The 521,191-nt window shown below is 48.7% G+C and overlaps 6 protein-coding genes, 1 non-coding gene and 1 pseudogene across 22 annotated transcripts; 4 read left to right on the top strand and 4 right to left on the bottom strand.

Annotated features, from left to right (window-relative positions):
- Positions 1-436: 436 nt before the first annotated feature.
- On the bottom strand, positions 437-15,166 carry LOC114700128 (annotated as a pseudogene).
- Positions 15,167-38,562: 23,396 nt separating this feature from the next.
- Positions 38,563-302,774, top strand: Prkag2 (protein kinase AMP-activated non-catalytic subunit gamma 2). Of its 14 annotated transcripts, none has more exons than XM_028879513.2 (16): positions 38,563-38,802; positions 114,389-114,460; positions 121,381-121,660; positions 203,783-203,997; positions 245,140-245,209; positions 273,973-274,076; positions 283,677-283,758; positions 285,409-285,467; positions 287,129-287,174; positions 288,953-289,007; positions 290,128-290,254; positions 292,701-292,866; positions 293,175-293,212; positions 294,905-295,051; positions 299,165-299,258; positions 302,469-302,771. In XM_028879513.2, exons 1-16 carry the CDS (start codon positions 38,689-38,691, stop codon positions 302,498-302,500), a joined length of 1,701 nt encoding a protein of 566 aa, XP_028735346.1. In that variant the 5' UTR covers positions 38,563-38,688; the 3' UTR covers positions 302,501-302,771. The 14 variants fall into 14 exon arrangements, with proteins under 14 accessions (XP_028735346.1, XP_028735344.1, XP_028735343.1 ...); XM_028879511.2 differs by having other exon boundaries at positions 273,970-274,076; XM_028879510.2 differs by having other exon boundaries at positions 38,566-38,802; positions 273,970-274,076; positions 302,466-302,771.
- Positions 302,775-330,350: 27,576 nt separating this feature from the next.
- Rheb (Ras homolog, mTORC1 binding) lies at positions 330,351-378,264 on the top strand. Its single transcript, XM_028879523.1, has 8 exons — positions 330,351-330,776; positions 357,891-357,962; positions 362,489-362,556; positions 368,034-368,116; positions 374,519-374,575; positions 374,675-374,722; positions 375,314-375,395; positions 377,754-378,264. Exons 1-8 carry the CDS (start codon positions 330,725-330,727, stop codon positions 377,844-377,846), a joined length of 555 nt encoding a protein of 184 aa, XP_028735356.1. The 5' UTR covers positions 330,351-330,724; the 3' UTR covers positions 377,847-378,264.
- LOC114700145 lies at positions 334,308-334,415 on the bottom strand. Its single transcript, XR_003735639.1, has one exon. It is a non-coding gene; the product is annotated as a U6 spliceosomal RNA (small nuclear RNA).
- Positions 378,265-406,666: 28,402 nt separating the features above from the next.
- Crygn (crystallin gamma N) lies at positions 406,667-414,613 on the top strand. Its single transcript, XM_028879463.2, has 4 exons — positions 406,667-406,735; positions 408,816-409,064; positions 411,146-411,291; positions 414,408-414,613. Exons 1-4 carry the CDS (start codon positions 406,715-406,717, stop codon positions 414,541-414,543), a joined length of 552 nt encoding a protein of 183 aa, XP_028735296.1. The 5' UTR covers positions 406,667-406,714; the 3' UTR covers positions 414,544-414,613.
- A 23,646-nt stretch (positions 414,614-438,259) lies between these two features.
- Positions 438,260-456,348, top strand: Wdr86 (WD repeat domain 86). Its single transcript, XM_028879525.2, has 6 exons — positions 438,260-439,335; positions 447,581-447,722; positions 450,735-451,155; positions 453,574-453,709; positions 455,888-455,991; positions 456,078-456,348. The coding sequence occupies exons 1-6, from the start codon at positions 439,173-439,175 to the stop codon at positions 456,252-456,254; spliced, it is 1,143 nt and encodes a 380-aa protein (XP_028735358.1). The 5' UTR covers positions 438,260-439,172; the 3' UTR covers positions 456,255-456,348.
- Positions 456,349-458,528: 2,180 nt separating this feature from the next.
- On the bottom strand, positions 458,529-492,107 carry Nub1 (negative regulator of ubiquitin like proteins 1). Of its 3 annotated transcripts, none has more exons than XM_028879528.2 (15): positions 491,950-492,107; positions 487,928-488,058; positions 482,802-482,969; positions 479,638-479,699; positions 478,759-478,829; positions 475,094-475,276; positions 474,857-474,945; positions 473,805-473,911; positions 466,730-466,913; positions 466,132-466,239; positions 464,794-464,946; positions 462,414-462,560; positions 461,830-461,925; positions 460,376-460,562; positions 458,529-459,941 (listed from the first exon to the last, which is right to left on the bottom strand). In XM_028879528.2, the coding sequence occupies exons 2-15, from the start codon at positions 488,042-488,044 to the stop codon at positions 459,763-459,765; spliced, it is 1,851 nt and encodes a 616-aa protein (XP_028735361.1). In that variant the 5' UTR covers positions 488,045-488,058; positions 491,950-492,107; the 3' UTR covers positions 458,529-459,762. The 3 variants fall into 3 exon arrangements, with proteins under 3 accessions (XP_028735361.1, XP_028735359.1, XP_028735360.1); XM_028879526.2 differs by having other exon boundaries at positions 487,928-488,045; XM_028879527.2 differs by having other exon boundaries at positions 459,712-459,941; positions 479,638-479,696; positions 487,928-488,045; positions 491,950-492,044.
- A 22,680-nt stretch (positions 492,108-514,787) lies between these two features.
- LOC114700129 (glycerol-3-phosphate dehydrogenase 1-like protein) lies at positions 514,788-516,263 on the bottom strand. Its single transcript, XM_037203434.1, is given in 3 exon segments — positions 514,788-515,495; positions 515,498-516,063; positions 516,065-516,263. Coding segments are annotated over 3 exon segments (1,239 nt in total). The 5' UTR covers positions 516,142-516,263; the 3' UTR covers positions 514,788-514,899.
- Positions 516,264-521,191: the final 4,928 nt, after the last annotated feature.

Below are 521,191 nucleotides of genomic sequence, written 5' to 3'. Positions count from 1 at the left end.
AGAGTAAACACAAGGTCAGGTAAGTGTAGAAGGGATCCCAAGGAAAGAGAAGGGGGAAGGGAATTTAAGAAAGTCTAGCAGTGGAGCTGGAGAGAAGCTCACTGGTTAGCTGTGGGCGCTGCTCTTCCAGAGGACTGGAGTTGGGCTCCCAGCACCCACAGCAGGTGGCTCACAACCCCCTGTAACTCCAGCTCCAGGGGATCCAGTGCCCCCTTAACTCCACGGGCACCTGCACGCTCATGTGCATGTGCCCACATGTATGCATGTATGCATACAATAAACATAAAAAGTAAATCTTGAAACTAGAAAGGGGACAAAGAAGAAGGGAAAGGATCCAGGAGTACAGCAGCTAGCACAGAGGAAGCAGAGGAAGCGCACACAGGACAGGCGCCCCTGAGGAGGAGGAGGAGCGCCAAAGCAGGGAAGGACAAAGGCCCCAAACTGAAGGAAGAAATGTCAAAAAAACCCCTAGGAAATAAACTCAACTTATCGTCTCTCATTATGTTTTACAAAAATCTACAAGTAATACATTTGTACAGGGGGAAAAAACCAATAGTAAATGGACGTGTAAGAGCAATAATGTAAACTTGCTCTTTTCCTCCCATGATATTAGGATGACAGCCATTTCAACGCATGATTCTGATGTCAAGGCAGCTTTTGTTCACTGGCCAGAGCTTGCCAGTTAAATTAAAACCCCCAGTCTCTGATAGTTCTAATGGTTCTTGACAAAACTTTTGAGGTTCTCAAGAAAGGTGATTTATTCTTGGTGCTCTAGGGCTCTACTGAGCTCCACCAACTCATCCACAAAAGTGCTGTTCTCCCATCAGTCTGCAAGGAAATCCATCAGGTCATGCAAGGCCCAGTCCAGGGAGTCTGCGTTGAGTGTGTAATTGAGTAATATCCTTCCACTGAGAGTCACGGGGCCTGGAAGCCAACTTTCTTGATAGAGAAAATAAGTATCACTCTTGGCCTCTTCTTGTCCCATCTCTCATCAGGATAGTGACAGTCCAATACAAGGGACTTCTTACCATCACTCTTTTGAACTTAAACCACAACGTTGCTAGTTAATGGTAGCTCCAGCTCCTCTTCAGCCTTCTGCCCTTGTGAGGTCTCTTTCTCACCATCAAATGTTGGAGAGATGCTGTTGTTGATGTTGAAAGTGACTATGATCTTTTCTCCAGCAACTTTGCCCAATAATTTAGCCTTTGTCCTGTTCACTTCCAGCTCCCAATCTCAGACATCTTAGGAAAGGACTTACGCTTCTGGGTTTTCTTTTCTTCCTTAATTCCATCAGTCAAGAATTCAACAAAGGCTTTTGTTAATGCAAGAAATCCACGGAGTCTGCTTAAAGGGCAAAGGAATTTATTAGGGAGGAAGACTCACTCCAGCATGGGAGATTGATCGTAGGGTCCTGGAAGGCCGAGGTACAGTCCAACACTGGTCTTCAGCCTGGGTCTGTCTCCACATCCAAACCCACGAGGGGGAGATGTAATTACCTGCTACATCCCTAGGGGCGGTGCTTCAAGGTCATAGATGGACCAGCTACCCTCTACACTTTTGTCTCCTTCAGTGTACAGAGCACCACAGCCATTCACACAGGGTGCCAGGGGCTCCGGGTGGCCGAAGCACCACGCCGAAGCACCGGTGTGCTGAGCAGCCCTAAGGGCCAGAGGCCCAGCCAGGGCGCGGGCTGCTGTTGCTGCCAGAGTGGCACAGCTGGGACCGTGGCATGGAGGCCCATGGCTGCAGCGCCCAGGGCATGGGGCGCACCCTGAAAAACATTTAAATGAACATGTTGCAAGACAACACATGGGAACACTGAGCCATAAAGATCAACACCAAAGCATAGGCTAGTCGAGTGGCAGGACTTTAAGGGGACATTTTCAGAAACTGATTATACAAACTTAAAAAGAGTCATTATCAGAGTTTTCAACAGCAATGCTTCATACACAAGATAACATGGTTAAGGCACTTGGAGGAGATAGAACCAAAGGTCATCCCCTCCTCCTCCTTCTCCTCCACCTCCTCCCCCTTCTCCCCTTCTATTGAGACAAAGTCTTCCTCTGTAGACTTGTTGCCCTAGAATTTGCTGTGTACCTCAGGCCTCAAACTTGTAGTGATCCTCACACTTCTGCCTCCTAAGGCCTGGGATTACAGGCCTGCACTGCCATACCCAGCTCTGGTGATTTCATACAGACTTAAAAAACTTCCTTTAAACATAAAGAACATACTTGGTGTCTCAGTTTACTTTTCTGTTTCTGTGATAAAATGCCCTCACCCATGTTTGGGTTTATGGTTCCCGGGGGATAAGAGCCATCAGGGTGGCGGGGCGTGTTCTCAAGTGTCAGGCATGGCCACAGGAGCAGGGAGCTGAGAGCTCACATCTTCCTCCCCAGGCACAAAGCAGAGAGAGCAAATGCCAAGTAGGGCAAGGCCTGAAGCTCTCAAAACTGCCCCAGTGACATCCTTCCTCTAGCAAGGCTTCACTTCCTAAACCTCTCCAAATAGTGCCATCAGCTGGGACCCAGTGTCCAAATACCAGAGTCTAGGGGGGACATTTCTCACCCAAGCCACCTCACTCGGATTGTTTCTTTTGTTTGCATCTGGGATGGAAGCCAGGCCTTGTGCATGCTGAAGCATACTTTATCCAAAATGAAAATGCACATCCTGTCTGCATGGGCAAATTGGAGAGCTGGTGTTCCCTGCTCTGTTTAAGGAATCTACTAAAAATTAGGCTTCAGAGGAATGAGCCTGAACATGTGGACTAAAGTTGAGTAATAGAGGATCACTTGTAAAACTAAGAGAGGGGAAGGTTTGAAAGGCGAGACTGTGTGATCCAGTGATATGGTCTGAGCATTACTAAGGGAGAATGGAGACGGGTGTGTGAACCTGGCAAATGATGCAGTCCCGGGGGTGGAGCCATCCAGGCAAGTGCTCTGCCTCTGAGCTCCACCCACATCCCTCACTGCTTGTTTTCAGTTTTCATATTTAACCTGTGTGTTTGAAAAGTTGTCCTGAGATAGTCGGGGTAAACGAATGAGTCATTATGGGATGTTTCCCTTCCCTCCCTCCTTTCCCCTTATCTTAGCATGGAAGGAAGAAGACACAAGTAGAGTACAGAAACATTGAATAAAAGCCTGACTGTTCTCTGTGAACTCAAGACAGACAAATGGACAGTTGTGCGGGTCTGTCTTCTGTGGCTAAGAAGGCAATACTACAGCCCACGGGGCCTTTAAAGAAAACAAGTTTATGTTGGCTCATGGTTCTGGCCAAGGCCAAGGGGCCACATCTGGTGGTAGCTGTCTTGCTGGCAGTGTCCTGAGGCCATGTGAGCATCATGTGGCAAATTGGGGACTGAGTGTGTGTCTCTTTGGAAACCACTCACAGGACTGAATTTGAGATGGAAAATGAGGGGTGGACTTTTCCAACAGCGTTTTCCTCTAATGTGGTCTCTTGGGTGGGAAATGGAGCCCTGACTTCCATGTAATGAACTTTTAGGAGCTCAGAGAAGAGCTAGTTTAAAACTCAAACCAAGGAAACCAGATCAAAACACAACAGAACATAGCAATACCTTCATCAGAATTCTGCAAAAGTTTGGTTGCTAATTCTGCCCCTCATTGTGGTGGAAAAGAAACCCCTTGGCTTTCTGAGTCCAGTTGATACTGAGTTCCCACAGTAAAGGCCTCCATCCTCGGTGACCACCCAGTATGCATCCCTCAACTGTAGCCCCTCCCCACTACTACGGTCAGCAGGTGGAAGAGAGAGCCTGCTGCACTGGTGCTGGGGGGGGGGGGCTGCCGCACTGGTGCGGGGACCGTGAACCCACCGAAGCCTGCGAGGTGAAAGGCAAGGTGGGAAAGAAAACAAGACACCAAAGGACAGCCACTTAGTGTCTGTGTTTTGGGTCGTGATTGTACACAAGCTATCTTAACGAGGTAAACAAATAATCGACAGCTTAAGAGTTAAGAGTTGAGCCAGACGGACACCACGGTAGAAACTTGTTATTCCACCCTCAGGAGATGGAAGCAAGAGTTCCAGGTCATCCTCCACAGTATAATGAGTCTGAGGCCAGCCTGAGCTATGTGAAACACTGTTTAAATAGATAAAGGAGATAAGAACAGTGAACCAAAGGCTCTGATTAGAACAAAGAAACAGCAACGACAAATATCTGTGTCCAGCTGCTCTCAGAACAGCTGCCTTAACCCTGCCATTTACTCTGAGCCTCCTGGGTTTGCCTTTGTGTCTCTTACTCTGGCCTTCTCAAGGGAAGGGCCCCGCCCGTCACAACTGACCCTACTGCCCAGTCCAATAGCTAGTAATTTTGTGGGAGAGGGGAGGCTTCAGCGCCGCAACATTTAAAGGGTTAAGCACTGAGACTCAGCTCTCTCAGGGCTCCACAGGTGTTCAGGTGAGACAGGTTGCTGCTCAAAGCTTTCCCAGTCAGTGGCTCAGGGCAAAGCTGAAGCTGGGGCAGTTTCTAGGGAGAGTGGATTTGAAATTCTGGAAGGCAGTGGATTTTACAGACTCATTACAGTGCTCCTAGTCATCAGAGCAGGGCCCAACCTGAGCTCTGGGCTCAGCATTCATGTAGAGTAGCTCTCAACTGCCAATACCTACAGTTCCAGGAAGAGGGAACACCTCTGGTCTCCAAGTACACCCGCATGTGCACACGTGCACACACAAACAATTGAAAATAAAATAACTCTAAAAAAAAGAAGAAAGACTTGGGCATGAATACTACTATAGGGCAAAGAGGAGCCTGAATGCAGTGGGAAGTACTTTCCTGGTACCTCCCCGCTTCCTTTACAGTCTTCCTGCAGCAAGTCAGACTGACAGTCAGCTTTGCGGGAGGAGGCAGCTGTTCACCCAGAGTCAATAACGACTCTGCAGCCAAATCTTTTTTTTAATTTAATTAAAAAAAAATTCTTCGAAAATTTCATTCATGTATGTAGAATATCTTGATCATATTCACCATTCATTCCCTTCCAATTCACCCCAGGACCCCCTCCCAACTTCATGTCCTCCTTTTAAAACTATATATTTATTACACAATATTTATTATAGATTTACTTTAACCCACCAAGTCCAGTTAGTGCTACTCATATGCACATGGGTTTAGGGCCATCCTCTGGGGATTAGGGAACCTACCAGTAACCACCCTCAAAGAAAATAACGCTTCCTCTGCAGCAGCCATCAACTCTCAACACCTTCTCAATGTGGGGTGGAGCTTGGGAACGCCTCTCTTCTGCACCCTGGACTTTTTAACTGGCTTGATCTTGTGAAGACCTTGTTTAGGTAACCACAGCTGCTATGAGTTCATGCATGCAAGAGCCATGTTATGTTCAGCAGGCAGCATTTCACAGCCCTCTTCCCCATCCTCTGGTTCTAATATTCTTTCTGCCCCCTCTTCTGAGATGTTCTTTGATCCTTGTGTGTGTGATATATAAATGCTCCATCAAAGGCTGAGCATTCAAAGTCACTTATTCTCAACACTTGAAACAGCAATGCATCTTTGGATTAACCACTGCCCACTACATAAAGAAGCTTCTCTGACCACAAATGAGAAAAGCACACACCTGTAGATATACATAGTTACATTTAGAAGTCAGTTTGGCAACATGGTCTTTTAGAAAAAACAGTATCAGTAGGTTCTCCCCATTGGCCTATGATTTCCCTAGCCATTGGTTTAAAACATGTTTACAGTACCAGGTGTGAATTCCTTCCTGTGGAACAAGCCTCAAATCAGGACAGAACAACAACAAAAATGAAAATTACAGACCAATCTCCCTGATGAACATAGATGTAAAAATTCTTAATAAAATACTGATAAACCAAATTCAAAGTTGTATCAAAAAGATCATTTATCATTACTGGGTTGGTTTATTCCAGTGATACAGGGATAGTTCAACATATGTAAATCAATAAATGTTATCCCTAACATAAATAGATTCAAAGACAGAGACCACATGATCTTTTCTTTAGATAAAGAAAAAAAAAACTGGCAAAATCCAACACCCCTTACGGTAACAGTCATGGAGAGGCTAGGAATAGAAGGAGCTTTCCTCACCATAATAAAGAGACTGAATACAACAAGCCTGTATCCAGCAACATACTAAATGGAGAAAAGCTCTGAGCACTCCTACTTAAGATCAGGAATAAGACAAAGGTGTTCACTCTCTCCACTTCTATTCAGTACATGCTTGGACTCAGCCAGAGCAATAAGACAAAACAAGGAAACAAGATGAGCACAAATAGGAAAAGAAGCCAAAGTGTCCCTATTAGTATATGATATGATTCTATTCATAAGAGAACCTACAGCAGTGGTTCCCAACATTCCTAGTGCTATGACCTTTATAACAGTTCCTTATATTCTAGTGACGACCCCCCCAAGCCATAAAATTATTTTCATTCCTACTTCATCACTGTAATTTTGTAACTGTTATGAATTGTAATGTAAATGTCTGATATGCAGCATGGTCTTAGGCAACCCCTATGAAAGGATCATCAACCCCCCAAAGAGGTCACGACCAATAGTTTGAGAACCACTATTTTAATTCTCCAGCACTCTTAGAACTAATAAATACTTTCAGCAAAGAGTCAAAATACAAAGTGAACACACAAAAATTAGTAGCAGGTTCCCTATATACCAACGAAGAGCATACAATGAAAGAGGCCAGGGCAATAATCCCATTCACCATAGGAATCCATCCCTGAATACCTGGTATTAAACTTTACCAAGGAAATTAAAGACTTCTACAGTGAAAACTTTAAGAGACCACTGAAAAGGGAAAGACATCTGTTTTAGGGTTTCTGTTGCTGTAATAAAACATCATGACCAAAAACACCTCAAGGAGGAAAGGGTTTATTTCATTTTATAACTCACATCACACTCTATCACTGAAGGAAGTCAAGGCAGGAGCTTAGAGGCAAGAACCAAAGCAGAAACCATGGAGGAACACTGCTCACTGGCTGGCTCTCCATGGCTTGCTCAGCCTGCTTTCTTTACCATCCAGGACCTCCTGCCCAGAGGTTATGCCACTCTATAGTGGGCTGGCCTTGCCACATAATTACTCAAGAAAAGCCCTATAGACTTGCCTACAGGCCAATCTTATGAAGACTTTAAAAAAATAGATTCCCTCTTCCCGGGTAAGTCTAGGTTTATGTTAAGTTGACAAGAACTAACCAGCACAAAATCCATGCTCATGGAATGGAAGACTCAATATTGTGAAAACAGCCTTCCCAGCAACAGCAGTCGACAGATTCAGTGCACTCCTAATCAAGATTCTAGGGACATTCTTCACAGACAGAACAATAATCTCAGTACATCCCTCTGTCCCCACACTATGACATGCTTATAAGTCACATAAGCAGATGGACTGTGATTTGCGACCTCACTTGTCATGTGATTTTTTTTTTTTTTTTTGAGTTTCATTAACCTAGCTCTTTTCCAAAGTGGCTGGTTTAACCTGACAGAGACACTCTCTCATGACACGCTCCATAGTGACATGCTTCCCCATGCATCATAAATAGTTTTCTCCTGTATTGCCCCCGTGGAGGAAGTTTTTGAGAACACGTTAGATGTTTTAAAATCAGGGTGTGTGTGTGTGAGATGATTCTCTTTGTTCTCTGCTGACAAGACTTTGAGAATCATGGTAGTTCCATGAGACCATGGCTTTGGATCAAGTGTGGCCACCTCTCCGGTCACTCTCTGTCCTCACTCTGAGCTTCATCATCTCCACAGGGAGCTGTACCTTGCTGCCTCGGCCTTGTTTACATGAACTGTGTCTTTCATTACTTTTCTAGCTAGTTATTGTCACATGAGTATTCCTTTCCTAGTCACTTTATGGAATTACCTTATTCATTCTAAGAGTTTTTAGACAATTTCAATTAACTGGCAGGTGACCATATCAAATAGGAAATCTTGACCCTTCGTGTGTTTAATTCTTGGTCTATCCAGTATCAAATGAGACTGCCTCTCTCATTTCAGTGACTTTGTCAGGACCTTTTGTTATGTGGGAGAAATGCCATCCAAGTGTTATTTTACTATGTTTTTGTTTGCTTTGTTATTTGTAGATTATGAATCTACATCATGTTCAGACGGTGGTCTGCAGCCTGGCCCCAGCACACATGTACAGTGTGTAGTTTGTAGATTGTGAATCTACATCATGTGCAGACGGAGGTCTGCAGACTGGCCCCAGCACACATGTACAGCGTGGAATATTGTGAATGACAGCAGTGAGTCATGAAGGACTCAAAGAGGAGGCTGGGGGGAGCTCACTACCACCCTCAGGGTGTGGGAATACGAGGTCAAAAGGAAGAGAGAAGGGCTTTGTACTCAAAGGTCTCTTGAGAAGCTTGGGTAGGATCCCTGTGGTAAAAGGCAGGCAGTGGCAGAGCCTGGGCACATCCTGTGCAGTGTCTGGAGCCGGGCGACTGGTCAGTTTGTCACCCCAGCAGAGCACAGAATCACCTGGTAGGAGAGTCTCAGTGGTGGACTGACCGTCTAGGGCCTGTGTCCTGTGAGCACTAGGGGTTGTCTTGATTGATGTGGATACAGGAAGACCCAGCCTGAGAGTGGTCAGCCCTGTTCCCAGGCTTTGGGCCCTGGACCGTGTAACCGCAGAGGAAGCCAGCTGAGCACTAAGCATGCATGTACTCATTGCTCTCCACTCTTGACTGTGACGCGTTGTCAACAGCTGCTTCAGGTTCCTGCCACGTTAACTTCCCCACAGTGACTCCCTATACCTTGCAATTGTGAGCTGAAATACTCACGCCCTTTCTCCCTGGAGTTGCTTCTTGTCAGGGTGTTTTATTGCAGCAGCAGAAGTGAGACCAGGACACTTCCGGTCAAGGCTCCATCCCTTATCTTATGTGTTAAGGAGAGAGGAGTGTTTTCCCCATGAGATGGGCTTTGGGAGTGTTGTCCAGAGCTGGAGGTGTGAGGAAGGTGCTGTTCGGTACACTCTGGGGTGTGACAGTTGAGGCACATAGAATCACATGAGTTAGCTGGAGAGTTTCCATCATCAGAGTTTCTAACCCTCTAAGGCATTCCATGTGCACAGAGAATATCAGCACTGCATTGAGACAACTTCATCAAAGTCACTCTCCCACCATATGCCCCAAGAGGTTGGTACTGTAAATGCTAGGTGTGCCCCCAGGGCTAGCTAAGTACCCACTGTTCCAGCTACCAGGAACATGGGCCATGAGTATGGCTGCTGAGGCGCTCATCTGAACTGTCCTCTGATGCATTGTCACAGTTCTTGTAGCTATGACAAAATACATGAGCTGAAACAACTTAGAGGAGGAAGGTTTACTTTGGCTCACAGTCACTGTGCTGGGAAGACATGGTGGAGGAGCATAGGTCACATTGCACCCGCAGTCAGAGAGGATGAGTGCTGGTAGTCAAGATGCTTTCTTCTTTGTTCCCACGTGTGTGTGTTTGTGTTGGTGTATACATATTTGTGAGGGTCTGCGCACAGCTGCAGGCTGGAGTGCATGTATGTGTGTATATGTGTGTTCTATCACTTTTCACCTTGTTATTTGAGACAGGGCCTTTCACTGGTCCTAGAGCTCACTGATTGGTTAGGCTAACTGGCCAATTAAACCATCTATAGCTCTCTGTACTGCCCCCAGTGCTGGGCTTACAGACTCCCACCACCATGCTGGCCTTTATATATATATATCCAGTCTCAGGTCTTTGTGCTTACGCAGAGTGTTTTACTGACTGAACCACCTCTCCAGTCTGGGACTCCAGCCCATGGGATGGTGCTACACACATGCAGGGTGGTCCCTCCTTAATTAAAACTGTCTGGAAATTCCTATACAGTTATACTCAGAACTGTGTCTCCTAGGTTATTCTAACCTAGCCCAGGTGACAATGAAGAGGAGCCATCACATTTGGAAACCACCTTTGTGCCTCTTCTCCTGTGAATGGACAGGTGATGTACCTCCTGTCATGTGTGAATTATACAATAATTCTCCTTAAGGCAGCTATGTGGAGCTGCTCTAAACATCCTTGCCCGAGTCTCATGTAAATGTCTTCTTGTAATGAGTCTTTCTCTGGCCTGCTAGCCAGCTCCCAAATAACCACACAGAGACTTATTATTAATTATGAATGCTTAACCAATAGCTTAGGCTTGTTTCTAACTAGCTCTTATAACTTAAATTAACCCATTTCTATATATCTATGTGTTGCCCTGAGTCTCATTTACCTCATTTATGTACTGTCTATCCTACTTTCCTGCTTCCTCCATGTATCCTCTTGTCTTTGTCCTTCTTCCCAGCATCCTCGGTGCCTGGAAATCCTGCCTAGCTATTGGCCATTCAGCGTTTTATTAAACCAATCTGAGTGACACATTTTCACAGTGTACAAAAAGATTATTCCACAGCATTTTCCCCTTTTTGTTTAAATAAAAAGGAAAGGTTCTAACTCTAACATAGTGAAACTACATACAATAAGAAAAATTCTCAGGTATTATCTAAATATAAAGGGAAGGTATCAACTTTAACAAATGAAACTATATATAAAAAGAACAATTATCAAGTAAGAATTACTTTCATAATGTCCAGTACATTTGTATTTGGCATATTAGGAGAATATTATCTAACTTATCTTGATATATTTAAAGTTTTTTTTTTTTTTTTTTTGGTTTTTTGAGACAGGGTTTCTCTGTGTAGCTTTGTGCCTTTCCTGGAACTCACTTGATAGTCCAGGCTGGCCTCGAAGTCACAGAGATCTGCCTGCCTCTGCCTCCCGAGTGCTGGGATTAAAGGCGTGCACCACCACCACCCGGCATATTTAAAGTTTTATACCTGAACCATTTTCTATCATAACTTGTATTACCATCCTAAAACTATCTTTTTAGACCTAAAAACATCTTCTTAGATAAACAACTTAAGCTTTTATGTTTCTCAACCTTATAAACTTTATATCTCTTATGTAAGTTTCTTTTCTGAATTTGGTAACAAAGAAAACTGTGAAACTGTAACTATCTAGTCTTCAATCTCCATCAGAGACCCAAGAAGGGTAAAACATTACCTGAGTAAACAGGAAGTGTAGAGAAGGCAACTTCCAAAACTAAGAAACAACAGAAACATCTAGCTGCCTGGACAGTCACCCCAAGGTTCCTCTGTAATGTTGGGGTATCAGTCTTTGATCTATTGCCCTAGAATATCTGACAGACTTTTCTGAGAATCAGGAATTCTGAGGGACTGCCTACCTTGTTTTGGCAAAGTTAGGCAGTCACTTTTGTGTGTATGTCCTGTTTGTCCAGTATGGACAGCATACTGTCAGCAGTTGACACAAGTGCAGTTTCTTGCCCAAATGGATAGCTTTACTACATTGAAAGCAAACTCCATATGGAGGTTCTTTGATGCCTGTCATCCTTTTTCAAAGTAAATTGGTGCTACCAGGATCAGACATGTCCCACTGTCATGAAAAGCCTCATCTTATTAAAACATTTTAAATGCTATATTCTGTAGGTCTTTAAAGTGCTTGAATATCTAAAGTATATCTTTGTATGACCTTGAAAACATACCTATCATGACTATAAGTTTGATTGTTATAGATAACTATTAATCTGTATTTCTTTATAATCCTAAATAGTTTTCAAGGACTAAAACTTTACATTACATTTTTAAATGGGCTGCATAGGTACAATATCTTAAACAAGAATAGAAACATATATACACTATGACAGAACCTTAAATTTGCATCATATACAAAAATCCATACCAGTGTAAAATATTTGAGACTAGTGGTTGTTCAAAAGTAGACTCAACAATCTACTCTTTTATCTCATCATTTCTATACTACATTCCTCCTTTTTCTCTTCAGAAAGAGATTTCTGATTTAATCCTTTGTTCATTTTGTTTTCTGACCATGGCCAATAACAATTTGTAACCAACCCCCCTACATAATGACAAACATCCATAACCCATGAATGACCAAAATCCACCCACCCCATCTTATGGGAATGTGGGCATCGTGTTCTCTAGACTGCTTCCTGTTGTCTGGGGGCACTAGAACCTTTAAGGAACCCTGAAAAAAAGTAAGATAATGGTCAAATCCTCTGGGAGGTAGCTGTTGTCCAATCTTGGTGTGATGGGATAATACAAGGCTTATCTAAAGTTCTGGGTAAGTAGTCTGTGAGGCTGGAGCATCTCTGCCTGCAGTCTTGAAGCTGTTCAGGATGCAGAACTTTGAGGAAACTGCACCAGAGGTATTCTGAGAGGCTGGATCACCTGGGCCACCCATTTTTATTGGTATCTTGTCCCCTTTCTCTGAAAACACACAAACTTCTAAAGGTAACATGCATATTTGCATTAACACAAGTATGAAATGTGCGATATGCACAAGTCAGTTAATGGTGATTTTTTTTTGTTCTATATTGAGCAGGTAAAAGGCATCTGTCAACTTTATAAGTTCATTTGGACTGCATAATCAAACTATAATATAAATCTCTATCCATGCCAAATGAAAGGATGGCATGTAATAAGTCACGAGAACTCTGTAGCCAACAAGATTTATCATGTCTCATCTCATCTCTGAGCTGTTCTCATGTTGGGGGATCAGTGTATACGTCACCTGTCCTGTAGTCTTTCTTGATTTCTTCCCCATGTCTGTAGCCAAGATACTCAGGAGTCAAATCTGATCTCCATCAACCTTGAATGAAGCCAGAGCCTTTTGTTTTCTGTGGAAACAAAAGCATAACCTCTCCTCTAAGGCAACCCATTTTTCATTCTGAACTTCCATTATGAAGCCAAGACATCTCTAAAGTATATAGGCTGGTTTAATTCAGCAGTCCCTTTCACAATCCCATGTCTCTCAGCAGCTGTTGTCTGTTCATTAGCATTCACAAAATTCAAAATTAACAAAGTACCACATAAGGTCCAAACTCCCTGTATTATATTTTCCGTCCGTCCGTACGTTGCTTATTTTTTATACTATTTTATTTTTTCTTTAAAGACTTTATTATTTATGAACTATTTTTTCTATGACTATCTATACTCATTTTCTTTTCTTTTTTAAGCTTATACACATTTTTAAAACACACTGTAACCTTTTTAGAGTTTTTTTCCTGTCTGGATCTGCTTTACTCTGTATCTGTAACCTTTTCTGTCTGCATGAGCAAAATCTTAAACTGATGCTCAGCTTAGTTCATAGGGTGCTGGTGGCTCAAGCCTGCAGGCAGTGTCCAGGAGACACATCTCTATACCTTGGCTGCATGAGAGACAACAGGACTAGGAAATCACATTTGGCTCCTTTTTTTAAAGATTTCTCAGCTCTTACATGGAAGTACATGACCCCATGTTGGATGCCATTTGTAGTAAGTCTTTCTTTGTCCTACCAGCCAGTTCCTAAATAACGACGCAGAGAGTTATTATTTGTAGTAAGTCTTTCTTTGTCCTACCATCCAGTTCCTAAATAACGACGCAGAGAGTTATTATTATTTAGGAAAGTTCAGCTAATAGCTTAGGCTTGTTTCTAAATAGCTCTTAGAACCATTAATCTGTGTACTGCCATCTATTTTACTTTCCTACTTCCTCCATGTTTTCTGAGTCTCTGCCCTTCTTCCAGCATCCTCTGTGCCTGAAAATCCTGCCTAGCTATTGGCTCTTCAGCCTTTTATTAAACCAATCTGAGTGACATTTCTTCAGTGTACAAAAAGATTATTCCACAACACCTTCCCATTTTCTTGAGTGAATACCTAGAGAAGGAGTTGCTGGGTCTTTGAGTGGGTAAATGTTGTACACACCTGTCCAGACTCCTAAGCCCGTGTTCTTAGAGGAGGAACTCAGGCTATCTTCTCCCGCTGGGTTTTTCCTTAGGTGAAGTTCCAAATGAGTCAAATGATGCATGTTGGGAAACCACTTACCTTAAACAACACAGTTCAATAGGTATCCAGGCCTCCATCTTCAACTCTGGCCAGAGGAAGAATAACGGTGTAGAAGCTTGGGATTAAATGAGACCAGAGTTCAAGTCTAGGCTTGTAACACAGTAACAGGGTGGCTTTGAATGAGTTACCTAGCTGTCCTGTGCCCAAGTGTTCCCATCTATAAAATGGAGTTCATAGTAGCCCCCACCATTCCTCAGTTTAAAGCTTTTCTTGCCTCCCCATTGCCCACCAGACAAAATCCAAACTTCTTAGTTCAAAAACTTTTAAGTATTTATTTTACTATTTTTAATTGTGTTTGTGTGTGTGCTAGTACGTGTGAACATGTGAGTGCAATACCCACAGAAGCCAGGAGCACATGATCCCCTGGAGCTGGACTTACAGGCCGTTGTAAGCTGCCACCTGATATGGGTGCTAGAAACAGATTTCAGGTCCTCTGTGAGAGCAGCAAGTGCCCTGAACTGCTGAGCTCCTGGCCAGCCTCCTGATGCCCCACCCCCTTGTGTGGGGTTACAGAGACCTCCACCCCTCCCCACAAACAGCTGCTCTGCTGGAGCATCTCTGCCTGTCTCCACCCTGAACCCAACTGCCCTTCACTTTAATGACCTTCTCCCCAGAGGCTTGCGAGGCAATGCCACTTCCTTTGTTTTATTTTGTTTGGGCTTTTTTGAGATAGAATTTCATGTAGCACAGGCTAGACTTGAACTCAATATGCACTCAAAGCTGGCCTTGAACTCCCGATCCTCCTGTCTCCACCTCCCACATGCGGAGACCACAGGCATCCAGTATCACTTTCTCTGACATACAGGGGGACTGAGGGACTTGCCCAGTGCCTCATGCTACGGTGGGTGATAGCCAGCCTCACATCTGCCTTTTTCCCGTGCCAAACCAAAGTGGCTTCAGTTTCCACAGCATTCCATGCTATTTTACCTGTAGTTTCTTGGTCTATATACTGTTATTCCTGGGGGCTTTTAGAAAATTCTGGGCGAGTGGATTTGGCAAAAGCAAAGTAGAGGCGGAGTTAAGGAGGCTGAAAGCAGGGATGTGTAAGTAGGGAGCTGTGTTCTGGAGAGGGTTTGAGCAACGCTGAGACTGCTCCCCAGCCCCCCTTTCCTGTGGGTGAGTCTATGGCTTTCACCTTGGGATCCTGAGAGCAAAGGTTGTGGTTTCTGTAATTCAGACTGAGGTTGAAAAGTGCTAACGGCAGGTCTGCATCTCATGGACGCAAATCCTCTCTTGTCTGGAATGGCACTGTCGTCATGGTGACGCATGATCACCAGGGATCTGCTGGGGCTAAGAACAACGCATCCTCTATTGATCCGCAAGACTTTCTCTACCCTCCGCTATCAAGATTTCCCTTAGACAGTACGCAGAGAGCCGTGGCCGGTGACGTGACGATGACGCTCACCACAAGCCACACATCTGCGTAATGGGGACCAACAGAAGAAAGCGGGGAGAGTTCTACTGAGTGAAGCTGCTTTTCTATTTAATTTTTAGTTTTTAAATTTTTATTGATAACTTCATAATGCATATAATGTATTTTTAGCAAATCTACCCTCCAATTCACTCCCTTCCCATTCCTTCCCTAACCCCTTTTCTTTACCAACTTCATGTGTTATTCTTTTTTTTTTAAATAAACACACTGGGTCCACTTAGTGCGGCCTGTGTGTGCATGGTGTGGAGACGTCCACTGGAGCATGCCTAGCCTCTCGGCGGCTGTATCCCTAAAGAAGACCAATTCTCCCTTCCATATCAACTATTAATTGCCAACAGCTTCTCGGCTAGGGGTGGGACCTGATGAGCCCTCCCCATCCATGTTGGAATTTTGGCTGTCTTGATCGTGAGCAGGTCCTGTGCATGCAGTCATCGCTGGTATGAGTTCATGTGGGCAGCTGGACTGTCGTGTGCAGCACATAGGGTTTCACTGGAGACGTCTGTTACCGCTGCCTCTTATGACCTTTCTGCAACAGGGCTAATAGTTTGCTACAGCACCAGGATGCGGGAATCTGGAGCCCTTGCTCTGCTGAGTGCCATCACCAGCTCAGTTGAACTAACATAACTGGTTCATCTTCCTGCCCTGACCTTGAGTTTGATTTCTTGAGAGCTTGTCCCTCCCACTACCTGTGAGTAGTGCTCTGATGAGATGTCCCCAGGGTTTCGTTCGTGGTTTATTCCAAGTACTAATTATTGAGCTTGATCCTTTCAGACTTTGTTCAGGTCTCCATGACGCAGTCTCAGTGCTGAGCATTAGTAATTGTGGCTGCCGACCTTCACAGTGCCCTTCTTCCCTCCATGAACCGCTTACTCTGCGAAGGCACCACCTTCATTCAGCCTGCAAACCTGCAAAATTCATACTCCAACCACCTGCCGCAGGCTACACGCTGTACTTGATACTGGAGCACTAGACAAAACAGACAACTCTGTCCTTGTGGGCTTGAGACCTTTTGTGGAGCAGACAGCCAGCAAAATATGTATGAAAGTTACATGGTGTGTTAGGAGATGACAGATGCAATGGGGGAAAAGCAAAAGATAGATGGAGGTGCCAGGAAAGGGGATTTCTATTTTTAAATAACAGTCTGGGAGGGCTTACTAGGGGAAACCTTTGAGAGGAGCTGAGGAAAGAGGAAGGTAAGTCATCCAGGCAGCTAGAAAAAGAAGAGAATGGGCAGGGACCATTAGCAAAGGTCCTGAGAGGGGACAAGGGCGTGATGCTGCAGGAGTGGAGGCAAGGAGGGGTTAGGCAGTGAAAGGCTGGCAGAGCCGTGGGGAGGCCACGGTGGAGGGCCGGGCGATGGCTCAGTTTGCAAAGGGATTGTGGTACAGGCATGAGGACCCAGTTCACTCCGCAGAAGCTGCATTAAACAAAACACAGCAAAGGGACAACAAACCGGGCACAATGCATGTAATTCTAGTGCCAGGGGGGTAAAGACGGGCAGACACACCCCTGGGGCTCACGGCCGCTAGCCTATCCTAATTTGTAAGCCCCTAGTCTGGTGAAAGACCCTGGTCAAAAATACAAGCTGATGGTTCCTGAGGAGTGACACTCTGGCCTCCACTTGCACACACACACACACACACACACACACACACACACACACACACACACACACACAGAGAGAGAGAGAGAGTTATATGGAGACCCCAGTTTTACGAGTGGGGCAGGGAGCCTTTTAGTAGGGGTTGGCAGAGATCAGTCTAACTGTTGTGGGTTGGTCGTGTGGGGGCACCGTGAGAACGGAAACTGGTCTTTAGACAGCAGCTTATCCAGCTTGGACTGAACAGCCACAGCAGGAGGGGGGGGGAGTGTAGACCTGGAGACCTCTGGACAGCAGGACCCCTGAGTCTGCAGATAGGTGGACGGGAGCATGAAGGAGGAAAACAGTCAGGACAACTTGGATTGGACTCGAGGGACAGAAAGAATGCCCAGCTCCAGGCAACAGGAGAGCCCCCAGGCAGAATGGTCTGCTGGAGCTCAGGATTGCAAGACGCCCAAGGGAGATGGCAAGAAGACGTTTAGGAGCTGCCACTCAGGAGGACGGGAAGGAGGCCCAGGTTGGAGCCATAACTGTGGGTGTCAGGGGTGGCAGGAGTCCATGTAAAGAACAGGACTGTGGGTGAGACCAGCTGTCAATGCTTCTGGGGCCCAGCCAATCAGGGCTGGAGGGCTGGCAGGCTGGTTTAGCCACAAAGCAGCCATGACATTTTGTTGCATGGGCAGGAAGTCCTACTGGAGCAGGCACTGGCGAGGAAAAGCAGGAAGGAAGTGAGAGGCGGGCAGGCTAGACAGGCTTCGCAGGGCTTTGCTGTGAAGGAGAGCAGAGAAGGGACCGGGGGCCAAGGGGATGTGGAGTCGGGAGAGGGAAGGAGGAGGAAGGAGCAGCATCGGAGCCGATGGGAACAGCCAGAAGACAAACCTGTCAGCACGTTAGGCTTCCTGTCCCGACTAGAAAGCCCTCAAGGGGCTTCCAGGGCACAGGGAGGGTAGAGTGCCATCACATTGGAGGAGGGGACACAGATGTGTGCTCTGCCGGAAGAGCAGCAACAGTGGCCTGTGTGGTAGAACAGGGGCATCTAGGATAAAGGAGAGGGTCCTGCAAGGCCACCTGGGTGCTTTGCTGAGCCAAAGGGCAAAGTCTTTTCTTCGCACAGGGGTTGTGTGAGGGGTGGCCAGAAAAATATGTCATTTCTGATTATCTCAGTTGTTGGAGAAATAGGAAGGTTGTAAGTTAGGAGGGAGGGAGACAGGAGTTTGTAAAAGTCATCATGTGGATAGGGACTGGGGAGTCTGCTGTGGTCACAAGGAACATAGGGGCCACTTGGCTTTGGAGTCAGTATCCTAAAGCAGGACCCTGAGCTGATGGTACAGTCCCTGCTGGGCCTTGGGTCTCTGCTTCTAGCCAGCAGAACAGCTTGAAATCTTGGCTGTGCCCCATTCTTGAGTGGTTGCAGTCACAGTGTTCAGTCTCTGGAGTCCAGGTCCCTTCATTTGTGACATGGTGACAATATCTATCAGTGGCAGACACGTTGAGATTAGACAGTGCCCAGCACAGCAGCTGTCAGTTTAGGAAGGTAGGAAATAGCTGGGTGACGGCTGGTGCCCATCGCTAACCTGGCAGGCTCTAGACTCACATGGGAGACAGGGATTTTCTAGATTCATTTAGCTGAGGTGGGAAGGCCCACCCTAACTATGGGAGGCGCCATCCTGTGGGCAGCACCATCCTGTGGGCGGGACCATCCTGTGGGCGGCACCGTCCTGTGGGCGGGACCGCCCTGTGGGAGGGGCCATCCTGTGGGCGGGACCGTCCTGTGGGAGGGGCCATCCTGTGGGCGGGACCGTCCTGTGGGCGGCACCGTCCTGTGGGAGGGGCCATCCCCGTGGCCGGGGCCATCCTGTGGGCGGCACCGTCCTGTGGGCGGGGCCATCCTGTGGGCGGCACCGTCCTGTGGGCGGGGCCATCCTGTGGGCTGGGTTTCAGACTGGATAAAGAGCAAGAAGCCACCTGAGCACCAGCATCCATCACCTTCTGCTTCTTGACTTCAGATGCCGTGTGAGGAGCTATCTCATGCTCCAGCCACCATGCCTTCCCCATGTTGTCCCTTAAGACTGTGAGCCCAAAGAAACCCTTCCTTCCTAAGCTGCTTTTCTCAGTGCTTTGCCACAGCATCAAGAAAGGTAATTAGCACATTGGCATCATTGTGATGACAACCGAGGGAAGGCTGTGCCCCAGCAAACCCCCATCTTCCCTCTGTGTGATACACCGCAATGGAGCTTCAAAAACTGTCAGCTAAAATAATCTCTTTCTGATGTAATTACCTCAGATTGTCACAGTAACCCAGCATGGGTGGGACCTGAGCTGGTTTCCTTAGTCTAGCAGAGAATGTGGTACAGAGGGTAGAAACAGTCCCGTGAACCAGCTGCATCCTAGTCATCAGCCATGTCATGAGTCCTTGCCTTGTGGTAGCTGCTACTTGGGGTGTTTCCCATGACCCTCTCACCTTAAACACAGATCATGGCCCTAACCACAGAGTTAGAAGTAAAGTGTGGTCCATGGAAGAAATATGTGAGATCATGTATCAGGCATAGATAATAACGAATCGCCAAAGCAAAAGTACAGTGAATTGAGCGATTCCTATTACAAGTGAATCTGTGACTCCCAGGCAGTGACCGCCTCACAACTGTGGCATGAGACTGGGCTAGATAGAGTGCCATGTGTACAGCTCTCCAGATACGGAGGCAACACATTTGAGGGGTGTCACCCTTCACGCTTACAGAAGGGAAACCTCTACAACCATGGTCTCCTGCACTTCCTCCTCCAATCTTAAATAAATGGACAGACACACATAGTGGATGTTCACTGGGCAAGGAGGAAGCTGGATGTGTAGCATCTGCATTGTGCTGGGCAGGGGATGTGGCTGGACAGCAGGAGATGCGATGCTTTCCACAGTCTGAGTGGTGGTTCTGAGTGCTTACCTGTGGCTCCATGACCTATAATGAGTGCTTCGTAATCTCTGGACTTAGTGTCTTCCTCACTGGAGGCAGGAGGATCATGAGTTCCAGGATAGCCTGCGCCACACGAGACCCTGTCTCAGAATATTTTTTTTTCCCTGTGGCAGGAGGATGGCCAAGTCCTAGATTGGCCTGGGCTATGCAAGGAGTCAGCCCAGGCTGTCACACGAGACCCTATATAAGACAAAGAGAAAACGGAGGGGAGAGAAGAGACGAAAAGGAGGGGAGAGTGCTTTCTGGGTTCCTGTGATTCTGTCCCAGGACCTTATTTTTGGTCCTCTGGCTTCTGCATCCCGAGTCAGAATGACCCCTCCAGAGGCTTCCAAAGGGACAGTACAGCGGGACTGTGCAGAGAAGAGCTGGCCTTAGATAGCCCCGTCACGCCAGCAGTTCCCCAGAAAGCCACTTTGCCAAATTATACGGTGTGTTGTGAGAACCTGGTAATTCCCAGGCCTAGCTTGGAGACGAGCCACTCTGCCCTAATTAAACTAAACCTTGAAGCTCATGGCACCAGTGTACTGCCGAAACACTGGCTGTGGATGCCTTTGATTGACGGTTGCCATGGGTCCTTGTGGCTCCTTTCTCTTTGTAGCTGTCAGGCGGCAAAACTGTCCACTCCATTTGTCTGTTACTGAGAGCTGCTAAAGGACTTGAGGCATCGGGGCTTGGGTGTGTTTAAATTTGGAGATCTGCCCAATTCCAGGCCCACCACCATCCTATTCCCAGGTACTCTCAGAGCTTTGACACTGGCCGGTCAGATGCTAAGGCTTGTCCTTGAAGACACAAGGACTTCTGAGTCTTCTGGAGTCAGGAGATGTTTGGAAGTTGGTCCTGGATACCTGGGTGTTAGTAGACTTGCACACACAAAGCTGTGGTGCCTCTCCCTGCAGGCCTTAGACGTCTCATGTTGGGGCCTGTTGTGTACCAGACTCTGAGGTCTGAGGCCCAGGCTGACTTGGCTCTTCACACAAGCAATCAAGTAAGTCCCGAAACAGTCTAACAGAAACAAACTTCCTGGCAGACAGTAGAAGCAGCCATTGCCTGGAGTCCTTTTATGGAGCAAGGTGAGATATGGCCATAAATCAAGCATGGCTGTGCAGAGTGAGTGCTGAGACCACAGATGATACCTCCACATTCACATGCAAGCAGACCCACACACATGTGCATCCCCACCCTACCCACACACACCTGCATGCACACCCACATCAAAGGACATGTGAGAGTTCTTGCACTGTGCCATGGGTGTGGCTGATTTGGTGGTGGGGTTTGCTGGTGGGTTTGTTGGTTCTGGCATCAAACCCAGACAGACCCTTGAGCTTACTAAGTATGTTCCCTACCACTGAGCTATGCTCCTAGCCCCATAGCAGGGTGCTGATGGGCCCGGTCTTGTGCAGGTCCTGTGCAGGTCCTCAAAGCTGTTGTGAGCAGAAGCGGGCAATAGCCAGGCTGGAGAGATGGCACAGTGGTTAAGAGCTCATGTTTCTGTAAGGACCTAAGTTGGATTCCCAGCACCAAGATCAGGTGGTTCACAACTGCCTTGTAACTCTAGCTTCAGGGGATCTGACACCTCTGGTCTCTGCACCCACACTCACATGAACATACCCACACACAGATTCACACATACACATGATTAAAAATAAAAATATGTTTTAAAAATTATTGGTCATGCCATGCACAGAAAACAGCCACAATACTCCAGCCCACTAACAAGCTCTTATACCCATTCTGCCTTCTCTTCTGTGGTGCTCCATGAGCCTTGAGAGGGTAACATAGATGTCTTGTTTATGGTTGAGTATTAAATAGTCATCTATTCTCAGCATTTTGACAAGTTTTAAGAGTCTCTGCAGTAACTATTGCCTGCTGCAAAAAGAAACTTCTTTGACTAAATCTAGAAGCAATACTCATCTGTGGGGATAAACATGATTCTTAAGAAGGTGATTTGATGAGCACATAAAATCCATTTAGCAAAACAACAGCCGTAGCTAATCTTCTAGGACCTATGATTTCCCCAGCATGGGCTTTTGACCAGGTTTACAGTACTAGATGTGAATTGCTTTCTGTGACATGGGCCACAGTTTCAATCAGAAAGCAGTTAGTTACCCTTATAACAGGCTTGCTATATTGCATCAGTGGGGACATCTTGCTTTGCAGGTTAGTAATATAGTACTGTATGCCTTTTTAAGGGGCACAGTTTAGCTATCAACAGTATGTATATGGGCCAAAGATCAGACTTTCTGCTCCTGGAAAGACAGTGCTGAGAAGAGCTGGATATGAGGTCAGAGAAGAGCTGGGGTCAACAAGCTCTGGGGGATCATACAGAAGGGTGGCATTGTCACAGCCTAGAGGTGGTCAGTGGGTTCCCTCTAAGAGAAACTGCTGTGGCACCGGTAGAGCCAACTGTGAGAGGAACTGTGACATAAGGTCATGCCTGGGCCTGGACAGAAGACACAGCATCAGCAGCAGATGGAGAAGCAGAGACAACACTTGACCTTGGGATTCGCTGAGATCCAGATCCTGGGAGACTCATAAATCATCATTTGAATGGCTCCAGCATCAGTCTATCAGAAGATGGGAAGGGTATATAAAAGATGAGCCTGAGGATACAGGAAGCCATCTGAGAAGATGTTTCTGAGCCAGACCACCCACAAGTCTCCACTGTCCTTGTCCAGTTAGCCTACAGTTCAAGCTTGATGGACAGGTGGTCTCACTGAGAGGATCATTGCCAATGTGTGGTGGCATTTCTGCCACGTTCACAGACATGGTCTCACAAGGGGAACTCTAACAGAACACAGGAAAGGTCCCATTGAACCACAAGCTACAGCTGCCCCCAGGGCCCTCTGACCCCAGTGTGTAGAGATCGGCTGTGAAGAGCTGCTCTTAGTGAGGGCTGCCGCTGCACAGCGGCCCTGGAGGAGTCTGTGTAGAAGCTCGTCCCTCGAAGGCATCGACCTGTCCCAGGAGGATGTCATCACTATGGCTTAGGGTTCCCAGGACCAAGGTCTTGGCACAACAGTAAACTAACGGCCACATGGAACATACGTGCTATGGGGAACAGAAGGGCCTCAGCACCAGGGCCAGCAGTGGGATTGATGTTACTCCCATCCTCCCTCCTCTTCTTTCTTCTGGAGTGACAAGCTGAGGGAACCTTGGGCACATGGTCATGTGTGGTGCAGGGACTGGGGGCATGAACATGCTGCTAAGATCCCCCTCCAAGGAATCCACGGCACAGGCATCCTCAGCACACAGCCCAGAGCCTTGCCTTAGCAATCTCCACCCTTTCTCTAACTCCAAGCAATGTCAGCCTGCAGAGGGTTTCTAACCCCCTCTCTTCTGAGTGCCTTGTGGCTGCAGGCTATGGTTCTGTGGTTTGTGCAACATTGGAAGCCATTTCCTGTCTATCCCTCTTGCTACCCTCCTTCAGGTGTCAGGGCAGGTCTCTAACCATCCAGCCCCGTCTCTCCTTTTCCTTGTGGGCATCTCCCCCGTCACCTCTCTTATGTCTAATCTCTTGGCATCCACCTCTCCAGGGATCCCATCTGGCATATACATTGGGTAGGAAGCAGGGAACTGTCAGTTTATTTGTGCAAGAGAGGAGAGAGATGAAATGGGAGGTAAGCAAGTATTCCGCCTGAAACAGGCTTAAGTTTTTACTGGCGAGGGTCAGTGCAGAACTCAAAGGCTGAAGGTGTGGAAGGAGACTGTGACTGCAGGATTTCATGCTGGCCTCTAGGAGAAATTTCAGGTGAGCCGTTTATGAGCCTTGGTGACTTTGCTAACTTCCTTCACAATGTCTCCATCAGGCACATATGGACTTTGGCATTTTTGCCTCTTGCATGCCAAAGCCCTTAATTGTCTAAGATGGAGTTCCAATAAATTTTGAGCAATGGGAGGATCATTGCAGTGAGTGTAGACTGGGGTGGGGCTGAAATTCAGTTAGTAAAGTTCTTGCCATGCAATCATCAGGGACCAAGGTCAGTCCCCAGAACCCATATACAAAAGCTGGATGTGGTGTCTTGATCCTGTAATCCCAGCCCTGGTGGCAATGGGGGCGGGGTTCCAGGACTTGCTGGCCAGCAAGCCTCGCCCAGTCCGTGTGCTAGCTCCAGGCCAAGTGAGAGAGAGACCTGAGAATGACACTTGACCTTACACACACACACAACACACACACACACACAACACACACACACAACACACACACAACACACACACACACAACACACACCACACACACACACACACACACACACACACACGGTGGGAGGATAAATATAGCCCTTACCACTTAAATATAATTGTTATTTATATTCTGTCATCCACACACTCCCTCAGTGAAAGTGAAATGAAGAAGTGAGCCCAAGCCAGGGTACTTTGCCATCTCCGTAGTTTTAAAATCCACCATTTTATGAATCTGGAAAGAGACAGTAGGGTAAGAAAAATGAGGAAGAGGATTTAAAAAATGGAAAGTGAGTCTTCTTAATGTTCAGCCCATCCTCCCACTGCCATGGTTATCTGGTTACAGTACCAAGGGAGTTTAGCCACCAATAACTTGAACCCAAGTTAGGCCTGTCACAATAATGACCAACATACTCTAGATGGTTCTGAGGCTTGGCTTCTGTGATTACTTTTTTCTTGTTCAGGTAATGTGAAAAGCAATGGTGGGCGATGCAGAGTCCAGTCATTAGTGAGTGTGAGCCAGGCTTCCTTCAGCTCAAAGGAAGCTCTTCTTTCCTGAAGGGGATCTGAGAACTTGGGTTTCACAGTTCCTCACCTAATCCCCTCCACAACAAGGCCACCTGCCTGTGAAGCGGTCCTGCTGTGCACTCAGGGAGTCTGCTGCCTTTGTCCCTGCCACACAGGCCCTTCCTTCTCCAGGGTGTCCTCCATGGCCACAAGACTTCTGGGGATAATCTAGGAGCCACCAGGCATGGAGCTTGTACCTTTCCAGGCAGCAGAAAGAGAGGTGAGGTGGGATTCTGACAGAGATTGACTTTCAAGCATTGGCTCACTATGGGGGCTGACAAGTCTGAAATCTACAGGACAGGACAGCTGGGAGTTTAGGAAAGGATTAGAGTTAAAAGTTTGACTTTGAGGATAGCTGGAGGCAGAATCCCTTCTGTTTTTGGAGAGTCCTAGTTTTTTCTCTTAAGTCTTTCAGCTAGAGTAGTGGCCCGCTATGTTATGGACAGTGATCTGCTTTACAGTCCCTGTGTTGAAATAGAACCTCATCTTCAAAATATATTTGCAACAACATATACATTGATATCTGACTAGTCTGTGGGCATCAGAGGTTGGTCAGGTTGACATACAATAGCCACCATCCCAAAGAATCCATGAACTCATCAAGGTACATGGCAGGATGTGGACACCCACGGAGGTTTCCCAGTAAGAAATTCTCAAGGTCCAAGAATCTGAGCTTGCTTTACCCAGCAGGACTGCATAAGGAGATGATTTGACCACGGGTGTGGTTATCAGTTATTTGGAAGGGTCTATACTTGGCTGTGTGGTGTGCTTTGATCTGGCAAGGGGGAGGTCTTTTGCCCCGCCCCTTGGCATTGTTATAAAAAGCCCTTTTAAAGTGGCAGAAAGGGCCATAGGGTTTTGATTCAGGTCCTCCCGAAGCTGTCCTCTGTTTCTGTCTTTCTCCTCTTTGCTCTCTTTCTATCTAATATTTTCTTATCCCTCTCTCCTCCTCATAGGAACCTTTTAAAAAGTGAGAGGGAGGGAGGGAGGGGAGGGCGAGGGGGAGAGAGAGGGAGAGAGAGAGAGAGAGAGAGAGAGAGAGAGAGAGACTACAAAAATTAAATGGGTCATTTGTGAACACTCTAAAACAGAAAGTACCATGTGTTGTCCCTCACTTTGTGACAAGAATAACTTCATTAGTGTTTTCCTATTTGTATGTCTGACGTGGGCACTCATTCCAAGTTCCTCTGAGAGTGCTATTGATTTGCCATCAGGAGGATGAGCCTTTGCCATTCTCCAGTTTGAGACAGGTTTCTGTCGATTAGTTGCCCAGTATGCTCAATAAGGAGTTATTTTCTGGATGCAGGAAGGAGCAGCGATCCCTCGCACCAACCACACACACTTTCAGCATCTATCTCAGCTCCACAAGGATGCAGAGAGAAAGGAAAAGCGAATCTTTTGTAGCGTCAATGACTGCCTGATGGAGAAGACCTTGGATGTCCAACGGTCTGCTTCCCTTCAGACCCCAAGGCTCAAGAGAACACAGGATGGACCAGCTGGCAGGTGAATGCCAGTCACTCAGGACTAGGAACTGGGCCACTACTGGCAGACATGACTCACTTTTTACATTTTTTATTTTTTAAATGTTTAAGAGTAGTTTGTTTGAGGTTAAGTAACAAACATGAGGATAGACAGGCTGTTAATCTCAGCAGCTGCCTGATGAAGGAGACAGAAAAGCGGAAGAGAGAAAGCCATGTCTTTGGCAATGGAGGTCTGCAAATAGCCGCCTTCCAGAAGAGGTGGGGAAACTTTAGAGAAAGAGTGAAAAAGCGCACACTGCCAAGGAAAGAAAACATGCTTAGCGTTATTGGCCAGGGCATGAAGGGAAAAGATAGTAAGGAAAGGAAAAAGAATGCTTTTGGGTAACTCAGAAAAGCTGGCAGACTGCACTGTTACAAAACGAAAGCTATTTAAGCGGCTTCACTGGGGAGGGGCTCCCAGGAAGGGAAGTACGTAATCGCATTAAGGAGATAATTATTCCTCCCATCTCCTTAGCAGGGTTTTAGTGAATCATCTCTCTTGAGGGATGATCTGGCCAGGTGATTGGCAGGCCCAGCTGGTGGATTAACTCCTTTTTTTTTTAAATTGAAAATAATTTTTTCATACAATACATTCTGATCATGACTACTTCCCCAATCCACCCAACCCCACACCTTCATTCTCTCTCTCTTAAGAAAATAAACAGGTAAAAAACCAAAACCAAAAAAAACAGAATTTAAAAAAAAAGCACAAGAAACACATGTACATGTAGACACACATACACAAAACCAACAAAAATCCAAGATTGAGAACTATAATATACAATCAAAAGATCAGAAGATTTAAAAAAATGCTTAGACAAAGTAGTATGAGACAAAAAAAAATCTTCAAAATACCACTGATGACTTAAATTCTTAATAAATGAGGCATTCTCTTCCCCCACTGCTTCATAGCTCCAAAATAAATACCAGAGGGATCAAGATTTGAATGTAAAATGGTACGTATTGGAAGGGAGGGAGGGAGGGAGGGAGAGGAGGAAGGGACAAATCAGGGCTGGAGAGATGGCTCAGCAGTTAGGAGCTCTTACCGACTTTCCAGAGGACCTGGGTTGATTCCCAACACCCACATCAGTCCACATCAGTCAGTTTATAATCATCTATAACCCCAGTTTCAGGGGGCCTGATGCCCTCTCCTGGCTTCTGTGGGCATATGTATACATGAGACATTCTCTCTCTCTCTCTCTGTCTCTCTCTCTCTGTCTCTCTCTCTCTCTCCCTCTCTCTCTCTCTCTCTCTCCCTCTCTCTCTCTCTTCCCTCAATCTAAATAAATTAACAAAATGAAATCAGCCTGGGCTTGGCGGCACACACCTTTAATCCCAGCACTTGAGAGGCAGTGGCAGGTTCAGGCCAGTCTGATCTACATAGGACAGCCAGGGCCATACAGTGAGAATTTGTTCAAAAACAAAAAAGATAAAAAATAAAATAAAGGAAACCATAAAAACTTCAAAAGTAATTAGAGGGAAAGTTTTAGAAATAATTTTGAGGTAGGAAGAATGCTTGTAAATCTGGCAGAAAACCTCCATACCCATAAAAGTAAATCCATAAAATGAATCCTATAAAAAGGATAATTCTGCACAGAAAATAGTGTGCCTGAAAAGGCAAACAGTAACTTAGGCAGTCCCTGACACTGAGGGGCGCTACATCCTCAAATTAAAAACATTTTTGGAGGGAGTGGGACCGTGCATGACATGCATGTAAGATCAAAGGACGACCTTGGGTTCTCGGCTTCCACCATGTGGATCCCGGGGCTTAGCTGTGACAAGGACCTCTACCTGCTGATGTAGCTCAGCAGCCCAAGACTCTTTAACAGAAAGAGCTTCTACAGGTAGGCAAGAGAAAGACCAGCCACCCAGGAGGAGATTAAACAGATCACAGACCACTCACAGGAAGCTACTGGCAAAGGAAATACAAGTCTAAGACAAAAGATATTTGGCCTCATTCACACCCAAGAAAATGCACACAGGAAGCATGAGATGTGATTTTCACACAGCAGGGGGTATCAAACTGGAAGAGGCCTGTGCTGGTGAAGGCGCTGCACTGGGGTGACCGTGCAAGCCAACAGTCTCCAAAACTAGGGACAACGCTGGTGTCCACAGAAAGCTGTACCCTGCCAGAGCTGAGCTGCTGTCCTGCATGTCATTTTTGTGACTCCACATTGTGTGACATGGAGCATGCACCTGCTTTCCAGCATGGAGGCGCCTCCACCTTCATCAGGAGGCATCACTTTTTTTTTTTTTTTTTGGTTTTTCGAGACAGGGTTTCTCTGTGTAGCTTTGCGCCTTTCCTGGAGCTCACTTGGTAGCCCAGGCTGGCCTCGAACTCACAGAGATCCACCTGGCTCTGCCTCCCGAGTGCTGGGATTAAAGGCGTGCGCCACCAACGCCCGGCCCAGGAGGCATCACTTTTACAGACACCATGTAGGAAATGGACAGAGGGTACATGCGATGCTTTTTCCTGGACGGGCCGCCTGTGAGTGAGTGTTTCGTGCTCTACTCCTCCACGTTTTTCTTGCTGCCTCTCTCTGCAGCACCTTCCTTGTGGCAACAGATGGCGTGGCCTCTTCCTCTGGAGGAAGAGCGGCACCCAGGAAAGAGCCTGGCTCCCCAACTGCCTGTGGTGGACAGAATGGCTTCCATATGGGGCCTGCCATGCTTGCTACAGCTCAGTCTGCTCATGTTCTTTCCCATACCATTGTTACCCTCCCCTCTCTTGGAATCATGGCTTCAGCATCATGCTGCCAGAGTCCTCTACCTTGAAAACAAAAACCCTTTCCTTACCCCTTTTCTCTACCCACTACCCCACCGTCCCGCTGCCTTATTGAACAAAGCTTCTAGAAGTGGGCATCTACCACAGTGCCCTCTCTTTTCCAATGACCTGTAAGTTTTCTGCAGCCAGGCTCCTGCTCATGCACTGTTCTGCTCTCCAGGATGGCCTTACACAATATTATTTCATCCTACTCAGAAAGCAGCCAGCGTCCTCACAGTCCCACATGTCCAATTGCTTGACTTTATTTCCTCCATACTCCCTTTCACCAAACTTCCAACTCCTGCATCCTAGAAATGAAGCCCGTTGTCCTGCCCCTTCCCCACACCGCTGTCTGCTGACCCGTCTACAGTCTCACAGTGGCCAAGTCCAAAAATCAGTTATAGAGCTGAGTGACAGGAAACAGATGTAGGAACAGAGGCAGATGGCCACAAGAAAGTCCATCGGGTGGGTGGACTCCATCTGCCTCTCCACACTGTGGACACACACACACACACACACACACACACACACACACATCAAGTCTCCTAGGAGTGGTCATGACACAGGTCACTGAAAATAGTAAGTGACCATTTAAAAGTTCCAAGGATGAGGGGCCCAGGAGTCTCTGGGAAGCAACTCCTCCCTTAACTTGGAGCTTCTTAAACTTTTTCACAATTCCTTTTTGCCCAAGAAATTTTACTTATATAGGTATATAAGACAGGTATACAAATCCAACACTCACTGATAATAAACCACAAAGAAATTTATTTTGAAACAGTTCTTTGGTATTTGTCACTTACCAAAAGTGAAAGTGAATCTTCACACTAGTGGAATGAGTGTGCTTGTTTATTTTTACATGAAGTTAAATCCTGGCTGAGTATCAGGCCCTGCAGTATGTAGGGCCTCTTTACTCTTTCCAGAGGTGATGGACAGTTGATTTTATAATCAATGCTGAGAACATTGCTTCATGTACATAAATATTTAGTGTAAAATACCAGGAGTATGTTTAGAGCCATTTCAGAAATTGTTGGAAATTCTGTCCTCATCTTAAGCCAAAACTCATTTAGTGGTTTTTTGTAAACCTCAAGCCTGCAGCTTAAACATCAGTTGTAAAGATCAAACACTCTAACGCAGTACAGTCCAAACATACACAAATGTGATGCATACTGGAGAACAGCAGCGGGAAAATACTCAGTCCTTGTTTTCTGCAATTAAACCAGTTTCTAGAAGTGCAGAGAACTTTGTATGCAAAGTAAAGACACTGCCACGTATAGATTCCATGGTCTTGAATCTGAGCTGAGGTGTTCCAGACAGCTTCGGTGGTTCTGCATTGTGTGATGACTCGCACAGTGTGCATGCTGGGAAATCAGAACCAGGGCTACAGTGGGTAGTGCTGTGTGACACAGGCGAGTGCCACCAGAAACAACTCCAGTTCATTTTGCATTTGATTTTTGACTTCAGTTTTGTTCACTGCAATTTCAGAAACCTTTTACTATTGCCAGATTTTTTATATGACCCCCTGTATCATATTCAGTTATGTGATTTGCCAACTACATAAGTCACCATGAAGCTTACTGGGCTCAGGGCTGCCCACAGTGAGGTCAGCATCCCCTTGCACATGCTGTGTGTTGGCAGTGATCTTTACGGCCAACCCTTCCCTGCAGCATCTTGACCCATCCCTCGAAATTCTGGGAAGCCCTTGAGTCATGGGTGACAAGCCCCACAGTGGGAAGAAAGTGTCTTTGCGTACAAACGGGCCAGACCAGAGCTCTGCCATTGTGCTTTGTTATTATTTTTAACCTAGAAGGTAAAAGGCTATGACAAGTGGATCTAGAAAACAGCAAGGCCTTTGGTGGAAAGGTCCATAGCCTTGTGGATGTGGCTGACACTTAAAAGAGCCTCGTCCAAGCCCACACTGGAAAGCCCTGTTGGGAAAGTTCCTCTCCTCCGCAGCCTCTCCCAAGACCTCATGAGATTCTCCAGAGTTCTATTTAGGAACATTTCATAAAATACCTTTTGCCCCACATGGCATAAGCAGAGTTGTCAAAGCCCATCATGTCCTTGAGATGCCCTGTACACCAAGTCCTTGGGCTGAGTGTCCCCATGGGATCTGTCTGTCTGGCAACTGGATGTTGATTGATTATGGTATAAAGTACTACAGGACAGGGACAGGCATGGACTCCGGCAAGGTTGAGCATAGGCTGGACTCAGAGTTTGGTCCAGTTCTTCTGGGAGGGACACCCTTCCTCCGAGGGCCTGGGTGGTGCTTGTACTTTGCTGTGAGGCTTGGAGGTCAAGGGTCCTAAGCCTGTGTGCACTGTCACTCCATTCACCTCATGCCATCCCCACCAAGGGCATGGACAGCATGTGACTTCACTTCTTTTCCTGATGCCCGCCTCATTGAAAAGCCCTCGCTGGTATTCTAGAGCCCATGTCTGGGTGCCAGATACCAGTCACCCAGTGCAGTAAGCCAGTGCCACTGACATCTTATGTAAGATGGGTCAGATTTGTATGGCAGTATAGAAACTTCAGGGGTAGGTTAATTACCAAGGTAACTTTATTTGCCAAGGAAATTATTATGATTAATATGTATTGTTTCACCATGTACCGCTAGGCAGGTGAATGAGAGGTCAGGAATCAGTCATGAAGCATATTCAGGGAACAGTGAGAATCACAACTTCTCTGGGTTCATATCTTTATTTATTGCATGCTCAAAACTTACAACTAAATGGAGAATGAACACACATACACTTTACTACCGGAGTCCAAGCCTTTCTGCCCAATGGGAGGTGAGGCTGGATCACTAGAACAGGCCCAGCAAGATGGCTCTGTGGGTAAAGGCAGTCATCACACAGGCCAGCAACCTGAGTCTAGTCTCGAGAATGCATATAAAGGTGGAAGGAGGGAACTGATTCTGTAGTTATCCTCTGATCTCCACACTAGGGCTGTGGCATGCACCCCACCCTAAATAAAGAAAAGATTTTTTTTTTTTTAAACCAATCATCTCACGTCCTGAGCAGCAACACTAAAGGCAGCTGCTGGCAGAACTGGGTCCTTGTTCCCAGCTAACACTGTTAACGTGACAAATGCCCTTCACTGGGGTATAATTGCTGGGATTATCTCTGCTTCCATCTAGCAGACAGACACATTTTTGGCCACACAAGCCCTGTGTGCTGATTCTGTCCCTGGAGAACTGCTGAGTGTGGACTTAGACCCTGGGCTGTCAGCATCCTGGCTGTTCTTTGAAGAGAAGACATGACATTGCCATGGAGTTCACCTTTATGGTTTAACCCAAGTGTCCTGGATTTCACTGCTGGAAATCGTCTGTGGCTAACTAGCTTTATGGACGAAGGGAAGCCTGGTGTGCAGAGTGGAGGTAACTGGTACAGGTTTCCTGTAAAATGAAAGCAGGTCCTGAGGGGCCTCGAGAGGGGCCATTCCAAGGCAGTTTCCACTCCTGCTGGGCCCTCCCTTCATGCTCCTGGAAGATCAACATCAATAACTCCCTTTGGTCCTGAGAACAGATGCCGTCATGAGCCTGCACCGTCAGTTCCCAAGCTTAAAGGAAAGTATGGGAACGTGGTTCTGTCTTGGTTGTTAGGACTGGATGATGACCCCTTAGTAGGCATGCAGTGAGTTGCTGCAGCATTTGCAGAAGCCCCACAGTTAGTTCATTCTCCAAGGGCTGCCTTTGTACAGACTCAAGTCACTGTGTTCCAAACACACAGGTGATTGCTCTCACCAACTGTGTCACAGGCCAGGAGACCAGGGCAGCCGAGATGTTGTGCAGCTTGCTCAAGGTCACCCTAGAGACATTTCCTAGAGTTTTGTAAGTCTGGTGTAAAGGTTTTAAAATAGAAGAGGCCGCCTTTTTTTTTTTTTTTCTTTTTCTGTTGTCCCAAAGGACACAGCAGTGACAATCAACAGACAGAGTTAAATGAACACAAAACACGAGCCAAGAGCCAGGCCTCAGCCACCCCAGTTTGCAAAGTATGTATGATAGCTCTCTTGGAGGACTTCGATAGACGTTAGATCAGTAACACGAAGCACCTACCATCGTGCTGGGCATGTCAGAGGTTATCAAAAAGCCGATTCCAGGGTCAGGACGATAGCGTAGATGGAAGCATGGGAACCTTAGTTTGATCCCCCCAAATCCAGGTATGCTGGCACAGGCTTATAGTCCTGGTACTGGAGAGGCAGAGACAAGAGATACCTGGGGCTTGCTGGCCAAACAATCTAGCTTAATTGGTGAGCTCCCAGCCAATGAGAGACTGTCTCAAAAGGACGTGGATGGTGTTCCTGAGCATGGAAGTTCTCCTAGAAGCGACACACACACACACACACACACACACACACACACACACACACACACGCAGCTCATTGCTGCCCTCTTTCCAACATGGTATCCAGTGGTGTAAGTATGGGACTTATATCAAACACATTCATCTATCGATCCCCAAGAAGCCTAATCTATAATCTCCCAGTGCACAAGGTAGGTGGACTTCTAATACAAGAGGGCTTCTAAGTTCTCAGTGATCCACAAAGGTGACCCATGATGTTCAAAGTCACCTTCATTTAAAGAGGATATTAATTGGCAATATGAAAAAATGCAGAATGGGGCCGGGCGTTGGTGGCGCACGCCTTTAATCCCAGCACTTGGGAGGCAGAGCCAGGCGGATCTCTGTGAGTTCGAGGCCAGCCTGGGCTACCAAGTGAGCTCCAGGAAAGGCGCAAAGCTACACAGAGAAACCCTGTCTCGAAAAACCAAAAAAAAAAAAAAAAAAAAAAAAAAATGCAGAATGGGGAAAAGCTAGATTAATTGAAATTAAACTATTAATGTTCTTTTCATAAGCTCTGGATGGAGAAGGAATGAAAGTCTCTCTTCTCTCTTCTCCTCACCTGGCCTCTCCTCTCTTCCCCTCCCTGCCTAGCTCTCCTCATTGTTTCCTAGGCTGGTCTTGAACTAGTGAGCTTAACCCAGTTTCCCCAGTAGGAAACTTTCCCCTGAAGGCCAGGCATGTGCCACCATACCAACTTTATGTTAACTCTTGTACTCTTGGCATTTTGCTTCTCAACTAGGATGGAGACCTTGGCCCAGAATACAGCTTTCACCCTGGCTGAGGAAGAGGAGCACTACCATGATGGGTTAGCATGCTGGAGCCCTGGCAGGTAACAGCATGCAGAAATGGGGAGTCCAGATGTGGGAGATGCTTCTTTGGTGGGACAGCAGCGACACAGTGTGTGGTATAAAAGAGGGTTTGTAACACCCGTTGGAAGTGCTTGGACATAAACCATGAACGGATGAGCAAAGGGTTCTTTTGTTGCTGTCGTCTGGTTTCAATTCATAGTGGCAATGCTACTTTTGTAAAATTCTCTATCAAATTATTAGAGCAATAACATTAACACATATCATACAAAATACAATCAAGACAGTATATAAGCCCTGGTTCCAAAAGCCTTACATATCTGAAGACCCACATGGTCCACTTACAGATGGAGAAACCAACTTGTCCCTGCTCACAGCTCACCAGTGGACACGAGGAGCAACCTGGTGCTTCTCTACAAGCCACAGGGCAACTCTCAAGCTCTCTTACCCTTCTACCAGTCAGAGGGCAGAGCAGAGGCAGTCTGCTCCTTGTCACTGTGCTAGAAAAGAAACCTATGACGTTCAAAATGTTCAGTTATAAGACAAATACTATTTAATGCAATATTGTCCTAAAAATCAGAAAGTTACACAAAGACAGGATGGGTAGTAGTGCTGAATAAGCTTGGAGTCTGAGATCAAAGGTAAAACCAGGTACCCTGTCTTTAAGATTTTGAGATTTGGGGGCTGGGGAGGCAGCTTAGTTGGTAGAATGCTTACCCAGAATTCACAGAGCTCTGCATAATCTTGGTGTAGTGGCACAATCCCATAATGCCTGAACTCAGGAGGTGGAGGCAGGGGGAGTCTGCAGTTCAAGGTCATCCTGGATTAAATGCAGCCCTGTTTTTGTTTGTTTTGAATATTTTGAAACACAGATTTTTATTGCAATAATTTTGAAAAAATTGTCATATGTAGGGCATTCAGGAATGTAGGAAGGTCACTGTATGAACAGTGCTCCTACAGGCTATAAGCAGTAAGGGTATAAGGCGGGGCTTGGTGGATCATGCCTATAACCCAGTTCTGGGAAGGCTGAGAAACAGGGATGGTTAGAACTATGGGGGGGGGGCACAGATGTGGAGGGAAGTGGGGGAGTGTCAGAAAATGTCTCTAAACAAAAGTTTCCCTGTTCTGTCCGTTTTTGGACTCCTCTGACTGGAGAAAATGTCATCAATATGTTTTCAGAAGGAAACACACAGATTTCAGAAACATTAGCATATGCCCTCCACAAACCCATAAAATATAAGAAACACCATACATTATTTTTTTCTTTGTGCAGACATATTCTCAGCAATGTAGCCCAAGTTGGTCTCCAACTTCACACTCACACACAGCCCCATCCCAGTCTCAGACTCCTGAATTCTGGGATTAGAGGTGTATATCACCATGCTTGACTAATAAAATATATTTTAAAAGATTTATTTTATGTATATGTGTGTATGCCTGAGCAAACATGTGTGTACCCTGTTTGTGCTGGATCTCTTAGAGGTCAGAAGAGAGCATTGGGTCCTCTGGAACTTGAGTTACAGGTGATTGTAAGCCATGATGTGGGTGTTGAGAACGGAACCCAGCTCCTCTGCAAGAGCAGTCAGTGCTTCTAATCACTGAACCATCTCTCTAGCCCAAAAAATATTTTTTAAAGACTTAAGTTTTTTAAAATGTGTGTGTATGTGTGTACAGGTGGGCATGTGCCATGAACCTCATGTGGAGGGCAGAGGACAACTTTAAGGAATCAGTTGTCTCCTTCCACCCCGGTTTTTGTTTTGTGTTTGAAGCAGGGTCTCTCTTGTTGCTGCTGCTGCATGGTGTACTGGCTCACAGGAGTGCTGGGATTACAGATGCACATCACTGCACACAGCTCTTCACATGGGTTTTGAGAACTGAACTCAGGTTGTCAGGCTTGCTCGAAAGTACTTTTATATACTGAGCCATCTCAGGTCCCAATATTTAGATTAAGGATTCCAAGGCTCCAAAGTCTGCACTCCAAAAAAAATTAAAGAGAATTGTTATTGATGAAAGAGTATACATATTTACACAACTCGTTGACAAAAGTATACATTATAACAATTGCTAAATGCTGCTCATAAAAACAGGAAGCCCATCTTGGTGGTTGTAGGCTTCAGTAACCCTGGCACTGTGGGGCGCGAACAGAGGTGGATTCCAGGGGTGCCCTGGCCAGCCTACCTAAAATCTGGACACAATTCTGTGAGAGATCCTGTTTTTAGAAATAAGGTCGAGAGAGGTTTGAAGAGGACATCCTCATACCAACCTCTGGCATTCACACACACACACACACACACACACACACACACACACACACACACACACAGAGGCAGGTGACATGATAAGGACATGATAAGGAGCAATGTGCCACACCCCCCCCCCCAGTTTTTCCTTCTGTCAGCTTCATCTCTTTTGATGATTACTTTCAAAGCCATTTCTTACTCATCATTTGGTGCCATTTATGCATCCTGGCAAATCATGACAAAGATGAACATTTCAATCCATAGAGAGATAACATTTACTTGACAGTCCTGGAGTGATTTTTTTAGTGGCGGAGGGTGGCTCCCCTGGACGTTTACACTGCACCTCCCCAAGCCCAAAATCCCTCACTTCTGTTTCTAAGGAGCAATTAGAACATTCAGTAGAATGATCTTTGGGAGTCTCTAGGAAGTCCTTTAGCAAGGAGCCTGGCAAGAAACCTGTACCCCAGGTGGGGACAAAAGACAAGTGCTTGAGTGTTGATCCTAGACAGGTTCTCCAGACACTGCTTAGGGACACTCGTTGGGGGGCCCTGAGGAGGGAGTGTGCTTCATTCTTGGCTTGAAAGCATGGAGGGATGTACACAAACCAGGGACACCCTCCTCCAAACTGTAGGGTTTCACCTAATTAGCAGGAAGTAGCCTGGAAAAGTGGAAACCCAAGAGATAGTTGAACCAAGGTTGTCTCTCATGGGACAGACAGGTCCTTTCCTAAATACTGGTCTCTAAATCGCGCTAACCAGGTCACCTCCTCCGAGAGAGCAGGGAGAGGAGCAAAGTTCACCTCCTCAACCACCCCATGGTGTCTTGTCAAAGCGACCCCTATCACGTTCATTCTCTGTGTAGCATCTGTGCATTACTGATTGCTGGTGTCAGCTTCAGAGAGCTGGAGTGATCTTTGGGGTCACCTGGTCTTCAAACTCTGAGCAAGAGCGGAAGCGCACCCCTCACTCACCCCAGAAGCTATGGTCGCACTGCCTGTGAGGAACACCCGAGCCCTGAGCAGCCCGCAGTGCCGGATCTGCAGCCAGTGGCTCTGAAGGCTCCGAAGCACGTGGCGTGTTCGCCCTGGTTTTCAGGCTCCGACGCACCTATTTCCTCCCGTGGTCTCAGGACCTCAGCGTTTACAGGGACGCGCGTGCTTTTGCCGGGGGTCAGCTGCGCAACCCTTGATGAATGCGAAAAGAACCCAGTCGTGGAGAAAAGCCCGCGCACTCACCCGGCCACAGGCCTCTCTGGATCGGGATGCGGGTCCCCACGCCTCAGGGCGGCGGCGTTGCGCGAAGCAAGTGCGAATCACCCGAGCCACTTAACGCCCAGGGTTTCAATTGCAGCGTGGTCGGGGTGTGGGTGTGTGTTTCCGGGGATCGGACCTAAACTGAGACACTGCAAAACCAGATGGATCAGAAATCAGCTCCAGGCAAGTCCGGAGCCGACTTGTCTGAGACAGACAAGTGCACGCCGACCCGGGGGCGGCGTGGGCGGCGTGGGCAGCGTGGAGTGGGACAGTGGCGCCGCACACCACTCACTTCCTGTTCAACGCGCACCGCCTCCACCGCCCAGCGCTCCGGGAGCTTGAGTCCATGCCAGGTCCGGCCCCTATAGTCCCCCCGAGTCTTGGGGGACGCGGCTCAGAGGCCGCCCGGGGCGGGCGCCCTGCCCAATTCTCCCCTAGGGGCTGGGGCGCGCCCTTCGGCCCGCAGAACCCTGCCAGCCGCCGCCACAGTTTATTCCTGCGGCCACGCGCCAGCCCAATTGCGAGGAGCCATCGCCTTTGCACCTCCTCTTCCCCCTCTGCCCTCCCTCTCGCCTAGAGAGGAGGCCCTCCGGGTCCCAGGCTCCCTAGTGCTTCATTGTGCGGCCCAGGGTTATGCATTTCTATACTAGGCTTCTCTCTCTGTCCACCGATTCCACCGAGGCACGGGCACGAGAAGGCTGTTTTCCAAATTGCTGTTGTTAATTGCACCTGCCTGGCCAATTACCTCTGGGAATCTGTGGGAGGAGCCGAGAGGTGGAAAATGTTGCTTCGCTTTGCAGGAGGAGGAAAACTTTGTCACCCAGCACGAGACTTCTGCCACGCGTAATCAAAAGCAGCGCGGTTCTCACTCTGCACTCGATGATTTGGTAAGAGGAAGAGGTCGCTCCGACCCGGCATCCCGCGGACCGCCAGCCCCTCGGGTGCCGCCCCGCGTGTTACCTGCGCCACCCGCCCTCCCCGCGGAAGTCCCCACGAGGTGTTTTCAGGGTGGAAGGACAGCCTTAAAGAGCGCGCGGCTCCCGTGTAACGGCAGCAGCCCTAGGAGACAGCGAGGGGACCGAACCCCGGGGACGAGGCACCGGAATTAACTTCTGGCTAAAGTTATGGGAAGCGCAGCCATGGACACCAAGAAGAAGAAAGAGGTTTCCAGCCCTGGCGGGAGCGGCGGCAAAAAGAACCCCAGCCTGAAGAGACGGTCACTGCGTGTGCACATTCCGGTGAGTCCCGTTCCCGGAGCTTCAGACTCCCGCAGCGCCGAGGCGGTTAACACGGGACACCCCCCGCGCGCCATCCTGTCCCTCCTGTCCCTTGGGGAGGGGGAGGGGCAGGGCCCAAGCTGGGCCGCAGAGCCAATGGTTGGATCTTGATCCGCACTCGCGTGGAGCTACGGAACTGTCCGGGGCAGGGGCAGGGACAGGCGTGTCTGCTGGAAGCGGGAACGCGGAGCGCGCTCCCGGGTGCGCATACCCTGGTGGCGGACTGGGCGTAGCCCCGGATCCGGCCGGTGCGGGTGCTGGGGAGGGGGGTGGTGAGTCGTGTTGTTTTGCTGAAAAAGGACGGTGTGGACTGCGCTCTGGGGGGTGGAGCTGTGCTCGGCTGCCAGGGACCGAGGAAAAGAGTAGTGGGTGGGGACATCGAGGGGGCCATGGTGTGGATGCACCCCCAAATGGCTCTCCCTCCGCACCATTTTCTCCAGGGTTCATGTGAATCTCGGCTCCGGCCCCTTTGGAGTGGTTCCCTCGGTTTGGCTCCAGGAATATTTTGGTCCTCTGTGGAATTTGGAGGTTAGAGGTGCCCTCATCTGTACAGGGCTGTAGCTAACTTCAGCCCAGATCACCGCCCTGTCACCTTGGTTGGACTTTGGCGACATTGATCTAAACAGCCAGAAGGAGCAGCATGCAGAATAGCTTGTTCACAGTGGTGAGCATCAATTGTCTGGCTTGCCCTAGAGGGTAGCCCAAGGGCGCTTGTTTTCACCTTCCCGGATGGGCGATCAGGTCCCAGGAGGTATGCCCCAGCCCTTAGCTTTACCCGCTAAGAGAACCCGGACCTGGCTACATCCTAGCGATGACCAACCAAGCAAAAGATTTTACAAATGCACATGCCAGGCAGTGCGGGACCGCACGATGAGCCCCACCTCCCGCCAGTGCCACCTCATGGCATCATTGCTGACCCATCACAGCATAGGCAGAGCTAGCTTGCCTGGACTACCCACTCACTGTCACCCTGAGTAAGTAGTAGTAGGCTTTTCCTAATGTATTTACCCCCAAACCCTTCCTTGTAGATGCCCCTCTTCCCTTTTAATTCCAGTCCAGGGGTGCAATTCTGAGTGGAGACTTGGGGCTAATGAGTGCTTTGGGGGAGCCGTTTGAAGTTGGGCATCTGGGCAAGTCATGAGTCCTGCAGTGACCTGAACATACAGGAATATGGGTTTTATTTGAGAAAACACTCCTACTTACATTGCCCATGTAAGACATTTGAAAACAGTTTTAAATAGGAAGTTAGAAATTGCTGCTACGATCTGTTTAACAGTGACTCACAGAGCTGGCCCTTTAACTGCTCAGCTTGTCTTGTTTGTCTCCGAAAATGGTGCCGATTTACCCACCTTGTAGGGAGGTTGAAATAAAATAATAAATGGGAAAGCTCTTTACAATGTAAATAACTCACGGTTATTACATGCATGCCAGAGTGCAAGAAAGATCCCAGCACTTAGGAGGCTGAGGCATGAGGATTGTTGTAGATTTAAGCCTAGCCTGGCCTACATAGCAAATGGTCTCAATAGAATAAATAATAAGAGTGGGCAGGGCAAGGAGAGAGGATGAGGGGAGGGGAGTAAATAGTGCCCACTGAGCAAGCCGCATTGAACTGAGGCCAAATGGAGAGGCTGGTCCCCCACTCATGTGTGTCTGTCATGCATGAGGGCCGATATGTGTGGCAGGAATGGGCAAAATCCAGCACCAGCCGAGAGACTGTCAGGCCACTCTGTGAATGCTGAAAACCAGCGTCCAAGTTGGGACATTCTAGCATGTTCTTGGCAAAACCCAGCCCTATTGAAAGCAGTATTCATTCCATTGTCACGCAGCTAGTCACCAAATGTGACCTATGCTTGGGGGTTTCCTTAGGATTAGGTCCAGATCCAAGGGAGAGAGTTCTGTCTCCTCAGAGTGCTTGCATTTGCTGGTGGGACCAGAGACTCCTCTCCTCTACCCACTCATGGTGACCTATTGATCACTGTGCCAGGAGAGGCTGGGAACTAGGTACTTCAGACATACTTCAACAGCTAAACCCAGGACACAAGATGATGGGTCAGCTCCACAACAGCTGCTTGTGGAGATGAGGGGGGAGAGTGACAGCCACATCAGATGAGGAGATGGTGTGTCTCGAGCCAGTGAAATGCAGTGTGTCATGGAGAAAAGGGAATGGTCTGAGACCAGTTCAAGGAGGACCTTGAAGGAAGGTCACCAGAGAGTAAGCAGAAGAGGCCCAATTAAAAATGGATTTCAAACAACATGCAATTTTTTTTCTTTAACCCTAAGTATGTCCAGTGTCATGTTTGGAACATACTTGTACTAAAACTGATCTATTTCTCTGCGGATCCCTGTTTAATTGGGTATCCTGTATTTCCTCAGACAACCCTGGCTTGAAGGCCAGGCTCTGTCAGGCATAGCGGTGCATACCTTTCATCCCAACCCTCTAGCATGTTCTTCCCCAGACTCCAGTTCAGGGTGTTTCAGTGGTGAGAAGGATAGAGAGCATATTGTCACTTGATCCTCCAACCCCAGGCTCAGAACACTATTCCTATTGCCATGCCTCTAGAGACAGAGAGGCAGAGCGATCTCTATATGTTTAAGGCCAACCTGGTTCTCTTTGCGAATTCCAGGCCAGCCATGACTCAGGAATTTCTCACAAAGGCAGAACTGCAGCAAAAACGCTGCCCCTTATGCTCAAGCCTACCTCAAGTCCTCCATAGCCTTGTGGGCAGCTTTGGCCATGTGTCTTCCTCCCTGTCTGAAAGATTCCTCCCAGCGTTGGCAGCTGGTTTCGCTGAGTGTGGGAGCACCTCAAGTGCTGGGATAATGTCTGTGTTAGTTACTTTGGTGCTGAAACAGTAGCTGAGAGCCTGTATCTGATCCACAAGCATGAGGCAGGGGTGGGGAGCACTAACTGGGAATGGCATAGGCTGTTGAAACCTCAAAGCCCATCCCGAGTGACACACCTCCTCCACAAAGCCATGCCCCTCAATCCTTCCCAAGCCGTTCCACCAACTCTGGACCAAGCATTCAAATATATGATGTTGTGGGGGCCGTTCTCTTCTGAACCACCACAGTGCCCAAAGGACAGACTTCCACCAAGTAGGGTGTCACTGGGTAGATGATTCTGATGTGGCTGCACAGAGCGTTTCAGGAGAACCCAGTAGGATGCTGTTGTTTTCCCCAAGGGCATCTACTTGTTAGCTTATCTTCATGGCCTGTCTGGCTTCCTGAAACTTCTTCCTTACTCCTTGGCTGATTCTGTTTAACTTAAAACTATTCACCAAGACCTAAGTTCTTGTGTGGGAGCTTTTTTTCAGGGGTGCAAAACTGAGAAGCCATTAAAATGCAAGGAACAAAAATTCATGGGAAGTAGCCAGACAGGCCAGCAAGATGAAGTGCTTTGGCAGACTGCCAGGGGTCAGAGTCTGAGGGCCGTGCAGTGAGGGAAGGTGGTTGGGGGATGCTCCCAGGAAGATGGGAAGGAAGATGTGAGCCAAGCAGGACCTCGTGTGACGCCGAAGCTCCTGGAGAGCTGGGTTCTTCACCTACTAGGCATTAGTGACAGAATGCACGTGTCCCTAGCTCTCTTGGGAGAGGAGCTCCTGAAGTCCTTCATTGTCGCTGGAGACCGACAAAATAGAGATCCAAGAGCATCTGGCCAGTCAGAAGTTTGTGGTGGCACAACTGGGCTTGAGTGAGCTCAAGACACTGTCACCTGCTGTGTGGCTAGAGTCTCACCCTGCTTGAGGCCACTGGGCCCTCTGTGCTGGTGATGGGCCTGTGACCACACGCCCTGCACAGCATGGCAATAGGAATAGTGTTCTGAGCCTGGGGTTGGAGGATCAAGTGACAATATGCTCTCTGTCCCTCTCACCACCGAAACACCCTGAACTGGAGTCTGGGGAAGACATTCAGCTTTGACCTTGACTGAGACGGCTTGCACATGCTCTTTGATGGCTAGAGTTTAGGGCAGGGCTTATCAAAGTGTGGTTCTTGAACCAGCTTAAGTATAATATCACTGTCTAATATGCTTTTAAAAATATCAAATATCCTAGGTGTCAGTCTAAACCTACTGAATTGGAATTTCTGAGACAAGACCCATGATTTTGTTATTCATTAAGTTCTCCATGGAATTCTTACACCTCTTGGGTTTAAAAACAGTTGGATCCTAGGCTCCATTTCTTCTGTTCACATGTTGCGTTGGTTCTGTGTGTCATGTTTTTCTATCCGTCCATCCTTCCTTCCATCTATTGACCGTCCATCACTGTCCTGGCTGGTTGAATGTCAACTTGACACAGCTAGAAGCATCAGAGAGGAAGGATCCTCACTTGAGAAAATGGCTCCATGAGATCCAGCTATGAGGCATTTTTTTTTTAAATTAGTGATCAATGGGGTAGGGTCCAGCCAATTGTGAGCAGTGCCATCCCTAGACTGGTGGTCCTGGGTTCTATAAGAAAGTGGCTGAACAAGCCACGTGGAGCAAGCCAGTGAGCAGCACCCCTCCATGGCTTCTGCATCAGCTCCTGCCTCTAGGTTCCTGCCCTGAGTTCCTGTCCTGACTTGCTTTGATGATGAATGGTGATGTGGAAGTGTGTCAATTAAACCGTTTCCTCCCTAACTTGCTTTTGGTCATTTTGTTTCACCACAGCAGTAAAAACCCTAAGACAATTACCTGTCTGGGATCTACCCAGTCTGTCTGAATATCCATTTAACATTTGTCTGTTCATCATCTATCTATTCATCCATCCATGCATCCATTATCTATCCATATATCCATCATCTTTCTGTCATCTATCTCCCCTGTCCAAATATTCATGTATCATCTCCATCCATTCATCATCTATCTGTCCATGTCTGTTTATATTCAAGTATTCATGTATCATCTATATAACTATATTATCTGTCATCTCTGTCCATCAATCATCTATTCATCTATCTCTGTCTATCCATACATCATCTGTATATCTCTCATAAATCATCTGACTGTTCCATCCATCACTGAGAAGAGCTACCCTTTACTCCTGACTGTTTGACAATGGCAGGGCATTTCTGGCATCCACATAAAGATCAGCCGGCAGCTGGAGTAGCCAGTATGAGTCAGCATCTTAGGCCATGCTTCAGTGCCTTGGTGCATCTTTGGGTGTTTGTGAGCATAAACTCTTAGAGGACACAGACGTCAGAGGCTTCAGCAGCTCAGAGCAGGGCCCCAGGACTCTCTTGTGGATCCAGGTTTACTAACAAAGCCTGAATGCTGTGTGTCAGTGTCTTCATGTGAAAGATCTGGCCAGTGAGTGGGCTTCTTGAATGTGGGCAGAGCATGACAACTGAATGTCAGCTGGGCACAGCCCATACAGTTGGGGCACTGGAGTCGAGTAGAGACTTTAATTCTTCCTTGTTTGTAATGTGTATATATGACATAGTGCATCTATACTAAAGTTCATATTTAAACGGTATATAATAGAATTATACATGTATTAATTATTTAATGACATTAGTTAGATCTAGAGATTTAGTTACTGATTTGTTAACTGTACTCAAGTTCCTCTGTGACCTGTGGCCCTCCTGTCTGGAGGCAGAGTCTGGCTCCATGTCCCGAGTCCTGTTGGCCATATTTGAAAACAGCTGTGCAGTATCTACTGAGTGGCAGGTGCCTACAGTTACCCTTTTGGAAGGTGAGGGCCATGGACATCTTGGTGCCAGTGAAGTCCCCAGGCCTTGCACTGGACATAAATCCAGCAAGGTGCAGCTCCCCAGTTACCAACAGAAGAGCAAACCAGGATCTTCCTAGCTCAGTCTGTGCTCACGTTCAGTGATCTTAAGTACAGAATGACTGGAATGTATACCCGGAGCAGGACTCAGGGAAGTATGGCAGAGTGGAAACTGGGAGGAGGCAGAGATGCCCCTCGTTCCCCTGATGCTTTTCTGCCCCCAGCCCCAGGATGTGAGTCTCAGAGGCTACACGGCAGGGCTGAGAAGTGATGCTCTCTCTGGGCAAACAGAGCAGGGTGGGCCCCAGAGCTGCCCCCCAGCCTTCGTCACATACTCAGGTTTCTTATGGTGGAGGGAACAGTGCAGGGGAGCAGCAGAAAGCAGGGGGTGAGCACCCCTCATGGCCAGGCTGGGGTGCACCCCACTTGCTCCCCGAGGCTCCCCCACACTTGCTCACATGTCTCTTTTGGAACAGAGGAGGTAACATTTTATTATGCCTCTTGGGCAGGGACCCTGTTGGCTTAGGTTTCTGGGTCTGTTCAAATGCAGCACCACACACCAGGCGACATGCAACCACAAGAACCTGCCTCTCCTGTGCCTAGAGGCCCAAAGTCCAGTGTGGAGGTGTTAGCAGGACCATATTCTCTCTATCTCCAGAGGACTCCTCTTGCTTGTACTGCCTAGTAGCCCTGCATCTCTTGGCTTGTGGCAGAATCACTTCAGCATTGCCTCTCACTTCCTGTGGCCTTTCCCCTCTGGGTGCCTGTACTCACATTTCTTCTTCACTAGAGAGTGTCGGTCACATAGGATTAGGGGCTGCCCTAACAATACCATCTGAGTTTAACTCGTATTTCAAACAAGGTCGCATGCACAGGTACTGTGGGCTAGGACTTCAGCAGCTCTTTTTGGCCTTGGGTACTCTGCTCTTGGGGCTAGGGGTAGTGTAGCTCATTGAGCTACCATTTCTCGACCTCCCACTCAGCACCGGACCCTGAACACAGACTTGAAAGGATCTGCAGTCACCCTACCTGGCAGTCAATGTGAGGTTCTATATTCACACATCCAGCAGGTCGTTTCCCTCTTCGTAAAAGTTCTGCCCTCGTCCTGTGGCATCCTTCCTCTTTGCCCTCTTGGCACAAGAGGGAGGTCACTATAAGACCGCCCTCCTGGCTGGGCAGTAGTGGTGCACGCCTTTAATCCCAGCACTTAAGAGGCAGAGACAGGCGGATCTTTGTGAGTTCGAGGCCAGCCTGGTCTACAGAGTGAGTTCCAGGACAGGCACCAAAAGTTACAGAGAAACCTTGTCACAAACAGACAGACAAACAAACAAACAAACAAACAAGGACTTCACTGCCAAAGGACTGCTGCCCAACAAGCTTCCCGTAGTGAGGATGGGCCTCTGCCTCACAGGAAAGCAGCTGGGGATCCGGGGCTGTTGAGCAAATTGGTCTCTGTTGAACATTCATCAGCAATTTCACTGCCCAACTAGAGAACACCAAAAACACCAGGGCCCTGGCAGGAGCCTTGTGGCTTAGACACTATCCCATTGGTCTCTGGCAAGCCATGAGTTGGCAGAGAAGGCGTCCTGTCAACAGGAAGTAAAGGATGGAGATCTAGTTATTTTCAAAGTAGGTAGAGGAAGAGATGAGTATAATTTGAATGAATAAGCAGTCCAGCTGGAGGTGCTTTCCTGCTTTGGGGGGCATGCACAGCCAGCTAGTGTCTAACCATTTCCTCTGCTCCGGCTACATATGCACCCCATAGGTGGCAGTGGAGTCCCCTGGGAGTCCCCTGTAGTGAAGCCCAAGGGACGTGATTCCCTTCTCCTGTGGCTCCACTACATCATGTGACATCTCTGAGTGAGGTCACAGCTGCTCAGCCAAGCAAACGAAGGCCTGTTCTCAGCCTGTGGGCTGCATTGGAACAAAGGCTGACAAGTTTGGGGCTATTGAGATTGGAGGGATGCCTAAGAGAGAAGTGAGAAGACGAGGTGTTTCCTGGGTGGTCGGGTTTGCTCTTCGTGTTTTAAGTCAAAGGAAGTAGACACAGGAATGGAGGAAGCCAGGAGTCCCAGAGTTGGGAGGGTGAAACCGCTCGCTCACTAGGCTCTTCCAAGTGTCTGAAGTGCCCACACAAGCAAAAGGTGCCAGAAACTGAGCATCCCTGGCAGGGAGCTGAGTGGATCAGAGGGAGGGTGGGGGAAGGGGAGAGAAAACAACTGCCAAGAGCACATCACCTCAGAGCCTGTTTATTTTTCAGAAAGTTTTCCTGGCTACAAACTGATTGCAAAGTCACCTAAATGAAGTGTGGGCCAAGGCCGAGGCAGTGACGAACAGGAAGTCCATCTAGGGTTAGTCTTGTCTTTCATCAGCTGACAGTACACAGCCCTCAGTGGAGACTAGTAATAGCAACACCTTTTGCTAGGTTTTATTTGAGGGAGGGCCACTGAAAGAAAACAGACAAAGAAAGATATCCACACAGCACAGGGCGCCCTAACAAGAGCGCCCAGTGTGGAAGAGAAGAGATCAGCCGCACCGACTGCCCACTTGCCGGTGCAGTGCAGGCCAGGAGTCCTTGGGTAGAAGACGAACCCAGGACTCAAGTATCTGCTTTCATCACCAGGCTGCTCTGGTGTTCGAAGCTGTTTCCATCAACGGGGACCAGGTCTGAGCAGGGCTAGAGGACAGGAGCCGGGCGAGAGTGACATTTGACTTCCGCGGCGGTGGTCCACGTCACTCACCAGGCAGCAGAGGATGGATGGACCGCCTGTGACACGGGGGACTGCCCAACCTTGTGTTCGGATGTACTCTGTGCTATGCTGTCCCATAGAGGTTCCTGTAAGGAACTAAGAAGTAGGACAATCCAGATGGGTTCTCCAGCTGCCCATGCCTTCCCTAGGTCCAGGGTGGTCTTCAGGGGTCCCCACATGAGGGTCGGAGGAGAGGAGAGGTTTCAGGGGTTCTCTCACAGGTAGGCATTTGCTAGCATCCTGTTTCTATCAGCAAAGATGAGTGAGTGTCCAAGGTGGCATTTTGACCCTGGAGAGAAACCAGGGTTAGAATAGAGGTTATTATTTGTCTCCACGCCACTCTTGCTTGTTAAATGTAGTTTGAGATTTCTGAAAGGGCTTTAGGGCACAAGTAATAAAATATTCTCAGCAGTAAGACAGAGAAACCCTGGACAGTACTAGCAAACAGTCTAGGGGAAGAGCTTGGCCAGGTGGCCTTCCACGGGATTGCTGAGTACCAGCCAGGAGAGGTGGAACAGGGGGTTGTGGTACTTCCTGGGAACCCAGAGAACAGAAACTTCAACCTGGACCGGCTTGCCTGCGTTACGACCTACCACGCTCCCATGGCATGCTAGTGGTAAACCAGGGCCTCAGACTCAGGTCTCTATTATAATCAAGTTGAAAGGAGAGGAACATTTCTCAAGGCTACAGGTGAGGCCCAGCTGTTTGGCTCAGATCCCCTGCCTCTTGATTAGAAGCTGGAAGATAGCCTCAAACAATGGCAACCAAATAGTTCTGTTTTGTCCTAGCTCAAAGCAACAGCTGGGACAGAGGTGAGCACAGGCCCAGACTGCATGCTGGCCTGAAATGCCTAGGACTGTCCTCCGTCTTCTGTGATTTTACCAATACCAGTGCTCAGGAAAGGACTGAGGTAGAGTCAGTCCTGTGGCTAGCCATACTGGTTCAGGATTCACTGCTGTGATGAGGTCAAGACGGCACACTTGTCTCTGTTTCTTGTTAAATGATGGCACACGCCTTCAGTGACTGGGTTCCCTTCCTTGAGGTTTTTCTTGACCCGTGATTCTGTACCTCAGCTTTGGCCCTGCAGTGGTGGGAGAGGAGAGCAGGCTGAGTCGAGTGGACAAGCAGGCTGTGAAGCAGTTACCACAAATGTCCCAGCCAGCCCCCAGGGACATTCTGGAAGTGGGATGGATGCCCTTTGGAATTGCCTCTAGGTAGAGGAGAGAAGGCTGAGCCTTTGTGTTCATGGTCCCTGCGAAGAGGAGAAAAACATGGGCAAGGCATTAACTGAGTGTTAGCAGCTCCCTTTTCTGAGCCTGATTACTTTTCTTTGATGTGTCTGCCAGGCTCCTTAATTAGACTCTAAGCCCCTTTAAAGATGACAATATGGATTCCCAGGTCATTCCAGAGCAAGTGCCTCCCACACCGCTACCCCTGATGCTCACAATGCTGAGAGAGTGAGGAAGTGTCCAGGCCAGCTGAAGAGGAGAATGAACAAACCAGGACGGTCTTTGAGAATCAACATGTTTAGCTATCATTAAGAACTAATTTCTCAACATCTGAGTGAATCCATTATTTACTAATCTTACGAAAACCACTTATTGAAAGCGAAGGGCCAGGCTTAGTTGGTAAAGTGCTTGCGGTGAAAGCTCACGGACCCGAGTTCAAGCCCCCAAACCTACATCAAACAAACAAACAAACCAACCAGGTGTGGTGACATGCACATGTCCTTGAGGAGGCAGGGGCAGGTGGAGCCATCCCTGGGGCTTGCTGGCCAGCCAGCCCAGCTCAATCAGTGAGCTCCAAGTTCAGTGAGAGGTGAGGACAGCTGAGTAGACACGAGGGCTTGACCTCTGGCCCCTCCTGCACACATACATGCTCTTGTGTGTACACACACACACACACACACACACACACACACACACACACACACACACGGAAATGTCAGTGACACTGCATCTTGGAGACTTAATGAGAGGACATGTCTTGGGAACATCATTGTGCCTCTGTCTTTTCCCTTTCATCTCCTGCCTGGGAAAAGTTGTTTGGGTCTTTTGCTCAAGCTAATTGACGGGAAGCAGCACTCTCCTACTCTGCCAGGAGTCATTTTGGTGACAAGACGATCCTTTGATTAGAAGCTGGGCACCTAGCCTAACAAACAGAGTGGGGGGGGGGGACAGGGGGGCGGACTTCTGCCTCACCAGCTCCAGGAACCTCTAGTTCCTGGTGCTGTAGGAGGCGGGAGCAGCCACCTGCTGGACTCCAGCAGGGACTTGGCTGTCACTCATTGCAGATCCTCAAGAACAGAGTCTTGGCACGAGCAGGGAAGTGGGATGGGGCTCACCCGCTCGCTCCACAGAAGGTGCATGTGGCTAATTGAGAACGCATTTGGGAGCCAGGGACAAAAGTGCAACCTCAGCATCACTGTTTGTCCCCCCCCCCCCCCGGGCACACAGCCTCTCCCACTTTGGTCCCTGGTATTTGGGCGTTGGTTTTCTTACACATAAAATGTGGATAATGATCCCCTCACAGGGGATAACAATATAAAGTGTAAAGTGAGATTCCATGGCGAATAAGCAAGACATGGAAGTTCTAGAAGTGTTGCTTCCCCTCACTAGAAAGCTACCCAAGAACACAGCTGAGGTCACCAACCCAACAGGAAGCCTGGGATGCCCCAGGTTAAGAACACTGTGGTGGAAGACACTGTCATTTAAACATTCTAGTATGCGTTTGGTCTTGTCCAGTATAAAGCTTTGGCTAAATACATTTCCAGATTTATTTAGCAGCTCTCCTTACTTCTGCTAAGATAGGCCCAGGGCCTAGAGGGAAAGCTACCTTGAACTGTGGGCTGAGGTACTGAGCCCTGCTTTCGAGAGCATAGACATGTGTCCACATAGCAGGAACTCGAGGGCCACATCCTGGGGTGCCGTCACAGGAGCCGGAGTGGTCCGGTGCACTGGGAGGTTGTGGGCACCTCCTGGCAGTCCCAGAAGGCTAGGAGGACACAGGTTTCAGGAGAGGGGCCTCACCCTCAGGCTTCATTCCAGCACACTGACTTGAACAAATTCTGGGACCTCAAATCCCTACCTGACACCATAATATGGTTTCTGTCGCAGTGAGTACAGGGGACACTCGCTTGTCACATTAGTCAACGGGAAGCACAGTGGATGGAGGACAGGCTTAGGCCTGGACAGAGAGTGGGGCTCCTGACCTAATGTTAACTCACAGCTCCTACTGGGAATCAAGAGAATAAATAGGCTGGTACCAGCCTGGGCCTGGGCCACAAGTGCGGCCTGGAGTCTTTAATGTCCACTCCCCTGCCTTCATCCCTGGGAAGTCAGCCCTCCCCATCAGCTCACCTCGTCATCTGAGCACATTTCCTTCAGCTGCCTGAGAAGAAGGTAACACACTGGGCTCCACCCTCAAGTGACAGGCCTTGGCTCTTCCCAGCACCTCGCTCCATCTTCTTTTTAATTTAATTTAATCTATTTTCGAGATATTTATCCTCAAACAATATTTTCTCTGTGTATCCCTGGCTATTCTGGAACTCGCTCTCTAACCAGGCTAGCCTTGGACTTGGAGATCCGCCTGCCTCTGCCTCCTGAGTGCTGGGACTAAAGGTGTGCGCCACCACTGCTTGGCTCGCTCTGTCTTTACAGAGGCACACCGCAGGCCAAGCAACTTTCCCTTGCTCTCTGTTCTCAGGTTTTGTTGACACATCAGGAAGATCTGACTGTACAGTTTCGAGATCACTACCTTGTGCAGCTGGGCTTGACTTGTGGCTTTCTCCCGACCCGAGGACCCGCTGTCTCCCCAGTACCACAGCTCTTGGGACGCGTGCTCCTTGGGTAGCACCAACAGTACACCCTTACTTCTGTCTGCACTGGAGTCTTTGGGACCTATCTTTCCCAAACTTCCCGTGACAGGCTTGAGAAACACTTGGTCAGTGGCCAACCCCTTTTCATTGAGTTTCTAGAATTTTCTTTGGTCTGAAAAGTCTCTAAAAACTGAATCATTGAGGCCAAGACTGTTCTGGCCTGCTGTTGACTCTGGCCAGGATAAGAAGGAAAGGCCTCTGGGAGTGAGACTAGTGCCACACCACTCCAGCAGTCAGGGTCCATGTGCTTCACAGCCCCTCACAGTGCATCCCCATCACGGACACTGCCTAAGTGTGCTTCAGTGTCTGCCAAGGCATTTCTGGCTTACAGGATCCTGCCATATGCATCTCAGCCTTAGAAAACTCAAACCACAGGATGCTTGGAAGTAGCCATGGTGAATTTTATCAGCATCAGGCATGGTGTGATCCAGGATCAGTGGGGAGGCAGGAGGACCTCCTGCTTTCCTTAAGTCTCATCCCTCCTCCTCCAGAGCATAGAGAAGAGAGCACAGGGAGAAGAGCAGTGCAGAGCACTGGGAGCTGAGGGTGTGTAAACGTCCACCAAGACCCTCTCAGGCCATTCCCGAATAAATAACTTCATGGTATTTGGAGCCCAAAATGTGACAGAAGACACCAGGGCATATGCGAATACAAATTTAAAACAATCTCCACATTTCTGAAGCACGAGAAGCTCCGGCTGATTTCTTAGCTGATATCCCAGGCTGGCTCTTGGATGGGGAGTGTGTGAGATGGGCATAGGCTTCCATCAATCTGGTAGCTAGTTCCCTTGAATGTCAAGGTCAGACAGAAGTCATCCTGCAGAGACTGAACGCCCCCGGGCTACCTCTCCCACCGCCACTTCTGCCTGGCCTGTTCCATCCCTGTAGTGGTCATGTGAGTGGTGCTACTGTTGTCTCCATTCTGCAAGTGGGACACGCTGTCAGCAGGCCATATAATGGGGGCAGCAAGGCCAGGCATCAAGCTGGAGCTGTCTGGCACGTGAGCCCACATGCTGAACCACTGTGCTGAACAGACAGATGGTGCTGGAAGGCAGTGTGCAACCTGAGAAAGTGCGTGGAGGGAGGCCGGTGTTTATTCCCCACAATTTTTATAGACTGGTTTACAGATGCCTTCCGCCCCTGCCCCCGCTAGGCCCTCCAGCTGTTGCTAGCTTTGCAGCCTCGAGCCGTCGAACCCCTGCATCTGCCTTGTTCCTCATTCTCACTGAGCTCCCAAGTCTCAGCGCTCTGGCAGTTGGAGCCTGCAGGAAGGAAGGTCCTCCATGTCCCTCAGCCAACAACAATGACATCTTCCAGCTCTGCTCTGTCCCGTCACCGTCCACATGACCCTGTGTGTGTTCGTTACCCTCTTCGCCAGGAAAGGCCCCTTGCCTAACTGATATTTGAATCCGCCTCTCCTTAGAACACTCAGGTCTTCGGTGGGCGTGTTTTATGGGAGGGATCCATCCTTGGCTCCCTGGGAACAGGCATGGGGCTTCGAATGTCCCCCCTCTAGGGTCGCTTCCAATAACTCCGCAGGTTTGCTGTCTTTGGACCTCCGAGAGAACACTGCCTTCTGTACTAAGACCTGGGGCTGCGACCCAGCCGCCTCTTTTGCTACCATCTTCTTTCCTTTGCTCGTCTCTCTTCCTTTCTTTCTCTCCTGTCTCTCTCCCTATCTCTTTCCATGCTTTATTTTCTCTCCTAAGAGCCAGATTTCACCAGGCTGGAAAAACCTGCCTTCTGACCCAGTTCTAGTGCCTGGCGTGGATGCAGCCGCCAACCCTGGGCGGGCCAGGCTCCTCTGGGACGCTGTGGTGTGCCCAGCAGGGCTGCATCTTAGACCCTGGGTCATCTTTGAAAGAGAGTGACACACTGGTCTTGGCTGGACCCTGTTCAGCAGTTGGCACCATGCCAGACTCTTTCAAAGTTCTGTCATGTAGCCCATCACAGCTTGACCTGCTTCTGATTGTTGCCCAATTTTATAATCAGGGAAACAGAGGTTCAGATGGGATGAGTCATTTGCCCAAGGGACCCAGCTGGTGAAGAGGGCTGAAGTTTCAACCCAGTGGGTTGTCTCTTAAACCCACAGTTTTTCCAGCAAGATTTCTTTTCGCTACCCCTCCGCATCCCACGTGGGGGAGATAAAGAAGGCAAAAATACCTCTCCAGGAGCTGCCAGTCTCACAAGAATGGCGGGCTGTGCCTGCGTGGATGTGGCTTGGCACACCTGCTCTGGTTTCCTTGGTATTGTAAGCCTTGGATTGAGGGTGATGAGGAATAGGGGCTTTGAGGACCTGGCTTCTGCCCTGCTGCCCATCTCTCCAGCTGGGTGACTGGACGGGCTCCTTGGCATCTCTGAACTAGTGAATGGCAGCAGGAATACCTCCTGAGGGCTGTCATGAAAATGCAAACGATACATACAAGGAGCCTAGCCAGAAGCAAACTTGAGCAAATTATGACTTAAAAAAAAAAACATCCAAAAAAAAAAAAGCTGGGCGGTGGTGGCGCACGCCTTTAATCCCAGCACTCGGGAGGCAGAGGCAGGCGGATCTCTGTGAGTTCGAGGCCAGCCTGGACTACCAAGTGAGTCCCAGGAAAGGCGCAAAGCTACACAGAGAAACCCTGTCTCGAAAAACCAAAAAAAAAAAAAAAAAAAAAAAAAAAAAAAAAAAATCCTTCTTGCACTGGAGTTGTAGCTTAGTTGGTAGAGTGCTTGCCTACCATGCATAAAGCCCAGGGTTCAATCCCCGGCACTGCACAAACTGAACGTGGTGGTGTGTGCCTGCAATCTTAGGACTTGGAAGGTGGAGGCAGGAAGATTGGAAGTTCAAGGTCACCCTCAGCTACATAGTAAGTTCAAAGCCAGTCTGAGCTACAGGAGACCATGCTTCAAAAAAATTTATATATATATAATTTTACTGGAGGAATCTGGCATATGTACCCTGAATCTGGCAAGAGCAGAAGGTGTGTGTGTGTGTGTGTGTGTGTGTGTGTGTGTGTGTGTGTGTGTGTGTGTGTGTGTTTTCTCATTGCTGCTGTTTTCTTTCTCTAAGTCTCTCTCATCTTACCATATTGTAGCATCCTTTTGATAGTGGAGACTATGTTAATAACTGTCATTGGAATGAGGTGACTCCTATTTAAGCAAGCAAACAGACCATCTCCATGGGATCCATATGGTAGAGATGTGGGCATGGTTCTGGACCTGTTCCCATCACGCTGGTTTCTGCCCACGGGCTCCCCTCCCCATCCTGTCCACCCACTTTTTCCTTATGGTGCAATCATATGTACCTGTCTGCCTACTGATATTCTCTGAGTGAAAGCACCCTGGAGCCTGAGTAGTTTGCTAGTCAGGGAAGTGTGGACCCATGCATGTTGGTGAGTGGGGGCCACTACTCCAGGTGCCACCCTTGCATATGTGAGCAGTGGCACCCATAGTCACGTAAGGCTGGGCAGAGAAGCTGCCCCCTTGCTCGGTCATTCTCTTTCTCTTGCTGTGACCTTGGGCATGGTCCTGGCTTGAGGTCTCCCTTGCTGTTCACTTTCCCTCAGGCAGTGGTGTGAGACTCCCTGAGCATATGGCCTGTGAGCCAGGCACCCTGATTCCTGGCTGTCCCCATAACTCAGGTCCTAGGACCAGAAGTGCTGAATTGTAGTCTTTACTTGGCTCTGTGAATGAGGCATTGTCAGAGGGCCCTGTGGCCGTGCTGTAAGTGGTTTTCAGGGTCTCTTGGGTCCCTCAGATTCTGTGTTAGTCTATGCCCCTTGGTAGCTAGATTCCCATTGCCTGGCTTTGGCAAGGATGTCACATAGCTCTTGTCCCTGGGCACCCAGAAACTGCCTCCAAGTGCTTTGAGTTGGGTTACCCAGAGGTGTTCAGGGAGCCTTGAACAAAGAGGTACTATGGCCTTGGGCCTCATATGCAGCCATGATGGAGGTCAGAGACCTTTACAAACTCATTCCCTCAAACCTTAAAACATGATATATGTTTCTAGGTACTGGAGGGTCATAATCGTATGTGTGCATGTCTGTGTACTAACATGTGCATGTGTGTGTGTGTGTTTAGGCATGTATTCATAGGGAGACCATGTAAAGAGACATACATGTACACTATAGTATGATTCAGGCTCCAGATATAAAATTTGAATACTATATGGTTTAAATCAGTTAAGGGTCAGCTCTGCTCTCCTATCTAGCAGGAACAGCAAGACTGACCATGCAGAACAAGAGCAGGTTCTTGGCTAGTCATCCAGGTGTCTCTTGCAGGAGAGTCGGGGTAAGCAGTAGACCTAGCATGGGGGTCCCAGCATCCTCACCTATGAAGCAAGAGGTCTTAGGTTCTGCTGTGGTAACTGGAAGGAAGCAGTGTGGTCTGATAGGAAGGGCCAGAGTTGGGGTCAGAGGCCCTGGCTGGTGCGTAGTAGCAGATTAACATTTGGTGTGTCCAATAAGTGATGATCACGTTTCAACCTCAAAATGATAACCTTACAGAGGTCAACCACATATGTGGCTCCCCTACCTATGGCCTGCTGGAAACGTTTGAACAGCTGAATTTGAAAGTGCAAATCATCCATCGACAACCCTGTCATCTGCCGTCTCCTCCTCTGCTGAGGCTGCCAATTTCACTTCCTTTTTCCAGGAACTTGCTACACTCATCCAGCAGTGGACCTTTCTTCCTTCTTCCAGAAGGCCATGCCTAAGGGCAGCACATGGCAACCCAGCTCTCGGTGGCCTTGTCATGATCACCACCTGTTTTTAAAAAGTTCAAGCAGAAAAGAGTTCCCCCCAACATCTCCAGGGGGGGTAAAGGGCTTCAAGGGGGAAAGGGAGAGGTATTCCAAAGACTCAAGATTCACAGAGGGAGCTCTTGGGACTCCATTTTGTGAGAGAAGGTTCAAGTCTTGCTAGAGCTGAAACAGTGATCCAGTGGTGACTCTGCTGATCTCTCCTGGCTGCTTTATGGCTGCTGAGATAGAAGAGGTAGGAGACCAGTGAGGGAGGAGCGAGCTCTGAGCAGTTCCTCAGAGCTCCAGGCAGATGGTGACATCTACAACTACAGAGCACTCAGTCGTGTGCCAAACATTTCTCTACTGGTCCTGGCATTGTCCTCCCAGACCTCCTCCCTAGCAGTCCAACAGGACAAAAGTGTTCATAATGTGGCTGGGTTTCTCTGTGACCCTGGGTATGTTGATGCTAATCAGGGCCCTAAACATCCCTTGTTATGGTTAATAACCTGGAGACAAACCCTAGGAATGTCTCCCAGGCAACAAATGTGTCTCCCGCTCTTCTAAGGGACAACAAATGTGTCTCCCGCTCTTCTAAGGGACAACAAATGTGTCTCCCGCTCTTCTAAGAGTCACAGACTTGGGATTCTCTTTATTCCTACCATAGCACACATGCTAATGCTGTCTCGGTCTGCCCTGGCCTCCGCACCCCATGCATCCATCTACTCATTAATAAAGCTATGTGCATTAGCAGCATACTTCAGGGCAGGCAGTCTTCTAGAATCTGGGAGTAGACTGTAGGGTAGAGGGGGTAGCCCAGAGCCCTCCTCGGAACCTGTCGGTTTGGCTCTGTTCGGGGCTCCCTGGTGGCTGTCTTGCCGTCTGCCTCTCCCCTGGCCTCCCTATCTTGCTAACCCACCCAGGAAGTGGAGTGTAGCAGTTTGTGTTTTGGAGGCAATAGATGGAAGCTGTGTACACTTCACAGAAGGAAAAAAGATTAAGATGTTTGGGGTGTGAGATCTGGAGGGATCTGTGGAAGAGGAAGCAACCACGATGGCCCTTCTGGCCCGTCAGTCTCTTCCAGTAAGAAAAGTGATGGGCTCGGGAATGATCTTCCTTGGCTGTCAAGAGTTAATGGTTCAACAAGGAGGAGGAATCCAAGAGCCAGCAAGTTCTGCTGAGCCGGGAGCATGGAGATGTCCCTGGGCCGTCAGCTCGGGAGAGACGCCAAGCATCCATGGCAGAGTGAACATCAGGGCCGCTCAGACCTGTTGTTCTGAACAGAGATCCCCACCCCAATGCCCAGCCTCACGCCCAGCAGCCGCCATTGGCAGAGGTGTAGTACAGGGAGGGAGGGGGATGAGCAGCAGGTTCCACAAGGGGAAGTGGCTTAGCAAAAGCGGAAGCTGCCCGTGTGCCCAAGACAGCCAGCCCACAGGCCTCGGAAGAGAACTGTGCGCAAGCACCCTGCAGCAGCAGCAGAAGGTGCCCTAGTTCTGGAAAGCTGCGTCCCCGCGGCCCAGGGAGAGGCCTGGCTTGATTATCGTGACCTGGCTGAGTTCCAACGCGTGCCGCCGTCTTTGTCTCCCCGGCTTTGCGTTGCTTGGGTTTCCATGTTTCCCCCAGGCCAGTGCCGGGAGTCTCCGTGGTGAAGCTGTAAGTGGCCCACTTTGGGTTGACGTTCAGACCCTGAGGAGGCAAGCAACTTAACATGCTGGAGGAGAGAGAGCCTGAGCCCCTGATCATGTCAGAGCTGCCGACCGAGGGCTTCGACTCTACAGTGACAGACTTGGCTTCCAACACGATTGTCAGAAACCGAGCGGGGTGGGGACTGGTCTTCAGCATCTTCCTTCATCTCTCTGGCAGCAGACAGAATTAAAACTCAGTGGCTCGTGGGTAAAGTGCTTGCCTGCCCAGTCTCAGCCATGAGCCTAGGCTCCCAGAGGGAGACCCTGTCTCTAAAAACAAAGTGGATGGCTCCTGAGGAACCATACTTGCAGTTGACCTCAGGCCTCCACACACATACGTGTGCACACATACCCACAGGAACACCCACCCCTGTCCACCCCACCCGTCCTGCCCTGCCACACCAAACACCTCAGTGACTTGAACTGACTTACTCCAGCATTGCCTCTGGCCTCTGCGTTCTCCCCCGGCACCCAGTTGTGGGTGAGGTGGGACAGTGGCGGAGCCAGATGAAGGAGCGTCTTTCCCCAGCACATGGTGTTGGAGGTGATGAGAGAAAGGGATTAAGACCTTAGAGTCTGGGGAGCTGCCCATCTGACTGACCTCAGCTCAGGGTTCCTCTGCCTGCTGGGAGCCTTGGCCTGTTTACCCAGCAGGGCCAGCGGCTTCCCTTGAGCCTTGGTTCCCCACCCACAGGAGTTCCCCTTTGCCTGATTCCCCCTCCTCCTCCTCCTCCTTCTCCTCCTCCTCCTCCTCCTCTCCCCAGGGAATATTGCATCCGCTGGCTAGGTTCTTAGTCCCTTGAATAAGTAGGCACATTGGACCCTATCTTTTGGTACAGGGTGCCCATGTGGGCATGTTTCCTTCCCAGGGAGCTGCTGGAATATTGAATTAAGAGTTAAGGCAAAAGTTTCCAGCCAAGGTCTCTAGGTGGTTGTCAGAAGTGCCTAGAGTGGATACATACCCGCCTTGGCCTTGCCTCATTCTGTAGATCCCGCACCAGGTCCAGCCTCCTCTCTGTCATTGCCCATCCCCCCATCACGCATGTTTCCTATGCAGGAGCCAGAGTCCAGCGGACACTCTGTACCCCCACAGCATGTTCTGGAAACTGACGGGTAGTGGGGTGGGGTGAGGCAAGAGGAGTGAGGTTCCTCAGCTTATAGTTGTCAAGGTAAACACACACACACACACACACACACACATACACATACACACATACACACACACACACACATACACACACACATACACACACACACACACACACACACACACACACACACACACCTCAGAGAGGATAAGAGGTAGTTTATTCTGGAGCCAAACATGAGTGACCATGGCCTAGGTCACCCCAAATTCCGTGTCCCTGTGTTATAACAGTGTAATGAAGTTTCTGTAGTGACAGAATAAAGAAGGTCCTAACGAGGCACTTTTGTGGGAGCATCAGGTAGGCGGGTCACAGCAAAGCGGGGAACCCTCTGCCATAGGCCTCAGAGGCTGTCTGCAACATTCCTAGCCTTGGTGGAAATGAGTGTTAATACATCTCAGAGAGTCTTGCCTGTTAGTCACAAGGATGTTAGGTCAGACACAGAGGTGAGCAATGAATGGCTGGTAAGGGGGCTCAAGATCACCAAAGATAAATTATAATTTGGCTCTGTGCCTTCAACATTTCAAACTCCCCACCATCATTGAATGTTGTCGGTTCATCAGCTTAGCAGAAGGTTCATTGGAAAGTATGGCTTCTTTCTGGGAACCTTTGTCCATACAACCCACTCAGCAATGGCAAATGTTGGGGGAATTGTGTCCCCCTAAAAGATACATGGGTGTCCTAACCTCAGGTTCCTCAGAGTATGGTCTTAGATGGCAGGGTCATTGCAGATGCAGTGAGGTACGATGTCTCTGAGTGTGGTAAGCCCTTAATCCAGTTTGACTGGTATTTCCTTATAAGCAGAGGACAAGATGGACACCAAAGACAGAAACACAGGAGTCCACGTGTGACAACAAAGGCAGAGAGGAGCTGGGAGAAGCCAGAAAAGGGTCTCCTCTACAAGATCCAGAGGGAACTGGTCCTACCCATACCTCGTATTGGACTTTTGACCTCCAGAACCTCAAGGCAATGTGTTGCTATTGTTTTAAGTCCTGCCCCTGTTGTGAGGCATTGTTACAGCAGCCATAGGTCAGGAGTGCAGCAGGGACAGTTGCTTTTCACAGTCTGTCCATGGTCCTATGTCCCCCCAGACCTAGAGACTAGCAGAGACCTAGAGAAACTGAGGCACAGAAAGTCTTGACTGTAGATTTCCCCTTGGTCACTCTGCATATCTCAGGCTCTCACAGAAATCAGGGAGATGGAGAGCCTGCCAGCACTAACGCCTGTTCCTGGGTACCTTGCCTCTCCATTTCTGCAGTGTGACAAGTCAGAGGAAGTACCCCGCCTTCCCTCTTCTTACTCCAGGCTCACCCAAGACTACCCAAACAGTAGTTCATCTTTATTCCGAATACCAAGAGGAACTGCAGGAGCCGTAAGCCTGGGCCAGCAGCCTTGCCTGGACCCACTCTGCACACCAAGCACCTCTCCCTTGATCTGGGGCAGGGGACAGGGATGGGGCCCTATTGGCCTCTAGGGTTGGGAAGGTCAGATGAGATGGTGCATGTTAACTAAACCCAATTGTAACTTTTCAAGTTAGCTGTTACCTTCAGCTTTGTCTGCTCATTCCCAGATATATCCAAAGACATTCAGAATTAGTTTGTCTGTGCCTCTATAACAAAAATGCTCAAAGTTGGGTAAAATGTAAAAAAGAAAGAAATGTATTTCTCAAATTCTGGAACCTTTGAAATCCAAGATCAAGGCAATGATAGATTTCCTGTCTGGTGACATATGCTTCCAAGATGGTACCTAGAACATGATGACCTCTTAAGGTGGAGGACAGAGAGCAAGAGGAGGCTTAGCTGGTTCCCTCCTGCTCCTGGGTGCACCAGCCCTTTTGTTAGCGCAAGCCCCTGGGCCCTTCTTCACGACCGCATTATTCCTGCTTGGAACCTGGAGGAGACACAGGCGTTAAGGCTTTCCCTGGCCTGTGCGTTGAAAGCTGAGTTCCTCCGCCTCATCTTCGCAGCTGGACTCCACGGTCTGCACAGAGTGATCCTTGCCCAGCATGTTTTTATAATGTAATATTTCGTTATCTTTTTTGAGGGTTTCATATATACATACAATGTGTTTTGGCCACATTCATCCCTGCTTTCCCCTAACCCCTCTAGATTCACCCTCAACTCTCCACCCCCTCACAACTTTGTGTTGACACCGCCCCCCCCCTCAACACTTTAATAACCCACCAAGACCAATGTGTATTGTCCATATAATGAAGGGTGTTGGGCCATCCACTGGCATGGTTGGCCAACCAGGGGCCATACCCTTAAAGGATTCTGACTCTTCCTCCCCCAAAGCCATCAACTGCCTGTAGCTCCATATGTAGGGCTTATACAGACAATGGAAGCTTCTGTGAGTTGATGAGTGCAGAGGACATTGTTTCACTCTGGTCCCGCCGGGTCTCTGGCTCTTAAAATCTTTCTGCTCCCTCTTCCTCGGTAGTCCCTGAGTCTTGGGGGAAGGATGTATGTTTAGATTTCTCATTTGTGGTTGAGCTCTCCACTGACACTCAGCCTCCATACTTGGAGCAGCTCCTACGCTGCATGTTTAAGGGATTTGTAGGCCCTGGGGTACAGGTAAATGTGTAACCAGCTCTATTGAAGAGCAGCTCTGATGTTCAGCATTTGCTGATTGCTGTGAGTGTAAATCCTTCCTGTGTCAGGGTGCAGCACAATACCAGCTCGTGGAGCCAGAAGAAGAGGCTTTTGGATCCCAGAAGCCTGTGTTGGCCACCAGCTCCTCCTGCCTGATAGGCTCCCTGCCAGCAGTCAACTACAGAGGTGTGACCTCTTGGCTTGATACTACAGAGGAGTGAAGCATATTGTGTGAGAACAAGGCGAGGCAGTGCCTAGGCAGGGAGGGCGGGCGTAGGGTGTGACTGCGCCAATCCCCAGCACTAAAGAACTTGGAGTCTCAGAACGGACCCATCCTTGCATTGGAAGCAACAGAATCATATTTTCAGGAGAGGGCCAAGAGGGGGCCAGAGATATCAAGGAGACAACCTTAGCTGGATGCTGGATGGAGGTCTTGGGCTCCAAGAGCCCATAGGGAGGATGAGCAATTGGACTGGGAGACTGGAGACAAGAGCTAGAGGAGGTGACCGGAGAAAGAGAAACAGCTGCTCATGGAGGAATGTCAGCCAAGGGTAACTCTCCTCGCTTGGGTTTTTAGCCCTGTCAGGCTCGCCTCACCTCAGCTTACCATCCCAGAGTTTTTTGCTCCTGGACAGAGGAAGAGCCAGCAGCTCAGGAAGAGACTTGCCTGTCCTGGGAGAAGTATTGCTGCCAATGCCTGCTTGGCTGCAGAGTACGCCCCGGGCTGGCCGCATAGCAGCTGCCGTATGCCACAGTGACACCGGATTTCCAGAGACTGGGCTTAAGGCCACTGTCTTCAATGACCTGGTGTTTTCACGGGGAGATTCCAAAACCATTTCAACCCGGTTGCTTCCCTCCTGATCATCCTCTCTGTAGGTTTGGGCTTTGCACACTACAGCCAAAGCATTTAAGGGCTGGCAGGCACTGCTCTTTGTCTTTTCTCGTTGGCTGCTGTGAGGCACCTTAGGGCCAGGGACTTGTGTCTGCGCATGCCCCGAGGATGATTGAGCCTTCTGTCATCTGTCCCTGGAGGGGTGAGAAAGGGATGCAAACTTTCATCTGTTGTCAGCCACTGCAGAGAACAGAGGTCTGGGCCTAGATGTTTTAATTGGGCCTGATTAATCTTCAGACAGCTGATTCCAGATGAATTTATTTTCTTAATTAAGGATTAATTAATCTAATAAAGGGGTCCCAGTTCCAGCTTAAATTTCCTTTGGAGTCTCCTCCTCCTACTCCCCCCAACCAGTGCGGCTAGAGAGAGAGAGAGGTGTGCGATCCTGGGACCAGCATGTCAAACACACTGCTTTGGGAACAAAAGCCTCAGGCAAAAATCCATTCATCCTTTTTGGAAACACACCAGCAAGATAGCGGCTCAACTTTACTCCACAAATTGGCTTTTTATGGAGGGGTGAATGATTTATTAAACTCGAGGGGAAATAACAGAGTAACAGCTTTGAAAAGCTTAGCAGCAGCTACAGCCCTGGGATAGCCGAGCCAGGCTGGCAGCGGTCCCACGCCATGTTCCTTGGGGATGGAGGGCCCGGCTCCTGCAGAAACTCTAGAGCTGAGAGGGGGTGTCTGATGGGTAGAAGGAAGCCTTGGGACCTTGCAGAATGAAACACAGTTCTGCTCTCCACCAGCTTTCTGAGTTCTCCCAGGCGTTAGGCGTCTGGGCCCCAGAGTCCTCACTGTGATTACTCTATGCATATGTAGCCATGCCCAGAGGGCTGCGCACCCCTGTAGATGTGAACACGTGCTTGTTGTTTTTAAATATTCGTGTACCGGCTGCAAGGCTGCATGGACATACCCAGGCCAGCAAATGGGCAGCGTGCAAAGCATCCTCTTCTAGAAGGGCCGGAGTAGAATTGGACCATGAAGGGAAGCCCATAATTCACCTGTTTCCACCTGCATTCTGTGGGCCAGAGATGCTTAGAGTTGGACAGATAAGGTGCATCTAAGCACGGTTTTGCTGGAAGGACCTTCTTCTCTCCTCTGCCTGTAGCACACCTAGCCACATGACCTTGATCCCACACTGACATGTTAGCTACCATCACTAACATCTGTCTGCTGTCCCTGATGTCATTACTAATCATCACTGGAACAGTCACCAGTGACTTCCTACCTCTCCCACTTCTTCCTCCAAAAAGGGCCGAGGTCCTCTCTCAGCCCTGCCTGACCCCTGCCTGTCTCCTCTCTCTCTACAGTCCTCCAAACCTCTATGGTCAGCCAGTAACTAGCTCCACCCTCTGACTCCAAGCAAGTTTTATTTGTCAAAACACAATGAAAATATCACACAATATTTCCCCCCTTTTGTCTAAATAAAAAGGGAAGGTTTTAACTAACATAGTAAAACTATATACAGTAAGTACAATAACTATATTCAAATATATACAGGTAAGAACTACATTGACAATATAAAGTCTGTTTGCATTTGGCAAATTCAGAGAAAATACTTCGTTATCTATCCTATCTTGGTTGTTCCAAAGTTTTGTACCTAATTCACTTTATATGCTAACTTGCATTACCAACCCAAAACTATCTTTTTATGTCTCTCAACCTTACACACTTTATACCTCTTTTGTGAGTTTCTTTTCTGAATTTGGTAACAAGGAAAACTATATCTAGTCTTCAACTCCACCAGAGACTAGAGAAGGACATACTATTACCTGAGTAAACAGGAAGTGCAGAGCAAACAACTTCCAAAACTAAGAAATGACAGAAACAGCTGGCTGTCTGGACAGCCACCCAAGGTTCCTCTGTAATGTTGGAGCACCCATCTTTAGCCTACAGGCTTAGAATATCTGACAGACTTTTCTGTGAAGCAGAGATTTTGAAGGACTGTCCCACCTTGTCTTGGCAAAGTTCAGCAGTCATTTTCTTTTGCATCCTGCTTGCCCAATTTAGACAGTATACTGTCAGCAGTCAAGGCAAGGGAAGTTTCTCGCCCAATGGCTAACTTTGCCACAAAGAAAGTAAACTCCATATGGAGTTTCTTCAATGCCCATCATCTTCTCTGAAGTAGATTGGTGCTGCCAGGAGCAGACATGTCTCATTGTCATAAAACCTTATGTTATTAAAACACCTTAAATGCCATATTCTGTAGATCTCTGAAATTTGAAGACCATCTGTCTATCTAAAATATATCTGTTTGACCTTGAAAACATACCTAACATGACTACAAGTTTGATTGTGATAGGTGACTATTAACCTGCCTTTCTTTATTATCCTAAATAGTTTGTAATAATAACTTTCAAGGACTAAAAATTTACATTATATTGTTGAATGAGCTGTATAGGTACAGTACCTTGAAAAGAGTAGAAATGTGTGTACAGTAACCTTAAATTTGTATCAATATACAAAAATATCTTAGAGTAGAAACATATACAGTATAACAAAAGTAACCTCAAATTTGTATCAACATACAAAAATCCATACCAATGTAAAATATTTAAGACTAGTAGTTGCTTTTTTGGTTTAAAAGTAGATTCAATAATCTACCCTTTTATTCTATCATTCTATATACTCCCCCTTTCTCTTTTCAGAACAAGATCTGTGAATCTAATTTCCTTTGTTCAGCTTGTAACCAACCCCCCTAAATGATGACAAATATCCATAACCCTCTGAACGACCCAAAACCACCCACCCCACCTCTTGGGAATGTGGGCGTCATGTTCTTAAAATTACTTCCTGCTGTCAGGTGGTGACAGCATCTTTAGGGGACCCTGGACAACAAATGATACAGCTAGCTCTCCCAGGACCTGACAATTAAGCTGTATCATTTGTTGTCTGGTCTCTGTAATAGAAAGTACAGGGCTGGTAGCAGGTTCTGGAGCCCCAGAGCCCATTCTCCCCCTGAACCCATTATCCCTGAGGGCTGCTACTCAGCTACTGTGGTGGTTTGAATGAGATTGTACCCCATAGACTCATATCTTTGAATCCTTAGTCATCAGGGAGTGGAACTGTTTGAAAGGATTAAAAGAATTAGGAGGTGTGGTCTTGTTGGAAGAAGTGTGTCTCAGGGTGGGCTTTGAGGTTTCAAAAGCCTCTGCCAGGCCCAGAGCCTGCCAGGCCCAGAGCCTGGCCCTCCTTGCACCTCTCTCTGCCTGTGGATCATGCTATAGAACCCTCAGCTCCTTCTCCAGCACCATGTCCGCCTGTGTGCCACCATGCTTCCCCATCATGATGATAATGGACTAATCTCTGAAACTGTAAGCCATCCCCCAATTAAATGATTTTTTTTTTTTGAGACAGAGTTTCTCTGTGTAGCTTTGGAGCCTGTCCTGGAACTCACTTTATAGATCAGACTGGCCTTGAACTCACAAAGATCCGCCTGCCTCTGCCTCCTGAGTGCTGGGATTAAAGGTGTGCGCCACCACCTCCTGGCTTAATTTCTTTTCTAAGAGTTGCCTTGGCCGTGGTGTCTCTTCACAGCCATAGAACCGTGACTAAGCTACCTTATCATCTACCATGACTCTCGGAGGCTGGGAGATGAATTTGCCTCCACTAGCAGGTGACCTAGATAATGTCTTCTTAAAGCTTACCTCTCTAATTACAAATGTAATGCAAAATGTAATGCTTGCAAGGCCTGGCACACAGGCTCAGGCTCACTCTTCTGTCAGTGTTCCAGCTAGCTGCTCAAGCCTCCACATGCCTACCAGGAGAGAGTCAAGTCTTCCTGTTGAGCCCTACTTGATTCTCTCAGAATCCTGGGGATGTAGGTGCAGCCCCATCCCCTGGAGCTGCCAAGCTCAGTTTCCTCTGCTGTGGCTTCCAAACGGTGTCAGCAGGGAAGGGAGGTTCTTGTTATGCTGAGCTGTCTGGCCAGGCCCCTTTCAGGGGAGTCTGTGAAGGCTTCTCCCCAGTGGATCAGTGACATTGCAAGTAAGCTTGGGCCTCAACACTCAGAGGTCACACACAGGGTGCCAGACCAGAGTTCTGGACCCCAGGAACCAGATGCTGCAGAGACTTCTCGCACGGGTGGTCCCCAAGGCCAGAGACAGCACTTCTTTAAACCCCACTGAGGGCGTAACTCTTGGATGTGACGAAGTGGCAAGCTTCCAACCATGATGAGTAGGGAGGATGTGAACAGTGTGTCAGCAGCTTATGGGAGAGCAAGAAGGACAGGTCACAGACGGTGCCAAGTACGGGTTTGTCAAGAAAGAAGAGGTTCATGGACAGTCATCATAGCCTAGGTGGAGAAACTGAGACCCGAAGAGATTGGCAGGGATGGATGACAGGGCCCATGGGCGGCTCCTGAGGTACTTGCCGGATGCCACCCTGCTTTGGTCTCCATGGTTACTTGATTTCTTCATCCTTTGGATTTTCCTCCTGTCTTCTGGTTGATCTCTGTAATTGTCTCATGGCCAAAAACATCACTTATTTTCTAATTTTCAAAGAAATGTCTACATAGACTTGAAGCCAGCAAGCTTGGATTTGGGGGCAGCGAAGGCACAATGTGTTCCCTTCTAGATGAGGAAAGACTGGTCCGTGCTCCTGGAGCCCTGCTCGTCTTGGTGCTATGTGGCCAGTAAGTCAGGTAGGACATGTCCGAGAAGCTTGAGATGCGGGTGACAGGCCAAGGCCAGGGTGTCGAGGGGACTGGGGGAAGCAGGGTCTAAGCCTGTCAGGACTGCCTGCCCAGGTCCCGGGGACTCCAGGTCTTTGTGCAGCTCCCTGCCCATCCCCCAGCCATGGAAGTGTCCCGTGGCCAGAGGAGCTGTCGTCAGCGCTTCCAAGTCCTCCTGCCTTGAGTCTGGTGTTGCCACCTTGCTTCTAGAAGCAGAAGGACGGACCACCCTGAGTGAAGCTGAGACGCGACTGGAACACCTGTTTCCTGTCCCCACCCGCATACAGCCTGGGGGATTCCTAGCCAGGGTCCAGCACATGTTCCCTCTCCACCTGTCCTGCCCATGGGGGTCTCTCCTCGGAGCCTTGTAAGCTGGACGGGCTAGGGCTCTTGTTGCACTGGTTTCGTTGCAAGGACGGTAGATTCTCTACTTGTTTAGGTTTAGTCCCCAAATAATTTCTTCCTGCACTACTGGACAACAGGCCCACACAGGCAGGGCCATGAAGATAAGGATAAGGATAAGGTGGCTAGTAATTGCTCAATAGCATCGTGTGTGTGTGTGTCTGTGTGCACATATCTCCTCAGTGCTGGGATTACAAGCATGCACCATGACAACTGGTTTTGGGGATCAAACTCAGGTCCTCACGCTTGTGTGGCAAGTGCTTTCCTGACTAAGCCATCTTCCCAGCTTACTATAAAGGTAAGAGCTTAGTCCAAAGGTGGTGGAGAGAAGAGCAACCATCACCAGTAAGAACATTCCCGCATCTCTGCTAACCACACCCCCACACACTCACACTTTGTAATTGCCTCCCTTCCCAGCCACGCTCCCCCTCTTTAAAGAGACTATTTCATGCTGCTGCTGACTGTGTACTCTTCCACATCTCTGGCTTTGTTAGTCCAACAGTAGCAATGCTCTGATGGATGCTGGGATCCAAGAGCAAAAGTGAGGTACACCTGACCTCCTGCTGCCCTCTCCCCCGGAGCCCTCCAGTTTCCTTCTCCCATGGTTACTCCTTGTGTACTTTTCCTATTTTCCCTCCTCCTTGTCCTCTGAATTATCCCCATAAAATTAAAGGTCATCTCAAAATATTTGTGATACTATTTTAAGAAACTGAACTTTCTCTTAATTAAAAATACCAAATCTAACCAATTTTCTTTCATTGTGGTGAGTCAGGGTAGACTGGTGCTATGGGTCTGATTCACTCCACCCCGCTGTGACCCCCCAGTGCAAAACATTGTGTTGGACTTTGTCGTGATATCTGTCAACAAGGAGAGCTAGGTTGTGTGGGGGCTCCATGTCATCTTATATTTTTCATGGATGTCTGCAGCCTGGGATGGTCTTTAACCTACAAGCCTCCTGAGTAGCTGGGATTACAGGCCTACACCATTGAGCTCAGAAATGTTTCATAGCTGAAGGCACATGAGGTTGAATTTAAACAGAATCCCTCCCCCCGCCAAAAAAAAAACCACTGGCTGTGGGCTGAGTGGCCTCTGTGGGGTGTTTTTGCAAACTTGCCTGAACGGAACCCTCTGGACTTAACTCACCCCACTCTCTTTCCACCTCCATTTCTCTTCAGAGTTCTAAGTGGACTTGTCACAGTGTTAAGTGAAACAGACGCTTGTTAAGTCAAAAACTGTAGGTGAATTTAACTCACACGGTTTAACTGAGTGGGCATTAACTGACCAGTCAGGCAGCCGGCAGGACTTTAGGAAGCAGGACACGGAGACTCGGGCGGAAATGAGAGGCGAGCCTAAAAGAGCTCGAGTGGATCTCAGCTATGTGCACCTCACCTCATTGGAATATGACTTCAGCAGTCAGCAGCCGTCATTGGCTGCTACTCAGCTGAGCCATATTTAAAAAAACAAAATCACATACTCGTCAGTTAAGCGTTCAACTTGTTCCGTATGTCATAGTCCGTGTTCTGTTGCTGTAACAGAATGCCCAAGATTGATTATTTATTAATTACAAAATCACCAATAACTATAAAGAAACTTCCTTGTGGTCTTAGAGTTGGGAAGTTCTGAGGTCAAGGGGCTGCATCTAGGTATGGCCTTCTTGATGATGGGCACACCACCATGCCATGGTAGTGCAAAGCGCCAAAGCCACGCCCGTCCACTGCAGCCCATTCATCCACTGAGTAGAGTAGTTCATTCCCAGGAGCAGAGCCTTCTCTTCATAATCCCCTTGGTCCCGGCTGGTTTATGTCAACTTGACACAAGCTGAAGTCCTCTGAGAGGAAGGAACCTCGACTGAGAGAGCACATCTAGAAGATGGGGCTGTAGGCAAGCCTGTAGAGCATTTTCTTAATTAGTGATTGATGGGGGAGGGTTCATCCTAGTGGTGGCTGTGCCGTCCCTGGCCTGGTGGTCCTGGCTTCAATAAGTAAAGGAAGCTGAACAAGCCATGGGAGGCAAGCCCCCCTTTGTGGCCTCTGCATCAGCTCCTGCCTCCAGGTTCCTGGCCTGTTTGAGCTCCTGTCCTGACTTCCTTCAGTGATGAACAGTGATGTGGAAGCACAAGACAAAAAATAAACCCGTCCTCCCCAACTTGCTTTTGGTCATGGAACCGTCACGTGACCAAAAGTACCCCATCACAGCAATAGTACCCCATTGGTGAAATTATTAAGGCCACTCCACATAGTTAAAAGGGAGGTTTATTTAGTGGTGTAACTTACAAATGGAGGGATAGGTAGGTTGCAGGGTCTGGGGAAGACATAGCACAGTCCAGCGGTGTTTTCTGGAGAACTCTGCTCAGTCTACCTCCAGCATCCAGGGTCCAGGAACCAAGAGAGGCAGCGCATCTGGATCTTGGGTCTTCAGGGCCCTCTCTTGGCCCCGCCTTGTAGGTGTGACAGTTACCGAAGCCTCAGTGGGGGTTGGAACTTCCAGACCAAAGCTGGAATGGCTACCCACTACAGTACCCCTAACTAGGACACACTACAAAGGTCCCTACCTCCAAATACCAGGAACATGGGCTTTGGGATATCAAATTTCCAAAACTGGAATTCTGGGAGACAAGCTACCCGACCAATATACTAAAGTGACAGTTTATGGAAGGACTCAAGACACAAAGGCCTCCTCATACTAGATTTAGTTTAGCAGGAAGCTGGCCAGTAGAAGAGAATGGGGAACCCTCAGGACTGGGTCCTGTCCTCAACATCAATCTCCAATCCAAAAGGTATGGCCAGAACATGCTAGAAGATCCCATACACATAATACCTCCTGTGCCCACCTGGGGCTGCATCCAGGCAGGTGGCCAGAGGTTGGGCTGGGGATGGCACAATGGCTCACATGTGTTCCTATATTTGCACACTCGTGTACATGTACCACACACAACAAACACACACAAATATTGTAGAGAGTAATCAAGAAAGGTATTGACATCAACCTCTGACTTCTATAGTCAGGTGTTCACACAATGTACATGCCAACACATTTGTGCATGCACACATAAAAGTCATAGGGTTCTAGTTGAGTTAGCCAGTGTGATATGCCTTGGGTCCTGTGTGTTTCCAAAATTAGACTTGTTTGTAGATATTTCAGCTTGGGTACACTGGGCCTTGGGGACATGCCTGTGGCTTATGTTTGGCAGAGCCCCATCCTGGGATGCCTCGCTTCTTGGTTGTACCTAACCTGAAAGTGACAAGGTTGCCCTTCAGGGGACTGGTTCCATTTCCATCATGGAGTACGTACACCTGACTGTCCTTCTCACAGCCCCAAGTATCCCCAGCAACACCTAGGAGCAGCTCCCAGCCTATGAGGGCCGCCTTACCCAGGCAGCGTGGCAAGCACCAAAAGTGTCCTAACCCAGACCAGGAAACATGGGGAATGATCCCCACAGTAGGAGTCAGAGCCACTGGCCTTTCTCTGGCCAGTAGGCCATGGCAATTTAATAATGCATCTGGACTAGAGAGGGTGAAGTGCCCACTCTTGGAAGCAGGCCACCAGGACAGCCTCACATTTCATTATGAGTTTGAAGAGAAGCAGTGCTCCTGGACCATGGTGCTACCAAATTATAAGCAGCTGTGGCTATGCTATTGCAGAAGGGGCTGGAAATAAACTTGTTTTGGATTCCTGTCCCCAGGCTGGGGCAGCCTGACCTCAGAGTGGGCAGGTACAAGAAGCACTGTCCTCACATACCACGGACCTAATTTTGGTGCTTTTGACCAGATGTGGACAGAGATGAGGGTGATGGGGTAGAAGGGCTGGAGGGGGCTGGAGATGTGGCTTAGTTGGTAGAGTGCCCCCCTAGCATGCCCAGAGCTCTGGGTCCTGTCGCCAGTATGGCCTAACCCAGACACGGTGGTACATGCTTGTAACCCCAGCACTGAGAGGTAGAAGCAGAAGATCCTCAGCTACATAGTGAGTTCAAGGCCAGCCTAGGCTGCAGGGTAGAAGGGAGGGAGGGAGGGAGGGAGGGAGGTTGGATTTGTTTAAAAAACTTTCTAAGAATATACTGTTACAGATTAAAACACACACACAGCTGTCGCCCAGAGCAAGATCTAAGTCCTGCCCTCAGAATTCTGAATGTGACCTTACTTGAAAGTGAAGTAACAAATTAAGTAAGTGGCCCTCATTCAGTCAGACTGTTGTCCTTACAAAAGGAGGGCTTGGCATGGGGAGGTAGCTCCGTGGGTAGGAAGGAGTACTTGCTTTGCAAGCATGTGCTCCTGAGTTGGAATCCCGGCATCTATTTACAGAGTCAGGCAAGGGGCTGCAGAGATGACTTACCAGCTGGAGCCCTGACTGCTCTTCCTGAGGACCCAGGTTCGATTCCCAGCCCCCACACAATGGTTCACAACAGTCTGTACACCAATTCCAGGACATCTGATGTCCTCTTCTAGCCACTATCAGAACCAGGCATGAAAGTGGGACACATGTATACGTATAGGACACATATATACGTATAGGACACATATATACGTATATGTAGGCCAAACATCCATGCACAGAAAATAAAATTTTAAAAAGTTGCGCCCAGTACTCGGGAGGCAGAGGCAGGTGGATCTCTGTGAGTTCAAGGCCAGCCTGGTCTACAGAGTGAGATCCAGGACAGGCACCAAAGCTACACAGAGAAACCCTGTCTCGAAAAAAAAAAAAAAAAATAGTTGAGCATAGCCATGCACTAACCCTGATGCTGTGGAGGGTGGATTTCTGAGTTTTTTGGGGGTCCTAGTTTCAGTGAGAGATCCTGTCTCAAGAGAGTAAGACAGAGAGTATGAAAAAACAGGATACTTATATCCTCTGGTCCCTGCAGGCACCCATACGGGTTTATATGTATAAGAAACTTATACAGCACGTACACACACACACACACACACACACACACAGAGAGAGAGAGAGAGAGAGAGAGAGAGAGAGATCTGGGCACAGACCCTCACATAGGTTGATGCCATGTGAAGACAAGGACTGAGCCTTGGGGATTGACCTCTTGGATCCTCTTCCCACCAAGGGGACGGGTTGCCTGAGCTAGCAAGGATGGAGGGTGTCCTGGGATATGGGGCCTGGTGTGTTATCCCGGGACTGTCTGGACAGACCAGCCTAACTGGCCATGCTGAGCGCTGGCCAGGAGCTGCTGTTTGCTCACTTGCTGAGTTGTTTGGAGGAACTTGGAGACAGGAAAGGGAGTGCAGGGGTCTTAGGGCAGGAAGGAAATGTGACCTTGAAGCTGATGACAGGCGCTCCAAACACCTTGTCTGCCATGCCAGAGAGGCCGGTACCCGAGTGTTTGTTCCAATGGAAAGGACACACTGAACTAACACCAGCTTCAAGTGGGAAGGCGACCAAGGGTGATGGCAAGCGGAGGGACAAACAGCTGGGGAGCTTCCTGTCTCTGGGAAATACGGCCCTCCATGTAATCTGTGTTCCTCCCGCTGAGGCAAAGCCATTAGCCCTCCTAAGGCCTTGTTGGCCAGAGGGCCTGGTGTACAACAACTATCCCTGATGTACTTTTGAGTTAGATCCAGCCGAGAGGAAGCACATGGCAGTTGTGTGGCTCCAGGGGTGAAGGGTTATGTGTATTTATGAAAAGGTCACCATTGTCACGTTGTTTTTAAGAGACTGGGTGGCTGGGTAGCCGGCCAGGTATGTTGGCACAGCCCTGTGATTGCAGCACCCGTGAACTGAGAGGGAGGAGCTTGCAGGCTAGGACCAGTTGTAGAGAGGGACCCCGTCTCCAAAACAAAAACATCAAAAGGTATCACTGAGGGCACAAATAATCCCTGGGCCAGTAACCCAGGCCATGGCTCCCCCCCGACCCCCCGCCCGCAGCAGGTTACCTCAAGTTCGTAGGGATTCAAATAAAGTGGGAGAAATGGCGAGTATGAACCGAGGTACCTGGGGAAACAAAAGACTCCAAGCGCTCATACATTATCTTCAGTTTCATTCCCGAGCAGTGCTAAGAAGCCAGGGACCACGAACCAGTGTCTCCTTAGAACCGGGGTGTCGGCGGCTGGAGAGGTGGCTGGTTAGCGTGGTGCTTGTCCAGCATTCGCAAAGCCCTGGGTTGTCCCCAGCACAGTGTAAACCTGTGGCATACACCATCCAAGCATGAGAGAGGAAGAGGCAGGAGGGCCAGGAGCTCACAGCCATCCTTGATTGTAGAGGGAGTGTATAATCCCTATCTAGGGATCGCATAGAAGCCATCCTGGACTACCTGAAGACTCCATTTGGAACAACTGAGAAGCGTTAGGACCAGGATGACAGAGTGGAAACACAAGGAGAACAAAATACAGCCGGAACTGGGGCCTGTGACTGGGGTCAACCACAAAGCATCCAGCCATGGAATATTATAAACATTCTGGGCTAAGGTGACCCCCACCACTCTGGAATAACCATGGTCCCATTCCTTCTTAAAGGAAAGCACAAATTTCTGACTTCCTCTTCCCTCCTCAAAGCCCCTTCTGACCCTACAGATCATGGCCTGGATGCTTCTCTCTGTTTCTCTTTGAATATAAGGTGCTGAGCCAAATCCATGGGACTTCTGGATGTGTGGCAGGGCCCCTCACTGAGCTCCACAAGTTTTGATTTAGTAAGTTGTCACGAGTCAGATCAAGGTTCTGAACATGCTCACTTCAGACTGAATCACTATGGATAGGTTTGCACTCCTTCAAATTGGTACTCTCCAGCACTGCTCTGAGCTCCTGCCTCTGGACTTAGCTCTGGGGAAGGATCCCAGGACCAGGCTAAGAAGGGTTCTAGAAACAGCCTGAGGCAGCCAATTTCTCCACCTCTGCACACACAACCCCCTGCCCCCCCTACACACACCCGCCACTGCCACCTCTGCAGGTGAAATGTGCAATGGCAGCCTGCCATGGAGACTGGCAAAGCCCAGGGCATGGCTCTCACTTCTTATCACCTACATTTTGTCCCAGCCTTACTGTGGTGCCAGGCCCAGGGTGAGCGCTCATAAATGGGTGTATTCTACAGCCCCTGTTCTGTGTTATGGGCCTCTGACTGATGTTTTCTTGGAGGATGGCATGCAATCAACCCATATCAGCAGGGAGAAGCTTCTTTATAAAATGTTAAAGTGGTTTAAAAGTCTCAGCTTGTGTTTAATGTTTATTCAGTTTTTGGGAAAAAAAATAATAATCACTATGGAATCTCTTAGCTAAGGAAACTGGCTACAGGTTTTTCCTGCTCTTCCCAGCTTCCTGCCCTTATGCCTGGGTAGCTGCAAAAGGCTCACGCTGGCCGAGAGGAAAGTGGCCCTGTGCCCTGGTCACTCTGCCCATTTGTAACAAGGTGAGGTCAGGGGCCCAGTCCCAACAGCTGAAGCTGGGTTTCCTGAGTGACAGGCAGACTGGCTGAGAGCCAGCTCCTGGCAGACCTCTGGAGAATCCTAGATGTTCAGTGACTCTGCCTCCCAGAGCCGAGACATTGCTAGAAGGCCCATTTGCCTTGTTCACTTTTTAAATCAGGGCTGAACATTTTCCATTATGGATTCATGGTGCCCCCTTCTCTTCCAGAGTGGTTTGAGGGGAAAAGGAAGGGACTGGCTGACTGGCAGAGGTACAGGTCGAAGCCTCTGGGCTGGGCATGCAGAGCCTTTCACCTCCTCCCGTCCTGTCCACCTTGCCAGGACCTTGAAGCAAGGGCTGAATGCTGCTAAGCCTGCTCCTAATTTCCCTGAGCCTCCTCCTTGATTTCATAGTCTGCCCAAGCCCACAGCACCCTACCCAGCCTGGACACGCCCTGGTCAGCCCCTGCCAGCCTGGCCTATTCCCCCCTAGCACGATGGAGCCCCCTTCCCTATGCATCTGATAACAGGAGCATCCCATCTGGCTCCAAAGCTCCCTCAGGGTAGGGCAGGCATTACAAAGTCAGCGCTCACCCGCTGTGGTCAGTGAGCTGCGGACCGGAGGCTGAGGCAGCAGCAAAGCCCCGCCCTTGACCCACTGCCGCCTTTGAGGCCATGCCATCCTAGGCTAGAGGCTGTCACTTTCTTGGGTGTGCATGTTCAGGCCCTGATGCCAGTCCAGGCTTGGTAGGATTTGAATGTCCTACCTACTCCAGAGGTGACCAAAGGAGAGTTAGAACTACCTGTGATTGCCTTCCTGCCATTTCCTGCCTCGTGGAAGGTTTAGAGTCTCTGTGGCTCTCTCCACTCAAAATTGTCATAGTAACACCTCCAAATGGGGGCTAGTTAACATCCAAGGCACACGTCACCAAAATGACCTACGCTACTTTGTAAAGCTTGGCATATGTGTGTGCATTTGTGCAGATGCATGTGTGTGTGTATGCTTTTTTTTTTTTTTTGAAGATTTTATTTTTATGTCTGTTTATGTGTGTGGGCAAGAGCAGCTCTTAATCTCCGAGCCATCTCTCCAGCACTGGGGATTTACTCTTTACTGCACTTGGAAGAAGGCGTGTCTACCAATCTCACTGTACAGTGGAGAAAAATGAGGCCTCAGTGGTTAAATGCCTTCCCCAGGGTTGTGATGTGGGCAAAAGACAACAATAGGATTTGAACCCACAGAAGACTCGAATTCACTCTGAAGGACAGGTGATGCCTTCTCAGTGTGCTTGGGAAGAGGGGCCCACAGTGGCTGACACAGGATCTGCTTGGGGGTGGCCTTGTTGAGGTCAAGTGGAAAACTGTTAGGCGACCATCGTGTTCCTGTGGTTCTGGTTAAGCCGGAGCCTGAGCCTGCTGAGTGGCGGCCCAAGCAAAGCCTCCTGATGAGCCACAACGGCTGGGTGTGATTTAGGTCCCAGACCTTTGGAATTGGAGCACCTGTCCAAGATGAGCAGCCGATAGGCCGTTGAATATAGATGACCCAACTCCCAGCCTTGGCCTGCAGCTAAAAGGGAGGCCTAGCTGCTGTCGACTTCTGAGAGCCTTCTAGAACCTTTGTACTTTAGGGGCAGCACAAGGGGAGCCTTACAGACTGTGAGAGCCCCACGAGGCTTGTCTACCCTGTCCCCACCTCAGCCTCCACCTTACTCCCTTTCGTGAAGCCCTTTTATAGGAATTGCTGCCTGTGGTGGTTTGAAAGAAAATGGTCCCCAAAGGGAGTGGCACTATCAGGAGGTGTGGCCTTGTTGGAGGAAGTGTGTCACTATGGGGGTGGGCTGTGAGGTCTCTTGCTCAAGCTTCCCTCAGGGTGACTATCAGTCAGCTTCCTGTTGCCTGCAAGATGTCGGACTCTCAGCTCCAGCACCACATCTCCCCGCATGCCGCCATGCTCCCCACCATGATGATAGTGAACTAAACCTCTGAACTGTAAGTGAGTCCCCAGTTATGTTTTTCTTATAAGAGTTGCCATGGTCATGGTGTCTCTTCACAATTAAAACCCTAACTAAGACACTGCCAAAGCAGCTCTTGCCTTCAGAAACTTCTCTGGTGGCTGCTGTCAACTCCAGCCTACTTGTTCCTTGTCTTAATGACTTCTTTTCTGAAGTCCACAATGCTTGGAAGTACGGGGGAGTCCTCTCTGTCTTCTGCTTTTCTTTTGCCCCAATAATTGGAGTCTGGGAGGGGACCCAAGAGACAGAGCAGGAGCAACCAGGAGCAACCTGTCTTAACCAAGAAACAGGGCATAAATACTCTCTTCCTCATGCCCATACCATGATTGGACTCCCAGACAACAGCTCCTACTCCTCAGGTCTGGGGAGCTTGACTCTGGATTGGCAGATGAGCTTGTGTGAGATAGTCACATCTAGTTAGGTACGGATGGAACAGTCAAAAGAGTGTGTGCCTCTTATACAGGGGCAGACACCTTAAACTAAAAGGATGCAAGCTGGAGTCTCCTGTGTTGTGGGTGCTATCAGTCATCAGGATAGGGGCAGAGGGAGATGAGGCTTGGACCAAGATGAGTGTGAGTGTGTGTGAGCGTGTGTGAGCGTGTGTGTGTGTGTGTGTGTGTGTGTGTGTGTGTGTGTGTGTGTGTTGTGTCTTATTTACCCCAAATTCTTGAATGCTTTCTCCATGCATCATCTTATTACAAAGGGCTCTGTTGCAGTATGCATGAAAAATCCTGTTGTAGCTGGGTTGTTGTTTGTTTGTTTGTTTTTGTTATTTGTTTTTCTCTTTGGGGTCTGCCATCCAGCTCCCAAATAAATACATGGAGACTTAGTCTTGCTTATGAATGTCTAGCCTTAGCTTGGCTTGTTTCTAGCCAGCTTTTCTAACTTAAATTATCCTGTTTGTCTTTAACTAAGTTTTGCCTCTGGGCTTTTTACCTTTCTTTACTCTATATATCTTTTTCCTTCTTACTCCATGGCTGACTGTGTGGCTGGGTGGCTGGTGCCTGGCATCCTGCTCCTCCTCTCCTCCAGAGCTTAGATTTCTCCTATTTATCCTCTCTGCCTGGCAGCCCTGCCCATGCCTCTCTCCTGTCTAGCTATTGGCTGTTCAGCTCTTTATTAGACCAATCAGGTGGCAGGGAAAGCTTTACAGAGTTAAACAAATGTAACATAAAAGATGCAGCACATCTTTGCATCATTAAACAAATATTCCACAGCATAAACAAATGTTAACACATCTTAAACTGATATTCCACAACCCCTATCACAGCTGGCTTCTGATCCTTGGACTGTGCACACATGCCAAGTGGAAAGGGCTAATTTCTTCATCAGGCACAGCTCGTCGTGAATCTGCCAGAGCGCAGCAGTGAAACTTCCCCTAAAGAATCGGGAATCGGGAGTGTCTGGGTTCTTGCCCCAGCCCGCAGCTGCAGGGTGTGGGATTGCAGGCCAGTCACTGGCCTAGTGGTCATACGCAGGACTCGGGGTTTATTGCACAAGAGCTTATTTGATAGTGGTGAGTCCCTGCATTCACACACTAATGAGTGCCACAGTCCACATATGAACTCTGGGTATACACACCATGCTTTGAAGGGATCAGGCTGGTCCACACTCTGCAGGGAAGCTTGTGACCCTGGGGGCAGTTTTTACACGTGAAGTTCCAGGCACCAGCTTGAGGCTCTTTAAGACTTCTGAGCATTTCGAGATGGCTTTGAAAGATGGAAAAACTGTTCTGTGAAAGTCACGACCTAAGACTAGAACAATTACTAATGTACGTCTTTGTAGTTAGAGAGACTGTCTCGAGCCCAGGCTCCATGAACACTGGTCCGCCACTCTGCCCAAGTTTCAGCCCCAGCCATTTTCCTACTTTGTATTTAGAGACAGGGTCTGCTCCATTCATTCCCATCCTTCTACCTTCTGAGTAGCTGGGGTGACAGGCCTGCCCCACCAGGCCTGGCTTAGTCTAGGAACTGTAGAACTACTTGACAGACGTGCCAGGAACTGACTGGGTGGTGAGCGTGGCTCTCTAATCTCAGCGGTCTGGCAAACATCTGGTTACCGTGGTAAATAGCCATAGTTTCTGGCCCCGGGGGAGGGGCCAGCCGCACGCTGCCTGATAGCTAGGGACAGAGACAGGAAACCTTAGACTATTTTTCAAGGTCCTGTGATGATTTTAGGTGGCAGGTCGGACCTGTTCTGGGGTTTAGGGGAAGTTTCACTGCTGCGCTCTGGCAGATTCACGACGAGCTGTTCTTTTGTTTTTGTTTCGTTTCTGCAGAGATGAAACCCGGGGGCTGTATCAGGCAAGCGTGTGTGTGTATGTGTGTGTGTGTGTGTGTGTGTGTGTGTGTGTGTGTGTTCCTACAGAGGGACACTCATAACCCAAAGGTTTGTGTGTTGTTGTTTTTAATGGCAAAGCTCTACAGCAGAGTCCTGTGAGGTTAAGGGCTCGCCCAGGTCAGTGGTATCTGAACTTCAAGGGCAGCAGCCAGCGGGGAAAGCCAGGCTACACAGGGGTTCTAGCCTTCCCTGAGCTGCCTAGAAAGCCGTCTCCTGCAGACTCCTGAGGATTCCTGCAGGGTCCAGTGGACCTCTCTGGAGGGTTGGTTTTCAGTCACAGTTTCAGAGGCTACTAAACCACTCTGCATAGTACGTGGAGTTGCTGAGTACAGGGAAGATGCCTGGATGTAGACCCCTCTTGTTTCAGCAGCTCAGTGATGCCGCTCCCCTGGCCTCCGGCCTGCACTTCGCAGACCCCGAAGGCCTGAGACAGGCAGGGGTAGCATCGACACTCAGGAGGGAGAACAGAGGTTCATTGAAAGCATCTCTGTGTTTAACTTACGGATGCATGACTAAAGACAGGGGGTGGTCAGGCAAGCATTTGTGACTGGTCCTGGGGCACTAAGAAATTCACCCAGGTCCGTTATCCATGGACAGGAGTAGAGTAGATTTACACATGTGTGCTCTAGATTTCTGGTCTTCTGTGTCGCTAGTATGGCTCAGGAAATACTGTGCATGGCTTGAGATTTTTCTGGTCACATTTACTATGTTTTGTGTCTTTGAAGTCACTGTTTCAAATTTTTAATGTAATTCCTTAATATACCTGCTTAATCAGAGCAGGTTAGACAGTTTACTATGACATCATGTGCCTCAGAGACTCTGGCTGTAATGTGTTTTATAAATTCATTATTTTATTATGGTGTGTGTGATGCAGATATTGGGGTGTGCGCATGCCATAACACACATGCGAAGGTTACTGACAACTTTGTGGGTCCAGTCCTCTCCTTCCGCCTGTATGCGAGGTCCAGGGACTGAACCCAGGTCATCAGGCTTGGAGGGCAAGCACCGTTATCCACTGAGCCATCTTGTAAGCCCTGTAACCTTGTTTTCCATGACAGAAATAGTGAGCACAGACCACAGAAAGAACAAAAGATACAAAGAAGCCAAAACACACAGATAAAAGGCTGGGGCTCTTAGGACAGTGTGGTGCTGAGGTGCGGAGCCAGGTTGTGATGGAATCCTGGCAACATCAACATCTCGGCTTAGTAACCATTCTAGTTAGCTTTCCGTTGCCAGGATGAACATAACCGAAAGCAACCTGGGGGAGGGGAGGGGAGGGGAGGGGAGGGGAGGGTTGACTTCAGCTTGCAGTCCATCGTTGAGGGACTGTCACGGCAGAAGCCGGAGCTGTAGGGAAGGCTGCTTACCGGCTTGCTCCAGCTCATACTGACCTCACTTTCTTACATAGCCCAGGAGCAGCTTGCCTGGGGATGGAGGGCACAGTGGGCCGGCCTCTCCGCCCACATCAACTAACAATCAAGAAAGTGCCCCACAGACTTGCCCATAGGCCGGTCCAGTGGAGGGAGTTCTTCAGTGGAGGGTCCCCTTTCCCGGGTGAGTCAAGTTGACAACCAGGACTGCCTGCCACAGTGAGCGTGGCGACTCAGGGTCTCCAGACCGCAGTTTCCTTATTCTTCAAAAGGAGCTTGAGGGAGTGGGGCTGGGAATGATCCAGTTAGTAAAGTGCTTACTTAGTAAGCATTACTTAGCAACGCTTACACATTAAAACAAGACCGAACAACTGGGTGGAGGCAGAATCAGGAGGCTCTCAGGGATGGCTTGCTGGATTCTAGCTAGATCCATGAGCTCCAGATTCAGTGAGGGCCCCTGCCTCAAAAAACAAGAAGGAAAGTGACTGAAGGAGACACCTAGTGTCAACCCCTGGACTCCACACACATGTGCATGCATATACATATACATACACACACATATACGCACACACACATATACATACATATATATACACACACACACACCAACACAGATGGGGTGGGAGAAGAAAACAATGTGATGCCCCTTTACCCGCTCTGTGGACTGCAGTGGCATAAAAAGACCTCAGCATTGTGAATGCAGTGTAAACATCAAATCCAGGAGGACTTGTATGTATCAACATCGAGGGGCCAGGGAAGGGCCCTTCACTAGGCTAGAGCCTCGACAGAATGGAGAACTTCAGGGTCTGCAGGTGCCTGCCTGTGTAGGCTGAGGCCGAGGACTTGGAGTGACAGCTGTGGGCAAGCCCACGAAGTCCGAATGAGGCTCCTTTGGACTGTATCCTTACTGAAGAGAGTGTGTTCCCCAGGCAGCTCCCTTGGAGCTGGCAGTTTTCCCCGACTTTTCTCGCTTTTCCATGGTTTGGGGTCTGGGAATGGTACACAGAGTGGCACTCGGAGAAAAGGTGAGAGAGGGGAGCTGGAGAGGGGGGGGGGTGTCAGGGACCTTTCCACCTCGGCTCCTTCTGAGACCAGGGAGTACCCGCCGTGGTGCTGAGGCTCCCCAGGACCTTCTGTCTAGTGGCTTTTGTCTTCCAAGAGAACCGGCTTCCGCCTTCTAAGGTGAGAAGGCAGACAAGCTCGAATCCCAAAGGGGAAACAAACCACTGAAGCATTCAGTGCAGGCTGTAGGAGCAAGACTTGACACAGGTGGAGACAGGCCACGTGTGTGTTTGCAAGTTTCAGGGCACAGCACTTGTCTTTGCTTGAGTGATTCCCTGACCCGAGATGTGGAATCACTGGCAGTGAGCTATAGGGAACTATTGCCCCCTCCACCACCCCCCACCCCCCACCCCCGCCCATAAGTCATTCTCAGGAGCTCGCCTCCAAGTGAAACAAACCTTGGCTTGGTGGTACTCATCTATTTCCCTGGCATTTCTAGCTTTTCCAGGCAAAGCAAATTATCCCCACCCCCCCCACCCCCGCAACCTAGGCTTGTTTATATGCTTTGGAATAAAGCACACAGAAAATAAAACAGGTCCAGCTCACCCAGCAAGGCTAGTTGGAGAACCAGCAGGAGAAAATATTGCCATTGGCTGGATGTCTGGTAGGCCACTCACATCACGCCCAGGGGGCTAGTTTCAGGATGTCAGCCCTTTGCTCAGTGGTATACAGAGTGGTTTTGCTAAGCTTTGTGTTTATCCTAGTGCTGCCCTCTGGTTCTGGAATAATCCTGCACATCCCAAGCCGATGTTCATCTTTGTCCAAATGCTTGTTCATCCATTATCTCAGCAGAAGCCCTGGGAGATGCTCAGAACCACTGTTTCCATGCAGATGGTTTTCTAAGAGGCAGGACTGGGGCCTGGGCAAATGACTGAGCTGTGGCACAGACCTGGGTTATGGTCACAGAACTTTATGGTTTAGGTCTGGAGAGGACCTTGAGGTACATCAGGTGACACATTGCTCAGGTTACAGAAGAGCAATAAAGTGACGTTTTCAGGGTAAAGTGACGTTTTCACGTGATGAGCTGCTTAGGACACTGGGCCTCAGGGGTCCTCCTTTCCTAACCCTCAAGCTTTGAGTTCTTAGATCTCAGAATTAGCTGGGCTGAAAGTGACCTCAAGAAAGCCACAGACTAGCCTAGCTCAGTCGGCAAAGTGCTGGTCACACAAGCATGAGGGGCTGAGATTGACCCCCAGAACTCATCTTTAAAAACTGGGCATGGTGGCATACATCTGTAAGTCCAGGGCTGGGGAGGAGAGACAAGGGGCTTCTGGAGCTCCCTGGCAGCCAACCCAGCCCAATCTGTGAGCCCCGGGTCCTGGGAGAGACACTCCTAAAGATCAAAACAAAACAAAACAAGGTGAATGTCTCCTGAGGAACAACATCCGAGGTTGTCCTCTGGCTTCCACACATACATGAACGTGCACACACGTCTCCTAACTTTAAGTTTCCGAAGTTGTCTTGGGCCGCATTCATAGGTGTCTTCGGTCTCGTACAGCCCATGGGTGGCATATTAGGTGTGCCTTTGGGCATAGGGAGTTGCTTAAAAGGTCCCAGGACTTGTTCCAACCAGGTGTCTCGAGACACACAGACACAGGAAAGCTGCTACGATGTCTTGTGCTCACAGAACCCTGGAAACAAGAGGCAGAGCCCACGTGTAGGACCGACCACTCAGCAAAGTGCCAGTCTTGGTCAGGAGGCAGAGTGGCCAGGGGAAGTGGTGACAGGAGCTTTTGCTGTGCCTTTGAGGGGGACAGACAGGCTCAGGATTGTCTGGTTTGAACAGTTGCAGTGATTTCTGGGCTGATCAGGGCAGGCACGGAGGCCCAGGGTGTGGCAGAGGTCGTGAGGAGAGAATGGGCTCTAGAAGGTTTGTTTGTGAAGGAGTGGTGAGCGCACAGGTGAGTCATTTTCTCTCCAGGAATTCGCTACCCCACATGTAATAACAAAGGCTCCGGAGAGCAGTGCATCAGAAGCCAGGAAACAAGAGGCAAGGAAGATAGAGGCCGGACCGTGTCACCTGCAGGGGGCCTGGGATTGCAGGTTGTCTGACTGGAGTTGGGGGACGTGGTATCTGCCAGTGAGGGCTTCACTAGCAGAGCCTCCTGGAAGGCTAGAGCTGTCGTTCTTGCGAGAGAGAAAAGCTGCCTGCTCTGTCCTCCAAGGCAAGGGTTTCCCTGGGAGTCCTGATTTCGCCTGATTGCAGAAGTCCGCCTGCCGTCTTCCTCTGAAGTTAACTAGCCTTTGCCTGCTGGCAGAAGGACCCCAGCGGCTGCATCCCAGGCCTCAGTTCCTTCCTCTCTGTTCTCCCCAATGCTGCCTGTGTTTCCAGGGCTCCGCTCTGCCCCCCCCCCCCCCCCGCCTCCCACTGGCTGCCTATGTGGTACAGTTACCTCCTCAGCAGGCAGCCCCGACACAGGTGGGAATGCTAGTCTGCTGCAGCCCTGACGGACGCCCAGGGTATCAGCCTGAGCTCTGTCATCCTCTCAAGCAGCAAACCAGCTCTAACCAACAGGACTGTCGCCTGGGCTGTCTCAGGCCAGCTCATGCTGTCTGCCAGCTGCTTGTTGCGCTGCTCTGGGGACTGGGAACACGCCCAGCCCCAGTCCCCATCTGTTGCAGGCGTGAGGCAGCAGGCTCCCGAGAGCATCCGAACCTTAGAAACCGCCTGAGCCGAAAGAGTCAGGAACCCCCTCCTTGGATTGGCCTTTGGAAGGTGAGAGCCGGATTTGTCAGAGCCGAGAGAGCAGCTTGTCTGCCGCTCCTCATCGCACCCGCCAGCATCTCACAGCCCAGCATCCGGAAGAGGAGACCTTGGGACCCCTCCCGGCTGAGTAAGCAGACCTTTCTGGCTGGATCCCTATAAATGCATGGCAGTTGCACGCTCCCTGTGTGCGGTGTTTCCTTCTGTGGTGCATAGTGTCGCCTCTGTGTGCAGGACTGCTGTTGGCTAGTGCTTTGTTCTCCCAGAGGCTCTCATTCAATTAAACACTTCAAGGCTGAACAAAATGCTCCTTGGCTCCACGGGAGCTATATGTCTGTTCCTTATATAACTTCTCCGTGACTTAAAGAGAATACCTTAGAAGGTGGGAAGTGTGAGGGGGCGTGTTCATCACCGTCCCTCTGCGGAGCCTGTCCCTGTCCCCTTCTCTGCCAGGCTGGGGAAGCGAAAAAAGACTGGGCTGTCTACAAGGGGTTCTGATTTGAGGGTCCTCTCCCCGCTTCGTCCCCTGCCGTAAAGTTCCCTCCCGAAGCTGAATCTCTTAGTGCCGTGGACTCCTCTACCATTGCCTTCCCTTTCCTGAGTCATCCCTTCGGTTTGCCCCAAATGGAAAAGACTAGGGACGGCTGCAGGGGGACTTTGAGTCTGGCCCATGGTGTCCCCTGGGGCTGTCTAGACCACAGGCTGATCGATCGGCTGGAAGACGGGGCTTGCTTGTTGCCTGTCTGACTTGGAGAGGAAGGTGTTGAATAAACCGAAATGGCTGGGGAAGGCAAAGGGAGAGAGAGCAGAGGAGGTGGGAGCCCTCCATTCTGCAGCAGGAACAGAGCACGGACTGACGAGCCTGCAGGACGGACTGGCTGAGTGGAGGCTGGCAAGGGCCAGACCTGAAGCTGCAGGTGCCCTGCCCCAGCCGCCGCCGTCCCCGGAAACTGATGCTTAGCACTCGCAGCAAGCTGCTGCTGTCTTGTTTGGGGTTTTGTTTGTTGCCTATGACTCCCTTCCACATGCCGAACTAGTTAACACCCAAAGAAAACTTCAGCATAGAATCTGTGATCCCCCTCCCTGCTCCTTACGATTGTGATTAGGAGCAAGCCACTGGGTGTCATCGGAGGCTGTGAGGCGCAGTGCTGTTTCTAATCACAGCCCAAAGCGGACAAGAAAAGGTGGCATTAAATAACTCGAGAATGGTGGACCAGTAGCACACATGGCCCTGCACTCAGCTCAGTGCAGACTTCTGGAGGGCCCTGGGCCCAGCAAGCACCGTCAGACCTGGGATGCACAAGAAGGCCAGAGGCCCCCAAAGTGCCCAGGGTTCCCAGACCCACACAGGAGGGATTTCAGATGCCGTCCAGTGTGAGAGGAGGAGCAGTGTAGGGGACTTCAGAGCAGGGGTCAGTTGCCAGCAGCGGCTGTCCTAGGGATTTGACAGACAGGTGCCAGGTCCAGTGGGACCCAGGGCCCATAGCCCCTCTCTTGACCCAGAACAGAAGCTTGGCAGTGTGGCCTAGTAGATCTGGGGGCTCCTACCTTTCAGGCTACATCCCCAGTGTGCATGGGAAACATCCAAGGACTAGTTAGCTAAAGCAGAGGTGAGGTTTTGGTTGGGTTCCATTTGGATGTTGGACTATTTTAGCCCGACAGCAGACCTTGCAGCAGGTACAGACTCACAGAAGAGAAAATGAAGTTAGAAAGTCAGATTCCCCAGTGAACTGATAGAGGACCCAGGAGATGGAGGGTACTTTTGTTCTTCCTAAAGTCATGAAAAGGCTGACACAAGAGAAGCCCGGTGCCCAGAGGCCCTGCCTGATCGTTCTGTATAAAGGGGGTTGGGTGAGGAACAGCGAGGCTAAGGATGGGCGTTGGGGGACCGGGTCCCTGGGCTGGGGCTTTGTCACTAGCTTCCAAGCCGGCTCCTCACTGGATCCTGTCCTCAGGATGGTGATAAATCAGTGCTTGAGTGAAACAAACAAAGTCTTGAGCCCTGTGGACCAGTAACCCAGCATTCCAAGAACGAGATGTTTGGTCTTGACCTCATCCACCAATGGTACTGTCTGGCCAGGCTTTTCTGGAAAAGGCAGGTACACTTAATTTGGGTTCTCTGAATTTTTGTGACATTTATTTATTTATTTATTTATTTATTTATTTATTTATTTATTTATTCATTCATTCATTTATTGTGTGTGTGTGTGTGTGTGTGTGTGTGTGTGTGTACGGCATCAGGCTTATCAACAAGCACCTTCACCTGCTGAGCCACCTTGATTTGGGCTTTTATTTCAGTCTGAGGGGTTCTCAGGCCCTTCTCATCTATCAGTGATCAGTGTGGAGACCCACCTTGCCCAGCTCCTTCTAGCAAAGCCTTCCATCATCACCCTGACTCCTGGGCTAACCTGTGCCACTGCTACACACTTCCTTCTTTGCACGATTGAGTATTCAGTTGTGTTCTGCTGGTCCTTACAGGTCAGTTCAGTTGATGACTCCCAGCAATCGGCTGAGGTCTTAATTCCTGTCACATCTCACACTTACCAACCGCACACTAGGTACCAGCCCCAGGCTCGTCATTTTCATGGATCCTCACTCTTTTAATTCCCCGGAGGATCCTGGGAGCCTTCACTGTCTACCACTTGGGAACTGAGGCCCCATGAACTTGTACAGCTTGCTGAGATGGTACAGGCAGCACACGGGAACTAGAAGCTCACACCTAGGTCCTCTGCCAGCTTAGAAGCAGAGTCCAGCCCTTCCCGCCTCACTGAACAAGACCTGGCAGTGGACGTCTGGCAGCGAAAATGTTCCTCTCGCCTCTCATTGTGACTTGACGAAGAACTTGATTAGGACCTACAGCCCGCGGCTTAGTTGAAGGTCTGTGTTTCTACCTCCTCAGCCCCAAAGTGTCGGCAGGCTTGTCCCCAGTTCTTGACAAGCTTGACACCAGTGCTGGAGAGTGTTGACACATAAGCCATGAAGTCTGTGCTTTCCAGCCAGTCACGTGTCAGTCTGGATAAATATCCTTGTCACAAGCATAACTTACGGTCCAAGAACTCGAAAGGGGTTCTGTGGGTCCATGGGCTCTAATCTTAATTACAAAAATTGGAGTTTAAATTATGATTGAAGTTGGGTGTGGTGTGAGTTCCTGCAATCCCAGCACTTAGGAGGTAGAGGCAGTGAGTTTGAAGCCAGGCAGGGAGACATGAGGCACAGGCTGAGAGGTGACTGAGTAGTGAGGAGCACTTGCACAGAGCCTGGGCTCAGTTCCTGACACCCACATCTGGAGGTTCACAACCACCTGGAACTCCAGCTCCAGGACACCCAACACCCTCTGGCCTCTGCGGGCACCTGCACACATGTGCATGTGCTACACTTGGGTACATACACATACACACAAAACTCATTTGTTTAAAAAGAGGAGGAGGAGGAGAAAGGGTAATAATTGAAGCCGGTCATGGTAGCACATAAGTTGTAATCCCAGCACTGAAGAGGCAGCCAGTCTAGGCTGTGTAGTCACAGACCAGTCAGTGCAGCATAGTGAGACTTGAAGGCTAACCAGCAAGCAATCATATAATTGAGTCATTAGCCCCAATGCTGTTCCCTTGTGACCTCCACACACACACACACACACACACACACACACACACACACACACACACACACACACAATTTTTGGCATGGGACTTAGAACCTTGTATTCTGTCAGGTAGCTGGGGACCATGGACAAATCATCTCATTTTCTTGAGTCATTTTTTTTTCTAGAAATGCATGTCTGTTTAGGTTGGTGTGGAGTCTATAATCAGTTAAGCAAGAACCAGTTCCCAGCACACAGTAGACATTTAACCAACAATGGGCTCTGCTGTCTAAGGGAGTATTCAGTTGGGTGCCTTCCTGGAGCCACACAGAGCCCTAGAAAACGTCTTCTAAAGCAGGGCCAGGATGGGTTTTACCACCAGAGTTACTCAGCAGGCAACCAAGGCGAAAGAGCTTTGGGGTCCTGCAGTGTTCTAGCCGTTGCAGGCTCCGCTCTTCCTCACTGTCCTTGCCAAGTCCCAGCCCCTCTCCTGTCCTGCCTGTCACTCAGTGGTGAGCGGATGGGGTTTCCTCTCTTCGGTCTTGAGAGATCACATTGCAATTCTGCGGCCATGACCGTCCCCTGAAGGTCAGGGCTGTGCCACGATCTTTCTAGTATCATTGGAGTCCCTTCTCCATCTCCTTTCATACTTCTCCAAGCTGTAGCCCAGGGGACACAGGGAGAAAACTGGAGGAAATCAAAGCCAGGCTCGGATTTTGTTTTGGTTGTACTTTGCCGGCGAGGTGTGTGGTGGCATTTATTGTCTGTCTGCTTTTAAGGGAGGCAGCCATCTGCCAGTAATCGTGGCTTCAGCTGGTTAGTCACCAGTGAGTGAGGGCCTGCTGAGCTGATGCCAGTCAATAGGATAAAGGAGACAGGAAGAGGGCCATCCATAGTCTGCGGTGCTGTTTACCAAACACCTGCTAGGGATGCCAGCCGTCCAGATGGAGTTCTCGGGACCATGGAGGGCCAGGGACTCAGGGGTTCTTATTCCTCCTTAGCCCGGCTATCCTTTTCTTTTCTTCCTTGTCCTTGGGATTGAACCTAAGGCTTCATGAGTGCTAGGCAAGTTCTCTAGCACTAAGCTAGATCCCCAGCCCCCCCCCTTTTTTTAAATTGACAGGGTCTCACTGAGTCGCCTAAGATGGCCTTACATTTATGATCCTCCTGCCTTAGCTCCTCCCTGAGTAGCTGGATTTTACAAGCCTGGACCGCCAGACCTGGCTTTCCATTTTGTTTTTGGTCAAGGACTCCTGAAAGTTGAGGGCTCCTAAAATTGCATTTCATTGCTTTTGGAGGAGAGAAGCAGTCTTAGAATCGGGAGCTGGGAAGGTCTGAAGCCCCAGCCCTCAGGAAAGCATGAGCCTATTGCTTTTCCGGCAGGCAAAGAGCTGGCCTCACTGCAGGCAGTCTCTGTGATGCTCAAGTTGTGTCGGCCAGGTCACATATGGAATCATGCTTTGTAGACTGGATAGGGAATGGGGATGCAAACGTGTCAGGCTGTGGTATGCTCAGATTTCCTGGAAATGCCCAGGTAGACACATCCCAGAGTGGGATGGCTTACGTTCAGGAAAAGATGTCAAGGTCACCAAACAACACGTTGTCGCGTGGTATAAGGACTGAGCAGTGCCTCCAGCTGACCGGGGCCCCACAAGCAGTGTGGGGCTCTGTTCCTCTTTCAGGCAGGGAAAGCTCTGCCCTGCTTGGCACAGAGGTGGGAGCTCTGGTACTTTCTACAAAGTCCAGCCCTAGGCCACCCCCCCTGCTCTTACCAAATCAGGGGAAGTGCAAAGACATGCTTAGAAAGATTCTCCCCAGGAAACAGCAGATGGGCGATTGCTGCTTATTGAAAAGGTAAGTGAACTGTCATCCTTTGTTACTCTTTCCCAGAGTTCCTGGTATCCAAAGCCGTTCCACCCAGCTTGGCAGATGGATTCCTATGCTTAGAAGGTTAGGGAAAGACCAGTGACCACAGCTGGCAGCCTGCACAGACCCCCTCCAAACACAGCCAGGTGTGGGAATGAAGCCTGTTGGATTACCACTGCCACACGGAGCATGGCCTCTCCATGACCCTGCTCCTGACTGTGCCATTGGTAGGTGGGGTATGTGGGAAGGGGCTGCTCCTGGCCAGAGTCGTTCATCTGGAACACAGTCCTCGAAGGCTGGTGGGATCTGTCCTTTAATGTCAGACGTCAGCTCCAAAGACCTGGCCAGGCCTGGCTCAGAGCTGGCTGCAGGCATCTGCCGCCACCCACTCTTCTGAGTCATCCTACACTTCTCTGCTCAGATCCAGAGCCCTGAAATGTGCTCACCAGTCAGTCTCCAAACACGCCAAGCAGGGGGAGAACTGGGAGGAAGATGAGCCTGGAGGGGAGGAGGACACTTGGGAGAGCCTTGACCTCCGCAGGCCCTCTGCCCTAGTCAGGCTCCTTCAGGCTCACCCGGAACCCGTGGGGGCCTCACCAGCTGCTGCTCAGCAGGTCTCCCAAGCCTCCTGGAACCAGGGCATGGAGTCATACTGCCACAGGGACACTGTATTCACAAGGGCCACCTCTGAAGAGATGCTTGTGTAGAGGTGTCTGGAGCCTCTGTTTTCCTCTTCACCCTCTTTTCTTCCTTTCCAAAGCCCTTCTTGGTGTGTGAAAACTGTTCTTTCTTCCTCTGTCTTAAACCATCAGCTCCTTCCCGTTTTTTCACCAGTGGACCAGAGCTCAGGTGTACGTCCCAGCACAGCCTGTCTCTTGTGTCACACCCGCCCCATAAAACAGACGTCCTGAGCTCCCCCCGTGTGGTGAGTGTGGACTCGACAGGCTCCCCGGCCAGCCTCATGCGCCCTAAGGACCAGCTTCTCGTTCTCTCTGCTCACATCCCCAGCTCTGCCTGTCAGGCTCTGAGTCCAGCAGCTCCGCACAAATCACACTCTCCAGTTGTGCCTGTGAGAGACGAGCACAACAGAAACAAAACTCTGGGGTGCGTTTTTCAGTCACCCCAAATGCTTCCATGTTGTGCTCAATCCAGAGTCCTGGAGCTACCAGCCACGCCTTGCCCGAGTGCCGTCACAAAAGTGCAGTCCCGTACCGTCATATGCCCGTGACCGTAAAATAAACCTGACCACCACACACCAGTTTGGGGCGCTTCAGGGATTTCAGGGTCTTGGTAACGGCCAAAGTCTGGAATGGCGGCTCCTCGGTCCAGGTGTATAAACACAGGATACCCAGCCAAGACGCACAGCTCTCATGCTTTTAAGTAGCCACCCACTGTCTTCTGGGAGCTTGGAAGCCCCGTGTGTCCCACCTGTCTAGAGGGAAATGGGCCAGGTTACAGAGAGCTGGTACCGGGGGAGCCATACCTTCAGGCCTCCTCATGCCTAGCCTTTCCATGTGTGGGCATCCCTACCACCTTGCTTCCAAAAGTAACTGCCTTAGTTTCTTTTCCTGTTGCTGTGATTAAATATTCCAACCAAAGCAACTCAAGGGCGAAGGTGTTGGTTTCAGCCCACAGCTCAAGAGTACAATCCATCTTATCAGGGACGTCAAGGCAGCGCCATCTTGAGGAAGCTGGTGACATCACACCCTCCACCAGGAAGCGGAGAGTGATGAATGCCTGCTGAGCTTTCTTCTCCACTTACGCAGTCCAGGATCCAACCAGGGAACGGTGTGGTCCAGAGTGAGTGGGTCTTCCTGTCTCAGTTAACACAATCAAGATCATCTGCCAGGTGATTCTAGATTCTGTGAAACTGACAGTTCACAATGACAGTCACAGTGGCCTTACCCAGGTGCCATCCTTCTTTGGTGATCTCTACCCCGTGAAAATCCATCTCTTCTCACTCCTCAGCATGTAGGGTCATCTTCTGAGAATGGATAACCCAGTAGCTGCCAACTCAGAGGAGGGTTTGGCGTAATGAGGTCTGAGTTATCTTGAAATACTGCCTTGACCTGAAGAAGGGGGTCTGGCTACAAGTGGTGTCACACTTATGTGGGCCTGTGACCTCTCACACTGTCCAGCACTCACTGTGGGGGAGAACTCAGGCTTTCATGCCTAACAAATCACTCTTCTTAGACAATACAGCCAGGCTCTGGAATATGTAATGCTGTAAGTAAGTCCTGCACTGTGGAGGAGAGGAAGGTACAGTCTCTGTCTCATCAGGGTATGGCAGATCCATGGGGCCAACCGAACTGGAGACTTCTGTGGAATGATGTAGAGTCATCACCCAAAGCCCAGCTGCTTCCTAAAGATTCTGCCCCCACGGTGTGGAAAAGTTGGCTCAGCATCCCAGGATGCAGAGTGTAGGCATTTCCCACATTCAGCAGATGGCTTACTCTGCTGCCCACCACATGGATAGGTTGTGATTGGCTGGTCAGTTGTAGGCCAGCTTGACTGGGGTGCTATTCACATGCAGTGCAGCCTGTCAGTTGTAAGCACAGTTAGCTTGGTTGTGATAAATGTACATAAATGTGCAGCCACCACATCATGACCCCCAAAAGGTCACAGTGTTCCATTATAGTCAGTCCCTTCCCTGTCACCATCTTTAGATGGTTTAGCACGGGTCCCATGTCTTATCTTTGTCTACCCCACATATCCCTTGATTCCAGACCTAGCACAGATCCTCACTGGATGTGACAGTGAGTGATCTTGTCTCTAGCTGCTATATACTTTTTAAAAGACGGCGTCTCAGATAGCCCAGGATGGCCTTGAATTCTTTCCTGATCCTCCTGTCTCTACCTCCCGAGTGCTGAGGTTACAGGTGTGTGCCACTATACAGGTTTGTAGTGTGCTTTTGTTGTTGTAAGACAGGGTCTCAACGTGTATCCTGGGTTGGCCTGGAGCTAATTATCTAGACCAGATTGGCCCTGAACCTATGAGCAATCCTCCTGCTTCTGCCTCTCAAGGATTGGGATTACAGACTTGACCAACACAGCTGCTGGCTGTTGAAATGTATTTTCAGATTTCCTCAGGAATTCTGTTCCCTTCCATCATCCTCAGTTTTGAAAGACTGCATAGGAAGCATTTGCTAATTAATAATTTCATGTAGTCGTTCCTGATGTCAGTCTTCCTGTTCGGCCTTAGACAGTCAGTGTGACCAGAGGTGCAGAGACTAGCTGTTCTTGGCCGCCTAAGCACTCGTAGGGAAACGCTTCCTCTCCACCCCTTCAAAGAGAAAGCTGCCGGGGCCCCCAGCAGCCTCCCTTCGTGTTCTCTCCCGACATTGGACCACAGAGCACCAGCCACCCCACCCCTGCCTGCCCGCCTTCATCTCTCCTCCACCCCACCCTCCCTTCTTTCTTTCCTCCCTTCATTCCCCATCTCCCCCGTGTCCCCCCCCTCTCTGCCCTCCTCCTCCTCTTTGTTTTTTGAGCAATTTTCAAGCTCACCACAGAGCACCCCAAAATGTTTCTCATCTAACTGGGGACCTTTCTATGTCACTAATGTGGTCACCAGGGGTTCCGAGTGGCCCCTCATTCTGCCTACCCACACCGCCCTCTCACTGTGTCTGTGAGTGACGGCTTGAGTTCCCCCTCTTCCCTCTAATCAAAGCTCTGAGAAAGAAGAGTCTGTCTCTTACCCACTGGGCGCCATAATAATAGCTTCTCGCCCTTAAAATCAGCCAAGTATTTTAAAGTAATGACTGGCATTTTTCAAATGATTCCCACGCAGCACAGTAATCTCTTTCTGTGTTAGCTCTGGTGTGTTGTGTTTATATCCTTCCATGTGTGAATGCATTTTCTGGTAGGAATGCCTATGAGTCTAGATTTTTAAACTAGGAAACAGAAATTGAAGTAACTTGGACAGGGTACTTAGCATTTGGGTCATGTGTCCCTGTCCCCCCAACCCCCCCCCCACCTCCCTACCCTCACACACAAGGCTTGGAACCGCCTCTCAGGGCTCTCAGGCAGCCTGGCTCAGCTGAGCATAACGATTCACTTGCATTCTCTGTCAGTGGCTAAGGCTGGAACATCTTAAAGGCTCCTTCCTTCTCACATCTGACGCCGCCACACTGGCTGTACAGCCCCCTCTCTGTGGAGCCTTCTCCGCGTTGCTGGCACGAGCTTCCCCATAATGTAGCAGCTTAGTGGTCAGAACAGTTACACAGTGGCTGGGTTCTCCCAGCGCCAGTGTGGAGAGAGATCTAGAGCCAGATCTGCTGGAAGCTGCAAGACTATCAGCTGAGTGTGGACATCAAGGGATCTTACTTCTTTTTCTTTCTTTTTCCATCTTCAAGTACATGCATGTGGTATGTAAGTGTGTATGTGTGTGTGTGAGACACACTTGTGTGTGTACAGGAGGGGGTACTTGTACATGTGGAGGCCCAAGGCTTATGTTAGGAATCATCCTCTGTCACTCTTCTGCCTTATTTATGCAGGGTTGACTCACTTTGGGCACCCGGTCCTAAGATACATAGCTCTCACGTTAAACAGGACCTTGTAAAGGGCAAAAGGCCATGAACATATGGTCCTTTTTTGTGTCTATGGATATAACAAATGCCCAAGGCTGGGTCATTTATGGAGAATGAGGGATTATTTCACTCATAATCTTAGAGGCATGGTGGCAGCATCTGGGGATGGTCTTCTTGCTTTGTCAAAAACTGGTGGAGTATCTCATGATGAGATGGAGCCGGTATATGGCTCAAGTCTCTCTTCCTGGTCTTAAAAAGCCACTAATGCCATCCATTGTAGGAGCCCCACCCTCTGGAGTTCATGTAGTCTGAATCACTTCCCAAAGCTCCTACCTCTAACTAGCATTAATGTGCGAATTTGGGGATCATATTTCCAATATATGAACATTTTTTTAATTTTATAATTTATTTAATTTTACATATCAGCCACGGATTCCTCTGTCCTCCCTCCTCCTGCCCTCCCCTGCGCCTTCCCCCCAGTCCACCCCCCATTCCCATCTCCTCCAGGGCAAGGACTCCCCTGGGGATTCAGCTCAGCCTGGTAGATTCAGTCGAGGCAGGTCCAGTCCCCTCCTCCCTTCACCCAGGCTATGAACATTTTGGGGGTGCTGTACGACACTCCTTTTGGAGAGACATGAACAAACATTTATTCACTCCAGACAGTAAGGATGCTCCCGAAGTCCAACCTTGAGAACGAGGAGTTGCTTGGGGTTATTTACAGGAGGTATAGGTGAGGGGTTACTTGCCGGAGCAGAAATGAACCAAGGACAGCCGCATCACCAAAGCCCACCCCAGCGCAGGTGATCGTCATGGAGACTGGAGCCTTGGAGCTCTCTGCAGGCTTTGCAGGCTCCTCAGTGGTCTTGGAGGGAAGGGTCTTGTATGTTTCAGGGACTTTTTGAGACTTTTGAATTGCTTTCTTCCTGACTCTTCAGGGGACAACCCACCACATGCAGTACCTGACAGAGTCTTCTATGAGACTTCAGTCGGAATTAAAGATGCCTGACAGAGAGCAGACTAGCTGCAGAAGAGACACTCAGGGAGATTTCCTCTTCGTCCCAAGGGGGCTGGGTCCTGCACATGAGGAAGGGGCAATAAGGACATTGCAGAGACGAGGTCCTCCTTCCAGAATGATCCAAACTCAATTCCAAGAGAAGACTTGGGATGTGAGAAGCAGGCTCTTCTCTTCCTTGGAAAAGCAAAGCCATAAACAAGCCCCTGTTTTTTGTACCTGACTCCCTGCGGGAACCCCCACGGGAGCCACAGCTGATCTTGTCTGGTGACTTTGGCTGCACACCCCAGCATTTTCTTCCCTCCCCTCTTTATATAACAAGCCCCTCCAGCATGGAATGGGCTTGTTGGCAGAAGAAACAAAAAACAAAAACCTGGTGATGTCCTTGTTTAGATTCATCCGCAACCACGTGTCCCCTGCTAGGAAGCCAGTGTTATGCGTTATGCAGCACCAGTTAGGCCCAGCACTAGCCCACTGCACAGCGGGGCCTCGGATCTGTATTCCAGCCCATATGTGCTCGGGCTTCTCAGCGCACCACCTGGTGATGGCCGCAGCCTTGAGTGTGAAGGCAGGAGCCTGAGAACTGAGGGCCTGCTTCTCAGTGCCCTTCCCTGCAAGGCCAGGCGGCAAGTTTCACGTGCCTTATTTATCCTATATATCCAAGGCTGCCTTACAAAGATCCCAAGATCTGCCAGCTTCCGGAGAAGGCACCTGTTCTGCTCCTCTGCCTTCTGCAAGGAACCAGGCTGTGGACTGGCCTTTAGGTTCCAGATAAAGCAATGGCCTCAGATGCCTCTGAGGTGCTCCAGGCAGGCTCCTGGCTAGCTCACGGTCTTTCTGTTGTCTCCTGCTGTAATGACCAGCAAACGGTGAGGTGCCTGGACCCAGTGACTGACAGAGGACGTGAGACCATGTTTCGATGTCTGCTCTCTTATTATGTTATTTTAAAAATGACTTTAAATTTTAAGAATTGAGCTGGGCAGTGGTGGCACTCGCCTTTAATCCCAGCACTCGGGAGGCAGAGGCAGGCAGATCTCTGTGAGTTTGAGGCCAGCCTGGGCTACAGAGCGAGATCCAGGACAGGCACCAAAACTACACAGAGAAACCCTGTCTTGAAAAACAAAAAACAAAAACAAACAAACAAAAAAAAGAATTGGGGGTGCAGTTTTAGCTTTATAGAATACTAGATCAGAAAGTATAAGGAGTCCCCCAGTGCTTCTCCCCCATTTCTCCTATTACTAACATCTTCCCTTCATAGGCTACATTTGTTACCAGTGCTGAGCCTTTCCAGGTAAATCATCACCTAGAGTCCATGGTTTCCATGGGGGCTCACCCTCAGGTTTGTGTGTTCTGTGGCTTTTGATGAGTGTGTAATGTCACCTGCCTACCCACGTAGCATATGAAACAGTCCCACTGCCCCTAAACTCAGTGCTGGACCCATGGATCCCTTCTTCCCTGTGCCCAGCCCTGGTTGCTGTCATGTCTCCTTGCCATCTGTCCCTTTGTACCCAGGGCTGTTTGTGCCAGGTCACACCTGCTGAAGTACTGGGGCCTATCCAAAGAGTGAGCTGCATTCCTGGTGCTGGGGGAGGTCTCTCTTTCCACCACTTGAGATTAAACTCAGGCTGTCAGTCTTGGCAGCAGGAGCTTTTACCCTCTGAGCTGTCTCTCTCTGGCCTTGTGAATCTTGTAAGTTTCAGGAACTTCCTGAAACATTTGAGTCTGTTTACTTCCTGAGCCTTGTAAATTTCATTTTTTTTTTTTTTTTTTGAGTCTTCAGGAACTTCCCTCCAGGAGGGAATGTTTTAGTTCAGAGAATATAGGTACATAACCTATGTTCAGAACAGCAGAGCCTCTAGTCACAGGGATGGTGGTTTGAATAGGAATGGCCCCCACAGGCTCACACAGTTGACTGCTTAGTCACCAGGGAGTGGCGCTACTTGGGAGGTGTGGCCTTGTTGGAGGGAGTGTGTGATTGGGGGGTAGATTTCAAAAGCCCACGCTAGACCAGTGTCTCTCTCCCTCGGCCCATGGATCGGGATGTAGCTCTCTACTGCTGCTCGAGCACCATGCGTGACTCCATGCTCCCTGCCATGATGATCATGGACTAAACTCTGAAACGGTAAGCCAGCCCCCAGTTCAATGCTTCTTTTATAAGAGTTGCCTTGCTGGGCGGTGGTGGCGCACGCCTTTAATCCCAGCACTCTGTGAGTTCGAGGCCAGCCTGGGCTACCAAGTGAGTTCCAGGAAAGGCGCAGAGCTACACAGAGAAACCCTGTCTCGAAAAAGAAAAAAAAAAAAAAGTTGCCTTGGCCGTGTTGTCTCTTCACAGTGACTGAGACAGCAGGTCAGGAGAGGGACCAAAGGAGGTGCCAGGGAGGTGAGGAGCAAGGAATCTCCCCCTGCCCGCCTGCCTGGAGTGGGCAAAGGATGGAAGTCTGTAGTCTTTTTCTATGCACATCTTCCTGGGCACAAAGCATAGAAGAGGTCAGGGGAGGAGAACTAACATCTACTGTTCTGCGCTTCTCTTGATATCTTAGAGACAGATCTGCTCTTCTCTGCTCCTTGAAATTGACTACACTGTTCCCAGAGTTTTCTAAGGCAGAGTCATTCAGACTTTCTTGTCTATAACACTGTGAGAAATAGGGTATTTGATGCTCTATGTTCATATAAATAATCAAGATACAAGTTTTATGTAACAAAGATGTGTTCTCTGTGGTATAGGTACATGTTCCTGTAGGTGTGCATGTGTATATACAGATACATATGTACATATGTGCTCTGCTATGGAGGTCAGAGGTTGATGCCAGGATCTGCTTCAGTCACTTTCCACTTAATTTTTTGAGACAGGGTCTCTCACTGAACCTGGAGCTCTTTGGCTTTGGTTAGACCGACTGCCAATGAGCTCCGTGCATCTGCTTTTCTCTGCTTCTCCAGTGCTGGAGTTAGAGGTGTGTGCTACTATGCCCTGCTTCTACAGGGTTCTGGGGATCTGAACTTGGGTTCTCACGCTTGAACAACAAACGCTTTCCTAACTGAGCCATCTCTCCAGACAGAAACTTTGTTCCCCTTAAGTGTTTGGTGACTGCACTGTCAGCTGAATCGATTTCATGGTCCACTAACAGGTTGGGATTGTCAGTCTGAAAAAGAACAGTCAACTGCTCGGGAGCAGCCTCCCATCCCCAAGCCCAGGGTGAAGGAGAAAGAGAGCAAGTAAATGAAGGACTTCCCCTCTGGCTCGGGAGGGATGCCTCCTTAGTCTTCTTTTGTTTTTGGTATTTTCTTTTTCCTTTGAACTCTTTGGTGCTTTTTAAAAACATCTTGTGTACCTGGCCTAGAGCAGGAGGATGAACAAGAAGAGTGGGAGGTATCCTTGGGCTTGAGGAGAGTTTGACAAGAATCTCCTGGCTCAGTACGCTGGACACACATGGTCTAAATGGCAGAGCTGGAGCACATTGGCCGTAGCTCTGGGGCATGTCCCAGAGCCCCACATCATTCAGGCCGTGGGAAGGAGAGGCGAGAGGGTTCCCTAAGCACCTCTTTAGGAAGTGTCCTCTTCTGCACAGCATCCTCCCAAGTATAGAAGTGTGTGCCTCAGAGCCACATGTGGCTTTATTAAAATGTTCCCCAGCCCAATTTTATTCTGGTTCCCTTTCCAGAATGAACTGAGTTTAACTTGTTGGGAGCATGAGGCAGGACAGGTAGAGAAGAAGGTTGTGGGGAGCCTTGGTCTGTCTCAGGCCCCTCTGGGATTGTACACCAAAGGACAGGCCTGACAGCATCTTGTGTTCCCCCATCATTGGAATTTTCCTTTAAAGTGAGAGAGAGCTCGCGGACTGGACAGCTTCTGACAAGATGCTTATGATGCCCACGAAGGTTTAACTCTGAGGTGTGTGGGCACAGCCTTGGCTGGCAGCTGGCCTTTTGTAAGTGAACAAGCCCTCTCCAAGAGTCCCAGCACTGGCCTTTTAAAGACCGATCTTAGTAAAATCACAGGGTGTCAGAGTTGAAAAGAGCCCTGGCAATTAAGGACCATCTTGCCATTGGCTTATCTGCCTGTAATTGCTACAGAAGGCCTGAGCAAGCCAAGACACCCATTAAACACAATTCTCTTATCACGGTGTCTTGAGATGTTGTCTGTGGCCTCTTCTCCCCTTCTATGAGCTCATTAGCATGGTCAGAGAGCCCCTTTGTGAGAGGGAAAGGCAAGGTCCTTTCAGGGGCTCCCTGTGTCTGGAAGTGTGGAATAGCCAGAGACCCTGAGGTGAAGAGTCAGCCTGCTGAGTGGTGGTGTGTGGAGGGAGAAGGTGTTCTCTGTTACATCCCCATGCATTCAGATGCAGGACAAGATGGACATGGCTCCAGCTGGGAGGAAAGAATGACCATCCCATTTTACAGGCTGGGCACAGAGAGAAAGCTGGGTGTTTCCTTTACACACAGTAAATGTTCTTCCATAGTAATTCACTGACTGTTTCCAGCTTGTATGGATGCTCCCAGGACAAGCACCCCCTCACATCTACCTTTGTCCCCTCACACATCCCTTCCCTTTGCATATTACATTGGTTCTCAGGAAAGGGATGACTCTTCAGATACAGTACCCACCTGTCAGCTGAGGGATGCTCTCGCTGCAGGTAGCCCAAGAACCTTCAAATAATGCATACTGTTTTCCTAGATCTCTGCTGTGTTCCCTCATCTCAGGGATAGGAGACCTTGATGCTGCAGAGGCAAGGGTCTCCAAAAGAAGATGCTTGAGTGGAAGGATGGATGGATGGATGGATGGATGGATGGATGGATGGATGGATGGGTGGATGGGTGGGTGGGTGGGTGGATGGAAAGAAATACCTAGAAAAGAGAGATGCTCTGTCTTCTATTTTGAAATGTATTTATACACATATTAAGGAGATATATAATCACATAGCAATGTATTGATTATATACAATATGTAAATTTTTATAATAGATATAAACCTTTTACTTATAGGGTTCCATGTGAGCCTGTTGGAGTAGGACCTCCCAAATCCACAGAGCATATTGACCATGTAGAAACCCATGAGTAGATGCTGTGATCTTGAAGCAACGTTTTTCCTTCTTCTGGAAGCCTCTGTTTGCACTCCAGGCCTGCAGCTTATTGGAAGTGGTCCACCCATGGTTTGGAGAGCAGTTGCTTTCCTTGTAGCCCACTGACTGCCAACGTTAGCCACATCTGCAGGGCATGCTCCCAATACCACCGTGATTTGCCTGAGAGAGTCAGTGGACTTGGGGTTTGCCAGGGCAACGTATCCAGTTAGCTGTTACCTGCTCCATGTTCCCTTCTTCCCTTTCTCTGGCTAGGGTCTGCAGTGGCCCCTGTGCAGAGGAAAGTTGTTCTGGATGGAGGAAACCACCTATAACCAGGCAGTACCATCTGCAGGGAGCAATAACGATGTCTGAGGTGGTCACAGGAGATGGCTGTGCAGATTGCATGGCTTGACTGTCGCACCTGGGCATCCTGGGCCCTCCCCAGGCAGTTCCCTGCCTCCTCCTCCATGGAGAGTGACTCAGGCCCCTGTGGCTTCCACCCACTCAGTCCCTGTGAGCCCCCCTGTCCCTGCTCTCACTTCTCCCAGGAGGGTCTCAAGCAAGGCCGGAAGGAGACGAGACACTAGGCTGAGTGGAGTCACCGACCTTCTGTGGTTAGCAGACTGACTGGAGTTACCAGTCTCCGCGATGGTGATGGCAGACTCTGGACTCAGCCCTGCCTGAGAACAGTTAGTAAGAGGCTGCTGTGGGGCCTGAGCTAGGTGATGCCTGAGGGTTGGCCTGGAAACATGGAGGGGGTGTGGGTGGTTCTTTGGTATCCCACAGCATGACTAGTCCAGAGCAGGTCAGAGAAGACACGTGTTCCCCTCAGATGGAATGTAGGGAAACCAGGAGATTCTTCTGAGCCTCTGTATATAGCCCTGGCCAAGTGCAGGAAACACCAGGAGTAGCTTGCAAGCTCTGCCAGACCTCTTTAGAAGGACTGAGCGGGTCATTGACCACCCTGCCTTCTGCCTGGAGAAGGGAGAATCAGCTCTCCTGTCAGAGGGAGGCAGCAGCCTCCAGGCTCAGATGAAGATGAGAGACCATTCTGGTTTCCACAACCCGAGTGACCTTTGCCCCCTCCACAGCTTGGTCATCGGTCCAGGCGGTGTTCTTGGTTGCTGGGAGCATAAAGGATGCACGTGGCCTTTATGACAGCTCTGTGACTGTGACAGCTAACACCTCGTGGTGCGGAGGGTCTGAAGACTGGGGTACTAAGGCTCTTGAGAAGTAAAGATGATTTCTCATGTGTGAGATGTTATCAGGGGATGAGGGGAGGGTCATGAGGGAGGGGACGGGGGCGGGGGGGGGATCTTAAGGACTCTGCCATGCTCACTTTCAGGATGGTGATGACTAATCATGATTGTCTACTTAACAAGCTCCAGGAGACAAACCTCTAGGCGTGTCTGTGAGGCAGTTTCTAGATTGGATTGACTAAGGCAGGAAGATGCCTCTCACTGTGGGCAGCCTCATTCCATGGGCTGGGATCCTGGGTTGAATAAAAAGGAGAACGTGAGCTGAAAACAGTATCCGTCCCTCCTTGCTTTCTGCCCCCGGATATGTGACCCGCTGCCTCGAGCTCTTACCCTGTGGCTTTGCCACCAGGATGGACTGTGTCCTCACCCTGTGAAGCAGAACAAACCCTTCCTTCTGTAAGGTATCTGGTGACATGCCAAGAAAAGTAACGAATGCAAGAAAGGGAGTAAAATGTATTGCCAGGTATGGTGGCACATAACTGTCCTCACAGCGCTCAGGAGGGGAGGCAGGAGGATCGGTCTGGGCTGTATATATAGCAAGAGTCTTCGTCAAACAACAAACAAACAAACAAAAGGGATTTATTGTTTGGTCCTGCTGGCATACTGGAGAAGCCACTGTTGGCATAGACTGGCAAGGAATTGGGGATACCCGGGCAAGGACAGTCCTTAAAGCCAGGTGTCAGTCAGGTCTAGGTGAGGGAGGAGGGTAACGTGAGAGTGAAAAAATTGTGTGTCCATGTGGGTGGGTGGGGGTGGGAGTATGGGTTTGACATCAGGAAGTCTCTGGGACCAAAGTCAGAACCCACCAGCCTGCATTCTCCAAAGGCTGAGTCTAGGCTTTCCCTCACTTGGCCACCGGCCCTCTGTTACCCAGTTCTGGTGACTCCGTGTTTGTTCCTTGTTCTTCTGAGAGCCGTTATATAACAGGAGAGTTTCTCAAAGACTCCAATTGACCATGGCTCTGGCCTTCACCCACCACCCATCGGTACCAAGAACCACCACCCATTTGGTGGTTTTCAGGGGTTGCATAAGATTGGCCCAGTGTAGCCACCTCCCACCTGAAGAGCTTGCCAAGGCCAGGGCTGGTGAGGCAGGCTCAGTCCATAATGACATCTTAGATTCAGATACAATTAGAGACATGGGAGCTGCCCACCATGTCCATGCCTCCAGGTAGAAAGAGGAAGAAGTCGGGATAGAAACCCCAGGAGGTCACACTAAGGGTCAGAGCAAGTGTCCTGGGCTGGCTTTGTACTGATATCCAGGTCCTTAGGCTCAAGGGCCTTAGATGTCAATCAAGGAAATAAGGGTTTGGGTTTCAGATGATGATCAAGAGGCATAGAGAGATGGGAAGCCAGGAGCGGAACTGTCCTAACACTTCCTCTGTGGCGCATCCTTGGAGGCAGGCTCCTTCACCCTGTCCTCCTGAGGGAGCTAGCTAAAGCAGAAGTGTAACAAGTTCTGTGACTCAGATACCCTCTGTTCTGACTCTTAGAACGCCCCTTTAAGCTACTGAACCCTCTTGTCCAGCTGAAAACAGACCATGCAAGCTGAAATTATCTTCTTAAACGGTCTCATTTGACAGATGGAAAGGAAAGTTGCAGTGCCAACATGCCCAAGATCCCCCCACCCCCCAGCCTCCCCCCCCACCCCCAGAGTAAACAGGGCACAGAGCCTCACCTCTGCCCCTGTGCCTGGGAAGGAGCCTTGGCTCACAGCCCAGGCTAGCTCCAGGGGGCGCTCTGAGTCCTTAGGTCTGCTCAGCAGGGTGGAGAATGAAAGTCATCCCAGATGTATTCCTAACCCCGTAGGACTCAAAACGGAATTTTCGACCATGACTCTGACATCTAAGACCCTGTGTCCTTCAGAGGCAGGGGACCCTGGCAGCTGTTCTGTTGGTCCTGTATCTGTGGCTCTGTCAGCCCTCTTTCTGGGGTGTCCCAGCTGCAACAACAGTGGAGTTCTGTAAAGACAGAGAACTTGAGGCACACAGGCCAGATCGTGCCCCTTCTTTATGGCCAGGGCTAAATCAGGAGAAGAACACACGCAGCCTTTAAGAAGCCTTTAAGAGAATCAGGTAGTCATAAGCATTCCCAAGTCTGTTTATCTTATGGGGAAATACTGAGATAAGAGATACGAGGAGACTGGGGGAAGGGTATCCAGGTGGCGAACAATACAAAACGTTACTGATTGTGGAGGGATTGCTTCAGTTGAGGTGGGGTGTTTGTATCTTTCTGTACTTCACAACAGCATCTGCTACTTTTAGCTACAAAGAAGAGCTCAAAAGAAAGTTTGTGTCATAACCCTCTTTGGGAGTGGATCACTGAGAAGTACAAATCCTCAGGGCCTTTCTTCTTAGGAGGGTAAGGTTGCAGGTATGCTGGCTTTGTGTCTTCAAAGCCTCTGACCCTTGATTGTCGGCCTCTATTCCCGGGACACTCCCCCAGAGGTTGAAAGGTCTCTGAGCCCTGAGCAGGCGGAGAGAGCTGTGCTGCAGCACCTTGTTCTGCTCTGGTGTAGTCTAGTATCGGGAAATGGCTTGAAGTCTCTCACCTCCATCATCTTCCTCCGTAGATGGGGATAATACACCAGCCTTCCCTGCTATAGGAAGGCTGTTGCTATAGGGACGTGTTGAGGAACAGCCGAGGGTAGCACGCAGCTGGGTGTGGTGATGCACACACTGTCATCCTAGAATTGGGGGCGGGGGTAGAGTAAGGAGGACCAGGAGTTCAAGGCTAGTCTTGGGTACACAGTAAGTTTGAGGCCAGTCTGGGATACATGAGACTCTGTTTCAAAAAAACAACAAAAACTTGGGCTGGGGAGACGGTTCAGTTGGTAAACTGTTTGCCACAGAAGCACAGGGACTTGAGTTGGATCTTCAGAATCCATGCAAAAAAGCCAGGGCACTGAGAAGCAATTTATTTATTATTATTTATTTCCATTAATTTATGTTCTTATCTTTATTATTTTATTCCTTTTACTTACTGCCCACTTTGCAGATCTTATTTATTTTTAATTTTTTACGTATTTTTAATTATTTTTTCATACATGCAATATATTTTGTAGTCATCCATCACCTCTGGCTCTTACAGTCTCTCTGCCTCCTCTTCTTCATAGATCCCTGAGCCTTAAGGGAAGAGCTTTGATGAAGACATATCATATTTAGGACTGAATGGACTAAAGTCTCTTCCTCTCCACACTGTCCAGTCTCTGTATTAATTCCTATCTACAGCAAGAAGCTTCTCTGATGAGGGCTGAGCAAGGCTAACTAGTCCCAGATATATGTCATTAGGGGTCATTTTATTGCTATATTTCTTTTTAGCAGAATTAGGTTTTATCCTAATCCTATAACCTATCCAGTTTCAGGTTCTTGGCCACTTGAGCAGTGTCAGGTATGGGTCCCATCTCATGGAGTAGCCCCATCTCATGGAGTAGCCCCATCTCATGGAGTAGCCCTTAAGTCCAATGTAACAGTGGTTGGTTACTAACAACATTTGTGCCACTATATCTTGTGCGAGTATATCTTGCAGGTGATCATTGTAGGTTATAGGATTTATAGCCGGGAGATACTGGTATTTGCTTTTCTCTCCCAGTAGCATGCAGTAACATAACCTTCTAATACCGTTGACCCTAGTCAGTAGGGGTTAAACTTCCAGTTAGTCACCAGCTCAGTTTCTTCATGTTCGATAACATAGGGTAAGCATCATAAAAAGCAATTTTAACTTCAGTGCCGGGGAGGCAGAGACATGCATCTCTCTCTCTGGCTCTCTGGCTAGCCTACTTGATGAGTTCCAGTCCACTGAGAACCCAGTCTCAAACATCAGGGTGGAGACTGTCTGAGGAATGACATGTGAAGTTGTCCTCTGACCTCCATAGGCATGTGTACAGGTCAGCACCATGCACACACAGCACCTCTACAACACACAGGTCAACAGTGGCACTCTCTTTAAAACTTTTTTATGGTATACTTGGCTTTGCCAGTATTTCTAAAGATAGGTAAGGCTGGGGGATCCAGTGAACTGACTTTAAAGCTGGTTTATACTTCAGAGGGTTCCTGGTGTTTCCTAACTGGTGACTTTAGCCATCCATATCCTGAAAGTTCACTCTTTCCAGAGACCCAGATGGCCATCAAGTGGTCTTGGTCTAGTACATTCCATGCAGCTGGTGCATGTTCCCAGTGCCCTCTGGCTAGCATTTCCCTTCCCACATCTCACTGTCTCTATGCAGCACAGGAAGATGCTGCCACCATGTCTGTGCCTGTGAGCAGAATGTTTGGGGCCCGTAGCAGACAGACACCAGCAGCAAGGGGAGCCTGAGGCTCAGGTAGGGGTGAGAACTTCCCTGTGTGCACAGGGTAAGCTCCAGGAGTCATCTGCAAGGTTGGCTGAGCAGAGAAGCCAGGACCTCATTGTTCCACAAGCCGACAGACTCGTTTCCATGGTTGCAGAGAGAGATTTTTCCACGAAGTTCCCCCAAGGTGTACAGGTATCTTGATGAACACTGAGAGATGAGAGCCCAGATTAGAGTCCTGGAATGTGGAACATGGGAATCTTCCAGCAAAGCCAGTCACCAGTGCCAGGGGACTTCCCTGGTGGGTTGCTTGACCAAGCCACCCAAGGAGCTATGACCGGCCTGATCAGACCCTTACATGAGCTCAAGCTACTGCAAGCAAAGCTTGACGAGAGTGGTCTGGTCCCAGCTGTGTGCAGAACATCTTGTCTTAAAGTCCCAAGCCACTTTGCCTCCGTTGCTAAAGCATTCAGCTTTCTTGGGGTGGTCATTCAAGTGTTTGTAGACAGGCTTTTTCACAGGAGACAGCAGCCACTGAGCAAATATTAGAAGCTGGAGAGGAATGTTGCTCTTTAAAAGTAGCAATTAGAGAGTCAGTACCACCCTGCCACCCCCACCCCCTTACCAGTGACCTGCAACCACGTGGGCCTGCTTGCTGGCTAGCCGGCTGCACGTCCTGCATGCCCCTCCCTCCACACTGGCTGCTGGGAGAGCGGGTGCCTGGTCAGGACGTAATTCAGACACATTAGACACCAACTGCCTGTCACAGGGTGGCACAGACAAGGACAAGGTGAACGGCTCTCCTCTTGCCCTTGACAGACTCAGAGTTACAGGAATAAACTTGATTTTAGTCCGGAGCCTTGTAGCCCACGATAAAGACACATCTGAAGCACCAGAAACACAGAGGAGAGAGACGTTCGCTCTGCCTCACAGTGGGACCGGGCAGACACCCGAGTGAGGCTTTTGCTGCTACATAGGAGGCGTTCATTGCCCAAACCAGCACTCGAGGGTGGGCAGGGCAGGAAGAGCGAGAGTCCGGGGTAGGATGGAGAAGGGCAGCAGATCAAGGCGGCAGCAGGGCCTGCCTGGGCTGTGCCTGAAGTGCCAGGCTTTGCTGAGGGCTGCGGAGGTGAGGTTGGCACTGTCCACCCCTAAGTAGTTAAACTCCAGTCAGCTCCCTGGGAGTGAGTGGGAGGCTGTGGAAGAGGGACCTCGGCCTGAAGAGTTTGAGGTATTGAGAAACATTCCAAGCAGAACACATACAACACCTTGCTAAACAGAGAGCCCATAAATTCCCATATCTATGGTCTGTGCTGGCTGGTTTTATGTCAGTGTGACACAAGCTGGAGTCCTCTGAGAGGAGGGAGTCTCGATTGAGAAAATGCCTACAGAAAAGATCTGGCTGTAGGGAAGCCTGTAGGGCACTTTCTTAATTAGCGATTGATAGAGGAGGGTCCAGCCCATGGTGGGTGGGGCCGTCCCTGAGCTGCTGGTCCTGGGTTCTATAAGAAAGCAGGCTGAGCAAGCCATAGGGAGCAAGCCAGTAGGCAGCACCCCTCCATGGCCTCTGCATTGGCTCCTGCCTCCAGGTTCCTGCCCTGTTTGAGGTCCTGTCCTGACTTTCTCAGTGATGGGAATAAACTGTAAGATGAAATAAACCCTTTCATGTCCAAGTTGCATAGAAACCCAGAGCAATAGAAACCCTAAGACATGATCAAATTGCATTTTTATACTGTATTTATTTATTTTTCTTTATTGAGAAACTTTTTTATTTTACACACCAACCCCTCTCTTCCCTCCTCCCACTCCCCCCTCAACCCATTCCCCATTCCCTTCTCCAAAAAGGTAAGGTCTCCCATGAAGAGTCAGCAAAACCTGGTACATTCAGTTGAGGCAGGTCTAACACACACACACCACCACCCCCCCCCACACACACACACACACTCGCGCGCGCGCGCACCAAGGCTGTGCAAGGAGTCCACCATAGGCAATGGCCCCCAAAAAGCCAGCTCATGCACCAGGGATGGATATCCTGGTCCTACTGCCAGGGGGCCCCTTAAACAAACCAAGCTACACAACTGTCTTGCTTATGCAGTGGGCCTAGTCCAGTCCCATGGAAGCTCCACAGCTGGTCTAAAGTTCTTGAGTTCCTACTAGTTTGGTTTGGTTGTCTCTGTACATTTCCCTATCATGATCTTGATGCCCTTTGCTCATAGAATCTCTTTTCCCTGGGAATGTAAACTTGTACAACCACTGTGGAAATCAGTATGGCGGTTTCTCAGAAAATTAGGAATCGAACTACCTCAAGACCCAGCCATCCCACTCTTGGGCATATACCCAAGGAATGCTGATTCATACCATAAAGATACATGCTCAGCTATGTTCATAGCAGCACTATTTGTAATAGCCAGAACCTGGAAACAACCTAGATGCCCATCAACAGAAGAATGGATGGAAAAAATGTGGTACATATACACAATGGAGTACTACTCAGCAGAGAAAAACAATGAAAGCATGAAATTTGCAGGCAAATGGATGGAACTAGAAAAAAATCATCCTGAGTGAGGTAACCCAAACCCAGAAAGACAGTCATGGTATGTACTCACTTATAAGTGGATTCTAGATATAAAATAAAGAACAATCAGACCACAACCCATAGAACCATGGAGGCTATATATATAGCATGGAGGTCCCTAGGACGACTGTGGTTTATAATAAATTTCGGTTTTACTCAATTATTAAAAAAAATAGCCAAATGAATGGAAACACATGAACTATGAACCAAAGGCTGAGGGGCCCCCAGCTGGATCAGGCCCTCTGAATAGGTGAGACAGTTGATTGGCTTGATCAGTTTGGGAGGCATCCAGGCAGTGGGACCAGGTCCTGTGCTCATTGCATGAGTTGGCTGTTTGAAACCTGGAGCTTATGCAGGGACACTTGGCTCAGTCTGGGAGGAAGGGACTGGACCTGCCTGGACTGAGTCTACCAGGTTGATCGCAGTCCTCGGGGGGAGGCTTTGCCCTGGAGGAGGTGGGAATGGGGGGTGGGCTGGGGGTAAGGGGAGGGGGTGGGAGGGGGGAGAATAGGAGAACCCGTGGCTGATATGTAGAACTGAATGGTATTGTAAAATAAAATAAAATAAAATAAAGAGTATGCTACAAGAAAAAAAATATCAGTCATCTGTCTATATATGTACAATTGTGTAATTATATAAAGATAATACTATTCTGTAAAAAAAAAAAAAAAAAAGAATCTCTTTTCCCTCTCTTCGACTGGACTCCTGGAGCTCAGCCTGGTGCTTGGCTGTGGATCTCTGCATCTGCTTCTATCAGTTACTGGATGAAGGCTCTCTGATGACAGTTAGGGTATTTACCAATCTGATTACTGGGGTAGGCCAGTTCAGGCACCCTCTCGACTATTGCTAATAGTCTAAGCTGGGGTTGTCCTTGTGGATTCCTGGGAACTTCCCTAGCACCAGGTTTCTCCCTATCCCCATGATGTCTCCCTCTATCAAGATATCTCTTTCCTTGCTCTCCCACTCCGTCCCTGTTCCACCTCAACCATCCGCCCCCTTATGTTCTCATCCCCCACCCCCTACCACTCTATTTAGTTCATGTGTTTGTGTGCACATGCCACAGCACAGGTGTGGAGTCAGTGGACAGCTTGCAGGAATCAGCCCTCCCCCTCAACAGAGGGCTCTGGGGATCAAACCAAGGCCATCAGGCTTTGCAGCAAGGGCCTTTACCACTGAGCCACCTCTCCATCCTGCAATTGACTTTTGATGGGGTATCAGGACATTTCAATGAGGAAAGGGCCTTATTTTCAACAAACAGCACTGGAGAAACTTAACACCCACATGCAAAAGGAGGAAGTGGCATAGTTACTTGATACCATATTAAAAAAAATAATTCTAGACGAATCAGAGGCCTGAATATACTGTAGTAAAAACAGTGTCTAGGAAAAGCCTCAAGATTCTAGATGTGACAGTGGTTTCCTGAATACAACACTGTAAGGAGAGGGAACAAAAGGGGCAATAGATAATGCAACTAAACCAGATTAGAGAGATCCGCACATCCACAGGCACAGCCGGAAGTGTGAAGAAGCAGCACTCGGGATGAGAAGATCTATGAAGAATTCCTACAGCCCAACAACAGATAACTATTGTAAAAATAAAGGACCCCAACAGACCTTTCCCCAGAGACCAACAAACCACCCAACAGCAGGCAAAAGGCTGGTAGGGTCCAGAGAAATGCAAATGACTAGCACAGGGAGATACAGCCTCACACCGAGTGGGATGGCTGCTGTGACTGAGACAGGGGGTTACAAATTGGTTAGAATGTGGGGAAGTTCCTGCTGGGGACAGAATTCAGGACAGAGTACTTGCCTAACATGCACAAGGGGTCAATCCCCAGTACTGTGAACTAGATAGATGATTAGTAGATAAATGGGTAGGTAGGTAGGTAGGTGGATAGGTAGGTAGGTAGGTAGGTAGGTAGGTAGGTGGATAGGTAGGTAGGTAGGTGGATAGGTAGGTAGGTAAGTGGATAGGTAGGTAGGTGGGTGGATAGGTAGGTAGGTGGATAGGTAGGTAGGTAGGTGGATAGGTAGGTGTATACACACACACACACACACACACACACACACACACTCATACATACATGGACAAAGGAAATAGAAACTTGTGTGCTGTTAATGGGAGAGTACAATGGTATTACCACTGTAGCAAACAGTATACTAGTGTGCTGTAACCACATAGAATCATCTTATGCCCAGCAATTCTATGTCTCTATATTCACCAAGACAGAATGAAAAGCAAAGCCATGCAGAGATTTTCTTAAGCCTGTTCTCTGAGTTTGCTAGGCCATTACAACAAAGTATGATTCATTTTCTCACAGGTCTGGAGGCCAGAAGTCTAAGGTTAATGTTGTAGACAGAGTGGATTGCTCTGAGGCCTCTCTCCCTCTCCTGGGTTCCTACCTGGAACTTTCTGCCTGGTCCTCATGTGTTCATCTCCATGCGTGTGTCCATGTTCTGATGTCTCCTTCTAGTACTCGTGCTAATGATCTTGATTCAACTCAATTGCATCTTTAAATAGCCTACCTCCAAACACTTGGGGGTCAGGATTTCAGCTTGTGAATTGGGGGTGAGGCACCCCCGTCTCCAGTGCCCCTCAACTTATAGATGAAATAAGCAAACTGTGGTCTGCCATAAAATGGAAAGAATTCAGCTTTAAAGAGGAAAGAGATGGAAAAGATTCAGATGCACCTGATGCACCTATCTCACAGCCTAACACCTGAGGACCCTTGAGAACTGTGCTAACTGAAATAAGCCATGCTCAGGCAGACAGCATCTGTTTCCTCTTCTGCAGATCCCAGAGTTGTCATATTCATAGAGACAGAAGCTGGAGAGGATTTTGTTGGGATCTGGGAGGGAGGGATGAAGATTTGGTGTTGATTTCAGAGTTTCTTCTCAGAGAGATGAGAAGTTTCTGGAAACAGATATTGTTGAGATCGGGTTGTACCCTGCCCTCAGTTACTCCATTCTGTGTAGAATAATGGTTTTAAGCAGTGCCTCTCCCCGAGAAACTCCATTTTACAAGCAGCTATTGACTCCATTTTAAGAGTAGAAAATGACTCTGCAACTTGGTGGGCTCGTAAACACCACCATCTGTCCACTACCACCCACGGCACAGACTGAGCAATGACAGATTCCTAAGAGGAAAAAGATACCATCCTCTCGATTTATGAAAGTAAATTGAGTCCACACATGAGAGTATTAAAATCCTACCAGGAAAGCCAGGCATGAGAACTCACCCAGCACACCAAACTGAGGGCAGGGTGTGACCTCCTCACCCAGCCCCCCCCCCAAGAGGGATATGGTCCCACTAAGCTGACATCTGACCGGTGAGGTGCATGTGTGCGTTCCTGTGTTACTCTTCTGTTGCTGTGATCAAACACCATGACCAAGGCAACTTAAAGAAGCAAGAGTTTATCTTGTCATTGCTCCAGAGGGACAGGGGTCTGTTGTGACAGGGAGGCATGGCGGTAAGGAGCCAACGTGGCCAGCAGGAGCAGGAAGCAGCATCTATATCTTGAACCAAAGCACGAAGCAGAGAACAACTCGAAATGGCGGGAGTCCTTAAACTCTCAAAGCCATCCTCCGTGACATGCTTTCCCAGCAGGGCCATGCCTCCTAAGCCTCCCAAACAGCACCACGAACTTAGCACCGAGTGTTCAAATACATGAGCCTATGGCCTATGGGGCATTTTGTGCAGACCACCCCAGTGTGTGTGTGTGTGTGTGTGTGTGTGTGTGTGTGTGAGAGAGAGAGAGAGAGAGAGAGAGAGAGAGAGAGAGAGAGAGAGAGAGAGAGAGAGAGACAGAGACAGAGCAGGAGAGACAGAGAGAGAGACAGAGAAGGCGCAAGTACAATAGGCAGAGAACTCCCAACTGTCTGAGACTTCAGCTTGGCTTGGTCCCTGCTTGGGTGAAGCGTCCGTGTGTCTGGACCTAGTCCTGTGCTTCGCCTCTGTGGCCCCTGTGCCCAGCATCTCACACCTCACTTCTGCAGCTTGACTCAGCTCCGAGGCTCAGCTCAGCTCTGACCCTGTGGCTTGGCTGGAGTCTGCACACACTGCCTCTGACTGGGCTCATATCTGATCTAACCTCTTTCACTGAAAGAACCCTTATCAGCAAGGCCTCTTTGAAACTCCTTGAACTCTGTTGGCCTTCTGACCCCTTCACAGTCGTTCTGTTACCTACATGTACACGTACACACAGGCATAGTTATTGTGTGATACATAACGTGCGAGCTGAGAGTTCATATTAGCAGTTAAGATTGGAATGCAAGAACCCGTGTTCACCTCAGCCGGCTATGGAGGAAATAGGGGCTACTTGACAAATGCCAGCCAAGGAAACTGAAATGGCTAGTGAGTTGTTATTCAGTAAATGCTGACTCTGTAGGAAAGCGTGTTCATGTGCTTGTTTCTGACATAGCACACTCACGGCAGTTATAGTGATGGATGTAAAATGATGCAAGTCTACTTAACCGCCCGCCACTGAACCATACACTTAAAGATGGTTACCTTTCTTTAAGTGCCCATGGATGCAGGTGGTTTAGTGGTCCAGTGTTTGCCTAGCCTATGTAAGACCCTGAGTGTATTCCAGCACAACACACACACACAAACAGACCTGGTGATAACTTTCATTGTATATATTTTACTCCAATTATTTTTTTTAAATAAACAAAAATGAAGTGTTACAGACATCAATTTTTGTAGACTTGAGGGTGGCCGGGTGGTCCCATCTGGTGTGCAGGCATTTTCCAAGGGCAGATGCGGGGCACAGGAAGGGATGCAGGGCACAGCAGAGCTAGAGAGGCAAAGCGATGTTTCTGCCTTATACCTGACTCAGCGATGAGCTACCCACCCCTCCCCATTCTGCTCTAGACTCCTGTAATGGTTGGTGCTAACTGTCAACATGGCTGGATCTTGATTAGGTTCATTGAAGACCCATCTTGATGGTGGGCAGACCATTCCCTGGGAGAGTTGAGCACAAACATGCAGTTTATGACTCTCCATTCCTGATTACGGATATGTTGACCAGCCACTTCAAGCTCCTGCTGCCTCGACTTTCCTCTGGAAGTATTCGAACTGTGAGCCAAAAGAATCCCATCCTCTCTGAAGTTGCATTTGTCTGGGCATTTAATCACAGCAGTGGGAAAAAGAAACGAATATAACCCCACTCTCGTTCATCTCCACTGCGGTCATTAAGCTTCATCGATGGTCCCAGTACCACCCTCCACAAGTGTGGTCATCCTTCCAGGAGACACACTTCCTTGGACCACTTCAAAGAAGCCTCATGTTTCATGTCAAGAAAATCCTGTTCATCAGCCACTGCCCACATCATCCCCAGATAGGCCGCTACTCTTCCAGACTGCCTCCTTAACTCTTTGTCTTTTTATGCCTTTGGTCCGTGACTTTGTCTTCCTTCTAGCCTGCTTGGAGGGGGGGTGGTGGCTGCTGTTGGACATTCAGCTTGATGTTCCGGAAGGGAATGGGGATATAGGTGAGCATCCCCTGTGCCTGCTGGAGTTGCTAGGGCTGGCAGCCGAACCTGGCCTCCTTGACCTAGGCTCAGACCTTCTTCAGTACGCCAGTCAAATAGACAAGCAATAGTGAAAAGCAGAAAGTAATCATTCAACGTGGCCACATTATGAAGAAATGCCTCTCTAAGGCCATCCCTGAGTCTTGGCATGAGACTCAAGATTTAAGTAGAGGGCAAGAGGTTTGCATAAGTAAGCATCCTGGCTAAGGTGTAGTCCACCCATCATTAACACATCATTGTCTCTTGACTCTGGTGTGTTTTGCAAGGTGGTCTGACAGCTTGTCAGAATGATGTGAAATCTCTTGACTGGAGATCAGGCTAGCACAAAGTTTCATAGCCTTTTCCCCAGGAAGCTGAGATTCCAGAAGAAATACCAATTTCCCCGTTCTGTTGTTTCAATAGTCTGGTAGCCAAAGGGAGGAACACAGTATCTCTTTAAATATTTATTCCTACCAGGATCCTTACAACTGTGTCTCTCTACTGGCTGGTTCTTAGAAGGACTCTTGGAGAGGGCGGTGGTACCTCCTAGAGTATCTGCACCTGCCCCAAGGGACCATAGCCTTGACTTGGTGCTCTCTCTCCCTCCCAGGACCTGAGCTCCTTTGCCATGCCGCTCCTGGATGGAGATGTGGAGAGTTCGGAAAAGCACTCTTCTCGGAAGGTAAGGCTCCCCTTTTCAACGCTTCCCACCACCACACCTGAGTTGCCCCAAGGCAGGCAGCGTCTGAGACGCCCTTCCAGGTTTACTTTTATGGGGATCCCAGCAGCATGGGGGCTGGATGTTGCTGAGCCATCCTGAGACAGCTTGCCTCACAGGGCCACACCTCCTATGTTGCTGCCTGCTCTGGTCCCTGAGTCCTCTGGGCTTTGCTCCCTCCTCCTGTCCTCACTGCAGGTGGCCTGCGTGCCATCACCAGTCTCCCCCAGAGCGAGTGAGTGGTGTGAACGAGGGAGATGAGTAGTGAACTGAGCTGGGATGCCGAATAGCAAAGACGAGGCCAAAAGCAGTGAAGTTGAAAATGGTGTTACCACTACCTGAGACAGGAGTTTGTCCCGCCCACTGTGCCCATAGGATTTGGGGCTGAGCTAATCCCTCTCCTCTGACGGGTTCCCTGACCACACCCATTTGCCTTTCTCTCTTTAACTCACTGCTCTCCCCTCCCTCACAGCTTAGTTGTTTCCTGCCATTAAGAAACCATGACACAACCAAGGGTATTGGCCATACAGAGCCAGGCCAGGAATGAGAGGTGATGGCGGTGAAGGCAGGTGAGGGGTTACGATGGCCATCCAAGAAGCGGGTCAAGGCAGCCTGCAGATTTCCCCTGCAGCTGGGAAGTGGCCTCCTATCTATCGCCCACTGACCCAAGCACAAAAATGACCACAGGGAGGGGCTGCAGCATCTCTGAGTGGCCGCTGGGTGCTCTCCAGCCTGGGATTAGGGCACGAGTTCCCATCCTGGAAAAAGGGAGTCTATTCTCTGAGCATTTGAATCACATACAATTGAATCAACAAATCGGTTTAGGCCCATGAGGCTCACTTGGCAGTCAGTCCCCGGCCCCACCCTGCCCTACCCAAACAACCTTATTAGCAGTGATTGTGCCCCAGCCAGAAAGACTGTCATGTCAGAAAACGGCCCGGGGCCTGGGCTGGCAGGCGCCGTCCAGCTCAGCGCCTGTAGTGTGGCCAGGTCGGGTCCTCTGGTCCTCTGCCCTGTTGTGTCCCACATAGCCTTTCCTGCATGGAAAAGCCAAAAGGAACTGAGGCTGAGGCAGAGATGCTTCGGTGGAGGAGGTAGGGTTTTCGTGGTGGCCCCGGAAATCCAGAGAGAGGCTGTGGTTAGCACTGTAAGTCAGCTGAGAGGGGAAGGTCGTGGAGGTATTCTTGCCTCCCTCCAGCATTTGCTCAGAATGAGCCCAACCCAACCCAGGGGCCTGATGAAGGACCATGCCCGGGAGGAGGGGCTTGTCCTAAGCGGATGCTGTGGAAGGCGGGGGACTATAGGGCACCTTCCTCTCCTACATCAGCAGTCTCCAGACACAGCTCGGAAGCAGGGCCTGGCCTGAGCAGCTTTGAATGATGGAAAGAGATGCTGGTGCTGGGAACCGGTACCTCCCCTGGGCATTGCAGCCTGGCGCCCCCTCCCCCCACAGAGAGCAGCTTCTCCCAGGCCTGGGGATACCTGCAGTGCTCCTGTTTCATGGTCCTCAGGAATCTCTAGTGTGGGTGACAGTCAGAGACCTTTTCAGGAGACCAGTGAGGTGATGGGCATCTAGAAACATTTCCATCTTGCCTCAGAAAGGTACACCTCTGCCCCTACTCAGTTCTTCACAACATTGACCTTGCTCAAAAACGGAAACACCTGCGAGAACCTCAGTTCGATTCCTACCTATGTCTGGCCCTTTCTGAGGACAGGATGGCAGAGGCCCAAGCTGAGTGAGGGATGCTACTTTCATGACAGAAGGGCATTGATGAGGGAATGGGTAGACCGGGGGAGGACAGGGCAGTGGAAACACATCGACCTACCCTCAGGAGCCACGCTGGATGCATGTGGCACTCCCTCCCTGTGAGAGTCACCTGTCAATTTCACCTGTGCAAGTGTGGACGGGTGTGAAGCTGGAGCCAAGGGCTGTGTTCAAGACGGGACCTCACTTTTTATGTTCCTTTAAATCAACTTAGCTATCACCCAGCCTCATCATCTAACAAGGCTGATGGGAAATTCTTCTCCACCATTCCTGCTCCTAGGCTGCTCCAAAGATCCTGGGGACTCATGCCATACTTTGGCATATTGTTTTTAGCTGCAGAAACTTCATCACGATGATAAAAAGATGCTGCCTCAATCATGGCTGAGTCCAGGTTGCCTAGTGCTAGGGCAGCATCCCACCCCCACCCCTCCAACCCCCCTCCACCCCCCCACCCCCTCACCCCCCCACCCCCCACTCCCCCACCCCCCGCACCGTAATATCCTGAACCGCAGGCTTGGGGGACTGCCAGTTAGGGAGTGTCCTACCCGGGGCACATCCCACACTCGTGCTCTTGACTCCCCAAGGTGTCACTGGGGAAATGGGACTCCCGTGTCTCCTCTCTACCCACGTCCTTGTGCCCCGTCCCCAAGAGGTAGCAGTTCTTTGTGGTCATAAGGTATCTCTGTGTGGCACTCTGGTCAGCTGGCTGTGCGGCTCTAGGGTGTAGCCACCGAGTCGGAACTAGCCAAGGAGAGAGAATCAGCCACACTGCAGTGACTGGTCAGCCGGGGGAGTCTGTGGAATGGCCCAGCACACGCCCAACAGATGACGGGGTTTCCACTCTGTGCATTGATCCCGTGGTCACGGCCCGGCAGCCCTGTCATCCCTAGCCGTCTACATGTGTCCTCAGACAAGACAGTCTCTCTTCGAGAGCGCCAACAGGGCTAGGAGTTGTGCTTGCCAAAATGGTTGAGGATGAGCTGGCATCACTAAGGAACAGGTGCAGAAGGTGTCTGCAGTCCAGCAGGTGCAGGGGGGTGGGTCTGGGGGTGCACGTGGCAGCCAGCTCTGGCAGTGCCTGTGAGACTCCACAAGGAAGAACACTCGTGTGTCGTTCACTTGCTCACGAGGCATGTTCCACTGGGCAAGGCTGCCGGCCGGCATCACTTGATTTCTACCCATTGCTGGCTGAAGACTGATCGCAGATCCTCTCTGGAGATCAGCCACAGGGGAGCCCTGGAAACAGTGCCGCTGCCCCACATTCAGCTCTTCCAGCCTGAGGAGCTGGACTCACCACTGGATTCCAAGGCTGGCCCTTAGGTCCCCTGGCTTTGGACCTGCCCTCCCCGACTGCCTTCCTGGCTCCTTTCCCTCCATCTTCCAGAGCACATATACCTTGTCTTGCTAATCCTCCTGGTCAGTCCTGAAGCTAGCACCCACGAGGCTCCTCCCTCACTTTCTCACCCGCTGCCTCCTCTTCTGTTTGGTGGAAAGGCAAACCCAGCTAAGACCAGAGCAAGAGCTGGGCCTCATCTCTGCTTCCTGCCTAGTGGCTCCCTGACAAACATGGAGTTTGCCCTGTCTGGGAAACTGCCTTATAGAGCCTAAGCACCTCCTCTCCATTAGCTCCTGCGAAGCCGGGCACACACTGGGAGTCTCACTCATACTCAGAGAATCATCAAGTTAAGTTGATCAGAGTATCATTTTGCTTCAGCTAGCCTAATAGCCTGGGCTTGGCCATCCCTGGTGGCTCTGGAGACGCCCACCATCTGCTGTTCCCTGCCAACCCCTTCCAGGAAACAGGGAAGGAGTGGATCTGCGGGGGGCAGGTCTCTGTAGGAGAGTCCAGGCAGGGCCCAGCATCCTCTGCTCTTTGGCCATTTTTAGGGGAAGAAGAAGGTCCCTTTTCTGGGGCTCTCTTCTCTGCCTGAAGGCTGAGTTTCTTAACTCCCAGAGGCCTGCAGTTCTGAGTATAGAATGGATTCTCAGTCAGTTCATGTGTTAGCCCCTGTATCTGAGGCCTGGCTCCTTGTCAGGTCCCACTCCAGAATGTCTCCTCTCCCTTGCCCATCGTCCTGTCCAGATCTATGAAGACTTCAGGGTCTCCTCTGATCTGAGGTCCCCGTGATGGGCGGTTTTGCTGTTCTGGGCATCCCTTCATCTGCTTCATGCTGCTGGTGTTTCACCTTGTTCTGTGATCTCCTGAGGCCTGCTGCTTCCCTGTCTGCCTTTGTCTTCTCTCTAGAGCTCAGTGCTGGCCTCTGCCTGGTATACCACCTCCTCATCAGGCCAAATTGGTGTGCAAGGCAAGCGACACACCATAACAGGAGGAGGGCTGTGGGCCAGTCTTCCTGAGGTGACTCCCTCTCTGGCCTCTCTGCCTGGCCCTGCCTCTTTGGTCCCCTGGACGTTTCTGTAATGTTACTAGGTGTATCGTGTCAGAGGTAAAGCTGCAGGCCTTGAGGTCAGAACACTCATCAGCTTTATGGTGTCCACTGTGTTCCCAACCACCTTCTTCTGCTGTCAGACATGGTGGCCTCCAGTGATGAAGAACGGTGGACCTTCTATACACCTGAAGCCAGGGCCTGCCTGGCTCTGGAGCCACGTGGTCTTCCACAGTCAGGGAGCAGATCCCGGTACCGTAGCTCTCATAACTAAGCCATCCCTGAAACTCAGCCTTCCTCCTTTTCCAAACTACAAGTCCTTTCCCCATTAAGGACCCTTGAATGCACAGGGATGCTGCTGGTCAGACATGTATGGAGGACCACCCGTGTACTAGGAACCATGCTAAACATCCCTCCTGTGTATAACATAGTCCATCGTCTTTGCAGCCCATGAAGCAGTCTAGAATCCCCATTATGTAGAGGAGAGCCAGATGCAGAGGGCCCAGCTCATTCATCCATCCACACTGACAGTGCAGAACTCATACTCATACTCATGTCCAAATCCTTGCTCATTCTATCACCGTCTATTTCCTGTATGTGTGGTTTCTACTGCAGGTGAGGGTCTCTTGGCTCCTGATTCCTTACCCCATGGCAACCCACTCACCACCTGAAGAACCTCTTGCTTTAAAAGTTCTCAGAAGTAATCCTGAATCCCATAGGCAAAATGGGATGGTGGCTATAAATAGGAAAGAATCTCACTGATCTTCATAATAAGTAGGAGAAGAGTTGATTTGAACTAACTTTTAAAACATTTTTAATGATTTATTTATTCCTATTATATGTGCCTTGGTGTTTTGCCTGCATGCATGTCTGTGTGAGGGTGCCAGATCCCCTGGAACTGGAGTTACAGATGGTTGTGAACTCCGTGTGGTTGCTGGGGATTGAACCCTGGACCTCTGGAAGAGCAACCAGTGCTCTTAACCACTGAGCCATCTCTCCAGCCCCTGAGCATCTTTCTAAGGAGATGGCTCAATGCTAAGATCCTGGTCACACACCAGCCTCTGACTCAGAGCCATTCAGGAAGGATTTGGCACAAGTGGGTTCCACTTCTCCATGTGACAACACCAGTTCCTTAGGGTCAGGTGCAGAATCACAGGTGGGGTTACCCTCTGGAGATTGATGGTCACTGAAGGGGCATCCCCACAAGGGCATCATAGTCTTTGAGATGCCTGATGTTGGCGCTCAGGGGCACCATCTACTGGTGGGTCCACACATCCATCCTGGGGACTCTCCTCCTTAGCATAGCCCTGGTTGTGAGTGTACAGCGTTTACAGGTTTGGATCCTTGTCCCCTGAGGCTAGGACAGTTACTTTCTTTTCTGTTGCTGACTTGGGGTCCCCTTAGGTCCCTTTGGTCCTAGTGTCACAAGAGAAGCAAGTAACAGGACCATAGTAAATCACCACGCATCACGTCGTTGCTGTAAATCAGTCCTTGTGCTGATGTCACCGTATGAACACTCAAACAGCCCTGCAGGCAGAGGGTATGACTGTCCTTAGGTCACAAAGAAGGAAGCAGGGGCAACAAGACAAGGAGCTCGTTGCTGACATGGTAAGAGGCAGAGCTGAGGTCAAAACCCAGAATACATTCACACTGCCGATACTGAATGGCTGTGAGCTGGAGCCATGGCTTAAAGCTATGGGACCTGGTAATTTTCCAAACTGTAGTGAAGCGCGAACCTAATTAGTCTTACCACTAGAAACCTGGAGTCAGTGAAAGCTGAAAGATCAGAGAAGCAGAGCAGCAGCCACCTGAGAGTTCTTACCCGAGTCCTCAGACTGAATGGGCCCGAGATCCTGTCTCCTCCTGCCTTATATTCCTGTCTCCACATCCCTAGGGCTGGGATCAAAGGCGTGAACCATCACCACCTGGCTGTGTTTCCTTTAGACTGGTTCAATCTCATGTAGCCCAGGGTGGCCTTGAACTCCTGATCTTCCTCCTCCCAAGTGCTGGGATTTAAGGTGTGTGCCACCACGGCCTGGTCTCTATGGTTAACTAGTGGCTAGCTCTGCCTTCTGATCTCCAGGCAAGCTTTATTTGTCAGAACACAAACAAAATACCATACAACGCTGTAGCTATGTTTTTGAGTCATCATTGAACTTTGGGGTCTTGCTAGCAGTTTTCCTGACTTCTGCTGGTGACCTTAGCCATTCAAATGCCACAGGAGCTTGGAGTGAAATCTGTCACCTCCTCATACCAGCATCCTCGCCAGTGAGCCCAAGGTCTAGTATGCATTCTGGATCACACAGGCTCACGCTTTGTCTCCTGAGTGAGGTGGGGTGGGGTCAGGTGACCTGGGAAAGGACAAGTGAAGGGCTTCAAAACAAAAGCCAATATGGGGACAGTCAAGGGTCACGGATGGGGCAGTCAAGAGAGGCAGGAGGGGTGTTGGGCACCCCCTCCTCACCTTCCTGCCCCCGCCCCAGGCTCTCTGTTAGACAGCTACACAGGGTGACCAGAGGGCTCCAGGACAGGAGCTGACCAGCCCAGGGCTGGGCGTCCATGGCACAGGCGCTGATGTCTGGACCATTCCACCGCCACCTCTGCGGAAGAGCTCAGAGTCGCTTCTCTGTCTGCTTGGTGAGGGTAAGAAGGACCAGTCATGACAGGTCTACTGTAGACGGAGTTCAGAGTGGCTGGAGCATTGTGACCTCACCCATGTGTCTGTCTTTCTGCAGGTGGACAGTCCCTTCGGCTCAGGCAGCCCTTCCAGAGGACTCTTCTCCAGGGGCCCCCAGCCCCGGCCCTCCAGCCCTGTGTCTGCTCCTGTGAGGCCCAAGACAAGTCCTGGCTCTCCCAAAACTGTGTTCCCATTCTCCTACCAGGAGTCCCCTCCACGCTCGCCACGCCGTATGAGCTTCAGTGGGATCTTCCGCTCCTCATCCAAAGAGTCTTCGCCCAACTCCAACCCATCTACCTCTCCCGGGGGCATCAGGTTCTTCTCACGGTCCAGAAAAAGTAAGACATTGGTACTATGGTTTCAGGTGGGTGCTGGGCTGTGAGAGACCTTCCGAACCATTGCCCCTCGGTCAAATGGCATCAGAGCCACAGGGTGGCTGCTGGTGACTTGGTCTGAGCCATGACTTCATGCACAGTGACATCCATTTCCATCTGCTGTCCACTCTCTGCCTGTCCTCTAGTGTGGTGAACTTGGTGGTGGAACTTAGTAGCATGAACTAGAAACTTCCTGAGGTTCACAGTCTGGTTGGGGAGGACAAATGTTCACTTCCAGTGCTCAGGGCAGGCCTGCACCCAAGGCCAGTGTGCCGCCTGGTATGGCTCTGGTCCCTGGGGTTTAGGTCTGGGGACTTTGACTGTTTTTGGAAGACCCTGAGTTTTTCTCTCTGGGGCTCTGGGCCCCTGGGAACACAGGGCAGGATAGATTGGCTGGAGAAACATGAAGGAAATGTGTGTGTTGGAATGAGAGCGTCCTTTGGATTCATAAGTCACTTGTGATCTGAAGATAAATATTGTCCCTTGAGCACTGTTGATCATAATCAGAAAGGCCAAGGCCAGCTCTAAAGGAGGGGTGTATCTCTCTTACTGTCCCGAGGCTATGATAAAGTATCCTAGAAAAGCAACTTCAGGGGAAAGGGTTTGTTTGGCTAACAGTTCTGTAGAGATGCAGTCCATCATGGTGAGGAAGGCATGGGAGCAGGAGCAGGAGGCTGGCTGGTCCCATTGCATCCACACTCTGGAAGCAGAGAGTAAACAGCAAATCGGGCCAGTCTAAAACAGACAAATAAATAAAAAAGATCGTTCGTGCCCCCAGTGACTCGCCTCTTAAAGATTCTACAGCTTTCCCAGACAGCCCCACAGCCGGGGACCATGTGTTCAAACGGGAGCCTGAGGGGGCCATTCCACACTCAGATGACCACAGAGAGCATGTGTCCTCCAGGTATATCATCTTCCAAGTTTCTCTGCTAGTTTAGAACGTTTGCATGGAGAAGGAACTTGCCACTGAATGTCAGAGGTCAAGGGTATTCCTCTCCCTCTGGGTTGCATTTCCATTTCTTGTCTTACAAGGCTATCTCTGTGGAGATACTTCAGCCTTTCTGAATTATGAGTTATTGCGAGAGTTTCCTTTCTTTACTGTTTTGTGTGTACATGTGGTCCGTGGGATATTGTTTCTAATAGCCCAGAAGCCATATCCCTAAGATGGTAGGTAGCTCTTGTGCCTTCCCATGAGCCTGTAAGACACAAACTATAATATACTGTGACTGAGGCATCACCAATATGACAATGTTCCTTGAGGCCATTACCCAGGGAAAGTAGCTGTGCATTTACAAAGCCCGGTCAAGAGCAGAGTGTTCCAGCACAGATGTTGAAACGCTCTAGAGAACTTCCTCCGATTTCTGGACCCCCTGAAGATTCTCACATACAGTTCTTCCTCACAAGGTATTGATTCCAGGATCCACTTTGGAGACTAACCCCTGAGGATGCCCAAGTCCCTTATATAACAATAATGTGGCAGTTGCATGAGCCTATATAATCCTTTCATACACTTTTTAAAAACATTTTTAAGTCTTTTTAATCAATGTTTTGACTGCACTTTATGTCAGTATACCATGCATATGCAGTGCCTGAGAAGGCCAGAAAAAGTTTATCTGGGGCTGGAGTCACAGACAATTGCCAACTGTCATGTGGCTGCTGGGGATTGAACTCGGATCTTTTGGAAGAGCAACCAGTGCTCTTAACTCCTGAGCCATCTTTCCAGCCCCCCTTCATATCCTTTAAGTCATCTTTGGATTATTTATAAAACCTAGCATAATGTGCATGATATGAACAGTTACAACATCTGTAAACACATTATGCTGCAGTCTAGGGAAAGAGCTAGTAAGTCAGCTCAGCAGGTAAAGCAGGTGCTTGCCATCAGCTTGACAACCTGAGTTCCATCCCTGGAGCCCATGTAAAGGTGGGAAGAGGGAACTGACTGCTGTGGAACAGTGTACACTGTGAAGATTTGTCACTCAGATTGGTTTAATAAAAAGCTGATTGGCCAGTAGCCAGGCAGGAATTATAGGTGGGACAACCAAACTAGGAGAATGATGGGAAGAAGAAGGGTGGAGTCAGAAGAGTCACCAGCCAGACGGAAAAGAGTCAGACACGCAAAATGGGATAAGGTTAAAAGCCACAAGCCTCGGGGCAGCACAAAGATAAATAGAAATTGGTTAAGTCGTAAGAGCTAGTTAGTAACAAGCCTGAGCTATTGGCCAAGCATTTATAGTTAATATTAAGTCTCTGTGTCAGTTACTTGGGAAGCAGCTGCTGGTTATTTGGGAACAGGTGGTTGGGACAGGAAAGCTCCACCAACAACTGATGCCACAGAGTTGTCCTCCAACCTCACTGGCACCTCCCCAATTACACACACACACACACACACTAATTTTAGAAAGAGTCTTTACATACTCTGTGTACATGCAATGAAAACCTAGCTTGGGCCTGTGGTTGATTGCATCTGTAGATGAGGAGGGCCCACTATGCTCTGTTGCGTGACCCCTCTAAATGGAGGGACCAGCAGACCAGACCTCAGCTGAGTGGTCTCGTGCCTGGATCACTTACAACTAGGCGGCTCTATGTGTCTCCGGGGCTGTGGTCATAGAGCCTCATGAGCTGGGAAGCTTAAGATAGCATTGAGACATGTTCTTCTGAAATGCAGTCCCGGAGCCAAAGTCCAAAGAGAGGCGGGTGGGCCCAGTTCCTCTGAAGGTATCAGAAAGGACTGGCTGAGGAGATTTTTACTTGTTTTTCTGAGACATTCCTGGCATGTATATGTCTGCCTGTCTCTCGTGTGTGTGTGTGTGTGTGTGTGTGTGTGTGTGTGTGTGTGTGTGTGTGTTTTAATAATGTGGTCCCAGAGCTGAAGCCTCATTTGTGCTTGGCAAGTGCCCCCCTTGAGCTCCATGCCCTGCCCTGTCTCACTTTTTTTAGTTTGAGACAGTATCTCAGAGCGGGCCTTGAACCCGCGATGTAGCCCAGGCAGGCTTTCGGCCTGCAGCCCTCCTGCCTCCTCCTTCTGAGTAGCTGGGATTACAGGTCTGAGCCACCATGCTTAGCTTAAAAGATAAACAGGTGTTTTAAAATGAGCTTGGTGGTGGGTGTTGTCTGGAAGCAGGGGAGAGAGGTCAGAGCAGGGACAGCGAAGGCTGGTGTTCGAGATCAAAGCCAGCATCAGGGTGTCGGATGTGGCGGGGCTGGCAGATCTCCCGGTGAATGAGCCACGTGAGAGGCTTCCTGATGGTGTGAGGTGGCTTAGGGCAGACCTGGGAGACCCAGCTAGAGTCAGCCCAAGCCATGCCTGCGATGTGTACTCGGTGCAGAACTGTGGGAACTCGGTGCCTGTGGGTTTGTACTCAGAGTAGGAGTGTGTGAACTTGGTGCGTGCAGGTGTGTGTTCGGCGTAGGTGTGCACACAGTTGGTGCAGGAGCAGTTTCAGCCAGCCCAGGAGTGCACGACCCTAGGCCGACTTGCCCAGTGCGACGTGAAGACTACTCTGTGAAGAACCGGGTCTGGCCCCGTGCCGAATACTGGCATGAGTGTCTGTGTTCCCTAGGAGACCCCCTCAGAGGCCCAGCGCCCTCTCTCGGGGTCCTAGGCAAGGCAGGCACATGGAAGGGCGGAATGGGCCACCATCAAACTTCACCGACGGGAAATTCAAGTTGCAGACTGAGGGGCGCAGAACCCCACCCTCGAGCAACCACTCCCGAAATCTCTAGGCTCTAAGGCACGGGAAAAGGGCTGGCTGGGGAGCAGAAAGGCTGGTGCCTCTGGTCCTCCTCAGGCATGTTCTGAGGAGCCTTGCTATGGCTGAGGGTCACGGTCCATGTCCCGTGCCCACACTGCAGGTGTATCTGTGCTCCCTGGCTCCTTCCCCTTCCAGAAACCAAACGCTGCTGCCTCCTCTTCCTCCTCCGCATGGGGCCTGCAGCCTGCCCTGGGCCCTGAGCCCCAAGGCCGTGTGTGAGCTTTGTAAGCCTGGTGTCAATTTATCCCAAGTCAGCAAAGCAGACACCTGTCAGCAGCATGGGGCTGGGGCCACGTGCACGCTATGGGATGTGTCGAAAGTTGGGTACCACAGCTCCCCACCATCAGAGGAGCTATTGGGTGCAATCACAGACACTGACCACAGACCCCTTTTCTGGCTCCCTGGGCAGGAGTTCATGCTGCCTCTTCCACTTTAGTTCTAAGAGGCCCTTCTGTGTTCAGGCCAGGAAGAAGGCTTCTCTTTCCCCATCCTCCTAGAGAGCTGTGGATTGGGCCTGGGAAGGATTATGGAATGGCCTGGGCTTCACACAAAGATGAAGATTGACCAGGTTAAATGAGAGGACTTGGGGCGGGGCGGGTTGCCTGTGGGATGAGGGACTGCTTCGCAAATCAGGTCGTCCTCCAGGGCGGTGGCTCTTGTCGTTGCCCCGGAACCGTGAGCTTTCCTCACATCCACCAGGTACCAATGCGCGGGTCTGGAGCCGGCCGGAGCCCACAGCAGCAGATTGCCGGACCCCTTCATCTGGAGTTTCAGCTGGGTCTGGCGTGAGGCCGGCTTGCAGAGTAGATAATTTATCTACTTTCCCTGCGGTTTGAGCATCTATTCCTAGATTAAAGTACCCAGACATCATATTGCTCCTCGCTGCCCTAGAATTCATTCCACAGCTCAGAGGGACTTTCTGGTAATAGTCCCATGACACCCCCTGTGTCCATTGCAGGGTGTCAGGCGGGCATTGCTCATTTCCCAGAGTCCTGAGAGGACTGTCCTGTCTGGTCTCTTTACCAAGAATAGCTGTGCGTCTGATCAGCCGCCCCACTTTTGTCCAGAGTGGACACTAATCATCTCACAGCCCAGCTTTCCCGTCTGCCCAGCCTGCTCGGTCTTTGATCCACATTTGTACAAAAGGACCTTGGGGGTGTGTCGGGCCTTGGTTCTGAAGCTGGTTTTGGTCCCCATTCTTGCGCTGTTAACCTACTGTGTTTCTGTTTTGTTTCTGGAATGAGGTCTTACTGTGTTGCCCAGGTTGGCCTCCACATTGCTATGTAGCTCAAGGTAGCCTCAAATTTATAATCCTTAAGCCTCTGCCTTCCGCATACTGGGATTAAAGGGAAGTGACATCACACCTAGCTTCCCTTTTGGCTTTTTAAACCAGGAAGACAATTTATTGGGAGGATTTGGTGTGTTTGGTTTTTAAAAAGAACTCAGCTGAGCTTGAGATTCGGGAAGGGAAGAGATCCTGTTGACTCTGGGGGACTTAATACAAGAAGGTATGGATATTTAGTTAGTTTGTTTGTTATATTTAATCCAGAAAAGCCCCAGGCTTATGTCCTTGATTCCGTTTATAGTCTATCTGAGTAGCAAGGTGGGCATGCCTGAGTCACTCTGTGATGGATGGCCTAGGCTAGGAGATGGACTGATGGGGGCGGACACAGACTCCTGCAGCAGCAGCAGAGAGCCCTCACTATCTAGAGGCTGACATCAGGGTGCTGGAGAAGCATGTTTAATCCATCTCTGCCCTGGGGAAGATCTGTCGCGGGCCCTTGGTCATCTTACTCAGTCTCTGTAACGGTTTGGGTCTGAAACGTCCCACAGGCTCGTGTTCTGGGCATTCCCTTCCCAGCTGGCGGTGCAACTCGGGGAGGCTGTGGAACCTTCGGGTCTGTCTGCGAGAAGCAGGTTTCTAGGGACAGGCCTTTCAAGGTGATAGCCCCAGGCTGGTTCTCGATGCTCTCCGGGCTGTGAGGAGCCTTCGCGAGCTGTTCCTGCTCCATGAGCTTCACCACAGGCCTTCACCACCACAGGCTTTCATCACCACAGGCCTTCACCACGACAGACCGAAGACTTTGAAAATGCCCCACGTTTTTGTCGTTTCTGCCCTGTATTGTGTCACGGCAGCACGGATGTGACGAACACACGCTCCCTCCCTTGTCGTGTGGTCCTTAGCCCTGCTACACGTGTTCCTTCTCGTCTCAAAGGGACACCAGTCACGTGAGGTTAAGGGCCTATCCCACTCTAAGGTAATCCCACCTCCAGTAATTACATCTGCCGTAAAACAAGGCACATCTGAGGTTCTGAGAAAGACATCAATTTGGGAACCGAATTCATCCACCCAGGTGCCAGCCTCGGCTACAGCTGACCTTCTTTGACCTTTGTTTTGTCTCCTTGGCATGGCTGAGGTCCTTTCTCACTTCTACCCAGGCTGATGATTTCTTCTTGGTTTTCTCTTTTTGTTGCTGCTTTTTGTTGTTTTAGGGCTTGTCTTTGCTTTTGAACAGGGTCTCACGATGTGGCATAGCAACTCATGATCCTCCTGCCTCAGCCTCCTGAGTGCTGAGGTTACAGATGTGCTCCCATGTCTGTCCACAGTACAGCCTGTAGGGGAAGAAGCTGCTGAGACCTCAACTTTCTTCTTTCTTGCCGTCCTTATTGGACTTTTAATTTCTGCGTGTGTGCCGTGCCCCTCCCACCCCGCCAGAAAGCAGTGGATGATCTAGCATTTTTCCCTGCTGTGAGAGAAGCCGGCGGGACGGACTTGAGCCCCCTGCCCTGCGGCCCCTCCCCCTTGTGGCCCAGGCTGCCACCATGCCGGCAGGCTCTCCTTGGTCGTCTGCTGTGTTCCTGCTTACAGCAGTTGCCGGAAAAGGAGATGAAAGTGAGTCTGAGATCTCTGATGGTTCCTGGCAGGACTCCATACGCCCGTGGGCCGAGTCACCCACTACCGTTAGGAATCACCTAGTGCAGCCACATGGTGACCAGTGGGTCAGGACCTAAGGGAGAGGGGGGTAGACGAAAGTCAGGTTACAAGGCAGTGGGGGATCAGGCAAACTGACTTCTATTGCAGGCCCCACTGGGGGAAGGCTTCTGAATATACAATTTGGTTTAATCCTCATAGCGACTACTAGGGGCTGATTTGTGTCCTTCCCAACCCTAAATAATCTGTTGACATCCTCACCCTGAGCACCTCAGAACGCAGCCTTACTTAGAAGATGGCTGCTGATGTCATTAGTTGAGGTGAAGTCATTAAGGGGGCCTTGGTCCAGTGTGGCTGATGCCAATAAAGGAAAGGCCCTGTGGTACAGAGACAGGGCTTGGTGTGACTCTACTGTGAGCCAACCAACACAAGGATGGCAGCGATGGCAGAGACCGAAGACAAGGTAGCCCTCCCCCGTGGAGTCCCCAGGAGTCACGGCTGGCCCACCTCTAACCGCCAGGCCCTCCAGCCTCGGGACGGAGAGGGAACAAGTTTCCATTGTCATAGGCCACTCAGTATCCAGGTGGGCCTCTAAGTGGTGACCGTGCACAGTAAAGGGGTGTGCACTAGGTCAGCCTCCGGAAACTAGAAAGTTTGGGTTTCCCTCATGCTTCCAGTGGAGGACGGGAAGGAAGAGTGCTGACCTCAGCCTCTCCCTTGAGTGTCCCCACGCTTCACAGACAGGGAAGGGAGTTTGGGGTGGAGGCCTGGAGCCTGGAGCCTGGAGCTTGGATCTGGTTGACAAGAGGATGAGAGAAACAGGTGGGGCTGGACACTGAGTCTTGGGCCTTGCTTCTCACTGGACACAAAAGAGATAACCAGGTAGCAAGTGGGTGGGCACTTAACTGGTTCCGTAAGAAGGGATGTTCTGCTGGCTTATGTCGTGTTCATTTGGGGACATATCTTGTTGGACCTCACGGTCCTACCTAGATCACTCGCCTTCCTGGAGTCAGCCGCTGGGCTCCCTCGGCGCTGTTCAGAGAACCTGCCTGTTTGCTGTGCACATGCCTGTCCCGTTTGCTGTGAGGGACGGTCCTTAACACAGCAGTCATGTTCTCCTCACAGCACCCCTTAGCCCGAGCTCCCAGCGGGGGCTCCAGTTCCTTCTGAACCTCAGCAGCCCCGCCAGGTGGCTGTTGACCGTAGGCACAGAAGGCAAGTGGCTTGCTCCAGGTCACAAAGTATGTGAGTTCCTTTGCCAGACTCCCAGCCCATGGAACAATACCACCACCACCACCCCCACACATATAAATGTAAATCCCCCCTGGAAACCCCTTCACAGAGATACCCGGGGTGTGCCACCCCATCTCCCAGGTGTTGCTATAAACCCAGTCAAGTTGACGAAAGATGAAACCATCACATGAAGCTTGGTAGTAGCAGTTGATGCATGTGAGCTAGTTGGCCCCAGGTCAGCATGTGCCTCTCTGCCCCCCAGCCCCTGGAATTTACTCTTGGGAAGCACTGAACTGCTTGTCCTGGCCTTCAGACTGCTGACCTGATTTAAGACCCTCTGTCCCTGGTGTCTCCTTTATGGGGGCCTGGGGGGCCACACCCAGCCTTCCCTGTGTGTGCTGCGGCGTGGTTCACATGCATCACTAGGTTCAAACCACCAAGCCTCCTTCCTGCATGGCACACTGCAGTCCTTCCCCACAAGGCAGCTGGGCCGTTGGCCAGGCTGCCCTCTGCTGTAGGACCTTCCTCTTGGCTTCTCCCCACCTGTCCTAGGTCCTTTGTCCCCAGAGTCCATCACATCTACCAGTGTGCACAGTACGTCCCTCTCACCACAGGCGGTGACAGACCCTGACAGCCCAGCGACAGCTGTGCCCCCTCTTCCTCATCTTGGTGTCATTCAGACACCGAGGTGGCATGAGGCAGGGCTGGCCTGATCCAGTTGTCATGTCCCTCTCCCACGGGCCAGGGACCTGCTTCACAGTAGGTCAGACGTTGGCTGGTCATTTAAGGAGTAGATGTCGCCTCCCAACAAAGAACGTGAGGGCATCCCGTTCCCTCTGCTGAGCTATGGACAAAGGACAAAGGCCACCATACAGAGGAGCTGAGCAGAGAGTGGACAAGACGGTTTCTCTCATGCAGTTAGCCAGCTGCCGACTTCACTGACTTTTGTAGAAAGCTTCCTTACTGTTCAGACTCCTCAAAGTCATGGGTGTATATGTGTGTGTGTGTGTGTGTGTGTGTGTGTGTGTGTGTGTACATGTGGAGGCTACAGGTCTCCTCAGATGTCATTCTTCAGTTATTACCCACTTCATTTTCTTTAGATGGGGTTTCTCCGTTGGCCTGGAGCTCATAAGTAGGCTATTGTGGCTGGCCAGGAAGTCCCAGGGATCCCCCTGTCTCCTCCCTTCCTGTGCTAAGATGGCCAGTGCACCGTACCACACCCGGCCTTTTTTTTTTTTTTTATGTGTTCTGGTTATCAAACCCGGATTCTCATTTGTGCGCAGCAGACACTTCACCATCTTGATTATCTCCCCAGCCCTAAAAAGTTCACGTCTGATAGGTTTTCATGTCACGTGGGATGGACTGAGAGCCTCTATGAGATAGATGTCCTGTGCTACATTTAACCACTGGGAACAGCCACGACTCCATCTAAGTCCCTCTCACATTCAAGGAGAGATGCCCTTCATATTGTTCTCCGTTTCCCCTTTATTTTCTGACTTTTTTCTACATCTGACTTCACTCACACAGTATGGAAGCCTGTAAGAGCAGAGCTGGGTCTCACTGTCCAGGGCATGGATGGCCCTGCCTTGCAGGCCTCTTCAGCTGCAGACGGTTTCCTGGCACTGTGACCTAGTGGCCACTAGGGGGTGCTACAGCCTCACGTGCTGAGCCTTGGGCAGGAGCCGCTGTGGTCCTGCCCAGAGGAAAGAAGCAGGAACCAGCCCTGTTTATGTCTTGTCCCGGCAAAATGAGGAAGCCACGAAGAGGATGCACACCTCTGACATTGAACCCATGCCTCACAAGGCCCTGCTAACGCGAGGCCCTGGGAAGACACAGCAAGCAAGCAAGCCTGTCCCTGCCCTCCCCCAGGTCCCGCCCTGGGGGCAGCCGGGACCTGTGGACCCTAGGCATACGCATGCTGTGTCCAATGCCATGAAGAAAACCATGAGGGGGCAGGGTTGCTGCTTCACATAGGAAAATCAGCAGCAGCATCTCTGATGGGAGGACATTTGTTCCCGGGGTGGGATGGAGGCAGAGAGGGCACGGATGGACAGCTGCGAAGATGGCGTGCCTGGTGGGGGATGGTAGTTCCTTCTCTCCTCTCTGTTAAAGCCCTCAGAGAGCAGGTCCGTGTGGGCAGATCTGAAGGGCATGGCCGCTAGCTGCAGGTGAGGTCAACGGAGGGTGGGTCCTCGCTGGGGAAGCCCAGGGTTCGAGGCTTTACGTGACCGGTCAGGGAAGCCATCATCGGATGGCATGCCCTCTGCAAGAGTGTGTGGCTGCTGCTCAGGTAGACAGAGTGGAGATGGAGGAGTGAGGACCCTCTGAGAACCACTGAGACAGACTGGACACCAGGCCAATGGGCTCTGGCCAGCCCCCTTAGAGTCATCTTCTCAGGCCCATGCTTGCCTGACTATGCTCGGCTTGGGCAGCCCTCCAGAGTGTGAGCCGAGCGGTCACCACAAGCATCTTGGCAGTCTGTGGCCTCCTGACTGGCCTCTCGTGCTTTCTTGTCTCTTTGGAAAACACATGCTGAGCTCTTTGTGCTCCTGACCCTTCCGCCAGCTCTTCCAACCCTATGTCCTCTCCGCCACCATCCCGCCAGTCGCGGTCAGTGCACTGAGGGCCGCCCCATGGGAAAGCGGCCACACCAGTGGAAGGCTCTGCCACCTGGAAGGACCAGCTGGCCGTCACCAGCGCTGCAGAGGGACCTCCAGTCTCCTTGTTGCCTTCTCCCCTCTGTGGGCTGTGAGACCCAGAACTCTTCCTTTTCTTTCTTCTTCTCCTCCTGCAGATCAGAAAGGGCCTGGCAAAGGGATTAAGATGCACTCTCCAGCTAGCATGAAAACCAGATGTCAGCAGATGCTGTCGGGGAAGCAGGTGTCTGTCCTCTCAGACCCCCATGATCATGGCATTGGCGGCGGCATTGGGAAGTGAGATGAGGTAGCATTGAGTCAGCTCCTCAGCCCCCGATGAGCAATAAATAGCATCTTGTTCTAACGAGCAGTGGTCCACACTCGGTGGCTGTTGCTGATGGAACCGGCCCCACTGGCTTTGGGACGTTATATTTGTCCTACTAAGAAAGAAAGGAATGAAAAAAAAATTCCCTGATCTCGGTGTCCACCCCTTCTGATTACAGAAAGGCTATTCCAGGCCAAGACTGCAGCCCCAGGTAGGACAGGTGAAAATCAGATTACACCCTGGCCCCTGGGTAATTTGCCTCTGCCGGCAGTAGGAAATCTGAGCACTGAGCATGCAAAGGAAGCCATGCAGCCTCCTCCCCGTGGTTTGAAAATGTTTCTTGATTGCCTTCTGCATACAGTAAGAGACACCTTTGGGAGTTTGGGAGAGGACTCAGTTGCGCATGCGTGACAACCTGAGTTCAAGCCCCAGAACCAATGTAAAAAGGCTAGGTGGGTGTGGTGGCATGGCCCTCCAGCCCCAGTGATGGGAAGGCAGAGACAGAGGACCCCTAGGGCTTGCTGGCCGGCCAGTGAGAAACTGTCTCAGAAAGTGAGGTGGGTGGTGCCTGAAGGGCAGCTGAGGGGTGCCCTCCAAATGTTACAACCACAGTCTGTACACACATATTCATTCTCATTCTCTCTCTCTCTCTCCCTCTCTCTCTCTCTCTCTCTCTCTCTCTCTCTCACACACACACACACACACACACACACACACACTCACTCACTCACAATACGTTTGATGTTGTCGTCATCTGGTACATAATGCCCTTCTCATGACACAGGATTTCCCCTGGACTGTCTTCTCTGTCTCTCTATTATTTTAGCATGCTTTATCAGATACGCACAGCTGATTTTATGACCTGGGTGGAGGGAGTGACTGCAGTCGGGAAAATACCACCCTAGATGGTCAGAGAAGCTGAGATGAGTTTGGAATGCCTGCCAATCGAGTCTGGCTAGGGCGTGGAGAATCAGCTGGATGGAGGGACTGACGCGATGCTTTCTGGCCAGAGATGGAGGCGCTATGTTTTCTAGCTCAGGTTTCCAAGACTGGCTCAGCCTTGACCGAGGTCATGTGTACTCCAAACCTCTAAAGGAATTTCATTTTCTGTTTGTGCTTAGAGTGCCCTAGTTCTACCAGGAAGACTGGGGTCCTGCAGCGTCCTGAGCAGAGTGACTGCACATTACCCCTTTTCTCTGAGTGTGGGTCTTTATCAGAGTGTGCGCCACGACAGCCTTTGAAATTCGAATGAGCTTGCAGAGGAGTTTATTTAACTTGTAAGACTTTGGGCCTTTTCACACCATTGCGGCCTTGGATCCCAGACAGCCCTTCCTTTATAGCCCAGCAACTGGGAGTTTATTTTTCAAATAAAAGTCTGTTTTCCCATAAAACGCTGAAGGTTTTGTGCCGTGTGGGGAAGAATGAACTCCAGCTCTCAAGGCTTCAATTTGGAGTCTCCAAGTCTACAATTTAGATGCCAAGGGCTTCCCCAGGGCTGAGGGGGCCCTGCCCCAGCTTGCCCTGAGAACAGACATGGGGCAGTGGAGCAGCCTGTGTGGATCAATGGGCCATTGTGCCCAAGTACAGAACCAAAGCAGAAGGGCTGGGGCTGAACTGGAGTGAGTTTGGTCCTCCGGCCCTGAGGTCTAGAAGCCCAGTGGTCACTCTGCAGACTACTTTGCTGACCCTCCGGCACCCTCCTCTGGGGACACTTTTTCACATTCCCCGCCAGGCAGGGTCCTGCAGGAGAGCAGAACCTCTGTGTACTGAAAACAAAGGGGCTTAGTCCAGGTGTAGATGGTTACAGTCACGTGGTTCTGTGGTTGTGAGGTGAGGGAGAGCTGAGCTGAGGTACCCACGGAGCCTGAGAGGCAACCCAGAGATTAGAAAAACGTGGGAGAGTAGAAAGAGGAGGACAATGTAGAACAGCCATGGGGTACCCAGTGGAGGATGGAGCATGAGCAGTGGCCGGCCCTAGAGCCGTGGGAGCCCCGGGGACTAGATCCAAGCCAGATGCCTTTACCAAGGTCAGCTTCCACTGAGAAGGAACCCAGGCATCCGAGCAAGGAGCAGATGAGAGAACACACAGAGTACGTGGGGGCCATTGAGCGGCTGTGAGGCCATGTCACAGGGCCTGGGTCTCGGGAACAGAGCTGCCCGGTTACTCCCAGCACTGTAGAGACGGGAGCCCCACCCTTCAGTACGGTAGCAGCAGGCAGGTTGGTAATGGGAGGTTGTGGAACCCTCACTGGAAGGAGCCCGAGGCTCAGGTACACCTGGCATGCTTCCTTCCCTGTGGTCACAGGTGTGGTGTATACCTGGGGTCTTCAGTGGTGCATCTCTTGCTGTTAGCTGTCACGGGACTCCGTGGGGCCTGGGCGTTGGTTCCGACTCTGGAGAGACGGAGGATGGGCGTCACTGGCCTTCCTGAAGTATAGCCAGAGGAAGAACCTGTAAAGAGGAAGCTCACGGTGTGGGAGGGAGGAGACCCTAGCACACCTCTTCCCTTGATGGAGATACCTTTGTGAGGAATGTGGTGCTTTTCCAAAAAAGTCAGGGTACAGTGAACAGAGTATGTCAGACCACACCCAGCCAGGAGCCAGGCCACCTCTCCTGCGGTCCCCGTGGACTGGAGCTCTGCCCTACTCCTGGAAGGATCCTTCAGGCAGCCACAGGGGTTACCTCCTCTCTTCTTTAGGTCTCTGATCCAATGGCCTGATGCCAGGGTGGGCACAGGAAAAGGGCGCAGTAGGAGAAAGTGAGGAAGGCTTTAAACACAGGTGGGGGCTTGCATGAACACAGATGAGCGGAGGAAGACATATATATGCCACCTGGGAGAAAGATGGTCTGCAGATGGGTACATGGGGGATGTGTAAACAGGAGACACACACACACACACACACACACACACACACACACACTTCACAGGGGCTTGGACCAGCAATCTGAGTGTGTCTTAAGATGCCAGGATCCAGCCGGGTGTTGGTGGCGCATGCCTTTAATCCCAGCACTTGGGAAACAGAGGCAGTGGATCTCTGAGTTCGAGGCCAGCCTGGTCTACAAAGTGAGTTCCAGGAAAGGCACAAAGCTACACAGAAACCCTGTCTCGAAAACAACAAAAAACAAAAATTGCCAGGATCCAGTCTAGCATGAGTTTTGCTCAATGCCCAGCAAAACTAGCTTTACTCTGGCTGGCCTGTTCCCCAGGCACAGCTCCTTCCTCGGAAGCCCCAGCTCGGCCAGCCTTGGCCAGCCAACCTCCCTGGGACCTGTGCTCACTGGCTACAGCTGGAACTTTCCAGATCCCAGCAGCTGGCAGATCTGCAGCCTCCTGAAACACGTGACTCATCCAGCCTGTCCACAAAGAAAGGAAAAGTATGTGTGGCATCCGGGTTTCCTGAAAAGTGTAGCCATCGCATGGCACAGCTATGTGGCCTGGCACCCAGTGAACTCCAGGAGGGCGCCCTCTGGTGGCTGCCATGCACCTGTCTGTGAAGGCGCTCCTGTCCCTGCCAGCCCAGACTGGGCTGTGGGTGTTGGGAGTGAATCACGGAGTCTTCCAGTTGTGTGAGGCCTGCCTGAGGGACACTCCTGCTGTACTGGAGACAGGAAAAGCCCTTGCTAGTGAGCATGGCATCTCTGTCCTCATCTTTTTATTGCTCAAGCCTTGTCACACTCCAGTTTGAGACAAGGTTCTTACATATCCCTCCAACTCACTTTCTATCTGAGGATGGCCTTGAACTTCTGATCTTTCTATCTCCATCAAGTACTGGATTACAGGTGGTGTATGTGGTGCTTAGGATTGAGGCCAGGGCTTCATGCACATTAGACAAACACTGTCCTGAGTTATGTCCCTAGCTTCTCTCAATTCCTTTTTTAAAGTAACATTCCATCTTGACGATTTCAAACTTACAAAAAATAATAATAATAATAATAGGGTGGAGAGTGGTAGAGAAAGATTCCTCACATCTGTTTCTAGCCTCCACATAGGTGCACACACAGGTGCACATGCACCTGAATGCATGTGCAACCCCACAGGAAAACACAAATACACACACACACACACACACACACACACACACGATATAAAACATTAAAACGTTTTTAAACAGTCTAAAGGGGTCTCTTGTGCTTTTTACCCAATTTCCAAAGCTAACATCCTCCCAAGTTTGCTTAGATCTGACATGTCTCTCTATCTTTCTGTCTGTCTGTCTGTCTGTCTTTGCCCTCCCCTCCCCATGCAGTGCTCGTTTGTATAGACTCAGAGTGACTGAGACTAAGTTACAGGTACAACATCCACTAACCCAGTGGTTCTCAGCCTTCCTAATGCTGCCACCCTTTAATACAACTCCTCATGTTGTGATGACCCTCCAACCATAAAACTGTTTCATAACTGTAATTTCGCTAGTATCAAGAATTGTAAATATCTGCTGTGCAGGATATCTGATATGTGAGCCCAGGGGTCTCCACCCACAGGTTGCAAACCACCACCTAGCCCCTTCAGGCTTTATGAAAATAAGGTGTTTCCGGCCACAGTATAACTATCAAGTCCAGGAAACCCATGTCAACAGAGCGTGATTAGCTGCACTTCAGGCTTTGTTTGCATTCGGCAAATTGTCCTAATGACATCCTTTTTGGAAGCACCCCAGACATGACCGAGTCTGTGGCCCTGTCTCTCTCTCCTGTCCCTCAGCTCCCCCCCCCCGCCCCCCAGCTCCTCTGCCCGTCTGTCTCATCTTCCATGACCTCAGCACTCACCCAGCGGCCCCAGGCCCCGGGCCAGCCATTGTGTGGCTGGCCTCACTCTGGATGTGCCCAGCACTTCCTCAGGAACAGATTCAGGGTTAGCTGTTGGCAGGCAAGCCACAGGCCTGCCTCCTTGGGCCTGGGCCTCACAGCAGGGAGCCCGTGACTCTGCTGGCACCTTCCTGGTGATAGGAGCCCTGGGACTAGCCAGGCTGTCTGCACAGAGAGGCGTTCCACTTTGATAAAACCCTCGTTTCCCTTTGTGATCAGTCGGCATTGTGGGGCGGCTCCTCAGAATATTGTGTGAAGAGCCTTCCTCATCCAACTTTGACTTGCTCCTCTGAGCAGCAGTCGATGGATCTTGTCTAAACGATGGCTGTACTGGGTGCCGAAGAGTGTGAGTGTAATTCATGACTAATTCTCTGCATTAGCCGCTTGGAAGGAGTCTTTCTCAGGAAAAGAGCTACCATCTTTCCTGTCTGTGTGTGTATGTCTGGACTCGTGGATTTGTATTTTACTGAGTTAAAATGTTCCGCTGTCATATTCTGATGTTCAAAAGGTCTGAGCCTCGTCCAGCGGGAGCCTCGTCAAGTGTCCCCTGTGTTTTTTGTCTGTCCCCATAATTGTAACCACTGCCTGACTTCTGGCTTCTCTCACACTTCCCATCCCAGCTCTGGAGCGAGCCTCTTCACCGAGGAATGTTTTTGCCATCTCAGTACTGTTGGGTGGCGTGAACGTGTTGGCCATTTCGTGACTGTTGGTGGCAAACAGGACTTAGAAATAAGGCCTTGGCCCTGGGAATGCGCCCTGCTGCTGGGCTGCCACTGCTTCTAGGGCCTCTCAGCAGACCAATTACAGACAATGTAATTTGTGTAACTAGGGGAATAACTGAATAAAGACACAGCAGAGTACTATGCAGCTGTAAAAAGTATACCACTGAAATCAGATACCATATCAGAAGATAAGAGGATTGCCCTGGCATAGCACCAGCATATCACCACTACCAGAAACACAGAGATGGGAGAATTTGTACTCATGCATTCCCCCCGCATTTGTGGAATTTTTTGTGTGTGGTTCAATGCACATATTATATAACACAGTGCCTATGCAGTTTTAAAATACACGGTAGAGTATATTAAGTGCATTCCCAACATTGTCCAGTTACCTCTCGAGTCTCAGGGCTTTCATCACTGTTTGCTGTCTCCGTGACAAAGCCCTGGAGGTAGGTACCTGAGGAGAGAGGTTTGGCTGATGACGTAGAGGTGTCAGCCTGTGACTTCCTGTGACAGTGCAGAGGTGTCAGCCTGTGGTGACTTACGTAATGACTTTACGTTGAAGTTGTTGAGAAAGGACCGGACAGTTTCTAGAGAGGATGTCGTGGGACTGTGGCCGTGGCGGTGTCTCACCTCGTGGTGTTGAGGAGGCAGAGAAGAGCTGGACTCTCAATATTCCCTTCAAGGGTACACAGCCAGTGACCCTTCTTCTGTTAGACCCACTTCCCAATGGTGCCACACACTGGGCGCCAGGTCAGTAGCACATAAACCCCTAGGGAACATTTATGATCCAAATTAACAATCACCCCAAACAGAACCTGGTCCCCATCACCCACCAGCCACTTCCCATCCCTCCACTCCTAGAACCTGGCAAGATCAATCCACGTGGCATGAGATTTTCTCAAACGTGTGTGGCCTTGTTCTTTCATCTTTGGAGAAGTGTCTGGTGGGGCCTCCTGCTCATTTGTTTTTTTCGTTCAAGATTCAGAGAGAAAGAGAAAGAGGAGAGGAGAGGAGAGGAGAGGAGAGGAGAGGAGAGGAGAGGAGAGGAGAGAGGAGGAGGGAGGAGGAGGGAGGAGGAGAGAGGAGGAGAGAGGATATTTACGTGCCCCACATGCATGCAAGTGCCTGCAAAGGCCAGAAGAGGGCCTTGGATTCCCCAAAGCTGGAGTTGTAGGGGGTTGTGAGCCACCTGATGTGGATGCTGGGAACTGAACCTGAGTCCTCTGAAAGAGCAACCAGTGCTCTTAATTTCTCGAACCCCTCCTGTGTGTTTTTAATTGTGTTGTCTTTTTGTTACTGGTTTGTAGAAATTCTAGACGCTGGGTATTTTGCAGATAAATGACTCGCAAATATTTTCTCTGCGAGTCATCTTCACTTTTTTGATGAAATCCTTTGATGCACAAAAAAGTCTGGTTTTGACGATGACCTTAATGTGCTGCTCCTGTAGCCCCTGGAACCTGTTGGGATGGAGGAAAGGGCAGGATGAAGGAGGTGGGTACCAGGGATTGCAGTTTGTTCTCAGAAGTGTGAGCCTGAGATGGAGATGGCGGGGCCGGTGACACCAGTCTTCACTGAGGCCCAGGCAGTGGGGATGACGTTGCCATGGCATCGGTGGCTGATGCTGTGCAGCTCATGGGACGTCTCTGACACATCATCTCTTCTCATCCCTGTGAGGTCTCCGGATAAGCCAGGCCTGCTGTGCAGTCATCTGTGCTACAGGAGAATTGTCGAAGAACCCTTTAAATCGCTCAGATTGCAGGCCTGTGAGTGGACCCAGATTTCTCTCAGGGGTTGCATTTGACCTGAGAAGGGCAAACCTTCCTGTCTACCCCCTCATTTTATCACTTATTTCACTTTGAGAAGAAACCAAAGGCAGCCATTGGTTCAGACCTCACATTCTGAACTCCTGTTCATTGAGTTTCCGAATGAATGGGTGCAGGAACAGTTGGGGTCCTTCAAAGGAACCCCAGGTCCCAGAAAATGGCATCCCTGCTCAGGTTCCTGGCAGGTGAGGTTAGGCCAGCCAGATGCTGGCTCTTGGCCGAGCCTGGGAACACATAGGTCTTCTTCCCCCTGCCACAGCTGGGGTGCATTCCTATCTTACTTTGTTGCTTTAATCAGAATATCTGATGTTTGACCTTTAGATCTACCGCTCCAGGGCCCTCTGAGCCCAGGATCTGTCCTCTGGGCCACAAAGCAGCTGATCTTTGTCCTTCCCGCTTGTCTTTGGACCTTTGGAGCCCTAGGCCTGATGGATGCCTGTCAACTCCAGAATACAGGAACCACAGAAAGAACTAAGTAAGGCCTCTGAGAGCCCTGCATGGGCACATGTAGCCCCTTCAAGACTCAGAGATCTACAGATTTTGTACTTCCTGGCTCTAACATTTTAGCTGAAAATAGTTATTGCTGTAGGTTTTCACTTCTGTGTGTGCATGTGTGTGTGTGTGTGTGTGTGTGTGTGTGCACATGTACTCCATCTATCCCTATCTGCTTTATTCCCTTGAGACAGGACATCTCACTGAACCTGGCTGGGGCTTGGTGTTGGTTCAGCCAGACTGGCAGCCAGCAAACCCCAGCCATCCTGTCTCTGCCCTCTTGGATGCTGGGGCTGTAGGCATGCACAGCCACACCTGGCTTTTTCTGTGACTTCTGGGGACCCTAACCCAGGCCCCCACGCTTGCTTGCATAACGAGGACGCAGCACCTCTCTGTGTCTTTAACAGCAGGCTTGCGTGTGGCCGCTTTGGAATCTCAGTGGGCTTAGATGTCAATGGTGCGAGCTGAACTGGGTGAACTGAGTTTGTCTTTGCCAAAATAAACACTCTCTTGTCACTCAGATCCTCCCAACTCCGCTTCCCCCAGGCGCCGCGAGGCAAGGTGTGACCCTGAGTGTGCTGGGGTGACTCGGAGCCACATGGTTGCCTGCGTCAGGTGGGGAGGGCCATGCCTCAGAGGTGTGACTCAAACACAGTCCGTGAAGAAGGCACAAGGGAGGCCCCAAGGGCGAGTTCACTGAGAACTCAGTGCAACACAACCTTTAGAACTCCCCGTGAAATATGACCCGCTGTTTTGCAAGCGTCGAGTGCTCTAGCCAGTGTACACACAGCTCCCTGCTCCAGAGGGATCTGCACCTCACACCCCAAGCTTTGGCTTGGCAGCAGCCTCTCAAGGACCTGGGTGCTCGTCAGGCCCTGTGAGGGTCACAACCAGGTTTTGTTGGTGTGTCCTCAGTTACTTTTCCTACATCCCGGCAACAGAGAAGCAGCTGCTGGGTCCTAACTGTCCCTGGACAAGGAAGCTATGGAGTGGGTCAAAGATCCCAGCTCTCTTCCAGGCCACTCTGGAGTCCTGAAGGCGCCTATGAACTTCTGTCCCTGACTGTCCCTAACTGAACAACAGCAGCTCGCCGCCTCCTCCCAGCACGGTGAAAACACAGGAAAGTGCTTTGGGGAGGTCTCTCCACATAAGCTGTGTGAACACGCTTACCAGGCATCCTGTGACCTCCGGGTGGGGAGACCGGCCCTGGAGCCTGTGGATTTCAGGCTTCAGCAGCTCTGCACTAGCCTGAGAGACCCCCTTCTCCTCAATGGATCAAGGCGCCCCTCAGTGAGATGCTGCACCCTGAGTCTCAGCTGCTTTTCTCCCCTCTAGGTCCGTGTGACAATTTTAGTGGAATTTATCAGGACATCCAGAGTAGCTTCCGTGGTCATGAGGGTTTGAGGGCCTTTCTGAAATGGGATTTTCGTCAAGTCATCTCTGTGGGCGTTCCATGGACTTACAGGTAGCAAGAGAACGAAAACGTCCCCAACCATGTCGTCAGATGAGACTAAAGCTCTCAGAGTCCCATCCACTACGCAGTCGTGTGGAGGGGTCCTTGCGGGCCCAGGTGGAGGGTGGGTAGCCACTGTGGTATCCACAGCAGAGACTAAGGGCCACATTGGCCAGTTCTGGATAGTCCCCAGCCTCAAGTCTAAATATGCCCAGCTTACTGTACAGCAGATGTCTTCATGTCTTAGCATGTCTCCTATGTGTGGGAACATGGCCAGTCACCATCAGGAGCCCTCCCAGGACTAAGTAGATTATTTGCATGGTTTAGGTTACAGGATCACCAGGGAGCTCTCGGGACTACAACAGTGCAGAGGTGTGGCCTGTAGTGTGTGCTGTCCCCAGAGCACGAGAACACCCCTCGTACATGCCCTGGAGTGCGTGCGGGACCGAGCCCCTCGCCCGTCTCCGGCTCCTTTGGTTGCCCGTCTGTGACTGTGACCTCTCCTGCCCCAGCACTGCGCTCTATTGAACAGCCTGGCTTCTAACTGTTCTGCTCGAACAGACCCGGCGGCATCCATCACACCTATAAAAGCTGCACCTTCGCGTTAAGACCACCTAGGCCTGTGGGCATCCTGTGGCCCACTGCAGTGCAGAGCGGAGCTTGACTACAAAGGTCAGAGAGCTGTCACAGTCCCTTCCTGGGCTCCAGGACAGTCAGCCTCTGCGTGCTCCAGGGACAGGCCGTGCTGTTCCCAAGAAGCTCCACCTGCTTCCCTGGCCCCACTTCACGGCTGCGGAGCCATCTGCAAGGACTCCATCAGCATGTGCCTGTTCTGTCTCTCTTACGGGATGGGATCCCTGAGCACAGCACTGTCAGTCAAGCTGGAGAGAAAAAGTAACATCCAAGGTAAAATGATGGTACAAGCTGGAAGGGTGAAATATCCCGGGGCTGTGGTCTTCCATGCTTTCTAAGCTTTCTTGTTGCTGAGTGCAGATTTATAGCCGGAAGTCTAAACTGATAGCAACAGTGAGAACACACGTGAATGTGTCCACGAATGCCCCCACAGTCCAGTCATCGCTGCGTTTTTGTGTCCAGTTGTGGATTTCTGTGTTGCTCTTCATTTGCTGTAAAGAGAAGCTTCTTTGATGAGGGGGGTGAGAGCTACAGTTATATCTAAAGATTTAGAGCTAAGAGCTGTGTGTGTGTGTGTGTGTGTGTGTGTGTGTGTGTGTGTGTGAGTGAGTTTTAGGGGGGTGGTGTCTAGGTCCATCCATTTACCTGCAAATTTCATGATTTCATTTTTCTTTATACCTGAATAGAATTCCACTGTGCATACGCACCACACTTTCATTATCCAGTCATCTGTTGAAGGACATTTCGTTGTCATTTGTTTCCCGGCTATTGTGATTAGGGTAGCAATGGACATTGCTAGAAAGTCTCTGTGGAGTATGATGTATGGCTCCGGGTACATGGTGGAGGGGGGGGGGGAGGTGAAGGCCAGAAACCCAGGAAGTCCGCTGTGAGACAGTCTCTTCTAGAAATGGCTGCATAAACAAGACAGGAACACTGGCAGTCTCAAAAGACATGCTAAGGGGGAAATTTCACGGGGTCGCACTCCCAGACAAAGACTGCTGGAAGAGCCAGAATTAGCCTCTCCCAGGGATGAGCCCTCTTATTGGTGACGCCACACAAAGTGGTCGTACCTAAAACCACATCCATGCACACAAACATGGCCTCAGCAAGCTGTATTTACCTGTGTGTGTACATTCATGTGTTGTAACAGTAAAGAGAGAGAGGCTATCAGTTCGAGGGGAGGAGGGACACGGGACAGGTTGGAGGGGGAAGGGAAGGGGACAGTGATGGAATTCTATTGTAATTACACATGTGTTCATTTTTTAAAGAACACATATTAAAGCAAACCTACAGTTAGGGCTGGGAAGGCGAGCCGGTGGTTAAAGCTCTCGCCGTGCAAGCCTGAAGACTGGAGTTTGGATCCCCAGAACCCCTGTAAATGCTGTGGGTGTCCTGGCCTGCCAGCAATTCCAGCCTCAGAGGGCGGAGACAGGATCCCCAGAACAACTAGCCTGATCGGTGAGCTCTGGGTTTGACTGAGAGACCTGTCTCAATGAAGAAGATGGAAAAGGCATTGAGTGTGGTTCCCAACACCAACCTGGGGCTTTTCTATGCACACACACAGGCGCACCCACAGGCATGCAAAATATGCAGACGTGGAAAAAGAGACGTGATTTCAACTACTTAGCATTACCCCTCTCTCCACATCTTGTAGCACTGATGTCAGAATGGCGTCCTGTGAGGGCATCTGCTGACCCCCACCTCACTCCTGTTCCTGGTTTGTGCCATTCAGGACTGGAGTTTTTAAGGCGTGGTTTAGAAAGACCTGGGCCGCTTTACTACAGTTCCGTCCTGTGAGCTCTCCCATCCTTCTTTTCCATCCTTCCCTCTCCTAAAACCTCCTTAGTGTAGACATCCGTACCAGGCTGAGCCTTGCCTCCTCATCCCTGCTCGGTAGCAGCCAGTGACCCTGAAGGACACAGGGGATTCTTTTTTCCCTTTCAGCTGATTGGTCACATTCTTAAGTTCCTCAACCCCAAACGCTCCGGTGGGTAAGTTCAGAGCGAAGGGCAGAACTGGGCAGCCACAGGGAGTCCCGGTCCCCACAGGCAGAGTCTATTCCTCTCCTGGGCTTTGTCACCTGGAACCCCCCAAGTGACACAGGCCGTTCTTCTTGGCACTTCAAACACAGGGTTCACCTGCAAGTCGGTCAGCACTCCTGACATGTCATGGGCTCCCATGGGGACGCACATCAAGGTTTTCAAGATTGGCTCTTTTGCCTTTAAACTTGGAGGTCAAAGGTGACTGTGAAGAATGTAGACTCTCGGATATTCTTTCTTCCAAGGAGCTCCCTGAGGCAGGGTCTGGGGGAGTCAGGGAGGCTTTGACCGTGGACCCTGATGTTGGATTGTGTGCGTGCAGGAAGAAGTATGGCACAGAGAGAAGACATGTTCAGAGTTCTCTGAATCGGGGTTCAAGTCCACGCCCCCTGCCCTGGCTTGTCAGCGTCTGACCCCACCAAGCTGCTGCTCTGACTCTCAGCTCTTCGTCTTTAGAGGGCACGGCTGTTGGTACCTGTTCTTCAGCCTCGTAGGGACAAAAGGAAATGACAGCCCTAACGCTGCCCCGTGCCTTGCTTGGCTTGTAAGGGACTCCTGGTAAATGGTAGTTATTATTTTGATAATGAAAATACCGTTCTTGGAGAACAGGAGTGTCTTTGAGTGGTTTATAGTACCCAAATCCGCTCAATCAGCAGCTGCCCAGAACATTCCCCCTAAGTTTAATCACCACCTGCTGAGTGAGTGTCCAGATAAACGCAAGTCACCGTGCCTGCCTCCATTGCTGATTGTTTTCCTTATAAACTGAAACGCACCTGCTTTTAGGCACTAAACTTCGAAATATTTCTTTCCATATGCTCAGCTTATTTTCTAGTGTAAGAATGCTTACCTTGTTGGCTGGGGAGATGGCTCAGTCACTGTTGTCCCGAAGGCATGAGGACCTCAGTTTGGATGCCCGGAACCCACGTTAAAAGCTGGACCAGCCCCATGCTCAGCATCCCCATCCTGAGGAGTTGAGAGGAGAGTGCCCTGGGCTCAGGGACAGACCCTGTCTCGAAAAATAATGCGGAAAGCAGTTGAGGAAGGCAGCCCACGTCAAGCTCTGGGCCCCACACATGTGCACACACACAACATCCCCACTTGTGCATGCATGCACACACACATTAAAAAAGAACATTACAACATCTTTTCACATCATCTTTTATTAAAACATGCCTCCTCTTTATATGTGTTCAGTGGTCCTTCCAGATAGATCTTTGCATTTTGCTACTTATTTTGCTTTATTGGGTTGTTGTTTGTTTCTTTTTTGCATTTTTGTTTGGGGATAGATCTTACTGTGTAGCTCAGGCTGGTCAGGAACTCACGATCCTCCTGTCTCGGCTTCCCCAGATTAAAGGTGTGTGCCCCGACCCCTGGATCACTATTGTTTTAAGTTGGAAAAAAAAAAGTTTAATTTTTGTTTTAAGCTGAGTTTATTTAAATTCTTAAAAACCTGAATGTGAAACTCTAAAATCTACACACACTTCATCTTTTGCAGAGTTTAGTCACAGTAAGTTTGGGCCACTGTATTTTGACTGCAGAGATACCTGCTACTGAACTAGAGGCCTGGCCAGACTGAAGGACTGGCTTCTGGTGGCCCACGTACTGAACCGGCTGCACCTGCAGCTTAGAACATCTAAAGTGTGCCCCAAGGGTGGAGACCAGCCCAGCGTGACTGGAACAAGGGGCTCACATGGGGAAGTGGGTCCACCCCAGCAGCTGGGCTGGGGCTGCTTCCGCAACCTCGCAGCATCCAGTGCAGCCCTGAGGTCCTGCAGTCACTCGGAGAGATGAAGAGAAGCCGAGGCAAAGCTTCCCCATCCGCTGTCAGTGAGAGGATGCTGTCAGCGAGAGGATGGTGTCAGCGAGAGGATGGTGGGGCCGCCGTGACAGAGACAGGCCCGGGGCAGGAAGGCAAGGCAGGCAGGACATGGGACGAGGCAGGGCCTGGTCCAAGGTCATAGGCGGCCACTCCACAGCTCGAGGGCCCCACAGGCGTGAGGGAGCAGATGTGTGTTCCCTGTCTGCTCTGCACTGCAGCCAAAGGGAGGCCCCGGGGGCGGCTGGTCTAGGGCAGGAGCTGAGATCCCGGGGTCCCTTCCTCCTGCTTCTTCTCTCTTGACCGTGACAAACACCTGACCGGGGCCACTGAAGGGAGGAAGTCTTTCTTTTGGCTCCTAGTTTCAAAGGGATTTCAGTTCATCATGCTGGGAAAAGCGTGGCAGAGGGGAGGGGAGGCCCCTTTTGTTAACATGGCCTGGGCAAGCAACAAAGCGGGTCAGAACCAGAAGAGGCTCGCCCCTAGGGACTTAGTTCCTCCAGCTAGACTTGGGACACAGAGGTGCTACAACTTCCTGCAATGGTACCACTAGCTGGAGACCAGGTATTCAGTCATGGGCCTGTGAGGGACAATTCACATTCAGACCTTAGCACATCTGCCGTACAGCATGCTGGACTTGCCTCAGCATGGCCTCTCCCTGCATGGCGGAGGCCCTCCTTACAAGGCTCCCTCAAGTTTGTCCTTTTCCAACCTGTTGCTCCAGCGAGGGAGCAGTCATTTTCTCACAGGGGCTTCACAGCGAGCAGATGGAAACCTGCAGCGTTAAACTCTGCCCGAGAGAGTGGTAAACCCACAAGGAGCAGCCAGGCTTGAACTCACGGCGGCTTCTTGTTTGTTTGGGTCCCCATCCGGTCTCCCTAAACCCCCTCCTTTCCAAATGCCATATTAAATAATGGAAACCACGCAGACACCAGTGCAGCTTTTGAAGGCGACAGCATCTAAACAGGGAGAGGAGAGGACCCAAGCTCACCATCCTCAGCACAGGGACCACTTACTAACTCTCGGGTGAGCAGTTATTTGGGGGCGCATGCGCACAGATTTCACTACCATTAGTTTAGATGATTGGAACTTGGTTTCTAAATACTATATGTGTGCAGTGTGACAGTGGGTTTGTGCATGTGAGTGCAGGTGCCGATAGAGGCAGAAAAAAGAAAAAGAGGGGGGCATCTGATTTCCCTGGAGCTGGAGTAACAGGTGGTTGTGATCTGCGCGTCATGGGTGCCAGGAACTGAACTCGGGTTCTCCGAAAGAGCAGTCCAAAGTACGTACTCTTAACCACTGAGCCATCGCTCTACCCCAGACCGTCAGAACTTGAAATCCTGCCATGACCTGGTGTCATCCTGGCTAACGAAGGTGGACACTGGGTCCCGCGGAGGGGAAGAGACTTTCTCAAGGTCACAGCGCTGCCTAGTTACAGGGCAAGTAACTTTCTTTAGTAAAAGCTATGAGAAAAACAAGTTTGTTTTTCTCTCGTTTTACCCTCTTATTTACTTATGACGCAGGTATGAGCTAAAGGTTTCGTGCTTTGTCAGCGCAGACATTTGGTCTATGGAAGATGAGGTTAGCATTCCAGTCTTGTCTCTGTCATTGGCTGCAGGAGCTTGGATGAGCCACAGCCCATCCTGAACCTCATTTTCCCCCGTCTACAATAGGAGGAGTTGAATAAAATCCCCTCCAAAATCTGAGTTCTGCCTTGCAGTTCTTAGCAAGCCAGGTTCCATGCTTGCCTGAGACGTCTGCTGAATCCTGGGGCTGTCCTATCTCTCCTCCAAGGTGATCTTGCTGTGTGCCCTAGAAGAGGGCCAAAGGAGCCAGCAGAGTCTGGTGCTCTCGGGGCTTCTCCTCGGGCAGCCTCCGGAGCCTTCTAGCTCTCAGAGCTCCGGAGCACATGCATCAAAATAGTTGTGTGATGTCATGTCATAATGGGAGTGTGCTCTGACCAATGGGTGCCAAGAATTGTCTGTTCGGGGTGGTTTCCTTTTACAGCCTTCTTAAAGAGACATCACGCAGATCTGCACATGACTGGCAGGCGAGTGCCGCCTCTGCCTACTTGGGCCCCCCTCCTGCTTTAAGTTGAAAGAGAATAAATAACCGGGAACTTGTCGGTGAGCCGGTGACCTTAACTACATAAACAGATCCCCTGCAAGGTTCTGTTCAGGGCTCCGGTGGCTTCTTGCCTACTTAAGGACAGGCGAGACTGATACTCTGGCTGCCGGCAGAGGAGAGGTACAGCCAGCTGGGACTGCGTTCGCTCAGGACTCTCGGAGACTGCTGGGAGATTACCTGTGGCTGCTAGGCTGGTCCTGGAGCAGGGCCCTCGCCTCATCTTAATCTGAGAGATCTTGGTGAGGACACTCAGACCCACAGGCTGGGGCTGAGCTTGATGCCTCTCGGAGCGGTGGCGAGCTGTGACTCCCAGGTGCCCTGCACCTGCCAGCTGATGCTGCTCCCCTTCTGGTGAAACCCCTCTTCCTCAGCTGAGGCTCATGCTGGTTCTTCAAGTCCTGATATGTTCACCTGTCACTGCTCCTGTGGCCACAGTGACTCATGAAGCGCTTTGGGAGTCTGAGGGGCAACAAGAAACCCAAGGACCAAAACCGAAGCACCCAGCGGCGCCAGTCGGAACCCCACGGTCTTTTTGGTAGGACCCTATCTTCTCTGTTTCTCGGATGATCCCACGCTGTGTGTGTGTGTGCACGTGTGTGCCTGTGTACACCTGTGTGAGTGCGGCCAGCTGCTGCCTCTTGCTCTGGGCATAACCCCGAGGCAGCGGTTCAGATAAGAGGATGACTACTATCTAATGGCCGTGCTGCTCCTAGGGACTGCCCGGCCCACATCATCGCTCTTCCTCAACCTGTCTTCCTTCTCCAGCCCACCTGGCTCCGTGTGGTTTAGGGATCAGTTGAAGTTGTTGCCAGTTTAGGAAAAACCGTGGCTTAAGGAAGATCAAGGATGAGTTGAAACTATCAGCTTGTACTGTTACAAATGGTGTGTGTGTGTGTGTGTGTGTGTGTGTGTGTGTGTGTGTGTGTAGAAACCTGTCTGTTAGGAGGAAGGAACTCCCATCTCCTTGGTCCCTTGATTGAAGGTAACTTGGGAGGGAAAACACCTGCCTGTTGTGTGTCCCTTGGGGAGGAACCTGCTACCTGAGGTTCAAGGGGTCGAGATCCGCACGGCTGGGCAGGCTGGCCACACATCTAGGGTTCATTTCCTGGACCTGCTGTGGGAAGCTTGTGTGCTCTGTTCATATGGAGCTGTACAGGTGGGGGCCAAGTTTCTTTACTTCCTAGAAACCTGGATGATATCTGACCAGTCAACCTCGGATGGCAGCTGTCATGTTTTAAGAGTCTGAGACTGGGACTGGAATTGTGACTCAATTGACAGAGTGCTTGTAGGCATGTGTGAAGCCCTGGGTTTATCCCCAGCACTGAATAACACTGGGCGTGGTGACACACACCTATAATCTCAGCACTTGGGAACTGGAGGCAGGAGGATCAGAAGTTCAAGGTCATCCTTGGCTACAAATCAAGTTCAAGGCCAGCTTGGGCTACTTGAGACCTTGTCTCCAAAAAAAAAAAAAATGTAGAATGTGACATTTCAATTGGTAAACATTTGTCACGGGTATAATAGTATGGTTTTTGACAGGACATCTGAGCAGTAAATATAAGATATATATTTACATCTGATGCATCAGTGCTCTAGAGAGCCCCAGTGCTCTGAGGAGGGCCAGCATGGGCATGGGGATTCTTGGAGTCAATGAGTTTTTGGTCTCATGAAAGAGAGAGAAAAAAAAAAAAGGAACCACAAAGTAGAATCCCATTGAGTGCCAGGGTGAATTTACAGAGGGATGGGGCACCTGTCCCAGCAGGGAGGGAGGGAGGGAGGGAGGGAGGGAGGGAGGGAGGGAGGGAGGGAGGGAGGGAAGGAAGGAAGGAAGGAAGGAAGGAAGGAAGGAAGGAAGGAAGGAAGGAAGGACTATCCGAGCCAGAGAGTCAGTGATTCATTTTAGATAACAAAGAAGTAAATGCTCATTTACCAAAGAGTTAAATCTGACCCTGTTATTGAACGAAAAGCCTAGTTTTGCGAATGGGGATAGGCATGCAGACCTGTTATTAAACGCCTGGTGTGTGCCAGACAGTGGTTTCTGCCCTGGTGTGTGAGAGCTGGCTGCCATCCCATCTCCTAAGCTACCGAGATCAGAAATAATATTTTCATCTCCACCACGTATCATAAGAGCTTGCCTGCAAAGGCTGCCTCTGCCCTCGGGGTCAGGGACATGGGGGCTCTCAGAGCCTCCCTCTGGAGCTTGGGGCACAAGTGCTGGCCTGCAGCCCTGCTCAGGCGGCTGTCAGGAGCCAGGGCTCTGGGCTCTAGGTTTTCCCTTTAGTTAACATCCTTCTGAGCAATGAGCTCGGCAGCTCCTCCATAATGTCAGGTCTGGACCCACTGAATGAAAGGAAAAGGCCATGCACTGTGGAGGAAGCTTCCTCCCAACTCTGCTTGACCTACCCAGCCCACTCGGTGAGACCATTCAGGTCTCCACCCAGGATTTCCTGGTCTCTGAGGAAACATGCCCCCCACAGCTCAAACTGTGATCTCCAGCCCTGCCCTTCTCTGCTTAAAAATGATAGCTTCAGAGCACCCCTTTCCAATGGGGTCACTCTGGCTGTCTAAGAAGTGCTGCTTTTGGGGTAGATTTTATATCCTTTCCTCCATGGGGAATTTCACACAAGCCTTTTCTTCTATGGGAGTTTGAGGTGCCTTCCTGTTACTTACTCTCTGGGTCCCCAGAGCAAACCTGCCCCCTCTGCCCCTTAACTCCCCTCTGCAGCTGGGCAGTTGTCTCAGTTAGGGTTTCTGTTGCTGTGATGAAACACCATGACCAAAAAGCAAGTGGGAGAGGAAAGGGTTTAGTGTATGTCCATCATTGAAGGAAGCCAGGGCAGGAACCTGGAGTCAAGAGCTGATGCAGAGGCATGCTGCTAACTGTCTTGCTTTCCGTGGTGGTTCTTACAGAACCCAGAACCGCCAGCCCAGGGATGGTACCACCCATCAGTCACTAAGAAAATGCCCTACAGGCTTGCAGATGGGAGTGTTTTCTTAACTGAGGGTCCCTCCTCTCAAATGACTTTATAGCTTGTGTCCAGTTGACATAAAACTCTCCAGCACAGCCATCTTCCACAGAGACTGTTAATCCTAACACCCAGAGCTGCTCCCTGTGGGGACAAGATAGATGGACTCCACTTCATCCAGTGTCTTCCCTGCTGTTCTCCAGTCAGATGGCATGCCTTTGCCTCACACACACGCACACACACACACTCTCTCTCTCTCTCTCTCTCTCTCTCACACACACACACACACACACACACACTCACACATACATGTATGTCGGTTCACGGACTTAGCGGCACACTCCACTCTCACACATGCACCCATGCACGTGTGCACAGCCACTCACCTCCACACAGCTGTCCTGAGGGCCCCGTGGCTTTCCAGAACAACTGAAAAGGATCAGCAGAGGGCTCAGGTCCGCCCCGTCACAGAACCATTGGCATGAGGCTGTCACTGGAGAGCTGGCCACCCGAGCCAATGATGGAATATCCCCTTGGACCGTGCTGGGCCGTGGGGCGCTGGGCCCAACTGAACACCGACTGTGGCCGCAGCTGCACAAAAGCGAAACTCCCACCCACACGGAGTTTCGTGCTGTGCGTGCTAGACAAAAATCTCCATGTGCACCTTCCTTTGGTCTGTGCAGTAGAGAGAGGTCCAGATCGTGTCAACAAAGAGCGTGTGCGGATGACAGCAGCGACAGAAGGGAGATTAGGAGGGACAGTGCCATGCAGCCTCATTTCCGCCCGCATCCTTCTGCTTCCCTGTCAGGTGCTCTCCCCTCCGCACGCACGCACGCACGCACGCACGCACGGGCCCTGAGTGTCCTGAGTGAATTTGCTGTAAATACCCCAACAGAGTTCTTAACTTTTCATAGTGGAGATTTTCAGTCACGCACAGAAGAATAGAGTGGTACCCACTTCCAGGCCCAGCCACCGCCCGTTTCCTGCCAGTTCCACTGGATCCGCTTTGTGCCGGCCCCTCGCTCTGAGGACACAGGGACATGCAAAAGCCACTCCACGTACAGCCCCACGAGAGCAGGCAAACAGTGAGGGTCTTTGTGTCATGGTGGCAAACTGTACACAGCACAGCTTTGCTGCCGACCACACGGCACTGTGTGACTCGGTCACATTAAAGATGTTCACACTGTTCTGCCGCAGCCACTCCGTCCATCCCGAGCTCCTCACCGTTCACCGAATTCTGCACCGTTAAACTCCTTCCCCACCCCCGGCCCCGGCCGCCCTCAGTTTACTCACTGCTCTTTTCAATCTGACAGCTCGGGGCTCCTCCTAGCAGCAGCATCATGGGAAGGGTGGCCCAGTGGATAAAGCACTTGGAGTGCAAGCTTGAGAACTCGTGTTCAGATCCCTGGTACCCGTGAAAAAGCTAAGCGTGGTGTAAACTGGTACGCCGACACCAAGGTGGGCTCGGGGCCGGGGACAGGCAGATCCTCGGGGTGCAGTCTAGCCAAATCCGTGAACTCCCCCAAAACTAAGGTGGGGAATGACAAAACTGGAACCATGGTATTTGTCCCTTTGTGAGTGACGTGTTTTGACAGATGAATGGGTTTTTGTTGTAGGATAAGGGGGCAGTAAGGTTTAAAAGGCAGGTGAAGGAAGGGTAGACTCACTGGGCGTGGCCACAGTGGGGAGCCAGCTTGTGATCAAACCCTTCTGCCTGGCAGGAGGATTCAGGCTGTGTTGGGGTCTGACTCTAGGTTCCTAGGACCAGCTGGAGGCCAGTGCAGCAGGACAGAGGGAAGTAGAGCTGAGTGCTTACCCGCCATTCTGTGGGCCATGAGCAGGACTCGGGCTTGTACCTGTGTGAGGTGACGCCCCTGAGTGTCCAGAGAAGACGGCTGAGGTGCTGAGGAGAGGAATTGCAGCCAAAGCTGGGGGCTTGGGGCTCCCAGGAGCAGTGTGATTTGGGGGGGGTAGCTCTTCTAGAGAGCCAGGGTCTGAGCAAATGTTCAGTAGTGGGCAGATGATGCTGGGCCCAGAACCATTGCAAAGTATCAGAAGACAGTAGATAGAAGATACTAGAACGAGCCTACAGAACCAAGAAGGAACAAAAGAATGGGGTAGGCATCGGGAGATGCCTCTCAGGGTTCCATAGCCTAGAGCTTGGGGTAACACCTGCCTTGGGCCAGTCAGTCTCTAATCTTGTCACCACGACCTTTGACCTTGGCCAACAAAGAGCCATGGCATCCAAGGTGATATGCTCACCCAGCGCCCGGTGCCTTAGAAAACACAAGAAGAGCTCAGGTCCCCCAGAGAGCAAGCAAGCGGAATCCATCCTTCTGTTGTGATTTGTGCTCCAGGAATTGAGAAGGGAAAACATGTGAATTCTGAACACTCTGAAGAACAAATCAACACCGAGTGTTCTCTGAGGCATAGGTGGTTTCTCACACCACCCTGTATCCTTGGCCCTACGCCTCAGTGGGCACTGCTACTTTCCCCTAAATTTTTTTTTTTTTTTTTTTGGCGTGCATGGGGGGGTATTTGAGACAGGGTTTCTCTGTGTAGCTTTGCGCCTTTCCTGGAACTCACTCTGTAGCCCAGGCTGGCCTCGAACTCACAGAGATCCGCCTAGCTCTGCCTCCTGAGTGCTGGGATTAAAGGCGTGCGACACCACTGCCTGGTCCCTAAGATTTCTTATGCAAGGGCTGGGTGCAGCCCTAGCCCCAGGGGAGCATCGCCTCCCCAAAGATCTCAGTCTTGTGTGGCTGGGTGTGGAGGTGGCTTCCCAGGGGTAATGGAGACTGGAGCCATCAGGATAAGTAGTGGGTAGACGGGCTAAGGCTGAGGGCCCAGGTCTGAGAGCGCCGCTGTAGCAGGAAGCAAGGGAAGGGCCTCAGATGAGTTCACGAGGAAGCTTTGGTGAGTTGGGGCCTACGGTGCTTGAGGGCCCCAACTATGCACCGGAAGAGATAACACAAACCAACAAAGGCTGATTTCCCAAGTGAAAGAAAATGCTAACAAGGCTTAACAGAAGTCCACCTCCCCAGACTTTCCTGGAAATAACTCCTATCACATCTAGTTCTTTCTGTCAGCATAAAAAAGAAAGTAGCAATTGTGAAATACGAAAACAGTTCATTCTGAGCCCAAGCACCAGGCATCATGGTTTGGAACACAGACACAGGTTACTCAGAATGACATGGGTCCCCAAAGATCGTGTCCTCCTACAGAGAAAGGACTGGGGCTTATACAGTCCTAAAAGAGAGGTGGCAGGGCCATCCAGGAAGTGGGCTGCAGAGAGGTGAGGAATCTCTCCTCCCGGATCTTGACGCAGACTTCATCTGGGTGGAAACATTTTATGCAGAAGCAGGTGCCCGCTCATTCCCAGCCTGGAGGGGTGAGAGGTCCAGAAGCCTAGCATCCATGTTAGGGTCTTATCTAGTAGTCACAAAATTCCAGGTCAGAGGCAAAGGCTGATAATTCATGGCTGCGTTGTGGCCTTTTCACTGTTTGCTTTTAAATAGCGTCTCATTATCCAGTTCACTATCTTCCCGTCTCAGATGGGTCAGGATCACAGGTGTTTGCCACCATGTGCAGCGAACCTTGGTCTCTTGGTCCACATCCCATCTCTCCATAAGGCTGTGATGCCCCCGCTCAGCAAATTGACAAGCCATCCAGAAGGTCTTACACAAAGCCAGGCTCTTTAGGGAACATTAATCCACGCTTCCCAGGAACCTTTGGTTTGCCCACGCTATACCATACCCTGACTGTGGAATTTAGAGGTGCCACTCCCATGGGCTGGAGTTTTGTGCTCTTCTCTCTGCTTGCACCATGAGAGAGGCCGGCAGAAACGATTTCAGTGAGGAGAGGTCCATCATGGGCCTTTGAGAAACTCTCAGAAGCCTCAGAATAAAACAAACAAGTACGTGCTTCCCCGGATGAATTTCTGTTGCCCAATATCTTGTTGTATATACCAGTGCGTAGATGATAGATTTATAGGTGAATGAATGATAGATAGACAGACAGACAGACATGGATAGCTGTCCTACTTTGATTTCTATTACTGTGACGAAAGCAGCTTCCGGTAGGAAAGGTTTTATTTGACTTACATGTCCTGATCACAGTTCATCACTGAGGGAACGCAGAGCAGGAGACTTGAGGCAGGCACCCAAGCAGAGGCCAGGGAGGGACGCTGCTCACTGGCTTGCTCACCTTGGCTTGCTCAGCCTGCTTTCTTAGACAACTCAGGACCCCCGCCCAGGGGTGGCTCCACCCACAGTGGGCCTGGCCCTCCCACTTTGATCACTAATCAAGAAAAGGCCCTAGAGACTTGACCGCAGGCCACTATGATGGAGACATTGTTCTCAATTGAAGTTCATCTTCCCAAATGACTCTGGCTCGTGTTGACAAAAATAACAGCTAACCAGCACAGTAGTGAAATGTGTGGATAGATAAATATAGTAGGCGGGCAGCCAGCCAGCCAGGCAGACAGACAGACAGACAGGCTGGATGGAGATAGATACATGATGGATGTGTCTTACTTTTCTATTGCTGTGAAGAGACATCATGGCCAAGGCAGTTTATAAAATATAACGTTTAATTGGGGGCCTGCTTACAGTTTCAGAGGGTGAGTCCATGACCACCGTGGCGGGAACCATGGCGGCAGGCAGACATGGTTCTGGAAAAGCAGCTTAGAACTTACATCTTGTCCACAAGCACCATGTGGGGGAGGGGGATGGAGGAACATACTAACTGGGAATGGCGTGGGCGTTTGAGACCTCAGAGTCCATAGGCAGCAGGATGAGAGAGCCACTGGACCTGGCTTGGGCTGCTGAATCCTCCAAGCCCACCCGTAGAGACACACTTCCTTCCACCACAAGGCCACGCCTCCTAATCCTTCTGAGTAGTGCCACTCCCTGATGACTACGCAGTCAAATATGTGAGCCTGTGGGGGCCACTCTTATTCAAACCACCACAGATAGATGGATAGATGGACAGACAGACAGACATTTAGGCACCTGCCAAAACAGAGTAAAAATGTAAGAAAACGTCTGGCTTCACAGGCAGTGAGGGCCCTTTTAGAATGTAGACTTGATCAGTGGAGAAAGTGGCCCTAAGACTGGATGGAAGAAAACGACGCTCCGCCCTCATCTCACACACTCAGGATGCTGCGTGGCCTAGAGAGGTGGAGGAGGACCTGAGAATTCCACCAGCAAGAGACAGCCCTGACCTTGATTTTTAGTCTGGAACAGATGGTGACATTTAGAGAAAGCTGAGCTTCATCCTGGCTGAGAAACACCCAGAGAAGCAAACCACAACTGAGCTGTGTGTGAGGGCCCAGAGAACCTGGACTTGAGGACCTCAGACCCCTTCCTCTAGCGATGTTTTCCTCAACCTTCCTAACACCGCAGACCCTTTAATATAGTTAGTTCTTCATGTTGTGGTGAGCCCAACCGTAAAATCATTTTTGTTGCTACTTCACAACTGTAATTTTGCTAGTTATGAATCCTAATGTAAACATCTGTGTTTTCTGGTGGTCTTAGGCGACCGCTGTGAACGGGTCGTGACCCACAGGTTGAGAACTGCTGCTCTAGCGTCTCCCCCCCTACCTGGAGGCAGGATCAACTCCCTCCCATCTGCTTTCTCGGGAAGGAGCCTCCCTGTGCCGTGGGGATGAAAAGCCTTGGAAACTAAAGGTGGAAACAACAGAACAGGGGGTGGGGCCTCTTATGTTGAGGCTAATGCTGGGTCTTGTGTTTATTCTTTGTGATGTTGGAGATAGGTTCCCACCCCTTTTGATGGTCTTACATAGGGGCCTCTCTGAGGGATCCTGCTCCCCTCCAGGAGTTATCCAGTTCTTACCAAAGGTTGCCCAGGAGCCCGCCACCCTTTTTTATACCCGGTAACCAATCGGAGCCCTGACTCTGTACACCTGCTCCATAGGGCCCAATCACTGGAGACCAGGGACGGACAGACAGACCGACCACCCCGAGACCCCTGAGGCCCACTGAGACATCCACAGAAGCCAGTCTTTGTCTGCTCAACCTGCCTTACCTTTCTTCTCCTTGGAAACAAGAGTCAAGACTGCCTACTCTTTTTTCTCCTCTGCTTCCAGACCAGGCCTGATACTCCCTTTTGTGCCCCTCCGTGGCTATGACACATCCCCTCCTCTTGGGGACTGTGACACTGTCTTTCCAACGGAAGCTGCCTCCTCGTCACTCGCCTGACTACACCTGAGTCATCATAAAACCTACATTTTAAAACACGCTGCCTCTACAGCCAGCCGCTCGTTCTCCGGCTTCTTTTCCTTACACCTTGTGACTACAGCTGTGTCTCCTGGAGCTTGGCTTCAATATCATCGGGCAGGCCACAGTCTGCATGGAACACAGATTATGCACCCATCCTTTTGTGGATGGATACAAGCAGTTTTCGGGTTCATTCTCACATTCATCCTGATCATTTGTGAACCTGCTGGGCTTAGTCTGGGGTCCCGGGTGGTGGGTGCACTCGGAGGCAGCCCTGGAAGGTGGGCAATGGGAACTAGTCAGCAGGTAGATAAAAATCATGCACACAGCCTTGGAGTCCGTTCCCAGCACTGTATAATTATGATTGCTCTTGCCTGTAATTCCAGCACCTGAGATGTGGGAGCAAAAAGATCAGGAGTTCAAGGTCATCCTTGGCTACATAGTGTGAGTTTGGGCTAGCCTGGACTATAGGAGACCCCGATTCAGCAAACCAACAGAATAATGCAGTACCTCAGCACATGCCATTTGCCTCACTGGCTGGCCCTGTGCCTGCTATACCAGGCTTCCAGGCCGTGCACACCAGCCCCCCTGCCTCTTGTCTAAGGTCGGCGCAAACGTGGGAATGTCTCCTCACCTGTGACTGAGCTTTGGCATTCCATCTCCAACCAGCTCTCTGGTTCTTCTCTCAGTCCCCAGTCCGGATTCACTTCCTGCTAGCGAGACTCAGGCTCAGCCTTCCCATGGCATGTAGACAGTGGGCAGGGTCCCCCCATGGGCAGGGCCACTCCATCCTCCGAGATTGCATTCCTGTCAGGACTCTGTGTTGGGATTTCTCTGCAACTGGGACTCTGAGCAGCTCTGGGTTTGTAGCCACTCGCCGTCGCTATAGCAACCCTGACTTACCCAGCCACACGCTAAAAATAGATCACCTCATCCCTAATATAGAAAAATGAAGGGAAAGGAGAGTGGGGCAGGACCCACCCCATCCATTTACCAGGACCCAGATCAACTTGAAGGGTCCGTGATGCAGCTTCTGGGGTCTCTGTAGGCACCCACCCAGGGGCAGGACCCGCCCCATCCAGTTACCACCCAGATCAACTTGAAGGGTCCGTGATGCAGCTTCTGGGGTCTCTGTAGGCACCCACCCAGGAGTAGGGAGACCAGGAGGGAGGGGCCACACCTGGAGCGTCCTCCGAGCTACTGTGGCTTGGCTCTCGCCCATGCATCAAGCCTCGGCTGTCCTCTTTCTGCTCTGGACCCAAGCATTGAATAGTGAAGAACAGTGTATCCTAGGTCGGGATGTCTGCAGCCTTTTCTCTTTTCTGTGTGTGGGGGCATTGTTTTGTTTTCTAGACAGTCTCCTTGTGTACCCCAGGTGAGCCTTCACCTCACACCTGTCTCCTGAGTGCTGGGGTCGCAGGTGGGCACCCCATGCCTGACTTGTTCCATTTTTCAATCTTAATTCATCTGTAGGTTGTAAATATTTTCTGAGGGCAGGGATGTAATTTGCAGGATATCATGAGAGCTCCTAGTCCTGGCATATGAAACACTGAAAGGCTTGGGAATGCTGGAGTGAGCCTAGGGAAGGAGAACCTTGAGATACCTGAAGGGCCACCCATCCCACTGGAGAGGGAGTGCCGGGCTCATCCTCTGAGGTCCCGTGGGAAGACAACTTGCCACCCGAGGACCAGCCCCTCTCCGTGACAGCACATGCAAATGCCCCTTAATAGATTTGCTTGCATTGTCCAAATCATCAAAGTTCAAGAACATTTCAAAATGCTTGAAAACTGTCTGGAAAGGGGCTGCACAGGAGGGAATGGGGTCTGTCCTGCTGGTCTAATTGTGCTCTCATTCCTGCACCGGATCTGAGAGTGGGGTTGATGGCGTGTCCTGCACTAGAAAGCCTCAGTGAAATGGATCCGTGGCCCCTGAACACCTGTCTGCACACAGTGGGTGCATTGTGGCCTTCCTTGTTCTTGGGGGAAGGTTTTTAAGGGGATGGAAGATGTGATGAGCGGGGCTTCTTAAGCTCCTGCCTCTGAGATGGAGCTGGGAGAGTAGGGGACATCTATGAGCGTGAGAACTATGCTTGGAATGTGGGTGACTTGAATGGTAGCAGTGGTCCTCTACCACAGGCCAGGGCCAGCCAAGGGGTGCTGGGGGCTTGGGTTTGGGCCTTTCTGGAAAACCCCACTGTCAGGGCCCCTCCCCTTCTCCTTGTCTCTTTTCCTCCCTCCTCCTATCCCCAGCTCTTTTCCTCTCTCTCTCTTCTTCTTTCTCTTCTCTCCTCCCTCCCCTCCTCTTCCCTTTCCTCCTCTCTCTATCCCTCACTTTCATCCTCGTCTCCTCTCTCCTCCTCTCCTCCTTCCTCCTCCATTTCCTGCATCCTCTCCCTCTTCTCCCTTCTCCTCTCACCTCTTTTTTGTGACCAGCAGACAAAACTAAACAGTCATTTTCGTCATCCGAAAGTGCACGGCTTGACAGTACTAAGCACATGGGCATCATGGAGACATCCCCCATTTCCTCTCTGCTCTCGGAATTCATCTTCCAGACTGCTTCCACCACACAGGGAGCCCTCCAGTCCACTGCCTCTGTGAATCTAATAACGCTGGGGACCTCGCAGCGTGAGACTGAGAGTGTCTTTCTTTCCATCCTTTTGGGTTCTTAGGAGCTGTGGCACAACCCTATCCTGTGCCAGGTCTCCTTGGGATATGATGGGCTCCTTCCCAGGCTTTGGCCGGTTCCCCCATGCTGTAGAACCTTCCAGATGCCCTTGAAAGGCTGAGTGACACTCCACCATTCAGAGACCCTTTTACATATCCAGTTGTGTGTCACAGGATGTCTGAGCTGTGTCTGTGTGTCCTATTTATTGTCACACCTGCTGGAAGCATGAGCCTCTCTCTCTCTGTCTCTCTCTGTCTCTCTCTCTGTCTCTCTCTGTCTCTCTCTCTGTCTCTCTCTGTCTCTCTCTCTGTCTCTCTCTGTCTCTCTCTCTGTCTCTCTCTGTCTCTCTCTGTCTCTCTCTGTCTCTCTCTGTCTCTGTCTCTCTCTCTCTCTCTCTCTCTCTCTCTCTCTCTCTCTGTCTCTCTCGGAGTGACGTGTGAAGCGGCAGTTGTCCCCTTCCTCACAGCCTGGGACCAGGCCCTGAGCACCCATCTCACGGCCTTGCAGTGAAAGCATCACCCATGTCACACCCCAAACCCACTCAGCGCCCCCTGCTGGACCTCGGCCAGAGGTGCTGCACGCTCATCCAGCTAGAGACACCCCATCCCAGCGCTCGCCACAGATGGTGAAGTACCTAACCTCAGACATTCCAAATGGAAGTTCTGAGGGCAAATATTGAGTGATGTCGTGAGACCCTAGTACCCATAGTACCCCTACAGTCGGGTGCATAAGGAAGACGTCCAGCTGTCCTGCTTTGTGGTCCCATACCTCCCTCTGTCACACTGTCCTTCAAGAAGGCCTTCCTGAGACCCCAGCACCCAAGTGGGAATCGGAGACCCAGGCATACACTCAGGCTCATGCAGGGTCACCATGGAGAAGGTCCTTAGAGAAGGGGAGCCTGGGAGAATTCCCAGGAGAGGAGCTATGGGACTCGCAGGCACCATTGGATGAGGACCAGCCCGAATCACCAAGGGCCACACAGGCTTCACAGGTTCCTGGGCAGCTGGTCCGTGGGAGCTGTAGGGACAGCAAAGTCAGAGCAGCCATCAGAGCAGTCCTGAAACAATCCCCAGTGCTAGGACGTTCACCCTGTGGTTTCCAGAAGTGAAATACACAGGAGCCATCCAAGTTTGAACTTGATCTGTGTCGGTGTCGGAGTTCAAGCTCAGATGAGCAAATGTAACTCAAATCATAAAAACAGCCCCGCAACTAGGGACACGGCTTAGCTGGTAAAGTACCGACTGTGCAAGCATAAGGACCCGGGTTCAGTCCCCAGCCCCGACGTTTAAAAAGCACACGATGGTGTACACTCGTGGGAAGGCAGAAACGGGAGAATCCCTGGGGCTTGCTGGCAAGACCAGTCTAGCCAAAACAACCAGCTCCAGACCAGTGAGAGATGCTGTCTGGACAAACAAGGTGGACAGCTCCTGAGGACCACCGACCCAAGGCTGACCTCTGACCTCCATGAACACACATACCCATCAGCACACCTGTGCACGGGGAGGGGAGAAGAGATGAGGGTTCAGCTGTTCAGTCAGTTTGCAGCCAGAACCCTCAAGTGAAAGAGCGGCCGGGTCTCCCCAGAAGAAGCCCGGCTCACCACTGAGCAAGTGTACTGCCGAGCGTTCTCCCGGTGACCCACCCCCAGAGGGGCCGGAGGCCTTTATCGGTGCGTTAGGGGAAAGGTCACCCACATATGGAAAGAGAGCGCCCCTGGTGCCCTTAGTTAGGGGAAAGGGCACAGAACTGTAGATGGAGACTTTCAGAGCCAACTGGAGAGTTGACAGGCGTTTAAAGGGCTGAGGAATGTCATTTAGTCAGCCCCTGGATGCTGTCTATCTAATCAGTCTGGGTCCATGTTAGCAGCACACCCCAGATAAGAAAGTGACGGGGGCAGCTGGGGCTGGTGGTGTTGAGCCGTCCGCTGACGGCGGGAAGGCCGCAGCACATGCTCCCGTGCTCCGTGGACCCGCGGGACCTCTCAGAGCAACAGGCCTACTCTCTCTGTCCCCTCCGGGGCCTTGCTGGGATTCCAGAATGGACGCGATTCTGCCCACTCCCACCTATGGCGGCCAAGTCGTCTTTTATTGGAGCAAAGCCTGGCCTTCCACAGTGAGGGAGGAGCCCCCAGAGGGGACTCTGGGGGAGAAGGGGTGGGCGGCTGGTCCAGAGCCCTCTGGAATGGAGGTTGATGGTGGTATCCGGATGCTGCGGGTCAAACCCAGGGCCACAGGAATGCTGAGCAGGTACTCGCCACAGAGCTGGGGCGCAGCCCTGGGCGTGGGCTTTGCCGCAGCGTGGAGGAAAGGAAGCCAAGGGCAGTGTGCCCTTGAGCCTGGGCAGGGAGAACTTGGCAGGCTGTGGGGCTGGTAGTGTGGACAGAAGAGGAAGTTTCGAACGGTCCTCTCACCACAGAGCTGGCCAGCAGGTCTCTGGCTCTCCGGCTCCACGTGGGAAATAGTCCTTAGCTTTGCCCCAGGAGGGCTCTAACCAAAGCCCGGCTTGATTTTCCTTCTTCCTGTGCTGCAGCCACAGAGGACTGTAGCTGTCCGCGCGCAGAGGATTCTGAAAGGCTGAAGTGGGTGGGGTTTCATCACGCCTGCCTGCAAGTGATGGTTACATCTCTTCAGAGAAGAAGAAGTTCAGCCCCACACTAATGTTTTGGGGTTGTCTGAACATATGTGTTGTTAAGTAGGTATTGCAGGGTGATACTAAAATATTCAAGAAGGATAAAAAGTATCTGGTAAAAAGTGAGACCTGCAGACTGGAACAAAGGCTCGGTCAGTAGAGTTCCTGCTTCACACGCATGTGAGCCTAGTTCAGCCCCCAAAAGCCATGTAAAATGTCCGTATGTGATGTAACATCTGTGCTGGGGAAGTGGAGGCAGAACTTCTCAGGGCTTGTCGGCCAGTCCGCCTGGCCTAGTCAGGAAACTCCCGACCAGTGAGAGACCCCATCTCAAAAAGCCAAGGTGGAAGGCAGGTGAGGCAACAGCCAAGGCCGGCCTCTTACCTACTCACATGCACACACATGCATGCACGCGTACACATGTGTATATGCACCTACAAATGCATTCATCCACGCAAGACCCAACATGGCATAGACATAACACCTTCTTCCTTCTGGAACCCAGCCGCCCTGTTTCTCTGCCTGGAGGCAAGTCTTTGCAGGGCCCTCCAAAGGCAGCCCAGGCACTCAGGAGCTTACTGTTATTATAACTGGTCGGTATGAATGATAGCATATTATGCATTTTGTTCTGCCATTTGCTTTTTTAGCCTTACACAATAGAAAAGAGATTTACTAAAGATGAGTGCATTCATCTGTAAGCAGCAGAGCTCTGCCCCACAGTGGGAAAGGCATTCTCTAGGAAACTGGATTCTTGGAGGTTGGGACAAGGGGATGTTTGAGAGGCAAAATGAAGAAGATGGCCTCAGTTAGTTTTGGTTTGGTTTGGTTTGGTTTCTTTTGCTTGTTTATTTATATTTATTTATGTGTATGCTTGTGCAAGGGAGGATGTCACTGTGAGCAAGGAGGTCTCTGTGGGTCCTAGGGCTCGAACTCACATCGTCAGGCTCGGCAGCCAGTGCCTTTATCCCCCGAGCCGTCCCACTCAGTACCAATTACTTTGAAGCAGTAACCCTTGCCCCCAAGTATCATAGCAAGGGTGGTGTGTCAGTGTGACTTTGAACAGTCAGCTGCTAGACAGTTGTCCTTGAACAAGTATTTTCTGTGATAAGGAGTGGTGGCCTCTGCACAGTCTTTTTGTGCTAGTCGTGTTCTTGGATCTAAGCATAAGGCTTTTTTCCTTCATGTTCTTCCAGCTTTATTTATTTCATATGTTGTTTTGTTAGGTTTCGGTCCCTGCAGATATATAGACGGATCACTTCTCAGCCCTTTGCTATTTATTTAAGAACGACTGTGACACACTGGAGCGGGGCGGGGCTTGTAGTCACTGCTACTCAGGAAGGGGAGGTGGGAGAGTCCCAGGGGCACAGCAGCTCCAGCTAGGCCTGCGCAATGTAGTGAGGCTGCAGCCAAATAAATGAATAAAGTCACAACATCTATTAGACATGTAACTTTCTCTGTGGAACACGACCAGGTGTGTAATCATTGGGTCACAGAGCAAATGCAATTTCAATTTGATAGATAAGGCCAAGCTGTAGCCCCAGGGCAGCTTCCCTGGGCTCCTGTCATCTCCAGAGAGCCTGAGGGAGAGGCTGGAGACTTTTGCCAGTCTCCGGGGGCTGGGTGTTAATCCGGAAGTGTGACCTTCTCATATAGAGGCCCCCAGCTTCAGGGAAAGGCTGGAGGCAGTAGAGCTGGCACCCTGTCCAGCAGGACTGAGCTGGGATCTGGGGTCCCGGGAACCGAGCCCTGGGCCAGATCAGGACAGCAGGGAGGAAGTAGCAGCCTGGGGGTGCCCTGCGGGATTCCACATAGAGAGATTGTTGAGTGACCCAGAGAGGCGCGGTACACCTCAGCACTCAGTAGGCAGAGACAGGAGGGTAAGTGCAAGTTCAAGGCCAGCCCGATTCACACACTGAGTTCTAAGCCAGCGTCTTGAGACCTTGTCCGTGTGCAGAGGAAGGAATTCCTGGGAATAAAAGGGGAGACGAAGCCTGTGATGGATTAATGATTCCTGAGAAGGGCTGGCAGGGAAACAGGCTCAGAGAACCTTTGGGGCACTGGGAGGCGGAGCTACTTACCACAGTCGACCCCCCCCCACCCCCCAGAGGCTGACCCTGGGGCCCAGTGGTTGGCTGGGAGCCGTCCAGGGCTGGGGGTTAGTGTCATAGAGGAGAAATGAGTGGAACACAAGCTTCACCTTCCTTCTTAGAACCCCTCCTGTCCAAGGTTTGAACTTATACCAGAAACTGAGCTGGGGCTGCACATGCTGAGGAAGGAGGGCCAGGCAGGACCGCCATCCCTGACTGCTGGCAGCCATGCTCCTCCCATCACATAGCACCATGGAAAGACTGGTCTCCTGACTCTGAGCAGCCTGTGTGGAGTGCCTGAGCCAGCATGTTCCCTGATCCCCTCTACCTCCCTAGGCTCGGGGCCATCTACTCAGGGTCTTCATGAGCACATGTATGTGGAGTGACAGGTATGAGCAAGAGCATAGGGATCCTCTATGGATGAGAAATTGCTTGGTAACACAGCAGGCTGGGGTCTCATGACAGACCAGAAACAGCAGCCTTTCCTGCCCCCTCAAGGCCCAGGGTGAAGGCAGAGCTGTGCCGGAATTAAAACAGGCCTCTTTCCAGACAGAGAAAACTCAGCACGTCTGCTTTAGATTCCACAGGAGAGGGGTGCTATCCAGCTCTGTGCCAGGTCTTAGCCACCGACCCTGAAACTCACTGTAACTAGTTGTAGTATATCCAAAAATGTATACAAGGGTATTGAAGAAGAGTTCCAGAGAAGTCCTTACAGTGGCCGCTGAAGCAGGGACAGCAGAGACCTGGCAGCCAGTGCTGAGCCTTGGGACACATGGCAGTCCTCTGCTAAGCTGTGGGGTGCACCGTCCCTCTTAGAATTCACAGTTGAAGCATCGCCTGCAGTGTGACGGTGTCCAAAGGGAAGATTTAATCCGATGGGACAAAGAGGAAGAGAGAGCTTCCACTTCACCATCTGAGAACACAAAAGAAGGTGGCCACCTGCCATCCAGGACAAGGACCCTCACCAGACCTGACTGATAGGCTTTCTGTACCCCAATAATAGTTTTCTCAGAGCAAGCAGTATTGGAGAAAGGAGAAGAACAGGTTTATTTGAGCAAAGCAAAACTCCCTGGCAGGTTCTCCAGTCCCAGAGATGGAGGCCAGAGAAGTCACACGCCTGAACTAAAGCCGGGAGATTATATAGCTTGTAGGCAAGGGGTGATGACATATCCATCACAAGCTGGGTTTGTGCCCAAATATGGTCAAAAGCTGAACACTTTAGACAGGGCCTTGGGCAGTTGCAACTTCAGGGGAGGAGCTGCTGTAGCCGCCAAGAGTGTGGAACTGGGCTTTTTGGTGCCTTCCCTTTGTTTAGAGATTCTCTGAGTGGGTGGGGTTTGGAGAGAGAGAGAGAGAGAGAGAGAGAGAGAGAGAGAGAGAGAGAGAGAGAGAGAGAGAGAGAGAGGAGAATGAGGCTTTCTGGATCATGCAGGGGTGAGCTGGAAGTTTCAACAGAACACTGACCATGCTAGGCTTTGCGGCAGTGAGGTTACAATGTGTTACACAAGCTGCCCTGTCTATGTGTTCTGTCCAGACAGCCCGAGCTAAGACATCCACTCTTCTCAGGGAACCAGGAGGTCCTACTGAGCACCTGCCGCCAGACAGCAGAAGCTGAGTCTGGCTGACAACATCCATCCGTCAGGCCTAAGGTCCCACTGCTACATGATATCGCTGCAGGGTGCTGAGGAATCCCATACTGAGGAACCCCCACATCAGAGCCTATCCAGGGTCCCAGCATTTGGTAGATATAAAACAAGGTTGGGATTAAGGCTCTGTCAGTCGAATCTGGATCTGCAGCACCCACATGGTAGTACCCTCTGTAATCACAGCATGATGGATAGAGATGGGCAGCACCCCCCCCCCCAGAGCCATCCCTAGAGCTCAGTGCCCAGCCAGCTTAGCAGAGTCATTAGTCCCAGGGTCTGTGAGAGACTGTACCTCAAAAATAAGGTGGAGTGTGATAAAGACACACAGTGTTGACCTCTGACCTCCAAACGCACACATGCAAACACACATGTACCCCCACAGCTATACCTACAATGTTGGATGGGCAAAAAGAATGACAAGTAGCCATTCAATATAGGGAGTGAGTTTGAGAAAGAACCCAAGCAAGGTTGAGGCCAGTTGCCCAGAGACTCATCGGCACCTTGGGGACATTCCTTAGTGGATCACCCAAGCTATGATGGTTCACTGGCTTCGTGCACTCAAAACCCTGCTACTCACAGCACTTTGGGCGCATCAGGAATGCATCTGTGTCAGATCTGGCTCTCATTCCAGTTGGCACCCACATGGATGCGGGCACACTAGAACACTAGGATCCCTTCACCCTGGCGGTAGGTAGTGACTGGTACAAGCTAGGAGAGGTGTGGTGGCTGGGCAGCCTTCCTGTGATTAGCAGTTGAAACTCATATTCTGTGCCCTTGACTGCCAAACATCCCTTCACTCCCCACACATTTCCCAGAAGGTTGGAGTAAAATATTATCCTTGCCTCCTTGAGGTGACCCACATCAGTCACCCTGAGTGGCTTCTGGGGAGTTCCCTAATTCTTTTTTTTTTTTTTTTTTTTTTTTTTTTTTTGGTTTTCCGAGACAGGGTTTCTCTGTTTAGCTTTGTGCCTTTCCTGGAACTCACTTGGTAGCCCAGGCTGGCCTCGAACTCACAGAGATCCACCTGGCTCTGCCTCCCGAGTGCTGGGATTCTTAAGCTGCACAGTTGCCATCTCTCGGGCACACTCGCGGATAGCTCATTGCATCCTCTGTGTTTTCAAAACTTAACTTTATAAGGACAACCTCTTCCTGGCTTTTACTGCCCCAGTTTCTTATGAGAAGGTCATTGCCACTCTCCCTTTCTGCCACACCCACTTCCCTAAAAGGTCACAGGAGCTCTGGGTGCGACCTGGGTGAGCCTGCTCTGAACTCTCAGATCTGTGGCTTGGCTCAGAACTGCGTGTTCTCTGCAGGGCTCTCTGCTGTCGGAACCGTTCTCGGAGGAATTCAGGCCACTAGCCAGTATAATTTTATTGATCCTGAGGCTTTGCAAAATGAATTTATGTGAAGCTCCATTGTTACTTGATGGGGTCTAAGCCTCAGTTTCCACACACACCCACACTGTGAGGAGACAGTGTCTCCCCTTTTTCCCCCCGTAAGTGACCCTTGAGCACCTGTGTGTGAAGACGAGGTTGAGCTCAGCGTTGACTGCCAGGAGCAGGTGTGGCTGGCTTGAGAGCTGCAGAGACCAGAGTTTGGGGTAATCCACCGTGGGCTCACTTGGGTTGATAGTCCACACGTGAGCCCGTGAACCCCTGCCCGGGCCCAGGGCCACTAAGGGGGACAGAATGACCAAGTACTCCTACCGCACACTCACTTGGCAAACTCTTAGCTGACTAGTTAGAGTACCAAGAGCTTCATTTGCCTCCCTGGGCTGCACAAGGACCGGTCGGTCACTCGGCGTCCACCAGAACCAGGGGACTCGGCCGTCCCCAGGTGAGCATGTATAATGGTAGGTGTCCAAATGCCCTGCATATGTATTTCTGGAAAGTGAAGGTATGTGAGAGGGGGGTGGTGGAGCACGCTATCTATCCACTGGCCAACTGGGCAGCCGGCCAGCAGCTCGGAGAGCTTTATTTCCTCTCCACACAGGTCCACCTCCCTGTCTGGGGATCATTTTTATTATGGGAGGCGGGGGCGGGGGCTCGGGGAGAAACATGCCACAGGGTGTGTGTGGAGATCAGATGACAGTCCCCGGGAGTTTTCTCCTTCCACTGTGGAACCGGGAGATTGAACTCTGATCCTCAGGCTAGCACATGTTTCTACCCTCTGAGCCTTCTTGCCAGCCCCCAGGCATGATTTTGAAACCAATCCAAACAGATCACATTATCTATAAAGGAAACTCTTGTTTTTTTTTTTTTTTAAGAAAATCCTTCCTGGAGCCCTTGAAGGCCATCAGATAGGAAGGTCACCGTGGAGCACAGAGAACTTCTGAGTGACATTGTCGTGCTGGTGGCTGCCTGCCCTCCCTCCCCCTTCCTCTTTTCCTTCTCTGGCTTCCACAGGCCGTGAGTGCACACGGCGCCCATACGGACATGCAGGCAGAACACCCAGACACGTGAAATAAATAAATTTTTAGAAATTTAACAGTGGTGATCTGAGGCTGTGTACCTTCATTTAGGGTTTTACACTTTGACTGACAATTGCATTTTTATGTACTTATCTACCATAAAAAGAAAGAAAGAAAGAAAACCACAGCAGAGTTGGAACTAGAAAAATAATTTACTTTCTATCCTCTTTACTGTCTCCTGCGTCCTTTCAGCTACATTTCGTCCTTCCTTATCATTTAGTCTTACCCTTTACTGGTAATGTTACTTTATTTTTAATTGTGTGTACATGTGTGTGTCTGCCATGTGAGTGCAGGTGCCCTCCGAGTCCGTAAGAGGGTGTTGGATCCTCTGGAACTGCCGTTAATAGGCATTGTGAGCCATCTGATACAGGTGCTGGGACCTGAACTTGGGTCCTTTTGTAAAAAGCCGACCGGTGGTGGTGCACACCTTTAGTCCCAGGAGGTAGAAGCAGGCGGATCTCCGTGAGTTCGAGGCCAGCCTGGGCTACAGAGTGAGATCTAGGACAGGCTTCCAAAGCTACACAGAGAAACCCTGTCTTGGAAAACAAGCATAGACGGGAGACAGACCTTGGTGGGTGGAGCCAGGGTGACTCAGGGCAGCTGAGGGAGACACACCATGCAGACACAGCACCCATGTGGAAAGTTCTATTAAGGGAGGAAGAGAGGGAAGGCGGACAGGGACTGAGAGAAGAAGATGAGAAAAGAGAAGGGGAGAGAGGAGGTACTCACTACCTCATGACTAGAGAGAGGAAGAGAGGGGGGAGAGAGAGAGAGAAGGGGGAGGGGGGCCCCCAAGGGGTGGGTCTGAATGCTGACAGAATTCTCTGCAGGAATAGCACATGCTCTTAACACTGAGCCATCTCTCTGGCCCATCAACCTGGAATCTTTAAGGTTCGTTTTCAACAGAGTAGAATTGACACCGCCCATTCTTAAGGGGATACTCCGCTTGGGAAAGTCGTCCTGGTGTGGCCCAAGAAGAAAACCTCTTCTCTTCTCTGTTGGTGACCAGCTCTCATCAGGAACTCTGAAGGTCCTCCACCAAGGGACGGCTGGGTGATAGGCTAAGATGGAGGAGCTCCCCTGGGGGCCCTTGCCGGGTCTCTGAAGTGACGCTTGTAACCGTGCAGGAGTGAGCAGTATGCCTGGGTGTGTAAGGAGCCTTGAACTGGTGCCTTCTTGCTTATTCCTGCCAGCGACCATGAAATATCCACCCTTCGAAGGGAACAATTACTGAGAAGGCAAAATAAACCTACCGCAGCCCCCGGACGGGAAAGGGCAGAGGCAGGAGCCCACCCAGACATCCCTAACCCCCACAGGACACCCACTGTCTCTCAGAACCCTCGAACAGTGGTGGGTGTGTTGGGGGAGGGGGTTCTCAGACTCATCACCTCAGCTGTCGTCTTTTTGGTGTGGGGAAGAGGTGGGAGATGGCAGTTCCCTTTTTTCTTCATTTATTTATTTTATTATTTTGTTTTATACCCAGGCCTCCTGCATGCTGAGCAGGCACCCTCCCTCTGAACTGCAGGTGGCCTGGTGACTGTACCTAAACACTTCGGGAGTGGAGGGCTGTTGCAGTTTGGTGAAAGGAAAAGCTAGGTTTTCGAGTTTCTTCTATGCTTAGGTTGTCTCTACTAAAAATGAAAGCACTCTGTCCTTACACACTAGAGCAAACTGGCTCCATCCCTTTAAAATCTGCTGACTCACAGTGATGGCGGGCCAGGGAAACACCACCAGCCCTGGAGTTTAAGCAGGAGGGTCGCCCTGAGAGCAGGGGAGATCAGAGCATCAGATAAGGATGTCCACCAGGCCATGAGGAGATGTGGGTTTGCGGATCACCCTATCCGTGGTCTAGGAAGTCAGGCTCCAAATTCCTTCTCACTGGCCCCTGTCCTTCTGGAATTCTCCGTGTCCTGCATGCTAGTTTCCTCCCAAACTTCCAACGTGGAATCCAAGAGACTAAGAAGCTGCTGCTGGTGGGAGGAGCTGAGAAGACACACACACTCACACGCACACACACACACACTCACACACACACACACACCCCCACACTCACACACCCAACTCCTGTTGCCCTCCCCTGCCCCTCCCTGCACACAGCCACTTTCCCATGGACACGGGGTGCTCTGTGAACGTGGGGTGCCAGTGCGGGACGGGAGTTTGCATGACGCACTCTTCTCTGAAGCCTGGGCCCTAAGGTCGCTGTCAGTCCACACAGGGCCTCAGACCTTGCGAGACGCATACAGCAGGAGGGGGAGGGATTTCCTACTTTGCACTGTTCCTTCATAAAAACATGGCCCTCCTCAAAAACGCGTGGTTTGCGCTCATTAGCATACTCTGTGACTAGCCCCCTTTTCCACAACAGGAACCTAACTTACCCAGGATTCCCTCCTGGAGCTAAAGCCCTGGAGGACGGGTCTCAGATCAGGCAGTAAATGTTTCCTGACTCCTCAGTCCCTTGCTGGTCCCGCATAAACGTCAGCTCGTAGGCAGTTTTGTTTGTGACATCTGTCAGAAAAGGGGACCTTCTTTCCCTGAAGGCCAGAACATCTGCTGCAGAGCTGTCCCTGTCTTGTGACCATTAGCAGCCACCTAGAGCCTGGGAATAGTCACTGCCAGGAAGGAGACAAGAGATGGGAATCCAGCTCTGTGGTCAAGTGCATGGAATGTTCTGGCTTCGGGCACTTGGTCCTCTTTGGCTGAAGCTGGCCAGGCATCTTCCCAGAAGAGGGAGCCCTGTACAGTCTACCCCCTAGAGCTGGGGAATGTCAGGCCGCAGCGGGGTGCCAGGAGGGGAAGGGGGGGGTGGAGCGTGCCAAGCAGCCTAGTCACATTACACCACGTGCAGACTGGCTTTGGAGGAGGCTCCCAGAGTCCCAGGTGGCACCTGATACTCAGCTGCCGCCGCCCCTGCCTCCAGCAGTCACACCCTGACACTGGATCCACATAGCTGCTCTGTCACCTGAGAGGTGGGCGCATCACCCCCAAGGGGCAGCACCAGGAAGTCCTGAGGCTTCTGCCAGGCCTGGGTAGCCCCAGAAGCAGGGCTTCTGGTACTTGAGTATTGTGTGCCTGGGACTGTCAGTCCTCAACACCCAGCACCGCCAGACGCTAGCTACCTGTGAGAGTTCCTGGCCTCTTGGAGCATATTCGCTACTGGGCGGAGCAAGTTAGCTATTGTTACGTGTCCTCTAATATATTGGTTGAACAAAGGAAGATGAAGCTGAGTGAGGACATGGCGGGGTGGGAGCTCTCTCACTTTGGTTAGAGGCTGGCCTCTGTGAACCGGAACATGGATGAGAGATGTGCATTCAAGAGAGGGTGGAGGTTTGAGGGCAGTGAAGAGCAGTCAGTGCCAGTCCCCTGCGGTGGAAACACAGTTGTCACAGTCAACCACAAGAGACCCCAGGACCCTGCCGAGGGCAGAAGAGCTAGGAAGTGAGTGGAGCTGAGGCTATGAGGGGCGGCTCTGGGAGACCAGGGGGTCCAGATGCCTGAACTTCTGTGTGTCAGAGTCACGGTAGAACTTGGAGCCAAGGAGATTAGGATCTGCTTATGTAGACCTTAGAAGCTACCTGAACTGCCAAGGACTGACCATCCTGTACTTGCCCGGTGTGTGTGTGTGTGTGTGTGTGTGTGTGTGTAGGCCAGAAGTGTGTGCTCAAGTTCCCTGTATAATTCACCAGGCATGACGTCTGACTCATTAGACTCTAATCACTACCAGTATCACCTGGGGCATGGGCTCTGAAAGGGGAAAACGGGCTTAGCATGAGCGATGTCTTCTCACTCGCTGGGCCCCGGCAGGGCCAACTCTGTGGAGGAAGCTGCTTCTAAAGAAGGATGATGTCAGGGTTACGTGAAGACCCACTGGCCAAGCCCTGCCCTTACCCAACTGACTCAGTACCTCAAACCCAGCATAACCAATGCATTCCTGTGTATGGGCCACATCACTACGCCTCAGAAGACCCTGGGCACACACACCACTAACGCTTTCCATTTCTTCTACTCTTGTCTATGGCAAGAGCATCTCAGGTTTCAGGGGACAATAAATGTCTCACTGGCTAGGTTTTGCCAAGGGCAGAAAACTGTACATTTATTAATTAGGGCTCTGAGGCCAGTAAGAATAAAAAGTTGTTCATTATCTGTCTTTACCAGCAGCTGGCTCCATGGAGAACTGGAAGGGAAAGCAGTTGGAGATTTGGAGCCAGACAGCCCTCAGTGTGCGTCCTGCTCAGCCAAGCGGCCCCAAATGGCCTTAGACAAGTCTCTAGGCTCCTTACTTTCCTCGCCCGCTTAGAGTGGAGGCCAGCTCGTGCAGTCGTGTCTCCAGTGACTCTCCACAGTCCCCTCTCACACCCCACCTGTCTTCTGGGGCCTCAGAGAGGCTTCCAGTGGGCACCTGTCAGCCTTCCTGATCTGCACAACAGAGCCAGCTTCTGACTGTGCTTACGTCGGCCACCATGGCCACCTTAGGGACTTGGCCTTACCGCAGCAGAGCTGCTCTGAGCCCTGCCCGGCCATGGCCCAGCCCCCCGGCTTGCTCTGTTTAACTTGGTTCTTGATCGTGCCTTGATCGGGTCTTTCTGTGTCCTGCCTGACGCTGCAGGGAGAGTGTGAACTCAAGGGCCACTCCAGGTCATGGTGACTCCTTCCATGATGCTAAATGACTGGGCTTAGGTGGTGGCATCAGATGGTCGTGCTTCAATGCAGAGAACTGTATTGCTTATGGGGTGCATGCTAAGATGAGGGTAAAGGCACAGGCAGCAGCTGGCCAGAGCTGGAGAGCCTTTGGGGAGCCGAAATGCAGGTGGAGGACAAAATAAGCTTCTAAGGATATCCATTATAGCTGTGGCACCATATTTTTGGATACCCAGTAGCACTGCCCATGACTGTATAGTGGCGATAAACAAGGATGGGCCTTCTTGGGCCTCTGGCTAGTGACAAATGAAGAGACCACAGGCTTGAGCTCTCTTGCAGAAAGCGGCTGTCTGACCCACACAGTGGCACCCTGAGTTTCATGAGAATGGTAGAGCAGAGGCCTGGACTTAGTCACATGACCCCAGCAAAGGCCCTGTCTGTGTGACTGACCTCAGGCCCCTCTGAGAGACTCCAGGCTGCCAATAATGAAGTTCCTATCTGTGCAGCCTGAGGCTACAGATGCCTAAGGTCCCTTTGAAGCTGGTGTGTGGGACTAGACCCAAAGAAAGACAATTCCCTTCCCCTGGTTAGACATCTTAAGAGCATGTATTACGGTACCCAGTTCCCTAGACTCCCTGTCAAGCCAGGGCTGAGAAGGGAAAACAGTTACCAGAGGACATTCAGCATGGAGCTCTGGCTAGGACCACCATCACTGCACCCGGGTCCATTCCAAAGGCAGCCCACGTGGGCCCAAGTCTCTCCTCTAAGGAGAGAAGAAGGAAGGTCTCAGTTTGGAACCTAGGAAACGTCATTTGCTTGGCAAGCATGCATCTTCTGGAAGCAGAGCAGGTCCAGGTGATCGCTGTTCCATGCCCACAGTAGGAAGCTGGGGCTCCTGGGACTCCATCTCCATGCTGAGTTCCTGCCCCTGGTGGAGAGAGCTTGGACCCTTTCATGATCACTTCTCCTGGAGAACCTGACTGGTTGAAGCCCCGGGGAAGACTGGAGCCAGCTTGCAGAGCCCTGGAACCAAGCAGGCTTCCCCGCAGCCTCCCTCCCTCGAAACCTGCTTTCATCACTCCTTCCATGTTTGAGAGAAAAGTTCAGGGAGGAGGCTGGAAGATGCTGAGCCAGACTCCAGGGCTGCAGGAAGCTGGGACACCAGCTGCGTGGCCCAGGGCAAGTCCCTGCTCTTCCCTAGGATGAGTCATGCCGCCGTGCGTCAGTCCCTGGCCTTGTGCTCAGAGCAAAGAGGCATTTCTTCCCTTTCCCCGTTCTGTGGATGCACAGTTCAGGTCCACCACAAGTTTCTCCCCTCATCTTCTCCCCTTCATAATGTGTGATATCCTGATCAGAGAGAAAAGCCCAGTTGATCTCCCTGATCAGGACCCCAGAACCTGAGCACAGCAGGGATCCCAACATTCATTGAAACCCAAGATGCTCTCTAGAAGGCTTGCAGCGGACAGAGCCCAGACAGGCAGAATGGTTTCTTTCTGAACCCTTGCACAAGTGTCTGTGCTCAACTCTTTTATCTCCTTCACTCTGAGAAGTCCCATTCTCCCTTATCTACCATTGTCTCCACTGCTCACAGGAGCACAGCCACATCCATATCCCTTAACCAAAAAGAAAAGGGGGGGGGGGTGGAATTAGGCAAGAGCTGGCCTGCAAGGCCACCTAATACTCAAGCAACCAGAAGGAATGAGTGCAGGGTCATCCCAACCTCCCACAGTCCCTCCCAGACAGACACCCCCACCCCAGGGATAAAACAGGCAGCCCTGGGCCATCTTACGTGCATGCACTCACTTTGCATCTTCTTGAGCAAATGCGCTGAGCTCAGCTCCTGGCCTGGAACGAGGAAGAAGGCACGTAGTCCCCTTCCACTCTGCCTGTCACAGTTGGCTTTCCAAAAGGTCTGTTTAGTGCTGGACAGATGTTTGTGGGCACAGGTGGATGTATGTTTACCCTACAGGGATAATCCTAGCTACCTGTTAGTGCTCTCCAGACAACTTTCCCAGCAGGATTAACTTCCAGTTCTTGTAGATGTCTGAGTGAGGGTGTGTGTGTGTGTGTGTGTGTGTGTGTGTGTGTGTGTGTGTGTGTGTGTGCTTGCATGCATGCAGACGCACAGAAGAAACAAGCTTACAACCCTTTGTTCTTTGGTGTTCCTCAAAAGGAAGCAGGCTTATCTCTTATTGGCATGCAAAGAACGCCAGATACTCCTACCCAGCCAACTCTGATAACAGAGGGGTTTCCTAAGCAGGGTTTAATCACTTGAGCTCTCCAGGTGATTTCCAGGCACCAGCACCTCCATTCTGTACAGGGGAAAGCTCAGTCTGATTTCATTGACTTTTCATCACAATGTTGCAAAGTTCTCCTCAGCCTGCCAGTCCTCACAGGTGTGTGCGGTTTGGCTGACGAGTCTGGGGGTGTCGGTTACAGGAGATAGGATCTAACACACCAGGGGAGCCTCACTGAGAGCAGGGCTCTTCCTTCTGTGACTGAGGCTGCCAGAGCAGGGCTGTGGAGTGTGACAGTCTGAGGGTACAGTTTCTGGATCTTCACACGAGCGTCTGCTCTTGACTCTTGCTTCCATTCGCTTTGATTTGAAGTTGTCTCACTTGGATTCAAAATCTACTTACCAGCCTCCCTCATCCTGTACTGTCCTGAGCATCCTGGTGCACAGAGATTCCTAAACAACCACCTCACAGGTAGGGGTGCGTGATGTTAGCTATATGGGCCCCACACATTGTAGGTCCCCCACAAATGCCCAGCTAGCCTTTCCCCTCTCCTGTCCCTGTAATATCTTCTATGTTGACTAAATACATCAAAAAACAAGCAGAAATTTTGGCACGTACATATACAGAATGTTCCAGCATTATTCCTAGTAGTCCAAAGAAGAAACTACCCAGACGCCCATCAGCAATAGAAGCAATAAACGTGTGGTGGTAAATTCACATGACGGATGTTCTGAGGGGAGAGGAGGAGAGGGGAGGAACTGGTTTTTAGTTTCTGAGCCAGAGAGCACTGATGTTAAAAAGCACGTGGTTCCTTGCCTAGAAGGACAGATGTAAGCAAAGCACACATTGCATTGGAGTCGGGTGCTTGTCTTAGCAGGCAGGACACCCAGAGGAGGCAGCTGTGTGCTCCTCCGGGGATGCTCCCACTTGGAACACTTCTGTCCACTTGTTCCACTGTGGCTTGAAGACTTTACTGGATTATTATTGTCTGGTGAAACATTTTTTTCTTTTTCCATTTTCATGTGTTTATATGTGTTGTTGGGTATATATGTGTTGTATACATACATGTTCTGTGTGTGTGAAGGCACACGTGAGTGCATGTGCACATGTATGCAAATGCATGAGAGACCTGAGATTGGCTTCAGGAATCCTGCACCATTGGCTCTTCCATCTCATTCAAGAACTCAGAGCTCACTGATACGGCTAGTTTTGCTGTGGATCCCCTCTCCTGGCCTTCCTGCTGGCATTTCTGTGGGTTCTGAGGATCCAAACTCTGGTCCTCACGAGGGCACAGCAAGTGCTTTACTACGGAACCAGAAAGTTCTTTAAGTCCAGCAGGAAAGAAAGGAGGTTCTTGGGGTTCCTTTAACTAGTGAACAACCAAGGGATGCCAGCAGTCATCAATCCCCCAGCCGCAGCAAAGAGCAACCGTTGCTGTGCCCTGGACAGAAGGCCCCGAAGGGGAGCGGGGGCAGCAGCTCATTCGCCCATTGGTAGAGTAAGTTACAGACACGTGGAGAAGCAGCCAGGGGTCCTGGGAGCCGGTTTTCTTGCTCAGAGCAGCCTCGGCCTCTCCACAGGCACTGTGCACGTGGCAGGGGTCCACTTCTCTTTCCTCCACTGCTTGACCCTCATGGATGAGTGGGCCCCAGAATGCAGAATGGTGCAGGACACCGATGAGACCATTCAGCCACGGACCATCTCAGGCTGGGAGGGAGGCAGCAGGTTGTGTGCATGTTAAGGAACTTGGCTAAAGAGAGGGAATGGCCCCTGGGGAGATGCCTGGGTCTGTGTGAGGATGCCTCCAGACAGGACGGCCATTGGAAGGTTGGACACTTCACTTTATTCCACAGATGCTTACAAGCTTACGACCCTTTGTTCCCTTGGTGTCTCGGAAGGAGCAGGCTTGTCCCCTTCCGGCACGAGAGAACGCCTGCGCTCACACGCAGGATGTGTGATCCTGTGGACTTCCACTTCCTCCTTGTTCACCCCACTCTCGGAAGCATATTGCTACCTTTGTGGGCTGTGCACCCCAGGACTTCGCTGACGTTGCCATGATAAGGTCCCGTTATCTAATCATTTGACGTGGGGCTCTCTCCCGATCACTTAAACTTGGGGTTTTCGGGCCTGTGGTGGATGCATGCTTCGTCCCTAGGAATGAATTATTGAATGAGTATTAAACTTCAAAGCCATATGTGCCTGAGCTTAGTGTGGCTGTGGCGATGCTCTCACAGGCTTCCTGGCAGATGGGGAGAGAAGATGAGCATCCACAAAAGATAAGAGGAGCAGACGGGAGCCGCCTGGCATGGCTGCAGGAGGGGACTTGTCTTGCGGATCGGGTTCTTGGACTCAGTGTGGACCCAGCCTCCAGCTCACCTCCTGTCGATACTCATGAAAATGTTGTGCCGCATGGCCTAGTCTGCTTTTCATGTTGAGGAGAAGAGTCAGTAAATGCCTTTTGGTTTCCATTTCTCTTTGGCATGGAAGGTCCTCTGTGCGTTTTGAAGAACTAGAACCAGGGATGTGAAGGATGTAAAATGAGGGGCTGGGAAGGTGGCTCTGTTGGTAAAGCACACGAGGATGCGAGTTTAAACCCCAACACCAACTTCAAGAGGCCAGGCACAATGGCCTGTACCAGTAATCTTAGAACAGGAAGGTCTGTAGGTTCCTAAGGTTTACTGTCTAGCCAACCTAGCTGAATCAGTTCAGAGAGAGAGACCCTGTCTCAAAAAAGAAAGTGGAGAATAGTTGAGGAAGATACCCAAGACCTCTGGCTCAGAAAAAAGAGAATGGGGATGCAGTTGGGCTGACACTGTGACCTTGTCTGAAAACCTGCCCGTTACTTGTGGCTTCTTACGAAGTCACGTTGGGGAGCACTGCCTGATGGAACTGTGCAGAGGGGTGCTCCGTTATGACGCTGTGCAGTATGGTAGTGTCAGGTCACATGCAGCTACTGAGCACCAGGAGCACAAATGATACAGCCATGTCAGGTCCCAGAGCTGTTGATGAAACAAAGCAGCATGGGAGAGGGAGAATCTGGGAGATTTCAGCATTTATGTTCGGAGCCACCCTGCAGGACCCAGGGACTCTGGCCAGGGCCACGGGCTTGCTGCAATGCACTGCCCTGAGCCAAAGATCCTGAGGAAGGGTCTTTCTCTGTGCCTATGTAACCCCAGTGGCACATGAAGGCTACTATCATGACTTGTGTCCTGGCCTCAGGGCATGTTCTGTGACTCTTTGGGTACTCAGGCAGCCCCATGGGCTCTCCATGGATCCTAGACTCTCCCTGGGTAAGGCTAAGGGGTGTGGGAGCAGAAGTTACCTATAGTCTGGATACTCCCAACAGGTTGCTCTGAGAGCCCAGGACGTGTGGCTGAGAAGTTTCCAGTCTTTTTTTTTTTTTTGGGGGGGGGGGTTTCGAGACAGGGTTTCTCTGTGTAGCTTTGCGCCTTTCCTGGGACTCACTTGGTAGCCCAGGCTGGCCTCGAACTCACAGAGTTTCCAGTCTTTATAGGAACTCAGATGACCTCTTGGAGCAGGTGGTCCTCAGTGTGAATCTCAGACCAGCAGTCTTGGCATCACCTGAAAATTTATTAGACAGGTGGTAGTGTGGCTCATGCCTTTAATCCCAGCACCTGGGAGGCAGAAGCAGGTAGATGTCTGAGTTCAAGGCCAGCCTGATCAATAGAGCAAGTTCCAGGACAGCCAGAAATACACACAGAGAAACTCTGTCTTGAAAAACAAAAACAAACAAAAAAATCCCCAACTTATTAGAAAAGGCCAATTCTAGGATGTCTACCCAGCTGCTGGATCTGGACCTATGGGGTCAGGTTCATAAACCTGATCCTTACTAAATGCTGGCCCACTTCTTAAGCCATGGCCTGACCTTCGGAGAAGTCCTTGACTTTTCCAAGTAGTAGCTTTTGTGATAGTAGCTGAATTCCATTACGTTTTCCTGCGGCTTGCAGCACAGTGCGGTGCCTGAGTCACCAGGGACACTTGTGGAAAGATACCCTGGGACTCTGCAGGCCTGAGCCAGCCTAGGCACTGACGGCAAGAACCAGGCTTGCTGGTCGTCAAACTCAAGACTCTGAGTCCACCAGACATGACCTTTCTGTTTCACTCACTCTCCTAGCGCCCAGAGCAGAACTCAGTTTATTAACACAGCCCTTTCCAGTTTATTCAACTTAACAGTCCTGCAGACTGGAGAGGGAGCTGCTAAGAGTCACCTCACACTGTCTGTGCAGGGGGGGAAAGCACCGGGGGCAGGGACGTATTCAAAGACTTGTTTCCTACTAAGGTTGAGGATCAAAGCCTCATTTCTCAGAACTGTGCTGCGAGAGTCCTGTAGGACTATTTCATTCATCTTGTCTGAGGAAAGTCGTGGCAGGTCTCCAAGTCTCCTGGGGAGGCTTCTAGTTTCTGTAGTTTGGGACAGGGACTCATGTATGGCCCTGCATCAAGTCACTGCCCTCCACCACCTCTGGCTTGTCTGCCCCTGTCTTCCTCCAATTTGTTCTAGTCCTTCTTAAAGACCAGTGTCCTCCAAGCACCAGCCCCTCTCTCTAGCTCATAGTCTATAGGATACCATCCTTCTTCTCTCACCCCATGTTCATTTTTTTTGTCTGAAGACTGATGTGGCAGGCTCCTTCACTTCCTGGTATCATGTCCTAGCAACCCCACGCATCCGTGGCTGCCTCCTTGGCTCCATTCCATTAGCCCAAGGATAGGAACTGTGGAGCATCCTGCCCTAGATACCTACCCGTACTTTGGGTGCCCACTGTTACTGCCACCCATTGGTTAATCAATACATTTCAAGGCAAAAGGACTCTACCACTTCTTATTCAAAGCTGAACACACCCCGCAGGGAGGATGCCACCCTACACCTGCCCTAGGAGACTGCAGGCAGGCAGAGGGGGCCATTCCATCTCAACCCTGCCGCCAGGTCTTGACTGTCTTTTCCAGTGGGGGCTGAGACCAGAACATGACCATGAAGGCCCCAGGCCCACGGTTGGCATGTCCCTGAGGTCTTCTCCCATGGCAGCCTCACCCCGGCAAGAAGGTATCCCTTGTGGGGTCACTCAGTGGGTTCTATGTGAGGCCCCTGCCCAGAAAGAGTCCCGGGAGCCCTGTCCTCAGCGTGACTTACCTCACAGTTTTGGTAGCCTCTCCTGTCACCGTACGGGGCAGCTTCTCCAGGTGAGGAAAACTCTCCTTGGCAGGGACTACAGGCCAGAGAAGAAGAAGTGGCCCCAGTCCTCAGGGGGTACTCAGTCCTCAGGGCCACTCCCCAAAGTTTCTGGAAAGTTCTGCCACTGGCGGGGTATTTATTTCCCCAGCTCTCACTTAAGGCTCCTGGGAGTGCTTGAGCTCCTCTGTCATTTGTATGACAGTGTGGGGGACCTGACTGCAGCGCCTCAGGGTGGCAGGGCCCCCTCTGATCCTGGGCTTGGCTCCTCTGCGTTCCTCTGCTTTCACCCATAGCAAGAGGTCCCCGAACCCATGTCTCGAGGCTCATTTGCCTTGACCATTGGCCCATTCTTCTCCATCTGGTAACCCTGAACCACTGACTCAGTGGTGTGAGAGGGCAGGGTGAAGGTCATCTCCCTCTCTGTGGCATGTCCTGGGCTCTGATGTTCCATTCCACCAGGAGGCTGCTCCCAACACCTCCTGTCCCCTTCTTGAGTTATACCCTAGTTCCTGTCCCTATCAGACAGCTATCACACTGTCATCGGGAAAAGCCATCATGACAGCATCGTTACCGATCCGCTGTCCATCCCCTGACCTTCCTGTCCTTCCTCCCTGAAGACTCAGCTGACTGCAGCTGCCTCTTCCCGGGGGCCACCCGGGGCCAGGTCACTTGCACTCCGTCCAGATGGACAGTGCCAGCTGCACGTTCCCAAGTGTACGTTGGCTCCCACCCTCCCTGCCCTATCACGGACCCCCACAGACAGCTGTGTATTCTTCGGTCTCACTGGTCCACCTCTCCCCCATCCTGGCGTGTTCCACGCAAAGGTCCTCCAGGTTGCTGCCCACTTGGCCAGGCTTGGTTCTGTATCCTTCCTCAAGGGGGCTCCCACTTTTACCCCCACAGCAGGCTTCAGCCCACCCCCACCCCATCCTGTCTGACTGACTTGACAGCCGGAGGCTGTGGTACCTGCCCCTCCCTTATTCCATTTCCCCATCTCTCCCTGAGCAAGGCAAGAGAAACTGAGTCTGCAGGTGGTAGTCTCTGGGCCGTGAGCAAGCGACCTCCTCACCCGTGCTTTGCAGATCGGTTCTGACTCCCCACTGTAAGCCAGACTGAGCACCAGCCTGATGACCCTGCCAGAGCCCAGTCCTGGGGCTCACCTTTTGTTGCTCCCCGGATGGACAAACTGCCTTCCCAGCCTGGCTTTGAAATGCGTGACGCTGTTTCCGGAAGTGTGGTATGACAGGAGGAGAGGAAGCTGAGGGGTGACTTCTTAACATCTTTCATGATGGTGGAGGACAGACTCTTCTCAGCTGGGGGACACTCAGGCCAGGGAAAGGGGTCCTGACTCAGGGGACTGGAGCTTCTCAGGGTGAGTGATGTGGTAGGCCCGGGCCTGCACAGAAGGCCTGGTCTTGCTTCCCCGAAGCCCCTCTCCTGGGCCTGGCTGGGGAGCCCGCACCCTCCTCAGCAGCGCAGAGGGCTGTGGGAGCTGTGGCTGCAGGCTCTGCACAGTGATCATGGGCAGGGCACCCAAGTGATGATCCCCTAAACACAGTCACCCCAGCTGCTTCCCGTCCGTCACAGTCCACACATTCAAGGGAACGAGGGAAAGGAACTGGGTGAACGGGAACAGAGGCTGTAAGCCCTGGGCATCTGTGACAGGGTGGGAGAGGAGGCTTCTGTGGGCCACCAACCACAGGGCCATCATGGACATGCTGGGCAACTCAAATAGGAACCCCAGGCCCTATGGGTATGAAGCCGTGAAAAGCCGACATTATATAGACAGAATGGGGCCTGCCTCCTGCCTCAGTCAATCCCAGACGGCTTTGCCTGTACCAGTCATTCTGAGGAGGCCGGCCGTCCTCTGGAAACTCATGGTTTCCAGCCATCTTCAGGGAATGAAAAGCCCCAAAGGGGCCTAGTTCTGAGATGTGCAGAGATGGCCACTTCCTCATCTAAGAACCCAGCCAGCAACGGGCTTTCTAGCTTCTGCCAAGAGCCACCCTTGTGCATACTTTGGAGGGGTGAAGCTGCTTGCCTTCCAGTGGGGGTGCCCCAGCGCAGAGGTCAGGTTTGACTGGTCCGTTTCAGTGATGGTCGGATGAAAACAGCGACTGTAACTGAGCAGCCTTAGCCAGTGAGAGAGTGTGAACTGACTGCTGAAGCCCTTGAGGGCCAAGGACTGTGCCTCCTGCCTGTGCACTCAGGCTCCTGGCACAGTGTCCATCAAGGAAGCTCACAATACTCCATCAAGTGGGCTCTGCTTGGGACAGAACTGGGAAGGAAGGCAGAAGCGTTCCCGGGTAGAGGTGACAGACATCATAATGTTGTTGTCACATCAGAGGGCCCAGGTTTCAGCTGTGACTTGGAGGAGCAGGTGACTAGTGCTTGAATTTACACAACATGGAGTCACCAGACTGTGCCAGGCTGTGGGCTCCGTGCCCAGAGACACACCCCCCTCCTTCTGTTATGTCACCGTGGCGGCCCCACCTGGTGTCATGTAAATGTCACATTACCCTTGGCAGGGCTTCTCAAATAGCACCTCGGAAACTTGGCCGTGGAAGGACAAGAAAGTCTGACGTTGCCCTGGGCCTGCTGACCATACCCAGTTCTGTGACCAGGGCTGGGCACCTACACACTCAGACCCCTGGAGGATAAGACCAGCATTCGCACAGGCAAAGACAGGTTCTGACCAAGAGAGACTGGGGTCACCCCAGCAAGACACTCAGGAGCTTGCCCCTTGTGTGGGCCTTTGGCATGAGGCCATGGACGTAAGAGGTATAGACCTGGTTGGTGTGACTGGGAGGACAGGGTCAGGAGGGAGGTTTTTGTCTTTGTTTTGTTTTTTAGACTGAGTTTCTCAGAGTAGTCCTGGCTATCCTTGGAATTCACGCTGTAGCCCAAGCTGGTCTCGAACTCACAGAGATCCGCCTGCCTCTGCCTCCCGAGTGCTGGGATTAAAGGTGTGCGCAACCACCGCCCGGCAGGCGGGAGTTTTCAGAAACCCTCTTGGTAGCTGTGTGTTCCTCAACCTGAAACGGAGTGGGGATTTTGACACATGGCGAGACAGCATGAGCAAACCTTGGCACACTAAGCAAAATAAGCGAGTCATGAAAAACAAATGAGTGTAGGGTTTATGCTTGGGAAAATGAAGGGCTCAGGGAATAGACAGCCACACAGTATGAATGTGATTTACCACTGTGCTGCGTACTTTGAACAAATCATACGTTGTATGAATGTTTTAGATCTATTTTATTTTTAAATTAGGTGTGTATATGCATGTGTATGTAGTTTAAAATGGTAAACATTGTGTAAATGTTTTAGATGTATTTTGGTTTTAATTTTAGGGGGGTGTGTGTGTGTGTGTGTGTCTGTGTGTGCGTGCGCGCGCGCACACACACGTGAGTCCGATCTGTAGGACACCTTTGTTTAACAAGGTTACCAAGAGGCATGACTCATGAAAGAACAAACTAATAAACTATATTTATCATAATTTAAAACATATATACAAAGAAACCTGAGAGGCCAAAAGTGTTGGATCCCCCGGAGCTGGAGTTACAGGCAATTGTGAGCACCTGAAGTGGGCACTAGGAACAGAACTTGGGTTCTCTGCAAGAGCAGTGTGTACTCAACTGCTGAGCTGCCTCTCACACAATTAGACATTTAAAACTTTAATTTTTCACAATCAGCTCCTTCTCTGTGCTAGACTCTCTGGATTTGGGCTATGGCGAAGTACCATTGGCTAGATAGCCTCTCCCTGACAGTTAGGGCCTCCCAGCAGCAGGTCCCTCCAGAGTCCCCTCCACAAGCCCTGCTGCAGCCCCCATGCAGCAAGCCGGCCCAGTCAAGAGGGTGTCGTGGGCTGTTGCATGAACCAGCCAGCTCTTACAGACTTGTCCTCAGCCATAGGGGGTCACTCTAACAAAGACACCGGGTGACGGGGGATCTTTGTGTTACTCAGGGACCACAGATCAGACTGGAACCTAGCCTCCGAGGAGCTCAAGTAGTGACCGGTCTCTCATCCCACTGCAGCCTCCATAGGGTAGATCTGGGCCATCAAGCAAAGACAGTCCCCATGTCCCCACCACGAGATCCTCCATCCCCTCCCAGAGGAATGGTCCTTCCTTCCCTGCCTTTCCGGGGAGACCGTCACCCACTGATCACTGAAGCCAGTGGCCAGTACTCACAATCCCTTTCATTCTGGGAAGAAGAGGAGCAGCTGAGTGCTCAGAATGGCTCTGGGCAGAAGTGGCCTGGACACCTGCCTAGCCTCCCTAGCCATCACACTGGCACCTCACAGCCCAAGGGCCTGGCAGGCTGTATCAGATGATGTGTCAAGTCAACAGAGCTCCAGGAGAGCCCTGGTCAGAGTCCCATGGCAGCTGGCTGTGGCCAGCCTCCTGGAAGGGAATACCCATACTGGCCACCAGCCATTGCCCAGGGAGAGCACACCACAGGGGAGCCAGGCAAGAGGACATTAAGCACAACCTCCCTAGTGCCAGCCCTAGCTTTCTCCTGCTTTCCGAGCATGGCCCTTAAACCAAGAACGGCTTTTAAGCACTGTGGTCTAGACCCCATGTCCCCACATGGGAGAGTGCTCTGGTTTCCTCGGGCTGCTGCATGTCTGGAAAACTAGAATATACCTCGGGGGGACAGTAGTCAAAGTCCACCTGGGACTATCTGTCCCCTCTCACCTGCTCTGAACCCAGAACCTGGAGGGTGGGGAGGTCCAAAGCTGTGTTTTTAAGGTAAAGCTACCTGCCAGGAAGAGGTACAAATAGAACCATCGAGAGAGAGTTCAGGGAACTGGAGAGGCGGCTCAGCGGTTAAGAACAGTTGCCGCTCTTGCGGAAGACCCAGGTTTGGTGCCCAGCGCCCACATGACAGCTCCCAACTGTCCATAACTCCAGTTGATTGGACAGTCTCCTCTGGCCTCCACTGGCACTGCACTCATGACAGACAGACACACATGCGGGTAAGACATTCATATAAAATAAGCTTTTAAAGAGAGAGGCAGGGGCAGCTTGGGAAGCCACACTTACATGTGGTCTGCAGTGGGGAAGAGCTCCCACCACTGGTTCTGAATCGATTCGAATAGCTGGGTGACCAAAAGCGCAGAAGCAGCGCAAGATGTAATTTCCGATTTTAAAGGGCATGCTTGGCATGCTCTAGGAACGTCTGGTGGCAGGTCCCAGGCAGCTATCACTCTGGTTTTCTGTTGACTCCTGCCCGACTCTCCTGGCAAGAGTCTGTTACTGTTTGAACGGCCCCTGTGGTCTGAACAGTGGGTCCAAAGCTGGAGGTGTAGTTTGGGAAGATTTTGGAACCTTTAGGACACTGGGCCTGGCTGATTGACATGACCAACTCGAGGCTGGCCTTCCGGTCTTCTGGCCCAAGTGTTCTGCTTTGTAATTAACCAAAAATATGAACAAGTCTTGCCACAAGCTCCACCATGGATAGTGCCCCAGTCATGGTTCCTTCCCACCATGATGGGCTAATATCCCCCTGAAACTGTGAGCCAAAATTAAGCCTCTCCTTTCTAACATTGCTTTCACCAGGGATGCTGTCACAGTGAAGAGAAGAATAACAAGGTCCCTCTGAGGTTTCAGGAGAGTGGGCACAGCTCCCACCAGCAGCTGGCACGGTGGGGGTCACACCGCTTGCGGGAAAGGACCCATGGGCATGTTTGGTGGACACCCCCCTTGGCACACACATTCTAGAAGCCAAGCTTTGGGGTTGGAAAAGCCCTGAAGTTATTTCAGAAACAGGACAAGCAAGGAATGTGTGTGCTGGGGTTCGTGTGTGACTCGTTACAGTTCAGAGGGCCCAAGGACTCGGCACTATCAAGAACCACTTCTTCGGGCTGGGGGGATGTGGTTCAGTTGATAGATGATGGCCTGGTCTACACAAAGTCCTGGGTGCAGTCCCCAGCAATGCATAAAGCCCGGTGTGGTGATTCCTAGTTGTCACCCCACCACTGGGGAGATAGAGGCTATCCTGAGCTACATGAGAGACTATCACACACACGTACACCATCCAAAGGAGGGAGGAAAGGAAGTAAGGGAGTTCCTGGGGAGTCATCCCAGCAACTACAACAGTGACCGTGTGGCTCTTCCAAACTTGGAATTCCCAGAGAGGCTAGAGATGGAGCACCATCCTCGGTGCAGTGAGGGAGCACTACCATGGTGTTTCCCACTCAGCTGGAGGTCTGGTGGCCCCTTGACCTCTCTTGATCTCGCACCCCACTCAGTAGAGTTAGTTCCAAGTTCACCCACAACACAGCTCTCTTGCTTTGTGCCTTTGAGATACCTGGCTGAACTAAGCAACTGGCTGTGCTGTGGCCAGTGCCCACCTAACACTCTTGTAAACAGATATCTTGGGGAAATCAAGGTTACGGTGACTTTTCCAGGCCCAGGTCGGCATCCAGTCTCCCTCAAAGAACACATCTGAAGGAGATCTGTGTCACACATCTGTGACCACAAAAGACACAGCCAGAGCCACAGCCTGGCACAAGGCTCCCACAACCTTGCACAGGACATGCTCCTGCAGACATCTGCCCAGCAACTGCCTGGCTCCTCTTGGACTGCTGCCACCCTTGGTAGTGACCCTTATAGCCAGGATACTGGTACAAAATCACTTATGGTGTCCTCTTCACTTAGCCTTTAAAAAACTTCCGCCTGGCTCTTTGCACGTGCATATAATTTAATATAGCTTATGATTTCTTGTTGCAGAGCTTGGCTAGTCTCTATAAATGCCTATATAATTCTCTGAAGGGCCTCCTTCCTCCTGTTGTTTGGACTGCCAGTAGTTGTAACATCTGTGTGTGAACGTTTTGCTGGCCCAGGAGAGCTGCACCTGCATCTGAAGACCTAAGTGGTTGCAGAACTGGCATGGGCTCTAGGCTGAAGCTTCACCTCTCAGAGTCTGGATGTCCTCCATTGCAGAAGGAGACCATGGGAATGATGGCCAGTGGGTAACGGCACTTGCCCCCAAGCCCGATGACCTAAGTTCGATCCTTGGGACTAGACTTATGTGGTGGATCAACAGTTCCTGGAGTTATCCTCTGACCTTCACACAAGCACCGAGGCATACATGTACATGTGCGCACACACTAGCAAATGTAATTATTTTTTAAGTAGATGATGTGAGCTGGGAAAATAGCTCAGTTGGTAACGTGAGTTCAGTTCCCAAATTCCACATTAAAAAAAAAAAAAGCCAGCTGCAATAGTTTGTGTTTATAATTTCACAGAGAGAGACGCAGGCAGATCCGTGGGGTTGCTGGCCATCCAGCCTGACCTAACAGAGCCCCAGGCCACTGAGAGAATCTGTCTTAAATAAAAGGTGCATAGCCCTTGAGGAATCCCAGAGCAGGGTGTTCTCTGGTCTTCATGTGCACACATATACATGTACACGCCACACATGTGTGCACCTGTGCAATGCACTAAATAAATAAAATAGTGTTGAGGCAAGTGTGCTCTCTAGTCACGGCTGATTCTCACACTTTGGGTTCTCTTGGGACTATCCATATTGTGTCACACACCCCCAAATGACACCTGTCACATTTGCAGTTCCACAAATAACTCATTACCAGATAGGACCAAGGTACCAGTAACAAACCTTGTCATGTTTACAGGAGCCACACCCTGGGAAACAGCCTGCTGCAGCCTCTGTCTTCTGCTCCAGATTTGCCTTCTCACTCACACAAAGCCAGGGGTGGGCTCCCCCACACCCAAGTCACCGGCTAGCCAACCTTTACCCAAGTGTAGGTCTGGGGTTGTGATGAATCTGTGAAGGAGAGCGCTGCCCTAGGGTAAGCTTGGAGAGGGACAGTTCTTTCCAAGGTTAGCCCACAAGAATCCGTCTCTTCCCCGGTTCCCTTTCAGCTTTATTTTGAGTTGCTGGTTTAGCCACAAAAAAGAACGATGTGCTAGAGCAAGCTTTTGACTGAGTACAGAAGGCAATTGGGTGTAAGTCACCCAGAAAACGATTTTTCCTTGAATGTCTTCTAGGAGAGTAGGAACTTTAAGAAATATCTCTGGTCTTCCATCCCCGCATACCAGAAGCTAAGCAGGGCTGTGGACTTAGTCCTTAGATCAGAGGAAATGTCCTAAAGAAGCTTGGTTGAAATAAAGAAGTGTGGGCAGCTGGAGAGATGGCTCAGCATTTACGAGCACTGGCTGCTCTTTCAGAAGACCTGTGTTCTATTCTCAGCACCCACATAATGGCTCACAACCATCTGTAACTCCAGTTCCAGGGTATCTGATGCCTTCTCCTGGCCTCTCTAGGCACCAGGCACACACGTGGTACATAGATTTTTCTTTTTAAAAAAATTCATCATGAAGGAAAAACTTCTCATCCTCCAATTACCACAGTGTTTTGATTCCAAAATAACACAGATGTTTTCAACATATTTTTAAGAATATCAATTATTAAAGATTATAAAAGAGTCTTACCTCCTATAGCCAAATGTACAACCCTAAAACCTTACTCAACATTAGTATGAAGCCGAGCGGTGGCGGCAGCACACGCCTTTAATCCCAGCACTTGGGAGGCAGAGGCAGCCAGACCTCAGTGAGTTTGAGCCAGCCTGATCTACACAGCGAGTTCCAGGACAGCCAGGACCACTTCACAGAAAAACCCTGTCTCGGGGTGAGGGTGGGGGGACGACAAAATTAGTATGAGAATCAAGAGGGAGCTGGAGGTGTGATAAGGCAGAGTCAAAGCCAGTGGATCATTGTCTTAGTTTGGGTTTCTATTGCTGTGAAAAGACACCATGACCATGGCAACTCTTATAAAGGAAAACACTTAATTGGGGCTGGCTTACAGTTTCAGAGGTTTAGTCTATTATCATCATGACAGGACATGGCGGTGTGCAGGCAGACATGGTGCTGAAGAAGGAGCTGAGAGTTCTATATCTTGATCTGGGCAACAGGAAGCAAACTGTGACACTGGGCACAGCTTGAGCATAGGAGACCTCAAAGCCCTCTCCCACAGTGACACACTTCCTCCAACAAAGCCACACCTCCTAATAGTGCCACTTACTTCCTATGAGCTTATGAGGGCCAATTGCATTCAAACTCCCACTGTCGGATCAGACCAACATCTCTTCGATGAGTGATGGAGATGACTGCAGAGAAAGGAGCCATGGCCAATGTCAGGTTAGAAAGCATTTGGCTTGTAGGATGCACACATCTTTGCAGCATTCAGACCAAGGTCTCAAGCAAGCTGAGAAGGAACAGGGGAACTTAGGAGAACTGGCCAGTGGCCGAGTGACCACCAGGTGTCCAAAGACAAGGCATCATTCAGGGAACATGTCCATTCGACCATCCTTGACTACAGGAAAGGCAGTTATCAGAGGTCTGTGACCTGGAGTATCATGACAGACAGGTCACTACCAGCCTAGGATGTGCCATGTGCTAGAGTGGGATTGGCCAGACTTTCCTCAGGAGCAAAAGAGCACAGCTAAACATGTTCCCCCAGTGACATCCCCGACCACTGAGGCCATGGAGCCTAACTCTACCCAAGTTGAGTTAAAGCCCAAGAGAATTTAAACCAGGAGACACCAAGGAGGACCTGGAAACCACCAGTGAAGCTCAGACCTCAAGGTCAAGCCTGTGCCTGGGAACTACCAGGGCCTCAAGTTCTTACTACATATTTCCTGATGGTGGAGCCTCCATCCTCTTAGACACAGGGCCAAGGCCACCTTAGATTTCCTAGCCACCTTGACCCCCTCTGGAAGCAGTGCAGAGAGCAGAGAGAGGTTCTCCTCCAGGGTTTTCCTTTGATTTGCCCACCTTTCCAGCATCCTGCCCTGTTGAACCTGCACACAGTCCTGGATCAGCCTCACTTCAGCCAGCACTGGCTGGACAGTCAGTGTGCCAGGCAGAAGCTGCGTCTGCTGTGGCGCTTAAGACTTGTCACCTGGACACAGCCTCGCTCTAGTCCAGCCACCTCACAGCCAAATGTGCCTGAGCTGGTGGGGTAGGGATGTGTTCCGTGATGTATTAGGGGTCTGCTGAGTCATGGTCTCACTGACCTTGGCAGTGGGCACTGGCACACTGGCTTCCAATAGGAAGTCAGCAGAGCATGTTGCTCAAGGACCCAGCAGAGAGCACAGCGGTACAGGGCTGAACCGATGGACTCTTCAAGGGCCCAAGATCCACAGACCTCTCATGTGGGTTGTGTTATGTCAACTTGACACAGGCTGATCATTGAGGAAGAGGGAACCACAACTGAGAAAATGCCTTCACCAGATTGGCCTGTGGGCAAGCCTTTGGGAGCATTTTCTTGATTAATGATTAACATGGGTGGACCCACCCCATGGAGGCTGTGATGCCGTGCCTATGCAAGTGGTCCTGAGTTGTCTAAGAAAGCAGGCCCAGCCTGGGCTACAGAGTGAGTTCCAGGAAAAGGCGCGAAGCTACACAGAGAAACCCTGTCTCGAAAAACCAAAAAAAAGAAAGAAAGAAAGAAAGAAAGAAAGAAAGAAAGAAAGAAAGAAAGAAAGAAAGAAAGAAGAAAAAGAAAAAAAGAAAGAAAGAAGGCTAAACAAACCATGAAAAGCACATCAGTAAGCAGAATTCCTCTGTGTCATCAGCCTTAGTTCCTGCCTCTAGGCTCCTGCCTTGGGTACCTGCCCTGGCTTCACTCAATGAACTGTGACCTGGGATATGTAAGCTAAGTAAGCCCCTTCCTCCCCAAGTTGCTTCTGTCACATCAGTAGAACCCTAGCTAAGATGGAGATGCAGGGTATAAATACAATTATTGCAGTACATTGTTAAATGCAGCAGTGTACAGGCAGACATGGTGCTGGAGAAGGAGCACCATTATCATTATGAAGTAAATGGAATGAAGTGGTTTGCTTGATAGGATATGTTGTCTGTGTGCTTCCTGTTTTCCCTAGAAAGCTTTTCAATTAGGCTACCTTTATCCATACACAGTATGACCAGTCAGAGGAAATCTACAAAAAGATATGGTGCAAAACTGGCCCACTCCCAAACACATATTCACAGACACACAGTTGGTGTCACCTCGAAGCTGGCTAGGCACGCTCAGAGCAGCAGCACCCAAGGGCAGCAAAGCTTGGGTACAGGCAGGGATGCTTTGAGATTTAGTAAACAAACATGCCTCCCTAGGATCATAAATCAGCAAGGGCTACTAACACATCTGAAGACAGGAAACAAAGTTAAAGACAGTTGACTCCAGGGTGGATAACATTTCTTTCCCCATCCGGCTTCAGCACTGTTCCTCCCGGCCCTCGGTCTTTATCTCAGCTATTCACATCGACACACATTGTGCTTTCTTAGTGAAAGAGTGGGGGAAAAAGTCACACAGCAACAGCTTGATTTACCTCTGAGGCTGCCCTCAGGATTCCGAGTGTCTCTGTGTGTGTGTGTGTGTGTGTGTGTGTGTGTGTGTGTGTGTGTGTGTGTGTTTGTGTTTATGTAGGTGTCTATGGGGGAAGTGCATGTACATGTGTGCACGTAGGGTGGAGGCCAGAGGACAACCTCGGGTGTTATTCTTCAGGTTCCATCAACCTTTGATGTCATTTGCTTGTTTGTTTGTTTGTTTGCTTGGAGACAGACTCTCTTAACTGTCTTACCAAATTGGCTAAGCTAGTGTGCTCCAGGGATCCACCTGCCTCCACCTTCTCAGTGATAGGGTTTCAAGCATGCATTACCAGGCCCAGTTTTTAACGTGGGGGTTGGGGATCACACTCAGGTCCTAATGCTTGCACAGTAGCATTTTCCCAACTGAGCTAACTTTTTTTTAATCAGTGCTGGACTTCCTGTATGCTAGACAGACACTCTACCAATGGAGCCATACCTTCAGCCCTTGAAGTACTTTTGAAAGGGGCTGGACCAGGACACAGACATCACAATGACCATGAATCACTGTGCCAGGATGTTGTGATGTCTCCAACATCCTATAACATCCCTGAGAAAGTTGCAGATGGACCTAAAGAGCAAAGACAAAACCTAGGAGTTCTCTTGCCACTGGGCTTCTCAGAGTCTGAAACATACCAACAACCTTTGAGCCTTTGGATATGGAAGAAAAGCTTTCTGAACAGAGCTGGTCTTATCTATCATGGGCCTTCATTTTGAAGGAGATGCTACCTTGAAAGTACCCCACCTAAGCCTGCCCATCAGTCAGTGTTCAGGATCTTATATTCCCATCTAGAGCATGTTGAGAGTTCTATTCTGTGTCATTTCTTTTTGCCCTTTTGTCTTTAAATTAAAATATAAACACCTCCATGGAGAATAATGAAACAATGAATAGCAATTATGCACAGATTGTCCTCGTCAAAGGGCACCCAAATCTAAGCCATGACCCTTATTCTCCATAGCATTGGGATATGGTTAGTGAAGAGAAGCAGAGAATTCAATGAAATAGATATAAGAGATGGTCTCTGTCTTACCATGTGGTCCCAGCTGAGAGACTTGAATTCTCACAAGGAGAAAGAGGCCTACAAGAATCACCAAGAGAGAAAAAGGACAGAATCAGGGTAGAGCATTGGTCCTGATAGTGAGGTCCAAGTCCCTTCAGTCACTAAGAATCATTCTCAGAAGCTGGGCAGTGGTGGTGCACACCTTTAATACCAGCACTCGGGAGGCTAAGGCAGGTGGATGTCTGTGAGTTCAAAGTCAGCCTGGTCTACAGAACAAATTCCAGGACAGGCTCCAAAGCTACACAGAGAAACTCTGTCTTGAAAAACCAAAGGAAAAAAAAAATCATTCTCAGAATCCAATGGTTTCCTTATTTCACCTCTGTGAAGCTAGAAATGTGTGTGTGTGTGTGTGTGTGTGTGTGTGTGTGTGTGTGTGTGTGTTACATTGAGAACACATATCATATAGAGTGGTATATATTAATAGCATGTTATATGTATTTTATTACTAGTAATATATGTATTTCAACCAAAACCACACATTGAATAAGCTGAATGGAAAAGTAGATGCATGAATCTAACATCATCTCTTGACCCATATATTAAACACATCTATAATACATAAAAATATATACTACTCCCTTCCCTTTTTTGCTTTATTTTAAATATATATTAGTCATAAATTATTAATATCTGTAATTCTAAAAATTGAGGATGCCAAGGAGTTGTTGTTCATGTGATCATAAGTATCTCTTATGATCACTATATTATAAAACTGAGGGCCTGTTAAAATACTGATTCATTTACAAATGGCAAAAATAATATCAGACAGTGTATTTTTGGAGAGGGTAACGGGTCCCAGAACCAGTGTGTTTGCCTGAGACAGCAGCATCAGGCTCCGGCTCCTCCCAGAGCCTGAGCCAGGGATGAGGACAGGTGGGATGGGCCATGATCATTCTGGATGCATCCCAGCAAGGCAGGTGATGGAGAAGTGGCCTAGAAAAGTGACCTAGCATCTCAGATTGTAGGTCAAAGAGAAAGAGAATACAATGACTGGAGTCACAGGTGGGAAAATGTCATGTGGAGAACACCACTGGAGAAAGAGGGTCTGGTCGCCCAAAAGTCACCTTGATGAAGTACCTACCCCGAGAACAAATGTGACTGGGTGAACTAATGTGTACTAAACTAACTGGGCTTGTTTTTTTATGTTTGGTTGTTTGGGGGTTGGCTGGTTGGTTGGTCTTTGAGACAGGGTCTCGAGTATCTCAGTCTGGCCTCACGCTTGGTTTGACAGTGGAAGGTAACCTTGAACTTCTGATCCTCCTGCCTCTGTCTCTCAAGCGCTGAGATTACAGGCATGCACTACCATGCCCAGCTCAGTGCAGTACTAGGGATAAAAACCAGCGCCTCATGCTTATTAGCAACTGAGCTCATACTCAGATCCCCGAAGTGTGGTACTTAGAAGTAGTCCTTATGGTCTGTGGCTCAGGTTTCTTAAACTACTGTGGATAAAATACCACATTGTCCTGGTACCTCCCTAAAGAAGGGCTTCCCAGTTGCATCTTGGCTGACCCTGGCTTGAAGGGTACCTGATGATGACTGTGATGTGGACCTTACCAAAGGAAAACTGTCTGCTTGGGAAGGAAGGCTGTTGTTACCCTCACGGTGCCAAGGCAGAGGGACCACGGGTCTAAGGGTAGCAGGAGGTAGACTCTTCTTGGACTTCAGCTGTCACACTCCTACAAGAGAGACAGGCAGGTGGTCAGAAACAGCTAAGTGGACTTGAGTTCCCTGCGAGCTGCCCTTCTCCTGGGATCTTGTATTAATGGCACTAACTAGCTGTCAGTGCACACTGCTGTTGGGCGTTCTGGAGTTCTTTGCTTTTACCTTGTAATCACCACAAAACCCCCTAGGGCAGCTCTCATCTTCAGACAGAGGCCTGGGCATTCGGGGTAGCGTGGCTGCAGACCTGCTCATCTGCAAGTGCTGAGCTAGACACTGAACACGGACTCACCTGAGGCCACACAGCTGGTGACTGGGGGTTGCACTCAGGTTCCAGATCTGGGGGGTCTGTCAGCCCTTAAACAGTGTGGGAGTAAAGGCTCGAAGCTGGAGGTCACATCTGCAAGGACAGGGAACAGGGGCATTTAGCTGGGATTGCAAAGGGCCTTTTCACAGAGGCGTGGGAGTGGTTTCGGGAGCCAATAAGGAAAGGAGATGAAGGCTTAAATCCAGGAGCCAGCAAGAGCAGAAGCCCCTACCCTTCCAGGCCAGCAGGATCGAGAGAAGCTGCCAGTGGCCAGGGCGGGTGGGGAGGAGATGGAGGGCAGCAGAGAGCACACACACACTGTCTCCCATCTCCAATAAGAAGCAGTGTGACAGGCAGAGAGTGTGTCCCCTCCATCTCGAACTGCAGCGCCTGAGCGCAGTACCTGCAGCACCAAGGTGCCGGCATGCCTGCCTTTGACATCCAGCAGTAAGGGGCTGAGGGGCGGTCTAGGGAGGATTGGATGGTGACTAGGCCAGAGGGCCACCTTGGAAACAAGGTTAAACGTAATAACAGAAGCCAGACCAAATTGCAAAGGCGTATAATACTGTTACCCCAAAAAGTTAAGGTAGGAAGAGGGCAAGTTCAGCCCTGGCCTGGGTTACAGAATGAGTTCAAGGCCAACCTTAGCGAGCCTTGGACAAATTGGTGAGACCCTGTCTCAAAAGAAAAACTAAAGAGGAGACTGAGGATATGGCTCCGTGGTAGAGTGCCTGCCTTTCATGCTGGAGGCCATAGGTTCAAATCCTAATACTGCAAGTGAGTTCATTAAAAGTCACAGTCTTCCTAGAGGGAAGACACCCTAAGCAAACAGTCGCTGGGAAGCTGCTTCTGCCGCCATGTCCCTCAGCCTCCAGGGTCACACACACCACTGTGACTCCTGTATGGTCTAATGACTTGTGTCCCCTTTGACAGTGCTGGTTCTTCAGCAGCAAGGATTTTCGTCTCTCCCCATTCAGGGCATTTTCGTCCAGCACCCTCCCTATGCCCCTGCTCCCCTTATGGCCCTCATCCCTATCCCCCGAACTAAGAACGCTAAGCAGGCCCTTGTCGCTGTGACAGGCAGTTTGTGCTTCAAAAAGTCACACTGACCTTCCCTCGCTCCCACCCCACGTCAGCTGAACACTTGCTATTCCCCTGGCCTATTAGATTTGCAGTCAGCAAAGTGAAGTCTGTCTTTCTGTCACCCATGCATGAAAAGGCCAGTGCTGTCCCTTGGCTCCAGCCTGGTCCATTCACACAACAGTCTGGGTCAGAGCACATGCACAGCCTCTGGAGCATTCTTTGTAGCAGGGCATAGGAGGTGGTCTTGCTTCTGTGCCCAGGGTGAGTTAGGGGTAAGTCCAGGCCGAGAGCTCAGAACGTCTGAAGCCCAGGCCTCTGCTTCAGCCTTGCCCAGCAGTCTTAAGGGCAGGGCTCTCGTCTCTCCATTGGCATCTCTGTCCACCCTTCCCCTCCCACTTCTCAGCTGCAGCCCCCACCGCCAGCATGGCCAGCCAGGCCCTGTGAAGTCACCCGCTCATGGCTCCCTGGTGTCTGGAGACACTTGCCTGGCATTCTGTGTGGCTGCCAGGGTCCCGTTCTGTTCACTCACTGGCCTTATTCATAGGCTTTGCAGCAGCCAGGAAAAAAAAAAAAATCAAAGCCATTGTTCGCCCTCAGAGCTGACAACAGCCCTCAGCAAAACCTTTTAGAAGCGGAGGAGGGCTGCTTCTCAGAAGAGACCTGACAAGGGAACCATCTGGCTGCCTTCTTGGGTTACCATGGGCATCCCCACCTTGTATGAGTGTCACCTGCTCTGGAGACCAGCCACGTTGTTCTCTAGGTTGGAGACCCGGTCCTCAGAGGACCTGCTACCTCCGGCTGCAGGCTGGCTGCTCCTGTCTGAGCCCCTCCTGCCTCGGGGACACATATATTTAACCCAGGGGATGGTTGGAGGTGCTGGGTCTGCTGCTGGTTTCTCTCCGTTTCCCCCACCACACCTGCACTGGGCCTCTGGCTTCCTCGTCCTCCTGCACCAAGCTGGGCCCCAGAAGCTGCCTGGGAGCTGCTGATGTGCAGAGCAGGCACCTGCTCTTGTTAGATAGCCAAGCTGTAGTCTGTCCGTCGAGAAAGTAGTAATGAGTCTGTGTAAGAAGCACACACCCCGGATAGCGATGAATGTAGCCTAACCCAGTCATAAACTTATTGAGACACGATGAGATTCCTTTATGGTTTTCTTTGGTAACTTGTGTGGTTGTTGAGCATAAGCTTTATAAGTGGCGCAGCTGTCACAGCATGAGCAGGCTGGACGCGCTGCACGTCGGGGTTGTGAAGGAATGGAGACAAGAGGCAGCCTGGCCTCTCTTGTCCCCAGACTGACTAGGGGTGACACCAATGTTCAAACAGAAAATCACTCAGGAGTGTCCTCACCGGCCCTGTGGCCCTTCCTCATGAACTGCCGAGAAGCCAGCACCCGCGTGGTGACAATGGATCTCTACCCCTGCCTTCCCTGCCAGCATGGAGGAAAAGCTGCCTGGCCAAGGCCACCCAGTGTGGGGAGCACTCTGCGCCCCAGGCCCAGCCCCTCCTCGGCACACCCTCCCCCCTCCCTTAGTGCCTCTTCCTGCCCTTTCCAGGTGCCTGGTTACCTCCAGACTCCCCTGTAGGCCCGTGGCGCCCTCTTTCAGAGAGAGTTCGTGTGGCTGAAATGGGATTTTACATCTTTAGCCCTGGGCCTGGACGGCGTCTCCCATTTATTTACAGTGAAGGAGTTTGGGAGCTGGAGTCAGGACGTGTGAACTCCGCAGTCTGCTTGACAGAGGAAGTGGATAGGTAATTAAATGTCCTCGGAGCCCCAGCTGCTTCAGGCACAGAGTAGGTGACTGAGAAGCAGATGACACAGAACGTGTGACCGGACTCTGCGGGCTGCAGGAAGTGCCGCAGGGTGCTGGAAGACAGTTCACCCCTCAGGGAGAAGGGGGGGCATAGTTTTTATTCTAGGAAGGCTCTTCCCTGTACCCCTAAACTAATCATATCTTCCCCACATACGCATGTGTGAGCCTTGCCCGGCATCTGGCATTCCACCTGGCCCTTCGCCTCACACATTACCCTTCCCCCTCTGCCATGGTCTCTATCTAGAATGTTCCCCAGTGACCCACATGTTAAAGACTGGGTCCCCAACTCGGTGCTTGTGGGAAACTTAAGCAATAAGGCCTGGTAGGAGGTCTTCAGTCCTTGGGGTTGTTTCCTTGAAGGGCATTGTGGGTCCTTCATCTCCTCCTCCTCCTCCTCCTCCTCCTCCTCCTCTCTGTGACCTGACCATGAGGTGGGCTCTTGCCACACACTCTTGTCATGCTGGGCCACCACTGGCCCAGAGCAGCAGGCTAGCCCACCACGGACTGAAACCATGGGCCAGGGTAAGCCTCCTCTTCTGTCCAGTCGGTGTCCTGGGGGTCATCGTCCCAGAAAGATGCCAGACACAGCCTGGGGAGTCACTGTGCATTTGTCTCCCCCATGGGAGTTCCTGGCTCGGGGAGGAGAGCAGGACAGAGGTGAGGCAGGTGGGGTGGAAGACGGAAACACCTCACGGCCTTAGAAAGTCAATAGTTATTCTTGAAGGGGTGGAACGGCGTCTAGCCACGTCAAAAGTAGGGTATCCTTCCCAGCAGAAGGCCGTTCATTCGGCCAGCTGCTTTCCCGAGGAGATCGGCCCGTGCTAGCTGTGGCCCAGTGCCCCTCAGTCTCCAGCCTTCTCCCCTGGCCTCCATTGGAGGGGGCCAGGATCTTCCAGCATTTGCACAAACCTACAAGGACTCAGGGCCACCAAGTTTTGATGGCTTGTACCCTTCTGAGCCCTCTTGAGCAAGCTGCCGACATTCTCTTCCAGTGGTTTACACTGGAAAGGTGAACGTTAGCCACCCAGAGAACCAGCAGGGAGTCCTTCCCTGTCAGTGAGGCCCCTCACCCAGCAGTGACGGGGCCTCTGCCGGGGGAATGGTGTGAGTAGATAGCTTCTTGCAAAGATGGACAGACAGGCCAAGACGTAGAAACAGAGAGGGAGGGAGGGAGGGAGGGAGGAAGGGAGGGAGGGAGGGAAGGAGGGAGGGAGGGAGGGAGCGAGCCAGCCCGTACTCTACAGACAGCGGTCAGCTCAGGATGGCAAAGCCCTGTCTCTAGCTCTGGTGGAAGTCGCACAGAGCTATAGAGGGGACGAGGGCAGGGGGCGACATGTGCTTAAACACATGGCTTGCCAGCTGCTCATAAAAAGAACAATGGATAGAAAAAATAATTGTCAAAATGTATAATACACACTTGTATAATTACCTTTCCTGTTGCTTTGACAAACCAACGAGAGGAAGACAGGGTCTGTTCTAGCTCACGCTATGGGACGGTCCAGTAGCAAGAAAGGCTTGGTAGCAGGAGCTAAGGCGACTTTCTGCAGTCCGGAAATAGACTGGATGCTGACACACAGCTAACTTTCCCTTCTGTCCAGTCTGGGACACCCAGTCCATGGGATGATGCTACCCACAGTTAAACCTCCCGGGAGCACCCAAATAGACACACCCGGAGGTGTGCTTCCCTGGGGATTCTCAATCCAGTCAAATTGACAATGAAGACCAAACATCGCCCACCATACCTACACTGTAGGGCGTGGGAGTAGAAAAGATGTGAGGGGAAGCTTTCCTTCTGCTTGTTCCCTTCCCTGGAGATGTCCCCTTCCAGGGACCTGCTGACATCTGCGGATCGGCAGGATGTAAGCACTGTATATATAAAGCCCTTTCCCCTTCCCAAAACTCCAGATGGTATCATGCCAGGTCAAGGGCTCCATGCCTCTTCTGCTTACCGCTTCCTCACATGGGGAGGGTGGGAGGCTGACCCCTCCCCACCAGGCACCATGCTGCCCTGACTCACCTCGTGATAAACGAGTGGGCGTGTGAGCTCGGCTTTCAAGATCAGCACGGCCGTGACCCAGTCACTCGGTGAGGAGAAACGGGGCCGAGGGATGAACTAATGTGCTGGCCTGTGTGAGCATGCAAGGTGCACATGTGTGTGGTCGGAGGACAGCCTTGGGTGCTGCTCTTCCGGCGATGTCTGCCTTGGTTTGGGGGTTTGGGGTTTTGTTTTGTTTGTTTGTTTGTTTGTCTGAGATAGGGTCTTGCACTTGGCCTGGAATTTTCCAAGTAGGCCAGGTGAGCCCCTGGGTTCCTCCTGTCTCTTCCTCCCAAAACTAGGGTTCCAAGCACACAGCCACTATGCCTGGCTTTTGTTTCCTTTTGTTTGTTTGTTTGAAATGGTTTCTGGGGATCAAACTTGGGTCCTCATTCTTGCAAACCAAACACTTACAGACCGAGTCTTCTCCTAAGCCCCGCTTTGCAGACCGAGCCTTCTGTAGTTTGGATCAGCAAAATGGCCTCTGCAGAGGCACATGTTCTGGGTCTTTGAAAATGTGTCTGTGGATGTGGTTTGGACCAGAAGTTCTGAATGGAGACTAGGTAAAGCTGCAGCCCCAGGGAATTTTGACTGTGCTCCACGGAGACCGGATATCAGTGCTTCCTGTCATGGGCCCGGGAGGAGTTGGAGGTCACGGAGAACTGCCCCTGTCTTGATGTGGAAACCCCAGACCTTAGAAGCGTCGCCAGTGACGATCCTTAGGGTGTGTGTGTGTGTGTGTGTGTGTGTGTGTGTGTGTGTGTATGTGTGTATGTCTCACAGGTTTTTTTCCAGCACTGACCTACCTGGCCCACCCTGCTCTGTTACACCTCATCAGCCCCCAGCCCATCCCATTAGGAGTTAGACATGTCCTCAAGGGAAGGCAGGACTGGGTGTCTGGTTGAGACTAAGTGGAGAGAGTAAGGATGAAAGATTTCCTGTTTGACACTCACAGGTGGAGCTGGCCTGTTCTGACCTCACTACGGAGGGGCAGGCTGGCATCCTGCTAGACTTGGTCAGCAATGTAGTGAGTTCAAGGCCAACCAGGGGCATATGAGACCCTATCTGAAAGCAAAACAGAAGTCCAAAACCAAGGCATGGGTAGTGCCATGTCCCCTCCACATTATGCAGGGCAGGGTCTGTCCCCATCTCTTCTGGCCTCTGATGTTACCAGTCATCCTTGCCTTCTTGTTTGTACATATCTCACCCTCTGCTCCAAGGATCCATTGATCGATCCCCCCCCCCCCCCCGCCCCATGTGTTTGTGCACATGCATGCATCTAAGTCCCTTTATTTCTCCCTCTTCTTCTTTGTTCTTTCTTGTTCTCCTCCTTCTCTCCTTCTCCTTTTCCTCCTCCTCAAAGACAGGGTCTCGGGCTGGAGAGATGGCTCAGCCATTAAAGGCTAGGCTCACAACCAAAAATACAAGACAGGGTCTCACCGTGGAACTGGTCTCACCATGACCTGGAACTAACTATGTAAAACAGGCTGACCTCGAATTCCCAGAGATCTGCCTGCCTCCACCTCCTGAGTGCCGTCATGCCCAAACACTTGTTTTTTTTTTATTTTATTTTACAATACCATTCAGTTCTACATATCAGCCACAGGTTCCCCTATTCTCCCCCCTCCCACACCCTCCCCTTGCCCCCAGCCTATCCCCCATTCCCACCTCCTCCAGGGCAAATCCTCCCCTGAGGACTGCGATCAACCTGGTAGACTCAGTCCAGGCAGGTCCAGTCCCTTCCTCCCAGACTGAGCCAAGCGTCCCTACATAAGCTCCAGGTTTCAAACAACCAACTCATGCAATGAGCACAGGACCCGGTCCCACTGCCTAGTTGCCTCCCAAACTGATCAAGCCAATCAACTGTCTCACCTATTCAGAGGGCCTGATCCAGCTGGGGGCCCCTCAGCCTTTGGTTCATAGTTCATGTGTTTCCATTCATTTGGCTATTTTTTTTTTCAATAATTGAGTAGAACCGAAATTTATTATAAGCCACAGTCATCCTAGGGACCTCCATACTATATATACAGCCTCTATGGTTCTATGGGCTGTGGTCTGATTCCAAACACTTATCTTATGAGGACACTTACCATACTGTATCAGGCCTATCCCAACCCAGCAGAACCTCACCCAAACTTGATTAACCTGAAAAACCCCTATTTCTAAATAAAGTCGCATTCACAGTACTGGGCACTAGGCCTTAATGCATGCTTCCAGGGACACAGTTTGACCCATAATAGTTAACTGGCAGCGTATTGGGTATGCATGTGTGACGGTTGCCTATCAACGACAGATCCTGGGACTGCAGGAGCTCTGTGATGTGAACAACTTTTACTCTGGGCAGATTCATGTCCTGAGTCTCCCTGCAATTTTATAATGATACACGTTTTCCTTCCTCCCTTCTCCTGTCTATCTAAGGCCTCTGCATTTTAGAAGCCCCTTTATGGCCAGCCTCTTCTGGCATGTACTTCACAATAAGTTCTCAAGACAGGGTTATATTACCAGGAATGTTTATAGCCCACATCTCTTATGTACATATTCTGTATTGTGTGCATAGTTCTGTATGTGTGGGTATGTATGTGTGTACATGCACATGGATGTCAGAGGACAACTTTGAGTATCTTCTAAAGCCTAGAACTCACCAAGTGGTTAGGCTGGCTGGCCGAGCCCAAGAATCTGTCTGTCTGTCTCCTCACCCCAGTGCTGAGATTATAAGTGTGTACCACCATACCTGACTTTTTTATGTGGGCTCCAAGCTCAAGTCCTTATGCTTGCAAGGTGAGCACTCTCCTGTTCACCCATACAGTCTAGTGACTTCTTTAGCAGTGACTTTGGTTCTGTTGAGCTCTCTATTTTCCTATAAGCAAGCTCCACCAATATGGCTCCATGGTGTTTGATGGAGCTTGGTAGGGATGGAGAAGAGAGCCAGCAGTATTGGCCAAGGGGAGGGCAAGACCATGTCGAGGGGTGAAGAGGTCAGCCCGAGTGATGTCAGGACTATATGAACAGCCCCAAGGATGGTGAGGCAGTTTCTGAACCCTGAACTTCTAAGAGGCTGTGAACACACATAAGAAACTCTTCCCTGATTTCTGCATTTAATATCTCAGGTAGGAAGATATGGGCTCTCAGAAATAGAGAGCCTCCTCTTCTCTGGCGAGGCCGCACTTCTAACGAGCTCTGTCCTGTCCCTCCAGCCTCCAGCGTCTCCTCTTCTCCATCAACACCCACCCAAGTGACCAAGCCTCACCCGTTTCCTCTGGAGTCCTACAAGCAGGAGCCTGAACGCCTAGAAAACCGCATCTATGCTTCCCCGTCCCCACCGGACACCGGCCAGCGCTTCTGCCTGGCCTTTCAGAGTCCGGTGCGGCAGCCACTGGCATCCCCCCCACACCATGTTCCCCTAAGAACCGTAAGTCTGCACCTTCTTCCCAGGGCGGGGCTGGACTCAACTCCGGGAGGGAGGACGGAGCTTCCCCACACCGGCTGGGGCTACGGACTGCTAGCGCTTGTGAATTGTACTGTCATAAGTCACAGGCTAAGAGAGACACACAGGGCCCAGTTGACCCAGTAGGAATCAAAGGAGAAACTGTCAGCCTCTCTACTTGGAGTATGACCAGGAGAAAGTCTGTTCCCTCCACTTCTTAAAACTCATGCTTTGGAAGCACCATTTGGATTTACCTTGGCCAGGTTGCTAAATGTCAACAGCAAAGCAGAGTGAGATTTTTTTAAAAAAAGAAGAAAGGGAGGGAGGGAGGGAGGGAGGGAGGAGGGAGGGAGGGAGGGAGGAAGGAAGGAAGGAAGGAAGGAAGGAAGGAAGGAAGGAAGGAAGGAAGGAAGGAAGGAAGGGATTGTATTCTAGAGTTTTAAGGTCTAGCGTCACCTGACTTGAGGTAGGTTCTTAGAAAGTCACTTGGAGGAAGTGGGACAATATGTCTTTGTGGCTGTCAGAGGATTAGCTGAGAAGGTCTGGGGTTGTTGATGGAGGAGGCCAGATTCCCCCCACACCTGGATATTGCCCAAGCCAACACAGCCCCCCATGTATGGAGACCCTCCCACAGTACCTGTTTAGTTTGACTTAGGTACTGTCCGAGACCCAGCCTCATCCCTGAGCTCAGTGAGGACGAACCAGCATAGATGGAGCCATGTCATTCGGTCATGTTGGTTTCTCTTCCTGGGACACTGACAGAAAAGCACAGTCTGCCCTCCATGTCCACTGGAGATCTGTTCCAGGACCCCAAGGGTACCAAGATCCTTCTGTGCTTATTCCCTTTTATAAAGTGGCATGGTGCCTAGGCACATCCCCTGTAGATTTTTTAAGCCATCTTTGGAAAACATAATTAGTAACACAGTCCATGGCATGGTCAATCTATTGTATCGTTTAGACAGTCCTTCCAAAACATGCATATCCTGTACAGAGACAGCCTTGTTTCAAATGTTTCCAATCTGCAGTCTGTTAAATCTGCAAGTACAGAACGTGTGGAGAAGAAAGCCAAGGATCCCATACACTGAAGACTTAAAAGAGCACATTGCATTTCCCCACAATTTTGAAGCTAAAAGTCCAAAGCCAGTGTTGGGGGGGGGGCGGTGAGCTTCCTCCAGGCTTCCACCACCTCCAGGCTCCCTGGGTGATATTTTTAATAGAAGTTTCCCTTTGGGAAGATGAAACAGTCTGGGAGATGGATGTTATAATGGTTCCATGACAGTGTGGATACATTTATGTCATGAAACTGCGTGTTTACAATGATCCTCTGCTGAGACCTGTATCGTGTGCAGCTCATCACAGCAAAAGGATGATCCTGTCCATGGTACTTGAGTACCTAAAGCTGCAGAAAACCAGGGTGACCGACCACCCGGGCTCCCCACTGACGTTTGAAATGATGTGTTTCAGGAAGTGGAAAAGAAGGGCTGAGGAGATGGCTTAGTAGGTTAAGCACTTGCTACCCAAACCTAAGGACTCGGATTCCGATCTCCAGCCCCTATGCAGAAGCTGGGTGCAGTGGCACAAATCTGTCACCCCAGTTCTGGAGTGGGAGGGAGGGGAGGCGGCAAATAGGTTCTTGGAGACTGCTGGCCCTCCAGCCTAGCTGAATTAACTAACTTGGGGGTAAGCCTCAAGTTCAGTGAAGTGACCCTGTCTCACAAATATAAGGTGGAGAACCACAGAATACATCTGATGTCCCCTCTGGCCTCCACATGCATGCTCACACACAAGGCACACACTCATGATAGCACACGTGTACACGCGCATATCACAAATCGGAAAGGGATGTCCCTGCTGGCTAGTTGCCATTAACACACCTAACCACCTGTAAATGCCATCCTGGGAGGGCTGCCCCCGGCCTGGCACTATCCGCAGCCTCTGCAGCCACCGAGGAGCAGGTGGTATTTGAAGTTCATACAAAATTTGTCCCTTTATAATTGGGTTTTGTTGGATGTCTTTAATTTATGGGCTGTTCCTTAAGAGCTTGACTGATTTTGTTAATTTTGTTACTGGCATAATCTTCATGAAGAGATATGAGCTGCTTGAAGATTTCCGGGCTCTAAAAATATTTCAACGTAATTTATCTCTGCTCTTCAGAATAGAGGCTCTTTCCATAAACAGGGACCATGAAGATCATTTTTTATAAAGTCAGCTCCCATGAATTTTATTCTAAAGTTGGAAAGGGATGGGAATACATATTTCTCTTTAGTGACAGCACTTATTGAAATCCTTTATTTATTCAGCAGATAAATACAGGCTGGAGATGTGGCTCGCTCGGTTAAAGTGCTTGTCCAGAATGCATGAAGCCCTGTGTTCAGTCTCCAGCACCACATAAACCAGGCTTGGTGGAGGGTTCTTATAATACTAGTATTTGAGAGGTAGAGACAAGAGGATCAGAAGTTCAAGGTTATCCCCACCTACCTAATAATGCTAAAGACAGTCATGTCCTCCCATTTCACCATGACCTCGGCAAGACTGCCTCTGAACCCCTGCACAGCCAGGGGCCAAAGACATAGACTGTGGAGTGGTGATTGGGAGTAAAGATGTGGTGATGGTGTGAACTTGATGTGGGGGCTACAGAGATGCTCTTGGGCTTATGTATGGTCAGGTCCATTTTCTCACTCTTTTTTTGGGGGGAGGGGGTGTTCAAGACAGGGTTTCTCTGTGAAACAGTCCTGGCTGTCCTGGAACTCACTCTGTAGACCAAGCTGGCCTTGAACTCACAGAGATCTGCCTGCCTCTGCCTCCCAAGTGCTGGGATTAAAGGCGTGTACCACCACTGCCTAGCTCATTTCTCCACTCTTACACAGATCAGGCCCCACTGCCTAGGGAATGGTGCTGCCCATGGGGTGATGCTTCCCACATCAATTTACTTAATTAAGACAGTCCCCCACAAACATTCACACAGACCAACCCAATGTAGACAGTCCCTCACTGAGACTCTTCCCAGACGACTCTAGGTTATGTCAAGTTGACCATTAAAGTGTGCCCATATTCACAAGTGTGTGAGTGCAACACACACCACACACACACACACACACACACACACACACACACACACACACACACACACACACACTTTGCTGCCAAGCACTCCACTACTAAGCTAAACCCTTGGTCTTAGAATTTCACTTTGGGGCTATGTCTTGAGTCAGAGTCCCTGCGAGCAGAGTTTGGGGTGTGAGTATCATTAAGGGAGTAATCTCAGAAAGAGGGGAGGGGAGGGAAGACCCTAAGCCATGATATGGTTCCAGTGGAAACCGAGCTCTGCCCCATGAACTTGGATCTCCAGAACTGTGAACCAGCGTAGACTTCTCTACTTGAGCAGCAGTTTGTGCCCAGCATTCCGTCGTCGTCGTAATACAAAGCTGATGGATACAGAGTCCGGCATCGAGGATCGGGGGTCTGGTCTCCTGGAGCCCTCCCACCTTGGCCTACAGAGGTTTGGCTGTGTTCTCATGCAGCCTCTTCACCTGCTTGCATCCTTCACATCTCAGTCCTTTTGGACTACCCCATGAGCTCATTCAACTTCCCTTTCAGGGCAGGGCACGAGCTGGCAGTCTGGAGCATTCTAAGTGTGCATCTAGCCAAAGCCCTTCCTTTACCCTTAATTACCTCTTATAGGCTCTGCCTCATAGAACACAGTCAAATGGAGGAGGGAGGCTTCAACATGAACTTGAGAGGAACACAGTTCAGTCGGATATTAAGTCATTACTGTCTTAAGTCACTGAGTTATGGGGGCAATTGTTACATGATAATAGATAACTAACATCCATTCCTTGTAGGAAGGTGACCTGAGCCAAAGATAATCTTTTTTAAAAAACTGCATCAACCAATTTCATCAGCAAGATCTCTAGTTTATCTAGTCTTGAATATTGGGGGGACCCCTGACCAGTCACCTTATATTTTGAGACAGAATCTTTCACCAAATCTGTGGCTCCCTTATCCAGCTAGAGTGGTTGGCCAGCAAGCCTTGGTGATCCTCTTGATTCTACCTCCCTAGTACTGAGATTACAACTGCCTGGTTTTTATGTGGGTGCTGGCGGTTGAACTCAAATCTACATGCTAATACAACAAGCACTTTATGGACTGGGCCGTCTCCTCAACACAGCCTTATTTTGTGTTAGTCTTCTTAAGATAGAAAAGCTCTTTACTGTGGTTTGGTCATTACACATTCCATACCTGTGGCATGCCATCAGCCTATGCCCATAAATACATACAAACATGTACCAGTTAAAAACCCTTTCAGACAAGGTCTCATATATCTTAGGCTGGCCTCAAATTCTGTAGCTGAGGGTGATCTTGAACTTCTGATCCTCCTGTTAAAACCCTGCAAGTGCTGGGATTGTGGGTCTGTGCTCTGTGCCTGCTTTATGTGGTGCTCAAGATCGAACCCAGGGCTTTGTGCATGCCAGACAAGCACTCTACCGAACGAGCCCCATCCACTGCTCTACATTATTTTTTAATTGCAAAAGCACTCTTAAAAATCTATAAATATTTCAAATCATGTGACATTAAGAAGTTTTGGTGTGTACTACTTTGGTTTTATATTCCTGTCTACCACTTGAAATACCCAGTGACAACCTAATAAGGACTTGTCTCGAATGTGTCTGTCCAGAGATGGCAGACGAACATCTCTATCACTCATTACTCACTACAGATTAGATATTTTAAAAATAGTGTGGGGGGATTGACATTGGGTCCAGAGGTGGGAGCTGCTGAGAGGGCTGATGGGGTGAGGGTCACAGAGCTGGAGCTTCTGCAGGTGTCGCCGTGACAACAGCCAGAGAACAGCTTGTCTCCTGGCTACTAGAAAGAGGATTTTAGGCTGCGTTCTTCCTGGGTCCCTGCACTGTCCGGATCCTGAGTCCAGGAGCAGAAAAGAAGGCAGAGCCCGAGAAAGGAGCTCCACACAAGGATGCACTAGTCTTAGCTCAGTCTCTCTCTCTCTCTCTCTCTCTCTCTCTCTCTCTCTCTCTCTCTCTCTCTCTCTCTCTCTCTCTCTCTCAGTCAGGGCTGCGGATGTGCCAGGCACACACTCCACCACCCGAGCAAACCCTCCTGCCTGCCTCTCCCATTCCCCAGGAACTCGGAAGGGAAATAATGCTCAGCTCTTATTCCCTGAAACCCCCTTATCTGTGGAGTGTTGCCCCGGGCACTGAGTACTCAAGACGATTTTGATGATCCCTGCCCTGAAAGTCTCCCCAGCAGGAAGAAGGGGTCCCTCAGAGTAGCTCTGGAGCTAAGGCACTCAAGGGAGTGTTCCCCCTTTCCTCTTGATGACAAAATTCACAGATGGGGGAGGGGCTTCTGAATATCCACAGGACATGAGGCCACACTCAGCACTGTTTCAATCACAGAGATACGGAAGTAGAGTAAAATGAAAATGGAAATTTCCAGTCTGGCTTTCCTCTTCACCTGTGGAGCCAGCACACCTCATGGTTAGATTCACGTCAGTCCATGTTCTCCAACCTGACAAAAGCCAATGTAGGATCTTCCTTGAATTGTTCCATCTTAAATGAGTAGCCCTGCCCTTGGCTAAGAGAGACCATGTTTAGGATATTGGTGTCATATGGAGATGCGGTATTCCTCACAGCTTCCTCTAGCAATCTTCCAACAGTCCCACTGCTGTGAGTGGAATTACGGTCACCGTCGGCCCTGTACTGAGCTGATGGAATAGAAAGTATCATCTACCTCTGCCTCGGACCTTAATGCTGGTGTTTCTTATGTAAGAAACCATCATGGGATACTTCACATGCATGTTTATTGATGTATTGCTCACCATAGCAAAAAATGGAACCAACCTAGGTATCCCCCCAACAGATGAGAGGATAAGAGGCATGTGATGTAAATATACATGATGGAATTTTATCCAGCCATGGAGAAAAATGAAATCACAATGTTTGCAGGGAGATCGGTTGAATGGGAAATTATTCTGCTAATGAAATAAACCAGACTCAGACAAATACCATGCTTCTCTGACATGTAGATCCTGAAGTTTAGTCTTATATGTATATGTGTGCATGCACGTGTGTGTGCGTGTGTGACGTGAAACAATCATGAGAGGAAATGAAGTCTTCAGGGGAGGTTGAAGAGGAAGAAAGGGAAGGAGACTAGAACACATGTGACATTAAGGGAAAAGGGGAGGAAGAGGACAGACACCGAGTGTGGGGAGTCAGGGAGAAACCCAACCAAAAATATGTGTGAAAATACCATAACAACGTCCATCACTTTGTGCACTGTTTTTTAATCAAATGAAAGAAGAAAGAAAGAAAGGGGTGGGAGAAAGATGGACGAAGAGAGAATGGAAGGGACCAGAAGGAGAAGGAAAGGGGAGGAGAGATGAAGGAAGAGGAGAGATGAAGGAAGGAAGGAAGGAAGGAAGGAAGGAAGGAAGGAAGGAAGGAAGGAAGGAAGGAAGGAAGGAAGGAAGGAAGGAAGGGAGGGTCACAGTCCAAGCCAGGGGTGGAGGCCAGCTGGCAAGGTTGCTGAGAGAGTGCGAGATGGCAAAGCACAGGCCGAGAGCGTGGGCTGCTGTGTTGCCAGGCGTGGTGTGAAGAGAAGTGAGGATGAGCCAGAGGGAGACAAGGAGAGAGATTTCCGTAATGATGAGGGTGGCCGGAGCATGTTAATGAGCTGAAGAAATGCCTTCACAGCTCTGTACCCACAACCCCTCACTCCGTGCCTCTGCTGGAGGAGACGTAGTGCTTGCCTCAGCCCGTGACAAGGACCCAGTAAGATCGTTATGCACAGTTCCTCATCTCAGGGCTCAGCTGCTGGCAAATGTGGACGCCAAGATTTGAATCACAGCAACTGGGCTCCGCAGCCGTGTTCTTCGCCTAGCTTCACACCCTCTGAAGTCGAGTGCTGGCGTTTTGTCTCTCCACCTCACGGTGACTCAGCCTCTCAGTTCATATACCTAACTCAGGGCTGGGCCCACTGTGCGAGCCCAAGTTACTCAGGGTCTGAGAATCTGAGCTCGCTTTACCCAGCAGGGCTGCATGAGGAGATGATTTGGCCACGGGCGTGTTTACCAGGTGTTTGGAAGGGTCTACACTGGGCTGTATGGTGTGCTTTGATCTTGCAAGGGGGAGGTCTTTTGCCCCTCCCCTTGGCATGTTATCAAAAGCCCTTTTGAATCAACCTCTGTGCTGTTGGGTATTGACCCAGGCCCTCCCGAAGCTGTCCTGTGTTTCTCTCCTCATCGTCTAGGTCTATCTTTCTGGCTAATATTTTCTCATTCCTCTCTCCTCCACCCAAGAATGCTTTGATAGGTGGCAGCAGGCCAGAGCTGGTCTTCTCCACAGACTACCACAGCCCACCCTGTCCCGTGAGCCACATCGGGCCCATCACTTCATCTTGTGAAGTTTGATTGGCACACACGCACCCTCTCATCTCTTGCCTGTGTCGTCTCATACTAAAACCACAAGCCCGGCAAACCCTAAGGGATTTCCATGCGGCCTTTCTTCAGAAGTTTGCTAATCCCTGGCAGATCCATGCCAGAGCTTCTTCCCTTTATACTGGTGTGCAATTGATTGTGAGAAAGTCCAGTACGAAGGGCAGTGAACCTGGTCCCCGGAAATACAGGGGACAAGTGGATGAGCTTTGCTCGGCGACTGGGAAACCAGGCCCAGCACAGAGTGCTGTGGGCGTGGCCACCAGTCCTGCCTCCCAGGAGACCCGAGAACCTGGCTGCACGTGGTATTGGGGAACCAGTAGTCTATGCAATTCGGGTTCAAAGCCTGTGACTCCTCTCCCCCAGAGCATTATAAAATTATACAAGTCACTTCAAAACTGATGGAGGAGGTTGGGTAACAAGGTTAGGGAAGATGGAAGGGATTTGCATGTCCTTGAGTGAGAACTCGCTGCATTTGAAGGCAGGGGCACAGATGGTCATCATAAACTTGTCTTGCCTGGTTTTTAGAGAAGAGTTACTGTTTAAATGTAGAATGTCAGTCCGAGGCCCCTATGGTAAAAAAAAGGCTTGATCCTCAGAATGGTGCTGTTGTTAGGTGGTGGGAGAGCCTTTTGCTTGTTCGTTTGTTTTTTGATTTTTTTGGTGTTTCGAGACAGGGTTTCTCTGTGGTTTTGGTGCCTGTCCTGGATCTCACTCTGTAGCCCAGGCTGTCCTTGAAATCACAGAGATCCACCTAGCTCCGCCTCCTGAGTGCTGGGATTAAAGGTATGCGCCACCGCGTCCGGCTGTGCTGTAGCCTTTAAGAGATGGGCCTTGCAGGAAGATGCTTAGATCACTAGGAACATTTATTTGAAGAAGATAGCAGGGCTCAGCCTCTTCCTCTCTGTCTTCTCCCCCTGGCTTGTAACGTGAGCGGTATGACTCTGCTGCATGCTCCTGTCCTGATAAGTGTGACTCTGCTGCATGCTCCTGTCCTGATAAGTGTGACTCTGCTGCATGCTCCTGTCCTGATAAGTGTGACTCTGCTGCATGCTCCTGTCCTGATAAGTGTGACTCTGCTGCATGCTCCTGTCCTGATAAGTGTGACTCTGCTGCATGCTCCTGTCCTGATAAGCAGCCTTGCCAGTAACTCAGAACAGTGAGCCACACACCAAAACTCCCAGACGGAGCCAAAAAAGTTCAGAGTTGATGACCTCAGGTATTTTGTCATAGGAAGAGAAAGCTAGCCTATACAAGTACATGGGCTACACTTGCCTCTGGTAAAAGGATTCATTTAGGGGCTGGGGACATGATTCAGTGGTTGAAGTACTTGAAAGGCAGACATGAGGACCAGAGTTTGGATCCCCAGAACCCACATAGATGCTAGGTAGGTGTGGGACCCACATGTAATTCCAGCACTCAGAAGGCTGAGATGGGATTCCCCAGGGCAAGCGGGCTAGCTAGACTGGTTGTATGGGAAGCTTTGAATTCCGCTGGTAGACCCTGCCTCAGATAACATGGAAAGCAATTGAGGAAAACTCTGGCTATCAGCCTTGGGTCTCCGTGGGTGCACAAACGTGTTCATGCACCTACACACATATGTACATGCATGCACACCATACATACTGGTACATGCAAAAAATATTAAATTAATTTTCTAAAAAGATTTCATTAGTAACAAATTGTAGGGTAGACTTCATGAAGGGAACTAAGCCAGCAACTGAGAAATAAAGCGGCAGCCATGGGACAGCCATGTGCTGCATTGAGGCGGCACCTTCTTAGAGGAAAGCACTAATTTAAAAATCGTTATGTGACAAGGTCGGCTGGGCCAGGTGCTTCCCAGTTATGTGGCATGTGGGAGGAGGGGTGAAAGGGTAAGTGACACTGTCACTCAGTTATCTAGGACAGTACAGCAGGTGAAAGGCAAGCTGTACCGGGCACTGTGGAGTGATTTTTCCTGGGAAGACATTAACAAGCATCTCTTCACCACAGCCAGAGTAACAATCAAAGATCAAAGAAACCACTCCACCCAAGTCTAGCTTAATAAACTATTGAGTTTATTGAGGTTCCTCATAGCCTCATGGGTAACTCAAGGCAACCACATCACTGGAAGGTCACTAGCATGGAGAGGACGCAAGAAAACTGCGTGTCTAAACTTCAGAAGAAGCAGTTTTACTGCTTGTATAACCTTAGGAGGGGTCCTGTGAATCTTGTAATTTCAGGAACTTCTTAAGCCTTGTGGGTTTCCCTAGCTTCCAGAGCCTCCCTTCTTCTTCTAGGGCAGAATGTGTCATTGGGGGAGGAAAGGATTTGTTTTTTTTTTATTCCTTTGTAACATCCGAGGTATGGGGGGGGGGGCTAGCATCTTAAAGTCTGAAGTAGAGCTGATGGTGTGGGGGGAGCCAGAAGTATTTACCTCAGATTAAGTGAAAGGGATCAAGACTCAGCACACCAGGTGTGGATAAGAAAACAGTTAACTTCTAAGGAGAGAAACCTCTTTGCCAAGATATTTGTGTGAAAATGCACCAGCGTTGGGGGTGAGGGCTGGGGCTGAACATTAAATGGTGGAAAAATCGCTACTGCCCATTCATGCACCATGGATTGCTCACCTCAATTTGCATCTAGATGAGAATTCCTTCAGCTCAGAACTAGGGCTCTCCCCTCACTCCCAGCACTTAGGAAAGCATTAACTGGAGCTGGTGAAATGTCGTTGGTACAACAGCGACACAAACCATAACACCATATTAATAGTGTTGCCTTAATGATGTTGTGGAAATGAGCCGCGGCGGCGGTGGAAAAGTCCAGGACAGGCCTCCTCTGCCGTCCCCCTGAGCACTCGGGCGTGCCTGGTTAATGAGTGACCACCCACTCCCCTCTCCCTGGCTACAAGAGATGGCCCTATAACCCATATTTTCTTCTTTCTGATGCTTGGCAGGGGCCCCTAATGCATCACCGTGTGGGGTCCTGAGGACGGTGCTGCCCGGCGTGGGCGTAACTGCAGGAGAGAGAGGGCGTTTGTGCAGGTCAGGAACGAAGGCAGGTGGCTCTGTAGAGCGCCTCTCGAGAAAAGTCTCCATCTGGGATTTCTTTCTCTGCCACAGGCTTCCCGGATGCATGCTGCAGCCGGAGTCCACCGCAGGCTTGCGCCTGCTCTTTGATAGGTTGGAGAGGTTCCTCTGCTCTCAGGGTTCCGATGGAACCATTCCTTTGCTTTCTTTGTGTTTAATGGTCTTCGTATTGGAAGCCTCTAGAGAGGTGTTTCCTTCTTTTAGAAATAACATTTCTGAGGGTGGTCAAGAGAACTCAGTGAGTAAAGGTGCTTGCTACTGAGCCTAGTGACCAGAGTTCAGTCCCTGGAACCACGTGGTGGAAAGAGAAATAGCTCCTACAGGTTATCCTCTGACATCCATAGGAGTGCCGTGGCACATACACACCCACACAGAGAGATAAGCACACACACACACACACACACACACACACACACACACACACAAAATTGCAATAGACTAAAAATAAAAATAACATTCTGAGCCCACACCTGAAAATCCTAGCACTATCCAGCTAACACAGGAGGATCAAGTGTTCAAGGCTAGGCTAGGCTGCATAGTAAGACCCTGTCTTGATGTGGGGGGAGAAGGGCTGGAGAGATGTCTCCGTGGTTAAGAGCACTTGCTGTTCTTCCAGAGGACCTGGATTCTAGCTCCAGCACCCATGTGCCAGCTTACAACCACCTGTAACTCCAGTTCCAAAGAATCCAACGCCCTCTGTGGCTTCCACAGGCACTGCACACACGGTACACAGACATAGGCAGGCAAACACTCATATACACACAAAAATAAAATCTTAAAGCAAACAAAAAACTTTCACACATAAATAAATAAAATAAAATTCCTATGCTTCTACAAACTTTACTTTGAGGCTCATTTCTCTCTTTTAATATCAGCCTTCCTCTTTCCTATGGACAGTTCTGGAGATGCTGGCACACAGTGACCACCACAGCCTTCCTCTTTCCTATGGACATTTCTGGAGATGCTGGCACACAGTGTGACTCCCACAGCCTTCCTCTTTCCTATGGACGGTTCTGGAGATGCTGGCACACAGTGTGACCACCACTGGCTGTGCACTTGAAATGGGTAGTGGCAAGTCCAATGCTCTATTTTACCACAGTTTTTAAAAACTTAAATTTTTCCTTGATGGCAGAGAGAAAAGCTTAAAGAATAAAACCAGAACTTGTAAATAGATACAGAGCTGCATTATGATGCCTTACCACCTGGCCTACATGGTCCCTTCATCACAGACACGGAGATAGATGACAGGGTACAACCTTTAGAGACTGTTCAGCCTGTCACCTTTTCACTTAAGATTTACCTGCCTGTTTATTGATAGGTCAAGTTGTACTGTGTGTTCCAGGCTGGCCTCAGACTCACAGTCCCACATCCCAGCCTCCCAAGTATCAGTTGGCAGGTGTCACCACCACACTGAATGCTCTCATCAGGCCCCCTTGGTTGTCGGGAGAATGTTTTTGTTCAAAGCCTCAATTTTGTCAAGTTTAGTCAATACTCAATACTGAATAAGGCTTTGTCCTCTTTAAATTATTCAACCAGTTGTTATTCCTGTGCAGCCCACAGGTAAGATGGATGGGTGGGTGGGTGGATGGATGGATGGATAGGATATATTTGGTCTTGGTGAGCCTGGCTTGGGGAGCATGTGTACCACTGTGGTCATCGCAGAAATCGGGTTGACATTTGGATGAAAGTAGTGCACTTCACTAGAATTGCTCACTAGTGATCGGATTCAGAGGGGGAATTGAGGATGTCACATTTTGGCACCTGATAGGCCGTGGAAGGCTCTGGGCATTCGCCTGCCAAAACTTCACTCCAGGCTTGGGGGTCAGGAAGAGCAGAAGATGGGGTTCTCGTTAGCTGTTCTTATTCCTCGAGTTGAACTTGGCCACTCCCCTTTTTTAATGTCTAGCGACGGAAGTTCATCTTGGGGAGACCTGACAGCAGACTGAGGAACTGTAGCACCGAATAGTCTGTTTTTCTGTTGCTATTAACGCAGGACCACAGACTAGGTGGGTCTTAACAGAAGTGGCTCAGCATTCTGATCCGAGGTCAAGGGTGCATCTGATGGTGGCCTTCTTACTCGTAGAGTCCTTAGGGTGGCAGAAGGCACATGGCAAACAGCAGGACACAGGTGTGTTCTCTGGGGTCTCCCCACTCCACTTCCTCCGCACCGCTGCCGCCACTGCCGCCACCATCTCCCTCATCTTCTTTCCCTCTCCCCCTACAGGGTCTCATTTCCCCAAGCTAACTTGATCGCCCCGCCTCCACCACCCAAACCCTGGGATTACAGAAGCATTGTAACACACCTTGTTTTCTGCGGTGCTGGACATAAAGCCCAGTCCAGGTCTGGTCTCAAAACCAGGGCTTCGTGCATGCTAGGCAAGCACTCTCCCAACTGAGCTACACCCCGGCCCCTGGTCTTTCTCTCCTATAAACCACCAAGATTTAATCAGGGTTTCCCACCCCTGATTATCTAATCCAGGCCCCACCAGTAAATGCTAAATTGGATTAAGTCTCCACCCTTTTAATTCCTCACAAGCTCCAGCGTGAGCTTTGGAAGGAACAAACCAGACTGGCCCACGGCACTGCCGGCATTTCACAACCCCCGACTGGAACAGGGTACTTACTGGTGGAGCTTGCCTGTTAAGAACGGAAGCACGAGCTGTAGAAATGACTTTCTCTTCACTGTGTTTGATGTGCTTGCGCACAGCTGCCGTATGCCCCAGGAGGCTGTGTCTAGCACTCCAGAAGTAAGCACAAGTGCCAGCCTCATAGAGCTCGGTCCTCAGAGCTCAAGAACACCATCCTTCCGACCCCCTGGGCACATGGCTCTAGATGCCCCTGTTTGCACACACACACACACACACACACACACACACACACACCGCCTGCCTCTCAGCCTCTCACATGGGCAGCTGAAGAAAAGGGCTGTTCCCCGTGAAGCATGGCCTGTTCAACCTTGTGTTAGGTCCACAGGCAGCTGACATGACCAGGCCAAGGCCCCCGTGTGAGGACATCTGTGTGATGTGAGAAAAAAGCTCCAGCGTGAACACTGGTCCATCCATCGCCCTCCTCTGAGGCAGGAACGCCAACAGGAAGGGCTTTTAGCGCTGGTGTCTCTGGGAACTCAGCCTCCGAGAGCCTGGTCGGCGGGCAGCTTGTTGGCGAGACTTGAAAGGGAGGGAGCGTCCAGGCTGTGGGTTCCCCTGGATGAGGCGAGGTCCATTTTCACTTTTTCTGAGGTAGAGGCAAGAGCTGGAAACAGCAGTAAAACAGGACTGTGTTGTGGGTACGGGGGCAGAGTCTTTGTCTACGTAAAACACAAATGCAGATGAAGAGAATGTTTTGTTTATTTATTATTTGGGAGGGTACATGTCCACAGCATGTGTGTAGAGGTAGAGGGGAACTCTGTGGGGCCAGTTCTCTCCTCCCACCTTTATGTGGGTTCTGGGGATGGCACCCAGGTCACCCGCCTGGTACAAGCACCTTCACCCAGGAACCATCTCACTAGAATGCTGTTTAGGTCACCACCTAGCTCAGATGTCAGAAGACCAATTGCATTTACACATGTATGTCATTGGGCTGCAGCTTGGTCGGAAGAGCACTTGCCTGGCATACACAAAGCCCTGGGTTTGAGCCCCAGCACCATATAACCTGGGTTGATTCACTTGCATCTGTAATCCTTGCACTCTGGGGTAGAGGCAGGAGGATGAAAAGTTCAAGGTCATGCCAGAAATGGTGGCGCACGCCTTTACTCCCAGCGTCTGGGAGGCAGAGGCAGGGGAATCTCTGTGAGTTCGAGGCCAGCCAAAGCTATTTGGTGAGATCCTGTCTCAAAAAACAAAACAAGAGTCTAGGTCGTTCTCAGCTCTATATGGAGTTCAAAGTCAGTCTGGGATACATGAGATATATCCTTAAAAAAAGATTAATATGTTGTTGAGGTCATAAGAAAAGGTCACATCTCAGCAGGTCCGTTAGATCGGGGTTGATGGCTCCAAACCAAATGGCATCACTAGTAAAGGTGAACGAAGACAACAGACCACAGCAGTCCCCTGGGGGTTAGGAGAGCCACAGACTCTTCTGAGGTGCAGTGCGGGATCAGGACTGTGTACTGCTCAGTTCTAGGCCATTCACATCTCATCCTATCCTGTCACCTGACGCTCTGGTGACCTGGGCTGTCATCAGCCAGGGATTAGAAGATACCGTGTCTCATCTCCAACCTAGACTTATGATATCAACAGGCAGCGTCAGATCATGTTATAGGTCCCCTCATCCATCCACACCACAAATAGCCAGATGTGTTTATGGGTTGGTCCAGAGCCGTCTCCAAGTGTGTTGCTCATGCACACAGTGCAGACAATCTTATTTCATGCTGTGAATGCCGAATGCTGTTTTGATAATTTTGATGGCAAATGGTGTATGACATTTCATGTTCTTTCTTAAAATAGTCTTCAATGGGCTTAGAGAATGCACAGGATCACTCTTTGTGGTTGCTCTGGCATCTGTGGCATAATTTTTTCCACAGTTCTTTGTGATGTTGTTTCTTCTTTCTTTATAAGTGAATTTAAAATGTTCTGCATCCTTTGCTTCTTAAAGCAAAAGACAGCCCAGCTCACCACAGGCCACTGCAGCTGGTCCCTCCTGCATGATTACAAGATACAAAATGAGAGCTGTCGGTTCAAGGCCACTGTCCATGCTGCTCTGAGGCAGGCCTGCCTAGATCCTTTAATCCCCTTTCATCTCAGGCCCGTAAAGAACGTATTTCTACTCGGACAGGTAAAGAACCACACTTCAGAAAAACAGTCTCTGCCCCCAATTTTATGAGCAGTGAGTGGTGAAGACATGACTTGAACCTGTAAGATCCATTTTTGCCAAACCTAGCCTGCCTGAGCACTGTGCCGGGCATGCAGCCCGTTGGCATAAGGTACAGAGTGGATCTGCTGCACCATTGCTGTGAAGGCTGTGACTGGGGTCCAGAGGAAACAAAGGTGTACAGTTTCAGTCTGCCTTATCCTCAGCGCCGTTTATTTCATCCAGTTGACAAACATTCCAGCTACTTGTCTGGACTGAGAAAAATTTCTAGAGTTTTAACTAAGATTAGCAGTGGGCTGTGGGGGTGGGAGGTGAATGCCCTCCCAAGAGGTAACTTTTGCACTTTGGGGTTCCATGTTGTTACTTGAATTAAGCTGCAGGCAATGAAGTCAAGTCATGTGTGATTCCTAAATCAGGAAACAGAATTGAGAATTTTTACTCTGCTCATGTCACCCAAGTATAACTATCCTTCAAAGACTTATTCTTCGCTAAATATGTCATGAGATTAAGATTAAGTTTTATAGCTGGGTGGTGGTGGCACATGCCTTGAATCCCAGCACTCAGGAGGCAGAGCCAGGCGGATCTCTTGTGAGTTCGAGGCCAGCTGGTCTACAGAGTGAGATCCAGGACAGGAACCAAAGCTACACAGAGAAACCCTACCCCACCCACACACACACCAAAAAAAGATTAGGTTTTATGTGCATTGGTGTTTTGTCATATTTGTATGACTGTGAACCACATGCTTGCAGAACTCTCAGAGGCCAGATGTCGGATGCCTTGGCACTGTAGTTCCAGGTGATCGTGAGCCTCTGTGTGGATGTCAGGAGCCCTCTGCAAGAGCAGCGGGTGCTGTGAACCACTGAGCCCTCTCCCCAGCTCCAGGAAGCTTGTGTGTGTTGTCATCCTCTCTCAGTTTTAGTTACATCCAGTTCTTGATGACACACCGGATTCCACATCTCTATTTCTCTGTGGTTATAACAAACAATGATATGTTTATTCATTTTAAAATCGCATAGCAAGGCCAGTGAGATGTTCCATGAGTAAAGGTGCTTGCCACTCAAGCCAGGCTCAATCCCTGGAGCCTGCCTACGTCGAGGGAGAAAAAACTGTCTGCCAAAAGTTGTTCTCTGACCCCCACAAGCACACGGCAGCACACATGTGCCTGCACTCACACATACACAACATGCTAATAAGAAAGGAATTTTGCAAGTTTAATCTTTTTTAAGAGATTCACTTATTTTTATTTTATGTGAATGAGTGTTGGCTTGCAAGTATGTTTGTGCACCACATGCATGCCTGGTGCCCATGGAGATCATAAGATCCCCTGGAACTCTGGTTAGATGGTTGTGAGGCACCATGCGGGTGTTGGGAACTGAACCCAGTTTCTCTGGAAGAGCAAGTGCTCTTAACTGCTACACTCTCTCTCTAGTCCCATAGGATGTTTTGCTTTGTTTTGTTTTGTGTTGTGTTGTGTTTTAATCTTGTCCTAGTTAGGTTTCTATTGCTGTGCTAAACACCATGACCAAAAACAGGTCGGGGAGGAAAGGGCTCATTTCAGCTCACATTCTATCATGAAGAGAAGGGTAAGGCCTCAAGGCAAGAACTGATACCATGGAGGAATGTTGCTTACTGACTCGTTCTCCATAGCTTGCTCAGCCTGCTTTCTTATACTCCCCAGGACCACCTTGATCAGGAACGGCATTGCCAGCAGTGATCTGAACCCTCCCCCATCAATCACTAATCAATATAATGCCCCCACAGACCTGCCCACAGGCCAATCTGACAGAGGCAGTTCCCCAGTTGAGATTCTTACCTTCCCAGAAATGTCTAGGTTTATATCAACGTTGACAAAAACTGACCAGCACAAATCTTAACAGCAATAAAATTACTAAAATTTCAGGTTTAAAAAAATCAGATTTAGTTTTCCATCAAATCACAAAAATTCCAGAATTTAAAAAGCAGTTCATTATTGGACATGTCAAATGGATAAAAGTGAGTTTGACTGTAACATCTGTCTATTTCTGTATCCAGTTAGTAAGTGGATATATTATACCATGTGTGTTTAGTATGTTCAGGTCTGGCCTAAGATGCAGACTGGGTAGTGGGGTGGAGGGTGACAATGTGTACTCAGCTTGTCCTGAGAGTCATATGCTGTTTTGATTTGTCCTTTAAAGATATAAGATAACTGTTGTTCTCTTTAGAAAAAAAAATGCCAAGGAAATAGCACATGAATAGGAAAGAATATAATCACATGTTCACAGATTGCCAAAGTAACACCTGTAGTGTGGACAGCTAGCTCTCCTCAGGTTTGACTTGGGAACTTTACATTTCCAAGACCAAACTCAGCCACAACATGTGCCAAGCTTCTTTGACATGTCTCCTCCTCCCTCATCTGGCCATGTGTCCTGTCTGGCCCTTTCTCCCCTGCCAGACCGAGGACAGTAAGAGTTAGAGGAAAGTGATAAGGCCCAGCTGTCTGTCCCTCCATGCTGCAGAGGGGTCCCCCAAGTGAACCCCTGTGTCTTTGACCCTGAGTGACAGATCTGCTTGAAACCTGTGGTCTGGCACCTGCAGAGCTCCAAGGGTTTGGAGGAATGTTCCTGTGCTCTTCATTAGCCCAGCTGCGCCACACACACACACACACACACACACACACACACACACACACACAGCGCCAGAGCCTGTTGGGCCTCCCCGGGGCAGTGCCCCGGAGCTCACAAGCTCACAATCTGATGACGTGCTGAGGGGCTGACCGCAGTGAGGGGAGGGCCAAAAGAGAAGAGAGTCAACTTGGCTGGGTAGTAAAGCTTTTCAAGAAACTCTTCTGGCCAGACCGAGTGGCCTAGGCTTCTAATCCGGGCTACTGGGAGGCTGAAGCAGGGCATCAGTTCAAGGCCAGTTTGTGCTTGTGCTGCAGAGTAGTAGGTCATGGCCACTCAGAAAACCTGAGGAGAGTCTGTCTCAAAATAAACTATAAATTTTTCATTAAAAATGGAGCTGGGAATGTAACTCAGTGGTATAGGTATAGCACGTGATTAGCATGTGTCAGTCCTTTGGTTCAAGTCCCAACCCTGGCTCCTCCTCCAGAAAAACTTGTGTTTGATTGGTTTTCTTGGGGGGGGGTGGTTCTTGATACCAAACTTCTCTGTCTCAAAGACGACATCGCTGTTTAGGACAATTACAAGAAAATAATACAGCCAGTGGTGGCAGCTCACACCTTTAATCCCAGCACTCAGAGGCAGGCAGATCTCTGTGAGTTCGAGGCCAGCCTGGTCTACAGAGTGAGTTTCAGGACAGGCTCCAAAGCTACACAGAGAAAAAAATCCTGTCTTGAAAAACCACAAAAAGAAAAAGAAAAAGAAAAAAGAATACTACCCCAGACTTAAACTGCAAGTTGCATTCTCTTTAGGCGAGTTATGAAACGGAATAGAATTCCAGACCGGAGCCACAGTGCTGTGCCCAAGACAACCAAGATGGATTGGCAAAGACCTTGGATAAACAACTGCCCAATAACTGGATAGTTGTGGCAGCTTCTGTTGGTGGCGCCTGTGACCCTGGCCACTTTCCTTTGCCTCCATGAAGACGCCACTGAGGCAGCTACAGCTTCCTTTGTCAGGCGCCTGTGCGTTCATTCTTTGTAAAACTCGCTCTCTGTGGGAAGGAGAGCAGAGTGGCTCAGGCTTGGAGGCAGCAGCTACCCCGAGGCAAGGGCTTGGGTCTGTGGGACAGCTGATAAACCCAGGCACTTGATGGCATAGGAGGCTAAGTTTGCTTTCTTAATGCCCATACAGAATGACAGTAGCACAGAGCACAGAGGAAGGGTTAGGGTTATTGCATGCATGAGGCCCTAGGCTCGGTCCCTTAGCTCCACACACAAAAGAGAAAATGTCACATATGCCCTGTAAAATATATAAAATTACCACATGCCAATTTAAAAATATCAGCGAAGTGAGATAGATTTAAGGAATACCTTCTATAAAACAAAAGATTAAAGCCGGGCGTTGGTGGCGCACGCCTTTAATCCCAGCACTCGGGAGGCAGAGCCAGGCAGATCTCTGTGAGTTCGAGGCCAGCCTGGGCTACCAAGTGAGCTCCAGGAAAGGCGCAAAGCTACACAGAGAAACCCTGTCTTGAAAAACCAAAAAAAAAAAAAAAAAAAAAAAAAAAAAAAAAAAAAAAAAAAACCAAAAGATTAAGTTAAAAAAAAATATGTGGACTACAGAGCACCCCACCAGCCGCTGTGCCCTCTGCTCTGTTCCCCAAATGGTCACTGCTGTGTTTGCTCTCAATCCCCATGACCCAAGCAGAGAGTGGGGAATTAGTTTCCCTTGAGAGGCTGGAGCTGCAGGTGCTGAATTTGTTGACCTGCTGCTTTATTACACTAGAGTGAAGCCTACCCATCATCCTAAAGAACCCCAACCTACTCTCCAGGGCGCCCCATCAAATGAAGCTGAAGAACAGCAGGGTTTAAGGAGAACCCCCATTACAGGAGACGGGGGCAGGGGGGGGGAGACAACAGAAAACAGTAGTGAGGAAAGCAGCCCAAGGCAGCGCCTCTGTGAAACAAGAGCAGGGTGCCATCAGAGCAGATTTTAAAGTGAAGTTGGGCACATTGTCTGGAAAGTAGATCCCAGAGACAAAGATGAAAGTCAGCTGGGGGAGGGGCAGCTCCGCTGATAAAGCACTTGCTGTGCTGGTGTGGGGACCTGGACCTGGGCCAGAGTAAACCGAGTTTGATAGCAGGTCTGTCATCCCAGCATCAGACGCGAGGATTCCTGCGTAGGCTCACACGCCAGATGGTCTGGTTACCTAAAAGGTGAGCTCCAGGCCAGTGAGAGATCCCGCCTCCAAGGAGAATGGATAGCATTTGTGAGGGCTGATGCTGATACTGAGGGCATCTTCTGGCTTCCACATGCCCATGCACACATGTGCACCTCAGCCTGCACTCACAGATGCACACCTCCACCTGCACACACACATGTGTACCTCCACCTGCACACACACACGTGCTCCTCCGCCTGCACACATACATGTGCACCTCCACCTACACACACACGTGTACCTCCACCTGCACACACACATGTGCACCTCCACCTGCACACACACATGTGCACCTCCACCTGCACACACACATGTGCACCTCCGCCTGCAAACACACGTGTACCTCCACCTGCACTCACAGATGCGCACCTCCACCTGCACACACACATGTGTACCTCCACCTGCACACACACATGTACCTCCACCTGCACACACACGTGTACCTCCACCTGCACACGCACATGTGCACCTCCACATGCCCATGCACACATATGCACCTCCACATGCCCATGCACACATATGCACCTCCACATGCCCATGCACACATGTGCACCTCCACCTGCACTCACACGTGCAGCTCTACCTGCACACACACACACACACACACACACACACACACACACACACACACACACACACTTGATGAAAGAGAAAAGGAGAAGATCAAACCAGGAGGCTCAACCTCAAACTACCATGAATCCAGCAAGGAGGGTCATGGAAGGGAAGGTGTGAGTCAGAGAGAGGAATGAGGGCATCTCCCATCACAGCTCAAATCAGAGCAAAACAAGAAGAAAGGGAAGAGAAGGAAGACCAACACTCACATACAGCATCATGACATTTTAACTAGGAGGGAGTTGTTTTGGTTTTGGTTTTGGGTTTGGGTTTGGTTTGGTTTGGTTTTTTGAGGCAGGGTTTCTCTGTATAACAGTCCTGGCTGTCCTGAAACTTGCTTTGTAGACCAGGCTGGCCTTGAACTCACTGAGATCTGCCTGCCTCTGCCTCCTAAGTGCTGGAATTAGAGGTGTGCGCCACCACCGCCCGGCATAGGAGGGATTTCTAAAATGAGCTTGAAGAAGCCATATGAAACACAGCGGTTGTGAGGCCCAGCAACCCAGAGCCAGAACCAAGAGATCCCCAGGTCCAGCTGACTAGGTAGACAGGCATGGATCTGTGGGCTCTGAGTTCAGCAAGATGAACTCTGAGTTCAGCCTTAGTAAATGAAGGAGAAAGCCATGAAGACACCAGCATTAACTTTAGACCACCTACATACACACACACAACTCCCTTAAAGAGAGTGTTGATCTTGACCTTCTGCAGAAGATGGTAAACTATAAATAAAATGACCAAAACTAGTAAGTGAGGAAGAAATCAATATGCTGTGGTTTAGCAGCGTGGGGGAGGGGAGGGGGGTTGAGTCACATGATGAGCAGTTGCACATGGGGATGGAAGGGGTGGCCATGGACGATTCTATTGTAAGCCCTGCTCTCCCCACCCTTCACTATTCTAACTTCACATTCATGGGGAAGCGTTTCTTTGAAGACAGTGGTAGATAGAACAGCTTTCCCTCTGGTTGGCATCATCTGTTGTTTTTTTGTTTGTTTGTTTGTTTTGTTTTGTTTTTTGGTTTTTTTCGAGACAGGGTTTCTCTGTGTAGCTTTGCGCCTTTCCTGGAACTCATTTGGTAGCCCAGGCTGGCCTCGAACTCACAGAGATCCGCCTGGCTCTGCCTCCTGAGTGCTGGGATTAAAGGCGTGCGCCACCACCGCCCGGCTGGCATCATCTGTTTTTACCTGGTGGCCACGCTGTGACTATTTCAGAGTGATTGGCTTGTTTGTCCAAAAACAGATGAGAAACCCCAGTATTTATAAAACTCCAATAAGTTCTCATTTCAAAAACACAACAGTGTTTAAAATAATAATGATAAAATAATGGTTTTTACGCCTTTAATCCCAGCACTTGAGACGCAGAAGCAGTCAGATCTCTGAGTTCAAGACCAGCCTGGTCTACAAAACGGCCAGGACTACACAGAGAAACCTTGTCTCAGGAGGAGGGGAGAGGAAGAAATTAATAATAATAATAGTTTTTAAGCAGGTAAAACATCATAAGGAAGGCATCTATCAAATAGGATTCTGTCTTTCTACATGTCCATACATGAAGGCAAGCATTCATACATGTAAAATAAATAAATCTTTAAAAATTATTTCAAATAGAGGGACTGGAGAGAGAGCTCCGTGTTTAAAATGAAACTGCCACTAACTGTCACAGAGCCTTAGTGTCAGCACAGGAAGTCATCGCTTTTGTACTTCCTGCAGATATGTCAAGACGTGCAGCAGTCCCGACCCTACCTTCAAATCTCCTCACAGTTTGTAGGTGCTCACTAATCTCCTCACACAGTTTGTAGGTGCTCACTAACCCTGTGTTCTAATTTGCTTCTCTGTTTCTGTGATAAAACACTGACTAGAAGCAATTTGGGGGAGAAAACTCTTCATTTGGCTTACGGGTTCATCATCAGGAGAAGCCAGGACAGGAACCTGGAGGCAGGAACCTGGAGGCAGGAACCTGAGAAGCAGAGACCATAAAGAAAGACTCAGCTACCTTCGTATACAGCCTAGGCCCACCTGCCTACGTAGGGCACTGAGGTTGGATCCTCTTATATCAATTAGCGATTAAGACAGTGCCCTACAGACATGGCCACTGGCCAGTCTGATGGAGGCAGTTCTTCACTGAGGTTCCCTCTCCCCAGATGTGTGAAGGTAACAACCAGCTTAGACACTACACATTGTAAAGCATCTACAGTCCTGTCATCTACAAATGTTCAGGATACAGAGGGATGAAGGAGCACGAAGAGACTGATTCTGAGAGGATTTGTGGCCCTAACCTTTTCTCCTGCCACGGTCCAAACTTAGCACATAAACATTCCCTAGAGGGTACAGGTCTGGCAGCCACCCACTTCTCAGCAGGAAAAGAACAAACTCACCATTTTCTTATCAAGTACAGTTCTCTAACAACATTCTTTGCCACACCTGTGTGTGTATGTGTGCACATGTGCACACTAGGATTCCCCGACCCCCAGAGTATGTAGAATCACACACCAGCAGATGCCACTAAAAGCACTAGAGAAGCTGGGCGTGATGGTCCACCCCTGTAATCTCAGTACTTGGGAGGTGGAAGCAAGAAGATCAGGAGTTCAAAGTCATCTCCAGCTACAAAGTTGGAAGCTAGCCTGAGCTACACGAGATCCTGTCTTAAAAAAAACCAAAACGAACGAACAAAAAACACCCCACCACATGGCAAGCAAGTGGCAGCCTTGTTGGTTACTGCTGACTGAAGGGTGAGCGAGTTTAAATTATTCTTCCCCGCCCCCTCCCCAGGCTGATGTTGTTCTCAATACAGAGGCTACTGTTATTGTAGAGAGAGAGAAAGAACACACTTTGCGACAATTTTAACAACACTATAACTTGTGCCCTATGTGTACACAACATTCTGTGAAAACGAGGTCACAACACATATGCACTGGTTCCTTCTTCAGCATGCATCAGTGATCAAAAGAAGGAATGAGTGAGAGAAAATTTTAGCCAGCCATTCATAAATCTCTCTCTCTCTCTCTCTCTCTCTCTGTGTGTGTGTGTGTGTGTGTGTGTGTGTGTGTGTGTGTGCAATTAAGTCAAGTTCCTCCATGCAAGCTTTACTCTCAGTCATCTGCACTCTTTCCATCCTTTATTTTTAAAGTAAATAAACTATATTGTTTTATGGGGTTGGCCCATTCAGTGGCTTTCATGGTCCATGAGTAGGTCACACTTTATAGTTTTTAAACCAGGCTTTGATTTCTTACTGCCTAGTTTCTCATGTTCCCATTAAAGTCAAGGAGGCCATATTGTAGTCATTGGGCACACTTTCTTTCCTTTCATTCCTTCTGTTTATTTATTTATTTATTGTGTGTGCATGCAGACCCTAATCTAATCTTCCCACAGATTTTCTGAGAATACTCCTCTCAGCCACTGGCTGCCTGCCTGTGGTCTCAAGGCATGTCACCTCCAGCATTTTTTGTTTGCCACAGCCAGATCTGAAGCATCTCCTCCCTCTCACCTCCCAGGGCCAGTGATAATGGCTCAGCAGTAAAGGCTCTTGCCACCAAGATGACCTGAGTTCACACCCCAGAATCCACATGGTGAAGGGAGAGGACTGACTCCTGAAAGAGAGAGAGAGAGAGAGAGAGAGAGAGAGAGAGAGAGAGAGAGAGAGAGAGACCAAAAAATTAATTAATTAATTTTTTAAAGCTACCTCAATACAACTCTGAAGGAAGCCCCATTCCAGAAAGTTCTTCAGCATCTACACCCTCTCTGTAGGTGGAACTTCTTTTATTTCAGCTTCTTGGTGATGTTTAGTTCAACATGTGAGGCTCTCTGGCTTCCAGACTTTGAATATTGTCTCCACCCGTCCCCGACCTCCAGCAGGTGTGGCTTGTCTCTGACATAGCACCCAGTATCACCCAGTATGGCTTGAACTGTAGAGCAACAGAATTGGCCTCAAACAGACTCCAAGGATAAAGTCATTATTTTCTCATGTCTGCAGGTCCCTGGGTAGCATAGGCAGGCTCCAGGCAAAGCGAGACACAGGCCTGCTCAGTGACCTCCTCCGGGACCCAGGTCCTCTCTCAGGTATGGCTTCACTTGAAGGTACCTGGCCCTTAGTAGCTCTCAGCTGCATGCCTTTCTGTGACATGAAGGGATGATGGACAGAGACATGCACACTTAATGTGGAACTGACTCTCTTTAACAGCCTCCCTTGGAGGTCAGGACAGCTGCAGAGAGACTGGAGCCAGTGTAACTCATATGTGGGAAGGATGTGAACCCCAGCATTCTGAAAGGGAAATAGTGTAGTTGGTTTTTTGTTTTTTACTCTTTGGGGACCCACCGCCCAGCTCCCAAATAAGTACACAGAGTCTTATTCTTTCTTATAAATGCCTGGCCTTAGCTTGGCTTATTTCTAGCCAGCTTTTCTTAACTTAAATTATCCCATCTACCTTTTGTCTCTGGGCTTTTACTTTTCTCTAGTCTATATACCTTTCTTTCCCTCTTACTCTGGGTGACTAGGTGACTGGGTAGCTGGCCCCGGTGTCCTTCTCTCCCTCTCCTTTTCTTGCTCCTCCCTCTTCTCTCTTCCTCATTTATTCTCTCTGCCTGGCAGCCCCACCTGGCCCTCTTTCCTGCCTCGTTATTGGCTATTCATCTCTTTATTAGACCAATCAGGTGTTTTAGACAGGCAAAATAGCACAGCTTTATAGAGTTAAACAAATGCAACATAAAAGAATGCAATACATCTTTGCATCATTAAACAAATATTCCACAGCATAAATGAATGTAACACATCTTAAAATAACATTCCACAACAAAGTAAAAGAGAACGGATGCTAGGTAGGCAGCAACAAAATCCTCTGCAATGGAGCAGTGTGCATCCAGAGGGGCCACAGCCTAGTATAGTGTGCACACCACCCTTGTACAGTACACTGTGCTAATTAATACATAGAGGTGAGTTTAAAATAGGAAAAACATTTCCTTTTGTGTTCTGTATTACATATGATAATATAATGCATATAGTATACTTTGTATATTATCTGAACAAAGTCACAAATACTATGCTGTGTTCTAATCTGAATAAATATGTATACACACATAGGATTTATAAATTTATCCAGTTAGCAAGGGACTATAAACTAAAGACTTAAAGGTAGAAGGCACTGAGTGATGTGATTTCTCATGTAGAAAAACCCAAAGGCTCTGTAAAACAAACACTTTTCAAAGGAAGAACAGAACTCCTGTAATTCCAGTGCTTGGGAGACAGAGGCAAGAGGATCATGAGCATGAGGCTAGCCTGGGCTATATAGCAAGACCTTGTGTCAAGAAGAGAAAGGAAGGGAGGGAGAGACAGGAGAAGATGAGAAACGAGAGGAAGAGAGGGCTCAGCAGTTAAGAGCACTTGTTACTCTTGCAGAGGACCCACATTTGAGTCCCAGTAGCCACATGGTAGCCCACAACGTAACTACAGTTCAAGGAGAGTCCAGCACCCTCTTCTAGCTTCCATGGGCACTGCATGTACACAGTGCCTAGACAAAATGGTGCATACAGGCAAAGCACCCATACATACGAAATAAAATTAGACATTTTTAAATAATTTTTTTTATTTTATGTGCATTGGTGTTTTTGCCTACATGTAGATCTGTGTGAAGGTGCCAGATCCTATGGAACCGGAGTTATAGACAGTTGTGATCTGTCATGTGGGTGCTGGGAATTGAACCCAGGGCCTCTGGATGAGCAGCCAGTGCTCTTAATCTCTGAGCCATCTCCCCAGCCCCCAAAATTAAACTTTTTTAGAAAGAGGAGAAGAGGCATAGGAGAAGGAAGGAGAAGGGGAGAAGGAAGGGGAGACGAATGCAAGAGTTGGGAAGGTCCTCGATCCTTGAGTCCAAGGTGTGGCCGAGAGCTACAGATGGTAAAAGCATAGATTCTGATGAGTGCACGAAGCAGAGTGCACAGAAATAAATCCCCCTTCGGGTCAACTGATTGTAGATCAAGGCAGCAGATCACCTCGATGGGAGAGTAAACTGTTTCCAGCAACCATGTATCATCATGTGTCACAAGAAACTGAATCAAAACAGGTAACAGATGAATAGAAAAGTCAAAGGGAAGATTTCTAGGAGGCAGGGACAGGGACACATAGGCGAGGAAGGCCAGGGCCAGGGCGCCTTGCCGCTTTGCGTTTGGAGAGTTTCCTAAGCTTTCAGAATATGCACTGTGTATAGCTCAGAGTGCCCAGCTCTCTAGAGGATACTGATCCATACAGCCCAATGATCCAGATATATGAAAGCAAACAGCACCTGCCCAAGAGGAGGCTCATGACCTGAGGCCAGATGCGGCACTTTGCATCTACAGGCTTCTCCCGTCCTTTGCCTTTGCAAACAGGAGCACCAGATGTGACGGTGCACAAAGGCACCCCGAGGAAAGAAGGGAAAGCCAGCACTTGTAACTTTACCCATCGCTGCAAATGCTGACCAAGGCAGCTTGAGGATGGAAGGCTTCGTCTTGGCTTCCAGTTGGAGGGTGCGGCCCATAGTGACGGGAAGTCACAGTGGCAGGAACATGAGGTCACATTTCATCTGTCATCAAGTAGAAGTCAGTGACTACTGGTGCTCAGCTCACTTTTGATACAGCTTGGCATCTCGGCCTTGTGACTGCGCCGCCCACATTTGGGGTGGATATCCCAATCAGTTTACCCAATCTAGCAACTTCCTCGCAGACGTGCCCAGAGGTTTGTCTCCTGGGCAATTCTAGATTCTCTCAAGTTGACAATATTATCATAAATGGAAAAAAGGAAACAGTGTCAGTCCATCAAGAAAGAAGCTTCCTTCTTCAGTGACCCACAGTGGGCGGGGCCCTCCCATATCAATTTTTAGCCAGGAAAATGCCCCACAGACTTGCCTATCGGCCATCTGATGAGACATCGTCTCAATTGAGGTTTCTCTTCCCAGACTACTCTAGCTTCTGTGTTGTTGACCAAACACTGTCCAGTAGGTGTGGAACGCCCACAGCCTGGAAGATGCTCAGTCCTGGTAGTGCTGTGGTTAATAAGGAAAACGGTCTTCTCCTCCCAGAACTTCAGTCCTGTGGGGGAGACTCGTGTCATGATGTACAACTGGGTTGAGGGCTACAAAGGGAAAAAAAGCTTCTAGAAGGATGTTAAAGTAAATCTTCACAGCCTGAGGGGGAGAAGGCAAAGACACAGAAAACACAAGTCACAGGAGGATGTGTGAGCCTGGGAGAAACAGTTTAGAAGAGGAAAGGCTTAGTTTGACTAATGGTGTCTGGCTTCAGCCCATCATGGACCAGAAAGCATGGTGGGAGGATATCATAGCAGCGTGTGTGTGTGTGTGTGTGTGTGTGTGTGTGTGTGTGTGTGTGTGTGTGTCTGTGTCTGTGTCTGTGTCTGTGTGTCTGTCTGTCTGGGGGGGGGGATTATGCCTGAGCTCACTGGCAATTTTCCCCCATTTTATTCCATCTGGCCCTGCCTGTGGGATGGCACCACCCAGGCTGAAGGCAGGCGTGCCCCCTTAACTAACCCTCATACTGACAGGTGGTCGCACACCCAAGGTGCTTCACTAACCTTGGTGCTTCTCAGCACAATTAAGTTGACAATCAAGATTACTCATCACACAGCTTCACACAGATCCCATCCAAACTGAAAATGGTTGCCCTTTCAACGGCATGGTTAAGGGACTATGAAATGGTAGCCCACAAAATGGAGAAAACATTCACCAACCAGGTATCTGACAGACGACTGCATCCTCGATGTCAGTTTATCTTTTGTTGAAGATGGGGTAGCTCCATTTGCTCAGGCCAGCCTCAAACTCCCCAGAAGCTGGGCATGCAGGCATACACCACAGTGCCCAGCTCTAAATGTGTTCTTTTTCAACTTGGGGGTTGGGGAGATGCCTTAGTTGGTAAAGTGTTTGCTATACATGTGTGAAGACCTAAGTTCAGTTCCCAGCATTCACGGAAAAAGCTGGGCATAGTGGCACATGACTGTAACTATTGCTTAAGAAAGAGAGACAGGAGTATGCCTGGAGCTTACAGGATAGCTGGTCTGGCCAAATTGAGCTCCAGGTTTAGTGAAAGGTCCTCTATCAAAAACTAAGGTAGAACGTGAAAGAGGAAAACATCCACCGTTGACCTCTGACTTCCACACACACACACAAGCACACACAAACATTCACGTACCACAAACACACAAACTTAAACAGTGGCCTGAACCACATATTTATCACTCATGGTTTCTGTGGGCCATGCTCCAAGGATAGTTCAACAGTGGCCTCTGCCTCAAGGTCTCTCATAAAGGAGGCCCCAGGAAGTCAGCCAGCACTAGCCCTCATCTGGAGGAGGCTCGAATCCATCCCCAAGCTCCTGTGGCTGGTGGCAGAGGTCAGTCCCTGCAGGATGCTGTATGAGAGCCTTGGTCCCTGCCACATGGGCCCCTCCAACATGTCAGCCTAACCCTAACCCTAACTCATCAACACCAACCAGCAAGAGAGAGGAGGTCCTGGGAAGACAGACACCACATCTTATAGACAGCTCTTCCTCATGGAGGCAATGCTCTGTCATCTTCACCATGTTCTCTTAGTTAGAGGCAAGATGTAGATACAGCCTGTGCTCAAGGAAAGCAAAGTACACAGATTTCTGAATCCTAGGAAGTGAGGCTGGGTTACTGGGGGACATGTCAGAGCCCGTCTGCCACACTAACAGCTCGGTTAGTCAGTAAGAAGAACAGAAAAATCCAATCAAAGTTTGGGCAAGCATACACTCATTTCACTAAAGATGATGTGGGAATGGCCAGTAAACACATGAGAAGATATCACTAGGGTTCAGTCCCTGTGTGAGGTGGGTGTGATAGAACACTTGTAATCCTAGCACCTGGGAGGTAGAAGCAGGAGGATCAGAAGTCCTTGGTCATCTTTGCTACATAAAAAGTTTGAGGCCAGTCTGGGCTAAATGAGACCCTGTCCCTAAGCAAATAAATGTATAAATATATACAATTAAAGAAATACACATTGAAATTACAAAATGGAAAAAAAGACCTGGGTGGTCAAGATGACTTACTGCCAAGCCTGATGACCTTCCATCCCTAGAACCCATGTGGCGGAGGGAGATAACAAATTCCCCCAAGTTGTCCATCTGCACCACAGCAAATCCATACCCACACCATCACTACCGCCCTTAAACACTAGAGGTTATAAATAAAGGTGGCAGAAACATGTGGATCTCTTGAGTTCAAGGCCAAGTTTAGACTTGCTTTTCAAAGACAAGAAGAGACAAACCGTATTCCAGACTTGGAATAATGGGCTTCTCAGAACCGGATCTGAAGCATAACAAGCTCCTCCTGCTGATCTTGTGGGTTCAGGGAGGGTCCCAGTTCAGGTCTTTTCTGCCAGTTTCTAATCATGCCAGCATATGTTCAAAGAACAGGTATTTTTTTTGGTGGGGGGGGGGGGACTTCGAGACAGGTTTTCTCTGTGTAGCTTTGCTCCTTTCCTGGAACTCACTCTGTAGCCCAGGCTGGCCTCGAACTCACAGAGATCTGCCTGCCTCTGCCTCCCTAGTGCTGAGATTAAAGGCGTGCACCACCACCTCCTGGCAAAGAACAGGTATCTTATTATCAACCACTATGTTTCCTTCCCGTCCCATAGCAGATATCAAAATAAGCATTCAGAGTGAATGGGCATCTTCATAATCTTAGCAGTGTCTTCCTTTTGGGAACTTAGAAGGCAGTTCAGCCCAGGGAATCCAGATGAAAGGGCCTCATTAGGGTAACCCTTTTCCTCTGCCCTTTATTTTACTACACTTCCCTGGAAGTGGGCTTTCACTTGACTCGGACTGTGGGGACTGGTTTACAGTCTCTCCCAAAAGACACTGCAAAATAAATTCTCTTCGGAGGACACATAAATTAAGGCTATAATAACTTTGATAGCAGTTGACTTTCAAAAAGTACCAAAGTGAACAAAACCCTTCCCTCAAGTTAATCAATCCAAAGGCATCACTGTTAGAGTTAAGTGTGTTCTGCACCTCTTCCGGTAACCAGTTGTTTACACGTGAGGGGAAGGAAGGAAGGAAGATCTCCGTGGGGGGGACCCGACAAAGCTCTCTGGCTGGACAGCGCCACCCACCGCCTCCAGTTCCAGAGGAGGGGACCTGTGGGTGAAAACTGTGTGCTGTCGTTCTTTCTCATCACTCAAGGGCAAGTGATTCCGATCATTTCTAAGTAGGAAGAGGGTCCAAGGGAAGCCTGAGCAAATGGAATGAAATAACCTCTAAACCCATTCATGGCCCCACAATCCAACTTTACCTGCTGAGTTTTCATCCAGTTGCTGACAAGGAACGGCTCCCTCATATGTGTCAGACACAAGCCATAGAAACATGAGTCAGCCTTCCTCTTCACTGAGCTTACAGGACTTAGGGGAAGCACAAACGTAATAACACCAACCCAAGGTGTTCATGCCCTACAGGACAGAAGTATGTTGACATACACACATACATACAATTAAAATATGTATTTTTAAATGCAATAAAGGGAAAAACTTTTAGGTTTTATATATCTGGAATTTAAGAAACTATATATGTAAACGTGATAATTTCATACAGAATTCTTTTTTTTTTTTTCTTTTTTCTCTTCTTTTTTTTTTTTTAAGACAGTGTCTCTATGTAGCCCTGGCTGTCCCAGAACTCTCTGTGTAGACCAGGCTGACTACAAACTCATAGAGATCTGCCTGTCTCTGTAGAATTATATTTTAATCTTTTTTTTATTATTTTTAATTATGTGTCTGTGGATGCAAGTGCTGGTGCCCACAGAGGCAGAGGTGTCAGGTCCCCTGGAGCTGGAGTGACAGGTGCTTGTGAGCCACCTGATGTGGGTGCTGGGAAGTGAACTCAGGTCCTCCAGAAAAGCCATGTCCTTCTCATATAGAATTCTTAAATATTGCATTGGAAATTAAAGCACTCAATTATGGGTAAATTTTTTAAAAAATGATCAGAAAGAAGCAACTGACCAGACAACGTGTGAGGAAGAGAAATGTCTCAGTTACTGTTCTATTGCTCTGAAGAGACATCATGACCAAGGTAACTCTTATAAGGAAGCATTTATTGGGGCCTTCCTTGCAATTTCAGAAGGCAAGTCCATGATTATCAGGACAGGAAGCAGTCAGGCATGGTGCTGAAGCAATAGCTGAGAGCTTTACATCCTGGTCGGCAGGCAGAGAGAGACTGAACTGTTGTGGGCTTTTGAAACCTCAATGCCCACCCCCAGTGACACACTTCCTCCAACAAGGTCACACCTAATCCAAAACCTTTGAATCCTTTCCAAACAGTTCCGTTAACTGGGGACCAACCATTCAAACAGATGAGCCTATGGGGGGCCATTCTCATTCAGACCACCACAGGAAGAGGGAAAGGGGAAGATCCAAAGAAGCTCCCTGGTAAAGGCAGGTCTTAAAGGAATAGGTGGGGCCCATTCCAGCAATGGGGAAGGAGAACAGATCTACGCTGTCATTACTGCCCTGCCTGAGCACATGGCCTACTCCAGGAACAAGCAGGAATGTCCAGCCTCGACACTGAATCAGATGCCATCATCTACCAGCAGTCAGGAGACTGAGGCAGGCAGATCCCTATGAGTCCAAGGCCAGCCTGCTCTACATACCAAGTCCAGGCCAGCCAGGGCTGCATATTGAGCCCCTGCCTCAAAACAAGAACAACCAATCTCATACTGTTTTAAGTAAGATTGGTATTTGGTGTTGGGCAGCATTCACAGCTGCAGGAGCTGGTGCAGCCCAGGCTAGCTCCAGGCTGGCACTGTGCACAGAAATGTAAAGCAGCTGTTTAGAGAAGTCAGGAGGGAGAGAGAAGCAAGTGGTGTCTGGACCCCAGAGAGGATGCCCTGGCAGCCAGAGTCGCTCGGAGACAGTTGGAGATGATTAGTGACTTTGGTTCAGCACACTAAATTATTGAGGAGCTCCTTTTCCTGTATTTATGGTCGATTTATTTCTTGCAGTAGCTATTTAAGTTTTCTTTGTTTTTTTAAGGCAGAGCCACCTCACAGGACCTCGGTGCATTAGGGGGTGCTTTTTTGATAGTCATTTTATGATTATGCGTCTGGAGTGAAGCTTTTCCTTCTGAGAATTATTCAGAATACTATATTTTGCAGTACCAAGGCACAATTATGTAAGACCGATCTTAATAATTCAGCACTTTTCACCAACCAGGACACCACGTTTATAATGGCTCCATCTTTTGCAGGCATCCCTTTAGTAAAACCCAGCTCAAAGCAGACTGTCCACCACACCAGAGCCCTGGAGCCTCAGATTGGCTGCAGAGGTCAAAGATGTACAGGTAGAAAGGTCCCCTGTGGTCACACAGAATGGGACTAGCAAGGGAAACCCTATGCCTCTCTGTCACCGGAAGAAGCATCGGTTCCCCCGGGAGCACTGGCTTCCCATCGGCTGTCAGGAAATTTGGAGTGCAGGGTTGTCTGGTTTTTCTAATTCCAAGTGGCCTGACAGACTGCAATGGATGGTGTTATGAGCATACACCCCTCTTTCCTGCCCTGGCTTTCCTGCCTGTCCAGAGCAGCTAAAATTAAGTCTGGCAAAAAGTCGGCTGAAACTTTAAGAAAACATTGCCATAGAAGGGCAACTGAGGACCACCAACTTTAAATCATTTCTGCCCATGAATTGGCCATCTTTGGACCCTGTAGACATTCATGTGGGTGTCTAAGAGCTTTGAAGGCCCTTGACTTCTTAGAAAGGACTGTGTGATGGAACAATATTTCATCTGTCTTTTCCAACTTGTCTGTAGCTGTTGTCTGAGAAAGATTTTTCCATGCCAAGTAAAAACCCATGGATGTAAATTTGACTTCACCAGCTTATCACATAGAAATACTTACAGTTCAGGCTACTGCTGTGTATCCACTGTCAAGGGAGTAACAGGAGCATGAGCTAGCTAATTGCAGTTTCCATTCTGTTAGTTGGGGACCACTTTGTAGGGAACACAAACCCTGCCTGTTTCCTGTCCATGTCTGTCTTCCAAGAAGCAGCTCATCAGAATGACAGGCGACATTGATGGGGCCCCTAACCCTTAAGAACCAGTCAGGGGGGACTGGAGAGATGGATCAGCAGTTAAGAGGGCTTACTGCTCTTCCAGAGGACCCTGGTTCAGTTCCCAGCGCACACAGGGTGACTGACACCTTCCTTGAGTCCACTTCTGGGAAATCCAGAGCCTTCTTCTGACCCCTGCAGGCACTGGGTGCATTCACAGTGCACATACACATTTTAAGGCAAATCACATAAAATAAAAATAATCTTTAAAAAATGTTTTAAAAAACGATATTGCCAATAGAATATGACCCAGCAACTCCATTCCTGGGCATTTAACCTCCCAAAATGAAAATGCATGACCACACAGACATATGAACATGAATGTTCCTAACAGCAAAAAAGTGGGAACTACCTAAATTAAATACTGACCCACTGAGGAATGGAGTAAATGTGACATATCTGCACAGCAGAATACTATTCAACGATAAAAGAAAAGCCTTTCTGGAAAGCAGTGACAGAAGACCCATCATGTGTGATCCCATGTGTATGAAACACCTAGTGTGGGAACCAGAGGAGACAAGTGGATTAGCCTGAGGTGGAGGTGAGCGGTCAGCAGCTGATGAGACAGGGAACGCAGTTTCTCTCTGGGATGGTGAAAAGGTTGCAGACTTGGTCACGTGACTCGGAAAACTCTCTGCAGTAAATGGGCAAGCTGGTTTTTCCAATAAATGCATTTTTGTATCCCGATTGTCATTTCTTCTGAAGACTTTGCTTGGCTCCTGGGATAAGGGCAGTGTGACATCTTAAGCAGAATGTGGACACTGACACAGGCAAGATTCAGAACAGATCCATCACCCTCAAGGCCCCTCAGATTGACCTTTTTTAAAGTCATGGTCACTTCTGTCCACTCCTGCCCTCTGACCCCTGGCATCCACTAATTTGTACTCAGTTTCTATAATTGCGTTGTCTCAGAGTGTTACATGAATACAATATATTATCTTTAGAAATGGCTTTTATTTGACTCAGTGTAATTCCCAGGAGACTTGTCCAAGATTTACTTGAGATAAGGTCTTGCCTTGTAACTCTGGCTGGCATGGCACTCACTGTGTAGACCAGACTGGCCTAGAACTCATAGAGATCCACCTATCTCTGCCTCCTGAGTGCTGAGATCAAAGGTGTGCACCACCATGCCCAGTTCATCCAACTTTTGGTTTCAAGACAGGGTTTCTCTGTGTAGTGTGGGAGCCCGTTCTCGGGTTCCTCGTGGCTTTACCCAGCAGGTCTGAATAGAGGATGATCAGGACCACGGGCCTGAGTGCAGGTGTGTGAGATGGTCTGCACTTGGCTGTGCTGGGGGAGGAGGTCTTTTGCGCCACCCCTTGGCGTCTCTATAAAAACCCTGGGCCAGAGATAGTCGGGGCCCGTTGGAATAGGTTCCAGGCCCTCTCGGGGCTATCCTTTATTTTCTATCTGTTTATCTCCGCAAGATTCTCCGCTATAAATCCTTCTATCTAATATTTCCTGCTGCTCGCACTCAAGAAAACTCTGGGAAGCTGTGGGGGTGGTGGGTATACGCCCCACAGTGTAGCAGTCCTGACTGTCCTGGAACTCACTTTGTAGACCAGGCTGGCCTTGAACTCACAGAGATCTGCCTGCCTCTGCCTCCTAAGTGCTGGGATTAAAGATGCTTACCATTACCACCCAGCTGGTTGACCTTTTGAAGCTGCAGCACAATGCTCCGTGGTATAGATGGTTTGGTGTGTGTGTGTGTGTGTGTGTGTGTGTGTGTGTGTGTGTGTGTGTGTTGGTGTTTTTGGTTTGGTTTTTGGTTTTTTCGAGACAGGGTTTCTCTGTGTAGCTTTGCGCCTTTCCTGGATCTCGCTCTGTAGACCAGGCTGGCCTCAAACTCACAGATCCGCCTGCCTCTGCCTCCTGAGTGCTGGGATTAAAGGCGTGTGCCACCACCACCACCACCACCAGGCCCATTTGCTGTGTTTTAACCAATCATCCATTAAATGGCACCTGTAACTGCCCATTGAGGCTTTTAGAAGGGCAGCTGCTATGAACATTCAGGTACAGCTTTTCTGTGTACAGCTTTTGTTGCCCTGGGATAAATATTCAAGAAAACTGAGTAGCTGTGCATAGCTCCATAGGAAACTGCCAACGTGTTTTGGGATCACCCTTTCCATTCTGGTGTCTTTTTCAGATTTGTTCTTATGTGCATGTGAGTATAGGTCTTGGTGTGGGTGTGTGCCCGTGAGTGAAGGTGCCCTCAGAGGCCAGGAGCATCAGATCCCCTGGAGCTGGGGTCATAGGCCATTGTGGGCTGCCTGATGTCTGTGCAGGGAACCGAACTCAGGTCCTCTGGAAAAGAGCAGCAAGAGTTCTCAACTGCTAAGCCATCTCTCCAGCCCCTGCCTCTCCTTTTATCTACGCCAGCAATGTAGAAGTGCTTCTGTCTAGTTCCTCCTCGCCAGCACTTGACGCTGTTACAGTTTGGACGTCACCCATTCTCATGGGTGTGTGCCGACATCTTGTACACTGGCTGACATCACCCTGAAGGCTGAGGGTGGTGACCCTTTCTCATGTGCACTACATCCCCCCCCCCTTCCTGGTGAATTGTCTCTTCCTTCATTTTACCCGTGTCCTGACTAGATGCTCCCTGAGTTTTCAGCATTCTTTCTATATTCAAGACACTAGTCATTTGTTGACTATGTGGCTTACAAATATTTTCTCCTACTTTGTAAATCTAATTTATCAATTTTTCCCTTCTATGGAGAACTGTTTTTTTATATGAGTCTCTTTGCCTAATCCTAGGGCCTAAGGTTTTCTCAAATTTTTTTTCTAAAAGGTTCACATTTTGTCTCTGACCCATTTGGAGCCCATTGTTGGATAGGATGTGAGATTTGCATTGGGATGGTTCGGGTTGTTTGTTCGGCCGTTGGATGACCAATGCTGCACTGCTGGTTAGGAGTGCTGCCTCAGGCATTACCAAAGCTTGGCTTAACGTATTTGTTTGGGTGCATTTCATTATAGTTGATTACTACATCGGTTTCTCTGCAGATACCACATAGTCCTAATTACTACAGCCGTACTGTGAGCTTTTTTTAAAGATGTATTTTGGTTTGGTTTGTTTTTTGAGACAGGGTCTTTTTTTTGGGGGGGGGTTGTTTTGGTTTTTTGAGACAGGGTTTCTCTGTGTAGCTTTGGAGCCTGTCCTGGAACTCACTTTGCAGACCAAGCTAGCCTCAAACTCAGAGATCTGCCTGCCTCTGCCTTCCAAGTGCTGGAATTAAAGGCTTGTGCCACCACCACCCAGCAAGACAGGGTATTTTTGTTTGTCTGTTTTTGTTTTTTTTTTTTGTTTTGTTTTGTTTTGTTTTTTCCATATAGGGTTTCTCTGTGTGGCCCTGGCTGTCCTAGAACTCAATCTGTAGACCAGGCTGGCCTTGAACTCACAGAGATCCACCTTTCTCTGCATCCCAAGTGTTAGGATTAAAGGCATGTGCCACCATACCCAGCCTGGTTTTTTTTTTTTCTAATTTATGTGCATTATGTGTCTTTGTGGGTTTGAGCAACATGAGTATAGTGCTGTGGGATGGTCAAATTACTCTGATTGGTCAATAAATAAAACACTGATTGGCCAGTGGCTAGGCAGGAAGTATAGGAGGGACTAACAGAGAGGAGAAAAGAAAGAACGGAAGGCAGGAGTCACTGCCAGCCGCCACCAGGACAAGCAGCATGTGAAGATGCCGGTAAGCCACGTGGCAAGGTATAGATTTATGGAAATGGATTAATTTAAGCTATACGAACAGTTAGCAAGAAGCCTGCCACGACCATACAGTTTGTAAGCAATATAAGTCTCTGTGTTTACTTGGTTGGGTCTGAGTGGCTGTGGGACTGGCGCGTGACAGAGATTTGTCCCGACTGTGGGCAAGACAGGAAAACTCTAGTTATAGTGTAGTTGCCCCAGAGGCCACTGGAGCTGGAGCTACAGACAGATTAAACCACCTGATGAGGGTGCTGGGGACTTAACTGTAAGTCATTCTGCAAGAGAATAGTAGGCCCTCAACCACTGAACCCTCTCTCCAGCCCTCACTATAAGCTTTACTGTGGGAAATGTGACTCCTCCCACTCCATTCTCGGTTATTTCAGGTATTACAAAGCTGTACCTTCCCATGTGAGTTTTAAAAAATCAACTTATCTGTGACTACAAAACAGAGTTCCCGGGATTTTGACAGGAACTGGAGGAAACCCAAAGATGGCCTATAACAAGAATTGCTAAATGGTCTTAATAATAAAGACCCCAGAGCCAGACAGTGGGGTGAAAATTGAGAGATCAAAAGAACAGAACAAGCCAGCCACAAGTTCTTACCGCTAGGAAATCCTCAGCCCAACAAAGAGCTACTTCCTGTATACTCATGCTACATACCTTTCCGTGCCCTGCCATCTTACTTCTCTCTACATCACTTCCTCTTTCGGCCCAGCTCTATCACTTCCTGTCTGTCTGTACAGACCTCCAGACCTCTATGGTCAACTAGTGCTGGGAGTAAAGGCCTGTGCCACCACACCTGGCTCTGTTCCCAGTGTGGCCTTGAACTCACAGAGATCTGCATGGATCTCTGCCTCCCGAATGCTAGGATTAAAGGCGTGTGCTACCATGCCGGGCGTTGGTGGCGCACGCCTTTAATCCCAGCACTCGGGAGGCAGAGCCAGGCGGATCGCTGTGAGTTCGAGGCCAGCCTGGGCTACCAAGTGAGCTCCAGGAAAGGCGCAAAGCTACACAGAGAAACCCTGTCTCGAAAAACCAAAAAAAAAAAAAAAAAGGCGTGTGCTACCACTGCCTGACCTCTATGTTTAATATAGTGGCTGGCTTTTCCCTCTGAGCCCCAGGCAAGCTTTATTTGTTAGAGCACAAATAAAATATCACCACCATGACCTTGGAAGATAGCTGAATTTTTTATGTTGAGTCTTCCAGCCCCTGAGTGTGGGATGCCCTGCATTAATTACTCTGTGTAGTTGGGTTTTTTACTCTTAGGGAGCCCACCACTCAGCTCCCAAATAAATACACAGAAACATAATCTTACTTATGAATGTCCGGCCTTAACTTTGCTTGTTTCTAGCCAGCTTTTCTAACTTATATTATCCCATTTCTCTATATTATATAGAGAATATATTAACTATATTTTGCCTTTGGGCTTTTTACCTTCCTTTACTCTAAATATCTTCCTTCTTACTCCATGCCTGGCTGTATGGCTGGGTGGCTGGCCCCTGGTGTCCTCCTCTCCATCTCCTTTTTTGGCTCCTCCTCCTTCTCTCTTCTCCAGAGCTTGGATTTCTCCTATGTATTCTCTCTGCCCGACAGCCTTGCCTGTCCCTCTCTCCTGTCTAGCTATTGGCTGTTCATCTCTTTATTAGACCAGTCAGGTGTTTTAGACAGGCACAGTAACACAGCTTCACAGAGTTAAACAAATGCAACATAAAATAACGCAACACATCTTTGCTTCATTATACAAATATTCCACAGCATAAACACATGTAACACATCTTAAATTAATATGCCACAACATCTCTTCTCATCAATCTTCCCTCACTTATTACCACCTCACCCACACTATGCAGTTTTTAGAATATAAACTCTGTATGTGGTTTCCTGCATTTATTTTACATACATTCTTTGCAGAGATTGTAAACAGTATTTATTGTTATTATACCAGATGCAGTGTATTGATCCTACGATCTCGCTGGTCTTCCTAGCTGTAGTTTGGTTTGTTAGCAGTCTTTGTGATTTTGTAGGTGGATAACCGGCCATTTGAATTGTTTCATTTCTTCCCAAGTAGTATGTCTTCTTTAATATTTTTAACTTATTCTTTGACAACTTCATACATTCATATAACATATTTTTAAAAGAGTGTTTTCTGACGTGCGGTGGTGGCCCGCCACCACGCCTTTAATCCCAGCACTCAGGAAGCAGAGGCAGGCAGATCTTTGTGAGTTCGAGGCCAGCCTGGTCTACAGAGCGAGATCCAGGAAAGGCGCAAAGCTAAACAGAGAAACCCTGTCTCGAAAAACCAAAAAAAAAAAAAAAAAAAAAAAAAAAGAATGTTTTCTATTTAGCCTGCGTGTATATGTGTGTACGTACCACCCGCATGCAGTGCCTACAGAAGCCAGAAAGAGTACCAGCTCTCCTAGAACTGGAGTTTCTGTTGTGTGGGTGCTGGGAACAGCGCTCTGCTGGAGCAGCAAGTGCTCCTAACCATGAACCACCTCCCCAGACCCAACACAGGATGGATTTTGATCCTATTTCACCCCCTTCCCCTCCAACTCTTCCCTCGTCCCCCACCTCACATTCTCCTCCCAACCTCAGGCCCTCTTTTCCAATCTGCAGTTTGTTTACCTCTTGTACTTGGTTGAGTGAGAACTGTGAAACTGCTTGCTCCCGAACTTAGAACTGTTCAGTTTTTCACCAAAAGCATGACAAAGTGCATATTTTTTTTATCACAAAACATCTTATCAAAACTTTTTTTTTTGATAAGGGGACATTTTAGATTTAGTTTACTGACCCATCCAAGGTGACTAAAAAAGTCTCTACTTCCTGCTTCTGTGCTGGTACGAATGACAAGTTCCCGCCGCCGCGGTCGGTGGCCCCGCAGGTGCTGGCCATGGCAGCCTCGGGCCCCTCCCTGCCGGCGCTGCTCCTCCCCGCCGCGGGCGGCTGCCAGCCTCGCCGCCTGCCAACCCGAGTTGGCGATAGGGAAGTCTCAGATACCCAAGTCCAGGGTGACGGGCGTGCCTGGGGCCAGATTGAAATGGTGTGAACTTTTGGCAGCAGGCGGCGGCGGTGAGAAAAGAGCGAGCTGTGAGCGGAGGAAGCCAGTTTTAAGAGATCCGCCGCGGGGGGGTGGGGAGGGGCCGGAGAGCGCGCGAAAGCGGCGGCGAAGCGCGGCCCCGCGGGCGGCCTCTCCTTTTATGGGAGTGGTACGCCGCCGGCGCGGGGCCCCGAGAGGGAAGCGCGCCTCCGCCGAGGGTGCGGCGGGGGCCCAGGGGCCCACACCTGCGCGAGGACGCGCGTGTCCGCCGGCGCGCGCGGCGGACGAGGCGCCGGGACCGCCGCTCCCCCTTCCCACGCCTGCTCGCGGGCCGTACCAACGGCGCGGGGGGGAGCGGAGCGTGCCATCGCGGCCCACCTGCGGCGGCGGGGCCCGGGCGGGGACGCGCTCCTCCCCGGCCTGCCGCGCGCTCCCGCCGCCGCCGCCGCCGCCGCTGCAGGCCCCTCCTCCCGGGGCGAGAGAAGCCGGACCGCCGCGGCCCATGCTGATCCGTGTCCTCCTCCTCCTCCCCCTCAGGCGGCGCTGGCGGCGGACCCGGGACCCGCGGAAGCCGGCATGCTGGAGAAGCTGGAGTTCCAGGAGGAAGGTGAGTGCGCGACCCGCACCCTGCGCTGCCGGCGGCGGGCACCGGGACTGCAGCCCGGTCCCGGGTAAGCCCCGGGCTCCCGGAATGCAGCCCGGTTCCTGGGGATGCAGCCCCGCTCTGGGGGAAGCACCCAGCCCCGGGGACGCAGCCGGGTTCTCGGGGACACTGCCTGACTGAGGGGATGCAGCCCTGTTCTCCGGGTTGCAGCCGGGTTCCGGGGATGGAGCCCGGTTCCCGGGAACACAGGCTCGCTGCGAGGATGCAGTCCGGCACCCGGGAATGCAGCTCCGCTCCAGGGGACGCAGCCTCGCTCCCGCAAACGCAGCCGGGTTCCGGGGGACGCAGCCCCTCTCCCGGGAGCGGCCGCCCGCGCGCTCCGAGGGACGGCCCTTTTGTCCTCGGCACCAGAACTCGAGGGAGAACCAGGTGTCATGCAGCCCTAATTGTGCATGTCACCGCGCACTCCGAGGACACCCCGGAATCACACGGACAGCTCATGCCTTCAAATAATAAACCGGTTCCCTTATCTGTATTTGTGGAAATACCTCTAGTAGGGTGTGTCTCTCTCCCCCAACCCCCAATGGGTAAAGTTAAAACGGCAAAACCCAAGTGGCTGATTGAACTGGTTTGAGTCCGGGCGACCCCCTCACACTTGGCCGTCCTGTCTCCTCTCCAGTCGCCTGGTTTTTCTTTTTCCTGCCCTATTTTCTAATTGTATCTTCTTACAGGTAAATAGCCTGGATCTTATTTTGAGGCTGCTAGCATTTAAACGGGGTAGGCGAAAATGAACTTTATATAAGATGCATGACCATTTGGAGACTATAAAAGGCCTTATGCAGTCTCGTGTACTTCCATGATTTATTTAGCGGCTGCTCTTTTTTTCCCCGAGAGTACTGACAGAATGAAGGGCCTGGAACAAAGACTGTGCCGTGTGGATGCCGTCCCTTGTGCCAACTTTACTTTAATACCCCTGTTCATTTATGTTCAGGCAATTACTTAAATAAGCATGCACAACCAGCTGGGGAGTACTACCCTGGCAGCATTAGGCCGGTGCCCGTTGTAGCCTCTCTGTAGCACTTCACAAATATGTTGGCCTAAAGATAACGCGTCTAGAGAAATATGTCTTCATTATTAACAAATGGTGCATTTCACAATTTCTCTGGGCTTCGTTTGTGTTTGGTCCTATCAGAAGATAAGCCTGCGTCCTCATTCGGATGCACCTCCGTGTCCCTTGGTGTTAGGATACTGCACAGCAGGTAGTGACCGCTGACTGCAGGGTTTATGGTGTGAGATAGCGACTCATTCCAGATTAAAGTGAGACCTTGCAGAGTGGCGCCGTATGTGGGACAACCTAGACTCGTATTCGTATCTCAGCTCCATCTCTTACTTGGCACTCAGGTCCCCAGAGGAGTGGTGTGAGTTCTCTGGGCCTTAGTTTCTTCCTATATAGAACGGAGCTAATGTCCCAATGCTTTGAGGGTTAAATGAGACCGTCTGCACTGTGGTGCTCGGACAGTGCAGACAAACCCATGGTCAGTGCTGTGTCACTTTTACTAAGTGCCATTAGCCATGTGCCAAGTCCACAGACTTTTAAAGGCTTTGATTATTGAGTCACACAGGGATTCTGCTTAGCACAGGTTTCGTAGCTTTGCTTTTCAATTTTATTTTATGTGCATTGGTGTGAGGTTGTCGGATCCCCTGGAACTGGAGTTACAGACAATTGTGAGCTGCCATGTAGGTGCTGGGAGTTGAACTCAGGTCCTCTGGAAGAGCAGTCAGTGCTCCTAACCACTGAGCCGTCTCTCCAGCCCCTGGTGGCTTTACTTTTTCCTTGAGATTTATGTCATGCGCACTTGTCAACATGAGCTGTGCACCCTTCCATCCCGGGATTGCCCCTGCCTCTGTCATGAATGTGCAGTATGAAAGTTGAGCATGCACAAGGAAAAGGAGAGCCCCCTTTTCACCCATCTATTTTTATCTGTGTTGCCATCAATTAAGCACCCTGCATCCCACAAATAACCCTGTCAAGTGTTTCTCGATTTTTTAAGAAGGCAGAATGTTAAATAATTACTTGGAAGCTGTCAAGCCGAGCTAGAAGAGGGAACAGTCCCGAACACTGCTTTGTTTCCTAGAACTTGGAAGTGTTCGTTCGTTCGTTTCCCTGGAATTCTGGAAAGCTGCTTTTTTGACGGGGAGAAAGAAGTTGCGACAGTGAGACATCACACCTCTAAGTATCCTGTCCACAGAGCAGGTCGGAATTGAGTCTGTCCCGTGTTCATCGTTCCGCCTCCTTGTTACCCAGTTAATATTCCTAATTGCCACGGGCTTTTGGAGGCATGGCCTAGAGACGACACATGTGTTGTACATGGAAGTACATGGGTAACTGGTAGCGTTGTACCCAAGCTATTTTTCTACTTCCTAATAAATCTCAACTCTGTTGCAGTTGTCAGAAGCCATTCAAGGGCATTAATGAAGCTAAGAGGAAAGACAAGGTAGAAGTGAGACCTGCACTGTGTGGTTGGGTCATTGTTAACCTGAATCGTGACGCTACCACCACCCCAACACTGATTAGGGAGATGCTCCGCTCACTGCTCTCATTTCTCTACATCAGCGTAGACTTGGATCTTCTCAGTGCCTTTCGGTGCGGAAGACTCTCCTGAGACCTTTTTAAGAGGCAGTCATCCCTGGCCCTCCAATTCTGCAGATCCAGGATGGGGCCTGCCTGCTTCCTGCTGCCCAGGCCTGGTGCTTCCCTTTAAAGAGTGAGGCCCCAGGTCATGGGTCATCAGATGCGGCAGAGGGCCTGGCCTTGCGGGCCTTATGGTCTCAGGCTTTGTCATAGCTGCCCAGCTTGCCCTTGTTGCAAGAGAGCAGCCCAAGGCCACACGCAGTGGGCAAGGCTAGTTTCCAAGAAAAGTGACTTATGAAATGGGCCAGATTGGGCTCCTAGACATAGCACAACAAGCCCTGCTCCCCATCCCCCTCAGCATGTCTGTCACCCTTTCTGCCTCCCAGCAATCTTACTACGGCTTCAAGGTGTACCCCAAATCTCATCTTTTCTCTGAGGCTGTTCCCCTATGTGCTTTTCCCTGTCTCCACGTTCTCCGGCTCTGCTGGTATGTACCGCTAAGATCCCAGTGGCCACCTTAAATGTCTATATTTACTTCATGATGTTGGGAGGATTCAACGTTCTAATTTGCACGAAGCCATGAAAACAGAACCTTTCCAGAGCCTTCCCTTTATGTGTTTGCCTTTTGAATTTCTTAAACTCTGGGGCCAGTCACATCTTTTTAGCACTTGTGTTTATCTATCTGTACTGCCTTGAGTTTATTTCTTGGCTGGGTCTGAGCACCCAAGCACAGGCTTGGCTGCTTTAGAGGTCATCTCCCTGTCGCTGCATTCCTGGTCATTCAGCCTGCTGGAACCCTGGCACTCTTCACCAGCTGGACATCTCTTTTAGGCTTTAGCTCCATCCTTGGCTTCCAGCCTGTCGTCCCCAGGCCCCCCCCCCGCCCCCCAGTCTGGGGACCTCCAGAGGTTCAGGTTTAAGGTGGCTTGCTGCTGTGGCCTTCTCATCTTCCTTGCTGATTGGCTTCTCCTCACCCGTCATGCTCTGTCCCATCTGTACCCTGGGTTCCATCCTGCCCTCGTGGTCCTTCACCAAGCAGTTTCCAGACCTCACTCGCACTCAGTCTCGCCGTGGGGAGCCTGGCCATCTGAGTCGAAAGGGGCTGAGGAGATAGCTCAGGCAGTAGCGTACTTGCTGCTCAACTGTGGGGTCCTGGTTTCCTCCCTGTGGCTGTGACAAACCCCAAGACCTAAAGCAGCTTGGAGAAGAAGGGTTTATTTCGTCTTACAGCCTGTAGATCACCACGAAGGAAAGTCAGGGCGGGAGCCTGGAGCCAGGAACTGAGGCAGAGGCCAATGAACAATATTACTTACTGGCTTGCTTTCCATGGCTCACTCAGCCTGCTTTTTTGTATCACTCAGGACCACTTGCCCAGGGGGTGGTACCACCCACAGTAGGCTGGCCCTCCCACATCAATCATTAATGGTGAAAATGCCTCACAGACTTGCCTCCAGGCCAGGATGATAGAAATATTTTCTCAATTAAGGTTCCCTCTTCCCAGACACCTCTGTCTGGTGTCAAGTGGATAAACCAAACAGCCAACATGAGGCCCTGACTCAATCCTCAGCATCCATATATAAATCTGGGCACAGTAGTGCAGCCTATAATCCTGCACACTGGGGAGGTGAAGCTAGGCGGATCCCTGGAGCTTGCTGGCCCGCCAGACTAGCTCAACAGCCACCTCTGGCCTTCACCCACACGTGACACCTGAACACTTCAATGCATGGACACGAGAAAGAAAGGGGGCTACTTTGTATGGAGGATGAGCATCATTTTCCAGTCAAATATCGGAGTTGAGGCCCTGTCATGGAAAGGAACGGCTGCCTTGCCTTGGATGATCCACAGAGCCTTCTGAACATGACTGTGGTATTGTTATCATAGTGTACGGTCTCTGCCAAACACGGGCCTGGCATTTGGAGACCACTTGCTTGCTTTCCTTTCCTGCTTGGAAATCAGACTCCAGAGCATCCAAATGACCAGTGGACAAAAAAACAAAAACATTGGGCGGTGGTGGTGCACGCCTTTAATCCCAGCACTCGGGAGGCAGAGCCAGGCGGATCTCTGTGAGTTCGAGGCCAGCCTGGTCTACAAAGCGAGTTCCAGGAAAGGCACAAAGCTACACAGAGAAACCCTGTCTTGAAAAAACAAAAAACACAAACAAACAAAAAATCATACCCAGTAATTACCCAGTGTTATTATACCCAGTTATAACCCGCCTCTGGAGGTACTGTTCTGAAGTGAGCGAAGGTGGGTTCTCTGTGGGGACAGCACACCGCGGACACACAGCAGTGTGTGGTGTTCCACAGGGTTGCCGTGCGCGAACAGGTACACAGTTTCCGCGTGGGATTACACTTTATGAGGATAGGAAATTAAGGGGAAAATATAAATGGCTCCAGTCGGCTTCGCGAGGAGGGAGTAACCTGTGAAACTGACCCTTCTCACTGGGCTTTCGAGCGGAGCTTTTCAGAGCGAGGCGTGGCCGTCCATCCGCCGCAGGCTTGTTGCCTGTGACTCCCAGGAGGGGTGCTGACCTCTGGTGGTAGACATGTCAAGTGACAGGTTCAGAAGGCAAGGGGATCTATTGATTCTTGACCACAAGAATAATGAAGGTTATCTGAAATACCTGGGTTGAAATTTCTCCTGCCGAGCTCTCCCTGTATTTTAACATGTTGCCACGTGTTTTAGTACAACTGCTTATTCTAACACAGCTTGATGGTGTCTTAGACTTAAGAAGGGACACTAGTTGTCTAGTAGACGACGCTTCGAAGGGAGTTTGCCCCCCGCCCCAGAAGTTTCTGGGATGAAATTTGGGTCCCTGTGTAACATGAAAAAGTGATGGATCTTTAAGAGAGATGCCCCAGTGAAGTGATGAAGCCTCCGGGACACACTCTCAGGAGATAGAGATTGGTTCTTCCAAGGGCAGGCTGTCAAGGATCAAGCTAGCCCCCCACAACTCTGTGTGTTCCTCTCTGGCCATGAGAGCCCGCCCCCTCTTGTCCCAGCTGCCATGTGATTCCTCCCCACCCCCACCCCAGCCCACCCCCGTTATGACCGAGCCAGTAGGGTACTAGCAGTCATGGACACCATGCTCTTTAGCTTTCCCACCAAATCAGGAGCCAAATAATAGCTGTGCTTTGCCCAGAACGTGGGATTCTGCTCTAGTAGCACAAAGCAGACTAAGACAGACAGACAGACAGGAAAAGGTTGTGTTACCTGGAAAGAAAAGATCCCTGACCAGTTTCAACAAACAGGAAAATGCATAGGGATGTTTGGACATTGGAAAGTGGGACTAATCATCAGGCTTTGCAAGTGTCCGGAACCAACTAGAAAGTCTTCAAAGAACCAAGGTCGCACCTCGGGTCATTTTACTAGGGTCTCGTGAGCGCCCCTGCAGAAGACTATCTGGCTACCCTGTAGGCCCCATCACGGTCCAGCTGGCACCCCACCAGCCCACTCGCTGGAGTTCAGGCCTCTGGTTTGGCCATCGTGCCTTCCAGCGTCACCTGTCAGGTACAGAGAGGACCGATGTTGATTGTACAGCAGCACCGGTGTCCCTGGAAAAATTGGAAGCACTTTTACCGTTCTTTTCTCCTAGATCTCTAATAATTGCCACTATGTATTGTGGACTATGCCAAGTCTCAAGATGAGCCCCAGGCAAATAGCATTACCGTCCCATCTCATAGAGGAGGAAACTGAGAAGCGAAGAGGTGAAATGTCCTAAGATGGCATGCCCTGCCAGTGAAAGCCACGTTCCAGACACATGGTACTCACCTAGAGTCAGGTCCATGTTGGAGACCGAAGTGAGGCCATCTTCCCTTCAGAAAGCCCTCTCAGCCATGGTCACCTGTTTATTCTATCCTGCATCCCAACTTGCCAAGGTTAGCGGAAATTTCTCTTTCTCAGAATCCAGTGGGTAGCGGTCGGCCCTCATCCCCCTCCTGACCGGTAGTCTACAGAGTTGCCCTTTGCCCTCTTCTCAGAGTTCACCCTTAATTCCTGTGACACAGCTGGAGAGGTGACTTGGTCCTTGGTGGGTTCCTCACCATGGCTGACTATTGATTCTCTGGTTTTTTTTTCTCTTCCTTTTGCAGCGAATGTAACATGTGTGACTCACAGCTCCATGCAGTCACCCTTCCTTCCCAGGTGTTTTAAGGACGCCATCTGAGCCCACTTACCTAAGAGAGCGCTCACCCCCTGGCTCTGCCCAGCATTTCATTTCATTACCAAGAAGCCTTAGTGTCTGAGCATGGCCAGTACACCTCCCCAGTCAGGCCTCTGTCCTACGTAGGTGCCTAGCTATCAAGACCAGTCATGATCCCTGTGCTTGATCCCTATAGTCTGGTCTTGCCTTCCTCATCTCTTCCTCCTCCTCCTCCCTCCCTCCCTCCTTCTCTTTCTGTCTGTGGAGGAAAGGGTTTATCTTACAACTCCCAGGTCCCATGCCCTCACTGAGTGGAGTCAGGGAAGGAAGCTGGAGGCAGAAGCGGAGGCCGTAGAGGAATGCCTTGCTCCTCCTCATGGTTTGCTCAGCCTGCGTTTTTATGCAGGATCACCTGCCCCGGGTTGGTGTGGTCCATAGTGGGCTGGGCCCTCCCACATCAAACACTAATTGAGGAAATGTTCCACAGACTTGCCTATAGGCCAGTCTGATGGTGGCGTTTTCTCAGCTGAAGGTTCCCTCTTCCCACATGACCCAGTTTGTGTCAAGTTGACAAACCAAACCAGACCCTAACTAGCACACCTTTTTTCTTCCTCTCTTTCTGCCCACCCCCTCTCCTTATTCCGCCAGCATGGTTTGATGAGCGGCACTTCCTCCTCTTGTTTGAGGAGAAGGATGTTTTTCCCAGCTGTGTCCCCACAGCCTCTTAGGGTTGTGTTCTAAGCACTGCCTCTCTGTTCCTGCCAGCCCAGCCCTATTCATCCTTCTGCTGAACTACAAATTGATCTCTGCAGCTTGCTCTGCCCACTCCGGTCCTACCTGTAAACTTTCCGTGACCACCCTTTGCCTATCTGTGGGGTCCCCTCCTGCTTCCTACCTTCTCTCTTCCCCCATGCATCACCCCTCCAGCCTTTTCAGCCTTCTTTGAGGTCCTTTGTGCGCGCGCGCACACACACACACACTCCACCAGACCTTCCGTCTTCCTGCGGGCTATTGCTCTCTCTGGATGGTTCGTCTTCCCTCTCCTCTTGCCAAGCCCTGCACACTTAACCTAATCCTTAAAATGACCATAAGAGGCAGATGGCCTTATCAGTTCCATTTCAGAGGAAGAAAGAAAAGTGGTAACAGACTTGCAAGTCTGAGCCCCAGACAGGACTTCGTGGAGTATCTCTGCACCCCCATGATCCTCGAGTGCATTAGGGAAAATGAGGTCATGTGCATTTCTCTGTTGTTAAATCTCAGGCTCCAAGAATCAAGACAGAAACTTGCCTTTGCAGGTCTTGGCGGTGCTGTGATGGTTAAGACTTCGTTTTCTATAAATATTTGTTACACTGATTTGGAATGTTAGCAGTCACCCCTAGGCTTGGGGTACTTCACGTGCTTGATTCTTATGAAAAAAACGAGGTGTTTGTGTTGAAGGCACTGTAGGGGTGGGGAGATCTGACTCTGATAATGATGAGTAAAGTAGAAAAGTAGAGGAGAGCAGAAGGTACCGAGTCGCTCTGAGGAGAGGACGACTCGTTACCCATCTGTGCAGCCCGAGCATGCTGTGTCCAGGGTTGGACAAGGCAGAGGCGCTCAGGCTGACAGGACATGCAGCTAGTTGCAGAGTGTGTGTATAAAGGAGGGTCTTCCAGATCTTTCCTTTGTGGGAATGGGGTGTGTTCTGTTAAGAGTAGAGAAAGGGAGCCGGGCGGTGGTGGCGCACGCCTTTAATCCCAGCACTCGGGAGGCAGAGGCAGGCGGATCTCTGTGAGTTCGAGGCCAGCCTGGACTACCAAGTGAGTCCCAGGAAAGGTGCAAAGCTACACAGAGAAACCCTGTCTCGAAAAACCAAAAAAAAAAAAAAAAAAAAAAAAAAAGAGTAGAGAAAGGGATCTGACTTGTCTTTGATAATGAAGGAGAAAGCAATGGGGGAGGAGCTAATTTGGGGTCTGCCGGGCTGGATTGTGGTTGCGTAGCAGTCTGTTGAGTGAGCTGCTCTCTTCTGTCCCACTTGAGCTACTTCCTGTGCATCTAACGTCATCTCACCAAAGTGTCACTCATGCCAAGCTCGCCCGTTCAGCTTCTGGCTTTTGCTTTGATCATTTATAAATAAGCTGCTACTAAGAAATTGCTGCATTAAACCATGTGGCGCGTTCTCTGTGAAATGGCCGGAACTCAGTGGGTAGAGAGCTCACGTAGCATGCGGGAGGCTCTGGGTCTGATCCCCAGCACTGCCTAAAACAGGCAAGGTGGTGCACGCCTGCAATCTCAGCTCAGACGTGGAGGCAGGAGTCAGGGAGTTCAAGGTCACCCTCAGCTATGTGGTGCATCCCGGTTGGTCAGCCTGAGCGTCTCAGAAAGGAGAAAGGGAAGAGGAGGAGGTGGAGGAAACATGGATGCCACCATTGTAGGATTCTTGCCCGTCCATTGTGACCACCTCAGGATGTGTGTGTACACACTCAAATGTCCTGACTGGGTGGCCTTTGGGACCTTAAGCAAAGTACTTAACAGGTAACTTGGACATAACAGCACCTAGCTTCTATGATTATATGTGCAATGAATAACGTTACCATAGCATTCACTAAAGTGCCCAGGATTTTGACCAGTTTCCATAAACAGTTGTAATCGGAAGTTTCTCTCCCGCCCGCCAGTTCCCAAATACCTGGCAGCCACTTCCCAAATAATTGACTCAGAGGCTTAATATTACTTATAAATGCTCAGCTGGTAACTCAGGCTTATTACTGACTAGCACTTACACTTAAATTAACCCATAATTCTTATCTGTGTTCAGCCACGTGGCCTGGCTAAACCTTTTCTCAGTGCGGCATTCACATCTTGATTACTCTGCCTCTGCCGGCAACTCCTGACTCCGCCCTTCCTCTTCCCAGAATTCTCCTAGTCTGGTTGCCCTGCCTGGCTACTGGCCGTTCAGCGTTTTATTAAACCAATTTGAGTGACAAATCTTTAGAGTGTACAAGAGCATTATCCCGCAGCGGACAGTAGCTGTGGTGACTACCCTAAAGAGGGTTTTTAACTCACCAAGCAAAATGTTGTTGAAGCGGCTCTCGGGGCCGGGTCCCTTTATCTCTGCTGTCAGCCCTGCCGGTGCCTGGCGGACGTCCATGGCTACTGCCAGACGTGGTGAGCACTATTGTGTTTACCTTCTGTGCCCAGAATGCCCTGCAGGATGACGGTGTGATGATGTTGTCATCCCCCAAATAAAGAGCCAGATGTGGTAGCTCACACCTGTAATCCCAGCACTCAGAGACAGAGCCAATAGGAGTCCCACAAGTTCAAAGCTAGTCTGAGCTACACAGTGAGTTTCAGGCAGCCTGGGTGAGAGGAGACCCTGTCTCAAAGAAGCAGAAATGATAATAGTTCAGGCTTAAGCCTGATGTTACGGTCAAATACAGTGGTGTTGTCTCCCATTTCCTGGCTTACCAGTTGTAAAATCCTGGGTCTTCAAAGTGGTATGTCGTTTTGTATGTTAATGTTGATTTCTGGTTGGTTGTCCCTTGGTAGCTTCAGGGTGAGGCTAGTCACCAGGACGACTAGGGAAGAGTTAGAGGGCTAAGGGTTGGGACTTTGAGACCCATTCCTCGCCTCTGGGGTGTGTGTCCTAAGGTTGATGAGCAGTGGACAGTAATTTGATCAGGCATGCCTGCCAAATAGGTTTCCATTAAAAACCCTGAAAGACAGAGAATCCAGAGAGCGTCCATCTAACTAAATACCTGGAGTTCCGTGAAAGCTGCATCTGCGCTCATTCCTCTCCTTATTACACCTTCGTGTGTTCTTTTTGATAAACCTTTAAATGCTGCCCTCAAGAAAACTGATGGATCCCAAGTGGGGAGTCACAGGAACCCTCATTTATAGCCCGTCAGTCAAGGAGTTTGGAGGTAGATTTGCACCTGGGATCTGCAAGGATGTGGGCAGACCTGGGATCTAAGACTACACCTGTGGATCTGACGTCCCCTCAGGTGGACAGAGTCAGAACTGAACTGCTAGAGGATCTAGCAGTTGTGTCCTGGAGGCATGGTGCTCATCAGGCAGGAAACTACACACTTGGTCCCAGAATTCTGTGATGATCATGGAGGCAGGGGAAGAGGAAAGGAAAGAGAGGAGGGAGGGAGGGCAGATGATGGGCGGTTGGGGAGGGAGGGGGGCAGGTGATGGGCGGTTGGGGAGGGAGGGAGGGCAGGTGATGGGCGGTTGGGGAGGGAGGGAGGAAAGAGATAAATGGGACAGTGAGAAAAGTTGCTTCTCCTACAGTAGGACTAATTTGCTGAAGGTCACAAGGAAAGGTGGCCACAGTTCCTGGCTGCTAGTCCCCCATGCCGTGCTCTTCTTTCTGCTTTATCGCCCATTGGAGTCCCTGTGTGGCCTCCCAGGCCTGTGAGCCGATAGAGGCGTCCACGGCTGGTGCCTGTGATGACCTTGTAGACGGCTTTCCCACTTAGGACTTGAAGTAGCCACTCCTGACGAAGCGTTTCTGGCCCTTAAGAACAGTGGCATGCCATGATGGAGGCAGCCAGTGGGCCTGTAATAGGGGGGTCCGCTGCTAACCCCTGATGGTGTGTGTGTAATTGTGGACGGACACCAAAACTCGGGGAAATGGTATTGCTTCCGCTGGAATGGAGGTAGCCTTTTGTCACAGAGTCTAACTGCAGAATGCTCATGGGCTTTTCTGAGGACTTGGGGATGCACCCATCTTGAATTCACCTGCGCTGGCTGGCAAAATTGATCTCACATCCTCTGGTGGTTTGCTGAATAGATTCTTTATCATTCTTCCCTTCTAAAAATCTGCTGAAATGACAGAAACCAATGAAATTCATAGAAAGGTAGCCCTGCTCAGTAAGGATGAAGTCTTGTTCTTGGAAAAAGCAATAACATGAGTAAACCTTTGTCAAGTCTGTTCAAAGCGTCAGAAATTAGAGATGCTTCTTAACTGTCAACAGATTGTTAAATGTAATATAAAGGAAGGAAAGGTGGGGCGGGGCTGGAGAGATGGCTCAGCCGTCAAGAGTGCTTGCTGCTCTCACAGAGGACCCGACAAACATGGCGGCTCACCACTGAAACTCCAGATTCAGGGCCCCAGCAACCTCTCTAGCCTCCACAGGCACTGCACACATGTGGCATGCAGATACACATGTGGCATGCAGATACACGTGTAGGCAGAACACGTGTACACATGAGATAAAATATTTAAAAAGTAGAGGAGGACTGTGGTGGGTTTAATGAGAACAGCCCCCATAGGCTCATATATCTGCAAGCTTGGTCCCCAACTGGTGGAACTGTTTGGGAGGGACGGGAGGTGTGGCCTTGTTGTAGGAGGTGTGTCACTGGGGTAGACTTTGGAGTTTCCAAAGACTGGCATCATTCCCAGTCAGTATTCCCTCTGTCCTGCCTGGGTTTGAGAAGCATACGTAAGTCCTCGGTTCCTGCCCCAGCTCCATGCTCCCTCTGAAACCAGGAGCCCCAGACTCAACACTTTGGTTTATAGGTTGGAACTAAGACAGGGACTGCATCAATAACTTAAGACTTTTCCGTCACTTCTTGAGTGATCTTTACTGGTGTGTATTCTCCTCCTTTATGCCTTCCTTCTGCCAGTCACCAAGGAGAGAAAGTAGTTGAGTCCTGTTGAAATAGGTGAACTCTAACGCTCAGTTGGTCGAGTGCTTGCGAGCACGCACAAAGCCCTGGCTTCTGTCCCCAGCACCACATGAGCCGTGCGTGGTGGCAGAAATCTATTTCAGCACCTGGGAGGTGGAGGTAGGAGGATCAGAAGTTTAAGGTCATCCTCAATTATGTATCCAGTTTGATCCTGGGGTACATGAGACCCTGTCCTGTTGTTTGTTTGTTTATGCTCTTTTGGGGGGCCCGCCACCCAGCTCCCAACTAAAGCACACACGGAGGCTTATTCTTACTTCCAAATGGCCAGCCTTTCTTACCTTTAAATTATCCCATCTACCTTTGCCTCTGGCTTCCACCCCTCCTTCTGTGTGCCTTTTCTTCTTTCTCTGTGGCTGGTGGTGTGGCTGGGTGGCTGGCCTCTGATGTCCTCCTCTCCTTTTCTTGCTCTTCCTCTGGCTGCTGCTTCTCTCCTCCCAGATTTCTCCTGTTTATCCTCTCTGCCTGCCAGCCTCACCTCTTTCTCTCTCCTGCCTCGCTATTGGCCGGCCGTTCAGCTCTTTATTAGACCATCAGGTATTTTAGACAGGCACAGTAACACAGCTTCACAGAGTTAAACAAATGCAACATAAACAGAAGTAATACACCTTAAAATAGTATTCTATAACACTGTCCAAAAAAATGAAGAGAAGAAAGAAATTATAGAAGCTGGGGAGATACTTTAGTTGGGAAAGTACTTGTCAGACGATCATGAAGACCTGAGTTTGTTCATCAGAGGCCACACTAAACATATATATGGCTTGCCGGCATATATTTGAAGTCCTAGGAGGTGGAGACAGTGGGTCCCTAGGGCTCATTGGCCAGCCAGCCTAGCCTGCTCAATGAGCTCCAGATTCCATGAGCCCTTGTCTCAGAAAACAGGGTGGTTGGTACCTTAAGGAACAACAGCCAAGGTTGACTTCTGGTCTCCATATACATACACACACTGTACATACACACTATACACACACACACACACACACACACACACACACAATTATACATTAGTGAAGGCAGTTTTAAAGTAATTTTTAAAAATCGCCTGTTTATAAATGAATTCCATAAAACTTTGGAGGCCTTGGTTATTTAAATTTTAGGGCACAGGAAAGGAGGGGTGTTCTGTGAGGCCTGATGTATCCGTAAGTCAGAGCTGGAGAAGGCAGCAGGTAGAGGAAAGCAGAGGATCGAGTGTGCACAGAAGGCATTCCCAGAGCTGTGCAAACATAGCAAGTGTGAGCAGTTGAAAGCCAGCGTGCTGTAGCCAAGCCAGGGCGAAGCAGCCTCCAGGATGTTGAGACGCCCTGCTGAGGAGTCATGCTGAGAACTCCACCCAGGGTCCTTTTTCAAGATCCCTAACAAAATAGAGATTGGAAGAAGCTGTGAAGCTGCTGGCCCCTGGCCCTTGTGTCCAGCTGTTGCTTACTGTGACCTGACTGTGGTCCTTACTGTTGCTTTAGTTCAGCGTCTGGGTTCTGTATCCTGAGAAGCAGAGAGTGTTGCTGGCTGGTCTCAGTAAACAAGGCGGATAGCATCCGAGGAACGACATCTGAAGTTGTCACCTGACTTCCCAAGGGTGTGTGCACAGATACATGAGTATATATAGAGAGAGACAAAAAGAGATATATATGCACACAAAACCAAATCTAAACATTGGGACAAAGCTGGGTGGCAGTGATGCACACCTTTAATCCCACACTCTTGAGGCAGAGGCAGGTGGATCTCTGTGAGTTCGAGGCCAGACTGGTCTGTAGAGCAAGTTCCAAGACATCCAGTACTTCACAGAGAACTTTGTCTCTCAGAAAATTTAAAAAAAAACAAAAAAAACAAAAAAAAAAAACCTTATACAAGAATAAAATGCTAACAGGATTCATTCTGCTACTTTCTTTCCTCCTCCTCTTCCTCCTCTTCCTCCTCCTCCTCCTCCTCTTCCTCCTCTTCCTCCTCTTCCTCCTCCTCCTCCTCTCCTCTTCTTCTTTTTGGTTTTTCGAGACAGGGTTTCTCTGTGTAGCTTTGGCACCTTTCCTGGAACTCACTCTGTAGCCCAGGCTGGCCTCGAACTCACAGAGATCCACCTGGCTCTGCCTCCTGAGTGCTGGGATTAAAGGCGTGCACCACCACCACCCGGCTCATTCTGCTACTTTCTAAGCCCTGAGGTTATATTGATATCTAGCTTTGTCTGTGTTCGTGTGACCTAGTTTGCATTCTGGTGCTGTGATAAACACCGTGACCAAAAGCACCTTGAGGAGAAAGGTTTATTTGTATTTGGCTTACACTTCCATATCACCGTCCGTTATCAAGGGAAACAAAGGCAGGAGGAACTCATGCAGCTTAGGAACCTGAAGGCAGGAATGGAAGCAGAGGCCACAGGACTCACTGGCTTGCTCATCATGGCTTGCTCAGCTTGCTTTCTTATAGAACCCAGGACCACCTGCCCAGGGGTGGCACCACCCGCAGTGGGCTGACCTCTCCCCACATCAAATAATTAATCAAGAAAATGCAGCTGGCGAGGGTGGGGGGGGTGAGGAGGTGAGGTGCTGGAGAGGTGGCTCAGCTGTTACAAGCATGGGCTGCTCTTCCAGAGGACCCAGTCTCAACTCCCAACACCCACATGACAGCTCACAACTGTCTGTAACTCCAGTCCCAGGGGATCTCACACAGACACACCTGCAGACAAAACACCAATGCACATAAAAAGGAGAAAAGTAAAAAAAAAAATTAAAGAAAGAAAATGCAGCTGAGTGTGGTAGCATAAACCCTTAATCCCAGCACTTGGGAGGCAGAGGCAGGTGGATCTCTGAGTTCCAGGACAGCCAGAGCTGTTACACAGAGAAACCCTGTCTCAAAAAATGAAAAGAGAAGGAAAGAAAGAAAACGCCCTACAGACCAATCCAGTAATCCAATAGACATTCTGTCAGTTGAATTTTCTTTTCTGTCAGTTGAATTTCAGGTAATTTTAAGATTACCTGAGCTTGTGTCAAGCAGACACACACACACACACACACACACACACACACACACACACACACACACACACACACACACCATGTTTCCTCTAAGCACATTAGGAAAGTCTGTAAGAGGCGCAGGCCATCATCTCGCTGAACTGCCCTTACCGTATGTCAGCCCAACACCCCGAATGCCTAGGCTCCTGCAGCTCTCTCCCCAGCCTCGTTGACATTCCCAGGCTAGCTGGCAGCCGCAGATGAGGCCAGTGCTGCCGCCACAGTCGGACAGGATCTTTGAGAGCAGATGCCTTCCTGGGGTAGAGGCACCTGGGGGAGGCAGGGCCAGAGGTAGTCAGATAAAGAGCTGCAAAGGCCAGCAGGATACTGCAGGGCTCTCAGCTGGCCATCTCCTGACATGTGGGGCCGTGTGATGACATGTGGGGCTGTGTGATGACGTGTGGGGTAGGCACATACAGCCTCTACTCACCAGATACCAGGGGAGCCTCCAGCCGAGCCCCGCCCTGCAGCAGAACCCTCTCAGCTTTCACCCAACACCCCCTTGGGGGCAAGTCCACCCCCATGGCTTGGAGGAAGAGGGAATGTGGAACTCTTTGCCGTGGGCTTCCTCTATGTTCCCACAGATACCTGCTGTTCTATGAACCCCTTTATTCTTCTTAATTATGGGGCCCTCATCAGATCCTTTCTCCTCTCTTTTCCCCTGCACCTCTATACCTACTGGGCACATACTTTTTCTATTCCTCTTTCTGTTTTGAGTATCTAATGTTGAATTGACTCCACCCACACTCAGTCGCCATCCCCTGGTCCAGTCTAGAACGTCAGAAACTGGTTCTCACTAATAGTGTCATGTTACTCTGTAGGAAATTCTTTGAACCCCCAGGTCTCGGTGTCTTCATCTGTGGAGCTGGGTGATAGCTTACTTTCCGTATGGACTTAGAACTTAGGGGTTAATGCTGGTCATGAACTAAAAGGAAACAGTGGCTTCTGCTAAGTGCCCACAGTATTGGTTACTGTGTATAATGATTGTTGTTTATATTATGGTATTTAGCTGTTTATATTATGGTATGTGCTGATATTCATGGAAATACCTTCATGCTTCTCATTGCCATTTCAAATAGTGATGACTGGCAGCAATTTTAAATTCTTGTAGGAGACGCTGCAGAAATCCATATGGGCCCCTTTCTCATCCTCAAGACTTGGAACCAAGTTGTTGGTGTGAGCTTCCAGATCCTCATTTCACCCTCCCTCTATCCTCACCCTGGCCACACCCCAGCATCCTGACTTCACATCCTGTTCCAGTGTGGTCCGCACCCTCTGGGCACCTGCTAGATACTGTCTAGACACCCTCTACTCAGCTCCCCCTTCCGTCTTAAGGATAAAAGCGGAGGATGTCAGGGCTGGGCGTGGCTCAGTGGGAGAGCACTTGTTTGAAGCTCTAGGTTCTATCCCAGTACTGACAAAGAAGAAAAAAAACTGTCCGGAATCACTTCCTGGTGGTGTCTGGACAGTGTGAGAACGGAGTTAAAAGGCAAAACCAAACACCAACAGGAACCGTGTGTGTGACAGCTCACGAAGGCATCTACAGACAGGCTGTGAGTAGCAACCCCTCCACGCGGCACTTTGTCCAAGGGGGAGGCTAGGAGAGTTCACACCGGTGGTGAGGTGGTGTGGCAGCCTGTCCAGGAAGGCAGGACTGGCCAGCGATCTGTGCAGCCTGGCATTTCACCCTTCCGGTGGTCTGTGTCTGAAGGAAGAGACCTGGAGAAGCTGACAGAGGGAGGTCAGCTATGGCCTGAGACTGTCTTTTCTTTCCCCCTTTTGTTGGAGATCAATCATCTGTCATGTGTGCCCATTCCCCAAAATGACAGGACAGCTCTCCTTCTAGACTAATCAAGAGTTCCAGGACAGGCCGGGCGGTGGTGGCGCACACCTTTGATCCCAGCACTCGGGAGGCAGAGGCAGGTGGATCTCTGTGAGTTCAAGGCCAGCCTGGTCTACAGAGTGACTTCCAGGACAGCCAGGACTGTTATATAGAGAAACCTTGTCTCGGAAAACCAAAGGGGGAAAAAAGGTGTTCTAGGATAGAACCATAAGAATCGGTGGGATTTGGGGTTGGGCAGCCAGGGCCAGAACAGGCTCTGCATTATAAAACCACGGCCCCACTCATGGCTGGCTGCTCCCAGCTTGAGACCAACGGTGCCGATGGTGCTGTCCAGCCAGTACCTATATCAGTTATTTTTCTCATTGCTTTAACAAAGTGCCAGACAAGAAGCCAGTTAAATGAAGAAAGGTGTACTGGGTCCATGGTTTAAGGGGATCCATGAAGTCCATTATGGCAGTAGGTATGAGAAGTGGATGGTCACATTGCCTCTGAGGTCAGGAAACAGAAATGAAGGTCAATGCATGCTAATCCCTGTGGACATGCCCAGAGGTTTGTCTCCGGGGCCATTCTAGGTCCTGTCAGCTGACAGAATTATCCATCACGGCAGTGAGTTAGTCAGTAGGCATTATCTCCGCACACAAGCATCCGTGTCTGAGTGTCTGAGTCATCGTCTCATCGACCGGCCTGCATTCAGCTTTGATTAACGATCACCAGGAAGCCATTATACTGTTAGCCCTCATTCTGGCGTCCGCTGTTTTGATCATCTTTTACTGCCTCTGCTTGGCTAACACAGTATAGGGACTCTCCTCTTCATTTTCATACAATTAAGACCAAAAAAAAAAAAATGAAGCAGTGTATACATTTTTTTGCAATCTCTTTCTAAATTAAAACTCTGTGGAAGTGGTTTGGGGAACTATTACTAATTTATGCTTCTGTAAGGAACTTGAACTTGTCTAGTGGGCTACATTCAGAACTTTTAGAATATATATTGTGCTGGTGAGATGGTTTGGTAGGTAAGAGGGCTTGCTGTCCAAACGGGAGGATGTGAGTTCAAATCCCTGGCACCCACACAGAAAGCCAGGCATGACTGCATGTGCTTGGAACCCCAGCGTCAGGAGGTGGAAACAGGCCCATCCCAGGGGCTGTCAGGCAGTCTGTCCTAGCTATAGTGGAGAGCTTTGAGTTCAGTAACACACCCTGTGTCAGGGCAGTAAGAAAGGGAGCAGAGCCATAGGAGAAAACACCCCGTATCCTCCTAGATAGACAGACAGGCAGACAAATGGACTATTTCCATGCGGTCATTACTTCTGTGACACACACACACACACACACACACACCCCAGTTATCCCTCTCCAATAACATAATAAAGGCATATACTATAAACAAAGTTTATTTATGTGTCATTATGTCTAGCTTCACCAGCGGTCCTTGGGGACAGGGTACACTCATGTCACCGTGCTCATGTGGACGGAGGTCAGGACAGCTTGCAGGAGTCTCCTCCTTCCCTTTTGGGCCCTGGGAGCCTTCGCCTGTAATCTCTTACACCTGCTTGCTGTCACTTTTGTCCCTGACAGAATCAGCACAGGGCCCCAGATTCTCACGTGCTCCTGTCACAACTGATCTGTGCATTTCTCAGTGGCTCACGATTTAGCCAGCCGTGACTTGTGTCTAACATTTATGGAAACTTGCTGAGTGCCCGGATGTAAAGAAAAATGAGCCATGCTTGCCGCCCTGGACAGTTTACAGTTTCAGGAAGAGCCAGGCCTATAAATGCCGCGGGCATGTGAGGGCTCCCGCTGGGAACTGCTCATAAAGCACTAATGGACACACACGTCAGGGCGGCAGCAGTTAAGTCCAGCTGTAAGGTGTTGCGGGAGGAAGTGTTCTCCGAGCTGATCTCTGAAGGTGTATTAGTGTCTGGAGGCCTCCGACCAATCTGCAGTGCGCAGCAGAAATTTATTCTCCCACAGTTTTGAAGGTCACAGTCTGATAAAAAGGTATCAGCAGCCCTAGAGGCTGGAGGAGAATCTTTCCCAGGCACACCCCTTTCTGTCTGTCTGTCTGTCTGTCTCTCTCTCTCTCTCTGCTTCCCCATCTCCCACCCCCTCTCTGTCTGTGCTTCTGCTGATTCCTTGGTGTCCAGCACAGTCTTTATGTTTCTCCCTGGGTCTCTTTGGACCCTTCTCTCTTTCATGAGGACATGTTATGGTCCCAAGTCCAGAATGGTCTGGTCACAAGCTCCTTGTCTTGTGTAAGGGTCTGACATCTGAAAATCCCTAGCTGTAAAACAGTTGCACTAAGATATTTTAAATGAGCATTCTGGGAGCAGGGTATCGCTGTTGAACCCACTACTGAAAGGGTGCAGTAGGTCACAGACAGAAGGGCACCTACTGTGTGCACAGACACAGTAGGACTCCGTGGAAACACCTTTCCAAAGACAGCTTCCCGAAGTCCATGTGCTTCCTTTGAGGATATACTGATATGACTCCAAAGCATGAGACTGGGTAAGGTGGTGTGCAGAGGGTGTCACAGTAGAGACAGACAGGTAGGGTCCAGCTAGACTCCTAGGAACTTGAATTAAATGGGGTCCACCAAGTGGGCTGGATGGCACTAGATAGACAGGCCATCAAGTCACTGGTCCACGGTGTTAGATCATCAAATCCAGTTTTAGAGAGAGAAAGCTCATCTGCACACGTCCCCATTTGGTGTTTACCATGGTTTGCATTTAAACTGAGATGTTGCACACAGCTCGGAGAGTGGACCGCCTCTCTCCTTGACGAGCCAGTTCTTCAAGGACCAGTCAGAGTGCACCTAGGCGTGACGTGCAAGACGCAAAAGTGAGAGTAGAGTGCCATAGTGTCCCACAGACAAGGAGCAACCCTGGCACACTCGGCCTGAGTCTGGACTTCCCACTACTCGGGATTTTAATGATGCATTCTGAACAAGCTGCTTTGGATGAGTGGGTCCTTTGTTTGGGCTGATTTTAATTTTTTTTTCTGTTTAACTCCAAATTACTTATTTTCTCTCCAAGCTCAAATGCAATTTTTGGACTTAACCATAATGCAAATGGTGGACATGGCTCCTCTGAGAATCAGAGATCTGCATAAACTTGGTTTGCCTGACTTTGCATACAGGTGTTTCTGTGGTTGTGAGCTTTTCTCTGTATCCATGGTAACCTGTCCTCCATCCAAACCAGTGGACATTTTATCATTGATCCTGCCTATTTACCATTTTGCTTAATTTAGTCATTTTTTTTTCATTTTTTAAAAACATTGTAGATCTTCTACAAAAGTCACTCTACTTGTGAGGAAAGCATCAGACTTAATCCTAGTTGTGAGGCAGCCTCCAAAGGCCCTCAGAAGCTGTCACAGCCAAGAGGCACCCAAGGAGACATGGCTGAGTGCAGTGTGGAATCCTGGGTAAGATCCTGTGAGAGAAACAGGACATGAGGGACATGAGGGAAACTAAGGAAATCTGAGCAGTGCAGGGACTTTAGTTAGTAACCGGTGCACTCTGTGGGTTCATTACGTAAGAAGCGTACCTTGCTAATACGAGATGTTGTTAACTGTGGGGAACATGGCTCCCTGTGACCCAGAGGCTGCAAACGTCTTTTTAGGGGGAGTCTGGCTCCCCCATGCCTGCCTTTGATCCAGGAAGCACAGAGTTCTAATAGGGCCTCATTTCCCAGTCAGGGTGACTAGAGGCGGACCGTGGCAGGGAGAGCCAACGCCGACTCAGGGCTGTGTGGGACCAGAGATGAGCTCCATGGTTCACACAGGTGTATCCACAGAGGGTGGGCTGCCTGGGTGGCTAGCCCCGGCCTCTGAGCGATCCTGCATGTGACCGTTACAACCCGGGAGAACTGGGCCAGAATACATGCGTGCTTTGCCCTGAGGAAGATGGAGCCCAACTCCGCAGCTACCGACCGAGCGTGGGCGCCTTACAGAGACCACAGTGCAGTAAGGGAATAAGGACCCTGAGGAAGACATCCCCAGCCAGGGGACAAAGTTGGGGAGTCAGCCATGTTAGCTATTGTGTCCTTGATGAAGTTAAGTCATCAGAACCCCCAGATGGTCTCCCTGCCCTCCTTAGGAGTGTCAAGGTCATCAGACAGAAGGGGAGTCTACGTGGCTGGTGTGGAGGCACGCAAGCCGGCTTGGTGGCTGTGGGCTGCTGCAGCTGGGCCCCGACACGGTGTGGAGGCACGCAAGCCGGCATGGTGGCTGTGGGCTGCTGCAGCTGGGCCCCGACACGGTGTGGAGGCACGCAAGCCGGCATGGCGGCTGTGGGCTGCTGCAGCTGAGGACACGAGGGGAAAAACAAAGACTGTTCTTCCCTTTCTGTTTCTGTGAAAAACACCTTGACCAAATCGTCATGGAGGGGAAAGGATTTATCTGGCTTGCACTTCCAGATCACAAGCCATCACTGAGGAGAGGCAGGAGAGAAGCTTAAAGCAGAGGCTGTGCAGGGACACTGCTCACCAGCACCAGACAGGCTCGTGCTTAGCCAGATTCCTTAGATGGCCTAAGGGATGGTGCTGCCCACGGTGGGCGGGGTCCTCCCGCATCCGTTAACAATCAAGTCATCCTTTCTCCTTTCTCCGGCATGCCTATACGCCAGTCTGGCTACGCAATTCCTCAATTGAGGCTTTCCTGTCAGATGACTCTAGGCTGTGTCAAGTGGACAGTGAAAGCTAATGAGGACACCTAATAAGCGAAAGCTGATAATTGTGTGTCAAGGTTGGTTTATTATTTATTTGTGGAGCCGCTGGATGATGAATCTCAGCTGTCTACTGCTGTAGATTGGGAGGCACCTAGAAGATTGGTAAAGCATACCTCCAGGTTTGTCTGAGGTCGTTTCCAGAGAGAATTAACTGAGGAGAAAAGATTCTTCCTGAATATTGTGGCTGGCACGGCTCTCTACACTGGGGCCCAGAGGGAGTGAGGGAAAGAAGGCCCACAGCAGAGGCCTGCTCTCGCTGCTGGGAGCTAAAGTGCTGTACTTCACACAGGTCCGCTGCATCACAGAACACACAGGCAGCCTCCCATGGACAACGGTCTCCAAAGCGGAGCCAGAATACATCCCTGGTCCTTTCAGTCATTTCTGTTCAGTATTTTGCCAGAGTGACACAGCAGTAACTAGTATACATGAGGCTGGAGAGACGCCTCAGAAGTTAGGAGCTCATGGTGCTCTTCCAGAGGACCCTGGTTCAGTTCCCTGCACCCACACAAGGCCATACACAACCACCTGTAACTCCAGCTCCAGTGGATCCAATACCCTCTTCTACCCTCCAAAGACACTGTCCTCGTGTATACACACACACACACAGACACACACACAACACACACAGACACACACACACACCACACACACACACACACACACAACACACACACAGACACACACACCACACACACACAGACACACACACCACACACTTTCATATATATATATATATATATAATATATATATATATATATATATATATATATATATAGAGAGAGAGAGAGAGAGAGAGAGAGAGAGAAAGAGAAAGAGAGAGAGAGTTTTTTGAGACAGGGTTTCTCTGTGTTGTTTTGGTCCCTGTCCTGGAGCTCACTTGGTAGCCCAGGCTGGCCTCGAACTCACAGAGATCCGCCTGGCTCTTCCTCCCGAGTGCTGGGACCAAAGGCGTGCGCCACCACCACCCGGCTCATAAATAAATTTTTAAAGCTTTGTTTTTTTTTTTTTTAAGTAACTGAAGATCGATCGGCACAAAAGAAGCTGGGCTGTTGTTGACTGTTTGATACTGTTTTACAAGCCTTTGGAACAGAGATGTGGAGAATATGCAAATGTTGAGGATGTAAGCTGTGAAACTCTGGAGCTTAACAGGCTATTCTGCTGGGAGCTCAGAAGACCAGAATGCCAGGAGGATTGGATTTGAGACCATATTATATTCCAGCAAAGAACTTGTCTCTACCTTTCTATGCTCTAAAGACCGGAAGCCTCTAAAGATGGAGGAAATTTCAAGGCAGCACAGTATTTAGCTGTGGCACAAATACTGCTTACTGTTTTTAACCAAATTTATAATCAGAATTTTTTTTTTTGTCCAATCCTCGTAGCATATCTTTTTATTTTTTTGTGATGTATATTTTTTATTTTACAATACCATTCAGTTCTACATATCAGCCATGGGTTCCCCTATTCTCCCCCCTCCCACGCCCTCCCCTTATCCCCAGCCCACCCTCCATTCCCACCTCCTCCAGGACAAGTCCTCCCCCGAGGACTGTGATCAACTTGGTAGACTCAGTCCAGGGAGGTCCAGTCCCTTCCTCCCAGACTAAGCCAAGTGTCCCTGCATAAGTTCCTGGTTTCAAACAGCCAACTCATGCAATGAGCACAGGACTTGGTCCCACTGCCTAGTTGCCTCCCAAACTGATCAAGCCAATCAACTGTCTCACCTATTCAGAGGGCCTGATCCAGCTGGGAGCCCCTCAGCCTTTGGTTCATAGTTCATGTGTTTCCATTCATTTGGCTATTTTTTTCAATAATTGAGTAAAACTGAAATTTATTATATGCCACAGTCGTCCTAGGGACCTCCATGCTATATATATATAGCCTTTATGGTTCTATGGGTTGTGGTCTGATTGTTCATTTTTATAATCAGAATTTACGCAAAACGAAAGCAGAGATTTGAGTGACTTTTGGTCTGCTCGGAAGAGACATTCTCATAAAGGTGGAGTCAAGGAATATGTGGCTGCTTTGTAGCCCTGCCTGGCCTGGAACTCGCTCTGTAGACCAGGCTTGAATTCACAGAGACCCTCCTGCCTCTGCCTCCCATGTGCTGGGATTATAGCTGCATAACACCATGCCTGGCTTGTTTTTTAAATTTTACAGGCACTCATAGTTGAGTTTGCCTTGAGTCTGGGAAGAGACTTGGCCTTGGGCTTTAAGCAATTAATTTCAGAGGTCGATGGTAGAATGTTTTGGTTTTAGGAGGGGTGTTTATGTGTCAGGTTGACAAGAGGTGGACTTATGGTTATTCATCTTAGTTAAATTTTTATTGTGTGTGCATGAGGTGGAGCAAAGAGCACATACCGTGTGTGTGTGTGTGTGTGTGTGTGTGTGTGTGTGTGTGTGTGTGTGTGTATAAGTCAGTGAACAACTTTGAGGCCTTGGTTCTTTTCTTCCACCCTTATGTGGGTTTCAGGCATCAAATTTAGGTCCTCGGGCTTTGGTGGCAAGCTCCTTGGCTGTTGAGCCCTATGATTGTTAATATTAATTATCAACTTCACTAGCCATGAAGCACCTGAATTGAGGACACCTCTGAGTGTGTCTCTGTGGGCATTTCTAGAGAGGATTAACCAAGAGGATGGACCTACTCTGAATGTAAGAGCCCCGCCGAGTAAAAGGGGGGAGAGGGGCTGGCTGGGGAGACGGCTCAGCAATTAAGAGCACTTACTCCTCTTCCAGAGGACCCAAGCTCGGTTGCTAGTGCCCACATTGGATAGCTCACAACTGCCTGTATCCAGCTCCACGAGATCTGATGCCCTCTTCTGGCTTCTATGGGCATCTGCACACATGTGGCATACACTCAACAGAGATACACATACACATGAACTTTTTTTAATCAAGAGTAATTAAGATGGTTATGCTCAGGCCGGGCGGTGGTGGTGCACGCCTTTAATCCCAGCACTCGGGAGGCAGAGCCAGGCGGATCACTGTGAGTTCAAGGCCAGCCTGGGCTACCAAGTGAGCTCCAGGAAAGGCGCAAAACTACGCAGAGAAACCCTGTCTCGAAAAACCAAAAAAAAAAAGATGGTTATGCTCAAAACATGTTTAACACAAAATTCAGAGATTTTAAAAAATTTAAGTTTGAACAATCCTATTACATAGTTTTTTCATGTTTTTTATTCTAGATATTCAAAGAGTTATAGGCAGGCATGTACAGCATGCACCGTTCTTCTGAGAAGCCTGGCTTGTCTGCTTGGCTTTGATGGGGATGCTGGTGATCTAACTCAGGGTCTGTGCCTGAGAAGCAGACATTCTACTGCCCGTCTACACTCTAACCCAAAAGTCTTGATTTAGCTAATGAACAAAATGTCCTGTAAAGTGTCCTTTGGGGTTATATTTTATTGTTGCGAGTGTCTGTCTCAATTTCTTTCATCTGAACTCTGAAAGTGTAGATACTGAGCAAGCAGCTGGTAACTTGGGTGTACTAGACCAAACTGCTAGTACACAGAACAGGCTCTGAAGAAACCGGGTACTAACAGTGATGGGATGGCTGAAATGGATCAGAACTGCTGCTGTGAGGACCAAGCCTTCAGCAGCTCAGGAATTGAGGGGGAGCCTCGGAGTTGGTGGACTAGTTGCTCAATTTGACTTTTCTATCTGATTAAGTAAAACTTAGCTCTCTGGGGCTGGCGAGTGGGGCAAAACTTAGCTCTCTGAGGCCTTCGAAAAAGGAAACACATGCACATGCACACACAAACACACACGCACATGCACACACACGCTTTCAGGGTCTCTGTCATCTTTCTTAGCTCTTTATTTCTTTTCTTACCTCTATCCAGGTGTATCTCTTCTGTGTGTTCTTAATTTTTTTCCTTATAGCTTATGTGCCCCAGCAAAATCTTTCAAACAATATAAAAATTACAATGTGGTTATAATCTATTTTTTAAGTGAATGATTACAATGAATACAAGTAAAAAAAAAAACAATGTTTTCCATAGCCCTTACATGATTAACATTTTTTGTATTATAGATGAAAACAGATTATTCCCAAGAACCCACAAACATTCATGTCCAAGGAACTTGTTATAGATTAACAGAGTGTAAGCAAGCAAAATATTTTTTCAGCCAGTTCTTTACTGGAAGGCTGCATTTTGCGGTTACAAAGAAAGGATCAATCACTTTATTATTTATTAGAAAAGGTAATCTTATAAAAAAAATCTTAAAAAGAGTCATAAATCTAAACTTTTATATATGAAAAACAATCAGTCAACTCAACTTTAAATCCTCAGGGTGCATACCCACTCATCAACCATTTTTTATATCAGGAAGCTGAGGGCAGAAATGGGTATAAAGAATTAATCATCACTTTTGATCACCAACCCATCTATAGCAAGAAAAGCACATCACCTAATAATAACTGGGTTGTCTTTGTTCTTACTTCTTTATCTCAACAAGTCCCTCACCCAACCATTACAAGTGTGCCTTTCTAAACTTTAAATTGTTCCCCAAGATTTTCTACCTCAAAACCATTAACAAAAATATCTTAACCTTAACTAACAATTCTACATGTCAAATTCTTTCTAAGGGTGGTGGTTGAATTAATTAATCTGCTCCAGCAGCAATGCTTGGAAAAAGTCAGTCACTGTTTATAAGTACCAGTAACACTGCCGGGGGAGGGACTAGAGACCCCCCGAGAGTGACCCCCGTGATGACCATGAAGGCAACAGAGCTATGCTCGGTAACAGCATGGGGTCCTCAGGACTCATCAGGGGCTTTGCCTCTCCAGTGCTCACTCAGGCATGGCTTCGCCAACCACCCAGCCGTGTTCCATGAGTTCCAATGCTGCCTGTTGGTCCCCTCGCATGGCCCCCCCACACACAGAACCTTCCCGGCTTCTGTCCTAGCACTACAGTGTTGCTGTTCTTCCTGGGCGGGACCCCAGGTTTGTGGGAGATAAATATTCCAAGAAAAGATAGCAGCAGCCTGACTCACTTATCCATGCACTCAGCCGTCACCAGTTCTGAGCCCTCATAAGCCCACACCTTGTCCTTGGTGGTGTCTTTGACCGTGTGAGGACAGCCGACACAGTCCCTGTGTGGTTCCACGTGGAGGGCCTCACCCCTGGAACACTGGGAGCTGTGGGGGGCAGACGGGGGTGGCGAACCCCTGCTCTCCTGTTTGACCACCTCTGCCCACAGGCATCTGGTCGTCATGCTTCAGGGCAGGAAAAAACTACAGGTCATGCCCCAGGAACAACCCTTGCGCCCTGAGGCAGGCAGGGGTGCTGTCTCCTGCAGGAAGTCAGGTCTGCCCTCAGCCTCTCGAGTGCACTCTCAGATCTGCACTCTCCTTCACATCTTGGCCTCCAGTTGTGTCGAACCATAGCCTGCTGCTAGGTGCAGCCTTATTTCGAGGGCTTTTCTTTCCTCCTTCCCTGTCTTAGAGTCAGCTTTGGGAAGAACCTACGCCAAGCCATATGCGGTAGGTGTTTGTAAACTGAGTTCATTAATTAATTACTTGAGTAAGAGTCTGATCACTCAAAGAAATTGCCCAGGAGGGAAAATGGAGTTTAGAATGTACAGTGTTAACAAGATAGAAAGTGAAAGTTGATGAGAAAAACAGACCAGTGCTTTCAGAGGAAGAAGCCATTGAGACTTCCTGTCTGCCCCGCTCAGAGGCAAGGTAGGGATAGAGCACCCACTGTGTGCTCTTATGGGTGGTCACATTAGCTTTGAGGAAAGAGGATGAGACCTCGCCTTGTCATGTGTCTCTACAGCCACACTGGGCCCTGCCTGCTCACCGGAGGCAGTAAGGGGCAGTGATGGGAAAGGGGGCGTGGGAACCAGCCAAATCAGAGGATTAGGAACTGCCTAGGAGACGCGCTACTCTGCGGGGTGATTTAATTGGATGGCTTTAGTTTATTTTGTGTGTCTGGGCGTTTTACCTGCACTTATGTACGCACACTCCATGGGTGCTGCAGTGCCTGCAGAGGCCAAGCAAGGGTGTCAGAGCTCCTGGAACTGACAGCTGTGAGCCACCATGTGGGCGCCAGGAACCAAACCCAGGTCCTCTGCAAGAGCAACAAGTGCTCTTAACTGCTCGGAGCCTGAAGGCAAGCCTGCTTGCCATTCCAGACATTCGCTCTGTCCAGGAAACTCACTCCACACCCCAAAGAAGCCCAGCTGGAGCCGTGGAGCAGGAGCTGGCTGGCTGGCTTGCCAGACGGCTTACACTCAGCTAGCTTACCTGAGCAGGTGAAGACCTGGGAACGGTGCTTTCATTGTGGCTTTGCTATACTAGTTTCTTTTTTTCTTTTCTTTTTGTTTTTTTCAAGACAGGGTTTTTCTGTATAGCTTTGTGCCTTTTCCTGGAACTCACTTGGTAGCCCAGGCTGGCCTCGAACTCACAGAGATCCACCTGGCTCTGCCTCCCAAGTGCTGGGATCACAGATGTGCGCCACCACCGCCCCCACTAGTTTCTTTTAGATATGGGACTTTTCCAACTAGGTTCTTTACTTTTTCCTAAGTAGAAAATCATATCATATGCAAATCGCTTGGGAGATTTCTTTTCGGTCTGTAGACTTTCCCCGCATCTTGTCCTATTATGCCAACCAGAACTTCCAGAATTCTCCTGAGTAGAATTAGCAAGAGTGGATACCCTCTTCTCATCAAGTATTAGCAGTGGTCTCCCGAGTACACACTCTCTGTCAACTGAAATGGGATTTGTTCATTATAACTAACCCATTGCTTCTTCTTTTTAGCAGAAGACTCAGAAAGTGGCGTTTATATGCGATTCATGAGGTCACATAAGTGTTATGACATCGTTCCAACCAGTTCAAAGCTTGTTGTCTTCGACACTACATTGCAAGTGAGTACATCTGGCTTCCCTGATCTTCTGATGGCTTATTGGGGCAGCTGCTTGTGTGGATTCAGTCCAGCAACGGCAGCAGGTCTTTGCCGAGTCTTTCCACGAATCAAACCTTGGGCTGAGGTTTTGTCTGTATCCCCATGGTAACCTCATAAGGAACATGCTATTGCTACACTCATTGGACTGATACAGAAATTGAATTCCAGCTTAACAGAAATGGAAGTTTGATCCACAGACTTTTTATCCCCCAGCTAGTGTGGTAAGGTGCAGAATTTGAACGGAGGCTGTGGGTTGGCGCCTAAGCCTGTGTGTGCCAACCTCCCCTTCCCTGCTGCTGCTCTCTTGTCTTTCTTGGGTATTAAGTAAACTTATAATTATTATTAGAAAAGATGTCAAGGTGGATAGTTTCTTGAAAGAGAACTTTATTGGTCTATCCCAGCAGGAAATTTGAACCTGAGTATTTTGCTATTAAAATTGTATTTATTGGAGCTTATTTTTTTTATCAATATGGCTTACAATTACATGTGAAAGTTCTAATTTATATGTTCTAAGTATATGTTCTATATTTATACGTTCAGTGTAATAATCAAGTTACATCCAGTATATAAGATGTATATATGTATAGTACATATATGCACACATGTGCATGCACACAGACACATCACATCACGTAAGATTGTCTTCGCTTGTTTTCTTTTCTTTTCTTTTCTTTTTTTTTTATTTTTGTTTTTTTGTTTTTCGAGACAAGGTTTCTCTGTGTAGCTTTGCGCCTTTCCTGGAACTCGCTTTGGAGACCAGGCTGGCCTCGAACTCACAGAGATCCGCCTGCCTCTGCCTCCCGAGTGCTGGGATTAAAGGCGTGCGCCACCACCGTCCGGCTCTTCACTTGTTTTCTAAGAAGTAGATACTGAGCCAAGAACTTGTGGGCAAGTTGCTTGTGACAGATGTGCTCCCAGGAAAAACCCCAAAGATATGGCAAAAGAGACAGGACCCCGGAAGCCAGCAAGCATGTGATTTCAACAACGGCCTGTTGGGGGCAGCCTCAGCCCGAGACCCAGTGGAACCTTGAGCTCCCGGAAGAGCTGATCCTAGCCTCTTGTGTTCTGTCTGCATCCACAGCAGACCTGGGAGAGACCTCCCAGGCCCCTCCGGCTTTGCCCGGCTGCCTTTCACCTCCCACCACTGTTTGTTTGCACACGTTACACTGTAGAGGAAACCCCAGACCCTGGGAGCCGTTCCTCCGGGGAGTCCTGCCTTCTGCCCCCGCCACACAGGACCAACAGGAAGACAGAACTGGTTTTTGTTTTTGCTTAATTGCATTTTTAACTTTTTTTTTTTTTGTAAATTTATGGAAATACAATTGGTTTTGTAAATGGGCTTTAAGACCTGTGAGCTGGCAGGTTCTCATTGAACCGGGTAACCTTCAGGGTTCCTTTTAAGCCCCTAAGATTCTCTGACTCTTCGTCATTGAACAGAAGCAAACACATGATCACAGTAGGGAAGGTGGGCCTTGAAGTCATTCTAAGAAACGTCTCTACAGCTAGTGCTGCAAGTTTCAGTATTTAAATAACTAGAACATTCTGCAGGGTGGTGGCGCACGCTTTTAATCCCAGCACTCTGGAGGCAGAGGCAGGCAGGTCTCTGTGAGTTCAAGGCCAGCCTGGTCTCCAAAGCAAGTTCCAGGACAGGCACCAAAGCTACACAGAGAAACCCTGTCTGGAAAAAAAAAAAAAGAAAAGAAAAGAAGGAGGAGGAGGAAGGAAGGAAGGAAGGAAGGAAGGAAGGAAGGAAGGAAGGAAGGAAGAAGGAGAGAAGAAGATGATGATGATGACATTCCGAGTCTCCAAACAAACTGCTGGCCCAGCCATTACACCCTCACCCCTGCTTCCCCCACGCTGTCTTTCAGAAGCAGCAGCTCTTGGCCCTTCACTCTTACATAAGCAGCCACAAGTACCAATCTGCTGTTTACCTAGATTTTATTGTGCCCTGGGGTTGACACTCTCTGGAATTAAGAATTTAGCCAGGATGAGTCATATGTGAAAAATGTAATGCTTTCTGGATGCCCAAGGTCACTAATCCAGTAAATATCATTTCTGCAGTTAACCAAAGCCATGTGTATATCCCGTCCCAGAAGTCATTCACCCTGTGAGTCTCCGAGCTTGGAGGGAGCTGGAATTTATGAACAAAGAGACAGAGCATGGTAGTGGTGGTTAGAGCAAAGGGAAAGGTGTGTGTGAAGTTCTTGATGAAGACTAAATACAGCAGTGGTCCTTGACATACCCCGAGAGCTAAGAGAACAGGCCAGGGCCAGAGCGTCAGGACAACCTGAATGCCCGTTCCCAGAGTCTGTGAGTGAATGACTTCTAAAATGCACACACAGAAGACTGTAATGTGGCCATTAAGAAGAAAGAAAGAGTGAGGCAGAGTAGTACATGCCTGTAATCCCAGCACTTGGGAGATAGAGGGAGGGGGATCAAGAGTTCAAGGTCATCCTCAGCTACATGGTAAGTTAGAGGCTAGCCTGGGCTACTTGAGAAGCGTGTAGTCAGGCTTTTCTTTGGGCCACCAGCTCACAAACACACACACACACACACACACACACACACACACACACACAGAGAGAGAGAGAGAGAGAGAGAGAGAGAGAGAGAGAGAGAGAGAGAGAGAGAGAGGGAGGCTGAGACTTACATTAACTATGAAAGCTCGGCCTTAGCTTAGGCTCGTTTCTAACTAGCTCTTACAATTTAACCCATTTCTATTCATTTACTTTCTGCCCCATGGCTTCATTGCCTCATCTTCATCCTACCCATCCTGCTTGCTCTGTGTCTCCTGGTGTCTTCACCACCTTCTTCCCAGCGTCCTCTCTGCCCAGAAATCCTGCCTTAGCTATTGGCTGTTCAGCTTTTTATTAAACCAATCAGAGTGACACACTCTTCACAGTGTACAAAAGATTATTCCACAACAGAAGAGAAAGGAGGAAGGAAAAAGTTTGTTGAAAAATTATGTTTTCAAAAGGAGATAGAGAACAGCATGTGTAATAGCCACAGTACTCAGAGACTGATGGATCTGGTAAACCAAAGTCAGCCATGTCCAAGGAGACTAGAAGGGAGATGCTCCAGGGCCAGAGGATAGCCCTGACAGACAAGAGCAGAGTGGAACTGAGGTGCTGCGTCACCCTGAAACAAAGGAGGAAGACATTCCTGCTTAAGGCTTTCCCCGCTTGGGTCTCTCAAGACCCACTCGACCACCTACAAAGCCCCCGAGTTTAATACTGTCGTGAACTGAAGGCCCCGAGTCTCCCCTTTCCATCTCTCAGGCCTGAGGAAGCGGAAGTCAAATACGGTGTGGGACAGTGCCCACTCAGGGGTATCATCACCGTCACACCCTGGAGTGGACCATCGTGCTGCCCAGGGCCGCCCGGAATTATATCTGCAGGCCAGCCGTCGCCACCTGCCGAGCTCCAGGCAGAGGAAGGCACTGCAGACACCGGGGTCACCTCAGGGAAGGCAAGCACCGTCTCCACTGAACAGTGTGATTAGTGCCACCGTGCACACCAGCTGCCAGCTCGGGGGGCTGGGGGCTGCTGAGGTCGGGCTGCGGGGTTAGTTGTGGAGTCTCTGTCAGGGTCCAGCAATGAGCCAGGAATGATTTCCCAAATGGAAAGAATTGTCTTAGAGGAAGGCATGGCTGCGTCAGGATGTTTTTCTGGTGTGGGTTTTTTTTTTTTTTTGGGGGGGGGGGGGGTATGTCTTACTGATGGAAGTATCGTGTGACTTTCTAAGCATTGGCCTTGCTGTGTCATAGGCACAGTGGAAGAGCAGCCGGCCTTGCTTCACAGGCCGCAATCCCAGTGAAAACTGCTTTTGGAGCCCCTCAGTGCTAGTGTCCTAGTAGCACACGTACATGTCTACCTGCAGCCTCCAGAAGATCCACTCAGAGTCCTGTGGTGGCAGGTAGTCTCCTTCCAAAGGAGCATCAACCTTTGCACGTCCCCAGGGAGGCTCTCCTCATGTGATTTGCTAACCCAGTAGCCAGACGTTCCAGAAGCTTCCTATTCAACTGAAGTCCACAAGCCTCTGGAGAGCATCTGCATGATGTTAGGATCACACTCAGGAAAAGAGGAGACTGCCACAGCCTGAGCCTGGCGCCCGACTGTGCTTTTGGTGACCCCAGCTCTAGTGGACACACTACCTGTTATCTGATACCCAGAGCCCCCACCCTAACTAGAGGACTGGAGTGGCATTTTATGGTCAGAACTGACGACGACGACGTCCATTTCCTCGTGTCCCTGTTTGCAAGTCCCATGGGAAGGGCACCAGGCAGGGAACTCTGTATGTGAAAATGGCGTGGCCACAACCCAGTGCTATGAGGGACCTGGCCCAGACCGGAAACAGCTAGAGAACAGAATCCTCATTGCTGATGACTCAAGTCAGGCTTTTGGCCACTAGAGTTCTTGTTAAGTAGCTAAAATAAAATGAGAAGGTTGGGTCAGTTTCATTCCTGGGGACACGAATCGGTTAGCTGCCACCAGAGATCCCTATGGAGGCAGATCGCTCTGATTCCCACCCCTTCCTTGTTGCCCTTGATACGTACCTGCACCTGCCTTGGCTTGACTCCTGCACTGGCCCTCTGCCGCCCGGGAATACCGTTCCCACGGAAACCAGCAAGGCTGCTCCAGGTGCCCTCTGCGTAGTGGTACAGCACTGCCCCCAGTTACAGCACGTGCATTCTTCTACAGCTCAAAGAGAGTGTCCTCAGGCGCTGAACATGCCAGTGTTCCTGTCTTCATTATCCTGTAGGATATCCCAACCTTACTTAACAGGGCCTTAACATGCCCTGAACTTAGGCACCCATTGAGCAGCCAGACCCTCTCCTAGCTGCACAGGCAAAGCATTAAATGAGCCCACCTGTAGCGCTCCGTTCCGCTGGCCAAGTGTTAAATTGCTTTTTGGCCTGTTCTCACACATTCTTTCCACGTCTCTGCAGATGTACGATAGCAAGATGTCACAGTTCGTTCTGTGTGTAAGCTCTTTCCTGCTGTGGGGCACGAGGAAACCTGTCCCCAGCAAGAAGGTGACAAGACTGACTGGGATCATCTTGAGAAGAATGAGGCCTATGTCACGTTCACCCATGGAAGTCTGTCACGGGGTTTCTAGCAAAGAAAGATGATTCTTAGACAGTGGCAAGCCAGCCCTGAGAGGCTGGGAGAAAGGCCAAGATTCTGGAATGTGGTGGTCAAGCCTATAGTCTCAGCACTCAGGAGACAGAGGCAGGAGAATTGCTGCAAGTTCAGTCCAGCCTGCTCTACATAGCAAGACCATCTCAGAAAAGGGGGGGAGGGGGAGCTAAACACACACACACACACACACACACACACACACACACACACACACACACACGTCATCTGAAGTGAAATAGGATATAACCAGAAGAGGGATGCACAGTATAATTTTAATTGAGATGAAAATTATGATGCACAAGGGAAATAGGATGCTGAAGATTCTCAAGGCAAGAAGAAAGGAAGAACTGGTCCCCTTGCTCACGATGAGGGCCCTGGTGTGGCTGGAACCTGCCTCCTCAGCCTGTGCTGCTTTCATCGTCGGGGACAATGGTCAGGAGCTAGGAAGGGAGAAATAGTAACAGAGGAAGATCATTTAGAGATGATGAAATGTTGTCTCTGAACAGAACTGAGTCTGACTCCTGTCCAGACCTATCACATCCTGATACAGTAAGAGATGGTAGAGATTACTGGTCCCTCTGTGATATCAGAGGCCCTGTGGAAACAGATCTGATATGAGGGAAGGAAAAGGAGGGGTCTCCCCCAGCAGCGTGAACGGAGCCTCTCGAGAATTCATGGCATGCCCATGCACACACACACACACATACACACACACGCACACGCACACAAGCAGTGCTTGAGCCCAGTGTGGTCTGTGCACACCTGTGATCCCAGCACTTGCCAGGTCGAAGCAGGAGGATCAGAAGTTTGAGATGAACCAGGACTACAAAACCCTGTCTTTAAAACAAACTGAACTGGTGCTCTGCAGTTTCCTCTTCCGTGACTAATTTCAGGGCCTGGGGACACTTGGAACTGAAGCATTGAGGAGCAGGAGTTTTAGGCAGATTGATCAGCAAAGTCATCATGAGAAAGCAAAAATTTCTTCATGCTTTTGAGGAGTCAAAATATGTAAATATTGACATTAAACCTCGAGGAGCTAGCTCAGTGGTTAAGTGCACTTGTTGCTGGTGCAGAGGATCCAGGTTCGGTTCCCAGTGCCCACGTGGCAGCTCACAACCACCTGCAATTCCAGTTCCTGGAGAGCCAACACCCTTCTGACCTCTGTGGGCCCTGCACATGCATACATGCAGACAAAACACTGCATACATAAAGTATTTTTTAATCTTTTTTTTAAATTAAGCACCCACTTCCATAATTTTCTTCTGCTGGGTGAAGGTTTTTCCAGTTTTTAATGTCAAACATAGTAACCACATTGAACATCTTTGATTCAAGAAATCCCACTCACCAATATAATCCAGTAGAAACAAGCTATAGTACAAATAGGTAGGAGTGGTTTTGTGATTCTTGATATAAGCTGTGATGAAACATGACCAAAAGCAACTTGAAGAGGAAGGGGTTTATTTCTATTACAGTTTCATATAAACAGTTCATCACTGAAAGCAGTGAGATCAGGAACTCACACAGGGCAGGAACCTGGAGGCAGGAGCTGATGCAGAGACCATGGAGGGGTGCTGCTTACTGGCTTGCTCCGCATGCTTTCCTGTAGAACCCAGGACCACCAGCTTAGGGATGGCACCACTCACAATGGGCGGGGCCCTCCACATTAGTCACTAATTAAGAAAATTCCCTCCGGGCTTGCCTCCAGCCTGTTCTTAGGGAGGCATTCTCTTGAGGTTCTCCTCTGTCAGATGATTTTTTAGCTTGTGTCAAGTTGACATAAAACTGTCCAGCACAAACGCATTACTTAAAATAGTGCTGATGGGCCAGCAAGGTTCTCACTGGGAAAGATACTTGCCACCAAGCCCAATAACCAGAGTTCTGTCCTCAGGACCCACATGTAGGAGAGAGCTGACTGCCACAATTGTCCTCTGACTTCCGCATGTGCTCTGTGGCATGCGTGATCTGTCCCCATACACACACACAATAAATGAAGGTAGTAAAAAATTAAAATAATTCTCATATTAGGTAAGACGTAAAAGCATATGTTTAAGCTGGGTGGTGGTGGCGCACACCTTTAATCCCAGCACTCGGGAGGCAGAGCCAGGCGGATCTCTGTGAGTTCGAGGCCTGCCTGGGCTACAGAGCAAGATCCAGGACAGGCACCAAAACTACGCAGAGAAACCCCGTCTCTAAAAACAAAAACAAAACAAACAACAAAAAAGCATATGTTTGTATAACTGAGACAGAATACCCCAGATAAACACCTTCAAAGGGAAGACCTTGGTTATGGCAGTTCCCCAGGTTGCCACCCACTGTCACTTTTTCTGGTTAGGTTGGGACTATGGCAGCTTGGTACATCATGGTGAGAGCAGGTGGCAGAGAAGGCTTGTTCACCCCATGGTGGTGGGAAGCAGAGAGACAGAAGGGAAAGAGAAGGGCCAGGGGTGGCGGACTACCTGGAATCCTAAAACCCAGAAGCTCCGGAGGCGGATGGACACAAGTTCCAGACTAACTTAGGCTGTACAGGGAGAGCCTATCTCAAAAAAAAAAAAAAAAAAAGAAGAGGCATAGGGTCCCCATGTCCTTCAGGGCCACACCCCCAGTGGCCTAACTTCCTTCCACGCAGGCGTTTGGGGACCACTCTAGGGTCCACACCACAGCAGCAACTCTGAACAATGTTTTAGTGTTTGATTTGCATTCCTTGAATTATTAATGATCATAGGATGTTTTCCTTGTTTGCATTGTGCTGTTTAGAGGGTTATTTTCAGCCCTGAGCTTGTGACTACTAATAAATCAAGTGTGACACCTTACAGTGTCCCTAAGGATGTGTGTTAGAGCCGAACAAAGTGCCGTATGTTAACACGCCGAGCAGCGCCTGCGCCTTCCCAGCCCCAGAGCCCGTGCCGTCTAGTGCCGGGAAGTGCAGTTATTGCTGAATGCCTTTCTCATCTTCAGGGGGATGGGGAAACGTGTTGTTTGTTGTGATTTTTAATATAATGACCAATTATCATTTCAAATAATTCAGTATAACTGTTTGAGATAAATTATCAATCACACATGGGAGAAATTAAGCGGTTATTTAATTATTTTGTATAATTTTAATTACAGAAAATCTGTGTATGCAAGAATATTTAGTTACAGCAAAGAAAAAAAAATTTGAAGTTGTCTTTCAGTTTCAAAAAAATAACCCCCACTCCTTTTACCAGGTGTGGCCAGCCTGCAGGCCGTAAGCCATGTGCAACCAGCGTGCTCTGAATGCAGCTGAACACAAAATTGTAAACTTACTTAAAAATCTTATGAGGGCTAGGGAGATGGCTTGGTGCTCAAACCATTTGCCACAAGTGTGAGGACCTGAGTTCAAATCCCCAGGACCCATATAAAAGGCTGGCCTTGGTAGTGCATGTCTGAAATCTGCTGCTCCTATAGTGTGAAGGGAGGTTCAGACCGGAGGCTCTGGAAACCTGCCGTCAGTCAGGTAGCCTGGTGCTTGCAGCAGCCAGCAGCAGAGAAGACACCCTGTCCTGAACCAAGGTGAAAGGCAAGGGCCAACACCAACACAGGAAGTTGTCTTCTGACCTCCACACGTGTGCCCTCACTCATGCACACCTACATACACACGTATACATACATGCAAAAGGAAAATATGAAGGTTTTGTGAGTTTTTTTGTGATTTGATTGCATTGTGTTGTAGAATATTAAAGATGTGTTACATTTGTTTATGCTGGGGAAGATTTGTTTAATGATACAAAAATGTGTCTCTTTTTATGTTACATTTGTTTAACTCTGTGAAGCTGTGTTACTTTGCCTGTCTAAAACACCTGATTGGTCTAATAGAGAGCCAAACAGCCAATAGCAAGGCAGGAGAAAGGATAGGTGGAGCTGCCGGGCAGAGAGAATAAATAGAAGGAGGAATCTGGGAAGAGAGGATCACAGAGCAAGAAAAGAAGGGGCAAGCCACCCAGCCAGACACAGAATAAGAAGTAAAAGATATACAGAAATAGAGAAAGGTAAAAGCCCAGAGGCAAAAGATAGATGGGATAATTTGATGTTATGAAAAGATGGTTAGAAACAAGCCAAGCTAAGACCGGGCATTCGTGAGTAAGAATAAGCCTCTGTGATTTATCTGGGAGCCGGGTGGTGGGCCCCCCAAAGAGCCAAAAGAGTAAGCAACAAACAACTGCAGCACTGCTGGAGTGAGAGCTTTGCAAAGGTGACAGTGTCGTGTCACAGTGTCAACAGGCTGGACACGTCTAAATACCTTTAGCTAGGCTACACAAAACCTTTTGCTAACAAGTGTTATTTGTAGCCTATCAAACTTACATCGATAGTTACTGGTAAGATTTGGTTGAAACCTTAGTTGAGAGTATTTTCCTTCTGAAATGGGGACTTTAAAAGGATGTTTTGTTTCTGGTTTCTCTCAGGTTAAAAAGGCCTTCTTTGCCTTAGTAGCCAACGGAGTCCGCGCAGCGCCTCTGTGGGAAAGTAAAAAGCAGAGCTTTGTAGGTGAGTGGCCGAGCTGGGGAAGGCTGTCCGGGAAGGGACCCCCTATCCATGCAGAGTGCTCCACATTCCATCCCTGTTGGTTCAGCCTGATAGACATTTTCCAAATTGAAGAACATTCTGGCTTTTGCATACTGAACCAGACCAGACCACTAGTGAATTTAGGACAATTGGCCTTATTGCTGTCTTTTTTGCTTTTCAGGTGTTTGAGGGTTTTTTTTTTTGGGGGGGGGGGAATTGTTCTTTTAATTTTGCAATTTCTGAACACTCTAAAGGAGGTTTTGTCTATCAGCTTAGGGAGCAAAATGACCAGATGTGGTCAGATGAGCTGAGGGCCCTTGCCCTGGTCTGTGCTGGCTCTGTTCAATCACTGTTCATCACTGTGTAAATGACAGCAAGCTTCATATGAATATAATCAGTGTCTGCTAAAGCCCTGGATATGGTGATACATGCCTATAAACCCAGCACGTGGGGTGCAGAGGCAGGAGGATTACAAGTTCCAGCCTGAGCAAGACCTTGTCTGGAATAGCTAAGAGCTAGGGGCGTCGTTCAGTGTTACCAGGACTGCCTTTGTTGTGCAAGGCCCTGGGTGTGACCGTAGCATTGAAAGGGAAAAGGGCGTGTGCCTCCCAACTGTGTAAACACTGTCACATCTGACCCCAGACAGAACAGCCAGACAATGTTGTCCCTCTAGACACTATTCTGAAAGTAACCCCTTCAGTCTGCGCTTCCTCTGGACTATCATGTTCTTTTTTGTTTCTGTTTTTCGAGACAAGGTTTCTCTGTGTAACAGCTCTCTGGCTGTCCTGGAATTCACTTTGTAGACCAGAACTCAGAGATCCACCTGCCTCTGGGTCCTGAGTGCTGAGATTAAAGGCGTGCACCACCACCACCACCACCACCACCACCACCTCCCGGCACCTCTAATTGTTCTTGTGGAAAACATTCCTTTTTGTCATCCTCACTGTTGTAGTTTCCAGCACGTAGTAGGCCTGCAGTGAGTGGTGGCGACTCTGCTAAAGCCATTGTGTTCAGAATGCTTCTCAGGAGACGGTCCAGATGCCCCAGAAGTCCCACCAGCATAGCACTTAGGGAATTTCTGCATCTCTGCTGAATCATTTAAAACTAGTCACATGCAGCTACAATTCTTTGTGGTATTTTATGAGTGTTGGTGCGTTCTCTGTCCATCAGGCTTCAGTTTGCATTTCTAGGCTAGTGTGGGAAATACATGTTCTTTCTTTACTACACGAGATTGAGCCTGAGATCTTGGGTTGTATTTTGCAAGACTTTCTAGTAAACATTGCAGATTCACTTGCCACTAAAACCTTTCCTTCTCTGTGTCTTTTTGGCATGCATGAGAGGCCCGAGATTGATGTCAAGAATCATCCTCCATCATTTGCCCACTTTATTCTTTGAAGCAGGGTCTCTCAATCAAACCCAGGGCTTGCCAGTATGCCTGGTCTCACTAGCCAGCTCTGGGATCCCCTGCCACCTTCTAAGGCTGGAATTACAAGTGGGCCACCACACTGACCGATGATTCTGAGGATGCAGACTCCTGTTCTCACTTACGTGGCAAATGCTCTAACCACTGAGATGTCTCACTTAGTTTCTTGGTCACTTAGTTTCATTTTAACCTGTGATTCTTTGTTCCAGGGATGCTCACTATTACAGACTTCATAAATATACTACACAGATACTATAAATCACCTATGGTAAGTGGCTTAGACCTCACTGTGTGTGTGGTTAGGATGGGAGAGGATTTTCCCAGTATGTATAATAGATAAGGAACTTAAGTATAAGACTTCCAACCCAAGTAAACAGTGAGCTTAGCCTCATAGCATTTAATTGACATTTGAAGAAGGCACCAGGAAAAAAGAGTATTAACTGCTTTCTTCAGCTTCCAGAATTATCCATTCTGATTTATTGCCCTGGCATGTGTAAGTTTCTGCTGCTTGATGACTAGCCCCATGTGGTGTCTGCAGTACCAGCATTAGGACCAGGAAGGGCGGTGCCTCCCCCCCCCCACTTCCTCTTAGTGGTTGGCCTACGGCCTCACCCTGGAGATAACGTGGCCACAGCTCTCTTTTTGCAGGCCTCTTTTTGCAGGCCTCTTGCTCTGAGTGGAGTTTGAGAATCGCTCATCACCCATCCAGGATTTATTTTTCTTACTTATTTCAGTTCTGGGGGGAAACCCAGGGCTTTGAGCTTGCTGGGCAATGCTCCACCATGGCGCTACCTTACCCCCAGCCCTCCTTCATGGTTATAGCCACTGTAAGGAAACCAGACAGACGTACAAATCAAAACTGAAGCAACTCAGTTCGGGCTCTTTCCTGCCAAGTTGGGAAAGACTATTCTGGATGCCGTTGGTGATAGACGCCACAGCACGCCGCCCACATCTTCTAGCAGGGCAGTGTGAATGGAAACCCCAGTCTGCCCTGTATCAGACACCTCTTGGTCCGGTTTGGTTTGGTTTGCTGCAGTGGGAGGACAGTTGTATGTTTGATTTAGCTAGTTCTACTGTTAGGGTATCTAAAAGGCAGAAGATACCTTTTAGTTAGCGTGTTATTAGGTGACGCTCATTTGTCCACTAATATGCATTATTTAACAAGGGAACGCGCTCTGAGAAGTGTGTCATCAGTTGACCCCATTGTGTGAGAACAGCCAAATGTTTTTACTCAGACTGAGATGACCGCATTTGTGGGTTCTGAAAGTCAAGTCTGTGATCCATCGTTTCATGAAGCTGTCACTGCGTGGCACATGGCTGTAATTCCCACATAAAATACAAAAATGAGTTTCTTCACGAGGAAAACTCTAGAAGGACGATCTTTATATGTAGGGCTCGGAAGGTAGAAACTGGCCTGTGAGAAGGGAGGAGGGGCTGTAGTGGGTAGGGGTGGGGATAAGAGAGGATGAAGAACTACCTTTGGCTTAAAAACAGCAGGAGGGGCCACTTGTGGGAAGGAAGGGGACAGTGGAGGAGAAGAGGAGACGCAGGGCGAATAAGAATGATGTAGAGAGATAAATACCCTACAAAAGCAAAAATGCCACCATGAGACCTGTTATTTTTATCTGCTTAATAAAAAATTGTAATTAAATATCCCACTTAGAGAAAAATGAAGTTTTATCTAACTTTAACTATCCTGTCTTAAATGTGTGATGAAGAACAGCAGATGCCATATAGCAAATCTCTGTGGTTGTTTATTAAATTCAAAATTGGGGGGAAAAAGTCATGAACAGGCCTAAGCTCTTTTTTGGTACTTGAAGCTACATTCTCCTGTGTCCCCCAGTGTTCTGATTATAAACAGAGAAGCAGAGCGCACTGCTTGCTGTTGTGGATGCTGACACTTGTAGACATGGTTTTTCTTATTCGCAGGTACAGATTTATGAATTAGAGGAACATAAGATTGAAACGTGGAGGGGTAAGCACCGCCAGGTCTTAAACTCTTGAGTATCTGGAGAAAATGTTACCTGAAAAGCATGTTTGAGTGTGCCAGGTCATTTCCTGCACTTCATTACAACCTGCTAGTTAAAACACTCTGGTTTTCATTTTGAGGGTCTTCCCTACCAACTGTGCACGTTGTCACACGTGCGTGGCCTTACACTAGGTCTGGAGCTGTACAGATGTATGATCTGACCACTGAGAAGCACCCTCAGATATCTGCTCACCATGGCCCAATATGGGACAGAGCAAGCTTCCGCTCTGATAAGCTGAATTACGCTTTTACCAATTCAGCAAAACGAGGACAAGAACAATTCTAACTGAACGGTTCAGATGGACTAACAAGGAAATTGTTTCAGGAACTCCTCGTGGGCTAGAGAGATAGTATGGGAGGAAAAGGCTGGTTGTGCGAGCCTGAGCTCAGTCCCCAGAATCCATGTCAAAGAGCCAAGCACAGGAGGGGGCACTTACCAGCCCTGGAGACAGGGACAGGTGACTCTGGGGACTCAGTGGTCAACCAGCCTGATCAAATCAGCGAGACCAGAGTCCGTGAGCAACTCTGTCTCAAAAAACAGGACAGAGAGCTTCTGAGGTGTTCTCTGGCCCCCCACACAAGCATGTGTACACACAGATACATACACTCATACATACAAAAGAATTCTGTTTGCCACACCAAAATTCACCCTTTACAGTCAGGTTATTTTTGCCTACAGTGGGACCAGTTTTTAAACTCTTGTTCCATGATGGGAAGGTTGTCATCTCAAAGACTCATAGTGGGCAGGGCACAGGACCCAGGCTGGTCAGAGCATAAGTAAGCGCTCAAGGCGAAGCCTGGGTAGAAGGGGAGGGACCTACTACAGGGCATTTTTTAGCTAGGTATTAGAAGTCTGTTTTGCTGTTCCCATCATGTGCTTGACAGGATGACCAGCCTTCAAAGGTGTCTGAGAAATCATACCCTCCACTTGAGTTCTCCAGACCTCTGCGGCCCCTTTTAATTTCCTGTGATTTTGAAATCTTGCCAAGGGATGTGTTTTATTGAGCATGGCTTTATCAAGGCAGGCTAAATGAATTAAGTCAGCATGGCATCCAGATGGCCTGTCAACGACATGATTAACAACACCAAGACAAGCCCTTCTCATCAAATCCTGCTGTATGCATTCCGTTGAGCCTGGTTTAGGTGTATTTACACTTCCGCCTACGGGGTTGTTTGAAGGTGTGATAATATCAGGACGGTCTCAGATACCTTCTGTGTGCAGACCTCAGCAAAACCAATTAATTACAGTTGATTTCTTTACAAAGAAAATGTGCATATGCTGGCAAGATTCCCAACATGCCCTGGGTTTTGAGCATCAGTGAAATAAAATGAGATCATTTGAAGAGAACAACATTGCTTAAAGTGGTGCTCTCTCTGCATTTATGAAAATTGCTCTAAACGATTCTGTAAAGGTTTCATTTCTTGAGAGTAATGTGGACTTGATAGGACCCAGTGGCCTCTGCTACCATTTGTCTGCATCCATGTTTCCTGATGTTAGCATCATCTTTGGAAACATTGGAGCCTTTTCCTATATTTGATTTTTCTTCAAACACGTCCTGAAAACATGACTTAAAATAACCAAGACTGTACCCTTAGTTTAGGGTAAATCATCTTTTATTTGGGTTTCTAGTTGTCTCCTGCAAACTGGAGGATATTTTAATGTAAAGTAGCATTGCACACAGCAGATCTAAAACTAACTGTATGTTTTCCTTCTACAAATGCAGAGTTATACTTACAAGAAACCTTCAAGCCTTTGGTGAATATCTCTCCAGATGCAAGGTAAACATGGAAGCTTCTTCTCTCCTGTGAAACATTCTCTGCAGTTTAGGTGTCTCATTGCCATGATAGGTAACTAGAAGTAGACAGACAAGTCCCTCAGTCTGGATAGGACCAACCTCCTTAATGCAAGTAGCGTGCCAGAAGGTGAGAGATGTTAGAAACCACAGCAAAGCCAGGCATGGTGGGATCTAGCACGCAGGGGAAGCTGCCATAAGAAGACTGCATGTTTGAGGCCAGCCTGGGCTATACACATAGCAAGCCCAGGGCTATCCTGGACAGCTTAGCAAGACCTAAGAGAGGAGGGAGAGGGTGGAACAACCGTGTAGATCCAAGTGGTTGGGAATGGGCTATGAGGTTGATGATCCGGGCCAGTTTCAGACATCCAGCTTTCCTGCGGCAGCATCGGTAGAGGGATCCTCTTACAGCTACCCATCTCAGGGCTTCACTCCTGACCCCAGCATTTGGTCCGAGGGGCCGGATCCTGGGAGCAGCAGTGAAACATCCCCAGAGTGGTGTCAATCCAGACCAGAGCCATCCTAGAAGGAGCAGGAAGGGCGAATAATCAGGACTGGCAGAGCAGGTGCTCAGCTCTCTCTGGCTCTCAGCACGAGACGGACAGAGTAGGAGACATTTTTAAAGCCCAAGAGCTGTAGAGAGAGAAGACACTTGGTTTGTCCCCTTATTTCCAGATCTTGGGGGAAGGTACACTCCGCAGGCTTCTTGGAGACAGTGGCGGGGGCAAGGAGGACACGGGGCAGTTCCCCAAGGTGGGCTGGCAGGGCGGGCAGACGCCCTGGGAGTCTGGCAACCCATCCCCAGTGCTGAGGTCACTGCTGGCTTTCCAGAAGGCTTAAGGTTTGCCTCTTTCAAACAAAATCCCTGGACACACTACTAACAACCGGCCTTGCTGGCGCTCCATGTTTCCCTCTCGAGTTTGAGACGCATCAACAGATGGGCGGAGAGCTCCCATGTAAAGCTTTGCGGTGACCGTTTTAAGCTGGTGTGACCCTCTTCTTATGGTGGTATAAAAGCAGGGAAAATACTGGAAAGCTGGGGTGGTCCGAAGTCTTTCTGATCTCTCTTGAAAGCCTCCTAATGACTCTAATGGCTTTTCCCGCAGCCTCTTCGATGCTGTATACTCGTTGATCAAAAATAAAATCCACAGATTGCCAGTTATTGACCCTATCAGTGGGAATGCACTTTATATACTTACCCACAAAAGAATCCTCAAGTTCCTCCAGCTTTTTGTAAGTAGTCCCTAAAGATGCAGTTGCATTGCCTGTCACTTACGTCAAGTAAATGGGCTCCTGTTGCTCTTGGTAGAAGAAACCGGTAGTTCTAAGGGCTCCATTTTGCGGCATTTCAGTTTCTCAACTCACTATACTGTGTGCACTGTGTGTTCTCCAAGTGGATGCCAGCTCAAATGCTGTAATATTTTAGGCCAAGTATGAAAGTACTAAAACTGGGAAGTGCCCCCTGAAGATGGGCATCTCTCGTGCACGGGCAGCTAAAGCAGTTTCTCAGTCTGGTTGAGGTCTGCTGCACCAGATGGATGGAGCCACGGTTTAGGGCAGAAGTTGCTTCGTGGTGCCTTTGTTGAGGTCATGGTTTTAGAAACAGGAGCAAAAAAAAAAAAACACCGTCCCGGGGGTGATCTCGTTCTCACCTGCAGCAGCATCAGAGAATCCCAAGGCAAGTCAGATGTAGGCAAGAGACGCACCATAGTGCACTTCTGTGGTTTGTGTTCAAACCTCCGAGACAGGGAGTATTATTAGAGGAGGCTCCGTGGGAGCAGGAATGTGCCAGGAGGCTTTCGTGCCCCGCCCCCATCACCTGTGCTAAATGTGGAGTTGAAGTCATCAGTCAGGAGGACCAGTGGAAGTGTTGATGGTTCAGAAAGGTCATTTGAAGTTTTCTTTCTAACGGAAATAAGAAACACTTAAAAGCTGCTTCCTGTCTGCAGCTTCCCACTAGGCATGCAAGCCCGAAGTCCGGCCCAAGTTGCTCTTTTGTTTGTTTGTTTGTTTGGTTGTTTTTTTTTTTGTTTTTTTTTTTTTTTTTTTGGTTTTTGTTTTTTCCAGACAGGCTTTCTCTGTGTAGCTTTGGTGCCTGTCCTGGATCTCGCTCTGTAGACCAGGCTGGCCTCGAACTCACAGAGATTCACCTGGCTCTGCCTCCCGAGTGCTGAGATTAAAGGCATGTACCACCACCGCCCGGTCCAAGTTGCTCTTCTGGATGCAGCCTTGCAAGACCAGGGGCTTACTGAGGTGTCAAGGGTTTAGAGACACGCATTGGTGATCCAGCTGGTCACATAGTTTAATAGGCATAGTAGGCATACGGAGACAAGTTGTATTTCCTGATTAAATGAATGCTAAGAAATCAGGAGAGGAATAATTTGCCAAAGAGCCCATGACATTTAGTAGGCAGCCTAGGAAGGAAGAGCAGTTTTTGTCCACCAGTCGGTTACAGTGGAGTGTGGCAGCCTCGTGTGTTGAGACATCATAGGAACCAAGGGCTTGGGTGAAGAGGCAGGTGCTCTGGACCCACATTTGCCAGGCTTGGCAGCTCAGCCCCCTAGAGCCCGTCTGTGACAGTTGACCCACTGGCAGGCACATCCTGAGAGCTTTACACAAGGCATCCTTATCCCTGCCCAGTTGGTGGTGGTAATGCTGTTTATATTGCCACTCACCTCATCTGTGGAGAGGAAGAGGGTTGCCTTATATTTGAACCAATATGGCAGCTAGAACCTTGCAGCCAAATATTCAGCCATAGGTTGTCAGATAAAAACACGTATTTTAAATAAAGAAGCATCATAGCCTGGTTTTTACTTCATTATCAGGATCATGTGGAGAAAGGGTAGTGATACCCTTGCAGGCATTTGAGAAGCAGGCAGTCTGTGTTGAGATGGATTAGATGACCTAATAGGTCTTTCTCTTTTTTCTCTAAATTTCTAGGAATCTCATGATTTGAATATTGATGAACTCTTTGACTTGAACATTTTGTTTCTTCTAACTGTTCATCTTTTCCTGATAATTATAAGGTACACCAGAAGGCTGGCGTCAACTGTGCCCTTTATAAAAGGTGGATCTTTGAAACCGTAGACCTTACTTTGTTGTAGTTCGGCCTGATCCTAGACTTCCTTCCAACTTACCCCTCCTCCTCTGAAACAGTCGGAAGAGGAAAGTTCGTTTGTTAAAGGTTCCTCCCGCTCTGTGCAGCTAGTTTATTCCTTGTTGTTAATCGTCAGAAACTGGATTCATCTGGGGAGAGGACCAGCTGTGGAGGTGGGCTGGACCGAGCAGCAGCTTGGTCTCAGCCATTCGGCCCTAGGGTCACTTCAGGTCCCGGGGCTGAGTGTACATCACTAAGAATAAAGGGTTCAAGCCGTGCTGGCTTTCAGGCCTTCGTTCCCCAGACATGCCTGTCGATCCCATCATCTACCCGCTGTTTTGGAGTGAAGGGCAGACATGAATCCTTGGGATCATTTTTTGTAGAAGGATACATGTGGAGCTGTTAGCTGGTGTGAGAGAGGCAGTTCTGACGTGTGGCTCTGCTGACAGTAAGACACCAAGCAGACGTTAGGAAAGAGTGCCTTTCATGTGTTGAACATAGTTCTTCATTCAGATCTGGATGTTTGAGCATTGCAAGGGTATGCTAGGGTTCTAGAACATTCTCATGTCTCTCCTTGCTCAGATGTCTGATATGCCAAAGCCTGCCTTCATGAAGCAGAACCTGGATGAACTTGGAATAGGAACGTACCACAATATTGCCTTCATTCACCCAGACACTCCTATTATCAAAGCCTTGAACATCTTTGTGGAGAGACGGATATCAGCGCTGCCCGTGGTGGATGAGTCAGGTGTGTGAGGCCGTCCCAGCGAAGCTTCGGGCCCGCTCCTGGGCCGGAAGGAGTGGGAAGAGAGCAGACGACAGAGAAACCAATGCTGGGGTGCACTTCCCATAGTCAGCAATCAGGAGAATAGGAATTTGCGGTGGACTTAGTTTCCTGTCTCCATTAAGATACCATTTTATGTCCACTTTTAAATGGGCCCATTTGTTTTATTCAACACTGTGTAATCCATAGTAGTTACCCAGTTAAGACTGATTTTTTAATGAGTTGCTGTTTTGTTCCTGAAATGTTTTTCTAACATATTTTTTCATTTTTAGGAAAAGTTGTAGATATTTATTCCAAGTTTGATGTAATTGTAAGTATTTTTTCATGTTTTTAAACCTGTCGTTCAGAATGCATTTTCAAACAAATGAAAATCACAATTAGACTGAGTCCTTTGTTCCCTGATGTAACAAGTTCTGACCCTTTGAGTGAGAGTCTTGGAGAATTTCAGCCTCACAGTGATGATATTTCTAATACTCACTGATCTACCAATGAACTGTATGAGTAGTGCTGATTTTTATTGTCCTCGGGCTTCTTCATGGAAACACATCGCATCCATCACTACAGCCCACGGAGCACGCACCTTCCGTGGTCGCGGTTCTTTATGGGGTCGCTCTGCCTGTGGGGTGTGCTCAGTGAACACGTGAGCTGGGGCCCGTATTAACGCATACTCCTGCTCAGCTGGGAGACACTGATCTAAGAAGAAGCCAATAGGCGGAGAGAGCTATCCTAGTCTCCTGGGGCTCTTTACTCAAATCCTTGATTGGCAGGCGTGAGGTTTCTCACTGGTGCTGTATCATACCTTTAAGTTGTTCTTTCCCACTCACATTTAAGAGTCATTTCTGAGTTTCACACTGTGTCTAAGAAGGGGAAGCAGACTTGATAGTGAAATGCATACAACGCATGTTGCCACAGTGTTGAGCCTGCCCTAACGACAGCTTTGTAGCTGTCTCAAATCTCTCGATTCACCCTATTCTGTTCAACAGGGTAGATACCAAAAATCCTTTCATTAGAACCTTGGACGAATGGACCCACTAAAATCCATGGGAGTTGTGGGAGACCCCATGGCTTTCTGGGCTTCTTGGGTCTCTTCTTGATCTTGCCTGGCCCCCACACCTTTCTAATAGAGTCGGTGAGCTCTGAGAACTCACTGCAAAGCACTGAGGTGCGCATCTTACCCTTCACAGGTGTTAGTTCATTTCTCAGGAGACTTTGCTTGTGTGTGGTGTAGAGCCCTAGTGGACAAAGAAGGGAGGAGCCTGGCAAAAAAGCCTCAAAATTTAACACGTGAGCTGTAGAGTTGGCTTAGTAGTAAGAGTAGGTGATGTTCCTGATGTCAGAAGGCTCACAGATACTTGTGACTCCAGTTTCAAGGGATCTGATGCCCTCTTCTGGCCTCCATAAGCACAACACACACACACACACACACACACACACACACACACACACACGCACACACACACGCACGCACGCACGCACGCACACCTGTGTGTACATGCACACAAATATAAAGTAAAATCTTTTTAAATGTATAAAACAACATTTGTCTGCTAAGCCTAGTGACACAAGCCAGAGTAGTCCCGGCTACTCAAGAGCCTGAGGCAGGAGGATTGCAAGTTCAAGACCTAACTGAATTTCAGAATAAGTTCAGGACCAGTCTGAGTAACTTAGGAAGACCTGGCTCAAAGTTTTATTAAAAAAAGGGGCGGGGAACGGGAGGCTAGGGCAGTAGCTCAGTGGTGGAGCACTTGCTTAGTTTGCATGAGGTCCTGGGTTCAATCCCCCATGCTACCAACACAACAAATTTACATGTCTCCGTAATCAAGGTACACCTAGTAATGTGTTATCCTCAGTTATGACTGAGACAACCGTGCTGATGGCATGATACTAGCTGGAAAGACAACTCATAAGACCAAATTCCATGTTACTGTTTCCAAAAATCAGGTTGCTCCTTCATCCGAATGGAAGTGAAGGATGTAATTTTTTCCCTGTGACTCTGTTGCAGAACCTTGCTGCTGAGAAAACCTATAATAACCTAGACATCACGGTGACCCAGGCCCTGCAGCACCGCTCACAGTACTTTGAGGGTGTGGTAAAGTGCAATAAGCTGGAAACACTGGAGACCATCGTGGACAGAATAGTAAGAGCCGAGGTGAGAGACCGGGCCTGTACACATCTTCCCTCAAGTCTGCTTCAGGACACACACAGCAAGCAGTCGAGGGATGGCTGGGGAGGTTGAGACACAGCCCTGGGAGGCAGGCCATGGGTCTGTAGGATAGGAGGGGGTTCATGGCCATTCTGAACCCCAGCACAGTGCTCGACACACAGACGTGAAGGCTTGCTGAGTTGAGTTGAATTTGTGAATTTTTGTGAATGCAAATATTGGCAAGATACTTTCAGAGTATAAAAAAATGTACACTTGAGAGAACAAAAGTTGCCCCAGAAGCTTTTAGTTTATACATCCTGTCAGTATCTGTGAATTCAAAGCAAAAATGTATAATGTTATATTAACAAAATGAATGATAATCAGGTAAAGTGAAACTTTGTGTGTGTGTGTGTGTGTGTGTGTGTGTGTGTGTGTGTGTAGTGCCTGCATGCATGTATGTGTGCTCGTGTATGTGGGGGGAGTGCCTGCATGCACATGCGTGCTCGTGTGTTTGCATTTGCATGTGTTTGCATGTGTATCCACGTATATGGGGTCAGATCTCTCCTTCACCCTGTGTGGGTTCTAGGGACTGAACACAGATCACCAAGCCTACATAACAAGCACTCTACCCAAGCTGTCTCACCAGCCCGACAGAACGTTTGAAAGTTCACTTCCTGTCTCTCTCCTCTCTGCCCCGACTGACATGAACAGTAAACTCTTCCCAGCCCGAGCAGCCGCCCCCACACTGCCGGAATTCCACTGCTTGTGGAACTTTCAGGTGTACCTTACACAGTGTTCCCAGGAAGGAAGAAAGGCCACTGTCCTGTGTGTCAGGCCACCTTCTCATCCTCACAACCATTCCTTTCTTCTCAGACCAGGCTGGAAGTGGCATCCTGTGTGCCTTGTCCCTCCCCACCCCTTCGCCCAGTGTCCTTCTCAAGGACTGAAGGATACAGTTCTGTTCTTTCCAGAACATTCCCTACTAAGCAAAATGAACTGCTAATGACAAGCCTGTTTCACTATTACAAATACAGGTGTGCAAGCTAAGAGACAAAGCACCTGATTAGTTTTGAAGCCACTAAGAGGCGACTGTAACCTCCACAGCAAAAGCTGTGCTGCACATGCTGCTGAGGTCAGGTGCCGCATTGAGAGCCATTGCTGCTGGAACTCCTCTAAGCTCCCATGGAGTCCAGCCTCTGTCCTATAGAGTCTGGTGTCTGTCCTATAGAATCCAGCTGCCGTCCCACAGAGGTGAGGCTCCATGTGGTGTCTGACTTCATTCCCTCAGCTTCTCCCTCCCCAGCTGTGACCATTGCTCTTTAGCACAGCATTTCACTGGCAAATCTTCACTTTTCTTTTTGGTTTTTCAAGACAGGGTTTCTCTGTGTAGTCCTGCCTGTCCTGGAACTCACTCTGTAGAAAAGGCTGGCCTTGAACTCCCTGAGATCCGCCTGCCTCTGCCTCCCCAGTGCTGGAATTAAAGGCATACACTACCACTGCCCAGCTAAATCTCGCCTTTTCTTGAACTGTGCAATATCCATCTTGTTTTCTAGAAGGTTCTAACATACTTGGGAGTGCATCCTAACGTCTCATGAATGTCCTTAGAGTCTTGTGCCCTCCATAGGTCAGAAGCAGGAATAGGAAAAATGTCATCCCTCCCTGTGATGACAGTGGACATCTATGTGATGGAATCCATTGTGAGAACTACAGTTTTTTGTTTTTTTTTGTTTTTTTTTTTTTTGTTTTTTGGTTTTTCGAGACAGGGTTTCTCTGTGTAGCTTTGCGCCTTTCCTGGAACTTGCTTTGGAGACCAGGCTGGCCTTGAACTCACAGAGATCCACCTGGCTCTGCCTCCCAAGTGCTGGGATTAAAGGCGTGCGCCACCACCGCCCGGCTACAGATCACTTTGTAGGAGAGTGGTAATGGTGAAAATCACTAGCAGTCTAATTTTTCTATTGCCATGAGAAAAGGCCAATCACCAAGGCCAGTAATACCCACACCTCTCGCGTGCTGTGGTGGAGGGCCATGGAAATCTGTGGTCTGAAGGAAGCCAAGAAGGGAAATAAGGATGTAATAAGTTGTTTTCTCAAGTTGCGTGTCTCAGCTCTGTCTGTTACTAAAATCCCTTCGCCAGCTGACTCCTCCCAGAGCCAGAGTGTTTGTCACCATCGGCCTGTTGAACAAGAAGATGACTTTTACAAGTTCTTCAGACCTGTTTGGGCAGTCACGCACATGCCTCTCCATACATAAATAAACATCATAAAAATAAATCATCATTTTATCCTAAATCACAGTTACAGTGCTGTGTTTTATCACAGGATTATTGAAGGACCAGAAAGTTTTTTTAAAGAAATCTGTGTTGATTGACACAAGAAAGATAACCAAGGCGACTCTTTTTTAACCCTAAAGCAAGTTATGACATCAAAAACATTATCCTTTGGCAAAATACATAAGCCAGACTTCCTCCCCTGCAGCTCCTCCTGTGTCCCATTTTGGGCAGGAGCTAAGGCTGACTGATGCCTCGAGGATCTCCCAGGTAACCTTTGGCCCCAGGCAGAATAATAAGAGGAGGTTGGGATGCTGTTCCACACTCTGCTCTCTCCTCCAGCTCTCCATTCACCTCTGGAAGATTGGAGATGAGAACACTAGAGGTGACTACACCTGCTTCACTCTGCCACACTTGATCCTCTTGAACATTAACACTAATGCCTGAACGCCACAGCACAGTCCCCGCAGGAGAGGAAAGGGCAGAGCCCAGTCCTAAGTTTCCACGACCTTCTGGACTTCCATTGCTCAGCTAAATCCAGTTGCATACTGGCTGCAAGAGACTGCGCTCACTCGAGTACTGAAATTGAGAGGCTGGGGTGGAGTCGGCTCAGTTGGCAAAGTTGTTGCCACACAAGCACAAGAACCCGGATTTGATCCACAGCTCCCTGGTAAAAAGCCAACTGAAGTAGTGCTGGGGAGGCAGAGGCAGGAGGATTGCGAGGCCTGCTGGCCAGCCAGTGCAGCTGAGTCGGTGCGCTCTAGGTTCAGGGAGAGAGCCTGTGGAGAAGCATGGAGGAAGTCACCCAGTGTGGACAGAGCTCTGGCCTCCATGCCCACCACATGCATGCATACACAGACTGAGATTGTTACTTTTGAGCTATATCATTCCTTTATAGATAGTTTGAAATGTGGAAGCTCAACAGACAGAGCTGGCTCATTTTTCTCAGTGTGGTCAAGCAAATTGGTGTTACGTTTCACCTCTGGACCCAAACCTTCCTGCAGACATCCACTGTGCGGCCCTCCTGTGCAGCTGGATCACTGTACAGTTTCCTGCATGTCTTTTTTTCCAACATGCATTTTTAAATGTTTTTAATTTAAACTTTCACATGTGGACTAGGAGGATGGCTCAGTGGATAAATTGCCTGCCTGCAGGCAGGAGGATCTGAATTCAGATCCCAGCACCCACCCAAACAGGGACAGCAGTAGAGTCCTGTAACCCCAGCTCTGGTAGGGCAGAGGTAGGTGGATCCTGGACTCACTGGCCAGCCAGGCTAGTAAAATGGCAAGCTTCAGGTTCAGTGAGAGATTCCATCTAAAAAATAGTAATAATGCGGGGCTGGCGAGATGGCTCAGAGGCTACAGTTCTTACTGCTCTTCCAATGGATACAAGTTGGACTGTTGGATTCCCACATGGCTGCTCAAAGCCATCCAGTCCCAGGAGATCAGACACCCTCTTTCTGGCCTCCAGGGTCACTCACTGCATGCATGTGGTGCACAGACATATATACAGGCAAAACACTCATACACATGAATGAATGAATTAATGAATGAATGAACGAACGAATGAACGATAGTGAGGCAGCTGGGTAGTGGTGGCTCACATCTCTAATCCCAGCACTTGGAAGGCAAAGGCAGGCAGATCTCAGAGTTCAAGGCCAGCCTGGTCTAGAGTGAGTTCCAGGACAGTCAGGACTACACAGAGAAACCCTGTCTTGGGGGAGAAAAAAAGTGAGGCAATTTAGGAAAAAAAAAAACTTGTTATCAACCTCTGGCCTCCATGTATGCCTACTTGGGCAAGTGCAATACACACACACACAGAGTAAACTCACACCTGGGCTTTTCTCTTTACAGGTCCATCGGCTGGTGGTAGTGAATGATGCAGATAGTATTGTGGGTATTATCTCCCTGTCAGACATCCTGCAAGCCCTGATCCTCACACCAGCAGGTAAAAATGCAGATTTCAGGCCAGCACAGTATCACATGAATTTGATCCTGGCACTCAGGAGGCAGAGACAGGAAGTTCTCTGTGAGCCTGAGACCAGCTGGTCTACCTAGTGAGCTCCAGGACAACTAGGGTTACATAAAGAGACTCTGTCTCAAAAGGATAGACAGGTAGGTAGATTGATTGATTGATTGATTTCTATCCAAGATTTCCAGGACAGACGCTGAAGACACCCGGCCCCCACCTCCCACACAGCAGGGCATTGTGTGTGCTGCTCTGCAGATCTTTTTGCCTTTCCTTTTCGTTTTTGAAGTTCTAATGTTCTGCTCGGGTAAGCAAAGTTTCTAGAAAGCACACACAGGGCAGGGGTAGAAGGCGCCTGCACAGAGCTGGCCGTGTGTTTATGGTGAGTGGTGACCTGATGAGGCGTTAAAACCCTGCCACATCGCTGCCTTCACATTCTCTTTCCACCCCCTCCCCCGCCTCTCCAGCCCCAGCACAGAAACCAGCTAGCTTTTTCCACAGGGTCACAGACCCAGGACAGATGCGACAGTAGGTGGCACATACTTTGAACTCTAGCAGTACTCATTAAACTATCGCCCACTGTGGTATTGCTTTTCTTTAGTTCAGACATCAATCAATCTCAGCTAAAGCTAGCTTTTGTAATTAGTCTGTTCCCTAAAACTACCCACCGTAAGGGTCCCCAGAAACCGCTGCCGCAGCCCTGCCCAACTCACCAGATGCAAAAGCCACAGAGCCAACCCCAGTAAAGAGTCACCTTCACAGGGACCTTGGCCAGGAGCAGCAGCCTGCAGAAGTTAGGAGAGATGTTCCTGTGGGCCCACCTCCCACTTGCTGAATCTGAAACTCATCCGTAGATGGCCTCTTGTAGTCCTTTCCAGACTGACTGGCTGAAGTTCACAGAGAGCTTCCCAGTCCCAAACAAGCGGGCATCAGATGAATTGAGTTGCGGTGAAACTATCACCCTGCCTTAGTTACTCTATTCCCGTAAAGCTGCCAGGACCAAAGCAGCTTACGAAGGACGGCGTTTATTGCAGCTTACAGTTTCAGAGGGTGAGTCTGTGGCCATCAGGATGTGGAGCATAGCGCAGGCAGGCATGGCGCTGGAGCAGTGGTCGAGAGTTCACATCTGATCTACAAACGGGCAGAGAGGGAGAGAGTGTGCTAATGGGGAGGGGTGCTTTTGAAATCCCAAAGCCCACCCCAACTGACACGTGTCCTTCACTAAGGCCATACCCCTTAATCCTTCCCAAACAGTTCTACCAACCGGGGGCCGTTCTCATTCAAACCACCACCACCTTTAAGTTGGAAATAACCTCGTATCTTTCAAAAGATGGAAGGGGAAACAGACTTCCATCCTGTGGAATACCATCTAGCCCCGAAAGTGAACAGAGCTACTCTATTACAAACAAAACCAGGAAGTCCTGTTAACCTGTAGCTTGGGATTGATTATGTGTAAGTAAATCTTCAAGCAGGCGAAACCACAGGCTCTCCCCGCTGCAAATGAGAAAGCCGGTGTCTGGGTAGACACATGGGGAGGTAGTACCCTCAGAGAAGGATGCCCTGGTCCAGGACCAGCCCCAGACTCAGGCATGCCCTCACCTCAGTGCAGGGCCTCATTTATCCCCTTGAGATCTTTTGGGCATCAGAATCCCAGAGTAAACTGGCAAGTGGACCATTCTCTCTGAGCCTTGGTGCCTCAGAGCAGGCTGGGTATGACTTTAGATTTCCATCTAAACTTGGTGTTTCCAAAGTTGTCAATCATTCTTGCTCCTCCCATTCCTGTGGGTACAGTGCAGAAATCTGTTTCACAGTTGACATTTGGAATGGATTTACCATGGAAACCCTGTCATAAAAACGGGGTGGCTGGATTGGAGTTCTTGCTGATAGGCTGTAGGTAATGGTTCATTGGGGAAAATGTTGCGTTCTGAATATGCAGAGCAGAGCTCCCATGGAACTCAGGATGCTCACTTTTGCAAGGTAACTAGTGTGCTTACAGATCAGGAGAGTGACGGTTTACATCCCAGTTACCCCACCCATGTGCATCGGTGTGAGGGTGTCAGATCCCTGGCACTGGAGTTACAGATGGTTGTGAGCTACCATGTGGGTGCTGGGAATTGAACCCGGGTCCTGTGGAAGAGCAGTCAGTGCTCTTAACCGCTGAGCCATCTCTGCAGCCCCAGTGAGCAGCTCAGCTGGATGCTTAGGGGATCCCCTTGAGGGAAGCACAGCCACTGTGACGTGACAGCGCCAACAGCAGCTGAGCAGATGTGGCCACAGCTGCTCTCATACGGAGACTTGCTCAACGCAGTAACGTTTTCTCTTTTTCAAACTGCTTAGCAACATCGCAGTGGAACTCACACTCGAAATGAGCCTTAGCTGCACACTCACCCACCAGGAAGCAATCTGACCGTACTAGCTACAGTTTGCAGCCCCTTCTTCTAATCTGTTGTTAATCTCGCTCCAAAGTCACGTGTGTAGTCTGACGCAGAATGCGCACATGGGTCCCAGCCCTCTGAAGGCAGAGGCCAGGCTGAGCTACATAGCAAGAGCCTGCCTCAGAAAACCAAAGTCAGGGGCCTAGAGACGGCTCAGAGGTTAAGAGCATTGGCTGCTCTTCCAGAGGACCCGGGTTCGATTCCCAGCACCCACCTAACAGCTCACAACTGTCTATAACTGTGGTCCCAGAGAATCTGATACCCTCTCTGACCTCCTTGGGCATTGCACAGGCATGGTGTAGAGATATACATGTAGGCAAAGCACCCATATACATCAAAGTTTTTTAAGTTAATTTTTAAAAAAAACAGGTCAGATGAAAGCTAGGGAGGTGCTGTGGGTTAGAAGAGTAGCCCTGCCTACCATCCCACGTGAAACCAGCAGGTACTAGTATCCGTTGCGTGTTCAGTTATCCTTATAGATTATATTTTTATATATGTGCATGGTGGCTGAAGTAACTGCCTATTTATTTTTACTTTCTTAGCAGTGGAATCTGACATTTAGAGTGGCAAGGTGTGATAAAGATCAGAGCCCAAGAGATGGTGGAGGGGGTGGGGCTCTTAGAGCCGCCCATTCCTCCCACCTCTCTGTTGGGAAGCCTCTGGCCGTCCTCAGCCACTGCCAGCCTGGGTGGGATCGGCTTGTGCAGAGAACCCTCCCGTGAGCATGAGCTTGAAACTTTCCATCTCCCAGCAGGTGCCAAACAGAAGGAGACAGAGGCCGAATGACCCCCGTGAATGTAGACACCCTCACAGGAGAACTTGAACAAAGTCTCGGGGTCGCGTTTTGCCTCATGAACACTGGCTGCAATGGAAGAAAATAAAGTGGCTAAGAATGTATATCAGGGTTTGGCGATGGGTATTTTTCCAGTGATTTGTAAGCATAGGAAAAGATTTTATGTGCTTGAAGATTCAGGCTTACCTTCAAAGACTGTCCTCAGACCCCCCCTTCCGAGGGGTTTCCAATGCTGTATGTCATTAAAGTGCACTGTGTCTGAAATTAGTACTACTTTTCATTTCAAAGAAGTCACTGGGATGGAACGGGTGACCGGAAGGGAGTGAACGGCACGTCCAGATCACGGTGCCTTATGTCCAAACACGCAATATGTCACCGCCGCCGCTGCCGCCGCACGCCCCAAAGTGCTGCTGAAGAGAAGGCCAGCCCGAATGTGAACATCCTCAAACCTTTTACCCAGTCTCTTTCTTTTCATTTGATTTGTTGGAAAGTTGTAATTTTAACGAAGGCAACGGAAAACGTCAGGAGATGGTCCTAAGTGCTGTGTGCCCTGTCCTGGCTGCCGTGTTGACGAGGCTGGTTGGGCAACAACACTTTATTTATTTTTACTCTCATGCAGTTTTTTACACATCTTCTGGTGAATGGAGTCACCAAACCTATGAATAAAATCTTGGTTGTTCTCTTAAATGGCAAATTTCTCATGATTTTAGTTTGGATCCGGAAAGGCTACGCCTTCCGAAACAGCCACTGTTGGGTTTTTTAAATGTTAATGGAAGCGGGCCGTGGTCACAAGGATGAAGTGCCGGGAGACGTCTGTTTTTTGTTTTTTTTTAATTGTGTGTTAAAATGTAAACTCATGATGTTTGTGTGACCGCAGACAAGACTCTTGTAACTTTTATTGTGACACATAAAACAGTATTGTCATGCAATTGAAGGGAACGATATTCCCTTGTATCAGTGCTCTGAAAATGTTGACTCTGTGTGTGTGTGTGTGTGTGTGTGTATGAGCAGAGTTTGGGGTCTTGTTTTTTGGGCTTTTTTTTCCAGATTGAAAATTAAAATAAATCCTACCTACCAGTTTGCTAACGTTCTTTAAAATACCATATATTTGGGTATGTTCCAATTAAGATTCTACATGGAGAATATAGAGAATTCTACATTTCTTCCCAAATAAGAAAAGTACATGAATTGTCATCTCTTTTACCCATCTCCAGAAAAGAACTTGAAAAGATTTATGAATCCCATTATTAAATACAAACATTTGAGTTTGTTTTTGAGACAGGATTTCTCTGTATAGCTCTGGCTGTCCTTGAACTCAGTAAATCAGGCTGGCCACGAACTCAGATCCACCTGCCTTTGCCTCCTGAGTGCTAGGATTAAAGACGCACCACCACACCCAGCTTAAATATGAACATATTTTTAATTAGGAATTGTCACACCAGGAGCTGGAGAGATGGCTCAGGTTAAGAACACTGACTGTTCTTGCAGAGGACCTGAGTTCAATTCCCAAGACAAACGTGGTGGTTCACAACCATCTGTAACTCCCACTTCCAGGGATCCGACACTCTTGTGACCTCTGTGATTATTGCATGCCTGTGGTGCACTTACATGTAGACCAAACACTCGTAAAAATAAATCTCCTTTAAAAAGGGATTTGTCACATAAGCCAGGGATGGCAGCATTCTGCTGTTGCAGCACACAGAGTAAAACCAGAGACCGTTCCTGCACTCAGTCCAAGGCCAGCCTGGACTGCATAACAAGACCGTGTCTTAGAAACAACAGATTGTGTGTGTGTGTATACATGTGTGCACTGAGGTATCAGTTTATTTCCTAGTGAGCTAAATAAATGGCATGCACACATGTAGCCTCCCTGGAAACAGTGGTGGCTTAACACTTGAAGGAAAGTGACCAAACATCACAAAGCTCCTAAAACTCAGTCCCTCCCTGGACAGGTCTGTCATATAGTCACTCCATTCATTCATTTGGTGCCTGGCCCTGGGCCCACCTGGTTGTAGAGCCCTGGGCCTGGCCCGGTCAGCAAACAAGGACACTGGGTGTGGGCCTCTGAGTGACACCGCCCTACATCACTCTTCCTACAGTGCTCTCACAGGGAATACAATAACCCACATCTGTCCCTCCTTGCCACTATCAAGATTCACCTGACCCTCTCCAGTAAGACACATCACAAGACACCAATTCCAGCCATCGGTTACCTTCCCAGTTTGGGGGCCTCCCCCCACCCCTGCAATCATTCTGTGTGCCAAGACCCACCCCAGGGGAGTAAGTGCACACAGGCATCCGGCCTTCCCCGACCAGAGGCAGAGCCCCTCGTGCCCGGTACGTCTGCTCTGATACGACTTGCAAGCGACCTTGGAATAAATACTCAAGAATAAACACTCATCTTCTGAACACACACTCACATGTAGCCTAGACGGGCTGGTTCATAGATCGTTTGCTGGAAGTGCTCACCTAAACTTCCAGCTTCTGTTGCCCTGGGTATTGCCAGGCTACGCTGCCACCCCTGAGTTTGGCACAGTACTGCTCCTTCCCCGAGACCCAGCCCTGGACTCAGCTTGCCATCATCTGGCAACACAGGGCCAAAGGCAACTTCGTAAGAGCGTTTCCTTTCCTCCCAGCCCCCCTGTGCTGGGGCCCTCAGGCCCCCACTGCACTTGACACTTCTGCTTAGGACTCGGCCCCGGAGCTGCCCCTGCAACAGCACGTGAGAAGGGGTTCCAGAAGTATTGCAGCCAGCAGAAAAGGGCTGAGGGAGTGAGGCCCTCCTGGCCTCAGACCTCGGCGAGCTAACAGCTCTGTGAGTCTCACCTGCGGGCCATTCACAGGGTCCCCTTTTCTCTTCCGTTGTTTGAGACAGGCTCTTGGATAGCTTAGGCTGACCTATAAAACTTGTTACCTGGCCAAAGATAAATCTGAACTCCTGATCCTTCCGTCTGTAACTCCTGAATGCTGGGATAAGAGGCGTGTGCCCCCACACCCGGTTGGTGAAGTGTTAAGGACTGAACCCAGAGCTCTGTGTGCTAGGCGAGCACTCTGCTACCACATGCCAGCCCCTCTTTTTTTCCTTTTTTTTTTTCAGTGCTGGAGTCAAGCCCAAGGCTTCACACACACTAGGCAGCCCCTCTCCCACCAAGCTATACCCCACCTCTGTATGAAGTCTCACATGCCATCTTGCTGACCTATAAAACTTGTTACCTGGCCAAAGATAAATCTGAACTCCTGATCCTTCCGTCTGTAACTCCTGAATGCTGGGATAAGAGGCGTGTGCCCCCACACCCGGTTGGTGAAGTGTTAAGGACTGAACCCAGAGCTCTGTGTGCTAGGCGAGCACTCTGCTACCACATGCCAGCCCCTCTTTTTTTCCTTTTTTTTTTTCAGTGCTGGAGTCAAGCCCAAGGCTTCACACACACTAGGCAGCCCCTCTCCCACCAAGCTATACCCCACCTCTGTATGAAGTCTCACATGCCATCTTTATTGTACAGCACGGTAATGATTCGGTTGAGTTCACAGCATCCTGTCCTAAATGACTGTAATGGCTTGAACTGTCTTCCCCAAACACTCTCTGATACCCTTGTTTGTGCCTGACTTACCTGGCAACATTGACCTGATTTAGAAACTGGGTCTTTGTGGAGGAATCAAGTTAAGATGAGGTCATTGTGTCGGCACTAATCCAATAGAACTGGTGTCCTTATTGTAAGAGGGAAATCTGGAAACTGACACACAGGGAGAAGGCCGTGTGGTGACGTCAGCAGAAAACGGTGACGCAGCCATGTGCCAAGGAAAGTCAGACCCTTGGCACTGCCAGAAGCTTGGAAGGCAGAGTGGGCCCTCCCCGGAGTCTGCAGACGCTGGGTTCAGACTGCAGTCTCTCACCCAGCTTGGGGCACAGCATTACAGCAGTCCAGGAGGCTGATACAGAGGTCGCCGCTCAAAACCTGCTTAGCTGTTTTTCTGCAAAGTTGACCTTTTTTGGGGGGAGGGGAACAGGAAGGGCAGTAAATAAAATCAAAATGCAAAAAAAAATTTTTTTGGTTGTTTTGTGACAGAGTTTCTCTGTGTAGCTTTGGAGCCTTTTCTGGAACTCACTCTGTAGCCCAGGCTGGCCTCAAACTCACAGAGATCCTCCTGCCTCTGCCTCCTGAGTGCTGGGATTAGAGGCGTGCGCCGCCGCCGCCGCCGCTGCCACCACCATCACCACTGCCCGGCAAAACCCAAATCTTAGTAACAGAGAAACAATCTATGAGTCAGCAAAAGGCGGCGCCTGGTCCCAGCATAGCCGCTGACGAGTCCCTCTTCCCACCACAGGGAGCCATCCTTCCCTGGGAGTGCGCACTGTACTGGGTCCCTGCAGGGGACCCAATATTCCATGTGGAGAGTAGAAGTCCAGTATCACTTGAGTTTATACATCCTAAATTCTTTATCAAGAAAGCAAGCCAATCCCATCTTCAGGCAAGAACAAAAAGGATGTTTCTGCAGGGATGCTAGGGGCTCTTGTTCCCTCAAAACCTCTTGCTGCTTCCGGGCTGGCCTCAGAAGGTCAAAGACGTAGTCCACACCCAACACTCTGGCAGATTATTCCGCTGGCTTCAGTTTCCAGGTCTGACCAATAGGGTTGATGGTGCCTCCTCCCCAGGGGCAGTAGGAAGTGGACAGGAAACACGGTAAACAGAAAGTCCCGCAGTGGAGAAGAGAAGAGATGCCCCAAGAATCCCATCCCCACCCGGGCTTACTGCCAGGAGGGCAGGTGCTACAGCGGCCATTCATGGTTTTTCCTACGGCAGAGTCCTCATTCATGGAGAGGGAGGAAGACCTCACTCAGGTCAAACATGGTCAAATCTGTCATGTATTATGAGCCAGAAACTAAAAATCAAGCTTGAGCCCGGGGGTAGTGGCGCACGCCTTTAATCCCAGAACTCGGGAGGCAGAGGCAGGCAGATCTCTGTGAGTTCGAGGCCAGGCTGGTCTACAGAGTGAGTTCCAGGACAGGCTCCAAAGCTACACAGAGAAACCCTGTCTTGAACCTCCCCCCTCAAAAAATCAAGCTTGGATCTGCTCAAGCCACTAGACATAACTCTAGAAAATGCAGAAAGAGGAGCCCAATCAATGAGAGGATGTGCTGGTTAATTTTATGTCTACTTGAAACAAGCTAGAGTTACCTGAAAGAAGGGAGCCTCGATTGAAAAAATGCCTCCATAAGATCTGGTTGTAAGGCATTTTCTCACTTAGTGATCCATGGTGGAAGACCCAAGCCATGGTGGGGGGCGCCACCCCTGGGCTGGTGGTCCTGAGTTCTATAAGAAAGCAGGCTGAGCAAGCCAGGGGTAGCAAGCCAGTGAGCAGCTCCCTTCCACGGCCTCTGCATCAGCTCCTGCCTCCAGGATCCTGCCCTGTTTGAGTCCTGTCCTGACTTCCTTCAGTGATGAACAGTGCTGTGGAAGTGTAAACCAAATCAACCCTTTCCTCCCCAGCCTGCTTTCTGTCGTGGTATTACATCACAGCAATCGTAACCCTAAGACAGAGGGCTATGAGCCAACCCCCACACAATCCATACTCCTCGACAAAGTAAAAGACATCCAAAAAGGGGAGAGACATGATGAGACTCCATTAGTCAAATTCAATACGGGACCCTTAAAATGATTTGATAATTCCGAGATGCTGACATTAAGGAAATATGTAGAGGGTTTTCATAATCCTGATAGGATGGATATGGTTTGGTTCAAAAAAGAAAGTGTTCATCCGCTAGAGCTGTGCACAATAGCTCCCAACTTGTGAACTTTTTGTTTGCTTTTTACTTTTTTGTGGTACAGAAACTCCATCGTTCAGCAGGCAAAGGTACCTGCTGCCGTCTGACGACCTCAGTTTTGATTCCCAGGCCCCACATGGCAGAAGGAGAGAACTGGCTCCTGCGAGTTGTCTTCTGACCTCCACCTAGGCACATGCAACACACATGCATGTGCGCGTACACACACACACACACTCACACACTCACACGCACTCACTCACACGCACACACTCATACACACTAAATAAATAATGAAACTTAATTTTAAAAAATACATTCAACAGGTGTGGTGGCGCACGCCTTTCATCCCGGCACTTGGGAGGCAGAGGAAAGTGGATCTCTATGACTTCAAGGCCAGCTTGATCTAATAGGATTCCGGCCTAACCAGGGCTGCACAGTGAGACTGTCTCAAAAGGAAAAAGCAGACTGTGTTGACTTGAATAAGAGTGCCCCCCCCCAGGCTAATATATTTGAAATCAGAGAGCCACTACTTGAGAAGAATTAGAGGTTTGGCCTTGTTGGAAAAAGTATGTCACTGGGGGTAGACTTTGAGGTTTCAAAAGCCCAAGCCAGGCCAGGTGACTCTTCCTGCTGCCTGTAGATCCGGATGCAAAGCTCTCAGCTGCTTTTCGAGTACCACATCTGCCTGCACATTGCCATGCTTCCCACTATGATGATAATGGACTAAACCTCTGAACTGTAAGCCAGCCCCAGTTAAATGCTTTCTTTTATAAGAGTTGCCGCCGGGCGGCGGCGGCACACGCCTTTAATCCCAGCACTCGGGAGGCAGAGGCAGGCGGATCTCTGTGAGTTCGAGGCCAGCCTGGGCTACCAAGTGAGTTCCAGGAAAGGCGCAAAGCTACACAGAGAAACCCTGTCTCGAAAAACCAAAAAAAAAAAAAAAAAAAAAGAGTTGCCATGGTAGCCTGGCAGTGGTGGCACATTCCTTTAATCCCAGCACTTGGAAGGCAGAGCCAGGCGGATCTCTGTGAGTTTGAGGCCAGCCTGGTCTACAGAGCGAGATCCTGGACAGGCACCAAAACACAGAGAAACCCTACCTCAAAAAAAAAAAAGAGTTGCCGTGGTCATAGTGTCTCTTCACAGCAATAGAACACTGACTAAAACACAAGTCATATCCTCTCAGTACAAAGTGAGCTTACAGTTATGAATCTAGATCTTTTCCCAGGCTAACGATCTTGAGTGAGAAGTGCTTCTGTCTGGAAGATTTTTTTTTTAAAGATTTATTTATTTATTATGTACACAGAAGAGGGCGCCAGATCTCATTACAGATGGTTGTGAGCCACCATGTGGTTGCTGGGAATTGAACTCAGGACCTCTGGAAGAGCAGTCAGTGCTCTTAACCGCTGAGCCATCCCTCCAGCCCCGGGAGATTCTTTTTAGGCAGCTCCAGTCAGCCACTCAGTCACCAGGGGAAACAATCTACACCACAGCATGCTGCAGGCTGAGCTAGGCTGTGCTAGGAGTATTCAATTTGTTTGCACTCTTGAGGTCCTTCATTTAAATCAATGGATCGGTTGTGAGTCTGTGGTGCAGTTTTTACCAAAGAAGAAACAAGATACTTGAGGCTGCCTTACAGTCCCTCAAGAGGATGCACTGGCATTCGGCTGAAGTCCTAGTTACTCAAGAGACTGAGGCAGGAGAATTGTTTAAGCCTGGGGTCAGAGGCCAGCCTGGAGAACTTGTCTCAAATAAAAGAAGAAACTAAAAAAGTAATCTAGCGGAGCAAGGAAGAGTGGGATTGGGACTGACTGAGAATACAAACTTCAAAAGGTTAGCCCATCCTTAGTCCATCAGTCTGGTTGCCAAGAATGCCTTTTCAAGAATATAATATTGCTATATGCTCTAAGAATTTCATGTATGTGTTTTGGTCATAGCTACGCCTTCATTCGTCCTAACCCCTCCCAGATCTTCCCGACTCTTTCCAAACTTGTGACCCCTTTGTTTTAATAACCCACCAAGACCAATTTGTACTGCCCATGTCCTGATGGGTATGGAGTCAGCACTGGCGCATGGTGGACCTACCAGGACCACACCCTCTTAGGATGCCTCTGAAATGTTTGGAAACCCCCCAAAAATGTACAAAAAAAAAAAAAAAAACAAAGAGAAACTTACCAAGGTAACCAATTTCTTTTTCTTATAAAATGGGCTCTATTGAAGATCTGTCTGATTTAAAAAGCATAGGTGGGAGTTAAAAATAGACACTTGAGGTTCTTCACGTGACAACAGAGATTTGTTAGCCAGTAACTGAGAATATAGTTTCGGGGCTGGAGAGATGGCTCAGTGGTTAAGAGCACTGGATGCTCTTCCAAAGGTCCTGAGTTCAATTCCCAGCAACCACATGGTGGCTCACAACCATCTATAATAAGATCTGGTGCCCTCTTCTGGCCTGCAGGGACACATGTAGAACACTGTATACATAATAAATAAATAAATCTTAAAAAAAAAAAAAAAAAAAGCTGTTCTGAGAATATAGTTTCACTAGGAATGGAGCATGCTGATGTTATTAGCTCACTTAAAGGGAAGTTGGCCAAAACTACACAGAGAAACCCTGTCTTGAAAAAAAGCGGGGGGTGGGGGGGTGGGGGTGGGGGGGGTGGGGGGAGAAGTTGGGCCTTCGACGTTTTAAGATGGATTTCTGTGTGATGTATGCATGGGTGCCCACATAGGTTTTCCCTGTGCAGGTGTGTGGAGGCCAGAGGCTGGCATCGGAGTGTCCTCCTCCATCACTTCTCACCTCCATTTGGAGACAGGCTCTCTCACTGAGCTCACTGCCCACCCTCTCAACTATACTGGCTGGCCAGTGAGCCCCTGGGATCCTCTGCACCCAATGCTGGGGTTTCAGACACACCCCCACCACACCCGGTTTTGACGTGGGGATCCAAACTTTCACAACAAGCATTTTGCAAGCTGAGCCACCTCCCGAGATTTCTAACATCTTAACAACTGCTGATGAATAACTTCCTAATGGTGCTGATGTGTGTAGACCAGAAAGTTCTGTTTAGTATGTGATAGCTGACCCATATTAAACAAACAAACAAACAAACAAAGGCAGTTTTCCTAGGAAGTGTGAACATTTTAAAAGATCCGAATGTATGCTTTCTCCTGTTTGCAAACTGTCTTAAAGAACGTTCTGTTCCTCTGTGAACTTAACACTGTGGCCCAAGGACACTTTGTCAGAAAGTAAAGTGACCGCAGGGTCAGCAGCCGCAAGTCTCTGCAGGCCTCTGCTATCTCAGGGACACAGTCACTGAGGGAAAGACATGTGGTCATGAGGTAAAGCTCCAGCTATCATCTTATATGTCCCCAGGCCCGATCATGCCCCACTGACCCAGAGAAGACCCTTGTACACTGAAGGCCAGAATGTAAAACGATACAGCTGCCAAGGAATTAAAAAGGAGAAAAATAATCTAAAAATTAAAAATTAAGCTGGGCGATGGTGGCGCATGCCTTTAATCCCTGCACTCGGGAGGCAGAGGCAGGAGGATCTCTGTGAGTTCGAGGCCAGCCTGGTCTCCAAAGTGAGATCCAGGACAGGCTCCAAAGCTACACAGAGAAACCCTGTCTCCCCCCAAAAAAGAAAAAAAATTAAAAATTAAAAAAAACAAATCCCCTCATACCAAGTTTGATATCAAACAACTTTCTGTCTCCTTTTTATAATGTGTGTGTGTGTGTGTGTGTGTGTGTGTGTGTGTGTGTTGTGCATACATGTGTGTATGCCAATTCCCATATGTATGTGGTATGGGTATGTGGAGCCCCCAGGCTGAGTGAGGTCAGAAGTCCTCTTCAGTGGTCTTATTCACTGAGGCAGGTTCTTGAAATTGAACCCAGAGCTGAGGTCCAAAGCCAGTACTGTACAACCGTAATCCAAGTACTTGGGAGGTAAAGGCAGAAGGATCAGGTCAACACCAGCCTCAGCTATACACCAAGTTCTAGGCCAGCCTAGTCTACATGAGGCTCTGTTTCCAAACAAAACAAAAGCCAAAACTATCAATGTGTGTTACTAACAGTACCAAAGCCAGCATAGTGGAATACACCTGTAACCCCAATACTCAGGAAACTGAGCCAAAGATCACAAGTTTGAGACAGGCCTCAGCTACAACCACAGTGAGAGCCCAATTCAATGTACTATTGGCATTTTTTCTGCCTCTGTAATTTCATCTTTCTTTTTCCTCCCTTCAGTTGTCCCAGAGATTGTCCTGTCCCTGAGGTGACTTCTTAAAGAAGTCGCCACGCTCATTAACATTCAGACTTGAGGTTCGGAAGTTTCTTCTCAATATGCCATCAACATTGACTTCTGTGGTCATTTGTAGCATCACTCAGGTCTAAGTATCTTCAATTCCCTTTATGATTTTCTATCATCCATGAATTATGTAGAAAGACAGTTCCTGCTTTCTACAAGTCAGGGCTTCTCATTCTGCTTTTGATATTGATGTCTAACTTAATTGCAAATGGTGTAAGAATGTGGCCAATGGCATACCCTCTTGGAAATCAGTTGAGGCTTGCTTTCTAGCCCAGGATGATGTCAATGTTCATACATTTTTAATATCTTCTTGACTATGTTCCGTCACTTGTTGAGTCCACTGCTCTCTAGGTGGCCATTAGAGAAGTCTGGTTTTGTGTTTTGCCTTTGCTGTTCAAATCTTCCCTATCCCTATCAATTTTTAAACACCATTCAATCTACCACTTACCATGAGAAAGAATTAGGATAGCCCACGTGACTTCGGCTTCTCCTGGAGGTCCTTTTGTTTAACTTATTTTGTATAACTAGAACCACTGTAACCCTCATATACTGCTTGCCTAGTTAAAGTTCTTTTCTGCTAACGAGAGGCTCCTAGCCGGGCGGTGGTGGCGCACGCCTTTAATGCCAGCACTCGGGAGGTAGAGCCAGGCGGATCTCTGTGAGTTCGAGGCCAGCCTGGGCTACCACGTGAGTTCCAGGAAAGGCGCAAAGCTACAAAGAGAAAGCCTGTCTCGAAGAAAAAAAAAAAAAAAACAAGAGGCTCCTAAAGATGTATGCTGCCAGCTCAGGGGTAAAGTGCTTGCCTAGCATTCACAAGTCCCTGGGTTTGCTTTCCACAAAAGAGCACTGAGACTCGCTGGAGAGAATTCTGGGTTTGTTGTTTGTTTGTTTGTTTGTTTGTTTGTTTGCTGTGTGTGTGAGAGAGGGGGTGGGCAGAGTCTTATCTATCCCAGGCTAGCCTCAAACTTCATACAGAGCCAAATGTGATCACCTTTGAACCTCTGTTTCCTGCCTCCATTTCCCCAGTGCTGGCATTATAAACATGCACCATCACACTCAGTTTATGAGGTGCTGGGGATCGAACCCAGGACTTTGTTACCTCTTAGCGCTGGTCTGACAGCGTCCTCACAGCAGGTTTTATGCACAGTATTTCTTACCAATGCTCTCTCAGCTTTGTTCTTGTGAAATTCTCCCTCAAAACAAAATCTCGATTAAAGTGACCTCTCAAACCTGGTGACCAGACTTGGGGTGGGGGGGCCTGTGAGCAGGCTTGCTGCCACCACCTCATTTTGCTTCTGTGACCGTCTCAACTCAAGCCAACTCCCTCCCCACACCAGGCTTGAAACTTCCACAACTGTGGGCAGAGGGGAGGCCAGAAAGGGAGAACCCAGAAGCACTAGGGTCTGTTCAACTCCCATCGATCACATTTCCTGCTGGTGCCTGGAGTTCTCAACTCCCAGAACCAAAACATGACCTTCAAGAGGATGGACGGCTAGGAAGGAAACTACTATGCTTTGTTAAAAAAAGAAAAAAGAAAAAGAGAGAAAGAAAAAAAAGAGAAAGAAAGAAAAAAAGAAAAAGAAAAAGAGCTATAGTGAACTGGAAACACTTGAGACAGAGTGAACAAGTGCAAGGAAGTGGAAACTGACTCCTTCTATTGTCCCCATCTTGCAATGCTTCTGCACACTCCCATGGGTCCCCGTGCTTCGATGACTTTGATCCTTTTGGGCATCTACGGATACTGCTGAGAAGTGGGCTCCGTTCCTCGCTTCCTGAGTTTCCAGCCGCAGAGGGATTGACACAGCAGGCAGCATGAATGCACCAAGAGTGGCCCCTCAGAGACGATCTGATCACCCTGGAAAATACCTGTCACATTCACAGAACCATCCCAGCCCAACAGTGTCGAAGGCCAGGCCCCTACCAAGCTCACTGTTCCTAGGACGGGAATGGTATCTGGCTCAAGTTACACCTAGGGAGAGTTTTCTAGAAACAGCCTTTGTTAGGAACGGGGCTGAACTCTCCAGCAAGTGGGAAGTGGCTGCATTCCTGGTGTCTAGAGTCCAGTGGCTGGTGGTGCCATAAGGCGGCATGTTCTTCAACTCCTGGCTTCCCAGCCCGTGTGGGTAGAAGTCCTAAGACAAGATGGAGGCAAGGAAAGAGGGCAGGAGAGGCCCTGTATCCTTCTTGCCACCAGGCTAAACTATCAGCACTTGCCAACAGGTGAGAGACTCTCCGGACACCTCTGACTCCAAACCTCACCTCAGCTTGGCCCAGTTTGACCTGGGTTCAGAGATGTGTGAGTGACTGACAGCGTTCTCACCAGGGTCTCTCAGGAGAGAATCATGGGAGTTGTCTTTTGAGTTTACTAACGCAATAATGGGGAAAGGGCTTGAATTTTATTGCCTTTACTCTCAAGCTTTTTCTATGAAATCCAAATGCTCATCCAGCCTAATGGAAGATTCTGTTTATGTTGGGTGTGGTGTCCCATGCCCATTATCCCAGCATTTGAGAGGTAAAGGAGGAAGAGTAAGGAGTTTGAGGCCAGCCTCAGCTACAGAGTGAGCTCAAAGCCTACCTGGAGTGCATGGTATCTTTTCTCAAACTAGAATAAAATAATGATTGGCATTCAACCTTCTGGAAGCCGCAGGGCTGTTCAGTTTTGAGCATGAAATCGGTTACTTAAAGTGCATGTGCTGTCCTGGAATCCCAGCACTGGGGAGAGAGAGGTAGATCTCTGTGAGTTCCAGGCTAGACAGGAGTACATGGTGATACTCTCTCTCTCTGGAAAAAAAAAAAATAAGAAAAAGAAGAAAGAAAGAGAGAAAGAAAGAAAGAAAGAAAGAAAGAAAGAAAGAAAGAAAGAAAGAAAGAAAGAAAGAAAGAAAAAAGGGAGGGAGGGAGGAGGGAGGGAGGGAGGGAGGGAGGAGAGAGGGAATGTCTAGAAACCAGGCATGGAGAGCCCTGCTATAATCCCAGCACTTAGAGTCTGAAGCAGGGAGGTCACGAGTTTGAGGCTAGCCTAGACTACAGAACAAGACCCTATCTTAAAAGAAAAAAAGCTCCAGAAATACATTTTACAAAAGTATTAATATTATATACCTACCAGATATTGGAATTTTAGGAGCTTTTGATAGTATTTCTTATCCATATTTTAACATGCATAAGTAAAAACTAATTTTTCAAAAATCTTTTTTCAGCAAACGCGTTAAGAGAAAGCCAGACTGTGAGGTCAGCCTTTGGCTGAACAGGCCTCCTGTGACCATGAGTCAGCACCCAGCCTCTGCTCACACTTCACCCTATTTGAAGTCAAATGGCTTAATGCAAGAGGAGGATTCATGAATTTAAAAAAAGAAAAAAAGATGCAAAAATAACATGACAAAAATGTTGGCAGTTGTCATAATAAAATATCATCTTCTATAATCCAAAATTTTAAAATTCAGATCTTAAATTTTTGAGAGGTAATGAGAAGCCTGAGGGTGTAGCTCAGCAGCAGGAGAGGCCCTGGGTTCCACCTCAACACTGGAAACAGCACAAAACTTAAAGGTCCTTATAAGATCTCAGGACTTCAATTTTATATGTCCAGTTACCATTCCAGAGCAGTGCTAGCTGTTAAGAGTTGGCCCACGCCAGGCGTCTTCATGACAGGTAAGGTGACCTGCTGACGTCCCACGCAACCCAAGTTAGAAGCTCATGTTTTAATAAAAGGGGGACCTGTAGGGCCCTGGCCCCCATTTTGGGTAACTGTTGCCTTGCTTGCTGACCGTGACCTTGATATCCTCCCTATGCTAATTCCCTGCCGGGTCCCACCCTCCTGAATGCTTAAGGGAAGTTCATTGTCTGTGTATCCTGCATAATGGGCGTTAACAGCTTAGATGCAAGATTGTAAAACATCTGTAGCAAACTTCTGCCCTCCAGGGTTCTCCCATTGTGCTGTAAGCCTGTATTCAAGACCTCCTCCCTCGTTCAATAAATGACATTTGGCATTTAAAATATATATATATATATATAATTATTAAATGAATACTGCAAATGTAATCAATGAATACTGCAAATGTGATTAATATGAGTGTAATTAATATCATGAGTGTAATTTTAAAAAATAAATAAATAAAAGAGTTGGCCCATGCTGGGCGGGGGTTGGGGGAGTGGGGGGGTGGGAGGGTGGCACATACCTTTAACCCTGCACTCAGGAGGCAGAAGCAGGCAGATCTTTGTGAGTTCAAGGCCAGCCTGGTCTACAGAGCTAGTTCCAGGACAGCCAGAGTTACACAGAGGAATCCTGTCTCAAAAAACTTGAAAGAGCCGGGCGGTGGTGGCGCACGCCTTTAATCCCAGCACTCAGAAGGCAGAGCCAGGTGGATCTCTATGAGTTCGAGGCCAGCCTGGACTACCAAGTGAGTACCAGGAAAGGCGCAAAGCTACACAGAGAAACCCTGTCTCGAAAAAAAAAAAAAAAAAAAAAAACTTGAAAGAAAAAAGGGAGGGAGGGAGGGAGGGAGGGAAGGAGGAAGGAGCTGGCCCACTCCCTGGCCTGGTTCAGACTCTGATAGCACTGACAAAGACTCCAATAGTGACCAATGGAACCGGCCAGCTTGATCAGCAAAGGGGTAGCCTGGTCTCCTCGCTCCTTTAACAGGGCCCTACTCAAAGAAAGCAGCAACTTGAGGAGGCTGGAGGTCTCTCTTTCACCACTCACCTGCTGTGTTGGGATTTGAATAAGAGTGGCCTTCATTGGCTCAGATATTTCAATGCTTAGTCACCAGGGAGTGGAACTGTTTGATAGGATCAGAAGGATTAGGAGGTGTGGCCTTATTGGAGGAAGTGTGTCACTGGGGGTGGGCCTTGAGGTTTCAAAAGCCCATGCCCCCACTTCATGCATGTGCATGCTTGTGTGTGTGTGTGTGTGTGTGTGTGCCTGCAGATCAAGTAGTAAAGCTCTCAGCTACTTCTCCAGCACCTGCCTACATGCTACTGTGCTCCCTACCATGATGACCATGGACTAACCCTCTGAAACTGTAAGCAAGTCCCCAGTTAAATGTTCCCCAAGTTGCTTTGGCCATAGTGTCTCTTCACAGAACTAGACCAGTGACCAAGACACCTGCCACATGGACATAGCCTAGGAAGGGAGAAAACTGTCACACAGCTCCTCTGCCCTGTTCTGAGGTCTCCCTAGAACAGCAGCAGGTGGCCAGTGTACCCCATGATTTCACTCCTCTGCAACCCATTGCAAGGCCCCCATGGGTACTGTCTCCATTGCATGGCTGCTGCCCCCTTGGGCATCCTCCACCTCCTACCCTGCTTCCATGGCTGACTGCTCACACCCACCATTCCAGTTCTCCGCAAGCCTGACCAAGCCTGTACCAGCCAGCACAGCTCATATGTTGGAGCAGAGCTGAGTAGGCCACAGGTCAGCTTAGAAATTGGCTGTCCTTATGGGGTGTGATGACACACTGCTGTAATCCTAGCACCCTGGAAGCAGAAGCAGGAAGGTCGTCATAAATTCCAGACCAGTGTTGGCTACATAGTGAATACCAGACTTTCCCCAGCCCACGTAGAGAGGTCATTTCTCAATATATGTGTGTGTGTGTGTGTGTATTATATATATATATATATATATATATATATATATATATACAATATATGCATAAACAGATAAGTAATATATACACACATACTACATGCGCGTGCACACACACACACACACACACACACACGTAAGGAACTGGCTGTCATTAGGTCAAGAAATCAGCTACAACACGATCAGCTGTAGGTTAGAAGTGCAGGGGAACAGCAGCCAGAACCAGACAAATTACAGAAAGAAGCCACTAGACAGGACCCATGGCCCTGAAAAAATTAGCAGCTAGGGCTCAGGTGGTAGAGTGCTTAGCTAACTACACAAATTCCTAGGTCGGATCACAGCACCTTACAAAACTGGACATGGTGGTGTTTACCTGTAATGCCAGCTTTCGAGTGGAGGAAGCAGGACACTCAGAAGTTCGAGGACATTGCATTTGAGGCCAATGTGAGATAAATTAGATCCTGTGTAAAAAAATGTTAAAAGAAATTAAAAGCCAAAATTCCTTACACACACAGACACAGACACAGACACATACACACATACACTATAACTGGCTTGGCTTCTTGTAGTTTATCTGGATATATATATATATATATATATATATATATATGTGTGTGTGTGTGTGTGTATGTATATGTATATATACATATATATATGTACACATATGTGTGTGTGTGTGTGTGTGTGTGTGTATCTCCAGCCTGCTTTGCAAGTTCTTTGTTTGACCCTGGCCTTGGTCACGCTCACCTCCAGCTCACTATGGAGACTTGGGAAGCAGCCAGCTCTGCACAGCTCCCAGCTAGACTTCAAGCAGTCCACTGCCATCAGTCCACTTTCTTCCTGAAGCCAAGAGCTGCTCTGACGGTTGCCACTGCGTCCCTTCCAGCTGGCTGTTCTTCCCTGGCTCTTTCTACTGTAGTTAGTTCTCTCTTCTCCTGAGCCTCCGCCGAAGGTCAGGCTTTGGAGGTTCCGGCTAGGACAGCGTTTAATTCAGGGGAACATCGGAGACGCCTCTTGTGATTTTGGTGTGGTTTGCTTTCATTTTGGAAGACTGAGGCGCCTCCCCGGTGCCATCAAAGGAAAGTTGGTCCTTACCTAGGAGTGAAAGCTTTAGCAGAAGGCACACTGAAGAATAAATAAAAGGGTCCAGAGGAAAGGAAACGCGCAGGACAGCTTGAAGGCAAAGCTGAGAAGAAACTCCATCTTTGGCACAAGTATTGTATGCTGTGTGTCACTCGGAGGCCACAGCCAGCATTTAATTCAGAAGGCAGACCGAGAAGGAGAAGGAGCAAGGGAGACAGCACGTGTGGTACTATCTCCCAGGCTTCCTCACAGCAGCCTTAGAGACGCAGAAAATCAAAGTACCTCGTGCAAGAGTGTGCAGACGTTTAGTGACCGAGCAGGAACTTAATTTTTTCATTTATTATTACTGTTATTGTGTGTATGGTGTGTGTGTGTGTGTGTGTGTGTGTGTGTGTGTGTGTGTGTGTGTAGGTCAGAGGACAACTTTCAGGAATCAGTTCTCTCTGTCCTCTGTGGGTTCCAGGAATCAATCTCACCAAGCTTGCACTACAAGCCCCTGCACCCACTGAGCCGTCTCGTTAGCCCCCGAGAAGCCGGAGTTCAAACTCAGGAGTTCTTGTCCTACACTGAAGTCATGCTATTTGCGCTGTTAAACTGGCTTACCAGTCAATTTTGCATAATGATTAAGGCACAGCCCCATCTTTCAAGAGTCTCAGACCAAGGGATTGTGTTTTATCCTTGTAGCAAATAAAAGCCTCCACTGGCTAGCCTAGAACTCACAGGATAGCTCAAACTACCCTGGCATGAGAAGCAATCCTCCTGCCTCAGCCTCCAAGTCCCGGGATCAAAGCATGAGCTACCTCACCTGGCTAACAAATTCTTTCCTGTGGATTCAGAAGCGACATTTCCACTTCCGCATCCAGGCTGCTTTGCTGGCAGCTTGTTATTTTTCCAAGGATTGTTGCTACTTGTCACTCTGCTAAATGTCAAGCTCATGCTGAGCTGAAGGGAGGGTAGGGAAAGGCCAGAAGCCTCACACCATCTGCTGTGGTTTCAGTGAGAAATGTCTTCCGTGGGCTTATGTATTTGAATGCTTCGGGCCCAGCTGGTGGTCCTGTATGGAGAGGTCATAGAACCTATGGGAGGTGTAGCCTTCCTCCTGGAGGACGTTTTTCCCTGGGGTGGATTTTGGGGATTTATAGCCTCACCCTACTTGCTGCTCCCTTGCTCTGCTTCCGGTGTGTAGGTGAAAATGTGATCACCCAGCTTCCTGTTTCTACCACTGTGCACTCCCTGTCATGGTGGACTCCACACCTCCAGAATCAGAGGCCAAAAGAAATCCTTTCTTCCTTAAGTTGCTTTTGGTTATTGTGTTTTGTCACAGCAACAAAAAGTAACCTATACATTCTCAATAAAGAGCCACCCCAGAGGTACCAACTTTAGACACCAATAGCTATAAGGAAGAATTAGATGGCTTACAACAGAAGTCCGGAGAAATATGCTCTCTCTCTCTCTCTCTCTCTCTCTCTCTCTCTCTCTCTCTCTCTCTCTCTCTCTCTCTCTCTGAGACAGGGTCTCACTATGCAGCTCTGGCTAATGGAACTCAGTGCACCACCACACTCACATCCAGCTGAGATACAGTCTTTTCTAAACATGCAGGTCAGGGTACAGCATAGTTGGTTCTGGTGAGCTCCCTGATCCGGGTACAGATGGCCAACTTCTTTTAGCCTTAATAGTGAAAGACAGAAAGCCCCCGGGCCCTCTTATAAGGGCACTAATCTCATTTACCAGGGATCCATCCTTAGGATCTGATTACTTCCCAAAGATCCCACCTTCAAATACTATCCCACAAGAACTAGATTTCAATATATAAAGCAAGGATATGTTTAATATTAACAAATGTTAAATTATATTTGCTTGTTTGGGAGAGTTGTTTTGATTTTGGTTGGTTGTTTATTTTTGTGTATTTTTTTTTGTCTTATTTTGTTTGGGATAAGGTTTTTACTATGTGACCCAGGCTGGATCAGAACACAGGATCCTCCTTCCTCAGCCTCCTGGGTTCTGAGATTAGAATGAGCCTGACCATGCCTGGCTATATTTGTTTTCATGACCATATAACTACACTGAACGCTACAGTACACCTCACCTTTATGTGACTGTTATGCGAAGTCACTGCTTTTCAGAAAGAGTCACTTTTGGCACCCATTTTTTTTTTGGGGGGGGTTTCGAGACAGGGTTTCTCTGCGTAGCTTTGTACCTTTCCTGGAGCTCACTTGGTAGCTCAGGCTGGCCTCGAACTCACAGAGATCCGCCTGGCTCTGCCTCCCAAGTGCTGGGATTAAAGGCATGCGCCACCACCGCCCGGCCCCATTTTTTTTTTTTTTTTTAACAATTTACTTACTTCTAGTCCCTTGCTAATTTAACTGGAAGAAAATCAAAAGTACTGAAGACCTTTTCAAGGCAAGGTCTCAGGTGTCCCAGGCTAGCCCCAAACAATATGTAGCACAGGATAATGAACTTCTGATCTCACTGCTTCTCCCACCCTTGATTTATATGGTGCTGGGGATAGACTCTGGGGCTTCGTGCATGTTAAGGCAAGCACTCTACCAAATGAACCACAGCCCCAGCACCTCAAGACATTGAAAATAAATATATGTGTTCAAGCTCCTTTTAAATATATAGCAGTTCAACCCCAAATGAGACACATCATATCTCTTCTTCCCCAAGGCTCAGGGAAGAACATCGGGGAGGGGGAAGGATTGTTAGAGCCAGAGACTGGGAAGGACAGCTGGAACGGTCTTCTGGATGTGACAGGATGCTTCACATATGAACTCACAACAGCTGTGGTTGTCTGTATCAAGTCTGGCACAAGACGGGCTGGAGAGAGGGCTCAGTGGTTAAGAGCACCAGCTGCTCTTCCAGAGGTCCTGAGTTCAATTCCCAGCAACTACATGGTGGCTCACAACCATCTATAATGGGCTCTGATGCCCTCTTCTGGCGTGCAGGCATACATGCAGACAAAGCACTCATACCTAAAATAAATAAATAAATAAATAAATAAATGAAAAAATAAATAAATAAATAAATAATTGTGGGGGCCCAAAACAGTTTGACGACACAGTTGCCATGACAGACATAGAGGCCCAGACACAGCTTCTGTGACAGGCTTACTGGCAGGCAACACCCAGACCCAGTAAAAGCCATCAGCTGACCCCACCCAGGAAGGGTCTACATCTAAGGGGAAAGTACCTGACATCCCAAACATTCCAACCATTAGATAATGGCCAGATGTCCTTGAGTCTATCACACACCTTTTTCTGTTTTATAGATATCCCTAGACAAATGTCAGCCAATCAGGGTCCTGAACCCTGAAAATCCCCTCACCCCAGCCCCTGCTATGACAAAAACCCTACCCCACCTGGGCTCCGGGCTCTCTGCTCTCACTGCTGCATCAGACAGACAGAGAGACCAAGCTCAGAGCTTGAAAATAAAGGCTCTTTGCTTTTACATATGGGATTTGGTCTCTGTGGTGATCTTTTGGGGGTCCCCGTGATCTGAGCATTAAAAAAAAAAAAAAAGGACTAGCACAAGGTCAAACCAATCAACATTCCAGTACAGCTAAGGGAGGGCTCCAGAAGTTCCACTCCAAGCTGAGGAGCTATCATCGGCAGTTGAAGATGACTGGGGCAGAGTCAGTTTCCTTCAGGGTGTGGTCTCTGGATGCTTGCCTATGTTCCAGTAGATGACCCCACACCCACACACATGTGAGCAGTACTTAGTGGATTCGGTGGGATGTAAAAAGAGGACCCAAAGTTGGGAGGGGACCAAGTAGAAGAGGGGTCTGAGAGCTGGGGAGGAAGTGACAAATAGATATGATCAACTATATGGAATTCTCAGTAACTTTTAAAGAATGAAAAAATTAATGCTGATAATTGTAGCTGAAGTTTTCTCCCATCCTGTCCAGCCCCACAGACCCTGCAGTCACTTATAAAATAATCACTCAGAAGCTTATATTAATTAAAACTGCCTGGCCCTACCAAGGCCTACCACTAGCCAGCTCTTACACTTAAACTCAGCCCATTTCTGTTAATCTATATGTTGCTATGTGTTCCGTGGCTTTACCTGTGTGCCATTACATGCTGCTCCCTGGACGGTGGGCAAGTGTCTACTGACTCAGCCTTCCACTTCCCAGAATTCTCCTTGTGTGCTTATCCTACCTATACTTCCTGCCTGGCTACTGGCCAATCAGCTTTTTATTTATCAACCAATCACAGCAACACATTCACAGCACACAGAACATCCCATAGCACCTCCCCTTTTCTGTCTAATCAAAAAGGAAGGGTTTAATTTTAACATAGTAAAATTACATATAACAAAACAGTAATCAAGCAAGAATTACAGTTATAATATCTAGTCTATTTGTATTTGGCAAAATCAAAGAAAATATCCTATCTATCCTATCTACCTTATCTCTTATCATAACCAAGGAAAACCATAATTATAATTATCTAGTCTTCACTATATCAAAGACCTCAGAAGGATATAGTATTACCTAAGTAAGCAGGAAGAGCATTGTAAAGCAACTTCCAAAAATCTAGAATGACAGAGACAGCTGGCTGCCTGGACAGTCACCCAAAGTTCTTTTCAATGTTGGGCCATCCACCTTCAGCCCATAGGCCTAGTCTCTCAGTCATTTTTTTTTTCTCTGTGTCCTGTAGAATGTTTGGCAATCTCCTCTACGAAGCAGAAAACTGAAGGACCATTTCATCTTGTTTTGACAGGTTCACTTGTCATTTTCCTATGGGTCCTACATGTCCAGTTTATACAACATTTTGTCAAGCAGTCAAGGCAAGAACAGTTTCTTGCCCAAATGGCTATTTTTGCCAAGAAGAAGATAAGCTCCATATGGAGTGTCTTCGATGCCCATCTTCCTCTTTGAAGTAAATTGGTGCTGCCAGGGGCAGACATGTCTCATTGTCCAGAAAAATCTAAGTTTTTAAAACATTTTAAATGCTTTATTCTGTAGGTCTTTGAAGTATTTGAAAATTACCTACTTAATTGACTTACATCTATGTATACCTAGAAAACTTAACATGACTACAAGTTTGATTATCGTAGATGATTAACTATTAATCTGTATTTCTCAACTATACACTACATTTTCAAATGAGTTGCACAAACAATACTTTAAGCAAGAGTAGAAATATACATACAGTATAACAAAATTAACTTTAAATTTGTAACAAACTAAAATCTATAGCAATGTAAAACATTTTATACAAGTTGCTCTTTAAAAGTAGATTCAAGCCGGGCGGTGGTGGCGCACACCTTTAATCCCAGCACTCGGGAGGCAGAGGCAGGTGGATCTCTGTGAGTTCGAGGCCAGCCTGGTCTCCAAAGCAAGTTCCAGGAAAGGCGCAAAGCTACACAGAGAAACCCTGTCTCGAAAAACCAAAAAAAAAAAAAAAAAAAAAAGTAGATTCAATAATCTACCCATTCATCCTACCATATCTATATCATATCTTTCTATAGATAATAAAAATCATATTTACATCCCTCAACACCTTTAGTTTTCCATAAATCAAATCCACACATACATACAGAATGCTTCCAGGGTATGGGAGCATCTGGCTAGAGGAGCAAGAAAAATGTTAACTCTGAAATTAAAAACACAAATAACAATAAAGACCTTGGAGCTAGAGAGAAGGCTCCAAAGTTGAGAGCACTTAACTGCTCTTCTAGAGGACCTGGGTTCTGTTCCCAGCACCAGCATGGTGGCTCATAACTATCTGTAACTCTAATTCCAGGGACTCTAACACCTCTCCTGGCCTCCCTGGACACCAGGCATGAAGTCTGTGGTGCACAGACTTACACACAGGCAAAATATCTGAACGTATAATGATACTATTGACAAATAAAATAATATCAATTTTTTTAAAAAGAAGAAACAAAAGCACATACTTCTTTTGCAGAGGACTCAAGTTTAGTTTCCAATACACATATTGTGTGGATCCCAACTATCTTCTGGCCTTTGCAGGGACCCACACTCATGTGTACATACTCATACACAGACACACACATAATTAAACAATAAAATATTTAAAAAATTAAAGACCTTGATTTGCCAGATTTAAGATCTGACCCTTGAATCCCTAATTACATCCCAAACACCTCCCCCGCCCCCTTTATGCTTGTAAGAACTAGGCAAACCTCTACCAAAACTCACCTGGCAATGTTAAAATGGAAAATATTTGAATTAAGGGTTTTCTATAGCTGAACCCCTGTCATTTGTCTCTAGAAAAATTTCCCTCTAGAAACACCCTGTGACAAATATGCTACTTAATCAAGCTTCGCTTTGACTCCCATGTTCCTCCCTAGCAGTCTCCCATTTTTCTATTCCCACTTACAACAAAACTCCTGTGAAGAGGTTCCTATGTGTGATCCGTTCCTATCTTCAGAACTCCACTCCTGCCAGCCTTCTGGTCCCACCACTCCAGCGAGAGCCCAATCAGAAACGAGTGACCTCTGTATTAGACCTAGTGGTCCTTGTCAGTCTCCTTTCCCTTGGCCTGCCAACCAGGTCCCTCCCTGTGCTAAAACAATATTGTCCCTTGCTTTCCAGAACATTCCTTTCTGTTCACTACTCCAAACCGGCCCCTCCCGGTTTCTGACATTTCTGCAATTTCAGGGTCCCTCATTAGAACTTTTTCCACTGTCTGTTATTTCTCCCTTGGTGATCCTGTCCAGTTCCAGTTTGTATCTACTGACCTAATGATGACAGTTCTGAACCACACTACAGCTCTCCTCTGAATCCTGACTCCTTCACCTGACATAGTTGGGCATCTCCATTTGGATTTCAGACATATCCTGACCGAAAGAAACTGATGGCTCCTCTGCCCTGTCCCAACCCCCAGTTTCTGACCATCTATTCTTTGCTTCGTAGTTAGTTTATTTCATAGACTATGTGTTAATCTATAACCTTCTAAAAGTCAAAGAAATAAAGACATTTTCAGGTAGAGAGTTTGTGTCCAGGAGAGTACAAGGAATGCTAAAGGGAATTCTCAGGCAGAGGGAATAACATCACACACCCCTTCCCGCCCCTTAAGAGGGGCTGAGCACAGGGGCTCCCTTCCAACGAGTACAGACTGAACTGGAGAGAAACACATGCGCTGTAAAGCATGGACAGTGACCACCGGCCAGGTGGTCAAGGCTAGCCTCCATTGTGCTCACAGTTAAGCAAGCATGAGACGGGGGAAAAAGTCAACACCCGACATTCTGAGCACTCAACAGTGAAGAGATCGCCATGACTTCCCAGATGTGGCACCTCAGTACCTGTCATGACCTGCCACTGTCACACAGACCAAGTGAGGGGATCGTGACAAACCCATATATTACATATTGCCAAAGATCGATTATTCTACGTGGAAATACAAACATTTAGAAAAACCAGTCCCATTCTTCTTTCTTACACCCCCACAGAGGTTCCCTGCAGCCTAATGGTTTGGATGAAATTCAGTACTGAGCCAGCCCTTTACATAAGCTGAGCCGGTGTTCAGTGTGCACCTCAGATGGTAATTATATCTTTCAGCGGCTTATGAATAACTGTGACTAATTCTACATCTAAGGCACATTTGAAGGACATATAGAATCCACACTGGACCACAAACCATCACCTGTTTTACTGCAAGGAATCCGCCTCCTGAACATCTCCAAGGTTCTTAGGAGCGAGCCCTAGGCCTTCTGCTCCAGTCGGCTTACCGGCCACTGAGCCAACAACCCCATAGCCGGGCTCTGTGTGTGTTGGCAGCCTTTTGTTGGTGAAAGCTAGAAGCTTTAGACTGCGGAAAGACAAACTTTATCTACAGCCCCTGGAAACCACATTTAAACTTAGAATAAAACTGCTGGCAATCTGAGAAGAGTGGATGTAGTTCCGATGGTTACTGTGACAAAATATTGCCCATTGGGTTGCTTAAAACAAAGGCTTGAGAGTCACCATAGTCTGACTTCATCTTAACGAATTCTGCCTGCAGAGGCCCTGTTCCAACCGAGAGTGTTCTGACAGGAACTGAACTTCCACAGGCCGTTTTGCGGGAGAACACAAGGCAAACCGCAAGGAAATGAGAAGTGGCGGCAGAGCCAAGACATACCCTCCCAGTTCCTTGCCAAGTCAGTGTTCTCTGTCACACACGGCCTCCTGCAAGGATTTGGAACTGGCCCACTTCCCTTTCCCACGCTTTCCCATCTCTAGCAGCCCCGGAATTCCTTGTCTCAGGAGGTGCACTGGGTTGAGAGCCCTTGCTCAGAGAGGGCAGGATTTTCTTCCCAGTTAAGAGTCAGAGAGGACTTGCCTTCACCAAGATGACACTCATCCTGAAGACAGGACCATTTCTCTGCTGAGAAGGTCCTTCTCTGTCCACAGGAGTAAGAGCTGGCCCTCTGATTTCCACAACCTGCCCACATTAATGGTTTGGCATATTTCCCCAGATCTGCACTGTTTGACTTTGAACACCTTCTGTGAGACAGAACAAGTAAGTCTGATTTGACTTTTGCCAAGATTATGATGAATCTAATTCATCTCCACTCTTTCTCATCAAATATTTAAAACCAAACAGTTAAACTCTCAGATGTCTACTTCAATTAAGGTAAAGATTTCCTATAAGAAAAATCTCATTCATATTCTTTTGTTTGTTTGTCTGAGACAGTCGTCCCTGGCGCTCTGAACCGGTCTTAAAGGCATGTGCCACCACAGCCCAGGTCCCTGAGCCATATTTGAAAGTGAATTCAATCCGCTCTGGAATAACAGAATCTTCTGAGTTCTCGAGTCTGACCTCAAAGAGCTTTAAGACAGCAACTAGAGCCAGATGGTAGGGGTACACACCTAAGCACATCGCATGCTTAGGAGGCAGAGCCAGTTGGAGCTCTGTGAGTTCGAGGCCAGCCTGGTCTACAGAGTGAGATCCAGGACAGGCACCAAAACTACACAGAGAAACCCTGTCTCGAAGAAAAAAAAAAAAAAAAAAAAAAAAAAAAAAAAAAAAGACAGCAACTAGAAAATTCTTGGACTTTACAGTTGCTTCTTGATCAGATTACTAATATTCCTAGGCTAAAGCAGTATTTTTAAATTTTTTGTGGGAATTCAAAGGAAGAATTTTTAGCAGATCTCAGAACACAATACAATAGCATGTAGGTACAAATAAACACACAAAATTCACATACAGACTCACCATCCATAGCATGTCGTTTGTATTGTGTTCTATTTATCATCATCATCATCATCATCATCATCTGTGTGTGCAGATGTGTGCATAAAACAGAATGGATGTAAAAGGCAAAGGATAACTCTTAGGAGTAAGTTCTTTTTCCACCTTGGGATCCATGTATTAAAGTCAGGTTTTGTGAGGCTCACACAGCAAGTGCTTTTACTAGCTGAGTCATCTTGCTGGACACTTTTTCTAAGGCAACCCTAAATGATAATACATTCACCAAGAAATTTAGTGCTACGGGTTCAGGAATACTGGTGGATCAGGGCATCTGATATCATACGGTTTACCTGAATCTGGTTTTTTTTTTTGTTTGTTTTGTTTTTCGAGACAGGGTTTCTCTGTGTAGCTTTGTGCCTTTCCTGGAACTCACTTTGTAGACCAGGCTGGCCTCCAACTCAGAGAGATCTGCCTGGCTCTGCCTCCCGAGTGCTGGGATTAAAGGTGTGCGCCACCACCACCCGGCTTGAATCTGTTTTAAAATACTTAAAATAGTGCTGGGGGAACGCAGATGTAGCTCAGTCATCTGCATACTTGCCTAATGTACATCCGGGATTTAATCCCTAACACCAAATAAACAAGGTTTGGTAGCCTGTAATCCTAGCACTTGAGTAAAGACAGGAGAATCAGAAGCTCAAGGTGGTGGGGCAACCTTTAATCCCAGCACTTGGGAGGCAGAGGCAGGTGGGTCTCTAAGAATTCCAGGTGGACTACGTGAGACCCTAAAAATAAGTCTATCACGCCGGGTGGTGGTGGCGCACACCTTTAATCCCAGCACTCGGGAGGCAGAGCCAGGCGGATCTCTGTGAGTTCGAGGCCAGCCTGGGCTACCAAGTGAGCTCCAGGAAAGGCGCAAAGCTACACAGAAAAACCCTGTCTCGAAAAGACAAAAATAAATAAATAAATAAATAAATAAGTCTATCGTGAAGGTTGACAAGCGTGCTGTTTTCTCTTGGTATCTTCATTTCCAGGCCTAGCTTTCAACTTGGGCTTCCATGAACTAGGTCTAGGGATTGTCTCTCTTTCCTGCTTTTTAGCACGAAAATGTCCCAACTCCTCTTCTGTAGTTCTCCGGAGACAAGGAGCTCTCTGCCAGTACGCCTTTTGTCGAAAATATGCCAGCCTTCCCTTTTCAGGCGTTGGTCCGCCCACACCAGACAGCGAAGTCTCCGGCTTTCCCTCAGCCTTCTTGACAATGGCTGACTTTCACGTCTCTCCAGAAATAACCTCTGAGTGTTCAGTGTAAAAGACGAGCTGATCTGGCAACAGGGCTCCCACGCGTGCGTCTTTCCACGGGAGGTGCGCCCCGCGTGCCGCCTGGGTCCGCCCCAGGACTGGCCAGCTCGCCCTGCTTTTAATGCAATTTCTGACATTTGGAATCTGCACAGATTCCATTCTTCCCACAGTCCCTCGGCCACGAATAAAGCTTCGTCACCACCCACATTAAGCCCAGACTAACGCTAACATAGCAGGACGGTAATTTAAAGAATAAACAAGACTGGAGAGGTGGCAGCCAACGCACAGCCTAGGGCCACGCGCCTCGTGCCTTTTAAGGGCCGGCAGAAGCAAGCCGGCCAACGGCTCAGCACTCCACCAATCACCGCACTTCTCGCCGTCGGTTCCGCCCTCACGCCCCACATCAGCCAATCATTGAGGAGTCTGCCCGCCGTCCCGCCCGCCCGCCCGCCCACCCCCCGGTAGAGCCACGCTCTTGAACCACGCAGGCGCTCAGCGGCGCAAACGCAGCCAAATTATATTTTTAGCTCCGCGCTGAGCAGCGCCTCTTCTTGGCTCCGCCCCCTCTGAATTCCCAATGGTAGACGGAGTTTCCATTGCGTCATCGCGCGGCTGTCCGGGAGCCGTCCAGTCAGAGCTCGGGCAAGGACTGTCGTAATTAAAGAGCGGCGGAAGTAGGTGGGAGGGTCATGACGCAGCGAGTTTCGGTCGTGACTTTTCCGGGGGCCTTGGGGCGTCTCCGCTTTTTCCCTTTAAAGTAAAACGATCCCCCGGCGCACCCCCGCGCGTTCCGGGCCGGGAGTCGGCGGCGGGAGGCGGGAGGCGGCGCTGACGACGCGGCCGCGCGCGGTCACGTGGGTGTGTTGTGGGGGGAGGGCCCGCGCGGTCGGTTCCGGGCGGTTGAGCGAGCTAGGGACGAGCCAGCGAGAGGCAGCCGCGCCCGCCGCCGCGCTCTGTATGCCGCGTTCCCCCGGCGCGCCCGCCGCCGATAGTCTGAGCCGGAGGAGCCGCCGCCGCCGCGGTTGATGTGGTTGGGCCGGGGCTGAGCAGGCCGCCAAGATGCCGCAGTCCAAGTCCCGGAAGATCGCCATCCTGGGCTACCGGTCTGTGGGTGAGTGGCTGCCCCTGCGGTGCCGGGGTCTGAACGTCGGGACGCGGCCCGGCCATGTGGCGGACGGGCGGGCGGCGCGCGTTTCGTAACCTCCATTTTGAGTGGAGGTGGCGGCGCCTTCCCCCGTCCCCAGGCGCGGCGGACAGGTGGCGGGGGCCGCAGGCCTCGAGGCAGCCCGGAGCCGCCTGGTCGGGTCCCCCGCATCTGTCCCGCCTTCTCTGAGCAGTCTTTCCCCACCTGCTCCCCCCCAGTTCAACTGATCTCGGGCATTTCAACAAAGGAAACCGCTCCTTGGCGTCCCTCATCCGTAGAGAACTTAGACCTTTTAAAGAAAACGGGGGAACTTCCCAGACGTTTGGCCACCGAGGAGGGCAAGTTGGCGCCTCGAAGAAAGCTATACCGAGCCCCTCGGAAGCCCGCTAGGTAGCTGCTGGCGGCCGGCGTAGGAAAGGCGAGAAAGACATCTCCGAACTCTCAGTGTCCTATTTTTCTTTGGGGAAAAACAAGGCCAGGCACTCGGAACCAGGCTGTTCAAGTAATTCAGAAGTCCTTTTGTTCCCCCAGCACCACCACCAAGCGATTGACATACATTTGAAGTTGCTCCTAGCCGTCACCTTTTTGCCGAATAGAGGTGGGCCCTGGGCGGGGTGGGGAGTGATCATGGTGTCGAGACGAGCAGTATTCAGTCCATCTTGTGAAACAGGACATTCGAACTTAACCATGCTGCAGGGTGAGGCTTTATTGTCTTTGACCGACCGGAACCTGGGTATATCACGTACATCTTTATTACTGTTTGAAAGATGGAACTGTCTCCAGAAAGTGCACTTGGCACAGGGGGACCGCCGGGGAGTGGTGAAGCGGGCGGTGGGGTAGGTTGGAGTCTGATTCAGGAACGAGGTGGCAGCCACTGCCAGAGGAAAGCCTTCCCCGCTGGACGGACTCCCCGTTAGGCTTTCCAGTCTGCTTTCTCACCCCTGCTTTCCGCTGCTGGTGCCAGGGTCTGTGCTCTTTGACCAAGATAAGTCTCGGCCTGCTTACTCATCCTTTCACCATCTCTCCCTTAAGAGTTGGAGAGAACCCTTAGGGAGGGAGTGGAAGATTAGAGGCTGTGAGATGGGGGTGCCTAGAGTGGAAAGGTAACTAACTCCTGCACGGGACAGTACTAAATGCGGTGGGGAAGAGTAGGTGACTGCTTAACTGTTGCAGCCTTAGAGTCAACACGTGCAAAATTGAGGTTTCCATGTCTCTGAGACAATTTACTAAACCAATATGGAACGCCTGATCTAACATGGTTGGTTGTCTGGATCACCGTACTGTTGCTTGTTTTCTGAATTCCCTCCGAATTTGGAGAACGGACCGTGACATAACCTGGCTCTTGATTGAGCACCCTCTAATCAGATAAATATACAGAGTGCTAACTCAGAATATACAGAGTGCTAACTCGTTGAAGATAGCAGTCCTGAATGAGCAAGGCATAAGTCACAGGTAGCTGGGCTACCTGTTTTCAACCCGAGGATGTTCTAAAGGTCTGGATTTTATTCTCCCCTTGAAATGTTTGAAGTGGCAATGGGCTTATTAAATAAGTTTAGTGTTTTGTCTCCTTTGCTAAAGAACTTATGTCCAATAGAAAGTCATTCTGCTTTCAGACAGTCTTATGTAACCGAGGTGGTCCTGTCCTCACTTTGTAGCCCAGACTGGTCTTCCTGTGAAAGCCACACCAGGCCTGGGATAGGTGTGTCCTTAGCCTTTTCTTCACAAACATTTACTGCCGTTTGTTAATGCAGTGCTAGCCCGCGGAGGAACACAGAACTGTAGACCTATTTTCGATGTCCTCTGTGTCGTATTTCCATATCCTATCCTTTTCTCAATAGTTGTTTTCAAGTACAGTAATTGAAGTAAAAGATACTTTGGAGAGGCTGTGTTTCCTTCAGTGCTGCATTTGACTCTAGTTTGCTTTCATATGAAAGGGAATATTTTGTGGTTTCTGAATTCTTGCAGAGGAGTCTGATTGGCCTTTTGCCAGCACGATTGCACTTGCTAGCCACTTTTCCGGGAATTGCCCACCATTCAGACTTCTCAGAACTTAGAAATGTGTTTGGTGCCAGAGTATAGAAATTTCAGTGTTTCTAGATTTTGTGTGTGTGTGTGTGCGTGTGCGTGTGCGTGTGCGTGTGCGTGTGTGTGTGTGTGTGTGTGTGTGTGTGTGTGTGTTTCTAAGCAGTTGTATTGATTGATGATAAAACATTGAAATAGGCTCGTCTAGAAGCCATGCCTTTTATAATGCTCTCTTGACTAGACTGCTTGGCATTGTTACATAATCATGCCACAAACTTTTATGTTTGCCTTCAGCAAAAACTGAAATGTGATTGTTTTATTATTAGGCTTTCAAAGTTTTATTTGTTGAAACATTGATAAACCTACCTAAAGGGAAATTGGTGCAACTTGTCTCCTGCAGTCTTTTCCTGGTGTTTGCAATAGGGACGTTTTTGAGAACATGTTACCTCCGTGTCACCTGTAATCCAGTCTAGCTTTTAGGGAGGTCCTTTGTGTTCATTTTGGTGGTTGCCATATGTAGCAGCTTCCTCATGGTGCATTGTTGCTCCTACAGCTGAGGAGTCCTTAACAGCGAGGAGCCAATCAAAACTGTCAGTAAACTGTCTTCAATCGGCAGTCTTTCTCTGGAATATCTTCCAGAGCGTTTGGTAATCTGGTTTGTCATTAGACCATCTTTCCAAGAACTTACTTGCCATGTGTAATCCTAGGAATGGGATCACAGGAATGTGGAAGTTGATAAAATAAAATGAAGTGACTGGTTTGGTGAATGGCAGTTCACTGAGAGTAGATGAATTACCTTGTCAGAACGTGTCTGGTACTGTTGGATTCTTACAGGGAAAGGTATCATGACATGTTTGATAGTTCCCAATAGAACACAATTGTATTGGATTCTGTCCCGTTACATTAGCTTGTCCTTTTTTTTGACATAATCTGTTAAGGAATTGTGGTGAGGGCTGGGAAGATAGTAACTGGGCAAGTAAGGGTGCTTTTCTGTGCAGCTCTGAGAGCCTGAGTTCAAATCCTAGAGCCCATGTGAAAAGTTGGGCAAGGCAGTGAGCTTGTGGGGACAGAGAGAGGAGGATAGCTAGCTGGAGCTTGCTGTCCACCTGCCTATCTAAAAAACAGCTCCAGTTTCAGTGAGAGCCTCTGTCTCTCTGTCTGGAAGTGGAGAAGTGGTGGAAGAGAACACTTAACATCTCTTCTCTGGGCTCTGTGCAAACAAAACACACAATCACACACACACTTTAGTGCGAGATTTTTTTTTTAAAAGAAATGTGATTTAAACACTACTTGCTATGTATAAAACCTAGCAGTGTGTAAAATTAATATGTGCTTAGTAGCATGTGCTGTGTCTGATAGGGGCCACTTTTGTGAAGCTTCATCAGTCCTATTTGTTGTTCTGTATAAGAGAATAAGCAGAGCTCACACTTGTGAATATGACTTTGTACGGCCAAATGTTATGTTATGTTATAACTTTAAAATGGGACACTTCATAAATGTGTGTGTCTGTCATCCTTGTGCAGGAGCCATTCTAGTCTTCTCTGTATGGTTCCGGTTTTGTACATGTGCTGCTGAAGCGAGCACTTACTAGGTCATTAATTTGTTGGGAGAGCATGCTCCATGAGGCTTGTGGGGGTTAGAGGACAGCTTGGGGGAGTTGTTCTTACTCCCACCACATGAGTTCTGGGGATCCAGTTTTGATGGCCAAGTTTTAAATGTCCATAGGTGCCAAAAAATCATGTGCTCGCAGCAGTTCTCACTACTCAGCCCCTGGCAACCCCTAATTTGCCTTCTGTTTTTATTTACTTACTCTGGACATTTCATGTAAATGGCATAATATACATATGGTACTTTGTGATTGACATCTTTCATTTAGCCTATTTCCAAGCTTCATCCATATTGCATATATAACAATACCTTGCTCCTGTTTGTAGCTGAATAATATTTCATTAATGTGAGTTTACCACATTGTCCTGTTAGATAAATGAATTGTTTCTATTTCTTGGCTGTTACAAATAATGGTGTTATAAACATTCCTGTAAAACATGCCTGTGTTTTCATTTCTCTTGGTTGTTCCTTAGGAATGAAATTGCTGAGACATGTTGTATCCCTATTTGACACTTTGAGGAACTGTCAAACTTTTCCTCAACCTCTCACTTTATACATTCCTAGCAACAGTGTACGAGGCTCGGAATCCGTCTCCATGCTTACCCACTCTTTGCTTGGCTTTTAGCCACCTTAGCCACCTTAGCAGGCTTCAAGAGTATATATGATTTATAAACAATTCTTCCATCTATGGTGGTGAAATTGTGTTTCCACTTTTCTTCCCTTGGTGTTCTGAATTGAGTCCAGGGCCTTGCTTGAGGTCCAGTTGAACTGTTTACTTTTGCACTTTTTACTTTCGGTGTACTATCCAGGGACCTCACAGTAGACAGTCTGAACATTTATACTCAGCTCCTGCATTTAGGTTTATAGGACCCACTAGAGGTTGATATGTGTGGTGTGAGCAAAGGGTACAACTTGTCTTAGCCTGTTAGAAGGCTCTTGGTTCCTCATTGAATTCCTTAGTGGAAAATGAATGTGCATGGATTTCAGGGCTTGTCTTGAGATCTTCCTTCTGCCACTCTGTTTGTCCTCACGTCAGCCCGCAGTCTCCCTCACGTTACTGTGGTGTCATAGTCAGTAGTGACATAGGAATCTGAGGTTTTTGGTTTTTTCAAGATTGTTTTGCCTGTTTTTAGCCACTTGTGTGTAGGACTAATCTGTCAATTTCTGCTCATAAATCAGCTAGATTTTGGTAGGGTACTTTTCAGATTTGAAAGAATTTTTTTTTTTTAAGATTTGTGTATGAGTGTTTCACATGCGTGCATACAGGTGTTTTTAAGACAAGAAGAGGGCAGTCCTTTGGGTCTAGAGTTTTCAGATGATTATGAGCTACTGTGTGGGTGCTTGGAAATGAACTTGGGGTCCTCTGCAAAAGCACCCAGTGCTCTCAACCACTGAGCATCTATCCAGGCCCTGTGAAAGAATCTTTTAGACATTGTTTTGTTTTTGTTTTTTTAACTGGGTTTTTATCTGCTCCTGATTTCATTCAGTATGAGGTGAAAAATCAGCCTTTAGCAGATGAATAGTTGAAAAGGTGATTTTTTTTTAATAGCTCTTTGAGATGGTAGTGTATTTTTAGTATGTACTAAACCTCTGTAAGTAGTAGCCAACAGTGTCTTTTACTATTATATTTCTTTGAGATCGTGCACATGGGATACATTGGAGGTTAGAGGATAACTTATGGAAGTTGGTTTTCTCTTTCTGCTGTGTGGATCCTGAGATAAGTTTGTCAGAAAGCATCTTTATACCTTAAGCCATCTCACTGGCTTCTGTCAGTGGTTAGTCTTAGGTTGGTACTGTGTGCAGTCTGCAGTCTTTATTGTTGAGTTTGCCCTGTTCCCTTTGCATTAAACCACATTGTTCTGCTTTATATTCTTAAGTAGCTCTTATACCCTACTGTGCTGTGGAACTTGGATCATTGGTCCACTCTTACACAGGTCTTCCATGTGTTGCTATAGTTAATATGCAGATACTTTAAAAATTACATTTGCTAGTACTTTCACTAACCGAAGAGAAATCTTAAATATTAAAGTGCTGTTAAAAGCTTTTCCAGGGTCTGGAGAGATGACTCAGTGCTTAAGAACACTGACCCGGGGCTGGGCAGTGGTGGTGCATGCCTTTAATCCCAGCACTTGGGAGGCAGAGCCAGGAGGATCTCTGAGTTCAAGGCCAGCCTGGTCTACAGAGCAAGTTCCAGTATAGGCACCAAAACTACACAGAGAAACCCTGTCTCAAAAAAACCAAAGGGGGGAGAAAAAAAGAAAAAAACACTGACCCGGGACTCCGGCTCCCACATGCAGCTCACAACAGGCTATAACCCTAGTCCCAAGGGGATTCAGTGCCTTCCTATGGCCTCCTTGGACAGTATACACATGTAATATACAAGTATTCATGCAGGCAGAACACCCATATACATAGACAATTTTTTTTTTAACACTTTTCCAGGCTGGGACTGATGGTACAGGCCCATAATCCCAGCTACTTGAGAATCTATGGGAGGAGGATCAAAGTTTAAGGCTGGCCCTCGTAACTCCGTAATAAAAACTGGCCAGGAACATTGGTAGAGCATCTGCCTTGCATATTCTAGACCCTATGTTAATTCTCAGTACTACTAAAAGGGGGTTGGGAAGTCTTTTCAGAATTCTGGTTTCTTCCTTAACAGTTGGAATTTTGACATTGCACTACCAGTTTTTACTTGCCTTGGTGAACTCCTTTTCCCACCCTTTTGGGTGGGAGGGCAGTAGGGAAATAGGGTCTCTGTGCAGGCTAGCCTGCAACTTTGAGTAAACTCCCCTGCCTCCTCCTCCAAGTACCAAAATTACATGAATTACTGGTGTGTCCAGCTAAGATCTTGTTTCCTTAATGTCTTTAAAAAAACAAACAAACAAACAACTGCTGAATTTGAACTAATGATTGTTGTTCCGAGTAAAAAAGATGTGATAAAGTGGCTGGTGCAGACGTCTCTCAGTTACCCCATACTTGTCTGCGGAGACAGTCGTATTTCTCTGTGTGTAGCAGAAGTGCTTATTCAGATACTGTTTCATTATGCAGAGTTATTATTATTATTACTGTGTGTGGCAATGCAACTGCTGTGGCTCATGTGTCAGAGTCAAAAGGACAACTTTCAGGAGTCTCTTAGCTCCTTCCACTTTCTCATGAGTCTTCAGCATCTTGAGCCATCTTCTTGGTCCTCTTGGAGAATACTAAAAAGATGTGCAAGGGGCAAGACTCGGGAAACTTAGTCACTCTGTCTGTGTTCTCAAAGGACATTGGTGAGTGAAAGTGGCCCCTTTTCCCTTTGTGAGAATGTGGCGATAGAGAATTAAGTGAGTCACCACCTGGCTTGTACCTTTTGTCTTGGTGTCTGCTGAGGGATACCCACACAGGCATCACCACTGCGTTTGCATCTTTTGTACAAATGTGAAAATAATGCAGTGGCTGACTTGGTGATGTTTCTACCTTACAAGTCCTGGAGATGGTTCCAGAAGTACAGAGACCACACTTTTGATGGCTTGGGACTGTAATATGCTAGGATCTTGCTATTCTCCCTTGTATAAGGTTAAATCAAAAGTGGGTGCATTGTACATACACAATTGGCAAGGATATGTGTAAAAGCCGCCTAGGAGAGGTTCCCTAGTATTTATTCTAAGAGCCAAGAAGGATTTAGTGAGGCAAGAAAGATCTTGGCATGATTAAGAACGGAAGGAACCTGGGGGTGGTAAGGCATAATGAAGTGAGAGTAAGAAATGAAGTTGGGAAGGCGAGCGAGCGAGCGCAAGCTGCAGGGCCTCAGAGGAACTTTGGAAAGTCATTCATGCTGAGCAGTAAGCTGTGAGTTGCAAAAGGAAATCTCTGTATACACCTTCCTTGGCCTCTTGTGATACATTTTTGGATGTATTGTTTTCTTTGTACTTGGTAACAGTGAAGTTTCCAACGATTAAATAAAATTGCTAGTGGCAGCATACAGTTGGTATACTTTAAAGCATGGTTCTTATAAATACAAGCCTCACTGAAAGTTGAGGGAGCTATGTAAATAAAAATAGCAGCTGTATCACAGAATGGAAACCAGCTGCCTCTACCTGTTGTGGTCGAGGAAGTCATTACTGTACAATGTTTTTCTTAATTGAAGGTCCAAAATAATGAACTGTTGACTTCTAATATTGTCCATAAGTGGATTGTTAACCTAGTTCACTAAATGAAAACCGAATTTGGTCGTGATTGTGAGAATGAGAAGCATTATGAAGAAGTATCACATTAACTCTTGACATTTGCTAAAGTGCTCGAAGGATTTCTTTCTTTCTTTCTTTCTTTTTTTCCTTTTTGGTTTTTTTGAGACAGGGTTTCTCTGTGTAGTTTTGGTGCCTGTACTGGATCTCGCTCTGTAGCCCAGGCTGGCCTTGAACTCATAGAGATCTGCCTAGCTCTGCCTCCCGAGTGCTGGGATTAAAGGCATGTGCCACCATTGCCTGGCTAGCAGGACTGTGTGTGTGTGTGTGTGTGTGTGTGTGTGTGTGTGTGTGTGTGTGTACGTGTGTACGTGTGTACGTACACACCTGCAGTCACTATGGTGTGCTTGTAGAGGTCAAAGAAAACCTAAGGAAATCAGTTTCTTTCCTTCCATCCTGTGGGTCGCAGTGATGGAACTAGGGTCAATTGGCTTGGCACAGGCACCTTTACCTGCTGAGCCCTGTCTTGTTAGCTCCTATTTGTCTGGTTTTTTTAAACTTTGTTCACTTACATTTTATGTGTGAGTGCTATGCATGTATACCAATAATCTAGGGACCAATGTTGTCAAGATCCTATTTCTTTCCATGCTTTTCCTTGATTTCTGGGACTCCTTCCTTGCATCATCCTAAAATCTAATCTTTCCATTTTGATATTAACAATGTCCAGGTTTTCCACAGTGAAATACAAGTCTTGCCAATAACAATCTCTGAAGTCTCCAGAAGCAAGATGGGGCCCCACAACAACAATGACTCTGCCTGGTCCATAATGATGCCATTGAACCTAAAAATACCACTCAATGATCAGCTTTGGACTGCAAACTCTTCAGGACAGTTCCAAGATGAGATGGTCCATCACACTACACTTCTAGCCAGAACCTCTGATAACCTTACCCATTTCTCTGAGACTGGCTAGTCTTATTGAGACATAACTATTTAGCTTTCTTACAGGACCCCACAGAGATACTGTCGCCCCCTAAACAGCAAGAAGCAATTTTAAGAAAACAATGCTCCCTCTCCCGAAGGTTTCATTTTTCTCAGGGTTATGGATAAGTTGTTATAGGCTTGGGGGTGGAGCAATAAAATTTAGACTCAGGATTCTCTTTAAGAAAAGAAAAAAAGGAGAATAGTAGGTATAGGATATTAAGGTAGATTGTTGTATCTACTAGTAAACTAATTTAGCAAATTATCAGCCTTAGATAATTTGCACTGATATGGATTCTTGTATATTGATACAAATATAAACTTTTTATATTCCTATTTAAGGTAATTTGTATATTGATACAAATTCAAAACTATAATTGTCATATTGTACACATGTTCCTACTCCTATTTGAAATACTTTGTATATTGATACAAATGTAAAATTATATTCATCATATTGTATGTATGTTTTACCTCTGTTTAGGATATTTTGTATATTGATAAATATTAAGGATATTGTTATCATATTGCACTATACATTTCTACCTCTAAGATATTTTGTGTATTGTCACAATTTTGAGGCCATTGTCCTTATACTGTACATCTGTTTACAGACTGTTTATTTTGATATGTGAAGCCTTAGTCCTTAGGTTATTTAGGTAGATAAGAATTACAGATTGGGGCTGGAGAGGTGGCTCAGGGGTTAATAGCACTGACTGCTCTTCCAGAGGACCCAGGTTCAATTTCTAGCACCCACATGGTATCTCACAACTGTCTGTAACTCCGCTTCCAGGAGATCCAACACCCTCCTACAGACATACATGCAGGAAAAATACCAATGCACATAAAATAAAAATAATTCATTAATAAAACTTAAAAAAAAGAATTACAGATTAATAGTCACCCATGATTGTCATATCTATAGTTACGTTAGTTAGGTTTTCCGGATTTACAGAAACATAGGTCAGATGGATAGGTAACTAACACTTCATAGACCTGGAGAATATGGCATTTAAACGTTTTAATAACTTAGAATTCTGTTGACAGGAGACACGATTGCTCCTGGCAGCACCAATCTACTCCTGAGAGAATGTTGGGTTTCTAAGACACTCCGTTTGGAAGTTTGTCTTCTTGGCACAAATGGCCTGCTGGGCAAAGAACTGCCCCAACCTTGACTGCTGATACCAGATTTTCTATTATAGATGGTTGTGAGCCACCATGTGGTTGCTGGGACCTTTGGAAGAACAGCCACTGCTCTTAACCCCTGAGCCATCTCTCCAGCACCCTGACTTGTTTCAAGATCTAAATCACATATGACACCTACTGTAAAGAGATTAAACTATAGGTGCTCTTTGTTGGTCATAGTTTTTATAAGTGACTGAATTAAGATATACCCAGCAGTGTGTGAGAGCCCGTTCTCGGGTTCCTCGTGGCTTTACCCAGCAGGTCCGCATAGAGGATGATTAGGACCCGGGCCTGATTGCAAGTGTCTGAGATGGTCTGCACTTGGCTATGCTGGGGGAGGTCTTTTTTGCTCCACCTCCTTGGTGTCTCTATAAATACCCTGGGGCAGAGACAGTCAGGGCCCGTTGGAAAAGGTTCCAGGCCCCCTCCAGGCTATCCTTTATTTTCTATCTGTTTATCTCCGCAAGATTCTCTGCAGTAAATCTTTCTATCTAATATTTCCTGCTGCTCACACTCAAGAAAACCCTGGGGAGCTGTGGGCTTGGTGGGTAAACGCCCCACAGCAGTGCCAGGTGTGGTGGTGCATGCCTTTAATCCTGCACTCTGGAGATAGAGGCAGGTGGATTTTGTGAGTTTCCTTATGTGTGATTTAGAGAACTGCTCTGGTCCTTACGATCCTGGATGGGAATAGGAATGCCTAGTGCTGCTATTTGCATGGTGGGCAAAGATTCAAATCAAATCAATCATCATTAAGAATGCACCAGAGAGAGAAGGCCAACAAAATTCAATCTGCCAGCATAGTCTAAAATTTACATTACAGGAAAACTTCTCTAGAAAAAAAAAATCACCCAAGCATATAGGTTGAGAAACAGATTTTCCGGGAATCTTAATAGGATATGTTTTCTCTGAGAGCCAATTCAGCCAAACTGATCCATGGGTAGAATTTTTTTCCTCTGTCTTCAGTGTCAGTTGAACATTGCCAACTCTACCGTAGAGGCTTTTTGGGAGCTGTCCCTGAAATTGTGGACATGTTTCTGGGGGAAGAGTCCAGGCTTTGTCAACTATCCATCAGAACTTAATTCACTCAAGGGCTGGACACGCTGCACTGTTGGTTGCAGGGGCAGTCTGCGGGTTTAAAGTGCCATGTGTTTACTCAAACAAATGTTGGTTAAATGTTTGTGTTCTCTATCCATGTACCAAGCATGTAACTAGTATGCAATCGCTAGGCGAGGGAAATCCTTGAGAGAAACAGTCAGAGCCTAGGAGTGGAGGAGTGTCTCTCAAGAAAGTACAGTGTGGTTCCACTAGTGGACAAGGGCGTAGATGAGCAAACTGTGAGTGGGAAGGAAGGTAGAGCTGAGTTATCTGCTAGCAGTCAGCTTTATAGACCCTGTTAAGTTAGACTTTCCCTAGAAACAGTGGGAAGTCAATGAAAGATTTTTAAGCAACAGATATAATAATGATCTCTACTAGGCATTGTCTGACTTTCTGCAGCAGGCCAGGTAGTGAATTATTTCAAGCTTTGCAGGCTAGATGCCTCTTCTTGTAACTATCCTCCTTTGCCCTTATAATGTAAAAGCAGAGGAAGGCAGTACATTGACAAATGACTGTAGTTGTGTCCCAATGAATTGTATCATGGGTTTGAAATTGGAATTTTATCTGATTTTCTGATACAAAATACTAGTCGTTGTCATGTCCCATCCTCATCTGTCTGTCCCTGTTCCCTCCCACAGCCATTGAAAGATAGAAAAACATGCATGCTTGCTTTTAGCTCATAGGCTGTACAAATAGTAAACAGATCTGAGTTACCTTGCCAACCCCTCTTTCTTGAAAACTTTTTTTTTGGAGGAGGGGCTCTTTGCCCTGCCCACTCACATCTCAGCTTGCCCACCAGTTTTGGACCAAATCTAAGAAATTTTTTCTTCCTTGTTGCCAGATTTTTTTTTTTTTTTTTTTGTAGTTTGTCTTCCACCTTGGCTTTATTTGTAAATAAAGATGAATATTCTATTTCAGGGGTCTTGAGGGAATCAGTTCCCTGGCCTCCCTCAGCACCACTTTCCCCCTTTTAATGTAATAACTCTGACAGTTTCTAAAATTCCTCATTTATGTAATTCAGTCATGTGAGACACACTTAAATATATTCTTGTTTTAATTTTTGAGCCAGCTTTTCTTACTCTGCCTTGTATTTATCACAAATAATAACCATACCTTAACTCCCACCTCCTTTTTCTTATTAACCCTCTGCCAGCATCTATTTTTAAAGTTTGGGAATGGGTGTGAAAAAGAACAAGATGATGTCAACCCAGCTTAACTCAGGAACAAGTGAGATGATTCATGTGAAAGTGTTTTGCAAACTAATAAAACAGTGTCTCACATGAGTTTTCTGTTAAACAGTTGGGGTTAAGGATGTAGTTCAGTTGCTAGAGTACTCGCCTAAGCAGCATGATGCCCTGGGCTCCAGTCCCCAGTATCATACAGAATCTGCTATGATGGTGAATGACTATATCCCAGAATTTGGAAGTTAGAGGCAGAACAATTAAACATTCAAGGTCACTTTCAACTACATAGCAAGTTTGAAGTGAGACTTACATGAAACCCTGTCTTTGTTTGTTTTATTTTTTGAGACAGGGGTTCTCTGTGTAGCCCTGGCTGTCCTGGAGCTTGCTCTGTAGACCAGGCTGGCATCGAACCCAAAGAGATCCACCTGCCTTGTCCTTTTAAGTGCTGGCATTAAAGGTGTGAACCACCACCACCGCTGGGCCTGAGAGCCGTCTTTAGGAAAAAAAGGGGAAAGGCAGTATTTATTCAGGCTGAGCACACACTTGTAACCCCAGCACCTGGGAAGCAGTATGCCCATGAGTGTAAGGACAGCCAGGGCTGCGTAGCAAAAAAATCAGGAAAAAGTTTACACTGTTAGTGTCTCTGCCCTCATGAGATCCTGTGCTGGCGATGGTGCTCATGTTAGGAGTCATAGTGACCACTTTCCCAAAGTACCCATTAGTTCCTGTGCAGCTCCTTTAAAATGAGGATGCTGACATAGATATATATTTTTAAAATGTATCCTTGGTGACTCTTGGTGTATATGTATACCTTCAACTGGAGGTGACAAGACCAGCCAGATGGCTCAGTAGGTAAAGGTACTTGCCACAAGTCTGGTAACCTGAGTTCAATCTCCAGAACCCACATAAAGAAGGATAATACTGAGAAATTTTGCTGGCTTAGTAAAGTGGTAATTTTAAGTTTTCCTCCAAGATTCATGACTTCACTAACCAGTACCAGGCTTGGTTTCCCTCCTGTTGAACAGGTCTTAAGTCCACTTACAGAACTGTTGGCTACTGCCAATAATATGTGCCACTACTGCACTCTTAGGGTCATGGTGCCATGCTGGTGATAGTTGTGGTTCAAGGCCTTGTAGCTGGATAGGATTGTTGGTTACTTCCCTTCCTGGAAGCTTGCAAGGTGCCTTCTGATACCATGAAAGATAGTCCTCGGGGAGGAGGCTTTCAGGTTAGATGCAGCTTGGGGCCTCTGGGCCCAGTATCTGAAGTACATGGTGTCTTTAGCAATAAGGACTGACCTTCCAGCTCCAGGGGGCAACTCTGACTAACAACTTGAAGTGCCTGGTGTCGGGGTTTTGTTAGCTGCTCTGAATCTTTGGAGTAGCATTGTCAGCACAGGTGGGGAATTTTCATTTAAACTATGTATGTATATTTCTATACTGACTCACATGTACTATAGGCATTTTTAGGGTAGATAGTTAGTAGTATGATTCCTTATGACTTCTTAGGACTTTTTGAGCCATCCTTATTTTACCCACCTCCCTCCTTCGGCATTGATCTCCCTCCACCTCCCATTTAGAGTCATGTGCTTCCCCTCCCCCATTTTTGCCATTTCCCCCTTCGGATCACTTGTGCCTTCCCTGTTGCTCCTGACCCCCACCCCCACCCCTACCATGGTCCCTTTTTACTTTGCTGGTTTCTGTAGTTACTCCACATACAGTGTTTTGAATGTACTTCCCTGCCGGTCCGTAGCTTATATTTTCATTCCCTTAATGAGAGTCTTAGAGCAGTTTCTCTATCTGTGCATGTGTGTATCTCTATGTGAGTGGTTCAGGTGTGCAGGTGTGATGTGGAGTGTCTTCCTTGATTGCCCTCTAACTGAACTGGGAGCTCTAACTGAACTGGGGGCCCACCTATTTCTATTTCCACGGTGCTGAAGTTGCAGCTGTGATCCACCACACCCACTTTCTTATGTAGATGCTGAGTGTTGAGGTCCGTAATCCTGCGGAGTACACATTTTACCAATTGAGCCACCTCCCAGGTCCCACAATTCTTAATTTTGATAAATTCAAATGGATTTTTTTTTTTTAATAATCTTTTCTGGGCTGGTAGTGGTGCACGCCTTTAATCCCAGCATTCAGGAGACAGAGGCAAGCGGATCTCTGTGAGTTTGAGGCCAGGCTGGTCTACAGAGAGAGTTCAGGACAGCCAGGGCTGTTATACAGAGAAACCTTGTCTACAAAAACAAAAACAACAGAAAAAAAGTTGTTTTATAGTTTTCATTTTATAACTAAGTTTATGATCTGTTATTGATCATATGCTTTTAAATTAGGTACCAACTAGGTCTAGCTCGGGTTTCTCTGTCTTACTATTTCTATGTGTGTGTCAATGTGAAAGTCTAGTTGTTTGAGCACCATGTGTTTAAAATACTGTACTTTGTCCTTTGACTTGCCTTTGCGCTTCTGCCAAAAACCAGTTGATCACACTTGTGTATGGATCTTTTCCTGAACTCTGCTCCTTTAATGCCTGTCTTATGCTGATACTGCTCTTGGCTTGATAGCTGTTCCTGGACTACAGCCCCCCACCCCCCAAGTTGTATTGATCATGATTTGAGGAAAGCTTAGCTGATTCAGGCAATACTGTACTAGAATGGAATGGCCATGTATTGGATATGCAATAGTTACTATGCTTTATACATGACATTGCCATATTTTGAGGATTTTGAGGCCTGTAGAACTTAACTTTCATCTCATAGGACTCATACCATAATCTTGAGTTCAAATCCTAAACCTTCTCCTGCTATTCTGTTTCCTCTAATTAAATGTTTCTGGAATCAGGATGTTTTACAAACCTTATTCATCAGTGTTCTTCATCTGCTTCCTCTCCCATCTTGCTATCATTAACTGGTATTGTATCGTGCAGTGAATGGACTCCTAGAAATGGAGAATGATGATTGTCATAGAGGGTTGCTTTTTGTTTGGCTCTGTGGAAATTGCCAAAATTGTTCCATTTTTACTTGAAACTCAGGTTGATACCTTTTTAATATTAAATTCTAGGGAAAGAACTTGTTTTAAAAGATGCCTGTCTGCACACAAACCCCAGAGGCCAGTCCCAGCTGTCATGCCTTAGGCACCATTCACCTTGTCGTTTGTTTGAGACAGGTTCTTTCACTCACCTAGAGCTGGCCAAATAGACTAGCCAGCAGTCCCCGGCCATCAGCCTGTCTTGGCCTCTCCAATATTGGGACTACATCATGCCACCACACTTGCTTTTTACATGGGCTCTGGGGGCAAAACTTGGGTCCTCATGCTTGTAGGGCACATGCTTTACTGAATGAGCTTTCTCCCCAGCCCGGAGACACATTTATTTATTTATCATGATTTTTGTAAAGATACATTTATTTTTATGTGTGTGAGTATTTTGCCTGCATGTATGTCTATGTACCACATGGGTGCTGAGAATAGAAGCCGGGTCCTCTGGAAGAACAGTCAGTGTTCTTGACTGCTGAGCCGTCTCTCCAGCCCCTAAATCATTATGAAAGACTTTGTTTTGGGTGTTTGTTTTGTTTGTTGTTGTTGTACCCCACCCCACCCCAGGGTCTCTCTGTGTAGCCATGACCGTCCTAGAACTCGCTCTGTAGACCAGGCTGTTCGTGAACTCAGAGGTCCACCTGCCTCTGCCTCCCACGGGTGCTGGGACCAACGGTGTGCACCACCACCTCCTGCCAGGTGTTTTGGGGGTTCTTTTGCTTTTTGGTTTTTTCCTTAATTCATATTTACTTGCATTTTATCTCTGAGTTTGCTTTCCGCCCCTATAAGATGTTTGTGTTTTAGGACAGGTTCTCTCTGTGAAACCCTTGCTGTCCGAGAACTTGCTTGGCCTGGCCATGAACTCACAGAAATCTGTCTACCCCTGCATAAAAGTGTGTGCCACTATGCCTAGCTTTTTTTTTTTTTTTTTTTTTTAATTCATGAATTTTAAAAAATAGAAGCAATACTTTGGTAATTGTTTTGGAAACTCAAAGTTTTGGGGGGTTTGTTTTGTTTGCTTTAGTTTTTAGTTTTGTTTTGGCAGTTAATTTTGATGGCTGTTTATTGGTTATTTTTATTACTGCTGTGACCAAATACCTGACAAAAAGCAACTTAAGGAAGGAAAGGTTTGTTCTGGCTCACAGTTTAAGGACATAGTCTTCTGTGGGAGGGAGGGAGAGAATGTGAGGCAGCTGGTCATGTTCTCTGCAGTCAAGAAGCAGAGAGAGATGAGTAGTGGTGCTAGTGTGGCTTTGCCTTTTCTCTTTTCCTCACCCAGGACCACAGCCCATGAGATGGGGCTGCACACATGCAGGGTGGGTATTCCATTCCATTAAATCTCTTAAGCACCCTCATGGACATACCAGAGCTGTCTTCTAGGTGACTTAAATACTGTCAAATTGACCACTCACCATTTTGTCTTATTAATGGAGTCTTCATTTGTCTAGAAATGTAGATTGAGGTTCCTAATGTTTGCGTTTTTTTTTTTTTTTTTCCTTGCTTCCTCCAGATTACCCCATCTTACTTACTTTGTCATCAGCCTTTGTCTCTCCCTACCTTATGTCCATAGTGGAGAACTTGGTTCCTGTTGGGGGTCTGTGGCTTGTCCTATTCTATGTGCCACTCCCACCTCAAGCACTCAAAAAACCCCTTTGGGTTTCTGACTGGCCTCTTCCTATCAAGCCAGCTACTAGCAGACAGTGCCAGTTCCTATTTCTTCTACAAAGACTTTCCAGGTTTATAGAAGGATGAAATGTTCCCAAACTTGGAACTATAAAAATAGAGCTAGTAGAAATGGAAGAAAGGTAGATGGCTTGTGAACTAGCCTTGGCTACAGAAGCATTTCTGACTCTAACTGCTGAAACTAGGTGTGACGGTTGAAGGGAATACAGTAACTGAGGGGAGAGCAAACAGAATTGCAGTTTTGTAGGAACGTTAGGCCTGGGGCTGGAGAGATGGCTCAGAGGTTAAGAGCACTGGCTGCTCTTCCAGAGGCCCTGAGTTCAATTCCCAGCACCCACGTGGTAGCTCACAACCGTCTATAATGAGATCTGGTACCTTCTTCTGGTGTGCAGGCATACATGCAGGCAGAACACTGTATACATGTTTTTTTTGTTTGTTTTTTTTTTTTTTTTTTTTTTTTTTGGTTTTTCGAGACAGGGTTTCTCTGTGCAGCTTTGCGCCTTTCCTGGAACTCACTTGGTAGCCCAGGCTGGCCTCAAACTCACAGAGATCCGCCTGGCTCTGCCTCCCGAGTGCTGGGATTAAAGGCGTGCGCCACCACCGCCCGGCCACTGTATACATGTTAAATAAATAAATCTTAAAAATGTCCAGAAGTTCTAGCTGGTTTTGTGTGTAGTTTCCAGTTGTATTCTTTTTTTTAAATATTTTTCTTAAATTTTATGTGCATTGGTGCTTTGCCCACATGTATGTTTGTGTAAGAGTATCAGATCCCCAGGAACTGTAGTTACAGACTGTTGTGAGCTGCCATGTGGGTTCTGGGAACTGAACCCGGGTCCTCTAGAAGAGCATCCAGTGCTCTTAACCGCTGAGCCATCTATCTGTCCAGCCCCCAGCTGCATCCCATTGATACAGTTCTATTCTGTCAGTCTGATCTACAGGTTTTGTTTTGCTGATTGATTTCTTTTTTGAAGTTAGGAAGCTAATTCTCCTCAGTTGCCTATGTAGTTTTTATTTCTATCTAATCTTTTCTTCAGGGCTTTCAACCAGAACCTGTAGACCCTTCATCAAGTATTATGGTCTGTTTTCTGCAGGACGCACATTTTCATGAGTGCATTAAACTTGGTGGAGTGGAGTGGAGTTTTAAGTGGCTAGGCTCTTTTTCTGGTGACTGCACTATTCTAGTCTTCGTGGTCAATGCAGTACCCAGCTGCTGCACTGCCCTAGCAAGGTGCTCCTTTGCCCTGGAAGTAGATGGGACCATAAATAGGTGTACTCCCTGAGAGTCGAAAATATTTCAGAGACAGACTTGGAACAAGCTACATGGGGTAGAGTGAACCAGGAGAGAATCTCTTTAGAACTGTTTCAGGAAGAGAAAGTTTGGAGGTGACAGAGAGGAACTAGATAGATAGAGAACAAGGGCATAGAACAGTCCGTTAGAAGGACAGTGTGCCAGCCACTTCCTTTGTGTTGGTGGGGGTGGTGTCAGATGGCCAGGTGTGCTTTCCAGTAGACAGGCTGCATGAGCATGCTTAATGTTCATCTTGGTACCTGGAGGATAGCAGTGATCAAGAGATTGAATGCCCTTGGTATCTTAGGGGTCATGGCACATTATAGTCATGGCTGTGTCTACAAGGTTTAAATGCTTATATTTTGAGCTGCTGTTAGGAATTAGAGCATTGGGGGAACCCCTGGGATTCTAGATTGAAATAATAGTTCAACTTGTTGCACAGTGGCAGGACAGGCAGGGAGACACTTGCTGATGATACTCCTGTAGTAGAGCTTCCTGATGAGGAGGTTCTGGTGGGCTTGATAACCAAGTACCCTGTGCAGAAGGAAAGGGAGCTGCAGAGGTGGCTAGAGAAGACCTAGCTCGCAAACCCTAAGGCCCAAAGATACTGATTAGGTTCACAATAGCAATCGACTAGATTAGGATCCCAGGTTTCTCAGAAGGCTCAGAAAAAGGAAATTAGCGGCCTCTGAGAAAAGAGTAGAAGGAAATGATTTATCTTGGGGCTAAAGGAAGTGAAACCTGTAGAGGTTAGAAATTGAGGGTCATGGTTACAGTAGTGTGTTTCTGAGTCAGCGCTAACCATTACACCATGGAACTCCCTCTCTAGAAGTATATTCCTACCTGTTCAACTGCAACTTAAAGTCACAAACTTTACATTGCCACCCGGTTATAAGTGTATCCAAGACCAAAACAAAAGTTTCCAACACCTTTATTTGCATTCCAGGCCAGCGTTCCTATTTCTTAAGAAAACAATGTGGGTCATGGCTCAGTAAGTCAATCTCATGACCCAGTGGTTCAGTGCCCCTGCTTTGAAAACATTCCTTCAGAATTGGTCTGGATGAGGCGATGGCTGCTAGGAGAGAGTATGCTGGCAGAGTGCCCAAGACTGATTGACTGGTCCTCAGCAGGTGCTGAGGCATGGGGACAGTAGTTTGGGTCACGGTGACCAGCACTCGCTTCCTGGCATGTCCAGGAGACAAACAGGTAACCAGAGTGCTGTAGAGGTGAGATTACAGATGATCCTGTTGGACTTTTGCTACAGCTGTTATGTTAGGATATCACTGCCCCTGCATGTTAAGAATTGGGGGTAGAGTGAGGTCAGTCAGTGTCCAGAGTTTGTCCTTAGTGTGTTTAAATCCCTAGGTTCAGTCCCTAGCACTTCAAAGAAGAGGGGTCACTGTGCTCTGGAATGATTGTGTTCCAGATGTAGTACAGTAGTTGTGATGGATACCCCTACCACTTGATCACCTAGTTAGTAGAACAAAAAGACAAACCTGCCCTACCCATCATAGCCCAGTGAACCAGTTAGTAAAGAATGCTAGGTATGAAAATGGAAGTATTTGAGTAATTCTATGTTTTTTTAGGAGAAGAAACATAAAAACAAGTTCAAAATTAATCTGAAAACACTTAAGTGGTTATATAAATGATGTACTTTTTGTTTTGTTTTGTTTTGTTTTTCGAGACAGGGTTTCTCTGCATAGCTTTGCGCCTTTCCTGGAGCTCACTTGGTAGCCCAGGCTGGCCTCGAACTCACAGAGATCCGCCTGGCTCTGCCTCCCGAGTGCTGGGATTAAAGGCGTGCGCCACCACCGCCCGGCTAAATGATGTACATTTTATGATAACCACAAAACATGAGATTTAATGACAGCCTTGAACATAAACCTTTAAAGAAAATAGAGTGGAATACTTGCAATCCTATTTTATTATGGCAAAACAAATGAACAAACCAGTATGATGCCCTGATCTTGCCTAATGAAAGTTAAGAAATTTCAAAAATAAGTAACAGTGTTCCGTGGTTTTTAAAATTAAGACAGTTGTTCTATTGGGAAGAAGAATGTGTGTAATCCTGCTGTGGACGGGGCTGGCTCTTCTCAGGCCTCTACAACAGGTGCTGTTGGTTACCGAATGGTTTGGCCCCTGCCGTGAAGATGTGCACCTGTCCACACATGCACTCCTTTTCTGTTACTTCAGGTCACCCTTGGGTGGTTTTCTCTAACATTTCTCAAAAAAACTTGATGAATTGAGTTTCTTCTTCTCAAGTTGTACAAATTTAAAGCATGACCGTCTCTACAGACTCACCTTTGGCAAGTGGCTAGTGTTTTTAGAATCTGCATTTACTAGAGACAAGAGCCAAAGTAAATCCTGGGTATTGTGAGGGGGAATCATAAAAGGTGGTCATGGGGAAGAGTATAATTGTTTTTAGTGACTGCTAACATACAGCACACAGCACTTGACTTTTTATGACCACTAAACTGCTGTTTCAGTGTCCTTGGAAAGCAGGGAACGGTATGGTAGTGGGGCTGAGAGTGCTTGAACACAGTGCTATGATTTATTGACAGGGATGACTGTTCTGTGTTGACAAGTAAACATTTCAGTGACAGTTGTCTAGTGTTCCACTTTCTTTTTATTTATTTATTTATTTTTCCTTTTATTTTATTTTACAATACCATTCAGTTCTACATATCAGCCATGGGTTCCCCTGTTCTCCCCCCTCCCTTCCCTTACCCCCAGCCCACCACCCATTCCCACCTCCTCCAGAGCAGGGTCTCCCCCGAGGACTGCGATCAACCTGGTAGACTCAGTCCAGTCCCCTCCTCCCAGACTGAGCCAAGCGTCCCTACATAAGCTCCAGGTTTCAAACAGCCAACTCATGCAATGAGCACAGGACTTGGTCCCACTGCCTAGTTGCCTCCCAAACAGATCAAGCCAATCAACTGTCTCACCTATTCAGAGGGCCTGATCCAGCTGGGGGCCCCTCAGCCTTTGGTTCATAGTTCATGTGTTTCCATTCGTTTGGCTATTTTTTTTTTTTTCAATAATTGAGTAAAACTGAAATTTATTATAAGCCACAGTCGTCCTAGGGACCTCCATGCTATATATATAGCCTTCATGGTTCTATGGGTTGTGGTCTGATTGTTCTTTATTTTATAGTGTTCCACTTTCTAATGAAGACAGTAGACAGCTAAGGTGTAGCCTTCCTGTCTAGGTGTCAGTAATTAGTGATCTCCCTCTTAGGAGGAAAGTCCAAGGGAGGAGAGACCCAAGGGAGAGCCAGCTGCTCACAGCTCCACTTCTGCTAATGAATAATACCTTTCCTCCAGGGGCCAGGCGGAAGGAGAAATTTAATTAGCACTCCAGAGAGTGAGAGTTTAAATTCTGTTACTCAGTTGACTACTTAGGAGGACAGTAATTGACTGTTCTTTGTTGGGATTTTGGCTAGACTACCTCATTTGCTATTACCAGAATGACTGTATTGTATCAGGTTAACTCAGGTTAGGATACAAATGGGGACTTCTGAATGTGCAACAAGAATTGTATTTTTTAAATTGAGTGTCTCTTCACACTGGTCAAGATGCAGAGAAATGAGTTCTTAGAGTGTTCAGCCATAAATGGGATATCTGTATCACACTGTCCCACAAGGCTCAAGGAACATCTGAAGGAGAGGGCAGAAAGATTTAAGAGCCAGAGGTCAGAGAGGACTGGTATAAAACTGTCTCTAGACAGATAGGACCTCTGCACTCATGAACTCAGCAACTGTGGTTGCCCAAACAAGACCTGGACAAGATCAAGCCGGTCAGCATTCTATCATGAAACACACAAACCCCCACCCCTAGCCCAGGAGCTCTAGGGGAGGGAGAGTCAGACTTTTTTTTTTTTTTTAAATTAAATGAATGTTGTCCTAAGTAGGTTGACTGTGCTACTGTGAATAGCCTCATACCCATGCATATATGGGCAGCACTAATTGGACTCATGTTTTTGTTTCTTTTTTTGGGGGGGGGCGGAGTTTAATCGAGTTTTTTGGGTTTGTTTTTTTCTTTTTAGTTTTTCAAGACAGGGTTTCTCTGTGTTGCTTTGTGCCTTTCCTGGAACTCACAGAGATCCACCTGCCTCTGCCTCCGAGTGCTGGGATCAAAAGTATGCACCACCACTACCCAGCTTGAACATAGAGTTTTAGTGTTTGTGTTCTTTTTGGGTTTGTTTGTTTGTTTGTTTGTTTGTTTTTCTCGAGACAGGGTTTCTCTGTGTAGCTTTGTATCCTGTTCTGGATCTCGCTTTGTAGACCAGGCTGGACTTGAACTCACAAAGATTCACCTGGCTCTGCCTCCCGAGTGCTGGGATTAAAGGCGTGAGCCACCACTGCCCCCTTTTTTTTTAAAGGATGTGAGAGGAGAATGAAGAGAACCTAGGAGGAGTTAGAAGGTGGGAGGAGGTGAATACGATTGGAATACATTGTGTACATGTAGAAACCCTCGACGAGTAAATTTAAGATGTATGTAACTTTATATAGAATAAGATTTATTTCTTTAATCTATACAGTGTTGTGCCTGCATATATGCCTGCAGGCCAGAAGAGGGCACCAGATCTCATTACAGATGGTTGTGAGCCACCATGTGGGTGCTGGGAATTGAACTCAGGACCTCTGGAAGAGCAGCCAGTGCTCTTAACCTCTGAGCCATCTCCAGCCGTGTGTGTGTGTGTGTGTGTGTGTGTGTGTGTGTGTGTGTGTGTGTGTGTGTGTGTATGTATGTATGTATGTATGTATGTATGTATGTATGTATGTATACACATATACATATGTATTTTTTCTCTTATCTTTCTGTCTCCTCTCAGCCTCTAGAATGCTGATTACAGGTGTGGATAACCACAACTGACTTTCTTCCACTATTTTTAATCTAGACTTATATCTAAAATTGCAACAAAAAAACTTTTTAAATCTCCTTTTGTTTTTAATTTGTAATTCCTTTTTTTGTTTGTTTGTTTTGTTTTTGTTTTTTTGAAACAGGTTTTTCTGTGTATGCCTGGCTGTCCTGGTACTCGCTCTGTAGATCAGACTGGCCTCAGACTCAGATCCGCCTGCCTCTGCCTCGCAAAAAGGCTGGGATTAAAGGTGTGCGCTACAGCTGCCTGGCTAATTTGTAATTCTTGACCATTTAACTTTAAAGAGAAAGCAGTGTCCTCTGCTTCTTTCCTTCTTTCCGTTTGTTGTGAAGCACATAGACTGCCCTCGTCCTGTCTTCTAAAAGGCCCGAGAGCACCCTTGAGAGGCTCCTGAGAAAGGGTCTGGAGCAGGAGGAGTGGCTCAGAAGGTAGAGACACTTTCCTGCCAAGCTTGACAAGCTGGTTCCATTCCTGGGACCCACACGGTGGAAGGAGAGAACCAGCTGCCCCAGGTTGTCCTCTGACCTCCACACAAGCCCTGCCGTGTGCATTCCTGCACTTGAGTACATGTGTGCACACGCACACACAAATAAATGTACATTTAATTTTTTTACACAACCTTTTCCTCTTCATTCTTTCTAATTCAACTTCTCTGACTCTTAAGTAGTTATGTTAGATGTAGATGTACATGAGTAAGAATTTATTATTCCCCCTTGGGGGGAAGGCTGAAGCAATGGCTTTGTGCTTGAAAGCACTAATTGCTCTTCCAGAGGAAGAAATTGATTGCCAGTGCCCACATGGCAGCTCAGCAACCATCTGTAACTCCAGTTCCAGAGGACCCAACTTCCTCTTCTGACCTGCAGTCAGAGATAGGCGTGCAGACAAAACATTCCTACATAAAAGAATGAAATTAATTTTTAAATAACTTTTTTATTGATTCTTTGTGGGCTTTACATCATGCATCTTGATCCTACTCTTCTCCCCATCCCTTTGCATTTCCACTCTGCCCTTGAAACCTCCCCCCAAAGACAAAACAAAATGAAATTTAAAAGAAAAGAAAAATCTCATTGTAGAAGCTGTAGTGTGACACAGTGAGTCACACAGTACACCCTTTGGTCCACACATCTTTACTTGCAAGTGTGTTCATTGCGATGAGTCAGTGGTCTGGTTCAAGGCCTCTGGCTTCTGCTACACTGTCGACACTGGGCCCTCCCTGGGGCTCCTCTTGGATATCCTGTCCTTGTCCTGTGTCATGGAGATCCTGCAGCTTTGACACTGCAGGATTGGCCCTTTCACCTACTCCAGCAGGTCATAGATGGGGTGGATGTTGGGGTGGGTCAACTCATAGCTCTGGTTCTCGGCCTAGAAATTAATTTTTTGGAAAAGAAATTTTTTCTAATTTCTCAGTTTTGCTTACATAAGGGTTTTTCCCCCTTGCTGTCTTTGTTACTTAAAATAGTAGCTAAATTTTTTCCTTAGATTCTTCTTTATTGATAGCATGTCTAACTTGGTCTTATTTAGACACAGTCCACTTACCTTTGTAGTTCCTGAACTACTATTGTATCATGAACAGGCCCATGAATAGTAACAATAAATGCTAATGAAATTGTAAATTGTCTGAATGGAAGAGATGAGGACTGAGCTTTGATTCATTCATTTAGGAATGAATGTCTGCTGTATATCAGGCCAGCCTCAGTACTGACTGATTCAGTCATTGTTCCAGTGGTGAGAAGAGATGACAAATAGCCACAGGACTGTTAGGGAACAGGTGCCACCTTAGGTAGGGTGGTTTGAGGGATGGCTTCCCTGCAGAACTGACATTTATGCTCACAACAGACTGACAAGAATGAGTCATACACTTAGAAATCTGAGAGTGGTGATGGCTAGAAGAAAAAGGTCAAGGCAGCAGGAGCTTGGCAGAAACAAAACAGTGCTGACTGGACCTGAGAAGTGGACTTGGTTGGCAGGTCTGGTTCTGTGGGCCATGGTGGAGTTGGGAGTTGATGCTGATGGCCTTAAGGACTGAGCTGCTGGTGAGGAGTCAATGAGTGCCAGTGGGTGCTATTTCTTACGATTCATTTCCATTTTATGGCTCCTTCCTTGTGAAGTCATTCCTCAGCCTGGGAACTGTGCCACTCTGAGTTAGATTCGGGGGAGCACAAGCTCCACCCTGTCTGCAGTATAGGGCAGAGTTGAGATACCTCCTGAAGCTGGAGTTAAACCTAGCAAGCCTATAGAGCATGTGCAGGATGTTCTGGAACATGAAAGAGAGTTTGGCAGTGACATGAACAAGCCCACACACAGTTGATTGTTGTCTCCACCAGTTATGGTCCCTGTTCTAAAGTGTTCCAGGAGGCATGAAGGAAGCACAGAGAGGAGGAGGAAGAAGGTCGGGTCCTCGGTCTTGATGCGTTAGCATACAGGCTCTGTACTGGTGATCTTGGGAAATTCAAAATAGTATTTAGTTGGGTATCCCTAGACCTGCTTCAACCATTGGTACAGGAATCTATGATGAGTATTTTAAATACAACGCTCCCCCCACCCCACCCCAGAATACTCTTTAAAAGCTGATAACACTCTGGGCAGTGGTGGCATGCACCTTCAATCCCTGTACTCGGGAGGCAGAGCCAGGTAGATCTCTGTGAGTTTGAGGCCAGCCTTGTCTACAGAGTGGAGTTCCAGGACAGGCACCAAAACTACACAGAGAAACCCTGTCTCAAAACACCAAAAAAAAAAACCAAAAACAAAAAAGGATATGAAAATAGAAGGGGACAGAGAGGAAGGACCAGCAAGAGGTGGGGAGAGGACGAGAGTGGTGGGAGGTATGGGTGTAATCATGTACAGAGTTCCATGAGTGTTGTGACTCTGTACAGTTTTTGTACATGGTTTTTCAGTTAGTGTGCACGAGTAAAAATGTAATTGGAGGCTCTGGGGAGACCGCTCAGTTGGTGAAGTACTTTCCTTGCAGTTCAGTCCATAGCACCCACACTTTTGGGGTTTGGTTTGGTTTTTGTTTTGGTTTGGTTTTTTCTTTCAAGGCAGCTATGATGGCAAGCACTCGTGATCCCGGGCATAGAGAAGACTGGTAGAGCCTTGGAGAGCAGTCCAGCCAGTAAGAACACCTAGTCTATAGAAAGAGAGAAGATGGCAGCACTGAGGACAACATCCAAGGCTGTCCTTGGGCTTCTCCAGGCCATGTTCATGTACACATACACAAAAACCAAACTTGTTAATTACTGAAATGCAAGAAAAATTGACAGGAATTTCCCTTTCCCCTGCCCCCTTCCTGTTTTGTTTGTTCATTTAGTTCTTTATTTAGATTCACATTTTTAGATGTGTGAGTGTTACATGTATGTATATATGAATGTATGTATGTGCACCATCTGTATGCCTGGTGCCCACCTATAGAGGTCAGAAGATGGCGTCCAGTCCCCAGGATTGGACCTCCAGATAGCTATAAGCCACTAAGTGGGTGCTGGGACTCAGAACTGGGTCCTCTGGAAAAGCAGCCAGTGCTCTTTAACACTGAGCCATCTCTCCAACCCCTGTTCCTTTGTTTTAAAGAATTTCCCTTAACTATCCTATGTGCTTGTTTTAAGTAAAACTCGTGAATATCCAAAAAATGTTCACATTATTATAATTTAATTGATTAGTCTCATAAGGCAAATTAATTAAATATATTTCACCTTTGAAATTGCTCTGATTGGTGTTAAATCTGATCCTTCAGTTTATTCATGTTAGAGTGGCTTTTTTAATTTTATTTTTTATTACATGTATGGGAAGGAAGAGGAGTTACAGGCAGTTGTGAGCTACTCAACATGTGTAGTGAGACTCAAACTCAGTTTCTGTTCACATGGCTCTTAATCACTGAGCCATCCCTCTAGTCCTAGAGTGGCTTTTTTGTGAAACAGTTACCTTTATCCCTATATGCAATAATTCTAAACTGTTGTTCTCTTTTACAGGGAAGTCCTCATTGACAATTCAGTTTGTTGAAGGCCAGTTTGTTGACTCCTACGATCCAACCATAGAAAACAGTGAGTATTGTTTTCAGATACTTATGAACTGAGAAAACATTATACTATTTGTATAGTCTTAAAGGTTTGGGTTGCAGTGGGTAATGTGTTAAATTTATATTTCTCCAATGGGAAGTTAAAGAACTTCCAGAGACTTTACTCAGGGTACCCTGAATTCTTTTTTATTCAGTTCTTATGTCCTCTGACATGTAGAAAGTTATATCTCAATCAGTAGGAATCGGGTCCTGTACTGGAACTTTCATACAGAGTCAGCTTCAAGAAAAAGGACTTGAGAGCAGTTTTATTTTTATCCCCACCCCCTCCATTCAGTGGGAGACTTTTGTATAGATGTCAAGTTTGAAAAGAATGAAAACACTCCAAAGCCTTGTACCTTGAAGAGTACCCTGCTCTCTGAGTCCTGAAGATTTGAAAGAGGCTGCTGGGAAACATGCTATTCTGGGATCACAGCAGGTGCTGCAGCATTGGAAAGTTGTCTCTAAGTCTGTTGCATTTCATATCACATGCAGGAAAGGGTACACACAGCCAGAACCAGCCACAGCCTTTACTTCATTGGCTTTGAGATTCATAAAGATGCTCGCTTGGAAGCTGGGTGGTGGTGGCGGCATACTCCTTTAATCCCAGCACTTGGGAGGCAGAGATAGGTGGATCTCTGTGAGTTCGAGGCCAGCCTAGGATATAGAGTGAGATCCAGGACAGCCAGAACTGTTACACAGAGAAACCCTGTCTGGGGGGGGAGGGGGATAGATGCTTGCTTGGGGTCTGTGCTGGTCATCAGTGCATCCAGAGAAGCTCAGGCTGTTCTTTTTCACTGTTAGAGCCCCTGGTAGACTCTGGAGCCAACATGTCAAGCACTTGAGACCAGACTTGCCACCAGAAGTATACAGATTTAAACGAGAGTATAGTGTTGGCATGTTAGGTGAAGCAGATTTAATGGCTAGGTTCATATGATTTGGGGTGTTGGCCTTCACCTCCTGAGCTTGCAGTAGAAACACTGAGGCACCTTGACTCTCAGTAAGACTGAGAGTCTATAGGCCAGAAGGGCTTAATGTGGAAAGAGTATGAATTTAAAGTTCCAGCATCTGGAAATGTGGGAGTTTGGATGGGTTTTCGGGATGGTGGGTGTTAATTGGGGAGGAGAGAAAGAGAGTGTGTGTGTGTTGTGATGGGTCTCACAGTGTTTGTTGCCTGGGTTCCAAGTTAATCTCTACCTCCTAGCTAATTGCATACTACATGTGATCCTTCTGAGCAGTTAGGAATGCTGGCACATGGCTATCACTCCCCGCTTGATTAGTTTAAGAGTATCACTGTCACACTTGATTGTGCCTTTGTGTTTTTCCTGTTTGGGTGTTCAGCAGTAAAGACATCATCATAAAGATAAATTCAGTGTTTATTTAGTAAAGTCTGCAAGCAGGAGCAGAAATGTTTATCAAATCTAATACCCCTTGAGAGTTCATGGGACATATTTTGTCGTCGGGTTCTATTAATATACCTTCATATTCTTAACAGAGTAAAAACCTTTATTCCATTCCTTCACTGTTTGGTGGTAAGAAAGCATTGTTTGGTGACTTGAAAAAGCGGAAAGGTTCTAGGTCAGTCAGAGCTACATATTGAGACTTGGTCTGGGGGGGAAGATCTGGAAATAATCTAGTAATTATTTTATACTTACCTTTATCATACAGACTAGGTTATTATTAGTAAATATTCAGCAGTGGCACATTCTATGACATATCGCTAATAAAAGAAAAAGTTCTGGGACTCTGTCGTTTCCAATAGTTAGGGTAATAGAATAATTCAACAAAACTGTTTTCTTGTTTTAGAGAACAGACCAGAAGTAATACTTGTACAGATACAGTTTCTTATCTCTTCTGTAGTGTTAACCTAACAACCTGATGTGTACTAAAGCAAGTAAGAACAGGAGCGGTTTATAACCTGTGCCATCTCAGAATCAGTTGGCACTCTTTGGTTTTGTGTTTTTTTTTTTTTTTTTTTTTTTTTTTTTTTTGGTTTTTTTTTTTTTTTTTTTTTTTTTTTTTGGTTTTTTGAGTCAGGATTTCTCTGTGTAGCTTTGTGCCTTTCCTGGAACTCGCTTTGGAGACCAGGCTGGCCTCGAACTCACAGAGATCCACCTGGCTCTGCCTCCCGAGTGCTGGGATTAAAGGCGTGCGCCACCACCGCCCAGCTAGTTGGCACTCTTATTTGTGGTTTGGATTGGTTGGTTGGTTGGTTGGTTGGTTGGTTGGTTGGTTGGTTGGGACAGGATTTCTGTGTGTAACAGCCCTAGCTGTCCTAGAACTTGTTTTGTAGACCAGGCTAGCCTGAAACCCACAGAGATCTGCCTGCCTCTGCCTCCCAAGTGCTGGGATTAAAGGCGTGCGCCTGGCTGTTGTTAAGAATTCCGATGAAGAGTCTCATAGCCAAGCATGGATTGCTGATAGATCTCTGTGGGTATGAATTAAGGATGGTTAACATATCTTAGTAACACTGTCTTACTTTGCAAATGCCAAAAGTTTAGAAACATTGCTTTTGTTACCATGAGACTTCACTAGTAAATAACTATAGCCTACTTTCAGGCTTTACCTAGTGTGCTTGCTTATATCTTTGTGGGGAGAGGGCCAGGGGTGTGTGAGACAGTCTAGCTGTGTAACAGCCTTGCTGGTCTGGAACGCTTGCTCCTCTTGCCTCTGTTTTCGGAGTTCTTGGACAGGTGGGTGCCACCACGCACAGCTTCCTTGTGTTCAGTTTTACTTGTTATTCACAACATCGCTAACATATTTTAGACTGACTGCCTTCATGGTTTTGATAAATCCTTTTATGATTTCATACATGTGTAAAATGTATTGGTCATTTTCATCTCCATTATCCTCTCCCCTCCCCCTTGATTTCTTTGGTTGGTTTGTTTTGATTTTTGCTTAATATAATTTCTGCCTGGTGCCATTTTCGTAGACACAATACCAGGTTCTGTGGTAGTTGCACAAGTCTCTCTTCTTCACTGAGACATCAGTTCAGGGTCAGAGACTCGGAGCATCCAGGGCATGTGGGACAGGGCTGCTGGTACAGCAGTACCCCGGAGGTAGTGCAAATAAATGAGCTTTTGTTTCAGTAATCTAGTCAAAACAGTTGTGTCATACCTTGTAACAACTACAGCTGTTTAGTTCTGAGTAAGTGTAGCTGTTTTTCTACTCACCAGCGTTTCTTGCATAATTTTCCTCAAGCCTGGAAACATGACTTTTTAATTCTAGCTGAATGGTTTCTCACAGGTATATATCACTGCCTCCTGGCTGACAGTGATTGAAAGCTCCTGCAATGCTAAGTGACCTCAAGTCAGAGGTCAGAGTAGAACTCTTACAGAATAAGTGAATTATTGTTGTTGTTTTGAGACAGAATCTTACTGAGTTGCCCTGGAATTTGTTATGTAGACCAGGCTGATCTCTAATCTGCCTGCCTGCCTCCCTCCCAAACTCTGGGATTTTTAAACATATGTGGCACTACACCCAGCTTTCAGTGAATTTATATTGGATATTTTCCAAGTTTAATTATTCTTGTTCACTTTTCATCTGATTTACCTATTTACCTTGCTGTGACCATTTCCAGAAAAGGGTCAAGGATAATGTACAGTCTGTGAACTTGCCCATCAGCCCTGCTTGCAGTTAGGAGAGGGTAACACAGATTCCCTCCCTCAAGTGCTTATGTTTCCATGGAATCCCCTGCCTTTCTCTTTGTCACTTAGTTTTCTGAATCATTTCCATTTTGTCTCTTGCTTTTCCTTTCGGTTGTGAGACATGCTGGGGCCTCTTTCTGCTGTGGAAAGGATAGTTTCTGCTGCTGAACCTGTATTGTATGGGCTATATTGTGGGGCTCCAGATGGTTACAGGCTAAGGTTTGTTGCTGTGGGTAGTCCTGTGTTTGGAAGCCTGTCCCCTTGAAATTCTGAACTGACTTTTCTTATCCTTACTGGGAAAAGTGACAAATTGCTTGGATCTTTAAGCTGGAAAAGAACGGTGGTTTCAGCCCAGAACATCTGTTCCATTGCTACATTACCTGTCAGTAAATTGTTGGGGTTTTTTGTTTGTTTGTTTTTTAATGTACTAAAGCTTTTTAGCACTTCAATTAATGCTAGTTCTTTGTGCTCTGACACCAGACTCCCTACGAATTAATGGAAGATTTTTGTGGTTTTGGTTCATTCTAGACTTGAGGTTTTTACATAGTGTATTTCACTCGTTCCTAAGAGGAAGTGCTCTCTACCGAATAGTCAGATTGTTTTTATAGAGTATGAATTATTGCTGACTGCATTTCCTCTGGAAAGGATTCAAGGCTTCCCTGAGCTTGATTTTCATCAGCAATTCCTAGCAGGCTAATGGAGGAAGGAGACAGTCTGTACAGTTCAGAGCTTGTTCATTTTCCATTAATGGGAACTTCTGGTAAGATTATTAGGGACTCAGTTTGATCAGTTGTCATTCATTGTTCAAATTTGTAAGTAATTCAGAGTTAATGTATGTAAACTAGTATTTTATTCTCCTTCTTTGTAGCTTTCACGAAGTTGATCACAGTCAATGGGCAAGAGTATCATCTCCAGCTTGTAGACACAGCGGGGCAGGTAAGTGACTCAGGACCCCTGCAGCAGCAGCCCAGGCTTTGTAAGACCTCAGGGCACATTTCTGAGGAATTGTTTCTATATCAGAACTGTTTTAACTATATTGTCAGCAGAGTGAGGGTTGATACTACAGAATAGTGGGATTGTTTTTTTTTTGTTTTTTTTTTAACTTTAATTCTGCATTAAAGAATCATCACTTCCCTCCCTCTGGCCTTCCGTATGTATATTTTTCTACATTAAGAGAAAAATCAAATATTTTTCAGGGAACTGATGAGAGAAGTAAAGCTTACTTCCTCTTATGAGGCCTTGAGCCAGGACACTCCAGATTGGTTAGATTGTGTGGTGGTCAGATTTAACTGTTGATTTGATTTGATGAGTAGTTACCAAAAACCAATTCTTCCATTTCCCCCTGCACAGAAAAAAAGGATACTCAGGTTAATCAGTGCAGCACTGATGTATGGAATGCATTGCTAGGGGTACTGACTGGGGACAAAGGAGAAAGCAGAGTACTCCAGGAAACAGAAAAGTCCTTTGACAACTTAGCTGCCTCGTTTCCATGGCACCCAGTTCTGCCTTTCCTAGAAACCATTTTGTTAGACTGAATTTGTCCCTGCTCACTGGAGGGGGGCAGTATAAAGAGGCCGGGCTTTCAGCTCTGATGCTTCCTGCCCTTGCAGCGGAGTCACAGAGGGTCAGGCCAGTGGGCGGGTGAGTGGGCTGACCTCTGCAGTGTTGAATGGAGGCATTTTATTGGACCTCGGCATATTGAAATGGACCTAAAATAATGGGACACATCCTGTGCTTAGAAATGAATTCCTTCTGCTTTGTTTTGAGGTAAGCATAGAAGGAGGGTGTGAAGCAGGAAATAGCTGAACTAAGTGCTGTTAGTACTGGAGAAACCTAGAGTTTCTGTTCTGGAAGCAAATAAACTCTGAATGTGTGTGACTCTGAGCTTCTAGAGAGCACTATGGCATGCCCTTTCCTACCCCACCCGTGCACCCAGAGCCTGTGGTGGAGCATGTGTCAGAAACTAGCAGTTCTATTCCCACAGACCCATTCTAGTCTTTGAAAGAATGTGCAGTTATTAAAACAAGAGATGGGGCTGGAGAGATGGCTCAGAGGTTAAGAGCACTGACTGCTCTTCCAGAGGTCATGAGTTCAATTCCCAGCAACCACATGGTGACTCACAACCATCTGTAATGAGATCTGGTGCCCTCTTCTGGCCTGCAGGCATGCAGGCAGGCAGAACACTGTATACATAATAAATAAATCTTTTAGAAAAAAAAAAAAAACAAGAGATGGTAACAGCCCCTGGCAATCAATGGCTTAGACAATATAACTCTCTTAGAACTAGTAGGGGAGATCCCTGAGTAGGGATTGGGTCCAATTTGAGGGGCTTCTCTCTGTCCCTCAGGTTGTATAGACACTTTATTCCCTGAATGAAGACACATTTGGTGTGAGGGAGACAGCCACTGATGTTGCTGTAAACCAGCTTTAAACTTAGGGTCCTGGGCAAAGATGTTTAGAGTGAGACTCTGACATTACCTGGACCTCAGATTTGCTCTTGTATCTTTGGAATCTTTTTTAAGCCACTGGACAGTGGGGGCTAAATGTGTTGCCCCACTAAGGAGCTTTGAGTCAGGTGGAGCATGTAGCACACACCTTTAATCCTAACACTCAAGAGACAGAGGCAGATGTGAGTTTGAGGCCAGCCTGGTCTACAAAAAAGGCTTTGAGTCCTGGTTGATTTTAGTTATTCAGTGACCCGAAGACAAAAGATGAGTTTTGCTATGCTTACTGCTTTCCTGGTATCAGCCTGCACAGGATGGTTAGATTGAGGTTTCTGTAGCTTGATATTCCCTCAGACCAAAGGGTGCTTTGCTATAACTCAATTGATAGGGACAGTTAAGCAGGGCTGGGGAGAAATGTCATCCTGTGGTTTTCTGAATCAACACAGGTGCATTCTTCTGAGGAACTGCTTTGCTTTAAACATGACTGACAGTTGGTCATCAGACAGTCTTAAGTGATTTTAATGGTCTGATAATGCAGGTAATAAAACTAACTGACAGGATCCTCGCATAGGGATGGATGTGTGTTATGTAGTTCAGAGCAGTACTTTGTCAGTACTGTCGTTCTGGATAATTGTTCTCACCTTTGCTAATATCAATAGTCTTAAAGGTTACATTCAATGTGCAGTTCACAGCAGTGAAACGTGGCATCTCCAGCTGAGTTGGTCTGCCCTAACTCCATAGAAAACGTAGAGAATGAATCTCCTGCCTCTGGCTTCAGGATGTTCAGTTCTGAGGGTGAGGCTGTTAGTAAATAGTAAGGAATGATGTTAAAAAGACATGTTCTTTTTATTTTTTTGTACTTTATTTTTTTATTTTATGTGTCTGGATGTTTTGCCTACTTGAATGTCTATGCACCACATGCATGCAGTACACACAGAGGCCAGAAGAGGGCATGAAACTGGGATTTCAGACAGTTGTGAGCTGTCAAGTACGTGCTGAGAATTGAACCCGGGTCTTCTGGAAGAGCAAGCAGTGCTCTTAATCACAGCCATCTCTCCAGCCTCCCAAAATCATCTGTAGCCAGGCCCACTAGTATGCAATTGTATTCTCAGCTGCTTGAGAAGCTGAGGCAGGATCACTAGAGTTAAGGAGCAGCCTGAACAATATAACAAGTTTACACAGTAGTCTTCATATTTTAGGGAAAAAATGCATACCATAAATATTCATAATAAATAGCAAGTACTTTTTACTTTGTAATTTATATCACTACAAACATGTCCATGTATCAATAACAAGAATACACTCTGAAAAGTAGAGCTTTGGGAGATCTCACCATTGTTGTCAAGATTATGTAGTGGGGGCTAGAGAGAAATGTGGCTAGAGAGATGTAGTACTTAAGAGCACTTGCTACTCTTCAGATGATCTGAGTTTTATGGCCACATTGGATGGTTCACAACTGCCTGTAACACTAGTTGCAGGGGATCTGACACCTTCCTCTGGTCTCTGCAGGTACCTGCAAACAAGTGATGCATTTAAACTCATACAGGCATACAAGCATATACACAAATAATAAATCAGTGTTTTTAATTTTATTTTTAAGAATTATGTGTTATATCTAGCAGGACATAGTACATACCACATCTGTAATCCCAACACTCTGGAGGCTGAAGCAGGACAGTGAAACTGGCCTCTAAATGAAATAAAGTGCAGATGTTACACATAATTGTGCTATACTTTCATACCACTAGAAATACAGTCTTCTAAAACTTCCAGCACTACTACAGATAGAATGTAGTGCATTGTGCTTCAACAGTAATATCACTAGGCAGTTGGGATTTTCCAGCTCAGTTATAATTGCTTTGTGGTTCATTGTTGACCAGAATGCCATTATAGTACATTTGCACACTACATGACCATCTGTGTGGCTTAATTGTCCAGCTGAGGAGAATAATGAATGTGATTAATATAACTTGCTTAGTTTAAGTTTGCACAAAATATTTGGTTTGGTCTAATTTTGAGATGAGAAGTTTTAGTAAATCTGAACTATAGGCCATGCCTGACAAGCCTATAATCCTGGTCCTAAAGAAATGGAGGCTGCAAGATTAGGAGTTCAAATTAAACCTTGGCTAAATAGCAGATTTGAGACCAAACCTGGGCTACATTGAGACCCTGTCTCAAAACAAAGATTGCGAGCTATAGAAAAGTGTATTTAAAAACCTAGAGTAGCTGGGCTATGGTGATGCATGCCTTTAATCCCAGCACTTGGAAGGCAGAGGCAGGCAGTTCTCTGAGTTAGAGGCCAGCCTGATCTATAGAGCAAGTTCCAGGACAGCCAGGGACACACAAAGAAACCCTGTCTTGAAAAAACAAAACAAACAAACAAACAAAAATCCAAAAACCTAGAATAGATTCATTTGACAGTTTTATGCCATAACTAAATTTACCATTAAAAATTGTGTTTTGCTGAGTGGTGGTGGCAGGCATACTTTTAATCTCAGGGTTTGGGAGGCAGAGGCAGGCAGATCTCTGTGAGATCGAGGCTATCCTGTTCTAAAGAACAAGTTCCAGGATGGCCAGGACTACACAGAGAAACCCTATTTTTAATTTTTTTAAAGTGCATTAATAATATTTATAGTTGCTGGGCGGTGGTGGCACACGCCTTTAATCCCAGCACTTGGGAGAAAGAGACAGGTGGATCTCTATGAGTTTGAGGCCAGCTTCCTCTACAAAGTGAGTTCCAGGACAGCCAGGACTGTTAGAGAAAGCCTGTCTCAAAAAACATTTATATTTCACCAACAAGGTAAATAGTAAAACTTAATTAAGGCACAATACTGTATTATACCATTATTATGATATACGATGGATATGCAAGTACAGTATTTACCAAAAGTGATAGATCTCCATTATGGAGGTTATTCCATAAACACATAGCTCCTGGTGATCACATGATAGGCAGCTATTAGCTATATCATAATTATTGATCTATGACGTTGTTGTCAATATTGCTTCTACAGCAGCCCTGCGTTGAATGTGCCAATTGTGGTAGCTGATGACTATTATATACGGAAGGAAATCTTGTGTGAGTGTCAGTGTGTGGATGTTAGTAGAGTATGTATGTAAAGGCCAGAGGTTGGTGTTGTGTGTCTTCCTCAATTGCTGTTGACTTTGTCTTTTTAGGCAAGGTCTCTTATTGAACCTCACACTCGAGGATTTGGCTCAACAAACTGGCCAATGAGCCAGTGATCTGCATGTCTCCACACACAGGCTGGCACTGGGGTTACAGGTGTACTCTACTGCACTGGCTTTTATGTAGGTGCTGGGGATCCCAACTCAGTTCCTCATGCTTTGCAAGGCAGGCGCTTTCCTAGCCAAGCCATTTTATCTTTAAATCTTTGATTCCTATATAGAGTAGGAATTTTTGCTGAAGTACAATTAAGAGATCCAACTTAATCCAAAGAAGACTCTGTACTTGTGTTTGCACATTTTGTGTTACTTTTTATCCTTGCTGATTGAAGGGCACTCTTACTGTGTACATAATTCCCATACATAATTGCATCTTTTTACATTTTTCCTGTCTGTTCATTCATCCATAAGCCAGTATGATTTAGCTAATTACTGTAGCTTTATGTGTTCATTCACATGCCTGCAGGATTGTTCCTTCCTCAAAAAAATTCACTTTGTATTAATCTGTTCAAATGTTAACTTAGCATTAATTATTGACTGTCCCATGGTCCTGCATATTTTCTTAAAATCATGACACAAGTCTTTTGGGACCATTGAAGATTTTCTTTATGAATCAAACACACTTTTTTTTTTTTGAAGACAAGGTCTTCTTATATAGGTCTGGCTGGCATATAGAACTTTGTTTTCTTTGATTTAATCTCTTTAAGCAATACATGAAAAACTTGTAAAGATTGTTTACTCTGCTCTATGAAGACTACTCAAATGTAATTTAATTTTTTTCCACAGGATGAATATTCCATTTTTCCTCAGACATACTCCATAGATATTAATGGTTATATTCTTGTGTATTCTGTTACATCAATCAAAAGGTAAGACTCTAGCTGCTTGCTTGAGTTTATTTACTATGCATAGACCCTTTTAAAGGATTATACTAGAATTAATAGTAACAGAATTGGTTATTACACTAACTGTGATTTCTCTTGTGAAGCAGTCAGATTATTATAGGGAGTAGAATCCTCAGTAAATTCCGTTACACTGATAGAATAAACTTAGTTTACTTACCTGAGAGTGCCTTGGAGGTAACTTTGTGAACTGAGCTTTTCTGCTATTTGAATGGGAAATAGTGAACTTAACTGGTTTATATTTTGTGTATTTTGCTGTATTAATATGGAATTGACTGACCAATACAAATTAGGGACTTGAGTCTGTTGGACTACTTTGTCCTGTGGATTTATGAAGCAAGACTTTTGGAGTAATAGGGTTTTACTGACTAAAAATGCATTCACTGTTAGTGAGAATTGGTTTTGGTTTCTTCAGCCACACATTTGTTACCAGGGATGGCATCCATTGTCACAAAAGGAGTGGTCTGTTGTCATAGACAAAACAGGTGTGGCTGAGTGTGTGAGGAGAACTATGACAGTGGAGACAGTTACCTTTGAAGACTTCACGGAATACCAGTATCAGAAGAAAGTTAGTGGGAGCTGGCATCTGTTCAGTGTGTGAAATAGCAGTTTGTCATACTGTCTGCCCTTTTAGTGATGTTTTACTGATGCTGGAGAGATGGCTCTCTGTTGATAAAGTATTTTTTTAACTGTCCCAGGTGTGAGGATCTGAGTTTTGATCCACAGCAGCCATGTAAAAATCAGGCATGTTGCCATGTGTCTGTAATCTCAACACTGGGGCTTGATAGCCAGCTGGTTTAGCCAGTCAGCATGCTCCAGGTTTCATATGACTCTGTCTCAAAAAATCAATTAGAGAAGATTAAGGAAGGCACCTGAGGTCAACCATACTGCATACATACCCATGAACACATAAAGTAATTTTTAAAATCCACCACTAACTTATCATGAGTTACCCTTCTTCAGATGTTTCATTTCTCACCTTCCCTAGAAAGAAATTAAGCATTAAACACCAGCCCAGGGTTGCATTGGCTGTGTGTAACACTGATTCATGCCTGAGTCTTCCACTCTGAAGTCCAGGCCAGCTGTCCAGTAAACGTTGACTGCAGTGATGGAATTGTTCCATATCCCTGCTTCATGTGGCTACTAAAATGAGCTCAAATTTAACAAAATTGAAAGTTCAGTCCCTTAGTTACCCTAGCTACATTTCAGTTGCTCAGTTAGCCTCACATGGCTGTCTTATGGGGCAGTGTCTAGGATCTTAACCCCTGCACACTCTTGCCAACAGAAATTAGTATATCCTCTTCCATGTGTGTGAGTGTGTCTGCATTTTTCTCTATGGCAGGAGAAACCAGGTACTGTGACACTTCTGTGAACAGACCCTTTGCTGCTGGTCCCCCACTTATACCCGAGTCAAAACAAACTTAGCCAGCTCCGTGTTCCTGAGAAACAATTGGAGAGATGTGCAAATAGCTCTGAGGATGCCCAAGAAGATACTGTTGACACTGCACTAATCTGGATGTTGGGTTTTGTTTTTTCTTTTTCTCTCTTTCACTGAATCACATCACATGCCCTACTTACTAATTTGGGACTTGATTTTTTGTTTTGTTTTTTGTTTTTCGAGATAGGGTTTCTCTGTGTGATACAGCCCTGGCAGTCCTGGAAATCTCTTTGTAGACCAGACTGGCCTTGGATTCAACAGAGATCTACTTGCCTCTTCTTCCTGAGTACTGGGATTAAAAGTGTGTGCCACTGTGCCCAGCTGATCTTTTTAATTTCCCAAGTTCTGTTTTTATTTTTTATAGTAATTACAAAAGTTTTTGAAAGTTTAGTTATATGGTTTTAGAATAACTTATTCTTAGCCCTCGACTGTTCAGTAGTGTATTTGTTTATTTGGTGCAGGATCCCACTGTGTCACCCTGATTGTCCTGAAACTCATCTATAGACTAGGCTGGCCTCAAACTCACATGCCTCTGCCTCTGGAGAGCTGAGATTAAAGATGAGCACTGTCACACCCAGCCAGGTAGGGTTTATTTTGCTTCACAGTTTAAGGGAATCCTCATCCAGTGGCAGCAGCAGCTTGTGGCAGTTGGTCCCATTATATCCAGTCAAGAACCGCAACAGTCAGTGCTGGTTCTCAGCTAGCATTTTCCTTTTATCAGGCTCTGCTGATGCCCACTATTAGATTGGTCTTCTCACATCAGTCATTCTAACCAAGGTCATCCCCTCGGGTGTGCCTAGGGCAGGCCTCCTAGGTGATTCCACAGTCAGTACTAGCCAGCACATTTGTATACTTGCACGGATTTTACCTGAAAAACACTATGATTTATAAATTAATTTTATATGATTGTTAGGAAATCAGTTACTTTACAATTGTTACCTTGTAGAATTAGTGTATTGGGGAGTCATTTCGGGGTGTTAGACAGTTTCTCTGTGTAGCCCTGGCTCTCCTGGAACTCAACTCTGTAGACCAGCTGGCCCTGAACTCAGAGATCTACCTCTGCCTCCCAGTTGTTGTGATTTTGAAAGGCGTTTGTCACAACACCCTGCTGAGAATTTTTTCCTAATGCATTTGTTGATTCCTTCTACTAATGTTTTTATTTTTTGTATCAGATGGATGGCATTTCAGTTAGAAACAGCATTTGACATTACATTTATTATTACCTTGAACTAATTTTAAAAATAAGGAAACTTGGGCTGGCAAGGTAGCTTAGTAGATACTTAGTAGTACTTGTTGTACAAGCTTGAGGGAACCGAGTTTGGTCCCATGAGCCCATGGTAGAAGAGAACCAACTCACAAAATTGTGCTGTGGCCTCCACACTTGTGCAGTGGCACATACACAATTTTATTTTAAAAAATAAAAATATGGAAACTTTTTAGTTTATAAAAATTATAAAAATATTAACTATTTGAGAAGACCATGGCTTCATGCAAAGCAAGAACAGAAAGTGTGCTGTGTTGTCTCTTTGTGGGTTCTGACCACCTTTCCCTTGTTGCACTAGAAAATGTGGTAATAATGATTTTTTTTAACTATTTTTGTTTGTTTTATTTGGTTTGCTTTGAGACTGGGTCTCAAGTGTCGAGGCTAGCTTAGAGCTCACTATGCAGCCGAGAATGCCCTTGAACTCCTGATCCTCCTACCTTCCAAGTGCTAGGATTATAGGCATGTGCCACTACACCCAGCTTGAACCGTTGCTTAATGAGTACCCTCAGTGACTCCAATGAGGAAGTAAAGGGGGAGGGGAAGTGTGTTAGAAATCTGTATACTGAATACACAAGATTTATGAATATCCAAGAGATATGTTAGTAAAACATTAATTATTTGGTGGTAGTGGTGGTTTTTCGAGACAGGGTTTCTCTGTGTAGGCTTGTCTGTCTTGGAACTCACTTTGTAGACCAAGCCTCAAAATCACAGAAATCCTCCTGCCTCTGCCTCTAGAGTGCTGAGATTAAAGGCTTGTGCCACCATACCTGACTTTAAAACTTTTATTTTTAAAAAAGCCAATTTATTGATCACACCTATAAGTTCTCAAAACATTTATTTATTTTTATTTTATATATGGGCGTTTTGCCTGTGTGTATGTCTGTGCCCCTCGTGTGTGCAATGGCCATAGAGTTCAGCAAGGGGTATCGGACCCTGGAACTGGAATTGCAGGCAGTTGTGAGCTGCTGTGTAGGTGCTGGGAAACCAGGTTTTCTACAGGAACAGCAAAATGCTCTAATGTGCTGAGCCATCTCTCCAGCCTCATCTTTTTGTTTTGTTTTGTTTTTTGTTTTTAAGACAGGATCTCACTCTGTAGGAAGCAGTTCTCCTGACTCTTCCCAAATGCTGGAATTACAGGCATGAACCATCCACCACATGGGTGGATATCTCTCTCTCTCTCTCTCTCTCTCTCTCTCTCTCTCTCTCTCTCTCTCTCTCTCTCTCTCTCGTTCTGTATTTACCTATAAATCGTAACCATTATTATTTTGTGAAGTAAAGCCAAAGTCTTACATCATTCCTTTGTATCATGAAGTTTGTAGGATTGGTTCTTGTCACAGCATAAAGCAGAGACCTTCTGTTCTCAGTTTCTAGAAATGGGAAAGATTACAGATCGGAGAGAGAATGGAAGCTGCGGGTTTTCACTTACTTCTTCTAACAACGTAGAACAGGTCACTTTGCACTGCTTTAGTAGACAGCCTCTCATCTAAAACAGTGCTTAATGGGGGCTGACATGGTGGCATGTGCTTGTAAACCCAGCACATGGGAGGCTGAGACAGGTAGGAGTTTGAGGCAAGGTTGGGCTGCTTGAGACTCTGACCATAAGACAGAGATTAAAGTTCGAGCTCCAGGACCTGAGGTGGAGGGAGAGAACTGACTTCCAAAGCTGTCTTCTGATCTACACACGCACCAAAAAAAATTACACAAAAACAATGTTGTTTGTTTTTCATGCAATAGAAGTCAAATTGTTTGAAGACAGTAATAGTTTATTTGCTTTTAATTGAAATTCTGTCTACTGCATGGCTATCTGCAGCATAACAAACTAGTTGAAAACGTAGAAGCTTAAAACAATATACAGATCTTAGATTCCTGGCTCGAGCATGGCCTAGCTAGGTCTTCTGCTGCTTCAGGCCTGTCAGGAGGACTGGCTAGGGAAAGGCGTTTCAGGCTTGTCACGTGGGTTTATTGTTGGGTGATGCTCGCTCTTTCTTTCTGGCTGGGAGCCATCCTATTTCTCTACTAATAACCTTCCCCATCAGGACGAGCACACAAAATGAATCAGAATCTGCAGCAAGATGGAAATAAAGACTGCTAGGCTCTAGCCTCCATGGTACCCAATCCCACTGTCTTGTTTGGGTTGTTGTAAAGCAATCACTGGGGCCAGCTCTCACCAGGTGCTAACAGGAGGGTGCAGTTACTAGAGAGGAAGCTGGTCCTGCTGGCTCCCACCCAGTCCCAGCCTTCTAACTGTTTCTCCTGTGACTAGCTACTATATCTCTTCATTCAGTGTAGGCAAATGCAGCAAAGCTGAGGGAACTGGATCCAAAGTGCAGCCTGTAGAAGTGGGGTGCCCTGTCCTATTGACGAGCTTCAATGGGGTGGGTAAAGTTTAATTTTTATCAGTAACAGTATGTATGATGTGTTCAGCAGCCTTTGTTCAAAGCTTGAGCTGTCTTGGAGTTTCTTATGTCCTTCCCTGACAATGGTACTGTGGTAGGAAAATGGGAAGAAGGGGATGAGAGCTGTGGGAGGAAGTCTGTGGATTTACGTAGGGAAGCAAGTCTAAGAAGAGCTGTTAAAGGTTGGAGAGCATACACTACTCTTGTAAATACAGTTCCCAGGACCCACACTGGGCAGCCCACAGTGGCCTGGAACTCCAGCCCCTGGAGCTCCAGTGCTCTGTTCTAGATGATGCAGACACACATAGACACATCAATAAACTTACAAATAAATCTAAAAGAAAGTGCCATAGAGTAAGGACTTGGAAATTAGTAAGGGAGCATGCGTTATTCAGGATCTCAAGGGAGAGGGCATTTTAGTGGGATGTTCTGGCAGTACTGGAGACCCAGCAGAGGGGATGAGGGAGAGCAGAAGGAAAGGAAGTCAGGTCAGGACTTGGGAGTCATCCAGGTAGACACCAGCCATGGGAAGAAGCACAGAGCTGGGCCATGGGACCACAGAGGGGAGTGGAAGACTGTCAGGTTCTGGGCAGCTTCAAAAGGAATGAATGCAGTGTGTGCTGGCTGATGCTCACACGGGGTTTCTGAGTGAGGGTGGGATGATGGCTCGTGTCCATTAGCCAATAGTCAGGTGTGAATGATCCCGCTGTGGAGATTTTAAGTTAGTCATTGTGACATGTTTGAAGATCATCGACACATCCATAGTAAAATCAAGGGTTGGTATCACTCAGTGAATGATGGTGCATAGAAAAGGAGGGGAAGGCAGGCTTGGTCACATGCCTTTAATCCCAGCACTGGGGAGGCAGGGGCAAACAGAACTGGCCAAGCCTGGTCTATGTAGCAAATCCCAAGCCAGCCAGGGCTATCCATCAAGACTGTCTCAGAAACAAGAAAGGAAAGGGAACACAGCTGATTCCTAGGGAATACTACCTTAGAAAAGTTCTCCAGATTTCCATTGAATGGATACAATTTGAGGATAAAGTCTGTGTTCTTGGGGTTTGTCAGTCCAGTGCTAGACTTAAACAGCATGAATCTGTCACTTTGAGTAGTCTCAGTAAGGATTACTGAGTATCATATGTGAAAGAGTTGATAGGATAATTCTTTGTGTTAAGTTCAAGTTAAAATGGTGAATTTGTGGTGTATTTTTTCCCACTATATATGTGAGTTTCTTAACTTCTATGTTAAAATGATGTCTGCTTTTTGTTTTGTAGTTTTGAAGTAATTAAAGTTATCCACGGCAAGTTGTTGGATATGGTGGGGAAAGTGCAGTAAGTAACCCCTCTCTCTTCTCTAGAAATGTATATTAGCATCTCCTGAGCAGGAAAGACTGGATCTGACTTACCTCTGCTCTGTGCTTCTCCTAATAGGATACCAATTATGTTGGTTGGAAATAAGAAAGACCTGCATATGGAACGGTATGTAGTCCAAGGAAATTTAGTCACCAGAATACCATCTTCAATTCTTTTCTCATTGTTATTGTGTACTGCAGAAGCAGTGTGCAGTGAAAATGCCACACTTGTTTAGAATTCTAGAGAAGCAAACTGGGAAATTCTCTTGGGATTAGTTACCAAGACAGATATTATTCAGTTTTTACACAATACCTTTGCGTACTGGTTGTGATCACAGTGGTGAACGGGGCGGGACACCCTGTCAAGGGAACCCAGAGGCAGAGCATTGGGAGGAGCCTAGAGGAGCCTAGGCTGGTGAACTGGGGCCCTGACGTGCTCAGAACCTCACTGTGGCATAGCTGTGGTGGTTGGCGCTGCGGTACTGGAAGGAGTCACTTCTCTGAACTGCAAAAGCTCATTGGCACATAGACGACCCTTGAGACTTGTGCGGTCTGTTCCCAGCCCAGGCGGAACAAAGCACCCTGCACTGTTTCCTGAGAGTGTGTAAAGCAAGGTTCTGCCTCCTACATAGCAAAGTGGATCAAAGTGGGGCCTATTTGATAAATAAATCATGGGTGTTTTAGATGTCAAAGATTCAGAGTTCTCTTTTCCGCTTAGGGTGATCAGTTATGAAGAAGGAAAAGCTTTGGCAGAATCTTGGAATGCAGCTTTTTTGGAATCTTCTGCTAAAGAAAATCAGGTATATAGTTTGTAAAATTAATTTTGTGTCAGCCTCATTAGTTACAAGCATACATTTCTCCAGTTGGCATTTTACCTGTCATTTTTAATCCTCCTCATTTCATTTTTAACCTTGTGCCATTTATAACACTAACTTTGGGGTGTTTTAGAAAGATACTAGTATCTTTCGGTTTGATAACTACTCTGCTGGTGGAGGGCCTAGAAAGGCTGCAGCCATTCTGCAGAGAAGGACACTTAGGGAGAGTGTGTCATTGCTGCTGTGGCTGTGTCCACGGGCTGGAACAGGAGTAAGATGCACACAAGGAGACTTGACTGTGTGCCCCTTTGCGGTAGAAAGTGAGTTATTTTAAGCACAAATTATGAGTCCTCGTGGCTGTCCCTTTAAGGGGACTGTCATTTCTGTACTAGAAGCCTGCACAGAACTGCTGCTTCTGTTGAGTCATGGCTTAGTTGAAGCTTGGTCCTCTGCCCAGACTCTGGTGTCGATGCGGTGCTGCTCCTCCTTCCCTCGCTCTTCTTCCCTTGGCTGCCTGTTTCCTCCAGCTGCACACCACACGTTTCAGCCTCCTCTGGTGCGTGTTCAAGGCCTGTGCAGCCTGTGCTGTGCTTTCCAGTCCCTCCACACAGACCTCTGCTGCTGCTTTCAGCACGGGGAGGACACTCCTTCACTGTCCCCTTGCATTCCCTGGTAGTTCAGAACATTTAAGTTTCATCACATGGCCTTGTGTGATCCACACGAAGATGAGTAGGCTTTACCATTCTTTACCAGGCTCACGGGGCAGCTAGCTGACTTGTCAAGGCCAAGGAGGCAAGAGTCATGCACTCTTTCTGCCCTGCTCTTCTTTCTCAGGAGGAAATTCCTCAGCCTCAAGGTCTACTCAGGTTTCACTCTTCTGGGCCCTCCTGATGCATCCAACTGAATTGAAGAGTCGGTCTTCTCTCTCAACCCTTGATTCATTAAGATCCGAGATGGGCTCATTTAACCTTTATGCCCTCCTGTTGGATCTGTTCGTTTCTGTGTTCAGATGTCAGTGTTCAGTCTGTCTGAATCAGCTCGATTGTGGAATGCTGAAATCCAGATAGCAGGAGTAGGGCTAGTCACTAATGCTGCTTGCAGTTTTAATTGAATTTCCTATTTATCACTTGCCTACTCTGACCTCAGAATTATCTGTTAAACTCTCATTTTAGAAAAGAGAATTAAAATCTAAAGAAGTTGGAGAACTTGAGGTCACTATATAATTTATATCATAGGCAGTAGAACCGATTTTGGACCCATCCAGAGCACTGCCCTTTGCCTCGCTGTTGCATTCCACATTTCCAAGAGAGATGACCGCTGGGGTTGGCTTGAACAGTCAGATGCACAGACTTAATCACTGAGCAGGATGGAAGCAGGATGGAAGCAGGGGGTATGAGGAGGTGTGGTGGACGAGAACGTGGTGTTCTCTTGAAGAAGCAACTTCTGTTTCCCAGTAAATTACAGAGCAAGGGATTAGCCACCAGCCGTGGTCAGGAAGGAAAGATCTGAGAGGGCCAAGGCTCAGAGTGAGGTAAGCTGAGGGACTGCAGCTAGATGACCTGATACAGGATCAAAGGTGTCCTGTCCGTGACCTCGCCCCCACCCCCACACTCCTGCTACAGGTCCAAAGTGAGCAGCTGCCCAGCACGCTCCCCTGGGCTGAGCAGTGTTGACATGCTGAGTGTTGACATGAGTAGAGGGGTCAGTACTGTGAGGCCAGAGCTCACCCAGAGGAAAGAACGAGAGTGAGAGGCCAGGTCTGCAGGATTGAGCAGTCTGGACTCTGAGCTAGGAGGTAGTGTGGTGGGACACATAAAACAGAGTTGGACAACAGAGCTAAGATTGGGGTGACAGGCATTAGAGGAGAGGAGGTCTGGGAGGAGTGGGGTTTCCCAGAACTTGGCTAGACAGGTTTGTACTCGGTGCCTTGATGCCCAGGAGGAATAGACGTGAGTGGGGGAAGAATTGCAGGCAGCTGTAGAAGCAGCCCAGGGAGGTGGGCTGAGAAAAGAGTCAAGGATGGGCGTTTGGGGAAGCCGAGAGAAGGGTAGGACTGCATGAGCAGGAAGGAGCTGCAGAGGCGTCTCCAGGAGAAGGAAGCCAGAGTAGAGCAGGGCCCCAAGTGTCCAGAGAGCATCGTGGAAGCCGGTGGGGCAGAGCAGAGTGGAAGTTGGTACTAGTTGCTGTGAAGAAGGCCTGGAGTTGGGGGGGCCCTGGGAACCCTCCAGCCTTCATATAGACCTGAGGACAGGTCAGTGGCTGCCCCCTCCATCCTGTCAGTCAGGAACAGCTAGCAGAGTCTGCTGAGAACTAATCCCATCATTGTTTCTGCCTTCTCTTCAGACTGCTGTTGATGTTTTTAAAAGGATAATTTTGGAAGCAGAGAAGATTGATGGAGCAGCTTCACAAGGAAAGTCTTCATGCTCAGTGATGTGACGGTTCTGCTGCAGAACCTGCAGAGGACACTGGGAATTGATTCCACCCGAAGAAGCAGACTGCCCATCATCCTTGAAGATAAAACTATGCTTCTGTTTTCTTCTGTTAACCTGAAAGATGTCATTTGGGTCAGAGGTCCTCCCCTTTCAGATTATGTTAACGTCTGACTCTGTCCAAATGAGTTCACTTCCATTTTCAAATTTTAAACAATCATATTTTCAATTTATATATTGTATTTCTTAATATTATGACCAAGAATTTTATCGGCATTAATTTTTCAGTGTAGTTTGTTGTTTAAAATAATGTAATCATCAAAATGATAGACATGTTACACTACTATTAACTAGGCTTCAATATATCAGTGTTTATTTCATTGTGTTAAATGTATACTTGTAAATAAAATAGCTGCAAACCTTAATCCTTTGTGCTACGTGATGTGGCTTTTAAAGCAGGAACCATGGTGGGGTGGGGTGGGGTGTGATGCTGCACATCTTTAATGCCTGCACTTGGGAGGCAGGGGCAGGTCAGTCTCTGAGTTCAAAGTCAGTCTGGTCTTTACAGGAAGTTACAGAGTAGCCAGAGCTACATGGAAATAGAAAACAAAACAGAAAAATCATACTCTAGGAGTTTCTCTCATGGCATTCAGGAGGCTCTGTGTGGGTTCCAAGAACCCAAAGAGGATGAAGCCACTAGGGTGGGTACCTGCTAATTGTGTGGCTTCTGGCCAGCAGGCTAGCAGCCAAGGGCTGCACTTGTGTTGCCAGTAGATGCTAGGGATGAATTCTAGCAGACCAGAGAAGCTGAGTGGCCTGGGGGCCTTGGAGCAGAGTTGGTCTTGAGTGGTGTCAGCTCTGTCTTTTTACACACAGATCCTAAACTGGTAGGAGCTGATGGCCAGGAGGATCGGCTGTTACCTGACAGCACTGTCTAGGCTCTCTTTTCCTAGTTGAAGAAAAGGAGCTGTTGAAGACACATTCCATCCATCCGTGTGCTTAGCCATTGGACAAGGCAGGATTTAGAAAATATACCTGACTGGCTGTAGTGGTGCACACCTTGAATCCTAGCACTTAGGAGGCAGAGGCAGGAGGATCTCTGAGTTCAAAGACAGCCAGGTCTACAGAGAGTTCCAGGTCAGCCAAGGCTACACAGAGAAACCCTGTCTCAAAAAACAAAAGGAAGGAGAAAATCTGCCTGTTGTCATTCCAGCACACCTGTCTGTTTAGATGATGGGGCTGTTAGCAGCAGGTGCCTACATATGGGCTCCGCAGGCCTCATTCCTCCTGCCCTGTGATGACGAAGGCTTGAAGAAGGGGATTCTGGGAATTCTAATAGCATTCCCGTTTCCACCTGGTCGATCAGTCAGACAGAACTGAGTGTGCTTTTTTCTTGTTCTTAGTTTATTTTTTAATATTTTTTTACACAATTTTATACTTATATACAGTGTTTATTGATTCTGTCCACCCTCAACTCTTTCTCTCACCCCACCCCAGACACCTCCAGCACCCTCTTACATCGTGTTCTCTCCAGAGTCTAGTTATTGCTGCCTATTGGAATGCTCACTGACCTTGTTGCCTTGATCTTCTGTGGGTAACTACAGTGCATTGAGGTCATGAGTGCCATGGCCAGGCCAGGCCTAGAAGACAGCATTGCACAGCCCTCCTCCCATCCTTCTGCCCCCTTACCCACAGTTTTTCCCGAGCCTTTGCAGAGAAGGTGATCTTGCTTTGCAAATGGAGCCCCTCAGTTAAAACATCACAGGGTCATTCCTAATATCAAGCAAATGCCACAGCTGACTTCATGAAGCACTTCTCTCTTGGAGGGGGTAACCAGGCCTGTGTGGGAGAGCTGAAGAGTCCCCCCTCTTCCACGTACCACTGCAGCCAACGAGGACCGTTACAAGTGAGGACTGGGGGGATGGCTCGGTTGTTCAAGTGCTTGTGCAAACGAGGAACTGAGATCAGATTCCCAGTTTAAAAAGCAAAAATCCCAGTAATCGCTCTGCTGGGGAGGCGGGGACATGAGGCTCCCTGGGGCTTGATGCCAACCGCTCCAGCTAATTTGGGGAGCTCTGGATATTGTGTCACAAAAGGTAATGTTTATCTTGGTGGCACATGAAAGTAATCTTAGATTCATTGAGCTACAGGAAGTACAAATGTAAAACGAGGTTCATGTTTAAAAATATTTTACAGCTCAAAATTGAATTTCAAAATACAAGTAAAATCACATTATAAGATAAAAGATTTACATGAGGAAAATCTGCTAAAGCAGCCATCTGCCGCGTCTTCCCTGGGCTAACATCTCTTCTCCAGCTCCCTGCATATGCTTTCCTAAAAGATTCGTATCGCCTCAGAGCCCCCAGACCGCCTATGTTTTCTACTGTCTGTCTGGCCTCATGGTCACATTGTACACATTTGGCTGGCTGGTCCATGGTGCCGGGTTTCCTAATGTCCTCCAGTGACTTGTTGGTCCACTAGTCTTGTTGGCTGGCTGTTAAGCCTCTCCCTGGGCCTTTCCTGCCCTCGCCTTCTGCCTTGATTAGATTTGTTCATAGTTTTAACTGATGCCTGAGACCAGAGAATCTCTGTGAGTTTGAGGCCAGCCAGGACTACATAGTTCCACAAAAGAGGAGGAGACCCTGTTTTTAAAAAAAAGGCTGGGGCGGAGGGGATCTTTTATTCATGGTGAGTTTTCTGTTCCCACCCTCATCTCTGTGATCCAGGTTTATCTACTTGGATTTTCTCATGGGTATTTCTAGTGTGGTTTATTGTTGTTTCCCTTTCTTGGGTATCTTGTTCTGCAGCCCTGGCTGGTCTCAAACTCGGTCAACGTACCAGTCTCCTGAGTGCTGGTACTGTAGGTCTGTGTCACCATACCTAGCAATCTCATGTAACTTGATTTTTCTCAAAAATGCCGTCTGCCTCTAGGGTTTCAGGAAGTGACCTATTATCCACAGGTGCTCAACTAGCAAGTTTTCCAGCCTGCTCTCCCCATCCAGCCTCCACAGTAACAGCCCCGCCCTCTTCCCTGTCTCATCCCATCCAGATCTGGATTCTCACACTCTCCAACTTTTGACAACTTGACACCCTCCAACTTAGGACACAGCTTAGATGAAAACAGACTTCCTCTACCATTCAAAATACTTCATCAGTAATTCTGTCAAATTCAAACTAACCATCAAGACCAAGTGTAGTTTTGGTGTTGCTTCCGAGGCCCTAACCTCACCCATCACTGGTGTCTGTTCCAGAGCCAGGAGGTTCAGGCCTGTAACGTGCGTGTGCAGGTTACACTTCCCACTGCTGCTGGGCTGCAGTGCCATCTCTTCTGGAGGCTTCAGCTTTCACCGGAAGCACCCTTGATGTGCTCAAGCCCTGGTGTGTAGATGAACAGTCTTATTAAATAAGAAATACAGAGCCAAATGCATTGTTAATAGCCGAAGAGGTCAGAGCAAGAGCTAAGAGCTAAAAACCTTACCCTTCACTGCCTCTGCTGTCCTCCTCAGCAAGAGCGCTACTTCCTGTGTATCTGTCTTTTTATAGACTTTCTGTTCTGCCTTCTCATTGGTTATAAACCTAACCACATGACCTCCTCGTCACTGCCCATCTGTACAGACCTCCAGGTCTTCTATGGGTGGTATTGAAATCTGCCTGTGATGTGATTGGGATTAAGGGCATGTGCTACCACTGCCAGACTTCTGCTATGGCTTGCTATTACCTCTGACTCCCAGGCAACTTTATTTATTAACATACAAATAAAATCACATTATAGTACAAATAAAATATCACCATACTGGTGTTTCTTCCAGAACAGTAGATGTCATTGTCAGGGTCCTTGCAAGTATGTGCCTTGTTACTAGACCACAGCATCCCCCATTCTTCCTCATATGCCACACACTTGAAGAAGTGAAACAGACACTTTCTACTGAGCTGCTCAAGTTCTTAGGTTGTATCTTTGTAGTTCCACTTACCCTGAGAATTACAAGCAGCATCTAATTCTAACACTCCAACTCAGATTAATACCAACTTGGTTTCAGTAGCTAGCGGAAGTGAGCGATGTGTATAGTTCCATTTGCTCACCCATGTTTCTGCTGCTACTGTTATGAAATGACATTTTCATATACTGGATGCCTTTACCAGACTTGTAATCACTTATTAAAAGTATGAAAGGCCTCAAGACCCAGCCATACCACTCTTGGGCATATACCCAAGGAATGCTGATTTATACCACAAAGATACATGCTCAACTATGTTCATAGCAGCACTATTTGTAATAGCCAGAACCTGGAAACAACCTAGATGCCCATCAACTGAAGAATGGATTAAGAAAATGTGGTACATATACACAATGGAGTACTACTCAGCAGAGAAAAACAATGACAGCATGAAATTTGCAGGCAAATGGATGGAACTAGAAAAAAATCATCCTTAGTCAGATAACCCAAACCCAGAAGGACAAACATGGTATGTACTCACTCATAAATGGATTCTAGATATAAAGAACAATCAGACTGCAACCCACAGAACCATGGAGGCTATATATATATATGACCCTAGGATGACTATGGCTTATAATAAGTTTTGGTTTTACTCAATTACTGAGCAAGCCTCAATGAAACATTTCACTATTAAGAATTTATACTGTATCAAGCTGATAATAGAAAAATAAATTAATTAAAATAAATAAAAAGAAAAAAGAAAACAATTTGAACTATTTTAAAAAAAAACAAACAAACTTATTTTGCTAAAGTAAAAAGGGGGAACTAGGGACTCATCATTCCTCTCCACATTCTATTCTTTCCCTTGTTTTATATATTTTAAATTTTTTATCAGTGGATTCTGCTGGAGTATCTGCTGCAGATAAGCACTGGAGGGCTCCTGTTGCAAATCATCCTCTGGTGCGATGGAAGGATCTTTCTACTGGCACTTGAGGGAGACCCAATCTGGTGTTGGTGTGGGCCCAGGGTTCTATTTATGTCTTTCCTCAGGACAATGAGGTTCCTCTTAGGTTCCTGAGTTCTGTGTGTGCCCTGTGGCTGCTGCTGAAGCCCAACATGGCGGAGACCTATTGGGCCTTCTTGAAAAACTCTCCTCTTCTGATGCCAATGGGGATTGAGAGCCCAATATGGCCAGCCTTGGCAAGCATTAACCTAAGCCTAGGAACTGTAGCCATGCGGTTGGATTCTACAGAAGGTAATGTATGGTAACTGCTTTTTCAAGTATGTTTGAGAATGTATCACCCAGACACCTTAGAGAATAAGGATAACCCTGAAGGTCACTGACCTTTATTTGTTAACAGTAGCATGCCAGCTAAGCCTTTTCATTTTCACAATCCTCTTCAAGCTGGTATAGTACCTACTTTTCAGGAGTGGCTCTGTGCAACATTTATTGGCCTCCTGAAATTCATTTAGGCTCCTTTGAAGATACCTTAAAATTTATGAGCCTGAATGTAACCATTATGAGACCATTAGTTATGCTCCTTGTGAGCTGCCTGTTTTTTCTTTATGGTTCTTAGTTGTTCTTTTGCAGAATTGCCAGCTTAAGTCGTGCTGGGATCAAGAAAAAATGGGCCGTGGCAGTTTGTGTCCCTGGAGTTGTATCCATGCCAGTGGATGCCCACACGCTCCAGAAGAGAATTTGACATCGCTGCTGCCATTGTTGCTGTTATAGCAGTGGCGGCCACCACTGCTATTGTTTCTGGGATTACCATTTCATAATTGCTTACTACAGCTAGCTCAGTGGAGACCCTGGCAGCAAAAGTAGCTACCACAGTTAGTTAATTTTTCATTCTATTGGGCATGAAAATTTTAATTCAATAGTTATATACAGTTCGATTGGCTTTGAAAATTGTAAATTTATAAACTCAAGATTCATTTGCTTTTGGGATACCATCTTACAAGGACTCCAGTTTGCAATAAGGCTCGTTAAGGAAGGGAATGGCTCAGTTGCCTTTAACCTACTGAATATGGGTGGGTTAGGACTTCCGTTGGTCTTTTCTATGTTGAACACACAGATTGCAAGCCCAGCACCACTTTGAGATCTTTGGCAGCAGTTAACTCACACGTGATTGAGCCTTATGATAATGAGTATTCAGAGACGGGTAATGCCTGGGGGGCACTCACCAACCTAAGACAGAGCACCTGTGTGGCCTGGGCAGGTGTTTCCATGATGGGTAAGGTGACCTGCTGACATCCCAGGCAACCTAAGTCATATGGTGGTATTTTATTTGTACTGAAATGTGATTTTCATTGTATGTTAATAAAGTTGCCCAGGGGCTCAGAGCTATTAGAGCCATAGCAAGAGCATGGTGGTGGCGGTGGCGGCGGCGGCGGCGGCGGCGGCGGCGGCGGTGGTGCACGCCTTTAATCCCAGCACTTGGTAGAAGAGCTAGGTAGATCTCTGTGTGTTCAGGGATATAGCCAGCATTGGAGACATACGCCTTTAAGACCTAGAGGGCTGTACTTACAGGCAGTGACGAGGCAGTCATGTGTTTGGGTTTACAACCAATGAGAAGGCAGAACAGAAAGACTATTTAAAGACATACACACAGGAAATAGCTCTCTTTCGGGAAGCTAGGAGCACCGCAGGAGGAAGGGTAAGATTTTAGCTCTGAGCTCTGACCTCTCGGCTTTCTCTTTTACATTGGTTCTGTGTTTCTTATTTAATAAGATGGTTGGTTACATCTACAAAGTCAGAAGCTCATTTTCTAGTAAAAGGGGGACCTGTAGGACCCTGGCCCCCATTTTGGGTAACTGTTGCCTTGCTTGCTGACCTTGACTTTGACATCCTCCCTGTACTAATTCCCTGTCAGGTTCCACCCTCCTGAATGTTTAAGGGAAGTTCCTTGTCTGTGTATCCTGCATAATGGGTGTTAACAGCTTAGATGCAAGATTGTAAAACATCAGTAGTGAACTTCTGCCCTCTGGGGTTCTCCCATTGTGCTGTAAGCCTGTATTTAAGACCTCCTTCCTCCTTTAATAAATGTCATTCGTCAAAAAATAAAAATAAAAATAAAAACATAAAATAAAGAATATAAGCTTGTAAGAAGTATCTAAGGTAGTCTTAAGACATGTAGTAATAAGCTTGTAAGATGCTAGTTGTAAATGTAAGTTTAAATAAGAAATAAGAAGATGGAATGAATATAAGAAGTAATAAGAAATATATTTGCTAAAGTAGATCTATAGTTTCCTTAAAGAGTATAAATAAGTAGATGTTAATATGTTATATGTGAGTTTGTAAAAATGTGTAAATGTTGAGTGTGAGTTTATGCTTAAGTACATGTTGTATGTGAGTTTGTGAAAGTGTAAATACTGAGTGTGAATCTATGCTTAATGTATATGGTAAAAAAAAAAATCTGAGATACAGAAGATAGTGTCCCAGTAGACTGCAAAGCAGGCAGTCTGAATGGTTGCAAAAGCTCCAGAAGCCACTAAGAATCTAAGAATGGCGGATGCCAGAACCAGCACAACAAGGAATCCGCAGCTGAGATCTGTGGAAAATCAACGCAACACAGAAAAACCTGAGCTAACATCAAAAACAGTGCGGTTTAGAATACTACTGTACCTAAAAAGTTCTCTGTCTGTGAGAACAAAAGTTGCAGAGATGCTCGTTTGAACTAAAATTGTTAACTGCAAAAAGTTTTGGTTGTAAAGACGTCTCTTCATATTTTGAAGTGAAAGCCTGATACCAGAATTTATTTCTTGTTTGAACTTTTTGAACTTAAAATGAGATAAAACTACAAAAATATTTTGGTTATGGATTTCTTCATATTTGGAAGGCTAGTACCAGAATTTATCATTTGAATTTTGGGACTTAAGAAATGAAATGAACAATAGAGATTTCATTGCAATGAAACAATTTAGAGTTTAGTTATAGTAATGACCTAGGAACTGTTTTCTGGAATTGGGTCAAAAATGGAACTGTTTAAATGAGGAAATTTATTGTTTCTACCTTGACTCAAGATGCAGTTTTATATATGCATATATGCTGGTGATTCATGTATTCTGTGTTAAAATACAATTGTTTTGTGTAACTGTTTATGTAAAAATGGAATTACATACAGAACTGGTTTTGTGTTACAAATGGAACTGTTTAAACAGAAAAGTTTGGGTTTTCTAACTAGGCTTGAGATTTTGCTTAAAAAATTATAAAGAAAGGGGAGAGTTAATATTCCTTAGTCTATTTAATTTAAAAAATATTTTCTTGTTATTTGAGTGGATTAATGTTATATTTTGTTACTAAGAAATGCAAATGGGTATAGTAAAATTTAAAGTGTAAAGAGTTTTATTATAAAACTTCTTTTGGATGTTTTGCTAAAAGTTTTCAAAGTGTGTTAATGGTTGGATTGAGAATATTGCTTTTCAATATGGGTTTGTAGGAATTGTATAAGTTTGGGTTCCTCTAACTAGGTTTGAGATTTTGTTTAAAAAATTATAAAGAAAAGGAGCAGTTATGAGGTTGAATTATGTTTGCAGAAATTATGTTTAACCTATTGATATTAATGCACTCTTGTTTTGTGGAGTCAAGGAAATATTTAAGTTTGATGTGGATACATCGAGGTTTTTCCTATGTTCTGTTATCAAGAAAATTCAAATGATTAAGAGTTAAAGTTGTAAGACAGAGAAAATTGTTAACTATATATAGCACCATATATGCTAATTCAAATGGTTCCGTTAAGAGTTTGCTTTGTGTTGTAAGATTGGGAGAATTGTGACTATGTATAGCAATATTTATGTTAACCTGTTAATGGTAATGATGAAGCTAAGGGATTCTTTAAAAAAAATCAGTCAACTAAACAAATAAATAAATGGACAGATAACCATCAGATTATTCCAGACTTCTTTCCGTAATGATTAAAGGTCAAAATTGAAACAGAAAAAAAAAAAATATGGAAGGCATAGGCCAGATGTGTCGGCACATGTCTTTAATCTCAGTACTCAGGAGGCAAAGATAGGCAGATCCCTGAGTTCAAGGCCAGCCTGGTCTATAGAGCGAGTTCCAAGACACCAAGGGCTACACAGAGAAACTCTGTCTCCAAAACAAAAAATTGGGAGTGGGAGCGAGCTCCCCTGTGCAGGGAGCTCTAGGTTCGGTCCCCAGCACTGGAAAAGGGGGGATAGGGCGGAAAGTGACCCATTTGTCATCCTTTTATCTGTTTTAATTTTATGTTTTATTATTTTTAGTTATGTGTCTGAGTTTGTGCACATACGTATGATTACCCATGGAGGCCTGAAGCTTTGGATACCCCTAGAGCTATAGTTACAGGAGGTTGTGAGCTGCCCAGCTTGGATGCTGGGAATCAAACGCAGTATATGTTCTTAACTGCTGATCCATCTCTCCCACCCCTTTTTACCTCCATTTCACACCTTTATAGATGTCCTTTGTGTAGATTGCGGTTTCTGTCTAGTGGTCCTTTGTCTCAGCCGGAAGGGAGCCTTAGTATTTCCTGTAGAGCAGGACCTCTGCTGACGAGTCCTCTTGAGTTTTTGGTCATGTGGAGCCAGCTTCACTGAAGGGCAGTCTTGTTAGTTGGCAGACTCCATGGAGAGCCCTGCCGTCAGCACTTGGCCAGCCTTCTTACTGTTCTGCCCAGAGGTTTTGTTCATTTCAGAGTTCTAGGAAGGTGGCTTGGGGGCCAGTTCTTGCCAGCCTTCCCACTGGGTACTGAGGCCAGTCCTGGCCAATGGTGATCCACCTGTGGGATGGACACCCCTCTCTGTGGCCTGTCTCCTACAGGTTCTAGGGATTCCACCTGCTGCTGCGGTTAGGAGCCCTGCCATGTGTCTACTATGTGGCCTGAAGTTATTGGTCCCTCTCCTGTCTCCTCACATGGAAAGGCTTCTTCACACCTGGTACCCACTGCCGTGGGCAATACAGACAGACTCAGGATGCATCACTGTCCAGTAATCTGGAAGCTGTGCAGGAGACCCAGCATATGCTGCTGCTTCTTATCTTGAAGAGGGGTGCCCCCCCCCCAAAAAAAAGTCTGCAGTGCCTATTGGCCTGAGAAATGAGTGCCTCGGCCCGAGGTATTTCCAGCTCTGTTGTGCACCTTTGAGGCTGAGTGCCTTCCAAAGCATTCCTCAGAACATTCCGGAACTGCCTTTAACTCCTTTTCATCTCACAAGGGGAAAGTTTTGCATGAAGCAAAGTGGTGTTCTTGTATTCCTTCCTGCTGTCTCCCACTTGACAACTTGCTGGAAGGTTACAGCTTGGCTGAATTAGCACTGATGTGGACCAGGCTGCCGGAATCCCAGGGCTCGGGGACCTCCCTGTTTACAGAGAGGAGATCTGTAGTTCAAAGAGGTCTATGGGCAGAGATCTCCCCACTTAGCCCGTTGTTTTCCCCGACCATGTTTGACCACAGCTGAACCTGACACCCAGGCCCCTCGGGTAAGTAGCTGGACTGAAAGACTCAGGGTACCCCAATTCCACACCTGGTGTGTGCCTTTGGGCAACTCCTTTGGATTCTGCTCTTTCTCCATAAAACTGTGTCAGAGACTATCAATCAGAAGTCTACAAGCTTGGACGTTTCCGGAGCCTTTGACAAACACAGTCATAGTTCATAGGTGATTGTTGATGTCCACCCTGAGATCTCATCAGAATTTAGTCCGCACTAGTTTGCAAAGTGTGATGGCTGACTTCAGGCTTCCTTGCAGGGGATATCTTTCTATATGCTGTGAATGTGTTGCTCTGGTTGGTTGATAAATAAAATGCTAATTGGCCAGTAGCCAGGCAGGAAGTATAGTATAGGCGGGATAAGCAGAGAAGAGAATTCTGGGAAATGGAAGGCTGAGTCAGGAGTCACCAGCCAGAGACAGAGGAAGCATGATGTGAAAGTACCAGTAAGCCACAAGCCATGTGGCAACCTATAGATTGATAGAAGTGGGCTAATTTAAGATATAAGAACTGGGTAGCAAGAAGCCTAAGCCATTAGGCCAAACAGTTTAAATAATATAAGAGTCTTTGTGTTTATTTAGGTCTGAGTGGCTGCGGGCCCGGGCGGGACAGGAGATAACTCCAGCAACACTTCCTATGTGAGCTTGCTTCCAAGTTCCACATCTACAAATGGCCTCTCCACACAAGCCTACAAAGGCACAGAAAAACCCTTCCTTCCTGTCTGACCCAGAGCATTGAGAACGCCAGACTCTGCTGCCGGGGTAATAGAAACACGAATCTGCCATTATTCACTCATCAAGTGACCTGCTGGCCTTCAGAACTCAGTCGCCAACTGCTGTTGCAATGCAGTAGAATGTGTCTCAGCCAAGGGCCACCAACTTAGACAAGCTGTGGTGACAGGACTTTGGCTCGTCAGGGGAGCAGACAGTCGCTGGAGGGGCCGGGGAAGGAGATGCTGAAGGTCCCGTGTCAGCTCCCACAGTGTTGGTTGGTTGGTTGGTTGGTTGATCAAGAGGCTGGCCTGGAACTCGGCTCTGATTCAACCTTGTGATTGGCTGGGAGGACACTAGTGCATTCCACTGATCCTCTTGTGTTTAGTGTAATTTTTTTTGTTACATTTCTATTTCCTTTGTGTGTGTGGAGGTCAGAGGACAACTTTATAATCAGGTCACCCCTCCCACCGTGGGGCTTCTGAGGATCAAACCCTGGTCATCAGGCTTGGCACAAAATGCCTTGACACCCACTGCGCCGTCACTGGCCCCAGGGCTCTATGATTTTTATGGTATGTACGTTCACAAGAGACAGCGCAGATTCCAAATACTGCAGTCTCAGCAATTAAGACCTTTCATACAGTTATCTCTCCTACCCAAAGGCCTGGGTAGGAGCGGGCTGCTTCCCAGCAGGGAGAGGCTACCTGGTGCCGTTGTCTTTTCATCCTTACTGCCAATGAACCGGCAGAGTCGGTATGTCCGCACCACAGCTGCAGCCTGTAGCTAGAGTTTTCCTGCCTGGCCCACAGTCAGGACAAATCTCTGCCACCCGCCAGTCCAGCAGCCACTCAGACCCAACCAAGTAAACACAGAGACTTATATTGCTTACAAACTGTATGGCCATGGCAGACTTCTTGCTAACTGCTCTTATAGCTTAAATTAATCCATTTCCACAAATCTATATATACCCTGCCACGAGGCTCATGGCTTACTGGCATCTTTACATGCTGCTTGTCAGGGTGGCGGCTGGCAGTGATTCCTTCTGCCTTCCTGTTCTTTCTTTCTTCCTCTCTGTTAGTCCCGCCTATACTTCCTGCCTAGCTACGGGTCAATCAGTATTTTATTTATTGACCAATCAGAGCAACACATTTGCCATATAGAACATCTCACAGCAGCAGCCTTTCTGTGTGGCCTAGACGGTGAGGCAAGCATCCTGAATGATCACCCTAAAAAGCTCCAGCAGCCTGCTGTGGAGGTCGGAGCAGCCGAAAGGCCGCCTCCCTGTGCTCACGTCCGCACCTCTTAGGCTGTGAAGGAGCCTGCCCAGAACGGCCTTCTCTGCCCTTGGAACTGTGGGGCAAAAGGCGCTCAAGGGATGCTCGGAGCTGCCCCACTCTCCCACCTCTCCAGAACACCGGTGTGAAGCTGAAGCCGGGGGGCAGGAGCAGACTGGGCTGGCTGTGGCCGCCTGCTGCCAGCTGGAAGGTGTGCCCCCCTTTCCTTCCCCATCTGTGAAATGTAATCTTGTTGAGTCCAGGTGCTCCCAGCTGTCTCTTCAACTGGATGAAAGTATCCCCCTGAAGAAACTCAATGTAAGTCCTCGGTTTTTAATGAAACCTTTTTCTCTTTAAATTTCTTTTTTTTTCTTTCTTCCTTTTTCTTTATCTTTTTTGGTTTTTCAAGACAGGGTTTTTCTGTGTAGCTCTGGCTGTCCTGGAACTAGCTCTGTAGACCAGGCTGGCCTTGAACTTACAGAGATCTGCCTGCCTCTGCCTGGATTAAAGGCATGCACCACCACTGCCCAGCCTCTCTTTAAATTTCAAAGGGATTTCCTTCAAGTTATTTTTCTTGTTGGTTTGTTGGTTTGTTTATTTGTTTTTGAGACAGAGTTTCTCTGTGTAACAGTTCTGGCTGTCCTGGAACTTGCTTTGTAGACCAGGCTGGCCTTGAACTCACTGAGATCCATCTTCTTCTGCCTCCCAAGTGCTGGGATTAAAGGCATGCGCCACCACGGCCCAGTGGGACCTCTTTTCAGATCACCTTCTACCCCAAACCTGGAGAAGGAATCAGAAGGAGGAGAGCCTGGAACACATCACAGGCCAGCAGCAGGACTTGGAGCCCAGTGCCACAGGCAGCAGCTGTCACTGGAGAATTCGGGGTAGAAGCTGAGCCTCTGTCAGCCCTGTTGGGCTCGACTGCCCTGTCTCCAGCTTGCCAGTTAAGAGACAAGCGGCAAGAAAGCAAAGAGAAAGAAGACACAAAGGGTCCAGTGATTTCCCAGAGTCAATCTTTGGGTACAGATGTGAGGTTCAACAGGCTGAAATGGAGAGTGTAACTAAGTGTAAATGGACATGTGTAACTAAGCAGTCCTGGTCTGGGATGGTCCTGTCAACTGTCAGTCACCGGCCTCTCATTGTCTTCCTCTAGTCTCTCATGCAAGGTGGTCCCACAGGTTGTTGGAACTGTTGGTATCTTTTCTTGGGAGGCAAATTCCTTCTTGAAGGAAGGTGCATAAAATATGTTTCCTTATCTCCTACCTTTTCAGGGAGGTGACTTGACATTTTCTGTGGCAAAATCAGGGTGCTGGGTATTTGCAGATAACACACCTCTGTGCAGGAGTCCAGAGCTGCAGAAATAGAAATCGGGGTACTGTGTCTTTCTCTAATAGTAGGAGGCGGCAGAGTACACACTGCCATGTGTGCCTGGCAGCAGAGCCACCAGATGGGCAAGAGGCTACAGATGCCATGTGTCAAGAAGAACTTGAAGGCGCCGGTTGGTGGTGGCACTCAGGAGGCAGAAGCAGGTGGATCTCAGTGAGTTCGAGGCCAGCCTGGTTTACAAATTGAGTTCCAGGACAGCCAGGACTGTTACACAGAGAAACCCTGTCTTGAAGAAAAAAGAGGTCTCAGGCACTCAAAGAGAACCAACATGGTGGGGCAACCCCTCTGCCTGTCAATCCACATGCAAATAAATCATCCCCTCCACAGTGACAGGCTGTGCCCTCAGCTGCCCTGTAGCAGGAGTCAGGGGCTAGATCTCCAGCCCAGGGCGCTCCGCCTTCCTGGAGGCATTGAGGCTGGGGAAGGGAGGGAGGGCTTTCTGTCTGAAGATGGCTGTTCTGAGAGGACTGTGGCCTGCATCTTGTCCTCGGGTGTCTCTGCCAGCATCCCAGTCCCAAAGCTGAAGTGCTCTCCTGTCCATGCGTGCCTCTTTCTGTGGGCTCACATGGCCCTGGCCGAAGAGTTCAGACCAGTGTCCCTCTGGCCTCCCGCTGATCTGCTCTGATCTGTGCTACCTAGCAGATGTCTTCCATGTTCAGTGCGGGAGCATTTGCCATAACCTAGTCTTGATTCAAAATCCCATACCCTTCCCCAGTGCCAAGACCACAGACGGATGTTGTCAGGTGCAGCTGGACGGAACAACTCTCCTCTCCCCTTTCCCCACCCAGTGTCAGTGTGCCCCACGAACACCTTTGTCACCCACTGCCTGCCATGGTCCTGCAGCCCTGGCTTTGCCCCTCCTGGGACCTGGCTGTGCTCGATTTTACCTTCAGAGTCAGCTCTGCCTAGGGCCAGGTACTGTGCCTGTGCCTCGGGAACCAGGACCCCACCTCCACACACTGCCAAATTCACATTGGGCCACTTTCTAAGTCCCCTTCTGTTTGCTGAACTGGGGCTGATGTGGCTACTGGATGGGGTGCCCTGAGCTGAACAGGGGTCTTGTGGACATTCTCTGACCCTCACCCACACATAGCCTGGATGGTGGGCATTGACTATTGATAAGTACCCAGGGAGTGTGGGTACCTGTACCTCCTACAGGATTCACTGGGGCCCTATGGCTCATTCAAGTAGGATGCTCTAGCAAGCCAGCCCGTCCATTGACCAGGGTCTAGATCATCAGATTGAGCCACCAAGATGATACTGTTATGCTGATTCAAATTGCTCATATAGATTGTGGCCCAGCAAGAAAAACATGTGCTCAGGCTGTACACGCTCTGGGGATGACCCTGCACAGAATCCTTGACATCCCAGGCACTCATGGGCCTAAAACATCCTTATGATAAATTTAAGGGGTGCTGCTCTGAGAGGCTCCAGCTGCCATACACAAACCCCAAAGGGACTGTCGACTTGCTGGACGTAAACGCTCTTGCATCCTAGGCTTCTCCCTCCCCTGCTTGAGGAGCTACAGCAAAACATGAACTCTTCTTGTTTCCAGTTGACCTTGGGCGTCACCCTTTGGAGGTCACACAGTGACTGATACGTGTTAGTCTCCCTCTGGCTTAGCCTAGATGACACGTGCAGCCTGAGGGCCATGAGGACAACGGCCACCTGGGCTACTTCTCAGGAACTCACAGGCAGCTTTTATTAAAACTACCAACTCTTTATTTGGGCCTTCACAGGTCCCGAGGGTAACTTTGTGGCAGCAGGGACCAAAACCCCACCCTCAGAGTCCATGACCACAGTGATTTTCTGAGTCTGCTCCCCATGGTGAAGTAGACAGAGGATGCAGGCCTGCCTCATCTGGTCCCTGCCCCTCTCCTGGTCTCTTCCCCAGGCCTGACCATTTCCCGCTTCTCCTCGTGGAACTGCAGCGAAGTCCTGAACTTGGGGAGGCAGAGCTGAGGCTTGCTTTCCCAGATGCACAGAGCCACGCTGATAACACTCCTGAAAACTCGTCGTCGTTTTGGGGATTCCTGCGGGCGGATTGATTGGCAACTGCCCCTGCGGAGCCCCGTTCCTGCACACACGTGTCCAGCGCACACAATCACTGCTGGCCCTTTCTCCGCCCTGCCTTCTGTGGAACCTCACTGCGGAGCCCTGGGTCCCCTTACCAGGTGACTGAGCCAGGGACTGGCTGACTCACAGTAGAACAGGAATCATGGCATGTCAGGATGACCCCGGATTGTTTTCCAGGGGTCAGTGGCACTGGAGACACCACAAGGACAAACACAGGGTGTGACACAGAGCTGTCCGACCCCAACCCCGCCCCTGAGCAACCAGAGGAACCCCTTAGTGACATGAGTCTGCCAACTAGCAAGAGGAAGGCCTAAGCTTCCCCCTGGAAAGGACGGCATAAAGAAGCCATGCAATGAATTCTCACCATACCCCACACTCCCCGGCTGGTCCTGAGGCAGGAAGGGTGTGAGAAGGAAGGGAGGAGGGACGGGGAGGAAGAAGGGAAGAGGAGGAAGAAGGCTGGTGTGGGGAGCTGATGCTAGGATCCTGAGTCCTCAGTTTGAGAAACAGCTTGCACACCTCAGTCTCCCTCTGTGCACCCCCACGGCACCACCCACCCCACCCCACCCCCATGTGGTGACCAAAAACCTTCCAAAGTTTGTCATCTTTTTCCGCCAGCCTTACTGATGCACGCCTTTAATCTCAGCACTCAGGAGGCAGAGGTAAGTGGATCTCTATGACTTTGAGACCAGCCTGGTCTACATAGTAAATCCCAGATGAGTCTGGGCTACACAGCGAGACTCCGTCTCAAATAACACATTTTATTTTATTCATCTTTTTATTATGTCTTCATTTGCTTGTTTTGTTTGTTTTGGGGGTTATATATGCTCCTGTGGGGGTCAGAAGACCCGGAGCTGGTTCTCTCCTTCACTGTGTAGGTCCCAGAGATCGAACCCAGGTGCTGACTTAGTAACTGTTCCATTGCTGTGATAAGACACCATGACCAAGGAGACTTATAAAAGAGTTTATTTGGAGCTTATGGTTTCAGAGGCTTAGCTGGAGTCCGTAACCACGATGGGGAGCATGGCAGCGGGCGGGCAGGCATGGTGCTGGAGCAGATGCTGAGAGCTCACATCTTGATCCACAACCACGAGGCACAGAGCTCACTTTTGAAACTTCAAAACCCCCAGTGGCCTCCTCCAACAAGGCCACACCTCCTAATCCTTCCTAAACAGTTCTAACACCTGGGGCCCAAGCGTTCAAATATATGAACCTGTGGGGACCACACACATTCAGTCCCCCACAGGTGGTCAGGCTTAATGGCACCACTGGCCCTGATTTCCCCCCCCCCCCCCCACTGTTTCCTCTTCCTAACATTCCATCTATAAAGTCTTCTTCTTTCCCATTGGAATCCAGTCCTTGCTGTGGTGACCCTCACATTTCTATCATTCACATTTAACTGTGCATTTAGAAACGTAGTCATCTCAGAGGCTGGGGATGTAGCCCAGTGGGGAGCACTTACACACGCAAAGCCCTGAGTTTGACACCCCACAGCACCACATGCTAAAGAGGTCCTTTCTCCCATTTTTATTAGACTCCATAGTTTTAATTTCCCCTCTTATAAGAACACGCCTTTTTTTAGAAAGACTGCCACCAGCCAGTTGTAACCAGCATATTTTATCACTGTCTGAGCCATTGTCTCTCAGATCCCACTTCTTCCATCTGGGCCCTGAGTGTGCTTCTGTCTCTGGTGCATTCAGTGACAGTCTGGGGTGCTAAACGCGAGTGGTCTTGCAATCTGGAATGGTTTTATTTTTCTCTTACTCTTGTTTCATGCTTGACAGTTTCACAGGGGTCCCTGAGATGTTCCACACACACATGTTCATACAGCACCCAGTTTCACAGGAGCTCAGACCTGGGAGCCACCTGCAAAGGCTCACTGTAGTTGTTAACTTGAGGCACCTGGAAAGAGGGACCCCCAACCTGGGAATTGTTCCCGGCGCACAGGCATGTCGATGGAGCATTTTCTTGATTGCTAATACGTGCTAATTGATTTCTAATATGCTAGGATGTGGTAAGGCCCAGCCCACTATGGACAGTACTATTCCGAGGCAGGCGGACCTGGGTTGTAAGAAAGACAGTTGAAGGTGTGCAAGCATGTGAGCAAGCCAGTAAGTGGCATTCCTCTGTGGGTTTCTGCCTCAAGCTCCTGCCTTGGCTTTCCTCAATGACATGTAAGAAGAATGTGATATCCAAATATGTGGAATACTGGTCATTCTTCGAAAAGAAGAAATTTGACATCTGTGAGTCTGGAACACTCTGTGATATAAAATAACCAGTCTGAAACAAACCAGTCACAAGCCAGGTGGTGGTGGTGTACACCTTTAATCCCAGCACCAGGGAGGCAGAGGCAAGCTGATCTCTGAGTTCGAGGCCAGCCTGGTCTACAGATAAGGTCTACAGCAAGTTCCAGGATAGCCAGAGCTACACAGAGAAACCCTGTCTGAAAAAGAAGAAGAAAGAGGGGGTGCTGCGGGAAGGGTTAATGGGAAGTCCGTGTTGAATGGTGTGGTTTCGGTTTTGCTGTGGGTGCTAGTGAAAGTTGTACAGCATATGGTGTGTGTGTGTGTGTGTGTGTGTGTGTGTGTGTGTGCGTGCCCACGCATCTGTGTTTACCTGTGTGTACCTGTGCAGGGACCGGGGTTGAGATCAAGTGTCCTTCATTGTCCTTATTTTTTGAGACTGGGTCTTTCCGTGAAGCTGGAGTCTGTGGAGAGCCTCTGTTTGCCTCCCAAGTGCTGAGTTAAAGGCGAGCGCCACCACTTCCGGTCCTGCCACGTTCCCCGCAGCCAGGCAGCAGCCAGGACTTAAGGGACACTTACTCGGTGGTTTGCTCAACAATCCCGTGAGCTGTGGATTGTCATCTCCACGTCCCAGGTGTGGAGAAGGAGGCACACAGACTACCACCGTGCCCGAGGCCACGCAGCGAGCACGCGGGGGAGTGGGATTCGAGTTCAGAACCCCCACCTCTGTCTCTGTGGCTAATTATAGCTCTCGTCACTCCAGCTTGTTGCTGGGTTGGGAAGATGAGCTTGATCCATTCACGTTCTTGTTTTAGACCGTGCCTCCTCAGTTCGCCCTGCTTCATCTAAGTTTACACTTCCTCATCTGAGAATGACTCACAGGCTGACCTCAAATCTGTGCCTTAATGTGCAAATTAAAGCCCGAGATGTCTGCATGTATTCATTAGAGAGACAGAAATAAAAAGTGATCAACAAGGAACTCCAGGCGCATTCAGTGGTTCTTAACCCGTGGATCGCGACCCCTTTCACAGGGCTCACCTAAGACCATCGGAAAACAGGTATTTACGATTAATAGCAGTAGCGAAATTACAGTTATGAAGTAGCAAGGAAAATAATTTTACGGCTGGGGGTCACCACAACACGAGGAGCTGTATTAAAGGGTCTCGCGTGGCATTAGGAAGGCTGAGAACCACTGCCTTAGGCTGACCGGGTTTGTTCTACCTAGGGAGTTCCAGGCCAGCCACGGCTACATGGTGAGACCTTGTCTCAGAAAGAGGGAAAGAAAGAGAGGGAGGGAGGGATGTGGAAAAGGCGGACAGACGTCCAGAAAGAAGTCGGACAGGCAAGCAAACAGATTGTGTGTGGTAGTCTCCCATCACTGTGTTCAGTAATTTCCTTGGGATGTAGTTACTGAGATCACCACAAGGGGGCAGGCTTCAGCACCTGTCAATTCCTTGTCCTCCAAGATTGCAGTCCAGACTTAACCTCCCGACAGGTCCTAGGTCCATTGCTGCAGATGCCTGACCCCTAACCTTGGAGAAAGACTCGAGCTCATCTCCCTCCGTTAGAATATGGGGGAGCAGGAATCAGGGGACATGTGGCTGACTGTGGAGGGGAGCCAGGGGCACCACTCCCAGCCAGCTCAAACAGGCTAGCCAGATTCTAGAGCACAATCCTGGCTGCAGGGCTTGCAGATGCCTGCCTGTGTTTGTTCCTTCATTCATTCATACATCCACGCCCCGATGGCCTGAAGGCTGGAAGACCCTGAGCCCACACTGAGCAACCTTGTGTTTCGTACTCTTTATTCATTTGCGCTCTTCATTCATTCCTGCCCGACCTCAGTTAACGCAAAGAAGGCCACCGGTTGCTGCTGCCCTGCTGGGCTTCAGACTTCAGCCCAAGGCACCCAGGCCCAGGCTGCCCTTCTGCCCTGAGCCTGCTGGGAGCCTCCAGAACTCCAGGACACAAATCCCTGCTCTTTGTATTAATAAACGACCCGCCCTGGGGTATTATAGCAGCACAGACTCCATCAAGAAGCAATGTCAGGGTGCTGGAGAGATGGCTCAGAGGTTAAGAGCACTGGCTCTTCTTCCAGAGGTCCTGAGTTCAATTCCCAGCACCCACATGGTGGCTCACAACCATCTACAATGAGAGATCTGGCCTGTAGGCAGAACACTCACTGTATACATAATAAATAAATAAATCTTTAAAAAAGAAAAAAAAGAAGCAATGTCAGAGACAGATGATGAAATGCTGTTCAGTGCTAAAGAGAAATGCACCACTAAGCCAAAAGACACTTTATTTTTTTTAATTTAAATTTAACCATTTTATTTTTTAATTTTAATTCTTATTAATTATTGGGGGAGGGATCAGAAGGGGTATCAGATCAGCTAGAGCTTAAGTTACAGGCAGTTATGAGCTGCCTGATGTGGGTGCTGGGCACAGTATGTGCTCTTAACCACTAAGCCATCTCTCTAGCCCCACACATGATAATTGTTGTGGAATAATCTTTTTGTATACTGTGAAAATGTGTCACTGTGATTTGGTTTAATAAAAGGCTGAATGATCAATAGCTAGCCAGGATTTTTGAGGCAGAGAGGATGCTGGGAAGAAGAAAGTAGAGTTGCCAGCCAGACTCGGAGGAAGCATGACATGTAAGATATGAGGTTACAAGCCATGAGCCACATGGTAGCATGTAAATTAATAGAAATGGGTTAATTTAAGTTATGGGAGTTAGTTAGAAACAAGCCCAAGCTATCAGCTGAGCTTTCATAATTAAAAGTAAGTCTCCGTGTCGTGATTTGGGAGCTGGCTAGCAGGACAGAGAAAGACTCACTACAAATGGCATCCAATGTCCAGGCACGTATTTCTACATAAGACCTAAGAGAGCTTAAAAGAAAAGGTTCCAAACACACAAAAACAGAGCAAAACATGGTTTTCTAGTCCCGCAGTCTCTTAAGCTTGCAGCAGTACAGAGACACGTCTCCCAGCAGCAGCCTGTGGGCTTGAGCCACCAGGATGCCATGAGCTAAGCTGCTCAGTGGCTTAAGGTTTTTGTTCATGTAGACAGAAAATGTTATTATAGATATGCAGTAAAGCAGTTTCAGACAGAAAAAAAATCTAAACAGGTTTCAGTGTGTTTAACAATGTGCATAGGCTTAAAAAAAGAAGCTGGGCAGTGGTGGTGCACGCCTTTAATCCCAGTACTTGGGAGGCAGGGGGTTGCAGATCTCTGTGAGTTTGAGGCCATCCTGGTTTACAGAGAGAGTTCCAGGACAGCTTCAAAGCTACACAGAGAAACCCTGCCTTGAAAAAAAAAAAAAGGAAAGAAAGAAAAAGGATATAGAGGATATAGACAATCATAAAAAGTAGTTTAAAAATAATAAAGTCTTTAAAGAGATAGTTTTTTTAAAAAGGCCACATAGAGATGGGAAATACACAGGGAGTCAAGATCATGTAGGGTGTTATATTGACTTTAAATTTTTTTATTGCTGATGAGCCAACAATAGCTGCTGAGAGACATTGGGTTATAAAAAGTACTAAATTAAACCAACCTATATATTTAAAAAATGTCTTAACTTCAAAGTGGAAGTCAAAAAATATGTTACGTTGGGGAAGAGGTTATGCTTTTATTTCCACAGGAAATGAGAGGCTGTGGATCCGTTTCAGGTTGATATGGATTAGATTTGATCGAGAAAGACCCCTGGAAATCCTGGCTACAGACATAGAGAGCTAAACCTAGAAAATCTAGAAAGACTACAAGATAGGTGACATATACTTCGCCTGCTCAAACATATAACAAAAAATCATCTTTGGCTGGCTTGTGTACAACACACAGTCCGTATGTGTGTTAATGCAGATATGTGTGTTACCTTTAAAAGTCTGTGTGTTTTCAGAGCAAGGGGACCAGGCACCAATGAAAATGGGTGGCCCAGGTGATCCAGCCTCTCAGATGCCTCTGTTGTGGTTTCTTTAGAATTCTGCATCCAGAACAGCTTCAAGGCTGCTGGCTGTGATGGTCTAGGCTCATAGACCATTCTAGTCAGGACTTGACCACTATCCTCATTTTCTCAGGGTCCTCCAAAGATTCCAGCACCCCCAGACAACAGGAAGCAGTCTAGAGAACACAACATCCACATTCCCAAGAGATGGGGTGGATGGTTTTTGGTCATTCAGTGGGTTATGGATATTTGTCATTGTTTAGGGGGGTTGGTTACAAATTGTTATTGGTCAAGGTCAGCGAGGATACTAGGCAGAGGATATTAGATTTAGGGATCTCTTTCTGAAGAGAAAAAGGGAGGACACAACATAGAAATGGTGAGGTAAAAGAGTGGATTGTTAAGTTTACTTTTAAACAACCACTAGTCTCAAATATTTTCCATTGGTATGGAATTCTGTATATTAATAAAAATTTAAGATTTTTTTTGTCAAAACATGCTATACAGATGTTTCTACTCTTGTTCAAGGTATTGTACCTATGCAGCTCATTTAATAATGTAATGTAAACTTCTAGTCCTTAAAAGTTATTATTACAAACTACTTAGGAAAATAAAGAAATACAGGTTAGTAGTTAGTCACCTACAACTATCAACCTTGTAATCATGTTAGGTATGTTTTCAAGGTCAAACATGTATTTTAGATAGGCCGGTAATCTTCAAACACTTCAAATACCTATAGAATATGGCATTTAAAACGTTATAATAACATAAGACTTCATGACAGTGAAACATGCCTGCTCCTGGCAGCACCAATTTACTTCATAAAAGGATGATGGGCATCAAAGAACCTCCACATGGAGATTTCTTTCATTGTGACAAAACTAGCCATTTGGGCAAGAAACAGTTCTTGCCTTGACTGCTGACAGTGTGCTGTTCAAACTGGACAAGCAGGACACAAAGGAAAAAGACTGTCAAACTTTGCCAAGATAAGGTGGGACAGTTCTTCAAAATTCCTGCTTCATAGAAAGGTCTGCCAGACATTCTATAGGACACACAAGAAAGTGACTGCTGAACCTTGCCAAAATAAAGTGGGACATTCCTTCAAAATTCCTGCTTCATAAAAGAGTCTACCAGATTCTCTAGGTCTGTAGGCTGAAGACTGGACGCCTCAACATTGCAGAGGAACCTTGGGTGACTTTCCAGGCAGCCAGATGTCTGTCATTTTTAGGTTTTGAAGTGGCTTGCACTGCACTACTTCCTGTTTACTTGGGTAATATTATATCCTTCTGGGGTCTTTGATGAAGTTGAAGACTAGGTAGTTATAGTTACGTTTTCCTTAGTTATGATAGAAGGGAAATTAGATACAGAGCTTTGGACTCATCAGTAAATAATGGAGTGTTTTCTCCAAATATGCCAAGTACAAATGGACTAGACATTATAAATGTAATTCTTACCTGGTAATTGTTCTTATTGTATATACTTTTACTATGTTAGAGTTAAAAACTTTACTTTTTATTTAGATAAAAGGGGGGAATGTTGTGGAATAATCTTTTTGTATACTGTAAAGATATGTCACTGTGATTGGTTTAATAAAAAGCTGAATGGTCAATAGCTAGCCAGGATTTTGGGGGCAGAGAGGATGCTGGGAAGAAGGTAGAATCACTAGCCATATGCAGAGGAATCATGACATGTAGGATATAAGGTAACAAGCCATGAGCCACGTGGCAGGATGTAAATTAGTAGAAATGGGTTAATTTACATTATAGAAACAAGCCTAAGCTATTGGCCAAGCTTTCATAATTAGTAATAGGTCTCTGTGTGGTTATTTGGGAGCTGGCTAGTGGGACAGAGAAAGACTCACTACAGATAATCTTAAATCCTTGTTACTTAATGCCTGTTACTTAAATGCATGTTAAATACATGTTAGTGAAAGAAGTCAGTCTGGTCTGGTATGGTGACACAGACCTGTAATCACTGTACTCTGGTACTAGAGGCAGGAAGGTCAGGAGTTCAAGGTCATCCTCTGCTTCATAGCAAATCTGATGAAGCCAGTCAGGGCTCCATGACACCCTGTGGGGGGGGGCGGGGCGCGGGACGGGGGCAGGGGCGGGGAAGCCGGCCTGAATGGTAATTTAGCTACAACAGCCTAACTATCTGAATTGTGGGAAGAGCAAACTGTGAAGACAGGACAATTATCAGTAGTTCCCTGGGCTGTCACTTAGCATCGATGAGGAGATGAAGCTCCAGGGGAAATGAGAAGAGGAGAACCTGATGATGCAGGGATTACCACAGCAGGTGTGTGCCATTATTCAGGAGCAGGAGCAAAGCTCTGCTTTCTTCTCCCAGTCTGCTTGGGCCTGCAGGAGAATGAGTTTACACAAGAGGATAATAGGAAGGCTGTGGAGATGGTTCAGTGCTTAAGAGCTTCTAGAGGACCTATGCTCCATTCCCAGCACCCACATGGTAGCTCACAACCATCTGTAACTCTAGCCTCAGGGGAGTTCACTCCCTTCCTCTTTCTGGCTGCAGAGGGCATTGGGTGTGCATACATACATGCAGGCAAATATTAAACAAGTTTTACTGACATGGGAGACCTGTAGAAGCACAGTCAACACTTCTAAGTTAAGAGGTATCTTTTTTTTTTTTTAAGATTTATTTATTATGTATACAGTGTTCTGTTTTGCATGTATCCCTGCAGGCCAGAAGAGAGAGCCAGATCTCATTACAGATGGTTGTAAGCCACCATATGGGTGCTGGGAATCGAACTCAGGACCTCTGGAAGAACAGCCAGTGTTCTTAACCTCTGAGCCATCTCTCCAGCCCAAGAGGTATCTTAACAAGGTCTACACAGAGTTCTCTGTCCCAACTCTGTCCTTTGTTGAGTCAGCCTTGCTACATAACCCTGTGCTTACTGACTATAGCCCAGACCAGCTGTGGATTCTCATCTTCCTGCCTCAGCCCTTAAGTGCTGGATCTTCTTGTCCTTGAGATGACCTTTGCCTGTTGCCACATGAAGGTCTCATGCCTCAGGAGACATGAGGCAGGAAGATGAGTGAGTGAGACTGGCTCGGGACACACACTCAGCCAGTGTTCTCAAAAAGAACACTCTGTCACTCACATGGAAACTTCATTCTGCTTTTAAGAAACAAAATCCAGTGATCTTCAAGTCCTTGCTGGCTTTGTTTGAATGTGCCTTTAATTTACCATAGCATGAGGCAGGGTAGAAGGGAAAATTGTGTGATCATGGGAAGGGAGAGGCTCTGTCGGGACTGGAATCTGGTGGAGCCCTCTCAGCAGCTGAGAAGCAAGAATTCCAGCACCATAAACATTTACTGAAGGTTGCTGACATGGAGACAATATTCCTTTCCTAGAGAGATGCTTCAGGTAAGAATACTAAGACAGCCAAGAACCTACCTGTATCCCAAGGCATGAGGATGCAGGCTTAGTATCTTTCTCTTTCCCTGCTATAAAGCTGCAACTTTCCAGTAATCTCCTAAGAACAGCCTTTTACAGTACAAGGTGCATCTTAACACCCTGTCCAAACTTTGCTGATCCCTGCTTTTCCCTTATCAGATTGCAATTGTATGCAAAGCATCTAGGGGAGGAGCTGCCCTAGAATCTCACCTACTGTAAAGGGAGGTGGGGGGGGACACCCCTGAGAAACCTTTCAACAGCGACTGGACAGATCTCTCTCTCTCTTCCTCTCTCTCTCTTTCTCTCTCTTCCTCTCTCTCTCTCTCTCTCTCTCTCTCTCTCTCTCTCTCTCTCTCTCTGTCTCTTAGAAGATGTTTTTCGTTTGTTTGTTTTTTGAGACAGGGTTTCTCTGGCTGTCCCAGAACTTGCTTTGTAGACCAGGCTGGCCTCAAATATCACAGAGATCCGCCTGCCTCTGCCTCCCGAATGCTGGGATTAAAGGTGTGCCCCACCGCTGCGCAGTTCTGAACAGACCCCTTACCTACTAAGAGCATGTGCTACTCTTGCAGAGGAGCTGAGTCGGGTTCCCAGCGTCCACATCAGGCAGCTCACGACTACCTGTATCTCTAGCTCCAGAGAATCTGAACCCTCTTCTGGCCTCCTGGGGCACCGCACTCACAACTGCACAAACCCCCACACAGACGCACATGTACACATAATTGAAAACTTTTTAAAATTTTTAAGAGAAATTCTTTCAATGGTGTAAATCCAAAAGCCTTCAAGAACCTCTACACATGGGGCTGGAGAGAAGGCTCAGTGGTTAAGAGTGCTCACTGCTCTTACAGAGAACCTGAGTTCAGTTCCCAGCACCCACATGGTGGCTCACATCTGCCTGTAATTCCACTTCCAGGGGATCCAACATTCTCTTCTGACTTCCTCAGGTTCCTACATGCATGTGGTGAACATACATAGTCTTAGTTAGGGCTCTTCTACTGCTGTGAAGAGACACCATGACCAGGGCAACTCTTAAAAAGGAAAACATTTAATTGGGGCTGGCTTATAGTTCCGAGGTTTGGTCCGTTACCATGATAGGAAGCAGCATGCAGGCAGACATGGTGCTGGAGAGGAAGCTGAGCGTTTACACGTGGATCAGCAGACAGCAGGAGGAGACTGAACCCAGGGCCTTGTGCATGTAAAGCTAGTGCCCTGTCACCGAGTTAGCTATAACCCCGGCTGCAAATATTTGTAATGGGCTAAATAGGCCTCTCCAGTCTTCCCCAGCCAGGATCCTTTTCTCACTTTTCCCATCTTTAAACATCGAGGAAGACACCACCCCACTCCCTGGTGTCACAGGAAAATGGTCTAACCTTAGCTGTCTCTCGACTCCCAATTGTAAATGCCAGGTTCATGTATATGAGAGAATGATAATTTTACCATCTGGGTTAATGCTTAGTATAAAACTTCTGGGCTCGGGAGATGGTTCGGGACAAAGCTCTTTCTGTGTGTGACAGTTAATGGTTAATATTGACAGTCAACTTGACAGGATCTAGAGCCACCCAGGACACAAGCCTCTAGGCAGACCTGGGAGGGAGTTTCTTGATTTATTAACTGAAATGGGAAGATCCACCCAAATGTGGGCCGCACCTTCCAGTGGTGGCCCAGCTCTAAGGAAGTCCACTTGCTTGTCTGGCTGTCTGTCTAGCTGATGAGTTGGTCTTTCCTGTTTGGGGATTCATCTACCCTGTTGCTGCTATGGGTAGCAACATTGCTGCTACCATCAGAACCTGGCTTGCTTGGCCTTCCAGTGTGTACTGAAGGCTGGTGTCCTCCAGGGAATCCTCCCGGCCTTTAGTCCTAGAGTGGAACTTCCGCGGCATCAGCCTCATGAACGGAGAGGCGACTGGTCCTCAAACCCTTCCAGTGTGAAGACAGCTCTACCTAGACAAACTCTACCCAGTCTGAGAAGTCCCCTCTCCCCTCCCCCCACCCCCGTTCTATGTTCTTCCTTCTACAGAACCCTGAGTAATCCACCACGAAGGCATGAGGACCTCAGTTCAAACCCACGTGGAGCCAGTGGAACGTCTGTAAACCCAGCACTCCAATAGCCAGAGAGGAGGTAGAGTCAGGAGAGTTCCCGGAAGCTGCTGGGCCAGCAACGAGAGACCCTGAGTAACCAAACAAGGGGGAAGGCAAGAACTGACAGCAGAGGCTGTCGGGGGCGCGCACGCGCACACGCACGCACGCATGCACGCACGCACACATGCACGCACGCACGCGCGCGCACACACACACACACACACACACTCTTCTAATTTTATTCTTTCAAGATCAGTAGTCAGAGACAGTGAGGTGTGCTTCTGAGTGGGGGTTCCTGGTGGGGGTCCTCAGGGGAAAGTGTGAGCCGGTGTCAAGGGTGATTGTGTGGCCCCTTGTCTGCTTGGAGTAACTTCCCAGAGCAAAGCAAGAGACCTTCTCTGCCCTGGGATTCCCTGGGCCCCTCCTCTGTGCTCATCTGTACAGTACTGCAGAAAGTACCCGCTACCCTCCTGGGAGCAGAGAGGCCCACAAGTGTCCCCCAGAGCCCCCTTTTAACTAATTAGGACCTCTTCCATCCCCTGGAGCTTCTCTCTCCTTTGATCCCAGAGCCTGTCCCCAGGGCCACCAGCCCAGCAGTTTGTGTGTTTACTCTTGAGGCTTCAATAGACTCCAAATACCTGTGGGCCAGGCAAATTCTTACACCTGGGATCAGTGAGCGTATCGCTCTGTAAACAGATCCTTGGCATCCAGGGTGGTCCATAGTTAGGGCTCAGGTACTGACCCGCAAAGTACTGTAGGTCTCCTATTGCAGATCCTTGACCTGCAAGGCAGGTGTCACCTGGGATCTTCAGGGGGAGAAAAAAAAAGTCAGTGCGGGAGGGAAAGTCTGGGAGCCCATACCCCAGCACCAGGCAAAGAGGTCCACGCGGCTGTTGTTGCCCACCCCACCCACTCCCAGGTAAGTTTGGGAAGCTAGGACTCCATCCATTATCCAGAAAAACAAACAAACAATCAAATTAAAAGACAAAGACAGTATCTTATTAGCCTGCAACCAGGTAAGAAAAGCGCTGCAGGTCACGGGCACTGAGCCGCAGCTCGGGAGGGGTGGGGGTGGGGGGACAAAACAAGGGGTTGAGGGGACTCTCCCAAGCCGGGGTGCTGAGGCCCTGACTCAGCGGCGCAGCGGTGGGCTGGGCACGAGGGTCGGATCCAGAGGCACTGAGGTCTAGGTCGTTTGTGTGGGACACTGGGTCGGCGGGCGGGTCATGGCGCCGGCTTAGCACGCCCGACAGCACTAACGCGCGGGTGCCGGGCCAAGCAAATCTTTTGTCCCGGGCGGCGCTGAGCCAGCAGGCGCCACAGAGTATATACCGGGTCCCGCGGCGGCCAGCCACACACCATGGCGCAACGCTCCGGGAAGGTGAGTGCGGCCAGCGGCCTCGGGGACCTCCCCCCCCCACGCCGCGCGTGGGGGTGGGTGCAGACTGATCTCGGATGCTCTTTGGGTCTGACAAAGTCAAGCCAAGTTGGCTTTATTTCTTAATGAGATGGAGCGACTTCCCCCTGTTGGCTGAGGGCGTGTCGAGGGCGTGGAATAGGAAGGTCGCCCTCTCCCATCCCTCCTTTTATGAGATCCTCAAATCAGGAGGAGCGTGGTCAGCTGGCTTGGAGTGGTGAATCTCTGATGGCCCCTATGGTCGGAAGATCTACAGTCTTTTCTTCACTACAGGGTGGCCAAAATGTGGTCTTTGCCCCTCCGGATCTCTCTTCCCACGTGACTTGGGAGAGTTCTGGGCGGGGGAAGCCTCCTCTCCCCACTAGACTTGAGGCTGGTTCTCAGAGTGTGTGGAGATTGAAGGGAACCTCCAAATCCTTGAAATGCTGAGATCTCCAGGAATGTCCCAGAGGCCCTAACCAGACCTGCCTTATGCAGGAAGGGTACCCACCAATGTGGCTATCCCTTGTCCTCCTCTAGTGTCCAAGTTCTGGCTGATCCAGGAACCCTTTGGCCTCCAGAGGCTCCCAGGATGCCCATCATTGATGGACACCATTGATTTGTCCGCATGAACCGGGGTGTGCTTCAGTAACAAACAGCACCAACATGGCAGAGCAGGAAAGGAAGAAACCCCAAATCAGTGTTACCCTGGCTCACAGACATCCATTCCCACAAAACACCTTAACTCCAAGGGGCAGGGACTTGCCAGTGTACAATCCTTTGGAAAAGGTGCAAACAGAGAAACTGGAGTGATCAGTTTCTGGGTGATACGACTATATTCCTACAGAGTCCTCTGAGACCATAGTTCTTGAGTCCCAAAGAGCTGTCGAGTGATTGGATTCCCTGTGGTGGGAAGGGAATATGCAGGCTATGGATACTTCACCTGTTTAGTTTGGGACAATGACAACCTGTCCGTATTACTAATAGGTTGTCTATTACTACGAGGCTATGTCTGAACTGCCAAGAGGTCCACATAATTCCAAGTCTGACGCCTGTCAATTACTCAGGCATGTCCGTGAAAAAGCTGAAGATCTGAGCGAGTGTGCTTCTCTAACATGCACAGAGCCCTGGGTTCCATCCCTAACCCTGCATAAACCGGGCATGGGGGACTTGGCTGTGTTCTCAGCACTCAGGAAGCGGAGGCAGGAGGATCAGAAGCTTAAGGACGTCCCTAGCTACATAGTACGTTCAAGGTTATTCCGGGATAATTAAAACCCTGTCGGTGGGAGAAAAGGCATGAAGATCAGTGACATTTAGCCCTCTCCTAAGAACCCTGCCCTGGCTTCCACAGGTTCCCTTCTCCAGTTAAGGAGGTCCCAGGATTAGAAAGTTTACTCTCTGAAAAATGAGTTATGGTGACTTGTTCTGCATGACATTTATGCTTTTAGAAAACGTTTTCTTTAATGCTATTGTGGGTGTTATATATAATGACAAACAAATGCTGAGTTTAACAAATACAGTGACAGTCTGAAAATAGCCTGATTTCAAGTGGGCACCGAGACTAAGGGGACACCCCTGTTCACAGATAGCGGGGCGTGTGTCGGTGAGAGCCTGGTGGAGCCATGTCTGGGTAAGCCTGTTGGCTACTTGACCATTCACTCTCTGCCCATCAGTAAACAGTGTCAGTCCTCTACCGCAGTGAGCAGGGATGGAAGTCTGGGTTCCACTGAGGATGTGGGGCCCAGATGCCAAGAAGCCTGTGACCCAGAGTCTTTTTCTGAGACCGCGGTTCTTTAGACCCAAAGAGTTATTGAATGATTGGAATTTCAGTATTAGGAACTTCGCTTTTTGAAAAATCAATGTTAAGTTATGATGACTGTTTTTGCAAGACATTTATGCCTTGAAAGACATATCCTTTAGTGCTATTATGAGTGTTAAGTGTATCAACAAACAAATGTTTAGTACACCCATGCCCACGTGTGAGCATGTGTGAGCATGTGTGAGTGAGTATATGTGTGTAGGTCAGATGGGACCCTGATCCAGAGCTCTCACCTGGCTGTTCCAGATCACTCTCTATGAGGGCAAGCACTTCACAGGGCGGAAGCTGGAGGTCTTTGGGGACTGTGACAACTTCCAGGACCGAGGCTTTATGAACCGAGTGAACTCCATCCGTGTGGAGAGTGGAGCTTGGGTCTGCTTTGATCACCCTGACTTCCGAGGCCAGCAGTTCATCCTGGAGCACGGTGACTACCCTGAATTCTTCCGCTGGAATGGCCACAATGACCACATGGGCTCCTGTCGGCCTGTGGGCATGGTGAGTGAGTCACTCTGCCTGGGGGCTGGGAACTTGCAGCTCAGGCAGGGGGAGGTCACCCTGGCATCTGATCAGAAGCACGGGCACTTCCCAACAATAAAACCTTAAAAACTGAGAGAACCCTGTCCAGACCCACACTCACGTGAGCAGGCGATGCTGTGAGGACCAAGAGGGATAGGAGACAGAACACAAGAACCTCTGGGAGTTGCCAAGGAATCCTTTCAGATTTCTGAGCCAAGCATGTAGCTAAACTTCAAATGTTTAGATTGTCAATTGACTAGGGGTGCACTCATCAAAAGCAAGATGAAAGGTTGGGGATATGGCCCAGCTTGAAAAGTGTCTGCCTCACAAGTACAAGGACCTGACTTTGCATTCCCAGAACCCATAAAACACCAGGTGTGATGGGACCTGGGACCCCAGCACTGGGGAGGTGGAGCCAGCAGACTCCCCAGCGTTTGCTGACCAATTAGTCTAGCCAAATTGAGATGCTTCAGGCTCAGTGAGAGGCTCGCTCTAAAAATAAATAAATCAATAAAGTGGAGGGCAGAATGGATAAGGTGTACAAGCCTGAGTTTGGTCCCCAAAACCCATGTAAAGACAGAACAGAGCACGGACTCTACAATATTGTCTGGTCTCCACACACACGTGTGTACACGTACACATACAAAACAAAAGTTCTTAGTAAGGTGGAGACTGATTGGGAAAGATGTCCAAAATCACCCTCTGACTTCCAACACACATGCTCACACATGTGCCTGGGTGTACTCCTGTGTCATGAGCACATACATACACAAGGTAAGGCTGCTCTGAGCATGAGCATCTACCCATGCAGGTTACCTTGGAGCATTATGCTGGCCCTCAACGTTCCAAACTTGGAATGAATAATGGCAGCCAAAGTGCCAGCAGGACCAGTAAGAAATCTGAGGGGACAGGGCTCTTGAGTTGCACAGATGGTCGCTTCACAGAACTGTGGCCTGAAGTGTGTAGGGAGAGCAAAGGAAGGGTATTGCTCCCCCTAGAAAAAGTCTCGTTTCTCTCCAGTCTCCTTAGGGTGGGATTTGGGGAGTGAGTGCTCCTCAGGTCACAGGTATGAGATCTGCTCTCAGTGTTGTCCTTTGGGTGGGAAACAGGTGATTCTGGGGACCAATGTGGGCAGCTCTCATCAGAGTGTCTGTCGGCCAGGGCATCCTGGATGCCTCACTGGGACTCTGGCCAACATTTGAGGAGTCTGGAGAGGCGCCACTCTGCATGGGGCCCCTTTTCTTTTCTATATCAGTTCCAGAATCAGCTGGGCTCTGGCACGTTCAACTGAAAGAGTGCTTCCCTAGTGTCTCTGCCAGGATGTGGGCATTTGGAGAGAGGCATTAGAATGGTTGGCTCTGGATCCTGCATAATGCTGTTTATATGAAAAATATACAAGATATCTTATGAAGGCTGTTCTTGTTAGAGCCATCCCAGGCTTCATAGGAACCTGGCCAGTAGGGAGGGGGCTCCCCTCTCCTTTGGACACCGGGTGGGTGATCACGCAGGAAGATGTATGCACTGGTGCTAGTGAATTATGATGTTGAAACCAGCAGGGACTTCAACAAATGAGAGTCATTGTTTTAGATGTCTTGGCTTACTGTTTTCATAAAGGGTTCTATTACACTTCTAAAATATTATCGTTTGGAGGCCTGCCTGTAGCCTGAAACCAAGGGTGAATACGCCAAAGCTGGGACATGAATCCCCCAAGTGGAATGCCTGGAAGGAGCCAGTGACTGCCCCCCCCCCCCAGCTCCGATCTTACTGTGCTGGCCTCTAGACAGTCGCCCTCACGGACCTTGGGTCCTTAGTTGTAAAAGGTGAAGATCGGACCAGTTCAATGGCTTAGGTTTTTTAAGTGATAGGAGACCCTTTCTCCCACCACATCTCATGGAAGAAAACCAGTGTGTGTGTGTGTGTGTGTGTGTGTGTGTGTGTTGGGATGGTGAGTACGCACTGGGTCCCAGTCTAGAGCAGGAGTTGTTTCCTTTCTCCCTGTGCACGGGGAGGAGAGACTTGCAGTATTCCTTTTTCCTTCCCCACCTGCCTGGGTCCTGGAGCATGGAGAACATTTCCGCATAGACATCTTCGAGGGCTGCAACTTCACAGGCCAGTGCCTGGAGTTCGTGGAAGACTGCCCCTTCCTACAGAGCCGGGGCTGGGCCAAGAGCTGCGTCAACGCCATCAAGGTGTATGGCGATGGAGCGTGAGTACAGCGGGGCAGCCAGACAGGTGTGGTGGGGTGGGTAGGCATCAGGTGTGGTGGGCATGGTGCCCCTGAGCCACAGGCCTTCATCTGCCTCACCTGCTCCAGGCAAGCAGTGAATCTGTCTTTCAGGAAGGTGTCAGGGCCTCAGAGGCTCCCCGAGACCTCCCCTCCGGTGTGCCACACCCGAAGGAAAGGAGCATTTAGGAAACTGTGACCATCTCGGCTACAGGACTGAACGTCTAGACTGTCTGGCCTTCTTGAGTCACTGGACTCCAGAGAACCCCCACTCAGGGGGCTCAAAGCTACACAGCAGTCCCACCTTCTCTGAGAGGGTACATCTGCCCAGCTCAGATGACCCCAGACCTAAGATGGCTCTGCCTGGTGGCCAACAACCCACACCAGCTTGTTGGGCTTCAAGAAGCTCTCATAGGATGGATAAGAGTACCAGGAACTTTTGCCCATCTTCTCCGTTCCAAAAGAGCTGTCAGGGCGCAGTGTTTGCCCTGTGGGGCAGCTCTCTGTGTACCCGTTCACTGTACACACAAAGGCACATCACACTGGGAGTCTGTCCACTCTGGAGACGGCATCGCCATTTTACAGACGCACAAACTAAGATTGTAGCTAACTAATCCTTTCCACAGCAGAGGCCCTGCTGGCACTGCAGCCCGGTGGAGCCCCTTCCGCTCCAGAGCTGGGGACCCTACCCCCCAGCAGAAGAGCCCCCCAGGCTCCAGCCTCCCTGTGCAGGGCTGGAACCAGAACTTGGCTCCTCTGGAAACGTGCCTTCTATATTTCTGAGGCTCAGGCCCAGGGCCCCTCTCCAGGGGTCAAGGGAAGGCTGAGAGAGACAAGGTGTGCTCAGAGCAGACCTGCAGCTACTATTTCTCCCAATACCTGGCCTTGGCCCCCCTAAGCTGAGGATATGGGGGTAGGAGTCCAAAACAACTTGCCTTGGGAAATCTGCAGGCTAAATTGTGTCTCATGAGGCCAGACGCATACTTAGGTGTGGAAGATGTCCTAAGACCCAAGACATAATCCGCCAGCAACCCTGGGGATCTTGGGAGAGGGAGAGGGAAGGCAGGAGTGAACTCTGATTGTGATTGGAGGAGCTTTTTTTTTTTTTTTTTTAAGTTTTTTGGGACAGGGTTGCTCTGTGTAGTCCTAGCTGTCCTGGAACTCCCTCTTTTGACCTTGAACTCAAGAGATCCTGCCTCTGCCTCCCAAGTGCTGGGATTAAAGGCGTGCGCCACCTCCACCAGCCTTGGGGTATATAATCTTTAATCTCCACTTTCCTGGAAGGAACCAGGCTCAATGGTCAGGAGATGGAGGCCAAGGCAGTGGGCCTCTGTGTTGGGGTCCAAGGTACGCTTGTCTTTTCTCTTCGATGACCTTAACTCTTCTGTGATATGCCTTGGGTCCCTGAGCTCTCTCTGGGATCTGCAGCAGTGAAGCAGGGCCCCTTCACCACCTCCCATAGGCCAAGAGCATTCCTTCTGGGTTCCATACCAGCTTAGGAGTGAACCAGCACGCACGTATCTGCCCTAGAAGGCATGGGCAGAAAAAGCAGGGACCTTCTCCCGACATTCTAACAGACTGAAGTGGCATGCGCTCCCCTTTTTTAAATTAAAAAAAAAATATTTTATACCTGTATTTTGCCTGCATGCATGTGTGTGCGCCACATGCATGCCTGGTGACCACAGAGGTCTGAAGGGGGCATTGAGTCCTGGACCTGGAGTTACAGACAGTTGTGAACTGCCATGGGGGTGCTGAGAATTGAACCTGGGTCCTCTGGAAAAACAGCCAGTGCTCTTAAGCACTGAGCCATCTCTTCAGAGACCCCTTTCTCCATTCCTTTACCCCAGGAGTTGCAGGTGAGGAGCCAGAGGATTAGCCTTCATGCCCAGTCAGGTCCCTCTTCCTCTTGGGACGTCCACAAGAACTCCAAGGTGGCTCAGGGCACTATAGAGCAGGGTAGGATTAGCTCACTCTCTTGGAGACCCCAGCAATGTGGTGGGGTGTAAGGAAGCTCAGGTGACCCGGGCCTGCTCTTGTGTCCAGCAGGTGCTCTCCAACACACCTCCCTCCTCTCTCTCTCTCTCTCTCTCTCTCTCTCTCTCTCTCTCTCTCTCTCATCACTACCGTTAGAATTTATCAGGCGAGAGGTCAGGATAAGGAAGGGAGGGGGCTATAGTGACTTGGAACGGCGAGCTGGGGAAGTGGGCTGCGTGGCCTTTAGTGGTCTCTCTCCTCTGAGTTCATCTGTGAGCAGAACCTTGGGCTAAGGAGCTCACAGATTCCCAGTCTGTTCCCTGCAAAGAAAACTCCTTGACCGGCAGAGTGCTTTGGGAGCAGGAACAGGTTCCTACAAAGGTCAGGGCAGCCCTGTGACCTGGATCTCAAGAATCTCAGAGATCTGAGCGGGCCCGGGGGAGCTCTGTTTCATAAAACCACCGTGGTCCAGAGGAAAGTTGTTTTCTACTGTGGTGAATGGGCAGAGGGTGGGAGGGGGCGTGGGGGGGCGGAGGGGGGCAGGGTGAGTCTGAGCTAAAGACTGAAGGGAAATGCAGAGCCAGCCCTTGCCCATGGTACTTGCAGTTCTGGGTGCAGCCAGGCCTGGAGGTCCCTCCCCAACTTTCTAAAACTCCCTAGCCCCGCCCCCAAACCTGACCCCCAAGTGGGAGGGTGCACAGGGCGTCTTTTCCTGGGTCCCACACGCACAGCTCTACACTTGTCTCAGGGATGGTGGTGGGATGGGCAGGACTGGTCCAGTCTCTGATGAGACTCTCTTCCTTACACTTATTCCCAGGTAGAGACCACCAGGGCTGTTGGCTGAGTGGATACACAGTGGAAATGGTCCCCAGTTTATGTCAGTAGTCCTATCAGGGGCTGGGGACTGTGTGCAAATGGCCCTTTGGAGGGCGACTGGGCCGAGTGCGTCCCGGAGTCACTGCCGCCCTTGTCAGTTACTGGGCAGTCCCCTGCTTGTCCCACCCCGCACCGAGCCGATCCAGCCACTGGTGCCCAAGGCAGTAAGGCGCTAGGACAGAGGGGCGGGGCCGGGGACTTGCCCTCGTGGCTCCCGCCCGCTGACCCGCCCTTCCCCTGGCCTTCAGGTGGGTTCTCTACGAGGAGCCCAACTACCGCGGCCGCATGTACGTGGTGGAGAGGGGCGACTTCCGCAGCTTCTCCGACTGGGAGGCCCACAGCGCACGCGTGCAGTCGCTCCGCAGGGTGCTCAACTTCTTCTAGTCCCACCTGGGGACGTGCAGCCTACGGAGGCAATAAAGATCCTGAAAGCCGAGTGCTGGCCGGCCTTGGAGTGCTTTCTGGGTCACTCCCCGGCTGGGGACCGCGGAAGCCTGGTGGAGCAGCGAGGAAGCCAACCCACGGCGCTCCCAAAGCCTAGCCAGAGCGGCCGCCGCCTCAAGGCCCAGGGCCACAAGAGGGCGCCCGAGAGCAGGACGCAGCCCGAGTCTTTTCTCCTGCCTCGGGACCCCACCCGAGAGGAGGGGCGGGGAGTTGGGGGGCTGGGAAAGGGGGTGAGGGGCCAGGAGGAGGGGCAAGGCTGGGGATGGCGAGAGAGGTAGAGGCGGGGCCGAGGAGAAGAAGAGGGGCCAGGTGGTGGTGGGGGAAGGGTAGGACGAGGTGGGGGGGTAAGGGGATAAAAGGAGGGGCGGGGTCGGAGAAAAGAGGGGTGGGCTGGGCGGGGAGAAGAGGCGGGCCAGAGAAAGTGGGCGTGGCCAAGGGGAAGAGAGATGGGGTTGATGTAGGGAGGGGAGGGGCCAGGTGAGAGGAGGGGCAGGGCCAGGTGGAAGAGGAGGAGTCAGGTCCCCGGAATGCAAAGAACCGAGACCTGAAAGAAGATATCAGGGTCCAGAGGCACTAGACAGCGTCTGTCTCTGCAAGGTATCTCTTCGCCTTCTCCTTCGCGCGGCTCCAGGTGCCAATATACGGGGCTTCCCTGTCGACAGGGTCGCTCCAAGACTTTAGGTCCGCCTTGGGGCTGGGCGTAAATCTGGAGAGCATATTCCTAGGAGTGGAGAGAGAGAGGAACCTGTCCAGGAAAGACTCCTGCGCCTAGGCAGTGGGGTTTCCGGTAAGAAAGTCCACACCCTCAGAGGCCAGCGTTGTTCAACCTAGCTCCCCAGTGAAAACAGCAAGGCCTTGGAGGGGAATTTTCCAGACGTGATGGTGGCCCGGGCATTTCCCTGCCCCTGCCTGCATACCTAGACCCTCCCAGCCCAGTGTCTCTCGCCTCTCCTGCCCCATCTCCATCTCCCTACACTGACAGAAATGGAGAAGAGAACGCCATTAAAGATCAGTCAGTTCACCCAGGATGATGCTGTCACCAGGAGCTGGGCAGGGGCCAAAGATGAGTGACCCCCAGAAATGTACTGGGGGACCCCTGAGTCACCACAGGACAGCAGAGGATTGTTCTAGGTAGATTATCATTAAGCTCTCTCTGGGCTTGGCAGAGACACAAACACAGAGTCACCTTCTGCCTTAGGAGTCCCCAGAAGGACTTGTCGACTCCCCCTCCACACCACTGAGAAGCCACTAAAGCTGAGCGAACGGAGAGCTTCCCAAGCAGACCCTCCATCCCCAGGAGGCTCAGGCCAAGGACCTGAAGAAACACTCGAAAACAAGCCAAATACCTTCTCCTTCTCTGGTATCACTGCTTCCCCTTGGGAGGGGAGTTTGTTTAGAGTTGAGCCTGAGTGTTTTTTTTTTCCCCTCTGTCACAGAGCTCCAGCCAGCTTGTCTCCATGGGCAAGCACATCTGCCAGTAAGGCCTTCCTGGAGGAGGTCAGGGCCCTGCCCATGCAAGCCAGCTTCCCCTGCCACAACTGTCCACCCCCACCAACACCTCTGGAGGAGGGCAGAGTCCAGCTGGTCCTGGCTAAGGGTCTCACGGTCCTTTGCTCATTATCGATGGCATTATTGTGGGCATTTATTGAGCACTGATTTTTATACCAGGCTCTGAGGTAGATATGATTCCTGCAGCTTTACTTAATATATACAATAACACCAGTGCTTATTATGACCACCAGACACGTGAGGGTGGTTAGATTCGGACACGTTAAGTAACTTACTTAAGGTTATACGGTAGGCAAGATGCAGACCCTTTGCCCCTAACTGAACCACACATTTGCATGTCCTGGCATATTTGGCATGAACTTGGAGATAGCCAAAAGCCTCTGCTGGCCTGTCCTTACTCTGTGAAATAACCGCAATCTTATCTGTCATATGCACCTTACATATGTAAATGCAAAAATCAAATTATGATGACGCAGGCCCATAATCCTAAACAGAGGCAGGTAGATGACTGCAAGGTCAAGGCCAACTTGATCTACATAGCAAGTTCCAGGCCAGCCAGGAGTGAGGCCCTGGCTAAGAAACAAAAACCACCCACAACTAAATAAGCCAAGCAACCTCCAGAGGATCACGGTGTATTGCTGGCGAATGGCAGAATGCATGTACCTACTGCCATGGAGCTGTGTACCCAGACGAGGTGAAATGATGCACTTTATGGCCTGTGGGTCGGTGACCGTGTACTTGAGGGAAACGGAGAAGTGCTGGGTTCCAGAGGGACTCGAAACTCTCATTCACGTATGCTCCGTGCCTCAGTGTCCACAGGTGCACAGTGGGATAATAGCCCACCCTTGTGGGGGAAGGGCTTCCTCCTGGGAGCCAAATGGAAGCTACCGCCCTGCCCGCCTAAGCCAGCCGCAGGGGCCCCTCCTGAACTGGCCTCCCTCCCCGCTCGCTCTCAGGAACAGAGGCACCTCATTAGGGTGAGTCAAGGCTCCACGCAGCTTTGCACTCCTGGGTGACCTCCCTGTCACCCCAGCCCCCTGCTCGCTAATCTGTCAGCAAATCTGCTTTTGGTCAGGAAGAAGAAAAACAAGCTTTTCCCACTACAGAGCCTGTGGGCAGCTGTGCAGTTTATCTGAAGTCCGTCCAGGGGGTCGATGGACCGAGGATGAGAGCCCTTAGTGCCGAACATGCTTCTCATATTTCTGTCTCCACTCGTGGTTTGGAAAACTGGGGCTTTTTAGAGCCACCTCCTGTGTCCTCAGCCCTGAGACTTCACCATCCCTCAGACCCCTCGCTGATCAGGGATCCGCAGGCATTGTTTATCAGGTCTAGTCAGACCACAGGAAAAACCTTTCCTTTGAAGCCCACACTGATGTCTCCTCATCTCTGTGGTATGTCTCTCCCTGCTCCTCAGCCCATGCCAGGACTATGCTATAGACTCTGTCCCCTCCCTTCCCTGGCCTCCCTCTGTCCCATCTCCAGCTGTGCCCTGCCTGGCCACTGCTTGGTTGGAAAGCCTAAGGGTCCTTGCTTCCCTCCAGAAGCCTCAGCAGAGTTTTCAACCGAAACCTGTGGGACAAGACAGTGTTTAGAACCCAGCTTCATGGCTGAGGGTGGAGCTAGAGGCAGAGCCCTTGCCTGCCTTGTGGGAGGCTCTGAGTTCGAGCCCTATCACTGTCAAATAAATAATAAACCCCCACCGAGTTCCCTCTGGTGTGTTAATGCTCTTCTCTCGCTGCTATGTCAAAATGCCTGCAGAAGCAACTTGTAGAGTGATTTGGCTTATGGTCTCAGAGGGTACAGCCCAGCATAGTGGCCAGACTGTGGCGGCTTTTTACAGGGTCAGCTGACAGGGAAGGAAGCTGGAAGCCCCGGGCAGGATCAGAGATACACAGTCTTCAAGGCTGGCTCCGGAGACCTGTATCTGGGAGCTGGACAATCTGTTCCAAAGGTTCTACATCTCCCCAAAACTGTGCCACCAGATGGAGACCAAACATGCAAACACGTGACCCTATTGGGGGGCATTCTACATTCACATCATACCAGCTGGAGAAGATACAGTTCTGGAGTCAGGTGGTGGCAGTGTGCACACAGCAGTGTGAATAAATAGTTCCACTGCCACCGAGCAGTGCACCCGGCCACAGTGGCCGTTGGTGGGCTTGATGCTTAGCAGCGCACCCGGCCACAGTGGTGGATTTGATGCTATGAGGAGTTTGCACACAACAAAAGCCTCACTCATCCTGCTGAAGGACTCAGAGCCTCGGAGCCATGGGCAGGTAACTGAGGTACTGAAGACCCTTCCTGACCTTGACAACACACTGGCTCTCGCTTGCCCCAGGCATGCCTCACACAGCCCTTATCCCATCTGTCACCTTTTTGTTGAGCTCAGTGTGGGGAAGGGTACCCTGGCTGCCGAGGAACCTCAATGGGAGACCCAGTCAGGCCTCTGCAGAGCAAGATGGAGACACGTGAGCCTAACTCAACTTTCCCCAGCCCTGCTCAGCCAACAGCTCCATGGCCTTGCATCAGCGAAGACACAGACAGGAGTCACTTTCCATTCCTGCTTAGCCTGTCTGTACAATGGATGTTTTTACAAAGAGGCTGTTTGCTTCCCTGCTGCCTGTGGACCTGCTCCGCTGCCTGTGATGTAAACGGTCCTGTGGAGATCAGCTGCAACCTTTTCCTTGTGACCTCTCTGTGGCGGGGGAAGGGTGGACAGGGTCAGCATCCTACAAGTGTGCAGCTTTTTGCACAGTATGTGACGGGGGGAGGGGGAGTCACTGGAGCCAGCTGACAGACGTGCAGCAGCGTTTGGCTGGATTTGGGGGGTGGGTCCAGGGAGTCCAGCCTGGGTCCAGCCTGTGGGTATGAAGCCCTTGCTGAAGTGTGGGTCAGTTTCAGTGGTCGGTGGCACTAAGTCAGCTGTAGTTAAGTGTTCTAATCCATGAGACCCCGTGTCTATACTCCCTGGGTGGGGACAGAGACCCTGGGTGGGATGGGGGCCAGTCATTGTCAATAGAAACAGCATTTAAGATTAGGTAGGCCTAGGCCGGGCAGTGGTGGCACACACCTTTAGTTCCAGCACTTGGGAGGCAGAGGCAGGCAGAGCTCCGTGAGTTCGAGGCAAGCCTGGTCTACAGAGCTAGTTCCAGGATGCCAGGACTGTTACATAGAGAAACCCTGTCTAGAAAAAACAAAAACAACAGTTTAAGGTCAGGTAGGACTCAGACCGAGGCCCAAGGCAGTGTAGGGGAGTGGTTAGGAAGATCCTTTCTATCTGCCCTACCCATCTCTGAACATCCAGAGTAGGAATCCCGCTGCTGAGGAAAGCTGATTGGCCTTGCCTCTGGGCCCCTTTCCCACAAAAAGGAAGTGCTAGGCTTGCGGAGAGGTTGCTTGGAGGTGCCCTGGAGTTTCTGATTCACCAGAACAGAGACCACAAATGGACACTATCTTTGATATTTTTCCATGTTCATTCTCTCTCTTCTCTTTGTGGGTATTTGTGTGTGTGCACGCATATTTAAATCACCACATGCCAGAGCATATACTTCTATTTCATAAGCATATGAAATATGAAGTTATAAATCATTTGTAACTCATTATTCTATAATATTGAGTTGAGGGAAGGGAGATAATATGATCAAAAGTATTGTATGGGAAAAATTTTAATAAAAATGCAAATGAATTAAACAAAAAAGAGATGGGCACTGTCTATTAATAGAAGCCTTCTACAGCTTCAGGCCTCAATACATTCCCCCTAAGTACACCTTCTTGGGGTCCTGGACTAAATAAAAAGGAGAAAGCGAGTCCCTGCCATGGATACAGTATGACCCTCTGCCTGGAGCTGCTGCAGCCACCATTTCCCTGCATTGGTAGACTGTGTCCTGAAACTGAGCAAAAGAAACTCCTGTTTCATTCTTTTTAAAAATGGTTGATGTGTGTGTGTGTGTGTGTGTGTGTGTGTGTGTGTGTGCGCGCGCGCGCGCTCACGCTCATAAATGCAGATGCCTACAGATCCCAGAGCCCTCCGTCCCACGGGAGCTGGAGTTACAGATGGTTGTGAGCCACCCAAGGTGGGTGTTGGGAACTGAACTCAGGTCCTCTGCGAGAGCAGCCACGCTCTTAACCTCGGAGTCATTTATGTCTCCAGCCAGGTATAATGATGCATGTCTATCGTCTCAGCACTGGGGAGGTGGAGCCAGGAGGACCCCCAAAGCTTGCTGACCAGCCAGTCTTACATGGAACTATTGGCGCGTTAGAACATATTGGAGCCGAACTCTCCGGGCATCGCAGGGTGAAGCAAAGGGGCCCCGACCCACACTCACTGTCCCGAGGAGCTCTCGCTGCCCTCGTGCTCTGGGGACCTCGTGATGCAGAGCAAACTTGGCGTGTCCGGCTCCTGGGCTCCAGCGCTCGGCCAGCTGCCCTTCAACGTGTGCGGAACGGCAATGGAATTCAGTCCAATAAAACTGCTTCTGAGTCGGGTGAGGAGGTAGTTCCGTGTGTAAAGTGCTTGATGTGGGAGCCCGAGGACCTGAGTCTGGATCCCCAGGACACATGTAAAAAAAATCTAGACTCATTGTAGATGTGACCCCAGTGCTCCTCCAGCGAGACGGGCGAGAGGAAGGGAGAGCTCCCAAAGCCCGGGGGTCCGGCTTCTGCAGCCCTGAACAAGACAGAAGGTGAGGACCGACACTTGAGGCTGCCCTCTGACCTGCACACATATTCGAGAGCTCCTCGGGACAGTGAGTGTGGGTCGGGGCACCTTTGCGATGTCCAGAGAGTTAGGCTCCAATATGTGCACTCACACACACGTACACATATGGCCATGCTCATAAAATGCACATACATGTGTGCACACAAAATTTAAAACACAACCAAAAAAACCCTGCTGCAGATCATAGAGTCCTTAAAACTTTCTGTCAAAGATGAGTGTTAACAGAGCTGGAGAGGTGGCTCAGGAGGTAAGAGCACAGGCTGTTCTGGCAGAAGCCTTGCGTCTGGGCCCCAGCACCCATGTTGGGCTTTGATGGTCTCCTTTCCCCATCCTGTACGACACTCTCCTTGTTTGCCCTCAGTGGCCTTCTAAAGGCCCTGTCCTGTTCCTGCTTGTGCTCGGCTCTCAAGAGTCCCATGATGCCTTGAGCCGCAAAAGGCAGGCGGGGGTGTGACTCTGCAGCCTCGCTGCCAGCAGAGAGGACACTGAGCACAGGGGGAGATGCCTGTGTAGGCTGAGCAGCCCAGCAGTGCGAAGCTCTGCTCAGAACCCCCACGGGGAGCAAGCCACAGCTTTGTTCTGTGGGCAGTGGGAGCTTCTGGAATGAGTGGAAGCAGATGCAGTTGGCAGGGCTCCCTCCGGGTCCCTCCCACTCAGACACATACGACTTCACACACATGTGCTCACACTCACATGAACAGCGCTGATACTCAGACGCACAAACATGCTTTCACACTCTCAAGAAGAATGCACAAGCCCACAAACATGCACATGCGCACACATGCGTTTACTCACACTCTCACAGGAGAGCACTCGCAGCCGTCAGGCATACAAGCACATCCTCACTTTGCATGAACACACGCAAACCCTCACACGCTAACAGCTTCCCATGTGCACGCTGAGGCACACTCTCTCACACATATTCCTTCCAACCAGAAGCCCTACTGTGTGTGGTGAGGGTTGTCTGAAGAGGGTGTGACAGCTTTGCCTGGGGTGGAATTTGGATCTCTTTTGGCAGATGCACACACCCAGGAAACCATCACCACAGTTCAGCTAGCAAACTACTGACTTTTAAGTTGTTCCTTCCGAGACTTTGTTTGTTTGTTGTTTTCCTTTCCTTGTTGAGACAGGATCTCAGTGTGTAGCCCCAGCAGGCCTAGAACCTACTCTGTAGATCAGGCTGTCAAACTCATGAGATCCCCCTGCCTCTGCCTCTCCAGCACCAGGAAGGCCTGCAGGTGTGCACCTGTCTTCGCTAGGGTTTTCACTGCTGTGAAGAGACACCGTGACCACAGCAACTCTTATAAAGGAAACATTTAATCGGGGTGGCTCCCTTACAGTTTCAGGAGTTCAGTCCATTGTCATCATGACGGGGAGCATGGCAGCGTGCAGGCAGACATGGCGCTGGAGCAGCTGAGAGTCTTACATCTTGCAGGCAACAGGAAGTCGACTGACTGCCACACTGAGGGAAGCTTGAGAAAAAGAGACCTCAAATCCCACCCCACAGTGACACACTTCCTAACGGTGCCACTCCCTTTGGGGGCCATTTTCTTCCAACCCACCACAGCCCCGCAAACCTGGTCTGTGGTATGTCCTGTAAAAACATTTTAAAAGATTTTATTAAAATTTAAAACATTTTTTGGGGGCACGCAGCAGTAGCCCAAGCCTTAAATTCCAGCACTTGGCAGACAGAGGTAGGAGGATCTCTGAGTTCGAGGCCAGTCTGGTCTATGGAGCAAGTTCCAGGACAGCCAAGGCTACACTCTCTGGGAAAACCAAACCAAGCCAAAAGAACCAACCAAACAAAAACCCCACTTACTCGTTTTGGAGGTGGGTATGTGCATGCCATAATGTGTGTGCAAAGGTCAGGGGACAACTCGTGGGAGTGGTTCTCTCCTTCCGCCATGTAAGTCTAGCGATTGGACTCAGATCTTCAGGCTTGGTGGCAAGTGCCTTTACCTGCTGAACCATCCTGCAAGCCTAATATTATTTATGCATTTATGTATTCATTTATTTTATTTTATGTGTGTGTGTTGCCTGCATGTATTTATGTGTGCTGTATGCATGTATGTGTCCATGGAGGTCAGAAGAGGACATACATCAGATCCTTTGGAAGTAGAGTTATGGATGGTTGTGAGCCATCACATGGGTGCTGGGACCCGAACCCAGGTCCTCTGTCTTATTTTTCTCATCTCTATTTATGTGTGTGTGTGTGTGTGTGTGTGTGTGTGTGTGTGTGTGTGTGTGTGTGGACATCTGTCAGTTCCCCCTTCTATCTCGTGAGTCCTGCATCAGTCTCGGGGACCAGTCCCTCACCTGTGAAGCCATATTGCTGGCCCATTTTCCTTGCTTCTTGTGCTTGAGGCTCAATGAGATCTTTGGATCCCGGGATTTTGATCATCCAGTGTGGTGACTTTGCCACCGTTGATTCCTCTAACAGTTTTTCCCGCCTCTGTCCTCTTTTCTAATTCTGATAACAACACAGTTCACACGGGTCGAAGTTGTTCTAGGTCACTGGTTTGCTTTCCATTTACTGTATTTTTAACGATCCTTTTGTTTTTTCAAGTATTTTTTCTTCCGTGTCTCAGTTCCTGAAGGCTGCACTGCGCTGTCTGTGTTCACCTTCTATCATGTCTAATCAGGTGTCAGTCCCGTCCAGGGTTGTTTTTTTTGTTGTTGTTGTTTTGTTTTGTTTTTCGAGACAGGGTTTCTCTGTGTAGCTTTGCACCTTTCCTGGAACTCACTTTGGAGACCAGGCTGGCCTCGAACTCACAGAGATCCACCAGGCTCTGCCTCCCGAGTGTTGGGATTAAAGGCGTGCGCCACCACCGCCCGGCTCTGTCCAGGGTAGTTTTAATTTAGACATCTTTGTTTTATTTTGGAGACGGGGGTTTCTCTGTGTAGCCCTGACTGTCCTGGAACTCACTTTGGAGACCAGGCTGGCCTCGAACTCACAGAGATCTGCCTGCCTCTGCCTCTCAGGTGCTGGGATTAAAAGCATGTACCGTCTCTAGCTCAACTGGGGACTATGATATTTTCAGTGTTTTTAAGATGGTGGTCTCGGGTTTGAACCTGGAGCCTGGAGTGTTCTGGGCAAGTCCTCGGTCAATGAGCTGTATCTTGGCCTTGGATAACTTTTTAAACATATGGAATGCAATTAATAATAACTGCTGGAGAGGGATCCTCCGGGCCTGAAACACGCATTTGGGGGTTCTCTCTTCATGCTCTGTCCTACCAACAGCAGCCACCTCGCTGCCCCCCAAATAATCTGCTGTTTCCCCCACTCGGGAAGTCTGCTGGGCTCTGCAGGGTCCCCCTTCCTGCTCTGTGGTCTGGAAGTCTCTCAAGGCAGAAAGCCAGTCCAGCAGTAGCCTGGACCTCATTTTCCCCATCCCCCGGGATTACTGTCCTCCACTGCCTGATGTCTTATGTCTTGAAAACAACAGCTCTGTGTATTTTATGCGTCTGGTTTTGGTTGCTTTGGGTGGGAGGCAGGAGGGCAAACAGGTCCTTGTCAATCCCCGGCCGGAAATGGGAGCAGAGCTGAGTGCTGGAAGTTTTGCAGCCCTCTGCGGGGTCAGCTCTGCATTCTCGGAAGTTCCTGGGAAGAGGCTGCAGAAGATAAAGGGGGAATCTGGGGTGGGGGGGTGGGAGGTTTGCCAGCTGGCTTGCTTTCTACAGAACGCAGCTCTGGTCAGAGACCCAGAAAGGGCTGACATTCCAGGGCCGGATGTGGGGTGACCACAGAAAGTCCTGCGCATGTGCAGACTAGACCTCCAACCCTGTGCCCATATGGTCTTCTGCCCAGAGGGGCCATCAGTGGCCATCAGTGACCATAGGAAGGAGACTGGACTTTCTGTTGTTGTTGTTTTGAGACAGGGTTTTCTCTGTGTAGCCCTGGCTGTCCTGGAACTCACTCTGTAGACCAGGCTACCCTCGAACTCACAGAGATCTGTCTGCCTCTGCCTCCTGAGTACTGGGATTAGAGGCGTGTGCCACCACCTGGCTTTTTTTTCAAGGAAAAGAAATGGTGCCTTTTCACCCAGCATGCTGGAGTGGATGTTGTCTAATAACCTGGAATCCTTTGCTGTTATTCTTTGCAGCCAGCCTTCACCTGACTCCCTCCTGAGCATTTTTAGGCCCCACATCCTGAGCTTTGTTCTCAGTGAATAGAACCCATCCTTATGAAAGCAGGCCTAAGTACTTTGCATCCTCCATCGGTAGAGGCCATCCTTAGGCTATTACAAAGTCTTCCTCCCTAAGCTGTTGCCCTAGGGAGGCACTGTTACCAGTCAACAGGATTCATCCTTTTTTTTTTTTTTTTTTTTTTTTTTTTTTTTTTTTTTTTTTTTTTTTTGGTTTTTTGAGACAGGGTTTCTCTGTGTAGCTTTGCGCCTTTCCTGGAGCTCTCTTGGTAGCCCAGGCTGGCCTCGAACTCACAGAGATCCGCCTGGCTCTGCCTCCCGAGTGCTGGGATTAAAGGCGTGCGCCACCACCGCCCGGCCAGGATTCATCCTTATGGTGAAGGTCACAGGTGCCTTGAGATGTACTTTGGAAGGACAGGATGTAGCTATCCCTGAAGCTTTATTATAATACTGTCACATGGAAACCTTTCTCCAAAGTTTTACTGTGTTTAAATGTCTAAGAAAAATAAACTGCGAGGCTGGAGAGATGGCTCAGCGGTTAAGAGCACTGGCTGCTCTTCCAGAGGTTCTGAGTTCAATTCCCAGCAACCACATGGTGGCTCATAGCCACCTGTAATGAGATCTGGTGTCCTCATAATAAACAAATAAATCTTAAAAAAAAAAAAAAGAATATTTAAAAAAAAAAAGAAAGAAAGAAAAAGAAAAAAAAACCCTGCTTGGTCAGACTATGGAAATTTTTGACCCAGCATCTGCAAAAATGATGCTGAGTGAGTTTCATTCTTTACCTGACTTGATCATTTCCCTGCCACCTGTGACACTTGCAGGGACCCCAACACATGTGTGTGCACAGGTTTATGCAGGTGACTGTGCACATGATGTGGGGGGGGGGGCGGAGGCTCACACTGGGCATTTTCCTCAACCACTCTTTATTTTTTGAGGCAGGGTCTCTCACTGAACCTGGAGCTCACTGATTTGGCCAGACTGGCTGGCCAGCAAAGCCCAGGGTTCCTCCTGTCTCTACCTCTGGGTACACATCAATTACGTCATCAACTAAGCCGTTTTCCCAGCTCCTCCAAACATTCATGTTAATAGTCTGATGACCATTCAGTAGTAGTAATAATATAGCACGTTTTTAAAATATCTTTGAAGATATTGGTGTGTGTACACATTAAAACACACACAGCTGGGCCAGAGATGTAACTCAATCGGTAGAGTGCTTGCTTGGTATTTAGAGAGTGTAGTGGGTAGCCATTCCAACTTGGTTCTGGAAGTTCCAACCCCCATTGAGACTCTGGCAACTGTCACGCCTACGAGGCGGGGCGAGAGGAGGCGCCTGGGGACCCGAGAGCTGGATGGGCCAGCGCTCGCTCTGGGCGCTCTCTCGTGCCGGGACGCTGACCAGTGCAGATTGACTGTGTAGAGCTCCGGAGAACACCGTTGGACTGCATTACACCTTCCCCAGACCCTGCGACCTACCCATTACTTAATTTGTGAGTTTCGCCATTAAATAAATATCCTTTTAACTACGTGGAGTGGCCAAAATAATTTCTCCAATATCTGGCGCTCACGTGGGGCAAATTCCAAAGGCCTGGGCGGCTCCCGCCGTCTCCTCCCTAGCTGGCGGGTACCTAAACCCGTCTGCAAAGTTCCATATAACCAGGGAACACCTACACGGTTCCATTCCCGAAAAAGGGAGCAGCTAGTCCTATCTCAATTCCCTAGCTTAGCCCCAGACCAGCGAAAGAGGCAGGAGAGTGCTAGCTCCGATTTCCGCCATCTCCGCCATTCCGCCATCTCCCTCCGACCCCAGCCAAGATCGCCAGCAGGCCCTGTTTCGGAGCTGTACCAACGCCACCTGCTGGCTGAAAAGGGCTACTACACGAAAGGTAAGCATATTGTTTCAAGTAAAGGTACTTGATAATTTTACACCTTAAAATTGACTAACAAATTTTGAGTAATTCGTGTAATATGGCCGACAACATTACCTCACAAGAATTTAAAAACCTTTTTGCCTGTATGATGAATGACATCTTCCTGGAAATATACGACATTCCTAAGGCATATCTGGGCTATACCATTTTGGCATTCATCATAATAATTCACACAGTGTTCAAACACTGGTTTAAGAACAAAGATGAGTCATTATTGGGACTGATACAGGCTTTAAAAGATAGCAATGAAGGCTTAGAGAAAAAGATTCTCTCTCTGGAATCTGCTTTCAAAGATAGCAATGAAGGCTTAGAGAAAAAGATTCTCTCTCTGGAATCTGCTTTCAAAGATAGCAATGAAGGCTTAGAGAAAAAGATTCTCTCTCTGGAATCTGCTTTCAAAGATAGCAATGAAGGCTTAGAGAAAAAGATTCTTTCTCTAGAATCTGCTAATCAGGATGTACAAAACAGGCTTGTACCCAAAATTGATTTTATTGATAATAAATATGAATATTTAATGGATAGAACACTAACTCTCCAGAGTGAAGTTGTGACTACTCAGACAGTATATAAGGAAGAAAGATTATCGTTAATTGATAGGATAAGGTCCATGGAATCATGTGTTTCTGAAGAACATAAAAACTTCTATGATTCCATGAGAAATATGGAGTCCCTTACAAGAGAGGAGGTTCACTCCCTAGAACAGGCTCGTTTGCAAGCCCTAGAAGAAACTCTCAATAAACATGACAAGGGAACTAATAAGCAAAAGGTCAAGACCATAGAGGTTGTAACATCTCCAAATGGCTCTCATACAATGGCTTATCCTGTTATTGTCCATGAGAAGCCAGCAGATGACACACACCCCGAGCCATATATGACATATACATTACAACCAATTTCAACAAGGGACTTTAAAAATATAAAGGAAACAGTAGTTACGTATGGGATACAATCCACATATGTAAAACAGATGTTAAATTCGTGGTCTACCTCACATAGAATCATTCCAGATGACTGGCATCAGTTAATTTCAGCTGTTCTAGAATATAGTCAGCAGTTACAGTGAAAAAGCTGGTTGAGAGAAGAGGCAAAAAATTTAGAACAACAAGGTAAAATCAGAGGTTTTGTGATCTCCCAAGATCAAATACTTGGTGAGGGATGTTTCACTGACAGGAATGTACAAGCCACTTATGATGAGCATACAATATCCCTATGCCGTACAGCAGCTCTAAATGCTTGGGAAAAAATTCCAGAACCTGAAAAACCAACTGAGGTATACACAAAGATATTTCAGGGACTGCAGGAACCCTTCACTGATTTTTTACAAAGACTGAACAGAGCTATAACAAGAGCTGTGTCAGACAAAGAATTAAGAAAAGTATTAACTGAGTCCTTGGCATTCGACAATGCTAATGCAGAATGCAGAAGAATACTTACACCATTAAAGATCAGATCAGCTCCTTTGGAAGAATGGATTCAATATACTAATGGTGTTCAGTCTCTTAACTACAGTAATGAGGCTTGGATAGGAGAGACAAATCCCAGAGGTGAAAGAAGGCCCCGTGTTACCAAATGTTTTAAATGTGGTACACCAGGTCATATAAGTAAAAACTGTACATGGGGTACTCCTAGAAGCAATACTCCTTCTAGGAATAGCCTAAACAGGAGACCCCAACCACCTCCTGGATTATGTAGAAGATGTGGCAAAGGCCGACATTGGACCAGTGAGTACAGATCAAAAATAGATATACAAGGCAACCCTTTACTGGCGGGAAACTCCTCAGGGGGCCTCTTGCAGGCCCCCAAACCAAACGTAGTACGAACATTCCCTGCCACTGTGGAAGAAATTCCTCTCCAGGACAACTGAATAAACCAATGCCTAATGTAAAAACTGATACTACAATAGATGATAAAACAGCTTTGATAGCTGGATCACAGTTTACAAAGAACACTATAAAACAAATATTTTGACAGACTTCCATAAATGAACAAAGACCAAAGCTTAGAATTCGAATTAATGGCCTGGTTCTGGAGGGCCTGGTGGACACAGGTGCAGATGTGACTATAATTACACCAAAATCATGGCATCCAAATTGGCCTCTTCAAGAGGTAGATGTCCAACTGTTAGGGATTGGCACCCTATCTCAGATAAAACAGAATTCGAGATGGGTTGAATGCATAGGGCCAAAAGGACAGAGAGGAAGGCTGAAGCCTTATGTAGCAAATGTAGCAGTAAATCTTTGGGGCCGAGATCTGTTACAACAGTGGAATACCCAGATTAAAATTCCTACACTTTCAGAAAAGGAATACAGACCAATGCATGTTTCTAGGAATAATATCATAACATGCTATAAAAATCAGTCACCAACCATTCAGGCTGTTCACAAACAGAGCACGACTGTTGTTGAACTCTCAGAAGTACCAACTGCCTTACCTTTAAAGTGGCTAACTAATAAACCTGTCTGGGTTGGACAATGGCCTTTGACAAAAGAGAAGCTACAAGCTTTAGAACAGCTGGTTCAAGAGCAGTTAAATGCTCAACACATTGAAGAATCTACCAGTCCTTGGAATTCTCCTGTATTTGTTATAAAAAAAAAAATCTGGTAATTGGAGAATGCTGACAGATCTGAGAGCTATTAATAAAGTAATTCAGCCAATGGGCTCCCTACAGACTGGGATGCCCTTGCCCTCTATGCTACCAAAAGAATGGCCTATAATAGTTATTGACTTAAAAGACTGTTTCTTTACCATACCCTTACAGGAAAAGGAAGATGGGGCCCCAACAACAACAACTCTACCCAATCCAGAATGATGCCATGGTAATCATCATCATACTACACTTCTTGCCAGAATTTCAGACAATCTTACCCATTACTCTAAAACTTGCTGCAGAACCTACAGTTAGTCTAACTGAGATTTAACTATCTGAGCTTTCTCACAGTACCCAACAGAGATAACATCACCCCCTAAACGACAGGAAGCAATTCTAAGAAAACGACGCCCCTTCTCCCTTAGGTTTCATAATTCTCAGGGTTATGGATGACGGTTATAGGGTTGGGGGTGGAAGAAAATATTAACTCAGGATTGTAAAAAAAAAAAGAAGGGGTGGGGGGAGAAGAAATGGAACGGATAGGTATAAGATATGATGGTAAATCATTGTATATACTAGTAAACAAACTTAGTAAAATAGCAATCTTAGATAATTTGCACTGTAATTTGTACTGTTATAGAATCTTATATGTTGATACAAATGTAGACTATTTTTATACTCCTGTTTAAGATAATTTGTATATTGATACAAATACAGAACTATATTTGTTATAATGTACATATATTTCTACTCTTATTTGAAACATTTTTATATTGATACAAATGTAAATTTATATCTGTCATACTTTATATATGTTCTACTTCTGTTTAGGATATTCGGTATATTGATATATATTTAATATTATTGTCATATTGCATATCGCACTATATATTCCTACCTCTGTTATAAATATCTTGTGTATTGTCACAATTTTGAAGTCATCGTTCTTCACCATACATTTGCTTATAGACTGTTTACCTTATTTACGTGAAGCCTTAGTCCTTAGGTTATTTTGATAGATAAGATTTATAGATTTATAGTCGCCTATGTCATCTCTATAGTTACGTTAGTTAGGTTATCCAGATTTACAGATACATAGGTTAGATGGGCAGGTAATCTTCAAACACTTCATAGACCTGGAGAATATGGCATTTAAATAACTTAGAATTCTGTTGACGTGAGACACAATTGCTCCTGGCTGCACCAATTGATCCCGAGAGAATGTTGGGCTTCTAAGACATTTCCATTTGGAAGTTTGTCTTTTGGCACAAAATGGCCTACTGGGCAAAGAACTGCCCTTGCCTTGATGGCTGACAGTACAAATGCAATGCTCTCCTTTCTGGACAAGCGGGACACAAGGAAAGCGACCACTGTACTCTGCCAAGACAGGGTAAGATGGTCTTTCAGAAATCCTGCTTCTAAAAATGGTCTGTCAGATACTCTAGGCCTGTAGCCAATTTGAATGCACCAACAATGCTGAGAAACATTAGGTGACTGTCCAGGCTGCCAGCTGTCTTGGTCTACTCTTGCAAGATTCCCGAAAGTTGCTTGCATCCGTCTTCCATTTCTCAGGTACCGTTATATTCCTTCTCAGGTCTTTGATGGATTGAAGACTAACAGTTATAGTTACAACTTAGTATATATAATATCTTAGATAGAACTTATTAAGTATTAGGTTCAGGTTCTTTAGGATAGGACACCTTTGAATGATCTTTATAATATGCTGTTTACCTATGCTCTATACTTCTCTGGATTTTAGTATGTGTTTCTTGCTTGATATTGTTTGCATTGGTTGTAGTTACATCTTATCTAGGTCATTATCTCTCATTATTTCTGGACAATATTTGATAACCATTCCTTTGTATATAGTCTTGTATTAGTTTAGAACCTTCTTATTTAGACAAAAAGGGGGAGATGTAGTGGGTAGCCATTCCAACTTGGTTCTGGAAGTTCCAACCCCCATTGAGACTCTGGCAACTGTCACGCCTACGAGGCGGGGCGAGGGGAGGCGCCTGGGGACCCGAGAGCTGGATGGGCCAGCGCTCGCTCTGGGCGCTCTCTCGTGCCGGGACGCTGACCAGTGCAGATTGACTGTGTAGAGCTCCGGAGAACACCGTTGGACTGCATTACACCTTCCCCAGACCCTGCGACCTACCCATTACTTAATTTGTGAGTTTCGCCATTAAATAAATATCCTTTTAACTACGTGGAGTGGCCAAAATAATTTCTCCAATAAGAGAGCCCAGGTTCCACCCCAGCACCACACAAGCAGGGTGTGAAGGTGCACTTGTAAGCCTGCACTTGGGAGGTAATGGCACAAGGATCAGGAGTTCAAGGTCATCTGAGGCTACATAGAGAGTTTGAGGCTAGCCTGGGCTAAAATAAAATACACGTAAGCGAACCGACCATCGTAACCATTTTGCCATGTGCTTATTCAGGGGTCTGAAGCCTCACCATGTCACCCAGCCTTCCCCACTGTTTGTACAGAACTCACCCTAATGTACGGGGATACCCACCGCACATTACACAGCCGAGCCCCAGGCCCTCCCTCAAGCTCCTAGCAACTACTAACCTGCTGTCTGTCTGTCTGCATTTGGGCATTGCCTCTGGATGAGGCGATACTTGTTGACTCTGGCTTCCATCACACGGCAGGATGCTGTCTGAGCTCATCCATAAGGTGGGCCAGCTCCTTCATTTCTTCCCTGTGTGGCTATGGCGTCTGACTCCCTGTCCACTTGCTGGTGTGCGTCTGAGTTGTTTCTGCCCTCTGCCATTGGGAACATTCACATCCGCACTTGTGTTTGGGTACGATACACGTGTTCAGTTCTCTGTGGTAACTCCTAGGAGCAGAGTCCAGGTACTTGACCTCAGTGAGGGAACAAGACAGTTTTCCAAAGTGGCTGCGCCATGTTCTTACCAGCACAGAGGCTCCAGTCTTCCATGTTCTTGACAACACTTAGGATTCTCCGTTTTTAAACTATGGCCATCCTGGTGGAGGCAAAGTGGCATTTCATGTGTCTGAAAAACAACTTTACCGAGATGTTGTAGCATGTGTAGTCCAGCAGTGTGTAGTATATTCACAGCTGTATGTAACATCAACATGGCCAATTTAGAACATTTTATCACCCCCAAAGAAAATCCTGTATGTTTTATCCATCACTCTTCGCTCTTGTCCTGGTTAGTTTTGTTTTTTGTCTTTGTTTTTGTTTTTGTTCAACACGACAGAAAACAGAGTCATCTGGGAAGAGGAACCTGAACTGAGAAACGCCTCCATGTAGTTGGACTTTCTTTGGACCACCAGCTTCTGAATAATGACACGGAGGGTTTTTTTTATTATTATTAATTATGAAAGCTGGGCCTTAGCTTAGGCTTCTTCCCAATTAGCTCTTAAAACTTAAATTAACCTGTTTATATTAATCTACATTATGCCACTACATTCTGGCTTGTTCCTCTCTTTTATACTGCATGTCCGACTTCCTCTGAGACTTGATAGCAAATCCTTGCCTCTCTCTGATTCTTCTCCTGGTTCCTTTCTCTCCCTGGAAGTCCCGCCTATCCTCTCCCGCCTAGCTATTGGACATTCAGCTCTTTATTAAACCAATCAAAAGGCACCTTGGCAGAGACACATCTTCACAGTGTACAAAAAGATTATCCCACAACATCTCCATACCTCCATACCTGTGGAAAAGTCTGTGGGGCATTTTCTTTTCCTTCCTTCTCTCCTTCCCTCCCGACCACCTTTCTTTCTTTCTTCCTTCCTTCCTTCTGTTTTTAAAGACAAGGTTTCTCTATGTAATACTGGCTGTCCTAGAACTTGCTTGGTAGACCAGGCTGGCCTCGAACTCAGAGACCCACCTTCCTCTGCCTCTTGAGTGCTAGGATTAAAGAAACCTAGAACAACTTTCTCAAACTCCCTCCAGCTCTAGGTGACCAATTCTTTTTGCACAGATCCTCTGCCATAGCTGTCATATAAACACAATCATGTACCATGTGTCTTTTGTGATTGACCTTTCTCCATAAACATCTTTGGGATAAAGGTACAGCTCAGAGGATGAACCCTCGCCTAGCATGCGTGAAGTCTTGGGTTTGATCCCCAAAACCATAAAGAAAAACATTCAGGGTTTGCCCTGCCCCCATCACTCTCCACCTTATTGCTTTGATGCAAGGTCTCTTCCCGCACTTAGCGCTCAAAGCCAAGAGATCAGAGCTAAGAGCCTTACCCGCCTGCTGCAGCTAGCCTCTTCAGCCAAGAGACCTCTCCGAAAGAGACCTACTTCCTGTCTGTTTGTCTTTATATAGACTTTCTGTTCTGCCTTCTCATTGGTTGTAAACCCAACCACAGGACTGCCTTGTCACTGCCTGTCTGTACAGCCCTCCAGGTCTTCTATGGTATTGAGATTAAAGGCGTGTGTCTCCAATGCTGGCTGTATCCTTGACTACAAAGAGAACTACCTAGCTCTTCTACCAAGTGCTGGGATTAAAGGCGTGTGCCACGAACGCCCAGCTCTGCTATGGCTTGCTATTAGCTCTGACCCCCAGGCAACTTTATTAACATACAAATAAAATCACATTTCAGTACAATTAAAATATCACCACAGGCTGGGAGCCAGCAGGTTCCAGTGATGCTGCTGTTTGAACACACAGGTGCTGGGAAACATACTCTGGTCTTTCTGTGTGAGCAGCAAGCGTTCTTAGCCACTGAGCCGTTCTCCAGGCCCACCATCCTTTCGTACTTAAAGCTGTGTGTTGACGAAGGAATTCCTAGTGTATTCTGCATTCAAACTTTTATCAGTTCTTTGATATTCTTCCATTCCAAAGGTCATTTTTATTTTCTCAACAGTTTCTCCCCAGATCTTTAATTTTTTTTTTTTTTTTTTTTTTTGGTTTTTTCGAGACAGGGTTTCTCTGTGTAGCTTTGCGCCTTTCCTGGAGCTCACTTGGTAGCCCAGGCTGGCCTCAAACTCACAGAGATCCGCCTGGCTCTGCCTCCCGAGTGCTGGGATTAAAGGCGAGCAACACCAACGCCCGGCTATTTTAATTTGTTTTTGAGGAATGGTCTCACTGAGTTGCCCAAGATTGCCTGGAAATCACAATCCGCCTTCCTCAGCCTACTGAGGGCTAAGATTACAGCTATGTGCCTTGAAATTGCCTTTTTATGGACAGAAGTTTGAATTCTGAATATTCCTCCTAGACCTGTGTGTTAAGGGTTGGCCCCAAGGTGATGGATACTCCTGGATGTAGGTCAGGCAGAATGTCTTTAGTCCATCGAGTGGCACCCTGGATGGGGTTTGGGTCCTAAGCTTTTCCTCTTCCTTTGTGCTCTCTGGCTCGTAGTGAAGTGACGGATTCAGTTTCTCCACATGCTTCCGCCATGATGTGCCGTCCCACCACAGGCCCACAGCAAGCGGATCAGCAGGTCAGAATGCAGAGCCTCCAGCACCAGGGGCCAAGATAAACCCTTCTTCATAAACTGGCCTCGGGTCTTTTGCGATAGTGACAGAAAGCTGACTGCACATAGTTTTTAAATGTTTACATTTCAGTTGGGTGGTAGTGGTACATGCCTTTAACAGGCAGATCTCTGTGAGTTCGAGGCCAGCCTGGTCAACAGAGCAAGTTCCATGACAGCCAGAGAAACCCTGTCTCTAAAAAACAAAAACCAAACCAAAATATTTACATTTCAAATCAGATGGTAAAGAACAGCATAACGAAGCCATGCATGCCTGCAATTAGTGCTTCACTTGAGCCCCAGGACTGCGACTCCAGTAGCAGGCCTCCCTGCCCGGCTCACGCACACCCCGGGTGTTCTTACCCAAGGCCAACCTCGCCTTTTGCTCTGTCTGCCTCCTCCTTTTCAGGGTTCTCTGCTCTCTTCTGCACATTCAACCTCTCTCTCGACTAGTCCCTTCTGAGCACTACTTAACCCTCAGCAAAGCTCTCCATCCTTCCATATACCATCTAGATGGAGCCCGCCTTTCTCCAGCTAACCTCCGTGGCGCCCTGCGCCCCATCTCTAAACCACCTCTTGGCTGGTGCACTCTCAGCCTGGTGGGAATCACACAGGGGCTTCCAGTTTCCTTCTGGAGGCCCTGAGCTCTCCTTCTGGGAATAACTCACAAACAGGAAAAGCTTTCATCTTCTTGAAAAAAACTAGTATTTAGCATAGTACCTGGAACACAGTCAGTAATCAAACGAAGACGATGATGACTGGTCCCTTTCATCTCCAGCAAGGCATCTGGTACCACAAGAGTAAGAGCGGGTGTCACAAGGCTATAGGTGACAATACCCTGTGGGTACTGCTAAGATCGAGCTGGGCCCTGCCCTAAATTCATCCATATTATGTAAAACAATGGCTTTTCAGTCTTGCCTTGCCCGGAAAGATTCCACTTTATAAGCATTTTGGGCTCCATTTTGAGGATGGAGATGGATTGTGCATTGTCTGGCACAACTCGTGAAATACACACTGAAAAATGACACTCTGGGAATAGAAAGGGGCCATAGTATGAATCTATTGGGGGAAAGTAGTACTGTTGGGCCAGGCGGTGGTGTCGCACGCCTTTAATCCAGCACTCGGGAGGCAGAGCCAGGTGGATCTCTGAGTTCGAGGCCAGCTGGGCTACAGAGTGAGTTCCAGGACAGGCTCCAAAGCAACACAGAGAAACCCTGTCTCGAAAAAAAAAAAAAGTAGTACTGTTGGGCACATGAGCATATGAAAACCATGTCAGGAAAACCAGGCCCTAGAATTTATTGGACACACAAGAAAAAGGTGTAACTCTCTCACTGGGGCATGGCAACAGTCCCTTACTGACCTGTCACCTGGCCGCCTGATATGTGCATCGAAGGGCAGACAGGCAGAGGACTCCCTGCTGTTCCCTGCCCCCACTGTAGACGCGGCCTGTTCTGGTTTCTCTGTCTTGCTGTCCATCCTTCTAGGTCTGCGGTCCTTCCACCCATCCCCATCAGTGACCTCGTGCCCAGTCCTGTCCTGTCGCATCCACAGCTGGCCTCAGCTCCGTAGCTTAGCTCTGGCTTTGCAGCTGGGCCCTCTCCGGAGACCGCCAGCTGGTTTGGTATCTCACCCCCACACTGTCAATGTGGCTATCAGTTTCCCAGCTTTGGCCTCTTCAGAACTCCTTGCTTTTTAACCCTTTGTATCCCTTCTGTAACCTATGCATATGCACACACACACATTTACTATGTGCACGATATAATCTGAAAGTTTTAAGAATTAAGCCTGGACTAAAAAGCCTGTGCTTGTCTCGTTCAACACAATCAAGGAGAGAATGTGGTGGGAGGGATAATTTGACAAACTGCTCCCCTAAAATTGCAACCGTATGAATTTATTGTGATTCAACAAATTCTGACGAGGCAAGACACAAATGTGTCATTTATGTTTCTGATAGTGTGTGCTCATGACAGGAACCCCAAAAAGTGGTTACCTTTTTGTTACCTCCTATTCTGAGATTATCACCATTCTAGGTGTTTCTCATAGAGTCCCAGATGGTCAGTCTTTCTAACAGGTGACATTGAGACTATCTGTGTGGCCTTGGGGATGGGCCCTCCCTGGCACCAGATGGTCACGTCCACTGATGCTGGGGTTCTTCTGAACAGTCTGCCTTTTCCTTCTACCTCTTGGATGTGACTGTCCCCTCCCCATTCCACTTCTTATGGTGATTTACATTCTGCAAACTATTAGCTCTCAGAGCACTCGGCTCCTGCAGGGGCTTGGCGGCCTGGGACCACACTCACACCAGTTTCTGCCGATATCAGCTGTGCGGCTGGCCTACCTGGCTTCTGGAGCTCAAGCTTTGTTGTTTCTCGGTGGAGAAGACTCCAGGCTCAAAGGACCTGGATGCTGCTTTCTAACTTTCTTGTCTCCAGGAAAATCCTGCTGGATTTTCCAGCTACCCTGTAAAGGAAAAGGGCAGAGACACGACCCAAGCCAACACAGTAACTACACAACCACACAGCCACCGGGTACAAAACCTACCTGAGGAATGAATTGACAGCCTTTGGTTCCTCTGCAGGGTTGGGGTTGAGGAAGCAAACAGATGTTTTCCTGGGGACTGGTAGACAAACCAGAAGTAGAGGAGTCCCATTTTGCTCATATCATGTGACCCACCTTGGAAGTGTTGCCCCCCCCCCAAGGTGGCTATTGCCCTATCCCCTGCAGGGCAAGCTCTTTGAGGCTATGAATACGTTTACACCACCTATCCCTGCCTGTTCTCCAACTCCTTTACAATGTCCCCTGACCCGCCTGTCTTCACAACCGGTGGTGCAAAGGCCCTGTAAAGGTCAAGGTACTAGATGAACTCAGGATGGGCCCTTAGAGGCATTTTGGATCCTGAGTCCCTTACGCTCTCTATGGTCGTCAGCAGCCTCCTGCCTCCACACTCAAGAGCCCATCAAAACACTCCTTAATACCCTCTGCTGGCTCTTCGGCGCCTGCAAAGGTCTCCTAAGCCTATTCGAAAGTTTCAGGGGAGGAAAAACACGTTTATTTGATTGCGCCACTCGGGGAATAAAGCCGACTATTCCATGGAACCCATTTCTGGGGTTTTCTTGGAACTGAACAGGGTCAGCCAGAGTGGGCAGGGCAGGTCATCACATTACCCAGGGGGCTGGCTCCCCCAAACCATCGCTTCCCTTCCTCTCTCCTTGGACTACAAAAAGAGCCCTGGAGGGTTTGAGAAACCCTGCTACCTTTAGGACCTGGAGGATCCGAGTGTGTGTAGGGGGTCACCCTCCCCGCCCCCCAGCAAAGTCGACACCCGGAACTGCTCTAATAGGAACCAGCCGACTGAGCTCCGGGAGGGCTGCGGGCCGGGTGTTGGGTTCCGCCAGACCTCAGTGGGACCTCAGCGGCGCGCGCCCTGCTGAGGGCGTAGGGGGTGAGGTGGTGATGGGTGTGGGGGGGACAAACCTGACCTCCCCCATCTGGGCTTGCCCCCACCCCCCACCCCCAAGGCCCGGGATCCAGCCCTCCCCTGCCCAGCCCTGGTAGAATTCGGCGTGTGCTCGTGTTTTCCCAGGGAGGGCGGACTCGGGGCTCCCCAGCTCCCATCATCGGGAGTCCCCCAAGACTCCAGACTCTTATGTCCACTTCTTCCTCGCCCTGGGCTCTGGGGACAGGGACAGCTGGAAGAGCAGGAGACAGAACCCAGCCTAGACTGCTAGGAGGGTCTCACGTGGAACACGTGGAAGCGGTCCCCAAGCCGGGACCAGAATAGCATCTCAGTTCTGTTCCCAAAGGACGACCAGGGCGTCTTGGGGTGGGGGTTGGCGCGCGGCCGGAGAAGTGGGAGGGGACAGGTTGGGGGGTGGTCTCTGAGGAGGAGCCAGGCTGGACTGTATTGTTCCGCGCTCCGCTTCTCGGGTTCTTCTGCCCGCTTCAGACCCGGTGGGCGCACCCCGAGGCAGAGGCGGCCCCCCTGCGCCCCGAGACGGTTCAGAGGAGGGGAGGGCTCACCTGGAGCTCTGCGTCGGAGCCGCGCGAGCGGGGGATACCGGTGAAGAGTCAGAGTCCCTGTTGTTCCCCGCCGCACCGCGAGCCTTTGCAGGAGCGGGGCACCAGGTCCCCCCTGCGATGGCCGCTGTCCGTCTGGGCCCCGCCAGGACCACGTGCGGACGCTGGAGCACCGCTCTCTAGCCGGCCACAGCGCCTCTTTACCCCCCGCCTGGCGATGGGGAGCAGCGGGTCGGCGTTGAGGGTCTGTGCGGACCACCGCGGGGGCATCAACTGGCTGAGTCTGAGCCCCGACGGGCAGCGCCTGCTGACGGGCAGCGAGGACGGCACGGCCCGCCTCTGGAGCACCGCGGACGGCCAGTGCTGCGCGCTCCTGCAAGGTAGACGAGCGCGCGTGCTCGCGACCCTTTCAGCCTCGCCGTGCTCACCTGCCCCGCACCCGGGACCTCACTCTTCGGGGCCTGCAGTCCCCTTCTGAAAGAGTAGAGCTCTAGCTCCTTCGCATCGGGGGGGGGCGGGGGGGCTCACCCAACCCTTGAGCTCGTCGTGGTGGGGTGCCGTGAGAGTCCGAGGGTGCTTAGGTGTGGGTGACTAAGGGGCGCGCACCCTAATGCAAGATCGTTTTGTCGACCAGTCCCATGCAATCCTTATCATGACAAAATTTTTAGCAAACAAAAAGTCGCGCCCATACCCTTAAAGAACACTTCCTGCGGCACTCCTTGACCTGGTGACCCTTGGCCGACGTTTCCACTTGGGGGCCCTTGTAACAGTAGAGGGTGTTGAGGATCCACGCTGCTGTGGGCTGTCTTCACACTGTGACCCTAACCCAGACACAAACCGATGTCACTACGTTAGGGACTTGTCCAGGGCTGAGGAGCACCCTTGAGATTTGACTCCTCCCCCAAAACCCCCTCCCTCAGCTCTTTTTGGCCTCATGTCAGTTACGGCCAGAAGAAAGGGGGGGATTGATTCAAATTTCTGAGAAGTGGGGTCGAGTCCATCTTGCATATTTGAAAGGAAACACGGAATTATCATGCGCAGAATTGATAATGTGTCCCGGGTATTCACCCATTGATTCAGTTCTGTTCGCATCCTGAGCAGCCTTGTCCTGCGTGCTCCCCACAGCTGCTCTGTGGAGTCCCCCAGACCTGCTGCTGGCCTCTGCAGTAGCGCGTGCAGGCTTGAGGCATGCCAAGCTTTCTGCACAAGGTATGGCTCCTTATCTCCAGCTTTTCCATCACGGTCAGCAAATGCTGGGTGGCCCGGCTCAAGCCCTCCAGGAAGATAGTGTTAGTCTTGAAACTGCTTCATTCCTCCACTATCAGTTTTAAGTGAAAACAGTGTAAGGTAGCTAGTTCACGGCCCCGAAGGGAGGAACACTGGATTGACAGGTACCTGGGAGCTGGTGTGAAGATGGGGAGTTGGCTGCAAACTGGTCCACATTCCTCCCCACACTGACAGCGTTCACTGACAGGCCCCACTTAGGAGGAGAGCTGTTCGCTCATGTAAAATGTGCATTGTTTCCCAAAGAAAAGACTGTCTGGGGTTTTTAGGAGTGCAGGTTCTTTGGCCTGACTCCAAAGAGTCCCCAGAGGAGAACCTTGGAATTGACTTTTTGTTTGATTTCTTTTTCTTTCTCTCTTTCTTTCTTTCTTTCTTTCTTTCTTTCTTTCTTTCTTTCTTTCTTTCTTTCTTTCTTTCTTTCTTTCTTTCTCTCTCTCTCTCTCTCTCTCTCTCTCTCTCTCTCTCTCTCTCTCTCCCTCCCTCCCTCCCTCCCTCCCTCCCTCCCTCCCTTCCTTCCTTCCTTCCTTCCTTCCACCACTTGGCTTTGATTTTGGTTTAAGGCAGGGCTTCCTGTCACCCTCAGGTTTCAAAGTCACTGTCTTAGTTGGGGTTATTGTTGCTGTAATGAAACAACACAATTAAAAGCAAGCTGGGGAGGAGGAAAGGGTTTATTTATTAGGCTTATGCTTTTTTTTTTTTTTTTTTTTTTTTTTAAAGATTTATTTATTTACTTACTATGTGTACGAAAGAGGGCGCCAGATCTCATTACAGATGGTTGTGAGCCACCATGTGGGTGCTGGGAATTGAACTCAGGACCTCTGGAAGAGCAGTCAGTGCTCTTACTTAACCTCTGAGCCATCTCTCCAGCCCAGGCTTATGCATTTCTATAGCACTGCTGTCACTGAAGGAAGTCAGGACAGGAACTCAAGCAGGGCAAGAGCCTGGAGGCAGGAGCTGGTGCAGAGCCCATGGAGGGGTGCTGCTTACCGACTTGCTCTCCATGGCTTGCTCAGCCTGCTTTCTTACAGAACCCAGGACCGCCAGCCCACAATGGGCTATGGCCTCTCCCCCATCAATCACTAACTAAGACAATGCCCGGCAAGCTTGCCTACAGTCTAATCCTTTACAGGTATTTTCTGGATTGAGGTCCCCTCCTCTCAGATGACTTCAGCTAGTGTCAAGTTGACGTAAAACTAGCCAGCACACTCACCTTGTAACTTTGAATTCCTGATCCTCCTGCCTCCACCTCCAAAATACCTGAAATCAGAGGCTCTCCACCATGCCAGGCTTGGTTGGTGTTTCCAATTGCTATTTCATCAGGATTTGGGTGACTAGTGCACAGCCAGCCTGTGGAGCGCTTTGGGACTCCTGCTTGTCAAGGAGGCTTCTCCTCAGAAAGTCTAGGCTTCCCAGGCTGTTTCTGGCCCAGTGGCTTGTCCCAGGGCAGCTCTGGAATCCTGCCAAGTTTCTGGGGCTCATCCTTGAGCCCAGCTGTGACTGGCACCTAGCATCCTTCACACCTACGTTAGTGGCCCTCACAGCTGTGTGTCCTGTCAATATAGCACAGCTTCCCAGTGAGGGATGCCTGGCGTGGCCTGGTGGAAAGCCACCCCACTGAAGGGGAAACTGTTGGAGATTCCCTGCCTCGGCTGTTCTCGCCAGGGTTAAGACTCTGAGTCTTTGTTTCTAAAGGCTGGCATTTCAAAACTGTACCAGGATAAAAGGGACAAAGATATTTTTTCCTGATTATGACTGAGTTTGCACGAGTCAGTGTGGCTATTTGGTATCTTTCTGTTTGTGCTCCAGCAACCCGGGAAAAATAAGGTCTCCCCCAGCAGCTTCCTCCTGAGATATTAGTAGGATTGATTTCACATACACACCCCTTTTGTTTTGGGCATACATGAGTGCAAGTGTATGTACCTGTATATGGAGGCCAGATATTAACCTTAGGTGTTCCTCAGGAACTGTGTGCTTTGTGTGTGTGTGTGTGTGTGTGTGTGTATGTGTGTGTGTGTGTGTGTGTGTGTGTGTGTGTGTGTGTGTATGTATGGGGGGGTTACTTTATGTGTATGGGTATTTTGCCTGCATGTATGTATGCGCACCAACTGTGTGCCTGGTACCCAAGGAAGCCAGAAGAGGACATCAAATACTCTGGAACTGGAGTTACAGATGGTTGTGAGCCACCATGTGGGGTCTGGGAATAGAACCCAGGTCCTTTGGAAGAACAGCCCCTGAGCCATTTCTGCCAGCCCCTCTGACACCAGTTTATGAACCGGAAATGGACAGAGGCAGACTTAATTATTAATGCAGAATGTCTTGTGTTTTCTGGGTGCTGCCTGGGGGTGAGTGTAGCCTCAGCATCCCCCAAGGGGGAGTGACCTAGAGGACTTGTCCCAGGTGGCAAGACTGGTCCACAGCAGCCCGCTGCTTGTGACTACTGCTTCTCCTCAGGGACCTGCTGCAGGGAAGCTGTGCCCAGGCCCTACAGCCAGCTAGAGGCAGCCTTCATCCCTGTGAACTGCCTGGGAATGCAGGCATCCTTCTGCTCCTGTGGAGGGCTTGGACCCTTGTGTAACCTTAGGCTTGCAAAGGCCTTGGAATTCCAGCCTGTTGTTTGGACAGCCCTGATTCCTTGGGCAGAGCGGTTGAGATTGGTGACTGGGCTGTGTGTTCAAGCTTTCTTATCAGTTCTCGGCAGCTGAGGCTGTCGGGCTGGAGGATTTTCTGAGTATTTTCCAGAGCTTGGGGAAGTTTGGACCAGGGACTGGAATGGAGACGAAAGTGGGGATTGCTGGGCAGATCATTTCTGTTGGAACTCTCCGGAAGAGTCTCAGAAGAGTCACAGAACAGCATCAGCGGGACTGGAATGCTCAGGCTTCCCTGCTGCGGACACACACATTTAGAAGGGATGGTTTCAGGTGCAGTGGGTGAACACTGGTGAAAAAGGATTGACCCGCACTTATTTTGGGAAGAGGATTGCTGGAATGGTAGTGGTCTCCAGTCCCCTCTTTGCCCTCTGTGGAGTATCCATGTCCTTCGTGACGCTGGATCCCGACCTGAGAAAACATCCTGAGAGGTCTGTGCTGTCCTGTTTGGTTCCCAGGGGAGTAAGGGACTTCACCTGAAGGTTCTAGGCCACTGTGGATGCTCCACATCCTTCTTTGGCCTCAGCATCTTCTGTGAGCCACTCATGCTTGCAAGCTTCAGGGGAGAGCACTGGCCTGGGACAGGACCTAAGCACAGTGTTGTTAACTGTTAGCTTTGAGGGTCAGGGAGAAAAGAGGCATGTAGGGAGGGGCTGAATGAGGAGATGAAGTATCCAGGTTTTTTTTGTTGTTGTTTTTTTGATTTGTTTTTCTTTTCTTTTCTTTTTTTTTTTTTTTTTTTTTTGGTTTTTCGAGACAGGGTTTCTCTGTGTAGCTTTGCGCCTTTCCTGGAGCTCACTTGGTAGCCCAGGCTGGCCTCGAACTCACAGAGATCCGCCTGGCTCTGCCTCCCGAGTGCTGGGATTAAAGGCGTGCGCCACCACGCCCGGCATTTGATTTGTTTTTCTTATAAGCTAACAACTCATGCATTTAAAATTTATTTTTAGATTTTTATCTTATATGTGTGAATGTTTTGCCTGCATGTATGTCTATGTACTACATGTGTGCCTGATGGTGCCACAAGAGGGTGTCAGAGCCCATGGGACTAAAGTTACAGATAGTCATGAACAGCCACGTGGGGGTGCTGGGAATTGAACCCACGTCCTTTAGAAGGGCAGCCAGTGCTCTTAACTGTTGAGCCGTCTGTCCAGCCCCTTACAAGGCATAGAGGAGTCCTGGGAGGGCTGCTACACATAAGCAAATCAATATTTGCTCAAGGAAGAATTCCATGAAGATGTCGTCTATTTTAGTGATAGCACTTTGGAGGCCACTGTTGGTTCAGGGCTAAGTTCCCTGTTGCCTGCTCAGAAGGCGAGGTGCCAGAGTGGTGGGTGAGGCTGTGGGGAGGGTCATGGCTGCGTTGGTGCTGAAGGAGAAGGCCATGTCTCATATGGCAGATGGTGGCAGCTCGGGACCGATGGGCCTGATTCCCACACAGAAATCCAGGAAGCCCTGACGTGATTCTCAGTTCTGAGTGACAGCCTGCAGATAGACCGTGATCCTGGTGTTTTGGAAAATGTCCACTCTGGCACATCTGAGTGTCAGATGTCACCTGCTGAAGGGCGGTACCAGTCAGGGTCCTGGCTCCCTTTACGTAGGGTAATTCACAAGCATCTAGGAAAGCGACACCACAAAGTGGACAGAGTGTAATACAAAGAAGAACCACCGGGACATGACTTCTCCCAGGGGCCATGCGGCTACAACAGCCTGGAGGCAGCTGTGTAGGGGGAAGGCTCCTCTGGGGCGAGGGGACCTTGACTGGAGGGCCACAGCCAGCCCTCCACGTCAGAGCCCAAGGTAACGTTTTGGCCTAAAGTCTCCCACTGTGTGAAGCCTACTGGAAGTGGGAGGACCAGGTGTGGGAGACCCGCTCCCTCTTTTATCCCAGGGAACTCTTGAGGAGAGAGAAGTGAGAAACATTTAGATGGAAAGAGATACTTAGACGACGACGAGAGGAAGGACAGAAACACAGGATAGCCTTGGGAGGGCTAGGTCAATACCCAACAGTCCCTCCTGTCTCTTCTGAGGAGCTATTATAGAAATGCCAGGGGGTGGAGCAAAAGACCCCCCCCCCCCCAGCAGAGCCAAGTGCAGACCCTTCCAAACACCTGGTAACCATGCACGTGGTCAGTCCATCCCCTTATGCAGCTCTGCTGTGTAAAGCATGCTCGGGTCTCACTAGGAAACCTCTGTGGGCTCCCACAACCAGGGGCCACCCAGCAAGTGTACTTTTCTGCACAAATTACAGTACCTGCTCGCACTCCCAGGGTGGGGTAAGGATGTGTTCCTACGTGGTGCAGTCACAGTGGGAGTTGGGGTGGCCAGCCGCTTTATTGTGTGACCCTGGGGACTGAAAGAGAAAAGAGGACTTGTTTCATGCTGTGGCCCCTGCGGCCCTGGGTCCCGGGCCACTTTTCCTACATGCAGAGGGAACAGCAGATCTTGGCAAACCCTCAGTGCTAGCCAGGGAGGCGAGAAGGGCCGCCGCCGCCTCAGCAGGAGCCCCCAGGGCTGCTCTTCTGAATGCAATAACTACATCTTATCTGCATTCTTCATCCCTTCAAAAATATTTACTTTCAGCTTGGCGTTTTTTTGCTTATTCTGCACAATTCCAACGGAAAGCTGAGGTCCCTGGAGGTGATAGGTCCAGAGCCGGCAGACACGGCTCCTCCCACCCGCCGTGGTGACCCCACCGGCCCTGGGTCTGGCCCATCAGTCTTTTGGTGGCACTGGTTACAGTGTACCGGGGTCGGGTGGGGATCTGGGGGGTGGACAAGGGACAGGCACAGCAGAGTCCAGGCCCTCAGCTGGCAGGCTCTGACCCGCGATCCAAGCGGGTGTGTTTGCTGCTTGGGGCTTGGGGGGTGAGCTATAGGAGACTGGAGAGGGCCTTGCCTTCAGCGGAGTCCTGGGTGCTGTGGGAGCCTCCCTTGGCTCAGTGCCTGGCTGCAGAGGGCAGAGGCTGCTAGGTCAGCCTGGCTTGCTGTCAGAAACCGGGAAAACTGTTGTTGCTTTCGTTTAGTGTCTCTTTTCAGTCTGTGCGTTCACCCCTCTCCCTAACGTGCCACAGAGCGGCCCCCACCTCAGGTTCAGGGGCCAGGTTCCCTCCGCGGTTCCACAAAACCGGGGAGCCGTTGCCCAGTAGCTCCACGTGGCTCTCAGGTGCTTTTTCATGGTTCGATTTATGGTTCACTCCTGCACTTGACCCACTGTGTCGATGGGATGTCGGCAGCTGGGCGCTGCTGGAGCCGTTGCTCTGGGCCTCAGCCAGCCTTGGCTCACGGTCCTTAGGAGCCATGGGTGGTGACGCCCATCCAGGGTTATTAGGGGGCTATGGGAGGTAACTCCCACACAAAGTCGTTAGGGGGGCCTGGAGTCATGCCATGCCAGTAGCTGGTAGGCCTGGCACACCTTGGTTGCCTTTCTTGGGGTATCTCAGCTCCCAAGAGGCATTTGGAAGAGGGAGGCAGACTGGTCTCAGGGAAAGTTTGTTGACAACTTTAAGAAATATTTATAAACTCTGGCAAAAATCTGGACTATGTTTTGCCAAACAGATTTGCCCTCAGCTTTTTCATCAACTTGTGTATTCGGGGAAACACAATCTGCCATTTCTTACGGGTTTACTTAATTCTTGCATTGTTTTCAGAGCAGCCTGGCATGCACTCTCCCGGAAGACTGAGAGCTTTTATTAAAATTCTCTTTCTTAGAACCCAGGAAGTCAAGTTCTTCCAAGCTAAGTTTAACCCAGGACCTAAAAAAAAAAAAGTTAACAAGCTTGATCCTGCCGGAGAGATTGCTAAAATTCCTGTTTGCCTGACTCCAGCTATGAAAAGAAATTCTCAGATGAGATTAAAGACCTGGGTGTGGCGGCACATGCTTTTAATCCCAATGGTGGGAGGTAGAGTTAGGAGAGCCAGGAGTTCAAGGCCAGCCTGGGCTACATGAAAAAGTCTCAGAATAAAAGGGGAGCTGGTCAGTGAGTCAGGGGGCCTGCTGCTCGGCTGTGAGGGTCTGAATTCAGATCTCCAGACCCCAGGTAAGAAGCTGAGGGTGCTTTTTTGCAGACTACTGTGACCTCCAGTGCTGTGGAAGACGGACACAGGAGGATCATTGGGGCCTGTCCTCGCCCAGCTCCAGGTTCAGTGAGAGACTCTCAAGAGAACACACAGAGTGAGTGGGAGAGCAGACCAGACAGTCCTTTTCCATGTGTCCACACACACACACACACACACACACACACACACACACACACACACAGGTTTAAAAATCACAAAAGGGAGCTGGGTAGTGGTGGCACACACTTTTAACCCCAGCACTCGGGAGACAGACGCAAGCAGATCTCTGAGTTCGAAGCCAGCCTGGTCTACAGAGTGAATCCCAGGACTGCCAGGACTGCTTTACAGAGAAAAACCTGTCTTGAAAACAAACAAACAAACAAACAACACAAAAGGGCCAGTCTCACTGGATGGACATGGCGATTTACTCCTGGGATCTGAGTGAGCACCCTGGAGGCTGAGGCAGAAGGATTGTGAGTTCAAGTCTAGCCTGGGCTACAAAGTAAGATGCCGGTCTGTAGGATAGAGGGAGGGCTGGTCTCCCAGACTTGCCTCGGATGCTCCTGCTCTCATGTATCCGCTTGCACGCACAGGAGAAGAAGAGCTGGTGCCTGGCCAGCTCACATTCCCTCTCATGGCAGGTCATGAGAGCTATGTGACCTTCTGCCAGCTGGAGGACGAAGCTGCCTTCACCTGCAGCGCCGACTGCACCATCCGGAAGTGGGACGTTAGGACCGGGCAGTGTCTGCAGGTGTACCGAGGGCACACGTCCATCGTGAACAGGTCAGCCAAGCCCCGGGGCATGGGCCAAGGAGACAGAAATGGAGGACTGATTCTGAGCAGGGCAGCTAACCACTTGTGGTAGTGGGATGATCAGAGGAGCCACAGGAAAGAGGCATCGTTAGCATATATTAGCATAGTCTGCCCTCCTGAGCCACACACCCTGACTGCCCCTCTGGGGGTGGGGAAGGGGAGCTCCAGCACCCACCCATGGGAGCGAATTCCAGAGGAGACCAATGACACCAATGACAGCTAGGGATTCAGAGGAGAAGGGAGATGCAATTGGTGGTGTTTTTTAAACTTCCTTTTGTACGGCTACTGAAGGTCTCCTGGCCTTCTTCGGGATCTGAATTTTTTTCCTTGTTGAATTTGGGTTGGACCTGAGCGGTGGACATTTGTTTGCTGACCAGATCAACTTGATGTTATTTTTATGACACACAATAGTCGCCCTGGGCTCCCAAGTTCCAAGCAGATGCCTGGCATTGGAAGCCGTGGAGTCGCACTGATAGGAGAGCCCCTACTTGGGAAAGACCCAAGGGCCTTTCTTTGTGGACACGGAGGGGAGGCCGTGCTGCAGCCAGGGCGGGCTCTGAGGGCTGTGTGGGCCTCCAGACAGGCAGATTAGCTCCTCAAGCTGACTGCAGCTCCAGAGCCCACGTCAGATGGCGGCTCGACAGTCTGAAGGTGTCTGCAGGAGATGCTAGAGCTAGGAGAACTCAGCTCTCACAGTTCAAACTGGCCTTTCCCAGCAAGATGTCTGTCATTGGCCGGGCACGGTGACTTGTTTCTGTTGTCCCAGAACTTGGGAAACTGAGGTAGTGCAATTTCCATGACTTCAAGGCCAGCCTGGGTACAGAATGAGCTCTAGATCAGACTGGCTTAGAGGAGACCCTGATTCCAAATCCCTCCCTTTCCTGTCTATACAAAAAAAAAAAAAATGTTCTCCACAAAAACAGAAACTGAGGCATCTGTCAGAAGCCAACCTAGGTGCGTGAGGGTCCATGCCTCAGATGACCAGCTTGTCCTCAGGTTGTTGATTAAGGAACAGTCACAAGCTTCTCTAAACAAGGCGGAAACTATGCTCTTTGAGGTTTGGCATCCATGCCCACACACAGATAATATACATAACACAACACAAAGGTACAGCACATGGATACACATGTACATACAGCATACACGCAACATGCATATGTATGAACAAGATCATTCATATCAACATACGTATACACAACACATACATTACTGAGATGCATCAAGTACATATACATAGGAATGTCCACATGTGTGCTCGACATGTGTCCAACGCACATGCACAGACAGATCATCCACAAACGCACATACATACACTGTTTCCATCAGTGGCTGTTCCAAATCCACCACACAAAAGACATACTCCGAAGATTATGTTCCCAAATGGGTGAGGCTGTTTTTAGAGCTAGGCTGGGCGTGTGAGCTTCGAGCACACCATCCTTCAGTGGCCTGACATCCCTGTTGTACATTCTGCCACAGGGCCGCTTAGCCCGAGTTAGTTTCTTTTTTTTTTTTTTTTTTTTTTTTTTGTTTTTTCGAGACAGGGTTTCTCTGTGTAGCTTTGCGCCTTTTCCTGGAACTCACTTGGTAGCCCAGGCTGGCCTCGAACTCACAGAGATCCGCCTGCCTCTGCCTCCCGAGTGCTGGGATTAAAGGCGTGCGCCACCACCGCCCGGCCCGAGTTAGTTTCTTTTCTCATTGCTTGGACATCACTCACCCCCAGAGAAAGCAAAAAGGAATAAAGGGAAGCTTCCTACTTCACTTAACCTAATCTGGAAGGCACAGGTGTACGAGAGGCTTGTTTCCATGGTGATCCTAAATCTCACCAAGTTGGCAACATTAACTGTTGAGAACCCCAGTGCCTCGAGCACCCCCTATGGGGCTGCACCCCCAGAACATCATAGGTTCTTGTCAAGGGGGTTCTTTGACTCTCAACAGATCAGAAACCCGCCATGTAGACCATGGCTAGCCTCAGATTCAGAGATCCACCTGCCTCTGTCTTCTGAGTGCTGGGATTACAGGTGTGGGTCATACCTGGTGAGCTTAGACTTCTTTTTTTTGGGGGGGGGGGTTGAGACAGGGTTTCTCTGTGTAGCTTTGCGCCTTTCCTGGCGCTCACTTGGTAGCCCAGGCTGGCCTCGAACTCACAGAGACTCGCCTGGCTCTGCCTCCCGAGTGCTGGGATTAAAGGCGTGCGCCACCACCGCCCGGCTTCTTTTTTTTTTTTTTTTTTTTTTTTTTTTTAGTTTATTTATTTATTATGTATATAGCATGTATGACTGCAGGCCAGAAGAGGGCACCAGATCTTGTTACAGATGGTTGTGAGCCACCATGTGGTTGCTGGGAATTGAACTCAGGACCTCTGGAAGAGCAGCCAGTGAGTGCTCTTAACCTGAGCCATCTTTCCAGCCCCGGAGTCTAGACTTCTTAACAAGGACGTGTAAACAGGCCCTTGGGAGTTCTGTGCAAAGTTCTCTGAAGACAAATGTGTTTTTCTGGGAGGTTGCAGCATTTAGCAGTGTGAGAGCAGGCTTTCTGAGGCAGGGTCTATCTCGCTCTATAGCCTGGGCTTGCCTCAAACTCACTATGTAGCCCAGATTGGCTTTGAACTCAAGGCAATCCTTCTGCCTCAGCTCCCTGAATGGCTTTTTCCTATTTTAAACCGAAAGCCCCGTGTCCCCTCTTCCTCCTATGTCTCTGGCTCGGATAGAGTGTTATGCGAATCATGCCCCAGAGACATGGTCCCTGCTGGGTACAGGTCAGGCCTGCAGGTTTGTCACAGAGGGAAAGAACTGAGAATGAAGGGGTGGCTGGGGGGTAGGCACGGTAGACACGTGGTGTTTCGAGCTAGACCGTGGAAAGTGGGTGTGGAGCAGGCAGAGAGTGGGGGCCGTCAGTTTCGGGGCCAAGGCTAGCCTGTGGGGGCCGGGTGGATTCCTTCCACCATGCGTGTTCTGAGCCTGACCCTCCCCCTCTTACCCACAGGATCCTGGTTACAGAGGACCAGCTCTTCAGCAGTTCCTATGACCGGACGGCACGTGCCTGGACGGTGGACAAAGGGCAAGTGTCCAAGGAGTTCCGGGGTCACCGCAACTGCGTGCTGGCACTAGCCTACTCGGCCCCCAAGGACCTGCCCAGTGACCCCTGCTTGGAGGCCGCCATGGGCGCCGGGCTCCTAGTGACCGGCAGCACAGACGACACAGCCAAGGTGTGGCAGGTGGCCAGCGGCTGCTGCCACCAGACCCTTCGGGGCCACACGGGTGCGGTGCTGTGCCTGGTGCTGGATGTCTCCAGCCACACGGCCTTCACAGGTAGCACGGATGCCACCGTCCGTGCTTGGGACATCCTGAGTGGGGAGCAGCTGCGGGTGTTCCGGGAGCACCAGGGCTCTGTCATCTGTCTGGAGGTGAGGCCTGCCCGACTGCTGCCCGACTGCATGTCCTGTGGTGGGAGGAAGGGACGAGGGGACCACACAGCCTCAAGGAGCCTTCGTTCACAGTGCCAGCCCGTTCACTGCATCTGTCCACCAGTTCTCTCACGTGTGGAGAGTTCTCGTGGCCTAAACGCCTTTCTTTTTTTGTTTTCGAGACAGGGTTTCTCTGTGTCGTCCCGGCTGTCCTGGGACTCACTCTGTAGGCCAGGCTGGCCGTGAACTCAGAGATCATCCGCCTGCCTCTGCCTCCTGAGTGCTGGGATTAAAGGCGTGCGCCACCATGCCCAGCTCACTAAACACTTTTTTTTTTTTTTTTTTTTTTTTTTTGGTTTTTCGAGACAGGGTTTCTCTGTGTAGCTTTGCACCTTTCCTGGAACTCACTCTGTAGCCCAGGCTGGCCTCGAACTCACAGAGATCCGCCTGGCTCGGCCTCCCGAGTGCTGGGATTAAAGGCGTGCGCCACCAACGCCCGGCTACTAAACACCTTTTGTTAGGCACCCCCAACCTCACACTCATTAATTAATTAATTAACTAATTAATTAATTTTGAGACAGGGTCTCACTGTGTACTCCTGACTAGCCTGAAATTCTGTGTAGACCAGGCTAGCCTTGAAGTTACAGAGATCCACCTGCCTCCCTGCCTCATGTGTGCTGGGGTTAAAGGTGTGCGCCATTATGCCGGGCCCCGGCCCACCCCCACACTCTCGCACTGGGAAAGTGTCCAGCCCATGCTTTGTGGGAGATACATTCAGATCTCAGCAGTGCAGGCCTTGCCAGGAAAATGGACAGTAAGTCGGCTGAAGAAGAAGATTCCTGAAAATATATCCAGACAAAGGGGAAGTAGGGCCGAAGAAGTCACCCAACAGAGAAAGGGACTTTTAACAGCCTGTGTGACTGAGAATACCTGGAATCCTGGTGCGGGCGAAGCCAGGAGGGAACCTGAAGCCAGCTTGGGCTGCACAGTGAGATCCTGTCTGAAAAAACAGACTAGGGAGTTGGCTCAAACATTCGCTGCACAAGCTGAGGAGCTGAGTTCATCCCAGCACCGTGTAGAAAAGCTGGGTGTGTCGGGGCTGGAGAGATGGCTCAGCAGTTAAGAGCACTGGCTGCTCTTCCAGAGGACCCGGGTTCAGTTCCCAGCAACCACATGGTGGCTCACAACCATCTCTAGTGGGATCTGATGCCCTCTTCTGACATAAGTTGTACATATAGGTAGAAGACTCACATACATAAAATAAGTAATTAGAAAAAGAAAAGAGAAGCTGGGGGCGCCTGCCTGTAACCCACCCTGGAGAGGCAGAGGCAGGTGGACCCCTTTGGCTTCCTGCCCAACCAACCTAATTAGTGAGCTCAGGATGCCTGAGGGTCAGCAACACACACACACACACACACACACACACACACACACACACACACACACACACACACACACACGGAACATGAACTCACATACATACACACACAAAAATAACATCAACCAAAACCCCTAAGGCCTGACCTGCGTCTGTGTGTTTCCTGAACTGAGTTTCTGTCTCCAGCGACAGGAACCGTTTTCTTCCCCTAGAGACAGGGCTTTTCTCAGTTTTTAGGAGCTGGAGGAGGGTCTGAACACAGTGCCTTGGCTGCCGCAGTTGTGTGTACTGTCAGCCTTCAGTCCTGGGTACCAGTTCTCTCACCCTACACGCCAGTGGTGACGACAGCCTTCTAGGTCTCTCCGGGGCTGACTGGAAGTGACCCGACCCTCAGCTGGAGCATGGCTCAGTGTGTCCCCACTTAGCAGGAGTACTGGGGGGGGGGTGTCAGGGCTGTGTGTGAGGATTGTATGTAGGCAGGGGGCTTCTGATTATGCCTGGGCACTGAGCTTGCCACTTAGGGACAGGCCTCCCCTGTGTCCTCTGACTCTCTGGAGGCTCTGTTACCTCTCCTGAATGTCATCAGCTGGGGACCAAGGCTTTATTAGCGAGCTTGAGGAGGAGGAGGAGGAGGAGGAGGAGGAGGAGGCAGTGGAGAGGCTCTGGCTGAGTGTGTGGCTCTGCTTGGGGTCTGCAGAGCTGTATGGGGACTGGGGGTCTCTGTCTGGATCTGAGGAACACTGCCTAGTATCTGCAGGGCTCCATCTAAGGTCTGCAGGGCTATGTCTGGCTAGCATCTGTAGGGTTCTGTTTGAGGTCTGCAGGGCTTTCTAGGGCTGAGGACACTGCCTTCTGGGCCCAGGTTCACCAGGGGGAAGAGGAGCCAGCACTGTCTAGTGCTCCAGAGGGTGGTGGGGAGTCCGTTCTGGGGTCACCGTGCTTTTCCCCATTGAGACCTGCCGACGTTTCCCACCTTGTAAATAATGATTTGAGGGCTGCTGCCCGGCCATCAGGACCCATGGCTGACCCTTTTCCTCCAGCTCACAGAGCGGCTCCTGTACTCGGGCAGCGCGGACCGGACTGTTAAGTGCTGGCTGGCGGACACTGGAGAGAGGGTGCGCACGTTCCCGGCCCACAGACACAGCGTGAGTGCCCTCAAGTACCACGCAGGCACCTGTAAGTCCTCTGTCCTGGCACCGCCCATGCCACTCCAGTTTGCCCCCCCTCCCTTCCTCTCCTGGTCATCTCCTCTGCCTCCCATGGCTGCATGGTGTGCGTCCCTGAGCCAGGCTACCTTTCTACTTGCCGTTTCATTGGTGTCTGAGGGGAAGGGCCTGTTGGGGAGGGAGGAAGCTTTTTGTCTCCTAGGTCCCAAGTGGTCACACATCTGGGTCTTCATCCCCTCTCCCCAGCTCCACCAATGGTGATTCCCTTCCTATTTGGATTCATTAGCCCCTAACAGAAGCAGATGTTAGACTCCCATAGGGCTGGGCCTGGGAGTGGAAGCCCTAGGAGTTAGCCTGACGTGGAGAAGTTACTTTTCCTTCCTCTCGTGTCCAAGCCTTAGTGTGGGCATAGCTCTGGCCCTGGTCAGACACCGCTCTTAACTGAGCACAGAACGGTTAGCCCCCAGACCCTGCCAGGTGCCCTCCTGTGCCCCTCCCCTTGGTGGCAGCTGGCACAGCTGTGCTGAAGTCACCCTCACGGGCCCCTCTCACTATGACTGAGCTTGGTTCTTGGTCCTTGCCAACAAGGCTTACTGAATGGGCTTTGCCCCTGACCTTGTCCACTCTCAAGATGCCCGGCAGCCCATGGGGGCTGGACCCTGCTACTGAGTCTGGGGAGAGGCAAGGAAAGAACTGAGGAAACACAGCAAGGAAACTCCCTCCCGGGGCCCTGTGCACCCTCAAGCTTTAAGAAAAGGGGAAGTGTGTGCAGACAAAGGCCGGGAAGGGTAAGAAATAGATACCGAAGACCAGGGAGCAGCCTAGAGGGGCTGGCTTTGGGCAGGCCCAGAGTGGCAAATATAAGGTGGCCGTGGGGTTCCACGTGAGGCTATCACAAACACTCAGAGGAAAGGGTTGTCTTACAGTTCCAGGTTGCAGGAGGTCACAGCAGCAGGGGCCTAAGTCAGCGGGTTACACCACGTGGGTCGCCCAGAGCAGAGAGGAGTGAGCGAACCCACGATGCTGCCAGCTGCGTTCTCCGCTCACTTTCCGCACTGAGGCAGTTCAGGGCCCGGCCCATGACCTGGGGCCCCCACATTCAGGGTCTTCCAGCCTCAATTAACCATCACGTCGTGCCTCAGGCTACCCTGACCTAGATAATTCTGCAGTGAGAGGAGACTCTCTTCCCTGGTGATTCTAGGCTGGGACAAGTTGACAGTTCACACTAAGCAAGCAGGGCTGCTGGGGACTGATCCCCAGGACCTCTCTCTCACCAGGGGTATTGGAGGGTGTGGGGCCCCGCATCCTTACCTCCTCGCTGGACCTAGTGTCCCCCCCCACCCCCCGCACCTGAGCCGCTCTGCTCACTTAACAGGCCTCTGTGGTTTCGTTCCTATCACCTCCATGCTTCCGGCACTGTCTGCCATGTGAACTGCAGGCCTCCTGTCCAGGGGGTGGCTTCTGGGGAAATCAGTGTAGGAGGGTAAGTGAACCCCCATAGTTGGCTACTTCAGGTGGCCCCTCATCGCCAGCCTCACCAGTACTGATTAAAAAGGAGTGGCAGGCCCCCTCAGTGCACCAGAAACTGTGGGGTGGCACTCGGCCATCTGTCCCAGCAAGTACTCCAGGGACTCTGGTGTCCTTGATGCCAGAGCACCACCAAGCCAAGTTATGACAGAGGAAGACCCAGGAATCAGATGGGGTCTGGGGTCTGCTTCAAGGCCACATCCCTTTCTGAGGAGGGTGGGTGGGCTCTGGCTGGCCCTGGGTACAGGTGATGAGTGGGCAGGGCAGAGCCTGCAGGATGTGGCGAATGTCCTAGAAACACAGGCAGACAAGTCTGCTTAACTCAATAGGGTATAAGATGGGCACCTGGCCCTGAGAGGTTCTTGACACAGGGCCACTCAGGACAGCACAGGCTGACCGGAAGTCAAGGAAGGCATGGCAGCCAGACTATGCAAAGATGTCCGTACAGCAGGGGTGTCCTGGGGCCCTCCGTGTCCTCCCTGACTCCACAGGACTGAGAGCCCGAGCTGCCCTTCAGAAGGCTTCCAGATGGTTCCCACCTGACCCTTAGGATGTCTCTGTGGGGCAGGCAGAGGTCAGACCACCCTCTCACCGTGTCCCATTCCTGGGGAGGTGGCAAGGTGGCAGCCAGGAAGGGCCCAGTGTACCGCTGTGTCCGCAGTGTTCACGGGCAGTGGGGACGCCCGCGCCCGCGCCTTTGACGCCCAGTCAGGAGTGCTGCAGAGGGTGTTCCGAGGCCACAGCTTTGTCATCAACTGCCTCCAGGTAGGAGTCTCCCTTCCCAGCTCTCGACTGCCCCAGGGAAGCAAGGGGCCCCCTTCCTGGCTGACAGCCGTCCTGCCTGCCCACAGGTACATGGTCAGGTGCTCTACACAGCATCTCATGACGGTGCTCTGCGCCTCTGGGACGTGCGTGGCCTCCAGTCAGTGCCGCCTTTGCCTCGAAGGCCAGCAGCCAAACGCAGCCTGTCACGCCTCTTTAGCAACAAGGTGGCCTGTGCGGCCCCGGTGCCCTTGCAGCCAGCCTGAGTCCCTGGAGAGGAGATGGTGGAAACCCGTGGCCTGGCTCGTCTGTCAGTGTTCTTGGCTTCCCCAAGCACTGTGCGACTGCAGTGGCCTGCGGCAGAGCACGCACCTGCCCTCGTGACCGACCTCTCCTACTGTGGGAGAAGGTGCCTTTCCCCGTGCCCTGAGCCAAGGCCTTCCCACTGGACACTGGTAGCCACGGCAGGGACTTGAGCCGGCCTGCCTCCAGCTCTGAGTTGAAGCCCATGCTGCCAGGCCCTCCCTGCTGAGGAAATGAACTTACAAAAGCCAGGTCAGATTGGCCAGTCATGTCCCACAACCCCCCCCCCCCAAGAACTCCAATACGCGTCACTCGAAGTGCTCTGGGTGTCGTTCTTGGTTTGGTTTCCTTTTGGAGGCCCGTTGGCCTGCCACGGCTGTGCCCCCTGGGTCAGCTCCCCTTCTGGTTGAGAAGAGGGCTTGTGAACCAAGGTCATTTATACAGCAGTGGCCTTGGGAGACTCTTCAAGGGACCTCTTCAACCAGCCTGCTTGGCAGGGGCCCCTGCCTTGGAGTACCCATCCATTTTTGGACATTAATCCAGGGGTTTTCTGTCAAGGTCTGGCATTGAACAGCTGGGTAGGACCATCTGGTCTTGTGCAGAAGAAATGCCGTACTATGCCAGATGTGGTGGAGTCACTGGACACAGCAGGAGCCGCTGGGGGCGGGGAGATGGCCCAGCGGTTAAGAGCTTGCACTATTCTTGCCGAGTTTGGTTCCAGCACCCAGGCTGGGCTGTCACAACACCTGTCACTCTAGTTCAGGTGATAAGATGCCCTCGCCTGGCCGCCACGGGCACCTGCACCCACACTGCACACAGCTATATGCAACAAATGCATATACAATTTAAAAGTAAAAATAAACCCTTTTTCTACTCTCTGTTTATTTATTGAGATAGGGGTTCTCTCCGTAGCCCTGGCTGTCCTGGAACTCACTTTGTAGACCAGGTTGTCCTTGAACTCAGAGACCAGCCTGCCTCTGCCTCCCTGGTGCTAGGATAAAAGGCGTGTGCCACTACAACCAGCGTCTCCCCCACCCCTTATTTAAACTGTTATCTCTGCTATAGAGAATCCTGCCAGAAGTGGCAGAAAGGATGGGTGCCAGCTGGGAACCTCCCTCAGTCTGGAGTCTGTGACAGGTTGCTGTGTGTTTTCTTAGGAAAACACTATTTTGCACGGTGTTCTTGGGGAAACACCAGAATATTTTGCATTGACCCAGCACAACCCACTGGGCTTTTATTTCAATAGCATAGCGACCTTGGCTTGATGCTGAGGGCATGAGGATGCCCCCCACTCCTTTCCCAGCACCTATGGGCTGCTTCTGTGTGTTACTGTTGAATGCTGAGCCAGAGGTACCCTGGCCACACCAGGACAGGGAGTGTAGTTCAGTGGTAGAGTGCTTGCTTAGCCTTTGAGAGGAAGGAAGCGAGTGTCTGTGACACATGTTCAGTTGGCCAAAAGGGACAGAACTTTCTACCAGATGCCTGGCCAGGAGGACAGAGAGGTATGGCAGTGTTACCAATGCAAGACAATTCCAGGTGATGTGAAATGCCGTCAGTGACACCAGGCCAAGGCCAGCACATCACTGCAGAGCTTCAGGCTGACTTCATCCCGCAAGCATGCTCTCTGCTGCCCTGGTCCTCCCACTCTGGGCACTCTGTCACCTCTGGTCAGGTCTCCACCTGCTCTCAGGGCTCTGCGCAGTCTCCACAGGCTCTTCATCCCCTTCCCAGCACTCCTGGTGCACCCAGTACCTTCTCAACTCATGGGTCACTCACCTGTCCCTCCCCTCACCCTGTCCGTAACAACATCTGTGTGCTTGCCCATGGCTCACCCTCGCACATGCAGTCAGGGCCTGCTGCCATGGCAGTGATGTCCTGGCTTCCGGTGTTCTCCGCCAGCATTTAAACAGTAGGGAATCCAGAAAGTACAGCTGGCACCATGCCCGGGACGGTGCCTGGTTGGCCAATAGTTTCATGGTAAGTCCCTCTGCCCTGCCCTTGCGAAGACACACACTCTGGTGGCTGCTTCACGGCCCCTCGCAGAGTCTCTCCTTCCTGGTCACACCGGAACCCTGCTGATGCTGGCGGCGTGACCCACACAGGCCCGACAAGGGCCCTGCTGCAGAGCCACACTCCAATCTCTAGGCCGCTTGAGGGCAACACTGCACTCACTCCCTACACAGAACGGAATGGTCACTGAACAACTCGGAAGCAACCCACTGCAGCTAGGCCAGACATTCATTTGCATTCTCCAGGTTTATTTCCATCAGTATCATCTACTTCCAAAGAATAGCAAGGGGGGCAACAAGATGAATCATCAGGGAGCGGGGCCTGCCACCGAGCCTGACAGCCTGAGCTCAGTCCCTGGTACCCACATGGTGGAAAGAGAACAAATTGCCACACGCTGTCTTCTGAACCCCAGACATGTGCTATGGCATGTTTTCCCATCCCCCACACAATAAATATGTGTAATTTAAAAAAAAAGCAAGAAACAATTCTACTTGCCCAGCCTAGTCTGTGGTCAGGGCTTCAGGTGAAATGAGAGGATCTCAGGAATACAGTGGCACTTGACCCACTCCACATCTGTCTGCTGCCTGCCATGCCCTGGGTGCCAGAAGGCTATCCATCTGGTCCATGCCCAGGAAGAACCAACCAAAGGCTGACAGGCCTGTTTAGGAACAGTCCCGTGACCCGGCTGTAGAAAAACCCAGCAAGAGACTTGAGAAAGCACATCACAATCTCAGGGGTCTCTTAGCCATCAGTGAGTTTTCTGACAGCAGTCTAGAAATGTAAATGAAAAGAAGTTGCTTTCGTTAGCATTGAAAACTTACATTTAATAAAAGACTCACTTTGTATGAGGAATTTAGAATTCATAGAAACTCTGATTTGCAACCTTGAATTTTAAGTACAGACTTTACTGATCTAAGAGCACAGAACACTGACATTTCAACATCAAGGTATCTGCCACCATTTGGTATGGGATGCGGCCTATATCTCATTGTGTCCACAGCACTTGGAATGAAGAGGCAGGGGTGAGGCAGGGTGAACAAGGGCTGAGGTAAGCTTGCACAGCAGCGGTGGGTGGAGGAGGGCAGTTTCAGTAGCAGGAAAGGAGGAAAAGTGCACAGGAGGGCTAGCTGAGGGGGACAGGAGACCGAGTCCCCAGCCCTCTGCAGACCACCCTGCTTCCATTAGGGAGCCTGCTTCCCAGTCTGGATGGAAAACCGGCAGAGTGGCAGAGTTAGGGATGCAGACCTGGTGGCAGAAGGGGAACAGCAGAGCCAGGGACTCCCTCTCCTAGACTGTCCTCTTCCCAATAAAGTCTCTCTTCACTACGCTGGGTCCCTGTACCTGAGGAAGAAGCCTACGTGGAGCAGAATCGTTGAAAAGCAAGAGGAACGCAAAGAAGAGCTGCATTCGACCATTCACAACGACAGAATTTATAGGCAGAAATGTAGGACTTAGTTCTGTTCAGTTGTTGTTTGTGGCAGACCTTATACTTTCTACGTAGGACAAGTACTCAGCAATAATCACTTCTTCATCCTCCAGAGTGGAGTCCAGGTAGTCTTCCTCATGCTCCGGAATGTCCTCCAGGATTTCGTTGACGGCCTCTGTCTCCATGTCTTCATCTGTTGAGGCACTAGAGGTCCCTGCAGTGAAAACACCACGGGGATAAGCAGATCACAGGAGGAGAGGGGCCCTGACTGTGCCTTTGGTAGCCACCCCGTCCCGGCAGAACCCCGTCCCGTCCAGTCCCGGCAGAACCCCGTCCCGTCCAGTCCCGGCAGAACCCCGTCCCGTCCAGTCCCGGCAGAACCCCGTCCCGTCCAGTCCCCGCAGAACCCCGTCCCGTCCAGTCCCCGCAGAACCCCGTCCCGTCCAGTCCCGGCAGAACCCCGTCCCGTCCAGTCCCGGCAGAACCCCGTCCCGTCCAGTCCCCGCAGAACCCCGTCCCGTCCAGTCCCGGCAGAACCCAGGGTTGGCCCTCGGCCTCCAGGCTAGCCTCTGCCTTAGGATCACAGCTGCCCTTAGCTCAAACTCAGCAGAATGCAGCCATCAGGGAGCATCCAGACCTCAGGCCTACCTGCAGAGTCTGATGGGGATGTGGACGGTGTGGAGGAGGAGGAGGAGGAGTCCTCTCCTGAGAACTGCAGGTCTGGAGGAAGGCTTCCTCCATGGTGCGCAAGGGTCTGAGCTGCCAGCTGGACATTGCCTCCAAACACCCTTAGCGCGGCTTCAGCCACCACTGTGTCGAATCCCATGTACACCAGCTAGGAGAGATCACAGGGTTAGGACTGTGACCATGCGCTCAGCTCACACTGCCCTGTGGACCACATCCATGTTCTCGCACCCCGCAGCACAGCTAGGACAACTTTGCTTTCTAGGTAAGTATAATTCAAGAATGCTGCCTGCACCTTTCTAGGTAAGTATAACTAAAGAATGCTGCCTGCACCTTTCTAGGTAAGTATAATTCAAGAATGCTGCCTGCACCTTTCTAGGTAAGTATAACTAAAGAATGCTGCCTGCACCTTTCTAGGTAAGTATAATTAAAGAATGCTGCCTGCACCTTTCTAGGTAAGTATAACTAAAGAATGCTGCCTGCACCTTTCTAGGTAAGTATAACTAAAGAATGCTGCCTGCACCTTTCTAGGTAAGTATAACTAAAGAATGCTGCCTGCACCTTTCTAGGTAAGTATAATTAAAGAATGCTGCCTGCACCTTTCTAGGTAAGTATAATTAAAGAATGCTGCCTGCACCTTTCTAGGTAAGTATAACTAAAGAATGCTGCCTGCACCTTTCTAGGTAAGTATAACTAAAGAATGCTGCCTGCACCTTTCTAGGTAAGTATAACTAAAGAATGCTGCCTGCACCTTTTGCCCTTTCTGACAAGTCCCTCCCTCTTCAGCCCCAGAGACGCCAGGCCGTGCAGAAGGGGCTCTGAAGACCTGGGTGCTAGGCACTCACCTCAGGACCAGCCACCTTGCTGCTGAAAGCAGGTGTCATGAAAATCTAACTGTGAGTACCACATGTTAAACGGCCACAATGCATGAGACATGCTAAAGTGTGATGTCAAGTGTGGATGAAGTCTCCACACTTCCAGGTGGGTTGAGTTTCATGGGACACAATGACAACCTCTTAGGTCCCAGGCAGAGAAAGAGGACGGACGTAGACAGTGGAACATGGACAGAGGCAACTGAGAAGTGAGGGCAAAGGGCACGTTCTGCTGCAGTCCATTTCGTGCAGTTTTCAGAGGACAGAATCTCACCATGTAGCCCTGGCCAGGAACTCACTATGGAGATCAGGCTGGCCTTGAACACAAAGACCCACCCGCCTCTGTCTCCAGGTGCTGAGACTAAAGGTGTGTACTACCATGCATCCCCTTTCCCTTCTACAGAAGCACCTCTCAGTCAGAACCCCCCTCCCCACATCCACCCGACTACATATACCGGAAGTCCTCCCAGGGATGGCCACCCTGCTGCCATCCCACTCCTCCCAGGCAGCCCCGCCCAAGGGAAGATTGCACCGCCCGTCACTCACTTGGTCGATGCTCTCTTGGGAAGGACTTGTTTGACGGCTGTTGTTTTCAGGGTCTAAATCCTGTAGCCACCACATGAGTGGATTACTGAGGAGAATCTGAAAGCATAGGAAGGGCCTTTATTCACCTAACTACCAGCCTACCACCTCTCACATGCAGGCACACAGTTCCTGCCCCTGTGCATCCATCTGTCTGTCATTGTTCTGTGGCACCCTGTGGCGGCACCCGAGGGCAGCATCTGACCTGTAGCACAGAGCTTACTGTGCCTCTTGACCAAGGAAAAGCCACTGCTGCTGTTACTTTGGGGATTTCTTTAAAAAGCCCCTTTACCAAGAGGTACCACAAAAAATAAAACAGTTTCTTCAAACACTTCAACTGAAACGTGATCAATCCTTGAGTTGGACAGGACAGCCGCTGACATTAGACTCTAGTCAAAAGAAAGAGGCCCAGGCCAGGTGCCAGGGCCATCATTCTGGCTCTGCTGGAAGACAGAACTGCACTCGCAACCCCGTCTCCACAGAAGGTGTGGAAGGAGTCAGGCCACTGGGTGCACCCAGCTGCCCAGACTGAAGCCTGGAAGCCTTACCTTCAGGGCGTCGTCCAGGTTGCCTCTGGCCTGGTGAAGGGCCTGTTTGGCGGCATGTGTGGAGTAGCCCATTCCTTTCAAACAGTTGATATTTTCCAGACGACGTCTCCTCTTTTCCTTCTCCTCCTTCCTTATTTGAGCCAGTTCCTTTAGGAAAACAAGTCCCTCTGAGTTAGGGGTGGAGGCAGCACAGGAATCTGGGGTTCTGCTCTGCAGGGTGTCTCAAGGTCTCTGGGCTGGTGAACAACCAAACAGAGGGACCTCTCTCTACCTGTCTTTGCTGAGAAGTGGCCAGAGGCTCAGGACTGGGCTAGGGCTGGGCTCTGAGGTCAGGAGCAGAAACAGAGGACCAGCCCAGCACCTCATGAACCCAGAACCCAACATGCAGCATAAGAACAGGCAGGTTCCTCCTATGTGCTGGGGGTCGGAGGCCCCACAGGTATGCAGCTACAGTCTCATGTCAGAAGAGTTTTCTGCCAGGGTCAAAGGCCATCTCAGCCTCTGGTCACTTACCTGGGGATTCCTATCAAGGGGCTAGGAACATCACTTTGGGTACGGTTGCCTAGCACAACACCCTGGTTCTATCCCTAACATCAGGAGAAGGAAAGACTTAGTTCATTTAGTTCTTTGACAAATGCAGACCCAGGGCTGCAGGAATAGAGGCAGCAGCTCCCACCTCACACTTTAAGCTCCCATAGGAGCGCCTCTTCTGTGGCACCCCAAGAGTATCTTCCCGACATCTCCTGCCCTGACCAGCTCCCAGATGATATCCGAATGGTATCAGCCCACACCAGCCTCAGGGAGAGGTTCGAGGGCAGCTGGCTCACGAGCGAGGACTGGTGGGCATTCGGGGTGTGATCAGACGACACAAAGGGGAGGGACAGACCAGGTCCTTGGCAACACGAGTGACCACCAACTCACCTAACCTATCACTCTGTCCAGGGCTTTTTCTCTGAAGATCACTTAATTCAGAAGTGCATATATGTATGACATGTAAGTGTTCGCACACATACATGTATACCCGCTCATTTATATTTGTGGTGTTAGGACCCAATGCCTTATGTAACCCAATAATTCTGCCATATTTTTTATTACATCTTAATTCACTGTGTCTCTCTCTCTCTCTCTGTGTGCGCACATGGGCCCAGGGGATCAAAGGCAGATCACTGGGCTTGACCGCAGCCTGACACTGATGCTAACTCACTCATCTCACTGCCCTCCCTCCCCACTATACTTTCAGAGGCAGTCTCTGACCCAGACACCTCACTGTAAATGAGAAGCACCTTTGCCAGTGGCACCACAGGCAGCCATGGGTACAATTGAATTATATCACCACGTGGAGAATGACTCATGAATACTGAGCATTACAGCATGTTTTCAGAGTACTTGAAAACAGAGGCTCTCCATCCACTGAAGCCGTGTGGTGGCGGAGCAGTGGGAAAGTGGAAAAGCGATGTCCGCAAGGCTTGCTTTCTGCTGCTGAACTAGACAGCGCACCGCGCCAGCCTCGCCTGACCTGTCCCTGACTCCTCAGCGAGGCCCAGGGACGACGACTGGAACAACAGACGAGGGCTGACAGTCCTGCTGACGACAGGCCCTTACACAACTAACCCATGGGTCCATTCCCACACCGACCAGTGTCTCCTGCCCCTTCTGTGGCCCACGGGCTGCTGTCTTCAGGGTTCCCTGGGAAATGGGATCCACACAAGAAGAGTGTCCGGCTGGAAAGCCCGAAGAGACTGCCAGCTTTGAGAAGATGGACACCTATCACCAGCTCTCTCTGAACTCAGGTTCTCAGCTGTACAACTAGCTGGGTATGATAAGGTCCCTTCCTTCCAACTCTAGAATTCTAAAACTTCCTTTTGTGAGCTTGTTACAAATGACTGCAGCTTTTAAGACCTCTTTTCTATCATCTGACACGTTTCCGGGCAAGAATGCAATCCTAAACTATCATAGTGGCCTCACCAGCTGTTTACAGTCACCTTTGAAATAGCTTCCAGAAATACAATCTGGTGGGGATGCAGCCTTGTTGGTAAACACTTGTCCAGCATCCTTGATGCTCCAGGTCTCCTCCCCAGCACTGCAGAAAACAGGGTGTGGTGAATGCCAGTAATCCTAGCCCTCACAGTTACTAGCAAGGAGAACCAGAAGTTCAAGGTTTACCACTAGTTAGAGGCCAACCTGGACTACATGAGCCCCTGTCTCAAGAGCGGGGGAAGGCAATGTATTCCTGCCCTCCTGATTCTTGTTCACACCTCTTCTGGCATTCTCTCTGGTCTTTCCCTACCCAGTTCAGAAAAGAAGCTGTACTGTTTTTGTTTCTTAACCTTTTCAAAGGGTCCAAGCCTCATGGGCACTGAAGAGAGAAGTGAAAACTTACCTCTCTGCGGTTGGAAATGTGAGTGGCTGCATGGTCCACGTTCCCATCACAAGCCCGCAGGCCAAGCCGGGCTTCCTGGGCAGTGAACCCCAACTGCAGCAAGTTGTGAACTTTTGACGGATCGATGTACAGCTCTTTAAAGAGCTGGCGTGCCTATAAACAGGAAACAGAAGACTCATGCAACAGCAGCAACATCAAAGCTTAGCACTGCTAAAGCCCCTAGGTCAGGCCACCAATGTGAACTACTGTGTGGGAGAGTATGATGGAAGCGAGCGTGTCTAACCTATCTACCATCAGGAAGGAAAACAGACAACACTATCTCTGCCGGCACAGCCAACCAAGCAGGCAGGCTGAGTACTGCAGGAGTGCCAGAGCGACTGTAACACATTCCTGAGTTTAGCTGGCTGTGGTGGTGCATGTATGCAATCCCAGCAATCAGGAGGTAAAGGCCATCTACAGGGTCTGGGCTGACAGCAAGACCCTGTCTCAAAACAAAAAGAAAAAAATCCACAGAATCTGAGCTGCACATAGCATCTATCACTCTCTGTAAACAGAGGCGGAGCTTTTCTTTTGTCCCAACCGCCTTATCACAAAAATACACAGAAGCTTATATTATAAATGCTTGGCCGATGACTCAGGCTTATTACTTACTAGCTCTTACATTTAAATTAACCCATTTCTATTAATCTATGTATTGCCATGTGGCTTTACGGGTCCTCTGGCATCTTGGGTCTTAGACATCTGGCTCGAATCTCCGACTCCATCCCTCTTCCTCTGAGTCCTCAGTCTGATTGTTCTACCTAACATTATCTAGCCTTGCCATAGGCCAAAACTGCTTTATCATCAACCAATGAGAGTAACACACGTTCACAGAGCAGAGAAGGACCCCATCCCACAGCATTTCCCCCTTACTGTCTAATCGAAAAGGAAGGTTTTAACCTTGTAGCTGGGCTGGTTGGTGGTTTCTATGTCAATTGCATGTAGTCTCTCCTCATGTAAAGGTCTGCTCTGACTCTCTGGCCCTCTTTGCTGGTGGCAGAGGTACCAGCAGGAACAATGAATGGGAGCCAAAGCCTGCAGAACCCTGGCCTGGCCTGCTCACCTCAAGATGCTGGACAACAGGGCAGAAACTTTACCCAATTAAGGCGATTGTCATTTTGAAGCATCCTTATTGCAGCCTCTTGCCTGAACCCTAACAGATACAAGTGTTCATGCTGTGTGAGGGAGAGGATGGGAGGAAGGTGCAGGGCCCTGAAGGGTCAGTCTGAGCCTGATTCACAGAGCACTCCATTGCCAGGCACAGAGGCGCAGGTGAGGGCAGACCCCGGCTTTTCTTACCTTGTTGAGATAGTCCCGAGCCTCCTCTCCATTTCCACTGTGATAGTTTCGAATCCCTTGAAGCAAGTAGAGTCTTAAAAACAACACCTTCTCTTTCCCACAGTTTCCCTGAAGTCATTGGGAGAAAAAGAATAATAAGCTGTCATCAGGAAGGTTCCCAAGCAGTACCACTTCCTCATGGAAGGAACCAGTCACAACACCTGTCTCCAACTGCTACAGGCCTTAAGTCAGCGGTTCTCTCCTGGTCGGAGTGACTGAGAGCAGGGGTCTGTAGTCAGTAAACTGACTTTAAGAACCTCCACAGAGGCAGTGAGACTAAGCTGCACAGGTGGTGCATACTGTAATCCCAGAACTCTGGAGGCTGAAGCAAGAGGATTAGGAGTTCAGGGACAGCCTGGGCTACATGAGACTGTCTCAAAACAATAAAATAAAACCCAGCCAGACTAATTAAACACTTAATACCTGCTAAAGCCTTGGTTTACAAAGGGGATATTTTACACTGCTGCCCAGATGAATCACCTCTGGCAGCAGTTTCCACATTTGGACAGGAATAAATGAGCCCAGAAGTGGGTTCAGAAAACCAATCACAGTTACATACTTTTATGTGGACCAGTCTCTGGTGATTCTCTCCATAACAGTTTTTAAAGCACTTCTGGGCCAAGTTCAGCTTCTTCTCTGCATCATCGAGGCACTCCAGTTGTTCCAGGCGGAAGTAGCACCACACGATATCCAGCTGAAGAACCGCGTAATTGTCCACAGTGTCCAGCAGCTCTTTGCACTCACTGCAAGAGAAAGAAACCATCAATACGGAGCCCTTGAGCCCTTGTGGGGTCCCCAGAAAGCTTTCCAGCTCTTGCTGCATTTCTAGGATTAACTAAAAGGATATTTATTTAAAATATGGATCCTTTGAATGGATAAAGGGGAATTAGGGTTCTCAACAGCAGCATGGTGGCATCTGGCCTAGGACATAGTGGCTTCCAGCTCTGGCTGTGAATTACAATCACCAAGACACAAGAGCCTTTTTCTTTGGAGATGCTGATGCTGAGGACCCAATTAGGGCCAGTGTAACAAGGTTCTCCATGCCAGGAGCTGGAGTCCTATCTCTAAAACCTCCCCGGAGAGTCTAACATGCACGAAAGTTTGACACAGTTTTAAAGACACCCCAAAACCCCCACTTCCTAAAAATGCCTCAGCTGATAACAGCTACGGTGAGACAGGCATGCCTGGGAACTTTCTTGTTGGGAAAACACCAGGCTAACTTAAATGCCAAGCTGACTCCTGAGGGCCCATGGACAGGCTGAGCCAGACACAGGGAAAGGGATGAAGACACTGCCATGAACTATTTATCTGTACTTTAAGTTGTGATGATGCTCAATGCATAGTGCAGACCGGACCTCAAGGCGGGAGAACATCTGTGACCACACAGCTCACACGGATAACTTCAAAGCTTCACCCATCTGCTTCCACTGGGATGCTGTTAAATATGAGCTTCCTGCTTTGCCTACTAATATGTGCTCAGCCAAGAGCCCAATCTAATGGATGTTGTCATCAGCCCATGAGGCTGTACACAGTCCAGGGGGGCGAGAACATACAGAACAGTGTTTTTGCATGCTTTCTTCCCTGCCTCTTCTAACATTCCTATTCATTATGAATGTCTTTAAAATAAATGCCACACCACTACACACATAGGCCTGGGGAGGCCCAGTGAAAGGGAGTCTTAAAACCTGCAGCTCAGCCTGAAAACTTGACTTTGAGAAGAGGCAGAGACGCTACAGGTAGAGGTCTGCTCTCACATCAAGGGAGATGCCTCGATCTGCACCCTGACAGATTCAGTTTCCAGGACAGAAATGCTGAGCCATTCACAGAATGCAATGGGTACTCTGCCACACGTTAACTTCCAAGACCCGTAAAAAGCTTTTTCAATGCCTTCAGGAAAAGCAGCAAGGACAAGGACACTAACAGCCTCGTTTGAGTCAATATAATCAATAGTGTGACCCAGAATTAAATATATGTATGGCCAAAACATAAAACCAAGAATATATCAAAGCCCAGGTCTCCTATTAGAGAGCTATGTTTTATTCTATTAGTTTCAAGAAATCAAGTGGGCATGGTGGTATAGACCATTAATTCCAGCCCTCAGGAGGCAGAGGCAGAGGCAGGCAGATCTCTCTTGAGTTTGTCCATCTAGAGGTTCCAGGACAGACAGCCAGGGCTACATAAAGAGATCCTGCCTCAAAACAAGCAAACAAACAAACAAACAAACAAACCAATGACTGAATGAGAGAAAAAGAAACCAACATCCACATACTATAGTTTTGAAACTGAATTTGAACCTGATCTTGTCAGTTGGGAAGGGAAAATTTAAAAACAAAAACCTAGCATAAAATTGTGTTTTAGAGTATATTTCTATTAATAATGACTTGGTTTGCAGTTTTAAAAGCTTTGCTATTCAACCAATTTTCATGTCAAAACAGCATTAAAATGGAAGCACTAGAGTCAACTGGAATTAAGATTGGTTAACAGAATTTTTAATTTTTACAGTTATTTTTACTTCTGCGTGTTGTATATATGTGTGTATACATTTGTGTCTATGCAGTGCCCATGGAGGCCAGAAAAGGTGTTGGATCCCCTTGAACTGGAGTTACAGGCAGTTGTGGACCACTCAGTATGGATGCTGGGAACTGAACCTAGGTCCTTTGCTGAGGCAGTCAGTGTTCTTAATCACTGAACCATCTCTCCAGCCCAACAGAATGATAAGCTAAGTAAGCTTAAGTATCTTTTCTCAACAGAAGTCGGTTACTAGGCCATTCTTTGTTTTCAGTGAGGGTCTTCTGCATACCTCCCATGCCACCCACCCTCTCCCCTGCTCAAGCCTTCTTGAACACAGGAATACATCTGCTGCTTCAGTGTCCTTGACTACTAATTCCAGCTCTGTGTAGTTTCTGGAGCTGCTTCTGCTGACTGATCTCCCTCTTCATTTTACTGTGGGCTTGTTTTTTTTTTTTTTTTTTTTTTTTTTTTTTTTTTGGTTTTTCGAGACAGGGTTTCTCTGTGTAGCTTTGCGCCTTTCCTGGAGCTCACTTGGTAGCCCAGGCTGGCCTCGAACTCACAGAGATCCGCCTGGCTCTGCCTCCCGAGTGCTGGGATTAAAGGCGTGCGCCACCAACGCCCGGCTTACTGTGGGCTTGTAATTGGGCACAGTTTATTTTGGTTACTGAATATCAAACCTTGTTAGGGATGCATTAGGGTTATGTGAAAACATAACAAGCCTGCTGTTCATGGAAAGCTTTGAGGCTGGAGACCACACAGTTCTCTACTCCTGTTGGTGGGGACACAAACTACTCCTTGTCCTCTGTGGGCACAAAGGATTGTACCTGCTACTTCTTTCAGGTGGTCCTTACCCAGAAGTGGGTGGTTTCTTCCCATGGGTATGCTGGTTACCTCACTCCATGGAGACTCAAGAGAAACCTCAAGCACTCTCACTGGCCTCACTGGCAGCTTGGACACCTAGCTCTACCTCAACTCAGGGTGATGCCCTGCCTGCCTTTGCTTGCCCCAAACTGCTGGGGAGCTGTTGATTTCTTCATTTTGCCAGGCTTTTTAGGTCCATCATATGACAGAGTAAATCCTGTCCTGCTGCTCCATGGGTGTGGCTCAGTAGTAAAGCATGTGCTTAGCATGCACAAACCCTGGTTGATTCTCAGCACCACACATACACAGAGGGGTACACACACAGGCGCACAAAAAAAGGGGGGGGGGAACTATTCTTGGCATACCAGCCACTGTACATAGATGAGTAAAGTCATGAAGAAGCTCTGCTTACTTGGGGAGGGGGAAATGGAAAGCTAGGGTTCCCTCCCTCAGCACCTGGGCTCCTGCTACAGCTGGCTTTAAAAAAAAAAAAGAGAAATCACACAAATACATAAATACGTTGACCAGAACCAATAGTTCTCCAGAGGAGAGAGGTAATTATCTACAACACACCTGGAATGTTCCCCAAGGGCCATGCATAACAGCTTGGGCATAAGTACGCATGGTCACACTAGAAGTGAGTGGAATCTTTAAGAGTGGAAGGTTTTATGTCATTGTGAGGTGTCCTTGAAAGGAACTGTGAGAGGCTGGTCTTTCTAGCCAACTGAGATGAACAGTTCAGTTCCTCAGCCACACACTCGCTCTACAAAGCAGTAGAGACAGAGGGACATGGCAAGGCAATAGGGCCAGCTGGTTATAGGCTAAACCTCTAATATGGTGAGCCAGTAAATCTTACTCTATAAGCTGATCACCTTGTGCATCCATATTGAGAGCTGCTGGTAGCAAAAGGCCATGGGAGTATACAGCAGGTGACAACTAGTGTTCAGAAGGTCAACCTATCAGAACCAAGGGTTCTGTTGGAGGAAACCATCACACAAGGTGTTATGGAATTACTGCCTTTTGAATGAATTGGCTGCTTCTTTTTTGTTTTGTTTTGTTTTTTTATTTTTTTTTATTTTTCCAGACAGGGTTTCTCTGTGTAGCTTTGCGCCTTTCCTGGAACTCGCTTTGGAGACCAGGCTGGCCTCGAACTCAGAGATCCGCCTGCCTCTGCCTTCCGAGTGCTGGGATTAAAGGCATGCGCCACCACTGCCTGGCTGAATTGGCTGCTTCTTGTTGTAAACTTCTTATGCAATAACAGCTATGATTCTCCCCATTTACCGTGTGTTTCCATGTAATGTGTACATGTAATCTCATGATTACATCGCAATCTTATGGGCACACACAATTATGGATAGTCAAGAAGATGGTTTCTTATTTAACTGTGCAATTTTTATGAATAGAAACATACTAAAATATGCTTCATAACTAGGTCTGTTGTTCCATGTGGACTGTAGACACTTAGAGGTCTTACTCTCTATTCTTAGCCACTGACAAGGTAAATATTGGCCAGACAAAGTGTCCTCATAGAACTTTCACAGAACGAATTGCAGGTGCCTGGCGTGTTGGATCAAAACCCCTCAGAAGAATTATAGCAAACTAGAAGTTACAGTGCAGGTGTCTGACCTGGGTATCTCTTAGTCCTTCAAGAGATCAACAGCACCCATGCTGCCCTAAGCTTCCTCCACCGGCACCTCCCCACTCTGATTCAAAAAACAACACTTTGTATTTATCCCTACACTAGTTTTTAGTGCAAGATTTTAGGCTCAGTAGACTAATTGTGTATAGGTCCTGAGATTCAGATAATTAACAGAAAAAGGCTGTTAACTGACTAACCATGTCTGGATATTATTAATCACATAAAATAGAACACGTATTCTTTGCCTTTCCTTAAATCTCTCATTGGTTTAATGTCTTCCCTTGTAACCCTTGTGGCTCTCCCTTTAAGAGATAGGCAGAACTTTTTACAACCTACAGCTGCTGTCAGTCACCAATTAAGCTGACCAAGTCTTTGCCAAGTGTGACTCTTATCAGAATGCTTGTCCCTGAGAGTTTACTTTGTAGTTTTTACTAACAAGTTGTTAATGAATGGATATATATGTATGTATGTGTATATATGTATATGTATGTATGTATATATATGTATGTCTGTATATGTATGTATGTATGTATGTATGTATGTATGTATGTATGTATATATATATATATATGCTTGAGGGGAGAACAAGGGAAGAAGAACTAAGATAAACAATGAGAGAACAGGAGGAGAAGGCGCAGAGAGGAGCTAAGTGTGAGGACCAAAAAGAAGCTGTGTAGATAGAATTGACTGAGAAGAATAGAGTGAATGGACTCAGATTAATTTCTTCGCTGCTTGGTAGTGTCTATTCCGGACCTTAGGAGAAATCTCCACCTGCAGGTACCAGTAGGGAATTCGATACATTCATGACCATAAAGGAAAGATGACTATACCTTAAAACCACTAATAGTTATTTTTTATTTTTTTTTTTTTTTTGTTTTTTGAGACAGGGTTTCTCTGTGTAGCTTTGTGCCTTTCCTGGGACTCACTTGGTAGCCCAGGCTGGCCTCGAACTCACAGAGATCCGCCTGGCTCTGCCTCCCGAGTGCTGGGATTAAAGGCGTGCGCCACCTGCTACTTAATGATTATTGGTATATCATGAAGTGATGCCATGGTTGTTTTAATGAGGGATCTGACATCTGAAAATCATTCGAATGATCTGTCCAGGGAGAAAAGGTTGAAAAGGGCTCACAAAGAAGAATCAAGACTTTCTTGGCACCCACTAAAGCCAGACTATGAGCCTATGTAAGTTCACTACAACAGTCTCTCCCTCCACACATTTGAAATCTTCTCTACTAACAAGGTAGGAACAACTATGCAAAGATGTGAAAACGTTTCCTCTATTTTAATGACTCAGGTTACAGTCTCTAGTGTTCGCATCAGCAGAGAAGAAGCACACATACGGAGACAGAGGGACACAGCAAGACCCTGAAGCCAGACCACCTTCTCACTCTTCCCAGCCCTGCTCCATCTCCTTCCAACATCTGGGACAATAAATCTCTTTTTCATATAAGTTAGGCTGAGGTTTACACATTTAAGACCCAACAGCACTGACCTTTGCAACTAGAAAACTATCATAAACATCTGTATTCATTTCTTGACATATGGGTGATTGTCATGGGAATTCACCAAACACAAAGTTCATACTGAGGCTGTTTACTTGACCATTTCCCAGAACCAAGCCTATCTATCTCAAGCATCCAACACGTCTGGATGACATTCTCTAAGTACCATTTCCATGAACAGGAACCAGGAACCCTGGGAAACTGCAGAGACTGCCAGCAGCAGGTCAAAGGACACCGGGGCCAGCCAGAGATGGAGAAACTAAGCACAGCTGTATGAAGCACATCAGATCAGATGGGTTAGAGCCCATGTTAAAAACATACATACATACATACATACATACATACATACATACATACATACATACATACATATCCCCTGGAGACAAGGGCTTGCAGGGTAGCCCAGGTTGGCCTACAACTTGTGCCTCAACCTCCCAAGTGCTGAGACAGGAGGAATTCACTCTTGGCTTCACCAGTTAATACTGATGAGGGGAAAAAACCCTCAGTTTGGTCACCTTTGAGGAACCAACTAAATCTGAAAACTAGGAAATAAGGCAAAAGGAGGCAGGCATGTTGCTTTCTTCCTGTGAACACTGCACCTCAACATAACTGCCAGCTCAAGCGGCAAAATACTCCTCTTCAGAGAAACCCAGCAGTGACTGAAGAAGAGGGCCAGGGTTCGCTGCAATATGGTTCAGGGGCCATCGCCTTCTGCACCTACCCCACAAGTGTGACGGACAGCTCTGGGTGCAGCACCCTGGGAGTGCAGAGCCTATACACCTATACACTAGGTAAGAATGAAGGGGGGGGGGAGGGTGTCAGGTCAGTTAGAAATACAAAGGAGGGCTGGGCAGTGGTGGCGCACACCTTTGATCCCAGCACTTGGGAGGCAGAGGCAGGCGGACCTCTGTGAATGCGAGGCCGGCCTGAGCTACACAGAGAAACCCTGTCTCGAAAAAAAAACAAAACAAAACAAAGGAGGAAACAACCACAAACTGGTGTATGCCTTAACTCCACACTCCCAGCAACCACTGTGGGTGAAAATCAGTCTCAGATTACAGGCAGGAGGGTGCTGGGGCATCCCCCTTACACTAGTATATGCGGAATACAAAAGTACCTACCAGAAATACTTGTCAGCGTCCAGAAGGCACGGCAAGGCTATTCCATACTCTTTTCTCTTCAGGAAAGCTCTGCCCTTCTCATGGTATCCCATAGCTAACATAAGGGCCTAGGAAAGAATGTGGAATTTTAAAAACAGCTCTTTCAAACAAAATTAGTAAAGCATTAATAATAAAACAAATTAAAAAGCATATTAGCTCTAATGAAAAACAAGGCAAAAAACAAGAACAACTCAATCTAAAGCCAAATTAATTGTTATAATTAGAGCTTTCTCTCATCGAGGCACCCAAGCCAAACTCTCACGTCAACGTGGCTGCCATCACGAGTAGCATCAGCCCTCACTTTTATCAGTTTTGTTTTTTAAACCACCGGCTGGTCTAGATGTAGTTCTAGTTTTCCAAAAGACTAGCCAGGATTAGTGGCCAGTAACTGTTATGGCCTTTCCGAGGAGTATGCAGGTATGGTAGTGTGGGCCTGTGAGAAGCCGAGGAAGGACCGTGAGGTAGAGGCCAACCTGAGCTAATGAGCAAGAGTATACCAAAACACTCATTCTTGGTTGTGGTGTTTTGAATACTTATCAAGACTCCTGTGTCAGTCTCCCATCCTCCACCTTCACAAGCAGTATTACATTTGTGCATGCATGTGGGTACATTTGTGCCACAGCACATATGTGGAGGACAGCTTTCAAGACTCTTTTTTTGTTTTGTCTTGTTTTTCGAGACAGGGTTTCTCTGTAGTTTTGCGCCTTTCCTGGAACTCACTTGGTAGCCCAGGCTGGCCTCGAACTCACAGAGATCCGCCTGGCTCTGCCTCCTGAGTGCTGGGATTAAAGGTGTGTGCCACCACTGCCCTGCCTTAATTTTTAATTTTAAATAGAATAATTCAAATAGAGCAGCGTACCCCCAAATTGTCATTTAAATACCAAAAAGATAAAAAATCAAAACCCTAAAATGAACTTGATTCCTAGTCAGAACTCTTCATTCTAAGAAACTTCTGGGCCTGACCCCGCCCCTCTGTTCTGACCGCCCAGCAAGCCTTCCAAGGCTGTACTTACTTTTCTTTCGGCAGGAGGAATTTTGATTGACCTGCCTGTCTGGTTTGCAATGTCTAAGTAAGGCATCGTTTCCGGATCTACCATCTCCGCTGCAACAAAGCCATAGAGTCTGGTTAACTCAGGTGGACGGCAGTGACAGTGACAAGCCTTGAGAGGCCACCCTCTGGAGTGAACTCCACGAGAGGCACGGTACTCTAGCTGTGTATCTGAGGGAGGGACAAGCCAAACTCTGTGTACCTCTCTCCGCCAGGATCTCCAGTCCCCTTTTGGTCCTCTGAATGCGCTTCTCCTTCAGTTCAGCCTCATTCTGCTCCTCCTCCTCTACCTGGAAGTTTTTCCTCGCGTCCTCTTCAGACTGTTTCAGCTCCAGCACCATCGCCTTTACATTGTGAGTCACCCCTTGTTCTTCAAGGCTTTTCCCTGGGAACAGCAGAATTGCCTGTCACACAAACTTCCTGGGCAACAGTCCATTTCCTATGGTAAATGGAGTTCTTTTTTATTAATTAATTTATTTTTGAGTGCGCATGTGTGCATATGTGTGTGTGCTGTGTGCATGTGTCTGTATACAACTTGCAGGAGTTCTACCATGTGGGATCCCAGGACCAAACTCAAGCCATCAGGCTCTGCAGCCAGTGTTGTTTACCCCTGCACCCTGCACCAGCTTGGAGAATGGGGTTCTGAGATCTGCAGGCACACTTGCAGACTAGCAGGTCACACTCACTCCTTCCTATTTTCTTTCTCTTCACACTAAGACCACACTGGAGTAACACATATCTGAGAGCATGAGGGCAGGCAGCATAAAGGGAAAACAAGTGTGATCAATACATGAACTTTGCATGCAGGAGCAACAGCAATGCCAGCTCTGGCTATGGTGAAAAGCACAGCGCCTTCCTTCCACTCCATGGACTTAACTCAGCTTCTGCTTTTCTAGGACACAGTTTCCTCTTGTAATGAGTAGAAATAAAGACAGAAGCCGGGCGGTGGTGGCGCAGGCCTTTAATCCCAGCACTCGGGAGGCAGAGGCAGGCGGATCTCTGTGAATTCGAGGCCAGCCTGGACTACCAAGTGAGCTCCAGGAAAAGGCGCAAAGCTACACAGAGAAACCCTGTCTCGAAAAGCCAAAAAAAAAAAAAAAAAAAAAAAAAAAAGAAATAAAGACAGAACCCCATAAAACAGAACAAAGGGGAAGAGCCGGTACACTGAATAGGTTAGCCAAACACTACAGACAAACCTAGTAAAAGTGATATTGAGGGAGGACAGGTTTCTCAGTAGTTAGAGCACTAGCTACTCTTCCCAAGGTCCTGAGTTCAATTCCTAGCACCCACATGGTGGCTCATAACCATCTATAATGGGATCTGATGCCCTCTTCTGTCCTGCAGACCTACAGGAGTGTGGGATAACTCATCCTTAACAGGCTTGAGGGCCAGCTGGCCCAAACCAATAATAAGATATTTTCTGAGAGCTAACCTGGGTCTCCCTAAAGGCCTTAGCAACAGCAGCTGAGACATGATCTGAGATGACCCGGACCAATAAAAGGCAGCCATGTCACACCAGTAGATGTGTATTCATCAGACTTTCCCCAGGGCAGGGTGGAGGATATATAAGGCTTGCCTCTTCCTGAATAAACTGAACTTCTTATGTCAACATTCTCCCAGAGTCCGTGTCATTGACACTGTGCCTACTTGGCTTTCTCCCCCCTCCCCAAAGGGAACAACAGCACAGGACCCTGCCACACAGGAGGACAGAACACTCATATACATAAATTAAAAACCTAAAAAAGTTTTAAAACCATGATGTTGAAATACACACAGACAAAAGAAGAGAGGTAAGTCCACAAATAGATACCACCATCTTCCTTCATCCCGAAGGCTGAGGATCAGCTTGGGTCCCCTCTAGTGTCTAACCACTGGTAGGTGCTGCTGTTTCAGGAGGGCACCTCCTTCCTGCACTTCTGTTCTTTTTTTTTAAATATTTTTTTAAAGATTTTTTATTCATTTATTATGTATACAGTGTTCTGTCTGCATGTATGTCTGCAGGCCAGAAGAAGGTACCAGATCTCACTACAGATGGTTGTGAGCCACCATGTGGTTGCTGGGAATTGAACTCAGGACCTCTGAAACAACAGCCAGTGCTCTTAACCACTAAGCCATCTCTCCAGCCCCCACTTCTGTTCTTTGTACCCTTCTACAGTGTTTCCCCTTCCTGTGTTTCTTTTTTAGAAAACAACAACCATTTTAACATTCAAATACAAAAATCAAGATCCACCTGGGAAAAGGAAGTGGCAAGGGAGGAAGTCCCACCTCTAGTAAGGCGTGCCCACCTTACTAGATTTTTGTGTACGCTGGGTGTAAAGGTCACAGGTCAACATCAAGTGTCTTCCTGCTGTTAGACACTAAATGGGACCCAAGCTGATCCTCAGCCTTCAGGATGAAGGAACATGTTGGTGTACAAGTGGAGAATACCCTTATGGTTCTGGGCTTAGGAAGAATTTCTTCAACAAACACAAAATCTAACTAGGCAATGGTTTTGACACCATCAAAATTAAAAATTTCTGTCCAGTGATGAGCAGAACAGAGGGATGGGATGTCAGCGAAAAGGTAGCTGTGACATGTGAATATACAAGGGAAACAACTGGAGGTGCTGAAAGACTATGAAGGGCAATGTTTAGAAATGTGAAACCTAGATGGGAGGTGGCGGTGCATGTCTTTAATTCAGCACTCTGGAGGCAGAGGCAGGGGATCTCTGTGAGATCGAGGATAGCTTGATCTACAGAGATCCAGGACAGCCAGGACTACACAGAGAAACCTGTCGTGAAAAGCTGAGAGAGAGAGAGAGAGAGAGAGAGAGAGAGAGAGAGAGAGAGAGAGAGAGAGAGAGAGGTGAACTTAAGTTCCTGAGGCTCCATGGACTCTCCCTAGAGATCTATGAGATCTCATGAACCACCTGAAATGCTAAAGAGCTAATGTCTCTCTGGTTCCACTCATGCCTCCTACAGATTGCAGCCACTGGTCTGTAAGCCATACATGCCCCTGTGTGCCACTCTGTAGTATCAGTGGCTTCCATTTCTTGGAGGACAAACTCCATATTAAACAAGGCTCATTTTCACAGACTTCTCAACAGCACTCAACATCTTGGGCAGAAGTCTGTGACAGGTGGCTTTTGTGGGGACTGTGTGGCATTTAGCAATAATTCTGATTTGGACTCTAAATGATAGGAATGTAGCCCTCATCACCAACTAATTATCATCAAAATTGTCTCCTCGGCCAGGTGGTGGTGGCACACGCTTGTAATCCCAACACTCGGGAGGCAGAGGCAGGCGGATCTCTGAGTTCGAGGTCAGCCTGGTCTACAGAGCTAGTCCAGGACAAGCTCCAAAGCTACAGAGAAACCCTGTCTTGAAAAACAAAAAAACAAAAACAAAAACAAATTGTCTCCTCACCAAGTCAACTGTACCCTGGATGGTGAAATTTTCCCTGGCTGAGACTCACTGCTAGAAGACTCACAGGGTCCGTTTGCTCTCCCTCCACCCCACATTCAGTTCTCTTGGCTGTCAGTGGCGCTCTCCAAAATGGCCTTGTCCATCCGTCTCTCTCAGGGCCATCTCTCTTACCAGAGAGAACTCTGAGTAACCCAGACCCTCCTCTCAGTACAGACTTTCATTCTGGAACATTCTGTGTCACTGAAATGAACATCTTTCTTCCCCACTAGCCAGAGTGAGCCAGTGAATATTTACTAGAATGTTCTTTTCTGCTTTACATTTTCATTATGGTAAACTTTAATTGATTTTGGATAATAAATGCAACAAGGCCAGGAAATTTTCAATAGAGGAAAAGCAAGAAAAAAAATATAAAAAATGGAAAGGAACTACTTATATATCAGATGCATTCTTTGCTATGACATACCTAGTTGAAGCTGTTTCTTATTTATTACGATCTTGATGTAATTTTCTTGAAATCCAAAAGTTTCAGCTATTCTATAAAGTAAACACAATATAAGCTTCAGGAAAGCAGATTTGTTATTTGTTACCTACTATGAAGACTTGGATCATGATGGCCACTTTCTATCTTTTTACTCAGAAACAGCCAGGCTCTCCACCTACTGACCAGTAAGCACGACTACAGTAAAGCTGGTACAGTGAGCGGCTGCTGGAAGCCGCGAGCCAAGCCCTTTCTAAACTCATTTCCAAGTTGAGGACTACAGGGCTGTCCATCTGAGCAGGTGTCAAAAACCATCCTTGCCATACTACCCAGCATCCTCTGAGAAGCCTGTAACTAGGGCTGCTATCCTGTACCACTGTCTGCTTGTGGGCACTGAATGAGTGATGCTTCCTCATTCTCCAGTGCCCCTGATGGAAGCTAAAGCAATGAGACAATCAGCTGAAGAACCCCTGGGGCGGCTGGCCTTTGCTGAAGGTCAGAGCAAGTGATCAGTGCTGAAAAGAATGGAATTATGAAACCCATGCTCTGCTCAGTGCAAGGACGGCTCCTCCAATTCCTCAGCCACTCACTCAGGTACAAGTTGGGCACCTCCTCTGTGGGCCCCAAGCTGCAACCCTCTGAAAGCTGTACTGTATTCAAGAAGCTCCCATGAGCAGGCCTCACCCAGGCAGCCATGTTGCCTCTCACTCAGCAGGGTGAGGCCAGCAAAACCTCTTTCTTGTCCCACCCTCCAGGTTTCATTTCTTTGGGGAGGATGGGCCAGCTTACAAGACAGCTCGAGAGCATTCAATGAACCAGGGTAACAGGGGCAGACCTGTTGGGAGACATAGCTCAGATACTCACTTAGACCTCAGGTCTCTACCAGTAACATGCAAGCGGGTCTCCAACAAGCTTTTCTTGTCCTGCTGCAAAATGACACAAAACAAAATGCACTTGAGTGTGACACTTCTTTGAACTGCTACCCTGCATGTGAGGTTGTGAGGTGCTGTCAGAGGATGTGAACTCGGGGTTCCACTTAAGAACCAAAGTACTGCCTGTACAGGGAAGCATGTTGAACACAGTCCAGCACAGACCAATAGAGTGACCTTGAGTGCAATAGGTAGGAGTGCTCAGTGGGACTTGTCACATGGCCAGCCATCATTATAATCACAATTCATAACACTGGAGAGATGGCTCAGTGGTAAAAGCATATACTATTTTTTTATTTTATTTTATTTTTTTTTTTGGTTTTTCGAGACAGGGCTTCTCTGTGTAGCTTTGGCACCTTTCCTGGAACTCACTTGGTAGACCAGGCTGGCCTCGAACTCACAGAGATCTGCCTGCCTCTGCCTCCCAAGTGCTGGAATTAAAGGCGTGCGCCACCACCGCCCCGCCAGCATATACTTCTTTTACAGAGGACCTGAGCTTACTTCCCAGCATCCACTCACACCTGACTGTAACTCTAGCCCAGAGGATACAATTTACTCTTGGCCTCTGGAGGTACTTCATTTACATACACAAGCCCAGAGACACATATTTACATATAACTAAAAGTAAAATCTTTTTTTAAAAAGATGTATTTATTTATTATGTGTACAACATTCTGCCTCTAAGTATGCCTGCAGGCCAGAAGAGGGCACCAGATCTCATTACAGATGGCTGTGAGCCACCTTGTGGTTCTGGGAATTGAACTCAGGACCGCTGGAACAGTAGGCAGTGCTCTTAACCTCTAAGCCATCTCTCCAGCCCCCTAAAAATAAAATCTTAAGAGAAGAAAATGTTTAATGGAATTTCTGAACATTCCCATCATCATCCGTTACCAGGCACCATGCCCTACACTCCATCCCTCTACTTTCCAGCCTTGCAACCATTTATTTTCTGTCTACAAAGTTGTCTGTTTTGGATACTTCACAGAAGCAGGACCATATAGCATCAGGCCCTTTTTTTTTTTTTGGCACGTTTCTGAGGTTTGCTCATATTATAAACTATTAGTATTGTGTATCTGTACCACCAGCTGTCTTCTGTGGTGTGGGTGTATCTGTTTATCCACACACCCACTGATGGAAGTTAGATTGTCTCTACCTTAGCCATTATGAATGGTGCTGTGAATGCTCACCAGTTTATTCTTATAATAATATTTGGTGTGTGGTGGTTGTACTTGTTATTGTGGATGTGCATGTGTGACATGTGGGAAATCTGGAGGGGTCTTGATTACTTTCTGCATTTTCTTTCTTTTCTTCTTCCTTCCTTCCTTTTTTTTTTTTTTTTTTTTTTTTTTTCTCTCCCCGAGACAGGGTTTCTCTGTGTAGCCCTGACTGTCCTGAACTTGCATTGTAGACCAGGCTGGCCTTGGACTCACAGTTCTTTTTTTTTTTTTTTTTTTTTTTTTACTTCAATAGAGTCTCTCATTGATTCACTGGCCAATGAGCTTCAGGGATCCATCCACATCCCTGTAAGCCTGTACCACCCAGGGCTGGGGTTCCAGGAACCCTCACATACCTGGCTTTTTACATGGATTCTAGGGATCAGAACTTAGGTCCTCATGCTGCATGGCAGGCACTTTTACTGACATGAGCCACATCTCCAGTCCCATATACAAGTGCTTTGTTTTTCCTTGCTTTAAAAAAAAAGTGTGTGTGTGTCTGTGTGTGTGTGTGTGTCTGTGTGTGGGTGTCTGTGTGTATGTGTCTGTGTGTGTGTGTATGTGTCTGTTATGATGGGACAGAGGGGACATGTGGGTGTGCCATGGCACACATGTGGAGGTCAGAGGACAAGGTTGTGGTATCTGGTCTCTCTTTCTGCCTTTATGCGGCTACCAGGGAATCACAATGAAGTCATCAGGCTTTCTGGCAAGCATTTTTTTTTTCTGGTTTTTTTTTTTTTTTTTTTTTGAGACAGGGTTTCTCTGTGTAGTTTTGGTGCCTATCCTGGAACTTGCTCTGTAGATCAGGCTGGTTCTGCCTCCTGAGTGCTGGGATTAAAGGCATGTGCCATCATCGCCTGGGCTCTGGCAAGCATTTTAACTGCTGAGCCATCTCACCTGCCCATGTACACATTTTTGAAGTACCTACTTTCACTTCTGAGAATGGTCAACATTGTGTGGTTCTGAGAAGGGCTGCAAAGTGCTTACCAGGAAAACAAGCCAGACGTGTAGTACTTGAGGATGAGGCCCTGCGACAGGGGGCCATACACTCGGGTCAGGTCAACCCTGTTCAGCACTCAGCCGACTACCCCCTGCCCTCCATGCTGTCTACTTTGACTTCTTGATATTGAAAGTTTATTTTCCTTCACGTTTAATTTACACGTATAGGTGTTTGCCTGCATGTATGTCTGTGCACCATATGTGTGCAATGCCTAAGGAAGCTACAGGAGGGAACTGAACCCAGGTCCTCTGGAAGAACAGCCAGTGCTCTTAACCTCTGAGCCATCTCTCTAGCCCTACTTGTCAGTATCTGTAAGCATTAAACTAGAAAGGGTACAAACTTAACATACAGCTCTGTACATGAGGGTTTGTTTTCATTTTTAAAATGACATTTATTTATTCAGCACAGTCACACCACAGAGCACTTGTGATATAAGACAACCTGTAGGAGTCAGTTCTCCTTCTACCACTTGGGTTCTGAGGAATACACCCGTCTTTGGCTTGATGATAAGAGTCTTTACCTGCTAAGCCATCTCACTGGCCCATGTGACACTGTTTTGTTTTTTAAGGCATGTTTTTCATGCAGCCTGGATATGCATGAAACTCACTACACAGCTGAGGATAACCCTGAACTTCTAGGATCCTCCTGCCTCTGCCTCCCAAGTGCTGAGATTACAATGTGCACTATCATGCCCACTTCTGTGACTGATGCTTTGAACAAGCCTACCTTAAATCTACCAGGGTAAGTCTGCATCATCAATCATTCAACATGCGGACTTCCTTAAGCACTCTGCTTGTAGATTTACAAAACCAAACCAAACAAACCCACACCAAAACCTGATCACAGCACTAAGCGGGTCTCAATGCGCCCTGGGCAGTTACTCACTTTCCGGAGTCTTGGCGGCAGAAACACCTCAATTGTGGCAATCCCAGTTGTTCGGAAGTGTTCATTCCCTGTGCCACGCTCGATGGCTTTGCAACGGATCTCCTCTATTACTTTCTCCACTTCATTTTCACAGCACTCTAGCCGGTCAGAGTACTTCTTAGCAAGGTCCTATGAGGGGAAACCAGAGACTGCAGCTCAGCAGAGTGCCAGTGCAGAATAGTAAACGAAAAAAATCCCCAAAGTGACATTCCTCCAACAAGGGAAGCCGCCATTGTACTGAAATGCAATCTCGGCTTTCAGGGAGGATTCAGAGAGAAATTAAAACATTTACAACAGTGAAAATAGGCTCGGTAGGCAAAGTGAGAGTAACTGGGCTATTCCAGGGGGACAGAGAGGAGGGCTGAGACTCTTGTGACCTAAATATATTAAGAAATTACTTTATGAAGCAGTGAACTAGGGCTGTCGAGATGGCTCAGCATGTAAAGGCACTTGCTTAGCGCCTCGAGTTCAATTTCTGGGCCCTACATGGTGGGAGAGAACCAAGTCCCATATTGACTTCTAACCTCCACAAATATGCCGTGGTTTATGCATGTACACACACACACACACACACACACACACACACACACACACACACACACACACACAATTTCTTTAAGTCGTGGAGGTTGGAGAGATGGCTCAGTGGTAAAGAGCATTTGTTACTCTTACAGAAGACCTGGGTTTGATTCCTAACACCCACATAGTAGTTCACCACCGTCTGCAACTCCAGATCCAGGGGATCCAATGTCCTCTCTCTTTCTGACTTCCAAGGGTACTAATCACACATGAAGTGCATATACATACATGCAGTAAAATACTCACACATAAAAATGTAAAAACCTTTTAAAACTGTCATTGGATGGGAAAAAATTTAAAACAGAAAAAAATATTCTAATTTTTCAAACTGTGTGAGATCAAGACAGATTAAATAACCTTCCTTTTTATTTGGTTGTTGAGGGGTTTTGTTTTTTTGGTGACAAAGTCCTATTCATAAAACATTTTAAATAGTCATTAGGAAGAGATGGGAAGAATATACCCATATCAATGATGTTTACTATTTTTTTTTTTTTTTTTGGAGCTGAGGACCAAACCCAGGGCCTTGCGCTTGCTAGGCAGGCACGTTCTACCACTGAGCTAAATCCCCAACCCCAATGTTTACTATATTTTTAAAAATATATTTTTTGGAGCTGGAGAGATGGCTCAGCAGTTAAGAGCACTCTCCCAGAGGTCCTGAGTTCAATTCCCAGCAACCACATGGTGGCTCACAACCATCTATAATGCGATCAGGTGCCCTCTTCTGGCCTGCAGGGATACAGAAGTGTTCTGCAGACAGAACACTGTATACATAATAAACAAATCTTTAAAATATATATATATATATTCTTTGAGATAGGATCTCATATATTCTAGGCTGGTCTCAAATTTGCTACATAGTCATTGGCTACCTATAGCAAATTTGAGGCCAACCTAGAATGACCATGAACTTCTGATCCTCCTGTATCCTCCCTGAGTGCTAAAACAGGCATGCTCACCATGTCTGGTTTATAAAACTGTCTTTTGTTTGTTTGTCTTTTGAGACAAGGTTTCTCTGTGTAGTTTTGATGCCTGTCCTAGAACTCACTCTGTAGACCAGGCTAGCCTGGAACTCACAGAGATCAGCCTGCCTCTGCCTCCGGAGTGCTAGGATTAAAGGCATGGGCCACCACCACCTGGCATAAATTATCTTCTTTATATTTCTGTATTTAAGAATACTCACGTGCTACATAACTATGCTTTGATCAATGATGGACCAAATGTAAGTCAGACACCTCATAAGATACAATGCACAATGCAACTAAAAAATTCCTTCTCCCCAGTGATGAAGGGGTTGTTTTAAAAAAGGCTTACTTTCATTATTTATATATGTATGTATACATGTATATGCAGGGGCCTGTGGAGACCAGATGAGGGCAACAGATTCCCTGGAGCTTGAGTTACAGGCAGTTGTGAGCCTCGTAACTGCTGAGCCATTCATTTCTCCATACCTGGAAGTGGCCACTTAATGTCCATGTTGCATGTCTATAGTGATGCTGGTATGCGCAAGCCTACTGTGCTGCCAGTCCTGTGAAGTACAGCACACACACTCAGTACATGCACAGCACGGACCGTCTCATGATGAGAGCAGATGACTGCAAACCAGCCCTGGGGAGGTTAGAGTGAGCTCCAGCCTCTCTGAAACAGTTTACTGTGAAGTAGTGTGGGAGCCAGCAGCAACCTCAGACTCCTGCAAATCACCAACCAGGTGTGAGCCAAACTCACAGCTCAGGCACATCACCCAACACACACATATCTCAGAGCATCCCCAGTGGTGAAGGCATGACTGTGTTCACAAGTTGACTGCCCTTGACCTGGTAATCCTCCTGCCTCAGCCACTGGAGTGCTGGGATTTCTGGTGTTTACCAATAGGCTCAGCTCTATTTATTTTTAACCCAGAAATACATATCATTTTTATCACTACAAAACATGAAAGTTTTAAAAATAAAATACTTTAATAATCAATTTCAGAGCCAGTAGGATGGCTCAAACAGGTAAGGTCTCTGCCACCAAGGCTGAGAACCTTTCGTTCTCCAGAGTCCACATGGTGGAAGGAGATAACTGACTCCTGAAGGCAGTCCTCCAATTCCCCATATGCACCACCCATATAAAATAAATAAATGTGGGGGGGGGGGCTGGAGAGAGCTGGAGAGATGGCTCAGTGGTTAAGAGCACTGCTTGTTCTTCCAGAGGTCCTGAGTTCAATTCCCAGCAAACACGTAGTGGCTCACAACCATCTATAACGAGATCTGGCGCCCTCTTCTGGTCTGTAGTGTACATGCAGAAAGAACACTGTATACATAATAAATAAATCTTTAAAAATAAATAAATGTAGAAAAAAATCTAAATTCTAATGCCCCCGAGCATGGTAGAGCACATCTGCAATCTGAACACTCAGGAGGCAGAGAAGGGAGATCAGGAGTCCAAGTCCTAGAGTTTGAGGCCAGTCTAGGTTGTGTAAAAACTGTTTCAAAAAGCCAAAACAGAACACCAAACCAACCTACCAACCACCAAAACCTAATTACCTAGGAAGGGCATATTTTTCTCCCGATAGCAGGTATCTCAGTTAGGGTTTCTATTACTGTGAAGAGCCACAATGACCATGGCAACTCTTCTAAAGGAAAACATTTAGTTGTGGTGGCAGCTTATCATCATGGCTGGGAGCATGGCAGCATGCAGGCAGACATGGTGCTGGCTACATCTTCATTAAAAGGCAACAGGAAGTGGACTGTGACATTGAGTGAAGCTTAAGCAAAAGAGATCTCAAAGCCCACCCCCACAGTGACATATTTCCTTCAACTAGGCCACACCTCTCAATAGAGAGGCATGAGATTATGGGGCCAATGACATTCAAAGTACCACAGCTGGTGATGCTGACATTAACTCAACAGTTCAACTTGCCCTTGATAATCACTACCCAGGCTTCCACTCCACAGGTCTCAGGGTGCACCCTCATGTCCAGCACCAGGTGCCAAGCATGCGGTCTCCAGGTAACCCTCACTGACTGGCTACAAAGTACAGGGTTCCCATGTTTGACAGTTTGCTACAATGACTCAGAACTCAGAACAAGTTCTGGGATTCTAGTTTCCCACCAAGGCTACAAGAGAATAGAGATCACAGGGACAGTGTGAGGTTCCCAAGGGCCCTGGGGGATGTCCCTACCCAGAGTGAGCTACCTACCCTCCCAGCTCCTAAGTGTTTGGAGTAGGAATCTTGGAGCCCATCATTTACATATCTGTAATGGAGGCCTGCTATCAGCCTTGACTGGTTAAATCCCGTGCCACTGGAGATGAAAGCCATGATTAGCCCTTCCTCTCTGTGACTGGAGGGTGGGACAGAAAGGGTCAAGGCTTCTTCCTTCTGGCAACCATCCCTCCCCCAAGCTACTAGGGCCACCATGCCTCATTAGGATGCAAGATGCTCCTGATATTAGCTTTCACAGGAACTGGAAATAAGGCCAGTGTCTTTATGATGTCTCACTAGTTCTCAAGCCAAGACACCATAGCCAGCAAGTTCAGAAGGCATTAAAAGTAGCACATACATGCCAAGGGTTGAATATCTCCAAAGCCTCTGAGTTAAAGGCTTAATGCCCAGGGTGGCACTATTGGCCGGTGGTGGTGAGGTCCTTGAGGACCACATCCTTCCTTTCAGTTTCCTGGTTCAGGTGAGAAATTTCCTTCACCACTGGGGATGCTCTGAGATATATGTGTGTTGGGTGATGTGCCTGAGCTGTGAGTTTGGCTCACACCTGGTTGGTGATTTGCAGGAGTCTGAGGTTGCTGCTGGCTCCCACACTACTTCACAGTAAACTGTTTCAGAGAGGCTGGAGCTCACTCTAACCTCCCCAGGGCTGGTTTGCAGTCATCTGCTGCTCTCATCATGAGACGGTCCTGCTGTGCATGTACTGAGTGTGTGTGCTGTACTTCACAGGACTGGCAGCACTGTCCTCCTCTTTGCCTTGAGGCTTGTCACAGTGTGCTACCCTTGCCAAAGTCCTGAGGCTTCACGACCACTCAAGCTTGAGGAACTTTCAGAACCATGAACCCAATAACCTTTTTCTCTTTAGAACTTAGTTTGACCCAGCTAAGTTAAGGTGACTAATACAATACCCAGAGAATCAGGCAGCATTCTCATAAGAATGAAATGCCAGTCACAGCCTGGGGTGTGGCTTGGTGGTAAAAAGCTTGCCTAATCAGCCTGGGCTACAGAGCGAGATCCAGGACAGCCACCAAAACTACACAGAGAAACCCACCCTGTCTCGACAAAACAAACAAACAAACAAAAAGCTTGCCTAGCATGTGTGAAGTCCTGGGTTCTACCTTTAGTGCTGAAAAAGATTAAATTTAATTTTTAAAAATTAAATTAAATTTAAATGAGATTTGTTCATTACTAAAGGTTTTGGTGCTTCTCAATGTTTTCACAGCTGTCCTGGTCACTTGTGGTGACTTCAGAATAGTATTTACTAAGAAGTTATGACAGTACAGAAGATTTACATATTAAAAGAAAAATACCTTTAAGGCCAAACCAACTTCTTTATTTTCATCAGTATATGGAGGTTTCCAAAGTTGAATTCTGTCTTCCCTTAGAAACTGGGTCAATTTTGCTTGAAGATATTTCTTCTGCGCCATCCTTGAGAGGAAAACTAAATCAATAAAACCCACATTACATTTGAAAATGCTGTACACATTACCTAATCCACTGAGGTGTTCTGCAAAGTAAGTGGGGTTCCCCTCTGCGCCTCTGTCAGTTTAATATAAGCTATTGTATCCAATTACACTTAAGTCAATATAAAATGTTTCTTTTGTTATTGTTTTTTTCTTTGTTTCCCCAAGCCAGGGTTTTTCTGTGTAGCCCTGTCTGTCCTGGAACTCATTCTGTCCATTACCAGCTAATGACTCTCTAGCATTGAGACTAAAGGCGTGTAAGTTACCACACCCAGCTTAAAAGGTCTCTTTCAAACTTGCTAATATGTAGCAAGGAGTAGTTTACGCTCCTGTTTCCTGTGGAAGGAGGGAGCAAACCAAGGTATTTCACATGCTAGGCCTATGCTCTACTCTCCATGTCTTACCCTGATGTTATTCTCAGAAAGATAAGGAAAGGGGCCGGGCCAGACAGCTCCAGGGTTAGAGTACTGGTTGCTCTTCAAGAGGACCTGGGTTTGGTTCCCAGCACCCCAAGGCAGCTCACAACCATCTGTAACTTTAGTTCTAGGGGATCCAAGGGCCTTTTCTGGTGTACAGACATACATACAGGCAAAACACTCATACATATAAAATACAAGATAATTTCATTTTATTTTCTATTTTATTTATTTATTTATTTATTTATTTAGCTTTCTCTTTGTAACAGCCCTAGCTGTCCTGGAACTCAATTTGTAGACTGGGCTGGCCTCGAACTCACAGAGATCCGCCTGCCTGTGCCGCCCAAGTGCTGGGATTAAAGGCGTGCACTACCACGCCCAGCTGATAATTTTATTTTAAAACAAATCTTTTAAGCAATCCAATATATAGTTTGTAAATTCTCTCACACTTTTGGCTGCTTTAACTCAAAACCAAAGACTAAGCACTCTGGTAATTAAGCACAAAGAAAAGCTACTTTGAACTACGAATTATCAATAATAAATGTTTGTATAGTTGAACTCCGAAAATTAAAGGGTTAGCTAGGTGTGGTGATACACACCTTTAAGTTCGTGGGAGGCAGAGACAGATCAATGTGAATTCCAGGCCAGCCTCTCAAAAATAAATAAAATTAAAATTACAGAACTATACTATTTCACATTTTGTTGTTTTATTTTTGTTTTGAGACAAGGTCCTTACTCTGTAGCCCAGGCTGCCCTGAAGCTCAAAGCCCTAGCTTCCTTCCACGGCGCCTAGATAACAGGCATGAGCTATCACACCTCGCTCACATGGTCTGTTGTTTTTGTTTTCACTGGTACTTTTGAGAGCACAAAGCACATCAACATCTATTATTCATTCTAACAGTGGCTAGATCATTTTACAGCTGGGAAACCCAGGCTCTAGGTTTGAAAACCGCATGAGCCAGTGCCAGAACTGGCATGCGACATCTGCCTACAAAAATGGACTCTGTATTGTCTCACAGCCCCTTGCTGCATGTCCTCAGCATGTAACTTCTCTTTTCTACATAGGAGCTATGGCATCCCACACCAACACAGCTATTCCAAGGGGTGGGTGAAGCTGCTGAAAGCCGGTGGCAGCTGGGAAGCGCAGTGAAGTGTTTCAAGGTTTGCCAAATCAAACAAAGGAGGAAGTTACTCACTCCTTACTAATGAACATGAATTTCAGAGTGGAAAAAAATGTATGGACTAATAACTTAAATGTTTCTTTTTTCCCCCCCTACGGAGGGCTAATACTCTACAGCCTCTTGAAGATAATCCATCTGATTTTAAGTTAAGTGTGGTGACTTAAGCATTATTCCGTAACCACACTTTTTTTTTTTTTTTTTTTTGGTTTTTCGAGACAGGGTTTCTCTGTGTAGCTTTGCGCCTTTTCCTGGAGCTCACTTGGTAGCCCTGGCTGGCCTCGAACTCACAGAGACCCGCCTGCCTCTGCCTCCCAAGTGCTGGGATTAAAGGTGTGCGCCACCACCGCCCGGCTCAGTAATCACACTTTTGAAAGAATGCTCAGATCTGTCTGGGAGTGAGAAGCAGGTCGTCAGGATGGGGAATAGAATGAACAGTGAATGTGTGTGAGCTGTGTGTTTTTAGTCACTCACAAACTGATCCTCACAGCAAGGCACAGCAGCACTTAGGAGCATTTGCTTTGCAAACACAAGTCACTTAATCCACCAGACACAGGACTGACATCTACAAAAATTCTAAGAAAAAGATCATTGACACCTCATAAGGAGGGTGGCAGGGATAACTTATGGGTACCTAGCTATTTAGAAGGTTGAAAACAACCTTCCAGACTGTAACCAGTCCACTGTCTGAAAAAAGAGACAAGATTATCACAACTCCTGTCTGAGTCCCAACATTGCTGCCAGGTCTGCATCACATAAGATTTTTTTTCTGAGACAGGGTGTCTTAGTTAGGATTTTTATTGCTGCAATGAAATACCGTGACCATACAGCAAGTTGGGAAGAAAGGGGTTTATTTGGCTTACACTTCCATATTGCTGTTCATTATTGAAGGAAGCCAGGACAAGAACGAGGCAGGATCCTGGAGGCAGGAGCTGATGCAGAAGCCATGGAGGGGTGCTGTTTACTGGTTTGCTCAGCCTGCTTTCTTATAGAACCCAGGACCACCAGCCCAGGGATGGCACCATCCAAAATGGACTGGACCCTCCTCCATTTATCACTAATAGAGAAAATGCCTTACTGCTGGAACTCATGAGGCTCCTTCCTCTCTGATGACTCTAGCTTGTGTCAAGTTGACACAAAACAGTATACAGGGTCTCACCACTTAGCTCTGGCTGTCCTGAAACTCACTATGTAGACCAGAATGGCCTCGAACTCACAGAGACTGGCCTGCCTCTGCCTCCCAAATGCCAGAATTAAGGCGTTAGCCACTATGACTGGTTTAACATAAGATTTAATGTTTAAAGAAATTAAACCACCAGCTGGGTGGTGGTGGTGCACGCCTTTGATCCCAGCACTCGAGAGGCAGAGGTAGGCGGATCTCTGCCAGTTCGAGGCCAGCCTGGTCTACAGAACGAGTTCCTGCACAGCCAGGACTGTTTCACAGAGAAACCCTGTCTCGAAAAACAAAAAAAAAAAAAAACAAAGAAAAAAATAAACCACCGTTGCGCCATACTGTTGCACGCCTATAATCCCAGAACTAGGGAAGCAAAAGCAGGAGGATCTCCCGTGAGTTTGAAGCCAGCCTGATCTACATACAGAATTCCAAGCCAGAGCTACATAGTGAGACACGTTTATTTAAAAAAAAAAAAAAAAAATTAAATCGCGGTCTTCAAAAGTACGCCTAGTTATAAACAATAGAATGACAGGTGTTAGGTCAAAAGGAAGAAAATCTAATAGCCCAGTTTTCCGTTTTAATTGGAGAACTGCAAGTTTTGTGCATGTTGTTGGGTGTTCCCCATCATAACGCGGAAAAAACCCTTGAGTCCTGAATGTCAGCGTTCAGAACCGAAAGTGAAACGTTAGGAATTAACGTTGAAATTTTCACTTTCTCTTCTGGAATAGATCAATCCAGTCTCACAGGCTCACGCACATTCAACACATATTCCCTCTCAAGGAAATAACACGCGACTAGGGGCTCGTATTTAAAAGTAAGAGCAAGGGAAGGAAAGGAGGCAGGACCAGTGTGGGTCCAGAGAGCTCGCGTTCTCACCCACCACGATCCGCTGTCCGCGCCCGTCAGCCCCGGGCAATCCTCTCAACGCAGCTCAGGCTGACGACAAGTGTCTGCCCCCCTCCCTCGGGCCCGCAGCACCCTCCTCCCGCTCCCACCCGAGCCTGCACCGCTGCGTCCACCGACCGCTCCCGCCGCGCCGACGGCCGACCCGGCCGAGTAACCAGGCCCAGGTCCCGGTCGGTGCCGCCGCAGCCGCCTCACCTGCGCCACCGCCGCGCCAGCCGCGACCTGCTGAGTGCCCGGATGCCGCAGAGGCCGCCGTTTGTTTTCATTCCGGGTGAGGCCGGCCCCGCCCCGCCCCGCCTCGCGCTGTCCGGAAGGCGGATCGTGGCGGGGGCTTCATGGAGGGGTGGGGCCGAGGAGCCAGTCCGCAGACCAAAGAGTGGGAAAGAAGCGGGGCGGGGAAGAGGCGGGTGTGGGCGGGGCTGGCACCTAATGGGCGGGGCTAGTAGGGGGCGGGACAAGGGCGAAGATGGAGGCGGGGAGGGCTGGGGGCGGGGCGGGGCTAATACGGAGGGGTGGAGCGAAGGCGGAGATGGCAGTCAGGCGATCTGTGGGCGGGGCTGGTATTTGCAGGGCGGGGCTGGTATTTGCAGGGCGGGGCTGGTATGAGGAGGGGCGAGGGAGAAGACGGAGGCAGGGCAGCTGTGGGTGGAGCTGTTAGGTGGAGGGCGGGGCTAAAACGGGAGGGGAGAGTTGCGAGGAGGGGGTCAAGGGGCGTGGTGAGGAATGCTGGCGTGGCGGAGCAAGTCTAGGCACCGGGTGTCGGACCTCTTTCCCAGACCCAGTTTTTCTGACGTCAGAGGACATTGAATTTGGCTTTGTTTCTCCAAAAGCCTTGACAGGGGGTAGGACAAGACCTGTTTTCCTGGACCTTTTCCCGTCTTCCTGCCAATAGGCTTAGGGGGTCACCCAAAACTAAAGGATCCTCACACTATCCTCCGCAATCCCACTAGGGTCCCCCTCTTGGAGAAGTTAGGTAGGTTCCCAGGTCCCCACGTCTCCAGTTGCCCTGCTACCCATTTCCACCCACTGCCACCATGAGAATCTATAGACGTCTGCTTTGCCCAGCGCTGTGAAAAATACCTGTGAATCTATGAACTGACATGTGTCATTAAGTCTGTGCGAGGAAACAAATCCAAGCAGGAATAAAAAAATTAATAATAATAAGGCCTTTTTTTAATACTATGAGAAACGGGACAGTGCTCTGGTGTTGAGCCCCTTCTTGCTGCAGACTGTGTGAGTAGGCCTGGGCTAGCCTGCAAGGAACACAAGCAACCAGAGGAAAGCCGAGGAACCCCGACAAGGAGCTTGTCAACTGTCAGCCTGCCAGTGAAGCTACATTGATCATTCAGCACCCGCTTCCCAGCACACATGAGATAGCCCAGTACAGGCACACTGAGTCAGTCCAGAAATGCCTGGCCTCTGAATCTGGAGCTAAACAAGTTATTATAAGCTTTGGATTTGCAAGTAGTTTGCTAGATAGCAAAAACTGACACAGCATTGGGTACCAAGCAAAAGTAACAAAGTTAACCTAAGAAAATAGTATCTGTAGGTAACTGTTACCATTCTAAACAGCTCATTAAGGCCATTACCTTTCCTTCTTTGCAACTAAGTAAAAGATGTAGTGAAGTGAAATTTGATCCTTTTCTCACAAAGATCCTGCAGCCACTCCTGTTGCAGGTTTTGTTTGTGTTATGACAAATAAAGCTTGCCTGGAGATCAGAGGGCGGAGCTAGCCACTAGTTAGCCATAGAGGCCGGGCAGTGGGTGGCACACACCTTAAATCCCAGCACTTGGGAGGAGGAAGCAGGAAGATCAGGAGTTCAAGGCCAACCTGGGCTACAGGAGATTGACTCAGTCTAAAAGAGAAACAGAGCCAGGCGGTGGTAGCTCAGACCTTTGATCCCAGCATTTGGGAAGCTCGTGCACTAGGGAGGTGGAGACAGAAATATAAGGCAGGTGGAGACAGGATCCTCCCTCCCCACCCCATTCAGTCTGAGGATTCGTAGAGACAGGAGCCCCTTTTCGGTCTGAGATTTTGTAGAGGTAAGAAGTCTCTGGTGGCTGGCTGCTCTGCTTCTCTGACCTTTGAGCTTTGAGCTTTCACCTCCTTGTTTGACTCCGGGTTTTTATTAATAAGACTAATTAGGATGGCACTTCACACCTCGATGTGCTTCTATAGGTCCTTTTTTTTGGGGGGGGGGTTTCAAGACAGGGTTTCTCTGTGTAGCTTTGTGCCTTTCCTGGAACTTGCTTTGGAGACCAGGCTGGCCTCGAACTCACAGAGATCTGCCTGGCTCTGCCTCCTAGTGCTGGGATTAAAGGCGTGTGCTTCCACCGCCCGGCTCAAGATCCATCTTTTTGTACAGGATTTTAAAGTTTTCTCTTGGAGTTGAGGTAGCACATATTTTCAGCTTTAAAAAAATTTTACTGCGATATAATGAATATGCCTTATAATACTCAAATATGAGTTATGTGATTCAATGCTTTTCAGTATATTTGAAGAGTTGTCCATCCATAACCACAAATAATTTTAAAACATTCCATCACTTTCAGAATGAACCCTGAGTCCACAGGCGTGGTGACACTTGCCTATAATCACAGAATGTGGAGGTTGAGGCAGGAAGATTTCTAATTCAAGGGCAGCTTGACCCAGTCTCCACAGCAAAAATCTGAACGCATCACAGAACTTCTTATTCCCCCAACTCAAACACCGCTCCCCCCTTACCCCCTGTCTTTGCCTTCTCCCAGACCCCAGTGCCACTAAACTACTTTCTGTTTTCATAAACTTGCTTAGTTTGGACATTTCATAAAAATGATCTCACACAGAACCAGGGTGAGCTGCATATTTGTGCTCCCAGCACTTGGGAGATGGAGGTAGAGCTCAAGTCTGAGGCCAGCCTGAGCTTTGTGGGGAGACCCTCTCTCAAAAGAACGAATGGTATCATGCAATAAATAATCTACGACTGACTTCTTTCACTGACTTGAACATTTTCCAAGTTAAACCACATTGTAGTGCGTGTTGATTCTTTATTCCTTTTTGTTGCCAAATGATGTCCACTGTGCCAGCCTGCACATTTTGTTTATCCGTTCAACAGTTCAGAGACTCTGGGATGGCTCACCTGATGGAGAGTGCTCCTGGGAGCACTAATGTCCAAGTTTTCCTTTGAGAACAGGTTTTCCGCTCTCCAGGGTGTCTGTCTGGGAATGGAATTGGTGGTTCCTGTGGTAACCTGATATTTAATCATGGAGCGGTGCAAATACGTGAGTGCACGCCCATGTGCACACATGCGGAAGCCAAGGGCGTATATTGGGTATCTCCCTCTATACTCTCCATCTTATTTTCTGAGATGAGGAGTCTTAGTTTCTTTTCCTGTTGTTGTGATTTAAAAAAAAAAAACAAAAAACTGACAGAAACAGCTTAGGGAAGAAAGGATGTATTCTGGGTTTCAGTATAGACCACAAAAACAAGACATCAAGGTAATGAAGCAGCTGGACACCTTGCACGCTGTCTTCGTTAGGATTCCTATCACTCTGAAGAGACACCATTACCTCTCTTATAAAGGAAACTATTTAATTGGGGCTGGCTTACAGTTTCAGGGGTTTAGTCTATTATTATCATAGCGAGAAGCATGGCGGCTAGCAGGCCAACATGGTGCTGGAGAGGTCACTAAGAGTTCTACATCTTGATCTGCTGGCAGCAGAAGGAAAAGCCACACTGAGTCTAGACTGAGCATAGGAGACCTCAAAACCTATCCCATAGTGACACACTTACACACACTTCCTCACAAGGCCACACCTACTTCAACGAGGCCGCACCTCCTAATAGTGCCATTCTCTAGAGGCCAAGCATTCAAGCACATGAGTCTATGGAGGGGCCATTCCCATTCAAACCATCACACATGCACAGTGAAGAAGCAGAGAGCAATGAACGCATGCTGCTGCTCAGCTCCCTTTCTCCATTTAGACATCCAAGATCCCAGCCAGGGATTGGTGCCACCCACAGTGGCTTGGTCTCCTGCCTCCATTAACAAAATCAGAATAATCTTCCACAGGCATCCTCAGAGGTCTGTCTCCCAGGTGATTCTAGATTTTGTGAAGTTGGCAATTCACACTAACCATCACACAGAGTCTCACAGAACATGAAACCCACCATTTAGACTAAGCTGGCTGTCTTCTGAGCTCCTGGCATCTGCCTGTCTTCACCTCCATCCCCCATGCTTAGGTTACAGGCAAGTGTGGCCATGCCCGGCTTTATGTGGATGCTGGGCATTCAAACTTGGGTCCTATTGCTTTCACCGAAAGTGTTCTGACCAACTGAGCCGTCTCCCCAGCCCCACTTTATCTTTTGAACCGTGCCACACCATTGTCCATGGCACTTCCCATTCTATGTTCTGATGTGCAAGGGGAAGTGTCCCAGTTTCTTCACATTTTCACCAATATTTTTCTTTTCTTTTTGGTTTCTCAAGACAGGGTTTCTCCGTATAACATCTCTGGCTGTCCTAGAACTCTCTTTGTAGATCAGGCTGGCCTCAAACTCACAGAGATCCACCTGCCTTTGCCTCCCGAGTGCTGGGATTAAAGGCGTGTGCCACCATCCCCTGCTAATAGTTTTCTGTTTTATTTCAGCCATCCTCATGAACCTGCAGTGGTACTACATTGTGGTTTTGATTGTATTTCCTTACTGACTATAGACATTGGGCATCTTTTTGTTCTTCTTTGAAGAAATGTCTGTTCAGATCCTTTTCCTGTTTACATAATGTTGTCCTGGTCAGGGTTCTCTAGAAAAACAAACAGAAGAATATCTATTAACAGGGGACTTGTCAGATTGGCTGCCATGATCTTGTCTGGGCTGTCTAACCATGGCTGTCTCACAATGGGGAAGCCGAAAACCCAGTAATTGCTCAGTCCATTAGGCTGGGTACCTTAGCAGTCCCAATTTGGTACTTCAGGCTTAGAGGATTCCTAGAGAGCTGCTGGTCTTCAGTCCATAATGGAAGCCAAATAAGTTAGGTTCTGATGTCAGTGAAGGCATACCACAGCAGCGGAGAAAGCAATAAGGAAAATAATTTGCTAACAAGAGTGAAGGTGAGCAGACACAAGCAAAACTTTCTCTCTCTGTCTCTGTCTCTCTGTCTCTCTCTCTCTCTTTCTCTGTCTGTCTTTTAGCATCCTTTTATCTGGGTTAATATGGGAAGGTGGTACTCATATAATAACAATCTGACTACAGGAATGGAGAGGTGATCCACAGCAGCCAAGAGTGCTTGCTGCTTTTGCAGAGGACCACAGCTCAGTTCCTAGCCCTCATGTTGAATGGCTTATATTTGGATATGGGACAGGGATGTGTGTGGAATGTTTGTGTCTCCTCCTACCCATACTGTGGAGGATCTTTGCAAACACTGGGACCAGCAGAGTGACGATCAGAGTGAGCCAAGAAGGAAATCAGGGTTAGCACAACTGCTTCAGTCGTGTTGGTTCCAACTTCCAGACCCTGACACCACCGGGCAATGGACTTTAGGCGAGCTGAAGAAGCCTGGCACCATTTTGCAAACAGCCTTCCTAGGGAGAGATAATTAAAACAGTTGTGTGTGAACCACAAAGTGTAAGACTTGTTTACGTCGAAACTCTTTGCAAAGTACGTATGACCTCTCCCATAAAGATGGGTTCTGTAGATTGACTACATGTGACATCTTAAAGGTCTGGGGGAGGATCTGGTGTGATCTCAGTCATATGGATAGTGCAAAGATCACCAGGCTATTAACCGCTTCCACTTCCAGCCTTCTGGGCAGAAAACAGGTATCCATCTCTCCCTTTGAAGAAACAACCCTGGGAGTTTAACATTCCCTGTTTCCCTGGTGCTTATCTGTGAGCACAAGGGCCTCTTACACCTTACCTTTTGAAAACACTCAGATCTTGAGTCTACTCCCAACCAAGATGATGGTGTTGGGAGATGGGACCTTTGGATCCTGAGAGCAGAGCTCTCTGGAATAGAATTATGGCATGTGTGAATGAGGACTGAGATGGATGCCTTCCTAATCCCACCCTGTGAAAACACAGTAAGAAGCCACCTGTGAAACCTGCCTAGGCCTTCACTGGACCAAATCTGCTAGGGCCTTGACATTGGACCTCCCAGCCTCCAGGACCATGAGGGACCTGATTTTGTGGTTTCTGTTGTTTGAGACAGATCAGCCTAGAATTCACTATGTGGCCCAGTTTGACCTGGAGCTCAGGCCAGCCTTCCTGCCTCAGTTTCCAAGTGCTGGGATTACAGGCAGAAACTACTCTGACAGGTTCTTTTCTAAAGTGGATATTTAGTGGCTCCAACTGAACTTTCTTCAAATGAAACATTCACGGTTTGCATCATTGGGGTGTGTGTGTGTGTGTGTGTGTGTGTGTTTTATCCAAAGATTTTACTTTACATGTCTGAGTGTCTTGCCTGCATGTACGTCTATTCACCATACTTGAGTGCAGGATTCATAGAGTCCAGAAGATGGTGTTGGACCCCTTGGATTTGGAGTTACAGACAGTTGTGAGCCACCATGTGGGTGCTAGGAGTTGAACCTAGGTCCTCTGAAAGAGCAGCCAGTGCTCTTAACTGCACCTCCCTACCCTCAGCCCCGAGCCCCTCACACTGACAGGGGTAGGTGGATCTCTGGAGGTCAAGGTCAGCCTGGTATACATGAGTTCCAGGACAGCCAAGGCTTTATAGGGAGAGTCAAGGAAGAGAACACAGTTTTGTAGCGGTAAATAAGGAACATACGCAAGTCTGATTTTCCTTCTGCTTACCTGCCCTCTGTTTAGCAGCCCAGTTCACAATCCTGGGGGTTGATTTTTGCTCGAAAAAAGTGAAAAGTGGGGAGGCAGAGCCAGGTGGATCTCTGTGAGTTCGAGGCCAGCCTGGTCTACAGAGCAAGATCCAGGACAGGCGCCAAAACTACAGAGAAACCCTGTCTCGAAAAACCAAGAAAAAAAAATGAAAAGTGACAGAGTGTTCTGTTTGTCTGTCTCCATGGGTAGCTGATTCTGTCAGGTTGAGTTAGGCTGTATGTAAAATTAATTTTGTATAAAAGAGGAAATGGACTTAGAAAGTAAAGTCCATTCTTGATTTTTCTATTTATAAAAGAGAATTGCGGGCAGTGGCTAGAAGTTGGAAATCGGGGGAGATTTGTGTAATGAGTCATGTTTTCAGTCTGGTGAGCTTTCAGTTTTACTCATTATCCTGGTTTCACATCCATGACTGCGGCAAAACATAACCCAACCAGAAAGCATCGCGGGAGAGGAAGGGGTTCTCTGGCTTGCAATTCCAAGTTACAGTCTATCACTCCGGGAAGTCAAGGCAGGGCCTTCAAACAGCTGGTCACATCCACAGTAAGGAGCAGAAAGAGATGAATGTGTGCACCCTGGCTTGCTTGTGCTCAGCTCCGTTCCCCCACCCTCACACAGTTCAGGACCCCTGCCTAGGGAATGGCGCCACCCACTGTGGGCTGAGTCTTCCTACACCAGTTAACTTAGAAAGTCCCCGACAGCCCAGCCCCACGTAGACTATCCCTCACAGAGACACTCTTCCCAGATGATTGTAGCTTGTGTCAAGCTGATGACTAACGCTGACTGTCACACTTTGAATCTTTGACGAGGATTCCATTCCTTCCTCCAGAACTTTCTGTGACAGAACATTCTGTCTCCTGAGAACTTTCCGAACCCCAGCAACTTTGGGCTTCTTTCTCAAATCCTGGAGGATCTACCAAGAGCAAGAATACTGTTAGATCAGCTTAGCGAAACCCTGAAGCCCTTGGATTTGGCCACTCCAGTATCTCATCACCCGGTCCACTCCAGAATCCCATCGGGTCAGTTCAACCCCCCACCCCCATGTTTCCTTGGTCATTTCTCAACTTCTGAGCTCCATCTGCTCCTTCATCATCACTCCCACATGTCCAGTTAAAATTGGAGTTGAGTCCTCTCTCTCCCTGTGGCAAGACCCCACTGTGGCCATCCCTGTCCCTGTTGTCACAGCCACCTTTGACTAAGGCCCATCTCACCAGCCGTAACAAGTGCTGCAGGAGAACAGGGCACGGTGGTGGGAGCAGAGGTAGGTGTTCATGGAGTTCATGGTCAGCCTGATATACATAGTGAGTTCCAGGATGGCCAAGGCTTTACAAGGAGACCTAAGAAAGAAAAAGCCAAGGGCACGGGACTCTGGGCAGATGGCTTAGCTGGTGACTTGTGCAGGCAGGAGGACCTGAGTTCAGTCTCCAGAACCCCCAGAACAATGACAGGAACAGATCAATACCCACCCACCCCCTTTGCCAATTGGTGGCACACACTTTTGATCCCAGCCCTGGGGAGGCAGACACAGCAGGGTCCCTGGAGGATTGCTGGCTGGACAGTCTGGCCAAATTGGTAAACCAGAGAGCGAGTGTCTTAGTTGTGGTTTCCACTGCTACAACAAAACACCACGACCAAAAAGCAAGTCGGGGAGGAAGGGTTGATTTGGCTTACACTTCCACATCCCCGTTCCTCATTGAAGGAGTCAGGACAGGAACTCAAACAGGCCAGGATACCAGGGGCAGGAGCTGATGCAGAGACCATGAAGGGGTGCTGCTTACTGGCTTGCTCAGCCTGCTTTCTCATGGCACCCAGGACCATTCTCCCAGAGATGGCGCCACCCTCAATGGGCTGGGTCCTCCTCCATCAACCACTAATTAAGAAAATGCCCACAGCTCAATTTCAGAGAGGCATTTTCTCAATTTGGGGTTCCCTCCTTTCAGATAACTCTGGCTTGTGTCAAGTTGACATAAGACCAGCCAGTACAGTGAAAAACTGTTGGTTGTTGTTGGTTGGTTTGTAGGAAGCAGAAGTGGCGGGGGAGAGGAGGAAGTCAGGAGGGAGTGTTCTTCTGATTGATCAAGAACCCACGACTCCAGCATCCCTTCCCAGCAGAGGCTGAGAAGTTAGGAACAGATTGGATGGGAAGTGCTCTGACTCCCAGGAAGCACTGCCAGGAGGCTGGGTCACGAGCTCCTGTTGTTAGGTTCTGGAAGGCTCTGTGCTAGCTCACATTGACCCAGGGAATCATTTCCAGAAGCTCACAGCCCTCACATTTTGTACCCTAGTTTTGAATCTCTGTCATAATCCTAGGTTTTGGTCCAATAGTTTGGTAGGTTTTTGAGATCTAGACAATGTTTATCAATTCTTAGAGAATTTCATATGATTTGCTAGCTCCTCCCAGATCCTCCCTTCAGAAAGTCCTTTTGAATTTTTATTTTGTGTGTTTGCGCGTTCTGCCTGCATGTAGGTATGTGCATGAGTTTGCTCCTGGTGTGCCCTCAGAGTCCAGTTGTGAGTGTCAGGTCCCCTGAAACTAGAGTTATTGGAGTTGTGAGTCATCCTGTGGGTCCCTGGAACTGAACCCAGGTCCTCTGCAAAGAGCAGCAAGTGCTCATGACAGCGGAGCCATCTCTCGGGTCCCAATGTCGTCGTTGTCATCTTCATCATCATCATCATCTCTTCCTCCTCCTCCTCCTCCTCCACCTCCCATAAGCCCCCGAGAGGAACTTGTGTTGACGGTGTACTCCTGGGTTTGGGACAGCCACTGGAACACCACTGACCTACCAGAGGCTACACATTCCAAAAAAAACCTGACCCCTGCTTATGTCACAACCCCAGCTAGATGGGCTGGGCCGGGAGGATGCTGCTTCCCCAAACTGCTTCTGATGCTTTTTCTGAGGTGCAGGATTTGAGGGGAGCATTAGTCCAGAAAGCTATCTCTGGACAATGCAGGACACCACACTTGTTTTTGTTTTTCATCAGCTGTTATATATTGATCCTGAGTGCTGTTGAATGCTCTGATGCAACAGGAGTTAAAATTAATACATAAAAAAGTGTGCCTTCGCCGGGCGGTGGTGGCGCACGCCTTTAATCCCAGCACTCGGGAGGCAGAGGCAGGCAGATCTCTGTGAGTTCAAGGCCAGCCTGGGCTATGGAGTGAGTTCCAGGATAGGGTCCAAAACTATACAGAAAAACCCTGTGTCGAAAAACAAAAAAACAAAAACAAAATTGAACAAATGAATAATACATAATATTCCAGCACATAGATACATAAACTAGGTTGGAAAATACAAAATCTTATTCATCTCATCAAGAAAAGTGCTTCTAATAAAACGTTATTGCTTACACTTAACAATTGCCTGGCAAACATTTTCCCACAATTATACTGTTTTATTTACGTTGATCTATTTACTTGTGTGTGGGAGTGAGTGGGTGTGTGCACATGTAAAGGTCAGAGAACAGCTTGCAGGTAACAGTGTTCTTCCCCCATGCGGGTCCCCAGGATCAAACTCACGTTGTGAGGCGTGGAGGCAAGCATCTTTATGCCTTGAGCCCTCTTGTGGCCCTGTACTGCTTTAACAATGTACTCATTATTAATAATGGTGATAACTCCAGATCCAGGGAGGCTGCCTAGCAGGGAGGACCCTAGGCTTATAATATAATGTCAATATAATATAATGACTGTGGCTTATAATAAGTTTTGGTTTTGCCCAGTCACTGGGCAAGCTTTAGTGAAACATTTCACTATTAGGATAAGAATTTGTACCGTATCAAGCTGATGAAAGAATATGCTGGCTGTACTTCCAGGAGGGGAGGCTAAAATCTTTTTAGATTATGGATTAGCCTATAGAAAAATGTCTGCTGTAAATCAAACAGTGAAGGGGAAGATGAATAGGAATCTCACTTACACAACTTAAGTAAAACATAGCTCTCTGAACAGATGAAGATAGGTTTCCTCTGTATCCCAGAATCTAATCAGTTTTATATGTATAATAATGGTGATAACTCGGTTCAAAGACAACTTTTTTGTAGATATGTGATCACAGAATTCCTTACCTGAAATCTCAATTTATAGACATTTTTGTTGCTTAGCGGTATCATGAGAATAATCATATGCCAGACACATTCAAATGAGGTTATACGGGGAAAACGGCTGGGAGGACAAGTTTGTTGGGGGAAAGAAGAACGGCTAGAAGAGAACTTGCTCATGTGAGTTTATTTCTGTTAGTTTTTTACACGGTCTTATTATGTGTTTCAATCCAGCCTTGAACTTGAAGCAATCATCTGCCTCAGCATCTTCAGGTATCAGATTGCTGTAATAGCGCTCACTGAACATAGCCATGGTTACCTAATAGTCTCGTTTCAAAATAAAAATATTTACGGTAAGCTGGAAACTGCATCTTTTGCTGCCATTTTAGCTTGCAAAGAAAACTCCAGGGGAGAAATAAGAGCTGGGAGGTATATATAAATAAAACTGGTAGGTCCACTTCAGAACCTATATCCGACCCAAGAACCTGAGACTAGATAGCCCAGGGACCTAGGGTAAACCAAATACTACTGTTCTAAAAACAAACAAACAAACAAACAAAACATAGCACTAAAAAGACTCCTAATGACATTCTGCTATACCCATAGATCAGTGCCTTGCTTAGTCATCATCAGAGAAGCTTCCTCCTGCAGCAGATGGAAACTAATAAGAGACCCACAGACATTATGAAGAGAGAGAGAGAGAGACCTTGGAACACTCAGCCCTACATGGGATGTCTCCAGCAAATCCCTCCCCTCAGAGTTCAGGTGACCCCGTGGAGGAGGAGGCAGAAAGAGTGTTTGAGCCAGAGGAGGAGGAGAGCACCAAGAGAACAAGGCCCTCTAACTCAGCGTGATCGAAGTTCGTATGAACTCACAGGGACTGAAACAGCGCACACAGGGTCTGCACAGGGCTGCAGCAGGTCCTCTGCCTGTATATTGTGGTTGTATGGGATTCTCGAGTGTGCGAACGAGTGTCTCTCTGAGTCTTGTGTCTTCTCTTGGACTCTTTTCCCTCTGTTTGTTTTATCCAACTCTGATGTGTTAGCTTGTTTTATCTTACTTTATTTTATTATTAATCCCGTAGAAGCCTGTTTGTTTTCTAAGAGAGACAGAAAGGGAGTGGGTCCAGATGGGAGGGGAGGTAGAGAGGAACTGGGAGGGGTAGAGGAGGAAGGGGAAACCATAATCAGGATATATTATTTGGGCGGGGGCAGGGGGGGGAGTCTAGTTTCAATTTAAAAAAATAAAACAAGCAAAAAGCTCTGGTAGGGCCACTTCAGAATCATCCTGGGTTTAGGGCTCCCTCTGGTGGTGAGCATCAGGATTTCTTTTGGCTCACTGCCCAAGAGAAGCAGTTAGCAAGCCAAACCTTTCCTGATGTATTTCCTGGGATCTTTGCAAAAATTTTAGCGGAGTAGGATTAGTTAAGCCGTTCTGAGCTATCACATTTTCACTTGCATCTTTCTCCCTCCACACCACACACATGCAGAATCAGAAGAGGAAACTCGAACAGAACCAAAGAGAACATTACACTCCACACCAAGCCTTATCCTGATGGATCCACCATTCATCAGACAAACCGCATTTACAGAGAGGCTACTGTGTGCCAGGTATGGTTCTCCAGCACACACACACACACACACACACACACACACACACACACACACACACACACACAAACTGATGTTCAGCTCCCCTACTAATTAAATAAAGTGAAATGAGGCATCCCTTTCCTGTAGTTAAGCTGACTAGGCACTCATGTGAGGTAGCTCACAATTAGCTCAAACTCCAGCTTCATGTTCATGTGACTCACTGATTGGATTCTCAAACAATCCATCAGTTCCCAGCATTGCAAGGAAAAACAAAACCCTGCAAAGCCAATCCCCTGTTTCTGTTAAATCCCATCACTTCCCGGGGTCAACTGTTGCCTTCTGTAAGAGCTAAAGGCTCTCTGTCGCCGGCAGCCTCAGCGTCAGAATCAGCTCTGCTGACTTATGGCCTCTGCTGCAGTTCTTATTAATCTCAAGTTGAAATGATATACACCCCCAATCCAAAGTTTATCATTTCTGACTATTTTATTAAAACATTGCCGGTGGTGTTGGCGCACACCTTTAATCCCAGCACTCAGGAGGCAGAGGCAGGCCTCAGGATCTCTGTGAATTTGAGGCCAGCCTGGTCTACAGAGCGAGATCCAGGACAGGCACCAAAGCTACACAGAGAAACCCTGTCTCGGGGGGAAAAACATTGCAAAACAACTTTTTTTCTAGATAGGATCTCACTATGTAGCCCCAGCTGTACTGGAACTCACTCTGTAGACCAGGCTGGCCTTGAACCCATAGAGATCAGCCTCCCAAGTGCTGAGATTGAAGATGTGCACCACCACTGCCTGGCACAAAACAACTTTTGAAACAGCAGTTAAAAGGCAATATTAAAGTTCTACAAAGCATTGCATTCCTACCAAAAGAAAAGAAAAAAGTGGGTTAAAGAAGACGAGAGACCAGAGCTCACAAGCACGTCCTGCCTCGCTGAGCAGAGGATGCTCCGCAGACTCTGCCAGCAAAAAGGCCATTGCCGCCAGCTGTAGCCTTTGACCTCACGGAACTATGCACCTGACTAACCTCCTTATTTAAAAGGAAGAAAAAGAAAAGACCGCCTCTAGTTCTGCCCTCTGCTGAAGAGGTGCAGGCATGGTGTCCCCAGCATCACCATCCGCAGACAAGCCAGAAGGTAACGGTTTCTCTGGCCTCCTTCCTCTGGGTGGCAGTGCTGGCCTGGCACTTCCAGCTCCCCCTCTGACATTAAACATGTATTCATAGATCTAGGGAAGTCTTTTCTTCAGGCAAACTCACCTGTCCAGAAGTAGAGAATGCCAGAAACCCACCCTTTTGGTATCCCCAGTAGCTGCAGAGCAGCCAAGCTGGGGGCCAGTGATTGGAGGAGGCTTGAGACCCTGGTGTGGCTGCATCATGTCTGAGTGACCACAGTAGCAATCTTGACTTCCCGGAAGTAGAAGGGACACCATGTCACACACACACACACACACACACACACACACACACACACACACACCCGCTTCGGCTGCAGCATAAATACACATGGAGTCCTACAGTAACGTCCTTGGGGCCCGGTCTCTGGGAATTCAGCCACCAGGCGGTGAGGAAGTCCAAGCCAGCTGGTACACAGGGAGTTTGTGAAGAGGCCATATGTGGGGTTCTGGCTGACTGTCAGGCCCAGCTGCCAGACCGTATGTGAGAGAAAATGGTTCCACGTGTTCCCAGCCACACACACACACACACACACACACACACACTCCCCTAACAGTCTTCCCAGGTGTCTCCAGCTTGGCAGAGCAGGGGCAACTTGCCCCTCCCTCCACCTTCTCAGAATTCCTGACCTCCTAAGCCTTGGGAGCACAAGACAGTAGTTACTGGATGTTAGTAAGTCTGCGGTCGCTTGTTGAGGACTTCAAGAGGCTAGGACGTGAGCCCCCTGGGACCTGGTGACTCCTTCTAGGCCTGAAGGAGGAGCCAGTGTTTTTAGGATACAGAATTATAGCCATGGGGTGGGGGTGGGGGGCCTGAAGGTTGAAGGCACAATGCCGGAAGGGAGATGTGGAAACCCCTACTGTTGGTCTCTCCACACTGATCTGCCTACCCAAGAAGGAGGGGAGGCTGGTCACTGTCCCATGGGGCCTGAAGCTGGGAAGTGTGGGCCACTCGGAGCATCCTCTCCTAATAACAAGATGAGAGGCAGTGACTCTGTGGTTGAACCTAGTGGGAAGAATGGCACCTTTCTGGCTACAGGGGTGTAGAAGGAGCTTGCCAGATGTCCCAAGGACAGCCAAGGACAGGATGAGGGGGTCACCTGTGATGGCTAACAACCATCCTTGTCAGCCGATTGGACTTAGTCTCTCAGGAGACACACCTCTGGTCATGTCTGTGACGATGTTTCCAGAGAGATTTGTCTGAGGAGGGAAGACCCACCCTCAGTGTGGATGGTACCACAGCATGGGCTTAGGTCCCATAATGATGACAGGAATTACATAAAAGGTAACAAGGAGCCTGGTGGTGGTGGCGGCGGCGGTGGCGGTGGCGGCGGCGGCGGCGGCGGCGGCGGCGGCGGCGGCGGCGGCGGCGGCGGCGGCAGCAGCAGCAGCAGCAGCAGCAGCAGCAGCAGCAGCAGCGACGCACGCCTTTAATCCCAGCACTCAGGAGGCAGAGCCAGGCGGATCTCTGTGAGTTCAAGGCCAGCCTGGTCTACAAGAGCGAGATCCAGGACAGGCTCCAAAACTACACGGAGAAACCCGGTCTCAAAACAAACAAACAAAAAGGCTAACAAGGAGAAAGTGAGCTGAACACCTGCATTCATCTCCCTCTGCTCCTGATGGCCAATAACCAACCAGCTGCCTCAAGCTCCCACCACCCTGCCGTGGCGCACTGTGTGCCAAACCCTGAGCCCAGACAGCCCCTCCCTCCCTGAGTTGGCTTTGTCAGGTATTTTGACAGAGTAATGAGAGAAGCGACTGAGCTGGGCCCATCTGCGCTCGCTCACTGTGCATCCAGGCTGCCCCCGTGAAGGCGGCAACCAAACCTCTCAGACAGGGTGCACAGAATACTAAAAAATTTAAATGCTTGCAATCAGGACTCTGGGAGTCACGGAGCTGGAATTATTTTGGGAAATTTACAAGTTAAATAACCTAAAAGGCTGCAGATGCAAATGACATGAAATTGGCAAGGGCCAGGAGAGTGCAAGACTTTTCTCTGAGAACGCGGTGGTCAGAGCAGAGTCGCCGGGGCCAGGAAGGGCAGGGGGGCTATGCGGGTTGTTGTCTGTCACCTTGACACAAGCTAGGGTCATCTGGGAAGAGTGAACCTCAAATGCCTCCCTCCATCAGCTTGGCCTGTAGGCAAGTCCGTGGGGGTATTTTCCTGATAGATGATTGATATAAGGGCCCAGCTCACTGTGGGTGGTGCCACCTCTCAGTGGGTCCAGGGTTCTACAAGAAAGCAGGCTGAGCAAGCCGCAGGGAGCAAGCCAGTGAGCAGCATCCCCTATGGCCACTGCTTCAGTACCCGCCTTCAGGTTCCTGCCCTGACTTCCTTCAGTAATCGCCTGTGGTCAGGAACTGTGAGCCAAATAAACCCTTCCCTCTCGCAAACGGCTTCTGGTCATGTCTACCACAGTAATAAAGAGAGCTGAGACAGCGAGCCCCAGGCCACGATGTGGCAACTTTGGGCTCTAACCCAACAGATGCCACATCTACACCCATCACGGCTCATTGCAGGACTCCAACAGCCACGTACAAATTACTTTTAAGAAAAAGCCTGGCCTGGCAGTGTGTACCTATGATCCCAGCACCGGGAATGCTGAGGCAGGAGGATGGCTGGGGCTTGCTGACCATCCAGCCTAGATGAATTGGCCAGTTCCGGGTAAGAGATCCACAAGGAAGCTGGAAAGGGGCTAGAGGGATGGTTCAGTGGCTAATTACATACTGCTCTGGCAGAGGACCCAAGTTCTCTGCCCATTACCTACACTGGGTGGCTCACAACTGCCTGTAACGCTAGCTCCAGGGGGCTCTCACACCTCGGTCCTCCACAGATACCTGCACCCACATGCACATATTCACACAGAGACAGGTAACTAAACATAAGAAAAACACATACTTAAAGAGTTAAAAATGCCGGGCGGTGGTGGCGCACACCTTTAATCCCAGCACTCGGGAGGCAGAGCCAGGTGGATCTCTGTGAGTTCGAGGCCAGCCTGGACTACCAAGTGAGTCCCAGGAAAGGCGCAAAGCTATGCAGAGAAACCCTGTCACGAAAAACCAAAAAAAAAAAAGCTTTAAGCTGAGCGGTGGTGGTGCACGCCTGTAATCCCAGCACTCAGCAGGCAGAGGCAGGCAGATCTCTGAGAGTTCGAGGCCAGCCTGAGCTACCAAGTGAGTTCCAGGAAAGGCGCAAAGCTACACAGAGAAACCCTGTCTCGAAAAAAAACCAAAAAAAAAAAAAAAGCACCTGGCCACAGAGGTGCGGCCATGAGGCAGTCACCTTCAGGAGCTGGCCCAGTCTCCAAGATCATTTACTGGTGGCCCCACTTATCAGCAATCTTTATGGTAACCGGGAACCCAGGCAGATGAACTAACCTTGGGTTCCTTTGGTTCTGGGTTCTCCAAGACTCTTCTCTAGTCCTGGGAGGGACTGGGTCTGGGGACCACTGGAGAATCAGTGGTCATCCTTGGAATGAGTCCCTTCTGTACAAGCTTAAACCAGCTGTCAAGTTCCACTCTGCAGACGGCACCCCCCCCCCCCACCTCTTTCTACAACCGGATAACACCCTGGAACAGCCTCACAGCTGAGCAGGTAAGTGACCTTCAGATGGAAGCGTCTCAAGGGTTTGCTCCTGGAAAACCACCTGTCCTGTGGAGGGGGACCATGGGTCAATCCCAACCCTTCACTGGCTCTGCTTGGTAGTGGCTCTGAGGTCCCTTCTCATGCCAAGAACTAGTTTATATCAGGGACAGCAGGGAGGGTCTCAGAGAGCCCCTAGGCAGGGTCCCCTGCCCTTCAGCTCTTGGGGAAGCAGGTATGAGAAAGGCCTTTGCCCGCTTATCGGCTGTACCTGGTGCCTGAGGCCTCTTGACTCGTGTGGTGTGACTGGACTCAGGTTGAACACAGGGGCAGGGCATTGTTTTCTCTGTATAAGTCTAGATAAGGAACCTGGCTGTTACTGATAGATCTGAACCAGCCCGGTGATAGGCCCCACCTTCCTGGGGTGGGACCCTGTTTGAAACCCGAGTCAGCAAGATCTCCCGACTCCTTGTGGCAAGTACTCACTCAACCTGGGGTCATTACAAGCCCCGAGAGGGGCAGTGTCCAGTCCTACTCTCCAGTGACCCATACTTTGCAAGCTAGCTGGCTTCAGCTTCTCCAGGAAGCCATGCTAGATGTATCTCCCTCTTTCCAGACTATGTAAGGATGTCCAACTAGTACGCTCTCTGTACTATGTTTACACATGGGTCTATCCTAACAGCCCCTAAATGCCACTGTCATGTGACATATCACGGGTCTTACTCATTGAGTACTGTCCAGGACTTTTCAATCTACACGCTTAAGATATCAGTCCTAGCCGGGCGGTGGTGGCGCACGCCTTTAATCCCAGCACTCGGGAGGCAGAGCCAGGCTGATCTCTGTGAGCTCGAGGCCAGCCTGGGCTACCAAGTGAGCTCCAGGAAAGGCGCAAAGCTACACAGAGAAACCCTGTCTTGAAAAATAAAAAAAAAAAGATATCAGCCCTAGGAAAATTTTGTATATTTTATAGATGTCTAATTTTTTATTTCATTTCCTATTTTTAGAATCATAGTCCTTGTTTCCAAAATTCCAATTTGTGCATCATGTATCTTCTGCTTTTGTCTCCTCTCAAACCTGCAGAGTTGGAGGCCATGAAGTGGCCACATCCTCTGGCCACACAGTCTCTGTCAGTTCAGATCTACTCAAAAGCAAGTCCCCGGACAGGGAGATAGAAAGAGCTACGAAGGTTCCGATGGGCGGTGGGGCCTGAGGATTAGACACGCACCCGGGAGAACGCAGCTGGGTTAGGGTGCCAAAGGGGCTTCTATGGCGCCAGACAGCACCAAGGGGCCCCCGACATCCCTTCTCCGGGGCTGGTGCAAGACCCAAGTGCAAGCGGCTCTGAAACTCCCTCGGGAGTCATTTCCAAGGTGGACGCCAGGTGGCGCCAGAGCCCGCGCAGCCGGCTGCCGCAATCCCAGACAAACCCTTCCCTGGAATGGAGGAGCATTGCTTCCAATGGAAAAATTCTTACATATACAAAAGCAGACAGAATAGTACAGTGAAAAGGCTAACCCAGTTTCCCTAGACCTCAGCCTAGGCACCTGTTCACCCCTAAAAGCTCAGACTACCCACTGTTCCATCTGTAAATATGTTACTAATCTAATAAAACAAGTACCTTTTCCCCAACATCCTCTCTCTCTCTCTCTCTCTCTCTCTCTCTCTCTCTCTCTCTCTCTCTCTCTCTCTCTCTCTCCTCTCTCCTCTCTCTCTCCTCTCTCTCTCTCTCTCTCTCTCTCTCTCTCTCTCTCTCTCTCTCTCTGTGTGTGTGTGTGTGAGAGAGAGAGAGAGAGAGATTCCCCCTCGGTGTCTCTTTCAAAGCCATTCTATGGGACACATAGAGCCCACCTGGGCGATCCAGAGTAGTCTCCCTGTGCCGGTATCCTTAATCTCGCCTGCAAACACCCTTTTCCAAGACTTGGCAAGGTCCATGCTGTTAGGACCTGGTGTGTTTGGGAGCCACAAGCAGCAGATTCTGGAGAAGTGGGTGACTGGCTGGGGGTGTAGATGACTGAGTGGTGCAGTTGATGTTGAAGCCCAAGTCTTCCAGACTGAGAAACCTAAACATGACTACCACACCTTCATCCCTCGTTCCTCATCAAGACAGTTTGTCGCCACCTCAGCTCAAGCAGTCTGGCCATGGTGAGTTGATGGACACCAGGAAAGGTTCACTGTTGGGGTGGGAGCTCTCTTACCACCTGAGAAACAGGTACCTGCAAGGACAGCTGCGGAGTGGTGCCCTCTGTTACTACACCAACCCATCCCTCCTCCATCTACAGGCGCTTACCCGCACTGTGCTGCACGGGCCAGCAGGTCTGGCATGCTAGGATAGAAGAGAACATCCGGCAATAACCTGACTGCACTTCATGAGAGCAGGTGTAGAGAAACCCTGGTACAGTTTGGAGTGAGAGGATGGAGGATTCCAAGAGCCTGCCTCCTCCTCTTCCTCAAAGAAGAGTTGGGAAGGCAATCACAGCATCAGGACCGCTGTCCTGGTCTGCTTTCTATTGCTGGAATAAACACCCTGACCAAAAGCATCTTGGAGAGGAAAGGCTTTATTTGAGCTTACAGTTGTAGTCCATCCCAAAGGGAAGGCAAGGCCTCAGGCAGGACAGAAACAGGGACCACTGCTTACTGACTTGCTCTTCATGGCTCACTCAGCTTCTTTTCTTAAATTATAACCTTTCCTTTCTTACTTATCCCCAATATTTCATTTTAATATCACAATAGAAAACATAAATAAAAGCCCTACAGATATCTGAGTATGGTGGTGTGCTCCTTTAATTCCAGCACTCAGGAGACAGAAGCAGGCATATTTCTGAGTTAGAGGCTAGCCTGGTCTACAGAGCCTTGGTCCAGGACAGTCAAGGCTACATAGAGAAACCCTGTCCTGAAAAACAAAAACAAAAACAAACAAACAAAGGCCCACAGCCTTTAAAAAATTTAACACATTATAAAGGTTCAACATCTCTTCAAAATACCCAAAGTCTCTTAACTTTGAATTCCTATTAAATAAAAAAGTTAGCCGGGGGGGGGGGGGGGGGGGGGGGGGGGGGGGGGGGGGGGGGGGGGGGGGGGGGGGGGGGGGGGGGGGGGCGGCGGCGGCGGCGGCGGCGGCGGCGGCGCATGCCTTTAATCCCAGCACTCAGGAGGCAGAGGCAGGCGGATCTCTGTGAGTTCGAGGCTAGCCTGGTCTATAAAGTGAGTTCCAGGAAAGGTGCAAAACTACACAGAGAAACCCTGTCTTGAAAAACAAAAACAAACAAACAAACAAAAAAGTTAAAGCACTTTTTGTTCTAGGAGGGGAGAATGGGAGGACAGTCACAATCAGATCAAAGCAAAGCCAGACTCCATTTTATTTTATTTTATTTTATTTTTTAAGATTTATTTATTTATTATGTATACAGAAGAGGGTGCAAGATCTCATTACAGATGGTTGTGAGCCACCATGTGGGTGCTGGGAATTGAACTCAGGACCTCTGGAAGAGCAGTCAGTGCTCTTAACCTCTAAGCTATCTCTCCAGCCCCAGACTCCATTTTAAATAGGTTAGTGTCTGATGTCTGGCCTCTAAAGGACCCAGATAGTCCCACCTCTCTGCTTCTGCCACCTGTAACATGCACAAATGTCTGATAGGCTCAGGCTAGCTCCATGCCACACCTGGCATCTACAATATGCTGGGGTCTCCACTGTGACTGAGGCTGTGTGTTCACCAGTGGCCTCTCCTGGTCTCTTCAGGGACTCTGATCCTGTCACATGGTGCCAAGCCTTAGTTTATATGACACCTCCAACCCTGGGATCCTAACTGCAACTGAGGCTCGCCTTTACCAGTGGCCTCTTAGCCTCTCCGCAGGTATACCAACTCTGCCACGCGGTGCCAAGCCTCAGCTGCTCTCCATGACCCCTTCACATCTTCAAAACTAGTAACATGTGGGAGACTCTTATATGTTACCAAGTTCAGCTGCCAGCTAGAGATGCAGCCTTGGAGCCCTCTGGACTACAGCTTCTGTGTGCTGACCCTGAGGAAATACTTTTCAGAAGATTCTACCACAGTGATGCTTGTCCCTTTTTTTTGTTTTGTTTTTGTTTTTTCGAGACAGGGTTTCTCTGTGTAGCTTTGCGCCTTTCCTGGATCTCACTCTGTAGCCCAGGCTGGCCTCGAACTCACAGAGATCTGCCTGGCTCTGCCTCCCGAGTGCTGGGATTAAAGGCGTGCGCCGCCCGTTCATTACTTGTCCCTTAATTGAAGCTGATTCCTCAGCCCCAGCTAACCAGCATTGATTGTCCCAGTAAAGCAGAAGTTTCTCTCCGGCGGTGCCAGCCTCTTGTCAGTTACAGCTGACTCCAGGCTGACCAGAGCCGCCACACAGCACCTGATGGAGCCTTCTCTTCCCTCTGGGCTGTCACAGGCCAGGTCTCCACTGTCTTCACAGCATTATTCTCCGAGCTCCGAGCACTCAGGGGCTTTTCCAGTGCAAAGTTCCAAATGCCTCCACAATTCTCCCCAAAACAACGTGGTCAGGTCTGCCACAGCAACAGTCCGTGTCCGGTACCAATCTCTGTCCTGGTTTGCTTTCTGTTGCTGTGACAAAATACTGACCAAAAACAAATTACGGAATAAAGCATTTATTTCACTTATGTGTCCTGATTATAGTCCCTCACTGTGGGAAGTCAGGGCAGGCACTCAAGCAGGAGCAGAGGCAGAAACCATAGAAGAACACTGCTTAGAGCTTGCTCTGTTTGCTTTCTTTTGTTTGTATTTTTTTTTTTTTTTTGAGACAAGGTTTCTCTGTAGCTTTGGAGCCTTTCCTGGAACTTGCTTTGTAGACCAGGCTGGCCTCGAACTCACAGAGATCCTCCTGGCTCTGCCTCCCAAGTGCTGGGATTAAAGGTGTGCACCACCACCGCCGGCTCAGCTTGCTTTCTTATACAACCAGAACTACCTGCCCCGGGTTGGCTCCATCTGTAGTGAGCTTGGCCCTCTCTCATCAATCAAGACAATGCCCCCACAGACTTGCCTACAGGCCAATCCAATGGAGGCACTTCCTCAGCTGAGGGTCTCTCTTCCCAGGGGAATCTAGTTTGTGTCAGGTTGACGACAAACCAATTCACCACCCAACAAAATCAAACACTGGAGGAATGCCTCCGCTGCTGAGTACCGACTACTCCTGACCTCACACAAGAGCCAGCCAGGGAGAATGTCCGTCTCCATGGAGAAGCCATCACTGCTGGAGTGGGGCAGCCAGGAAGGCATGGGGACCATTTTTCATATTCATTGTGTATGTGCAGTTGGTACCCAATACATCAACCAATGAGCTGTCTCTCATGATCCAGAGATGAAGCTATGAAATTCATGTGTCCAGATGACCCAGTTTCTTCACTCACATGCACATGTAACATATACTTGTTCACACACACACACAATCTTTGTTTTTGTTTTTGTTTTGTTTTTTTCAAGACAGGGTTTCTCTGTGTAGCTTTGGAGCCTTTCCTGGAACTCACTCTGTAGACCAGGCTGGCCTTGAACTCACAGAGATCCGCCTGGCTCTGCCTCCCAAGTGCTGGGATTAAAGGCGTGCGACGACGACGACGACGACGACGACGACGACGACGACGACGACGACGACGCCACCACCCAGCCACACACACTCTTATACATGTATGTAAACATATATTCTACCCACAAAGACCCGTTTGCTTCTTCACTTACATGGACACACATGCCCACACAGAGACACAAGGTAAACAGCTCCGAACCTTATTGGAATCCTGATTCAATCTACCAAGCTGTATTTTTTTTTTTTTGCTTTTTTTTTTTTTCACATTCATCATGTATGTGTAGTTGTTACCAGTATATCAGCTGACGAGCTGTCTCTCATGACCCAGAAATGAAGCCATAATAATTCATATGTGTCCAAGATGGGAGAAAGCCAGGCAAACATCTCACTGTTACTTCCTGGTTTCCACGTGATCCTGAGATGGCCAAGGTAGAGCCGCACCAGTCCCCTGATCTCTTCGCTTGTACTCTGGGAGGTTCTGCAAACATGGAATCATATATGCAACTGGTCTGCCCTCAGAGCAGATCTGATACACGGCTGTGAACAGTGGGAAGTTGGCCAGCAGTCCCTTGTGCTTGAGGATGTGGTACACCTGGGCAGAGGTATGTGGTCCCTGCAGCTTTTGTCCGTTCAGCATCTCCTTCTCCAATTCCTCAATAGTCTTTCCGGTCCTGGCAAAGGCTTCAGCTACCTTGCGGTTCCATCCCCCATAACAGGTACCGACAAGATCAGCCACCCCACAGCTCTCCAGAAAAGTGGCTGTAGACACCTGGCCCTTGCCAAACGTCCTGGCAAACTCGATCATTTCCATGAGGCCCAGGCGGATGACAGCGGCCTTGGTGCTGTTTCCAGAACTGTCGCAGAAGCCGACCCCCAGGGCGACAATGTTCTTTAGAGCCCCACACAGCTCCACTGTGTCTGAGTCTTCCACCACAGTGATTTGGAATTTGGGGGTCTTCAGCAGCTCTTTGAAGAGAAGGCCATTTTCAGCACCTTGCTGCCAATGGTGGTCTCACAGACGTGCTCTTCGGCCACCTCTCTGGCTATGTTGGCCCCCATCAGCACACTGACGTCTATGCCCACCTTCTCTCGGATGATGTCAGAGGCAAGCTTCAGGCCCTCGGGGCCCTGGTCTATGCCCTTGATCAAGCTGAGGCCCAGGGCCTTCGTGGGGACTATGTCTGCAATCTCATCACAGATGGTTCGAATGAACTGGTGTGGGGAAGCAAATACCAGCAGGTCTGCATCCTGCACAATCTGGCAGAGACTCGAGGTGGCCACTACATTCTCTGGTAGCCTGTGTCCAGGCAGGTACTTTATGTTTTCGTGGTCACTATTAATGATGTCTGTCAGCTTCCTCCCGTTGACCATTTCTTCGAATACCCACATTATGACCGTGGATGCAAACTTCTTCATGTTCTTCACATTGCTCCCGATGATTTTTGAAACAACTGATCCCCAGTTCCCTGAGCCCACGACGCACACTTTCAAGGACTTTGCCCCTGCTTCCAGGTTGGTATCCTCCTGTGGGGACTGTGCCTTCCCAGGGGGCTGCTTGGTCTAGCCTGCCGGTGCCCTGCCCTGTCTGCAGCCCCCCTGTCTGCCTGTCAGAGACCTGAGTGTGGTGGCTCATGCCTGTAATTCCAGCACATGGAGACTCGGGTAGAGAACTAACTCAAGTTCAAGGACAGGTTGAGCTACAGAGTGAGACTCCCTGGAAACAAATAGGATAAAAAGCATTTTAAGAAGGAGGCCGCAGTTCAGTGGGCAGAGCGCTTTGTGAGTGTGCGTGTGCTTGAGGCCCTGGGTTCCAGCGCTAGCACCGTCTCAGCCACGTGTGCCAGCAAATGCCTGAGATCCCGGCACTAGGGTAGTGGAGACGGGAGGATCAGAAGTTCAAGGTCAGCCTCAGCTCCAAATAGAGTTAGAAGCCAACCAGGGATGATAAGTGTTTCAAAATAAATGAATAACAAATAAAACAGATCAAAAGACATGTATAAGGCGACTTGCTGTTTAAACATTGCATGCTTGATGAAATCAAGAAAATGGCATGGGGGCTGGAGAGATGGCTCGGTGGTTAAGAGCACTGACTGCTCTTCCAGAGGACCCAGGTTCAATGTCCAGCGCCCACATGGCAGCTCACAACTGTCTGTAATTCCAGTTCCAGGGGACCCGGACACCCATGGCAAAACACCAAGGCACGTAAAAAATAATAAAAAATAATAAAAAATATTTTAAAAAAGAAAATGGCATGGTTTTTAAAAAGCCAGATTATGATGGCAACATAGATGCATTTGTTTTGAGGCGGGGTCTCCTGTTTCCAGGCTGGCCTTCAACTTACCTGAATTTATAAAGTGGAGGATGACCTTGAACTGCTGGTGGTCCCACTTTCCCCTTTGGAGTGCTATATTTGTAAGCATACACCACCATGCCTGGTTTATGTGGTGCTGGGGGATCAAACCCAGAGCTTTGTGCATGCTGGGAAAACCCTCTATCAACTGAGCTACATCCCCAGCCATGACTATACATATATTATAAGAAGAAGGGCGAGGTGTGGTGATGCAATTCTTTAATCCCAGCTCCCAGGAGGTAGAGGCAAGCAGATCTCTGAGAGTTTGGGGCCAGCCTGATTTACATAGCAAGTTCTAGGCTAACCAGAACTATATAGAGAGATCCCTGCCTATATATATATATATATGTATGGGCTGGAGAGATGGCTCAGTGGTTAAGAGCACTGACTACTCTTCCAGAGGTCCTGAGTTCAATCCCCAGCAACCACATGGTGGCTCACAACCACTTGTAATAAGATCTGGTGTCCTCTTGTGGCCTGCAGGAATACATGCAGGCAGAATACTGTATACATAATAAATAAATAAATCTTTTAAAAATATATAGAGAGAGATAAATAAAATAAGGATTTTTTTGAACTTTATTTTATGTGCATTGGTGTGGAGGTGTTAGATCCCCTGGAACTGGAATTACAGACAGATGTGAGCTGCCATGTAGGCACTGGGATTGAACCCAGGTCCTCTGGAAGAACAATCAGTATTCTAAACCGCTGAGCCATCTCCCCAGGCCCTAGGATTCTTTATCTTCTGGAGAAAAGTGTGTGCACGTGCATGGAGGCCAGAGGCTGACATTAGGTTTCTTCCTCAATTGATTTCTACCTTATTTAATAAGACAACATCTGCCATTAAATTTGGAGCTAGCTGATTAGGCTAGACCAACTGACCAGCAAGCCCCAGGGGCCTTTTGTCTCTGCCTCCCTGGTGCTGGGATTACAAGGGGCTTTTGATGTGGGATGCGAACTCAGGTCCTCAGGCTTATCTGTAAAGCACTTTACCAACTGACTCATCTCTTCATCCATAATCAATCATTTTTTAAAGGGTAAAAGTATTAGTTGGGCAATAGGCCACTTACTTAGCATGTGTGAGGCCCTAGGTTCTATCCCTAGCCCTGGAAAAAGAAGTTAAAATAAAAAAAAATAATAATAATAAAGACACAGGGTCCATCCCAGGGTAACTAATCACTCCCAAGAGATGTCTCCCGAGTGCTGGGATTAAAGGCTTGTCCCGCCACCGCTCATATCGGCAGTCAGGTGTGAGAGCGGGGCAGAGATGATGTCTTTTCTCAAGACAACACGGGGCGGCGGGGGGGGGGGGGGGGGGGGGGGGGGGGGGGGGGGGGGGGGGGGGGGGGGGGGGGGGGGGGGGAGGGCATGGTTACTTTCTCCCACAGGGGTCACTAGGGGGCGCACGAGTCCGAGCAAGGCATTCTGAGAAGCGATGCAGGCGGGTCCAGAATCGGAAGCTCCCATGAGGGTCCTAGCCGTGGAAGGATTGCTCCAGGCTGCGGGGATGGGGCCTTAGGTTGGGGGGTGGCTAAGTCCCTCAGTCTCCAGTCTTCCAGCGGCGTACCTGTCCTTGAACTTCCTCCCTTCCTCCCTTCGGTCACCTTTCTGATTGAAGAGGGAGGCTTACCCCCAGGTAAGAGCAGGACTCACCTCAGCGCATGCTCCCTATCTGCCGGAGCCAGAGATGCTCTGGTGGGACGAGGTCTCTGGAGTTTAGAGACCGGAGGCTCCACAGATTTCCAGGAGCCACGCAGAGTTTCATGAGGGTGATAGCCTTGGGATTCTGGGGCTGGAGGAAGGTTCCAGCTTGTCCCCCACCCAAGATGGTACTCCCTGGCCTCAGTTTCCCTGGTCTCTTGGGAAAAGGGAAAAGAAACCAAATGTGACGAATTACCTTTCATGAAGAACTTAAAAGAGAACAAGAGTCATTTGACTCACAGTTTCAGAGAGCTGCGTTTAGTGGCTTGAAGGCAGCCATTTCAGTATTGTTTTGTTTCGAGACAGGGTTTCTCTCTGTGCAGACCAGGCAGGCTGTCCTGGAACTCAGAGATCCGCCTGCCTCCGCCTCCAGAGTGCTGGGATTAGAGGTGTACGCCACCACCGCTTGGCTCATTTCGGCGTTGGTGGTGCACGCCTTTAATCCCAGCACTCGGGAGGCAGAGCCAGGCGGATCTCTGAGTTCGAGGCCAGCCTGGGCTACCAAGTGAGCTCCAGGAAAGGCACAAAGCTACACAAAGAAACCCTGTCTCGGAAAAAAACAAAACAACAACAACAAACAAACAAACAAACAAACAACAACAACAACAAAGCAGTCTTAAGGTGTGAGAGATCAGGGCAAAGAGGATGTGAACCCCCCTCGGCTTTGTGGTGGTTGGTTTTGCCCTTCGACCTGACTGGAAAGAGAATCACCCAGGAGATTAGTGCGACAGTCGGTCTTCTGGGTCAGGGCGTTTCCAGGGAGGATCCGCGGGAGGGAGAACCCCTGCCGCGAAAGCAGGCGCCACTTATGTCCTCCCATAAGTTGGGGGCATAAGTGGAATAAAGTGGGAGAGAGGAGAACAGAGGCGGGTCTTCCGTCTTTCCCCTTCCTGTGCAGCCTTCACGTGAGCTGCTTTGCCCACCACAGTCCCACCACTGCGGTGATCTGCCTCCCCTTAAGCCCAAAGTGAAGAGACTAAGGGACCCCGGAGGACACCTGACTCCACAAGCCGAAACAAACCCACTGTTTTCTCAAGTATACCGTCACAGTGACGACAAAGATATTCCGATGGGGAGACAGTGTGGCAGGACACTTGCCCAGGCACCTGAATCTCACAAGTTGTCCTCCACGAAGGCATCATGGCTGTGCAAGCACGCACGTGCACACACACATACACACACACACACACACACACACACACACACACTGATTTTTTTTTTTTAAAGAAAGGAAAGAAGAAGAAAATTTGGCTAGCACTGGCTTCCAGTTAAGGATGCTGAGAGGCTGTGATGCAGGGTAAGTACATACCGGAAAGCAGGCAGCCTGCACAATGCCTGAAGCCCACCCTTAACACCACCAGGATAGCCTGATCACATTCCATCTGTCTGCCACTGTAATGCCAGGACATAGCATCACCCACAGCCTCTCTTTCCAACACAGTGCCTAGAAGCCACCAGACACATTCTAAAAGGTGGAGGGAGAGAAGAAACCATCCGAATAAACACCTGTCCAGATAACTACAAAAAGACGCTCCATGTTTCCAGTCACTAAAAAAAAGGAAAATGAAAGTGAAATTCAAGCAGGTTGTCACTGCGCACTTGGAGAAAGAGCTAAGGTTGATTACAAGTGTTGGCAGAGGCGCAGTGCAAAGGGGACCCTCCCACGTGGCCAGTGAAAGGATGACATTGGACAGCAGGTTGGTCGTTTACGAGGAGAGGAAAGTACTCCGTAAGCCACTGACACCACCGTGACAGAGCATCTGCCCTGAATGACTTAAAGGAGGACAAGGGCCTTCGGGTCACAGTTTCAGAGACTTAGTCATGGTCAGAGCTCTGTTGTTCTCACTCCTGTAGTGAGGCGAGGCATCATGGGGGAGGGGCGTGGTGGAGGAAAACTGCTCACCTCATGACAGCCAGGAAACAGAGACAGAGAGGAAGGGACCAGGGACAAGGCACACCCTTCCAAGTCATATTCCCCAGTGGCCTACTTCCTCCAACTCTGCCCTACCTTCCAACAGCCCCTTCACTATGAAGTCATAAATGGCTTACACCCCCCACCAGGAGGCCAGAGTCCTTAGGATCCAGTCACATCCCCAAAGCCCATCACCTGGCCATGGAGCCTTTACCATATGAGACTTCTGAGAACATTTCGGGTTCAAACAATAACGTGTACCTACGATGTGACCCACGCGTTTCTCATCTAAGCATTGGTATAAGAGACACGAAGATATAGCTCTACAAATAGACTTGTATGAGGATATCACAACGACTCTTTTAAAATAGTTCTAAACTGCAAGTAACTCTAATTTCCATCAAAAGGCAAATACACGACACTGATCAGCAAGAAGAAGCTGTTGATACATACAGCTACAAGCTAACTTCCCAGTGAGAAGCAAGATGAAAAGTGATACTAGGGGATTTGATTTCTAGAAAATTCAGATTGCTATAATGATAATCCAGTGGTTGCCTGGAAATAGATGGATCACCAAAAGACACAAGGAGGCTTCTGAGGGTGATGGAGACATCCACTCTCTTGATTATGATGATGGTAAAAGTCATCAAATTATATATAAGTATTTGCAATTTGGTGTATGTCAATTATCTCTCAATAAAGCTGTTAGGAAAAAAATAC

Source organism: Peromyscus leucopus, chromosome 3 (genome assembly GCF_004664715.2).
Source record: "Peromyscus leucopus breed LL Stock chromosome 3, UCI_PerLeu_2.1, whole genome shotgun sequence".
NCBI lineage: Eukaryota > Metazoa > Chordata > Mammalia > Rodentia > Cricetidae > Peromyscus > Peromyscus leucopus.
This window is presented reverse-complemented; position numbering and strand designations above follow the sequence as displayed.

What these genes read in the sequence shown, in the direction of transcription:
- Prkag2 (XM_028879510.2), top strand. Translation starts at nt 38,689, where the DNA reads ATGGGAAGCGCAGCCATGGACACCAAGAAGAAGAAAGAGGTTTCCAGC. An exon ending in CACTGCGTGTGCACATTCCG is followed by an intron (nt 38,803 to 114,388) that starts GTGAGTCCCGTT and finishes TCTCCCTCCCAG; the next exon opens with GACCTGAGCTCCTTTGCCAT. An exon ending in TCTTCGACACTACATTGCAA is followed by an intron (nt 274,077 to 283,676) that starts GTGAGTACATCT and finishes GGTTTCTCTCAG; the next exon opens with GTTAAAAAGGCCTTCTTTGC.
- Rheb (XM_028879523.1), top strand. Translation starts at nt 330,725, where the DNA reads ATGCCGCAGTCCAAGTCCCGGAAGATCGCCATCCTGGGCTACCGGTCT. An exon ending in CCTGGGCTACCGGTCTGTGG is followed by an intron (nt 330,777 to 357,890) that starts GTGAGTGGCTGC and finishes TCTCTTTTACAG; the next exon opens with GGAAGTCCTCATTGACAATT. An exon ending in TTGTAGACACAGCGGGGCAG is followed by an intron (nt 362,557 to 368,033) that starts GTAAGTGACTCA and finishes TTTTTTCCACAG; the next exon opens with GATGAATATTCCATTTTTCC.
- Crygn (XM_028879463.2), top strand. Translation starts at nt 406,715, where the DNA reads ATGGCGCAACGCTCCGGGAAG. An exon ending in TGGCGCAACGCTCCGGGAAG is followed by an intron (nt 406,736 to 408,815) that starts GTGAGTGCGGCC and finishes TGGCTGTTCCAG; the next exon opens with ATCACTCTCTATGAGGGCAA. An exon ending in CCTGTCGGCCTGTGGGCATG is followed by an intron (nt 409,065 to 411,145) that starts GTGAGTGAGTCA and finishes TGGGTCCTGGAG; the next exon opens with CATGGAGAACATTTCCGCAT.
- Wdr86 (XM_028879525.2), top strand. Translation starts at nt 439,173, where the DNA reads ATGGGGAGCAGCGGGTCGGCGTTGAGGGTCTGTGCGGACCACCGCGGG. An exon ending in CACACGTCCATCGTGAACAG is followed by an intron (nt 447,723 to 450,734) that starts GTCAGCCAAGCC and finishes TCTTACCCACAG; the next exon opens with GATCCTGGTTACAGAGGACC. An exon ending in CAAGTACCACGCAGGCACCT is followed by an intron (nt 453,710 to 455,887) that starts GTAAGTCCTCTG and finishes CTGTGTCCGCAG; the next exon opens with TGTTCACGGGCAGTGGGGAC.
- Nub1 (XM_028879526.2), bottom strand. Translation starts at nt 492,020, where the DNA reads ATGAAAACAAACGGCGGCCTCTGCGGCATCCGGGCACTCAGCAGGTCG. An exon ending in AAGTTGGTTTGGCCTTAAAG is followed by an intron (nt 482,970 to 487,927) that starts GTATTTTTCTTT and finishes TTCCCCTCATAG; the next exon opens with GACCTTGCTAAGAAGTACTC. An exon ending in TTCCTCCTGCCGAAAGAAAA is followed by an intron (nt 473,912 to 474,856) that starts GTAAGTACAGCC and finishes ATTCTTTCCTAG; the next exon opens with GCCCTTATGTTAGCTATGGG.